Below are 576,716 nucleotides of genomic sequence, written 5' to 3'. Positions count from 1 at the left end.
CAACCTCTCTGCAGCAGGTCACTGTCTCTGCCTGTTTCAAGAGGGCCAACATCATCCCTGTGCCTTAGAAGGTTCATGCAGCATGTCTCAATGTTTAACGCCCAGTGGCCCTAACCTCGGTGGTCAGGAAATGCTTTCAAAGGCTGGTCATTTCATTAATCAACTCCAGCCTCAGCAGAACTCTTGACATACTCCAGTTTGCCTAACGGACCAACAGATCCACGTCAGATGCCATATCACTGGCCCTTCACTCCTCCCTAGAACACCTCGACACCAAGAATAGCAACATAAGAATCTGAATCATTGATCAGCCTTCAACACTATTATCCCCTTGCGACTGATTACTAAATTATTTCGGACTGAACCCCACTCTGCAACTGGATCCTCAGTTTCCTGACCCACAGGCCACAATCAGTGAATGTTGGGGACAAAATTTCATCCTCACTAACACTCAACACGAGAGCCACCCAGAGTCTTTACTCAGCCCTCTAATGTACTCCCTGCATATCCATGACTGCGTCACCAAATACCAGACTAATGGCATGTACAAGTTTGCTGATGACACCAGAATAGTCGGTCAAATCTCAGATGGTGACGATCCAGACTGCAGACAGAAGGTGGAAGAAATGGAAAAATGGTGCACTGAGAACAACCTCGCTCTCAATGCTGGCAAAACCAAGTATCTCATTACTGACTTTCGGCGGGATGTTACTCGTGCCGCCCTACACATTAACAGCACAGATATTGAACGAATGGAGAGTGTCAAGCTCCTGGGAGAGTTAATCTACAACAAACTTTATCGGACTCTTCATGTGGCTGGTCTGGTTACAAAGGCACAGCAACCTCTCTTCTTCCTCAGGCTGCTGAGGAAATTTGGCATGACGGTGAATACACTCGCCAACTTTTATAGGTGTGCCAACGAGGGCGTTCTGTCTGGATCTATTACTACCTGGTTTGGCAACTGTATCATTCAAGATCAGAGACGGTTACTAAGAGTGGTGAACTCGGCCCAGACAATCACAAAGGCCAACCTACCATCTTATAATCCAACTACCATGGCGCTGTCAAGGAAAGGCCGCCAGTATTCTCAAAGATCCATCCCATTCTGGCAATGGTTTAACACAACCTCTACCATCGGGAGAAGGTACAGAAGCCTGAACACACGCACTCAGCTGTTTTCACAACAGTTTCTACACTTTTGCTGTTAGGATATCGAATGGACTCACAAACACTGAACATTTGCCTGTACCTGTTTTTTTTTCCCGCTGTTTACCTATTGTTTACATTTCTATGCTACTTAACTCTGTGACCAGCCTGTATTGATCGCAAGACAGTGTGCCTCAGTAAACGTGATATTCCATTCCATTCAATTCCATTTCCTCTTTCCAGGCCGTGCAATATTCTGTAAGATTCAAGCACATCCCTCCTCATCCTTCTAAACTCCATCGCGTATAGACACAGAGTCCTCACATTTCTTTTTAAAGTCTCGGAAATGCATCCCTACCATAAAATTCTAGACTTCTCGAGATGAAGCAGAACATTGCATTGGCCTTCCGAATTACAGATTCAATCTGCAAGTTTGTCTTAAGGGAATCCTGGACTGGACTTACTTTGCACTTCAGATTTCTGAATTTCCTCCCCATTTGGAAAATAACTCATGCCTCTATTTATTTGACCAAACTGCATGACCTCACACATTCCCATGCTATATTCCATCTGCTACATTTTTGCACACTCTCCTAATCTGTCTAATATTTCTGCAGCCTTCCTGCCTCCTTAGTACTACCTGCCTCTCCGCTTAACTTTGCAAACGTTACCATATTACTTCATCCAGATCATTTATGTCTAAGGTGAAACGCTGTTGTACCAACACTGACCCTTGCGAACCACCACTGGTCAAAAGCTTCCACCGTGAAAAGGACTCTTTTATCTCTACACTATGCCTCCTGCCAGACAACCAAGTTTCTAAACATGCTAGGACCTGGCCTCTGACATCATGGGCCCTTATCTTACTCAGCAGCTTCCTGTGAGGCACCTTGTCAAAGGCCTTGTGGAAGTCCAGATATATAACACTCATTGTTTTCCTTGGTCTAATCTGCCCAATAACCTCTCAACGAATTCGAACAGATTTGTCAGGTCTGACCTCCACTTGTTGAAACAATGCTGCCCTATTTTACCACGCACTTCAAAGTATTCAGAAATCTCCTCCTTCTGCAGTTCCTTCCTGGAGGGCTGTCGAGGCTGGGACATCGAGTGTATTTACAGCTGAGATGGTCAGAGTTTAATCAATCAGGGAAACAAGGGTCACGTGGAAAAGGCAAGAAAGTAGTGTTGAGAAATATTAGATCAGCCATGGTCTCATTGAATGGTGGAACATATTCGATGGGCCAAATGGCCGAATTCCAGTTGCACGTCGCATGGTCTTCACGAAATCAGTTTCAAAATCAATTAAAGATTGAACAATATTATGGTTTAACGAAATAAAGAAACCCATGGTCTAACCAGATAGGGATGGTGATAGGGCCTCACAGACTGAAGGTGTTTTAGTGACTGAAAGAGATTATGTAAATAGGGAGGGCTGTGTGATCAACAGGAGCGTATGGAGAGTTGAAGAGTTGGAGCATTTTACAGAGGGAAGTTTATCACACAGGAGCAGGTTACAGATAGTGAGGGTTGTGTAACCGGGGTAAATTAAAGAGAGGGAGAGTTTTCAGGTAAGAAAGAGATTACTCTGATCGGGATAGTTGAAGACACTGAATCAAATCTGCATGGAGAAGGTTACTCAGATAAAGAGGGATGTAGGGACGGAAGGTGAATACACAAACATGGAGGGTTGTATTGTTAGACGGAGCTTAGAGGGATAGGGACTGGTGTAGGGATTTACACGGATAGGGAAGGTTGTGTTTTTGGAGATGGTTACACGGATACATATAGTGTTAGGGAGTGTTTAATGGACTGCAGAGGAGCTCAAAGAGAATGTATTATGGGGACTGGAGAAGATTACAGACACAGAGATGTCTGTGGGTTTGAAAAGAGCTTCTACAGATCCTCAGTGCGGTAAGGCTGGAGGGAGGGAGGTGATAATAGTGAGTGTTACCAAGACTTAATGACTTATTTGATATAGAGCAGGTCTCAGCACATAACTGTCAAAGGGAATTGCGGCAGTCTATATGATTTTACGGAAATATAAATCTATATGGGAGTTTCAGAAGGAACAGTGATTGGGCATGCTGAAACAAATGGCATTAGCTATAAGAAGGGTTCAAAGAGCAGAAAGAGGTAACAGTCATATCAATCTTCGGAACAACTGGAGAAGCTTACATAAACAAGGAGTATTTTAGACACTGTCGAAGATTACAGAGATAAGGACAGTATTGGGATGAGGCAAGGTTCGAGAGGAAGGGATGGTTGACAGGGCTGAACGAAGATCTGAATAGAATCTCCACAGTATGGAGACAGACCATTTGTCCCAACAAGTCCATACCAACCCTCTGAACAATATCGTACCCAGACTCACCCTCTACCTAATGATTAAACCCTGCATTTCTCATGATTAATTCACCTAAACCACATATTCCTGAATACGACATTCAATACTACAGATCGTGCAAATTTTGGACTGTGGGAGGAAACCAGAGAACCTGGAAGAAACCCACACAGTCAGGAGAGGATAACATGTCAAGTCTACACAGTCAGTCAGCATGAAGCTGCAGTGCTCAGCACTGATCCACCGTACCACCCCTGCATCTGATGAGACAGAGGAATGCAGAGTTTGGACCAGGTGACGAAGTTCACAAGTAGTTATTGGATCAGAAGGAGAATATAGTCAGGAATAGGAGAAGGTTACATAGATGGTGTCCATGAGAGAGTTTGGAGGAGGTTGCAGCAATAGGGAAAGCTGTGGATTCTCTCGACTATTACAGAGGTCGGGACGGTTGGGGAAACTGTACGAAGGTAGTCATGCTCAGAGTTCTGCACACTGGGTAAGGGTTACCGAGTTAGCAAGGATTCTATGGACTGGCTGAGGTTATGGACAGAGGCAGTTGTGGGAATGAAGGTTGTTACAACTATTAAGAGGACGGTTTAGGCACATGGATGGTTTTAGTGTCCAAGGATGTGCACGTCAGTTGAATTGCCCGTAGTGTTACGTTATGGGTATGGGTGGGTTGCCGGTCGATGTGGATTTGTTGGGCTGAAGGGCCTGTTTCCACACTGTTGTGTAATCTAATCTAATTAACTATGAGAAGAATATAGTTTTGTTCCATTATTTAAGAAAGTCTTTGATGAAAAGTCAGGGAAATCAAGACCAATTAGCCCAATGTCAATGGTGGGTAAATTGTGGAAGTGATTCTGCCAGACAGGAATTACATTCATTTGGAATGGCAAGGATTGATGAAAGATAGTCAGCACGGATTTGTGTGTACAAAGTCATGTCTAAAACCTTGATTGCTTTTGCTGATGTGTTGACCATACATTTTCTGCACTAATGTCAGCAGGGCCTTTGACAGGATTTAGCATGATATACTGGCTCATAAGGTTAGATCACGTGATTAGGGAGAGCTCACCAACTGGATACAAAATTAGCTTGACAATAGGAGACAGAGGGTGGTGGGAGAGGCTTGTTGTTCAGACTGGAAGCCTGTCACCAGAGGCATGCCATCAGCATGGGGGCTGGGTCCACCTTCTGTCTCCTACCATCAAGCCAACTTTGTATCCAGCTCACTACCTCCTCCTGAATGCCATATCCTATTACACTGATCTGAGCTTATTGCCCAGTTTACCATATGGAACGTAGAACACAGAAGAGTACAGCACATGACTCTTCGGCCATGATGTCATGTCAACCTTTAATCCGACTGCAAGATCAAACTGACCTGCAAACTGCTGATTTTAATACCATTCATGTGCCTATCCAAGAGTCTATTAAATGTCCCGAATATATATAATTGTCGATTTTACTACCACCACTGGCAGTGCATTCTACCCATCCAACTCCCTCTGTGCAAAGAACCTACCTCTGAAATATCACCTTAACCATCCTCAATTCGCTTAAAATTCTACCCTCTTGTGATAGCCATTTTATGCCACGGGGAAAAATAATATCTCACTATTCACTCTCTCTGTACCTCTCATCGTCTTGTTCACTTCCTCCAAGATCCCGTCACCCTTCTTCGATCCAATGAGAAAAGCCTTCGTTCCCACAACCTTTCTTCATAAGACATGCACTCCAGTCCAGACAGCATCTGGTAAATCTCCTCTTTACCATCTATAAAGTTTCCACACCCTTCCTGTTATGACGGGAACAGCATTGAACACAATATTCCATGTGGAGTCTAACCAGAGCTACACAGAGGTGCAGCATAACCTCATGGCTTTAAAACTAAGCTAATGAAAGCCGACACAACATATTCCTTCTTAACAATGCTATCAACTTGTGTGACAACTTTGGTGGGATCGTGGACGTCTACCCCAAGGTCTATCTGTTCCTCCACATTGCCAAATGTCCTGCCTTTATCCTTGTATTCTGCATTCGTTTTCGACCTTCCAAATTGAATCACTTCACATTTTTCGTGGTTGAACTCCATCTGCCACTTCTCAGGCCAGCTCTGCATCCTGTCAATGTCCCGTTGCAGCCTACAACATCCTCCACACTATACACCACTCGAACAACCTCCTTGACATTGGCAAACTTACTAACCCATTCTTCCACTCTCACTTCCAAACCATTTTCTAAACAAATCACAAAAAGCAGAGGTCCTGGAACCGATCCCTGCACAACACCACTGGTTACTGACCTGCATCTGAGTGATTTCCATCTGTCATCACCCTCTGTCTTCTATGAGCCAGGAATTCAGTGTCCAGGATGGCAGGTTTCCCTGTAACCCATGCTTTCGTACTTTCTGAATGAGCCATAAACGTGTTTTGTCACATTCTCAAAGTATTCAATAAGATTTGTAAGGCATGACCTGCCCCTTACACAACCATGCTGACTATCTTTAATCAAACTATGGTTTTCCAAGGAATTATAAATCCTGTCTCTCACAGTCATCTCCAACAATCTGCACACCACAGACATAAGACTAAATGGTTTGTAATTCCCAGGATTAATCCTACTGCCTTTCTCGAACAAGGTAATAACATTTGCTATCCTCCAATCTTCTGGTACGACACCAGTGGACAGTGAGTGTAGTGGTCCTCACCAAAGGCACAAAAATCTCTTTCCTCACTTCCTGCAGTAACTTTGGAAACATCCCGTCTGGCCCAGGTGATTTATCTATCCTTATGTTTTACATCATTCTCAGCAAATACGCATTCTTAACATTAATCTGTTGACGTACATTAGTTCATTTCATTCTGTTCTCACAAACGACAAGGTCCCTCACAGTAGTGAATACTGATGGATAGTATTCATTAAGGACCTCCCCTATCTCCTCTGCCTCCAGACACAAGTTCCCTCTGCTATCCCTGACCGGCCCTACACTCAATCTGGACATCCTCTTATTCCTCACATAAGTGGAGAATGCCTTAGTGTTTTCCTTAATCCTTGCTTAATGTTTTGTCATGCCCCCTTGTAGCTGTCCTAAGTCAATTCTTAGTTCCTTTCTAGCTACCTTAAAATAATCCCTACAGTGGGGAAACAGGCCATTTGGCCCAACAATTCGATATGCTTACTCTGAAGCGTATCCCACTCAGAAACATTTCCCCACACCATTACTCCCCATTTGCCCTGACAAATGCACAAAATCTACACATTCGTGAACCCTATAGGTAATTTAGCATGGCTGAGTCACCCAACCTGCACATCTTTGGACTGTGGGTGGAAACCAGAGCACCTGGAGGAAATCCATACAGACATGGGGAGAATGTGCAAACTCCAGACAGACAGCCATCTGAGGCTGGAATCAATATCAGGTCCATGGCCCTATGAGCCACCATGTTACTCCATGTAACTCTACAAAGCCCTGTCTGTCCTTGCTTCCTCAACCTTAAATAAGCTTCCTTGTTCCTCTTGACAAGATGGTCTACATCCCTTCGAACATTGTTAAATGTTTCACTAAAGACCATTTGGACCATTTTCACTGCTCTGCCTTCATCTATCTTTGGCCACCTCCTCAAAGAGTCACTCCATTTTGTGAAACACGGTTTTCCACTCACAAAGCCATGCTGACCATATTGAATCAACCCTTGCCTTCTAAATATGCGTCCCTCCTTTCCCTCAGAATCTCTTCCAACAACTTCCCCATCACAGGGCTCACGGGGCTGTAATTTCCTGGCTTTTCCCTGCAACCCTTAAGTGATGGAATAGCATTAGCCACGCTGCAGTCTTCCAACAACTCACTGTGTCTGTTGATAATATAAAATCTCTGTTAGGGACATTGCAATCTCTTCCCTCACTTCCCACAAAAAAATCTAGGTTTGACCTCATGAGCTACTGAGGATGGATCTAGCTTTATTTGTTTTAAGATTTCAGCACTTTATATTCTCTGTTGAGGTTTCTTTCCAAGGCATCACTATTATTTCCCAAAGTTCCTGAGCTTCCATGTCTTTCTCCACAAGATTTTGTTTTGGTTAGTATCACATCCATCTCCTCTGTTTCTATATATAGACGACCTTATTTATATTTAATGGGCACTATCCTCGAACAAGTTACCCCTCAGCCCTTACTGAAACTTACAAAAAGGCTTCTGAAAATTCACATAGAACGTATCCCCCATAACAACACGCCCCACCTACACCCTTATCTATTCTGCCATTTATATTTACACCAACAAATAAAGTCCAACTGGTTCAAAGACACATTTTATTTTACAAAATGTGTTTCTAAGGGTCCAATTATTGTTTATTCACCGATCCTTTCTAACGTATATCAGCATGCTGCCAGGCTAACACTATTTGGTTTCAGACTGACAGCAGAAGGGGTTGAGGGATTTCTTGTTTGTCAATCTGAAAAAGGTAGCTCCCAGGCTCAGCAGGTATTAGAGAAGGCAAATCCAATGCTGCCACATATTACAAAGGGAATGGTGTCTTGCAAAAAGTGTACAAGATACGAGTCAGAACTCACCTACAATAAATTGAACTGCATGAGTGCCCGAAGGAAAGATATTCTTGCAACGGAGGCAGGCCACACAAGGGTAACTCAGCTAATCCTGGGAATGGAAGAATTTTCAAATGGGAAGAGGTGGAGGAGATTGAGGTTGAACCCATTGATGTTTAGAAAAATGAGAGAGAAGTGGAATGTAACTTCAAAGATTCTGAAGGGCGTTGACATGGTAGATGCTGGGAAGTTAGAAAATAGAACAGTACAGCACAGCAATTGACCCTTCAGCCCATCATGGCTGTGCTTGTCCATGGTGCTGTTCTCGACATATACCGCCTGCCTGCACATGATCCTTATCGCTCTATTCTCTGCCTGTTCATGTTTCTGTTCTAAATGCCACTTCAATACTTCACGCACATTTCTGCTTAGAGGACCACCCACACTCCTACATCTCATGGTCTTAACTCAAACACCATATCTACATTATTACATTGTGGGTCACTGCTCACAAAACTTCTTAATGAGATTATGAGATATTTATAATTACACTGCATTTAATCTACAATAGACAATTTTGTTGATGGCTCCTTGATATGATGTTATAGAGAACCATCTCATATGTAATCCAGGATTCTATCCGTTACAGCCCTGATATCTAGTCGCGATGGAGACCACTGTCAAACACAGTTATTGTACTGCCCTTGTTACAAGTATATTCAGTGTCCTGACCGGAACCATATTGACATTACCATCACTGCCTGGTGCCTACAAAAGAATTTCTGCTAAGGGCTGCTGCTGCTTGTTTATTCTCAGCTCCACCCAAATAGATTCCAACATTTGATCTTCAGATCCACATGACTGGCTCATTAATGCATTAATCTCATTCTTTCTTCACAACTTGCTGGCTTTTTTTGTCTCGCCTGCCGAGATCCCAACAGCCCTTCAATATTCCCTTCCCAGCGATGGTCATTCTGCAGCGACATCTCCGGAATGACAGTTCCATCATATCTGTTCACAGTCATTCCATCTGCCTTATGGCGAATGCAGAGAGTCATTCCTCAATAGTGGGGGGGGGGGGGGGGGGTTGAACGGATGGGAAGTGGTTACAGATATAGGGAGGCTTATAGGGGCTCGAGAATGTTACAGTTAAACAGAGTTACATCTGGTCAAGAATGTCAGTGGGACAAAGGTGTTTGGGGATTGGAGGAATTTACAGAGACAGAGGGAGTTGGATTACATTCTGGAGATATGGGGGGGATGAATGTAGGGAGAGTCAGGCAGACTGAGAGGTAGAGATATTGGGTGTTTCAGGGAGAAGAGAACCATGTATACTAACAGAGATATGGAAGGTTGTAGTTACTGAAGGTGTTTACAGATACAAGAAAGTCTCTAGGTCCTGGAGGCTACATAGATAGGAAGGCCATGGATAATGCCAGGTTGCTGAGTTGGAGACAGTTACACAGATGGGGGGGGGTTGCACAAACTGAAAGAGGTTTCTGTGGTCGCGAGGGTGGGGGGGCAGAAAGAGGGTGAAATTTCATTCGATTAACATCAAAGAATTGGAGAAGGATAAGGAGATTACAGATGGATGTAGAGACTGGATGAGTTGGCACTGAAAGTGGGTCTTATAGGAACTGGAGAGTCACAAAGATTGCAGTTGTTGCTAAGATCAGGAATTCGTCAGGGTCTTAAAGTGATTACACAACAAGGGAAGATAATAGGGGCACCATAGATTGGGGATGTTGACAAGACTGGAAGAGGCTATACAGAAGGGGACAGCTTTATGAACTTTAGATGTTTATGGAGAAAACGGACAGTTTGGAGCAGTTTACAGAGACACGAAAGTTTTTAGGGCATTACTAAGATACACAGGCTTTAGTTAATGCAAGCTTGGGAAGCTTAATGTGACTGCAGGACTAAAGAAAAGTACACACAGCAGTGGTGGCTGCAGATGTTAATGGATTAGAGAGAGAATTGCGGGTTAGAGTGAGTGTGGGCTTCAGATTCTGACAGACATTGTAGGAACTGGAGTAGCCTTGGCAAATGGGGAGTTTGCGTTTATATAAGGTGCTGAAGGGGCTGGAAGTAGGAAAAGATGGAGGAAGTGTTGTGGAGGCAGTTGGTGATTAGAGATAGGGAGTGCTTCAAAGACTGCAGGAGATCAGACAGGTGGAGGTTTGTAAGAGGAGGGGAAAGTAACAGAAATAGAGAAACTACAGTGCCTGAAGAGGGTTCAGCAATCAGGAGTTTGAAAAATGCAGGACAATGTTGCAAAGACAGGGACAGTTGTAGGCATGGGAGGACCATACAACGGCAAGGAGGACTTTCAATCCTGTTGGATAGTATTTTGCAGATATACTGACAGTTTCACAACTAAAAGTAGTTAGAGAGATCAGGAGAGTTGGAAGATATTTGATCAGCTTTGAATGGAAGTTTTTTTCCAGAGATAAGGAGAATTGTGGAGGCTGGAACAGGTGACTACACAGGGAGGGTTTTAAGGATAAGGAGGACTTTCAGAAAAATGTAGGACTGTAGGGATGGGACATGGTGAGAGTCACAGACAGAATTAGGGCAGCACATGAAGGTAATGGAAATGAATATTGTAGTCATAACGGGAGGATGTTAAAAGTACAAATATTTGTAGTGACTGAAGAAGATTGCATGCACAGAGAGGGGAGTAGGGACCAGCAGGGTTTACAGAGGTTGAGTCTGTTTCAGAGAGGAAGAGTTTATCATCATCCTTAGTATTGTAGAAACTAAATTCCATGATAGGGACGGTAGAGCTGGATGGTATCCACAGGAGGATGATAAAAGGTGGAGGAGGTTCCTAAGGTCAAGAGGTCATTGGGAGATTACACAGATAGTGAGATTCTCAGATAGGAGCCTAACATAGTTACAAAGGCAGGGAGGTATTTCAGGTCTCGAAGGGATTACACAGTTTGGGACAGCTCATTGGACTGAAGAATCTTTCACAGATAAGGAAGGCTTGAAGGAGCTGGAGAAATTTACTCAGATTGGGACCGATGGAGAGGTGAAAGACAAATACATTGACATGGAGTGTGGTATTGGTAGGAGGAGCTTACACGGATAGACAGGACTGTTGGGGTGTACAGGGATGAAAGAATTTAGTATCTACTGAAGAAGTTTCGGGGTTAGGGTGTTGGGGATTGGAGAACCTGACAGCAGAGAGAGCATTGTGTGGACTAGAGGAGATTCCAAACAGAGGGAGTATTATCGGAACTGGAGGATATTACAGAGATCACTCATACAGCATGGACCAGGATTGATGCCTGGGATCACTTGTCCTGTCTCATTGCGGGACAGTACAGCAGAGGTGAGAGCAGGACCCTCACAAGATGGTGGCAATGAAGCCTAGAACATTACTGTTCCTTGACCAGCACTATATCTGAGTCCTGTCTTCCGGGTCTAAACAGAGGCCACTAACTCCTCCCTGTTCTGTTTACTGTGAGTGATCTTACTGGTTGCAGGATTTACTAAAGGCTTTAGATCTCCCACTCTGGCTGACCAACCGTCTTCAATGTGGTGATCGATGAGACAGGAGTTGGAATTCTGCTAAGTCAGAACCTGCAGGAGACAGAGAAATAGACAGAATGGTAAATTAGACTGATGCAGTGAGGATTACTCACGTAGAGTAGCATTGTGTCCAACAGAGATCTGGAGAATCCCAGTCTCCGTCCCAGGCTTGTGCTGCCTCCTCTCTCTGGAGTGAAGAATTATGTTGTCTCAGGATCTTAGACCAGCTGTAAGAGTGAGAGACATTAACAGAGACAGCAGTTAGACCCACACAGTGAGGGATACCACATGAAGAGATAATGAGTGACATCACGAGAGTGCAGGAAGATATCTGGGTGAAATCGTGGTGTCAGAAGAAGTGGTTCTGCTGCAGTGAGCACTGATACCAATACTCAGGGAGGAGTCAGCTATTTTAAGGGGATGGTACAGCGCTGGGACCTGGTCAATCATATGACCAGGATTATGTAGAGTGCTTTAAACTGACACAGAAAAGGAGGGACAGGGCTCAGCTGAAAGGAAATTCCCAATTCCATAGAGAAAGGTTGAAATATTGAAACATGGGATGTGGCTGAGGAGAAACAGAAAGAAACAGGAAGACACAGAGTTGAACTAAAATTGTACATGAGCAGATAGGTTTTCTAACAGGAAATTGTGATTTAAAATGTAAATTAATTCTTCGTAATTTGAATGCATGAAGTATTTGCAATCAGGGATTTGCTCATGTGACTTGTGATTTCTATCTAATCACCGTCACGGAGACACGGTCACAGGGTGAACAAAAAGGTGAGGTATTAATATTCACAACGACACAACATTGTGGAAGGTCAGGCAGAATGGGAAGCAGGATGGGGAACTCTCACTATTAGAGATAACAATGTGATGGCTAAGACAATATGTGGCTTCAGATTATCAAAAAGTCGGAGACCAAATTCTGGGTAATAAGAGTCAGAACACAGAAGTGGACGGACAGTGTTCAGGCCCCTTATAAGCATTGCAGTTTTAGACACTGCATTAAAAGGGAATTCTTGGAATTTGTAACAAATGCACTGGGATAATAGTGAATGGGTTCAATCTTCCTATCTCACCATCTCATTGGTAATGGGTCGCAGACGAGGCTGACTCTCTCCCACTCTCTGGGGGAGTCTGTAGGTGGGTGTACAGTCCGATGTGGCCTTCCACAGACTCTGTTACACTTGCGGTAGAAGGTGGCCGTGGGATGGGGATGGGTGGGGCGTTAGTGTGACAGCGAGCTCCTTGTGCTGCTTTCTCCTGGATTCCCCTTTTTCTCCACAGCAAGTCTCGAGGTGCTCAACCCCTTCCCAATGTCCCTCCCCCACGTTGGATAGACTTGACCCAGTGATTCACAGGATTTACCAGATTTGATTAAGAGACGTTCAGAAGACAAAAAAACCCTAACAATTCTGAAGAAGCCAATGCTTTAGAAATATGGAAGTATGCTTTAAAGGGATCGCTATGGATCTACTAGAAGGAGGAGGGCAACAGGAACAGGAATTGTTGTCAGGCTTTAATGAGATGATACGAACAGGGAGAGGTGAAGGTTCTGGAGTGGTGGAAGTGTTATAGAGTGGGCAAGGGCCTGAACGGTGTTACACAGCCTGTACAAATTGCTGCGCTGGAGGGGATTGGAACATTAGGGAGGGACATATGTAATTTTATGTCTTAATTCATTCGATAAAGATGTCACTGATTGAGTCAGCATTCTTTGTCGCACTGCTAATTGACATGAGACAGCTCAGAGTCAGCCATATTGTGGTGGGTCTAGAGTCACACGTGAGCCAGACCAGGTAACAATGTCAGATGTCCTTCCCTAAAGGACATACGTGAACCAGTTAAGATTTTCCAGGAAATCAACAATATTTTTATGGTGGCCTCACTAACGTCCTGCACAGACACGACATAACATCCTAACTCCTATTCTCAATGCTCTGCCCAATGAACGTAACTATCCCAAACACCTGCTTCACCAGTCTGTCTACCAGTGACACCACATTCAAAGAACTGTGTACCTGCATCCCTGGAACATTGATAGCCCTGGTCTGCTTTACCAGTGTACAACACTGTGCATTTCTCCAACAGCTATTCCTAAGCTCACTGACCCACTGTCAGATTATCCTCTTCACTGTCCACTTAACCACCAATTTCAGTCTCACTTACCAACTTGCTAACCATGATTCCAGCATTCTCATCCAAACCGTTTATATAAATGATGCACAACAGTGACCCAGCACCGAACCTGACGGCATACCACTGTTCGCAGGCCTGCAGTTTGAGCAGCAACCCTCTATGAGCATACTCTGCCTCTTACTGTCAATCCTATTTTGTATCCATTTGGTGAGCGCTCCCTGGTTATGTGTGATCACAACTTATTAACGATTCTGCCATGGAGAACTTTGTCAAAGGCCTGTCTAAAGTCCATGGAGACATCATTCACTGCTCTGCCTTGATCTATCACTTTTCTACCTCCACAAACATTCAATCCGGTTTGTGAGACATGATTTCCCGTGCACAAAGCCATGCTGACTATTGCTTTCATTTCCAAGTGCATGATGATCTTTTCTCTCAGAATTTCATCCAACAAGTTACCCACCTCAGCCATCAGTCTCACTGGTTTGCAGTGATGTTGATGATACACATATCTCTGTGAGGAACCCTGTAATTTCATCGCTAGCTTCTCACAAAGTGCTGGGATACTTCTGATCATGTGCCAAAGTTATATCAACCTTTTTTTACATTTTAAACCATCCAGCACCTCCTGTTCTCCAAAATGAACACTGTTCAAGACATCACTATGTATTTTCCCAAGTTCCCGAGCTTCCATGTCTTTCTCCAAAGTAAACCAAAACGCAAACTATTTGTTTTGGACCTCGCCCATCAGCAGTGATTCCACACAGACAGCCTCATTGACCTTTCATGGGCCCTATTCCCTCATTCAGTAATCTTTAGCCCTCGTTGAAACTTTTCAAATTGTCTCTGAAAATTCAAATATCCCTCGACCGCAACTAACCTCCCCCATTCTTATCTACTCTGCCATTATGGTCACACTAAAATATAGAATCTAACAAATTTAAAAATATTCCCCTTTTACAAAACCACGTATCACCCATTGCACATTCCGGGAGTGTTGTTCGCAGTGGAGGAGATCACACTGATAGGGATAGTTCTGGAGACTAAACAATGTGGAGTAATAATGCGGTTTGCAATGGTGACAGCAGGTTTCAGCAAGTTTGAAAATATAGACCTGAAGGATGTTACACACGTAGCGATGGCATTAGGGTCTGGTGGGAGGGACACAGTAAAGGGGTTGTAGAAACTGGAGGCATTTACACAGACAGGGACAGAACTAGTGATCGGCAGAGTTCACAAAAACTGGAAGGATTATAGGATCTGCAGGGCACTACAGATATGAGAAGAGTTGTATCAACATGAGATGCTCACAAGCAGGAAAGTTTGAGAGGTTTGGAGTAGATGAAATCGAATGCGGAAGTTTAAAATTACTGCAGGCAGTCAGAGATCATGAGAGAGTTACAATGTGTGCTGGTGATTCCACAGTTTGGGAGGATTGCAGGGACTTGATGATGTTGTACATGGAAGTCGGGCTTCGGGAGTGAAGCTGGGAACAGAGATAGAGGGATAAGCAGGGGATAAGAGATATGGTGGCTAGTGGTCTCTGGTGGAAGTTCCACGAAGAGGGATGTTTTGAGGAACTGCAGGACCTTGCAGAGATGTGGAGAGCTGGAGGGGTTTCACAGAGCAAGGACGATTAGGATGGGTGGAGCACTTTACAGGGACAAGGACGTTGTCAGGTGGGATGGTTTACACAGACAGGGATGGTTTAGGGAACGGAGGAGATGACAGAGATATAGATGGTTGTGCAGACGGGAAGAACAAACAGACATATGGAGGGGAGGGGTAACTGTGTATGTTTACAGATACAGGAAGTCTAACATTCTGCAGGTTATTTTGACATGGAGAATATGGAATCGGACAGGTCTTCCAGGAAATAAGGAGAGCAACTTTGATCGGAGACAGTTTCACAGATGAAGGAGTATTAGTCAGCTCCTCCAGTTTCGTCAAAGTGGAAAGGGCTGTAGGAGAGGGTGCAGTTAACACAGATAGCAGGATAAGAGATGGAGAAGGTTATAGAGATGGGTAGATGGTTGGAGAGACTGGAGGAGCTTGCATTGACAGGGTGTGTTCTGGCGACAGAAGGATGCTACATAGATAGATAGGCTTATAGGGACTGGATTGGGAGAGTCACAGGCATCGGAGCCCCTTCGACAGATCGGAATGCTACAAAGACCTGACAGGATTGTAGGGTTTCCACAGATTGATTGTGTCATTCAATCAGTCTGGTGAGGTAGGTGAGATAGGTACAGAAAGCTTAAATCCAACGTATACAATCTTCAATTTCCAGGCGAAAATCTCAATATCACTCATCAGCCACGAATCCCTAAACCTGCTCTTCCCTTCACCCTAACAATGACACACCTGGCCCGGATTCTTAATAGTACACTTTTAAAAGCCTCCCTTTCGCCAGTCGTTCCACATCCTTCAAGTAGACTCACTCAGCTGATGGTAGCATGATGTGGAGCGGCCAATGTTGGACTGGGATGGACAATGTTAAATATCACACAACACCAGTTTACAGTCCAGCAGGTTTATTTGGAAGCACTGGGTTACGGCGCACTGCTTCATCAGGTGGTTGTGAAGCATGATCATAAGACACAGAATTTAAAGCAACAGGATTGCCGTGTCATGGAATGTCAAATCTAACAAATTTAGTTAATGTCTTTCATCTTTTAGAATGATCACCTGCGCTTTGAAAGCTAGAGCTCTGAAATAAACCTGTTGGACTATAGCCTGGTGTGATGTGATATTGGTGTCTCTCTGGTTAAAGTCCAACCCATCCCTTGTACAGGTCACCTCTACCCCAGAAGAGACCCCAATGATCCAAGAACTGAAAACCCATGTCCCCTATACCAACTCCTCAGCCACACATGCATCCAGCCTGTCTTTCTTTGTCTATTCTCACTGGCACATGGCACTGGGTGTAATCTGGAGATCATTACCCTTGGGGTCCTGCTTTTTAACTTCTTAGCTAATGCCCAATACTCATTTCATAGGACCCCATCCTTTTGTCATGTGGACCAATGTGCACAATGACCTCTGACTGTTCATCCTACACCTTCTGAATGATCAGTAATGACTCAGAGACATCCTTGACCTAGGTAGCCGGAATGCAGCACATCATCCTCGGGTCTCTTCTGCAGCCACACAGTCTCCTGTCTGCCCTCCTCACAACTGAGTCTACTATCAGTATTGCGATCATTAGAGAGCATCTGGCAAACATATAATGGGAAGACTATCTGCAGTTGGGTCAATATTTGGAAAGTGGGAGTATGTTAAAGTGACACAGTGAGAAATCAGGGCCAGTGTGTTTCTGACAAGGGAATAGTAAAGGCAGCAGGTCCAGCAAATACTGATCAAGCGATATCGTGTGTTTGATAAAGAAAATACAGTGCAATAAACCAGGCATAGTCATTCACAAGTATAGAGAGTGCAAGGGCGTCCTTAGAAATGAGAGACACACAATGGCCATGAAATATCCTTGACAGATACTATTAAGGAAAAGCCACGGGTATTTTATCAGTATAGTTAGAATAAGGGTAACTGAGGAAAGCTTGGGGCCTGTTAGAAACCCAAGGAACAATTTGTATATGAAGCCAGAGGAAGTAGGTGAGCTTTTCAATGAATGCTTCCCATCTGTATTCATACAGGAGAAAGGAATTGTAGCCGGGGATTTCAGTCAGGAGGCTTAGGTTCTAGAACATGTTAAGATCAATAATGAGGTGAAATTAAATGTTATCACAGGCATAAAGGTGGAGAAGTCCCATGTACCCAATGAAATGTATCCCAGCCTGCTATGGGAGATAAGGGAGGAGATTGATGGGGACCTGGTGGATATACTTAATACTTTGCTGGCCACAGTTGAAGTGCCAAATGACTGGAAGATCGCTAATGTTGCCCTTTGTTCAGGAAGGGAAGCAGTGATAGGCCAGGTAATTACAGAGCAGATAGTCAGACAGCAGGGGGAGGGACATTGGAAACAATTCTGAGGGACAGGTTGAATCAATAACATGAAAGACAAGGATAGACTGAGGATAGTCAGCATGCATTTGATACAGGGAGTTGCTGTCTGATGAAACCAACTGAGTTTGTTTTGAAATTACGATTGAAGATATTGATGAGGGCAGTGCAGATGATGTGGTTTACATGGAATTCACTAAGGCCTTTGACAAGGTCTCACATGGAAGGCTGGTCCAGAACCGAAGAGACACTGGGAACCAAAGCAAGTTGGTAAATTGATTCACAATTGGTGGAGGATTGTTTTTGTGATTGAAAGCTTTTGCCCGGCAGGTTTGCCACAGGGATCTGTGCAGAAACCATTGCTGTTCCTTATTGGCATTAATCGCTCGGATGTGAAAGCAGAAGGAATCATTATTATGTTTGCAGATGACATGAAAGGCGAGGGTGTTGTCCACAGTGAGGGGATGGTCCCAGGCTACAGTCTGAAGGTTGAGGCTGGGACAGAATTTCAACACAGTAATTTCAATTAATAAGCAGGCAAGAGCACAGCAGGCAATGAGGGAAAACTATGAATTAAACTGCATTTACTTCAATGCAAAATGCCTGACAGATAAGGCAGATGAACGCACGACATGAAGGGGAACATGGGACTGGGAAATCACAGGAGTTACAGAAACACAGCTGAGGGAGGGCCAAGACAGGCAGCTCAATGATCCAGGGGACAGAGATGATAGGAAGGATTGAAGGAGAAGCAAGAGAGGAGGGGGATTGGTGATTTTAATCAGTGAAAACATCACTGAAGAGCTTAGAGAGGATATTCCTGGGGATCGCCACTGAAGCTGTATTCGTGGACCTGAGAAATACGGCTGGATGATGAGTTTGATATGACGGTTCTACAGGCCGAACGTAGTCAGCGGGAAATTGTACAGCAAATATGTCGGAGATCTCAGCTATCTGTGAGAATGATAGTGTTGTAATGGTCGGGGATTTTAACTTTCCAAACCTCGACTGGGAGTTCCATAACATTCAGAGCTTGGATTGGAGGAATTTGTTCAGTGTGTTCAAGAAAACTGTCTCAGTCAGTATGTAACTGTTCCGACTGGAGAAAGGGAGAAAACCTGACCTCCCCTTTGGGAAACAAGGTAGGGAAATGGGCTGAAGTGTTGAGCAAAGTCACCCCAATTCTATGAGTTTGAAAATAGCGATGGAAAAGGACAGGGCTGGTCCACAAGTTAAAGATCAAAATTGGCCTTGCCCCAGTCCCGAAGGTATTAGGCAAGACCATCCAAAAGTTGATTCTTGGAAGCTATTTGCAAGTAAAGAGACGTCAGGCAAATGGGATTCTTTCAAAAGAGAGATAACTTAAGATTTTATGACCAGCATATTCCTGTTCGTGTGAAGGACAACGTTGACACTAGTGGGGAACACTGGATGACTGGGGATATTGAGGCCCTGGTCAGGCAAAAGGGGGCACATGTCCTGTATAGCCAACTGGATTAAGTCAATCCCTTGAAGAACATTGTGGGTGTAGTAACACTCTTAAGAGGGAAATCATGAAGGCCTAAATTGGACCTGACAGAGCTTTGGCAGATGTAGTTCAGGAAAATCCAGAGAGATTCTACAACGTGTATTAGCAACAAAAGATTAACTTAAGACAGAATGTGACCCCTTCGGGTAATACCCGAAACAAAAAATTGCCATCAAAAATAACAGTGGAATTTAACATTGGGGAAGCATAGAAATAAACAGTGATATATTCAAAATAGTCCACATTTGAGAAGAGGAGGCTCTGAAGGTTTTAAAATGCATTAAAATTAGACAAATCCCCGCGTATTAATCAAGTATATCTCATGACATTGCGATAAGTTCGGGAAGAAGCTTACAAAGATATTTCTATCACTGACAGCCACGGGTGATGACCTGGGAGACTGGAGGGGGTTAATGCTGTGCCAGTATTTAGGAAAGACTGTGAGGGAAAGCCAGGGACATAAACACCAATTAGCTTGATGTCAGTGATGGGAATGTTGCTGGAAGCGATTCTGCGGGACAGGAGTTACATGCATTTGGAAAGGCAACGATTGATTAAAGATAGTCAGCGCAGCTTTGTGCATATAAAGGAATGTCTCTCAAACTTGATAGAGTTTGTTGAAGAGGTGACCAAGGAGGTGGATGAAGGCAGAGCAGTAGACGTTGTCTATCCTAACTTCAGCAAGGTTTTGCGTGGTGCACTGGTTAGTAAGATTAGATCACATGGGATCAGGGAGAGCGAGTCAAATGGACACAAAATGGGCTCGACAGTAGGAGACAGAGGGTGGTGGGATCGGATTTTTCTGCAGTTTGGGGGGCCTCTGACCATCGATTTGCCATAAGGATCGATGCAGGATCCACACATGTGTATTATTCACATAAGCGAGAATATAGGAATTAATTTTAGTAAGTTTTTGGATAGTAAAATAAGTGTTATAGTGGGAAGTGCAAACAGTTATAAAAGGTGCTCTTAACCAACTGAGCCAATGGGTCAAGAAATTAATGATGGAGTTGAACGCAGGTGTTGCATTTTGCTAAGACAAATTAGGGACGACTAACACAGTTAATGACAGAGTTCTGGGCAGTATGGTCGGACAGAGAGAGAGACCAAGGGGTGCAGTTACATTGTTCCTTGGAAGTGACGTCACAGGTGTACAAAGTGGGGAAAGCGACATTAAGCAGACTTGCCCTCATGGGTCAAAGCATTGAGTACATGAGTTGGGACATAATGATACGGCTGTACAAGACATTGCTGGGTCTCCAGTTGGATACTGCGTAGAATTCTGATCCTCCTGCTTCAGGACACATTTTCCAAAACTGCAAATGGAGCAAAGATTGACGAAGATGTTGCTGATACTGGAGGGCTTGACGGAAACAAAGAGGCTGGAGAAGCTGGAAAGCAACATGGGGGAATGAGATAGATTTAGCAGATAAGGTTAAGGAGAATCCAAAGAGATTGCACGGCATAAAAGTTCAAAAAAGCAACCAGAGAGACAATAGAGCCCCTCAAAGATCAATAAGGCCATCCATGCCTGGATGGGAGCGACCCGAAATGAATATTTCATGTCAGAACGTACTGTGGACAAAGACAAGGAAACAAAGGGAAAGAAACAGTGATGTCTTGTAAAGAGTCCCCATTACAGAAGAGGTAGTGCTGGAGTTCTGACGTGCCACAGCAAGGAACCGTAATGACCTCCTCAGGAGACAGACACGTGCTGGAACTGACAGGGTACCCTTCGTTGTTCAGTACTTCCCAGGAACTGAAAAATTACGCCATGTACTTCGTGACCTGCAACACATCATCAATGAGAGTGAGCACCTCACCAAGACCTTCCCCACATCTCCACTACCTGCCTTTAAACAACCGCCAAACCTCAAGCAGATCATTGTTCGTAGCAAACTGCCCGGCGCTCCGGACAACTCCACACAACACTGTCACGCTGGACGCTGCAAGACGTGTCAGAATATGGATATAGATACCACTATTACGCATGGGAAATCCTCCCAATTTGTACATGGCAGGTACTCATGTTACTCAGCCAACGTTGTCTAATGTATACGTTGCAGGCAATGAAGCCCGGAGGCATGGTACATTGGGGAAACCGAGCAAAGGCTACAACAACGGCTGAATGGGCACCATACAACAATCAACAGACAGGAGGGTTCCCTCCCAGTTGGGGAACACTTCAGTGGTCCAGGACATTCAGCCTCTGACCTTCCGGTGACCATCCTCCAAGGTGGACTTAGGGACAGGCAGCAGAGAAAAGTGGCTGACCAGAGGCTGATAGCTAAGTTTGGTACCCATAGAGAGAGCCTAAACCGGGACCTTGGGTTCATGTCACATTAAAGGTGATCACCATTGCACCACACACACAGATATTCCTGCACACACACACACACACATACTCTCACATACACATGGACACAGGTAGACACAGACGCGCATACAGACACGCACGCACACACAGTTATAGACACACACACACTCACACATGCACCCCCTCACAGACTTAAGACACTCTGCACTCACTACACACACACACACACTTTCTCACACTCACAACCCCCACCCCAGACAGACAGGCAAAGACCCAAAGACACACATATATTTTTGGGGTGGATTGGCACTTGCAGAGTTACATTGTACTTTGCTCAAAAATTGCATGTATACATATAGAACTCTGAGCTCACAAACTGCATGAATGTATGTAAAACTCTGTTATCTCACTTTTTAGGTTAGAATCAATCCAAACATCAGGGCATAGACAGAACACAGTGGACTAACACTTTCAACATATTGACTAGCTATCACCATTGTGAACAGCTAACCCGAGAATGCAACTTTTAAGAAAAAGGTTTTGTGATTAACACATGAAAGAAGTGACACTATCACTGTATTCTAACCGATGAAAGGCTTAACCGACAATCAATTTTTCAATGTATAATTTCAGTTACATCACACTGTAATTTTTTGTAATAAATTCTGTGTTACGATTGAGCCCTCCACTATCATCTGATGAAGGAGCATTGCTCCGAAAGCTAGTGTGCTTCCAATTAAACCTGTTGGACTATAAACCTGTTGTTGTGTGATTTTTAACTCTTTTCAATAAGGTAGATTGATTTGTGACACCGAGATAAAAGAGATTTAGACACCAGAGAGACGTGGTTTCAGGGCGATCAGAAGGTGGACATAAATATTCAATGGATCACAACCTTGTGGACACTCAGGCAAAATGGTTAACTCTAACAATAATGGATAACAAAGGCATAACAGAGAAACCATTTGGCCTCAGATTATGAAGTAGAGTCAGTCTGAATGTAAATTCTGGCTACTACTTGCCAAGGACACAAGGAGCAGAACAGTTTTAGCCACCGAACAGCATTCCATTGTTCATCACTGCATTACATCGGAACTCATTGGATTTTTTGAACAAACACTTCGTGATACTTTTGGGAAACTTCATTATTCCCATAATCTGGGACAGTCGCACTGACAACAGTGATATTGGAAGAGTAGTACAGAGATTTTTTTTTCAGTGTTTCTTTGAATAACAAATTGTGCAACTGGCTAGGGACATAACAACTCAGAGCGATCGTTGTGTGATCAAACTTAGTGAATGAGTAATGTCACCTGGAAGACCCTCAGGGAAATTGTGATAAAGTACAGTTTAAAGAAATACAAAGTTTTAAAGTGAATCGCAGAAAGGACACGCTACAACTAGAAACAAAAACAGCCCAATTACATGGGTTTGAGGTGAAAACTGACCAAGGTAAAGAGGCGAACCAAACTGAAATATGTGCCTTTAAATGAACAGTGGAAAACATTTGAACGTACAGTGTAAATCACTCAACAAAAGAACATTCCATTGAAACAGACAAATCCTCAGCAACAAATTCCCACCGGCCACTCACTCAGGACAAAACGTATCATATTAGATTATGAGGCTGAGAAGATCACCAAAAGTACTTAAAATCCTGAAGTGAGAGATTGTTTTAGGAGTAAGTGTTAAATGGATTGCAAAGGGTCTGCTAGAAGGAGGTGGGAAGTGGGGAGGAGAATCAGTGTCAGGGTTCAATGTCACAAAAGGAACAGGGAGAGGTGAAGGTGCTGGAAGTGGTGAGAGTGTTACAGAGAGTGGTCAGGGCCTGAACGATGTTACAAAGCCAGTAGGGATCGCTGCAGCTGGATGGGTTTTCAGAGGTAGGGAGGAACATATGTATTTTTATTTATTCATTCATGGCATGTGGGTATCACTGCTAATTACCCAGAGGACAGCTCAGATTTAGCCATACTGCAATGGGTCTGGAGTCACATGTTAGCCAGGCCAGGTTAGAATGTTAGATGTTCTACACAAAAGGAGGTCAGTAAACCAGATGAGTTCTTCCTGCTGATCAACAATGCTTTTAAGGTGGCCTGACCAATGTCTTGTACAGATACAACATGACATCCCAACTCCTACTCTTAATGCTCTGGCAAGTGAAGGAAACCATCCCAAACACCTGCATCACCAGCCTGTCTACCTGTGACACCACTTTCAACGAACGGTGTACCTGCATCCCTGGGTCTGACTGACAACACTACACAGAGCCCGAACATTAACTGTACAGGTCCCACCCTGGTTTGTTTCACCAATATGGAACTCTTCACATTTATTTAATTAAACTACATCTGCTATTCTTCAGCCCACACTCGCAGCAGTACTGTTCATCCTGTTGTATCATAGATAACCTTCATCACTGTCCAGTTTACCACCAATTTCAGTGTCACCCCAAAAACTTACTTAACAATTGGATTAGGATAGATTCCTTACCGTGTGGAAACAGGCCCTTCAGCCTAACCAGTCCACACAGACCCTCCGAAGAATAACCCACCCAGATCCAGTTCCCTCTGACTAATGCACGTAATATTAAAGGTAATTTAGCATGGTCAGTTCACCTAACGTGCACATCCTTGGACTGTGGGACGAAACCGGAGAACCCGGAAGAAACCCACGCAGACACAGGGAGAATGCACAAACTCCACACAGACAATCGCCCGAGGCTGGACCTGAACCTGGAACTGTGGTGCTGTGAGGCAGTAGGGCTAACCACTGAGCTCCTGTGCCGCCAACATTCCCATCCAAACCATTAATCCAAATGACAAACAGCAGGGGACCCGCTACACCGCTGGTCACATGCCTCCAGTAAGAAAAAAAAATTTGTCTCCCATCACCCTGAGTCTCCTACCATCAAGCCCAATTTTCTGTCCAGTCGACTAGCTCCTCCTGAACGACATAACCTTTTACACTGATCTGAGCTTATTACCCAGCTTACCATACGACATGTAGAACATAGACCAAGACCCTTCAGCCACGATGTTATGCCAATTTTTTATCTGACCGTAAGATCAAAAAAAAGTGGCAAATAGTGTTTAATTCAGATAAATGTGAGGTGCTGCATTTTGAGAAAGCAAATCTTAGCAGGACTTATACACTTAATGGTAAAGTCCTAGGGAGTGTTGCTGAACCAAGAGACCTTGGGGTGCAAGTTCATAGCACCTTGAGAGTGGAGTCGCAGATAGATAGGATAGTGAAGAAGGCATTTAGTATGCTTTCCTTTATTGGTCAGAGTATTGAATACAGGAGTTGGGAGGTCATGTTGAGACAGTACAACACATTGGTCAGGCCACTGTTGTAATATGGCATGCAACTTTGGTTTCCTTCCTATTGTGAAACTTGAAATGGTTCAGAAAAGATTTACAAGGATGTTGTCAGGGGTGGAGGATTTGAGCTCTAGGGAGAGGCTGAACAGACTGGGGCTGCATTCCTTGGAGAGTCGGAGGCTGAGGGGTGACATTGTAGAGGTTTACAAAATTATGAGGGGCATGGATAGAGCAAATATCCTTGGGGTTGGGTTGTCCAGAACTAGACGGCATAGGTTATGCATGAAAGGGCAAAGATATAAAAGAGACCTAAGGGGCAACTTTTTCATGCAGAGGGTGGTACATGAATGGAATGAGCTGCTAGAGGAAGTGGTAGAAGCTGGTACAATTGCAACATTTAAGAGGTATTTCGATGGGTATATGAATAGTCGGGGTTTGGAGGGATATAGACTAGGTGCTGGCAGGTGGGACTACATTTGGTTGGGATATCGGGTCGTCATGGACAGGTTGGACTGAAGGGTCTGTTTACATGCAGTACATCTCTATGACTCTAACTTCCATACCCTTCATTGTATTATCATCCATGTGCCTATCCAGAAGTATATTAAATGTCCTTAATGCATCTAATTTTACCGCCAACGCTGGCAGTGTATTCCACTCAGCCACCACTCTGTATGTAACGAACCTACCTCTGAAATCTCCCCTTAACCATCCACTAATCACCCGAAAATTATATCCCCTTGTAATAGCTATTTATATGAGGGTAAAAAAAATCTCTCTCTATTCACTCTGTCTATGACTCTCATCACCTTGTTCACCTCCGCCAAGTCATTCCTCACCCTTCTTCACTCCAATGAGAAAAGTTTTAGCTCCCTCAACGTTTCTTCATAAGACATGCTCTCCAGTACAGGAAGCATTCCTGGTAAATCTCCTCTTTACCCTCTCTAAACCTTCCACATCCTTCCCGTAATGAAGGGACCTAAACTGAACACAATATTCCAAGGCGGGGTCGAACTAGGGCTCTATAGAGCTGGAGCATAACCTCACAGGTTTAAAACTCAATACCTATGCTAATGAAATGCTACACGATATATTCCTTCTTAACAAGCCAATCAGCTTGGGTGGCTAATTTGAGGGATCTATGGACTTGGAACCCAAGATCCCTCTGTTCCTCGACACTGCCAAAGTTCCTGCCTTTAACTCTGCATTCTGCATTCAAATTCAATCTTCAAAATGAATGACTTCACACTTTTCCAGATTGAACTGCATCTGCCGTTTCTCAGCCCAGCTCTGAATCCTGTCAATGTTCCGTTGCAACCTACAACAGCCCTATCAACCACTCCACCAACCTTCTTGTCAATGGGAAACTTACTAACCCACTCTTCCACTCACACATCGAAATCATCCATAAACTCACAAAGAGCAGAAGTCCTGTAACCTCTCCCTGCAGAAAACCACTGGTCACTGAGCTCCAGGATGAATGCTTTCCATCTATCATCACTGTCTTCTGTGGACCAGTAATCCTGTATCCAGATAGACACGTTTCCCTCTACCCCATGCCTCCATACTTTCTGAATGAGCCGTAAAGATGTTTTGTCACGTTCTCAAAAGATTCAATAAGACTTGTAAGGCATGACCTTCCCCTTACAAAACCATGCTGACAATCTCTAATCAAACTATGGTTTCCCAAGGAATAATAAATCCTGTCTCCCAGTCCTCTCCCATAATCTGCACACCACAGACATAAGACTGACACGTGTGCAAATCCCAGGATTATCCCTATTCACTTTCCTGAACAAGGGAATAATATTTCCCAACCTTCAATCATCTGGTCCGACTCCAGTGGACAGTGAGGGTGCAAAGGTCATCATCAGGTGCGCAGCAATCCATTCCCTTGGTTCCTGTAGTTACTTTGGACTTCCAGATCCCCCTTGCTATTTGGAAGCTGTCCATTCAAAATGACTCTATATTTTGATTCCCAGATTAAATTGGCCGTCTCACTAATGCACTGACTGCATTCTGTCTTCACAACAAAACGTAACCTTGTTTGGTCTTTTGCTGATCCTGCCTAAATCCCTACAACCCCTCAATAATCACATTCTAGCCATGGTCATTCTGCAGCCACACCTACATAATAACAGTTCGATCATATCTGTTCTCTTCAGTTAATGCTTCAGTCCATCTGCCTTGTTGCAAATGCATGGCGCTTGTCACTGAGAGAGGGCCTTTGAGGGATGGATAGAGGTCACAGAGTGGGAGAGATGTTTCGGGGCGCAACCATGTTGCAGGGTTAAACATAGTTAGAGTTGCTAGAGAATGTTCGCAGGAGAAAACATTTTATTGTTAGGATGAAGGTAGAGAGATAAAGCGTCTTTGATTAGACTTCAGAGAAAGGGATGTGTGTTGGACTGTGGATCGTTACATGAGAATATCACGGTGATAGGGAGGATGGTAAGGACTGGAGAATATTGCAGGGAAAGGGAGTGTGGTATGGACTGGAGAATATTGCAGGGAAAGGGAGTGTGGTATGGACTGGAGAATGTTGCACGGATAGGGAGGAAGGTATCAACTGGATAAAGTAAGAAGGAGAGATGATTTTATGCACTGGAAGGTATGTCAGAGAGAGTGAGTGGTGTGCATGCCGCAAGATACAACAGCGATAGGGAAGCTTGTAGAGACTGGAGAAGAGAGTCGTAGAGAGGCTTGTGTGAGGCCAGATTCACTTATGAGCATAGTATGTGCTACAGTGAGCAGAGACTTTTGCAGATATAAATGAGGATACAATGGCCACAAAGCAGTCACACCTATACGTAGATATATTGGAACTGAAGGAATTGAAGAGATTACACAGACTGGGAGCGTTGTATGCAGTGGAGTAGATTAAACTGAAAGGGGTGGTTTTTAGAAACTCAACAACGTTTGGAAATAATGGGGTTTGCAATGGTGAAAGCAGGTTTCAACAATTCAGAGGATAGAGACAAAAAGGTAGCTTTGATAGATAGTGATGGCTGTCGGGTCTGGTGGGGGCTGCACAGTAAAGTGAATTGTAGTGGCTGGAAGCATTTACACAGATAGGGAGAGTATTAGTGATCGGCAGAATTTACAAAAAACGGGTCTGCAGGACACGACAGAAATCTGAAGCGTTGTATCAACTTGATGGTGTACACAGGCAGGAAAGGTTATGGGGATTGGAGCAGCTCACCATGACAGGGGGACGCATGGGGACGGGAGATGTTGCAGAAAGATTACTATGTTTAATTGTATAGAACTCCACACAAGTCTGTCCTGGTTCTTTCTATATGTTTCTGAACCGCTGTCTTACATTTCTGATACTAATCTATAAGCACGAACAATAGCCTGTTTGACATGTGCATAATCTCCTGACCACTCATGAGACAGCGCTGCAAATGTCTCACTGGCTCTGCCTAACAGCTTAGACGGACCTTGCTTTACCCACAAGACCTCAGGCTACTCCATCTGCCTATCAAATTGTTCAAATGAAGTACAGAGGTCCTTGAAAGTAGAGTCACAGGTAGATAAGATAGCAAAGAAGACACTTGGTATGCATTCCTTTATTATTCAGAGTATTGAGTTCAGTAGTTGGGAGGTCATGTTGTGGCTATACAGGACATTGGTTAGGCCAACTTTGGAATACCGAGTGCAATTCTGGTCCCCTTCCTATCGGAAGGATGTTATGAAACTTGAAAGGGTTCAGAAAAGATGTACAAGGATGTTGCCAGGGTTGGAGGATCTGACCTATAGGGAGAGGCTGAACAGGCTGGGGCTGTTTTCCCTGGAGCGTCAGAGTTTGAGGGATGACCTTATCGAGGTTTACAAAATTATGAGGGGCATGGATAGGATAAATAAGCAAAGTCTTTCCCCTGGATTTGGGGAGTCCAGAACCAGAAGGCATAGGTTTAGGGTGAGAGGGGAAATATATAAAAGAGACCTAAGGAGCAACTTTTTCACACAGAGGGTGGTACGTGTTTGGAATAAGCTGCCAGAGGAAGTGGTGGAGACTAGCACACTTGCAACATTTAAAAGGCACCTGGATGGGTACATGGATAGGAAGGGTTTGGAGGGATATGGGTCCGGTGCTGGTTGGTGCCACTGGACTGGCATGGACGAGTTAGACCGAAGAGTTTGTTTCCGTACTGTACACCTCAATGATTCTCTGACGCTAATTGCCGAAGTTGCAAATCACTGCAGGCAGTCAGATACGAGAGAGAATTGTAAGGTCTTTTGAAGATTCCACAGTTCGGTAGGATTGCAGGGACTTGATGATGTTGTTCATGGAAGTGGGTTGTCGGGACTGATGGACCTTGAAGAGATAGGGAGATTTGTAGTGTCTGGAGGGGTTTACAGAGGCATGGAGAAATGTAGTGATTGGATCATACATAGATGGTGAGGGCTGTAGGAGATGCAATAATTTCGAATGACTGCAGAAGCTGGAGAGGTTCTCATAGACAAGGAGGATTATAGTAGAGTAAGGTGTTTACAGAGGTAGGGAGATTGGAGCATTCTCAGTAATTAGTGGTTTGGAGCACTGTCCAGACTGGGGGAAGTTTCAGAATAATTAAGGGGTAGAGCAAAAGGAAGTGGTCGCAAAAAGTATAGGAGCATAAACCTGTCACTTCAGTGCTATGCCACTGAGGGTCATCAGGAGGAGAGTTGACCTCATTAAAATGTACAGATCCTCAGGGGAATGGACAAGGTGGTTGCTGAAAGGATGCTCACCCCCTCTTGTGGGAGAGAGACAAACAAGCAGACTCTGTTTGACAATAATAGAGAAGGGGGAGTTGTCATTTTTTTACAATGGCTCAAAGGAATGCAGTACGATAACAAAGAGCAGGGTCATTTAGGTCTGCAGGAGATACAAGACACAGGCCAGTTTGGAGGGACTGGAGTGAGTGAGAGAGAAGGGAGATGTTCAACAGCTGGAAGTGTTTCCAGGGAGTGGACACTGTCAGGACTAGAGAACATGACACGCTCACTCATGAGAGGGAGACAACGATATGACAACCATAGCAGGAGGAACCCAAGCTCCATACCTGTCATTTACTCAGGGAGCTGCTCTCACCCAGTCTGATGCCAAGCTCCACATACAGAATCAAGATTAAAGTAGTGCTGGAAAAGCACAGCAGGTCAGGCAGCATCTGAAGAGCGGGAAAATCGACTTCGTTCACTTAATCGAGACTATGATCTCCAGCATCTGCAATTCTCAATTTTTCAACACACAAACAGCATGAGGTTTCCCAGCTACTGGTGCTCAGCGCCCAGTGTACTAGCCCCTGAACCTGTCCATGAGATATTTACACAGTTACACATTTTCCAGAAACACTGAGTCCTAGCTGACATAAACTGGTAAATTGACACTATACCAAGCAAAGACTATCTGCACTCAGATTCCCTGGTGATACAATCCTCTGAGTGATAGTCTGCAGAGAACAACATAATCCACGAATCCCCATTTAGGTCAGGATCAATGACAAACGTTTAATTTTTTAAAAAATCACAACTCCTCAATTTCTGCAACTCACAAAACTGCCATTTAAAAATATTAAAATAATAAACATTCTAAATGAAGCTTTGATGCGGTGAGCTGTGGTCAGTCATGTAGATCAGGAGGTTCCCACAATGCACAGAGAGTGCTTTCTATCAGAGCAGCACCAGGTCAATGTCAGGCACACAAACAGAATGGGCAAAGAGATTCACATCTGAACTCACATCTACCAGCCTGGCAATCTGAAGCTGTGCTAACTTATTCCGGTAAAGATCTCCAGAAGGCTGGAGGTTGGATATCGTGTTGCTACTGTTTAAGGAAGGCAGTAAGCAAAAGATGGGGAACTATAGACTGCTGAGCCTGACATCAGTGGGCACATTGTTGGAGGGAATCGTGAGGGACAGGATGTACATGCGTTTGGAAAGGCAAGGACTGATTAGGAATAGTCAACATTGCTTTGTGCGTGGGAAATCCTGTATCACAAACTTGATTGAGTTTTTTGAAGAAGTAACAAAGAAGATTGATGAGGGCAGAACGGTGGATGTGATCTATATGGACTTCAGTAAGGCATTCAACAAGGTTCCCCATTGGAGACTGGTTAGCAAGATTAGATCTCATGGAATACAGGGAGAATTAGTCAATTGGTACAGAACTGCTCAAAGGTAGAAGACAAAGAGTGGTGGTGGAGGGTTGCTTTTCAAACTGGAGGCCTGTGACCAGTGGAGTGCCACAAGGATCAGTGCTGGGTCCAATAATTTGCATGGTTTACATAAATGATTTGGATGTGACCACAAGAGATATAGTTAGTTATCTTGCAGATGACAACAAAATTGGAGGAGTAGTGGTCAGCGAAAGAGGTTACTTCCGATTACAATGGGATCTTGATCAGATGGGCCAATGGGCTGAGAAGTGGCAGATGTAGATTAATTCATATTTTTGCGAGGTGTTGGATTTTGCGAAAGCAAATCTTTGCTGGACGTATACATTTAATGGTAAGGTTTGACGGAGTGTTGCTGAACAGAGATATTGGAGTGAACATTCTCTTGAACGCAGAGTCGCAGGTAGGTAGGATAGTGAGGAAGGCATTTGTTATGCATTCTTTTATTGGTCACAGGAGTTGGGAGGTCATGTTGTGTCTGTGCAGGACATTGGTTAGTTCACTTTTGGAATATTACGTGCAATTGTGGTCACCTTCCTATCAGAAGGATGTTGTGAAACTTGAAAGTTTTCAGAAAAGGTTTTCAAGGTTTTTGCTATAGGATTGGAGGGTTTGAGCTATAGAGAGAGATTGAATAGGCTGGGGCTATTTTCCTTGGAGCATCAAAGGCTGAGGAGTGACCTTATAGATGTTTATAAAGTCATTAGGGGCGACATTATAGAGATTTATAAAATCACGAGGGGCATGGAGAGGTTAAAGAGACAATGTCTTTACTCGCCGGTGTGGGAGTCCAGAGCTGGAGGACATAGGGTTATGGTTAGAGGGGGAAGATATAAAAGAGACTTAAGGGACATTTTTTTTCACTCAGAGTGTGGTAAGTGTATGGAATGAGCTGCCAGAGGAAGTGGTTCAGGTTGATACAAAGACACCTGGGTGCATATATGAATAGGAAGGGTTTTCACGAATATGAGCCAGATGCTGGTAGGTGGGACTAGATTGGGTTAGGATATCTGGTCTGCATGGACAGGCTGGACCGAAGGGTCTGTTTCAATGCTGTACATCTCTTTGATTCTACGATAGGCTGAATGGTCCAATCAAAGATGATCTGTGGCTCAAATCGTACCATCCTTCAGGCTCCACAGCCCATTCTTGGTCCCATCCTGCAGCCTCTACGAATCCCACTCCTTCTAACCTCCTACAGGTTCCACGTCCCTTCCTACATTAGTACTATCCTCCAGGTACTGCAGCCCTTCCTACCTCCGTAACATGGTCCGGTCTCTGCAAATCTTCCCTCCTCTGCAATGTTCCCCAGAAAGGCACTGGAGGATGGTGGCACTTACAGAGTTACGGAGGGATATCTGGATTGAAGGATTTTGCAGGCATTAGGAATATAGGGACTTGAGGAGGTTTCACAGTTTATGAGTGCTGTAGGGACTGTAGGAAGTAGGAGGGTTTCAGATTGGAGGATTCTGCAGAAAAACTTTACATGATTAAAGGCAGGATTCTTAGCAGTGTGCACGAACAGAGAGATCCTGTGTCCCTGAAGTTACCAACCAAGTTGAGAGGTTGTTTAGAATGCTTATGTGGTGTTGGCTTTTATTACCAGAGGTGGCTAAGACCCTAATTCTTTTTGTCCCCCAGAAATTACTATGGACAAAGACTGGGGAACTCAGGGAACGAGAGTAATACGCTAGTCCACAATTGGAGTTCTCTGCAATTCCAGTATCCCTGCTCTAGGAAGGAAGAAAGTTGTTAAACTTGAAAGTGCCCAGAAAAAGATTTACGAGATGTTGCCAGGGTTGTTACTGAATAAGCTGGGGCTATTTTCCCTGGAGCGTCGGAGACTAAGGGTTGGCCTTACAGAGATTTATATAAACATGAGGGGAATGGATAGGGTAAACATTCAAGGTCTTTCCCAGGGTTTGGGGAGCCCAAAACTAAAGGGCATAGGTTTAAGGTTAGAGGGCAAAGATTTACATACAGGAGGGTGACCCATTTCCTGGTGGGGAGAGTTGCTGGATCTGCTCGAGACGATTTATACTCATCTGGCAGGCGTGTGCGACCCATAACAGTCGTAAGGCCAGAAAGAAATTTGCGACTGGTAAAGATGTTAAAGAGAGCAATATAAATAGACAAGGCAGGCAAGAGCATAGCTCGCAATGAGGGAAACTGGGTGGATTACACTGCATTTATTTCAATGCAAAGATAAGGCAGATGAACCCAGAGCATGGGAAGTGAACATGGGACTGGGATAACATAGATATTACAGAAACACAGTTAAGGGAGGGACAGGACTGGCAGCTAAATGTTCCAGGGGACGGATGTGACAGGAAGGATAAAATAGGAGGCAAAACAGGAGGAGAGCTGATGGTTTTGATTGGGGGAAACATCACACAGTATCTAGAGAGAGTAATCATTCAGGATCGTCCAGTTAAGTGATATTAGTGGATCTGAGAACTAAAAATTGCTCATCAGTTTGCTACGGTCGGATTACAGCGATAGGCAATGGGAGATGACGGAACAAATATGTCACGAGATCTCAGATATCTGTTAGAATAATAGGATTGTAACGGTAGGGGATTTTAACCTTTCCAAACCTGGACTGGGATTGTTACTGTGCTAAGCATTTGGATGGAAGGAATTTGTTAAGTCTGTTCCAGAAACTCCCAGTCATTACATAAATGGCCCAACTGGAGAATGGGGCGAAACCTGACCTCCCCATGGGAAACAAGATAGGAAACAGGACAGAGGTGTTAGTGGGGGAGCCCTTTGGAAAGTCACCACAATTGTATTGGATTGAAAACAGCGATGGAAAAGGTCAGGCCTAGTCCACAAGTTCAAGTTATACAATCGAGTAAGATAGTATTAGACAGGAATTTTTAAAGTTCCTATTTGCAGGAAGTCTGGCAAGTAGAAATATTTTAAAACCGAGATAAAATGAGCATTCAGCACCATCATATTCCTGTTAGTGTGCAGCTCAATGCTGACAGAATTAGGTAACACTGGCTGAGTTTCGAGGCTCTGGTCAAGAAATAAGTGGGTACATGTCAGATATAACTGGCTGACTCAAGGGAATCCCTTCTGGAGCATCGGGCTGTAGAAATACACTTTGGATTGAAATCAGGAATGCAAAAAGGGGACATGAGATAGCTTTGGCAGAGAAAGTTAAGAACAATCCAAAGAGATTCTGTAAGTGTATTAAGAGCAAAAGAAGAGTTAGGAAGAAAACCAGTATCCTTAATGATCAATGAAGCCAATAATGTGTGAAACTACAAGATCCAAAACAAATATTTCACTTTGGAACTTATTGTGGACAAAGACTGGGGCACTCAGGGAACTAAACAGAGTTTGGCCTGACTGCTATTGGAATACTGTGTGCAATTCTGGTCTCAAGGCCATCGGAAGGATGTTTTTTTTTAGATTACTTACAGTGTGGAAACAGGCCCTTCGGCCCAACAAGTCCACACCGACCAGCCGAAGCGCAACCCACCCATACCCCTACATTTACCCCTTACCTAACACTACAGGCAATTTAGCATGGCCAATTCACCTGACCCGCATATCTTTGGACTGTGGGAGGAAACCAGAGCACCCGGAGGAAACCCACGCAGACACAGGGAGAACATGCAAACTCCACACAGTCAGTCGCCTGAGGCGGGAATTGAACTCAGGTGCCTGGCGCTGTGAGGCAGCAGTGCTAACCACTGTGCCACCGTGCCGCCCAGATGTTGTGGAACATGAAAAGTTCAAAAGAAACAAACAAGAATGTTGCCAGGGTTGGAGGGTTTGCTCTTCAGGGAAAAGCCTGAATAGGCTGCGGCTGTTTTCACTTGAACATGGGAGGCTGAGGAGTTACCTGATACAGGTGTTTAAAATCATGTTGCTCAGCGATAGCGTCAATAGACAAGGTCTTTTCGCAAGGACTGGAGGATTCCAAACCAACAGGGAACAGCTTTAAAGTGCGAGGGGAACTTTTCAAAGGGACCTAAAGGACAATTGGTTTCTGCAGAGTGTATGGAATAAGCTGCCAGAGGAAATAGTGAAGGGTGATAGAAATACATTTAAAAGGCATGTGAATGGATGTATGAATAAGAAGGGTTTAGAGGGATATTGGCAAGGTTCTGGCAAATGTGACTAGATACGTCATGCAGGAGTTGGTCCGAAGGATCTGTTTCCATGCTATATAGTTCTATGACTCAATGTCTTGAAATGAGTCCACATTATCGAAGAGCAGATGCTGGAAGTTTTAAAACACAAAGGTAGATAAATCCCCAGGCACTGATTAAATGTATCTCAGGACACTGTGGGAAGCTGGTGAAGAAATTGTAGGGCCCCTAGCAGAGATATTTGTACCGGGTGTGATGGGCAGGTAGAGTGGAGGGTGGCATTGTGGACAGTGAAGAAGGTTTTCTGAGATTACAAAGGGATCCTGATGAAATACGTGAACGGCTGAAAAACTGCAGTTGGAGTTCAATCTGAATAAATGCGTGGCAATGCATTTGGAACAACAAACATGGGCAGGACTTGAGTGTTGAGATTATACAGGCTATTGGTGAGTCCTCTTCTGGAATACTGTGTCTAGTTCTGGTCGCCCAGGTATCGGAAGGATATTATTAAGCTGGAGAGGGTTCAGATGAGATTTACTGGGATGTGGCTGGTTATGGAAGTTTTCAGTTATAAAGAAAGGCTGGATAGGTTGGTATTTTTCATGGAAACCTGAATATTGACAGATGACCTCATAGAAGTTTATAAAATAATGAGGAGAATAGATAGAGTTAATGAGAGTTGTCTTTTCCCATGGATAGGGGAGTGTCAAGACGAGAAGCTACATTTTTAAGTGTAAGAGGAGAAACATTTTTAAAAAAAGACGTGAGGGTCACATTGTTACACAGAGGGTGGATTGTGTGTGGAATGAACATCCCAAGGAAGGGTGAATTTGGGGACAATTACAATGTATAAAGACATTTGGATTAGGACAGGAATAGGAAAGGTTTGAAGTAATATGATCAAGGAACAGGCAGGTGGGATGAGATCAGTTTTAGTGTATGGCTAGCATTTACCGAACAAAGAGGTATGACTCTCTGACTAAGATTATAATGTTGTGTCATTAATTCAGAAAGGCTGCAAGAGGAAGCCATGGAACTACAGACTGATGATCAGACATCAGAGTGGGTCAGTTGTTGGAGGTCATTCAGAGAGGTAGGACTTACATGGCATTTGGAAAGACAAGGACTGATTACAGCAACCAGCATGGTTGTGTGCGTGGGAAAACATGTCTCACGAACTTGACTGGAGTTTGTTCAAGATGTGGGCAAGAAGATAGATGAAGGCTGAACAACAGACGTTGTTTCTGGCTTCAGCAACCTTTGGTCACGGTGTAGCATGATACATTGGTTAGTAAGAGTAGGTCATAATGGATCAGGGAGAGCTAGCCAACTGGATAGAAAATGGGATGACAAAGGGAGACAGAGGGTGGTGGGAGAGGGTTGTTGTTCAGACTGGAGGCCTCTGACCAGCGGTGTGCTTTCAGGACTGGTGCTGAGACTACTTTTGTGCACCACTTACATAAACGATTTGAATAAAAATACAGGAGTCCCTGTTAGTATGTTTGTGGATACCAAGATTAGTGGAAGAGTGGGCAGGGAATATAGTTATCGAAGGGGATGATAATCAACTGGGCCAGTGGGCCAAGGAATGAAAAATTGAATTTAATTCAGTTCTTGGATTTAGTTCAGACAAACCAGGGAGGACCAACACAGTTAATGGTCGGGCCGTGTGCAGTGTTGTCGAACAGACAGAGACCAAGGGGTGCAGTTACATTGTTCCTTGGAAGTGGCATCACAGGTGGACAGGGTGGGGAAAGCAGCATTTGGCACACTTGTCATCAGTGGCCAGAGCATTGAGTACATAATTTGGAGATATTTGTAACATTGTCGTCAATATTTCTCCTGGGCAGAGGAGGCCACGGGTTGACCTTATAAAGGTTTATGAAACAATGTAGGGCTTAAGTATGGTGAATTGCCAAGGGTAGGAGAGTCCAAAGCGAGAGGCATAAACGTGAGGTGAGAGAGCAAGGATTTAAAGAGGGAGCTGAGGGGCAACATTTACCACAGAGGATAGTGCATAGACGGAATGGACTGCCAGAGGAAATGGTGAAAACCAATACAATTACAACATGGAAAATACACTTGGTCAGGAACATGGAGAGGAGATGAGAAGGGAAATGGGCCGTAAAAAGGCAAATGCAACTCATCCCGTTTAGGAAACCTCAAACAAAGAGTCATGCAGCACAGAAACAGACCCGATGTCTTCAGTTGTTGGTGGAGGAGGGTATTGAGACAAGGCATGTTGTAGAGATTGAAACATGTTACAGCGATATGGGTGGTTGCCTGGACTGGAGGTTTCAAATATATTAAGAAATTGGTGAGGGGGAGTAGATGACAGATATACTAACTGTTATAGGAGTTAGAATGATTTAGGACACTGGTCCACAAGATGAGCCATAGATACAGTATAGGAGAGGGAATAGGGAACAGAAAGATCCCAGGCAGCATTACCATCCTCTGATTGCAGGCCTGCATTCCCCTGTTGTTCTGGTGCTCACCAACACAGCACATACTTGGATTGAAAATTTGAAACTCCCATTGCTGTCTCAGTACAATGAAACTTAAAGTAAAGGCGGTGATTGAGCCTGAGGGGAGTCTGTACTGTGCTCCCCCTCCAGCAGTATATCTATGTCATATCCTGTTAGCTGATGTTTGAAGCCCTATCATTGATCTCAGCTCTGTGTACTGTGAATGATCTTACCTGGCGGCAGGATTTATTGAAGGTTCCCGACCTCCCTGACCTTTGTCTCGCTGGCTGACCAATCATCTTCCCAACCAGCAGTTGGCAAGTCTATTGAGTCAGGAACTTCTTCAGTACCTGTAAAAGACACAGAATTAGGCAGAATGGGAAATTAGACTGATGCTTGTGAGGGTTTCACATGTAGAATGGCACTGAGCCCCACAGAGATCTAGAAAATCCCAGGCTCCATTCCTGGCTTGTACTGTCTCATCTCTCTGGAGTGGAGAATTCTGTTGGCTCAGGATCTGGAGTAGCTGCAAGAGTGAGAAATGCTGACAGAGGCAGCAATTAGACCCACACAGTGAGGGATCCCACATAGAAAGATACTGAGTGATATCACTAGAGTTCAGGATCAAACAATTGTGCACAAAGACAGGGTGTTGATTCATGTTGTACTGGGATGCGCAACCTTTGAGCAGGCGAAGTGATGGCCTAGTGGCATTATTGTGAGGCAATTTATCCAGAAACTCAGCAAATGTTCTCTGGACAAAGATTTAATCCCGCCATTGCAAATGATTGAATGTGAATTAAATGCTTCAAAGAATATGTACTTAAAAACGTGTGAGTATTAAAAAATTGCTGATGTTAAGAAAAATCCATCGGGTGCATGCACGTGTTTAGTGAAGTAACCTAAGATGGGACTGAATATCACAGGTATTACAGAACAACAGCTGAGGGATGGACAGGACAGGCAGCTCACTGTCCCAAGGGACAGATGCTGCAGTAAGGACAGAAGGGGAGCTGAGAGAGGAGGAGAGCTGCTGGGTCTGATTGGGTGAAATATCACAGCAGGACTGAGAGAAGATATTCCTGCGGGATCGCCCAGTGAAGCTGTGTTCGTGGAATTAATCAATTACAATGCGTCTTCCCTTTCCTCTGATTGTTCGCCAGTCCCCTATAGCCGCGCCCGCCTGCAACTTGACCTTCTCAAAATGGCGGCCCTGAGGCCCTCGCTCCCTCTTCCCTCAAATAAATGGCGGCCATGACCATGGGCCCCTTCCCTGATCAAAGACCGCCACCTCTTTACCCGGGCTGGAGGGTCTTTTTCGAGTTTTTTTTCAACCTGTATTCGGGACTTGTGAATTCTCTCCGCTCCTTTCTCCCAGCAAGGCTCCCACACACCTGCTCTGAAGCCGATCGCAGGCGCTGCCAGAGAAAGCAGCTCCATGTCGTGGTCTCTGTCCTGACCAATATGACACTGCGCACGCTCTGCTTAGAAATCAAACTGCGCATGCGTCTGACGTTATTAGTGCGTTTATAGAGAATATTCATAACGGCATCGACTGCTGGGTAAAGTATTAGTCATTAGCAATTGCTTTGTCGAGTTAGAGTCATAGAGATGGCTAGCTCACAAATAGATTGTCCAGTCCAAGTCAACCATACCGGCCAGGTATGTAAATTAATAATCATTCTGGGAGTTTGAAAAGAAGTTTCTTACTCGAGTTGTGTAAATCGATTGGAAATATGTACATTATCAGATTTACATTTCAACTACGGTATTTCTTAAAACCTCTCATCGATTTATGAGAGAAGTTTAATGCTCCACTATGCAGTGAGAATGATCAATTCTGCAAAATAGTTTGCTCTCTGACCAATCCTGAAGCGTTCACTCCCGAGACTTCTTTGGCCCTGCACTTCACTCACTCTGGTTGGAGGACCGGCCGCTACTCGGTCCTCCTGTTCTGCCCCTTCCTCCCAATTGCAGAGTTGTTTCAGGCGTGAATTTGCAGGCAAGTTCGAAACGACGTTTTGTAAGGTGGTGCAACTATCCCGAATCTTGGACCGAGAGGCCTGGGTTCAATTCACAGCTTGTGCAGGTGTGTGCAGTAACAAGTTTTAGCAGGTCCATTAGGAAAAACAAGGGAAGTCAAGAACAGAGTGAAAACAAGAGAAAATGCATGCAATGTGGTGGGGCTCTCAATGCTCAGATGATTTGAATCTTGACCAACCGTTTCAGGGTCCCAGTACAGAATGTAGAACTCCTCTTAGTGCACAGCCACTGACCACGATCGTGAGGCAAAGTGTTGTGATGGGATATGGAGGTGCTTTTCTGGAAGGCGCTCAGTTTTTGTGGTGAAAACAGTTGAGAAGGAGTTGGGTTTTTATGGAGCTACCTGTCCCCTTCCTGTTGCAGCCTCTCATTAATGCCCTGACTCTACCTCGTCCATGGAGAAAGTGAGGACTGCAGATGCTGGAGATCAGAGCTGACAAATGTGTTGCTGGAAAAGCGCAGCATGTCAGGCAGCATTCTCTACCTTGTACATGTTTGGTGGAGATCAGTGACACTTCGTAAGCTCACAATACAAGATCCATCACTCTGTTTAAGACAGTAAAAATCTCTTGCAGCACAATAGCCAGTGAACAATACAACACAGAACAGGTCCTTCGTATCTTGATGTTACGCCAGCCTGTGAACTATTCTCATCTCGTCCCCCTACACTATTCCAAAATCACCCATATACTTATCGAAAGCATTGTTTAAATCTCACTAATGTGGCTGAGTTAACTACATTTGTAGGTCGTGGATTCCATGCCCTAACCACTCTCTGAGTAAAGAACCTGCCTCTGACATCTATCTTAAATCTATCACCCCCCCCCATTTGTAGTTATGCCACATCATAAACACTGATGTCATCATCCTATGAAAAAGACTTCCACTGTCTACCCTTTTTAAGCCTCTGATCATCTTGTGTGTCTATATCAAATCCTCTCAGCCTTCTTGCCAATGAGAACACCGTGCCAATGGGCGGCACGGTGGCACAGTGGTTAGCACTGTTGCCTCACAGCGCCTGAGACCCGGGTTTAGTTCGCGACTCAGGCGACTGACTGTGTGGAGTTTGCATGTTCTCCCCGTGTCTGCGTGGGTTTCCTCCGGGTGCTCCGGTTTCCTCCCACAGTCCAAAGATGTGCAGGTCAGGTGAATTGGCCGTGCTAAATTGCCCATAGTGTTAGGTAGGGGTAGAATGTAGGGGTATGGGTGGGTTGCGCTTCGGTGTGGACTTGTTGGGCCGAAGGGCCTGTTTCCACACTGTAAGTCTAATCTAATCTAACACGTTCAAGTCTCTCAATCTTTCCTCATAAGACCTTCCCTCCAGACCACACAACATCCTGGTAAATCTCCTCTGCACCTTTACTAATGCTTCCACATCCTTCCCGAAATATGGGCATCAGAACTGCACACCATATTCCAAATATGGCCGCACCAGTGCTTTGTATAGTTGCAGTATGATTTTACGGCTCCAGAACTCAATCCATCTACGAATGAAACCTAACACGCTGTATGCTGCCTTAACGGTACTGTAAACCTGGGTGGCAACTTTCAGGCATTTACATACATGGACTCCAACATTCCTCTGTACATCTACACTACCAAGAATCTTTCCATTGACCCAGTAATCTGCCTTCATGTTATTCTTCAGAAAGTGCATCACCTCTACATTTAGCTGCATTGATCTCCATTTGCCACCCTTCAGCCCAATTCTGCAGTTTTTCCAAGCCCCCCTGCAACCTGTAACATTCTTCTACACTGTCGACTACTACACTGACTTTCGTGTCATCTGCAAATTTACTAATCCATCCACCTATGCCTACGTCTAAGACTTTTATAGAAATGACAAACAGCAGTGGTCCCAAAACAGATCGTTGTGGCACACCACTAATAAACGCACTGGAGGCTGATTATTTTCCATCATCCACCACTCGCTGCCTTCTTCCAGAAAGCCAGTTTCTAATCCAAACTGCTAAATTACATTCAATTCCATGTCGCTGCATTTTCTCCAACAGCCTAATATGTGGAACCTTATCAAAGGCTTTACTGAAGTCCATGTATACCGCATCAAATGCCCTACCCTCATCTATATGCTTGGTCACCATCTCAAAAAACTTAGAGGTTTGCGAGACACGACCTGCCCTTGACGAAACCATATTGACGATCTGAAATCATATTGTTGTTTGCCAGATGATTACAAATATTGTCTCTTATAATCCTTTCCAAAACCATTCCTATAACAGAAGTAAGGCTTACAGGTATATAATTACCTGGGTCATCTCTACTGCCATTCTTGATTAAGGGTACAACATTTGCAATTATCCAGTCATCTGGTACTGAACCTGGAGGCAGTGACAACTCAATATCAAAGGCAAAGTCTTTGCTATCTTCTCCCTAGCTTCCCAGAGAATCCATGGATAAATCCCATCCAGCCCAGGGGACTTGTCTACTTTCAATCTTTCTAGAATTGATAACACCTGGTCGTAACTAACCTCGATCCTTTCTAGTTTAACATCTTCTACCGCATTATTGTCTACAATATTCTCATTTTCCTGAGTGAAAACCAATGAGAAATGTTCGTTTAGCACCTCTCCGATTTCCTCAGTGTCCACACTCAACTTCCCACTTCGGTCTTTGATTGGCCCTATTCCTACCCTTTTCTTTTATTCCTCACATACCGATAGAAAGCTTTAGGGTTCTCCTTTATTCTATTCACTAAAGAATGCTCGTGTCTTCTTTTTGCTCTTTTTAACGCTCTTTAAATCCTTCCTAGTTGATCTGTAAGTCCCCATCGCCTCATCTGTACCATTTGCCTCATCAACACATAAGCCTCCTATTGTTCTTAACAAGAGATGCAATTTCTGCTGTACCTATCAAGGACACGCAATATCTGTTCCTTAAAACAGCTCCACGTTTCTGTAGTCTGCATCTCCTGCATTTTGCTACCCCATTCTATGCATCCTAATTCTTGCCGAATCGCATTATAATTGCCACTGTCCCATCGATAAGTCTTCACCTGTGGCATGTACCTATCCCTTTCCATCGCAAAACTAAACATAACTGAATTATGATCACTCTCTCCAAAGTGCTCACCTACAAGTAAATCAGCACCTAGTCAGGTTCATGACCAAGCACCCGATCCAACCCCTCTTATTGGCTCTTTGACATACTGTGTCAGGATATCCTCTTGTACACATTGGACAAAAACTGATCCATCTGATGGACTAGAGTCATAGCATTTCCAATCAATGTTGGGGAAATTAAAGTCCCCCATAATGACCACCCTGTTACTTTCACTCCCACCCAGAGTAATTTTGCTCATCCTCTCTTCCCCCTCCCTGGAACTCTGTGGCAGTCTATAAAAAATCCAAGCAGTGTGACCTCCCCTCTCCTATTTCTAACCTCAGACCACACTACTTCAGTACACAAATCCTCATCAAAATTTCTCCAAGGACCCATTGCGATGCTTCAAACTCGATGAGTCAGTCTGGAACCTCCTCTGTCCTTAAGACGTTATGCACTGCCTACGCTCCTCCGTTTCCCATTTGCACAATCCCTTTCCAACCCACCCCACCTGCAGCATTCCACAATTGGAGCTGTCAAGGGCAGAAGTCTGTGGAATAGCCTCCCTAACCTCCTCTATCCTCTTTTAAGATATATTTTAAAATCATTCTCCTTAATCAATGTTTTGATCATCCATGGGAGAGCACCTTAGGAGATTTGCCATTGTGAAAGATTCCATACAATGCAAGTAGTTGTTTTTATTACCGTACATTAGGAGAAACAGGAATGATGCTTTCAAAATTCTAACAAGAAAGCCACTGATAGGCGCAGTGTGCAGACCAAATAATAACATCACCTTGGGATGGGCAATAAACAAAGAAATAACTAAAGCCTTTAAAAATGGTATGTCTATTACCATGGGTGATTTTAATCTACATGTAAATTAGTGGAACCAGCTCAGACAGGGTATCCTTGATGAGTTCATTAAGTGTATCCATGATAGTTTTTTTTAAACAATATGAAATGGAACTGACAAGGGAGCAAGCTATCCAAGATCTGGCCCCTGTGCAATGAGACAGGAATAATTAATGACCTCAGAGTTAGGGATCCTCTTGGAAGAAGTGATCACTGTATGGTTAAAGTTAGAATACATATGGAGAGTGTGAAGATAAAATATAATACCTGTGTCCAGTGCTTGAACACGTGGAACTAAAATAGACTGAGGGTGAACCTGGATAAAGTAGACTGGAAACAAAGATTTTATTGTGGGACAGTTGATGAGCGGTGAAAGATTTTCAAAGACATTTTAGGAAGTGCTCAGCAAAGGCATATTCCAGTGAAAAGGAAGGAACGTAAGAAAAGGCGGTGGACAAATGATAGGGAATTCTACACCAGTTAGTTTATTCTCTGTAGTTGGAAAATGCTTTGGTCTATTATCAAGGAAGAAATAGCAGGGAATCTCGATAGAAATTGTCCCATCGGGCAGACAGAGCATGGATTCATGAAGGGCAGGTCATGTTTGACAAATCGTTTGGAATTCTATGAAGACACTTCGAGCAAGATGGACAATGGGCACCCAGTGGATGCAGTGTACCTGGATTTCCAAAAGGCCTTCAACAAGGTGCTGTGCAAGAGGCTGTTGCATTATATAAGGGTGCATGGAATAGAGTATTAGCATGGATAGAAGATTTGTTGACTAACAGAAAGCAAAGAGTGGGGATAAATAAGCCTTATTCTGGCTGGCAATCAGTAACGAGTAGTGTTACTCTAGGATCAATATTGGGACTGCAATTATTTAGAATTGATAAGATGATTTGGAGTTGGGGACCACATGTCGGGTGTCAAAGTTTGCATATGATACTAAGATGAGTAGCAGAACAAAGTGTGCGGACGACAGGGAAACTTTGCAGAGAAACAGAGATACATTGAGTGAGTTGGCAATGATTTGGCAAGTGGAATATTATGTTCATAAATGTAAAGTCATACACTTTGATTGGAGTAACATTAGTAAAAAGATTATTACTTGATTTTTAAAAAAATGCATTACTTGCTATGCAGAGACACCTGAACATCCTTCTGCAGGAGAGTTGGTCATAAGGTACAACAGTAAAAAGTGAGGTGTGCAGATGCTGGAGATCAGAGCTGAAAATGTGTTGCTGGTTAAAGCACAGCAGGTCAGGCAACATCCAAGGAACAGGAAATTCGACGTTTCGGGCCGGAGCCCTTCATCAGGAATGAGGAGAGGGTGCCAGGCAGGCTAAGATAAAAGGTAGGGAGGAGGGACTTGGGGGAGGGGCGATGGAGATGTTATAGGTGGAAGGAGGTCAAGGTGAGGGTGATAGGCCGGAGTGGGGTGGTGGCGGAGAGGTCAGGAAGAGGATTGCAGGTTAGGAGGGCGGTACTGAGTTCAAGGGAATCGACTGAGACAAGGTGGGGGGAGGGGAAATGAGGAAACTGGAGAAATCTGAGTTCATCCCTTGTGGTTGGAGGGTTCCCAGGCGGAAGATGAGGCGCTCTTCCTCCAACCGTCGTGTTGTTATGTTCTGGCGATGGAGGAGTCCAAGGATCGGCATGTCTTCGGTGGAGTGGGAGGGAGAGTTAAAGTGTTGAGCCACGGGGTGGTTGGGATGGTTGGTCCGGGCGTCCCAGAGGTGTTCCCTGAAGCGTTCTGCAAGTAGATAGATGTAATGTGGTCCATCCAGTTTCATTCCTTTGTTGAGACTGTGCCGTGATTAATACAATGAGTGACGTATGGGGCCACTGTTGGGTTTCTTTCCCTAAAGGACATTGTCAATGGCAGAAAAACATCCCCCATGGTTCCGTGGAAAAGAGTAGATTCTTCATTCCACTTATTGTTTTCTTGACTTTAGAGTCACCCTCTACCAATTTGGGATTCAAACCTGAACTTCAGTTGATAAATGATAAATATGACAGATTTGTTCAGTTATTTTTAGAGTCACTATCACAGGTTTTGTTTATTGTTTTGGAAATAAAAATAAAGTCCATTATCCTGTCTCCTCCATCCTCCCCTCCAACAACAAGAGTGAGGAGCACATGGAGTTTCTCTGTCAATAACGTTGAGACAGTCCGATCAGCTGCCTCTGCTTCTTCCCTCCCTCTCCACTACCCCACCGAGCCAAACTGCCTCACAAGGGTCCTCCTCATTTTAATCCTAAACTTACATTTCCTAGAGTCTCTTGTCAAGCCTTATTAAAAGTCATATTGATCATTTACACTAGTGTAGCTAAATCATGGACATTCCAAATCTCTATCTCATCCTCCAGCTTGCCACCGTCTCCCACCTCCTCCCCCTACCCCCGACTTGCCAATTCACAGATATTGTTCCATGATGTGTCTGTCTCTCTTTTCTGATTATGTCATTCTCTCCCATTCTACTAAAACCTAATATTTGACCTCACTGTCATTGGAAAATCCTGCTCCATCTCTACTCTCCCTTTCCTTTCTGAATTCCTTGCATTTGGTGCCTCTCCAGGATCTATCCTTGATCCAACCTGTTTCTCACCTACATACTGCCAGGAGGAAACATCGCCCAAAAGCACTGTGTTAGGTTTCACATGTACACTGACAATGTCCAGCTCTCCCTCCCCATCATCCGTCTCCATTACTCCACTGTTACTCAGTTATCAAACTGCTTACCACGTTTTGATTAGCTGCAATTCACTTCAGTGAAACACTGCAATTGTTAAACCCATTGCCTTCAGTTGCTATTCCAAATTCCTTTACCTTACTGCTGTGCCCCTCCCTCTCACTTGGAAGTGTCTGAGGCAGAACTACACACTTCACAATATCCCTCTCATATCTGACCCCAAGGTGACCTTCTGATCAGAATCTACACAATCACAAACACCAGGAATTCCAATCTCTAAAACGTTGCTTGTCTCCTTCTCACCCCAGCTCCTTTGCTACTGAAACCCCAACCTGTGTCGGTGTTTCCTTTAACTTGACAAATCTGAAATAGAACCCTTGATTCCGCAACAGACACAGAATCTGGTTCAAGACTCACACGTAATGGGACAAATCCTCTCCATATTTACCTTGTCAAACCTCGACAGAATCCTGTATGTTTCAAAGAGATCATCTCCTATTCTTCCAAAGTCCAGTGAGTAGATTCCCATCTTGTTCAGCCTTTATTTACAGGATAATCCCTTCAAAACAGGGATCATCCCAATGGATCTTCTCTGAAATGCCTCCAATAAACTACTCTATTTCGTGAACTAAAGCAACCAGATCTGTTCACATTACTCCAGATGTGGCCTTACTCGCTATTTGTTTAGTTGCCCTAAGGTATATACTCTAAACTCTTTTATTGCAATCTTTTTGAAAAAAGGGACAACATTCCATTCCTCTTCCTGATTCTCTGTTGTAACTGTGATCTAGCTTTCTGTGTGTACTGTTCATTTCCACACACCCCACCCCCACCCCCAGTCCTTTTGAGGTGCAGCTTTCTACAATTTATCCCAAGTTATACACCATTTGCCAACTTGTTGCCCACGTTTCTTATGGATATCTCTCTGTAAACTGTTTATAATCCTTTTGGAACTTTCCTGTTATGCCTTTTCTAGGAGGTTTCCCACCTCATTAATCGAAACATGTACTGTGAACACTGGGCAGTGGGAAGCATGCATTGATGCTAACTTTCAGGGAGACTTTAATGACTGGGAGGAGCCTGTTGCCCATTGGTCAGAATGGAGACAACTTGCCCATCAAGCTGCATGAGCCTTTCACCCCCACCCCCACCCACTCCCATGTCCTATTGAGGAGGCACAGCGGCAGCACAGAAGGAAAGAAAAGGAAGCAAATCCTGCTCTCCATATCTCACTGAATCTTGGGTCATTCTGTCCCATGTTCAGTCACATGAAGTCCCAAGGTGGAAACTCAGAGAAACCCACACCGATTTGCCCTTGAAGTGGCTGTTGACCTCCACCAGGGGTAATGTGTATAGTCATCTTGGGCCAGGAGGAGGGTATTGCATGAGTTTCAAACTTGAACTGACAGTGACGGAATTTATAAACTTGTATTATGGTGGACATTCAGATGGGAATCTCAGTAATTGTAACGCCAAATTCTGACAGAATTACTCAATTCATCAGGACCTGGATATTCCTATTGTGTGAGAGTATTGTGTTCCAGATCAATACCATTTGCTGAAAAGAAGTTCTCCTTTGAATCAAACCATCCTCTCAATAGATCTTCCCAAATCTTCAACATGTGTCCTGTAACCCTTGTATAATGACCTTATGGGTGTAAGGTTTATTATTATAACGGGTAACTTTTGTAAACCGCTTTGTCAAATCTCACCAAATTTCTTTTGCTACAAGGAGAACAATCTCTGTTTTCTAAACGCCTGATTCCCCAATGTCTGTTTGCTATTTATCAGGTACATATCAGGATTGTGTTGGAACATTTTCCACTTGCCTGCATCAGTGCACCCCCCAACAATATTAAAGAAAGTGAACATCCTTCACTGTACCTGAGTGGTTTACCATCCACCACCTGCAGCAGTCCCTCTCCCCACCCTCGAGGCACAGTGGCATAACTGTGTAAAAGATCAAGTCAGCATTGTCCTACCAGGCCATAGGATGGCTCTCTCATGAGAGAGAGATGTCTGGTAGTGGTTAACCTGAATGTTACCACAGCGCAGGCAAGGGGAGAGGTTGAAAAGGAAAGTCCATTAATTGTGGATGGTTATTTTTGATGTGTATTAGCAACACAAATGTCACGTAAACAATTAATGTTTAAAAAGCCCCACAAATTCTGCAACTAAAATCCCCCATTCCTTGAACCATCCTAGTAAATCTCCTGTGTCCCCTCGCAGACACCCTGCCATCCTTCACAATGTGTGGGCGATCTGTGGTTCGCACAGACCCAGCTGCTCTGTGGTCCTGTGGGTGATGTCATAGAGCAACAGTTGCACTAAACCTCACTGTCTGGAAGAGAGTGACAGACCGAAATCCCGATGGCATTTAAGATCCATTTAGGAACACACTTGCAAGGCCAAGGCTGACAGGTCTATGGGCTCAGTGCTGGAAAATAGGATTAAAATGGTTAGCTGGCAGATTTCTCTACAGCATAGACCAGATGGACCACAAAACCGTTTTCTGTCATATAGACCACGGACGCGTAATATAGGAATATGACGAGCCAGAATAGAAACGAGGTCAGAGAAGGTGATATGAGAATAGATGATACGTGATTGATTAATGTTTTTTTGGAGGAAAATGTGACAGAGGTTAAGCGGGACATTGTGGAGCTCTGGGTGCAGGAATGTGAAATAAAAATGGGTTATCCTGAAGGTTGGAATTAAAGAAAGGCACATCACAGAGATTTGTGAGGGTGGACCAGGTTAGAGATAGGGAGGGTGTTGAGACTGGAGAAGATTAGAGATTGGAGGATGTTGCATAGATTGAGATGTTTTTGATACCAGAGATAGTGATAGTTCTGAGGCTAGAGAGGAATTATAGAGATAAGGATAATTATAGAAATGAGGAATTATAAAGAAAATGTTAGCTTTCCCAACCCTACCTCTTTACTGATAATTGTTTCTCTGTCCTCATCTGCGATTGCCTCCATAGGCCTGCGACAATGAGAGTACATAGACAGTATGTTCCAGTTAAGGCCAAGGCTGGGAGGCGTCGGGAATGCTGCATGACCTGAGAAATTGAGGCTCTGGTCAAGAAAATGAATTTAAGAGAGCTGGGTTTGTGTGAATCCCGAGAGGACTATAACGGCAGTAGGAGTATATTCACGGGAAACCAGGAGGCAAAATAGGGGACATGAGATAGCTTTGGGAAATAGGTTTAAGGAGAATCCAAAGAGATTCTGCAAATATACTAAAGACAAAGTGTAACTAAGCAGAGAATAGCGACCCTCAAAGATAACAAGAATGTCTATGGAATAGCAGGAGATGGGAAAGATTCTGTAAGCATTTCATGTCAGTTTTTACGAAATGGAATATGGAAGTTAGATATTTTGGAGAAATAAATCGTGATAATTTGGCAAGTGTACATATTACAGAGGAGGAGGTAGTGGATGCTTAAAATCCATAAAGGTGAGTAAATCCCTGGAATCTGATCAGGTGTATCCCAGAACTTTGTGGGTAATTAGGGAAGTTATTGCTGGGCCCCTCCCTGCGATATTTGCATCATCGATCGCCACAGGTGAGGTGCTGGAAGACTGGTGCCATTATTTGAGAAAGGTGGTGAGGAAAATCGAGGGAACAATACACCGGTGAGCCTGATGTCCGAGGCAGGCAAGTTGTTGGAAGGGATTCTCAGGGACAGGATTTACATGTCATTGGAAAGGCAAGAAATGATTAGGGAGAGTCAGCATGGCTTTGTGCATTGAAATCATTAACTTGGACTTGAGAAAGACACAATGGTTCACATAACACACTGGTTAGCAGGTTCATCACCATAGAATACAGGCAGAACTATCTGTTTGGATATGGAATTGGCTGGAAGGTCAAACGGTCATAAATGCACAGCACGGAAACAGAGACCCGTCGCTCCAACCAGTACATGCTGAACAGATGTCCCAACGCAATCTAGTCCCGCCTGTCAGCACGCGACCCATATCCTTCCTATTCATATACATATGAAGATGCCTTTTAAATGTTGTAATCGTACGAGCCTCCACCACTTCCTCTGGCAGCTCATTCCATACACGTACCACCTTCTGTGTGAAAACGTTGCCTCTCAAGTCTCTTTAAAGTCTTTTCCCCCCTCACCCTAAACCTATTCCCTCTAGTGCTGGGATGCACCACCCCAGGGAAAATACTTTGTCTATTTATCCTATTCATGCCCCTCATGATTTTATATACATCGATAAGATTACCTCTGAGCCTCCGACGCTCCAGGGAAAACAACCCCTGTCTATTCAACCTCTATTCAACCCCCACCCTAGCTCAAATCCTCCAACCCTGGCAACGTTCTTGTAAATCTTTTCTGAACCCTTTCAAGTTTCACAACATCTTTCCAATAGGAGGGAGACCAGATTTGTAGGCAACGTTCCAAAAGTGGCCTAAAAAGTGACCTGCACTGCCGCAACATGACGTCACAACTCCTTTACTCAATACTTTGTCCAATAAAGGAAAGCATACCAAATGCCGCCTTCACTATCCTATCTACCTGCGGCTACACTTTCAAGTAGATATGAACCTGCACTCCAAGGTCTCTTTATTCAGTAACACTCTCAGGACCTTACCATGAAGTGTATAAGTCCTGCTAAGATTTGCTTTCCAAAAATGCCGCTCCTCAGCCCATTCACCCATCTGACCAAGATCCCATTGTACTCTGAGGTAATATTTTTCACTGTCCACTACATCTCCAGTTTTGGTGTCATCTCACTAACTATACCTCCTATGTTCACATCCAAGTCTTTGATATAAATGACGAAAGGCAGTGGATCCAGCACTGATACTTGTGGCACTCCATTGGTCACAGGCCTCCAGTGCAACCCTCCTCCACCACCCTCTGTCTTCTGCCTTTGAATCAGTTCTGTATCCAAATGGCTAGTTCTCCCTGTATTCCATAAGCTCTAACCTTCCTAAGCAGTCAGTGTCGTAGTGGAGGGTGCTTTTTGGACTGGAAGCCTGTGTTGAGCAATATGCTATCAGGCTGGGTGCTGTTCCACTGCTTTTTGCCGTTGATATAAATGATTTCTGTGTGAGTGTAGGAGCTATGCTTAGTAGGTTTATGATAGACACCAAAATTGGAGGTGCAGTGGACAGCAAAGTTACCTGAGAGTACAATGAGATTCCGATCAAATGGGCTGAGGAGAGGCAGATGCAGTTTAATTTAGATAAATGTGAGGTTCTGCATTTTGGAAACGCAAATCAGGGTGGGACTTAAACACTTAATGGGAAGGTCCTGTGGAGTGCAGGTTCATAGTTCCTTGAAAGTGGAATCATTGATAGGCAGGGTAGTGAAGAAGGTGTTTGGTTTACTTATCTTTATTGGTCAGTGCTCTGAGTAGAGGAGTTGTACATTATTTTGTGGCTGGAGAGGACATTGATTCAGTCACTTCTGGAATTCTGCTTTTAGTCCTGGTCTCCCTGCTATAGGAATGATACTGTGAAACTTGAAAGGGTTCAGAAAAGATGTGCAAAGGTGTTGCCGGGGTTGAGGGTTTGAGCTATAGGGAGAGGCTGAATAAGGCTGGGGCTGTTTTACCCGGAGCATCAGATGCTGACAGGTGACCTTAGAGGTTGATAAGATCATGAGGGGCATGGATAGGGTGAACAGCTGGTGTCTTTTTCCCAGGCTAGGTGCGTCCAAAACTAAATGACACAGGCTTAAGGTGAGAGGGAAAAATCTTTAAAAGGGATCTAGGAGGCGATGTTTTCAAGCTGTATGTGATACGTGTACGTAATGAGCTACTAGACAAAGTGTGGAGGCTGATACAGTTGCTACATTTGAAAGGCATGTGATTAGGAAAGTTTTAGAAGGATGTGGGCCAGGTCCTGGCAAATGGGATGAGATTAATTTATGATAGCTGATCGGCATGTACAATTCGACAGAAGTGTCAGTTTCTGTGCTGTGTCTCTCTATGATTCTAATAAATTAAAATTTAAGTTGAGTTGAGTTAGCAAAAGTTCAGAAAATCCTACTTCGAGCTAAGAAGGTTCGGCAGTGATTTCGACCAGGAGCAGATTTGTTTCCAGGATATTTAGTTTACAGAGAGACAGAGTAAGAAATTATTAACCTCAATTTTTAGTAACTACCTTCAGGTAACTGGCAAATAATGCAGGTCAAAATGTGAAGATTATTTTATTCATTACGTTCTGAGCATCTGGAAGAGTTTGAATGCTAGCTGGATGGGGTTTCAGTAGTTATTGTCAAAACAAATGTGAAATTGGAAATTTGATATTTAACTTTAAGGAAGGGTTTGGAGGGCTACAAACAAACCGGAGGTGAGTTGGGATAGACTGGCACCATCCAGAGGGAGAGAGTACACCCCCGATGGGCTGAATAGCCCCTGTTCTCTGTGATACTGTCCTATTCATGTGAATGTTGAAGCTCATCCCAGAGCAGAGCCATAGAGATGTGCAGCACGCAAACAAATCCTATGGTTGAACTGGTCCATGCCAATGAGATATCTCAACCTAATCTAGTTCCATTTGCCAACACTTGGCACATATTCCTCTACACCCTTACTATTCATATACCCATCCCAATGCCAAATGTTATATTTGTAACAACCTCCTCCACTCCCCCTGACCGAAGGTTCCATACACGCACCGACTTCAGTGTGAAAATAAAATGTCCCTTGATTCCCTGTTATGCCTTTCCCCTTTCATTTTAAACTTGTGTTCTCTAGTTCTGGACTCCCCCATCCCAAAGAAAAGACCTCGTCTATGTATCCTATCCATGCCTCTTATAATTTTATAAACCTCTATGAGGTTGACCCTTAGCCTCCGATGCTCATGGCAGGAGTCCACCACTCATGTCACAATGGGGCATGGCTGATTAAGGCAGCTTCAGACCAATAGGAGAGTTGGCATGCTCCTCCAGCCAATGGGAGTTAATGAGGGGTGGGTCCAGCGGGAGAACACATGACCATGAGCTGTGCAGGCGTCGTGTCACTGTGGAGGAGGATTCAGTGAGTGTGAAGGGAGTGGGAGATACAGCAGAGACTGGGAGAGTTTATAATCACATGTTTAAAGGCTGCTAGACTTGAATTAGAAATTCCTGGTAAATTAGAACCAAATGAACTGCAGGTGTTGTAAATCACACACAGCAACCAGAAGTTACTGGAAAAGCTCAGCAGGTCTGGCAGCATCCGTTCAGACAAATCAGAGTTAACATTTCGGATCCAATGACACTTCGTAAGAAATGATGTGACTGAGAAAAAAATGTCAGTTTATACTTCAGAAGGTAGTGGTTAAGGAATAAATGATAGGTGGTGATAGAGACCAAAGAAAGAGATTGGAGCAGTTCTTCAAAGTAGTGGATAATGATCTGGCTGGAGGAGGGTGAATAACTGTTTATGGGGACTGTTACTGGCTAACCATAGGTAGTGTGTAATGGCAGTCTATGTAATAACAAGGCCTGGTGTGGGGGTGGGGGGTTAGGACATTGGAGATTTCAGGACATAAAATTATTGAATTTGAAATTGAGGCCAGAGGGATGGAGGGTACCCAAGTAGATGATGAGGTGTGGATCTTCCAACTTGCATTGAAGTGTGGTGCTGGAAAAGCAAAGCAGATCAGGCAGCATCCAAGGAGCAGGAGAAGTGATGTTTTAGGCATAAGCACTTTATCAGGAATGCTGGAGTTGGGGGGAGTAAAAGGGCTGAGAGATAAAAAGGAGGAGTGTGTAGGGTTGGAGGAAGGGAGCTCGGAAGGCAATAGGTAGATGTAGATGAGGGTCATGGTGTGAGGATGGAGTGTATAATTGGGAAGGAAGATGGGAAGGTGGGACAGTTCAAGAGGGCATTGCCGAGTTGGAGGGTTGGATCTGACATGAGGTGGCGGCAGGGAGATGAGGAAACGTTGATAATGTGTGGTTGAAATGTCGCAATGTGAAAGATGAGGTGGTGTTCCTGCACGTGCAGGATGGCTCGCATTTGGGGGTAGAGGTGGCCCAGGACTTGCATATCCTATTTGGAGTCGGAGGGGGTGTTGAAGTGTTTGGCCATAGGGCGGTGGGATTGGTTGGTGCATGTGTCCCAGAAATGTTCCCTGAAATATTCCACAAGTTGGCGCCCTGACTCCCCAGTGCAGAGGAGACCACATCGAGAGCAAAGGACCCAATAGGTGAGGTGTTTGGATGTGCAGGAAAATCTCTGCTGGATATGGGAGGATCCTGTGGTGCCTTGGATGGAGGTGAGGGGGTAGGTGTGGGCACAGGTTTTACAGACTTGCAGTAGCAAACAAAGATGCTGGGAGCGAAGGATGGGCTGGTGGTGTGTGTGGATCTAATGAAGTCGCAAAGGGAATGCTCTCTGCGGAATGCTGAAACGGGTGGGAAATTTATCTCTGGTGGGGTCTGATTGTAGGTAGTGGAAATAGCAGAGGATGATGCGTTGTATCTGGGTGGACAGTGAGGACTGGGGGATCTATCCTTGTTGGGGTACGAGGGGTGGGATTCAATGGCAGAGGTTCAGGAAGTGGAGGAGATACACTGGAGGGCATGTTGACCACATGGGAGAGGAAATTGCAGTCCTTGAAATCGGAGGCGATTTGGTATGTTCTGGAGTGTTCTGCCAGCTTGCATCAAGCTTCACTGGGACACTGCAGCAAGCATGAGACAGAGATGTTGGCCAGGGAACAGACTCGTGTGTTAAAGTGACAGGCAACTGGAAGCTCAGGGTCTTCTTTGCAAGCAGAATATAGATCATCAGCCACCATATCCATCACTGCCACTGAGATGCTGCCAGACACAGGTTCCTGTTCCCTCCTTTAACAGCTATTCACCCTCCCAGCCAGATCATTATCCACTCCTTTGTCTTTCCAAATGTTCCTGTCTCTCTTTACGCTCCATCCCCACCTATGGTTTACTCTATAACCCCTATCTCCTGCAGTCCAAAGATGTGCAGGTTAGGTAAATTGGCCAAGCTAAATTTCCCGTAGTGTTCAGTGATTAGTCAGGGGAAATTGAGAGTAATAGTGTAGGGGCATGTGTCTAGGTGGGATACTCTTCAGAGGGTGGGTGTGGGCTTGTTGGGCCGAAGGGCCTGTTTCACACTGTAGTGATTCTAACTTTCCCAGCTGCCATTGGTTCTGAGGAAGGGTCACTGGACATAGACTGACCCTTGGTTAGTGCAGGAGGTGGAAAAGGATTCCCGGGGGTGTGGCAGCAGAATCCGGAAGCGAATGAGTCATTTTAGACTGGGAGGGTTTAATCACACTGTGTGCAGGGCGTTAGTCCTGAATTAGAAACTCATGGTTCTACGTTTGCAACAAATAAGAAAACAGCTGTGGGCCTCAGGCAGTGAAATTTCCTGGGTTATGGTCACCATCTGTATTGGGAGCAAGGTACAGTGAGGCACATGCACATGTCTGCTTCCTGGGTGGGGCTGGGCAATTCGAAGCGGAGCATATCCAACACATAGCAAGATAAATATTTGTCCTTACTATTCTTGTTGCACTGACTGTGAGTTTTGTTTTGTGAATTCTTTTTATAGGATATTAAGTGAGAATAATTGAGGCCGAGATCTCAAAAACAATTTTCTACAGTCAGTGCAGTCATCAGGATCTGAATATTATTTGCATTTCACTGTGGAAGGAGAAAGGTTTGTTTGTTCTGTCTGTGGGAAAATATCTCCAATGTTTTTGTCAAGCAAAAAGCAGAAAGATGTTCAAATTCATGGTTGGGACATGTGATCAATTCATGTCCCTGCAGCTGAGGGAGGAGATTTTAGACTGGGAGGGAGCACAGATTTATCCAAATTAGACATAGTCTCTTTGCAGGAACTGTCAGATTTAGACCCAATCACCCACTTCATGATATTAACCTGTATACTCCCGATTTTCAATTCCCTGCAAACCTCTCTTTAAAATTCCTTATGGACTCAAATTCAAGCAGCTTTTCCGGTGGAATGTTCCAGATTCTGACAAATGTCTGTTCATCCAGAAACTGCTGAAGTCCATATTCACACTCGGATTACAAAGGGCTGAATTGAAAGATGAGATGCAGTTCCTGAGCTCTCCTTGAGATGCACTGGCACAGTACAGGAGGCTGAGGGCAGTGTAGTTGTGAGCAGACAATGACAATCACAGGCTGCACTGTAACAGGGAGAAGGTGAAATGAAACTCAGTTTTAGTTCAGGCCATTCAGAAATTCACGTGGTCCAAATGGAAACAGCCAGTTTGTAAATGATACCTGCGGAGTATTTTTTTCACAGTTTTTAAAGTATAACATGTCAACTTCAGTAATGATCGGGGTTTTTTATTATAATGACAATGTTTGAATTGAAGGAAGATCGCTAGCTCATTTAAATTCTCTAAATAGGAGTAACTAGCTGAAACTAAAGAGTCGTTGTGACCGGAGACCTCAGAACCATTCTGCAAGAGCAGCAGACGAAATGGAAAATTAAGGATATTTCCAGTGTCCCTGACGGCGATGTGTGCAGGAAGGGTGCCCATCTGCAGCTACTGGGAAACTGCTTTTCAGACCTGGAGCTGTGAGTGGACTCACTGTGGTGCATCTGCGATACTGCACGTTCTGTGAGTAAAACACACTGCAGGTGAGGGATACACAGGCAGAAAGGAAATGGGAGACCATCAAATCAAGTAAAAGGCACAGGAAGGCAGTGCAGGAGTTCCCAGTGATCATCTCCTTCTCAAACAAATATACTGCTTGGGATTCTGTTTGGGGGGAGCGGATGGGGTGACCTCTCAGGGGGAATCATCAACAGTCAGGGTAATGGCACCACAGATAGCTCTACTGCACAGAACGGGAGGATAGAGAGTGGCAGGGCTATAGTGACTGGGGATTCAATGGTCAGGCGTAAAGATAGGCACTTCTTTGGCCACAAACATGAATCCAGGATGCTATATTACCTCCCTGGTTCCAGGAATCACGATATCATGGAGCAGCTACAGGACATTCTAGGGCTCACGGGTAAACAGCCTATGGCCGTGGAACACGCAGATACCAACGATATCGCTGAGCAGCCCGTGGATATGGAACACGTCCTTGCCATCGATATCACTAAACAAAGGGATGCGGGCCTGAGGTCTGGATGTACCAAGATCAGGGATACATTAAAATGTAGCTCCTTTAATGTAATGTAATAATGTCAGACGTACCCCAGTGCCATGTGCTCGTGAGAGCAGGGAAAAGAGGGGGGAATCAGTTGGATGTGTGCCTGGAGAAATGGTGTACCAGAGAAGGGTTTAGGTTCTTCAGGCATTGGGACCGTTTCTGGGTTAGGTGGGACCTGGACCAGCCTGACCGGTTACCCTTGGGCAGGGCTGGGAGATATCTCCTGGTGGGGGCTCCTGCCAGTTCCTTTGTGGAGGTTGTAACTAGTCTGGCAGGGGGATGGGATCTAAAGTGTAGGCGTAGATGCGTCAGATTCAGAAATGGGAGGTAGAATATTCGTGATGTAGTTGGTGGCTCAGAAAGCCAAAGGAAAGGAGCATTAAACAAGGATTGAGTCCCACTTCATCCATCAGTCCTGACATCCCAGGGATCAGAGTCAAAACAATGTGGAGCTGTCCAGCTCTCTGACCCTAAGTGCTTCAGAAAAAAGTGCTGGAGATCCTCAACAGGTCTGGCATCATCTGAAATGGTGATAGATGCATGAAACATTGCAGCCTTGAAGAAATGTTTAGATGATCACACCAAGCACTACAACATCGGTTACGCTGAGTGCCAGAACGTGGGACTAGAATGAATAGGTACTTGATGATCACCATGAATATGACATGGATAGAAAGTTGCTGTTTCAGGTCGGGACTATTAATAGGGACTGACGAAGGGTCCTGATCCAAAACATCAACCTTCCTGCTCCTCTGATGCTGGCTGACCTGCTGTGCTTTTCTAGGTCCCCATTGTATAGACTCTGATTTCCAGCATCTGCGGTCGTTAGCTATCTCCACATGCCAGGAGTCAGCCTGATGACCGTCATTTATGGTCTCTCAATAACCAGGAAAGCCTTCCATTGGAAAGGGGAACAAAGTAGTCCAGCAGTCTCCTGTGGCTGTCCCCATCCCAAACAGATATACTGTTCTGAAAAATGTAGGAGTTCACAGGGTCTCAGGGGAATGTAGCACTGACAGTCAGGTTACTGCTATGGAGGTTGCCTCCCATGTAATGATTGGTATATCATGTTCCTGGTGATCGGGCACTCTCCGGTCAGGAGACTGCCATTTTCGTAGTTGTTAATGAGACATCAGAATGGGGTGGTGCCTCCCTGGTGCCAGGGTCAAGGATGTCTCCGAGAGGGGGAATAATACTCTCAAAGGGGAGAATTATCAAAGGGAGGTTGTTATATATTGGTATCAATGACATAGGAAGAGACAACGATGTGGTCCTGATGACAATATAGCAAATTAGCCTGGAGTTTTAAAAAATAGGTCCTCAAGGATAGTAATATTTGGATTACTCCTGGTGCAAAGTGCTAGTGACAGGAGGAATAGCAGGATGGAGCAGATGAATGAGTGGCTGTATAATGGAGAATGATTCACATTTTTGGATGATTGGAATCTCTTGTGGGGTAGAATTGAACTGCATAAGAAGGATGGATTGCACCTGCATTGGAGGGGAAGATTTGCTAGTGCTACTCGGGAGACATTAAACCAGTTAGGGATTGGAGGTAAACCCAAAGAGAGAGTGCGAAAAGAGGTAAGTCTGAGGCTGGGACTGTTCAGAAGTCAAACAGTCAAGGCAGGCAAGGGCAAGGCACAGAATGACGTAGGACTGACCAGTCAAACTGCATTTATTTCAATACAAGTGGCCTGACTGGGAAGGCAGATGAGCTCAGGGTATGGTTTTGAACATGTGACTGGGATATTATAGCAATTACAGCCAAGACCAAGGCAAAGATTGAGGTCAGACTGGCGGTTTTGATTCGGGATAACATTACGGCTAGACGTAGGGAGGATATTCATGGGAGTACATCCGGGCAAGCTATTTGGGTGATACTGAGAAATAAGAAAGGGATAGTCACCTTACTGGGATTGTATTATAGACTCTCCCCCAAAAGTCAGCAGGGGATTGAGAAGCAAATTTCCCAGGAGATCTCAGTTATCTGTAAGAAGAATATATTTCCAATTATAAGGAGTTCTAACTTTACAAACCTAGCCTCGGGGTGCTGAAATGTTAAATGCTTGGATAGAAAGCTATTTTTTCTGTGTGTACGAGGAAGTTTTCTGATTCAGTTTCTCAGATGTACCTACCAAACTAGGAACAAAACTTTTTTACTGTTCATTCATAGGATGAGGGTGTCTATGTCTGGACCCAGAGGGTAGTTAAGAGTCAACTACTTTGTTGTGGGTGAGGAGTCACATGTAGGCCAGACCAGGTAAGGATGACAGATTCTTTCCCTGAAGGACGCGTGAACCAGATGGGTTTTTCCAACAATCGACAATGGATTCATTGTTATCATTCAATTCTTAATTCCAGAGTTTTTTTAAATTCAAATTCCTCCGTTTGCTATGATGGGATTCAAACCCACGTCCCCAGATCGTTATCTGGGTCGCTGGATTAACTATCTAGCGATAATATCACCAATATATCACTGCCTCTTCTGTTGGGAAATGAGGCAGGTTGAGTGACTGAGGTATCAGTGGGGCAGCACATCAGCACCAAAGATCCCACAGTATTGTGGCTCAGTAGATAGCACTGCTGCCCCAACACCAGGGACCTGGGTTTGATTCCAGCCTCAGGTGACTGTCTGTGTGGAGTTTGCACATTCTCCCCTGTGTCTGTGAGGGTTTGCTTTGGGTGTTCCATTTTGCTCCCACAGTCCAAAGATGTGTAGGTTAGTTGGATTAATCATGTTAAATTTCTCATATTGTCCAGATGCAGTAGGTGAGGTGTTGGAATGTGCAGGAAAAACTGATGTGTAAAAAACATATAGGGCCTTGGATGGAGGTGTAGTGAGTGATGAGGGGGAGGTGTGCGCGCCGGTTCTACAGTGGTTAGTACTGCTGCGTCAGCCCTAGGGACCTGTGTTTGATTCCAGCCTCAGGCAACTGTCTGTGTGGAGGATGCACGTTCTCCGCATGTCTGCATGGCTTTTCTGCAAGTGTTCCAGTTTCATCCCACAGTCCAAAGATGCGCAGGTTCGGTGCATTAGCCATGGTAAATTGTCCATAGTGTCCAGACGCAGTAGATAAGGTGTTTGGTTGTGCAGGTAAATCTCTGCTTGATTAGGAAAGATCCTTTAGGGGCCTGTACAGAGGTGATGGGTGAGATGTGGTCTCAGATTTTAACTCTCCTGCAGCGGCAAGGGAGTGTGCCGTGTGTGGAGAATGTGTTTCTGGAACGGTGTGGACCTAACAAGGAAGTCGCAGAGGGAATGGTCTCTGTGCAATGCAGATAGGGGTGTGGAGGGAAGTTTGTTTTTGGTGGCAGGGTCTGGCTCTCGGTGGCGGAAATGGCAGAGATTACCAAGAGATTAGCGCTGTGTGTGGAGGTTCATGGGGTGGAAGGTGAAGACTGCATGGTTATATTCGTACTGTGGTTGTAGGGGTGGTGTAAAGGCGGAGGTGCGGGAAGTGGAGGATATGCGTTGGAGGGCATTGTTGATCAAGTGGGAGGGTAATTGCAGTTCTTGAAATAGGAAAGCATTGTGGAATGTTCTGGAGTGGAATTGCTCCTCCTGGGAGCAGATATAGCAGATATGGAGGAATTGGGAATATAGATTCACGTTTTTAGAGGAGTATATCAAGGATATCAGGACAGTGAAAAGGGGACATGATATTGTTTTCAGAAATGGTTTAAAGAGAACCAAAGAGATTATACAAATACATCAAGGATAGAAAAGTAACCAGGCAGTGAATAGGACACCTGAGAGATCAAGAAGGCAATCTATTGGCCCACAAGAGGGAGCGATATTATGAGTATATGACATCATTTCTTTACTGGAGAATTATATGGAAGCTTGAGCGTTTGGAGAAATAAAGAGTGATAAGTTGACAAGTGTTCAAATTACAGAGGAGGTGGTACTGGATGCGTGAAATCGCATCATATCGCCCTGGGACATGATCAGGTGTATCCCAGATGATTGTGTAAAGCTAGGGAGGTGATCGCTGGGTCCCTTCCTGAGATATTTGTCTCATCAATAGCGATAGGTGAAGTACTGGAAGATGAGTGCCATTATTTTTAAAAAATGGTAAGGAAAGCCAGGGAACTAGAGGACAGTGAGCCTGAAGTCACTGGCGGGCAAGTTGTTGGAATGGATTCTGAGGAATAGGATTTGCATGTGTTTGGAAAGGCATAGAATGATTAGGGAGAGCCAACAAGGCTTTGTGCATGAGAAATTGTCTCACTAACTTCATTGAGTCTTTTGAAGAAGTATAAAGAAAATTGATGAAGACAGACTGTGGATGTTGTCAATATGGACCTCAGAAAGACCATCAATAATGTTCCACAAAGGAGACTGGTTAGCAAGGTTAGATAACATGGAACGCAGGAAGAACTAGCCATTTGGATGCAAAATTGGCTTGAAGGTAGGATACAGAAGGTGGGGATGGAGGGTTGCTTTGTGGACTTGAAGCCTGTAATCAGCAGTGTGCTGAGTCCTTACATAAATTACTTGGATGGGAATATATGAGGTATTGTCAGTAGGTTTACAGATGATACCAAAGTTGGAGATATAGTGGACAGTGAAGAAGGTTACTTCAGAGTAAAACAGGATCTTAATCCGAAGAGACAATAGGCTGAGGAATGGTAACAACTTTAACTTAGATTGAAGTGATGTGCTGCATTTTGGAAAGGCAAATCAGGATAGGACTTCTGCATTTAATGGTGAGATCCTGGGGAGTGTTGCTGGAGTGCTGGTTCATTGTTCCTTGAAAGTGGAGTTGCAGGTCGGCAGTGGAGGGAAGTCAGCATTTGGTACGCTCTCCGTTATTGTCAATGCATTGAATGTAGAATTTGCGATGTCAGATTGTGGCTGTGCAGGACATTGATTAACGCTCTTCTGGATTCAGTTTTCAGTTCCAATCTCCCTGTTCTCAGAATGATGTTGTGAAATTTAGGGTGTAGGTTTGCTCGCTGAGCTGTAGCGTGATATCCAGACCTTTCGTTACCTGCCGAGGTAACATCATCAGTGGCCACCTCCAAGTGAAGCGAAGCTGTTGTCTCCTGCTTTCTATTTATATGTTTGGCCTGGATGGGGTTCCTGGGGTTTGTGGTGATGTCATTTCCTGTCATTTCCTCTTCTGAGGGGTTGATAGATGATGTCTAGATCTGTGTGTTTGTTTATGGCGTTGTGGTTGGAGTGCCAGGCGTCTAGGAATTTTCTGCCATGTCTTTGCTTAGCCTGTCCCAGGGTAGATGTGTTGTTCCAGTCGAAATGGTGTTTTTTCCCTCAGTGTGTAGAGCTACGAGGGACACGACACTCTCTCCCCATCCAGGAGAAAGATATAAATAGAAAGCAGGAGACAACAGCTTTGATTTATTTGGAGGTCGCCACTGATGATGTTACCTAGCCAGGTAATGAAACGTCTGGATATCAAACCTACAGCTCAGCGAGCAAACCTACACCCTAAACCTCAACCTGAGCTACAAACCTTCACAAACCTTGCGATGTTGTGACACTTGAAAGGCTTCATACAAGATTTGGAAGGGCTTTGTCAGGGTTGGATTATTTGAGATATTGGGAAAGACTGAATAGGCTGGGACTATTTTCCCTGGAGAGTTAGAGACGGAGAGGTGACCTTATAAAGGTTTATAAAATCATGACGGGCATGGATAAGTTGAACAGTCATGGACTTTTCCCCATGTTTGGTGGATCCAGAACTAGAGGGCACAGGCTTAATTTAAGAGGGAAAAGATTTAAAAGGGATTGAAGGAGCAACATTTTCATGGTGAGGGTGGTGCGTGTATGGAAAAAGCTGCCAGAAGAAGGGGTGGAGGGTAGTACAATTACAACATTTAAAAGGCATCTGATTGGGTACATGAAGAGGAAGGATTTAAGAAGGAGAAGGGTGAACCGCTGGCAACTGGGCATTGTATGACACTAATATAGTAAAATTATGATAGGTTTGCCTTCTTTGGAGACGTAGCATAATTTCATTTCAATCTATTTGAGCTGAGAAGGTTCAGCAGTGATGTCGACCAGGAGCAGATACTTTTCCTGGATATTTAATTTACAGAGACAATGAGAAGTTATTAACGTTGTTACAGTTTTTAGTAACTACTTTCATGTAATTGGCAAATAATGTCGGTTGAAATGTGAAGATGATTTTACTCAAGTTCTGAGCATCTGGAACAGTCTGAACGGAAGGTAGATGCTAATTAAGCAGGTATTCTCAAAAAACATCTGGAATTTAACTTTTTGAGGAAAGATTTGGAGGGCTGTGGAAAATTGGGAGGGAAGTTGGAACAGATTTGCAGCATCTCCAGAGGGAGAAAGTATAGCCCCTCGTCCCTGTGCTCTGTGTTACTGCCCCATTCACTGTGAATGATGAAGCTCATTCCAGGGCAGATGGAGGATTTCACCACTCACATCACAATGTGGCCTGGCTGTTTGACAGCAGCTCACCGACCCAATAGGAGGGAGTTGATGTGGTTCTCTAGCCAATAGGAGTGAATGAGGGGCGTGGCCAGCAAGACGACACATGACCATGAGCTGCACAAGTGTAGTGTCACTGTGAGGGGGCATACTAAGTGAGTGTGAAGGGAGTGGGGGAGGCAGCTCGACCAGAATTACAAACTCACGGGAAATTAAAACCACAAGAACTGCAGATGCTGGAAATCAGAAACCACCACTAGGAGGGTCTGGAAAAGGTCAGAAGGTGTGGCATCGTCTGTGAAGGGAAATCACAGTTTCAGATCCGGTGACCCTCAACTGATAATGCCTAGAAAAAAAATGTAGCTTTATGTGCAGAAGGTAGGGTAGTGGGAGAATGTAAGGATTAAAAGATACATGGGGATAGAACGAGATTAACGATTGGATAAAGGAATGTATAACAATCTGGCTGGGAGCGTGAATAGCTGTTAGTAGCTAACCATAGGTAGTGTGTAATAGCTGGCTATGTAATTACAAGGCCTGGTGTGTGGGGAAGGGGGCTAGAACATGAGGTTGTTAACCTATGGTTAGCCACCAAATCTCTCTGTTGTAACCTGTTCCCTACCTACATCACTCCGTTATTGAAGCTACCAAGGACACAAACCTCTGGACAACCCTCTCTAACCCACTTTGTCCTCCTTTTAAGATGTCTCTTAAAATCGTTCTCTTTAGATTAGATTAGATTCCTTCCAGTGCGGAAACAGGTCCTTCGGCCCAACCAGCCCACATCGACTCTCCGAAGAGTAACCCACACACACCCATTTCCCACTGTCTAATGCACCTAACGCGATGGGCAATTTAGCGTGGCCAATTCTCCTGACCTGCAGACCTTTGGACTGTGGGAGGAAACTGGAGCATCCAGAGGAAACCCATGCAGACACGGGGAGAATGTGTAAAGTGCACACAGACAGAAGCACTGAACCACCATGCCCAACGTTTCCATAATTCGTGAAGCACTTCAGGAGATTTGTCAATGTGAACAGCTCCATAAAATGCAGGTAGTTGTTGTCATTGCCTGACATTAGGAGAAACAGGAATGAACCCTCACTTATACCTGATGAACAGCAGCAAAAGCAGGAAGAAATGCTCATGCTCCAGCCCAGAATGGGCCATTGTGATTGATGTCAGTGCGGGACGAATTCGAGGATGGTGGCGTGTCTGGAGGACCTGGAAGTGCTGGTTGGTCCTCCAACCAATCGGAGTGAATGTTGGGGGGGTTGTGCTTAACTATGTCATCAGCCTCGCGGGAAGCGCACTTGTTGTGACCAAGGCAATGGGAATGTGTGAAGGTGCAGGGCACGTGAAACGGTAAAGGAAAGAAATGAACAGCAGGAAGAGGGAGGGGAATGGTGTTGGTATGAACTGAGGTTTTACAGCAACTTGGTGCACATCGCAAAATGCCCATTTGAAAATCCCAGGCCTGTGTTTGTGCCAAACAGGATAATGCCTCAAATTGTGAGTGGCCCGAGTGAGCGCTGCCATCTTTATTGGGGGCAGTGATCCCCGGGACACATGAGTGGCTGCCAACTTTGTGAGGGGCAAGCTGCAAGGGGCCGCATGCGCAGCCTTCCCTGGCAGGGAGTGATTAGGCAGGGTTTACACAGTGTGTCAGAGTCAGGATATTTTAAATGTCGAATCGTGATGCTGTAAAAGCACAGCAAGTCAGGCAGCAGCCGATCGGTGGTAAGGAAGATGTACAGGATGGACAGGTCATAAGGGCGGTGCTGAGCTGGAAGGTTGGATCTGGAATAAGGTGGGGGGAGGGGAAATGAGGAACGTCTTGAAATCCCCATTGATCCCATGTGGTTGGAGGGTCCCAAGGTGGAATATGAGGCGTTCTTCCTCCAGGCATTATACGCCTTGGATTTGGCGGTGGAGGAGGCCCAGAACCTGCATGTCCTTGATGGAGTGGGAAGGGGAATTAAAGTCTTCGGACACAGGGTGTTGGGGTTGTTTCGTGTTTTACTATTACTTTCACAGACTGTTTGTAAATGAGTTTTCCACTGCTGCCCAGCCCCTAACAATGTGCTGTTCTCTCAATGGATTACATTTTCCACAATATATTTGCCAGTCATGGACTCCTAATTCCCACAAAAGATTGTATTTTTCTTCTATTTCGGACCATCAAATTCTGCACTATTTCCATTCCCTGTAATTCATTTTGGACTCCCTGAAATATCAGCTGTATGTTTCTCCCTCCACAGATACCAGTGATCAATGGCAAAGGTGTCTGTAGAGATGGAGATGTTTGACTTCCTTGTACTACTGCAGTTCGTGTGCTGAAGGTGCTCCCACAATGTGGTTGGCTAAGAGACATTACATTATTCACTCAGCGACAGTAAAGCATTAACAATGTGTGTGCAAATCAACAACAGTTTGTGTTTTTGTTTTGATCATGTTTGTACCTTCACAAAAATATTATTGAGGACTTCTGACATGAAAGCTACAGATGGAGATATTAGGTCAGGTGATTAAAAGCATTGCCAAAGAAGCAGGTTTTCAAGAATACCTTTAAAGGAGGAAAGCAGACATGAGAGGATGAGGGTGGGAATTCCAGACCGTGTTCCCTTCACAAGTGTAGAAAGAGCCAGACAGGTGAAACAATAAATGAAAATATCATTGGGAGTCTGAAAGAAAATGAGTTGTCGAGGTCTCGCAGGTTATGTTGTACAGTGAAACAATGATGTTCACAGCCAGGAATTAAATCAAGGGTACTTGTAAATAGCAGCCTTTTGATCATCAAGAAGTTTTGGTACAAGTGAGAACTTGGGCAGTAGAGTTTTAGATATTCTTGAGATTACATGTAATTTGAATGTGGGAGGCTGGTCAGGAATGTGTTTGGATAATGAAGTCTGGAGATAACAAAGGGAAGGATGAGAGATTCAGCAAATGAATTGAGTTTAGGATGGAGTTGGTTGATGTCACTGATGTAGAAATAGTGGTTTTGGAGTGGGGCTGGGCAGTAACCTCCACCTCCTGGATTCAGCTGTTGGTCAGTTTGTGGACATGTAGATGGGAATCTCGATAATTGTAACAGCAAACTCTGACAGAATTACTCAATTCATCAGGACCTGAATATTCACATTGTGTGTGAATATTGTGTTCCAGTTAATTTCCACTTGCTGCATAAAAGTTCTCCTTTTATCAAACTATCCTCTCAATAGATCTCCCCCAAATCGTTAATATGTTTTCTGTAATCCTTTTGTGATGAGCTGATAAGTGTTAAGTTTACCTTTTTGATGTATATGTTTTGTAAACACTTCTCTCGCAGCTCCCCTCAATTTCCTGTGCTACAAGTAGAACAACCTCAGTTTCCCCAAACCGCTGATTCCCCAATATCTGTTTGCTCTCTATAAGGCACACATCAGGATTGTGTTGAAACATTCTCCACTTGCCTGTATCAGTGCAGCCTGAGTGATATCCCATCCACCACTGTGCCTGAGTGATATCCCATCCACCACCTTCGGCATTCCCTCTCCCCATCCCCGAGGCACAGTGGCATCACTGTGTAAAAGGTAAAGGCAGCATTGTCCTCCCAGACCATAGGGCTGCTCTCTCATTGTAAAGAGACGTCTGGTGGTGGTTTAACCTGAAGGTTACCCAGCCCAGACAAGGGGAGATGTTGAGAAGGAGAGTCCATCTGTTGGGGATGGATATTCTTAATGTGAACCATCAACACCCATGTACCTACAACTAAAATCCCCCATTCCTGAACCATCCTGATAATTCTTCTGTGCTCCCTGACAGGGACCCTGCCATCCTTACCAATGTGTGGGCGATCCCTGGTTTGCACGGACCCAGCTGCTCTGTGTTCCTGTAAGTTAGGGGCGGCACGGTGGTACAGTGGTTAGTACTGCTGCCTCACAGCGCCAGAGACCTGGGTTCAATTCCCGACTCAGGCGACTGACTGTGTGGAGTTTGCACATTCTCCCCGTGTCTGCGTGGGTTTCCTCCGGGTGCTCCGGTTTCCTCCCACAGTCACAAAGATGTGCAGGTTAGGTGAATTGGCCGTGCTATATTGCCCGTAGTGTTAGGTAAAGGGGTAAATGTAGGGGAATGGGTGGGTTGCGGGTCGGTGTGAACTTGTTGGGCCAAAGGGCCTGTTTCCACACTGTAAGTAATCTAAAGTGATGTCATTATCAACCAACAGTTGCACTAAACCTCACTGTCTGTAAGGGTGAGAGACACAGAAATCCCAATGTCTTTTAAGATGTGTTTACATGTACACATGCGATGCCATGACAGGTAACACTTTGGACCAAGTACTGGAAAATAGACTGGGATAGTTAGGTCGTGGTTTTCTTTGTCACAAACCTGATGGACCATAGAGTCTTTTTCTGTCCTGTAGACCACTGATGTGCTTATTATAGGAATATGACAAGTCACATCTGGAATCAGAGAAGGTGATGTTAGATTAGATGACACATGATTGTTTGATTTTGGGAGGAAAGAGACAGAGAGGTTCAGGCGGAAATTCTGGAACTCAGGGCGCAGGAATCTGATAGTGCCATCATCACGTGCGAAATAAAATTAGGGTATCCTCAAGGCTGGCATTAAAGAAAGGCGCACATAGCAGAGCTTGGAGAGACTCGAGATTAGAGATCGGGAGGATAATGAGGCGGGAAGAATTCAAGAGGATTGAGAGTTTGGAGGATGTTAGAGAGATGGTGTGGGTTTTGAAGCAAAGGGAGGAATTGGAGATAATGAAGAATTATAAGGCTGGATGAGGGGACAGTGAGGATAGACGAATTAACAGATGGCGAGAGATAGTCACAAAGATATTAAACACAGAAACAGACCCTGAAGTCCAACGAATCCATGTCGATCATCATTCACCTCCACTTGGTCCACATCCATCCATACATTTCCAAAAATGCAGCTGTCCAAATGTCCATCTCATAGAATCCCATTCCCCACATCTACCCCTGACGAATTCAGATAACCACATCCCTGAGCCCTGTGTAATTTACCATAGCCAATTCACCCATCCTGCATTGCTTTGGACTGTGGAGGAAACTGGAGCACCTGGAAGAACCCCACACAGATACGGGGAGAATGTGCAAAGCCGCAGAGACATTCGACCAAAGCTGGAATCGAACCCAAGTCCCTGGCACTGTGCGGCAGCAGTGCTAACCTTTGAGCCACTGTGCCACTCTGAAATTGTAATTGCATTCACAGCTACCACTTTCTCTGGAAGTTCATTCCACACATGAACCACAGTGCAAAAAAAAAAATCCCGAACGTCTTTTTAATGCCTTTCTCCTCTCACCTTAAAATGTATGTACCCAGTCTTGATCACGCGCCCCTCCTAGAAAGGGCACCTGCTATTCACATTCCCTGTGCCCCTCATGATTTTATCAACTTCTAATAAGGTCACCCCTCAGCCTCCTGCACTCCAGCGAAAGAAGACCCAGTTTATCCAGCCTCTGCTTATAATTCAAACCATCCATTCCCATCACCATCCTGGTAAATCTCTTCTGAGGCCGCTCCAATTTAATAATATCCTTCCTATAACAGCGCAACCAGAACTGGACAGAGAATTCCTGAAGAAGCCTCACCAATATCCTGTACAACCCCAACGTAGCGTCCCAGCTCCTATATTCAACGGTCTGAACAATGAAGATAAGTGTGCTCAGCACCTCCTCAATCATCCTGTCTACAAACGTCAAAGACCTAAACCCCTTGGTCTCTTTGTTCAATATCACGACTCAAGGCCCTAATTTTAATTGGTCTAAGTTCTGCCCTCATTTGTTTTATCAAGATGTAATATTTTGCATTTATTCCCATCCAAAAATCCAAAAAACCCCTCTAAGTATAAAGACAGTAGAAGTATACTGAAGATGGAAATCAGTAAGACAAACAGGGGACATGAGATAGCTTTGGCAAATAATGTTAAGAATAATCCAAGGGGTTTTCATAAATAGATTCAGAGCACAACGGTAACTTGAGAGAGAATAGGGCCTCTCAAAGATAAGCAAGGTAGGCTACTTGTGGAGCTGCAGGGGATGGGGGAGATACTAACCAGTATGAGATAACTGGCATTAGCGCTAACTGTGGAGAAGGAAATGGAAGATAAAAAATTAGGGAAATAGATGGTGACATATTGAAAATGCCTATCTTACAGAAGAGGAGGTGCTGGGTGTCTTGTAATGCATAAAGCTTGGTAAATCCCCTGGACATCATCAGGTGTACCCTGGATCTCTGTGGGAAGCTGGGAATGTGATTGCTGGGATATTTGTATCATTGATTGTCACAGGTGAGATGCTGGAAGACTAGAGGTTGGTTAATGTGATGCCACTATTTAAGAAAGTTGGTAAGGACAAGGCAGGGAACTATCGACCGGTGAGCCTGACGTCGGTGCTGGGCAAGTTGTTGGAGAGAATCCTGAGTGACAGGATGTACATGTATTTGGAAACGCAAGGACTGATCAGCGATAGTCAGCATGAATTTGTGCGTGGGAAATCATGCCTCACAAACTTGAGTATTTGTGGAGAAGCAACACAAAGGTTTGATGAGGTGCAGAGCGGTGGACATGATCTATGGACTTCAGTAAGGCGTTGGACAAGTTCCACATCGGATAATGGTGAGCAAGGTTAGATCTCGTTGACTGCAGGGAGCACTAACCATTTGTATACAGAACTGGCTCAAAGGCAGAAGACAGAGAGTGGTGGTGGAGGGTTGTTTTTCAGACTGGAGGCCGGTGACCAGTGAAGTGCCACAAGGACCGGTGTTGGGTCCAGTAATTTTCATCGTTTATATAAGTGATTTGGATATCAGCATTGGAGGCATAATTAGTAAGTTTGCAGATGACACCAAAATTAAAGGTGTAGTGGGCAGCAAAGAAGGTTACCTCAGATTACAACAGGATGTTGTTCAAATGGGCCAATGGGCTGTGCAATGGCAGATGGAGTTTAATATAGATAAATGTGAGGTGCAGCATTTTGGGAAAGCGAGTTTTAGCAGGACTTTTGCACCTTAATGGTAAGGTCCCAGAGAGTGTTGCTGAACAAAGAGACCTTGCAGTGCAGGTTTATATTTCCTTGAAAGTGGAGTTACATGCAGATAGGATATTGAAGAAAGTGTTTGGTATGGTTTCATTTTTTGGTCAGCACGTTAGGGAGAGAAGTTGGAAGAACATGTTGCATTTGTACAGGACATTGGTTTGGGCAGTTTTGGAATATTCTGTTCTCCGCCTATCAGAACGATGTTGTGAAACTTGAAAGGCTTCATAAAAGATTTACAAGGATATTGCCATGGTTGGAGGGTTTGAGCTGTTGGAAGAGAGCAAATAGGTGGGGGCAGTTTTTTTTTGCCCTGGAGCATCAGAGACTGAGTGGTGACCTCATAGAAATTTATAAAATCATTAGCGGCATGGATAGGATACACAGCAAAGGTCTTTTCCCTGGGGTGGGGGAGTCCAGAAATAGAGGTCATAGGTTTAGGGTGAGAGGGGAAAGATATGAAATGGAACTAAGAAGCAACGTTTTCACGCAGAAGGTGGTATGTGCATGGAATAAGCTGCCAGAGGAAGTGTTGGAGGCTGGTATAATACTGCATGTTAAAAGCATCTAGATATTGATAAATAGGAAACGTTTAGAGGGATTTGGCCCAGGTGCTGGCAAAAGGGACAGATTAGGTTCGGATATCTGGTCAGCGTGGACAAATTTGACCGAAGTTTCTATTTCGTGCTGTTCATCTGTGACTCACAGCTCAGTGGGTTTCAGTCCCTTAAAAGGTACAGTTTAGTCTGTTTAATTTAGTAAAGCTATGACATTCAGTAGGTGAGAGTTTATTTCTTCAAATACACATCTTATTATATTTAATTTTTTAAAATATAACATATTGGTACTTACTTTAGAGTAGTGTTTTGTGAAGGAGTTAGACTGTTCGATTTTCTGGGTCTGTGGAATGTTAAGGTGCAGGGATGGCATTCGTATAGGGATGCGCTCTTCCTTTTGGATGTAGGAGATTAAGGAGAGTTTCAATGATCCTGATTTTCTGCAGGAAGTGAGGGTACAAATCCCGTAGAATTTCATGGATCAGATGGAGCGGTGGTTAAACGTAATGAAGAATTTACAAGAGCTGGGGGGTGTGATAGGTGGCAGTTTCAGAACAAGTAGGAAAACTCAGATCTAGTCAGGTACATTGGTTACACCTCGGAAAGGTAGGAGCGAAGGGCAAGTAATGCAGGAGTCTCCTCTGGCTGTCTCCATCTCAAATGAGTATACTGTTTGGGAAAATGTAGCTGGTAACATACTCTCAGGGGAATGTCGCACCGGCAATCAAGTTACTGGTATTGAGACTGGCTCCAATGTAATGTGAGGTATATTAGGTTCCAGGTGATCAATGATGATAGGGGACTCCCTAGTCAGGGGCAGTGTCTGCCGTTTCTGCAGCTGACAGTGAGACATCAGAATGGGGTGATGCCTCCCTGGTGCCAGTGTCAAAGATGTCTCACAGAGGGAGCAGAATACTCTGAAAGAGGAGAATGATCAGTGGGAGCTCATTGTACATTGATACGTAATGACTTTGGAAGAGAAAATAATAATTCCTGATGAGAGAATATTGTGAATTAGCCGGCAGTGAGAGTAGGAATCGCAGGATAGAGCAGATCTAAGGATCTAGTGTAGGGGCGACGGTATCATATTTTTTTGGATCATTGAAATCTCTGCTGGAGTAGAATTGACCTGCATAAGAAGGATGGATTACACCTGAATTGGACGGTATCTAATATCCAAGCAGGGAGATTTCTAGTTCTACTCGGGAGGGAGAAAACCAGTCGGGTAAACCTAAAGAGAGAGTGAGAAAAGAGGCTGGTACAGTTGAGAAGTTAGACAGACAAGGGCAAGGCACAGAATGAGGTAGGACTGAGCAGTTCGAATAGACAATAGGTGCAGTGGTAGGCCCTTTGTTTGATCAGTATTCTGTTCCTGCAGTATCCCCATAACTCTTGATTCCATTAACTTTAAGAGCTCTATCCAGCTCTTGAAAGTATCAGAGACTTGGCCTGCACATCCTTCTGGGGCAGAGCATTCCAAGTGTCCACTACTCTTTGCATGAAGAAGTTTCTCCTCAACTGTTATAAGTGGCCTACCCCTTATTTTTAAACTGTGTCCTCTGGTTCGGGATTCACCCATCAGTGGAAATGTGCTTCCTGCCACCATCATGTCCAAACCTTTAATAATCTTATATATCTAATCAGATCCCTTCTCATCCTATACAATCCCAGTCGCTCCAATCTTTCAACATATGATAGTACCGCCATTCTGGGAATTGACCTCGTGAAGCTACCCTGCATTCCCTCAATAGCCAGAATTTTCTTCCTCAAATATGGAGACCAGAATTACATACAATAATCCAGGTGTTGGTGTCACTAGGGCCCGGGACAGCTGCAGAAGGACCTCTTTGCTCCTATACTCAATTCCTCTTGTTATGAATGCCAGCATGCTGTTAGCTTTCTTCACTGCCTTCTGTACCTGCATGCTTACTTTCATTGACTGATGTACAAAACACCTAGATCTCGTTGTACTGCCCCTTTACCTGACTTTATTCCATTTAGATAGTAATCTGCCTTTCTAGTCTTATCACCAAAGAGGATAACCACACACTTATCTACATTAAAGTGCATCTGCATGCATCTGTCCACTCACCTATCCTGTCCAAGTCGACCTGTATTCTCATAGCAACCTCCTCGCAATTCACCCAACCACCCAGCTTTGTGTCGTCAGGAAATTTGTTATATTGCTTCATCTATATCATTGATGTATATTGTAAACAGTTGCAGTCCCAGCACCGAGCCTTGTGGTACCCCACTGGTCGCCGCCTGCCATTCTGAAAGGGACCTGTTTATCTCTACTCTCTGCTTCCTGTCAGCCAGCCGATTTTCAATCCAAATCAGTATTTTGCCCCCAGTACCATGTGCCCTAATTTTGCTCACTAATCTCCTATGTGGGCTTTATCAAAGTTTTTCTGAAAGTCCTGGATCACTACATCTACTGGTTCTCCCTTGTCCATCTTCATAGTTACATCCTCAAAAAATTCCAGAAGATTAGTCAAGCACGTTTGCCCCTTAGTAAATCCATGCTGACTCTGACAAATCCTATTACTGCTCTCCAAACGAGCCATAATTTCATCTTTTATAATTGACTGCAGCATCTTTCTCACCACTGATGTCAGGCTAAACAGTCTATAATTCCCTGTTTTCTCTCTCATTCCTTATTGAAAAGTGGGACAATATTAGCCACCCTCCAATCCACAGGAACTGATCCTGAATCTATAGAACATCGGAAAATGGTTATCAATGCGTTCACGATTTCTAGAGCCACCACCTTAAATACTCTGTGATGCAAACCATCAGGTCCCAGGGACTTATCAGCCTTCAGAACTAACGGTCAATCCAACATTACTTCCTGCCTAATATAAATTCCCTTCTGTTCATCCATTACCCTAGGTCCTTCAGCCACTATTACATCTGGGAGATGGTTTGTGGCCTTCCCCAGTGAAGACAGCTCCAAAGTACCTATTCGACTCTTCTGCCGTTTCCTTGTACCCTATAATAAATTCGGCCGTTTCTGTCTTCCAGGGCCCAATTTTAGTCTTAATCATTCTTGTTCTTTTCCTATACCTAAAAAAGCTTTTACTATCCTCCTTTGTATTTTTGGCCAGTTTGTCTTTGTACCTCATGTTTTCTCCACATGTTGCCTTTTTGGTTATCTTCTGTTCATCTTTAAAAGTTTCCCAGTCCCCCAGCTTCGCGCTCATCTTTGCTATGTTATACTTCTCTCTGTTATCTTCATAAAGTCCTTAACTTCTTGCCTCTCCTTAGGATCTTTCTTCCTCTTTGGAGTGAACTGATCCTGCACCTTCTGCATAATATCCAGAAATAACTGCCATTGTTGTTCCACTGCCATCCCTGCTAGGGGACTGAACCATGGAACTTTGGCCATCTCCATAGTTCCCTTTGTTCAACTGCAATACTGACACTTCCGATTCTCCCTTCTCCCTCTCAAATTGCAGATTAAAACTGATCATATTATTATCACTGCTGGTCAAAGCACAGCAGGCCAGCCAGCATCTCAGGAATAGAGAATGCGACGTTTCGAGCATAAGCCCTTCATTCCTGATGAAGGGCTTATGCTCGGAACGTCGAATTCTCTATTCCTGAGATGCTGGCTGGCCTGCTGTGCTTTGACCAGCAACACATTTGCAGCTGTGATCTCCAGCATCTGCAGACCTCATTTTTTACTCGAAGATATTATTATCACTACATCCTAATGGCTCCTTTACTTCGAGGACCCTGATCAAATCCGGTTCATGGTACAGCACCACATCCAGAATTGCCTTTTCCCTGGTAGGCTCCAGTACACGCTGTTCTAAAAATTCATCTCAGAGACACTCCACAAACTCCCTTTCTTGGGGTCCAGTATCATCATGAAACACTCAGTCTACCTGCATGTTTAAATCCCCCATAACAACTGTTATAATACCTTTGCAACAGGTTAATTACAACTCCTAAATCAAATTACACTCTACATCCAGACGAGTGTTTGGGAGCCTGTAGATAACTCCCGTTAGACTCTTTCTACCCTTAGAATTTCTCAAGTCTTTCCATACTGACTCTATATCTCCTGAATCAGTCTCCCACCCTCCCCTCCCCCTTTGCAAGGGTCTGAATATCATCCCTCACCAACAGGGCCATCCCATTCCACCTGCTCAACAGTCTATCTATTCGATAGCACTGCACTGCTTTTATATCACGGTAAGAGGCTTGACAGGGAAAGCAGATGAGCTTAGAATATGGGTTTGAACATGAGACTGGGATATCGTGGGTATTACAGAAACGTGGCTTAGGAATGGACAGGAGTGGCAGCTTAATGCTCCAGGGTATAGATGCAAGAGGAAGGATAGTAAGGGGGACAAGAGAGGAGGTAGAGTGATGTTTTGGATTAGGGATAACATTATGGTTGTCATTAGGGAAGATATTCATGGGGATTCACCCAGTGAAGTTATTTGGGTGGAACTGGGAAATATGAACGGGATTATCATCTTATTGTGGTTGTCTGCGTGCGTTTGATCCGGTTGCTCTGGTTTCCTCCCGCAATTCAAAGATGTGTGAGTTGGGTGGATTATCCAGACTGAATTGCCCCATAGTGTTCAGGGGTGTGCAGATTAGGTTGGATTAGCCATGGGAAATGCAGTGTTACACAGGTAGTGTCGAAGTATCTGAGGGTCAGTGTGGATGTGGTAGGCGGAATCACCTGCTTCCACACTGTTGGGATTCTCTGATATTTCTACAAGTTTAAAATAATTCTGGAAAATAATAGACCAGATCTAAAAGTTGGTGTTCAAAATTGGAGAAAGGCCAATTTTGACGTACAGGGCAAGAACTCTCAATATTTCTTTGCTATTCCCAGGTAAAAGGACAGCTGGAAGGTGGGAACATAACATAAAGAATAGGAGCAGGAGTAAGCTCTCTGGCCCCTCCAGCCTGCTCTGCCATTCAATAAGATCAGGGCTGATCTTTTCATGGCCTCAGCTCCACTCTCCTGCTCTCTCACCATAACCTTTTAATTCCTTTCCTGTTTGCAAATCTACCTTTTGGCTTAAAGACATTCAATTTGATAACCTCAACAGCAGAGAATTCCACAGATTCACAACACATTAGCTGAAGAAGCTCCTCCTCACCTCAGTCCTCAATCTGATACCTCCTTATTTTGACACTATGCTGTCTAGTTTTACCATAATGCCGTGCAGCCTTTACCTTATACAACAGTTTTTTGTGTGGCAACTTGTCGAATGCCTTCTGGAAATCCAAATGCACCACATTCACCGGTTCCCCCTTCAACGCACTTGTTGTGTCCTCAAATAATTCCGTTAAATGCGTTAAACATGACCTGCCTTTTATGAATTTATGCTGTGTCTGCTTAATGAGATAATTTCTACCCAGTTATCTCGTTACTACTTCCTTGGTTTGTGAGAATCCCTAGACTCGATCACACTGGTCCCCTCACACTCACTCCATCACTGTCACTCGGTCAACCTCAAACTCACTCTATCACCCTCACCCTGACCCCCTCACCATCACTCCATTACTGTCAAACAGACCTTCTCTCACTCACTCCATCACCATTGCCCTGAACCCCTCACACTCACTCCATCACCGTCACGCCTGCCCCCTCACACTCACTCCATCAGCGTAACATTGATCCCCTCACACTCACTTCATCACCGTCACCCTGACCCAATCACACTCACTCCATCAGTGTCACACTAATCCCCTCACACTCACACTTTCAGCGTCACCCTAATTGTGGGCGGCACGGTGGCACAGTGGTTAGCACTGCTGCCTCACAGCGCCTGGAGACCCGGGTTCAATTCCCGACTCAGGCGACTGACTGTGTGGAGTTTGCACGTTCTCCCTGTGTCTGCGTGGGTTTCCTCCGGGTGCTCCGGTTTCCTCCCACAGTCCAAAGATGTGCGGGTCAGGTGAATTGGCCATTCTAAATTGCCCATAGTGGTAAGGGGTAAGGGATAATGTAGGGGTATGGGTGGGTTGCGCTTCGGCGGGTCGGTGTGGACTTGTTGGGCCGAAGGGCCTGTTTCCACACTGTAAGTAATCTAATCTAATCTAATCTAACCCCCTCAAATTTACTACATCATCGTCACACTTACTCCTCACACTCAATCAATCACTGTCACAATGATCCCCTGACACTCATTCCATCACCGTCATTCTGAACCCCTCACACTCACCCCATCACCCTGACCCCCGCACACTCACTCCATCATCGTCACACTGACCCCCTCACACTCACTCCATCATCGTCACACTGACCCCCTCACACTCACTCCATGACCAACAAACTGAATTCCTCACACTCAGTCACACTGACCATCAACATCACATGGACACACTCACACTCACTCCATCACGGTAACTCTGACCCCCTCACTCTCACTCCATCACCATCACGCTGACATCCTCACACGCACTCCATCACTCTCACATTGACCCACTCTCTCAGACTCAATAACTGTCACACTGTACCCTTCACACTCAATTCATTTCCGTCACCCTGATCCCTCAAACTCACTCCATCACAATCATCCTGACCCCCTCACACTCACTCCGTCACTATCAGCCTGACCCTATCACACTCACTGCATCACGGTCACCCTGATGCTCCCACACTCACGCCATCACCGTCACACTGAACAATTCACACTCACTCCATCACGGTCACCTTGACGCTCCCACATTCACTCTGTCACCGTCACACTGAACACTTCACACTCACTCCATCATGGTGACCTTAACGCTCCCACACTCACGCCATCACCGTCACACTGAACACTTCACACTCACTCCATCACGGCCACCCTGATCCCCTCACTCTCACTCCATCACCGTCACACTGACTTCTTCAAACTCACTCCATCACCATCACCCTGACCCTCTCACACTCACTCCATCCCTGTCACCTTGACACACTCACACTCACTCATTCCCTGTCACCTTGACCCCCTCACACTCTATTCTTCAGCGTCACACTGAACCACTCACTCTCACTCCATCACGGTCACCCTGACCCCCTCACACTCACTCCATCACTATCACCATTACAACCTTCACCCTCACTCCATCACCGTCACACTGACTTCTTAAAACTCACTCCATCACCATCACCCTGACCCTCTCACACTCACTCCATCCCTGTCACCTTGACACACTCACACTCACTCCATCACTCTCACACTGACCCACTCTCTCTCACTCAATAACTGTCACACTGTACCCTTCACACTCAATCCATCTCCATGACTCTGACCGTATCGCTCTCACTCCATCAGGTCACACTGACCCCCTCACATTCACTCCATCACCGTCAATCTGACCCTATCACACTAACTCCATCACGGTTACACTGACCCTCTCGCACTTACCCCATCACCGTCACACTAACCTCCACATTGTCACTTCATCACTGTCAGCCTGGCGCCCTCACACTCACTCCATCACTGTCACCTTGACTCCTCACACTCACTCCATCACTGTCACCCTGAACCCTCACACTCATTCCATTACCGTCAACCTGACTCCTTCAAACTCACTCCATCACCATCACCCGGACCCTCTCACACTGACTCCATCCCTGTTACCTTGACACACTCACACTCACTCCATCCCTATCTCCTTGACCCCCGCACACTCAATCCATCACCGTCACCCTGACCCCTCACACTCAATCCATCACGGTCACTATGACCCTCTCACACTCCCTCCATCACGGTCACACTGACCTCCTCATAGTCACTTTATTACTGTCATCCTGACGCCCTCACACTCTATCCAACACTGTCACCCTGACACCCAGACTCACTCCATCACCGTCACCCTGATACCCTCACACTCACTCCATCACTGACACCCTGTCCCCCTCACACTCTGACCCTCTCTCACTCATTCCATCAGCGCAACACTGATCCCATGACACTCACTCCATCACTGTCACACTTACCCCCTCACATTCACTCCATCAGTGCCACATTGACCCCTCACATTCACTACATCATAGTCACCCTGATCCCCTCACAATCACCCCATCACCGTCACCCTGATCCCCTCACACTCACTCCAACACTGTCACACTGACCCTCCCTCACTCATTCTATCACCGTTACCCTAACCCCCTAACACTTACTCCATCACTGTCACACTGATCCCCTCACACTCACTCCATAACCGACACCCTGTCCCCCTCACACTCACACCATCACAGTCACTCTGACCCTCACTCACTCACTCCATCACCGTAACACTGAACCCCTGACACTCACTCCATCACTGTCACACTGACTCCCTCACACTCACTCCATCAGTGTCACACTGTCGCATTCATTAATCATAGTCACCCTGACCCATCACACTCACTCAATCTTCGTCACAATGACCCTCTCACACTCACACCATCACTGTCACCCTGACCCCCTCACACTCACTCCATCTCCGTCACACTAACCTCCTCATAGTACATTCATCACTGTCAGCCTGACGCCCTCACACTCACTCCATCACCGTCACACTGACCCCCTCTCACTCACTCTATCACCGTCACCCTCTCCTTCTCGCACTCACTGCATCACCCTCACCCTGGCCCACTCACATTCACTCCATCACCGTCACACTGGCCCACTCACACTCACTCCATCACTGTTACCCTGAACCTCTCACTCTCACTCCAACACCATCACCCTGACCCCCTCACACTCACTCCATCGCCGTCACCCTGGCACTCACATCCACACACACTCCAGCACCCACGCACTGACCCTCTCCCCCTCACTCCGTCAACATCGCGCTGATCCCTTCACACTGACTCGATCACGGCCACCCTGATCCCCTCAAATCACTCCGTCACCGACACCATGCCCCTCACACTCACACTTACACCATCACCGTCACCCTGATGCCCTCACACTCACTCCATCACCGTCACCATGACCCCCCCACACTCACTCTGCCACCGTCACATTGATCCCCTAACACTCACTCCAACACCATGAACCTGACTCCCTACACTCACTCTGTCACTGTCACACTGACACGCTCACACTTACTCCATCACTGTCACCCTGCCCGATCACACTCACTCCATCACCGGCACACTGATCTACTCACACTCACTCCATCACCAACACCCTGACACCCTCACACTCACTCCATCACCGTCATTCGGACCCATTCACACTCGCTCCATCACCGTCACAATGACTCCCTTACACTCACTCCATCACTATCACTCCTACCCCTTCACACTCCTTCCATCACTGTCACACTGTCCCACGCACAAACACTACATCAATGTCATCCTGACCCCCTCACACTCACTCCACCAACGTCACCCTGACTCCCTCACACTCACTCCATCACCGTCACCCTGACCCACACACACTCACTCCATCACCATCACCCTGACCCCCTCACACTCACTCCATCACCGTCACCCTGACCCCCTCAGACTCGCTCCATCATCGTCACTGATCCCCTCACACTAACTCCATCGCCGACACACTGATCCCCTCAGACTCAGTCCATCACTGTCATACTGACCCCTTCACACTCTTTCCATCACCTTCTTCCCGACACACTCAAACTCACTCCATCTCGATCACACTCGCTCCATTACTGTCAACCTGACAACGTCACACATACTCCATCATTTTCACATTGACCCTCTCTCTCTCACCCAATTTCTGTCATGCTAACCCCCTCACACTCACTCGATCACTGTTACACTGACCCCTCATACTCACTCCAACACAGTAACACTGTCTCCCTCACACTCACTTCTTCACCGTCGCCATGACCCCCACAAACTCACACCATCATCATCACCCTGACCCATACACACTCACTCCATCACCATCACTCTGACCACCTCCCAATCACTCCATCACTGTCATATTGACCCCCTACAAATCACTCCATCATCATCACACTGATTCCCTCACACTCACTCCATCACCGACACACTGTCCCTCTCACACTCATGTCATCACCATCACGCTGACCACATCACAATCACTCCATCACCGTCACACTGACCCCCTCATACGCACTCCATCACCGTCACATTTAATCCCTCACACACTCCATCAATGTTTACCTGACCACTGACACTCACTCCATGATTGTCACACTAATCCACTCACACTCAGTCCATCACCGTCACCCGGAAACACTCAAACACACTCCGTCACCGTCACCCTGACCCTCTCATACTCACTCCATCTCCATAACCCTGACCCTCTCACACTCCATCTCCATCTCCCTGACCACCTCACAATTACTCCATCACTCTCACACTGACCCCCTGACACACATTCCATCACTGTTGCACTGATCCCCTCACACTCACTCCCTCACCGCCCACTTGACAATCTCACACTCGCTTCATTGCGGTCACCCTGCCCCCCTCACACTCAATCCATCATCATCACCCAGTCCCACTCATACTCACGTCATCACTGTCACCCTGACATTCGCACACTCACCCCATCAGCGTCACACTGATGTCCTCACACTCACTCCGTCACCCTCACACTGACTCTCTCACCCCCACTCTGTCAACGTCGCCCTGATCCCTTCACACTCACTAGATGGCGATCAGCCGGACCCCCTCACACTCAGTCCATCACTGTCACTCTGTCCGTTTGACACTCACTCCATCACCATCACCCGGACCCACACACACTCACTCCATGAATGTCATCTTGACCCCCTCACACTCAATCCGTCACTGTCACCCTGACCCCAACACACTCACTCCATCACCATCACCTTGACACCCTCACACTCACTCCTTCACCATCACCAGGACCCCCTCACACTCGCTCCATCAGCGTCACCCGGACCCCCTCACACTCACTCTATCACCATCACCCTGACCCCCTCACACTCACTCCATCACCGTCACCCCGACCCCCTCACACTCGCTCCATCATCGTCACTGATCCCCTTACACTAACTCCATCGCTGACACACTGATCCCCTCACACTCACTCCATCACCGTCCTACTGACCCCTTCACACTCTTTCCATCACCTTCTTCCCGACACACACAAACTCACTCCATCCCGATCACACTCGCTCCATCAATGTCACCCTGACCCCCTCACACTCACTCCATTACTGTCAACCTGACAACGTCACACATACTCCATCACCGTCACATTGACCTTCTCTCTCTCACCCGATTTCTGTCATGCTAACCCCCTCACTCTCACTCGATCACTGTCACACTGACCCCTCATACTCACTCCAACACAGTAACACTGACTCCCTCACACTCACTTCTCCACCGTCACCATGACCCCCACAAACTCACACCATCATCATCACCCTGACCACCTCCCAATCACTCCATCACTGTCATATTGATCCCCTTACAATCACTCCGTCATCATCACACATGATTCCCTCACACTCACTCCATCGCCGACACACTGTCTCTCTCACACTCATGTCATCACCATCACGCTGACCACATCACAATCACTCCATCACCGTCCCCCTGACCCCCTCACACTCATTCCATCACGATCACCCCGACCCTCTCACACTCACTCCATCACCGACACACTGTCCATCTCACACTCACACCATCACTGTCACACTGACCCCCTCACACTCACTCCATCACCGTCACATTCAATCCCTCACTCACTCCATCAATGTTTACCTGACCACTGACGCTCACTCCATGATTGTCACACTAACCTACTCACACTCAGTCCATCACCGTTACCCGGAAATACTCACACACACTCCATCACCGTCACCCTGACCCTCTCATACTCACTCCTTCTCCGTCACACTGACACTCTCACACTCCATCCCCGTCTCCCTGACCCCCTCACAATTACTCCATCACCCTCACACTGACCCCCTCACACTCATTCCATCACTGTTGCACTGATCCCCTCACACTCACTCCCTCACCGCTCACTTGACACCCTCACACTCGTTACATTGCTGTTAACCTGACCCCCTCACACTCAATCCATCATCATCACCCAGTCCCACTCATACTCACGTCATCACTGTCACCCTGACATCCTCACACTCACCCCATCAGCGTCACACTGATCCCATCACACTCACTACGTCACCCTCACACTGACTCTCTCACCCACACTCTGTCAACGTCGCCCTGATCCCTTCACACTCACTAGATGACCGTCACCCGGACCCCCTCACACACACTCCATCGCCGTCACTCTGACCCTCTCACACTCACTCTATCACCGTCACTCTGTCCGTTTGACACTCACTCCATCACCGTCACCCTGACCACCAGACACTCACTCCATTCATGTCATCTTGAATCCCTCACACTCAATCCATCACTGTCACCCTGACCACCACACACTCACTCCATCACCATCACCTTGACCCCCTCACACTCACTCCATCACCGTCACTCTGTCCGTTTGACACTCACTCCATCACCGTCACCCTGACACCCTCACACTCACTCCATCAGCATCACCCTGACCCCCTCACACTCACTCCATCACCGTCACCCTGAAGGCTAGACACTCACTCCATTCATGTCATCTTGAATCCCTCACACTCAATCCATCACCGTCACCCTGACCACCAAACACTCACTCCATCACCATCACCCTGACAACCGCACACTCACTCCATCACCGTCACCCTGAACCCCTCACACTCGCTCCATCACCGTCACCCTGACCCCCTCACACTCACTCCATCACCGTCACCCTGACCCACACACACTCACTCTATCACCATCACCCTGACCCACTCACACTCACTCCATCACCGTCACCCTGACCCCCTCAGACTCGCTCCATCATCGTCACTGATGCCCTCACACTAACTCCATCGCCGACACACTGATCCCCTCAGACTCAGTCCATCACTGTCATACTGACCCCTTCACACTCTTTCCATCACCTTCTTCCCGACACACTCAAACTCACTCCATCTCAATCACACTCGCTCCATCAATGTCACCCTGACCCCCTCACACTCACTCCATTACTGTCAACCTGACAACGTCACACATACTCCATCATTTTCACATTGACCCTCTCTCTCTCACCCAATTTCTGTCATGCTAACCCCCTCACACTCACTCGATCACTGTCACACTGACCCCTCATACTCACTCCAACACAGTAACACTGTCTCCCTCACACTCACTTCTTCACCGTCGCCATGACCCCCACAAACTCACACCATCATCATCACCCTGACCCATACACACTCACTCCATCACCATCACTCTGACCACCCCCCAATCACTCCATCACTGTCATATTGACCCCCTACAAATCACTCCATCATCATCACACTGATTCCCTCACACTCACTCCATCACCGACACACTGTCCCTCTCACACTCATGTCATCACCATCACGCTGACCACATCACAATCACTCCATGACCGTCCCCATGACCCCCTCACACTCTCTCCATCACGATCACCCTGACCCTCTCACACTCACTCCATCACCGACACACTGTCAATCTCACACTCACTCCCTCACTGTCACCCTGACCCCCTCACACGCACTACATCACCGTCACATTTATTCCCTCACACACACTCCATCAATATTTACCTGACCCACTGACACTCACTCGATGTTTGTCACACTAACCCACTCACACTTAGTCCATCACCGTCACCCGGACACCCTCACATTCACTCCATGACAGTCCACCTGACAACGTCACACATACTCCATCACCGTCAAACTGACTTTCTCTCTCTCACCCTATTTCTGTCATCCTAACCCCCTCACATTCACTCGATCATTGTCACACTGACCCCTCACACTCACTCCATCACAGCAACTCTGACTCCGTCACACTCTCTTCTTCACCATCACCATGACCCCCTCAAACTCACACCATCACCATCACACCGGCCCGCTCACACTCACTTCATCACTGTCACATTGACTCCCACAAACTCAGTCGATCACCATCACCCTGACCATCTCCTAACCACTCCATCACTGTCACCCGGATGCCCTCACACTCTGTGCATCACCGTCACCCTGACCCACACACACTCACTCCATCTCCGTCACCCGGACCCCCTCACACTCGCTCCTTCACCGTCACCCTGACCCCCTCACACTCGATCCATCAACGTCACCGTGACCCCCTCACACTCACTCCATTACCATCACCCTGACCCCCTCACACTCAATCCATCACCGTCAGCCTGACCCCCTCACACTCGCTCCATCATCGTCAATGACCCCTCACACTAACTCCATCGCCGACACCCTGACCCACTCACACTCAGTCCGTCACCGTCCTACTGACCCCTTCACACTCTTTCCATCACCTTCTTCCCGACACACTCAAACTCACTCCATCCACATCACTCTCGCTCCATCAATGTCACCCTGACCGACCACACTCACTCCATTACTGTCAACCTGACAACATCACACATACTCCATCACCATCACAGTGACCTTCTCTCTCTCACCCGATATCTGTCATCCTAACCCCCTCACACTCACTCGATCACTGTCACACTGACCCCTCATACTCACACCAACACAGTAACACTGACTCCCTCACACACACTTTTTCACTGTCACGCTGACCAACACAAACTCACACCATCACCATCACCCTGACCCACACACAATCACTCCATCACCATCACCCTGACAACCTCCCAATCACTCCATCAGTGTCATATTGATCCCCTTACAATCACTCCATCATCATCACACTGATTGCATCACACTCACTCCATCACCGAGACACTGTCCTTATCACACTCATGTCATCACCATCACGCTGACCACTTCACAATCACTCCATCACCGTCCCCCTGACCCTCTCACACTCACTCCATCACCAACACACTGTCCATCTCACACTCACTCCATCACCGTCACCATGACCCCCTCACACTCACTCCATCACCGTCACATTTAATCCCTCACACACTCCATCAATGTTTACCTGACCACTGACACTCACTCCATGTTTGTCACACTAACCCACTCACACTCAGTCCATCACCGTCACCCGGAAACACTCGAACACACTCCATCACCGTCACCCTGACCCTCTCATACACACTCCATCTCCATAACCCTGACCATCTCACACTCCATCCCCGTCTCCCTGACCCCCTCACAATTACTCCATCACCCTCACACTGACCCCCTCACACCCATTCCATCACTGTTGCACTGATCCCCTCACACTCACTCCCTCACCGCCCACTTGACACCCTCACACTTGTTACAGTGCTGTCACCCTTACTCCCTCACACTCAATACATCATCATCACTCAGTCCAACTCATACTCACGTCATCCCTGTCAGCCTGACATCCTCACACTCACCCCATCAGCGTCACACTGATCCCCTCAACTCACTCCGTCACACTCACACTGACACTCTCACCCCCACTCTGTCAACGTCGCCCTGATCCCTTTACACTCACGAGATGACGATTAGCCTGACCCCCCTCACGCACACTCCCTTGCACTCCAGGTGCAAGGGTACGTGATGTCGCTGATCGTGTTTTCCGGGTCCTTAAGGGGGAGGGGGAGCAGCCCCAGATCGTGGTCCACGTTGGCACCAACGATATAGGTAGGAAGAAGGGTGAGGATGTCAGACAGGCTTTCAGGGAGCTAGGTTGGAAGCTCCGAGTTAGAACAAACAGAGTGGTAGTCTCTGGTTTGTTACCCGTGCCACGTGATAGAGAGTCGAGGAATAGGGAGAGAGAGCAGTTAAATGCGTGGCTACAGGGATGGTGCAGGAGGGAGGGATTCCGGTTTCTGGACAACTGGGGTCCTTTCTGGGGAAGGTGGGACCTCTATAAAAAGGATGGGCTACACCTGAACCTGAGGGGCACCAGTATCCTTGGGGGGAGGTTTGCTAGTGCCCTTTGGGAGGGTTTAAACTAACTCCGCGGGGGCATGGGAATCAGGACTGTAGCTTTAGGGTACAGGACCTTGAGTGTTGGGAGGTTAGGAATAATGCATCGATCTCTAAGGAGGGTGCCTGTAACCAGAAAGGTGGATTGAAGTGTGTATACTTCAATGCCAGAAGTATAAGGAATAAGGTAGGTGAACTTGCAGCATGGGTTGGTACCTGGGACTTCGATGTTGTGGCCATTACAGAGACGTGGGTAGAACAGGGACAAGAATGGCTGTTGCACGTTCCAGGGTTCAAATGTTTTAGTAGGATCAGACATGGGGGTAAAAAAGGGGGAGGCGTGGCATTACTTGTCAAAGACAGTATCACAGCAGTGGAATGGACGATGGAAGAGGACTTGCCATCTGAGGTAGTTTGGGCTGAGGTTAGAAATAGGAAAGGTGAGGTCACCCTGTTAGGTGTTTTCTACAGGCCTCCTAATAGTCCTAGAGAAGTAGAGGATAATATTGCGAGGATGATTCAGGAAAAGAGTGAAGGTAGCAGGGTGGTTGTTATGGGGGACTTTAACTTCCCAGATATTGACTGGGAGAGCTATAGCTCGAGTTCATTAGATGGGTCGGTGTTTGTACAATGTGTGCAGGAGGGTTTCCTGACACAATATGTCGACAGGCCAACAAGAGGGGAGGCTATATTGGATTTGGTTCTAGGTAATGGACCAGGCCAGGTGTTAGACTTGGAGGTAGGTGAGCACTTCGGGGACAGTGACCACAACTCGGTGACTTTTACTTTAGTGATGGAGAGGGATAATCGTGCGCCGCAGGGCAAGAGCTATAGCTGGGGGCAGGGAAATTATGATGCAGTGAGGCATGACTTAGGATGTGTGGATTGGAAAAACAGGCTTCAAGAGAAGAACACTAATGAGATGTGGGGATTGTTCAAGGAGCAGCTACTGCGTGTCCTCGATAGGTATGTACCAGTCAGGCATGGTGTAAAGGGCCTTGTGAGGCAGCCGTGGTTTAGTAAGGAATTGGAGTCCCTTGTGAAAGGGAAGAAGGCGGCATATGTAAAGATGAGGCGTGAAGGTTCAGTTGGGGCGATTGAGAGTTATAAGGTAGCCAGGAAGGAGCTAAAGAGGGAGCTAAGAGAAGCGAGAAGGGGACATGAAAAGTCTTTAGCTGGTAGGATTAGGGAAAACCCAAAGGCTTTCTATAGGTATGTCAAGAATAAAAGGATGACTAGGGTAGGTATCGGTCCAGTCAAGGATAGTAGTGGGAAGTTGTGTGTGGAGGTGGAGGAGATTGGAGAGACATTAAATCAGTACTTTTCATCAGTATTCACTCAGGAACAGGACACTGTTGCTGATGTGAATATGGAATCACAAATAATTAGAATGGATGCCCTGGAAATATGCAGGGAGGAGGTTTTGGGAATATTGGAAAGGATGAATATAGATAAGTCTCCTGGGCCTGATGGCATTTACCCCAGGATCCTATGGGAAGCTAGGGAGGAGATAGCAGAGCCATTGGCCTGGATTTTTATGTCGTCATTGTCTACGGGAATAGTACCAGAGGACTGGAGGATAGCGAATGTGGTCCCATTGTTCAAGAAAGGGAGTAGGGATAGCCCTAGTAACTATAGGCCAGTGAGTCTGACTTCAGTGGTGGGCAAAGTCTTAGAGAGAATGGTAAGGGATAAGATTTATGAACATCTGGGTAGGAATAACGTGATCAGGGATAGCCAGCATGGTTTTGTGAAGGGCAGGTCGTGCCTCACAAACCTTATTGAGTTCTTTGAGAAGGTGACTAAGGAAGTGGACGAGGGTAAAGCAGTAGATGTTGTGTATCTGGATTTTAGTAAGGCGTTCGATAAGGTTCCCCATGGTAGGCTAATGCTAAAACTTCGGAGGTATGGCATTGAGGATACATTAGAGGTTTGGATTAGGAATTGGCTGGCTGGAAGGAGACAGAGGGTAGTAGTTGATGGATTATGTTCATCTTGGAGCGCAGTTACTAGCGGTGTACCACAAGGATCTGTTTTGGGACCATTGCTTTTTGTTATCTTTATAAATGATCTAGAGGAAGGACTTGAAAGCTGGGTAAGCAAGTTTGCGGATGACACAAAAGTCGGTGGAGTTGTGGATAGTGAGGAAGGAAGTGGTAGGTTACGGCGGGATATAGATAAGTTGCAGAGCTGGGCGGAAATGTGGCAAATGGAATTCAATGTAGCTAAGTGCGAAGTCGTTCACTTTGGTAGGAATAACAAGATGATGGATTACTGGGCTAATGGTAGGCTACTTGGTAGTGTGGATGAGCAGAGGGATCTTGGTGTCCATGTACACAGATCTCTGAAAGTTGCCACCCAGGTAAATAGTGCTGTGAGGAAGGCATATGGTGTACTGGGCTTTATTGGCAGAGGAATTGAGTTCCGGAGTCCTGAGGTCATGTTGCAGTTGTATAAGACTCTGGTGAGGCCTCATCTGGAGTATTGTGTGCAGTTTTGGTCGCCTTACTATAGGAAGGATGTGGAAGCTTTAGAACGAGTGCAGAGGAGGTTTACCAGGATGTTGCCTGGAATGGTAGGAAAATCTTATGAGGAAAGGCTGAGGCACTTGGGGCTGTTCTCATTGGAGAAGAGAAGGTTTAGGGAGATCTGATAGAAGTGTATAAGATGATTAGGGGTTTAGATAGGGTAGATACTAAGAACCTTTTACCGCTAATGGAGTCAGGTGTTACTAGGGGACATAGCTTTAAATTAAGGGGTGGTAGGTATAGGACAGATGTTAGGGGTAGATTCTTCACACAGCGGGTTGTGAGTTCATGGAATGCCCTGCCCGTATCAGTGGTGAACTCTTCTTCTTTATGGTCATTTAAGCGGGCATTGGATAGGCATTTGGAAGTTATTGGGCTAGTATAGGTTAGGTAGGATTCGGTCGGCGCAACATCGAGGGTCGAAGGGCCTGTACTGCGCTGTATCCTTCTATGTTCTATGTTCTATCACCATCTCTCTGACCCTCTCACACTCACTCCATCACCGTCACTCTGTCCGTTTGACACTCAAGCCATCACTGTCACCCTGACCCTCACACACTCACTCCATCACCATCACCTTGACTCCCTCACACTCACTCCATCACCATCACCCTGACCCCTTCACACTCACTCCATCACTATCATCCTGACCCATACACACTCACTCCATCACCATCACCATCACCCTGACAACCTCACACTCACGCCATCCCCATCACCCTGACCCCCTCACACTCACTCCATCACCGTCACCCTGACCCCCTCACACTCACTCCATCATCATCACCCTGACCCGCACACACTCACTCCATCACCGTCACCCTGACCCCCTCACACTCACTCCATTACTGTCAACCTGATAACATCACACATACTCCATCACCATCACAGTGACCTTCTCTCTCTCACCCGATATCTGTCATCCTAACCCCCTCACACTCACTCGATCACTGTCACACTAACCCCTCATACTCACACCAACACAGTAACACTGACTCCCTCACACACACTTTTTCACTGTCACGCTGACCAACACAAACTCACACCATCACCATCACCCTGACCCACACACAATCACTCCATCACCATCACCCTGACAACCTCCCAATCACTCCATCAGTGTCATATTGATCCCCTTACAATCACTCCATCATCATCACACTGATTGCCTCACACTCACTCCATCACCGAGACACTGTCCTTATCACACTCATGTCATCACCATCACGCTGACCACTTCACAATCACTCCATCACCGTCCCCCTGACCCTCTCACACTCACTCCATCACCGACACACTGTCCATCTCACACTCACTCCATCACCGTCACCATGACCCCCTCACACTCACTCCATCACCGTCACATTTAATCCCTCACACACTCCATCAATGTTTACCTGACCACTGACACTCACTCCATGTTTGTCACACTAACCCACTCACACTCAGTCCATCACCGTCACCCGGAAACACTCAAACACACTCCATCACCGTCACCCTGACCCTCTCATACACACTCCATCTCCATAACCCTGACCATCTCACACTCCATCTCCATCTCCCTGACCCCCTCACAATTACTCCATCACCCTCACACTGACCCCCTCACACTCATTCCATCACTGTTGCACTGATCCCCTCACACTCACTCCCTCACCGCCCACTTGACACCCTCACACTTGTTACAGTGCTGTCACCCTTACTCCCTCACACTCAATACATCATCATCACTCAGTCCAACTCATACTCACGTCATCCCTGTCAGCCTGACATCCTCACACTCACCCCATCAGCGTCACACTGATCCCCTCACACTCACTCCGTCACACTCACACTGACACTCTCACCCCCACTCTGTCAACGTCGCCCTGATCCCTTCACACTCACGAGATGACGATTAGCCGGACCCCCTCACGCACACTCCATCACCATCACTCTGACCCTCTCACACTCACTCCATCACCGTCTCTCTGTCCGTTTGACACTCAAGCCATCACTGTCACCCTGACCCTCACACACTCACTCCATCACCATCACCTTGACTCCCTCACACTCACTCTATCACCGTCACCCCGACCCCCTCACACTCACTCCATCACCATCACCCTGACCCCTTCACACTCACTCCATCACTATCATCCTGACCCATACACACTCACTCCATCACCATCACCATCACCCTGACAACCTCACACTCACGCCATCCCCATCACCCTGACCCCCTCACACTCACTCCATCACCGTCACCCTGACCCCCTCACACTCACTCCATCATCATCACCCTGACCCGCACACACTCACTCCATCACCATCACCCTGACCCCCTCACACTCACTCCATCACCATCACCCTGACCCCCTCACACTCACTCCATTACTGTCAACCTGACAATGTCACACATACTCTATCACCGTCACATTGACCCTCTCTCTCTCACCCGATATCTGTCATGCTAACCCCCTCACACTCACTCGATCACTGTCACACTGACCCCTCATACTCACTCCAACACAATAACACTGACTCCCTCACACTCACTTCTTCACCGCCACCCTGACCCACACACACTCACACCATCACCATCACCCAGACCCTCTCACACTCACTCCATCACTGTCATATTGATCCCCTCACAATCACTCCATCATCATCACACTGATTCCCTCATACTCACTCCATCACCGACACACTGTCCCTCTCACACTCATGTCATCACCATCACGCTGACCACATCACAATCACTCCATCACCGTCACACTGACCCCCTCATACGCACTCCATCACCGTCACATTTAATCCCTCACACACTCCATCAATGTTTACCTGACCACTGACACTCACTCCATGATTGTCACACTAATCCACTCACACTCAGTCCATCACCGTCACCCGGAAACACTCAAACACACTCCGTCACCGTCACCCTGACCCTCTCATACTCACTCCATCTCCATAACCCTGTCCCTCTCACACTCCATCTCTGTCTCCCTGACCCCCTCACAATTACTCCATCACCCTCACACTGACCCCCTCACACTCATTCCATCACTGTTGTACTGATCCCCTCACACTCACTCCATCACCGTCACCATGACGGCCAGACACTCACTCCATTCATGTCATCTTGACCCCCTCGCACTCAATCCCTCACTGTCACCCTGATCCCCACACACTCACTCCATCACCATCATCCTGACCCTCTCACACTCTCTCTATCACCGTCAGCCTGACTCCTTCACACTCAGTCCATCACTATCACCCTGACACCCTCTCACTCACTCCATCACCATCACCCTGACACCCTCTCACTCACTCCATCACCATCACCCTGACCTCCTCACACTCACTCCATCACCGTCACCATGACCCACTCACACTCCCTCCATGACGGTCACACTGACCACCTCATAGTCACTTTATTACTGTCACCCTGACGCCCTCACACTCACTCCATCATGTCACCCCGACCCCCCAGACTCACTCCATCACCGTCACCCTGATACCCTCACACTCACTCCATCACTGACACCCTGCCCCATCACACTCTGACCCTCTCTCACTCATTCCATCATCTTAACACTGATCCCATGACACTCACTCCATCAGAGTCACACTGACCCCTCACATTCACTACATCATAGTCACCCTGATCCCCTCACAATCACCCCATCACCGTCACCCTGATCCCCTCACACTCACTCCATCACTGTCACACTGACCATCCCTCACTCATTCTATCACCATCACTCTAACCCCCTAAAACTTACTCCATCACTGTCACACTGATCCCCTCACACTCACTCCATAACCGGCACCCTGTCCCCCTCACACTCAAACCATCACAGTCACTCTGACCCTCGCTCAATCACTCCATCAGCGTCACACTGTCGCATTCACTAATCATAATCACCCTGACCCCATCACACTCACTCCATCTTCGTCACACTGACCCTCTCACACTCACACCATCACTGTCACCCTGACCCCCTCACACTCACTCCATCACCGTCACAGTAACCCCCTCTCACTCACTCTAACACCGTCACCCTCTCCTTCTCGCACTCACTGCATCACCCTCACCATGGCCCACTCACATTCACTCCATCACCGTCACACTGACCCACTCACACTCACTCCATCACTGTTACCCTGAACCTCTCACTCTCACTCCAACACCATCACCCTGACCCCCTCACACTCACTCCATCGCCGTCACCCTGGCACTCACATCCACACTCACTCCAGCACCCTCGCACTGACCCTCTCCCCCTCACTCCGTCAACATCGCGCTGATCCCTTCACACTGACTCGATCACGGCCACCCTGATCCCCTCAAATCACTCCGTCACCGACACCATGCCCCTCACACTCACACTCACACCATCACCGTCACCCTGATGCCCTCACACTCACTCCATCACCGTCACCATGACCCCCCCACACTCACTCTGCCACCGTCACATTGATCCCCTAACACTCACTCCAACACCATGAACCAGACTCCCTACACACACTCTGTCACTGTCACACTGACATGCTCACACTTACTCCATCACTGTCCCCCTGCCCCATCACACTCACTCCATCACCGGCACACTGATCTACTCACACTCACTCCATCACCAACACCCTGACACCCTCACACTCACTCCATCACCGTCATTCGGACCCATTCACACTCACTCCATCACCGTCACAATGACTCCCTTACACTCACTCCATCACTATCACTCCTACCCCTTCACACTCCTTCCATCACTGTCACACTGTCCCCCGCACAAACACTACATCAACGTCACCCTGACTACGTCGCACTCACTCTATCAACGTCATCCTGACCCCCTCACACTCACTCAACCAACGTCACCCTGACCCCCTCACACTCACTCCATCAGCGTCACATTTAATCCCTCACACACTCCATCAATGTTTACCAGACCACTGACACTCACTTCATGTTTGTCAAACTAACCCACTCACACTCAGTCCATCACCGTCACCCGGAAACCCTCACACACACTCCATCACCGTCACGTTGACCCTCTCATACTCACTCCATCTCCATAACCCTGACCATCTCACATTCCATCCCCGTCTCCCTGACCCCCTCACAATTACTCCATCACTCTCACACTGACCCCCTCACACTCATTCCATCACTGTTGCACTGATCCCCTCACACTCACTCCCTCACCGCCCAATTGACAATCTCACACTCGCTACATTGCGGTCACCCTTACCCCCCACACTCAATCCATCATCATCACCCAGTCCCACTCATACTCACGTCATCACTGTCACCCTGACATTCTCACACTCGCCCCATCAGCGTCACACTGATTTCCTCACACTCACTCCGTCACCCTCACACTGACTCTCTCACCCCCACTCTGTCAACGTCGCCCTGATCCCTTCACACTCACTAGATGATGATCAGCCGGACGCCCTCACTCACACTCCATCACCGTCACTCTGACCCTCTCACACTCACTCCATCACCGTCACTCTGTCCGTTTGACAATCACTCCATCACCATTACCCTGACCCCCAGACACTTACGCATTAATGTCACCTTGACCCCTTCACACTCAATCGACCACTGTCACCCTGACCCCAACACACTCACTCCATCACCATCACCCTGACCCCCTCACACTCACTCCATCACCATCACACTGACCCCCTCACACTCACTCCATCACCGTCACCCTGACCACCTTACACTCGCTCCATCATCGTCACTGATCCCCTCACACTAACTCCATCGCTGACACACTGATCCCCTCACACTTAGTCCATCACCGTCCTTCTGACCCCTTCACACTCTTTCCATCACCTTCTTCCCGACACACTCAAACTCACTCCATCCCAATCACACTCGCTCCATCAATGTCACCCTGACCCCCTCACACTCACTCCATTACTGTCAACCTGAAAACGTCACACATACTCCATCACCGTCACATTGATCCTCTCTCTCACCCGATATCTGTCATGCTAACCCCCTCACACTCACTCGATCACTGTCAAACTCACCCCTCATACTCACTCCAACACAGTAACACTGACTCTCTCACACTCACTTCTTCACCGACACCATGACCCCCACAAACTCACACAATCATCATCACCCTGACCCACACACACTCACTCCATCACCATCACCCTGACCACCTCCCAATCACTCCATCACTGTCATATTGATCCCCTTCCAATCACTCCATCATCATCACACTGATTCCCTCACACTCACTACATCACCGACACACTGTCCCTCTCACACTCATGTCATCACAATCACACTGACCACATCATAATCACTTCATCACCGTCCCCTTGACCACCTCACACTCATTCCATCACCATCACCCTGACCCTCTCACACTCACTCCATCACTGTCATATTGATCCCCTTACAATCACTCCATCTTCATCACACTGATTCCCTCACACTCACTCCATCACCGACACACTTCCCCGCTCACACTCATGTCATCACCATGACGCTGACCACATCACAATCACTCCATCACCGTCCCCCTGACCCCCTCACACTCACTCCATCGTGATCACCCTGACCCTCTCACACTCACTCCATCACCAACACACTGTCCATCTCACACTCACTCCAACACTGTTACCTTGACCCCCTCACACTTCCTACCTCACCGTCACATTTCATCCCTCACACACTCTCCATCAATGTTTAGCTGACCCACTGACACTCACTCGATGTTTGTCACTCAAACCCACTCACACTCAGTCCATCACCGTCACCCGGACACACTCACATTCACTCCATGGCAGTCAACCTGACAACGTCACACATACTCCATCACCGTCACACTGACCCTCTCTCTCTCACCCGAATTCTGTCATCCTAACCCCCACAAACTCACTCGATCACAGTCACACTGACCCCTCATACTCACTCCATCACAACAACACTGACTCCCTCACACTCACTTCTTCACCATCACCATGACCTACACAAACTCACACCATCACCATCACACCGGCCCGCTCACACTCACTTCATCACTGTCACATTGACTCCCACAAATTCACTCCATCACCATCACCCTGACCATCTCCTAATCACTCCATCACTGTCACCCGGATGCCCTCACACTCTGTGCATCACCGTCACCCTGACCCACACATACTCACTCCATCACCATCACCCTGACCCACACACACTCACTCCATCACCGTCACCCTGACCCCCTCACACTCACTCCATCACCATCACCCTGACCCCCTCAAACTCAATCCATCACCGTCACCCTGACCCCCTCACACTCGCTCCATCATCGTCACTGACCCCTCACACTAACTCCATCGCCGACACACTGATCCCCTCACTCATAGTCCGTCACCGTCCTACTGACCCCTTCACACTCTTTCCATCACCTTCTCCCTGACGCACTCAAACTCACTCCATCCCATCACACTCGCTACATCAATGTCACCCTGATCCCCTCACACTCACTTCATTACTGTCACCCTGACAACGTCACACTCACTCCATCACCATCACCCTGACCACCTCCCAATCACTCCATCACTGTCATATTAATCCCCTTACAATCACTCCATCATCATCACACTGATTCCCTCAAACTCACTCCATCACCGACACACTGTCCCGCTCACACTCATGTCATCACCATCACACTGACCACATCACAATCACTCCATCACCGTCCCCCTGACCCCCTCACACTCCCTCCATCACGATCACACTGACCCTCTCACACTCACTCCATCAACAACACTAACCCACTCGCATTCAGTCCATCACCGCCACCCGGAAACACTCAAACACTCTCCATCACCGTCACCCTGACCCTCTCATACTCACTCCATCTCCGTCACACTGACACTCTCACACTCCATCTCCATCTCCCTGACCCCCTCACAATTACTCCATCACCCTCACACTGACACCCTCAAACTCATTCCATCACTGTTGCACTGATCCCCTCACACTCACTCCCTCACCGCCCACTTGACACCCTCAAACTCGCTACATTGCTGTCACCCTGACCCCCTCACACTCAATCCATCATCATCACTCAGTCCCACTCATACTCACGTCATCACTGTCGCCCTGACAATCTCACACTCGCCCCATCAGCGTCACACTGATTTCCTCACACTCACTCCGTCACCCTCACACTGACTCTCTCACCCCGACTCTGTCAACGTCGCCCTGATCCCTTCACACTCACTAGATGATGATCAGCCGGACGCCCTCACTCACACTCCATCACCGTCACTCTGACCCTCTCACACTCACTCCATCACCGTCACTCTGTCCGTTTGACAATCACTCCATCACCATTACCCTGACCCCCAGACACTTACGCATTAATGTCACCTTGACCCCTTCACACTCAATCCACCACTGTCACCCTGACCCCAACACACTCACTCCATCACCATCAACCTGACCCCCTCACACTCATTCCATCACCATCACACTGACCCCCTCACACTCACTCCATCACCGTCACCCTGACCACCTCACACTCGCTCCATCATCGTCACTGATCCCCTCACACTAACTCCATCGCTGACACACTGATCCCCTCACACTTAGTCCATCACCGTCCTTCTGACCCCTTCACACTCTTTCCATCACCTTCTTCCCGACACACTCAAACTCACTCCAACCCAATCACACTCGCTCCATCAATGTCACCCTGACCCCCTCACACTAACTCCATTACTGTCAACCTGAAAACGTCACACATACTCCATCACCGTCACATTGATCCTCTCTCTCACCCGATATCTGTCATGCTAACCCCCTCACACTCACTCGATCACTGTCAAACTCACCCCTCATACTCACTCCAACACAGTAACACTGACTCCCTCACACTCACTTCTTCACCGACACCATGACCCCCACAAACTCACTCCATCACCATCACCCTGACCACCTCCCAATCACTCCATCACTGTCATATTGATCCCCTTCCAATCACTCCATCATCATCACACTGATTCCCTCACACTCACTCCATCACCGACACACTGTCCCTCTCACACTCATGTCATCACAATCACACTGACCACATCATAATCACTTCATCACCGTCCCCTTGACCACCTCACACTCATTCCATCACCATCACCCTGACCCTCTCACACTCACTCCATCACTGTCATATTGATCCCCTTACAATCACTCCATCTTCATCACACTGATTCCCTCACACTCACTCCATCACCGACACACTTCCCCGCTCACACTCATGTCATCACCATGACGCTGACCACATCACAATCACTCCATCACCGTCCCCCTGACCCCCTCACACTCACTCCATCGTGATCACCCTGACCCTCTCACACTCACTCCATCACCAACACACTGTCCATCTCACACTCACTCCAACACTGTTACCTTGACCCCCTCACACTTCCTACATCACCGTCACATTTCATCCCTCACACACTCTCCATCAATGTTTAGCTGACCCACTGACACTCACTCGATGTTTGTCACTCAAACCCACTCACACTCAGTCCATCACCGTCACCCGGACACCCTCACATTCACTCCATGGCAGTCAACCTGACAACGTCACACATACTCCATCACCGTCACACTGACCCTCTCTCTCTCACCCGAATTCTGTCATCCTAACCCCCACAAACTCACTCGATCACTGTCACACTGACCCCTCATACTCACTCCATCACATCAACACTGACTCCCTCACACTCACTTCTTCACCATCACCATGACCCACACAAACTCACACCATCACCATCACACCGGCCCGCTCACACTCACTTCATCACTGTCACATTGACTCCCACAAACTCACTCCATCACCATCACCCTGACCATCTCCTAATCACTCCATCACTGTCACCCGGATGCCCTCACACTCTGTGCATCACCGTCACCCTGACCCACACATACTCACTCCATCACCGTCACCCTGACCCACACACACTCACTCCATCACCGTCACCCTGACCCCCTCACACTTGCTCCATCATCGTCACCCTGACCCCCGCACACTCACTCCATCACCATCACCCTGACCCCCTCAAACTCAATCCATCACCGTCACCCTGACCCCCTCACACTCGCTCCATCATCGTCACTGACCCCTCACACTAACTCCATCGCCGACACACTGATCCCCTCACACATAGTTCGTCACCGTCCTACTGACCCCTTCACACTCTTTCCATCACCTTCTCCCTGACGCACTCAAACTCACTCCATCCCATCACACTCGCTACATCAATGTCACCCTGATCCCCTCACACTCACTTCATTACTGTCACCCTGACAAAGTCACACTCACTCCATCACCATCACCCTGACCACCTCCCAATCACTCCATCACTGTCATATTAATCCCCTTACAATCACTCCATCATCATCACACTGATTCCCTCAATCTCACTCCATCACCGACACACTGTCCCGCTCACACTCATGTCATCACCATCAAACTGACCACATCACAATCACTCCATCACCGTCCCCCTGACCCCCTCACACTCCCTCCATCACGATCACACTGACCCTCTCACACTCACTCCATCAACAACACTAACCCACTCGCATTCAGTCCATCACCGCCACCCGGAAACACTCAAACACTCTCCATCACCGTCACCCTGACCCTCTCATACTCACTCCATCTCCGTCACACTGACACTCTCACACTCCATCTCCATCTCCCTGACCCCCGCACAATTACTCCATCACCCTCACACTGACACCCTCACACTCATTACATCACTGTTGCACTGATCCCCTCACACTCACTCCCTCAACGCCCACTTGACACCCTCAAACTCGTTACCTTGCTGTCACCCTGACCCCCTCACACTCAATCCATCATCATCACTCAGTCCCACTCATACTCACGTCATCACTGTCACCCTGACATTCTCACACTCGCCCCATCAGCGTCACACTGATTTCCTCACATTCACTCCGTCACCCTCACACTGACTCTCTCACCCCGACTCTGTCAACGTCGCCCTGATCCCTTCACACTCACTAGATGATGATCAGCCGGACGCCCTCACTCACACTCCATCACCGTCACTCTGACCCTCTCACACTCACTCCATCACCGTCACTCTGTCCGTTTGACAATCACTCCATCACCATTACCCTGACCCCCAGACACTTATGCATTAATGTCACCTTGACCCCTTCACACTCAATCCACCACTGTCACCCTGACCCCAACACACTCACTCCATCACCATCAACCTGACCCCCTCACACTCACTCCATCACCATCACACTGACCCCCTCACACTCACTCCATCACCGTCACCTTGACCACCGCACACTCGCTCCATCATCGTCACTGATCCCCTCACACTAACTCCATCGCTGACACACTGATCCCCTCACACTTAGTCCATCACCATCCTTCTGACCCCTTCACACTCTTTCCATCACCTTCTTCCCGACACACTCAAACTCACTCCAACCCAATCACACTCGCTCCATCAATGTCACCCTGACCCCCTCACACTCACTCCATTACTGTCAACCTGAAAACGTCACACATACTCCATCACCGTCACATTGATCCTCTCTCTCACCCGATATCTGTCATGCTAACCCCCTCACACTCACTCGATCACTGTCAAACTCACCCCTCATACTCACTCCAACACAGTAACACTGACTCCCTCACACTCACATCTTCACCGACACCATGACCCCCACAAACTCACACAATCATCATCACCCTGACCCACACACACTCACTCCATCACCATCACCCTGACCACCTCCCAATCACTCCATCACTGTCATATTGATCCCCTTCCAATCACTCCATCATCATCACACTGATTCCCTCACACTCACTCCATCACCGACACACTGTCCCTCTCACACTCATGTCATCACAATCACACTGACCACATCATAATCACTTCATCACCGTCCCCTTGACCACCTCACACTCATTCCATCACCATCACCCTGACCCTCTCACACTCACTCCATCACTGTCATATTGATCCCCTTACAATCACTCCATCTTCATCACACTGATTCCCTCACACTCACTCCATCACCGACACACTTCCCCGCTCACACTCATGTCATCACCATGACGCTGACCACATCACAATCACTCCATCAACGTCCCCCTGACCCCCTCACACTCACTCCATCGTGATCACCCTGACCCTCTCACACTCACTCCATCACCAACACACTGTCCATCTCACACTCACTCCAACACTGTTACCTTGACCCCCTCACACTTCCTACCTCACCGTCACATTTCATCCCTCACACACTCTCCATCAATGTTTAGCTGACCCACTGACACTCACTCGATGTTTGTCACTCAAACCCACTCACACTCAGTCCATCACCGTCACCCGGACACCCTCACATTCACTCCATGGCAGTCAACCTGACAACGTCACACATACTCCATCACCGTCACACTGACCCTCTCTCTCTCACCCGAATTCTGTCATCCTAACCCCCACAAACTCACACGATCACTGTCACACTGACCCCTCATACTCACTCCATCACATCAACACTGACTCCCTCACACTCACTTCTTCACCATCACCATGACCCACACAAACTCACACCATCACCATCACACCGGCCCGCTCACACTCACTTCATCACTGTCACATTGACTCCCACAAACTCACTCCATCACCATCACCCTGACCATCTCCTAATCACTCCATCACTGTCACCCGGATGCCCTCACACTCTGTGCATCACCGTCACCCTGACCCACACATACTCACTCCATCACCATCACCCTGACCCACACACACTCACTCCATCATCGTCACCCTGACCCCCTCACACTTGCTCCATCATCGTCACCCTGACCCCCGCACACTCACTCCATCACCATCACCCTGACCCCCTCAACCCAATCCATCACCGTCACCCTGACCCCCTCACACTCGCTCCATCATCGTCACTGACCCCTCACACTAACTCCATCGCCGACACACTGATCCCCTCACACATAGTCCGTCACCGTCCTACTGACCCCTTCACACTCTTTCCATCACCTTCTCCCCGACGCACTCAAACTCACTCCATCCCATCACACTCGCTACATCAATGTCACCCTGATCCCCTCACACTCACTTCATTACTGTCACCCTGACAACGTCACACTCACTCCATCACCATCACCCTGACCACCTCCCAATCACTCCATCACTGTCATATTAATCCCCTTACAATCACTCCATCATCATCACACTGATTCCCTCAAACTCACTCCATCACCGACACACTGTCCCGCTCACACTCATGTCATCACCATCACACTGACCACATCACAATCACTCCATCACCGTCCCCCTGACCCCCTCACACTCCCTCCATCACGATCACACTGACCCTCTCACACTCACTGCATCAACAACACTAACCCACTCGCATTCAGTCCATCACCGCCACCCGGAAACACTCAAACACTCTCCATCACCGTCACCCTGACCCTCTCATACTCACTCCATCTCCGTCACACTGACACTCTCACACTCCATCTCCATCTCCCTGACCCCCTCACAATTACTCCATCACCCTCACACTGACACCCTCACACTCATTCCATCACTGTTGCACTGAACCCCTCACACTCACTCCATCACCGCCCACTTGACACCCTCAAACTCGTTACATTGCTGTCACCCTGACCCCCTCACACTCAATCCATCATCATCACTCAGTCCCACTCATACTCACGTCATCACTGTCACCCTGACATCCTCACACTCACCCCATCAGCGTCACACTGAGCCCCTCACACTCACTCCGTCACCCTCACACTGACTCTCTCACCCCCACTCTGTCAACGTCACCCTGATCCCTTCACACTCACTAGATGACGGTCACCTGGACTCCCTCGCACACACTCCATCACCATCACTCTGACCGTCTCACACTCACTCCATCACCGTCACCCTGACCACCAGACACTCACTCCATGTATGTCATCTTGACACCTTCACACTCAATCCATCACTGTCACGCTGACCCCCATACACTCACTCCATCACCATCACCCTGACCCCCTCACACTCACTCCATCACCGTCACCCTGACGCCCACACACTCACTCCATCACTATCACCCTGACCCACACACACTCACTCCATCACCATCACCCTGACACCCTCACACTCACTCCATCACCATCACCCTGACCCCCTCACACTCACTCCATCACCGTCACCCTGACACTCCGTCACCGTCAACCTGATCGCCTCACACTCACTCCATGCCCGTCATATTTAATCCCTCACACGCAATCCATGAATGTTCACCTGACCCACTGACACTCACTCGATCTGTGTCACACTAACCCACTGACACTCACTCCATCAACGTCACCCGGATACCCTCACAATCATTCCATCACAGTCAAACTGAACCCCTCACACTCGCAAGATCATGGTCACCCTGAACCCCTCACACCCACTCCATCTCTGTCACCCTGACACCCTCACAATCACTCCATCACTGTTACACTAATCCCCTCACACTCACTCCCTCACCACCCAGTTGACACCCTCACACTCATTCCATTGCTGTCACCTTGACCCCTTACACTCACTCCATCATCGTCATTCAGTCCAGCTCACACTCATACCATCACTATCACCCTGATATCCTCACACTTAGCCCATCAGCGTCACACTGATCCCCTCACACACACTCCATCGCCATCATCCTGACCCTCACACTCACTCCGTCACCGTCAACCTGACTCACTCACACTCACTCCATCTCCGTCACCCTGACCTCCATCACGGTCACTCTGACATCGTCACACTGAACTACTCACACTCACTCCATCACCGTCTCCCTGACCCGGTGACAGATGCTCCATCATCGTCATTCTGTCCCCCTCACACTCACTTCATCAGCGTCACACTGATCCCCTCACACTTACTCCATCACCATCACACTGAGCGTCTCTCATTCACTCCATCATTTTCAGCCTAACCCCTTCACACACACTCCATCACCGTCACTCTGTCCGTTTGACACTCAAGCCATATTTAATCCCTCACACGCAATCCATGAATGTTCACCTGACCCACTGACACTCACTCGATCTGTGTCACACTAACCCACTGACACTCACTCCATCAACGTCACCCGGATACCCTCACAATCATTCCATCACAGTCAAACTGAACCCCTCACACTCGCAAGATCATGGTCACCCTGAACCCCTCACACCCACTCCATCTCTGTCACCCTGACACCCTCACAATCACTCCATCACTGTTACACTAATCCCCTCACACTCACTCCCTCACCACCCAGTTGACACCCTCACACTCATTCCATTGCTGTCACCTTGACCCCTTACACTCACTCCATCATCGTCATTCAGTCCAGCTCACACTCATACCATCACTATCACCCTGATATCCTCACACTTAGCCCATCAGCGTCACACTGATCCCCTCACACACACTCCATCGCCATCATCCTGACCCTCACACTCACTCCGTCACCGTCAACCTGACTCACTCACACTCACTCCATCTCCGTCACCCTGACCTCCATCACGGTCACTCTGACATCGTCACACTGAACTACTCACACTCACTCCATCACCGTCTCCCTGACCCGGTGACAGATGCTCCATCATCGTCATTCTGTCCCCCTCACACTCACTTCATCAGCGTCACACTGATCCCCTCACACTTACTCCATCACCATCACACTGAGCGTCTCTCATTCACTCCATCATTTTCAGCCTGACCCCTTCACACACACTCCATCACCGTCACTCTGTCCGTTTGACACTCAAGCCATCACTGTCACCCTGACCGCCACACACTCACTCCATCAACATCAACCTGACACCCTCACACTCACTCCATCACCGTCACCCTGACCCACTCACACTCACTCCATCACCGTCACCCTGACCCACACACACTCACTCCATCACCATCACCCTGACCCCCTCACACTCACTCCATCATCGTCACCCTGACCCCCTCACACTCACTCCATTACTGTCAACCTGACAACGTCACACATACTACATCACCGTCACATTGACCCTCTCTCTCTAACCCGATATCTGTCATGCTAACCCCCTCACACTCACTCGATCACTGTCACACTGACCCCTCATACTCACTCCAACACAATAACACTGACTCCCTCACACTCACTTCTTCACCGCCACCCTGACCCACACACACTCACTCCATCACCATCACCCAGACCCTCTCACACTCACTCCATCACTGTCATATTGATCCCCTCACAATCACTCCATCATCATCACACTGATTCCCTCATACTCACTCCATCACCGACACACTGACCCTCTCACACTCATTTCATCACCATCACGTTGACCACATCACAATCACTCCATCACCGTCCCCCTGACCACCTCACACTCACTCCATCATGATCACCCAGACCCTCTCACACTCACTCCATCACCGACACACGGTCCATCTCACACACACTCTATAACCGTCACCCTGACCCCCTCACACTCATTGCATCACCGTCACATTTAATCCCTCACACACTCCATCAATGTTTACCAGACCACTGACACTCACTTCATGTTTGTCACACTAACCCACTCACACTCAGTCCATCACCGTCACCCGGAAACCCTCACACACACTCCATCACCGTCACGTTGACCCTCTCATACTCGCTCCATCTCCATAACCCTGACCATCTCACACTCCATCCCCGTCTCCCTGACCCCCTCACAATTACTCCATCACCCTCACACTGACCCCCTCACACTCATTCCATCACTGTTGCACTGATCCCCTCACACTCACTCCCACACCGCCCACTTGACAATCTCACACTCGCTACATTGCGGTCGCCCTTACCCCCTCACACTCAATCCATCATCATCACCCAGTCCCACTCATACTCACGTCATCACTGTCACCCTGACATTCTCACACTCACCCCATCAGCGTCACACTGATTTCCTCACACTCACTCCGTCACCCTCACACTGACTCTCTCACCCCCACTCTGTCAACGTCGCCCTGATCCCTTCACACTCACTAGATGATGATCAGCCGGACGCCCTCACTCACACTCCATCACCGTCACTCTGACCCTCTCACACTCACTCCATCACCGTCACTCTGTCCGTTTGACAATCACTCCATCACCATTACCCTGACCCCCAGACACTTATGCATTAATGTCACCTTGACCCCTTCACACTCAATCCACCACTGTCACCCTGACCCCAACACACTCACTCCATCACCATCACCCTGACCCCCTCACACTCACTCCATCACCATCACACTGACCCCCTCACACTCACTCCATCACCGTCACCCTGACCACCTCACACTCGCTCCATCATCGTCACTGATCCCCTCACACTAACTCCATCGCTGACACACTGATCCCCTCACACTTAGTCCATCACCGTCCTTCTGACCCCTTCACACTCTTTCCATCACCTTCTTCCCGACACACTCAAACTCACTCCATCCCAATCACACTCGCTCCATCAATGTCACCCTGACCCCCTCACACTCACTCCATTACTGTCAACCTGAAAACGTCACACATACTCCATCACCGTCACATTTATCCTCTCTCTCACCCGATATCTGTCATGCTAACCCCCTCACACTCACTCGATCACTGTCAAACTCACCCCTCAAACTCACTCCAACACAGTAACACTGACTACCTCACGCTCACTTCTTCACCGACACCATGACCCCCACAAACTCACACAATCATCATCACCCTGACCCACACACATTCACTCCATCACCATCACCCTGACCACCTCCCAATCACTGTCATATTGATCCCCTTCCAATCACTCCATCTTCATCACACTGATTCCCTCACACTCACTCCATCACCGACACACTTCCCCGCTCACACTCATGTCGTCACCATGACGCTGACCACATCACAATCACTCCATCAACGTCCCCCTGACCCCCTCACACTCACTCCATCGTGATCACCCTGACCCTCTCACACTCACTCCATCACCAACACACTGTCCATCTCACACTCACTCCATCACTGTTACCTTGACCCCCTCACACTTCCTACATCACCGTCACATTTCATCCCTCACACACTCTCCATCAATGTTTAGCTGACCCACTGACACTCACTCGATGTTTGTCACTCAAACCCACTCACACTCAGTCCATCACCGTCACCCGGACACCCTCACATTCACTCCATGGCAGTCAACCTGACAACGTCACACATACTCCATCACCGTCACACTGACCCTCTCTCTCACCCGAATTCTGTCATCCTAACGCCCACAAACTCACTCGATCACTGTCACACTGACCCCTCATACTCACTCCATCACAACAACACTGACTCCCTCACACTCACTTCTTAACCATCACCATGACCCACACAAACTCACACCATCACCATCACACCGGCCCGCTCACACTCACTTCATCACTGTCACATTGACTCCCACAAACTCACTCCATCACCATCACCCTGACCATCTCCTAATCACTCCATCACTGTCACCCGGATGCCCTCACACTCTGTGCATCATCATCACCCTGACCCACACATACTCACTCCATCACCGTCACCCTGACCCACACACACTCACTCCATCACCGTCACCCTGACCCCCTCACACTCGCTCCATCATCGTCACCCTGACCCCCTCACACTCGCTCTATCACCATCACCCTGACCCCCTCACACTCACTCCATCACCATCACCCTGACCCCCTCAAACTCAATCCATCACCGTCACCCTGACCCCCTCACACTCGCTCCATCATCGTCACTGACCCCTCACACTAACTCCATCGCCGACACACTGATCCCCTCACACATAGTCCGTCACCGTCCGACTGACCCCTTCACACTCTTTCCATCACCTTCTCCCCGACGCACTCAAACTCACTCCATCCCATCACACTCGCTACATCAATGTCACCCTGATCCCCTCACACTCACTTCATTACTGTCACCCTGACAACGTCACACTCACTCCATCACCATCACCCTGACCACCTCCCAATCACTCCATCACTGTCATATTAATCCCCTTACAATCACTCCATCATCATCACACTGATTCCCTCAAACTCACTCCATCATCGTCACACTGTCCCGCTCACACTCATGTCATCACCATCACACTGACCACATCACAATCACTCCATCACCGTCCCCCTGACCCCCTCACACTCCCTCCATCACGATCACACTGACCCTCTCACACTCACTCCATCAACAACACTAACCCACTCGCATTCAGTCCATCACCGCCACCCGGAAACACTCAAACACTCTCCATCACCGTCACCCTGACCCTCTCATACTCACTCCATCTCCGTCACACTGACACTCTCACACTCCATCTCCATCTCCCTGACCCCCTCACAATTTCGCCATCACTGTTGCACTGATCCCCTCACACTCACTCCCTCACCGCCCACTTGACACCCTCAAACTCGTTACATTGCTGTCACCCTGACCCCCTCACACTCAATCCATCATCATCACTCAGTCCCACTCATACTCACGTCATCACTGTCACCCTGACATCCTCACACTCGCCCCATCAGCGTCACACTGATTCCCTCACACTCACTCCGTCACCCTCACACTGACTCTCTCATCCCCACTCTGTCAACGTCGCCCTGATCCCTTCACACTCACTAGATGACGGTCACCTGGACTCCCCCGCACACACTCCATCACCGTCAATCTGACCCTCTCACACTCACTCCATCACCGTCACCCTGACCACCAGACACTCACTCCATGTATGTCATCTTGACACCTTCACACTCAATCCATCACTGTCACGCTGACCCCCACACACTCACTCCATCACCGTCAACCTGACGCCGACACACTCACTCCATCACCATCACCCTGACCCCCTCACACTCACTCCATCACCGTCAACCTGACGCCGACACACTCACTGCATCACTATCACCCTGACCCACACACACTCACTCCATCACCATCACCCTGACACCCTCACACTCACTCCGTCACCATCACCCTGACCCCCTCACACTCACTCCATCACCGTCACCCTGACACTCCTTCACCGTCAACCTGATCGCCTCACACTCACTCCATGCCCGTCATATTTAATCCCTCACACGCAATCCATGAATGTTTACCTGACCCACTGACACTCACTCGATCTGTGTCACACTAACCCACTGACACTCACTCCATCAACGTCACCCGGATACCCTCACAATCATTCCATCACGGTCAAACTGAACCCCTCACACTCGCAAGATCATGATCACCCTGAACCCCTCACACTCACTCCATCTCTGTCACCCTGACACCCTCACAATCACTCCATCACTGTTACACTAATCCCCTCACACTCACTCCCTCACCACTCAGTTGACACCCTCACACTCATTCCATTGCTGTCACCTTGACCCCTTACACTCACTCCATCATCGTCATTCAGTCCAGCTCACACTCATACCATCACTACCACCCTGATATCCTCACACTCACCCCATCAGCGTCACACTGATCCCCTCACACTTACTCCATCATCATCACAATGAGCGTCTCTCATTCACTCCATCATTTTCACCCTGACCCCCTCACACACACTCCATCACCATTTCCCTGACTCCCTCACACTCACTTCATCACCATCACCATGACCCCCACACACTCATTCCATCACCGTCACACCGGCCCAATCACACTCATTCCATCATTCTCACCCTGAACCCCTCACATTCACTCCATCTTCCTCACACTGATCCGCTCAAATTCACTCCATCACTGTAATGCAGACCCACTCACACTCACTCACTCACCGTCTCCCTGACCCTCTCACACACACTCCATCACCGTCACACTGACACCCACAAACTCACTCCATCACCGTCACACTGACCGTCTCACACGCATTCCATCTCCAGCACCCTGACCCCCTCACACTCACTCCATTACTGTCACCCTGACTCTCTCACACTCACTCCATCACTGTCACCCTGACCCCCTCACACTCACTCCATCACCATCACACTGACCCCCCACACACTGACTCCATCGCCATCACACTGACCTTGTCACACTCATTCCATCACCGTCACTCTGACCCCCTCATACTCACTCCATCACTGTCACCCTGACTGTTTCACTCTCACTCACATCATCGTCCCCATGAACCCTCACACTCACACCATCCCTTTCACATTTAACCCCTCACACTCACTCCATCAATGTCACCGAGCCCCACACAGTCCCTCGATCTCTGTCAACCTAACCCACTCACACTTACACCATCATCGTCACCCTGACCACTTCACACTCACTCCATCACTTTCAACCTGATACCCTCACACACATTCCATCACCATCTCCCTGACACCCTCAAACTCACTCAATCAGTCAGTCTGACCCCCTTACACTCACTCCATCACAGTCACCCTAACTCCCTCACACTCATTTCATCACCGTCACCATGACCCCGACACACTCACTCCATCACCGTCACACTGGCCCATTCACACTCATTCCAACATTGTCACCCTGAACCCCTCACATTCACTCCATTTTCGTCACACTAATCCCCTCAAATTCAGTCCATCAAGGTCATGCAGCCCCGCTCACACTCACTCAATCACTTGCTCCCTGACCTCCTCACACTCCATCACACTCACGCAGACCCCATCACACTCACCCCATCATCATCACCCTGACCGCATCACAGTCAGTCCAGCACTGTCACACTGAACTACTCTCATTCACTCCATCACTGTATCCCTGACCCCCTCACACTCACTCAATCACTGTCATCCAGACTCGCTCACCCTCACTTCATCACCATTACCCTGACCCCCTCACTCTCACTCCATCATATCAGCCTGACCCCTCACACTCACGCCATCATAGTCAGCCAGAGCCACTCACACTCACTCCTTCTCCGTCACCCTGACCCCTTCACACTCACTTCATCACCGACTTCCCTGAACCCCTCACACTCACTTCATCACTGTCACCCTGACCAACTCTCACTCACTCCATCACTGTCACCCTTACACCCTCACACACATTCCATCACTGTCACCCTGAACGCCTCACACTCACTACATCACCATCACAATTAACCCCTCACGCTCACTCTATCACAGTCGCCCTGAGTTCCTCACACTCACTCCATCACCGTCACTATGACGCCCATACACTCACTCCATCACTGTCACACTGAACCACTCACACTCACTCCATCACGGTCTCGCTGAACCCCTCACACTCACTCCATAATGGTCACACTGACCCGCTCGCACTCACACCATCACCGTCACACTGACCCCCTCGCACTCACTCCACCACAGTCACACTGACCCTCTCACACTCATCGATCTCTTTCACCCTGACCCCCTCACAAGCAATGCCTAGCCGGCACCCTGACACCCACAAACTCACTCCATTACAGTCAAACTGACCCCCTCACACTCACTTCATCATTGTCCCCCAGACCCCATCACACTCAACCCATCACCGTCACCCTGACCCCATCACTGTCACTCTATCACCATCACACTGATCTGCTCACACTCACTCTATCACTGTCTCCCTGACCCCCTCACACACACTCCATCACCGTCACACTGACCTCCTCACAACCACTCCATCACTGTCACCCTGACCCCCTCACACTCACTCCATCACTGTCACCCTGACTCTCTCACACTCTCTCCATTACTGTCACCCTTACACCCTCACACGCACTCCATTACCATCACCCTGACCCCCTCACACACACTCCATCACCATCAAACTGACCCCAACACACTCACTCCATCACTGTCACACTGACCCTGTCACACTCATTCCATCACCGTCACTCTGACCCCCTCATACTCACTCCATCACTGTCACCCTGACTCTCTCACACTCACTCCAATCACTGTCCCCATAACCCCTCACACTCACACCATCCCATTCACATTTAACTCCTCACACTCACTCCATCAAAGTCACCGAGCCCCACACACTCACTCGATCTCTGTCAACCTAACCCACTCACACTCACTCCATCATCGTCACCCTGACCACTTCACACTCACTCCATTACTGTCAACCTGATACCGTCACACATACTCCATCACCATTTCCCTGATACCTTCAAACTCACTCCGTCAGTCAGTCTGACCCCCTTACACTCACTCCATCACAGTCACCCTAACTCCCTCACACACACTTCATCACCATCACCATGACCCCCACACACTCTCTCCATCACCGTCACAGCAGTCCACTCAGACTCATTCCTTCATCGTCACCCTGAACCCCTCACATTCACTCCATCATCGTCACACTGATCCCCTCAAATTCACTCCATCACTGTCATGCAGCCCCACTCGCACTCACTCAATCACCTGCTCCCTTGACATCCTCACACTCCAACACCCTCACCCAGACCCCATCACAATCAGCCCATCATGGTCACACTGAACTACTCTCACACACTCCATCACCGTATCCCTGACGCCCTCACACACACTCCATCACCATCACCCTGTCCCTCTCACACTCACGCCATCATGTTACCCTGACCACTTCACACTCACTCCATCACCGGCACACTGACCCTCTCACACTCACTCAATCACTGTCATCCAGACTCTCTCACCCTCACTTCATCACCATTACCCTGACCCCCTCACTCTCACTCCATCATATCAGCCTGACCCCTCACATTCACGCCATCAGTCAGCCGGAGCCACTCACACTCACTCCTTCTCCGTCACCCTGACCCCCCACACTCACTTCATCACCGACTTCCCTGAACCCCTCACACTCACTTCATCACTGTCACCCTGACCAACTCTCACTCACTCCATCACTGTCACCCTTACACCCTCACACACACTCCATTACCGTCACCCTGAACGCCTCACACTCACTCCATCACCATCACAATTAACCCCTCACGCTCACTCTCTCACAGTCGCCCTGACTTTCTCACACTCACTCCATCACCGTCACTATGACGCCCACACACTCACTCCATCACCGTCACACTTGCCCACTCACTCTCAATCCATCACTGTCACCCTGACCCCCTCACACTCACTCCATCACTGTCTGCCAGAACCCCTCACACTCACTCCATCATGTTCACAATGACCCACTCGCACTCACTCCATCACGGTCACTCTGATCCCCTCGCAGTCACTCCAACACAGTCACACTGACCATCTCACATTCATCAATCTCTATCACCCTGACCCCCTCACAAGCAATGCCTCACCACCACCCTGACACCTTCAAACTCACTCCATTACAGTCACCCTGAACCCTCACACTCACTTCATCACCGTCACCATTATCCCCAAACTCACTCCATCACTGTCACCCAGACCCCCTCACACTCACTTCATCACCGTCACCGTGACCCAGGCACACTGACTCCATGACCGTCACCCTGAACCCCCATCACTGTCACTTCATCACCGTCACACTGATCTACTCACACTCACTCCATCACTGACATACTGACCATCTCACACTCACTCCATCATCGACATACTGACCATCTCACACTCACTCCATCACCATCACACTCATCCGCACACACTCACTCCATCACCGTCATCCTGTCCCCCTTACACTCACTCCATCACCGTCACCCTGACCCGCTCACACTCACTCCATCACCATAACACTGACCACCTCACACTCATTCTTTCACAGTCAACCTGACTCCCTCTCACTCACTCCATCTTTGTCACCCAGACCCCATCACACTCAACCCATCACCCTGACCCCATCACTGTCACTCCATCACCATCACACTGATCTGTTACACTCATCTATCACCGTCTCCCTGACCCCCTCACACACACTCCATCACCATCACACTGATCCCCACAAACTCACTCCATCAATGTCACACTGACCGTCTCACACGCATTCCATCTCCAGCACCCTGACCCCCTCACACTCACTCCATTACTGTTACTCTGACTCTCTCACACTCACTCCATCACTGTCACCCTTACACCCTCACACACACTCCATCACCGTCACCCTGACCCCCTCACACACACTCCATCACCGTCACACTGACCCCTACACACTGACTCCATCACCGTCACACTGACCCTGTCACATTCATTCCATCACCGTCACTCTGACCCCCTCACACTCACTCCATCACTGTCACCCTGACTCTCTCACACTCACTCACATCACCGTCCCCATGACCCCTCACACTCACACCATCCCATTCACATTTAACCCCTCACACTCATTCCATCAATGTCACCGAGCCCCACACACTCACTCGATCTCTGTCAACCTAACCCACTCACACTCACTCCATCATCGTCACCCTGACCCCTTCTCATCACTCCATCACTTTCAACCTGATGCCGTCACACACACTCCATCACCATCTCCCTGACACCCTCAAAGTCACTCAATCAGTCAGTTTGGCCCCCTTATACTCACTCCATCACAGTCACCCTAACTCCCTCACACTCACTTCATCACCGTCACCATGACACCCACGGACTCAGTCCATCACCGTCACCATGAACCCCTCACACTCACTCCATCACCAGCTCCCTGAACCCCTCACATTCACTCCATTATCGTCACACTGATCCCCTCAAATTCACTCCATCACTGTCATGCAGCCCCGCTCACACTCACTCAATCACCTGCTCCTTGACCTCCTCACACTCCATCACCCTCACCTAGACCCCATCACACTCACCCCATTACCATCACCCTGACCACATCACTCTCATTCCATTACCGTCATACTGATGTGCTCACACTCACTCCATCACCGTCTCCCTGACCCCCTCACACACACTCCATCACCGTCACACTGATCCCCATACACTCATTCCATCATTGTCGCTCTGACTGCCTCACACTCACACCATCACCATCACACTAACCCTCTCACATTCACTCCATCATTTTCACCCTGACCCCCTCACAGTCCATCACCGGCACACTGACCCTCTCACACTATCTCCATCACTGTCACCCTGACTCTCTCACACACACTCCATCACTGTGCTCCTGACCCCTCACACTCACTCCCATCACCGCCACCCTTCACCACTCACACTCGCACCATCCCTGTCGCATTTAACCCCTCGCACTCACTCCATCAATGTCACCGACCCCCTCACACTCACTCGATCTCTGTCACCCTAACCCCCTCACACTCACTCCATCACCATCATCCTAACCCCCTCACAATCACTCGATCATCATCACCCTGACCCCCTCACTATCTCGCTCATCAACATTCTCTCTACCACCATCATTCTCACAGCTGCACAACACCCCACCGTCTCACACACCCTCACACACTCCTCCACACTCTCAGACACTGCCCCACACCACCCCCACCGTCATGCTCACGCCCACACACTTCACCACCCTCACACACATTACCCCACACCATCTCCACCGTCACGCTCACCCCCGAACACCCCAACAATCTCACACACACTGCCCCAAACCATCCTCACCATCACACTCACCCCCCACCCACTCCATCACCATCACACACAATGACCCACACTGCCCCCACTGCACGCTCACCCCCACACACTCCCCTACCGTCACTTTCACTCTCCTGCACAGTCGCCCACCATCACACTCACTGCACGACACAATGCCCCACTGTCATGCTCACTCATCGTGCACAAATCCTCACCATCAGACTCACTCAAACACACTTTCCCCACTGTATCAGTCACTCCCCCCACACAGTCCTACTCTAATTCTCAGACCCGGTGCACTCCCCCACCATCGCACTCACTCTCCCCCACATTCCCCTACAATCAGGCTCACTCCCTCGCACACTTACCCAGTATCACACTCACTCCCCCACACATTCTCCCACCATCACGCCCACGCAGTCTACCACCATCACACCCCTCACACACATTAAACTGAGCTGCTGCCTGTAAACTCCGACCCAGATGATCCCCTCTAAATGGCCTTTAACACCATCCCCATTCTATTCCCTGAGTAACAGACAGCGGGTCCCACATAATGTGTTCTGTTTGTGATATCCTGTTGTACCAGTCTCAGCTACAGCCTACGGTGCCACTCCACCTGTTACCCCCTAGTAACGGCTGGTGTTCTACTCCCACTATGTCCCCGAGCAATGGCGTTTGGCCCAAGCTCCATACTGTTGCGCTGGCAATGGCCTGAGATGCCGTCCCAATCTCTGTTCCCTAACATCGGCCTGAAGATCGACAACCCTCTTCTGTTCCCCCAGCACCAAAGCATTCCAGGAAGACGGTAACATTGGGAGGTTATGATCGCAATATGGAGAGTGAATGAGATTGGGGAAGGCAACGACAGTGGAATTGAGTGTGGAAACGGGAAAAGGAGAGAGAAATAGCAGTGCAGTGTGAGAGTGGGAGGAATATATGGAGAGAGAGGCACAAAGGGAGCAAGGTGAATTCTGCTGAGAGACCCAGAAGGGAAAGTAAGGATAGAGGGAGTTGAACTTAGCTCCTTCCCTCCCTTCCCTCTCACTCCCTCTCCCTCCTTCAAGCCCTCCCCTCCCTTCTTTCCACTCTCTCGCCCTCCTCTCTCTCACCCTCACCCTTCTCTCGCCCCCACCTCCCTCCCTACTCTCTCACTACCTACCTCCCTCTCGCACTCGCCATTGTCTCGCTGTTCCCTCTCTCGCCCTCTCCTACCCTCTCGCTCTCATGTCCTTCACTCCCCTTTCTCGCCCTCCCCTTTATCGCCCTTTCCCCTCCCACACTCCCCTCTCTTACCTCACCCCTCTCTCGCCCTCCACTCCCTCCCTCCCCCTCACGTCCTCACCCTCCCTCACGCCCTCCCCTCCCTCCTTCCCCTCTCTCGCCCACCCCCTTCTCTCGCCCTATCCTCTCTTGCCCTCTCTCTTCCTCTCACCCTCCCCCTCCCTCCCCTCTCTCGCCCTCCTGTATCTCCCTCCCCTCTCTCCATCCCCTCTCTCGCCAACCCCTCCCTCCACTCTTTCACAGTCACCTCTCTCACCATCCCCTATTACACCCCCCTCTCGCACTCCCCTATCTCGCCTTCTCCATCCCTCTCGCCCTCTCCCTCCCTCTTGCCCACCTCTACCTCCCTCCACTCTCTCGCCCTCCCTCTTTCACCGTCTCCCCCCTCTCGCCTTCACCTCCCTCTCCCCTCTCTTGCACTCCCCCTTTCGCCCTCCCCCTCCCTCGCCCTCCCCTTCTCTCACCCTCCCCGTCTCTCGCTCTCCCTCCACTCCTTCACTTTCCCTCCTCCTTCTCTCACTCTTGACCGCCCTCAATCAGTGTCTCTCTCTCTCTCCCCACCTTCGTCCGTTTCTCTCTGATGGAATCTCTCTCCCTTCTGTCCTCCTCTCTCTCTGAACCAGAGACTAGGGCTGTGGAGTTGGTTGGCCGTGAGGCTGCGTGTGGGGGGGGGGCGCAATTAAGATGTGGGAGGTCAGAGGAGGGGACAATGCAGTAGAGATGGAACTGCTGGAGAGAGACAGAGATGGCAGGGCAGAGAGAGTGAAGGTGAGGAGATAGGTAAGCGTGTGGGCAGGTGGAGAAACCAAGGTTGGGGGATTGTGTGTGAGAGGGGAAACGAGGGAGTATGAAGAAGAGAGGTGATGAGAGAGAGGAAGAGAATTGAGTAGAAAGAGTAGGGGAGATGCAATGGGGAGACCAGACTGCAGTGGGGGGTCAGAGGGCGTTAAACCCAGCTCCTGAGCTCAGGGCGCAGTGCCCTCCACTTCCCTGAGGACCATATCTTGGGGCTGAGTCTGTCTCTCTCCAGCTCAGCTTCTCCAACACAAAGACACACAGCAACATCGGTCCCTCTGCTGCTCCGCACGCTTTAATTAACATTTTTATTGTTCACAAATGGAAGTGATGGATACAGTCAGTGGGATGGTGACTTTTCTCACTGGCCCCTGAGTTGTGAGAAACATTGAAATGTTTCCCTGTAACACCCCTGTGAGATAAGGATGGACAAACCAGCACTACCCTCAGTGTGTTAGCATAGCGACAGGCTGCTCCATTGCTGAAACACTGAACTGAAATGAGAAAATCCCGGATGGATTGATTAATGAGGGAATTTAATGGATGGATGGATTTGGGTGAAGGGATATTTCAGCACATTGTTCAGCTGCTGCCTGAACTTAGTCTGGGTCATGGCATAAATCGCGGTGTTTGTGCAGCAACTGAAGAGCTGCAGCATGAAGCCCAATTCCCGCACAACGGGGTGGAGATACACAGAGAAATACCCAATATACAACATCCGGTTCCATATCGAATACAGAATTAACGTTGACCATAACAGGATGAAATTGGCTGAGATCAAAAACAGTAAAATGGTGGATATTTTTCGGTTTCTCATTTCTGTGTCAGACTGAGCGGCCCCATTGGTGTGAGCGCGGAGTCTCCTGCGGGCTCTGCTGGTCACTAAAATGTGTCTGACGGTGAGAACATTGAGCAGCAGAATCAGGAGAAATGGGATACACGTGGTTAGAATGTGTTGGAGGAACTCGATTGTGACCCAGACAATGGAGAATCGAACAGCGACTGTTACCTCACAAAACCAGGGGGGGGGGGGGGGTCTCCAACCAATACCGAGCCGTGAGCATAAAATATCAGGAAATGTTCTTTAAACAGCTCAGCACAGTCCCTGCTCCCAGAACCACAGCCGCCGTTTTCTCACTGCAATATTTACTTTTCAGCTTCTGGCAACAAATGGCCACAAACCGATCAAAGGTGAAAGTGACGGTGAACCAGACAGAGCAGTCAGTGGCTGCATAAAGCAGGATGGCGTGGATATTACACATGGGGATGGAGTCCCTCAGGAAATAAAACTGTTCCCGATAAACAATGGGAATGTGTCTCAGGATCAGCTGCAAATGTGTTGCAGGTCGAGGATAATGACCAGGAGATCCACCGCTGCCATGGCCCCCACGTAACGTCTGACACATGGAGACAATCCACAATCTTTATAAAGCAGGACGTAGATGGTCACTACGTTAACTGTGAGGAAGGAAAACAAACCCATTATCCATCAGCCTGGAGGCAGAGGTACCCGTTTGATCGGGGACCCAGTGAGATTTTCAAATGTGTCCCTGTATTCAGGGATTTATTAAAATAATTGGAACTGGAATAACAAATGGGAAATTCGGAATTACTGACAAAAATGTGACATAAACCACAAGTAACATTCCCTCCCCAAACACACAGAGATACTTTCATAAGGACAGATGGTTTCTGGACCATTTTCACACACTCTATCATTCGAGAGCAGACTCAGGTCACTCCTTCCCAGTTCCTAATACGGACGGTGGAAACGTTGCTGTCCTGAAGGATTCTCTCCCAGTTTCCTGAAGACAGATGGAGTTTGGGAATTCCTGTATTTTGGTCTAAATTGTGGGCGATCCTGTGTCGTGAAGAAATGTAAACACCGGGAAAACATATTCACCCCTTTAACTGCCTGAGGGGCCTTCGGAACGGTGTCTCCTTCTCCCTAGAACGGGATCTCTTCCCTCGGGATCGTATCGTTTGTTCAATTCACTGACGTCCGGCCGTTCACAAACACTGCCAGGGACAGAACGTTCCGGGGAATGTCAGTTATAGAATGTCGGGGACAGCACGTTCCGTGGAATGCCAGTTATAGAATGTCGGGGACAGAACTTTCCGGGGAATGTCAGTTATAGAATGTCGGGGACAGCACGTTCCGTGGAATGCCAGTTATAGAATGGCGGGGACAGAACTTTCCGGGGATCTCCTTGACTGTCCATCACCTTCCCCCCCGCCCCCCCCCACCCACCCCACCAACATGATGTACTGTACCTGGACACACTGTAACATTAATGGGGTGAGAGACGGAGGGTCCAAACACAGGAATGGGAACTAAAGGCATTACCCGATCAGCCACATTCACAATCCACCTCACAGAACTAGCCCAGTCACCATAAACCCAGAGGAAATGTCTGTTTACCGTGGAACATGGGGTAGACCCGGCCTATGTCCTGCTCGGTACAACACAGCAATCTCTACAGATTCATCCATTGCACTGGTCAATACAACCCAGCAATCTGTCCAGAGTGGAATACTGCCCAGATCAGATCTATACACCCAGATTAGGTATCTGTCCAGCACTAATGTGTGAACTTGAAACAAATATCCATCCAGCATAAGGAGCTACACAAACCACATCATTGCATTATCTATAAACCTCAACCAGATAGTCCGACCAGCACAGCGACCTGTGCAGTGATCACACGTGAATTAATCTGTAAACCATGAGCTGTTACCCTCGCAGCATGTAGACCTGTGTTCCCCACCCCAGTGCATTGATCTGTAAAACAGGAGCAGTTACCCTCCCTGCATGTAGGACTGTGTACTCCACCCCAATGCATTGCTCACTGTGTTAGATCCCTGCCCAGTGAGGGGAAACTTGCAGCCCATGCTGGAAGTGAAAGGACGTACAGGTCCCACCCATTTACAGCTCCATACCCCATTGTGCCATGACAAGGGGGTGCTGTGGATGTGAAAATCACTGCCTGGGAGAGATGGCGGGAAAATCAGTTTAAGTGTCACCACATGGGAGGGGTTTGGTGTATAGACAGAAAGGGGGAGACTGAGAGACTGTGTCAAGGAAGGATGTGTTCCCAGGTTTCAGAATGCTGAAATGTAGACACTTCGATAACATCCTGTAACATAAGCCAGTCTTCCCAGGAAAGATGCGAGAAAGGGATATTGGTGTGAAGACAGATGAGCATTTGTTCTACATCTTTGTAACTGGAATTAGCTTCAACAGAATCTATGACTCATTGGGCAGTTTCTAACAATAATTTATCTTTGTTTGATTTTCCTTGGGTGTGATTGTCTGTACGAGGCTGAGCTAGTTTCCTGGTGCTATCTTATTGAACTCACCTCATTAACTACCCACCCCACCCATAGTGTCCCTCTCATTCAATACCAGCCCGATTCTCCCACCCATCATGGCTGGAGGTTCTCACCATCATCCGGCTGCCCCGATATTCCGTGATCCCTGGCACTGGTGCCATTTTTAAAAGGCCAATGGGCACAAGTTTGAGCTTTCTCAGTTCGGAGCTGCCCTGCACAGTTTACCCCGAGCATGGCAGATAAGGGGTAATTACACCACGGTTTGTCGACAGGGGCACGGAGGGCCTGGTGGATGGGCTAGTACAGAGGGGGAACCATTCTCTTCCCAGAGGGAGCCACACCACCAAACCCACCGAGCATGGTCTGAGCTCCCCACCCACCTCAGTGCAGTATCTGCGGTCTAAAGAAATGTCCAGCAATACAGGACAAGCATCAATAACCTTCCCCTTTCTGTCAGCATAAGGGTTACCGTATTCTCTCTGCTCCCTCACACTCACTGTATATCTGTTACAGCAGTGACCAAGTCTCTCTCTCTCTCTCTCTCTCTCTCACTGTCTCTTTTCCTCTTTCTCTCCCTATCCCCCTCCCTCTCTCCACTTCACTCCCCCCACCCCCAAAGTAATAACACTGCATGGATATAACACTGCATGGATACAACACTGTGGCTGACTCGCTCCAGACACGTCACCATGACCCTGTGCCCCACATGCAGCAAGGCCATCCACTCCCTCCCTCCCTTCCTCCCATTGCAGGAGAATCAGCTTGGAATAGGACAGAAAGGGCCAAGCCGGGTGCTGGAGTGCCTGACATCCGTTCCATCACCCCCTCCCCCCGCCACGTGGCGAGGACTCTGGTAGGAGCCGGAGAGAACCAGGACAACTCGTGTGGAGATTCTGAGACATCCACGTCCCACCGACCGAGTTAGGAGCAATGTTCAGTGAAGGGCAATTCTCACTTTAAACCCACAGGCAGTTCCGTTTCCCCCCGACACAACTTAGAAACCTTAGCCCTGATGTTATCTCCCTTTTGTGTCGAGCTGTTACAAATGGAATCCCCATGGTCTCGGTGGGTAGGAGGGTGGGCTCACAACACATCGTCACCACCACCTCCCAGGAAGGGAGCACGGAGGCTGCCTTCTACATCTCCCCCTGGAAACAGCTCAGATACTGAAACTAATCTGTGATAGTTACTGCTCTCCCCACTTATCCTGACATCTTCAATAATCTGTGCTCATATACACGCACCGCCTTTATAATGGCACAACCTGTTTTAAACTGCCTTTCATTGTCTTTCCTACCAAAGTGCATCACCTCACACTGCTCTGCATTGATCCCCATCTGCCATAAACCTGAACACTACACCAAGGTGTGACTGTCCTGTTAGAGTTCCACACTGTCCTCCATAGACTTTACAATTTTTTCAGGTTTGGTACCATTTACAAACATTGAGATTGTCATAGCCTCACAGTCCCCATGAAACAATTGAAATCCTGCCCCACTCACGAGTGTGAGCAAGTGAAATACTGCTATATTCCCAATACTGCTATGTTTAATTTAAATTACCAGATAAGCTTCACGCCGTGTCCGAACAATTCCTGGCAGTGTATCTTTGTATCTCTGTGTGGGGCAGATCTGGCAGTCTCTGTGGTGCTTAAAGTGACGCAATGCCACCCTCTGCTGGTCTCCCCACGCCACTGCACAGGCACTGGCAGAGGGTGAAAACCAACAGGGATTCATTCAGAGAGGTGAAGTGAGAGGGCAGCTGCTCACAGCACCATCCAAACTGATGTCTTATCCATATACTGATCTAAATGTCCTTTAAACATTGTAGCTGTCCTTGCTTTCACCACTTCCTCTGGAGGTTCATTCCCCACACAAGCCAGCTTCTGTCTAAAATAATTACCTCTCATCACTTTTATAAATCTTTTTCCTCGCACCTTAAAATATCCCTCAGTTTTGAATCCCCAACTCTAGGGAAAAGACATCAGCCCTTCAGCTTATCTGTATCCCTCATTATTTTCTAAATTTCTGTGAAGTTACCCCTTAATCTCATCCTCTCCAGTGAAAAAAGTTCCAGCCTACACAGCCTCTCCTTATTGATCACTCTCTCCATTCTCAGCAACATCATATTAATCTCTTCTGAACCCTCTCCAGCTTAATAATATCAAGGTCAATAACATGAAAATGAAAAGTCAACGTATTTTATAAGTGTAGGGGAGAGCAGAACTAGAGGGCATAGTTTTAAGGTGAGAGGGAAACATTTAAAAGTGACCTAAGGGGCAGCATTTTCACCCAGAGGGTGGTGTGCCTATGGAATGAGCGGGCAGGATGACCAGACCGGACACAGTATTCCAGAAGAGGTCTCACCAATGTCCTGTACAACCTCAACAGGACATCCCAATTCCGATACTCAAAGGTCTGACCAATGAAGACAAGTGTGTTAAACACCTTCTTAACCACACTGTATGAGATGCAAATTTGAAAGGACTATACCTGACAGCCTAGGTCTCTGTTCTACAAGACTACCAAAGGACCTACTTTTAATTGTATAGGTCCTGCTCTTGTTTGATTTACCAAATCCAATATCTCACATTAATCCAAACTGAACTCCACTTGCCACTCTTCAACCCAGTGAGTGATATTGCCACCTTACCCGTTTAATTTTAAAATTCCCTCCCCCTCTCAAGGATACCTGCATACTCCGGCCTTGATTTTCACAAAGACCCAGAGCTTGGGTTGCCTTGTGTGGTTAGGGGGTGGAGGAACAGAGTGCAGACACAGTCAGTGGGGAGGAGAGGCTGGACAGTAATCAGCGGCGTGGTATTGTTTCATGGTTTGAGGAAGAGGGCAGTCACACAAGAGAGGTGGGTAAGAGTGATCCGTATTTTGGGGCCAGTAATTATGGTCTTTCTCTGTCTCTGTCTATTCAAGACCCTTCATTGTGCAGAGTGTGTCTGCAGGATTTCTTTCCCTAATATTGCAGACTACAGATAATAGCGATTAATGATGGTCATAGTTAATTTCGATGGCACAGCACATGTACTCAACATCCTACAGTAAAGACAAATACCTTGCATTTGTTTAACAACACAAAGTGTTTTGTGTAGTTCAATAATGGTACCCTGCCTCTGAGCCAGAACTCTGGATTTGATTCCATTTCCTGAACGTGTGTGGTTGTGTTCCTAGCTCTGGACTAGAAGGCCTGGATTCAAGTTCTGCCTGTTGCTGAGTATGTCACAGCATGTCAGAACAGGCTGATGAACAAACACCACAGGAGAATACTGTTACAGCTTTATGGGTATTGCCGAGTGGTGCTCGTGTCCCTCCCCCCGGGCACAAAGGTTTGGGTTTAAATCCCACAGAAGTGTCTCAGGATACATCTGAATAAACTGATTAAAATCGATTTAGAATTGTTAACTGATGGAGCAGGAAGAGGTGTCAGTGTTACATTTCAGAATTTAGGCCCAGGATGACTGAAAGTACAACCATTCGTGTTGATTGAAGTCACTTTTCGCAGCAGTAGCGATTTATAAAATCAGAATGGTCATGGATAGCGTGAGTCGTCAGGGATCTTTCCCCAGGTTAGGGTGTCCAAAACTAGAGGGCATTGGTTAAAAGCGAGAGGGGAAAGGTTTAGATGAGGCCTAAGGAGCACCTTTGCACACAAAGGGTGGTGTATGTCTGGAATGACCTGCCAGAGAAATTGGTGGAGGCTGGTACAACTACAGCATGTAAAAGGCATCTGGATGCTGACAGACCTGCCGAGCTTTCCCAGCAATTTCTGTATTTGTCACAAAATGCATTCATTTTAACACAGGTATACTAAATACATTAAACATTTTAGTTTTTAATGACGCAACAACATATAAACACGTCTTCAAAGCGACCGAGACCATTTTCTGCTAAAGGTATGACAGCAGCAATGATGCACCGACATGGAACAGGGAATGTGATGGAGACATAGTTTGAACAAGGGCCTTCACGTGGCCCAGTTTGGGAAAGGATGACATTACTGTATCATTCAACTCAGTGAGGCAGAAAATGTAATCTTCCTGAGAAGGAATGGCCTATTGCACTCTCCCTCCTTCATTGTTCCTCATCACAGCAGTGAATGCGATCTAAGAAAAAAACTCTCCAGTCATCGTTACCATTCTTAAATTAATAGAATCCCTGCAGTGTGGAAACATGCCCTTCGGCCCAATTACTCCATACCAACCTTCCAATGCATAACCTTCCCAACCCGTTCCCCTATATTTACCCCCGATGAATGCAACTAACCTAGATATCCCTGAACACTGTGGACCATTTAGCATGGCCAATCCACCTAACCTGCACAGCTTTGGACTGTGGGTGGAAACTGAAACACCCATTAGAAGCTCACACAGACAAGGGGAGAATGTACAAACTCCACACAGAGTGTTGCCCAAGTTTAGAATCAAACCTGGGTTCCTGATGCTATGAGGCAGCGGTGCTAACCATTGAGCCACCCTGCTACACTTTGGGCGATCACTGAGCAGAATCCTTTGGAATCTCCTCCCTGCCTAATGCAAAGGGAATTCAGTCAAATCCAACTGTTCCAGGATGAAATCCCATTGCTAGCAGCTGTGTGAGTAGAATATCTTCAGAAGCAGGATCACACTTTGGGCAATCTCTCAGTTTTTACTTTTGTCGTGAGTTACACTAAGATTTAGACAAAGTTCTTTCAAGTTAACATTGCAGATATTTTGTTTATCTGTGTGTGTGTGTGTGTGTGTGTGTGTGTGTGTGTCAGTGTTTTAAACAGGAAAATAGTCATTATGTATTTGCAATACCCAAACACTTTGCCATTCATCTTTCCATCATTGTTTGAGTAAAATTGCTCTGGATCATAAACATGTTGTTTTAGCCGAATGAAGAAACTAGCCTGACTTGTTCCTAAAACTGAATCTGACCCAGTCTGAGAACGATATCATCGGCCACATCACCAACCTGGTTACATTTAACATTTGTTGTGAGCAGTGGAGGAGTGGGACTAGAAAAGGAAACATTGACCCGAAAAGCCGGGGAACTATAGACCGGTGAGCCTGATGTCGGTTGTGGGTGAGTTGTCGGAGGGGATTCTGAGGGATAGCATTTACATACATTTCGGAAGGCAAGGACTGATCAGGGTAGTCAACTTGGCTTTCTGCGTGGGAAATCATGTCTCATTAATTTGGTTGAGTTTTATGAAGAGGTGACAAAGAAGACTGATGAAGGTAGTTTGGTAGACATTGTCTGCATGGACCTCAGAAAGATGTTCAAAACATTACGATTGGTGCACAGATTAGTAAGGTTCGGTCACATGAGATAAAGAGGAAGCTCGTCATAACTAGCTTGAAAGAAGAAGGGCACTTTTCAGAATGGAGGGCTGTGAGCAGCATTGTGCTGTAAGAATCAGGACTGAGTTCACTGCATTTCATCATTTAAGTAAAGGATTTAGCTGTGAATATTGGGGTCATAGTTAGTAGGGTTACAGACGACATCAGAAAGGTGGTGTAGTAGATAATTTCAGATTACAACGAGACCACAATTACATGGAACAAAGGGGCAAGGAGTGACAGATGACGTTTAATTTAGATAAATACGAGGTTTTGCATTTTGGGAAGTCAAATCTGGGCAGAAATTATACACTTAATGGTAAGGGCCTGGGGAGTATTGTAGAACAAAGGGATCGACGGCTGCAGGTACATTGTTCCTTGAAAGTGGAGTTGCAGGTAGACAGAGTGGCACAGAATACATTTGGCACTTTTGCCTTAATCAGTCAGAGCATTGAGTATAGGGGTTGCATCTGTACAGGATGTTGGTGCGGCCACTTTAAGAATACTGCATACAACTTGTTGGTCTGCAGAAAAAGATTGACACGGATGTTCCAGGACTGGAGGTTTTGAACTTTAGGGAGAAGTTGATTAGGTTGAGGTGTTTCTCGCTGGAGTGTCAGAGGCAGAAGGGTGACATTATAGTGGTATATAAAACCATCAGGGGCATGTACATTCCGAACAGGCACTTTCTGTTTCCCAGGGTAGGAGAGCCCAGAACAAGAGGGCATAGGTTGAAGGCGAGAGGGCGATTAATTTAGAAGGGACCTTAGGGTAAATGTTTCACACTGAGAATGGTGGGTGTACAGAAAGGGCTGTCAGAGGAAGTGGTGAAGTTGGTTAAAATCGCACATTTAAAAAGTATCTGAGAGGAGGGATATTGGCCAAATGCTGGTAAATGAACAGATTGGACTAACGGGTCTGTTTCCGTTCTGCATTACTCTGATTCTATAAGAGGGATGACGAAAATTTCTAAAAGAACCTTTCAAGTCAGAATTCTCTTCACTGAAAGTTTATCATGCCTCTATGTTCACATTGATTGAAAGTTGCTTTAGTTAAATATTTGACAGGGAAGTGAGTCACAGATAATGGGATACAGTCAGGAAAGTGGGGCTGAGTCCACAACCTGATCAGCCACAAACTTAGTGCTTGGTGGAGAAGGCACAAAGTATCTAATGACCCACTTCTGTCCCTCAATCCCATGTTCCTGTGTTCCATTCTGCACACCAAACCTGTTAGACAGGAGCAGTGGGAGGCTACTTACTGCTATAAACTGAAATAAAGGAGATCTTTTAATCCTTCAAGACTATCACACACGCTTTGAGGTGATTTGGGAAATGTAATTGAAAATCCCAGGCTGGGTATGAAGGAGGCACCTCATCTCTCTTTACAGAGCTTCCCCTCTCTGAAACTTGTGCTTCATTTGTTGGTCATGTTGTAGACCCAGATTCACTATGAATGCAGCCCCCATACCTCACCCAGAGATGGCTCACAAAATTTTCTGGTCTCCCTGACGGCAACATTCAATAACAGAACATTCATGAAAATAACACCCACTAACTTTCCAATAACAGAATGTGTGAATATTAGAAGCAGGGGCAGGTCATTCACTCCCCAAGCCTGCCTTGCCATTCACTAAGATCATGACTGATCTGTTCTTGGTCACAAATCCTCTTTTTACTCAATTATTCATAACCCTCAACTCTGTGACAGGTCAATATCCATCGACCTCCTCTTCAAATACTTTCAGTCATTTGGCTCCCCGAACACTCTTGAGAAGAGAAATCCTGACATTCAATATCACCTGTTTGAAGAAAACCCTTGCTGCTCCTATATCATAGCTTATTGATATGAACAAAAGATGTTGACGCAAGGGGTCAGGTAAAAATGACTGGCCCTGATATCAAGGCAGTGATTAACTTCTGCTGGCATCAAGCAGCTTAACAAAACTGGACTTAATGAGAATCAAAGAAAACTCTCCAGTGTTTGGAGTCAAACATGGCACAAAGGAAGGTGTTCATCATCCCAGTCCTGGGTCATCTCTGTGGGAGATCCTCATGGTAGCTTCCTCTTCACAAACATCTTTAGTCGCTTTATCAATTTCTCCCTGCCCCCACCTTCCCCACTATAAGATCAGAAGTGGGGATGGTCACTGAAGATTCCACAATGTTCAGAATGTTTTGACCCCGTCAGCTCCTGAACTGGTCTGTGTCCATGTGCAGCAAGACCTAGACGCCATTGAGGCTTGTGCTGTTAAAGTGTCTGTAACATGCATGTAACAGCACTGCCTGACGCTGCACATTGCCGCAGGAAAACAAGGGTTAATTCAGCTCCTCACGCTAGTTTCACAGGAATATGAGGAAGTCATTCAGCCCATTAACATTTTTGGAGATGGACAGGGACAGCCCATTCAGTGCCTCCAGCCTATTATTCAGCAAGTGAAGGAGTCTAGTGTGTTGGACCACATCGGAGCCCTGCGAAAATATTTGAAGGCGGTAACCTAGACACTAATATTTTCATATTTTAGAGGAAATGTAAAGTGTCTGTTCCAGATACAATGTGAATGGTCAAACTACACGGTGTGAAGCAAAACACCATCTACTTAAACATGAAAGATACGATGAAACCAAAGAAAGAGGAATCTAGAATAACTTTAATCTATTGAACTAGTTAACATAATAATGGATCTTCGAACTATTGCTAATGAACTGTTCCTATATACGAAAATCCCATAAACACAACCCCTGGCACAAAGGAATATTCAGACACAGAATGTCACAAACATTTCTCCAATCCAGGAATTAAAAACAGCTTCAAGAGAAAATTCAGAGAGAGTAGCAGCCAGGAGACATCCACTGAAGCTTCCAACTCTATGGAGACCGCAACAGTTTCTGATGTTACTGAGAAACCAAAACCCAGAGATCCTAATCTGTGAGAGCTGGCCACACCCATTCAGTCTGCATTAAAATTAACCTAAGGACTCCCTCGCTGTTTACTCAAGTGGTCTGAATTAGCTAGCTTGGTAACGATCGTTCAATCTCTCTCTTAAAAGAAACCAGGACAAAATAACCTCTTAAAGCTACAGCATTGTCACACTGGTCAGCACATCGAGCTGTCATACAGGAACCAGGGGTAACCCGAACAGGCCCTTGGCCCTGTCTAATCGGACGAGGAAGAAGCCAGTCAGTCCCTTGAGTCACTTAAACAGCAATAAGAAGAGGCCATTCGGCCCCTTGAGTCACTTCCACAGCAACACGGGGAGGCCATTCAGCCCCTCGAGCCACTTATACAGGAACAGGAGGAGGCCATTCCGGCCTCAACGCACTTACACAGAGACAGAATGAGGTAATTGATACTAATTCCTGATGAATGGCTCATGCCCGTAACGTCAATTCTCCTGCTCCTCGGATGCTGCCTGACCTGCTGTGTTTTTCCAGCAATCCACTCTCTACTCTGATCTCCAGCATGGGCAGTCCTCACTGTCTCCTAATTGATGCTCTAACATGATGAATATGTGGAGCAGAGGCTGCACAGACAGACTGTTCCACGTTGTTCCTCCTGGCTCCATTGCTTATGATACACATGTGGGACTTTAACATGGTTTTCTTATGGTGAGGAGGGAAGCCATATGTCTTGTGTGAAGTCTCAATAAGGCATCTTCCATCTCCGAGATGCCAGCCTGGTGTTCTCCATGGAGAGAAGAAGCTGGTGGGAATGGCTACCTGTTTCAGAAGGAAGGTATAGTGGCTACTGAACATGGCATTCAGTACGGGAAAGTTAATTAAGGCACAGAAACAATTAGCAAAGCCACGTTAGACATGAATGGACTCTCTAAGTTCAATTCATGCTGATCTTGTTCATGTTGATCGTGTCTAGTGCACGTCCTGTGCAGTATAACCTGTATGCCTTACTCTGTCCAAGTCTATTTCCACCTAATGATCTGCCTGGCCATGCTTACTATGATCTGCCTTAACTGCTCATAAATAAAGTGTTTCCCTGTACTGAGGTACACGTGACAATAAATCAGATCAATTAATCATGGGTAAAGTATGGAATTTCTCACCCTGTTAATGTCTCTTTTGGAAATAAGTGATCGCTCACTCCTCATGTTTTAGCATTGCCATTTCTTCGTCTCACACAGCTCCACAGACTAAACCACAACGGCTTCACTCTATCCTCATGTTACCATCACCTATGTCTGGGGTAAGGAGATCATTCCTTACAAAGGAATTCAAATCGATAGAGAGTGCCCCAAATACTCTCTCAGCAAGTCTACAACATCATCTTACAATGAAGGACAGCATACCATTGACTGCATCCATTACTTACACAGGGTTTGATTCGGACCGGTCAGCATAGACTTGTGAGTGGGATAAAATGCTTCCCAAATTTGATAGAGTTCTTTGATGTAGTGACCAAGAAGGTTGACGAGGGCAGAGTGGTAGACGTAGTCTTAATGGATTTCAGGGAAATGCTGGGGGACATGGCCAATTGGATATACAATTAGCTTGATGGTGGGAAGCAGAGGGTTTAGTGGAAGGATGCTTGTCAGACTGGAGGATGGGTCCATAGCTGTTTGTTATCCATGATTGGGTTGAGAATGTACAAGGCATGATTAGTAAGTTTGCAGGTGACACTGAAATAAGTGGTAGCGTGATCAGTGAGGAAGTTTATCAGAAATTGCAGCATAATCTTAATCAAGTGGGGAAGTGGGCTGTAAAATGGCAAATGGAAATTAATGTAGATGTGTAAGGTCTTGCATTTTGGAAACTCAAATTAAGTTAGGAGTTTCATAGTGAAGGGGAGAGCCTTAAGGGGTGTGGTGGGCAGGGAGACCTTGGCGTTCAGGTGCACGGTTCTCTGAGAGTGGAGTCACATGTAGACAGGACAATGAAGAAGGCTTTGACACACTGACCTTCATCAGGCCGGACATTAAGTATAGATGTTGGGAATTTATGTTGCAGTTACACAGGACTTTGGTCAGGCCGCTCTTGGAGTATTGAGTTCAGTTTTTGTCACGTTATTTTAAGGAGGATGTTATGAAATGAGAAAGAGTGCAGACGAAATTTACGAAGATGTTGCCAGGACTCAATGGTCTGCGTTATAGGGAGAGGTTGGATAAGCTCGGACCTTTTATTTAGAATGTAAGAGTTTGAGGGGGAGACCTTATAGAGATGTATACGATCCTGAGGGTTTATGGATAGGATTAATTAGATTAGATTAGATTACTTAGATTACTTACAGTGTGGAAACAGGCCCTTCGGCCCAACAAGTCCACACCGACCCGCCGAAGCGCAACCCACCCATACCCCTACATTTACCCCTTACCTAACACTACGGGCAATTTAGCATGGCCAATTCACCTGACCCGCACATCTTTGGACTGTGGGAGGAAACCGGAGCACCCTGAGGAAACCCACGCAGACACGGGGAGAACGTGCAAACTCCACACAGTCAGTCGCCTGAGTCAGGAATTGAACCCGGGTCTCAAGCGCTGTGAGGCAGCAGTGCTAACCACTGTGCCACCGTGCCGCCCGCCTCAATCTTTTTCCAATGTTAGAGAATCGAGAATAGAGGGGATCAGTTTAAGGTTAGAGGGGAAGGAATAAGAGGGAACCTGAGGGGCCACTTCTTTACACAGAGGCTGGTACGTGGATCAGCTGCCAGTAGATGTGGTTGAGATGGATACATTAACAACATTTCAAAAGCACTTGGATAAATATGTGGATGGGAAAGGACTAGAAGGATATGAGCCAACTGCAGGGAAATTGCGTTAGCGTGGATGGATATTTACAAGGTGGAATCGAACCCCTCTGTTGATTAAACCCAAACACCCAGAAAAGCTCTGCTCACCTCGTAATCGTTTAAAATATGAGTGACACAGATCGCCTACATTCCACTATTTTTTAAAAAAAGAACAAGTTAGTTTCTTAACTTTAACAGTGAACACTAAACAACAACTATTCACAAACTCAAGCCCCTCTTTACTTAGCTACTTACTACCTGACTCCAACTCTGTAAAAATATGCTGTTCCAACAACCCACATATTAAACATTACAATCTCAAGACCACACAGTCTATATCTTCCCCGCTGTGTTCACTTTTTCAGCTGCTCATCTCCCTGGGTCATGTTTTTTTTAACTGCAAGTAGGTTTTACATGAACATGTGCCTTTGATCGAGAGTGTTTGAGATGGTCAGTTAGCACGTCTGCTCTACAGCAGTTACACTGCTGTTGGATGGCAGCGGCTCTCCCTCTAGTGTTCAAAATGTTGGGATTATATACTTCCCATGATACAATAATTCTCATAATTTGATTGCTTTCCAGGTTTCCAAACGATAATATTCGAATTCTGTTGGCTTCTGGTATTCTGAGCGTTATTTAAAATCCTTGGTTATATTTGAATTGGTGTCAAAACATCCATTTCTTACCTAATTGTTGCATGTGGAACAGGCTGACCTTTAGCTGGCATCTGTGGCTGTACTTTCTATTCAGCAAAACCCGTTCTGTCTTAAAGTGACCAGACATGCTTTCCACTTCATAACAACCCACCCCTTCAGAAAAAAATGAACCATCAGAATGAAAAGAGAACTTAATTTACTTCCCTCTAATTCTTAATCCCATTATTATGAAATACAAACGTATTAATCTCTGTTATGCCATTCATACTAATTCTGCACAGGTGTATAACACTGGAATAAGTCAAATCTTATCTACGCTTAGTCCTTTAAATCCTCGATAACACATCTGCTATCACATATTTAGGATCCACAGCATGTACATTTTGTAAGTTTAAAGTCGGTAAGATAAGATTCCAATGAAATAGACTCATATTCTGGTCTTTAAATATTCCAGAAAATGCGAGAGGATTGTTGTTGTCCACAACCTTCTCCAACAATTTATTTGTCATATAAACATTAAAGTATTGCCAGGCCAGGACGACTCATTCTTTTTCAATAATGGAGATTTTGTATTTTTATCTGGTGAATATTGAGTTTTTTCGACAAGAACGAATTGGCCATTCAATTCCATCATCATCTTACTGTATCAATACATCGCCGACACCTATACCCCTGGCACCAATCACAATTTTCAAACTGTTTCAAAATATTTGGTGCAGATCAAACTAGTGCGGTGGTTAATCCTGCTTTAAAATTCTCAAATGTCTCCTGACATTGTTCTGTCCACCACAATTCTGTGTTCTTCTTTAGTAAATCCATCAGTGGTGCCAATACGCTGCTGACGTTTGCAACAAACTTCCAATAGAATCTACTCAGTCCCAAAAATCAAAGTATCTCTTTCTTCGAGAATGATCGTGGAAATTCCTCAAAGCCCTTCGTCTTTGTGTTCCACGGGGGCAACCTTCCATCTCCAATGTAATGTCCCAAGAACGTCCCCCCTGTCTTTGCGAATTCTGTTTTCTTTAAGTTAATTACCAAGTTTGCTTCTTGTAATCGTTCAACATGCTCTCCCAGCTGTAACATGTGAGCTTTCAATCACTTGCGAAAGATCACTACATCATACAGACAAACTGCAAAATTGTTCATCTGGTCACAACTCTGCTCCTGAGTCTTAATGTGGTGGTGCATTATTCATCCATATGAAATACGCGGTAACGGTTTTGTTATATCCAGTATCTTTACGAGATAGTTTAACTGACTCAACTTTTTTTTTAATTTGAAAGAGACCACTAAACCTGGCTTTGACAGGATTTCCTACCACTGATAGCAATTTAATACATCATTCCCGTATCAAGATTGAGTAAGTAACAGTGAGAGTGAGTGACAGAGTGTCAGTTCCAGGAATGCAGTTTGTTCTTGGGAACGATTCAACAGGATACAAGACGGGAGAGGTACCCCCTGTGATGGAGAAGTCAAAGGAAGACTAGGGAACTGGGGAATTGAAAGAAAAATACTCAGGAATTTTTCCAGACAGGGTAGTAACATGATCCCATAAGTTACAGCAGGAAGGAAAAATAAAAGAAAAAGACAAAGGGGTTGATGTTCAGTTAACTGACACCATGTTTGATGTAACAGTGCAGAAAAAGTTCTGAATAGGCAGAGGGTCAGGCAGAGTGGGATATCGTCAAAGCTTCAGAGTTTTTATCTGCCACCTGCTTCACTCTATATTGTGCCCTTTTCAGGTGTTGTTTACATAACTCACCTACTCCATATAATCTCTCCCTCAACACACATACATAATCCAAGTGTGAGATCTCTGACTTCGGTCCTGTCAATTTATATTTAATTTATTTCAAGGACCTCTCACTTCATGTACGAATATTAAATCAAAGGAAGTAAACTGAGTAGATTTATTTGGGGCATCTCTGATGGCAACAATTTAGTGGGGCACCTTTATCCCAACCATTCGGGTAATCCTGACAGTACGCTGTTAACATGGTCCTCAGTGTCTGATGCTAACTTTCCAATGCTCCCTGGGATTCAGGATGGGACGCACTTGATTTGAAGTGCTGTATGCCAAAGCTACCCATGACTTCCTAAAACAGCTGAGCGGTAAAATGGGACACTTGGTCTGACTGAATCTCGAGTAAAGAAAGCTAACAACTCCTCCACTTCCCTTTTTGCCTTTGCACTCCATAATAGAATTGCCTCTGAAAATCTGGAAGACACATCCATTATCATCAGCAAATATTGATTTCCACTTTTATTTCAGAAAGGGGAGCCACACAATTAATCATAACCCACATGAAAGGTTCTTTGAAATTCGGAATTGGCAACACAGGTGCTGGCTTTATTACTGTCTGTGACGTACCTACCATTTGGCATGTATGACATGTACAACCAAAAAAAAAACCACGTCCTTGTACATTCCAGGCCAATAGAAATGCTTATGTACCTTGGCCTGAGTGTTCCGTACACCCAGGTGGCCTCCTGCAGTTAGTTCATGTGCTAACCGTAACACTTTTTGCTACCGGTAACACAAAGTGTTGCACTTCGGCCCATTTCCCTTCTGCACTAACGTATTGTGGCCTCCATTTCAATTTTAGGATTTTATCTTTAAGTTAATAACGTTCGACAATATATTCTGACTCCTTTTCTGTGTGCATGTGTATGTGTAAGTGCATGTACATATCTGTTGTAAGTCCATTAGCCTTTCAGGACTAAACACCTCTGCCTGACCCTCTGCCTCTTCAGTTGTTTTCCTGCACCGTGACATCAAACAGGGTGTCAGTTACCTGAACATCAACCTCATTGTCTTTTTCTATTGTTTTTCCTTCCAGCTGTAACTTATGACAGTGGGATCTTGTTACTACACAGCCTGGAAAAACATCCTGGGTATTTTTCTTTTAACTCCCCGGTTCCTAGTCTTCCTTTGACGTCTCCACCACAAAGGGTGCCTCTCCCACCTTGGGTCCTCTTAAATCATTCCCAAGACCAACCTGCATTCCTGGAACTGACACTCTGTCACTTACTCTCAGAGTTACTTCCCCAATCTTGATTTGGGGAACATCATCCAAACTGATGTTACACAAGAGCATGCTTAATTTGTGTCCCCATTCAATAGATTATCACCCTCTTGAGTACCATGTCAGGGAGAGTGAAAATACTTCTATCACTTACTATTAGAGGCTGAGAGAAAGTGTGGACTGCAGATGCTGGAGATCAGAGTTGAAAAGTTTGGAGCTGGAAAAACACAACAAGTCAGGCAGCATCCGAGGGGCAGGATAATCGATATTTCAGGCACAAGTCCTTCATCAGGAAAGTAGGGGGTAAGGGAGGGGGAAGTGGTTGTGAAATAAATAGAATGGTGAGAGTGGAGCTGGGTGGAAGGGAGTTTGGAAGGCGATAGGTAGATATAGGTGGCGTGTGATGGTAATATGTCGGAGAGGAGGGTGAAGTGGATAGATGGTAGGACAGTTGAAACGGCCAAACTATACAGCATCAACGTTGACTTCACCAATTTCCAAATTGCCCCACCCCCAAATTATCCCAGATCCAAACGTTGAACTTAGCACTGCTCTCTTGCACTGCCCTAACTGTCCATCTTCCTTCCCACCTATCCCCTCCGATATATCACCATCACTCCCACCTACATTACCTATCACCTTCCCAATGACCCTCCCAGCAGTCCAGCTCATACCCTCCTATGTATCGTTCAGCCCCCTTGTACCCCGAGCACATTCCTGACGATGGGTTTATGCCTGTTATGTCGATTGTCCTGCTCTTCGAATGCTGCCTGATCTGTTGTGCTTTTCCAGTGCCCCAACTTCTCAGCTTTTAGACACTGAGCAGATCCCGTAGCTTACAAAACTATATCTTCTTGTCCTTCTCCCCCTGTTCTTTCTGAGTAAACTTGAACCACAGAGGCGAATTATTTATAGAGAACAGGCACTGCCTCCATACCCAGCCCCTGCCTCGGCTGTGCACTCTCCTGCAGGTCCTCGGCACCACTTGGGGTCTCCTTTACGCGTTTCACTTATGTCACTGGTTTAACCTCTTCCACACACCTTTTCCCAAAGTGTCTTCCTTCAATACCCAGCACTGTGTGTTCCAGCTTACTGCGGTGAAAACACCTTTTCCTAGTGCCCTCCTTAAACCATCGGCACTGTAATTTTATGTGTTCCACTCCCTTATAGTGAGAACACCTGAGGCCTTTCACCACCTTTCAACCCCCTTGGACTTTTTCTTTCACTTGTGGTAAACTATTGCTCGTGTGTTTTACTCGTTTTGAAGTGTAGGATCTCCCCTTCTCCTAATTTCTATCCCTCACAGGATGAAAATCCTCCCAGAAGTTAAATTTCTTCTCATGCACCAATGCATATTTACCCGCCATTTCTGCCGCGCTTCTCATTTCTTGAACTTTCTATTCATTCACATGAATTCTTACCATCTGTGGAAGTGAGTCTTTAAACTCCTCCATCAGAATAATCTCCCTTCAGGCCTCCCAGATGTTGTCCATTTTTAAGGCCTGCACTCATTTCTCAAAATATCTGTGGTTACTTCTTTCAAACTCAACACCAGCCTGACCAGGTTCCGTCTCCATATTTCTGAAAAGCTGTCCATATGCTTCTAGTACCAAGTCATAAGCACTCAAAATAGCCTGTCGGTCATCTGCATAATCTCTTGCTCCCTCATGTGACAGCAATACACATATCTTTCAAGCTGTGCACACCAGCTTAGTCTGAACGACAATTACCCACAAGTTCACTGGACACGCCATCTGTCAAGCTAATTTTGCAAATATAACGAAAAATGGTTTGACATTTTCCTCACCGAAATATGGCAATATATTAACATAGTAGTATACATCTCTACGTACTCCCTTCATCTTCATCCTGCTAATTTAACTTTCTTACCTAATTCCAAACATCTGAATTTCAAATTCCCTCTCTCTTTTCCCTCTCTTTCACTTTTTTCTCTCTCTCTCTTTCTGTCTCTTTCTTTATCTTCTAACTCATGTAGCCACATGTGCAATTTAAGTTTTTCTAACTCGCCTGCAGTTGCCTGTTTCTCTGATACACCGAAGTGCTTGACCAACTCCATAACAATTTCAGCTTTTCTTTAGACCCTGGTGAAACCCAATTCTAATCTACTTGTTAATTCTAAAAGTCTGCCCTTCCTATGTCTTTCTACGCCTTCTTGGCAAATTTGGGAATCACCTTCAAACTCCAGAACCTCTTTAGTAAAGTTAAAAGCAATTTACTTTAATTTAACCAACCACAAGGAAGCAGAATTAAATGAATTTTCTCACCTGTTTTATTTGAAGGTCTAGGTCACTAACTGCCAAGTGATGGAACCTTTTGTTCCACAAATCTGTTCAAATCTGTCCAAATTCCATACGAAGAGCCTTCAAACCATTATGATGTCAATGTCGAAACCCTCTCTTAATTGAAACCACACACCCAGAAAAGCTCACCTCGCCTCATACTCTGTTAAAACATGAGTGACAAAGTCGTGCCAAATTCCACAATTAAAAGAAAAATAGCAATTTATAAGTATGCAAGTTAAGTCGCTGAGCTTGAAGGTTTGTTTTCAGATGTTTCGTTACCATGACTAGGTAACATTTTCAGCAAGAGTCTCTGGTGATACACTGGTGATATGTCCCGGCTCTCTATTTATAGGTTTTGGTTTCTTAAGCTGGGTGATATCAGTTCCAGTTCTTTTTTTCAAGGGAAGGTAGATAGGATTTAAATTGATGTGTTTATTAATGTACTTCTGGTTAGAAGACCATGCCTCTCAGAACTTCCGTCCGCGTCTTTGTTTCGCGTTTCCTAGGATGTGTGTATAGTCCCAGTCAAAGTGGTGCTCTTTCGTGTCTGTATGTATGGAAACTAGGGATAGTGGGTTATGTCCTTTGGTTGCCAGCTGGTGTTCATGTATCCTGGTAGCAGGACAACAGAACAGTTTGAAATGAAGGAAAAATGATTTTATATACACTGTTTAATCAGTGTGTGTTCAGATAAGGAAGATTGTTCATATGAATGAACAACGGAAACACAGTTAACAAAAAATGATGCATATGATGTATCACATGTATAAAGCAGTAAAACGTAATTTTATCCACATCTAAGTGATATGTTCCCATTCTCTCAACATCCCCCCTTTTCTGGGATTCCCTACTCTTGTCTCCCATTCTTTTCAGAATGTGTGTTCAAAATCTTGGTTATGGTGTCCCAATTTATTTCAGTTAATCCCCTTTCTACCGGGACTTCAATATATTGGCCTGCTGGGTCTTTCCAAAACTTGTGTCTGTCATATTATTGGACAGAAAAGTTATGGCATCAGACCCAGCATTTGAACATATTTCTCTGTTGTACGTGCACTGTAAAAAGGACCACAGCACACAGGAATTGCCAAAACATGGAAGGAAGTACATCTACTTCTTTCGATAATATCGTTTTCTCATTTTTCTTATCTCCACATCTACATTCTGTCTCTCGTTCTCTCTTTTTATCTAGTTAAGAAATCCCCCAATTATTCTTCGTATCCCATCTCTCAAAACTCCTTCTTTCGGTTTATATCTATTGCTCTCATCTCGATGCAATGTGATTATAAGTGAGTAATGTAAGTACAAAGACATGTGTGAGGAGTTGGCCAGAGTTAATTGGAAGGAAAGCCGAACAGGGAAGACCATGGAATAGCAATGGCAGGAGTTTCTGTGGATAATTCAGAGGATATCAGAAATTCATCCCAAAGAGATGCAACATACTCACGGGAGGACAAGGCAGCCATGAGCGAAAAGGTATCAAACCAAATGAGGAAACATACAATATGGTGAAGATGATAGGGAATCCAGAGAATTAATTGGTTTTGAAACTACATAAGACTGGCATCACTGACACTACAGAACTCTTAATCATGGTCAGAGAGAGAAACAGGGAAACACATTCACCTCAAACACAGAAGATGGCATTACTGAAGAAAAACTACAGATGAATTAAATAACTGAATTAAAATCAGTTAAATGCCTTTGCGAAATGTGTCAGATTGAAGAAAATGACCCAGGGAGAGACCCTCAGCAGAATGACGATTTGAAAATGAGTGTATTAGCACATCAGAAACCAGAGTAGGTCATTGAGTAGAGGGCTGATTGGTGAAAGGGTCTCAGTGAGAATTGGGGAACAGACAGCAGGATTGCATTGCAGATATTGCAGCTCGAAACTGCGTTTTCATGTAGTGCTGCAGACCACAGCACTACAGGAGAAGCAGACCTGCATTCATAAACAACCTGTAACATTTTGCCCTGGATAATCTGCTCAGTCTGCTATTACCATCAACACCATCTATGGTTCAGTGGCGAGCGTGGGTGAACGTGTCAGGGTCAGAACCACGTGAACCTAAACCTCATGCGAACACATTAAAGCTACCGCACTTGACCAACAGATCTGCTCGAAGCTCTGAAGTCCTGCCACATTCAGTCATAAATGGTGATGGATGATGAACCAAATGATAGAGGAAAGGGCTGCACAAACATCCCCATCCTAAATAATGAAACAGTCCTGCATATTAGTGTAAAAGACAAACATGTAATACCTACACCACCGTCAGCCAGAAGTGCTGAGTCAATGATCCATCTCACTTTAGTCATGTTGCCCGCAGCATCACAGATGCCAGACTTCAACCAATTCGATTCGCTGCACGTGACATGAAGAAACAGCTGATCACAGTAGATACGACAAGGGCAATGGGCCCTGACACAATTCCTGCAATAGGACTGAAGACTTGTGCTGCACAACAAGCCGTATCCCTGGGAAGCTGTTTCATTCCAGCTCCAACTCTGACATCTCCCTGGCAATGTGGAAAATTACACAGCTATGTCCAGTCCCCGAAGAGCGGAATAATTTCAATCTGACCAATTACCATGCCCTCAGTACAATCACGATAGTCAAATTGGTGGGAGTTATTTTTGACAGAACTGTCAAGCAGCACAGAAATAACCTGTGCAGTGTGGTTTCAGATAGGTCCTCATGTAGATTTGGTTCTGCTGTGGAAATGTCATTAGATTACTAATCCAGACCAGGTGAATGCTCTGGCAGCTGGTGTAAGTTAAAAACAATTAATAAAATATCATGATTTAAAATGTGGTACCAGTAATAGTTATCCTGAAGCCAATGTCAATTGAAAACAGCAGTTTGCTTCCCTAATGTACTTTCAGGAGATGTATCTCTCATGGTTTCCTGATCTGGCCTAAAAGTGACTCCAGACGCACAGACATGTGATAAACTCTTCAATGGTGTCTGTAATGGCTCCAAAATTATCATCCCTGCTTCTAGTCTGTCTCGCCCTGTCAGAGTTTATATATTTCACTGAGATCTCCACTCATTTTCTATGGAATAAAGGCCTAGTTGCTCCATACTCTGCTCCCACAACAAGTCTGTCATCCCAGAGATCAGTCTGGTCATCCTTTGCTGCTCTTCCTCAATGTCAGGTTTGTCCTTTATCAGGTAAAGAGACCCAAACTGCACACAATACTGCACAACGTTAGAGATGGGGTCCCACCAAGGCCCTGTCCAGCTGCATTAAGACACCCTTACACATGGACTCAGATCCCCTGATATGAAGTTCAACACACCATTTACCTTCCTAACTGCTTTCTGTTCCTGCAAAAAATATTTTCAGTGACTAGTATACAGGGAGATCCAGATCCTTTACACTATGTACATTGGTAAGTGTCCCAATGTCATTCCCAGTATTTTCTGGCTTCAGAACTCACTGCCCTGTATGGATGGCAGAGGTCGGTGAAGAATGAAACGAAAAGAAGCATAAGTCCCGTTATAGAGTAACATTTTTCAACCTTTTCAAATGGTAGGCTGCCGTTCTATTTTCTCCATCAAAGAGCACGACGTCACATCCACCCACATTGTTCTTCATTGCCCCGCATTTTCACAGACACTTCACTTGCCTCAGTCACCTTGGAGCTTTTTTTACATCCTCCTCACCCACTCACAATCCGACATCAATTAATGTCATCAGCAGGATTGGAAATATTGCATTTGATTCCCTCTGACAAAAGTTTGGTGTGTATTTGAAATAGCTAGGACCCAAGCGCTGCATCCTGCTACGTCTCCGAGTCCTCTGCTAAAAAAAGGACATTGATTTATTCCTACTCACTGTTTCCTGTTAGCTCTCCCATTGTAAAACCATGACCTTCTGTTAGCCAAAGTCCCACACGATTCAAATTTTCATAGTAGGCTTGGGGATTGATCAAAACTCTTGCTGAAAATCCAATCGTATTGCATTGATTGCTTCTCCATAGTTTTGCTGAAAGTCAGTCTCTCAAAAATGATTCCCATTTGATAAATCTCTGTTGCTTTCTTCTTTGCCCACTGTTTTCAGTTAAAGTACCTTCTCCATAACGTTTATTTGGTAATTGTATTCTATTCCCTTTTTCTCTCTTACCAGATTCAACTTTCCTCGTATTACGAGGAAGATTGTTTTTATGTTTTGTTTTCTTCTGTAAGGACATTGCTGAAGTATTTGCTACATAGTTCTGCCATTTCCCTCTTCTCCATTCTCCATTCTCTGGATATAGACTGTATAGAACCTGCACGTATTTTCCCTTATTTTTTCCATTGACGTACTTTATGAAGCTATTACAAGTTCACTCTTATTACCCTTGTGCACATAGTGTTCTGAAACCCATCGATTTCTGTCTTAAGCTTTTCAATGACTGACCTTGCACAAACATGTACTCATAGAAGCATAGACTCTGCACCATCAGCAAAACAGCACGGTCCACATTAGCCCCACGAGCTGGGAATGTGATGACACTTCAAGAGGTCGTCCAAGTACTTTGTAACAGCTATGAGGTTACCCGTGATAACTCCCTCTCCGGTCGTGCATACCAGACCCCAAAACCATCACGGTAAAAAAAAAGATCTTCAAGTCCCCTCTAAATCTCAAACACTTCACTTTAAAAATGTGCTCGCCTTGTTCTCCCTCTGACTAAAAGGAACAGCTGCTGTCTATCCAGCCTGTCCATGTCCCTCATAATCGTTTCCTCCTGAATCACATCCCCCTCAGCCTTCTCTGCTCCAAACTAAACAACCCGAGCTTATCCAGCCTCTCTCCATAGCTGATATGCTCCATCCGAGGGGACTTCATGGTGAATCTCCGCAGAACACCCTCCAGTGCAATCACATCTTTCCTGTAATGTGGATCCCAGAACTACACACAGTATTCTATCTTGGCCTAACCAAAGTTCGCATAGATCTTATATAATCCGTGCATCGATTAATAAAGGCTATGCTTACACTACCTTTGTTTTTTGAACTTGTGGATTAACCTGTCCCGTCACATTCAGGCTCCTTCTGAGCTCCTTAATGTGCTGCCAATCACTGAGTCCTCCGCTGTGTGCTTCATTCTTCCAAAGTGCACCACCTCATACTTATCTGGGTTGCATTCCATCTGCTACTGATCTGTCTATCTGTATCTTCCTGTAACATAAGACCTTCCTCCTCACTGCCAACCACCCGGTCAATTGTTGTATCAAACACAAACTTAGTTATCACACTCTCCCCATCCCTCGTCTATTTTCAGAGATCATTATTTATGAATATCAAAAATAATAAGGTTATAGATCACACAACGCCAGGTTATAGCCCAACAGGTTTATTCAGAGGCACTAGCTTTCAAAGCACTGCTTCTTCATCAGGTAGTTGTGAGGTTTAAAAGCTCATGCCTCGGAATACGCCTGGTGTTGTGTGATTTTTAACTTTGTCCACCCCAGTCCAATACTGGCATCTCCCAATCACAAATAATAAGGGACACAACATTGATGCCTATGGTGACCAGTAGACACCGGCCTCCAGTCACACTAATAGGCTTGTACAACCACCCTCTGACTCCTACCACTAAAGCTGATTTAGATGCAACTTGGCAAGTCACTCATGATTCCTACCCATTCCCTGGTTATTCTGTTCCACTTGACACACTTGTTGAATACCTGGGGATTCTCGCTAAACTTGCCTGCCAGCAGATATCCATGCCCCTGTATTAGTCAGTCCTCCCCGAGTGAAGAATTTGCTCCTTATTGCAGTCTTAAATGGCCTGTCCCTTATCCTGCCATTTTTCTTGCCTTAAGTGTAGAGTAGGCAGCCAGAGAAACATCCTGTTTATTTCCACCTTGTTCTGTGTTTCGTAAACTTTCAAAATTTCACAGCGATCAACTCTCATTCTTTGAAATCCTAGAGAACACAGGCCGAGTTGCTGCATCAATCAATCTCACTATCTGAGGAATCAGGAGAATGTCCATTGCACTTTCTCAGATTAGGTTACCAAAACTGTACACATGCTCCAGGTACAGGCTCACCAACCCTGTACACATGCTCCAGGTACAGTCTCACCTACACTGTACACAATAATCCAGGTACTGTCTCACCAACCCTGTACACAATAATCCAGGTACAGTCTCACCAACCCTGTACACAACACTCCAGGTACAGTCTCACCAACCCTGTACACAATACTCCAGGTAAAGTATCACGAACCCTGTACACAACAGTCCAGATGCAGTCTCACCAACCCTGTACACAACAATCCAGGTACAGTCTCACCAACCCTGTACACAATAATCCAGATACAGTCGCAATAACCCTGTACACAATACTACAAGTACAGTATCACCAACCCTGTACACAATAGTCCAGATGCAGTCTCACCAACCCTGTACACAATAATCCAGGTACAGTCTCACCAACCCTGTACACAATAATCCATGTACACTCTCACCAACCTTGTACACAATACTCCAGGTACAGTATCACCAACCCTGTACACAATAGTCCAGATGCAGTCTCAGCAACTCTGTACACAATACTCCACGTACAGTCTCATCAACACTCTACACAATACTCCAGATACAGTCTCACCAACCCTGTACACAATACTCCAGGTACAGTCTCACCAACCCTGTCCACAATTCTCCAGGTACATTCACACCAACCCTGTACACAATATCCAAGTAAAGTCTCACCAACCCTGTCCACAATAGTCCAAGCACGGTCTCACCATCCCTGCACACAATACTCCAGGTATAGTCTCACCAACCCTCTACACTATACTCCAGGTAGAGTCTCACCAACCCTGTACACAATACTCCAGGTACAGTCTCACCAACACTGTGCACAATACTCCAGGTACAGGCTCAACAACCCTGTACACAATAGTCCAGGTAGAGTCTCATCAACACTGTACACAATATTGCAGGCACAGTCTCACTAACCCTGTCCACAATACTCCACGTACATTCACAACAACCCTGTCCACAATATCCAAGCAAAGTCTCACCAACCCTGCACACAATAGTCCAACACAGTCTCACCATCCCTGAACACAATGCTCCAGGTACAGTCTCACCAACACTCTACACAATATTCCAGGTACAGTCTCACCAACCCTGTACACAATACTCCAGGTAAAGTCTCACCAACCCTGTACACAATATTCCAGGTACAGTCTCAACAACCCTGTACACAATACTCCAGGTACCGTCTCGCCAACCCTGTACACAATACTCCAGATACAGTCTCATTAACTCTGCACACAATATTTCACGTACAGTCTCAGGTTTCGACAATGTCTAGATTTCCTGTGAAGTCACTTCTTATGATTAATATAATCTTTAATTTGTTATATTAACCATCATTAAGTCACTTTCTCACTCTTGGGTGTTTGTACGTTAAAGAAATTGGCTTTTGTTTCAGACTTTGCAGTATTTGTATAAACTAGATATATCCAAGAACGTTGTAAGAGGATAGAGAAGAAATTGGGTGGGCCTGGCAGATATTTTTACATCATCGCTGGCCATGGGTGAGGTCCCAAATGACTGGAGGACACGGATTGCTCTATCCTTATTCAAGAAGGGCGACAAAGAAAAGCCTGGGAACTAAAGATCAGTAAACCGGACATCTGTATTGGATAAGGTACTTGAGAAGATTCTGAGACATAAGATAAACGCATATTTGGAAAGTCAGTGACTAGAAGCAGTCAGCACGGCTTTGTGTATGGGAGAGCATTGCTCACAAATCTTTCAGAGTTCTTTGATGAAGTCACCAGAAACATAGACGAGAGCAGGGTGGTATATGTAGTCCAATTGATTTTGGTAATGTCTTCAATAAGAGTTCACATGGTACACTGCTCTGGAAAGGTAGATTGCATGGAATGGAGTGGTAAATTAGATACAAGATTGTGTTGATGGTAGGGAGCAGAGAATAATAGTGGAAAGGATTCTTGTCGGACTGGAGGCCTGTCTCTAGTGGTGTGCCTCAGTGGTCGGTGCTGGGACCGTTACTGTTTGTTTTATGTATAATGGTTTAGTTTAGAATGTTCAAGACATGATTAGTAAGATTGAAGATGACAATAAATAATGTGGTATCGTGGACAGTGAGGAAGGTTATCAGAAATTGCAGCAGGACCATGATCAGTTGGGACGTGCGCCAAGAAATGGCAAATTGAGTTGAATATGTATAAATAAGAGATCTTGCATTTTGCAAAGTCAATTCAAGGTCGGAGTTTCATGGTGAATGGTTGTGCCTTTAGGGTTGTAGTGGAACAGATGGACCCTGGAATTCAGATGCACTGTTCGCTGAAAGTTGATTCAGAGACAGACAGGATAGTGAAGAAGGCTTTTGGCAAACTGACCTTCATCAGTCTGGGCATGGAATACCGAAGTTGGGGAGTCCTGTTGCAGTTATACAGGATGGTGGTAAGGCTATACCTGTAACGTTATGTTTAGTATTGTTCACTTTGCTCTTGAAAGGATGTCATTAAATTGGAAAGAGTGCACAAGAAATTTACACGGATGTTGCCAAGGACTCTATTGTCTGGATTTGAAGGAGAAGTTGGACAAGCTAGAAATTTTTAAATTTTTGAGACTGATGGCGATCTGACAGCGTGTATAAGATCATGGGAGGCATGAACAGAGTGAATGCACTCCGTCTTTTTTCCCCAGGGTTGGGAAATCCCGGACAAGTGGGCGTCAGGTGAAGGTCAGAGGAGAAAGAATAAAAGGGAACCTGAGGAGAATTTTATTTACACACAGGTGGTACACATAAGAAATGAGCTGCCAGTGGAAGTGATTGAGATGCGTACATTAACAATATTTAACAGACATTTGGACAAATACTTGGGTAGGAAAGGATTGGAAGAATACCGGGCAATAGCAGGGAAATGGGCTTAGTGTAAATGAACATTTTGTTTGGAATGGACCCCTTTGAGCCGAATGGAATGTTTTTGTGCTGTAGGACTCTATGACTCAAACAACCATTGCTTGTCTCTCACTGAATGTTTTTTTTTTCCCAATTCACTGGAACTAACTTGACCCTCTAGTCTCCAGGCTTCCTCAATGTTTGACTATAATGTTCAAAATGTCTATATTGCGTCACAATTCCTCAAAGCTGCTTCAGTGCACAGTTAGTAATTAGTTCTCCTGACCACAAAACACCAAATCTGAAATGACCTGCTCTCTAACTTGGTTCACAACATACTCTTCAACTACCTGATATACACTTGTGGAATTTATTTTTCACAACATGAGCAGTCTCTTAGGTAACGCAGTTTCGAGGTAAATTGACACCAACCATTATTACTGCCGCACCCACGATTATTTGTTATTCATTCACAGGATGAGGGCATCGCATTTATGACCAGCATTTATTGTCCATGTCAGAGGGCAGTTAAGAGTCAACAGCATTGCCTTGGGTCTGGAGTGAGACATTCCCTAAACCAGATGAGTTTTTCCAACTATCGGAAATGGATTCCTCGTCATCATAAACCATTCATTCCAGATACTTATTGAATTTACATTCCATCATCTGCCATGGCAGGGCTCGAACTCGGGTACACAGAACATTACCTGGATCTCTGGGCTAAGATACCAGCGATAATATTACGATGTCATTGCTTCACCTTACATATACTTGCATATCCAATTTCCAGTTTGCGCGACAGTTTTGGTCTCGGTATATAACACACCCTTGTTTACTTCTCCTTGCTATTTGTAAGATCCACCTAAACTGATTGTGTGGGATCTGCGGGACAGGGTCTGAAAAGTTATTAGTGATAGACTTGGACAAGATGTTTGGGGAGGCCCACCTGGACGCTTGGATGATCTGAAAAATTGGTCAGCAATACAGGACAAGAATCAATATCCTCCCTGCTCTGCCAGGATAAGAGTAATCGTATTCTCTCTGCACACTCACATTCACTGTATATCTGTTTTAACTCATATCCCCGAGCAAAGCTCACGCTCTATCTCCAAATAAGGCTCAAGCACAACCACTCTCACAATTGCATTCAGCACATTCCCTCCCCAACTTTTTCTGTCACTGGCCCAGTAGTCCCACACACTAATAACACTGCATGGATACAACACTGTGGTCAGATTCCCTCCGGAAACCTCACCCTTACCCCCTACAGCATTAACAGGAGGGACATCCACTCCTACCCTCATTGCTTCCCTCCCCTTCTCCCATTCCAGGAGAAACAGCTTGGAATTGGACAGCAAGGGCCAAGCCGTTGGTGGAGTGCCCGGTATCCGTTCCCTCAGCCCCCTACCCTGAAATGTGTGGAGCATCTTAGAAAGAGCTAGAGAGGACCAGGAGGCATTGTAAGGAGATTCTGAAACGTTCACGTCCCACCAACTGAGTAAGGTGCAATACTCAGTAAAGAACAATTCTCAATTTAAACGCACTGTCAGTTCCAAACTCATCTCTCTCACTCGCAAAAGAACAGATATCCCATTGCACAGAGATGCAGTCATTGAAATACACAGAAGTATTGGTAAACACCACAATATACTAACATGCACAATGCATACAAGGAGATAGGCAAACACACACATAGAAGCACACAGAGACACATACAGTCTCACACACACAAATAGACACAAACACAGATAGAACCATACAGGCTGATACACAGACAGACAGGTGTAGTCACAAAAATACCCACACACACATACAGACACACACATACATACACACAAAGACACAGACGCTAGTGTCATTAAGACACAAATAAATGAGTTTTTGATTTATGAGGAGATCAAGGATTCTAGGGAGAAGGAAGGGGAGTGATTTTGAGGAACTTATAAGAAATGATTGAATGGCACATCAGACTTGATGGGCCAAATGGCCTAATTATGTTCCTTTCTTTAATGTTGTGTGGTGTCATGCTATCAGGTATTCTCTTCCTTAGACAGCAGCAGAGGCAGGGTTTGATACATATTTGACTGGAAAGAGTCAGTGGAAATGACGGACAGATTTGGAGGGCGGAATGGTTTATGTCTATTCCTAGTTATTGTATCCTTATATCCAAAAAGGGGCAGTGAGTTGATGTGAGGTTAACACCGTTTTAAAATAATTGACCCCATAATGAAATAAGGATGTTGTGCTACCTGTGATGTCTTCATCCTCATGGAGCAATGAAGACTTGGTTATTGAAGATATTCAAGGCTGAGCTCGACTGATCTTTGCTGGACAAAAGAGTCAATGTTTATTGGGAACAGACAGGAGTCGGATCGTCAGACACAATCGGATCAGCCATGAGGATTCAGAATGGTGCAGCCGAATTGTCAACTGCCGCCCCTATCCAATGTGTTGTTTCTTCAATCCCGCCCTCGATGCTGTTACAGAGATAAACTGTTGCCTCTACCCTAAGTGCTGTTTCCTCAATCCACCACCCGAGTCTGTTAAGGGGTAGGGGACCACCTCATTCAGCCACATAGGATCTTTACAATGATTTGGGAGGATACCATTCTGGCCCTCGAAGGAGTTACACAGGAACATAGAAAGAAGAAATTCAGCTCATTGAGTACATTACGCAGCCCAGGAGGCGGCCATTCAACCCGCCTGAACTGCTGCAGAGGAACTGGGTTGCTGTCGCAGTAGAGATAAATGCATATTTTTACAAAACTGTAACTAGTTTTGAATCAGAGATCACTGCGAGGTCATCAATGATCAATATTCCATGTCAAATATCTATATGAAGGGACTAAATGGATCAAAGCTGAATTACTTGTGCACCAAGATGATCATTCAACATATCTTCAAATGAAGGTAGTGAATCTGCATTGTGATATAGACAGTGAAAGCTAGTGAGCAAACCTTCAACAGAAGTAATATAACGTGAGTTGTCTATTGTGGTAGAGAGGATAGAACAGTAGGAAACAATTTAAATGGAGAGAGATCGTAGAACTCTGTGATGCAGGTGTTTTTCATATTCCTGGTACGTGAATCATATGAAGCCTGTCTGCAGATGTAGCAAGTGATTTGGAAGGAAAGTGGAATGATACTGTTTGTGGCAACCGGTATTAGGTTTAATCAGGAATGTTTACAGGGCATTGCTGAGACCACATCAGATACACTGGGTGCAGTTTTGATCCTCTACACTAAAAAAAAGAATATAATTCCTTTCGAAGGTGTTCAAAGATGCTTCTCTTTACTCATTCCTGAAATGAAGGCCTTTTTTTATATCGGGGAATTATCTGCTAACGTCTTGATGAGAAATCTTATTGAAGCATGATTTTCAGAAAAGTGTTTCAGGTGGATACATATTTTCTCTTCTTAAGGAGACTAAAGTTTGTAGAATTTTTAATGAATGTGATTTGTTGATATAAACGCAAATATTATGAAGATGTCAACCCATTTATAAATAATAAGCAGACACATATAAATATGTTATCAAATATAAAGCGGGCACCTTTTTTTGCTAATGAAAGGCACTGTGCACAACAGCAGTGATGCTGCATACTGCATAAAGTCTATTATCATCCATTCCAGAGAATGTACATGGAAAGTGCACATGGTCCAGTTTGGTGTTCAGTTGACATTACACTATTTTTCCACGCAGAGAGGGAGAAAAATATTGCCTGCCTCAGAAGCAGCAGCTAATTGGTCTCTTTCTCTTACTGTGTCCTGCCTGTAAACGAGGTGTAAGAGCAGAAAATCCCTGAGTCATCTTTACCATTTGTGGAGGATTCCAGATGAGGATTCATAGGAATCTCTCCACTGCCCGAAGCAAAGGTAGTTCAGCCAAATCCAACTGTTCCGGGAAGAAATGCGTATTCCCACACATTTGTGTGAGCAGAATAACTTCAAAGGCAGAGAAACATTTGGAATACTCGATCATTTTACCATCCATTCAGAGTTCAACTTTCTGTGTCTCACATTTTTTCTAGAAAATTGCTCAGTCTGATACCTATTTCATTGGCCACAGCACTCAACTGGTTGCATTTATGATTTCCTTTCTCCAGTACAGGCGTGGGAAAAGACATCAGTGACCCTCGAACATTGGTCAGAACACGATGAAGAGATTCTCAAAGGGCTAGTAAAGTTTGTGATGACTGGATATTTCCATTTACTCAAAATTGTGTATGGTAAACATTTGACAGATAAATGAGAGTAGGAAAATGGTACACAGACAGAAAAGTGCTGCTGAGACCATCATCAGATCTTAGTGTGTGGTGGAGCAGTGACACAGTGTCTGTTGACCCACTCTTGCTCCACAATCCCATGTTATCATGTTGCATTCAGCCCTTTACAGGAGCAGATGGAGGTCACTTGCTCCAAATACCTGGTCCACAGTAACACAGGATCTCATTCAATCCCTAGAGACTGTTTCTCACGGTTTGGTAAGTGTTGGAAAATGTTATTTGGAAATCCAGTCTGGCTTCGAAAGATGCCTCTGGTCACCTCACAAAGTGCCTCCTCTCTGCAACTTGTGCTTCATTTGTTGGTCATGGTCCAAACCAAGATCCATTATGAATAAAACCCCATACCTCACCCAGAGTTTACTCAAAAGTGCTTTGCTCTCTCTGATTGCAACTTTCAATAACAGAACGTCGAGGAACATTATAACCTTTAACTTTGCAATTACAGCAAATATGAACATGATCAGGTAATTTGGATGGCCACGCCATTGTTTATGATCATGGCTGATCTACTGTTAACATTAACTCCTCTTCAATACTCAATCCATCACACCCGCGAGTTCTCTGACAGGTCAAAAATACATCTACCTCCTCTTTAAATACTTTCAGTGATTAAGATCCCTTAACTCTGTAGTCCAGATAATTTCAGACATTGATTTCCCTCTGTGAGAGGAAAAGACTCCCCACACAGACACCGTCACCTATTGAGATGAACAAGAGGTGAACACAGGGGCTCAGGAAAGAGTGAATGGCCTTGATATCAAGGCAGTATTTGACTGAGGGTATCATCGCCGACCATCAACCTATTTGAGTTTAATGGGAATCAGGTGTTCCCTCCCTACTGGTTGGGATTTTTCAGAGCACAAAGGAAGATGTTTGTGGGTGGTGGCTGTCAATCCTCTCAGTCCCAGGACATCTGTTCAGGAGATCCTCAAGTTCACTTCCTCAGCAGAAACATCTTCAGCTCCTTCGTCAACGTCTACGTGCCCATACCCCTGGCACCACTCTCCCCCCATCCATCATAAGATCAGAAGCGGGGTGATCACTGAAGATCACACAATGTTCAGAACATTTTGTCCCCACCCCCCTCAGCTCCTGAACCAGTCTCTGTGTCCATGTGCAGCAAGACCTGCACATCAGTCAGGTTTGTGCTGTTGAAGTGACGGTAACATTCATGTAACAGCACGGCCAGACACTGCACATTTCCACAGTTAAAAGTGGAGCTCATTCAGTACCTCAAGCTGGTTCCATGGATATGTGGTAGCCATTCAGCCCATCGAAATGACTGAAGAAGAAAAGGGACATTCCATTCAATCATGCTGCCTGGTCCCTAGAAAGAGGAGGGCTCTGGTCAGTATACTGAGCTGTTAAACAGGAACAGGCAGAGCCCAATCAGACCCTTGATACTGTTCTATGGAAGCAGGAGGTGGCCATTCAGTCTCTTTATACAGGAACATGTGGGTGTCATTGATGCTCCAACCTGGAAAACCAATGGACCAGAGAATGCACTCATAGACGGCTCCACAATGTTCCTCGTAGCTCCATTGCCTGTGGAACACATGATACTTTAACGTGTTTCGCCGGCAGTGAGAAAGGAAGACAAATGTTTTGTTCAAGTCTCAAAGAGGCATCTTCTATCTCTGAAGACAGATCCGTGTTCTCCATGGAGGTCAGAAGCTGATGGGAATTGTTAACCGTTTTAGCATGAAGGTATTGAACCTGCTGTCGGGATTATAGGTTACATGACATTCATAATGTGGGGAGAGATTATTCAAAGACTGATCCCGTCTCTCTCTCTCTCAATCGAAATGGGGAGTGGCGTGGGGTGGGAGGGACGTTCCCAGAGGCTTTTAAACTATCGACAATCATGTAAACCTAGTAATAAACAAGCCATGGAATTTATCACCGTTTCACTGTCTGTTTGGAATATAATGAGTGACTATCCATCCCCTTAAGCTTCAATGCAATCACCTCTTATTCCCTCAGATTAATCCTCATGCACTCCGATGGTACAATCATCCCAACAATGAGTCTGGTGAAACCCTTTTGCACTCTTTCTTCCAAGAAGATTATTCGTTATAAAAGAGAGAAAATCTGCCCACAATACCGCAAAATACTAACTCAACAACACTCTCAGTGTTGATCACAATAATTCTGTTCCCTTACTTAGCTGTCTCAGCTTTTTTCCTGTGCTGTAAAAAAGTCATTCCTTCTCTCTACACTGCCAATGATATGGAATTTAGAAGTTCCTTACGTCTGTACGTCAGCATCAATAAATTCATCACCAGAACTGACTATGGAAATGAATATCACTCTCGGAGGAAGACTCAATCGGAAAGTATTCACTCGAAGCAGGGGATGGTCACCTACCTGAATGGAAATGACTTGCAGGAACATGGAAATCAGGCAGAGGAAGGGAGCGATCTTTTCTTTTGTTCTGCCCTCACGGGATGTGTGCAGCCCTGGTCAGGCCAGCATGTTACGCTGATCCTGGACTGAGTGGCTGGTTCAGCTGTTCCACAGGACACTACAGAGTAAAACAAACCGCAGTGGGTTTGCAGTCACACAGAGACCTACCAGGGAAAGATGACCCATCCACTTCTCTACTGGACATGAGGCAAACAGATAGGCTTCTGTTTAAAACAAGTGGTGATGAATTCATTTGCATTCCATCAACTTCCTTCATGAGACACAAAAGATTATTATTCTGTGCCGCTTGGTGATGAGTCAATGACTTGACCACCAGGCACTGTCTGTCCATCTGACAGATTCTGTCGAGAGATCAAATTAACCAGACCAAGTGCAGATATTTTGTGACGTGAGCAAAAATAGAAGTGACTTAAAACGTTTATATCTGGATTTACCAAAGACACGAATGATGAATTATTCAGCAGTTGCACTGAGACAGAGAAGGAGACTGAAATATCCTGATAGTGGCCTTGGGCAGGATTGGTGAGTGGGGAGAATATGTAGGAATGTAAATCTGAAAGGACAAAAAAGATCTTTGAGTTTAAGAACAGTCTGGTTTCTCCTCGAATATTGTTGAGTAAGTTGTGAATAGTAAATTGATAGTTATAATTTGTAAGGAATAAAATTTTGACTGTATCTGAAAACGATGACTTCCAAATTCTAAAATTTGAATGTGAACAGCAATTCAGTTCAACTCAGCTTAATGGTCAGATGGAATGACTTACCAGGGACATCAACTATAGCGAGGATGGGATAGTAACCACCTTGAATAATCCAAAGGACACCTTCAACCCGTGATGATAATGATATCCAAGTCTGAGAAAGGTAGTAAAGACCCACGGATAAACTCCTGTCTGTTGTAATATTCCAGTCTGATGTTCTCAGATTCTGGTCCATTATTGGAACATCCCAGTCTAATGTTCTCAGACTCTGAATTCTCCTCCTCCGTCTCTCGAGCTGCTGATCCCAAGTCGTTGATGCTCCCGCCCATACTGGGATAGCACATTGAACCGAGTCCTTAATTAATAAAAGAGGCAAGCCCTCCAGTGACACATCTCAGATCCACGGAGACTGGCATCAATCACAGTCACTGAACAAATAGCTCCAGCCAACACCTTTCAATTCAATATTGGTTTATTCAAATTCAAAACAATGATTCAAACTTCCACATTCTGGATGGGATTTGTGTGGGTGACTGATAGAACAAATCTTGAGGCTGGTAGATCAATTGAGTGCAACCATTCAATCTGACTTGGATGCAGGAGAAATGTCATACGTATCTCAGAATATAAACATGCTTCTCTGTTTATAAAGGGAAACATACATCCTGGAACTACTGACCAAGCATTAAAGTTTCAATAAAACATTGAGACAATTTTTATAGTTCACGATCTGAGGGGAATGTTTGTCTGAGAAACATAGAACATAGAACATAGAAGGATACAGCGCAGTACAGGCCCTTCGGCCCTCGATGTTGCACCGACCGAATCCTACCTAACCTATACTAGCCCAATAACTTCCAAATGCCTATCCAATGCCCGCTTAAATGACCATAAAGAAGGAGAGTTCAAACATGGGGTTATAACAGACAAATGGCGTGGTTATGTTAACAGAGAATTGAACGTGACAAATGTAATTCAGATTGTTATTCCAGTTTCGGAAAGAGACAAATGAGGCCTGTGCTACTGATGTTATCGATGTTAGTGAACTGTGAAGTGTCATTTACTGGACTTCAATTACAACGTGATTATGGCATTGTGGAAGAGACAGAAGACAGAGAGAATTGGGGGACATTGCAGTTCAAAATGGAGGGAGGGACAACAATATTCACTAGTCATCAGTATTGGAATGTTACCCTTTATAACTCATATGAAGAACAGATTCAAGAATACATTTAAACTGAGGAATGAGGAGTAAAATCTGTTTATTGAACACAAAATACAGGACAAAATGATTTTCTGTCCATACTAAACTATGGAAAGTACAAAGAGATAAGATACACTCATGACATTGAGCGACATAAACTAGAATGTGCATTTAAAAACCACGGAAGTGGGTTGCAATCTTTCTCAGTCCTTATTTAGCACACAGCTGAGATGCTGATTTCCTCTCTGTCAGTGATCCACCTCATTGAGATTCTCTGATGCAGTATCTCAGTATTGAGCAGGATTCTCAGTCCCTGCTGCTGTTCACCCAGTCTGTTTAAATTTAACCACTTTCTAACTGTAAAAAAAATCACTTGGCCTTTTGGAATCTGGTTAACTGTCAGCAACTCAGCTCTGTGATATTATTGAAGATAAACGCTGTGGAACCACAGCCAGTATCCGTATAGTGGTCACAGGGTATGGCACTAGATAAAGGCCTTGCAGTCCGTGAGAATTTCTAAATAAAACTTCAATTTTCTGTCTTTTCCGGTCTATCTCCCCTCATGCTGTTTTCTAATCTATTCAACTCACCCTCGTTTAACATCCCTCCAATCACTCCCTGTTTCCAAATTGTGCAGTTGTACAGCTTGATGTTCGACTGGGACAACACTACTATTATAGGATATGCCAACAGAGAACAGCCAGGGAATTCCCTCTGGAATGGCACTCATCCACAGATTCTATCAACAAACACATCGACCTGAACCAAATGTACCGTCCACTGCAGCGGACAGCTGGAACTGACAACTGGAAGTGGCAGAGACAAACCACTACGAATGCCGGAGGAAACATCACAGAAGCGCTTCACAGGAGGCTCCCACGCATTGAGGATGTCACCTAGATAGGGGAAAAAACCTCTGCAACACAAATTACCACCACAGAACCACAAAAACGAGCACCCAAGCTACAAATCTTTTCACAAAAGTAGAGGCCATTTTGGAGAAATGGATAGAGCAAGGACAGGACTGATCTTTGGAGGGTCCGGGGTTTAGATGCTTCAAAGAAGTTACTAAAAGTGGCGCGGGGGGGGGGGTGTCATCGTTAATCAAAGACGATATTACTGTGGCAGAGAGGATGTTTGACAAGGACTCGTCCAGTGAGTTAGTATGGGAAGAGGTTAGAAACAAAAACGGAGAGGTCCCCTGTTGCTAGTTCTCTATAGCCCTCTGAAAAGTTCCAGAGATGTAGAGTAAGGATTATAAAGATGATACTTGATAGGAGCGAAAGTAACAGAGTAGTTGTTATGGAGGACATTACCTTTCCAAATATTGACTGGAAACGCGACAGTTCAATTAACTTATATGAGTCATTTTTTATCCAGTCTGTGCAGAATGGTTTCCTGACATAGTATGCACATAGGTCAACAAGGTACAAGGCTAAATTGGATTTGGTAGTGGGTAATTAATCAGACTAGGTATTAGATTTGGAGGTGGGTGAACACTTGGCTGATAGTGATCACAATTCAGTTATGTCTACGTTAGCGATGGAAAGGGACATATCTATACCGCAGGGCAAGTTTATAGCTGGGGTAAAGGCAATTATGATGTGATTAGGAAAGGTTTTAGGATACATAGGATGGGGAAGGTAACTGCAGAGGATGGCAACAATTTAAATGTGGAGCTTTACCAAACAACAGCTCCTGTGTGTCCTTGAAAAGTTTATACCTGGTCGACTGGGGCTGCTGTGGTTTACTGAATAAGTTGAATCTCTTGTCAAGAGGAAGAAGGAGGCGTATGAAAAGATGAAATGTGCAAGCTCAGTTCGGGTGCTTAAGAGTTACAAGTTAGCCTGGAAGGACTTTAAGAAAAAGATAAGAATAGCCGAGAGAGAGCATGAGATGTCTTTGGCAAATAGAATCCAGGAAAACCCTCAAGATTTGTATCATTATGTCACGAATAAAAGAATGATCAAATTAAGAATAGGGTTAATCAAGAACAGGAGGGTGAAGATGTGTGTGTAGTCCAAGGAGATACGACAGCACTAAATAATTATTTGAATCAGTATTCACAATGGAAACACAATGCTGTCGAGGCCTATATGGAGTAAAGGCTATTAGACTAGATGGGATTGAAGTTCGTAAGGTGGAGATGTTAGCAAATCTAAAGAGTGTGAAAATAGATAAGTTCAGTTGGCCAGACGGGATTAATCGTAGGATTCTCTGAGAAGTTAGGGAAAAGGATATACAACCATTGGTTCAAATCTTTACATCGCCATTGTCTATAGGAATAGTGCCAGAAGACTGGACGATAGCAAATGTTGTTCCTTTGTTCAAGAAACGGCGAGGAGACAACACTGGTAATTATATACCAGGCTGACTTTGGTTATGGGTAAAGTGTTGGAAAGGTTTATAAGAGATAGGATTTATTATCATCTAGAATGGAATCATTTGATTAGGGATAGTCAAGGTTTTGTGAAGGGTATGTCATGCTTCACAAATCTTATTCAGTTCATTGAGAAGGTGACCAAAATGTGGATGAGGGTAAAGTGGGGTATAAGGATTTCAGTAAAACATTTGATAATCCCCCATGTTAGGCTTTTGCAGATAATAAGGAAAGTGTGGTGTTGGAAAAGCAGAACAGATGAGGCAGCGTCTAAGGAGTAGGAGAGTCGATGTTTCATTTGTAAGCCATTCACCAGGAATCAGAGTTCTGCTCTCCAGCATCTGCAGTCTTCACTTTCTCCTAGCTCCTCGGATGCTGCCTGACCTGCTGTGCTTTTCCAGCACCACACTTTCGACTCTGATCTCAAACATCTGTCTTCCCAACTTTCTCACAGAAAATACGGAAACGTGGAATTGAGGGTGATTTAGCGGTTGGGATCAGAAATTGGCTAGCTGAAAGAAGACAGTGGGTGGAAGTTGATGGGGAATGTTCCTCCTCGAGTTCAGTCAATAGTGGTATACTGTAAAAGTCTGTTTTGGGGCGACTGTTGTTTGTCTTTTTGAAAATGACATTAATGAGCGAATGGAAGGATGAGTTAGTAAATTTACGGTTCGCAGTAAGGTCAGTGGAAATATGGGTAGTGCTGAAGAATGTTGCAGGTACTGAGCTGTAATGTTTTATGTTTATGGACCTACAATGGGCTGAATAGCTTCCTTCTTTGATGTAACAATGCTGAGGTACTCTGACCCACAATAAAAGCTTTATGTGCCTGGAGAGACAAGCTGGTCCAGTAAAGGACAGACAATGCACAAAATCCATCATCTCTTCCTGTTGTCTGGTATGCGGCGGCCTCAAAATATCTGCCCAAACAAAATAGATTGATTCAATTTCACGCAGTCAGGAGGACGATCACCAGAGGGGATTGCCATCAGAAGCTTTAATTAATAATATTTCAGAATAACACAAATAATAAAATAATATCACAGCAGCATGACCATTGGCAGCAGAGTAAAAACTTACAGTTGCAACTAGTTCCAAATTCAACGTTGTGTTCGGTTTTGGTCACCTTGCTATAGGAAGGTTGGAATTAAACTGAAACTTTACAAGGATGTTGCCAGGACTCAAGGGTCTGAGTCATCGGGAGAGGTTGGATAAGCTGGGACATTTCTCTTTAGAGTGCAGGAGACTGATGTGTGGCATGAAGTGCTTCGAGAGTCGAGTCATGGCCCACATCAGTTCCGGTCTCCGAGCCTGCCTCGATCCCTTACAATTTTCCTACCAGTGGAATGGGTCCATTGCGGCTGCCATATCCCTGGAACATCTGGACAACAAGGACACCCACGTCCGATTCCTGCTCATTGATTAGAGGTTCACCTTCAACACCATTATTCCCTTCAGACTGATCACAAAACTCCCTGAGCTTAGTCTGGGCTCCGCCCTCTGAAATTGGATCTTCAGCTTTCTGACCCACAGTACACAATCAGTGAAAATAGGTAAGTGTGTCTCTTCCACAATAACATTCAACACTGAAATCCCAAAGGATGTGGCCTCAGCCCCCCACTATACCCCTGTACACCCACGACTGTATTGCCAAATTTTGAACGAATGCCATCTACATGTTCACTGATGACACCATCATAGTAGAACAGATATGTAATGATGGCAAGTCAAAACACAGAACGGAAATTGAGGACTTGGCGATGTGCTGCACTGAGACCAACCTCTCTTTCAACGTCAGCAGAACTAACCAACTGATCAATGACTTCAGAAAGAAAGGCTTGGAACATGCCCCCATCTGCATCAATGGAACTGAAGTTGAAAGGGTGGAAAGCATTAAGTTGCTTGGAATAATGATAACCGACTTCCCATGTAGATATCACAGTCGAGATGGCACAACAACATCTCTTCTTTCTCTGGCAGCTCAGTACATTTGACATGTCCACAAGGACCCTCACCAAAGTCTACAAATGCACTACTGTGCGCAAACTATCTGGATACATAAAGAACCGGTGTAGCCACAGCCCTGCCCAGGACAATAAGAGAAATGACCGAACGTTGTGTGCACAGCCCATGCCATCACAGAAACCAATCTCCCAACCATTGTCTCCATTAACACAGTTCACTGCCAGGGAAAGGCTGATAACATGATCAAAGATCCATTGAACCCTGGATCTCCTAAAATCTCTTTCATCATGCAGACAATGCAAAAGCTTGAACACACAAACCAGCGGCTCATGAACAGCATCTTCCCAGCCATTATTAAACTGAGGAATGGACTCTCTAACTTTAAATAATGCTGATCTTGCTCACATTGATGTTGCCTGTTGCATTCCCTTTCTGGTGTAGCTTCTATGCCTCAATCTAAGTTTTTCCTTTACCCTATGTCTTGTATGTCCTTGCTTCTTGAAGGAGCGAGATTCCCCAGCTAGGATCAAAGCATTTGGAGGCAGACAGGGCACAGGCACGGAATGGACTTTAATTCAAGCAAAACCTGGTTAATGCTGGGAGAATAACAAAGGATCTTCCTCGAAACTGGCTTTGACGTGAGAAGACAATTGTTTCCTTAATCTTTAGCTCAGATCAGAAGGCAAATCAATGACACACTTCGATTTTACCGTAAAAAGACAGTATTTTTATATGTTCTGTGTTGCAATGGTCGTACACAACCTTGTCAGTGTCCCCTCCACTCCCCTTCTGCAGAACCAATCTTGTAAAACAGTTGATCAATGATGGACACTCGCATGGACATCTCGAGGTTCTAATTTGTTTCGAATGTTTAACGATTTTGTTATCTCTAGGGCTTGGGATCTTTCTATAATACATTCTAAAGTTAGTGGCTGCACTTTTGTTTTGAGTCACACCCATCATTGTTTATTTTGAAGGATTGCATGAATTCTATTCTCCATTGGGCAGGCCACCACTTATCAAATTCCGTTATCACATTTTACATTAAAAAGCTGATTCTGATACAAAATTCGTAATATCATTATCGTTTCTACTGTTAACCTGTTTCTTAGCGAATTAGACAAAACATGCCAGACATCTCTTTAAGGTTTTATAATTACGTTGAAATCTATGTCCATGATTATTTACCACATATTTAACTAGAACTTATTACTATTGTAAATAGTTTCAAAGGTGCAACTCGCTTCTGAAAGATGACTTGAGTTGCTGTTTTAGTGGAAGAAAAGAATCCTTACGGAGATCAGAATAAGTTGCATTTTGTATTGATTCTTCAAAGTTTTTGTGCTACAATTTCATCATTTCATCTGTGTTCTGTTACAAATCATCATTTTTTTAAAAAAAGAATATTCTTTTTGCGAATCAGTTTATCCTTTCTTTTGTCTTGGAATTATTTCCTTTCCAAAGGCACTTTTTTCACTAATGGTGAAGCAATCTATTTTAATGTCTGGCTATTTTGTGGCTCTTCAGAAACAGACAGCTGAAGCAGACTTTTAAATTTCGGCCACTCCATGTCTCTAAAAAAAGGCAGCTCCAACTCTCACTATGATCTGCCAGAAATGTGTATATTCAAAGAGTTTCACTCTACTTAGATACATGCGACAATGAATCCTATCAAATCAAATGAAACCAAACCATATGATCGAGAGAGAGAATTTGTCACAAGATCAATACACCCAGATGAAACCTCTGCAGCCTGCCACATCTGGCTAAAAATCATGATAGACGATTAAACAACTAACTGGTGGAGAGGGCTCCACAATTATTCCCATTCTATCAATGCATCAGCTCTGCAATCAGTGTAAAAAACAAGGAAATAGTATCTGTACCATCGCAGCCAGGGGTGTTGAGTCGATGACTCAACTCACCGTCATCATGATGCCCACAGGATCACAGATGCCAGTCTTCAACCAATTTGATTCGCTGTACGTGAGATGAAGAAACAACTGAACACAATAAATACGGCAATGTCTATGGACCCTGACAACATTCCTGCAATAGGACTGAAGACTTGTGCTGCACAACAAGCTGTGTCCCTGGGGAAGGAATTTTATTCCAGCTCCAACTCTGACATCTCCCTGGCAAAGTGGAAAATTGCTCAGGTATGTCCAGTGTCTACAGGGGAATAATTACAATCTGACCAATTACAACCCCCTTAGTCTCATCACGATAGTCAAATCGGGAGTTCTTTTTGACAGAGCTGTCAAGCAGCACAGAAATATCCTGTTCAGTGCGATTTCCAATAGGTCCCCACGTGGAGATGGCGCTGTTTTGGAAAAGTCACTGGATTACTCATCCAGACCAGGCTAATGCTCTGGCAGCTGGTGGAAGTTAAAAAAAAACAATTAATAATATATCGAGATCTCAAATCTTGTGTTAGTAACTGTGATCTTGAAGTCAATGCCGATTGTAAACACCAATTTGCTTCTCCAATGTACTTTCAGGAAGTGAATCTCATGTGCATTCCTGGTCTGGCCTAAAAGTGACTCCAGACACACAGGCATGTGATAAACTCTTCAATAGTCTATGGAAAAAGCCAAACAATGCACTCTATTGTATCAAACTGCTCCTAGGTCTTAAAGGAAAAAAAGGACAGAACATCCAGCCCCAGCCTCAGTATTGAAAAGGGAACGGGAAGCACAGTCATGTTGACCCTGCAGAGACCTCCTTCCTAACATCTGCCAACTTGCGACAACATTTACAGAGCTTTCCCCACAGACCGCACAGAAACATCGGGAATGGAATAGGCCATACAGCACATTGAGCCTGCCCCATTCTAGTTAATATCTGAACATCTCCTCAATGCACTTTCCCCACACACTGTACACATCCCTTAATGTGATTAACCTTGTGAAGCTATAAAATAGGATCTTCAATATAATGATGGCTGACCCTTCATTTCTACACCACACTCCTGCTCTCTCCCCCATCCTTGCGGTGTCTAGACATCTTTATTAGTCTTTAGTGCCTTGGAGAGACACTAGGGAGACACCCACGCAGACATAGGGAGTCCACAAAAACTCCATGCAGAGAGTCCACACAGCCTGAGGTGGCAATTGAACCCGAGTCTCTGGCGTTGGGAGGCAGCATTGCTAACCACTGTGCCAGCCAACATCTTTCTCCTCTCACCCTGAACCTATGTCTTTTAGTTCTGGACTCCCCGACGCCAGGGAAAAGACTTTATCCATTTATCCTCTCCATGCCCTTCACAATTTTTTACATCTCTAGAAGGTCATCCCTCAGCCTCCAACGCTCAAGGGAAAGCAGCCCCAGACTGTACAGCCTCTCCTTATACCTCAAATCCTCCAAACATGTCAACAGCCTTGTAAATCTTTCCTGAACCCTTTCAATTTTCACAACATATTTCTGATAGGAAGGAGAAGAGAATTCCACGCAATATTCCAACAGTGGCCTAACCAGTGGCCCGTACAGCCGCAACATGACCTCCCAACTCCAATACTCAATACTCTAACCAATAAAGGAAAGCAAACCAAACATCGCCTTAACTATCCTATCTACCTGCGACTCCACTTTCAAGGACCCATGGACCTGCACTCCAAGGTCTTTTGTTCAGCAACACTCTCCAGGACCTTGTCATTAAGTGTACAAGTCCTGCTAAAATTTGCTTTCCCAAAATGCAGCGCCTCTCATTTATTTGAATTGAACTCCATCTACCACTTCTCAGCCCGTTGGCCCATCTGATCAAGATCTTGTTGTAATCTGAGGTAACCCTCTTCGCTGTCCACTACACCTCCAATTTTTTTGTCATCAGCAAACTTACTAACGATACCTCTTATGCTCGCATCCAAATCATTTATGTCTAAAAAGTGAGGTCTGCAGATGCTGGAGATCAGAGCTGAAAATGTGTTGCTGGTCAAAGCACAGGAGGTCAGGCAGCATCCAAGGAACAGGAAATTCGTCGTTTCGGGCCAGAGCCCTTCATCAGGAATCGTGATGAAGGGCTCTGGCACGAAACATCGAATTTCCTGTTCCTTGGATGCTGCCTGACCTGCTGTGCTTTGACCAGCAACACATTTTCAGCTCCAAATCATTTATGTAAATGATAAAAATAGAGGAACCAGCACTGATCCTTGTGGTACTCCACTGGTCACAGGCCTCCAGTCTGAAAAACAACCCTCCACCTCCACCCTCTGTCTTCAACCTTTGAGCCATTACTGTATCCAAATGGCTAGATGTCTCTGTATTCCGTGAGATCTAAACTTGCTAACCAGTCTCCCATGGAGAAACTTGTCGAACGCGTTACTGAAGTCCATATAGATCACATCTACCGCTCTGCCCTCTTCGTTACTTCTTCAAAAAACTCAATCAAGATCGTGAGACTTGATTTCCCAAGCACAAAGCCATGTTGACTATCCCAATCAGTCCTTGTCTTTCTAAATGCATGTACATCCTGTCCTCCAGGATTCCCTTTAACAACTTGCTCACCACCGATGTCAGGCTCACTGGCCTATAGTTCCATGGCTTGTCCGTACCACCCTTCTTAAACAGTAGCACCACGTTTGCCAAACTCCTGTCTTCTGGCACCTCTCCTGTGACTATCAACGGTACAAATGTCTCAGGAAGAAGCCCAGCAATCACTTCTCTAGCTTCCCACAGATTTCTATGGTACACTTGTTCGGGTCCTGGGGATTTATCTACCTTTACACGTTTCAAAACATCCAAAACTTTCTCCTCTGTAATATGGACATTTTTCAACGTGTAACCATCTATTTCCTGACATTCTATACCTTCCATATCCGTTTCCACTGTAAATGCAGATGCAAAATACTCGTTTAGTATCTCCCCCATTTCCTGCAGCTCCACACAAGGGCTGCCTTGCTGATTTTTGAGCGGCTCTACTCTCCCTAGTTATGATTTTGTCCTTAATGTATTTGTAAAAACCCTTTGGAGTCTCCTTAACTCTACTTGCTAAAGCTATCTTATGTCCCCTTTTTGCCCTCCTGATTTCCCTCTTAAGTGTACTCCCACTGACTTGAGACTCTTCTAAGGATTCGCTCGATCTATCCTGTCTATACCTGACATATGCTTCCTTCGTTTTATTAATCAAACCCATTAGTTAGCCAGCAATCCCTATACCTACCAGCCTTTCTTTTCATCCTAACAAGAATATACTTTCTCTGGATTCTTGGTATCTCATTTCTGAAGGCTTCCCATTTCCAGCCGTCTGTTTACCTGTGAACATCTGCCTCCAATCAGGTTTTGTAAGTTCTTGTCAAATACTGTCAAAATTGGGCTTTCTCCAATTTAGAACTTCAACTTTAAGATCTGGTCTATCCTTTTCCGTAATTATTTTAAATAGAATAGAATTATGGTCGCTGACCCCAAAGTGCACCTCCACTGACACCTCAGTCACCTGCCCTGCCTTATTTCCCCAGAGTGTTTCAAGTTTTGCACCTTCACTAGTAGGTGCATCCACATACTGAATCAGAACATTTTCTTGTACACACTTAATAACTTCCTCGCCATCTAGACTCTTAACGCTATGGCAGTCCCAGTCTAGGTTTGGAAAGTTAAAATCTCCTACCATAATCACAGCTATCTGTAACATAATAATATGTTACAGATAGCTGAAATCTCCTTGCAAGTTTGTTTCTCATTTTCCCTCTGACTATTAGGAAGTCTATAATACAATCCCAATAAGGTGATCATCCCGTTCTTATTTCTCAGTTCTACCCAAATAACTTCCCTGGATGTATTTGCAGGGATATCCTCCCTCAGTACAGCTGTAATGCTATCCCTAATCAAAAACTCCACTCCCCCTCCTGTCCTGCCTCCCTTTCTATCTTTCCTGTAGCATTTGTATCCTGGAACATTTAGCTGCCAGTCCTGCCCATCCTTGAGCCATGTTTCTGTAATTGCTATGATATCCCAGTCCCATGTTCCTAACCATGCCCTTAGTTCATCTGCTTTCCCTATTCGGCCCCTTTACATTGAAATAAATGCAGTTTACTTTATTAGTCCTACCTTGTCCCTGCCTGCCCTGACTGTTTGACTCGTTTCTGTTCTCACTTGTACCAGTCTCAGATTGATCTATTTCCTCACTATCTCCCTGCCCCCAGCACCTCCCCCTCCTGCTTTACTAGTTTAAATCCTCCCGAGCAGCTGTAGCAAATCTCCCTGCCAGTATATTCGTCCCCTTCCAATTTAGGTGCAACCCATCCTTCTGGTACAGGTTCCTTCTACCTTAAAATAGATTCCAGTGATCCAAAAATGTGAATACCTCTCCCATACATCAGCTCAACAGCCATGCAGTCATCTGCTCTATCCCTCTATTCCTGCCATCACTAGCTCGTAGCACTGGGAGTAATCCAGATATTACTACTCTCAAGAAACTCGTTTTTAAATTTCTGAATATCACCCTGCCATCTCCGTCCATAATCTCAAACTTTTCCCTTCCTATGTAGTTGGTTCCAATGTGGACAATGACCTCTTGCTGGCCCCTCTCCCCCGTGAGAACATTCTGCACCCTTTCTGAGACATCCTTGATCCTGGTACCAGGGAAGCAATACACCATTCTGCTTATTTCTCTGCTGGCCACAGAACCGTCTGTCTGTACCTCAGACTAGCGAGTCCCCTTACACAATTGACCTCGTAGAATCCGACGTATCCCTTGTTGCATTAGAGCCAGTCTCCATACCACAAACTTGCCAGTTTGTGCTACGTTCCTGTGTGAATTCATCACCCGCTACATTTTCCAAAACAGCATATTTGTTTGAAATGGGGACAGGCACAGAAGACTCCTGCAGTAGCTACTTCATTATCTTGCCTTTCTTAGAGTTATCCCATCTATGTAACTGTATCTGAGACTTCCCCCTTCCTATAACTGCCATTCATCATATACTGTTGCTGTTACCAATTCTTCATTGTCTTAAACCGTCTCTCCAACCGGTCCATTCGATCTGATAGGATTCGCAACCAGGAGCACTTATTGCAGATATAATCAGCAGTAACCCTTAAATCCTCTTTAAACTCATACATCTGACAAAAAGCGCATATGATTCTACTAAGGCCATTTGTGCTCCTTCACAATCTCCAGACCAGAAAAAGAAAACTGTCTTATTCCTCTACAAAACACTGCTCCAGGTTAACTTAATATTTATGGCTTACATTTTAAGATTAATCAAAAGACATATGTCAAAAATATATAATTAAGGAAGAACCGACTCTCCTTACAAATGCAGACATTCTGTAGGACACACTGAAAACAATCCACTATCTGGCTGAGAACTTTGCCCAAACAGTTCCTCCAAACCAGTTGTAAATTTCACTGTGAATTTTCCTAAAGGAACTCCGATATCTAGCGATACATGAATTCAAACAGCAAAGACAGTAACTGTGCAGGTACGCTGTCCTGTCAGTTTCTTCCCCTCACCATGTGCTTCCTTTGTCCGTTCTTTTCCATCTTAAAACTGCTGTTTCTTTGAGTTTTTTTCCCCAAAGTTCGAAAAAATGCAAGAGAATATGAAACTGTAATTGCTGCTTCTGGAATTCGAGGAAATCACCTCCAACACCTAAAATACCTCAAAAAAGTAGCAGCTGTTACAGCCAGAAATTTCTCCCACCCAGCCTTCTGAAAATCCAAACACACTACTTCCACTGGTTGTCTGTGGTCTATGCTGCAAGAAACAACTTCAAATAATTCCGAAGTTTGTCAGGCATGATTCCTCTGTCAGAAATGCATTGTGATTCTCTGCAATTTCGCTATTCATTTCTAAGTACCCAATATCACATCTTATATAATGGATTCCAACTCTTTCCATACATACGTCAAATTAATTGGTGTGCTGTCCCTCACATTATCTCTTCTTCCCTGTGTCCATAGATGGATCATGTTTACTACCTTTCAGTTATCTGCAATGGCTATGGCCTTTGCAGGATCTGCAAGAAAATAAAACACAGTCACCGACAGTTCAATTAATATGCTGTTGCATTTCTGACATTTTGAAATGAAGTATATTTGGCCCATCAGACTTAGCAATGATCAATCTGGCTCAGTTTTCAAGTACTACCTTGTTGCTGATATGAATGGACTTTATGTCTTTAGTTCCACATGTCCCATATGATCACTTGACACCGAGATTTCCTGGTTCTTTCTCCATGAAGCCAGATTCAAAGTAATTGGTTAGTTTCTCTGCTATTTCCTTGTTCCCCACAATAAATTCTCCTATACCTTACAAATTTCCACATTTGGCCTTACTTTTGTTTTCTTTGGTATATGGATCGTAGATTTGAGCAGTCTTTGTGTTTCCTGTTTGTTTATATTCATGTTCTTTTTGGTCTCCTTAACACTTCCTTCGTCCTTATTTTCTGAAAAATAAATCTCTCAGAATGTTCAGGTTTGCACAATATCTGGAATTCTTCTGAAGCTGCTTCCTTCGATTTGATGCATTCATTAATTTCTTATGTAAACCATTAATGAGTCACCTGCCCATTCGTTGGTGTTTATAACTTAGTGATAAGTACGCATTTTTCAGACTTCACAGTATTCCTATCACTAACAGCCAATGGTTGTCTCACACTAAATGTCATTTGTATTTTTCCAATTCACTTGGCCCTCTAGTCTTCGGGTTTCCATGATATTTGAGTGTAATTTCAAAAATTGTATATTGCTTACAGGCGCCGTGTAAAATGCAACATATTAATGTCACGATTGCCCAATAGCTGTCTCAGAGTACAGTAAGTAATTAATCCTTCAGACCACACAACACCACGCCCGAAATAACCTTCTCTCTACTTTAGTTCACAACATACTCTTCAACTTACCTCATATACACATGAAATTCATGACCATAGCATTAGCAATCATTTAGTTAACGCAGTTTAGATGCAATTTTAGATCATCCAGTATTACTGCAGCACCCACGATATTTGCATATCTAATTTCCAGAGAATCGGATGCACAAAATTGCACAACAGTTTTGGTTTAGACATGTAAGGCACCAACGTGTGTTCCTCCTTGTTGGTTGCAAGATCCATGTAAACTGATTCTGAAGAAGCTGTGGGATGTGCTCTGTGGTGTTATTAGTGATAGACGTGAACAAGACTTCGGGGAGTCTCACTCCGATGCTGAGATGATCTGAAGAAATGCCCATCAATACAGGACAAGCATCAATAACCTTCCCCGCTTGGCGAGGGCAAATGTCTCCCTATTCTCTCTACTCCATCACACTCTCTGTATATCTGTTACAACATCTACCCCCAAACAAGGATCTTGCTCCACCACTCTCACTATTGCATGCAACACTCTCTTTCCTTCACTCTCTCTGTCACTGAAAACAAATCGAGATTGAATTTATTGTTTTGCCAACATTGAACCAGTGAAACAATTTGATGCTGGGGACATAAAAATGCGATCATTTTGAAAATTGGGGAGAGAGCAGATGTCATCGAGACGGAAGAAGCCTGGGGATCAATCATCTTGCTCTGCAATAAATTAGGAAATACTCACTATTATCTATATTTTTTTCATATGAAACATATTCACAGTAAACAGAAATACGACAACCCAGGGAATTCAGCAGCAAGAAGAGTAACATCACAAAGGATGGCAGTGGCTGTGTGGTTTTGAAATGAAGTTGATGTAATCTTCATAAGTGTCTTATTGAAACAGCATACTGTTAGAGATTTGGGGGAAGCTGTGTGAGGTGGGTTGGTTAAAGTTGTAAATAGTTGTGGCGTTATTTTCTTTAAATAGTGGAAGTTGGGAGTTCTCTATCCCTCATATTCTAACAGATTACGAGGTGAGGTGAGCTTTCCAGGGTGATTGGTTTAATTAACAGAGGTGTTCACCACCATTTTGTAACACTTGCAAAGACCAACAGAGAGCAAAAAAAAAGAAATAAGGAGTGAGAAGATCAAATATGAGGTAAGTACGCCAGTATTGTAAAGAAAGACAGTAAGAGCTTCTTTCGATACATAAAGGGCAAACGAGAGGCAAAACTGGGCATCTAATCGCTAGATATTGACAAAGGAGAGATAGTAATGTAGAACAAGGAGATAGCTGAGGAGTTGAAAAATTACTTCCTGTCAGTCTTCACGGTTGAAAACACGAGTGATATCCCAAACATTGAAAAGACTTAGTGGACAGACCTGAGTAAGGTGGGCATCAACTAGGAAAAGGAGCTGGGAAAACTGAAGACCTGAAGGTAAGGAGATCGTCTGGACCAGATGAACTCCACTCCACATTTCTAAGGCAGATAGCTGATGAGACAGGGGTGGCGTTGGTGGTGATCTTTCAGGAATCTCTCGAATCAGGGAAGTTTCCAGAGGACTGAAAAATAGCTAACGTGATATCCCTGTTTAAAAAGTAAAGCAAAAAATGGAAAATTACAGACTGATTAATCTAAACTTGGCTCTGGGTAAGATCCTGGAATCCATTGTGAAGGATGAGATTTCTGAATACTTGGATGTGGATGGTAACGTAGGACAAAGATGCCATGGTTTCATCAAGGGGAAGGCATGCCTGGAAAACCTACTAGAAATCCTACAGGACGTAACGATCAGCTTAGAACAAGGAGTGCCAATGGATGCCATCCACCTGGACTTCCAGAATGTCTTTGACAATGTGCCGACAGGAGGCTACTGAGTAAGGCAAGGGCCCATGCTGTTAGAGGCAAGGTGCTAGCATGGATAGAGGTTTGGCTGTCTGACAGGAAACAAAGAGTGTCGATACAAGTGTCCTTCTCAGGATGACAAACGGTGACAAGTGGTGTTCCATAAGGCTCAGTTTTGAGGCCACAACTTTTCACTTTATATATTAATGATCCAGATGAAGGAACTGAAGGCATTCTATCTCCGTTTGAAGATGAAACAGAAATAGGTATAGGGACAGGTAACGTCGAAGAGGCAGGGAGGCTCAAGAAGGATTTGGATAGGTTAGGATAATGGGCCAAGAAATGGTAGATGGAGTACAAAGTGGGAAATTGTGGGAACCTCCACTTTTTTAGGAAGAATAAAAACATGGAGTACCCAGAAAATTCAGATGTCTGAAATGCAAAGGGACTTGGGAGTTCTACCCCAGGATTCTATCAACGTAAACTTGCAGGTTGAGTCACTAGTTAGGAAGGCAAATGCAGTGACGGCATTTATTTGGAAAGGATTTGAATATAAAACCAGGGACGTACTTCTGAGGCTCTATAAGGCTCTTGTCAGTCCACATTTGGACTATTGTGCGCTGTTCTGAGCCCCATATCTCAGGGAGGATGTGCTGACCGTGGAATGGGTTCACAGTATGTTCACAAGAATGGTCCCAGGAATGAAAAGCTTAACATATGAGAACGTTTGAGGACTCTGGGTCTGTTGTTGATGGAGTTCAGAGGGATGTGGGGGGATCTAATTGGAAAATACAGAATACTAAATGGCCTGAACAGTGCGGATGGTGAGAAGACTTTCATTGGCAGGAGACTCCAGGACCCAAGGATACAAGCTTAGAGTAAAGGGAAATCCTTTAAGAACGGAGGTAAGGAGGAACGTCTTTAGCCAGAGAGTGGAGAATCTATGGAATTCATTTTCTCAGAAGGCAGTGGAGGTCAGGTCATTGTGTATATTTAAGATAGAGATAGTTAGCTTCTTGAGTATCAAAGGGATCGAGAGTTACTGGGAGAAAGCAGAAGAATGGTTTTGAGAAACTTGTCAGCCATAATTGAATGGTGAATCAGACTCGGTGGGCTGAATCGCGTAATTTCTGTTCCTCAACCCGATGATCTTATCTCCGTCAGCCACAGTCTATTGCTATCCTCTCTCTCACTTTGTCCCTTTTGACAGCAAAATGTGAGAGTAAACAATCCCTGAGTCATCTTTACCAAACTTGGAGCATTCCTGTTCAGGATTCATGGGAATCGCTCCCCTGCTTGAAGGAAAGAAAATTCTGCCAAATCCAACTGCTCCAGGAAGAAGTCTCATCCCAGCGGCTGGTTTGAGTAGAATAACGTCGGAGACAGAGTATCAGTTGGGACACATTATCTCTTTTCCATTCGAAATGAGTTCAACTAGGATGAAACTCTGGAAAACTTTTCCTATTATTTTTTGTCTTCAGACATGTGTGATTGTGTATGTGTCTGTACGTGTGTGACTCTGTGTCTCACATTTTTCGAGAGAATGACCTAGATTACACTTCAAACCTATTGTAACCAGTGGAGAAGTGGGGTTGGAAAAGGACACAGTGATCCTCCAACATTGGTCGGAGCAGAAATGAGAAATTCGCATGGGCTGTTCAAATGGGAATTCTCTTCCTCAAAAGTTTCATCCCAAGATGGCAGCTCAACATCACCATTTCCAGTGTAATTAGTCATGGTCCATAAATGTTGGCCTGTCAACGACACCCATATTCCATGAACAAATCTAAAATGATAAACAGCAGCAGAATTAATTGGATGGGAACAAGACTGATAGATAAATGCCTGTTTCCTTCCAGAGTTGTGCTGCCTGTGTAATTTGGCTTTGTGCAGTTTCCTAGTATTGTGACTGGGTGCTTGTATTTATTCAAAGTTGTGTTTTGCAACATTTGACAGACACGTGATTGAAGGAAAATTGTGGACAGACAGAAAAGTGCTGTGCAGACCACAATCAGATCAGCCATGATCGTATTGTCTGGTCGAGCAATGACAAAGTGTCTAATGATCCAATCCTGCTCCTCAGTTCTCTGTTCCTATGTTCCATTCAGTCCTTAAAACCACTTGTGTAGGAGCAGATAGAGACCACTTACTCCAAATACCTGGTCCGCAGTATTCCAGAATATCATTCAATCCTTCTATACTGTGATGTTTGCTGTGGTTTGGAAAATGTGATGGGAAATTCAAGCTGGATATGTTTGCGTACTCCCATCTCTTTAAAGAGTGTTTCATCTCTGCAAGTGGTGTTTCATTTGTTGGTCATGTTGTAGACCCAGATTCATATGAATATCGTGCCCATATTTCTCCCAGAGATGGCTCACAAAATTCTTTTCTCTCACTGCCCTCAACATTCAATAACAACACTTCCAGGAAAATTACAACCATTCACTTTCCAAAGACAGAATGTGAGAACATAAAAACAGGATTAGGTAATTTGGATGCTCACGCCATTGTATGCTATCATGGCTAACCTACTGTTGGCACTAACCCTTCTTTCATGCGCAATTCTTCACGCCCCTCAGCACTCTGACAGGTCAAAAATCCATCTACCTCCTCTTTAAATACTTGGAGTGATCTCGCTCCACTAACTTTCTAGATCTGAGAATTCCTGACATTCACTGCCCTCTATGAGAAGAAAACACTCTCCACACAGTCACCATCACGTATTAACATTAACAAAAGTATTTAACTGACCTGCTTAGGAAGAGGGTTTGAATCTGATATCAAGGCAGGATTTGACTGAAGAGTTTATTCACAGAGGCACTTAAATATCGAGAATCATGCATCCCGAGTAAAAATAAAAATACAAGCCATGGAATTTACCACCCTCTTTGTGTCTGTGTGGAACATAACGAGTGATTATCCATCACCATCAAGTTTCAATGCAATGACCTCTTATTCTCTGACAGTGCTACAGATTAACCTTCACTCACTCCTCTTTTACCGTCAGCCCAGGGATTAGTTTTGTGAAATTCCTTTACACACCTTCGGTTGCAATGAGATAATTCTTTTTAAAGGAGAAAAATGTGTCCAAAATACCCCAAATACTGCCTCAATTAGACTCTCAGTGATGATCATAATAATTCTTTTCCCTCACTTGCTGGCCTCCGTATCTTTATTATGACATAAAAGCCCATTCATTCTATATGCACTTCCATTGTTGTGGAATTTAAAAGTTCTTTACATCTGCATGTCAGCATCAGTAAAGCCAGCAACAAAGATGCCGGTGGAGATGAACATCACTATTGGGGAGAGTCTCAGTTAGAAAGATTGCACAGGTAACAGCGAATGGTCACCTACCTGAATGGAAATGAAGTGTAAGAATAAGAAAAACAGGCAGAGGAAGGGAGCTAACTTTACTTTTGTTCTTCTCTCACAAAATGTGTGCAACCATGGTCAGGCAGCATGCTATGCTGATCCTGGAATGAGTGACTGGTTCAGCTGTTCCACAGGACAGTAAAGAGTAAAACACATTGCTGTGGGTTTGCCCAGACATGACTGGGGAAGGATAACGCATTGACTTCTCTGAAGACATGAAACAAGCAGATGGGCCTTTTCTCACAAATGATGATAGTTTCAGTTCAATTACATCAATTTTGTTCCTGAGTTACCAACAGATTATTAATCTGTGGCTCTAGACTATGTGTCAATTACTTAAGCAGCATGCAATGTCTGCCTGCCTTACAGAATCTATGCGGTAAACAAGTTCAACATACTCAAGCACAATTATTCTATAATTGACATGTGGTTACAAGGGGCTTGATTAATTGTATCCAGATTTAACAAAGGCACAATTGATGGTTTATTCAGAAGATTCACTAAGGTTGAGGAGGAGACGGGGATATCATGATGGTGGTATTGGACAGGATTAATGAGTGGGGAGGATATAGAAATGTAGATCTGTGCAGGGCTAGAAGGATGATGGAGTTTGACAACAGTCTGGTTCTCCTCACAAATTGTTGAGTAATTTGTCATGAGTAATTTGCTCCATACAATTTGTGAGGAATGGAATATTTCATTGGAATTGAAAATGTTGACATCCACCTTTCTAAATTTTAAATAATATCGGCTGCAATTCAGTCCAACCTGGCTTAATTAACAGATCAAATGACTTACCAGGAACACCAACGATAGCGAGGATGGGATAGTAACCGGCTTGAATAACCATCAGTACATCATAGATGGGCAAATCTCATGAGATCCAAGGCCGAGAAAGCCAGTAAAGACCCTCGGATAAACTCCTGTCCATTTTTGCAACATTCAAGTCGAATGTTCTCAGATTCTGATCCATTGTTGGAACATTCCAGACTAACCTTCTCAGATTCTGATCTCTCCTTCCCCTCTCTCTGGATCTGCTGATGTCTGTTAATGCTGTCAGTAACACTCCCACTCATATTATGGGACATTGAACCGAGTCCCTAATTAATAGAAGAGGAAAGCCCTCCAGTGACACATTTAGGATGCACGGAGACTGACATCAATCACAGTCACTGAACAAATACCTCCCATTAACCCATTTTAATTGAAAACTATTTATTAAAATTTAAAATGATGATTAAAATTTACACATTCTGGATGGGATATGTGGGGGTGACTGAGGGAACAAATGTTGGGTCTGGTAGATCAATCCCGTGTAAGCATTCAATCTGCCTTAGATATGGGAGAAATGCCAGAGGTTTATCAGAATATAAGCATGCTTCTCCGTTTATAAATTAAACATATATTCTGCATCCACTGATCAGGCACTGTAATATCAGGAAGACATTGAGAGAACTTTTATCATCCATGATCTGACAAGAAAATATCCCTAAGACTATGTGCGGTTATAACAGACAACGATATGGTTATGTTAACAGGGAATTGTACCTAAGAGATAATGGGGACTGCAGAAGTTGGATAATTCAGTGTCGGTAAAGCATGGTGGTGGAAAAGGCATAGTAAGCCAGGTAACATTCAAGGAGCAAGAGAATTGACGTTTCAAGCAGGAGCTTTCTTCAGGACTCGGGAGGGAGAAGGGGCTAAGAGAAAATGGGTGATTGGGTAATGCTAGGGGAAAGATAACTTATAGGTGAGTGAAGGTAGGAGGTGATAGTGACAGATTGGAGTGTGGAGCAGGTGGTGGGAAGGAAGATGGACATTGTCTCCTCGAGAGGGCAGATGTGAGTTGGGGGTTTGGATCTGGGATCTGGGTTGGCCAGAGGAGATTTGTAAATCAATGAATCCAATGTTCATGCCGTGTGTTTGTTGGCTTCCGAGGCAGAAGATGAGTTGTTCGTGGTAACATCCTGGTAAATCTCTTCTGGACCCTCTCCAGCTTAATAATCTCCGTCCTATAACAGAACTGCACACAGTACTTCAGAAGCGGCTTTATCAATGTCCTGCACAATCTCAGCATGACTTCCCAACTTCTAACCCCAAAGGTCTGAGCAATGAAGTAACCTTAAACACCCTGCAGCACAAACTTCAAAGAATTATACCTGCGCCTCTGGGTCCCTCCTTTCTATATAACTGCCAAAGCCCAGCATTAATTGTGTAAGCCCTCCACTTGTTTGTTTTACCAAAATGCAATGCCTCACATGCATCCATGTTAAATACGTCTGCCACACCTCAGCCCAGTGAATGATATTACTGCCCCCTCATACTTCCCCTTCGAATTAAAACGACACTCCCCTCTCCCGAAGGCCTACAGACACCAGCCTTGAGTTTCCCAAAAACCCAGAGCTTGGTTTGCCTTGCGCAGGCAGACGGAGGAGTCGGTAAGGAAAAGCTGGAAAGGAAACAGTTGCCTTGAGTCAATGAATGATTTTAGGAAAAGGGAAGCCACATGTTAGAGATTTGAAATAGTGACCGGTGTTTCGGGACCAAAATTGTGCTCCTTCCTCATCTCTGGTGTTCAGTATTGATATCTACTCGACATCCTTCATAGTGCAGGGTATGTTGCAGGATTTCTCCCCCTAAAATAGTACACTACTGATAATAGCCATTTAAACCGGAAATGATAGCCAAGCAATTAAAGATCTTCATAGTTTATCTCAATGACACAGCAAATGCACTCAACATCTTGAAGTTAAGGCGAATAACTTGTACTTTTTTCAATGAGAAATGTCCACTGTATAATTTGGTAATGTTAACCAGAATTTAATAAATTCATACACTTAAAATATGACCCAAAATCTGGGCATGGTTTAGGCCTTGTTTAATGGATGGTGCCCACGTTTCTGAGGCGGAACTCTGGAGTCGATTCCAGTCCATGACTGTCTGGTAGTGCCTCTATCACTGGAGAAGGTGGTGTGTATTCATGTCCTTTGGAGGTGTGTCACAGCATGTTGCGACAGGCTGATGAACAAACACACAGAAGCATCATGTTGCAGCTTTAGCGGCTAATCCTGAATGATGATAGTGTCCCTATCTCTGGGCCGAAAATTCCAGTTTCAGAGCCCACAGAGCTGTTTCATATATGCCTGAACACGTTGATTAAACTCTTTTTGGAATTGTGCCTTGATGGAGAAGGAAGAGGTAGAACTACTGAATTTGAGAATTCAGACCCACGCTGACTGAAAGCACAGCCATTGGTGTTGATTGAAGTGACATTTCCACTTTCTAGAAGTTTATAAAATGATGAAGGGCATGAATAGGGCGAGTGGTCTGAGGTAGCGTCAGGAAATACAGAGTAGAGATCATTACTCATTTTGTATTTGGAAAGCCGTAACTAGTGGAATTCTTCAGGGATTTGTGTGATGTCATCAACAAATTACAATCCATCCCAATGAATTGGATGAAAAGAATGGAACTCAGTTTGCTCATATACCAGGATACTCATTCAATAAGATGTCAAATGGAGACCAAGCACCTGCAATGGCATACAGACAGGGGAGGGCAGAGCATCTGCAATAGGACAGAGACAGGGGAAGGGCAGGGCATCTGCAACGGGATAGTGAGAGGGGAAGGGCAGAGCACCTGCAATGGGATAGAGACAGGGGAGGGCAGAATGTCTGCAATGCGATAGAGACCGGTGAATGCAGAGCATCTGCAATGAAATCCAGACAGGGCAGGGGAGGGTGTCTGAAATGGAATACAGACAGGGGAGGGGAGGGCGTCTGAAGTGGAATACAAACAGGGCGAGGACATAGCCTCAGCAATCGGATTCAGACAGGGGGAGGGCAGAGAGTCTGCAATGGGATACAGACAGAGGGAGGGCAGAGAGTCTGCAATGGGATACAGACAGAGGGCGTGCAGAGTGTCTGCAATGGGATACAGATGGGGGTGAGGAGACCGTATGTTATGGGACGCAGAGAGGGAGAGCATTTCGTCTGCAATGGGATAGAGACAGGGCAGTGCAGAGCGTCTGCAATGGGATGAAGACAGGGAGAGGGCAGAGAGTCTGCAATGGGACACAAACTGGGGAGGTCAAAGAATCAAGCAATGGCATACCAACAAAGGACAGTTGTGAGCTAACCTTCACCAGAAATAAATAACAGTATAATATGTATATATATGATTGGAATTTTCTGTTTTGGCGAAAAGACAAAACAGCAGAAGATTATTTAAATGCAAGGACAATGCAGACCTCAGTGGTACTGAGGGATTTGCGTGTTCTTCCACATGACTCACATCAAATTACTCTGAAGATACAGCAAATGATTTGGAAGGTAAATTGAATGATTCTGTTTCGTGCAAGGGCTGTTGGGTATGATCTTAGCGATGGTTTTCTGCATCAGTTCAGGGCATTGCTGAGAACACATCTGAAGTATTAGGTCTAGTTATAATTGCCTAAACTGAAAAAAAAAACAAATTTGCTTTCGAAACGTTTCAAAGTTTTTTTTATCTTTATTCATTCTTGGGATGAAGGCATTACGTTATGAAGAATTAACAGTTCAGCCTGAGAATGAGGGTTGTTGCATTGATCATATAAGATCTTGAGAAGATTATAGTTGGTGAATACCGGATGGATATTTCTTCTTGTGTGGGAGAATAAAACTGGGGAAATAATTTCAGAATAAATCAGTTTGAAAGGAAAGGTCATTGGACTGAAAAATTGAACTCTGATTTCTCTTCATACATGCTGCAAAACAGGCTGAGTTTTTCCAGTAATTTCTGTATTTGTTTAAGAATAAAACATATTCATCTTAAAACAGATATTGTGAAGACATGAAACGCTTATTTTTACATTATGCAGGCACATATGAACAGACCTTCAAAACAAGGAGGGCCATTTATTCTTAATGAATTTATTCTGTATACGACAACAGCAATAATGCACTGACCTGGAGTCGAGAATGGGATTGTGTCATATAGTGCGGACAATGTTCATGGAGAGCTCACATGGTACAGTTTGGGGTCTGATAACGTTATTGATTTAACTTCAAGATGGAAACATGTAAACTATCTGTGGAGGAACAGTCAATTGCTCCCTTTCTGTTTCAGTGACGCTCATCACAGCAACGTGTGGAAGTGAAAAAAGCCCAGTCATCTTTCACACTCATGCAGGATTCTTGATGATGATTCATTGGAATTTCCCCACTGCCTGAAGCAAAGCAATTCAGCCAAATTCAACTGTTTCAGGAAGAAATCACATTGTCAGAAGGTTGTGCGAGCAGAATAACTTCAGAAGTAATTTTTCAGACTCAATAGTGAGGGGAACAGGCAGGAAATTCTATGACTGCAAATGGTAATCCAGGATGGTGTTATAGCCTCCTCCGTGTAAAAAGTGAGGTCTGCAGATGCTGGAGATCAGAGCTGAACATGTGTTGCTGGTTAAAGCACAGCAGGTTAGCCAGCATCCAAGGAACAGGAAATTCGACGTTTCGGGCCAGTAGAACCTTCTCACCGGGCTGGGGGAGCAGCCAGAAGTCATTGTGCACATTAGTACAAATGATACAGGTAGAAATAGTGATGAGGTCCTGCAGAGTGATTATAGAGAGCTAAGAAAAAGGTAAACGAGAGGATGACGACAGTGGTATTATCCAGTTTACTTCCAGTGCTCCGTGCTAATGACTCTAAGAACACGAGTATATGGCAGATGAATGGGTGGCTAAAGAATTGGTGCAGGGGGCAGAGATTTAGATTTTTCGTTCACTGTGACATTTTGTGGGGCAGAGGTGAGCTGTTCGGGAAGGATGGATTGTACCTGAACTGGAAGGGGTCTAATATCCTGGCAGGCAGGTTTGTTAGTGCTACAAGGTAGGGTTTCAACTAGATTGGCTATGCTTTGGGAGAGGTGGGATCCTCAACAGAAGGAAGGCAAGTGTGAGGCTGGAAAGAGATACAGTAATCAGAAACAGTAAAGTGAAGAGACAGGTCAGGCTGGAACATAACAGGGAGCAAGGAATGTCTGTTGGATTAAATTGCAACTGTTTTCATGCAAGATGGCTGACAGGTAAGGCCGATGAACTCAGGGTGTGAATAGGTCCGTGTGACTTGGATATTATAGCCATTACAGAAACATGGCTATGGGAGGGACAGGAGTGGCAGCTTAATGTATCAGGGTATAGGTGCTTTATGCGGGACAGAGATGGTGGAAGGAGGGGACGGGAGTTTCATTTTTGATTGAGATGAGTATCACATCAGTAATCAGAGATAAAAATAATTGATGGATCATCCAATGAGGAATTGTTGGGGGAGTGAAGAAATAAGAAGGGAATGGTGATATTATTTGGGTTGTTCTATAGGTCCCCAAATAGCAAACAGGGAATTAGAGGAATAAAAATATGTAAAGAGATTGGGGAGAATTGCAGGGTCAACCGGATTGACATTGTAGTAGATTTGAATTTTCCTAACATAGACTGGGAATGACATAGAATTAATGATGGGCTGTATCTAGTAAGTGTGTTTAGAAAAGTTTCCTCAAGCGGTATGTAGAGGGTGCAACTCTTGAAGGACGAAACTTGACCTACTCTAAGAACTAGGGCAGCACGGGTGACTGAGGTGACAGTGGAGGAGCATTCTGGGACCAGTGACCATAGTTTATTAATTTTAAAATACTTATGGAGGAGGACAAAACTGGTCCACATGTTCAAGTTTTAAATTTGGGAAAGGCGAATTTTGACTGAATTAGACAGGAGCTTGTAGGGGTTGGCTGGAGGAGTTTGTTTGCCGGCGAAAGGACTTCTGGCAAGTAGGAGGCAGTAAAACGTGAAATGTCTACAGTTCAAGTTCTCAATGTTCTAAAGGCAAGGTTGGAACGAATAGGGCACCCTAGATGTCAGGAGATATTGAGGCTTTGACCAGCAAAAAGGAGGCGTGGCACAGGTCCATGCAGCTGGGATCAAGGGAATCCGTGGCGGTGTACAGGGGATACAGGACTTTACTGAAGATGGAAATCAGGAGGGCGTAAAGGGGGCACAAGATAGCCTTGGCTGAGAAGATTAGTGAATGGAAAGACGCTCTTTAAGTATATTAAAGTAAAAGGAATAACTAAATGAGAATATGTCCCCTCGAGGTCCAAAGTGATAGTGCGTGCCTGGAACCATAGGAGATTTGCGAGATTATCAATGAATGTTTCTCCTCTGTCTTTATGAAGAAATACATGACGACTTGGGAGTTTAACAAAGGTCGTGGTGATATCTTGGGGCGAGTCAATATCACAGGAGAAGACGTGTTGGATGCATTAGAATATATCAAGGTGGGTAAATCTCCTGGTACTAAACAGATGCATGCAAGAACACTGCAAGAGGCTACAGAAGCAACGACGGGGACCCTGGGTTATATTTTTGCATCATCATTAGCCACAGGTTAGGTTCCAGAAGATTGGAGAGTCGCAAATGTTGTGTCATTATTCAGGAAGGGAAGCAAAGGAAAATATGGAAACCAAAGGCCAGGAAGTCTAACATCTGTGGTACGTAGGTTACTTGAGAAGACTCTGAGGGATAAGATATACAGGCATTTGGAAAGACAGCGTTTGATTAGAAATTGTTTCTCAGGTTCTCTACAGTATGGAAACAGGCCATTTACCCCACAAAGGCCACATCAACCCTCTAAACAGTAACCCACCCAGTCCCATTCCCCTACCCTAAATTTACCACAGACGAATGCATATAACACTATGGGTAACGTAGCATGGCCAATTCACCTAATCTGTACATCTTTGGATTGTGGGAGGAAAATGGAGCACTCGGAGGAAACCCACACAAACACAGGGAGAATGTGCAAACACCACACAGAGAGTCACCAGAAGCTGGAATCAAGCCCAGATCCATTGTACTACGAGGCAGCAGTGCTAACCACTGAGCCACCATGCCACGCTTGCTTGTTTTCAACACAGTTCAATGACACAGGTACAAAATCTGTTCTGCCCTTCACTCATGATGCAAGTTCCAATACAACATACCATGGATAGTTTATTCTTCACTGAAAATGTAATCTTATCATTATTTATTACTGTTTGTTATTATTAATATTAATATTATTATTAATAGTTGTTTTTAGACTGAACAGATTACATGGCTTTGTGAGTGGGATGTCATGCCTCACAAATTTTTTTTAGTTCATTGATGAAGTGACCAGTAATGTTGATGAGGGCAGGGTGGGAAATGAAGTCAGTTTTCAGTAAGGCTTCGACAAGGTTACCATTGATAGGCTGTTCTGGAAGGGTGGAATCGCATGGAATCCAGAGGGAACTGGCAAATTGGATACACAATTGGTTTGATGGTAGTGAGCAGAGCATTATATTGCAAGGATACTCTTGGACTGGAGGCCTGAAACACATGACGTTCCTCTGGGGTCAGTGCTGGGACCGTTGTTGTTTATTATCTATGTCAATGATATTAATGAGAATGTACAAGGCATGACTAATCAATTTCAAGATGACACTAGATGTATCGTGGACATTGAGGAAGCATATCAGAAATTGCAGCAGGAACTTGATCAACTGGAGAAGTGGGCTGAAGTATATTTTTGCAAAGTTAGATCAAGGCAGGAGTTTCGTGGTGAATGGTCTGGCCTTAAGGAATATAGTTGAGCAGAGGGACCATGAAGTTCAGGTACACCGTTCTCTGAAATTGGACTCACAGATGGACAGGGCAGTGAAGAAGGCTTTTGGCATACTGGCATTCATTGCTCAAGACATGGAGGAGGAAATTGGGAAGTAATGTTGCAGTTATACAGGATGTTGGTGAGGCTGCAGTTTTGTGTTCAGTTTTGGTCACATTGCGATCAGAAGGAATTTGAATTGGAATGTGTGCAGATGTAATTTACAAAGATGTTGCCCGGACTCAACGGTGTGACCTATAGGTAGAGGTGGGACAAGCGAAAACTTTTTTCTTTAGAGCGTAGGAGACTGTGAGGGATTCAATAGAAGTGTACAAGATTATACCAGGCATGGATAGGGTCAATGGACTCAGCATATTTCTCAGAGTTGTGGAATTGAGGACGAGAGGACATCAGGTTAAAGTGAGACGGGAAAGAATAAAAGGGAAACTGACAGAAACAGTTTTACACAGTGAGTGGTACACAGAGGGAATGAGCTGCCAGCAGAAGTGATTGAAGCATTCATATTATCAATATTTAAACGTCATTTGGACAATTACATGGGCCGGAAAGGAAGAGAAGTCTATGGGCCAAGTGCTGGGAAATGGGGTTATTGTGGATGGACATTTGGGTCAGCATGGACCCGTTTGGGCCAAAGGGCCTCTCTCCATGCTGTAGGACTTGAATACTGTATAAATAGAACAGACTTTGGGTCAAACTCTCTTTTTTCCTTTGGTCATGAGTCGAATAATATTTGGACAAAGTTCTTTCAATTTAACTTTGCAGATATTTTGCTTTTCAGTTTGTTATCAAACGTGTGTGTGTTTGTGTGTGTGTGTGTGTGTGTGTTCCACAGTATTTTTCAAAGGGAAATATCAATGTACATATTTGCAAATCCTCTAGTCATTCTTGTTTCCATCATAGTTTGAGGAATTTTGCTTTTGTCATAAACGTGTTGTATCAGCAGATTAAAGAATTCCATCTGACTTGTTCCTAACACTGACCCTGACACACTCTGAGAACTATACCCTTGGCCACATCACCATACTAGTTATATTTTTTTGTGGAGGAGTGGGTCGAGAAAAGGGAACCGCAATCCAAAAATACATGAAATTATAGACTCAGTGAGCCTAACGTCAGTGTAGAGGAGTTTGTTGGAGGGGATTCTGAGGAATTGGACTTCCATCCATTTAGAAAGACAAGGACTGATTAAAGATAGTCAACATGGCTTTGTGTGATGAAAATTGTTTCTCATTGATGTGTTTGAGTATTTTGAAGAGGTGACAAATAAGACTGAAAAGGCACTGTAGCATATATTGTTTACACATACTTCAGCAAGGTGTTGAATAAGGTTCCCCATGGTAGACAGGTTACTAAGGTTAGGTCACAAGGAATCCAGGGAAAGCTAGCCAGTTGGATACAAAATTGTTCTGAAGGTAACGGATTGTTTTCCAGACTGGAGGCCTGTCGCCAACGGTGTGCTGAAAGAATCAGTGCTGAGCTCACTGCTTTTCATCATGGATATAAACGACGTGGATGGGAAGATCGGAGATATGGTTAGTGAGTTTACAGATAACATCAAAATTATGTTGCAACAGACAGTGAAGAAGATTATCTCAGAGTACAGCAGCACCGTTGACCATCAAAGGGCCAAGGACTGGCAGATAAAGTTTAACTTAGATATTTGTGAGGTTTTGCATTTTGTTAAGTTAAAGCAGGGTGGTGTCGTGGGGAATGTTGCTGAACAATGTGACCTGCGGGTGCAGGTGCATAGTTCCTTGAAAGTGTAGTTGCAGGTAGACAGGGTGGTGAACAATGCAGTTGGCATGCTTGCCTGAATCAGTCAGAACATTGAGTATAGAAGTTGGGGTGGCATATTGCGCTTGCACAGGGACGCTTGTGAGGCCACATTAAGAATACAGCGTACAATTTGGTTGGCTCTGCTAAAGGATTGATGTTGTTAAGCTTGAAAGGGTGCAGAAAAGATTTATAATGGTTTTCTGGAACTTGAATATTTCATCGACAGGGAGAGGATGAACAGGTTGAGGCTTTTTCCCCTGGACTGTCGGATGCTGAGGGGTGACATGAAAGTCGTTTATAAAATCATAAGGGTTTTGAATAGCCTGAATGGCCAAGGTCTTTTCCCCAGGGTCGGGGAGTCCACAAGTAGAGTTATAGGTTGAAGGTGACGGGGGAAAGATTTAGAAGGGACCTTAGGGGTAATTGTTTTCATGCAGAGGGTGGTGCATGTACGGAAAGTGCTGTCAGAGAAAGTGATGGAAGCGAGTACTATTACATGTTTAAATATATCTGTACAGGTACATCAACAGGAATGGTTGAGAGCGATATGAGCTAAATGCTGGAAAGTGGGACTAAATTAGATTGTGATATCTGGTCAGCACAGACGTGCTGGAATAAAGGATCTGTTTCCACGCTGTATGACTCTCTGGTTGAATAAGAGGGATGATGAAACATTCTAAAAAGGGCCTTTCAAGTGAAAATTCTCTTCCCCAGAAGTTTGAGGTGCCTCTCTGATTACAAGAATTCAAAGCTGAGTTAGTTAAATATTTGACAGAGAAGTGAGTTACAGATAATGGGATATAGACAGTAAAGTGGGGCTGACAACACAACATGATCAGCCACAATCTTAGTGCCTAGTCGAAAAAGCTCGAAGTATCTCATGACCCACTCCTGCTCCTCAGTCCCATGTTTCTGTGTTCCTTTCAGCCCCTAAAACCTGCGAGACCCGAGCAGTTGGACACCACTTGCTGCTATAAACTGGTGGCAGAAACAGGCTACCATTCAGTCCCTTAATGCAGTCTCATACAGTTTGGGGTGATTGGGAAAATGTAATTGGAAATCCCAGGATGATTATGGAAAAGAACCCTCATCTCGCCTTACAGAGCTGCCCCACCCTGCAACTTGTGAGTAATTTATTGGTCATGTTGCAGACCCATATTCATTGTGAATACCATCCCATACCTCACCCAGAGATGGCTCACAAAATTCTCTGGCCTCCCAGGCCACATCGTTCAAACAAACCTTCCTGGAAAATAACACCCACTAACTTTTCAATAAGAGAATGTGAGAACATCAGAAACAGGAGCATGTTGTTCACCCTCTCCCCACTCCCCCCACATCCCCCCAAGCCTGCCTTGCCCTTCACTAAGATCGTGGCTGATCTGCTCTTAGTCTCAAATCCTCTTCAAAGTCCAAATCGTCATAACTCTCAACTCTCTGACAAATCAAAATCCATCTCCAACCTCTACAAACACATTCACTGAACACAGAACATTGAACAGTACAGCACAATAGAGGCCCTCGACCCTTCATGATGTACCACCCGTTTATCCTACTCTAAGATCAGATTAATCTACATTCTTCCGTGCACTTTCTTCCATGTGCCGACCCAAAAGTCTCCCAAGTTTCCCTCACGTAATTGACTATACACCCACCACTCTCTGTGTGAAAAAAACTACTGCTGACATCTCCCCCAACCCTTCCTTTAATTACCTTAAAATTAATACCGACAGTGATAGACATTTCTGCCCTGGTGAAAAGTCTCTGATTATACAGTCTCTCTTTGCCTCTCATCACCTTGTACAACTCTATCAAATCACCTCTCATTTGGGGCGGCACGGTGGCACAGTGGTTAGCACTGCTGCCTCACAGCGCCAGGGACCTGGGTTCAATTCCCACCTCAGGCGACTGACTGTGTGGAGTTTGCACGTTCTCCCCGTGTCTGCGTGGGTTTCCTCCGGGTGCTCCGGTTTCCTCCCACAGTCCAAAGATGTGCGGGTCAGGTGGATTGGCCATGCTAAATTGCCCATAGTGTTAGGTAAGGGGTATATGTAGGGGTAGGGGTATGGGTGGGTTGCGCTTCGGCGGGTCGGTGTGGACTTGTTGGGCCGAAGGGCCTGTTTCCACACTGTAAGTAATCTAATCTAATCTTCTTAATGCAAAGGAGAAAAGCCCTAGCCCTCTCAACCTTTCTTCATAAGACCTGCCCTCCAGTCCAGGCAGCATTCTGGTAAATTTACTCTGCACCCTTTCTAAAGCGTCCTCATCTTTCCAATAATGGGGTGACCAGAAGTGAACAAAATACACCAGGTGCGGTCTAACCAGGGCTCTACAGAGCTGCAGCATAACCACACGGCTCTTAAAGTTAATCTCCCTTCTAATGAAAACTAACACACCATTCGCCTCCTTAACAACCCTATCAATTTCGGTAGCAACTTTGAGGTATCTATGGACATGGACACCAAAATCCCTCTGTTCTTCGACACTGCGAGGAACCCTGCAAATTGGAGCTTTTAAAGGGAATTACATCACGCTTTTCTATCTTGAATTCCATCGGCCACTTCTTAGCGCGGCTCTGCATTATCTCAATGTCCTGTTGCAACCTACAAAACCTTGCAAACACCCATGTATCACTTCACAAACCTACTGGTCATCGGCAAACTTACTAACCCACCCTTTCACTTCGTCGTCCAAGTCAGTTATAAAAATCACAAAGAGAAGAGGTGCCAGAACTGATCCCTGTGGGACACCACTGGTCGCTTTCAGTGATCTAGCTCCCCCAACTCTCTGTGTAAGAGAATTTCTGACATTCACGACCCTCTATTTGAAGAAAACATTATCTGCTTCTACACCATGACCTATTGATATGAACAAAACAGGAAACACGAGGGATTAGACAGAGAGACTGGCCCTGAACTCAAGGCAGTATTACACTGTGGTTGACATCAAGGAGTCTGAGGAAAATCGCACTTAATGAGAATTGATTACGGTCTCTATACTGTTTGGCATCATTCACATCACATGGGAAGATGTTTAACATCAGTGGACATCAATCATCTCAGCCGTGGGCCATCACTGCAAGAGATTCTCAGGGTAGCTCCCTCAGCCCAGACATCCCCGATTTGTCATCATAGAATCCTTACAGCGTGGAAGAAGGCCATTCAGCCCATTGAGTCCAAACTGAGCAGAATTGTGGATATTCACTGACGTTTACATAGTTTTCAGAACAAGGTGACACTCCTCAGATATTGAAGCAGTCTGTGTCCCTGTGTAACAAGAACTGGACACCATTCAAGATCGTGCCATTAAAGTCTGGGTAACATTCATGTAACAGCACTGATAGACACGGTACATTTTCACTGTAAAACGTGCAGCTCATTCGGCACCTCAATCTGTGTTCACAAGAATATGTGAAAGTCATTCAAACTTCAAACTATTTGACAAGATGTGTGATAGCTCATTCAGTCCCTCCTGCCAAATACTCAGTAAGAGAAGTAATCTGCTCACTCCCGCACTTATATGGGATCAGAAAGAGAGTGTTTTGCACCTGGAGTTACTTACTGAGGGATAGAAAGCGATTATTCAGCTTCTCAATTCACTAACCCAGGAACAGGAAGGTGTCAGAAATGCTCCAACTTCACAAACAAATGGAGCAGGGACTAAACAGATAGGCTGCACCATCTTGGCCCTCGTGGCTTAATTCGTCACAGTACAAAAGTGTAACTTTAACATGGTTTTCTGGCAGTAGGAATGAAGCCAACTTTTTAAAGCGTTTCATCAAGGTGTCTTGCATCTCCAAGCTAGTAGACCCATGGAGGTCAGAAGGTGGTGCATTATTGTTAACTCTTTCAGTTTGATGATATTGTGACTGCTGACAGGATTGTGTCCAAAGTGACATACAATTCAGTGTCACATAGTAACTGCGCATTAAAATGTCAGGGTTCATTCAGAGCCTGTACCTCTCTGTCAATGGACATGAGGGTTCTGCACAGGCATGTAAACTATCGGGAGTCAATCATCCAGTTACAAATACGGAATTTTCACCCTATTCAGCTGTTTGGGATGTAATGAGTATTCGTCGACAGCCATCAGTTTCAACTTCTTTTTCTCTCACAGTGCTACAGATTAAACACAGAGCTATGCCCTCTCTCCGCATGGTGCCATCATGTCAGGGTTTAGTCCGTTGAAACTCCTTTGTATTGTCTTGGTGACAAAGAGATCATTATTGGTAAAGCTGACCAAATGTGTACACAATGCAATAAAATATTCTCTCAACAAAACACACCATTAAGAAAGATATAAGTAACTCTGGTACTTCCATCATTTTGTACGAAGAGCCACATATCATTTACTTACTGTCCCATATTAATTCTGTTACTGATTTATAACCAAGGACATTCAGGTCCTTTTCAACAATAGAACTTCCCAAACTCTCACCATTTAATAAATATGAATGAGAATCATAATATTTGTTGTACCCATCTGAATCATTTTATATGAAGCGAACAGTTATTTCCCAAGCACTGATCCTTCTGATACACAACAATAGTTCCACCCAAAGAAAAACACTAATCTCTTCATTTTTCCCATTATCCAATTTTTGATCCATTTGGTGTATTCCACCCCTACCTACCCATAGACTCTAACATTCCCCACTCACCAGTATTCAATCGTGCCAAACTTTTGGTGAAAATTCAAATACTCTACTCCCATTGATTCTGTGTTGTCGCTGTCACAATTGACAATCTCCACCAACTCCAGCAGGTTTATCAAAGATAATTTGCCTTTCCTGAATCGAGGTTGACTCTACCATATCATATCATTATTCTCGAAGCATAGAGTTGTCACGTTTCTTATAAAATGCAAAAATGTGTTTCTCACAGCTGACGTAAAGCTATTTATTTTCCTGTTTGCCCTCTCCATCCTGTTTTAAATATTTAGTTAAAAATCACACAACACCAGGTTTAATTGGAAGCACGCTAGCTTTCGGAGTGGACGGCTCAATCCTAACACACAGGATGTTTAGCAAAAATGTACAGTGTGATGTCACTGAAATGATACGTTGAAACACTGACTGTCTGTCAAACCTTTCATCTGTTAGAACACCGTGATAGTTTCACTTCTTTCATGCGTAAATCACAAAACATTTTTTTAAAAAGTTGCATTGTCTGGTTAGCTGCTGACAATGGTAATAGCTAGACAATATGTTGAAGGTTTTGGCACCATGTCTTCTCTCTCTATGCCATGATGTTTAGGGGGTCACCATACGTTTGGGTCTCCCTGAATGGACACAACAGCTGATAACACAAACCCGAAAAAAGCATCCATAGAACCTCTCTTTACTCTGTAATGACAGGAGCAAGTCAAATCCTCACACACACGGTGCACCCATTTAGTGCTGAAAATGTTTGTCTTCTTAGTGGAAAAAAGCCGTTACATCTCTCCACAGACCCACACTGACAGTTCCTCTCTCCAAAGAAGCAGGCGACAATGTAACATTACCTTTCTCTGTATCACAGCAACTATAATGGCAGCACTTGTATTGCAGATGGAGTAGATCACCACACTGAGAGAAGAAGGGCAGAGGGAATATAACTCAGTTTAAACAGGGACAGATCAAAATTAAGATGATATTCAGGAATATGTGAAAAGGGGAAATCTGAGAATACGCTCCCATTTTATTTTCCTTCTGGTTCATCATCAGCAGTCCCTTTGTTCGCTTTTCATTTCTCTCTCTCTCTCTCTCTGTTTATCTGTTTTTCTCCTGACAGACGCTGCCATACTTGTTGAGATTCTCCAATGTTTTCAGACACTGGAGAATTTTATTTCAGATCTCCATCATTTACAGTTCCTTGGTTTGTTTCACATTTAATGCTGTTGTTTCACAGAATGTCAGCATCGCTGGCAAGGGCAGCATTTGTCATCGATCACTAATTGTCGTTGACTACGAGGCCATTTGTAAAGTCAATATGGAGCTGATCGTTATTTTTGTCACACGTAGTGTCTTTACCAAGGCTATCAGTGAAATAATAAACGAAATCCTGATTGTTTATGGTTGCCGTTTGTAAAATGAGGTTTCATTCCAATTGTTGCCATTCAAATTTAAGTTCTAACATCAGCTGTGGTAGGATTTAAAACAATACATTTAAAGTCATAACTTGTGCCTGTGAATTGCAAGTGAATTACACGGCCAGTGACATTATTACTCTGATATGATGTGCCGATTATGAAATAACTGGAGAGACAAGAAAAAAATTGTGATCAACATATTTGTAACTGGAAGAGTGGTCAGAAAAGAACTGGAGCCGCAAAATATGAAGTTATGAAGGAGACAGATGATGGCTAATTCAGCAACAGCACTGAGATAGAGTTGGAGACTGGAGATATTATAAAGGTAGGTGTAGGAAGGTTTGATGACAGAGAAAATACAGTGTTATAAAACAGTTCGGGGAAAAAGGTAGACTCAACGGTCTGAACAATCTTGTTCCTTCTTAGATGTTTATGAGTGAGGAGTCTGATATTGATGAAAATGAAGTGGAGTTTGTGACTGAAACTGAAGAAAACAGTTTATGCATCTTTAATATATAAATAATCGAAACAGCAATAACCTTCACCATCGTTTATAGAATGGGCAGAAATCGGCTTACCAGGAACACCAATAATAGCGAGGATGGGATAATATCCACCTTGAATAATCCTCAGCACGGCTTCTATCCGCAACTCTCTCCATGCCCAAACCTGAGAAAGCCAGTAAAGACCCAACGATAAACTCCTGTCCATTGTTGGAACATTCCAGTCTAAAACATTCAGATTCTGACCCATTGTTGGAACATTCCAGTTGAATACTCTCAGATTCTGATCCATTGTTGTAACATTCCAGTCTAATGTTCTCAGATTCTGAACCATTGTTGGAACATTCCAGTATAATGTTCTCAGATTCTGATCCATTGTTGGAATATTCCAGTCTATTGTTCTAAGATTGTCTTCCTCTACCTTTCTCTGTAGCTGCTGATCCCAATCATCTTGAGGATGACACTGCCGCTGACACTATGTGATAAAAGATTGAAGAAGGCCCCTTATTAATAGAAGAGAAAAGCCTCCAGGGACACAGTTAGAATCTATGAAGACTGACATCAATCACAGTCACCGAACAAACAGTTCAATTTAACCCCTTTCACAACAACCATGACAAATGACAATAATACTTGGTCTTCCTGAGATGTTGACATCGCTGACTGTCGGGCTAATGGCACGTCACGAATTGTAAAGTTAGTGGTGAGGCAGAGAGATTATGCTTTCCATTCACTAGCTCAGTGATTCTCCTCTCTTTTGGCAGGGTCGGAATTACTGGGCTCCTGAGGCTGCGTCTGATTACCAGGCCTGCTGCATCCTTTGGCTTTATTTATTTTTAACTTTGACATTTATCTTACTAACATTGCATGGCTTAGGGGGGTTAGGCATTTTTGAGACACCTACTACAGTTGTATAGACGGTGTAGCTACAGTTCATTCCTTGTTGTAATTGCAGCCGCGGCCTGGTCCTGTGGAGTGATAGGGAAACTCTCACTGAACCAGGAATCTTAGTTTTAGCTTTCACCAGATATTGCTGGGGTCTCTGCAGGGGTGGAAGGCAGAAAATCTCTCCAAGCTGCTGCACACTCTGAGATTTCTCTCAGAATTGGCTTTTGATGTTCATTCCTCCTGGATTGGAGAACTGCAGGTCAAACAATATGTTTCCCCAATTGGTTTTTGGACAAGTGAGCGGTTCTAGGATGTTACCATATTGGAGCAGTTACTGTTTAGTAATTAAATAACCTATTAATCTGTTAAGTTTTCCAATAAATTAAGTTATTCCAAGTTCCTCTTTTTTGTTGTTTTTTTTGTCGACAATGTTTGAATAAATTGCGTTTTGCTTAAGGTCAAATATTTTGTCCAAGCGAATAGCACCTGAAACAAAGCACCTCACAATTATTTTAAAATAAGAAAACGCTCGGGTCGAAACGACCTTCGTCATATATTATGAGAGGGGCCTGTTCGGGTCCATAACAAGAAGGACAGATATTCATGTTTTAATTGGACAATAATTCAACGGACAATGAGTTTCAGGAACATGGATTTTGACAGTGCAATGCGCCGAGCTGGATGAGTGATAACTCTATCAGGAATTATATCAGATACACAATCCACCTCACAGATCCAGCCTAGATACGTATAAGACCAGATGAGTACTGTGCAGACCAGGCTCAGTACAACTCAAGAATTTGTCCAGGATGGAATACTGTGCAGCTCTCAGTAATCCACTCGCTATCTGTCTAACATGGGGAGCAGTGCAGACCACACTGGTGCATTGATTAAGAAGCCTTGACAAAACGGTCTGTCCAGCATGAGTGATATATAGCCCACACCAGAGTCTTCTTCTATAAATGTGGACAAAATATCATGTTCAGTGTGGGGGGGCTGTATTGTTAATTGCAGTGAATTAATCTGTTACCCTCCCACCATGCAGAACTGTGTGCACCACCCCATTGCATTGTTCAGTAACACTGTGTTAGATTCCTGCCCAGTGTGGAGAAACTAGCAGCCCATGCTGGAAGTGACAGGATATGCAGCTCCCATCTATTTACAGCTCCATATCTCCGTTGTGCAATGACAAGGGGTGTTGTGGGTGTGTAAATCATTGGCAGAGAGTGATGACGGGGGAATCAGTTAAAATACCTACAACCAAAAGCATTTTGTGAAAAAGAGAAAGAGAGATTGAGAGACGACTTCATGGAAGATCACAGGTTTCAGAATGCTGAAATGAAGATATTTCGAGAGCATCCTACAACATGAGCCACTAATCTTAGGAATGATGGGTGAATGGGACATTGGTGTCATTTCAGATGATGGAGAATTTTGGATAAGCATTTGTTCTGCAGCTTTGTAACGAGAGTGAGGTCCGCAGAGTGTATGACTCATTGGGCTGAATCGAACGATATTTTGTATCAGTGCCATTTTCATTGAGTGTTAGAGAGGGATTCTCTGTACGAGGCTGAGCTAGTTTCTTGGTAATATCTTATGGAACTCAAATCATTAACTACCCGCCCCACCCCATGGTGCCCCTCTCATTCAATGGCGCTCCATCTACTGCATGCAGCACTCTCTCTATCTCTCTCTCTCTCCCTTCTCTAACTTTTGCAATACCCTGAATATTCTGAAGAATGCCAATTAATGAATGTTCCAGACAACGTTCCAAGTAATTTCAATTTTCAGAAAAATGTCAGTACCCGAGTATATAATACGTAAGGGGAAGGAGTAGAAATATATATTTTTAAAATCACATACTATTCAAGTCCATCATGAGACCATTCAATCATTTAAACGTGGTCTCCTATTAATAAGATCGGGGGTGATCTGATTGTGCCCTGAGCTCCATCTTAGAAGAGCCTCAGACACTCAACCCCTTGGGTTTATGTCACTGACCAGACGACGCTCAAGAACTTTTACCCCGGTTTTCTTCAAGCACCTGTTCGAGGCCATTTGCCATTGGGGAACAGATCTCCTAACAATATATTCCACCAGCTTTATACGTCTGTGTAATGATAAGCACATTTTACACAGACCAATCAAAAATATACTCTTATTTTATGGTTATCATTATCAAATTGCAATTAATAATTCTGGTTATTTCACTTGTCTCACTTTATCCTATTCAGCTAAAGACAGCTTCTAAACACTTTTCTCATTATAACATACAAATCATAGCAAAGAACATTTTTATCCTCAGCCATTATCTTGACCGTTCTCTGCATTATACCGTTTTACTTGTTCTGAAAATTTCTATTGCCCTTTGTCTGTGACATTTGTCTGTACGTAGCAGTTACACAGTCTCCCACGCAGTGGGCTGGATGGCTGGATTGTGATGCAGAGGGAAACCAATTGCCCAGGTTCATTTCCCACACTGACAGAGTTTACCACGAAGGGGACGCTGTCTCAACCTTACTCCATCACCTGTGGTTTGGTAACCCTCAGCTGAAACGACCATGAGAGTTCTCTCTCTCTCTCTCTCTCTCTCTCTCTCTCTATATTGACAGAGCAGCCCCATCGTCCTTTGGAATTGTATTCTATCACTGTTAACGTTTTAAAATGCTATCCATGTCATCATTTCATTTTTCCTTATATTCCTGAATGTTGTGGAGCAGTGTTATTTTGTACCACGGTCAGCATTACCCCCACATTGCACATTCCTGCCCATTCCCCAAAAATCCATGTCTCTGTCGCTATTTATGAACCTTGTGGTCTGTGTCTCTGAAATTCAATATCTCTGCCTCCAATTATCTGCAAAAAATTAACAAATTATCAAAAACAAAATTAACGTCATATCTGTGTGTCAGATTCTTTTTTGTCTCCTTACGTGAGAAAGGATATAATTACATTGGAAGCAGTTCAGAGATGTTTCATTTCACTGCGATGAAGAGCTTATGTTATGGAGGCTTTAACAGGTTGCTCTTGGAATGAGACATGATTTGATTTAAACACACAAAACTTTGAGGGCAGTGGATCAGGTAAATACACACTGGGAGTTTTTATAGTCCACACTTGTGTCATTTTCGTAGAACTTCGACAATGTTGAAGCACGACATTCTGTCCATCGAGTCCACATTGTCCGACTGAAAAGCATCCCAGACAGCCCTGTCCCCACCACGTAACCCAGCTTTTCCCATGACTAACCCACCTAACCTACACAACCCTGGGCATTATGGGCAAACTGGCATGGTCGATCCACTCCAAGTTGCACGTCTTTAGATTGTGGGGGGAAACTGGAGCACTGTGAAGAAATACACACAGACACGGGGTGAATGTTTAAATTCCGCATAGGGAGTCGCCCAAGATTGGAATTAAGGTCAGCTGCTTGGTGATGTGAAGCATCAGTGCTGAACACATACCCACCATGGTCCTCTGTGGCTAAGAAAAATAACTGTCTGGCTTGTTCCTGTTACTGAACCTGACCCAGTCTGGGACCTTTATCATTGGCTATATCACCAACCTGATTACATTTAAAGTTTGTTGCGAGCAGTGGAGGAGTGGACTAGAAAGGCAAACTGTTGACACCCTCCAACCTCAGTCAGAACCAGAGTGAGGAGAAATTCACAAAGTGGTATTTCATTCAAGTGGGAATGCTCTTTCCCAGAAGTTTGATGGCTGAATCTTTATATAATATCGATGTTGGATTTGCCTGATTTTCCATAGACAAGTGAATCAGGGATAATGGTGCATGGAGAGAAAACAGCAGATGGGACCACAAGGAGATGAGTCACGTCCTTATTTACTAGTGGAGTAGTGCCAAAGTGCCGAAAGGCCCAATCATGTCTGTCAGCCCTCTGCTCTGATGTTTTATTCAGCCATTCGGACCTGATATACTGGGTCAGATCGAGGCCACTCCGATGGTTAGGTGTAGTTTCAGAAATGTACTTGAAAAATCCAGGCTGAGTCAGGAAGTGACCCCCACCCCCCAATCCCTCTTTCCAGGCCTCCACTCTTTGTAACTTCTGCTGTCCACTTGGGTTATGTTACAGACCCAGATTCGTTGTGGATACAGTCCCCATACCTCACCCAAGGTAAACTCAAACAAATTCTCAACTCTCCCTGAATGCAACATTGTACAAAACGACTTCCAGGAAAATGAGCAGTTACTTTCCAAAAGCATAAGATAGGAAGGAAATAACTAAGTACAGGAGGGGTCTATTCGCCCCACAAGCCTGCACTGTCATTCAATAAGAAGATGGCTGATCTACTCCAAGGCTCAACTCCACTTTCCTGCTAACGTCTTGTATCCTTCAACTCGCTGATATGTCAAAAACCATTCCACTCCGTCTGGAAATACATTCAGTGTCCCAGCGCCCCCCCCCCCCCCCCCCCACACACACACACACACAACTCTCTGCGTTAGGGTATTCCAGATATTCACTACCTTCAGAAATAAGACATTTTTTGCATCTCAGTTTGAATTCAGTATCCCTTATTCTGTACCTATAATCCCCGACTTCAACACTCTGGCCATGAGTGAACCCATATTCTCTACATTTACCTTTCAGCCTTCTCTGTATTTTGTCAGTTTCAATAACATCACCCTCATTCATTTCAGACACAATGAATAATCGCCTCACCAATTTAAGTGTACTCAATAATTAAACCTTTTCATCTCAGGGACCCACCTAATGAACCAACATAGATATTTGCTGCATCAGCATGCTAACATTATTTTACATACACATAAACACTCCAACCCCTTTGAACTGCTCCTTTTTTGGGAGTCATTTTCATTAAATAACAGCCTGACTTTGGTTCTCAGTGTCATCCACAAACCCGGATGTATACGGCACTCAACTTCCACCGTCAAGCTATCGGTATAGATGGTCAAAAACTCAAGCCATCGGACTGATATTTGTGGTAGTCCATTTCATACATTTTATCATAAAGATCGATTAATCGTTAATCTCCAACTTTTATGTGTTAACCAATCGTCATTCCATCAAATTTATTATCCGTCATATTACAAGCTCCTGTATTATGTGAAAACCTTTATTTTATGATATCTTAAGGAAATTTTTTGGAAAGCCTCATGTCTACCAGTTCCCTTTCATCAAGTCGGCTTGTTACATTGTCAGGGGTATCCAGATAAACTTTGCATGATTTTTTTATAGATCCCCTTTCATCAAAACATAATAATTCTGCTTGAAGCATTTCTAAATGCCCTGCAATTTCCTCCTTAAGACCAAACTCTCGCTGATTCCCAGCAATAATTGTGAAGCTAAATGGTTCCTGCTTTCAGTCTCACCCCTTTCTTTAAGACAGGCGCTACATTGGAGGTACTTCAGTTTCAATGTAACACTCCTGTAAATCCAGGGAGTTATGGAATATTTTACACAGTGTCACCAGTCACTCTGTAACAATTTCCTTTAAAACCAGTGATGAATTTCTGCTGACTTGTCCCCCCTTACACTTCTCTGTTTGTTTAAAAATAACCTTGTTCCTTTTGTTCGTACTTCCTTCTAATATCATTTTGTTTATAGCGTTGAAATATTTACAGTGCCTCACCTTCTGAGGACCAACGTAAACTTTGGTATAAACTACCTGCAAATTCCTTCTTGGCAATTCCCCCGTCACACCCTCCAGATATCCTCAATATACCTTCCTGACTTCATTTCCACAAAAAGTCACGCACTCATCCTGATTTGTTTTGTTATAAACACAGAAAATCTCATGCTGATCGTTTTTATATTTCTTGCCAATTTACTTACATCATATCTTTTATTTCTTTTCCTCAGTTTCTGGATTCATACAGCCATTTCTCCCACAAACAGACACTTTGATCTAACTTCTCCATTCTGATCAGGTTTTCCAAATAAACCAGTTCCACCTGCTTGCACTTGACCCAAATACCTCTGTACATTTCCCATTAATATGTTTATCCAACTGACTTTTCAATATTGGAGCTGTATCTACCACTTTTCCTCTGGCAGCTCATTCCATGCATACGTCATCCTCTGCATGAAAAAATTGCTTCTTCTTAGTCCCTTTTAAATCTTCCCCTTTCACCTTAAAGCTATGTACTAAATGTTTGAAATTCACTATCCTGTCGAAAAGACGATGTGCAACCTATCCATGTCTCTCATGATTTTATACACTTTTTTTTTCATTTCACCCCTCAACCTCCTACACTCCATCTGGTATTAACTTCAAGACCAAGCATTGAAAAATAATCACTGGAAATTGAAAACAACATTAAAAGCGAATGGTAAACGACACATAGCCCCAAACTTCATACTGTGATTTGCTTTTCTCCATATTACATTACTAAGGCAGCATGATTTTTTTACTAGTGCCAATAAGAAGTCAAACACCTGAATTTCTTTGTCTGAAGGGGGCGAAGGGCTCTACAGTGAAAACGTATCGCTGTCCAAATCTATGTAATGCCACATAGTCAACATTCTTCCTCCTAGTCTCCCTATTTGGTTGTGTCTTCGAAAGCTTGCACTCAGTATAGAGAACCCTTTTCCCCAACTCACATCTTAATTTAAACCCATTTGACATCATCTTCTCGTTCACCACTGATAAAAGCCAGATTTATCTTTTGCCACACCCTCTTTACACTGTCATCCATCCCCCATCTCTGACAAGGGAATAAAAAGTCAATTTTCCAATAATTTGCAATTGTGAACAAGTGTCACACTGGACTTAAAACGCTAACTCTATTTCTATGTATCTCCAAATGCTGCCTGATCTGCTGAGTTTCTCGAGAATAGGCACAGCACAAATTTTCAATTAAACAAACAACTATGGATACTGGAAATAAAAATACAAAATACGCTATAGGATCTGCATTCACTCCAGAATATGCTGCCAGACCTGCATAGTTTGTTCAGCAATTTCTGTTTTTGAACAAGTTCCAAAATTGTGTGTCAAAGCTGCTCATACGCCCTGTTCAGCATGGACTTCCATACGCCAGGAAGTGAACGATAACACAAGGTGCACAAATTCCTTGGTTCCATAAGTTTGGCATCACTGATACTACAAAGTTCTTAATCATGGTCAGGGAGAGAAACAGAGGAAAACATATTCACTTCAAACACAGAAGATGGCATTGTAGGAAAGGAAAAGATTCAGATGAATATGTTAAAGTGTTTGAGTAATGTAACAAATTGGAGGCGTGACACCCAGGAAAAACCCTCAGCAGAATGAGGACATGAAAATGGAAGTGTTACCACATCAGAAACCAGGTTAGGTCACTGTGTACAGGGCTGATGGTTGAATGGGTCTCGATGTGAACTGCGGGACGGTCAGGAGAATGGAATCGCAGATATTGCAGTTCGAACTGGTCCTACCATGTGATGTTGTGGACAACAGCAGCAGCAGAAGCAGCATTGTAACCAATCACAATCTGTAAGTGTTTACTCAGGATAATCCACCAGTCTACCATGAGCATCAAGCTGATCTATGGTTCAGTGGCGAATGTGGGGTGAACGTGCCAGAGTCAGAATCATGTGTATCTAAATGTAATGATAACCCATTAAAGCTAACGCACTTGATTGGTTGAATTCCAGACATCAGGGCTAACATCTGGGAGAGAGGGAGATATTAGTCCAAGACTAACAGGTCAGATCTAAGATTTGCAGTCTTGCCACATCCAGTCACAAATGCCAATGGATCATTAAAAAAAACTTATGGAGAAGAGGACTCCAGATGTACCACCATCCTAAATAATGGAACAACCCTGCACATCAGTGTGAAAGACAGCAATACAGTGTATGCACCATCCTCAGCCAGAAGTGTTGCTTAGATGATGCAGATTACCGTCACCATAATGTACATGGAATCACAAATGGCAGTCTTCAATCAATTCGATTTGTTGCACGTGAGATGAAGAAACAGCTTATCACAGTAGATACAACAAAGGCAATGGGCCCTAACCCCGTTCCTGTAATAGGACTGACGACTTGTGCTGCACAACAAGTCATATCCCTGGGGAAGTTGCTTTATTCCAGTTCCAACTCTGACATCTTCCTGGCAATGCAGAAAATTACTCAAGCATGCCAGTCTGCTAAGAGGAGAATAATTACAATCTGAAAAATTACCACCCCTCAGTCCCATCTGGATTCTCAAATTGGTGGGAATTATTTCTGACAGAGTTGTCAAGTAGCACCGAAATAATCTGGTCAGTGCGGTTTCTGATAGGTCCCAGTGTGGAGTTGGTGCTGTTGTGGAAATGTCACTGGATTACTAATCCAGACCAAGCTAATGCTCTGGCAGCTGGTGGAAATTAAAAACAATTAATAACATATAAATGTCTATAACCTGGTATCCTTAATAGTGACCCGAAAGCCATTGTCGATTGTAAACGTCTATTTCCTTCCCCAGTATACTTTCAGGAAGTGAATCCCCCGTGCTTTCCTGGTCTGGCCTAAAAGTGACTCCAGACACACAGACATGTGATAAACTCTTCAATGGTCTCTGAAACGGCCAAGCAAGATATTCAATTGTATCAAATTGCTTCGAATAATTCAAGGCTTAAACTGGACCTAATACCCAGCACGAGACTCGGTATTGGAAAAGGGAACGGGAGACACAGTCCTGTCGACCCTGAAGAGATTTCCTTCCGAACATGTAAGAGCTATTGTCAACTTGTGCAGAACTTTCCCACGGACTGCACAGAAACATCAGGAAAGGAGTAGGGCATTCAACACATTGAGCCGTCCCCATTCTAGCTAATGAAGAAAATTTCCTCAGTGCAGTTTTTCTCACACAGTGTTCGTATCCCTTAATATGTTTAAATATTGTGAAATATGTAATAAGAATTGCTGTCGTCACTGTTGTCAATCAATTCTACTCCTCCAATCAATATCCAGGCCGTTCTGTGATGACACATGCCTATTAATCATGAGTTGGCTGCCATACCGTTCATGAATTGTGTGCTTTTCTTAAAAAAAAAGCAAATTCCTGGTCACTGTTATGCGATTCCATTTCCAACATTGGCTGAACAGCAAAACCCAGCTCGTGATCCGCTACCTGCAAAATTTACACTCAGTGTGTTCAGCTAAAACAGGGATGCAATCCGCTCTGCAAGCCTTGAAACTGAGCCTCACACTGGGAATTGTAGGCTACATTTCGAAGAAACATCACTTCAAACTGGGGGAGAATTTTGGGGAAAACTGGAATTCCACGGCAACATCACGTGGTCAGTCAGCTCCGAAAACATCTGGTGAAGACCATCGTGAAAGGCACAGCGCTGTAGTCAGTGTCTGTAGGGTTGAGGTGTTACATGTAAAGCACTATTTCATTGCAATATATGTTTTAAAGATTAACTTTGACTGTGCTAGTGTGTGTGTTAGACCACCTTTCATTTTTGGTTTTTGCTGATACTTCAGGGTCCGCCCCTTAACCTCTTCTTTCCCATAGCCCTCGTTATTTATATTGCACCATTATCAAACTGCTCCAAGATTTGGAACGATAAAACCGTCAGAAAATTCGTTGCCGGAAAAGGGAACGGGAAACACAGTCCTGTTAACACTGCAGAGATCTCCTTCTTAACATCTGAGAGCCTGTGACAGCTGTACTCTAGCGGTCTGCTGATCATTTTAGTGTCCAGAAATCCTTATTTATATTTAATGTCCTAGTTTCCATAGCCTTATGTGGGAGAGAACTCCCCAGGTTCGCCAGTCTCTGAGTAAGACATTTATTCTCATCTCAATGCAGAGTTACCTGCCTGTATCTAATACTGTGGAACATTGCTTTAGACATCCCAGTGAGGGGAATTACTATCCCTGCTTCCAATCTATCTCACCCTGTCAGAGTATTATATACTTCTCTGAGATTTCCACTCATTTTCCTAAAGCCCATTGAATACAGGTCCAGTCGCCCCAAACTCTGCTCGCACAACAAGCCTGTCATCCCAGAGATCAGTGAATTCATCCTTCTCTGCTCTCCCTCAATGTCAGGTTTGTCTTTTATTAAGTAAGGAGACCAACACTGCACACAATACTGCACAATGTTCAAGGTGGGGTCTCACCAAGACCTTGTAAGCTGCACTAAGGCACCCTTACTCCTGGACTCAAATCGCCCTGGAATGACGGTCAACACACAATTTATCTTCCTAACTGCCTTCTGTTCCTGCAATAATGCTTTCACTGAATGGTGTGGAGGGAGATCCAAACTCTTTTCAATGTTACAGCTCCCCACTTGGTGGTTCTCTGTACATTGGTCGGCGTGCCGAAGCCATTCTCAGTATTGATTGCTTGCTTCAGAACATAGAACATAGAACATAGAAGGATACCGATACCTGCTATACACCAAGATTTCCACTCGAAAACACATAGAACGCACTGCCTTGCATAGACCTCGCAGGTTTGCGCAGAACGAAACACAATTCAGCATATGTTCCTTTATAAATCAATATTTTTTTCAACCAATCCCTTTTTAAATGGTAGGTTGCCGTTTTCGTTTTCCCACCAAAGGGCACGACGTCACATCTACCCCAATTCCTCTCCATTTGCCACATCTTTGCCTATTCCTTCCACTTGTTTTAATTAACTTGGAGCTTTTTTTTACATCCTGCTCAACGACTCACAATCCGACATCGACATTTAGTGCCATCAGCAGAATTGGGAATATTGTAGATGAATCCCACTAACAAAAGTTTGGTGTTTATTGGGAATAGCTGGGATCCAAGCCCCGATACCTGCTATACACCAAGATTTCCACTCGAAAACACATTGTTTCATTCCTATTCGCTGTGTCATGTCAGCTCTCCCATTCTAAATTATGTTCACATATTAACCCCAGTCCCATTAGATTTGAATTTGTATGGTAGGCTTGGAGCTTTATCACCTATTTTCCTAAAAATCCGATCATGTTGTATTGATTGCTTCCCGATAATTTTGCTCAGTCAGTTTCTCAAACATGATTCAATTTTCATAAATCTCTATTGACTTTGTCTGTGTCCATCACTTTCGGTTCCAATACTTCATCTAAAACTGTTTAGTTGCCAATTCCGTTCTATTTCCTTTCTTTCTCACCAGATTAAAGTTTGCTAGTATTGCTGGGAGGATTGCTTTTTTGATTTTATTTCTTCTGTGAAGACATAACTGAAATATTTGCTTCATAGTCCTGCCATTACCCTGTCCTCGATTCTCTGGTTTCAGACTGTCAGGAAACTGCACCGTTTTTCCCTTAATTTTGCCACCTACATGTTTTTAGAACCAATTATAAATTCACTTTTACAACGCTTGTTAATATACTCTTCAGAAATTCATCAATTCCTGTCTTAAGGTGCTGAATGACGGACATTCCACAGCCATACAATCAGAGGAGCATAGATTCTGTACCGTCATATATACAGCACGGTCGAAATTTGTCCCACTTTCTGACCCACGACCCATAACCAGGAATGCTATGGCATTTCAAGTGCGCAACCTTTAATCATTTTTTAACTGTTGTGAGGTTACCCGTGATAACTCCCCTCTCAGGAAGTGCATCCCACGACCCACCACCAGCTGGGTTAAAAACAAATCCTCAATTTCTCACTAAACCTCAAACCCTCCACTTAAAAAGTGTGCTCTCTTGTTCTTTACGCTTTAAAAGGAACAACTGCTTTCTATCCACTCTCTCCATTGCACTAGTAATCTTATCCTCCTTAATCACCTCCCGCTCAGCCTCTTCTGATCAAAAGTAAGCAACCCGAGCTTCTCCAGCATCTCTCCATAGCTGATATGGTCCATCTCAGGAAACATACTGGTGAATCTCCTCTGTAACCCTTCCACTCTAATCACAATCTTCCTGTAATGTGGATCCCAGATCTATACAAATTATTCCATCTTGGATTAGCTAACATTCTGCATAGCGCTAATAATCTATGCCTCGATGAAAAAAGATGTTTCGTCCCCTGTCTAGGTGACATCCTCAGTGTTTGAGAGCTTCCTGTGAAGCGCTTCTGTGATGTTTCCTCCGGCATTTGTAGTGGTTTGAATCTGCCACTTCTGGTTGACAGTTCCAGCTGTCCATTGCATTGAGCAGCATATTGGGTCCAGGTCGATGTGCTTATTGATGGAATCTGTGGATGAGTGCCATGCCTCCAGGAGTTCCCTGGCTGTTTTCTGTTCAAAAGGTCCACAACATACTGCAGTACACCAGAACTGCAAAAAGAGTAAGAAGAACACCTATACAATGTATTCGTCAAAAACGGATACCCGTGCAATTTCATCAACAGATGCCTAAGGAAAAGACAACGGAACGAGGACATGCCGCAACCCAAAGGACACGCCACACTCCCATATATCAAGAACATTTCCGAACTGACAGCCCGACTACTGCGACCACGAGGACTCATAACAGCACACAACCAACAGCTACTCCCAGACAACAACTCACCAGGACAAAGGACCCGATTCCCAGCATGAGCAAAATCAATGTAATGTACAAAATCCCATGCAAGGACTGCACAAAACACTACATAGGACAAACAGGAAGACAGCTAACAATCCGCATCCATGAACACCAACTAGCCACGAAACGACACGAACAGCGATCCTTAGTAGCCACACTAGCAGATGATAAGCAACATGAATTCGACTCGGACAACACTACTATTATAGGACAAGCCAAACAGAGAACAGCCAGGGAATTCCTGGAGGCATGGCAGTAAAGACGCAGTTTTTGAAGATATTCAAGGCTGAGCTCAAGTGATCTTTCCTGGACAGGAGAGTCAATGTTTATTGGAAACAGACTGGAGACAGATGGTCAGAACATTCGGATCAGCCATGAGCATTCTGAATGGTGGAGCCGAATGGCCATCTACAGCTCCTATCCATGAAGTTAGTCTGCACATGTTGCAAGTGGTTTGAAATGGTGTTGTTTCTGGGAAACGGTATCGGGTCTAATCGCAGCAATGTTTTACTGCATCTGGACAGTGAGACTGCAGATGCAGGAGGTCAGAGTCGGAAAGGGTTGCACTGGAAAAGCACAGCAGGTCAGGCTGGATCCGAGAAGCAGGAAAGTCAATGTTTCGAGCATAAACCCTTCATCAGGAATGTGCCCGAAACATGCCTCTCCACCTCCCTGTACACGCGTTCCTGGGAGGCCTTCTGATATGAAGCATTATCAGTTTAGGAATTGGATGCGCAACCTTTTTGAACCATACTCGATTTTGAGAAAAAATAGCTGGATACGTATTTTCTCTTGTTAGGTGTTTAAAACTACGGAATAAATGTTAAGAATAAAATGTGCTGGTTGTTACAAACGCAAAGGCATACACTGTACCTTTTACAGAGAGTGAAAGTTGGCAAGGACTTAACAAGCTCAGAGTGCGCTGAGATTTTTTTTCAAAAGTAACATTTGACTGAAATAAATAGTTTTGAGTTGAGTGGTATGGTTTATAACAGATTTGATTTAGGCCAATCAGAAACCAAAGTCCATACGATTTTGAATTTTAATGCGATAAATCCAATGAAACAATCTGATGGTTTGTGGTATAAAATTGGGCATTTTGAAGAGTTAGCCAGAGCGGCAAAAGCACTAATAAATGCAGACTTCCAGCAGAATCACTCTCTGAAATGTACCTGTTTCTATGAAATATGTGCAGCAGAAGACCACAGAAAAGACCCGGGAAAACCTACAGAGGAAGATTCACAGAAAAATCGACGTAACTCGCTGGGGGTTTTGAAATCCAGTTTTTTTTGTAAATCGTATTCGGGTGGTTTTATTGGATCAGTATATTGCTGTAGAGTGGGAAGCAGATATATTGATCAGACAAGGATGAATGCAGTGTAGAAAGTTGTGGTTTAATGTTCTCTTTTTTTCTTGGAGTAAACGAATAAATTGTTATTCCTTTCTATAAAGAGTTGGATTTGGTCGTTTTTTGTCACTCACTTTTACAGACTATAAGGCGGGGTGATTTTGTCTGCAATCTGCTTTAAATTAGCATAAGGGCTTCACACTGTGTCGTAACATTGATTTTAACACAGATATAATGAAGACATCAATCGATTTCTTTAAATTATGCAGACACATATAAACATGCCATCAAATTATAAAGCTGGGATTTGTTTTTGCTAAGGAAAGGCACTGTGTACAACAGCAATAATTATGCACTTTGATACAGCCCCTTATCATCCATTCCAGAGAATGTTCAAGGAAATCACACGTGGTCCACTTTGCTGTTCAGTTGGCATGTTTGCATATTTTAACACAGGGAGGGAGAAAAATGTTACCTGCCTCAGAAGCAGCAACCTAGTGCACGCTCTGTCTCTGTCTCTGTCTCTGTCTCTGCCTCTGCCTCTGCCTCTGTCTCTGTCTCCGTCTCTCTCTCATTTTGTTCTGCCTGACAAGAAAAAAATCCAGCGTCATCTTTCCCAGTCGTGGGGGTTGCCTGATGAAAGATTCTTTGGTATCTTTCTACTATCTGACACAAAGCGAATTGAACCAAATTCAACTGTTCTGGGGAGATATCCCATTACCAGCAGCTTGTGTGAGTGGAAGAACTTCAGAGGACAGATTAGCATTTGGGACACTCTATCATCTTTCCATTTGTTAAGAGTTCAGCTATTATGAAACTCTGGAAAGTCTCATTTTTCTGTTTTGCCTTAAAATATGTGTGTTCATGTGTGCATGCAGAGGGCATGTTTGTGTGTTTGTCACATTTATGCAGAAGATGAGCTAGGCTAACACTAATATTATTGACCTTGTCACTAAAGTTTGAAATTTGTTGTAACCCGTGGAGGAGTGTGACTGCAAAAGGAATCAGTGACCCTGTCACATTGATTGGAACATGAATGAGAAATTCTGAAAGAGCTGTACACGTGGGAATCCCCTTTCCCAGAAGTTTGTGATGTCCAGGTGTTTACATTGAACAGAGAAGTGAATGAAGGAAAATGGTGCCCCTACAGAAAAGTGCTGCAAAGACCACAACCAGATCAGCCATGAACTGAGTGCCTGGTACAGCATGACAAAGTGGCTAATAACCCACTCCTGCTCCTCACTCAAATTTTCCAATGTTCTATTCAGCCCCACACTGGAGCAGATGGAGGCCACTTGCTCCAAATACCTGGGCCACAATAACATAGGATATCATTCAATCCCTCCAGACTGGCACACAGTTTGGTGCGGGTTGGAAAATATTATTGGGAAATTCAAGCTGGGCTCGAAAGACGCCTCTTGTCTCTTTACAGAGTGTTTCCACTCTGCAACTTGTGGTTCATTTTTTGTCATGTAGTGGACCCAGATTCACTGTGAATACAACCCACAGACATCGCTCAGAGATGATACACAAAATACTTTGCTCTCTCTGACTGCAACATTCAGGAAAATTACAACCATTAACTTTCCAGTTATAGAATATGAGTACATAAGGAACAGGATGAGGTCATTCGGCCAGTTAATCCTGCTGTGCCATTATATACAATCATGGCTGATCCACTGTCGGCATCAACTCCATTCAATTCCCAATTCTTCACACTCTTCAACTCAATGACAGTGGGCAAAAACCAATCTACCTCCTCTGTAAATACTTTCAGTGATCTAGCTCCCCGAACTCTCTGGTCCAGATAGTTCCTGACATTCACTACCCTCTGTGAGAAGAAAGCATTCCCCACACAGACACAATAACCTATTGATATGTTTAAAAGAGGTGAACACAGGAGCCCAGCTAAGAGCGACAGACACTGATATCAAGTCAGGAGTTGGCTCAGGATTGCATCAAGGAACGATGACTAAATTAAATTTAACGGGCATCAGCCACAAAATCTCGCTGTTTGTGGTCATCCATAGCACAAAGGAAGATATACGTGGTTTGTGGGCATCATTCCTTTCAGTCCCAGGACATCACTTCCGGAGATCCTCAGGGGAGCTTCCATAGCACAAACAGCTCCAATTGCTGCATCAATCCTTTCCTCCAACAAGGGTTACGATGGTCACTGAAGATCAGACAATTTTCAGAGCATTTTGTCCACTGTTAGCTCCTGAACCAATCTGTGTCCATATGCAGCAAATCCCGGACAACATTCAGACTTGTGCAGTTATAGAGTCGGAAACATTCATGGAACAGCACGGCCAGACACTGCACATTTCCACAGTTAAACGAGGAGCTCATATTGCATGTTATGGTGGTTGCACATGTGTATATGGAAGTCATTCAGGCCATTAAAACGAATGAACAAGAAGAGGGACAAACCATTTAACCCTTTTGCCTATTCCACAGGAAATAAAAAGCAGTCTGGTCAGTGAATCTAACTGCTCGACAGGAACGTGCAAAGTCCAATCAGACCCTTGAACATGTTTCTTGCGACCAGGACGAGAATATTTATCCCATCAAGGGCTTATGCAGGAATAGGAGGATGTAATTGATGCTGCAACGTGACAAACCAATGGAGCAGAGACTGTACTCAGAAACGGCTCCATGATGTTCTTCGTGGTCCCATTGTAAGTGGAACATGCGCTATTTTAACCTGGTTTCTTGGTAGTGATGAGAGAAGTCAAATATATTGTGCGAACTCTCAAGGAGGCATCTTCCACCTCCGAGAAGACAGACCCATGTTCAGCATCGAGGACAGAAATTGTTGGCACTAGTTAACTGCTTTAGAGTGAAGGCATTGCACCTGTTGTCGGGATTGTGGATAAATGACCTTCATTGCAGAATCACGCACAGCGAATGCACGATATTAATATGGGGATGCTGTATGTAAAGCCTGAACCTGTCGCTGTCAATAGACATGGAGAGTGGCTGAAGTAGATTAGATTAGATTAGATTTACAGTGTGGAAACAGGCCCTTCGGCCCAACAAGTCCACACCGACCCGCCGAAGCGAAACCCACCCATACCCCTACATTTACCCCTTACCTAACACTACGGGCAATTTAGCATGGCCAATTCACCTGACCCGCACATCTTTGGACTGTGGGAGGAAACCGGAGCACCCGGAGGAAACCCACGCTGACACGGGGAGAACGTGCAAACTCCACACAGTCAGTCGCTTGAGTCGGGAATTGAACCCGGGTCATCAGGCGCTGTGAGGCAGCAGTGCTAACCACTGTGCCACCGTGCCGCCCATTAAATAAACCTCGGGCTCGTCCGGGATTTGAAGCCGGGACCTCTCGCAGCTCATCATAGGAAATCACCCAAAGCGAGAATCATACGCCTAGACCAACGAGCCAGACAGGGCAAACGTTTTCAGAGGCATTTAAACGATCGAGAATTATAATCCGAGTAAAAAACAAAACAATCGAATTTATCACGTTCTTAGTGTCTGTTTAGAACATCATGAGTGATTGTCCATTCCCCTCAAGTTTCAATGCAATCACCTCTTATTCTCTCACGTCGCTACAGATTAATCTTCACTCACTCCTCATGGTACCATGATCCCAGTGATTAGTCTGTTGATACCCTTTCGCACTCTTTCTGTGACGAGGAGATCATTCTTTATAAAGGAGAGAAAATCTGCCCACAATATTCTAAATACTACCTCAACAACACTCTCAGAGATGATCACAATAATTCTATTCCTTCACTTTGCCATCTCTGTTTATTTCCCTTGGCGTGAAAGAGCCATTCCTTCTCGATGCCCTGAGACTAACGTGAAATTAACAGGTCCCTTACGTTTGTACAGCAACATCAATAAAACCAACACCAAACATGGAGATAAACATCACTCTTGCGAAGAATTTCAATGAGATAGAATACACCTAAAAAGAAGAATTGACACCTACCTGAATGGAAAGCTGTCGGAATATGGTCAACAGGCAGAGGAAGGAGCTATCTGTCCTTTGTCCTACTCTCACGGGATGTGTGCAGCCCTGGTCAGGCCAACATGTTATACTGATCTGAACCTGAATGGCTGGTTCAACTTTCTACAGGACAGTAAAGAGTAAACTACATTGGTGTGGGATTCCAGTCACACAGAGACCTGACCAGGCAAGGATGACCCATTGCCATCTCAAAAGAACATGAGGCAAACAGATGGGCTTTTTTTCTCACAAATGATAATGGTTACATTTTAATTATATCAATTTCCTTCATGAGATATCAATGGATTATTATTCGATGGCAATAGGTTAAGAGTCAATTACTTGAGCACTGTCTCACATCTGACAGGTTCTGTGCAGAGAACAAGTTAAACATCTCAAGTGCAATTATTTTGTAATGGACACGTGGTTTGAGGAGACTTGAAGAAACAGTTATACCGGATTTAACAAAAACACAAACGATGGCTCATTCAGAATTGCACTGAGATTGAGGAGGAGACTGCGGTATCATATTAGTGATATTGAACGGGATTGGTGGGTGGGCAGGATATGGAAATGTAAATTTGTGCAGGACAGAAAGGATTATGGAGTTTGAGAACAGTCTGGTTCCTTCTCGCATATTAGTGAGTAATTTGTAAACAGTAATTGGCTTTATATATTTTATAAGGAAGGGAATTTTTGATTGGAACGGAAGACATTGATTTCCATTTTCTAAAATTTACATATCTTGATCGAAAATTAAGTTCAACTCAGTTTAACAGTCAAAGATAATGACTTACTAGGAACACCAACTATCGCGAGGATGGAATAGTAACCACACTGAATAATCCAAATGGTACTCTGGATCCGCCATGCTAATGATATCCAAGGCTGAGAAAGAAGGTAAAGACCCCCGGATAAACTCCTGTCCATTGTTGGAACATTCAAGTCTAATGTTCTCAGATTCTGATCCATTGTTGGAACGTTTGAGTCTATTGTTCTCAAATTTTGATCTCTTCTCCTCTTCCCTCTGGAGCTGCAGATGCTCGTCCGTGATGCTCCCTCTCGCACTATGGGATAATACATTGACAGAGCCCATTTATCGCTTAACGATGGAAACCCTCCACTGGGATAATTAGAATCCACAGAGATTGACAATAATCAATCAGTGAACAAATATCTCCAGTTATCCTCTTTCAATTCAATACTAATTTTATTAAAATTCAAAATAACGTTTTACATTTACACATTCAGCATGGGATATGTGGGAGTGACTGAGGGAAGGGATGTTGGAGATGGCAATTTGTGTGTAATCATTCAATTTGCCTTAGGTATGGGAATAATGACAGAAGATTGTTGGAACATAAACCAGTTTCTCCATTTATAAATGGAAGCACACAGCCTAAAATTATTGATCATTGATTATATTGATGTGTGACCTTTTATAATTCATAATCTGATGGGGAAATGTGTTTAAGAAAACGTGGATTATAACAGGCAAACTGCATGGAATTGTTAACAGAGAATTGCACGTGACAAATACAATTTACATTGTTATTCGAGGATGAGAAGAGGCAAGTGAGTGTCATGCTGTTGATGTTATTGATGTCAGTGAACTGTGATGAAGTATCATTTATTGGACTTCAATTACTGTGTGATTATGACATTGGGAGGAGACAGAAATCAGAGAGAATTGGAGGAAATGGCTGCTGAGACTGGATGGAGAGAAAATGATATTGCCAGTCATCAGTCTTGGAATGTACCTCTTTATAAATCATAAGGTCGATTCAGGATGCATCTCTAGTGAGGGATGAGGACAGCCAACATTAACAAGACCAGAAAGCATAGGCGCAGAAGTTTGGCCTTTCAGCTCATTGAGTCTGCTCCACCATTTGATCATGGCTGTTAAGCTTCTCAACATAACTCTCCCGCTTTCTCCCCATAATCCTTGATCCCCATAACAATCAAGAACCTATTGATCTCAGTCTTAAATATACTTCATGACCTGGTCTCTACAGCTTCTGTGGGCGTGAATTCCATAGATCCCCGACTCTCTGGCTGAAGAAGTTTCTCTTTATCTCTGTTCTAAAAGGTCTTCCCTTTATGCTGGGCCCTCGAGTCTAGTCTCTTCTATCAATAGAAACATCTTTCCAACATCCTCTCTGTCCACATCATTCAGTATTTTGTAAGTTTCAATTAAATCCCCAAGATGATTCTAAACTCCGTTAAATATTGACCCAGAGTACTCAAATGTTCCACATATGTTAAGCTTTTCATTCCTGGAATCATTCCTATAAATCTTCTCTGAACATCCGCCAGTGCCAGTGCATCTTTCTTGAGATGCAGGGCCCAAAACTGCGCAGAATCCTCCAAATGTGGTCTGGCCAGAACCTTATACAGACTCGGAAGTATATCCCTGCTTTTATATTCAAACTCATTTGAAATGAATAGCATCATTGTATTTGCCTTCTTAACTACTGACAACCTGCACGTCTACCTTGAGAGACTTCTGGACTAGAACTTCCAAGTCTCTTTGCACTTCAGACTTCTGATTTTACTCCTAATATTGAAAATAGCCCATGCCTCTTGTCTTTCAGGTGAAGATTACGACCACACACATTCGCACACTGTATTCTATTGATCACTTCTTTCCCCACATCCTTCTGCAGGCGAAGGTGAGGACTGCAGATGCTAGAGATCACAGTCCAAAAGTGTGCTGCTAGGAAAGTACAGCCGGTCTGGCAACATCTGAGGAGCAGGAGGGGTGACATTTCGGGCATATGCTCTTCGTCAGGATTGTGGAGGGTGGGCGGAAGAGGGCTGAAAGATAAATAGGAGAGGGTGAGGCTCGGGGGCTAGTAGCGTGGAAGACGAGAGTTAGATGAAGGTGGGTTGTGATCGTGAAGGTCAGGGAAGGTGGACAGATTGGCCAGTTCAAAGGGGCAGTGCAAAGTTGGAGTGTTGGATCCGAGATAAGATGGGAGACGGTGAGTTGAGGAAACTGGTGAGATTGACATTGATACCATGTGGTTGGACGGTCCCAAGGTGGAAGATGAGATGTTGTTCCTCCAGGTGTTGGGTGACTTGAGTTTGGCAGTGGAGCAGCCCCAGGCCTGGCATGTCCTTGGTGGAGTGGGAGGGAGAGTTGAATTGTTCGGCCATTGAGTGGTGGGGTCAGTGTGTGTGTGTGTGTGTGTGTGTCTGTCTGTCAGAGATGTTCCCTGAAACGTTCCAAAAGTTGACATCCTGTCTCCTCAATGTACAGGAGACTGGGAACAATGTACACAGTACAATGTCTATGGGGTGCGGATGGATCCTTTGGGGTCTCAGACGGAGGTGAAGGGGAAGGTGTAGGCGCACATTTTACACAACTTGGGATGGCAATGGAAGGTGCCGGGAGTGGATGATGGTTTGGTGGGGAGTGGGGGCGTGCGCCTAATGAGGGAGTCATGGAGGGAATGGTCTCCACAGACAAGTTAGGTGAGTGGACAGATACATGATAGATGCAGTTTAATGTGGCTAAATGTGTTGTTATCCACTTTGGTGGCAAGAACAGGAAGGCAGATTACTACGTAAATGGAGTCAAGTTGGGTAAAGGGGCAGTACAAAGAGATCTGGGCGTTCTTGTTCAACAGTCAATGAAGGCAAGCATGCAGGTACAGCAGGTAGTCAGGAAAGCTAATAGCATGCTGGCCTTCATAACATGAGGGATTGAGTAGAGAATCAAAGAGGTTCTTCTGCAGCTGTTCATGGCCCTGGTGAGACTACACCTGGAACATTGTGAGCAGTTGTGGTCTCCAAATTTGAGGAAAGACATTCTGGCTATTGAGAGATTGCAGCATAGTTTCACGAGGTCAATTCCTGGAATAGCGGGACTCTCTTATGTTGAAAGACTGGAGCGACTGCGCTTGTGTACCCTTGAGTTTAGAAGACTGAGAGGGGATCTGATTTAGACGTAAAATATTACGAAAGGATTGGACATTCTGGAGGCAGAAAACATGTTTCCGCTAATGGGTGAATCCTGAACCAGAGGATCTAGCTTAAAAATAAGGGGTAGGCCATTTACGACAGCGATGAGGAGAAACTTCTTCACCCAGAGAGTGGTGGGTGCGTGGAATGCTCTGGCCCAGAAGGCAGTGGAGGCCCAGTCTCTGGATTCGTTTAAGAAAGAGTTTGATAGAGTTCTCAAGGATAGTGGAATCAAGGGTTATGGACATTGAGGAAGATCAACCATGATCATAATGAATCGTGGTGCAGGATGGAAGGGCAGAATGCCCTACTTCTGCACCTATTGTCAAAATCTATAATGCTGATGGGATGGGGAGGGAAATATATCTCTTGTGGTGGGGTCTGACTATAGGTGGCAGAAATGGTGGAGAATGATGATTTATATCTGGAGGTTGGTGGGCTGGAAGTTGAGAACCATGAGGTCTATTCTTGTCGTAGGAATGGTGGGGTTTAAGTACAGAGGTGTGGGAAGTTGAGGAGATTCGTTGGAGCACAATTCTGTATGCTCGTCACCTCTTCAATGCTATCCGATTCTCTTCATATCGTTGTACGTTTTGTTTGCGATGTTGTGGGTGGCACGGTCGCTTAGTACAGCTGCTTCACCGTATTAGGGACCCAGGTTCGGTCCCCACCTTGGGTGGCCGCCAGTTTGGGGTTTGCATTCTCCCCTAACCTGCATGGGTTCCCTGCTGGTTCTCTGGTTTCCTCCTATATTCCAAGAATGTGCAGAGTAAGTGAAGTTGGCATGCGAAGTTGCCCATACGTTAAATAATTAGCAGAGAATGGGTCTGGTTGGGTTAGTCTTCTGTTGGTTGGTTTGGACGTATTTTGCCAAAAGGCCTGTTTCCACACTCTAATGATTCTAATACTAAAAATTAGCCAATGTGCCCTCAGTTGCTTCATCTTAATCGCTAACTGTATAATGTGAAATTTGGTGCTCCCAACACTGAGTCTTGTGAAACAATGGTTGTCACTGACTGCCATCGTGAGAAGGCACATTTTGCCCTTACTCTCTGCTAGCTTCAATCAATGCGAGCACGTTGCCTCTGACACCATGGGTCCCCTTTCTCAATAACCTCCGGTGTAGCAATCTGTCAAAGGACGTCTTGAGGTGCAGGTAGATAATATCCATTAGTTTTCCTCAAAACATTCTAGTGGGATTGTCAGGCATGAACGCCCCTTGATGAAACCATACTAACTCTGCCCTATTTTACCATCTACATCCAAGTATTAAGAAATCGCATCCTTCATGATGGATTTCAGGATTTTACCCACAACTGAGGTTAGGTTAATCCATCTGTAATTTTTCGTATTCTGCCTTAATCTCTTGTTAAACGGGGTGTCACGTTAGCGAGTTTCCAGTCCACTTTGCCATTTCCTGATTCTAGTCATTCCTGAAAGATCACAACTAACGCTTGCACTACACCTTCAGCTATCTCCTTTACAAGGCTTGGGTATAGTCCATCTGATCCAGATGATTTATCTATATTCTGGCCATTCGGTTTTCTAACACTTTTTCTTTGGTGATGAACACCATACTCCCTTCTTCTCCCAACTCTGCTGAATTTTTGGGAAATTAATCGTTTCTTCCACTGTGAAGACTGAAGCAAAGTTCCTCAGCCATTCTTTTGTGCCCCACCACCACCTCTCTGGCATTATTTCCATTATCTACCTTTGCCTCTCTTTTGCACTTTATATATCTAAGTGGCTAGCTTACCCACTTATTCAATTTTCTCCCTCCTTATACAGTTTTGTTGCCCTCTGTTGGTCTTTGTAAGTTTCCCAATACTTTGGTTTCACACTGTACTTCTCCCTTTTGCTTTGATGCTATCCCTGACTTCCCTCGTCAGCCATGGTTGCCTCATCCTCCCTGTACCATGCCTCTTTCTCCTTGCAATGAATCTCAGCTCTGTCTCCTAAATTACTCTTAGAGCCTCCTGCCATAGCTGTTCTCCTGTCTTTTCTGCTAAGCTACTCTCCCAGTCAATCTTACCCAGCTTCTTCCTTATGCCTCTACAGTTGCCTTTATTCAGCTGAAGTACTGTTGACTCTGATTCTATCTTCTGCCTCTCAAATTGCAGAATAAATTCAACCATGTGTAATGATCGCTGCTTTCGACGACTTCCTTGAATTTAAGTTCCCTTATCTACTCTGCCGCCTTGCACAACACTAAAACCAGTATTGCCTTGTCCCTCGTGGACTGCACCACAAGTTACTCAAAAAAAATCTTGTAGACATTCCATGAATTGCTTTTCTTACAATCAACTACCAAACTGATTTTCCCAGTCCCCCTGCATATTGAAAACGCCCACAATCACTATAACCTTGCCTTTCCTACACATCGTTTCTATCTCCTGACGTATCTGATGGCTCATCTCCTCAATACAGTTTGGAGGCCTGTATAAGACTCCAACGGTAGTTGCTTTAACATTGTGCTTCCTCAATTTTACCCATGAAGATTCTACACGATCTGATCCTATGTTATTTCTTCCTATTAATTTAATTTCATTTCTTCCTAATAAGGCAACACCACCTCGTCAGCCCACCTGCGAATCTTTTGAATAGGATGCATATCCTTGAATATTTAGATCCCAATCCTAATCCCCTTGCAGTCATGTCTCTGTGATGTTCAGCACTTCCTATCTGCCAATTTTGATCAGGGTCAAGAATTCATTTACCCTATTCCTTATACTGCATGGATTCAGTTATAACACTGTCAGTCCTGTATTAACCATCCCTCCTCTCATTGTCATTCGTTTTCCAGTGTGCTTGAAGTTTGTTTGTAAATCATTTCTGGATATTGTATCCTATTTATGTCTGTGATAGAGATTTTAATAATCTATCCTGAATTCTGCACTCTTACCTCCTCTTTTAATTCAGGTTTCTAATTACCTCTATAACTGATTCCCGTTCCCCCACCCCTACCGCTACTCCTATTCCATTTAACTCCCTGTCTACCGCCCTAGTTATGTGATTCATTCGAACTCTGGTCCCAGCATGGATCCGATAACGGTTGTCCCAGCAGACAGTTCCTTTCTTCCCCAGAAATGAAATGTGTTTATTCAACACAAAATGCAGGGACAAAATGTTTTTCTGGACAAACCAAAATATGAAATATACAAAGAGATAAGATTGTTAAAATACACTCATGATATCGAGCTATATGAAGTGAAGTGTGGATTACTAAACCATGGAAGTGATATGCAAACTTTTTCTGTCATTACTTGACCCACAGCTGAGATGCTGATTTCCCCTTTGACAGTGATCCCCTCACTGAGGTTCTCTGGCCCAGTCTCTCGCACAGTGACTCAGGAGGTTATCGGTTCCTGCTACTGTTGGCACAGTCTATTTAAATCAATCCACCTTCTCTCTGGAGCCAAACAATTGGTCTTTTGGATTCTGCTTAGCTGTCAGTCACTCAACTCTGTGATATTATAGTTGATAAATTATCTGGGATCACAACCAGTATCACATGGTGCTCACAGGGTATGGCTCCCAGACAAAGAGCTTGCGGTTCAGGGGAATTTTTATTTAAAACTTCCATCTTCTGTATATTTCTCCTCATGCTGCTTCCTGATCTATCTAATTTCATCCCCGTTTCACACCCCTTCATTTCTCACTCAGTCTGTCACTCCGTTCTCCTCTCTGTTTATCTCCCTTCACATTCTTTCTATCTATTCCATACTCGCTCTCTGTCTATCTCAATACCTCTTTCTGCTTTCAGATGGTGTAGTTCGAGAGCTCGTGTGTGTACGAAGGACTGAATGGCTTCCGTCTGTGCTCTATTAATTCTGAGGTTCTCTGACCCACAATAAAAACGTTAGGTGCCAGTAGAGACAAGCTGGTTCAGTGAAGGACACCGGGCACAAACATCCATTATCTCTTGCTGTTCTCTGGTAAACAGCGATTTCGAAATATCTGTTCAAATCAAATAGATTGAAATTCGAACAGTCGGGAGGACGTTCGCCAGATAATATTGCAATCAGGATTTAATCAACAGTCGCCACACATAAAATGTGGATTTGTCTGATAGCTCGTCCTCCCAATTAATACTCCCTAGCTCCTGCCTGATAATGACGTAACTTGCCTTAATCCAATTCCATAGTTTCTCAAAATGCCATGACTTATCCATGTTCTTAGCTATCTTAAAACTGAAGGAGTTTCCAAAATGTTTCCATAATGTTGTCCCCCTGAAATGTCAGTCACCTATCCAGGCTCATTAGCCAACATGAGGTCCAGTATGGCCCTTCCTGTAGTGGACTAGCCACATACCGTTTCAAGTAACCCGCTTGGATGCATCAAATTCTGCCCCGTCTTACCCATTGCTCTCAGGGAGTCCTAGTCAATATTGGGGATGTCGAAGACACTCACTATGACAACTCTGTTTTTATTACACCTTTCCATAACTGGCCCACTCATTTGTGCTCAAAGTCTCGGTGCTGTTTAAAGGACTATAGTATAATCCGAACAACAGCAATTGCATCAATGTTATTTTTGTGCAGTACTCATATTGCCTCAGTGGATGAGCCCTCCAGTACGACCTCTCTGAGTGCAAATGCAACATTATCCTTGATTAGTAATACAGCTCCTCCATCTCTTTCACCTTCCTCTCTATCCCGTCTAACACAACAAAACACTGGAACGTTGAACGCCCAGCCCTGTCCCTCTCCAAACTCAGTGTCTGTAATGGCTGCAACATCATGGTCCCACGTATTGAATCAGGTTGTAAGCTCATCTGCCTTACCCATAATAATCATTGTATTGACATAAACACACTTCAGCCCAATGCCATCAGATCCTGAGTCGATAGGATTTACACAAGAGGGACGGGATGGATATTAATTGGCAGCAATCGCCTATATATAGATCATTGGGAATTGCAGGTCGGTAGGATGTTCACAAGAAGGACGGGATGGACCTGAAGTGGCAGCGATCTCCTGGCAGGCAGGTTTGCTGTTGTCACTTAGAAGGGTTTAAGCTAATGTGGCCGTGGGGGGAGGGGGGTACAGTGGGAACCAGAGCAGTAAGTCCACCAGTACACGACTGAGGCAGGGTTGGTGACTAATCCCAGTACAGCTAAGACCAACAACAAACAGGCAGAGGTTACTGATTTCATTGGCCTGACAATCTGAAGTGCACTGATTATTATGTGAAGAGTATGACAGGCAAGACAGATGAATTGGAGCTTGGGTGAGTATATATAACTGCTAAGTTAATATTATAGAGATTTGCTTGAGAGACGGACTCGGAAATCCCAATGATACACATTTCGAAAGTCCTGTCTCCTCTACCAGTTCTTTGCCCATGTATTTAACTCTACTACCATCCTATTCCTAACCTCATTGGCACATGGAATAGTCTCGTCTCACCAAAATTTAAATATCATTTCAGCACAACTCTGGCAAGAATTTTTTTCTTTCAAATGGACAGACTTGACAATAAATACTTAAATATGGGTTCATTAACTGGGAAAGAGGATTCCTCTGAATCAGTCCTTTGCTGACAGGATCTGATATCTATCACCTCCATCAAACCTGCTTGACAACAAACACCATTTTTCCAGAGCAGGGAGTAGAGTAGGAGGAGTGAAGCGAGGGCTGCCGGGAAGGTGAGGGCTTAATTTATATTTGGGCAGTGGCTATACCGAGATACTACACGTATATCTCCCTAACGTCCCCCTCCACTAACCGGAAGAAAATGTTCCTGTAAGGTAAGGTTGTTATTTCTTATCCATCTTTTTCAATCATTTAAGTGCATTGTTTGGTTTTAGTTAGTTCATATTAAGCTAAGCTTACAAGGGCAGGGGACCTCAAACCCGTGGCATGTGACTATTGCTTGATGGGGGGGGAGCTTAGGAACATGTCTGACGTTCCTGACTTTTACACTTGCAAGAAGTGAGTCCAGCTGCAGCTGTTGTTTGACCGATTGACGGCTCTGGAGCTAAGGATTGACTCACTGTGGAGCATCCGCGATGCTGAGGAGGTAGTAGATAGCACGTTTAGTGAACTGGTCACACTGCAGGTTAGGATTGTGAGCGAAACATTGAGTGTCTCCAGCTAGCACCTGATGCAGAAATAACACATCCCCCGACCCGCCATCGTTATTGAATTTAGCCAGTGCTGAATTTGTTTTTTTTTATTTTTAACTGTTTTTGTAACTCTGCTCATGCAACTTGTAACCAATAGATGAACAAAATTCAATTTAAGGCAGATTCATATTTCGCAGAGTCCCAATTAGCCAATCAAATCACATCCTTCCTTTGTCAAACTTGCATATTATCATCTGAAAGAATTCTGGCAGATTTGTCAGCGAGTTCTCTCCTTGACAAATCATGCTGACTCAGCCCTATTTTACTATGCACCTCCAGGTACTGCATTTCAAGGGCCCAGTTCTTCAGCGAAATATCCCAGGCCAAGCCATCTCCAATTGCTTCATCAATATCCTTCCCTCCATCATAAGTTCAAAAGCGTGAATGTTCAGTGACAAATGTGTAATTATAACCACCCACAACTCCTCAGTTGAAATTTCACATAGCACAATCAATTAGATATTGGGTACTTTAGGGTTAGTCCTATGCAATGAGAAAGTCTCATTAATAACGTTACTACAATGGACCCTTTGAGATCTGACTTTTGCGTAGTTCATTCTGAAACTAGAGATTGAAATTTGAACAAAGGAAACTCAAAGGGTATGAATGGCAAGTTGGCTGAGTTGGCAAGTTGGTAGCTTGGGCAAATCACTAAACGCTTTGCCAGGAGACAGGCAATAGCTAGAATTTGAAAAGATGCATCATTGATAACACACATACATTCTTCAAATACATAAAAATCTAATTGAAGAGATAACTCAACCATGGCTAATGTGGCTGGTACAATTGCAACATTTAAAATGCATCTAGATGGGCATATGATTAAAAAGGGTTTAAAGGGATATGGGCCAGGTGCTGGCAAATAGGAAGATATGAGATTGGGATATCTGGTTTGGCATGGACGAGATGGCCCTAAGGGTCTGTTTCCGTGCTGTACGTCTCTATGACTCTACTCTGTGGCCTCATTGTTAATAGTGGGCTCGAACACCGATTAATGATGGATGCCAGGCTAACTGCTTTATGGTTTCTTGTCTTTTGCCTCCCTTCCTTCCTGGCACAGAGATTTTACATTCCAATTTTCGAGTTCTCCGTGATGCTCCCTGAGGAGATTTATTTCTGAAAATCCACCACTGCCTCATCAATCTTCTCCTCTATTTCCTTCAGAACTTTGGGTTTTTATCCTTCCAGTCTGTGTGATTTATCCATCTTCAAACATTGCAGCTTCCACAGCACATTCTCATCAACACCTACCACTGCACTCAGCTCTCGCCTTTTAGTGTCTTGAAGTTCTGAAATGCTGCTAGTTGTCAACCATTGTGAGGACTGATGCAAAGCACCTATTCAGCTCATTCTGCAATTCTTTGTTCTCCGTTTCTCTGTAGCTGCCTTCGTTTTCACGTTGTCCAATGTTCACTCTTGCATCTCTTCCTTTTATAGATCTTAACTAATCTCTTGCAGTCTCTTTCATAGGGGGATCTAAATTATACGTTCCATATTCTCCACCTTATTGTCTATTTTAAATTATCCTCTGCTACAATACAAAGGCTTCCCAATCTTACAGAGACTGAGGACGAGTTTTCCAGGGAATTGACTGCAAAAGGAAACATGTAACTACGCTAATCCTGTTAGCCATCATTGGGTTCACGCTGACACATCTCTGCTGCCTCACAATGCCAGGGACTTGGGACAATTCCAATCTCTGGAGCCTGTCTGTGTGGCGTTTGTACAATCTTCCCATGTTTGCATTAGGAGTATTATCACCTTTCGTCTCTCCACTGTCTATCTCCGTGTTTATGCCATCAGCAGTATTTCTCCTTCAGGCCAATGATGAAATGCGGCAAATACAACTGGTTTTTGTAAAAACGACCCTGATGTTCAGGCTGCCCTGGGTAACAGGAGACTTGCCTGGCAACTCGTATGAGTACAGTGTCACTGGTTCCCAAGCTATCCCTCTCAGTCCCTCAGTCCATCCATCACTGCATGCAGCCTTTCCTCGAGCCATGTCTGAGACTCCCCAGAACTCATCGCCTGGCACTGGTTGCTCCTTAAGCAGGGCTGTCTACACAATGACACTGGACACTTTCTGACCCACTAGGGATGCTGGCTAAAGACCCTGCTATTAAAAGGAACAGAATAACTAAAATCTAATTGAATTGCAAAGCAGAGTAAACGGGCTGAATGGCATCCAATGACGTGGTCTTCATCCAAACCCTGCTTGGACCAGACTACTAGGGGATTGCACATCCAGGGCTGTAGACAGGGCTTTAAACTAAATAGGGCGAGGGTGGGCAAGGTCAGATATTAGCTGAATTAGAAAACCCGAGTTAAAGGAGGAGGTAAGAGTGCTGAACTGAGGAGAAGTTATTAAAATCTTCAACACAGACATAAATATGAAAGAGTGTATGGAGAGTGTTAGCAATCAAATTTCAAGCACACTGAGCAAACGAATGACAATGTGAAGAGGAACGGTTAACACAGGACTGAAGGCGTGATATCTGAATGTATACAGTGTAAGGAATAGAGTAAATTAGCTTGTGGCGCAGATCGGAATTGGCAGGTATGACGTGGCAGACATCACGGAGACATGGTTGCAAGGGTATCAGGATTGGGAGCTGAATATTCAAGGAGATACATCTTATTGAAATGATAGGCAGGTGGGCGGAGGAAGTGAGGTTGCCTTATTGATAAGAAATAAAACTAAATCAATAGTAAGAAATTAAGTAGAGTCAGATGATGGGGAATCTGTGTGGGTAGAATTGACGTATCGAAAAGGTGAAAAAAACATAATTGGAGTCTCGTACAGGCCTTCCAACAGTAGTCAGGAACTGGGGCACAAGATACACCAGAAAAGAGAAAAGATGAGTAGGAAAGGCAAAGTTAGAGTGATCATGGGGATGTTAAAAAGAAAGGTTGTTGGGATTGAGGACGGGCTCAGCCAGTTGGAGGATGGTGGTGGTGTTTGGGTGCTGTTCAGCCCTTTGTTCCAGGAAGAAGCGGAGAGCCCTGAAACCATCCTAGTGGTGGTGGGGAGGGGTGTTGGTGGATGTGTAATGAGATGGTACGTCCATGGGAAAGAGGAGGTGGGTGGAACCTGCGAAATGGAAATTCTGAAATTGGTGTAAAGTGTCAGATGAATCACGGATATGTGTGGGCAGGGACTGGTCCAGTACGGATTACTGAGTCAAAGTAGGAAGAGATGAGTTGTTTGTAGCAGGTGTTGACTGAAGCAATGTGTCTGCCTGGGCCACCCTGTTTGTGCATGTCTGGAGGAAATGGACATGACCTGTACTACGAAAGGGCCATCAGCTTGGGGCCATTGGCTGGTGTTTGGGAGGGCAGTGTGTGGGGAGGGGATCACCAGGAGAAATTAGATTAGTTATCGCAGTTGATACAGTGGCCTAATGTGCCATGGTGGTGGTCATGGTCTAACAAAAGACTTGTCATATGTTTTTTTTTCTAACACTTGATTCTTGTTCAGATTGTGCAGTTATTCTGAATTTCTTTATCTCCATCAAATGCAGATGATATGTATTTTCTCGCCTAGTGTGGTGCCTCAACATTTCTTAAACATTTTTTTTTTACAGTAGGTACAACAATGGGCGTCTGTTCTAATAATTTGCTTCCAATTCAAGGAAAACGTGGGAATACGATTTGAACTCCTGAATTGTGTCCATTACGAGCAATGTAATTAAATCTTTATCCTCATCACACTCACTCTTTCAAACAAACAATGAGTGAATCCGTAAATTCTGCAGAATTTTTTTCAGCTCTGACGATTGCTGGGAATGTTACAAAGGATATACTTCAGTGTCACGGAAAATATATATGTTCCAGTGTAAGATGCCATATCCTGGTCCATCCTAAATTTTTCACCAGTTTTATAAATAAAATCTGCAGAGGTGACAGAGCATACGTAAAATAAGAGTTCATCTCTAAATACAAAATGCTATTTCTCGCTCCCTCATAAAAGACCTTAACGACATCACTCTGTAAATTCCCCAAAATAAGAACAACAAGAGACTGTCCCAATATTTCCATCGCTGTGCGCATCATATGGTGAGGAATACAATATCCAAGGTTACACAGTATCCTGGATTGAATCAATAACATTGTCCCTTCACTGTCAGTTGTTCAGAGCCCTGTGACGCTCTTTGAAACTTATCAATTAGTGCCCCTGAACCACGAGGATCACTGGGGTTCACCACCATATTCAGAATGGAAATTAGACATAGGCAATAAGTGCTGTTCTTGCTAACGGAATTCACCTTACAAGGATAACTGACAGGAATCTGCTCTATTAAAGGCATCCATTCTAACCGATCTGATTTCTAATGCAGTTTTAATGAGGCTTTTACTTTGATCTAAGCATCTGGTCTTTCTGTCACTCCATGAAACGTCCACGAGTGCTTTCGCAGTGCTGACTAAAATTCAAATTTGCGAGTTGTGATCATCATTCTGAAAAGGAGAGCCTTTGTGCGCTTGGGAATGCTTTCATTATTGGTCAGCATCTATAGCAACGGCGAAACGAAGATCAGGAGTAAGTGATTGGACAAATTGAACCAAGTCTGCCGCCATATGATAAGATCATGGATGATCTGATTGTGGCCAGAAACACACATTCCTGCTATGCCCGATAACTTCAATTCATAATTCATTGCCGAGAACCTGTCTGCCTGTGTTTTAAGACTATTCAATGTCTCGCCTTCCATCACCTCTGGGAGAGAAGTTCCCACAGACGCAGAACCCTTTCAGATGTTTAAAACAATCGTCAACTGCTTCAATGGGATATTCTCCAGTTTCCAGGAGTCCATCCATTTCTGGAAATCTCTCACACAAATTGAAATATTGTTTCAGCATTCAACTTGAATAGACTACTCAGAATATTATGGGTTTAAACAGGATCATGTGTCATTTGCCTAATCGCCAACTGATCCAACGCCTTTCTGACAATGTTTCCACCAGAGATAAATGCTCTTCACAGGAATCAGTTGAGTGAATCTTCTCTGGACTGCTTTTCATATCATTGGGCCCTTAGCTCTCCTGAAGGAGTCTCACCGTACCCTGCAAAACTGTAGAAAATCTTCACTATTCCTGAATGTATTATCTTTCAAAAGGTTTGAAAATGTATATTGTCCCCCTATGATGTGCATGCAACGTGTTTTTTTTTTTGCCATCAAGCTGCCTGATTCCTCTGTGCCTCAGATTTGCGAATCTCTCCAATGGATTAATGCACTGCTTTTCCATTCACCCACCAATCTATTCAAACATATACACATTTTCCTGCTATTCCCCATATACCAATATTTCATTCACTTGACCCACTTCGAACTCTCTATAATATTATGAAGTGGAGGTCAACATCCATCTGATAACTAAAAGGAAAGCACCCAGCGAAGATCTCCTCGTCTTATAATATGGTAAGGGCGTGTGACAAGTGATGTAACCCACCTCCTTTTTGACACCCAATTTGTTAAAAAGGAGTGGTTCAAAGAAATGGAATCCTTTCACGCATTCTGTAATCAACAATTACTATTTGCCTGTCTAGGGGTGACAACTCTAAGAACCCAGGTTCGATTCCAGCCTCTATGTGGAGTTATAACATTCTACTCGTGTCTGCATGGGCTTCAAACATGTGCTCCTGTTTCCTCCCACAATCCAAAGATGTGCAGGTTACTTGTATTGGGCATGCTAAATTGCCCATAGTGTTCACGGATGGGAGGTTAGGTGCATTAGTCAGGGGTAAATATAGTTAATAGGATAGAGAATGCATCTGAGTGGTTTACTCTTTGGAGGGTCAGTGTGGTCTTTGTTTGTCTGAAGGGCCTGTTTCCCTACTTTAGGTATTCTATGATTCTAACCTTAACAGTGAACAAATCACTAACAAACTGTAGTGATCTCTCTGTAACTAATTGTTTATTCTGGAATAAAACAAGAGTTTCCTGATATGCGGTTTCACAAATGCGGAATCCACTCATAAATCCATTATTCGTAAAAATAAAATTAAACTTAGTTTCTCAAAAATCATCCAGAGTGGACTCTCTTGAAATTTCTGTATTTTATTCCCTCATCTTTCTCTGTCTGAAATGCCTTCTCAGTTGTTTACTTGTTGCAAGAATATTTGCTCAGCGTGTTGTGCAACTTTATTGATGGATAGAGCTATTTAGGCAGAGCATGGAGATTGTTTTTGAGACCCCAATATTTCTTTCACAGATGACACATCCCTGTCATCATTTTTTCAGCTAGCAGTGGACTCTCCCCCTCTGTCCGTTTGCCTCTCTGTCACATATATCTCCTTGACACAAGAAATCCTTATTATATGATTGATTTCATATTGTTAACACTAAAATGGATCCTTAATCTCCAAGTGCTGTTTTAAGTTAGTTTGAACTGTTGCCTGGATAAAAATGCTGCTTGTGCCTGATAACTGAACGGGTTTGATCCATTCTGTCAATTTGGGCACCTGCAAACCGCCTAACCACAGACATTAGTGCTTCTATTTAATCACAGGAAAATACCTTACCTTTTCAAAGGCCATCATGGTATTGCCCAAAATTTTGCAAGGTCGCCGTTTTTACGCACCAATAGACTGATATGCACACTGATGCCTCCACCTCTATAATAATAGTCCGATCATAAAAACTTTGATTGCGATTTTAAAAAAAGATCTTATTTCAAAACCAGGCAGTGTAGATTCTTCTCCATATTCCTGTCTTCTTTTCTTATTCTTGTGGATTTTGCTTCCCAGGTCTTTGGCTGATAAAGGTACCTGTCAGAGAGCAGATCTTTCTGCTATCAGGCTGGACTTGTTAGCGGCTTGCTGCACTTTGCCGCTCTGGCCAACTGTTCAAGATGTTTGATATTTGTACCCCAAAAGATTGGATTGCTTCATTGGTTTTAAAATTGTCTAAACACTAAATACAAACTTGATTAGCATTTGGCATCTTGGCACATTATTTAAACTTATTGGCTCAATTTGAATTTGAATGTGTCCCATAGCAACCCAGATACTGCTCGCTGTTTGACCAAATATCACATTTTTAATTTTTCCAGTACTAAGGGCAGCCTTTCAAATCTTTTGAAGGTATGGTACACTTAAAAATTCATAACACTGTCCACCCTATGTAAACCTCTGAGTATCTTATATAGCTCAATCCAGACAGCTCTCAACCTTCTTCGCTCGAATGAAAACAGTGGCACTACCTCAGACTTTCCTTCTAAGACCTTCCCTCCAAATCAGGCAACATCCTTGCAAATCTCTTTTGAACAATTTCCAAACGCTCCACATCCTTTCCGTAATGCAGCAAGCAGAAATATGCTCAGTACTCCAAGTGTGGTCACACCGGAGTTTTGTGCACCTGCAGTATGATCATGAGGCTCCAAAATTCTATCCCTCTTCCAATAAAAGCTAGCATACTGTACGCCTCCTTAACAAGCCTATTAACCAGAAGGGCATCTTTCAATGATCTACGTACCTTGACACAGAGATCTCTTTGCTCATCGAAACTGCCAAGAATCTTACCATTGCCCCAGTACTCTTTATTCCTTTTGCTCCTTCCAAAGTGAATCACCTCACACTCTTGCACATTAAACTCAAGGTGCCACCTCTTAGCCCAGTTCTGCAGCGTATCTTTGTCCCTCTGTAACCTGCAACATCCTTCAACACTATCCACATTTCACCAACCTTAGTATTCATCATGAGAGTTACTAACACATCTTTTTTATGCTCTCATTTATAAAAAGGTAATATATAAAAAATGACAAACAGCAGTAATCCCAACAAGTTCCTCTATAGGAACTACAGTTTGTGGTGTAGTCTGTGAAAACAGAAAGCATTGATTTTGTGCCTCTGCCATTTTTGAGATTCTCATCGTTACCTTGTCAGTTGCAAAGAGTCCTCACTTAGTTTCACACTGTGCTTCTTTTTTACGTACTAGTGAAAGTTACTGGTATCAGTATTTATGTTTCCATTAATTTCCTGTCATAGCTTCTCTTAATGTTGCACGTTAACCCTTTGCTGATTTTTTTGATTGTTTTAATTAATTCACAGCAAGAGGGCATTGCTGCGTAGGCCGGCATTTATTGCCCATTCTTGATTCCCCAGCGGGAAGGTAGGAGTTATCTACATTGGGGTGGGTCTGGAGACATATATCAGTCAGACCAGGTAAGGATGGGAGTTTACTTCCCCATAGGACATTCGTGAGACAGTTGAGCTTCTCCTGACAATCTATTCATGTTTGCCATCAGTTTGTTAATCCCAAATTTGAATTCAAATTCCAACTGCGCAGAACATTATCTGGGTCTCTCGATGAACAGTTCAGCTATAATGCACTAGGACACTGCCTTCGCAATCCCACGGAGTGCGACTAACTTGTACAATATGACTTGCCCTAGTTTTTTTTCCCTCATGCTGCAAGTGAATTCCTTATCTAGACGTGGATATTTTTACTCTGTCATGCAATTCCTCTTCTCTCACAAATATACTTTAATTGAGAGGTATTTAATATCCCCTTAAGTATTTGCCAAATTTCTTCACCTGTCCTGCCTTTGACTGTTCCCCCACCCCCCAAAAACATCTTCCTTAGGCCACTGTAAGTATTATTACCCAACACTAAGGCTCTCATATGTGACTCTGTTTTCACTCTGTCAATCTAAATTTGAAACGACAGTATGCTGTGGTCATTCTTTCCAAGAGGATCCTTTTCTGCAAGATCGTGTTTCATTACTTCCTTACATCAAATCTAAAGTACCCTCCTCTCTCGGTGGCTCCATGACATGTGCTCTCAGAAACAATCCTTCACGTAGTCTACGATTTGTACTTGGAGCCTACCCGTTGCCAAGTTGATTAATTGATTCAATATGCACGTTTATCCCACCGTTGTTAGCTTGCCACGAACCCTCATTATTTGACAAGTACTTTGGAGAGATCGTGGCTGAAAATTACTCCTCCAAAGAGGTTTCTTCCCTTGCTTTTTATTTTCACCTGGACTGATTTTCATTTTGTTCCATCGTGCCAATATAATTTCTTAATATAGCCTTGGTAACATCCTTAACCAATATACCAATTGCACCTCCTTTACCTTCATGTCTATCCTTTCGGAATACCAAGTACCCATGGACAATTCACTGTCCAGTCCTGATCTACCTGTAACCATGTTTCAATCATCCTTATAAGGTCATATCCATTTATTTCCGTATCTACTGCCAGCTCATCAATTTTATTGCAATGTTTTCAAATAAGTTTTTTTTAAATTTGTTTTTCCCCTTTGATATTTTCTTGAGTACGAACTTCCTGATTTCACACACCTCACTCCTTCACGAACCCCATACATTCCATCTTCATTTGTTAATCTCTGACATACATCTCTATCATTTATTACAACCTCCAATTCCCAGTTTTGACTGATTTGATTCCTTCTCGCAGCATGGTCATGAGTCTGGCCGTGCCTGATGTCCTACTCACGTCTAACTTCTGCTCAGTTCTTAACCTGCTGCTTTGTTTCCCAGCCTCCTGGTTTATTAATTTAAATCCACTCAATTTGCACGAGAAAACCTCCCCAATGGTAAGTGAAAGGAAGAAATTAATTAAAGGTAGCGTGCGAGAAATTAGAGTATTGAGCAGAACAGATGAAGATGCGAACTTATTGCAGTGATCAAAATTATGAAAAAAGTGTAAAATAAGTATACTCCGTTTCTCTTAGATGGCATTACAGCAGCTCAGTTTCAAGATCGTCGGCACAAGACCTTGGAGTGAGAAAAGGCAAAAGTTCTTCATTGAGAGAGTTGTCAGGATTTGGAATGCCCTGCCTGGTAGATTTGTGAATGAAGATTCAAGAGGGAACTGGATATATATTTCAACGTTCCGAAATAAAAGGGAAATAGTAATAGAGGTGGCAAATGGGTGGTTTTGGGAGATGTTTCACAAGCTGATGCATACACAGTGGCCAAATAGCCTCCTTGTGTACATTAAAGTTCTGTACTCTATCATGTACAGATGCAAGTCAAAGCCAGTATCAGCTTATTTCCAGTTGTACATTTTGGCAAGGATCTGATCATTTTCCTGCATCATAACCATTTAAATGCAAGTATTGCAAGGTCAGCTTTATGATCAAGTCTAATTAGTACTCAGCACACGAATATATTAAATCATGTATCCCTTCAAATATAACATTTTTTCCTTTATTTTGCCACAAAACTCTTTGAAAAAGCCTGCTTGTTCAATCACACGGACGTATGGTCATCGTTCTTTTTCACATTTCACATTGAATACCATTCATTCTCAAAATGGCAAGGTTTCAAATAATTGTTCACTTCAATTTAATAACACAAATCATTTATTCAAACTAATATTCTCAGTTTATGTTGAATTATTGTCATTTTTCAATTCTTGGTAAAAAGCTGAAGCTTGCACATTTAGTGAGAAATTAAACTGATTGATTATATAAAAATTTGTAAGAACGTTATTTCTATATGATGGCTCAATCGTTTTCTCACTTTAAAAATACAATCATTCAGAACCCAACGACTTTCCAAATGTTGGAGCGACGATGTATTCTTTTGAAGACTGACAATGAGTATGTAATTGTAGCGAGTTTTGAGAATATTTGTAGCTCAGTTTAAGGTTTTAGATGTAGTCTTGCTTGTTGAGCTGGGATGTTCATTTTTCAGACTTGTAACTATCTTCGTCCTCAATGGGCCTCAGGCGAAATAATACGGAATATTCCTGCTTTCTATTTATATGTTTGGGTTCCTTTGGATTGGTGATGTCATTTCCTGTGGTGAAGTCACGTCTTGTTCGTTTTCTCAGGAGTGGTAGTTGAGGTCTAACTCGATGAGTTTGTGGATAGAGTTCTAATTGGAACGCCATGCTTCTATGAATTCTCGTGCATACCTCTATTTGGTTTGTCTTAGGATGGATGTGTTGTCCCAGTCGAAGTGGTGTCCTGCCTCATCCATATGTGAGGATACCAGTGAGAGAGGATGATGTCCTTTTGTGGTTAATTGGTGTTCATGTATCGAAAAATATGTAATTGTGATCAGCACTATAGTCAGATAACATGTTCTTTGTTCGATATTAAATAAAATATACTTTCTTCATTTTTGTATCATAAAATGTTGGCAGGAAAGTATATTTTAGTTCCATAAATATAATATCAACCTAATTGTTTTCAGAGATGATGCAATTATTGCATGGTTAAATAATGATAAATCACATTTTTGTGAATTAAGATTCACAAACATAACAAATGTCTGACTTTTTAAATCAGCTTGCTATCATAACCTACATTGAAAAAAAATGAAAGATTTGGATTCAGTCACAGCTGCCTCTGATACTGGATAATACATTGTTCTGCTCTTAAATGAATCCAGAGAACTTCCACCTGGGTCAGGGCTGTCATTCAATCATTATTTCACAACAAATTATTTCAACTCCAACTTCTGTCTGAGCCTTGCATGGGTACAGATGAATGGACATGGAATGTCAGAATCACATCGCACAAGTTACTTACGGTGATGGCATCTGGCTTGCCTCCCAGACTCCGAGCATCTGCTACCTGGACCAGATACCTGGGAAAGACGTTATCAAGTTGACAGTATTCTCGCAAAGAAACCTCTAAAACCGTGTCCAATAAATGTCACCTTCACATTCACCAGTATCAAAATAAAATTGTACATCTTTGTTGATGGAAAAAAATTATACATGGGTCACCCAACAGCATCAATATGAAGAAAACTGCAGCAAATATCAAATCCAGCATCACGTTAATAACTGAACTTGACGGATTCTGTCTGTTGTAGGTCATCTCACACATATTCTACTGGTACTCAGGTGACTGTAAGAGTGAACACCATAAGTGGACGAGTTGGCCTAACGCCTCTACAAAGCTTCCTGATCTCACACACATCAGTCCCTCACACATTCTACAATTGGTAAGAATCCTCAAGCTGGTTGAAGCATGAAACACAGAAGAGTACAGCACAGTGCAGACATTTCGGCCCTTGATGTCCAGCCAACCTTTTATCCTACTCAAAGGTCAGACTAACCTAAAAACCTTCATTATGCTATCATTCATTTGCCTATGCAATAGTCGCTTAATATATCCCCAATGCAGCTGACTCTATTACAGTTGCCAGCAGTACATTCCACCCATTCACCATTCTCTGTCTAAGGAACCTGCGTCTGACATCTCCACTAAACCTTCTTCCAATTACATAAAGGTTCTTCGCCCACGTGATACATATTTCCACTATGGGAAAAGGTATCTTGCTATCCACTCTATCTTTGACTCTCATCATTTTGTACACATCTATCAAGTCATCTCTCATCCTTCTTTGCTCCAATGAGAAAAACCCTGAACTCTTCTTTGTTAGCATCCTGATAAATCTCCTCAGCACCCTCATTCAAGATTCCATATCCTTCCTACAATGAGGCGACCAAAACTGATCACAATATTCTAAGTGTGATCTCACCAGGGTTCCATAGAGCTGCAGCATAACCTCGCAGTTCTTAAACTCTATCTCCCTGCTAATGAAAACATCATACGCCTTCTTAACAAACTTTTCAAATTGGGTGGCAACACTGAGGGAGCTATGACATAGACCACAATATCACCCTGTTCCTCCACAATGCAAGCATCCTGCCTTTTTCCTGCATTCAAATTCGACCTTCCAAAATGAATTGCTTCACACATTTCCAGTTGAACTCCATGTGCCACTTCTCAGCCCAGTTCTGCATCCTGTCAATATACCATTGCAAACTACAACAGCCCTCGACACAATCCACAATTTCAACAATCTTTGTTACATCGACAGACTTACTAATCTACACTTCCACTTCCTCATCCAAGTCAGTCATAAAAATTACAAACAGCTGAGGTCCCAGAACGAATCCCAACGGAACACCACTGATCACTGAGCTCCAGACTGAATATTTCCCATTTACCACCACTTTGTGCCTTCTATGTGCCAGCCAGTTTTGTATCAAGGCAGACAGGTTTCTTTGTATCCCATCCCTCCTTCCTTTCTGAATGAACCTGCCTTGGGGAATATTATCAAACGCCTTGTTAAAATCCATGCACTCCAAATTCATGGCTCCACCTTCTTCAATGTGTTTGATCCCATCCGAAAAGGTTTTAATAATTTTTGTGAGGCATGACCTGCCTCTCTCAAAGCCATGCTGACGATTTCTAATCAAACTATGATTTTTCAAGTAATCATAAATTCTGTCTCTCAGAAACCTCTCCAATACTTTCCCAATACTGTTGTAAGACTGACTGGTCTGTAAACCTCAGGATAATCCCTAGTACCTTACTTGAACAAGGAGTAATTTTTTACCGTCCTCCAATCATCTAGCACCACTCCAGTTGACAGTGAGGATGTAAAGATCATCGCCAAAGGCGCAGGGATCCATTCCCTGTCTTCCTGTAGTAACCTCAGGTTTTGTCCGTCTGGACCAAGGGATTTATCTATTCTTGTTGTTGTACTTGAATCATCAGTACGTCACCTCAAAATGTCTATGCCCTCTCCAAACAAATGGTTGACTGCTTTCCATTTCAGGACTATATAGAATGCTCCCTTCTGGAACACGTATGTTTCCCAATGTCCTGTCAATCATGAAATGAAAAACATGGGAAGGCATCAATGCCTTCCTGATGAAGTGCTGATGCCCAAAGCTTTGACTCTCCTGTTCCCCAGATGCTGCCCGACTGGCTGTACTTTACCAGAGCCACACGTTTCGACTCTGATCCCCAGTACCTGCAGATGTCACTTTCTCCATTACTTAGAGCTGTCCCATCTGCACACTGAACAGGGAATTAATCAGCAGAAACTCTTTGCATGTGGAGCTGACTGTTTAGTTCTGGAAAGTTGCATTCAATGAATACATTTATTAAAAGAGAAATTACAGTTCAACAAATATTCAGTCCCAGTGTTACAGTTTTGGTTCATCGGTTGGACCGCTTGATAACAAATAATGAATGACTGAAGAACTCCGCATTATAGAGTATTCCAGGTGTTAAATTCCAGGCTGGATGTCCTTTACCTCAATGCTGGGAATATTGTCCGACAGACAGATATGATAAGTGAACCAGGTGAAATGGGGAAGTGTGACAATTTTTCCATCACAGAGATGTGTCTGAGGGAGGTCAGGGGTGACAACTCAATATCCAGTGGCACAAGATCTATAGGCACGACAGGGGAGGTGGTAAAAGTGGAAGTGTTGTTGCATTAGTAATTATGGAGTCAGTTACTGCAATAAGAAGGATCTTCCATTGAGGCTTGGTGGTGAGAGCTTAGGATCAAAAACATGACAGACACACCGCTGGGGATATATTGTAGACACCGAGATAAAAGAAAGTACAGGAGCTGATATAAAACCAATTTACCGAGGTGTGTTAATATAAAAATGGGATCGTTATATTCAGGCATTTCAATTCCAAACATTCAATCGGGCAGTGGTAACCTTTTAGAGGGGACGGATGCCTTGAAAATTGTTCCACAGAACTTCGTATATCAACGTGTAGCAGATACAACAATGGGCGGGATTGTGCTGGGCCTCACAAAGTGAGCAGATCAATGGAGGTAAGAAAAGAATATAGGAAGTGTAGGGCTAAACTTAAAAAAGTCAATAGAAGAGCAGAAGTGGAGGTGGGGAATTAAAACACTAGAGGGTAAGATTAGCAAGAATTCAACATTCTTTCGGTTTATTAAGGGGAAGAGGATAACGCAGGAGAGAATGGGGAGTATTAGGGACCAAGGAACCCTAATGCACGGAGCCAGATAATATGTTAAACACGGACTTCCTTTCGGTCTTTAGATTGAAGAAGGAGTTCTTGGATTCAGGGAGAGAGACTGTGTGATCCTTGAGTGAATTGTTACAGAAGCTGACGAATAATTGCAAGTTTAAGCGGGATAGAGAGTGGGCAAATCCACAGATCAGGATGAACAGTATCTTAGGCTGACATGGAAGATGAGTGAGGAGATTACAGTCTCTTAACCTTTCATCTTTGTTTTGACTCTGGCCACAAAGAAGGTGTGATAGGACAAGATAACACATAATATTGGTACAACTTTCAGAGTGCTAGAAATATCGCATGGGTTTAAAGACCACATAAGTGAGAGGGAAAAACATGCAGAAACTTCTGTAGGCTGTTGAGACTGGCTCATTAAATATATTCAGAGTTGAGGCAGACTGATTTTTATACAAGCTATATGGGGAAAATACAGACAAGTGGAATGGGGGATTTTCAAAATAGTTCTCACCTCATTGAGTGGTTAAAGCAAACTCAGTGAGCGGATAGAAATACTGCTGTTCCTATGTCGAATTGTATCATTTTTACAATAGCCTTATATTCACTGGAACGTCAACCTCTCTCGCTATAGAATGAGACACAGTTTGGAATGCAGTCGACGGATTCAAGGAATTCATAAATGCAGTACTATTAGACAGAAAGGACCAACGGCCTGTGACAACGCGGATTGGCTGTCGGAGTGAAGATTAGAATCAGCGCAGTCAGCACTACCAAAAGGAAGACCTCAGTAGGACACCCTCCAAGATCAAGCAGTGTCTTTGCCTGGAGAGCCGATAGTTAGTGGTCAGGTATCCAGATGTGCCTAATGCCCAAGTGCTACATCACTGTAGAGTCTCCCTCTTTCCCTAACTAAACGTATATGCGAAGGGGTCGAGAGGAATGCTTTTGGTAGCAGAGTAAGTAGTAATGTTTGGCTCAACAGGTTTTCGAAAGCAATAACTCAGAAAAACCTACAGACAAGCTCACATAAAGTCCATTCAACTTTAGTGTTGCAGCAGTGGTGATAGCAATTAGGACAGTTGCACGTTCCTCCTACGGGATGTGGGATCTCAGGTAAATTTCCACCGTCCCTGAAGACTACATGTGTGGAATGTGAAACCAGCTGCAACTCCTGGGAGACCGTGTTCAGGAGATGGAGCTGAATGCATTCAGTATCATCCGAGATAACGAGAACTTCAGAGAGAAGAGCTTCCTTGTTGTGGTCACACCCAAAACCCGCACTAATCATGTTTCTGTAATGACTAAAATATCCCAGTCCCACGTTAAGTTTCATGCCATGAGTTCATCAGGCTTACCTGTAAGTCTTGTTGCATTTAAATAAAGGCAATTTAATCTAACAGGCAGTCCTTGCTTCCTGTGGTATTCAAAACAGCGAGGAGGTGGACGACGACATGGAATGGCCAACGGAGTAGACAGAGAGTGCAGGAATCCCCTGTGGACATTCCCGTCCAAAACAAGTATACCATTTTGGATACTGTTCAGAGGAATGACGTTTCAGGGAAAAGCAGCAGTAGCAAGGTTGGTGACATTACCATTGACTCTAGGGAACAGTGGGAAAGGGTAACGGTAAACAGGACCTTAGAGATAGGAGAGTCGATTGTTAGAGAGACAGATCGGAGATTCCGTTGCCTCAAACGGGAATCCAGGATGGTGTGTTATCTCTCAGGTGCCAGGATGTCTCCGAGTGGCTGCAGAACATTCTGAAGGGAGAGGGGGAGCAGCCAGAAGTCATTGTGCACGTTGGCACAAATGACACAGGTAGATATAGGAGTGAGGTCCTACAGAGTGATTACTGAGAGCTCGGAGAAAAGTTAAAAACAAGGACCTTGAAGGTGGTAATCTCCTGATTACTTCCAGTGGGATGAGCTAATGATAGTAAGAACAGGAGGATAAGTAACTAAAGAATTGGTGCAGGGGTGGAGGCAGAGAGATTCAAATTTTTAGATCATTTGGGTCTTTCTGTGACAGGGTTGACCTGATCAGGAGAGACAGGTGGCACATGCAATGGGGGGGGGGGGGGGTGCGGAGGGGGGGGAGATCAATATCTTGTTGGCAAATTTTGCTCATGTGACAAGGGAAGGTTTAAACTATATTGGCGAGGAAGGTTATATTCATGATCAGAGAGTAAAGTGCGAGGCTGGAAGGAGATACTGCAATCAGAAACAGTTAAGTGAAGAGACAGGTTAGGCTGGAAAATGACAAGGAGCAAGGAATGCCTATTGGAGTAACCTGCATTTATTTCGATGCAAGAAGGCTGGCAGGTAAGACTAATAAACTAAGGGCGTGGATAGGAACGTGTGATTGGGATAATGCAGCCTTTATATAAACATAGCTAAGCGAGGGTCAGGGTTGGCTGCTTAACATACCAGGGTACAGTTGCTTTAGGCGGGACAAGGATGCTGGAAGGAGGGGAGGGGGAGTTGAATTTCTGATTAAGGGGATTATCACAGCGGTGATCAGATATAAAATAACTGACCAATCATCTAGTGAGGCTTTGTGGGTGGAACTAAGAAGTAGGAAGTGGATGACGATGTCTCCGGGGTTGTAGTATAGGCCTCCAAATAGCCAACGTGAACTAGAGTAACAAATATGCATGGAGACGGGAGACATTCAGGAGCAAAGTGGTTGTCATAATCGTGGATTTTATTTTTTTGTAACAGACTGAGACTGCCGGAGCATTAAGGAATTTGATGGAGTGGAATCAAAATCAGATAAGTGTGTTCAGGAAAGTTTCCTCAAGCAGTATGCAGAGGGTCCTTCTGGGAAAGGTCAAAACTCGAACAACTCTTGAGAAACAGAGCAGGACAGGTGACTGAGGTGACAGTGGTGGAGCACTTTGGGACCAGTGACCAACATTCTATTCATTTTCAAATAGTTATGGAGAAGAACAAATCTATGGAGAGGCTCAAGTTCTAAAAAGGGACAAGGTAAATGTTGATGGCATTAGATAGAAGCTTGCAGGGGTCAACTGGAGTAGTATGTGTGCAGGTGAATGGTCACCTGGCTAGTGGTAGGCCTTGAAACGTCAGATAGCTAGAGTTCAAAGGTTTTTATGTTCCTGTGACAGTGAAGGGTATGGTTGGCAGGAATGGCGAACTCAGGATGACAAGAGATATTTTGGATTTGACTGAAAAAAGGGGGATGCATGGCTCAGGTACAGGCAACTGGGATCAAGGGAATCACTGACAGTAGATAATGGATATAGGAGTCTACCTCTGATGGAAATCAAGAAGGGTACAAAGGTATGAAAGAACCTTGGCTGAGAAGATTAGGATGAATCCAAAGGTGTACTTTAAGAGTACGAAAGGAAAGCAATAACCAGTGAGAGAATAGGACCTTTCAAATTTCAAAGTGGACATATATATGTGGAACCATAAGAGATGGACAAGGTCCTTGACAAATACGTCTTCTCAGTATTTACCGTGGAGAAAGACATAAATACTTAGGAACTTGAGGAAGTTAGTGACGATGTCTTAGGGGCAGTCCATATCACAGTAGAGAAGATATTGGGCGTACAAAGATGTTTTACGGTGGATTAATCTCACGGTCCTTCACAAGTATATCCATGTATACTGCAAGGAGATGGAGAAGAACTTGCGGGGACCCTGGTTAAAACTTTTTATCACCATTAACCAAATTTGAGATTCCGGAAGACTGAAGGATAAGAAATGCTGTGCCCTTATTCAAAAAGATCTGTACAAAAATGTCTGGGAACCGTAGATCAATATATTTAACATCATTGGTAGGTGCATTACTTGAGAAGATACCATGGTATAAGATGTGCATGCATTTGGAAAGGCAGCTTCTGATTAGGAATCGTAAGTATGGTTTTGTGCATGGAGGTTTATGCCTAAAAAAGCTTTAAAGTTAATTGATGATGTGCCTAGGAAGGTTGACTTTGGCAGGGTGTTAACGTCGAAATATATGGTGCTGGAAATGCTCAACAGACCAGGCAGCATTCAAGGAACAGGAGAATCGATATTTCAGGCATAAGCCCTTCATCAGGAAGGTCCAAACATCGATTCTCATGCTTCTCGGTTGCTGCCCGACCTGTCGTGCTTATCCAGTGTCACACTTTTATTCGCTTTGATCTCCAGCATCTGTAGTGCCCACTTTCTGCTCGGACGGTAGAATTTGTCTGTATTGATTTCAGTTACAACAGAAGAGGATGAATGTTTTCATCCCCTGGACACTGATATACAGTTACGTGAGGAGGCTTATCAGCCTCTCTATCTTATAAAACTGTATCCAGAGTAGATCACGCAGCACCAGCATCCTGTTACACAGCAACAGGGTCAGTCTATTCAGTTACTTGAAGTCCGTAACACAGGAAATCGAAGAGACCACAATCTGACTGGACTCTGGGCTATACTGGAATAACACGAGGCCATTTAGCTCCTTAAGCCTGCCCTTCCCTTCAGTAACATCAGGGTTGATCTAGTCTCATCTGCAATTTCTTTTTCATGCCCAATTCCTTGTAGCCCTTGAATCTCTGACGTGTCAAAATCAATTGACACCTGCTCCCACCCCCTCCCAATCATTTCTGTTATGCAGCTGTCTGGGACAGAGAGTCCCCAACAGTCTCTACCCTCTGAGAGAAGGAAACCCTCCACACACATATACCTTGGCCTATTGATATGAACAAAAATATGAACTCAGCGTCAGAGTGGCTGGCCCTGACATTATGGCAGGATTTGATGGAACAAAGTGTCAAGGAGTCTGAATAAGTTTGAACTGAATGGGACCAGGTATAAACTCCCCACTGGGTCATTCAGAAAATAATGTTGTTGGTGGACAGCAATCCTCTTAGTCCCTGGATATCTCTGTGGGCAATCATCAGGGTGGCTTCCTCGGCACAAACACCTTCTGCTGATTCATCAATGTATTTCCCTCTGTCATTCGATCAGAAGTGAAGATGTTCTGTGAAAATCTCATAAAACTTCAAAACGTGAACAACATTCAAGCTCATGTTGTTAATGTATGGGTAATATTCGTGTAACAGTACTGCTAGTCCCTGAACATTTCCACAGGATAAAATGAGGAGCTCTTTCAGCATGTCAAGCTGGTTTCACAAGAATATGAGAAAGCCATTCAGCCCATCGAAACTATTGAACAAGCAGAGTCACAGCCAATTCACTCTCTCCTGTCTATTATACCTGAAGAGATTTTTTAAAACATGTAAATATTGAAAACCAGGAGGCTGGAAGACGACACAAAGCAAAGCAGCAGCAGGAGGTGGAGTAGTCAACACCTTGGGTGTAACATTTCTTCAGGAGTAAGGATGGCCGTAAGGAGGTTTACAGATAAAGAAGCGGCGAGGGGAGGAGGAGGTGGTGTGGTGAGGTGGGGGTAGATCAACACTGGTAAAGGGTACCACCGGTTTCGTCGATTGCAGGAATGAATCCAGTTGGAAGCTGGAAGAAGGGTGGATCAGAGAAATGGAAGTGAGGTGGACGGGCTTGGAACGGAGGGGGACGTGATGGGAAGAGAGTGGGAGGAATTGGGAAGGGAGTCAGCAGATTGGAAGGGAGATTATTTGAAACTGGAGAAGTCAGTGTTCCCGAGACACTCGAGACACTGACACACCAAAAAGAAGAGGCCATTCAGCCCCTCCAAACTGTGATACTGAATCAGGAGGATGCCTTTGATGCTGCAACATGACAAACTAATGAAACAGAGTGTGCACAGACAGACTGCTCCATGTTGTTCTTCCTGGTTCCATTGCTAATGTTACACATGTGTTAAGTTAACATGGTTTGCTGATTGTTAGGAGAGAAAGTGAATGACTTGTACCAAGTTCCAAGGAGGCATCTTCCATCTCCGAGATGCTATGGACGAGTCTAGATCAGTCAAACATTCTTAAGCAAACAGGCGAGAGCATAACTTTGCAATTTGTTTCATTAAGTGTACAATGAAAATTACGTGGTGTAATTTAGTTATGTTGACTACTGGATTCTAAAACAGGCAAAAGCTTTATTCACAAAAGTACAAAATGAAACACAAAGAACAGAATAAAGTACCCCTACAGAACTCAACCTTTCCACCTCGACTTAATTATGCTGTTCCCAATGCACATAACAGTCCCAATAAGCAAACTCGCTTTGAAAACCAGTATAAATGGAACACAAGCTTACAGGTTGAAGTTGAAGAGCAGAAAAGAGAGACAGTTTCCACATAGCTCCCTGTTGAATTTGCCAGTTCAAGACTCAACTGAAAGCTGCTCAGCTCAACTCAGCTCAGCCAGTTCAGCTAAATGAGCTCACTACTCCCCTTTCATTATACAGGTCAATTCTAAAGCTGCTCCACTCACAAATTATTTAAAAAGGGCAAGAACTCTCAGTGGCCGGAAATATCACCTGTTTGCAGAAAAACAAAAGGCCAGTGAAAATCCTTTTAGTCTCTTGACCAAGCCAGACTGACCGGAATCGGACCTCGTTTTATTGTTCCTCTGAATAAAATCACGGACAGAGTCCACCTGAGCCAAGAATAACCTTCTTGACAAAAAAGGGACTAACTTTGTGATGTCTCCCCCTGAAAATTCAAACCATCAATACCAAAATATGGCTGCATTTTTAACCATTCAAACCCAGTTGGTAGTCTAAAAACGCGTATATACACTATAGCAACTGTAAACATGTAAACATGCGCAACCACATGTAAATTCAGGCCGCGGTACACCCACAACCAAACGCCTCCATATCTCATTTAAGTTTCAGTATCGTATCAGCAATCACGTTTTCACAACATGCCACATGCACAATTGTCATAATGAATGGCTCCAACAACAAGCTCCATCGAAACCGTCTGGCATTTTTGTCCTTATTTTTTTCGACAAATATCAATCGGTTGTGATCAGCGTATACAATTGTCTCAGATGTATCGCTGATGATATAAACACTGAAATCTTGTCAGGCCAACACAAAGTTTAAATTCTCTTTATCGACCGTTGATTATTTATGTTGATTAAGTTCAACTTCCTGGAAAAATATCCGATTTTTCTTTTGATTCCCTCGTCATCCTCCTACAGGAGCACCGCACCATCGCCCACATCACTATAATCGATAGCCACCTTGAAAGGCTGTGTGTAATCCGATGGAAATCATACTGGGAGCAGTGGTTAACACAATTTTAAGGCTGTCAAATGCCTTTTAACAGTTTGTTGTCCACTGAGAGTTCTTGCCCTTTTTTTAATAATTTGGTGAGTGGAGCAGCCACACTGCTAAATTTTGGCAACACATTCTGAAAAGTCCAGTCAATCTCAGGAACTGTAATTCTGCTTTTCGTAGATGATGTGTGAATTTTCCCACTACTTTCGTTTTAGTATCTCATGGGGCTATTGGTCCATGTCCAATAACATGTCCAGGAACGTGAATTGTGATTTTGCAAATTCACTTTTAGCTAGGTTTGTAACAGTGTTGACTTTGTGATAGTCCCCACATGACTGTGGGGTACCATCTGGCTTTGGCATCATGACTATAGGTGAGTTTCAGTGACTGTAACTCACTTCGATTATGCCACCTTAAACCATTCACTCTATCTTTTTCTGAACCAGTGCCAACTTTGGAGGGTTATGCGTATAAGGATGTTGCTTAAACGGAACAGCATCTCCTATATCTACATCATGCTCAATTATGCTAGTACTTCCCAGTTTACTTAAGTATATCTCCCAAAGTCACAGTAATAAATCTTTTGGGTCATTTCAATTTTCTTGTGGAACGTAACTCAATAATTTATCCTAACGTTTGACAACTTTCTCATTGTTTAATCTGATTTGAGGAATGTTCCATTCAGAATCCTCTGAACTTGGTTCTTCCTTCTGTGCTGTAAACATGAACACCTTCTCCTCTTGCTTTCTCTCACTATCCAACTATCATTTGAGCACATTGACAAGACACAATTTGTGAGATTTCTTCCTGTCTGGAGCCCTTATCAAGTAGTTCATCTCACTAAATTTCTTATCAATTTGATAAGGTGCACAAAACCTTGCTTTTAAAGGCCCACCTGTTACTGGAAGGATCACCAATGCTTTATTCCCAAACGCAAAATTGTAAATTTGTGATTTCTTTTCTGCTTCCTGTTTCATTGTATGCTGTGATACTTTTAAATATATCTCGCCAACTCTCCAGCTCTATTTAGTCGTTCCCTAAAATTTGACACGTTGTCCAAATGGGTGGTCTCTGAATTCTCACTTATTAATTTCGCCTTCATCAATTTTAATGGTCCTCCTAGTTCTTGCCCAAAACTTAATTCAACTGGATTGAGTTTGGTCGATTCATTCGGTGCATCTCTGATCGCAAAAAGCTCAAAAGGAACTTCCTTATCGCAATCATCTGGATAATTCTGACCATAAACGCTCAACATGGTCTTCAGTTACTGATGCCATCTCTCTCGTGCTCTCTGTGTTTCTGGATAGTGAGCAGTAGATTTGGATTGATTTATTCCCAAATTATCCATCACCTCATTGAATAGTTTGGATGTGAAGTTTGATCGTTGATCTGACTATATCATTATTGGTAGTCCGTATCTAGGAAAAATATTACGTTTTTATATTTACAACCTTTTTAGATGTGATGCTGTATAATGTAATTTCCTATGGATATCTCGTCGACACATCCATTACTGTTAATAAATACTTATTACCACCTTTTGTTTGTGGTAGGGGACCTACGTAATTAAACAAGACTCTGGTGAAAGGGTCGTTAAATGCTGGGATAGGTATTAAAGTTGCAAGTTTTATTACTGTCTGCGTGATATGTTTGACATGTCTGGCAAAACTTAGCTACGTCTTTGTATAGTCCAGGCCTGTAAACAAATCATTATATTTTAGTTGGTGTTGTACTCACCCCAAAATGACATCGAAGTGGTAGCTCAAGTGCCGGTCGCGGCACTTCCTTTCTATAGTTAACTAGCAAAACAATTTGATGAATGTCCGCCCATGACTGAACTGATTGAAAGTGCGATGGTCTACATTTCTTCATTAAGACATAATTTGTTAAGTAATAACAGACAAGAATGCTTTCTTTCTTGCTTGCTAAATGCCTTTCGATATAACTATTTAAATTCCTCATCTTTCTGCTGCAAGTCAATCAACTTAGCAGAGCTCAACATACTTGCATGTTTTCCTTCTGGCTCCTCCTCTGTTCTACTTATCTGATCAAAATAAGATTCGGAGAACTTTATATCAGCTTCCTTTTGATCCCTCCTGCTTCAACTTGAACATTGTGATCTGTGATCACACAGTCAGGGAAAATTCCTGGATAAACATTCTCCAGGTCTTCCGTTGCCTGAATTTCCACTGGATTTTCAACTAGAGTAGGCAGCACATCTACCAGCGAATCAGCTATATCATTTGCAAGGAAAAAATTATTCCTGGAGCTGAGAGTTTGGGGTCCAGTACTCCTATCACATATTGTCCACTGTTCTCCCTTTATGTAACCGAGCACTTTTTGTCTCACCATGAATTCTTGTTACTAGCACATTTTCTGGCAATAGTCTTTCAGGCGTGCATATCTTCTCATCCCTCAGTATTGCAGACTGAGAAGATCCTGTATGCTGTAATATTGGAACCGCCTTACCTACGACTTCTGGTGTATGTGAATAAATGTAACCCTTGTATGTATATTTTAAGCATATTTGGCACGTATTCCTTGGTCAACTTCTGAGCATCGCCCACAATCTCATGCAGTTGTCTAACTTCCCTTATGCTTTTTGTTACTGGTCCAACAAATCTTCCTGGGTTGTCTGGTTTTCCTCCATCTGCTTGTCCTAGCCCACTAACACAGTGATTTTGTGTGGTCAATTTTATTACAATGAAAACACCAGTGGCATTTAGCAAGAAAGAGACTGAATGAATTCCTATCTGTTACTACTTAACAAATGATGATTTAATGAGGAAATGGAGGCCATCACTTCTTTGTCCCTCTCAAGCGTTTATTTTTTTTAACCTGTGTTAAATTATCCTTATTGTCTTCTTTGAGATCTACCTTTTCTTTTCCACATGAGGATATCTCTTTGCTCCAAGTTATATCCCTCATTGACTGGAATAGATTCTGGAAACCAAACTGAGTTTATGGACCAGCTGATAATCGTCAGCCAACTTAGCTGAAAATTTTGCTGTTTTAACTCTCTTTTTATCCACATGAGGTCGCACTACTTCAGGCAGTGAATTTTTGAATTTCTCCAAAATACTTACTACTCGAAGTGCAACGTAGGATTGCTTCCTTTTGAAGCTCTTATTTATCTATCGAAATTACTCTGTTTAATCCTTTCAAACTCAATGTTACTTTGACCAACATCCCTCATCAGATTCCAGAAACCTTGTCTGTAGCCTTCTGGTACAAGCTCATATGCAGTTAAAATGGCTTTTTTTTTCACCTCCTCATACTCCCTAGTAACTCCTATGATAGGGATGCGAATGCCTCACCAGGCCTACCAACGAGTTTCGTTTGGATTAACAAAACCCACATTCACTCTGGCCATTGCATTTTTCGAGCCACCTTTTCAAATGAGTTGAAAAAAAGACTTCCATATCCTTCTCATCCACTTAGGCAATGCTTGACCAAGAATAGGCTTCTGACTATCAGGGGTCTGCTCATCCTCACTAACCCTACCATCAGCCTTTATCTCCAGCCCTTTAAGCTGACTTTCCTGTTTAAAGCGTCAGTTTTTGCTGATGAAAAGCTCTCTCTTTCTTTCTCCTCTGCTGCTCTCTCTTTTTCCATCTCATCTGCTGCTCTTTTTCCCTCTCTTCTGCTTTCAAACGTAATTCTAACTGTTCCATTTCTGCTGCCCTTCCCTTATACCTTGCTGCGAACTTAAGCTGGCTCATTCACAATTGAATTCTTGCCAGGTCGGTAGATTCTGATGGTTTCTTCAGCAAGTTTAATTGACGAGCTACTGCTGTAAGTATCTCTCCTTTCCTCACTGAAGCAGGCAGGTCCAATTCCAGCTTCTCTGCTCATTCCTGCAGCTTGGTCTTAATCACTTTTTCCAAACCTTCAAAAGTCAATGCATCCACATCCAGAAAACTTTTAGCGACTGAAACGGCCATTGCTATCCCAAACTTTGTCTGCCCAACAAACCCAATACCCGAAATAAAGACACGAGCACCTCACACTCGTTGTTTGAACTCCAGCAAAGAGCTCCCAGTCTGTTATGGACTCGGCAAGATCACTCAAAGCATTCTTAAGTAGGCCGCACAGAGCATAACATTGCAACTTGTTTCGGTAAGTGCGCAATGAAAATTACCCGGAGTAAGTTAGCGAGGTTGCCTCTTAGATTTTAAAACAAATAAAAACTGTCTTCAAAAAGACGAAAACCAGATTCAAAAAGACAAAAACTGTATTCAAAAAATTACGTAATGTAACACAAAGATCAGAAAAAAGCAACCCTTCAGAAGTTAACCTATGCAGATAGACTTAATTATGTTATTTCAAATATACACAATAGTCCCAATATGCAAACTCCATTTCAAGACCATTATAAATGGAGCGCATGCTTTCAGATTAAAGTTGAAGGGCAGAATTCTCATCTGTTTACATATAAACAAAAGGCCTCTGGAAATCCTTTTGATCTCTGTACCAAACGAGACTGATCAGAGTCAGGCCCCGCTTTATTGTCCCGCTGATAAACATCAAAGACAGGGTCTCCTTAAGCCAAGGAACAGCTTTTACACAAAAAAGGGACTAGCTTTGTGACAGAAAAGATAGGCCAGTGTTCGGTATGGGGGTCAGCAGCTGGTGGGAATGGTGAACTCTATCAGACTTCGAATGCTCACAGATTTGTGAAAAAAATTAACATTCAGTGCAGGCTTACGCACCAACTGCACATTGCGATGATGAGAGTTCATTCAGAAAGTGGAGCTCTCTCTCAGCCAACATGGGCGCGGTGTCCACAGAGCTATGTAAATTATCATAGCGTCATAGAGTCCTGCAGCACCGAGATAGGCCTTTAACCCAAACTGGTTCATGCTGACCAAACTATCCATCCATGCTCAGCCAATTTCCCTGCAATTGGCCCATATCGTTCTCAATGTTGCCTGTCCATATATTTGTCCAAATGTGAAGATGTGTCTTGCAGAAAACACATTATATTTCACGCTATCAACATTTTGTTTTGGGAATAATGAGTGTTAGTCCATAACAGTCAAGTTTTAATGCAATCAGTGTTTTTATTCTTCTGTTTCGTTACAGATTAAACACTAATTTCCTTCACAGTCTTCACGTGGTACTATCACTGCAGGGATTAGTCTGGTGAAACTCCTTTACTCTGCCTCTATGTAGCAAGGAAATCATTTATATAAAGGAGAGAAAATCTGTTCACAATTTCCCACGTACTATCTCAAGAACACTCTACAAATGCAAGAAGGTGGCTTCACTCTTAAACTTTAATCATTTTGCAATGAACTTACTGTCAGTGACTCATGACCAAGGACATCCAGCTCATTTTCACCAGGAGTACTTCCCATTATCTCGCCTTTTCATAAATACAAAATGAAAAAGATGGTATGTTTTGCCAAATCATTTTTTTGCCTTATGAAGCAAAGCCACTCCAACAGCATCAACACTGTGGACATTGTAGATGGTTGGAGATGCTGAGGAGGCAATGGCCTAACTGTATGATCTCTGGAATATTAATTGAGGGACCCACGTAATGACCCAGACCCCGGATTAGAATTCCACCTCGGCAAATGTTGGAATTTGAATTAAATAGACTAACAGGAATTAAGAATCAAATAAAACAATGTAACCATTATCGATTGTCCTACCTGGCACACTCATACCCTTCAGTGAAGGAAATCCGACATCTTCACCTGCTTGGGCTTGTATGTAACACCAGACCCAAATTAATGTGGTTAACTTTTAGTTGTAGTTTGAAATGGCCAAGCCAGCCATTCATTTATGTCAGTCTCTATAAAGTCTCAAAGAAACCGGACAGAACTAAGCAATGACTACTTACTGCCCACGTACTGCACTGATCAGCAAAGCAGCTCACAAACACCTTCTCAAGGACAATGGGGAAAGGGAATTATTTATTGGCTCATCATCCCATTAATGAATAAAATAATATGTTTACACTCAGGGAAGGGAGACAAAGCGACATATCTCACTTTAAACAGTGAGTTGATGTATACCTTACATGGTCACAGTTTTCAGTAATATGGTAACAGGAGAAAAATAAATAAGCTTAATCTCGTTTGTTTTCCATCTCAGCTAATCATCAAAAATCCCTTTGTTTGCATCTTTCCCTCTCTCTTTCCCTTTATCTATCTATTCTACTCAGTCCTCCCCTTTACAACCGACGTCCCTGTCACCAACATCAATCACACTATTTTACAGCGGTGTTCAGTTCTGATGTCTGGTCATTGGACTGAAAATGACAATTCTTTTATTATCTCGATCTGAGCCTTCCAAATCTGTTCAGTTTCTTTGACACTTTCTCGTTCTTTTTGATTCTGATCTCTTGCAACATTCTTTGATTTATTTAACCTGAACTGTTGTTATTACATGGGAAGTCTGCATCGCTGACAGGGGCAGTATTTGTTGACCCTTTACTATGAGCTCATTTCCGAAGATAGTACAGAGCCAGCACATTACTGTGGATCTGATGTCAGTCTTAAGGCAGATCAGGTAAAAATGCTAGATTTCTTTTCCAAACGGCATCAGTGAAATAGATAAACTTATGGACTAAATGCTGGTGATGCCATGGTTACAATTATTGAAATTTAATGTTATTTCCAATTCCTGTCATTTGAATTTACGTTCTGACATAATTTGTGGTAAGATGTGAAACAGTGCCTTTATCTGTAATAACATGTGCCTCTAAATTACATTTCTTGCAACAGTATTACACTGACACAGCGTCCCTATCATGAGGTTACTTTGGAGAACAGAACAAGATCGTGATTGAAATGTTTGCAACTGAAATCATGCTTTGAGGAGACCTGTAACCACAAAGGCATGAATAATGGTTTATTAAGCGTCAGCATTGATGCCAAGATGGTGACTGGGGATATTATCGAGCTGATCTTGGGATAGTTTTGATGATGGACAAAATACCGAGACATAAATGAATTCTGATTAAAAATGTTCTCCGGGATTGTGAACAAACTTGCTCTCAGGTGTTTGTGTGGGTGCGAGTGTGGACGGTTCTGAAATTTGTGGATAATGAATGGAATTTTCATTTGGAACTCAAGACAACATTTTCCGTCTTTGCCAAATATAGGTAACAGAAATTGCAAAGAAGTTCGCCATGGTTTATGGGAATAGTAAATGGATAGAGATGGTGATACTTACCAGGAACACCAACAATAGCGAGCACAGGATAGTAACCTGCCTGAATAATCAGCAGTGCACCGTATATCCGATCTGATAATGTCGACCCATACAAGGAAATATATAAAAGACCCGTGGACAAACTCCTGTCCATTGTTTCAGCATTCCAGTCTAATGTTAGCAGATTCTCATCCATTAATGGAACATTCCAGACTATTCTCAGATGTAGACCTCTTCTCTTCCTGTCTCTGCAGCTGCTGATCCCTGTTAGTGGCGGAGGTGATGCATCTGCTTATATAATGCCATAAAGCATTGCAAGAAACCCCTTACTAATAGGAGAGGGAAACCGTCCAGTGACATCATTAAGATCCATGGAGACTGAAATCAATCATAGTCACTGAACAAACAGGCGTTGTTCATTTGCAATACTGTAACCGCCTGAACCTCCACCACCACCCCTCTCAAAAACCACAATCCAGATGTTGTTACCGTGCTGATTGCTCCTAGAGTAGAACAGGCACTAGCCAATATATTTACAGTAGCTACATTGACACTCCATTACACGGGAAATGTGGATTTGACTGGGCATTCCTTTCATTGACCGAATGAGGCAATTTTGTATCTTCAGCACTCAATATGCTTCAGCAACTTTTTATAAAAATAAACTCACAAACACCTTAAAACACTTTATTGGCTTCAAAGCAGCAAGACTTATATTGTTTGTATTCATTCCAAAGACAAATGTGGCGTATGTTGTCACAAAGCCAGTCCTTCTACGAAGTTATATTATCCTTGAATTTTCTTCTTCAGTGAGGTTCCAAATGACCCAAGATTCCAATATATTGACTTTTGAAAGGTTAATTTGGGGTCCTTTTGTTTATACCTAACTGGTAATGCATCAGGCTGAACGCGTTCAAGTCTTTTTAATAAAATCATAAATAAATAAAAATCAAGCTGACGTGGCCAGCTCTCTAGGTGGGCAGATCGATTCAGTTTGGGGATTAGATGAGTTAGGGTCACTGTTGAAATTGGACGCTCTCCCCCTCCTTTTCTTCCGATCACATTACCTGTAAGCTTTTTGTATCAGATTTGCTTTTTGTATCAGATTTACTTTTTGGGATGAAGCATTTGTTTTTTGGAATTCTTGCAAATATTTTGGAACAACAGGATAGCCTCTTGGTTGGATAACGCAAGTTCTTTGGGTATTCTACTTTCAGTTTCACGTGCTTCATGTCCGAATTTGGAAACTAAAGTCTGTTTGTTTAAAACTCGGCAGACTGACCTGCTAATTCACTCCGGGAATATCCACTCTTCACTAAACTTCCACAAATATCAAAGTTACGTTTGGACCACCTGCTTAAAAATGTTTTGAGGGGTTGTGCCTGGTCCATATCAGATTGGTGGGTGGGGGGAGGGTGGAGGGAGGCTTTGCAGAATTTAGACAGCGAGTGGTAGGTTTTAGAGAATCGTTTTTCGTGTGTTGATTTTGTGAGTAAATAGAGCTGCAGAAAATAGTAGCTCTTGCGGTCAGAAATGGTGTTTTGGAGATGGGAGAATCGACCTTGGGAGTTTTACAAAATGCACATCAATCAAGGCGCGGGAATTAGTGAACAAGCTGCAGTTGAAGCTAGCTCCTAATGTGAGGAACGATGAGATGATTGCAGCGGTCGCTCAGCATTACAATTTGCGGGAAACTCCATTGGAGTCTGTAGAAGTGGCTAAACTTCAATCACAAATAAAGCAGCTTGAGTTCGAAGCAGAAATGAAGCAGTTTGCGTTACTACTAAAATTAAAAGAGAAACAAAGAAAACGAATTGCTTTTATCCAGAAAAGAAAAAAAAAACCAATGACTTTAGCAATAGACAAACAGACATAGCATTCGAGCTTCAAAGATGGACACAGAGAGCGGAAAGTCAGCTGAAAACGATGGTGATGAAGGCTTCAGGTAAGCTTAGTTTGCAACAGCGTGAGGATGAGCAAACCCATGATAGTCAAAAGCCTGGTGAGATACTTTTTAAGTATGTTCACACCTTGTCTAAATTTGCTGAGTAGGATATGGAAATCCTTTTCATTTCATTTGGAAAAGTGCCTAAACAATTGCAGTGGCCAGTGGCCATGTGTGTTTTGTTGATCTAAACGCAACTTGTAGGTAGAGCTAGTTAGGTAGCCGCACCAATATCAGGGGCATATGAGCTTGAGCCAGAAGTCTATAGACAACATTTTTGAAATCTTAGGAGTGACACTGGTCAAACCTATATTGAGTTTGAAAGGGTCAAAGAAAGTTATTTTGATAAATGGGTAAGAACATTAAAAATCGAGCAAATCTATGATGCACTTAGAGAGATAATTATTTTGGTGGAATTCAAAGATTCATTGCCTGAAGTAGTGCAAACTCTTGTGGAAGAGCAGAGAGTTAAAACAGCAAGGTTAACAGCTGAAGAGCATGATGATTATGAATTGTTTCATAAAACACATTTTGGCTTCCAGAATCAATTTCAGTCCTCGACGGATAGGAATTGGGGCAAAGAGATACCCTCACGTGGAAAGGATATGCAAATCACAGTGAAGATCAGAAGGATAACTTACCACAGGGTAAAAAGTAAACCCTTGAAGGGACAAAGAAGCTAGAAAACTCCGGTGTTTTCGTTGCAATAAATTAGGTCACAGAATATCACTTTGTTGGTGGGCTATGGAAAAATAAACAAATGTCGGAAAACAGAATAAGCCTGGGAGTTTTATTGGAGTGGTAAGGGAGAGCATATTGGAGGCGAGAAAGCTGCATCAGAGAGTATAAGCTGATCGGAGGTTGGTTAAGGAGGAAGTGCCGGATCTGCATGTAAAACATAACTGCAAAGTTAAAGTGTATTCACAAAGGCCAGGAGTAGCAGAATAAGAAGAAGCAATATTAAGGGACAAAGGATGCTCTCAGTCTGTGATGCTGAAAGTTGCGAAGGTATGTACTCCTGAAGGACTATTTCCAGAAAAGGTACTGCTGAAGTGAATTCATGTGAGACAAAAATCGCACAATTATGTAAAGCGGGAATGGAATGTCCAGTAAAGTGTGGATATGTTGTGGTAGGAGTATTGGACAAACCTTCAGCTCCAGGAATATAACTTGTCCTTGTAAAGTATGTAGATGATTCACCGGTAGAAATGCTGCATGCTCTGGTTGAAAAGCCTTTGGAGACATAGGCAACTGAAGCAATGCAGGTGCCTTATCCTGGAATCTTTCCTGATTGTGGGGCAACAAGGTCACAATGTCACCAGCTGAAACAGGAGAGATCATAAATGTAAAAATAAGGAAGCAGAAGTGGCATTGTCAGAAACATTTTTCCATCAGATAGTTGAGACAAAACAGGAGAATATTGGTGATCATGGAAATATGTTATGTTCAGCTAAACTAATTGAGTTACAACATAAAAATGAACATTTAAAGCAGTTGGCTCCCAAGGAATCCAGGGAAAGTTAACCAATTGGATGCAAAACTTGGCTTGAAGATAAAAGATTATTTTCCAGACTTGAGACGTGTGGACAGTAGTGCGCTGAAAGAAGCGGATATAATCACACATTTAAAATATATCTGGATAGGTACTTAAATAAGAATGGTTCAGAGGTATATTGGCAAAATGCTGGCAAATGAGACTAGATCAGATTAGGATGTCTAGTCGGCGCAGGTAATTTGGACAAAATTGTCTGTTTCCGTGCTGTTTTCACACTCTGATTCGATCAGAGGAATGAGGAAAAGTTCCAAAAGACATTTAGAGTGGAGATGCTCTTTCCCAAATGTTTGTGGTGCTTCTTTGTTTACATTTATTCAAAGATGTTAACTAGTTAAATATTTGACAGTGAAGTGAGTCATGGATAATGGGATAAGGACAGGACAGTGGAGCTGAGACCCCAACCTGATCAGCCACAACCTGAGGCTCACGGGGTCCAATGACCCTTTCCTGCTCCTCAGTTCCATGCTTCTGTGTTCCATTCAGCCTCTCAAACCTGCTAGACAGGAGCATTTGGAGGCCACTTACTGCTATCACCTCGTGCACAGAAAGAGAGGAGACAATTCTGTCCTTCATTACTTTCCCACACGGTTTGGGTGATTTGAAAAATGCTATTGGAAAACCCATTCTAGGTATGAAAGAGGCCCCTGATCTCTCTTTCCAGAGCTTCCCCATTCTGCAAAATATGTTTCATTTGTTGGTCACGTTATCGACCAATTTCACTGTGAAAACAGCTTGGGTACCTCACCCAGAGATGGCTCAGAAAATCCTCTGCACTCCGTGACTATAACATTCAATATCAGAACTTCCAGGAAAAATAACACCCACTAACTTTCCAATAATAGAGTGTGAGAACATAGAAACAGAAGCAAGTCATCCGCTCACTACCCCCACCCCTCAAGATTGACTTGCCCTTCAGTAAGGTAATGGCTGATCTTCTCACGTTCTCATGTCCTCTTTCATGCCTAATTCTTCTTAGCACTCAACTCTCTGACAGGTCAAAATCTATCTAAAGCCTCTTCAAATACTTTCGTAGAATAGAGAATATAGGAGAGTACAGCACAGTACAGGTCCTTCGGACCTCCATGTTGTGCTGATCTTTTATCTTAACCTTAAATCAGACTCATCGACTTAGTTACGTGCATTATCCTCCATGTGCCTATCCAAGCATCACTTAAATGTCCCACAGGTATTTGACTCGACCAGCATTGCTGGCAGTGCATTCCACGTACCCAACACTCTCTGTGTAAGGAACCGAGCTCAGACATCTCCCCAAAACCTTCCTCCATCACGTAAAAATAAGTACCCACGTTATATACATTCTGCATGGGGATAAAGGTCTCTGGCTATTCACTCTATATATGCCTATCATTTTGTACATCTCTATCCAGTCACCTTTCATCCTGCTTCCCTCCATTGAGAAAAGCCCTAGCTCCCTCAACTTTTCTTCGTAAGACCTGCTCTCCTGTCCAGTCAGCATCCTGGAAACGTCCCTCTGCACTCTCTCTAAAGCTTCCTCATCCTAGCTAGAATAAGGTGATCCAGAACTAAGCAAAATTTTCCCAAGTGTGATCTACTCAGGGCTCTACAGATCTGCAGCATCACCTCGCTGCTCTTAAACACAAATTTCCTGCTAATCAAAGCTAACATACTATACGCCTTCTTAACAAACCTCTCACAACTTGGGTAGCAAACTTAAGGGAACTGTGGACATGGACCCCAAGATATCTCTTTTTTCTCCACACTGCCAACAATCCTGACGTTAACCCTGTATTCTGCATTCGGATTCGACCTTGCAAACAGAATCAGTTCATACTTTTCCAGGTTAAAATCCATCTGCCACTTATCAGCCTAGTTCTGCATCCTGGGAATGCCCCATTGCAACCGACATCAGTCCTACACACTATGTACCAGTCCACAAACTTCCATGTAATCGGTAAACTAACTAACCCACTCTTCCACTTTCTCACCCAAGTCGTTTATAAAAATCACAATGAGCAGCGGTCCCACAACCGATCCCTGCAGGACACCACTGGTCCCTTTCAGTGATCTAGCTCCCTTAACTCTCTGTGTAAGAGAATTCCTGACATTCATTTCCCTCCGAAGAAAACATTCTCTGCTTCTCCACCATGACCTAATGAAATGAACAAAAGAGGGGACACAGACGCTCAAGTAAGAGAGACTGGCCCCGAAGTCAAGGCAGTATTAGACTGAGGATGGCATCAAGGAGCCCGAGCAAAAGCGCATTAATGAGAATCGATTAATACCTCTCCAACGCTTGGAGTTATTCACAGCACAAGAGAAGGTATTTATTATCGGTGGACATCAATCATCTCAGCCGTGGGGTATCCCTGCAGGAGATTCTCAGGGTCTCTCCCTCAGCCCAGACATCGGCAGTTGGCCAGCGAGGAATGCCTGCAGTGGGGAAGCAGGCCATTCAGCCCATTGAGTTCACACGGATCCGATGTGGGGATATTCACTGAAGACTACACAATGTTCAGAAAAAAATTCAGCCCTCAGCTTCTGAAGCCATCTGTGTCCATGTGCAACGAGACCTCTAGAACATTCGAAGTTTAGCTGTTAAGGTTTTGGTAACATTCATGTAACAGCCCTGCAAGACACTGCGCATTTCCCCAGAAAAGGGTAAAGCTCATTCAGCACATCAATGTGGGTTCACAAGAATATGGAGAAGTCATTCACCCCATCAAAACTACTGGGCAAGAAGAGGGATAGCCCAATCAGTCCCTCATGCCTATGCTATAGGAATACAAGGAGACCGCTCACTCCCATGCATCATTTAAACGGGTCAGAAAGAGACCACTTCGCATCTGGAGCTTTTTACAAAGGAAGTGGTGATTCAGTTTCTTCGGTCACTGACACAGGAAGAGGAAGGTGTCAGAGATGCTCCAATATCACAAACAAATGGTGCATAGTCTGCTCTAACTTGTTCCATATTGCTTCATTACTCATAGTACGTATGTGTTACTTTAACATGGTTTTCTGGGAGTGGGAATAAAGGCAACATTTTTACCCATTCACCTAAGTGTTGTCCATTCCAGGAAGTTAGACCCATGGTCTCTGTGTAGGTCAGATTATGGTGGGGAATGGCTAACTGTTTCAGAATAAAGGTATTGTGGCTGCTGACAATGTAACATTCAGTGCAGGGTCACACAGCAACTGTACATTAAAGATAATTCAGACTCTGTACTTCTCTGCCTTTAGACGTGGGGCTCTGCAGAGGCATGGACACTACCGGGAAATAAGCATCCAATGAAAAGGGTGGAATTTTCACCCTATTCAATTGCTTGGGACGTAATGAGCGTCCAACTATAATCATCAAGTTTCAATTCCTTATTCCCTCACAGTGTTACATATTATTCCCTCACAGTGTTACATATTAAACAGGAGTTTCTTCACTTTCTCCTTACAGTAACATCATGCCAGGGTTTAGTCTGGTGAAATATCTTTGTACTGTATCGCTGACAAGATAATTATTTATTAATCAGAGTCTGCCTGTACACAACATTCCAAATAGTCTCCATCAAAACACTACCATTGGGAAAGATGCATTTACTCTGGTACTTTAATCATTTTGCATGAAGAGCCATATATCATTTACTTGCTGCTGCGTAAAGATACTATCAGTGATTTATAACAAAGTGCATCCAGGTCTGTTTCAACAACAGCACTTCCCAACATCTCTTAATTTAATGAACATAAATGTGAATGATGATATTTGTTGTTCCTGTCTGAAACATTTTATGTTTTGCGAAAATCTATTGCCCAAACACTAATCCTACAGATACCCCAAAGTGTTTACTCTAGATAAAAACACTACTCTCTTCATTCTATCAATTATCCAACTTTTAATACATTCGTTGTGTTCCACCCCTACCTACTCAATAACTCAAACATTCTCACCTCACCTGGATTCAACCATGTCAAATATCTGCTTAAAATGCAAATACTCCGCTCACATTGGTTCTCAATTGTCGATGTCACAACAGACAACCTCCACAAAACCCAGCAGGTTTATCAAAGATCATTTGCCCTTCCTAAATCTAGGCTGAACCTACCAAATCATGTCATTATTTTCCAAGTGTCTTGTTGTCACATTCCTTTCGAAAGGTTATAATGTTTTTCTCACAGCAGATATCAAGCTAACCACTATTTAGTTTTCTCTTTGCCCTCTCCGTCCTGTTTTAAATATTTAGGTGTACAATAACTGCTTTCCAGTCTCCGGGATATTTTCCAGAATCTAACCAGCTTTGAAGAATAATCAATAATTCCTTCACTCGCTCTATTGCCACTTCCTCAATACTCTGGGATGCAGCTCATCAGATGCAGCAACATATCAACCTTCAGTTCAATTAGATTTTCAAAGAAATACCTTTTCATTTATTCTAATTTCCTGCTGTTACTCATTTTCACCAGTCACTATGTTCCCTTGTATCTCTGGAAGGTTTTTTTTGCACCTTCCTCAGGGAGATGGACTCAATATATTGCTCTCAGCGGACAGGTGGCTTCTTTCAGCCAGTCAATACATCGGAGGACTGCACTTCGGTGATAATGGATATGTTATTCGCTCCTGCCTGGAAAATTCCAGAATTAATCCAGTTTAATTCGTTGTCAGCATCGGCACAGTCCTGTCACTGGTGTGAAGCTACACAGTATACTGAAGGAGGGGACACAGCTCAGTGACCACCTCAAATTTGAAATAAACTGGTTTCATACCTTACATTTGGCCTAGCTTAGACAAATAATCCGGGGAATCACAGGGAGAATAGTGCATTGTACTGCTCCTTCCTATTTATAGAGCTTCCCTTCTGTGGAGCTTCATCTCCATTTGTTCACCATGGACCCAGACACTCGGTAAATGCAGTGTACAGAGTCGGGTCACCAGACCCAGCGGCTCACAATACAAACCCGAGATAAGCATCCACAGAAACTCCACTGATTTTCCAAAGTCAGGAAGAAGTCAATTCCCCACTCGCATGGTGCATGCATTCAATTTTGAAAACTATTTCCACTCCTGAGTTTCTCTTCCTGTTTGAGAAAGCCGTTGCATCCCTGCACACTCCCACAGTAAACGTTTCTCTCCTCAAATAAGCATTTGATAGTGAAACATTACCTTTCTCTGTATGTCAGCAACTATAAGGGCAGCTCCAGTATTGCCAATGGATTTGAACATCACACTTAGAGAATAGAGATAGAGAGTACCTAACTCACTTAAAGCAGGGACACATCTAAATGGACGTGATATTCAGGAATATGGGAAATAGGGAAATGTGAGAATAACTTACCATTTTGTTTTCCTTTCAGTTCATGATCAGGAATCCATTTGCTCACTTTTCATTTATTTTCCTCTCTTTTTCTGGCAATTTCTCCGTCCATTCTATTTAAACCTTGCCCCCATCTCACTCTCCCACCTAACCATCCATGATCCCAGGATAAATAATACTATTTCCCAGTTTGCTTTCAGTTGTGAAACAGGGTCACTGGACTCCAACCGTTATCTGCATTTCTCCTGACTGAGGCTGCCATACCTGATGAGATTCTCCAATAATTTCAAACGCTGGAGAATTTTATTTTGGATCTCTAGCACTCACCGTTCCTTGGTTTCTTTCATCTTTAATGCTGTTGTTTCACGGGATGCCTGCATCGCAGTCAAAGGCAGAATTTTCTGTCCATCATTAATTGCCTTTACCACGCAGCCATTTGTCAAGACAAAATGGAGTCAACAATTTTGTTGTGGATCTGAAGTCACACTAAGTTCAGACTGGGCAATAATGTTAAGTTAATTTACCAAAGTCTGTCAGCCTAATAATAAAAATAAATCCTGACAGTTTCTAGTTTCCATGAGTGAAATTAGGTTTCATTCCAAATTTTGTTATTCGAATTTAAGCTCTGATATGGGCTGTAGTGGATTTTAAACACCGTCTTGGAGTCACAGCCCGTCCCTCTGAATTACCCGTCTAGTTACATTATCACTCTGATGCAGAGTCCTTATTCCCTAATCCGTATTCCCTCGTCCCAGACAGTGAGTTGGCGGGGAAATCAGTTTAACTACCAACAGTCAAAAGGGTTTTGGGAAAAAAGAGAAAGAGAGATTGAGAGACAATTTCCTGCAAGAGCACAGATCTCAGAATGCTGAAATGAAGACATTTCGACAGCATTCTGCAACATGAGCCTGTATTCCCTGAAATGACAAATGAAGGGGACATTGGTGTTAGTAAAGCTGCTGGAGAGTTTTGGATGAGCATTTGTTCTGCAACTTTGTAACTGGGTGTGAGGTCAGCAGACTCATTGGGCTGAACCTAACAATAATTTGTCTCAGTGACATTTTTATTGAGTCTGTACGAGGCTGAGCTAGTTTCTTGGTGTTACCGTATCGAACTCACTAACTCATTAACTAACCACTTAATCTCATCGTGTTCCATTCATTCAATGCCAGCCTAATTCTCCAAACCAACATAGCTGGAGGTACTACCATCTCACTGATGCCCCTGTATATTCCGTGATCACTGGTATTGGTGCCATCTTTCAAACTGTTGAACCGTCTCATTTTGGAATGACCCTGTACAGTTGACCCCGCACATAGCGGATAAGGGGAATCAACACAACAATTTTCATCTCTCTCTCTCTCTCTCTCCCTCCCTCCCTCTCTCTCTCTCTCTCTCCACTTACGTTATATTCAAACACAGTTATTAATTTAGTAGTTCTGGCTCATTCTTTCTCACTTTATTGTATTCAGCCAAACAATGCTTCCAAACACTTGTCCCGTTATGAAATACAATTTCGAGCAGAGAACGTTTTTATCCTCAGATGTTATCTTGACCTTTATTTGAATTGTACCACTTTCCTTGTAATGAACGTTTCTTTTGACCTTTGACTGTGACTGTTTCTGTCTGTAGCAGTTACACTATCTCACACTCAGTTGCTCGACGTCTGATTTGTGATGCAGAGGGAGTCCAGCAGAGCTGATTCAATACCTCCACACTGACAGAGGTTACCATGAAGGGGACGCTCTCTCAACAATGGGCAATCTAGCATGGCCAATCGACTCTACATTGCACATCTTTGTACACTGGGAGGAAACTGGTGAATTGGGGGGAACCCATATAGAATTTTCAAAGTTCACATAGAGGGTCTCCTGAGGTTTGGAATTAAACCCTGCTCCTTGGTGACGTGAGACATACTCCTCATCCTCCTCAGTAGATTCTATTAATTACTTGTAGCTGACTAAGGAAATCTAACTGACTTGTTCTGATAACTGAACCAGTCTTAGACCTTTAATATTGGCCATATTACCAACCTGGTTTCATTTAAAATCTGCTATGAACAGTAGAGGAGTGGGACAAGATAGGGAAATCGTGGCACCCTCCCACCTCGGTCAGAACCGGAGTGAGGAGAAATTCGCAACGTGGGAATTCAGTCAAGTGGGAATTCCCTTTCCCAGAAGTTTGGAAGGGCTGAATGATTCCTTTTTTTTGAGGTTGGCTTAATCTGATTGTCCATAGGCAGGTGAATCAGGGATAATGTTGCATGGAGAGAAAAGTGCAGCTGGGAACACGATGGGATGAGCCATGAGCTTATTGACTGGTGGAGTAATGTCAAACGGCCGAATGGCCTACTCGTGTCCCTCAGCACCGAGTTCTGATGTTGCTTTCAGCCCTTCGGACCTGCTGCAGAGCAGCAGATCGAGGCAACTCCGAAAGTTAGGTGTAGGTTGGGAAATATACTTGGAAAATCCAGACTGGGTCAGGAAGTGACACCCCACACCACCCCAATCCCTTTTCCCAGGCTTCCCCTCTCTGTAACTTCTACTCCAGATGTGGTCATGATACCGACCCAGATGAGCTGTGAATACAGCCCCCATGCCCCACACAAGGTCAACTCAGACAAATCCTCCGCTCTCCCTGAATGCAACACTTTACATCATAACTTCCAGGAAAATAACCAGTTATTTTCCAAAAGCATAACATGATAACGTACGAAATAGGAACAGTAGCGGGCTATTAGGCCCCTCAAACCTGCACTGTCAATCAATAAGAACATGGCTGGTCTACTCCATGGCTCAACTCCACTTTCCTGCTAATGCCTTGCATCTCTCAACTGGCAGATATGTCAAAAACCAATCCAGCCTGCCTGTAAAGAAGTTCAGTTCCACACTCTCTGGATTAGGGAATTCCATCCATTCACTACTTTCTGAAAAAGATAATCATTTACATCTCAGTTTGAAATCGATATTCCTTACACTGTATCGACATCTCTGTGTTCGAGACTCTGCCGTGGTGTGGAATCACATTCTCAATACCGACCTTGTCAAACCAACTCTGCATTTTGTCCGTTTCAGTCATGTCACCCTCATTCACTTAAACCACAATGAGTGATCGTCTCAGCATTTTTGATGTATTCAACAAATTATCTCTTTCATCCCAGGAACCAGTATAATGAACCAAAATTTGTGCATCAGCAAACTGACGTTATGTTTCATATGCAAGAATACTCCAATGCTCCTTTTTGGAAGTCTTCCCCGTGCGATAACAGCCTGCCTTTTGGTTGTCGGTGTCATCCACAAACTTGGATATATATTGCACTGATCTCCCGTCGTCAGGTTAGCAGTATAGATTGTAAGCAGCTCTAGCCATCGGACTGGTATTTGTGTCTTCCAGAAGATACTTTTTTTTCATAAAATCGATGAATCCTGACTCTCCTATATCTAAGTGTTTACCAATTGTCATTCGATGTTAATGCATTATCCGTCAGACTATGAGCTTCTGTCTCGTATAAGAAAATTTATTTTGTGATATCTTGTGGAAAATCTCTAGAATGCCTCATGTGTATCAGTCCCCCTTTATCAAGGCCACTTGTTACATTCTCAGGGATCTCCAGAAAAAAAAAACTTTGCATGATTTTACAGGCAAAATATAGTTCGCCTTTAACAAGACTGTGCTGGCTCTGTGTGAAGACATTTTCTAAATGTCCTGCAGTCCCTTCCTTAACAACAGACTCTTACAGATTCGTAGCAATAATGGTTAGGCTGAATAGTTCCGGCTTTCAGTCTCTCTCCTTTCATGAAGACGGTCGCCACATTGGAGCATCTCCAGGTTCAATGGGTCACTCCTTTAATCCAGAGAGTTATGCAATATTTCACACAGAGTCACCAGTCACTCTGTGACCACTTCTTCTAAAACCAGTTATGAATTGCTGATGATCTGTTTACCCTTGGTCTTATCTGTTTGAGAAATGCCTTGTTCTTTTTGTTAGAGTGAGTTCAAGAACGTCCCTCCTATTACCATTTTGGTTATATAATTGAAATATTTACAGCACCCCTCCATCAGAGAACAACGATGTAAAATACTGGTGTAAGTTACTTATCTGTTCCCTGTCGCCAGTTTCCCAGTCACAACCTCCAAATGTCCTCAATATACATTTCTTTTTACCTCTTGAACTCTTCTTACGTACATGGAAAAGCTCGTGCTACTTGTTTTTTTTTATATTTCTAGCCAATTTGCTTACATCACATCTTTTCTTCTCCTTTCTATATTCAAACACTCATATCGTGCGCACACACAATCTTTGGTCCAACATATCCATGCCAGCCAAGTTTTCCAATGTAAGCTAGTCCCACCTGCTTGCCTTTGACCCATACGCCTCAAAACGGTTCCCATTCATATGTTTGTCAAAATGCCTTGTAAATGTTGGAGCTGTACTTGCATCTGCCAGTCTTCCTCTGGCAGCTCATTCATAAACACATCACCCTCTGTGCAAAAGAAGCTCCCTCTTCCTCCGTTTTAAATCTTCCCTCTTACACCATAAACCTATGCTCTCTATGATTTCATTTTTCTGTGCCCAATCTTCTCACAAACTTCCTTTTCCTATCCTGTGGAAATGACATTGACTATTCACCCTATCCATGCTGCCCATGATATTATAATCTTCTAGAATATCACCCCTCAACCTCCTACACTCCACTGATACTAGCTTCAAGAACAAACATTTAAAAATAAGCACTGCAAATTTGAAACAATATTAAAAATGATAGGTAAACAGCACTCAGCCCAAACTTCTTACTATTATTTGTTTTCTCCATGTTGCAATACTAAGCCAGCATGAAAATCTTACTACTGACAATAAAAAGTCAAACACCTGAATTCCTTTGTCTGATGGCTATGATGATCTCTACAGTGAAACTGTATCTCTGGCCAGACCTATATAATACCACATGTTCAAAATTCTCCCTCCTGGCCTCCCTGTGAGCTTGTGTGGCTGTGTCTTCTTTATCTTGCACTCAATAGAGAGAACCTCTTTCTCCCATTCACATTTTAATTTAAACTCATTTTATGTCATCTTTTGCTCCACCACTGCTAAAAGCCTGGTTATCTGTTCTCACGCCCTCTTTTGCATGACACTTACCAACCGCCCCCCACCCCACCAAACCCCCACCTCTGCCAAGAGACTAAAATGCCAAGATTCCAATCCTTTTCAGTTGTGAAGAAGTGTCACACTGGACGTGAAATGCTAACTCTGTTTTTATGCCTCTGCAGAGGCTGCAAGACCTGCTGAAGTTCTCCAGAAAAATATAGGCACCGAATAAACTTTCAATTAAACATTTACTTGTGGATACTGGAAATAAAAAATAGAAAAATTGCTGAAGAAACTGGGAAGGGTCACTGCACCTGAAAGATGAACTCAGCTTTCACAGCACAAGATGCAGCCAGACCTGCTTAGTTTCTTCAGCAATTTCTGATTTTGATCGAATTCCAAAGAAGTGTGTCAAATCTGCTCAAACGCCCTGTCCAGCACAGAGTGTTGTACATTGGGAAGTGAACAATAACGCAAAGTGCACAAGTTCATTGGCTCTGAAACGACATAAGGCTGGCATCGCTGACACGACAGAACTCTTCGTCATGCTCAGGGAGAAAAACACAGGAAAACAAACATTCACTTCAAACAGAGAAAATGGTATTATGGGAAAGTAAACGATTCAGATTAATATGTAAAAGTATCGGAGTAATTTAACATATTGGAGGCGTTACATCAGGGAGAGACGTTCAACAGAATAAGAATTTGAAACTGGAAGTGTTCGCACATTAGAAATCACGTTAGGTCATTGAGTACGGGGCTGATGGGTGAATGGGTCTTGCTGTGAACTTGGGAAAGCCAGTGGAATTGGTTAGCAGATATTGCAGCTCACACTGGGTGATCATGTGATGTTGTAGATCACAGCAGCATTCGATCACAATCCTTAATTTATCCACCAGGATAATCCATCACTCTATCATTACCATCAAACCGAGTGATGGTTCAGGGCCGAGTTTGGGTGAACATGCCAGAGTCAGAACCATGTGTATCTAAACCTGATGACAACCCATTAAAGCTACCGCACTTGACTGGTTACATTCCAAACAGCAGAATTACCATCTGATGGAGAGGGGGTAATGATCCCAAGACTAACAGATAAGATTGAAGCTCTCTGCAGTCCTGTCACATTCAGTCATCAATGTCCATGGCCTATTAAGCAACTTACTGGAGGAGAGGACTTTGCAAATATCCCCATCCTAAATAATGGAAGGACCCTGTACATCAGCGTAAAAGACAAAGATATAGTGGCTGCACCATCCACAGCCAGAAGTGTTGAGTCGATAATCCACCTCATCCTCTTCATGATGCTCACAGATTCATAGATGCCAGTCTTCAACCGATTCGATTTGCTGCACGTGACATGAAGAACCTACAGAACACAGTAGCCACAACAAAGGCAATGTGCCCTGAACCCACTCCTGCAATTGGACTGAAGACATGTGCTGCACAACAAACAGCGTCCCTGGGGAAGCTGCTTCATTCCACGTCCAACTCTGTCATCTGCCTGGCCACGTGGAAAATTACTCAACTATGTCCAGTCCCATAACAAGGGAATGACTACAGTCTGACCATTTACCATGCCCCCAGTCCCGTCGCGGTAGTCACATTGGTGGGAGATCTTTTTGACAGAGTGTCCAGTAACATAGTAAAAACCTGCTCAGTGTGGTTTCTGACAGGTCCCCATGAGGAAATGATGCTGTTGTGGAATTGTCACTGGTTTACAAATCCAGAGCAGGATAATGCTCTGGCAGCTGGTGGAAATTAATAACAATTAATAAAGTATAGAGCTATAAAATATGGCGTCAGTAACAGTGACCTTGAAGCCAATGTCGATTGTAAACACCAATTTCCTTCCCCACAGTACATTCAAGAAGTGAATCTCCTGTGTTTTCCTGGTCTGGCCTAAAAGTGACCCCAGACACACAGACATGTGATAAACTCTTCAATGGTCTCTGAATCGGCCAAGCAAGACCCTCAATTGTATCAAACTGCTTCGGGTCTTAAAGGATAAAACTGGACAGAACACCCAGAACCAGCCACAGCATTGGAAAGGGGAATGAGAAACGCAATCCTGTCATCCTGCAGAGATCTCCTTCCTGACATCTGAGAGTTTGTGACAATAGTTGCACAGATTTCCCACAGACTGCACAGAAACATCGGGAAAGGAGGATGTCTTTAGACACATTGAGCTTTCTCCATTCTAGTTCATGGTGAAAGTTTTCTCAATGCAGTTTTCCCCACACAGTGTTCATAACCCTTAGTATGTTTAAACATCGGGACAAATAAACTAAGAATTACTATAGTCCCTTCGGTCCATCAATTTTGCTCCTCCATTCAATATACATGCAGTTCTCCAATAATGTGGGTTTATTAAAAACGATTTGTGCACCTTTCTTTGTAAAGCAACCTACTGTTCACTGTGACGTGATTCCATTCCTGGCCCCAGCTGAACAGCAAAACCCAGCCTCAGGATCATCTGTCTGCCAAATGCACCCTCGATGTGTTCAGTTAAACCAAGAATGCAATCCGCTCTGCAAGCCTTGAAACTGAGACTGAAACTGGGAATTGTTATCAAGTTTTGAGAAGATTTGTCGCACAGGTTGAGGTTCTCGATGTATGTACCTTCCATCGAACAAACCTGCATTCAGAACTGGGAATTGCAGTTGACATTTAGAAGAAGCTTTATTTTAAACCAGGGGAAAAACCTTGGGGAGAAATCTTGGGACGGCAGAGTAACTCAATGGTTATCACCAGGGACCCGGGTTAAATTTCCGCATTACGCGACTGTCTGTGTGCAGTTTGCACGTCCTCCTCGTGTCTGCGTGGGTTTCCTCCGGGTGCTCCAGTTTTCTCCCACAAAGATGTGCTGCTCAGGTGAATTGGCCATAGTGCTAGGTGTGTTAGTCACGAGTAAATATATGGTCGAGGAATGGGTCTGTGTGAGTTACTCTTCGGAGAGTGGTGTGGACTTGTTGGGCCGAATGGTCTGTTTACATACTATCGGGAATCTACTCTAACTGTAAAACCGCAGCAGTTTCACGTGGTCAGTCAGCTCGCGTGCTTTCTGTTGAAGACCTTTCTGAAAGGTACAGTGCTGCAGTCGGTAACTGTAGTGTGAAAGTGATACATTTACAGCACTGCTACATTAGAATATTTGCATAAAGATTTACGTAGATTATGCTGCTGTTTGTGTTATGTTGACTTTTTTTTATTTTTCCTGACACCATTGGGCGTTCGCCCCTTACCTGCTTTTCCGTATAGCCCCTATTATTTATATTGCACCAGTTTCTAGAATTTTGTATTTTTCACAGGAACAAAGCTGCTGCGCTATCAGAGAACAACCTGTAATGATCGCTAGTCCTCTATCACCACACCATTCTCCTGCTCTCTTCCCATCCCTTTCCTGTCTAAAAATCATTATTCATATTCAGTGCCTTGTCTTTCACAGCCTGATCTGAGAGAGAAATCCCCAGGTTCAGCAATCTCTGAGTGCTGACATTTATTCTCATCTCAATGCAGAGTGGCCTGCCCGTACCTAAAACTGTGAGCCCTTGTTTTAGACGCCCCAGCCTGAGGAATCATCATCCCTGCTTCCATACTGTCTCCCCCTGTCAGATTTGTATATATCACTCGTTTTCCTAAAGCTCATGGAATACAGACCCAGTCACCCCAAACTCTGCTCCCACAACAAGTCGGTCATACCAGAGATTGATCTGCTCATCCTTCACTGCTCAGCATCAATGTCAGTTTGTCCTTTATTAGTTAAGGACACTAAAACTGCGCACAATGCTGCACAGTGTTTGAGATGGGGTCTCACCAAGGCTCTGTGCATCTGCAGTAAGGCGGCCTTAGTCCAGTACTCAAGTCCCCCTGAAATGAGGGTCAACGCACCACTTATCTTCTTTACTGCTTTCACCGTCCATAATCAAGCAATCACAAAAACATATAATCTGTACTGTCAGAAAAGCAATACGATCTACATTAGTACCACTTTTACATGAGATCTGTAGCCATAAATGTTATGATACTTCAAGTACATTTTAATGGTTGTGAGGTTACTCATCACAACTATCCTCTCAGGAAGTTTAATACTGACCCAACACCATCTGGGTAAAAAACAATCCTCATATCTTTTCGAAACCTCAACCCCTTCACTTTAAAAGTGTGCACCCTTGTTCTTGTCCCTTTTTGCAAAATGGAACAGTTGTTGTCTATCCACCCTGTCCATGCCTCTTGGAATCCTAACATTCTGAATCACGTCCCCCTCAGCCTTCTCTGCTCCAAGCAAAACAACCCGAGCTTATCCAGTCTCTCTCCGTGGCTGATATGCTCCATTCCAGGGAACATCGTGGTGAATCTCCTCTGCACCGTCTCCACTGCAATCGCATTCTTACATAATGTGACTCCCAGAACTCCATACAGTATTCCATCTGCGGTTGAATCAAAATTTTGCATAACTCTAACAATCTATGCCGCGATGAATAAAGGGTATGCTGTCTTCTGAACAAACCTATTACCTTGTTTAGTGACATTTAGTGATGTGTCGAGAAGCACCCTTTGAGCTTCCTTGTTTGCCGTCATTCATTAAGCCATCCCCTGTCTTGTTTCTTCTTCCAAAGTGCATCACCTCATATTTATCAGGGTTACATTCCATCTGCCATTGCTCTGCCCATCTGATCATTCCGTCTGTACCTTCCTGCAACATAAAACCTTTCTCCTCACTGACAACCACCAGGACAATCTTTGTGCTAAACACAAACTTACTTAACACACTCCCCCCACCCCCCTCCACATTCACATCTAAATCATTTCTACTACCACACTACCATAAGGGTCACGGCACTGATCTTTGTGATACGCCAGGTGAGACTGGTCTCCAGACACACATAGAATTTTCAATTCTCTCTCTCCTGTCAGTTAGACAATTTGAATATAACTTACTAATAGAATTGATAGAATGACACTGTACGTTGTTCATTCGTTTCCCATGCGGGGTTTTGACAAAGTTCTTGCTGGAAAACCATATTAATGACCTCTTCAAAAAAAAATCAATAAAATTCGTTTGGTACAACTTCCCTTTGACATCTTCATGCTGGTGATCCTGATCAAACGTTGCCTCTCTAAATGAGGATCAATTTTCTCCTTCCCTATTTTCCTCTGCAGTTTCCTTGACACTGATCTGATACTCACTGATCTACAGTTCCCAGGTCTACCTCCACCCGCACTCCAGTCCTCTAGCACCTCCCATGTGACAGGATCCTACTTAAACATTTGAGTCAGTGCCTTTCCTCACTTGTCTCCAATAGCAGCCTGTGAAACAATCATCCAGACCTGGGGATTTTTCCAATTATATACCAGCCAAAACTTTCAATCCGTGCTCGCATCTTATATCAATCAGTTTAAGAACTTCCCAGTCCATCTTCTTGAACTATGTATCTGCGTCCTCATTCTCCCAAGTAAAATCGATGGGAAGCTCTCGTGTCACAATCTATCAATGTTTTCCAGCTTCGCACACAGAATTCCCTCTTGGTTTCTAATAGGCCCTGATTGTTCCCTGGTTATTCTGTTCTGCTTGATGTTCTTGTGGAATATCTTGAAATCCTCGTTAATCTTGCTCACACTTGTCAATGCCCCTATGTTCGTCACTCCCCTCTGAGTGATATTTTTCAACTTTCATTTCGATCACCTCTCATTCTCTGAAACTCTACAGCATACAGGCAGAGTTCCCTCATTGGACAATCTTGACATCCGAGGGATTCATCTGGAAAATGTCCATTCAGTATTTGAGACCAGTATGATTTACTTGGATCAGAAAATCAAGAATCCAGGTACAGAATCACCAATATTCTGTGTCACGGGTGCAGAACATTTTTACTCCTAGTCGGTGCAAATTACTTCTGAACCTGGAATCTGTACTGAAACCAACACATGCTGGAGATTACAGTGAATTAGACATGATCGATGGAGAGAGAGCACAAAGCCTTTCATTGTCTATATTCCGATTCCCTTCAAACAAAGGGAAACTGAACTTTTGCCTTCCCACATTTCCGTATGTTCCTCCCAATAAAATTTTCTTTATTGCTTTAGGGATAACTTACCTCAATAGATTCTGTGGAATCTTAGTGACGTGGGCTCTGGCGTGGTTAATGGTAGATTCAGGCCAGATGTTTGGCGAGACACATTTCAAAATGGTTACTATCTCACCACATATTACCTGTTCTTCTCAAGCGGCATTGTAAGATTTTCTCCAGAACTCCCATTATGCTGCTGTAGTAGAGAAGGACAATGATCTTTCATCAATGCTGTGTATTCCACAGAGAGCGGAGACTGCTCTAACCACGGTGGGAACCTTATAGGAGGCTGGTAAAGTGCTGCTGCTGCGGTACAAGATCTTCGTGAGATCACATCTGGAGTCGTATGTACAGATGTGATCTCCTCACTGAGGAAAGGATATTGTACATAACTCAAAGATTGTTCCCTTAACAGACTTCTGCAACAAAGGTGTTAATCATCGAATCTCTCCAGAGTGGAAGCAGAACATTTGACCGATCGACAACACACTGATACTCCGAAGATCATCCCACCCAATCCCCACCACCCACCCCACCCAATGTTTATAACCTGATATTTTCCAGGACTGATGCGCCTAGCTTCCACATCCCCGAATATTATGGGTAATTTATCTTAGCCAATCCACCTAACCTGCATATCTTGGGACTGTGGGAGGAAACTGGAGACTTAAATTGAACTAAGATGGCTGGTGCAGTGAGGCAGCAATTCTAACCACTGAGCGAGCCAGTGTGGGAAACAAAACTTGCCTGCATATTTCAGCCCTAGAAAAGTGGAATTTGAGCATGGAGATTCCATAAGTCCCCAAAATGTGATTGAACGACAGGAGGAGGACATTGAGTTCTTGAACAGCTTGGGCAGGAACAGGAGCAGGACATACAAGTCCATTGAGACTATAATGTATGAACACTAGGAGGGCATTCCGACCAGCGAGTGTGTGAAGCAGGAACAGAATGAGTCTAATCAGCCACACATGCCTCATACACAGCAATTGGAACAGATCTTTAACAGCCTTGTGCCCGTTACACAGGAATTGTGAAAGTGAACATAATGGTTATAGAAAGGAAAGAACTTCGAATAGCCAGCTTCACTCGGGAATGATAAGTGGTGAGAAAATTACTGGAATTGAAAACAAATTGTTATGATGCGTTATGACAGAATTAATAACAGGAGATTTCCAAAGTCAAGTCACATTCCAGGACATTCAACATAGCTTTATGAAAGATAAATCATGTTTGAATGATTTGACTAACTTTTATAAAAAAATAACAAACAAGATGGATAATGGGGGTTCTATAGATGTATTATATCTGGACATGCAGACGTCAGTGCGTAACGCATCGCAAAAGATTAATATGCAAGAGAAGAACACGTGGGATTAGGAACAATTTACTTGCTAGGGGAGAGGATTAGCTAACCAATAAAATTCATGATACAGAAGCATTTGATTCGGACTGGGTTGGACAAGGTCAAAAATGAAATGAAACCCATTAGTGTCAAATGGGTTTATTTGTAAACACAAGGTTTCATTGTGCTGCTCTTTCATCAGGTCTAAGCGACAGGAAGACCTCAAACACAGAAGATATAAGGAAAAGATCAAAGGTTTGAACAACTTATGCACATGAATTGTACACACACCTAAGATGGCTCTTAAATACTTAATCAGTTAGAATGGAGGAGCGAGTTTGATTGGTTCACATGGAAATTGCCGAATTTATTTCAAGTCACTGTCTGGAGATACCTTCAGGTATTATCGATGTAAATGAAGTAATACGTGCGGTCAGACAACGCATTCTAAGCTTGACGCCTTGTTTGGACACTGTCTGTGTCTTGACCTGGAGTTAGACTGGTTTTGTTTGCAAAGTATGATTTGTAAAATAACACATTGACTGAATGTCTACAAATTGTATGTTTTGGAACAAAATAAAACGCATCTGCAAATAGAAATGGGAAAATGTAAATTCAACCCACGTATTTATATGTGCATTCGTATGTGTGCGTGTGCGTGTGCATATGTGTGAGAGAGGGGCGTGTCTGTGAGAAGGGGGGAGAGAGAGACATTGCGTGCATGTCAGAGACAGTGAGGTGGAGTGTGGGTGTGAGTGGGGGAGGGAGAGAGAGTGGTTGTGTGTGCATGTGTGTGTGACAGATTGGAGTGATGTGGGAGATGTAAGAGAGGGAGAGGGTAAGTGTGCATGAGGAGCAGAGAGGGAGAATGTGCATCAGTGTATGTAACGGGGTGAGTGAGAGTGTGCTTGTCCAGGCTAAGACACAAACAGATATGGATGAACCCTTTCCCCACACACACTCACTCCATGGTTTCGGAGCTTCCTCTCTCTGCAGCCTCTGCTCGATTTGTCATTCATGTTACAGACCCAGATGCTGTTACTACAGTCCCATGCTACGTCCCGAGCTGGGACAGCAAATACTCAGGTCTGCTGGAATGCCTGACGCAGAGAACAGCACAATCTCCAGCAAACAATCCCCAGTACCTCCACAACCAGGAGGCAGACAGAATCTCCTGAGCTACAAGGTAGATGCCTTGTTATTTACAAGTGACGTTTTTTACTGAGACATAAAAAGTATCACAAAGGATACAAACGGTGTAATCGCGATGATAGAAATAATAAACGAGTTTATTCAAGGGATTTGGAAATGCTGGAGCAGAAACACGCAAGCTTGAAGTAAACAAATGAGATTTTCACATAACGTGAGGTTTGAATGACGAAATCGGGGAAATTCCCTCTTTCGAGAAAATCAATAACTTTAGTTAGAGCTTCAAAACCATTAATGAATGATTAAGAAAAGTTTGGATGAGCGTTTCTTCCACTCAATAGAGCTATTTAAAACAAGAACGACTTTGCAGAAATACAGCGTAGAAGCTGATTTCAGAGTGCTTTAAAAGATACACGAACAAACATACAAGGAGGGAATTTACTATTTTGAGAAATTCAGTGTGGTTGCATAACAATTTCGAATTTGTTTGACTTCAGACACAAAGACTTTTCATGAACACGTACAACTAAATAAGTTTGAGTTTAAAAAGTTCATGTATTGGTAAGGTATGACATATTATTCAAGGTGAAACTCTGTAAATGGCGATGTTGTGCTAAAACAACTGCACACAGAAGTTGTATCTTAATGAGTAGGGATTGAATCGTCACTTGCAGATGCAACACCTCCTTTAAAGCTTTGACCACATTCACATGATGTTATGTATATTTCGTACATTCTTAACTCCACCCAAGATATCCACCAAAAAGACTCTGTCCTTTTGTGTTGTTAACCCTTTGTACTTCTCTGCAGCACGCCATTGAATGTAAAATATGCTCAGACCAAAATTCAATTCAATACAAATTTCAAACGGTCTTATGTGATTTTTTTTATTATTGCAATAACCTTTGTGAGTTGGAACAAACTGTGTAACAAGAAACCAACATCTATTTTCCTGGACTTCAACGCGGTGCACATCGGAAACGTTATCCACCTGCTGAAAAATCACCTTTGCCTCTCTATCCGCACATGTGTCTTCACGTTTTAAATACCTTGCAGTATTGATTTGTTGATCAAGTTGTCAATATCCAGAAAAGTTTGTCTCAATCCACAAACACCCGTACTTTCCAATAAACTTGGCTTTGCTCAATATCACCTTCTATCCGTACCCCTCAAGACGACGACAAATTGAAGCTGCTCCATGTGAGGCTCAAACGTAAACCTTCGGCAGAGCACAGCCCACTATAGTGGCACAGAGATACCGTGCACTGGTCACCTGCAGCACAGGAGCAACACATTAATGCTTACCTCCACATTCCTGTTGTACCCTAACATTTGGAAAACCGAGTTTCTCTGATTCCGTGGCTAGTAACGGGGATTATACGATCATCTTCACCAATGGTTCTGACCCCGAGTGAGGAAAGTGGTTTACCAATTGTAAAGATGTGTAGATTGTTGAAATATACAATTTCAAAATTTGACTTCACTATGAGCATTTTGTTTTGTTTTTCTGTGGAAATCTTAAAATCTTCATCTTGAACAGACTTAATGACAGATCTCCATTGTGTCTCTGGCATCAAATTCCGAAGTGTAAACCCCCTCTGAATTCTTCCACCGCAGTCTGCTTTTGGGAAGTGTTCCTGTTGTGGGAAATGCACTTCTCCGTGTGGCAAGTGCTGCTCTCAGCATTCGTTCTGGCACTGCACTCATTTTGCTTCTGACACTTACTCACTGTGTTGCTGTGATCATACAGTGACTTGGTAATGCATGGCAAAGGAAAATGATACAGATCAAGGTTTTTGCATTGTTGAATTGAATTGTCAGTTTAGCCTTTTTTTAGAATTTTGAAGTTGTCTGTCCTGTACTCAAGTGCGTGTCCAAAATATCTGAGTGGAAGAAAGGTGTTCCGAATAATGACATTGAGCACTATGTACTCTGTTCCAGTCTGGATAACAATTCCTCACAGACAATTTAATAGACAATAGATAATAGGTGCAGGAGTAGGCCATTCTGCCCTTCAAGTCAGCACCACCATTCATTATGATCATGGCTGATCAACCTCGATCAGTATCATGTTCCTGCCTTATCCACATAACCCTTGATTCCACTATCCTCAAGGGCTATATCCAACTCTTTCTTGAAAGAACACCTCCTGCTGTCTCAGGTTCTTCATTCCACTGAATTCAATCTTCACAGAATTAAACAGACCTTGTTACATAGTCGTTTCTTCATTTCTGTTCAGATCACCGTGAGCAGAGTGTCACAGTGGGAATGCGCTTGCCACACAACCCAGAGGTCAGCCCATAGTCTTGGAACCGTACTGTGCGATTTATCATTTCACCAACACAAGGGAGAAATATCTGCTGCTCTGCATAATTTATGCAATTCACTTATTCATAAGGTTATTGGCGTTTTGGGCATATGTGACGAGGTGGCCGATGGCCTGCTAAGCCATTGGTTCGAATGCATTGGTTCGAATCCCACTCTCGTCGCTGACATCAGCGGTTTTCAATGTTGCTATTTTTGAATGATCACAGCTGTCTTGTTGAAATTAGAACTCCAATATCAGTTTGTATGCATCGACGCTATTATAAAATCTCAAAGAATAATTTGGTCCTGTTGCCTGACCTGCATTGAAATGTAGATTGCATTATGATATTGAAAATGAACGCAATTTTCTTTTTCAAGTCAAGCTGCTGTGACCTTTTATCGTATGAAAGAGATCCAGGAAAAGCAAATAACAAGAGATACGAAGGACATGTTTATGCAATGGGATTCTTAATGAGTATTTGATCAGATGAAATCTGGAGCCAGTTGAGTAGAAGTGATTCATCTTGGTTAGAAGAACACAAAATAATGGAGATATTTCAAAAGAAGCAGGGCGTGGGTGTCGGGCACAAACAACTGGCTGTAAATGCACAGTGGAGAATTGCCGATGTGGATGCCATGCATGGGCACGGAGAGACTTACACATTGGGCTTTCCCTCGTGCGTTGCTCTCGTCATTGATGAAGGCTGGACATAAGGCACAGATAAACACAAGATGTGTGAAGAAAGCTCCAAAACATTATGCAGACACTGGATCACATTGAACTATGAACAACTGGGGAAGTCAGCATGTTAACTGTAGGGACTGAACCTAAACTGTAGATCAATAACCGCAGATTCATGTAGCATAAACACAAAAAATGATTTAAAGTGTCTTTATATGCATGTCATTAACAGACGTTTAGTTCTAATACCCGTGTGGTTGAAAGAATAAGACACCACATTTCAAGATGGATGACAACGTAACCAATTTTGTTTTGAAATTGAGATCTATTTGATCATTTTAAACAGTGAACAAGTTTGTTTTAAATAATACAAACCACATTCCGGCATCTGGAATACAAGTGTTGTTTCATTACAAACATTGTCCTTGCTAAGTCGCAGTTACTCAACATGAAAAATTGGATGTAATTTTTATTGAGAAGACATCAATTAGCACAATTATCTAACTTCGGATTGACTGCAATGTGCACATGATAAGTAAGGTTTAAGAAAGAAGTTCTTTTGGAAATAATGATTCGGTGGTGACTAAAATTAATATTAGGTTCTCATGATGCAGATATACCACTAAGGGCTCCAGTGATGGAAATGTTCAGAGGTCAGTATTTCTATGATGGTATAGAGGTGTGTGAGCTGCCAGGGATGGGAGCTCCTACCTCATCTGGAGCAGCGTCTGTTGAAAAGCACCACGGAGCATTGTGACATCAGTTCGCGGAGTTCCAACCACACCTGGAGCAGCTGGTATTTACATGGAAGAGGAGAGATTATTGTGACATTAGGCTGGGGGAAAAGATATTCAACTATTTTAATCTGAAGTAAAATATGTTTCAACGACTCAGATGTTAATTGATTTATGAAGAATCTTTCCCGGGAAAATAATTAATTCTTTAGATATTAAAGAGAAGTCCTGCATATATCCAACTCAGGGAGACGCATTGGTACAGAGAGAAATGGGAATGGTGTTTCAATTCTTTGTCTTTTCTTTTCTGGCCGACTCTGCACTGGGCTACATCACCGGAAGGACGCTTTCACTCATTTCATGTTGTTCAGTTTCCTGCAAATACGTAATCTAAAACTGAAAAATAATGGGAATATGCGATGTTGTGATTAGGCTGGAGTTTACCTCAAGTAATGGTGAATACGGAACAAAGTAAGTTGCAATTTCATTGATCAGCAGTGACCTCATTAATTGGCTGATCGCATTGTGAATGTTCGTTTTTTTGAGAACAATTTGAAGTGTTTCAATGATGGTGATTATCTTTGTTCTTTGTTCATCTGGTGACTGTTACTGTTATTGCTCATGTCCTTGTTAACACGCTCTGTAGCGTGTAAAATCTCAGCTGCACATCTGGCCAGTGGTACAACCATTCGTGTAGCTGGCTACGGATCAGGCGGTTGTAAGTTCGAATTTTGCTGGCGCAAGCGTTTTGTGGAGATTCAGCACACATCCAAGCTAATCATTTTTGTTACGCTGAGGAGGATAATATTTGAAATTTGCATCTCCACGAATGAAAACTCTTTCACTGTCTTCGATCAGTTAAACATGACCAAGAATTATCAGAGTAAAAATCACAGCACCAGATTGTATCAAACAGGCGTATTTGGAAGCATCAGCGTTCCATGCATTGCTTCTTCATCAGGTTTTCTGTCAACTTTTGGAATCTAAAATGGCTTTGTGTGATTGTTAAATTTGTCCACCCCAGTCCAACACCAACAACTCTAAGTCATTGGTACCATCGACACCACGAACAGTCCGTTAAAGTCCAGATGATCTTCCAAAAGATCGCGCATATTGACACACACATCAAGTTTCTGCAGAAAACACCCAACTGATGAAGGACCGGCTCTCTGAAAGCTAGTGTTTTCAAATAAACCTGCTGGACTGTGCCCTGATATTTTGTAATTTTTAACTTTGTCAACTTAACTCAAACACTGGTACTTGCATGTCATAGACAACATCTGTCATATCCCACCGTTGTCAGAGAAAGCAATCCTGAAATGGCAGCAGACATTGTTCATTTGTACGTTTCATTTTCAGAAACCAACCCACTCAATCGCTGCAGCTCCGGTGTATGAAAAGCACAGAAAAGAAATAGGTGAGACACAGTTTTTACAGCATTTTGAAACTCATTGGGAAGTGGAATCAGAGGAAAATGAAGGATTAACTGTCCGACAGTGCAGAGAGAGAGGGAAGGCACTTTTCCCTTCTTTGAAGAGTTGGGGGATTGACTAATGTAAGGCATGAAACATATTCCTGGTAGAGATGCGCTCTCTGCGTCAGGAACAAGAAGTCCTGATTTCCTGAACGGTAATGAAACCCAGGCCACTCAGTTAAAGCGCCGAATACTAATCACTTTTACACCAGGGATGAGGGCAGTAGCAGTTGCACCGTTTCTTCATGACACAGTTTGTGGAATTATGTCACTGCAGATATGTTCCCTTCAAACATAATTGAATTATTGTGTGTTTACACTACAGAAATGCGTCCTATCATCTCACTTCCCACACTTGGTCTGTAACCTTCTAAGCTCTGACGTTTCACGTGTTCATCTCAATGCTAATTTCCCTTGAACATTTTAATCTCGTAAGACACAATAAATGGAATTGAAGTTTGAGATGGGGAAAATGTGTTCACACCCAGTCGGGGAACTGAACCCCACTTTTACCCACAGAGTGAAGCACGCAGACACATTTCCACAAGAGTGACACAGGCCTCGGGAGAAAACAAGCAGAGAGCAAGATTTCACCCACTTGGCTGATATTGTCCCATTTCAGATTACAACACCAGTGTCTGGTTACAGCAAAGAAAGGAAGCATTCAGCCCCTCCCGTCTCAAACTTGATAATTGCTCAAACCCGCTATTTCCTGTCCTGCCGAACGGGTTTCCTCAAGTTCTTGGAAGGAAAAACAGGAATGACCTATTTCGAGCACTTTTCTAGTGCAGTATTATCACCACTGAGCAAGCACATTGCCGGCTCAGAGAGAAGGTCTCATACATTAGAAACTGAAATGCAATAGATGCTTTCGTAGCCTCAGTATTATAAACCAACTAACAAGACCAGAATAGGGCCAATGCGATCATGCACAGAAGGATGGGAGAATAGAATGATGAAACTCATGGTGTCCTGGATGGTGTTAACAGAAATCTTCCCTTGTAGTACAGTGATGAGGATTCAATGCTTTCACTGTCAAGGCTTGTTAAAGGTTAACGTTTACAATAATCAATATCTGATCTTTTGAAGCAGAATGATGTTGTGCAGCAGACAGAATAGTTTCCCTGTATGACCCAAAACGAGAACTCAGAAGTGCCAGGAGGAGACATGAGAAGTTTTTGGCGGATAGGATCAGGGTTAGCCCTACTGGTTTCCATAGGTATGTCAGGATTAAAAGAGTGACGATAGTTAAATTAGTCTAATCAAGAAAAATAGTGGGAAGTTGTGTGTGGAGTCAGAGAAGACATGGGAAGCACGAAATAAATATTTTTCGACAGTGTTCACTATAGAAAATTAAAAAGTTGGTGAGGAAGATACAGATATACTCGCATTTATATTAGAAGAGATTGAGATTCACAAGGAAGAAGTATTAGAAATGCTGTAGAATGTGAAAATAGACAAGTCTTCTGGGCCGGATGGCATCTATCCTAAGATCCTCTAGAAACAAGAGAAGAGATAGCCGAGCCTGTGGCATTGACCTAGAAATCATCATTGTCTACAGGAATAGTGCCTAAGGACTGGAGGATAGCAAATGCGGTTCCCTTGTTCAAGAAGGTTAGTAGGGACAACCCTGATAATTACACACCAGTGAGTCTCACTTCAGTTGTTGGTGAAGCTTTGGAAAAGGTTATAAAAGATAGGATTTATAATCATCTAGAAAATAATAATCTGAGCAGGGACAGTCAGCACGGTTTTGTAAAGGGTAGGTCGTGCCTAACGAATCTTATTGAGTTTTTTGACAAAGTGACCAAACATGTAGATGAGAGTAAACAGTTTGATGTTGTGCACATAAATTTCAGCAACGCGTTCGATAAGGTTCCCCAAAGTAGGCTATTATACAAAATGCGGAGGAATGGGATTGTGGGAGACATCGCAGTTTGAATCAGTAATTGGCTTGCTGAAAGAAAACAGAGGGTTGTAATTGATGTAACATCCTCATCTTGGCGTCCAGTTACTCACGGTGTTCTGCAAGAGTCGGTGTTGGACCACTGCTGTTTGTCATATTTATAAATGACCTGGATGAGGGCATAGAAGGGTGGGTTAGTAAATTTGCGGCCGACACTATGGTCGGTGGAGTTGTGGATAGTGACGAAGGATGTGGGAGGTTGCAGAGAGACATGGATAGGATGCAGAACTGGGCTGAGAGGTGGCAAATGGGGATTAATGTGGACAAGTGGGAGTCGATACACTTTGGATGCAGTAATTGGGATGCAAAGTACTGGGCTAATAGTAAGATTCTTGGGAGTGCAGATGAGCAGAGACATCTCGATGTTCACGTACACAGATCCCTGAAAGTTGCCACCCAGATTGACAGGGTTGTTAAGAAGGCATACAGTGTTTTGGCCTTTATGAATAGAGGGATTGAGTTCCGGAATCAGGAGGTTATGCTGCAGCTGTACAAAGCTCTGGTTCGGCCACATTTGGAGTGTTGTGAACAGTTCTGGTCACCGCATTATAAGAAGGAAGTTGAAGCTGTGTAAAGGGTGCAGAGGAGATTTTCTAGGATGTTGTCTGGTATGGAAGGAATGTCTTACGAGGAAAGACTGAGGGCCTTGAGGCTGTTCTCGTTAAAGAGAAGAAGATTAAGAGGTGACTTAATGGAGACATACAAGATAATCAGAGGGTGAGACGGGGTGGACAGGGAGAGCCTTTTTCCAAAGTATGGGGACAGCAAACACGAGAGGACACAAATTTAAAGTGAGGGGTGATAGGTATAAGACAGATGTCAGAGATAGTTTCTTTACTCAGAGAGTAGTAAGGGTATGGAATGCTTTGCCTGCAACGGTAGTAGATTCGCCAAGATTAAGTGCACTTAAGTCATCATTGGAGAGGCATATGGACGTACATGGAATAATGTAGATGGGATGGGCTAGAGATTAGTATGACAGGACGGTGCAACATCGAGGGTCGAAGGACCTGTACTGCGCTGTAATTTTCTATATTTTATATGCTACAGTTCCACATCAGCAATGTCATCTGCAATTGTCTGACGTTGAATCAGTGTAAAACAAGAACGGAGGGGGCGTCAGGAAAATGGAAGGGGAATAGTGGTTTGTGAGAGTTAACTACATGCCTCGTGGAGCCAGGTTTAATGTAGATACTGAATATCGATTTTCCTGTTTACCTTGGTATACTGATCACTGCGGAACAATTACCCAATATTGTCTGTCATTTGTGTGTTGTTCTTCTAACATTTCAAGTCGGTTCAGTGCTTCTGAGGGACCTCGCTTTTTTGAATTTGGAACATTTTACTCAGGTCGGTTTTGCAGCTTCATATTAAGGCCAACAATTTTAGGAACAGAAAGACCCTATTCAGATCAGCAAGTCTGCTCCGCTATTGAATGATTTCATATCTGATCTGATAACTTTGAAATGCACTTCCTTGCCTTTTCCCATAATGCTTGATGCCTTTGCTGTTTGATGATCTGCCGATCTCAGCCTGATAACACCTAATGACACTTCCTCAACAGCCTTCAGCTACATGAAAGTCCACTGATCCGGAACTTTCTGAGAGAATAAATGCTTCTTCATCTCTGTTTTAATTGTGAGATCAGCATTCTTACAGGAAGTTAAAAATCACACAACACCAGGTCATTGTCCAACAGGTTTAATGGAAGCAACAGCTTTTGAAGAGCTGTTTCTTCATCAGGTGGTTGTGGAGTACATAGTGGTATGATATAGAATATATACTAAAAGGTTACAGTGTAATGTCGCTGAAATTATATATTGAAAAATATCTTGATTGTTTGTTAAGTCTTCCATCTGTTGGAATGACTACGTTAGCTTCACTTCTTTCATATGTAAAGTGCAAAAACTTGACATTAAAGTTTCATTCTCAGGTAAACTTTAACAACTGGTGTCTTCCCCAGACAGTACTTCCAATTAAGCCTTTTGGATTATAACGTGGTGTTGTGTGATTTTCCAGATTTGCATACCCCATTCCAAAACCGGCATCTCCAAGTCATTTAATATGAGGTGCTCTGGTCACAGAACCAAACTTTCTGCATCCAACTTATTAAATCATTGAAAACAACTATATGTTTCAATAAAGGTTTTTTTGCAGTACAGAGTCTGAGCAGGCAAAGGCAAATGATTTCAGTGTTTCTTACCATTTGATTTCATCTCCAATATGAAATTCTCACTGACTCTGACAGAACTGCTACCTTTGCTGTTTTGTAATGTCAGGAACTCATGTTCAAGTTAAGATTTTCATAAGGAACAACAAATATTTTTCCCTGACTGGAAATCAACACTGGGAACTAGCAGTGAGAGAGCTGAATTTTAGCACTTGCGCACCAAGGAAGAAAGATTCAATGCTTGGAAACTTTCTTGGTGACTTTATTTTTGCCTAGTTGGTTCAGTTGAAAATGACAGTTTTTGAGTTTTGAAAAGCATGGCGGGAGGCCCTTCAGCCGATTGTATCAGTATCAGTCATCAAACATCTGGTTTGCCAACACAGTTTCCAGCAGGTGACTCATCGCCTGGTGTGTTCTAACATTTCAAGTCTTTAGTTAAATTATTATTCAATTTCTTAAGGGCTTAAGTGGAACAAAAACATCTCTGTGAACTAATTGTTCTGAAAGACAAACTCTTTCTCAGAGCCGTTTGTCAGTTTTCATCATGATGCTGCGGAAAATGTTTGTGTGCTCACATCACATCTGAATTGATTTACTCAGTTTCTTCCTTTCATTCCTGTTGAAAGGCTTCTGCCAGAAACGTCGAATTTCCTGTTCCTTGAATGCTGCCTGACCTGCTGCGCTTTTCCAGCAACACATTTTCACCTCTGATCTCCAGCATCTGCAGACTTCACATTCTCCTCGAAGATGTTTACCCTGTTTCTTCCTCAGCTTCCTTCGTATTTCTATTAATGGTTTAGACTCCGATACAGACACAAGGTGCAGGTTGCGGAAGTCACGTGTTTGTACTTTCACTGATACTCTGTCTCGCCAAGAGCTGCAGTCCTTGCCCAAACTGAATGAGACAGCACTGTCCTTCCTGAGACATGTCGCACGGAGAATGGAGGGACAGGCATTAATAACTCACACATGGAAACGGAGCGACAGTTTTAAAACATTTACCGTGCCCCAGCGAGGAATTGAGCTCCTATCTACCGCATAACACACGGCGACACGAAACACTACACTACCGAGGACAACAGTTTCAAAGGAGACACTTCAGCCCGTTGTGGCTGCATTTGTCAAAAACAATTGCTTAACGACCCGAATCGTTTAGCCCATAGCCTTACAGATATTGGCAGAACATATTCACATCTGAATATTCATTCAGGTTATTAGGGTTGCTGCCTCTCTGACCCTTATCGAGAGTGTGTTCCAAATTCGAACACCCGCCGGCCGACACCACTTTTCTGCACATCTACTTAAACCTTTCTGTCTCTCTCATTAAAGTTCTGGCCTCTTGTGATCGTTCTTTCCATCAATGGGAAACATTTCTTTCAGTTTGCCTTATCCATACCTCTCACAAACTCCTCCGCACAGTGACAAACAACCCCAGTTTGCCCTGTCTCCCTTCATGACTGAAACTCTTCAGCCTTAACACTATCCGAGTGAATCTCTCCAACTTTCCCAGTGCGATGACATCCCTGGACAATTCTTCCAACGAAGCCGAATGAAATTTTTCCATTCTATGACAGCATCGTGGGTGGCTCTGCAGCAATTATTACCTTCCGGTCTGGAGTCACGTGGACGCCAGTTTCCTTCCCTCAAGGACGTCAGTGAAACAGATGGGTTTTTCAGACAACACATTCTTAATTCTAGGCATTTATTGCATTCACATGCTACCGTCGTAATGTGGTGTGAATCGAACCCGTCTGCACAGAACATTACATGGCTTTGGTGTGTTAATAATCCAGCGATGATACCACGAAGCTATTGCAGAAAGCACTCAGGGGCATCTTTTCCAAATGAGTCTCTTTTCGCCAATTACTCCCTGCGCCCTTTTATTGAGCCTCACGTTGCAATAATCTCTGGTCCATGTCAGTAGAAGCTGCTAAAAGAAAATTGATTTCATAGCCACGATATCCAAACGCATCGAATGATTTGAAGGTACCAGTGAAGTGATTGGGGCGTGGTCACTCAGCAACAATGAGTACAACGGCACAGACTGGATGGTATCAACGTGAAAGTGATTGTTAGATTGTGCAATGCTTCAGTCAAATGGGACGACGGACGGAAAAGAGAGTTGGGGAGAGTGGGAGGGAGAGACATCTTCGAGAACTTCTGCGTTTAAATCCTGATACATGAAACGCAGAAATATTAGAGAACACAATTATTTGAAGAACAAATCATCACCTCGGAGAATATTATCATGTAAAAACGATTAATTTCTTCCCGTGTTTCACGAAAAGTAAAACCTTGAGAGAACTGACCGCCATGATGTGAATTCGAGCCGAGGTCGCTACAATCACAATGCAGAACACGCTCGTAAACTGCAACCATTATGGTAGATGAGGAAATGTCAGGAAGAATGTACAATATCAGGACTTGGTGACAGGCATGTGGGAACTCAGAATGGGCTGAATTGTTAACTTTAACATCCCCAGAGACTGTGGAGGTTCCATGAATGAGAGTACTGGAGAATGGGATTAATGAAACTTTCCAAACTCTTGGGAAAGTGCAGAATATTGTTGAAACGTATGATTCAATAGTATTATAGTTGAACATCGGCTACTTCATCACTTTGCCCACGCAAGGCAGAACAAATTGCTGCATGCAATCACACATAATCCCAGTTCCAGACCCGGAATCAGAGAAACTGTGTGAAACATTCACGAAGATCCAATTGGAAATTGGGATGGAATGACGAGAGAGAGGCACATGTATTTCCGAGGTTGGGACAGCTCCTGGTCGAAAGTGAGGCGGGAGGGAATACTTGCCCCCATTTATAATATTATGACCATAAACAGGACGTGTTGCTGATACAGCCGATTGGCGCATCTGAAACGTGTGGAGAATTTAAATTTGTGGTGCCAAGGTTCGAAATTTCATGTTCCTATTTGGATCCATGTTTTTGACATTGCCAATAGCATCTGCTTCTGCTTGCATCAGCACAGAATCAGCTTCTTGTTTCCAATAAGTACTGCAACCTGGAGAAGGTGGTGTTCTGGTTATATAATAAACGAGTCATCCTTGGTGACTCAGACACGGAACTGGTAATGTTAAAGTTCGACGAATAAAACCTGGAATGGAAGCCTGAACTCAGGAACAGAGAACATGCCTTTAATTTATGCAATCCCATTCATGCATGTCGCTTATGCAGGGGATGCTAGCATCTTTACCCAATCCTGCCTACTTGTGACTCCAGGACCTGAATAACATTGCTGACCCTTAATGCGAGAATAGCGACAGTGTGGGGAAGCAGGCCATTCGGCCCTTCCAGTCAACACCATCCCTCTGAAGCACATCCTATCACTCCATACGTATTCCGTTCCCCTTCATTTCCCATGGCTGATCCCAGTAACCTGCACACCTTCAGACTGTGGGAGGAAAATCACACAAGCAAATAGAGAATGTGCAAACTGCACACAGTCACACGAGATTGTGATCGAATCCTTGTCTCTCGTGCAACGAGGCAGCAGCGAATCAGGAAGAACACCAAATGCTGTCCCGACCAGCGACATCCACACCCTGTGGGTATATCAGGAAGAATAAAAACACATTCACAACATGGACGATGGGACTTGCGTCTGCGTGGACATGATTAGAAACAATCGTTCATCCTGGGTAGATACAAGGACAGAGAAACCAGCGCAATTGACTGCTGACGTGGAAACTCATCTACTTAGTCAAACTGGGGACAGCCTATTCAACAATCCCGTGTGTGGGACGGGCTCAATGAGCAGAAGAACCTCCAGATTTACCAGCAAGATTACATATCCCAGAAGGAGACCAATTAAACTTTCAACGCTGCTGTTAATTCAAACCAGCTGCCAGTTTCATAGCGTCAAAGTCATAGACTCATACAGCATGAAAACACGCCTTTCACTCCTTCCAGCTCATACTGAACATCATGTCAAACTAAGCGAGTCGCATTTGACGGCTCTTGTAACTGCTGAGGGTAATTAATGCCCTTATGATATTATTACTGCATTGATAATGTGAATGCCCAGGTATAATTCCATGGATACGGGTTCAAACCCTGGCATGGCAGATTTGAAATTTTATTTAAATAAATACCTAGAGTCTAGTGATGATGTTGAATCAGTTGTTGTCGATCTGATTCACTAATCCCTGATGGGGAAGGAAACTGCCATACCTATGTGGCCTGGCTGGCATGTTATTCCAGATGCATAATATTGTGGTTGATTGTGAACTTCCCTCTGGGCAATAAATAATGTACTAGGCATGAATGAATAGCTTTTGTTAATCCCACTGAAACTTTCCAATTCATTTATCGATCCAAATTTCCTTTAAATATTGTAAATTTACTTTAATTCATCAACGCCTCAAGAAGTGAATTGCACAAAAAACTCTCATGTCTTATTTTAAATTGTTCTTTTCACTTCAAACATTTGACCTCTCGTCTTGAAGTGCCCTCCTTGGAGAAAAGACAGTTACAGTTAACTCTGTCCGAACTCTAATTAATTGGACGACAAGAACTGGGCACAGAATTCCAGAAGAGGCATCACCCAATATCCTATTCAACTTCAACATAATGTAGCAAATCCTACGCTCAAACGATTGAGCAACAAAGGCAAGATCACATTTTTTTAACCATTCTGTCGATATGTGAAGCAAACTAAAAATAATTATGTACTTGCATTCCTGGCCTCCGTGTTCCACAATACGATGCAACGCCCAATCATTAATTGTATAAGTCCTTATTTGATGTAGCAAAATGCAATACCTTCCATTCATCCAGACTGAACTCCATGTGACATTTTTCAGCCCAAAGACACATTGGAATAAGATTCACCTGGAATCTTAGTTCACCTTCTTTACAGTCTCCAATTCTGCTGTCCTCTGCAATCTTGTGAACCATGGCTTCTATGAATTCCATTGTTTTCTCATATAGAGCAATGATTTATACTTATTTATGGTGGCCATTATTTAGCAGTTTGCAAATCATGTAACAATTAGTCATGTAGTTAACCATGAGGAAGAAAGCCATAGACTGCAGGGAGATTGGAAACAATTGGCAAGAAAGAGTGCTGAGAGGAATTCAATCCAGTGAAGTGGTTGATAATGAAAATGGGGAGGAACAATGATAAATGTATGAACACTGAGTGGTTAACAGTAATAAAATAGAAATTAGAGTAGGCATTCACGACCTTTTGAAGGTGATTGGGCAAGGGATCAAGTGGTTTCGCCGGATAAGAGATACTTTCTGTTCTTGAGAGCAGGTGGGAGCATAAGAGCAAGGAAATGATTTTGGAAATTTAGTAACTGCCTGTTCAGAGAAGAGTCAGAGGACTGGCCACAAGTTTGGTCGTTGCAGTCATCACTCTTCTTTCGGAAGAATGACAAAATAGAAGATGGACGGCGCACAGAGAACATTTGGCTCATCAAGTCTTGATCAGCACTCAATCAGATCTTCGCTGACAATGCTCCAAGTCAAGCTGGCATGTTCCTTGGAGGGGGACTTGAAGATGGAGGTAATTCGATGCATAAGTCCAAAAGACAATAGAGCAAAAATTAAAACCATTCAGCACAGTGAGTCTGCTCTGTCATTAAATCTTGACATATATCTTTCTAAACCCAATTCTCATACTTTCATCCCATAAACCTTGATCCCCTTGAAAACCACGCTGCTACATATCTCAGTCTTATATATAATCATATACCTAGCTTCCACAGCCTTATCTGTCAATAAATTCCATACATTTACCACTCTGTGGCTGAATAAGTGTATCTTATTACTGCTCTCAAATGTCTTCCATTTTCTCCAAGGCTGTGCCTTTGAGTTCTAGTCTCCACTAAAAATAGAAACACCGCAGCATCCATTGTGTCCAGGCGATTCACGATTCTATAAGTATCAGTGAGATTTCCTCTCATCCTTCTAAACTTCGTCGAGTATAGACTTGTGAGTCGTCAAACGTTCCAGATGTGTCATGCTTTTCATTCCTGGGACCATAATCGTGAACATAGAACATAGAAGGATACAGCGCAGTACAGGCCCTTCGGCCCTCGATGTTGCGCCGACCGAATCCTACCTAACCTATACTAGCCCAATAACTTCCAAATGCCTATCCAATGCCCGCTTAAATGACCATAAAGAAGGAGAGTTCACCACTGATACGGGCAGGGCATTCCATGAACTCACAACCCGCTGTGTGAAGAATCTACCCCTAACATCTGTCCTATACCTACCACCCCTTAATTTAAAGCTATGTCCCCTAGTAACACCTGACTCCATTAGCGGTAAAAGGTTCTTAGTATCTACCCTATCTAAACCCCTAATCATCTTATACACTTCTATCAGATCTCCCCTAAACCTTCTCTTCTCCAATGAGAACAGCCCCAAGTGCCTCAGCCTTTCCTCATAAGATTTTCCTACCATGCCAGGCAACATCCTGGTAAACCTCCTCTGCACTCGTTCTAAAGCTTCCACATCCTTCCTATAGTAAGGTGACCAAAACTGCACACAATACTCCAGATGAGGCCTCACCAGAGTCTTATACAACTGCAACATGACCTCAGGACTCCGGAACTCAATTCCTCTGCCAATAAAGCCCAGTACACCATATGCCTTCCTCACAGCACTATTTACCTGGGTGGCAACTTTCAGAGATCTGTGTACATGGACACCAAGATCCCTCTGCTCATCCACACTACCAAGTAGCCTACCATTAGCCCAGTAATCCATCATCTTGTTATTCCTACCAAAGTGAACGACTTCGCACTTAGCTACATTGAATTCCATTTGCCACATTTCCGCCCAGCTCTGCAACTTATCTATATCCCGCTGTAACCTACCACTTCCTTCCTCACTATCCACAACTCCACCGACTTTTGTGTCATCCGCAAACTTGCTTACCCAGCTTTCAAGTCCTTCCTCTAGATCATTTATAAAGATAACAAAAAGCAATGGTCCCAAAACAGATCCTTGTGGTACACCGCTAGTAACTGCGCTCCAAGATGAACATAATCCATCAACTACTACCCTCTGTCTCCTTCCAGCCAGCCAATTCCTAATCCAAACCTCTAATGTATCCTCAATGCCATACCTCCGAAGTTTTAGCATTAGTCTACCATGGGGTAATCACCTCTGAACACACCCCAGGACCAGTGCATCCTTCCTGAAATTTGAGGACCAAACGTACACACAGTAATCCAGATGTGTTCTGATCAGACCCTTATAGAGTCTTGCAAGTGCAACCCCGCTTTTATATTCCAGTAATCCTAAAATAAATGCCATAATTGCAATTATCTTCCTAACTACAGATTCAACCGGCAAGTTCATCTCAAGTATCTTTGCACACCAGACATGTGAACTTTCACCCCATTTAGACAATAGTCCTTATCTTTATTCTTCCTAGAAAAGTGCATCAACTCACACGTTTCCACATGATGCTCCATCTGCCATTTTTTCGGACACTCCCAACATGTCCATATCCTTCTGCAGTATCCCTGCCTCCTCAATGCGACCTTTCCTTCCACCCTTGCATTGTCTGCAAATTGACGCACATTGCTCTCGATCACTAATGTAGAAAATGAAACTTTGTTGTCCCAACACAACCTTGATGAACTCCGTGTGTCACCAGGTGCCATCCTAAGAAGGATACTTTTGTTCCCAAACATTGTTTTCTGTCCTGCGAGCGCACATTGCCTCCGACACCGTGGGCCCTTATCCTATTCAATAGCCTCCTGTGCGGCAAATATCAAAGGCATTCATGAAGTCCAGACACATAACATCCATTGGCTGTCCTTGGTCTACCTTCCTCGTTACTTCCTCAAAGAGGAATTCTTGCAGATTTGTCAAGCATGGCCTCCCCATAATGAAACCATGCTGACTTTGTCTTATTTTTGCATACACTTCCAAGTATTCAGAAATTTCGTACAACGCAATGGATTCCAGGACTTTATCCACAACCAAGACTCGGCTAATTGGTCTGTAATTTGCCAGCATTTGTGTTGTTTCTTATGAAAATGAGGTGTCACGTTTGTGATTTTTCAGTCCTGGAGCACCCTTCCTGATTCTAGCGATTCCTGAAAGTTCTCCACTAAAGTATCCACTATTTCTTTCGTTGACTACCTAGCGGGTACTCCACCTGATCCAGATGATTTATCCACCTTCAGGCCATTCAGTGTTTCTTGCTCCTTCTCAGTGATGGCCACTGGACTCACCTCTGTTCCCCCATTCTCTTGTATGCTTGGGTATAACTCGTGTCTTCCACTGTGAAGCATGGCACAAAATATTTTTGTCAGTTCCTCAACCCATTGTCGACTTCTTCCTCTCTTTTGCGCCCTCACCTTGACCTCCTTCCACCTATCCCACCTCCATCGCCCCTCCCCCAAGTCCCTCCTCCCTACCTTTTATCTTAGCCTGCTTGGCTACTCTCTCTCATTCCTGATGAAGGGCTTATGCTCGAAACGTCGAATTCTCTATTCCTGAGATGCTGCCTAACCTGCTGTGCTTTAACCAGCAACACATTTTCAGCTGTGATCTCCAGCATCTGCAAACGTCATTTTTTACTCGAAGATTTTAACCTACTGCGAATCCTCTTGCAAGGATGCCTTCCTTGAAGAAGCTCTCTTCCTCCCTCTACAAGGATTTCAGTGAGTCCCTCTCTCACTGCACCCCCCAGGTCATCTCCTCTGCACAGAAACTCTTCAGCCACGTTCTCAAACAGACTCGCTACCACAGCCACATCTCCTTCCTCAGCACCTGCCTAAGGAACCGACTGATCCCACACGGACTCCGAACTACATTCCAACCCACAAAATTTGGACCCAACCAGGACAACCTGTACCTACAACAAATCCGAAGCCTCCAGCAACAGACCTCCCTCCGGATCCTCGGCTCCACCCTTGCAGCCATGCGTCGCCACTTACACTCTCTGCAATCAGCCCTACCCCAGCTCAGGACAACACTCTCACAGACCTGCAAAGGACCCCTGCTGTTCTTCATCTACAGAAGAATCCACAAACTCAACAAACAGTTCTTCCTAGCCATATCAGAGATTAAAGACAGTAAGTGCCAAAAACTTTCATGTACTTACCACCACACTCGTGGCTCCTCAACTATTCCAGAATCTTCTATCGGCCTGTCGGACGCCATTACACATGTGGCCTCCACAGCGCCCGCGGCACCAAAGGCCGCCGCCGACCGTGACGTCACTTCCGCCCCCACCGACCTCGGAGCCCCCGCGATCGCCGCCACAACAACTACCCCGGTGACCACCGCACAGACAACCGCTTCCAAGATCGCCGACGGACCCGCGACCCACGCGGCTACCGGGAATGACCACCATTCCTCCGTCGCCGCAACTATTTCCGCCCCTCCGGTTGCCGTTAACGCAGCCACTTCCGCCCCTACTGACATCACTAAACTGCTGGAGCACAAATCCTCAGGTTTCCCCGCCCCCACGCCGTCTGTCGTCACTACACGTAACCCCGCCCCCACGCAAACTTCGTCACCACGCATAACCCCGCCCCCACACCCACTCCAATCCCAACCTCACCATCAAACCCGCAGACAAGGGAGGCACGGTGGTAGTTTGGCGCACTGACCTTCATACCGCTGAGGCCAAACGCCAGCTCGCGGATGCCTCCTCTTATCGCCCCCTTGACCACGACCCCACCTCCCACCACCAAACCATCATCTCTCAGACCATCCATGACCTCATCACCTCAGGGGATCTCCCATCCACCGCCTCCAACCTCATAGTCCCACAACCCCGCACCGCCCGTTTCTACCTCCTGCCCAAAATCCACAAAGCTGCCTGCCCCGGCCGACCCATTGTCTCAGCCTGCTCCTGCCCCACCGAACTCATCTCCCAATACCTCGACACGGTCCTGTCCCCTTTAGTCCAAGAACTCCGCACCTACGTTCGGGACACCACCCACGCCTTCCACCTCCTCCAGGATTTTCGCTTCCCTGGTCCCCAACGCCTTATTTTCACTATGGACATCCAGTCCCTGTACACCCCAATCCCCCATCACGAAGGACTCAAAGCCCTCCGCTTCTTCCTTTCCCGCCGCACCAACCAGTACCCTTCCACTGACACCCTCCTTCGACTGACTGAACTGGCCCTCACCCTGAAAAACTTCTCTTTTCAATCCTACCACTTCCTCCAAACTAAAGGAGTTGCCATGGGCACCGGCATAGGCCCCAGCTATGCCTGCCTCTTCGTAGGATATGTGGAACAGTCCATCTTCCGCAACTACACTGGCACCGCCCTCCACCTTTTCCTCCGCTACATCGATGACTGTATCGGCGCTGCCTCGTGCTCCCACGAGGAGGTTGAACAGTTCATCAACTTTACTAACACCTTCCATCCCGACCTCAAATTCACCTGGACTGTCTCAGACTCCTCCCTCCCCTTCCTAGACCTTTGCATCTCTATCTCGGGCGACCGACTCAACACAGACATCTACTATAAACCGACTAACTCCCACAGCTACCTGGACTACACCTCCTCCCACCCTGCCCCCTGCAAAAACTCCATCCCATATTCCCAATTCCTTCGTCTCCGCCGCATCTGCTCCCAGGAGGACCAGTTCCAACACCGCACAGCCCAGATGGCCTCCTTCTTCAAGGACCGCAGATTCCCCCCAGACGTGATCGACGATGCCCTCCACTGCATCTCCTCCACTTCCCGCTCCTCCGCCCTTGAGCCCCGCTCCTCCAACCGCCACCAAGACAGAACCCCACTGGTTCTCACCTACCACCCCACCAACCTCCGCATACAACGCATCATCCGCCATCATTTCCGCCACCTCCAAACGGACCCCACCACCAAGGATATATTTCCCTCCCCTCCCCTATCAGCGTTCCGCAAGGACCACTCCCTTCGGGACTCCCTCGTCAGATCCACACCCCCCACCAACCCAACCTCCACCCCCGGCACCTTCCCCTGCAGCCGCAGGAAATGTAAAAACTTGCGCCCAAACCTCCACACTCACTTCCCTCCAAGGCCCCAAGGGATCCTTCCATATCCGCCACAAGTTCACCTGTACCTCCACACACATCATCCATTGCATCCGCTGCACCCGATGTGGCCTCCTCTATATTGGGGAGACAGGCCGCTTACTTGCAGAACGCTTTAGAGAACACCTCTGGGCTACCCGGACCAACCAACCCAACCACCCCGTTTCTCAACACTTTAACTCTCCCTCCCACTCCACCGAGGACATGCAGGTCCTTGGACTCCTCCGCCGGAAGAACATAACAACACGACGGCTGGAGGAGGAGCGCCTCATCTTCCGCCTGGGAACCCTCCAACCACAAGGTATGAATTCAGATTTCTCCAGTTTCCTCATTTCCCCTCCTCCCACCTTGTCTCAGTCGGTTCCCTCAACTCAGCACCGCCCTCCTAACCTGCAATCTCCTTACTGACCTCTCCGCCCCCACCCCACTCCGGCCTATCACCCTCACCTTGACCTCCTTCCACCTATCCCACCTCCATTGCCCCTCCCCCAAGTCCCTCCTCCCTACCTTTTATCTTAGCCTGCTTGGCTACTCTCTCTCATTCCTGATGAAGGGATTATGCTCCAAACGTCGAATTCCCTATTCCTGAGATGCTGCCTAACCTGCAGTGCTATAACCAGCAACACATTTTCAGCTATGAATAAAAAAAACAATTGCAGTCTTCCTTTATATTCTTAGTTATCTTATATTTAATCTTCTCCCTCATCATTTGTTTTGTTGTTGCTCTTTGTAGGTCTTTGTGAGCTTGCCAATCCTCTGATTGCTCACTGCCCTTCGCCACATTATATATTTTCTCTTTTGCTTTTGTGCTATCGATGATTTACTCAGTCAGCCATAGTTGCCTCATCCTCCCTGCACCATGCCTCATTTTCCATACAATGTGTCTCTGATGTGTCTGCTGAATTACACTCAGACACTACTGCCATTACATTTCCACTTTCCTGCTTTCTGGCCAGGCTCCACTCCTCACCAATTTCTTCCAGCTCCTCCCTCATGCCTCTGTAATTTTCTTTATTCAACTCTAAAACCATTTTCTCTGAATTGTATATTCTCCCTATCAAACTGCAGGGTATATTTAATCATGTTATCATCACTGCCTCCTAAGGGTTCCTTCATCTTCAGCTGCCTTGTCACGCCTGCCTCATTGCATAATTCTAAATCCAATATTGCCTGTCCCCTACTTGGCTCCACCACAACCTGATTCAAAAATCCATCTCGTCGACATTTCACACTTGAATTTATTGTCACGTGTACTGAGGCACAGTGAAAAGTTTTGTCTTGCGATCAATACAAGCAGATCGCAGTGTTAAGCAGCATAGGTGTATAAATAACATGTAAACATATACTAGGTTGGCCTTTGTGATTATCCGGGCCAAGTTCACCACTCGCTGTGTCTTCAATCTTGAATGGTACAGGTGCCATGCCAGGTATTAATACATCCAGACAGAATGCTCTCAATGGCACACCAATAAAAGTTGGCAAATGTATTCGCAGTTGTGCTTCAAGTAATCATCAATGAAAAAAAACATTCCCACCACCTTTCGCGAGATGTCATCATCATACATATATCCCTCTGCCATCCATGTCCACCATCCACAGGGACCATTCCCTAGAGGAAACCCTGTTGCCCTTTGCCTTCACTCCCAACACCACCCGCAACTCGCCCCAAGGAGTCTTTCCACTGCATCGCTGCTTTAGTGTCACATAAATGCATAGAATTTAAAAACCCGAGCAGGAGTAGGCTGTCCGGCCCTTCAAGCCTGCTACGCCTTTCAATGACATCCTTGTTGATCTTTCTGAAGACTCAAATCCTCTTACTCGCCCTCTCACTCTATCCCTTATTTCATTTATTGTTCAAAAGAGGTATCGCTCTTAGCTATAAAAACCTTTGTTATACCAGCGTCAAGTTCTTCACTGGGGAAGGTATTCCAAATATTAACATCCGTCTGGATGAAGAGAGTCCTTCTGAACTCTGTCCGAAATCTGCTCCCTCTAATCCTGAGGTTATGCCCTCCTGTCCGAATGTTGCCCGGAAGTGGAAGCATCCTTTCCACTTCTATCTAATCTATTCCGTTCAAAGTAAGATTCCCCGCTCAGTCTTCTAAATTCCAAAGAAAATAATCCGAGTCTATGCAGTGTCTCTTTATAGGCCAACCCCCTCAACTCCGGAATCAAGCTAGTGAACCTCCTCTCCACCACCATCCTCTCATCCGCCCGGTGCCAGTGAATCTGTTCTCAAGTAAGGGGACCAAAAGCGCAAGCAATACGCCAAGGATAGCCTCACCAGCACCTTTTACATCTGTAACATTACAACTCTGCTTGAACCTAAATGAATCTACGTTGCATCTCTCCAATTTTTTCGAGTAGACCCGCTACTTCTTCCTTGATAATAGTCTCAAGCATCTTCCCCACTGCAGAAATTAAGCTAACTTATCAATAATTCCCAATCTTTTATCCACCTCCCTTTGTAAACAATTGTGTCACACTAGCTATGTTCTAATCTGCTGGGGCTGCCACGCAGTCTGGTGAATTTGAAAATTGCCACTAGTGCACTTGCTGTTTCTCCCGCCATCTCCTTTAATACCTCCACGGCCAAGAGACCTGTACATCCTCAGCTCAATTATCTTGCCTAACACTTCCACTTCCGTAATAATGTTTGTTTCCAGGTCCTCACCTGCATTTCTCTCTTTGCCACTTACTGGCATGTTATTAATATACTCCACTGTGAAGACTGACACAAAATACTTGTTCAATGTCTCGGTCATTTCATCATATCGCATAACTAAATGTCTCTTTTCATCCTCGAAAGGACCAGCTTTCACTTTAGCCACTCTTTTTATTCGTTTTATAGAAACTTTTGCTATCCGTCTTTGTATTCTGTACTAGTTTGTTTTCACCCTCATGTTTATCTTTAAAGTTGTCCCAATCTTCCAGTTTCATGCTGTTCTTGGCCACTTGATATGCCTTCTCTTACCCTTTTTTTCACAGGCCTTCCTTTTCACGTGAATATACTTGGGATGAGCACTTCTACAAAAACATCATTTTTGGAAGTCCTCCATTTTTCGATATCTGTCCCACCTTTGCTTCCAATATATTTTAGCGAGGTGCACTCTCGTTCTCTTGTTGTGCCCCCTGTACATGCACAGAACCCTGGTATTGGATTTTCTCTTCACACTCCCCATCTGAATTCTAAGTTCTGCCATACTGTGATCACTCGTTCCAAGAGGATCCCTAACTGTGAGATCATTAATTATTCCTGTTCCTTTACACATGACCAGATCGAGGATTGCTTTCTCCCTCATCGGTTCCATTGCATATTGTTCAAGAAGACTATGACGGGTACTCTTAGCGGATTCCTACTCAAATTTAGTGTGACTGAGCCGGTTTGACCAAGCTACATGTAGGTTAAAATCCTTAATGATGAAACCGACCCACTTTTATAGACATTGCTTATTTTTTTTTAATGCATTCACCAGTGTGATGTTATTATTTGCTGGCTTATAGAATGCACCTATCAGTGACTTTTTCTTCTTAGAATTTCTACTTTCCACACAAAATAATACAAATTCATTCTCCATTGAATATATATTGTCTCTCCACACTGCCCTGATGTCGGCCTTGAAAAACAGAGAGATACCACCTTCTTTCCACAGCTGTCTGACATTCCGAATTGAGTCGTACTCCTGGATATTTAACTCACAGTCGTGACCTTCCTGTAACAGTGTCTCTCTAATGGCTATTAACTCATTTTCGTTCGTGTTGATTTGTGCCATTTACTTTTCAACCATGTTATAAATGCGACGAACATTCAGGTGAAGAGCTTTTATTTTTAGGTTTCTTGTCTTCATGATTTCTCTCATAATATCACCTTTTGCTTCTTTTCTCTCCTCACCTGTTTATTGATGTCTTCTCTCCTTTGAATCCAATGGCCCAAACAGACCTTCCAGTTGAATTAACACATGAACTGCACTTCACGCAATCCACTCTACTACAATCACTGATTGCAATGTGGCTTCCACTATCTTGGAAACAAAGTTTGGACTTGGTGACCACACTGCAGAACATCCAAGTTCTGTTTTCAAGAAGAATTCCAGCGAATCTCAGGGCATGCTGGAAGAACACCTCCTCAGTCTCTATTTGGGGAGTCTGCAGCCCTCCAGTCCACGTATCAATTTCATTTTTTTAGGGTCTGAGCTCTCCAATGTCCTATTCCCCATCCCACATGCCAGGTCTTGTTGTCACATAGCCTGCCATAACATACCACATATGTTTCGCTACTAGCAGTCTCCATTATCAACCATTCACATTTCTATCCCGATCATCAACCACACCTTTGTCCAACTGTTCTTCTCTCTATTTGAACTCTATCCCTACCTATCGTTTACTCCTTACCCTCCCTCAACCGCCACTAAATCTTCTGCAGATAGACCAATATTTTCCAAGCTATCGTCAGTTCTGAGGAATGGTCACTGCACTCGAAATGTGAATTCTGATTTCTTTTTTCAGATGCTCCTAGATCTGCGGAGTTTTTTCCAGCACCATCTAGTTTTGCTCTAGTTAGAGTCGAATACTGTGAATGTTCGAGGAAGAATGACTGTGCATGGCCTGGTAGAAGCCTGATACTGCGCTTGTGCAATGATCCCCTGCACCAAAGACAGAACTGCGTTCCTGCTGAATAGTTCTCTTGTGGATAGTTCCCATTACAAGGTGAGCCATCGGCATCAACTCCTTAGGTCAATGAAGACTGTTCTCTATTCTGCCGCAGTTCTATCCTGGATGTGATGAACAGCAGAGGGAAAAAAAATCCCTCATGTTAGATGTGAACGGATTGGAGTCCACGCAGGAGGTGTAATCATGTGACTGCCTTTTTTTCGGATAGAGAACACTCAAGCGCTTTCTCACTGTAACAATGTTCCATTGGGCATCAAAGCTACATGGTTTGTTGGCGCAAAGGTTGAACACAGCGTTTTCCAGTTAAAACACGTGATTGTGTTCCCTCCAGTGTGACAGTACAGTTGTGTATAGTTGTAAATAGGATAACTGGATGAATCACTTAACACATTTAGCTGCCGAGCAGCCCTTTTGTGGGAAGACATCTGTATAGAATGCAGGAAGATGCACTGAGCGGTTCTTGATCAGTTTCATATCGGGGCTGAGACAATACTGAGGATTTGAGAGTCTTAAACGTGGACAAATCCCCAGATCAGAGTGCAGTTGTATCTCACGTTGCTCTGTGAGACAAAGGAGCAATTTAAGGAGTTCTGACCAATGTTTCACTTTCCTCTTTGGCCACAGGGGAGTTGGTCGAGGAATGCAGGTCTACTAATGGTGTTCCAATTTTTATCAAGGCAGATAGAAACAAACCAGGGAAATACAGCCAAGTGAGTCTCACAAGAGTGGTCGGGAAACGTTTGGAGAAACCTCTGAAGGAGAGAATTAATTGCAACTTGATCAAGTAGTCAGCATGGCTTTGTCAGAGGAGGTGATGCGTAACAGATCTGTGACCGCTGACAAAATAAGTGTTATTGTATCTTCTTAGGTGATAGGGTTGGTTTCCTGTCTAAATATTATTGAAAATGGAATTGTAGGCAGACATGTTGTGGCCAAGTAAATGTTTTGAGGAAGTGATCAGAGGGCAGTGAAAATGATGTCGTGTCTGTGGGTTTCACTGAGATCCCACACAGGAGGCTGATAACAGGGTAAAAACATAAGCAATGCAGCTCAGTGGATTAGAGATCAGATACGATTAAACAAATTGACATCGCGGCAAAGCCATTGACCAGGCTGACACAGAATTGATTCTCTGCACAGATCGCCAGAGTGTTCTCCCCCAAGCAGAGGGTGCAGGCAGGTTTCATAGGGTACAACAAAAGGTGATAATTGTAAAGCAGTTACAGCACAGTGGTGAAAATTATAAAGCGATTAAAACAAGAATAAACTTAATGGAATTTAAACAAGCGTGTGGCAGTAACAATTCAATTGTAATTGACACTGGAGATTCCCGCCATCTCCTTGAATAGGTGAGAATGTCTTTTCAGGGATTCTTTACGGTATTTCCTGTCTGCACGAGTGTGTGTAAATGTTCCTTCTCCTGGCATTCAGTTCTGTCTATTGTGTTCCTCTTGGGAGCAACGTCTTCCGGGGTCTCTCAGCCCGCCTCTTTGTTTATGCACCATCGGTTCATATGGGAAACCAGCCTGCACTTAGGGTATTAGCACTGAAGTGATGATCGAGGCTAGGAGCTTACTGTGAAGGCTGTTTGAGAAGTGTATTACCTGGTCCGGGAGTAGCTTAGAATGTCTAGATTCTATATTCGCTTGTTTGGCAAAGACTGAGGCATTGTGGGTGTGTTCTGTGTGTGTTAGCAGGCATGATTTCTGTGTTTCGCAGACATGATTCTATGTGTATGCTGTGGGTGGACAGCGTAGCAGATTTTATCCAACAGTTCGCTTTTTTTTGTTACTAGCATGTTGAAAAAGTGCAAAGTAGCCCAGTCTGGGGAGACTATCAGGTGGTGGGAGTTCGGTGTCGGACAGGTACTAGTCAGTGTCTGAATCTGAACAAGCGTTATTTGTGTCAGGGGAGGGGATTTCACTCCAGCGAACTTGTGCAATCTGGTTTGTGAGGATAGCAGGGGAATATGTGCTGAACAAAACTGGCAGCAGCACATACGGAGGCCCATGACAAGAATAATGATACCCACAACCTCAATACGGGATATTAAATCCTTGAGAAGTTCAGTGCCCCGTGAACCAAGCCAGGAGGTTGCCCAGGTCCACAAGTCTCAGTGGGACCCCGATTAATTTGGGACAGCAGCAGCCTGTGGAAAGTGGTGTGTCAGGTCCGTTATATTTTCGCTGGTGTCAGGGATGTAGGTACAGCAGTCTGTGCCAATGAAGATGCAAGTGCCCAAGTGTAGGCCAGCCAGTTGTCCAGGGCCATTCTGTTTGTAGGGCGACGGTGCAAATGCCGACAGCCTCTGCACTTAGCTGTACAACCACTTCAGTTGTGGCATGTTATCTCCTTTGGCGTGGTGGCCAGCTGATGTGCTTCTATGTCGAGGCGCAGGGTTTCGTAAGTGGACACTAAAAGGTGGGGGCGCGTTTTCTATGGGGAATAAATTTCTGGAAGGGAGACTACTGGAAGTGGTAAATGAGTGGTACCACATACCACATGCCATCTCATGACAATGCCAGCTGGGGTATGCCTTGTGGCCGCAGACAAAATAAGTGTTATTGTGTGTTCTTAGGTAGGGGGTTTGGGTTCCTGTCCAAATATTATTGAAAATGGAACTGTGGGCATACATGTTGTGGTCAGGTAAATCTAGGATGCGACACTCTGCTAAAGACCAGAATGCTGCAGGGGTCAAGAGCAGTAAATCAGTGCACCACTTCCACCCAGCCACACATGCAGATGGCTGGCTTCTCATTAGGCAGATGGTTCCTCTCCGTGACCCCCGTGCGTAGGTGATGGTCAAGGTTGGGTGTTCATGTGAGAGATTCTGGGTTGTATATTACCATCCTGTGAATTTGTCGAGCTGGTATCCTGCGGATTTCCAGCAGTCTGAGCTATTAGCCACATCAATGGCCGGTCTGGTTAGCAGACTGAGCATTGTGTCCCTGAGGACCTGTCCTGTTTCACCACAATTCTGCCATCCCTGTGGTGTTAAAAGAGGCTGCGCCATGGGCAATGCCCCGGTTGGAATGTTCAGGTACATGGGCACAGACACAGAAGCTGGTCCGGTTTACCGTCTGGGCATACCTGTGGGTCATGTCAAGGAAAATGTTCACCCACGGCTCAAAGTGGATGAAGTGCCCTGTTCTGTGTGCCAAGTTGCGGATCAGTGGAGAAGTGCAGGTCAGACCAAAAGTGATGATCCCGATGGCTGCAGCGAGCAGCTGGATCCCTCTGTGGTGTCTGGAGCTGTATCCTGTTCTGCTTTGTTGTCCTTCTGTGGACACGGAGCCCTCTTTCATCGGGTCGTATTCTGGTCTCCCTTGGAGCCGGACAGCTGTCACAGTCATGAGACAGACCAAGAGTGGGTCTTTCCATTTAGTGTAAAGAGAATCTTTCGACAGGGACTGTCACGTAGCATAGTGCTCAGTTTAAAAGTGTGAAGTGGTTCCTGCAGTGGTGTGGACACAACAGCTTCTTATTTTTTTTTTGTTTTACCCCCAAACTATCACCTAACTTCTGTCGTGCTTATTTTTCCCCATCACCCATGTTGTGTGTGTACAAGTTTGAGATACAGTGAAGGATAGAATATGCGCGAATCTTTATTCGTTTTCCACCAGCAGGAAGAAAAGAAACTCCGAAGTGGCCAGTGTACCACAACTTTGAACGAATCATTGTTTAACGTCATCCTTCTCCTAAGGGCTTGAACGTAATCCAAGAGAGTTTCCGTGTTAAGAGCAGCGCTGTGTCATTGGCTAATTTTGGGGGTCCAGCGGCTGTGGGAATGGGTCATCCCGTTAGCAATTCAACGGGTGTAATTTCCATTGTTAAGTTTCCCTGTCATCTTACTGTGTAACACGCCAGTGGCCGGCCGTCTGGCCAAGCCAGTCCTGTGTCTTGAGTGATTTTGGGGAGGATGATTTTGCGGCTGCCATTCATTCTCTCCACCATGCCTGATGACTGGGGGAGGGGGTGGGGTGTGGGACGGAATGTGGTATCTCCAGCGTATCCCGAGGGCGTAACAGTCAGCAGTAATTAACTTTGCGGTGAAATGGGCCCCATATCCCGTAGGTTTCTATGAGCCCAGGGATATAAAACTCTTGTAATAACGTCCTGCAAGATAGACTTTACAACTGCTCTGGTGTTTTTTTATTTGTTGATGGGGAATGACTCTACCCATTTAGAAAACATGTTGACAATAACTAGGACATGTTTGCATTCTTCTTTCTGAGGTATATGGGCAAGGTCAGTTAGAAGGTGCGTGAATGGACCCTCAGGAACTGGTACATAATCATGTTTGGCCATCGGTTTCCCTGCATTTTACAGTAGACAGTTATGGCACTGTGACAGCGGGATTCGCTGCATACCAGGAATGGCAGACAGCATCTTGCCTGTGTGTCTGATTCCATATGCCGCTGGGGCCAGTAAGTGCAGGTGGGCTTTCAGGTAGATGATGCAGCCATCGGGGTGGGGAAGAGCCTGTAATGATGGTGATTGCACGACACCAATGTGAGGCCCTGAGGCGCTCCCTTCTGTTGTGGCGGCTTGCTGAGCTTCTCGCACTGCATTGAGAGGGTCAGGTGTCTCTGGAGGTTTCACCACTTGGGGGTCTGCAGGGCATAAGTGACCAGAGGTAGCGCGGATTTCCGGTTGGCTGCATCAGCGGAGGCATCTGCTACGGTGACGGGGTCGGTGGCAGAGTTGTGAGCGTCACATATTATAATACCTACAGCGGCGGGTAGCAGGACTGCTTCACGGACGTTGACAATGTGTGGAGCATGTTTGATTCGTCTCCCTGCTGAGCCGATAAATCCCCCTGTTTCGATATTATGCCAAAGTCCTGAATGACTCCGAAGGAATATCTGGTATCTGTGCAGATATTGGCTGTGCTACCCTGTGCCAGGTTCCACCCTCTGGTGAGAGCAAAGAGCTCTGCCGCCTGTGTGGACACCTCATCTGGTAATGCAGATAATTCGCCAGTGGTGAAGGGGTTGCAGATGGCATGTCCTGTTAATATGTATATGTCTGATGGCCAGAAGGAAGAGCCACTGGTGAAAAGATTCTCGTCAGGGGTTTCTCAGACCAGTCAGGACACCTGCTCAACCAGGCAAAAGAGAGGACGGCAGATGCTGGAGATTCGTGTAAAAATGAGAGTGGTGCTGGAAAAGCACAGCAGGTTAGACAGCATCCGAGAAGAAGGAAATTCAACGTTTCTGGCAGGAGCACCTTTTTAGGAATGATGAACCAAGTCCAAGTAGCTGTGGTTGCTTACAGAATCATGTTAGTTGAGCGGAATTAGTGTGGCGGTGTTCAAAGATAGGGCATGGTGTAGGGAAATGCTTGTCGAGATCACAAAGCAACCTCATGACCAGTTCTCGGAGTGGCAGCAAAATGTTGGATTGCTGCTGAAATAAGCAACAGGGAGAGCGACAGTGGAACCATTAAAGTACATGAGTGATGTAGCACAATGGGGGTGGCCTTATCCACTGTTACTGTGGTTGCTGCCACAGCGCACAAACATGCTGGCATTTCGCTCGTAAAAGGTGATAACTAAACAGTATAAAACGTAGCAGGGTGACGGAAATCCCCATGAAGCTGTGTGAAAATGCCAGATGCGAAGCTTTCTCACTTGGTTACAATGTGGTAGAAGGATGTGAGTAAGCTGGGACTCCCAGAGCAGGAGTGGAGATTAGTTGTTTCTTCATTTCAGTGAATGCCCGTTGCATTTCTGGTGTCCACTTCACTCTGCCTGGCTGTTTCAGAGAAGTTGCCTCCCACAGATATGCATTAATAGCACAATGGACAGGAATCCAGGGCCTGCAGTAGTTTACCAGCCCCAAAAACACCTGCAGCTGCTTGTTTGTAGCAGTCAGGGGAAGTTGTGTGATGACAGCTAATTGCTCCATGGATAGTACTCTGAAGTCATAGGAAAGGTCGCACCCTAAATATTGGACATTTTTCTGACAAAGCTGTAATTTCTTGACGGACACCCCATGCCCATCCTGTGCCAGACTGCAGAGCAAGGCAATCGTAAACTGGTTGCATGCAGTAGCGGAGATGAAAGCCAATGGCAGGCTATCCGCATACTGGAGGAAGGTGCTCTGGCATGCAAGGGGGATGGGTGGACAGGGTGAGGTATACTGCAGCAGCATATACTGTGGGATTCTCCGAATACCCTTAGGCAAAGCCGGTCCATGTATTTTGGCAGCCGCCATATGTAAAAACATGAAGTTTCATGGGCTAACGTCATGGAGAATGAGGCTGAGCAAAGGTCGATTACCAGAATATCAGGTGGAGGAGGCGGGGATACTGGTCAGGATAGCATTTGTGTCCGGGACTACCGGGAAGCAGGGAACAGCAATGGCATTAACAGTACTAAGATCTTGCATGAAGTGCCATTTTCAAGGTCTTCCAAGCTTCGGTATAGTTATGAAGGGAGTATTCCAATTGCTAGTTGTGGGCACGAGGATTCCCTGTTGCAAAAGTGATTCAATAACTGGTTTGATTCCCAATACTGCTGCGGGTGATCCTGGTATTGATGGCAGGATTGCTCCCTGTCTAAGTGTAACTGTATGTGATTGGGTGGACAATAGCTGGCCTGCATGGGCCTATTGCTGTGCCCACATTGAGTATGGGAGATCACCTAATAAGAGTGGGCTCTCGGAGGAGGAGGCAGCGCCTGAGCCTTGTTTTATAAAAGTAGTTTGTAGTAATGCAGGATCACAGCGCATACAAAACTCGCCTTGTCCAATCAGTGAATGGTCCTAAGGAGTCTGTGTCTTGTCCAAAGGCTGTAAAATGTATTGTTGGTTGTACAACACGCACTATCATGGTTGGGAGATCTTTGGAAAGTACGTGATCTTAATGATAAAGAAATAATGCGGGTCTGCTGCTGGATCTTTGCAGGAGAGTGCAGCCTGCTCTGCACTGAGTTGCACTTCTGCTGCAACACCTTGTGCTCTGACAGAGTACCTGCCAGTGATCATTAGTGGGGAGGTGAGCTCTAGATGTGAGTCCATGATTGGAGGATATGTTGATGCTCGTTCCCGGAGGGCGGCAGCTGGACAGTGAAATTGACAGACAAAAGGGCCTGTCAACAGTACCCACCAGATAATGGGTGGAGGATGAAGGGGTAGTAGATAGCGGGAGCGTAGAGGGTCAGGAAGGGCGAGGGTAGGTTCTGGCGTGCACAATCAAAAGCATGACTGATGTACGTATCTCACAACTAACAGCAGGGCAATTCCAGACTACTCTTTCAAACATCCTGGAGCCTTAGCGCACCGCCACTTCCCAGAAAGTGCGGAAAAGAGAGAAAGAAAGAACACGATAAGAATGGGTCATAAAAAAGTGAATCACATTCGCGATTAGATTACCTTTCCCTGCCGCCATCTCCAGGACAGAAATTAAGGACATGGGAGAAATTTAAGTTCATATGACATCGCAATTCATTGGAATTATTTTCCATTCGCCAGAATATCAAATAACGACGAGTAGAGTCACCGCAGGACTTTGTTTCACAACAGCGATGAAACAACGGTCTCTCTTCGGTTGCAGTGAAAATTCAACTTGCCTGGAACAAAACAGCAGCAGTAGAGATGCTTCAGCCCGCTATTCATCGTGTGGGAGGCGAACACGTCATGACAGCACGGGCACTGACCCCTTTGAGTAAGTCTGCGCTCTCCTACACTGCAATTAACTCTCCAAGAAACAGACTTGCAGTCCTCTTTGTCAATGGCACTTTAACACGCTGCAGCTGATGCGATGAAATTAGCACTAGTGGGATTCAAACCTATACTGCCTGCCAAACTGGAACCTCAATCCTGCGGCTTAGGCTGCTTGGCAACACTTCTGAGCCCTGGTCTTATCTGAATAATGAAGGGAACTGTGTCAAGTCAGCAGGACACCCTGCAGGATTCTCAGGCAGGGCCATGACATGTACATGCTGGATAATATTCTGTTGTGTAGATGTGTCCCAGCTGTGCCAATATCACCGTGGTCTATCTCCCTGCATTCTGTTGGTCTTAATGTGATTCCAATCCGAATCACAAATGTGTCACAAACCACCTTAGCTGTACTGGCTGTCTGCAGAGATAAATGCGTTTTTCTTTTGGTATCATTCTCTTGCCTTCTCCCTGTCATACTGCTCACTTTTACTTTCAACATAAACATCGAATTCGTTTTTAAATAACTCGATTGAAACTGCGCCTTTGTCAATGTCAGGCAGTGGTTTATAGACCCTAACCACTTCCTATGTGAAAACATTCCTCCTCATGTACATTTTTCTTCTTTTACGACTGACTTTAAAACTCTGCCCTTTCAGGCGTAGGGAGCATTCTCCCTTCCTTATTGACTCTGTCTAACCCACTCATGTCTTGGAAAGATTTAACAAGGTCAGCTTTTGGCCTTCTGCTCTCCAAGGACACCTGTCCCAACATTCCAAATGACCTTTATTGTGGACATTCCTCGTACACAACACCATTCCCATCAACCTTTTCCGCGCTGTTTGCAATCATTTCAAGTCCCCACTTCCTAAGTTTCAGACCCAGAAATGTGTGAATATCCAGATGGTGGAGTTATTCAGAGTGGGAGTCTGTGGGTGAACATCCTCTAACACTTGTTTCACTTCCAGCACATGTGGTACTGTGCCATGCCCATAAAAATAACACATTTGACCCCAAAACTCAAAGGTATTTTAAGGTGTGCAACTTAATGATTCACATATTTTTATGTAATGGTTGATAGGACGACCAGGCAAAAGTGAAATCAAACAACCAAGGCTCGATGGCGACTTGAAGTAAGATATTCTCACAAGCCAATTTTAATCACAAACTACTAAGCGAAGATCATGCCCGAGACACTCTTACATTTCCAATTCCAAACCTGCAGGGAGTCGCTCAGGTCCAACGACTTTCCACTTTGTTCTCGGATTTTTGAGCACCAAAGTGTCTCAAGAATATCGCCTTCTCATTCTGTCTCCTTGTTCGTGGGATGGTGCAGTTTATCCCTTCCGTTTGGACTAAGTTGTCTCCATCGGCAGAGTATGCAGCTACTTCCCTCCACCTGCACGCAGTGTGAGGAGAGGCAAGCGCGGTTACACTCTAAAGCTCGCTCTCATCGGCACAGCCAGTTCCATCAAGTGCTGGAAATCAGCAAGTTTGATTGAGATCGTCCTGCAAATATCATTTATCTGAGACAGCGATAAAGATGTTGAGCTGGTGGGGAAGACAGAAATGTACTGTGGATTCTCTACACTCAGGTAAATTCATGCGAGTGCATTTTTCTGCCGCCTGTTTGCTGTTCAGAATCAATCTTCACACAACAATCCTGTAGAACGTCTTTTGGAACGGTAACATCGGCTTTTTTTTGCTGCAATCGGGCTGCAGTTAACATCTGAGCCCCAAACTGTCCCAGATAATCCGAGTGAAACCTTCATTCACTGAGAGCCAACCCCATGTCCCTTAACGCAGAAGATAGGGTTAACAATGAGACAGTGTTTCACCATCAGCCACTCTGTCCCAGAGACAGGAAGAAAGGGCAGCATCAACGTGTGGCGTTAAGCTCGCGCCAACAGAAGCTGTTCATCCCATCGAATCCATGGAAACTCTCTGTCACTAGTATATCTCTGTGGTTACCATTGTTGGTGATGTATGTCCTAACAATACGGAGCTGTGTTTGTATCATAATGCTCTATCGAACAAGTTCATCCAATTGTAATTCGCAGCTTTTCATTTCACAGGGAGAACACTGCTGTGTGAAACAGCGGGGAATAACTGCAGGGCATCATGCGCGTACAGCACTCTCCAACTCATATATGTCACCTTCACCAGTTTATTCCCAGCTCTAGCAAATGATTTTGCGAATCAGATCAGAGCAGACAGACAGAGAATAGGAAAAGCGCTTAAAGAACTTCACCAGTGTGTTTCCTCACTTGTGTAAATTTTCCGGGTGTATCAGTAAGAGATATTCATTTCAGATACATTAAGTGAAAGGAAGCGGAAAGTGAAACAAGATGTAATGGGTAGAATTGTGGTCTGTTATAGAGAAACACTGGCGGGGGCAGTACACACACTGAAACGTTGAATTGTCAACGAGCAGAGGATGTTTTCAATCCATCAATTTCCGGGTTATGAGCCCAATAAGCTCTCGCTGAGCCGCTCTGCTTGCGCTGACCGTATCAGAATCACACTGTCTTCAGCATTTCATCTGGCGTGTGGCACACACCTCAGAGGATGCTTTCAAAAGGGCTTCACTATTATTGTGTGATACCCTGTGGCGCAGATGTATTATAGCTGTGACAATATAACTTGTGAGTAACTACTCACATTCTCTTGGTTTAACTGTGATTTGACTCAGAATTACAAAATATGTCACAGTGCAAAGTGAGTCCATGCAGCCCACCTTCGCTGTGCTGGCACTAAACAATAAGGAAATATTTATGTGGTTCGATTGATTGACTTTATTTGATTGATTGATTGTCCCATGAACCTGAGTACAGTGAAAACCTTTGTCTGCAATCGGTAAAGGCAGATAATTGTAATCAAGGGCATGCAGATCACAGCATGAGAAAAACAACATTTTGGACAGATCAAGGATTTCAGATTACTCCGCACAGATGTGCACTCGGCAAAATCCACATTAACAGGACCAGCATTATTTGAAGTTAGAGAATGCATTTCTCCGTCTAGTAACGGCCTACAAGAAGGTGCAGCTGTGTACCTTTAAGTTCGGTACCTTCATCTGAGCTCGATCTCATCAACATTATACCTTCTGAGTCAAAAATGAAACAGGATGCAAAACTCCAGGGCTCAATGTAACGTCTCTCACTTGCATCACCCAAGACCAACAAGCCAGACCGCAGCAGAAGCATGATCCATAAATCAGGCGAGTTTCTTTGCTTTAATAAAAAGTATGTTTCTGTTGTTTGGGAGTAAAGACGGCATTGTGTTTAAATGACTTCTCATTGCCATTCTGACTCCGGGTTCACAGAAGGCTGTGCAAACCATATCCCTCGCGAGCGGGCTCCCACTATTTGCATCTTGATGAACTCATCTTCTATGTGCAATCAGTGTCCTGGGAGAGAAACGTGAACGAGCACTTCAGTTCCCTATCAACCATGGGGTTGTGGAGCAGGGGAGGGGAAATGCGAGCGTGTGTTATTTGGAAATTCTGGAAAGCTGTACAAAACGGAGATCGTGCATGCAGAGGACCTCATATTCTTTTGGGAACCTTGACCAAATAACCCGATCTGAGACTGATAGAAAAGTGCAGAACTGCTGGGAAATAGAGAATCTCACCCAGCCATCGGGAACAGTGCCTGTGTCCTTCTCGAAGTAACAGCGAGGGCTCTGCTGTCTGAATCAGCATGGGATGTTAATGCAGCGAATCCTGTCGCTCAGGCATACTGCACCTGACGAGTATAAACTTTACCACGTTAACCCCCCACCCCCACCCCCCGCTCAGAGAACAGATTTCACAGTTCACATCATTCCAGATTGACAGGAAACAGAAGAAAGCGATTCAGACCATCATCTGATGAATACCCGGGGAGCAAACGGATTGGCAGAGCAAACAGTCACGATCAGTGCATGTTTCCAGCATTTACAATCTTGGTCTGTGTGACAACAAAAGGAGGAACTAGGAACTGTTTATCTTGATTCTTAAAGCAGATGTGAATTATTTTGCAGAGAATAGACACAACTACCTGCTGTTCATGATATGATGGAAAGCAGACTACAGTTCACAGAGTATGGTCTGACCTCTGGCTTATGGGCTCAGCACGCTCCAACTGTGACCCTTTGTTCACAGGATTGGAACATAATCAAAGGAATGACTCAGTGACGAAATCTGTTGAAACGGATTCTGTGAGGAATTGAAAGCGATGGAATGAGAAGCCCCTTGAGAGCAGGATGTAACATTATCTGTAAAGGGATTGTTTTCCAGAATCGAGGAGAGTGCGCAGTGCTGTTTCCATGGGTCAATATCAGGATAGATAGATTGAATCAGCGTCGAATGTTATTTTAGGGAGCCTTATCGCTTAGACCCACTGCAACTTTTGTACAATGGTGCAAAAGCACGGTCCTTTGTGTTGAGGGGACAGCTTCAAAATTGTTAATCAGGCAAAATGCACAAATGAGCGAAACAACAAAGCAACCACAGAAACTGGTGTTACGTGACGGGGTCAAACCCCTCTGCTAATGTAAACCAGCAAAACAGAAAGGATTCCCCGGTGATGTATTCTGGTAATATTCAAGAGGCAAAGAACTATCCCAAAATCACTACTTAAAGTTAAAAATAACAAATTTATTAATTTTTAAACATTTGACAGAGAATAATAAACTTACAACTACTTAGAACTCCTTTCTCTACAATACCTTCCTCACTCCCAAGCCCATTAACAATTACAAAAATTATCAAATTTAAAAACCAGCTAGTTGTCGAATTTTCTCTTTGTATCTTCCTCTGTAGATTTTTTTCTGCAAGTCCGTGTTGATTTTTTTTGCTGTGCAATCTATTCCTCCAGATAGGCACCTCTAACATCCTACATCTTCTGGTATTTTATCTGCTCTCTTTGCCGTTCCATGCCGCTCTGGATAACTGTTTAAAATGTCTAATATTGGTCCCACAAAACGTCGGATCGTTTCATTGGCTTTAACATTTTAAAAATACCAAATTCAAACTTGATTGGGGCATCATTTAAACTGATTGGCCGAATTCATTTTTTTTGTATCCATGTAAAACAGCTCTTAGTTGTTTCGACCAAATGTTACGTTGTTAGCTTGTTCTGGACTCCTTGTGCTAGCCAGACATTCCAGCACCAATAAAAGTACACTACATCCAAAACTTCATAATACTGGCATTTGCCAAGACAGTCTATTTCGCTCAACCTCGCTCTCTGTCAATCTCATGAGCCTGAGATTTGAACAATGTTTGGTCTATGTTAATCAAAACTGCCCAGATCTCATAACCTCACATTTAACACGCCCCCTTATGTAGTTCTTACAATATTAATTGATTCCTCACTGTGTTACTTCAGCACACGTTGAGGAGAAATAAAAATGAAAACCACCTGTGTGACTGCCATTTGACCCACTGTTTCTGCAGCCAACCGATTCAGCTGTAACTGAAATACCCCCCATTTTTCCTGTACCGGTAATGAGATTGCATTGCAAAGTGGTAAGTTTTCATGAGTTGTGGACGAAATTTACTGGGATATAAAGACATGATGAAATACACGGGGATTAGGCATGGATTATGGTTAGGAAGGATATGGTCAGAATTCCCTTGATATAAAATCGTTAGAGTTGACGGAAATGAGATTTACTGGGAGATAAAGCCACAAGAAAAGAGATGGTGGAATAGATGAAGAATCACGCGACAGAAATCAAGAATGACTGAGTTGTATCCTATTGGAGGTTTTCCAGCTGATGTGATGATTGTAAGATTAAAAAGGAGAGAAATTCCTTTGTTCACGTTCGTGGACTAACTCGAGGTTAGAGCTTCAAAACCAACGAGGAACGACAAAGAAGGTACTTTTTATTCTGAGAGTTATTGAAATCGGAGATGATTTTTCAGAAAGGAAAAATACATTTTCGAAGATGATTCCAGCATATTTGAAAGGCCACAAGGAGAGAATTTAACAGGGACAGGGATTCCGGGCTGCCTGGATGGGCCGGCAAAAGTGACACACTCACGAATTGTTCAGCGTTCATCAGAAAGAAATTGCATAACACCGGCAATTTAACATGTTCAGTGTAAGAAGACCTGGTGGTGTTGGAAGGTGTAGCAGCTGGTTCTTCGTGAACTACTACAGATTGTTAATGTGCTGAACTCTTTGTTTTAGCTTTGCATTACATGGAAGCCGGTTAACTCAGTCTGCTGGCTAACTGGTTTATGGTATAGAGTGAGACTAATAATGTGGGATTAATTGTCGCACTGTCTCAGGGTGCCATAAGGATCATCACCTCCTCCGCCCACGAGATCTGTAATACAATGTGGTTCTAGTGAGTAGGAATGGATCTGTCGATGTCAAGCGTCATTATCATTGACATTTATTGCCTTGAACATTTGGTCACAATGACCAGGAACGGGACTGAGTCCTTTTAATACTCAATGATCTCAGTCCGAAAAATCCAGCGACAAGAATCATCCTTATTCTTGTTTGAACATTCTATTCCGCACAGCAGCAAACCTATTTGTCGTGACTTTACCAGGTTCACTGACAACATTCAATCTACCCAAAGAGATAAATCTAATTCCTTTCGAATGGTTGAATGAGCCGTGTGAGTTTGCAGCAAACAGGATTGTATGCAATGATTTTAAAAGCCTTGCCAAGAATGTAATCCAGTACAGTGTCAGAGATTTGAAAAAGGTCATCAAGCTAAAATATCACCTCTGTTTCTTGATCCACAGATGGATAACCATGTGCAGTTTTACGGTTAATAATTGACACCTTTCCCAAAGACAGAACAATCCCACAAATCAGAAACTGGAGTTTTAGAATAGATGCTGCATTATTCGACATTATTCTTCAACTACGGTTCAGTCTGATGCTCCAATAATTCCTGATGAACGTCAGTAAATGCAGTTTTAGATAAAGATTGAAATTATAGGTGCGGCGTTTTTATACGCTGTTAAGTACCAAGCGCTGATCAGTTGCTCCACTGGAGCAGCCAGTAACAAACCAATACCGTGCCTTACTGGTATGTCTGGGACCTTCGACCCGCCTGTTCTAATTTTGCTGTGGTTCTTAAATTAAAGCTAAGGCAGAGGAGTAGGAACTGGTATGGTCTTGTGACTATTCGAGCATCAGCTTCAGGAAATGGGAAACAGAAAAACGTGCAAAATACACTAGATAGAAAACTGGGTTGTTTACAGCAAATGTTACATTATCACTGTGACAGGGCTTCTCATTCTCTCGGCTTCGATTTGGCACAGAATACGATTCAACGACACTTCACTAACTTCCTTCTGCAAATTCCTACAGGCTAAATGAAATACACTCTACATCCATGGGAATTTTGCACAGTTTTCATGAATATTGAAGATATAAGAACGGCATGCAAGAGTAAATTGAATTCCAGTTTAAATTGTAAAATGATAAGAATCTAGAGTAAGATACAGAATGTCCCAAATTCATGTTTATTATTGTGGTCAGAACTCTAGCCAGGCAAAGGGGAAATCGGTCCCTGAATCCCCCGTATGTACAAGGCCGTTTGCTCCATGTGCCCAGTTGGAAGCTTGTGTGAAGGAACATGCAGCCTGACAGAGTGCCTGGGAGTATCCTCCACTGTCTGATCTAAAGCTACAACAGGAACTGTGTATTCCAGCTGTGAGAGCGGTAGGATAAAGGGGAAAACCTAGGTCTTCCATGGTGTAGATTCACATTATCCTCATCATGTTGTTGTTTAAAACCCTCTGTCAGAAACAGCACAGACAGAGAGGAACAGGAGGGGGCCATTTCACCCGCCAGCGCTACCCTGCCATTTGACATAATTATGGCTGATCGAACACGTCAATATCTTTTCCCAGCCCTACCACATCAACCTGCGCCCAAAGGTAAAAAAGACACTGAATAAATCGAAACATTCTGTGAAACGGTGGGAGGGAAATGTGTTTATCTGCAGTGGGTTTTGTGATTGAGCAGCCGATTCCTGGCTTAACACATTTAATATGATATGATTTTCTCAAAACTCACCACCAAGAAAGTGAAAAACCTTCTCTGGTCAGTAGCAGGGACAAGAACTCCAGATGATGGGAACTGACGATGAATCAGCAGAACAATCATTGAAACAGCTGAGATCTGAACTAAACTCCGATTCTGGTGGGAATCGAACCCACAAACTGTGAATCGCAATCTTAACAATGCAGTAGATGTACACCACGTCTTTCATTGTGCCACTGAGCTGCGCTAGCCTCCATTTTACTGCACCCAAAATTACAGTGTTCAAGATCTTAAATATATATCTGTTTATCTTCGCCCCACTTTCCGGTGCCCTTTCCTTATCCATGCATGCTCTTGCTCCTCAAGTGCTCGGCTAAATACACCTGAGGTGTTTTAATGACTCTTAGCTTGACCACACGTTCAAACACTGCATTCCAGACAAACAACACTCTCAGGATGTAAACATTCTTCCTAAATCTTCCCTGAACATCCTGTCTTCAGCGTTTCATCTATAACCCTGGTCATTACCCTTCCCATACGAATTTTATTCCTGTCACAAGTATCTATCCCCTTTATGTGCACTTCAATCAATTCCTTTCTCAGTTTTCTCTGCTCTCAGATGAAGATCCCCAATCGAGCTCATCTATCTTTGCAGTGGCGAGAGTGTAGTGCTTTGAAAGCACAGAATGTCAGGCAGCATCCGAGGAGCAGGAGAATCGATGTGTCGGGCATAAGCCCTTCATCAGGAATGAGACTTTTGAGTCGGGGTTGAGGGAGGGGAATGGGGTTGGTGGACATGTAGCTGGGAAACTGATAGATGGATGAAGGAGAGGTAGGAGGTGGTAGTTCAGAGGGGTAATGATGGCCACGTCCAGAGAGCAGTGCCTAGCTGAAGGCTTGGGATGAGGATAATGTTGGGGGGAGATGAAATGAGTAAGCTGTTGAAATACACATTTATCCCGTATGGTTCCAGGGTCCTAAGGTGGAACATGAGACGTTCTTCCTCCACGCATCGGCTGGTAATAGAATGGCGGTGGCTTGTTCCCGAAACATCTATTCCCCTGCTCTTCAGATATTGTCGGACGTGCTGTGCTTTTCCAGCACTACACTCTTGACACCGAGCTCCAGCACCTGCAGCCCTCACTTTTGTTTATCTTCGCAGGGGGAATGCTTGAGCTCAGGCACCACCTTGATAAATCTCCTCTGACCACCCTCCCGTACAAACATATCCATCCTGAAGGCTGGCGATCACAACAGAATAAAGTTATCAAAAAAAAAGTAGAAATATCGGAACAAAATCAGCAGATATAGTGCATCTGGGGAGAGATTGTCGAGCCGAACCATCCGCCTTTGAAACAAATGCTTTGTGTAGGTGGGGCAAGAACGTGAAAGAAGATGGATAGGGTCTAAAATGATTGAACTTCATGCTGGGTACTGAAGATTGCACGGTCTTTCAGTAGGAAATGACGTGCCGCTATTCCAACTTGCGCAGGCCATGCGGGAGCTCTGCAGCACACCAAACTGACATGGAGACATGGGAACACAGTAGGAATTTGCAGTGACAGGACCATAGAAGCTCAAGTTCTTTTTTTGTTTGCAGACAGAACGTATTGTGTACTGACGTTTGTCACCCGCTCTGTTTTTCTTTCCCCAGTCTTGACGAGATCACATTGCGAGCTGTAAATGCAGTTTGCTAAATTGAGTGAGGGGCAGATAAATCACCGGAAGTTTACACAGTGAGGAGAGGCATCGTAAACGAGTAGCATTGCACCTTCTGAGATTTCGTGCAATTGTGCCATATGGGGAAGAGCTAGGGGCCAAGGAGGACTGGACGATAGTGTTCAGAGAGAAATTGTCCGTCATAGTGCCGGTATTCAGTGGTATAGGTGAGTGGGGAAGGGCAGCAGAATGTATATTTTCCTGAGCTACCTGCTATAAGTAAACACCTTACTACGAGCAAAACTACCTAACAATTTTAATTCCGACACCGACACTAGGTACAGCTTACAGAAGTCACGTGTTTGCACTGTCACTGTCATTGTGTCTCCCCGTTAGCAGCAGCACTCCCCCACGCTGATTCAGACAGCACATTTCATCCTGTGATATGTCCATTCGGGAATGGAAGGACAGGTATTAATAATCCACTCTTCTAATGAGTACCTGTATTGCTCAATAACAATTGCTTAACTATCCGAACTCCATTTTAAATCACTTGACGCCGAGCCTTGTATGTCTTGGCATCACAAATTCACATCTGAATACCTCGGACAGTTATGTGGATGTTGCCTCTCCTATCCTTGCATGCACTGTGTTTCAGATTTCAGCCACCCACTGTTTGAAAACGTATTTCCACGCATTCACTCTAATCTTTCCGCCTCTGACCTTAAATCGATATCCCCCCGTGATCGAAATCTCCATCAAAGTGAAACATGTATTTCAGTCTATGCTATCCATATGCCTCAGTATTTTGTACATCTAAATCATGCTGCCTCAATCTCCTCTGCTCTAAGAAAAACAAATCCAGTTTGACCAGTCTCTCTTCTTCAGCCCAGACAATATCTTATCAAATCTCCCCAGCATCGTTTCCAGTGCTATCATATCCCTGCTATAATGTGAATTGCATAATTACACACAATAGTCTCGCCAAAGCTGAATGAACAAGTGATATAAATGATGTGCAAGTCCACAGAAACTGGTGTTTTCTGAATGAAGTTTATTTTCCTCAATGCTGCACTGTGCCTTTCCTGAGCCTGATGTTTCTACAATCGCTGGTCCACGTCAGTAAAAGCTGCAACATGAGAATTGTTCTCACAGCCGCGGTATCGAGATGGATCAACTGGTGTGAAGGTCCCGATGGTGACACTTGCGCATGGTCACCCAGCAACAGTGAGCACAGTAGCACAGACTGAACGGGGTCAATGTGGAAGTGATTGTAAGGGAAATTGAAGGTAAGTGATTGCAGGAGGGAGGGAAGGAAAAGGGTTTGGTGGAAAATAATCATAATCTCTGAGAATGCTTTCATGTAAAATCAACTAATTCCTTTCTGTGTTTCTTCAGCATGAGTCACAAGGCGTAAAATGCAGTGACTCCGATTCAAACGAGCTTACTGCAGCCACAATGCAGAATACTTTCACATTCAAATCATAAATGAGGCATGCAGGGACACGCATTTTATAAAACCCAGCAATTATCACAGTGAAAGAGGATATGTTAGGAAGAGTAACGGATGCACAACAGGAATATTAGGAGAGTGATAGCAGACATGTGGGAATTCAGAATTAGATGAATTTTAAATTCGATATCCCCAGACGCTGTGGTGGTTCCTTCAAGTACTGCATGTTGAAGACTGAATTTGATAGATTTCGAGAAACAAAACGGTTCAGGGGAGAGTGTGGGATATTGGTGCAATGTATGTTTCAATAACGATGAGTTTTAAAACGGTTGCTTCACAACTTTTCCCACACAAGGAGGTTCCCATTGCTGCAGTTAGTTACATAACCCCAGCTCCAAAAACCAGAATCAGACAAACTTCGTGGCACAGCCGCGAATACCAAACCAGAAGTGTGTTTGGAAATGAGCACGTGAATCTATTCTGTGGCATGTTTGACATGATTGGTAAAGGCGCGGGCATAGACTCATCGAGTCATAGAGATGTACAGCATGGAAACAGACTCTTCGGTCCAATCCGTCCATTCCGACCAGATATTACAACCCAATCTAGTCCCATCTGCCAGCACCCAACTCATATCGCTCCAAACCCTTCTCATTCATATACACATCCAAATACCTTTGAAATGTTGCAATTGTACCAGCCTCCACTACTTCCTCTGGCAGCTTATTGCATACACGCAACTCCCTCTGTATGAAAACGTTACCTCTTAGGTCTCTTTTATATCTTTCCCTTCTCAATCCAAATCTATGCCCTCTCGTTCTGGACTGCCCGACCTCAGGGGAAAGAAAATGACTATTTATCCAAGCGCGTGAAATGCTGAAGCTGGGAGGGATTCTGGTCAAAGGCGAGGTGGAAGGGCATATTGCTCTCAATTTATTATATTATTAAGAATCAGTAGCAGCATTAAACCCCACTGAGGATTGGCTCAGAGAAAGCCTGCTCGAGCCTTAAGTGAGAGGTCGAATATTGAAAGCAATCTAAGAGATTTTCCAAAACAATGCGGTATTTTGTTATTTTGCCAGTAAAGACTGTTTTTGCTCACATCATCTCCACATCAGTCTCTTGCTCCAGTAAACACTCCAATCCAGAGTACATTGCTTCCATTTCAACACAGAAACACGTCATATTCTCTCTCCATCTGGGATAATCTGAATTGACAATGTTATTCTTTGAATGAGGAAATGCAGCAGAGAGTTCTTACTGCAGCGGCAATCTATTGGACGAGTAATATTTGAAGACTGGAAAGTGGCAGCTGCTGTTAGTTAAGTTCGCTGAATAAAATCTGGAAAATAAAACCAATCTCAGGAACAGAGAAAATAACTTTATAATTCTGAAAATTCATTCATTTATCTCCCTTTGAAAGTGAAGTCTACTGACCGTAATGAATCCTGTCAACATGTGACTCCAGACCCACAACAATGTGGTTCACCCATAAATGCCCTTCGACTTAGTTCAAGGTGAATGAGAATGAACAACAAATGCTCCACAGACCAATGATAACAACATTCCATGGGAGAATAAGGAATAATGAAAATACATGTACAACAGGCGAAATGGGAATCGTGTCTGTGTGATCTCGAATTAAACTGATTAACAGACTAAGTAGACACAAGGATACCCGCAGCGCCAAGAAGTCAGGGACATGGGATGACTGCAGGAAGGGATTCAATTACCTGCTGAGGTGTAAACTCACTTACTCAGTCACAATGCACACAGGTCATTCACCACTTCCATATGTGAGAAGTGATCCTTCAAGAGGCCAAATGACAGAGTCACCAGCAAGTTGACAAATGACAGCAGGAGTTAGATTCTGCTGTTATTGCAGCTGTTAATCCCAACCAGCAATGAACCCTGTTTGGATGCGTGTGTCCAGTGAAGTACCACTGTATTCTGATGCAGATGAATGGTTTAGACCGAGTTGTAGGAGTCATGGTTTAGAACTTTGCTGATGATACAACAATCGGTCGTGCAGTTGACTACAGTTAAGAATTCCTGGGACTGCAGGGATGTTAAATCAGGTGGAAAGGTAAAATGTTGAGTGGAATTGAATTCAGACCAATGAGTGTTAATGGATTTGGGGAGAAGAAACAATAACAGTGAGTATACTGTTTGGTGTAGACGGACAAAGGGATCATGGAGTGGACATTCACGATCGCTGAAGATCAATGGACAGGGGAATCAGTTGGACGGAAGTGCATACTGCAGGTGCTGGAAATCAGAATCAATATTAGAGTGGTGCCGAAGAAGAACAGCAGGTCAGGCAGCATCTGAGTTTCAGGAAAAAAATGACATTTCGGGCAAAAACCCTTAATCAGGAATAAAGCTGGGAGCCTCAAGGGTGGAGAGATAACTCGGAGGACTGGGTCTGGCAAGAATGTAGCTGAGAGCGCAATAGGTGGAGGGAGATGGGGTTAATGGTGATAGGTCAGAGAAGAGGGTGCATTGGATACGTTGGAAGGAAGATAGACAGGTAGGACAGGTCAGTTGGATGGTGCCTAGCTATAAGGTTGGAACACGGATAATGTGGCCTTGAGAAGATGAGGAAACTGGTGAAGACAACGTTGATGCCCTGCAGTAGAAGGGTCCCGACGTGGGCGATGAGGCGTCGGGTGGTGAAGGAATGGTGGTGGAGGAGGCCCAGGACCTGCATGTCCTCGGGAGACTGTGGAGGGGAGTTGATGTGTTTGGTCATGGGACGTGGCGTTTGAATGTTGCGGGTGTCCTAGGGATGTTCTCGAAAGCGCTTTGTGAGAAGCTGTCTGTTGGCCCCGGCATAGAGGAGACCGCATCGGGAGCAATAGATGCAATAAATGACATGTGTGGAAGTGCAGACACACATTTGATGGATGTGGAAGGCTCAATTGGAGCCTTGGAAGGACGTGAGTGGGAAGATGTAGGTGCAGGTTTTACAATTGCTGTGGTGGCAGCGGAATGTGTCTGGAGGGTAGGGGTGGGCGAATGAAGGGCGTGGACTTGACTAGGTAGTCGTGGAGGAAACAGTCTTTGTGAAAAGTGAATAAGAGTGGGGAGGGAAATATATCCCTCGAGGTCAGTGTTGCTGACACCTTTTACAAACCTACTGATTCCCACAGCTATCTGGAATATAACTCCTGCCACCCCACCTCTTGCGCAACCAGTATCCTGTATTCCCAATTCCTCCACCTGCATCGCATCTGCTCCCAAAGGAGAGGCACAGCAGTTCGGGCTACATACGAGGAGCAGTAAGATCGACGTTCGAGGCAATAGTTGAGCGGTAGAGGGGATGAAGGTGATAGGTCAGGGAGGAGGGTGGAGTGGATAGGTGGAAAGGAAGATTGGCAGGGAGGTTAAGACATGGGGACAGTGCTGAGCTGGAAGTATGGAGCTGGGGTGAGGTGGGGGAAAGGGAATTGAGGAAACTTGTGAAGTCCACATTGATGCCCTTAGGTTGAAGTGTTCCGAGGCGGACGATGAGGCATTCTTCCTCCAGGCGTCTGGTGGTGAGGCAGCGACGTTGAAGAAGGCTCAGGAAGTCCATGTCCTCGGCTGAGTTGGAGTGGGAGTTGAAATGTTGGGCCACAGGGCGGTGTGGATGATTGGTTCAGGTGTCCCAGAGATGTTCCCTAAAGTGCTCTGCTCGAAGGCTTCCAGTCTCCCCAATGTAGAGGAGGTCACATCGGGACCAATGGATACAATAAATGATATTGGTGGATCTGGAAGGCTCCTCTGAGGCCTTGGATGGAAGTGAGGGAGGAGGTTTGGGCGCAGGTTTTGCAATTTCTGCGGTGGCAGCGGAAGGTGCCATGACGGAATGGAGGGTTGTGGGAGGGCGTGGACCTGACCAGGTAGTCATGGAGGGAACGGTTATATCCCTGGTGGTGGGGTCCGTTTGGAGGGGGCAGAAATTTCGTTGAGTAATTTGGTTTATGCGAAGGTTGGTCGGGTGGAAAGTGAGCAACAGGGAGTTTCTGTTCGTGTTACGTTTGGAGGGATGAGGTCTGAGGGTGGAGGTGCGGGATGTGGGCGAGATGCGTTGGAGTGCATCTTTAACAACGTGGGAAAGGAAATTGCAGTCTCTAAAGTTGGAGGCCATCTGGAGTGTTCTGTACTCGGTGCTTCATTCTCCCCACCTCCACCCTCTTCTCATTTATCTCTCCAGCCTTCAGGCACTCTGCCTGTATTTCTGATGAAGGACTTTTGCCCTAAACGTTGATTTTACTGCTCCTCAGATGCTGCCTAAATTGCTGCGCTTTTCCAGCACTACTCCGATCTAAACTCTGGTTCCCAGCATCTGCAGTCATTGTTTTTACCCTCTGCTCCCAAAGGACCAGTTCCACCATAGAACACACCAGATGGCCTCCTTCTTTAAAGACCAGAACTTACCCTCCTATGTGGTTGAAGATGCCCTCCAACGCATTTCATCCATGTTCTGTACCTCCGCCCACGAACCCCACACCTCCAACCACAACAAGGACAGAACCCCACTGCTCCTTATCTTCTACCCCACCAAACTCCGCATACGTCACACCATCTGCTGACAGTTTCACCACCTCTAAACGGATCACACCAGTAGGGATATGTTCCCGTCCCCACCCTCACCACTTTCCGCCAAGACCATTCGCTCTGTGACTACCCAGTCAAGTCCACGTCCTCCAATCACCCATCCATCCCTCCTGGCACCTTCCCATCTCACATCAGGAATTGCAAAACCTGCACCCTCACCTCCCCTCTCACCTCTGTCCAACGCTCCAATGGAAGCTTCCACATCCAACAGAGGTTCACCTGCACTTTCATGCATGTCATTTCTTGTATGCGTTGCTTCTGATGTGGGCTACTCTAAATTGGGGACACTAGATGTCTTCTCACAGAACACATCAGAAAATAGCTCCAGGACACTCGCAAGAATCACCCCAGTGCCCCATGGCCAAACATTTCAACTCCCCCCCCCACTCTCCCGAGGATATGCATGTCCTGGGCCTCCTCCATCGTCACTGCCTCAGCACCCGCAGCCCCATCTTCCGCCTCGGGACCCTACAACACCATGGCATCAATTTGGACTTACCCAGTTTCCTCATTTCCCCATCCCCTACCTTACCCCAGTTCCCACCTTCCAACTCAATACCGTCCGCCTGACCTGTCCCACCTGTGCATCTTCATTCCCACCAATCCGCTCCAGCTTGTTCACTGACACCTTCCACCTCCATCCACCTACTGCACTCTCAGCCGGCTTCCCCCAGCCCCACCCTGCTCCCAGTTATCTCTCCATCCCATATGCTCCCAATTCCATTCCTGATGAAGAGCTTTTGCCTGAAATGTTCATTTTTCCTGCTCCTCAGGTATACCAAACCTACTGTGCTTCTCCAACACCACTCTAATCTTGAGGGGAATCAGTTAATTGAGAGGTTTTTCAGATATTTTGTATTGTTCACCACAGGCTGTGGATGATAGTAGAAATTTAGCCAACACCAGTTTAGGGAACAGCTGACGGACTGATCACAAGTCTGGTGAGCGCATAAATCAACACTTTTTTTAACATTGTAAGAAAAAAAGATGGAAGGTTGAAGTATGCAACTTTGTCCAACAAGACCGTTTCACCAATGAGTTTATCACTGATTCCTTTCCAAGTTAGGGTGCTTTGGGCCTTGGAGGGAACGTGCAAATTGTTGCACTTCATTGCATCTTCCAACCTTGTCCTACTACTCAGTACAGCTGTTGAGCTTTGAAGGTTCTGTCAAAAATGCCCATATGACTTACTCCAGTGCGTCTTGTAGTTGTTGAACTTTGCTGCAATTGTGCCTTAGCGGTGAGCGGAACGAATATTGCAGGTATTGAAGTGGGTACAATCAAGTGACTGCATTGACATGGACGGTGTCCAATTCCTTAAGTGTTATTGAAGTTACACCCATCGAGGCAAATGGAAAGAGTCCTGTTCCACGTCTCATTAGTGCCTTGCAAACGATGTAGGATTCACGGAGACTCGAGTTGGGTTTATAATCAAAAACTGTCCACCAAAGGACATGTTTTTGTTGTGAAAAGGTTTATATCGCCAGTTTCTGTCTTTTTTCCCCCACTAAATACTAGCTCTGGGTAGTATTACCCCGTGTAATCGTGGACAATTACATGGGGCAAATTGGTTACAGTAAAAGTATGGAATGTCAGTGGATATGATTACATTGTCATTTATCAGAGTTATCATTACTCTATTTTTTTGAGTCCTTGTGTGGACAAATCTGATTCCAGTCGCTGTCTGATTTATTTTGCATTTTCTGTCTGTGCTTGAAATTTCAACCGTTTCTTCACATAAATTTCTCCACTTGGCTTAATAATATGTAAGGACGCTGCAGGGGACAGCAGAGATATACGAACATTTTGTCAACACTGGAGAAAATGGATCTTCGTGGAATGCTTGGTTATTCACTGGGATCATTCTCCTTGAAACAAAGGAGGTGGAGGGTGCTCTGTAATCACATAATAACATTTATAAACGTTCAATATTCAAGCGATCTTGACTGGGTAGTTACTGGCAGGTGATTTACTCTCTGGTTTGAGGAGAGCACAAGGAGACATGAACACAGAATTAGATTTTGCCTATATACTTCAGAAATGGGGGGTAATTGCTTTGCTCAGGGGCTGGTGAATCGGTGGAACTCCTTGCTGAAAGTGTTCTTGAGGCTGAGTTGTTGTGCATTTTCAAACTGTGCCAGACTGATATTTAACCAGAAAGGCGATGAAGCTTTGTCGATGCAATGCAGGAGAATGGAGTTGAGGATTATCAAATCAATCATGAATTCATTGAATGTTGAGGCAGACTCTATGGGCTCAATGGCCGACTTCCAATACTTCATTATTTGGTCTAACGCCTTGTTTTATTGATAAGTTTAGAATTCTGAGGGGATGGGATGAAGTGATAGAAAAGGTTTCTCAAACTGATCACACAGAGCAGGAACTCGGCTCATAAGCTCATGAGCAAGAAATGTGCTGGAGACAACAAATGGCACTGGGCACACCACAGATGGGTCTGTGCAGAAGTTGTGATTGCTAAAGAAAATTGGTGGATCTAATATTGTTACCAACTTGGTGATCACGCTGGATGATGGATCGCGGTATGATTCACACAGCAAAAGATCGTGAAAGGATGAAAGGTTCGTTTCATTGGAAATGTTTTCTGCGGTTTCAATTCAATTGACTGTTTGACATACTGATTAAACGTTTGTGTGGAGTCTTACATTAAAATTCAAAATCCGACTGGATAAAACATTATTTGTTTCACTTTCATTCGATGTAAATTCCTATAAAGTCAAGATGGAATGAAAGGAGGACAGAAACGTTTGCACTCCTTTTCATTATCCCAATTTAACTTCCAACAGAAGCAATTTGCTTTATTTCGTCTTTGATGAGGTTTCGATTTATCACAAATCTCCGGTGCAATGAAGGACAAGAGCAAGATTCTCCATCCAATGTGTATTAAAGATGCGAGGCACAAAGGAAAACAACAGCTGCGTTTGATAGAAGTAACAGCCCGAGTAGGATTCAAATCCACACATGCACAATGAAAAAGCAAACCGTCACCTTAGCCTCTGGGCCACTTAAGCCCATTGCAAAAGGGCTCACATGTGACGACATCAACATTATATATGGTGCACCGAGGAGATAAAAAATTCCCTGAGCGGAATCGAATCCACACCATTATGCTTCTGCTTTTAGCGAATAACAATACCAACAAAATCCAAGGAATTGACCTGGTCCTTAGAAGGAATACCTTGTCCTTGATTTATTCTGAGTCGGAACTGTCTCAGAATGAAAGAGCATACATGAAATTCCCGTCATATTCACACGCACATTTACTCTTGACGCATAATTTCTTCAGTTTCTCTCTCACGTGATGAAGTACATACGGAGAGAGAAGTGAAGGTGATGTTTTAGCTCGATGGTCTTTCTCATATGGCTGAACCTGAACTGGGTAAAATTCCCGGAAATGCAGTTTTCTTCGTTTCTTTTTATTAATTTTGCTGCAACTTCACTCTGTTCATTGCAATGATCAGAAGTGAATTGGATTTATATGAGTGGAACGTTTAATATTATATTCAATTTTGCTCCGAATTTATTTCAGCTTAAAGAAAATACTGATGAGAAAAACAAACGGTTAAATTGCAAAACAAGATTCCAGATTTGCTACTCAGTTACTTTGGCAGATTTCGGTGGGAATCAAATGAACCCAACATCGTGGCGATTGTCCTCCCATCTTTAAGGCATGGGATTAGAGCAGGGAATCGATCTCCAAGAGACGGGTACTTTCTATTCATTATGGAATATCTTTCTTTGACAACATACAAAATCTGCTCAGTTCCATTTATAATGTTTCATGTGGAATATTATTTAAAAATCTTTCAAAATTCTGAGTATTTTTTTTCCTGAATCTTATTCAGCTGCATACGTTTCCGATATTTCTTGACATCTAAAGTCGTCCAAATTAGAGATTGTTTCCTCACACCTTCCAACCCCGACACCCCACTTTTACACTTTTTCCTGGCCACAGGCTGTCTCTCTCCTGGTGAAACTCACTGCTAGTGTGTCTCTAAATGTTCCTTTCTAAATATTTTGCAAATGGATTCTCTGAGCGACAAATTCTGCTCCGATTATTTCTTTGTCCGACATCGCTGGTTTTGAAAGCCTGAAGTTCAGAAATTTACGAACTTGAAAGAGTGAATTTACCACCTATTTACTCTCTCCAAACCTCAAATACTCTGGAAAACTTCCATTCGGTTTTCCTTGGTTCAGTTTCAAATTTTCCAACACACAAATAAATAAAATCCCATCCCCACTAAACGCCGTCAGCATCGTCCCTAATGTCTTAGGAACCCAGTCAGTGCTGGAAGTGTCCTCTCGGATAGAATCACAGATTCCCTACAATGCAGAAAGTACATTTCAGCCAATCGAGTCTGTGGTGACAGTCTGAACAGCATCTCAACCAGACCTAGCTCCCGTCTCTCTCCCCGCAGGCCTCTGGCTTGTGATTTCAAATAAACCTGCTGGAATAAATCCTGGCATCATGTGACCGCTGACCTTAACACTGCCTTACCCATGGCTGATTCACTTAACTGACTGAATTCATTCCCAGGACACATCAGCGCAATTTAACATGGCCAATCCATCTAACCTACAGACTTAGCAGTGCGAACCACTGAGCAAATGTTGCATCACATTGAACATTATCTGTATCATTTTCATGGCTTTATAGACTGGCAACTCAGCCTAGTGAAAGCACCCTGCGCCCTCAAATCGAGCTCAATGAATCCAAATGCGGTTCTACGCTGTACAACCTCATTAGTGCTGCTGGAAATGTTTCTGCACTCAGATCTGAATGGGCTTGCTCTGTTTTCGTCCTCAGATTCCTGCTTTAAATAAACATATCAGTCAGGAACAACTCTAGATAATGGTTTTCATTTCAACACAAAGGCAATGTGCAGTTTGCAGAAGTTACGTGTTTGCACTTTCAATGACACTCTCTCTCCCCCGGAGCTGCAGTCCTTCCCCAGCTGATTCAGACAGCACTGTCCTTCCTGTGACATATCCAATCGAGAATGGAAGTCCAGGCATTAATAAAATTCACTGGGGAACAGAGCCACATGTTTGAAACCTTTTCAATGCCCCCAGCGGAGAATTGAGCTCTGTGATAGGTGGGAACATGAACCACCATACTGCCGACTTCAACAACAGCGAAGGAAACCCTTCATCCTGTTGTGGCCGCACTTGTCCAACACAACTTCCTAACGACCTGAATCAAGTTCTCCACCGTTTAGCCCATAGTCTAATATGTTATAGTATCACAAATTAACATCGCAATTTTTTTCAGGTTAGAAGGGTTTCAGCCTCTCTGACGCTTTCCGCAAGTCTACTCAAACCTTTCTGCTTTCTCCTGAAATCTCTTGGGCCCAGTGTTCGAACCCTCCATCAATAAAAAACGCTTCTTTCAGTCTATCCAATCCATATCCCTCATTATTTTGTACATCTCAGTTATGTCTTCTCCAATCACCTCTGCTCGGCAACCAACAACGCCCGACTTTCCAGTCTCTCCTCGAAACTGAAACTCTTCAGCCCAGACAATATCCCAGTGAATCTCTCCTGCAACGTTCCCAGTGTTATCACATTATTGCTACACTTTGAATTGCAAAACTGCACACAGTACTCCAGCTAGAACTGAATAAACTTTTCTTTCTATTCTGTTAAAGTATGTGGGCGTCGCTGGCTCGGCAGTATTGATTCTGATCCGTAATTGCACAACGGGCAGTTGCAACCATATTGCAGTGAGTCTGGAGTCACATGCAGGCCCGACCAGATAATAATGGCAGTTACCTTCCTTAAAGGACATCAGTGAAACCGATGGTTTTGTTTTTTTCAACAATTGATCATGGATTTATAGGAGTTATTAGATTCGTAAATCCAGATATTTATTGTATCCCAATTCTAACACCTGGCATGGTTGGGGTCAAACCCGGGTCCCTGGTTCATTTGCTTGGTATCTGAGTTAACAATCCAGTGGTAGTCGTGCTCAGCCATTGCAGAAAACCCGTGAAATTTATCCTTCCCAATGATGTCGATATTGTTCCTCGATATTGTCCTGTGTCATTTTCCTGAGCTTGATCCCCCCCCCCCCCCCCATAACCTCTGGTTCGTGTCAGTAAAAGTTGCTTCATGAGTATTGACCTCACAACAGTGGTAACCAAATGGATCAACTGGTCTTCATGTCCCGATGGTGGGGTTTGGATACGTTCACCCAGCAACAGTGATGCTGCAGCACAAACTGAATGGTATCAATGTGAGAGTCAATGTTAGATGCTGCAGTGCCTGACTGAAACAGGAAATGCCTCCACAACCACATGATGAAAGAGCAGCGCTCCAAAGGCTCGTGCACAGTTGAAGCTGGTAGATTCTAAGCTGGTGTTGTGTGATTATTAACTTTGTGCACCATAGTTCAACACTGGCATCTCTAAATTAATGAAATGGGGGTGTGCGACGGAAAGTTCAGTTAGTGATCGAAGGAGGGAGAGAAATCTCTGAGAACAGGTGGATGTGAATTGTGACATATGAAACACAGAGACGTGAGCGAGCAGAATTTGAAGGGAAAAGATCATCACCTTGGAGAAAATTATCATGTTAAAATAACTGATTCCTTTGTGTTTCACAAAAGCTGGAGCACATAGAGCAATTACTGCCGTAACTTGGATTCGAGCCGAGGTTGCTGCGGCCACGACGCAGAGTACTAACCACTATACGACCACGGCATCCCACAGAAAAACACGCTGACAGTGCGCAATAAGTACTGGAAATGTTAGGCAGCGCACCAAATGCACAATATCAGTGCTAAGCCAACAGTGGCAGATATGTGGGAACTCAGAATGGGCTGACCGTTTAATATCAGTTCCCCCATAACCTGTGGTGATTCTATCATTAATATGCTGAAGGCTGAGATAAATAGATTTCTCCAAAATATCAAAGACTCCGGGGACAGTGCAGGTTTTGTTGAAATGTATGCTTTAATAGTAATGCAGTTTAACATGGGCTACTTCACCAGTTTCCCCACACAAGGCAGTAACCACTGCTGCCACCTAGTCCCAATTACCAGCCCCAGAATCAGAGGAACTGAGTGGCGCAGTCGCGAAGACCCAACTGGAAGGGATGGGAATGAGGTCGCATGGATACTCGAGAGCTCCAGTGACACAACCGTTGAATGCACAGTATTTCTATGACGGTTTATTGGCGCAAGCAATTCCGAGGTTGGGAGTGCTCCTGGTCAAAGGCGGGGCAGAAGGGAAAATGTTGTCCCGTTGAGAGCAATCTACATTGCATCTTGCTGAGACAGCTGAGTGCCACAACTGGAGCGTGGGCGGCTGGTTTGAAGTTTGAACTTGCTTCACTATCACCAACCTGCCTAGAATGAATTGCTTTCACCATTTTCATTTCCAATTGTTTAATATCTCCCTGCAGTCTGCGGCTTTCTTCCTCATGGTTAATTGTATGATTAACTGTTGTATGATCTGCACACTGCTAAATCATGGCCACTACAAGTAAATATGAATCATTGATCTATATGAGAAAACAATGGAACTCACTGCAGGCATACTTCATATGTTTGCAGGCGACGCCAGAATTGTAGAGTCAGGAAGATTATCTAAGTTTCAAAAGGATCTTAATCCAATGAGTCGTTGTACTGAAAAATGTAACATGGAGTCCAATCTGGATAAATGGAAGGTATTGTATTTTGGTGCAACAACAAGGGTAGGGCTTTGCGTACTGTTGGAGAACACGGAAGGTAGAGGTGCAGGTGCATAATTCCTTGTAGTTTGAATCACCTACAGACAAAATGGTTCAAATGCATTTAACATAATTCCCTTCATTGTTCAGTCCTTTGTGTATAGTAGTTGGGACGTTATATTGAAACTTTGCAGGACATTGATGAGGCCTCTTCTGGAATATTATGTCCAGTTTTGGTCGCCCGGTTGTAGGAATGATATTATTCAGCTGGAGCAGGTTCAGAAAAGTATGCACACATGTTGCCGTGTGTGGAAGTTTTGAGTTGCAAATAAAGGCTGGGTAGACTATTTTCAGATTCGAGATCGGGGTGCTGGAAAACCACAACAGGTAAGGCAGCTTCCGAGGAGCAGGAGGGTAATTTTTTCGCACAATTGTCGTTCATCAGGGTCTTCCCCAAAACGTCGATTCTTCTGCTCCACAGATGCTGCCTGACATGCTGTGCTTTCCCAGCACAACACTCTCGACTCTGATCTCTCATCTGCAGTTTTCACTTTCTCCTAGTTGAGACTGTTTTCGCTCTAGGTTAGGGGTTTGAACGTCGACCTGACAGAGGTTTGTGAATTATTGAGAGGCAAGTTAGAGTTAACGATAGCTGCCTTTTCCCAGAATGGGGATTTCAAGTCGAGAGGGCATATGTTTAAGATGAAAAGAGAAAGATCTTTTAAAAATTCGTGTGAGACATTGTTTTAGGGAACGTGTTTTACGTGTGCAATGAACTTGCTGAGGAATGATGGGTGAGGGTACATTTGCAACATTTAGAGCACAAATGGATCCATACATGAATGGGAAAAAGGGATTTTTAACATAAATTTATTCATGCCTAGTACGTCAGTTATTTCTCAGAGGACATTTAAGAGTCAACCACAGTATCATCCATCTGGAGTCTCCTGAGGGACAGAGCAGATGAATATGAAAGTTTGCTTCCCGAACTGGCATGAGTGAATTAGTTGGGATTTTCCACAATGTTCAGCATGGATTGGTTGGACTGATGGGCCTGTTTTCATGCTGTATGTCTCTATGATTGACGCTATGTAACAAATAGCTGGTTGGGATTAACAGCCGCATTGACAGCATAATCGAACACCTGATGGGATATGTAATCCTGCTGGAGTCTCCGTAGGTTGTTTTGCTCAATGATCCCTTCCCACACACGGGACTGGTGAACGGTCACTCCCCAATGTTATTGATTAAATGAGGTTCCATTTCTGTGGTTAATTGAATCCCTTCCTGCAGTTCTCACATTGCCCTGCTTTCTCTGTGCATTGGCGTCCTTTTTTCTACCCAGGTTGACCGATTCTTTCAAATTGTGTCCACACAGATACAAATTCAGTTTTCCTTGTTGTGAATGTGTATTCATTCTTTATCATTCACCCACAGGGTGTGAGTATCAGTGGTCAGGATAGCATTTATTCTTCACCCCTTGTTCATTGCTGCTTGGCTGTATTACAAACCCGGGTGCGATTCCAGCCTCAGGTGTCTATCTGTGGGCAGTCTGCACATTCTCTGTGTGTTTGTATTTTTATTTCTCCCTCTGACCAAAGATGCGTCAGTTACAGGGATCAACAGCGTGAAATGCAGGCTTATGGGATAGGGAATACTGTGGGGTCTCGTTAGATGTGCTTCGGATGAATGCGTGGACTGGAGGGGCCGACTAGTCTGCTTCCCCACACGGTGGGGATTCCTCAATTAAAGGTCAGCTGATGTTTTTTTTCTGGTCCGGGAGTCTCTCGTCGGCCGGACTGGGTGAAGATGGTAGAATCCTCTGCATAAGGGACATGAATAAATGGGATTGCAGGAAATTAAAGTCATGATCTCTGTTCCTGAGGTCAGGCATGCATTTCAGGTCTTATTCGTCGAACTTAAATATCACCCTTTCCGTGTTCCAGTCGCCAAGGATGACTAGTTTAAAATATCAAGCCCAACATCACCTTCTCCAGTTTGAAATGTCGACAGTGTGGTAGAAACTGATACTGAGCTGATGCAAGCAAATGTAGCTGCCACCGCCAGTGTCAGAAATACAGATCCAAATAGCAAAATCATTTTCTGAACCCAACAAGTTACAGACTTAACACGCTCCACTTGTGCCACTCTTAGAAAGATACACCGGAAATCGTGATGGTAGTATAAACCAGGACAACTATTCCCTTGAGCAGGAGCACACTCAACCTAGGAATTTGTTGCGCCTCTATCCCATCATAGAAGGACAGCACGCTCACCTATTGCTTCAGTGGAGCCAGAGAGTAACTCTGCGCACTCATTCCCATCCCCATTTCCGGTTGGATCTGGGCGACTGTGTCGATGTTAACCTAAAATGCTATTGAAGCATACATTTCAACAATATCCTCTCCTGTCCCCCGAGTCTTTGATGTTTTGTCGAAATCGATCAATCTCATTTTTCAACATTCTCATTCAAGCGATCTCCACACCTCTGAGGACATCGAACTGAAAGATTCAGCTCATTCTCAGTTCCCACAGGTCTGTCACTGTTTGCTGAGTACTGATATTGTACATTTGCTGTTCTTCTGTACATTTCCTTTGCTAATATACTTATTGGTGTTTGCAAGCATCCTGTTCTGTGGTTACCTTGATCCTGATTGTCGGTATTTTGCATTGTGACCACAGCAACCTCGATTTGAAACCGAATCACCGCATTAAGTGTTCTCTCCGTTATCCTTTTTGTAACACATGCTAAGAAATTAATTGTTTTACCTTCAAATTCCGCTCTCTCACATCTCTGCGTTTCATATTTCAGGATTCAAACACACCCGTTGTCGGAGATTTCTCTCCTTCCCACGATCATTAAAACTCCTTACGTCCCACCCGCATTTCTCTGTGGCAATGCACAACCTATCACTCTCTTTCACATTGGTGCTGTTCTGTCTGTTATGCTGATGCGGTCACTGTTGTTGGGTGAATCAATACCAACATCTGGACCTTCAAGCAAATCGATCCATTTGAGTACCGTGGTTGTGCAATCAATCTCCATGGAGCAGCTTTTACTCAAATAGTCCAGAGACAATTGGAGCGTCAGGCTCATAGAAAAGACCCAGGGCAGATTTGGTGAAAAGACATTTTATTGGAAAAGATGAGATTTTATGGCTGTCTGCGTTGGTCTTGAGGTAATTTCATAGGGCTGATAATCCAGAGACCGAGGTAATAGTCTGGGTACTCGGGCTTGAATCCCACCATGACATGATTGTCAAATTTGGATTAAAAAAAATATTTGCACTGAAGAATCTAATTACTACTATAGATCCATTGACAATTGTTGAAAAAAAAATCTGTTTCACTGATGTCATTTCGGTTTGGAATTTTCTATCCTTACTTGGTCTGGGCTGCATGTGACTTCAGACTCATAGCAATATGGTTGAGTCTCAACTGCCCCCTGGGCAATTCGGAATGAGTAATAAATTCTGCTTAGCCAGAATCGCCCTCATACTAATCCAGAAATCTTAAAACAAATGCTCTTTAGGCTCAAGCAAGAGTGTTGAGTGCAGTTTGCCAAGTCACATGATACCAGAGATGTGATCACACTGAGAAAATTGCAGGAGATATTTACCGGGATACTGCTTGGGCTGAAGAGTTTCAGTTGTGTAGAAAGACAGGACAGAGTGGAGTGTTTGTCGCAGGGCAAAGGAGATGTAGACAAGACATGATTGAGTTAGGGTATGGACAGGGTTGACTGAACGAGTGTCTCGTTGATGGAGGGATCGATCAGCAGGGGCCAGAGACTTAAGGAGAAAGACAGAAAGGTTTGCGAAGATGTGCGAAAAGCTTTATCAGCCAGTGGATAGTTGGACTTTGGAATACATTATCTGCATTCTTCAGAGCGGTAGAAACCCTTATAAACTTAATAAATATTCAGATGTGAACCTTTGATTCCAAGACATTTAAGGCTGTGGGATAAGCATTCTGAAATGGGATTCAGTTCATTAGGCAGTTGTCTTTGACAAGCGTGGCCACATTTGGTTGAAGGGCCTCCTTTGACACTCTTGTTCTCGATAGTATAATGGTTAGTGTCCCCGCCTGTCACAGGGCTCAATTCTCCGCTGGGGACAGTGTGAAAGTTTTAAAACTGTCGCTCCATTCCCAAGTGCGGGTATTAATCCCTGCCCTTCCATTCTCGATGGGGTACATCACACTAAGGACAGTGCTGCCTGAATAAAGGTGGGGAAGGACTGCAGCTCTCAGAGAGGCAGAGTGTCAGTGAACGCCCAAACACGTGACTTCTGCAAACTTCACCTTGTGACTGTGTTGGAATGAAAATCATTTGACAGACTTGTTCCGCATTAAAGTATTTACTAGAAACAGGAAGCTGAGGAAAAAAAACAACGTAAACACATTCAAATATGAGTGCTGGAACATTTCCCGCAGCAAGAATGAAATTGTAAACGACAGAGTAGCGTTTCAATACATTGAAATTGGGTTCATTTCTTTTGATGAAGCTGTTACCAGGGTATAAAACCATTAAAAGATGATACAGCATTTGCTCAGCATGATGGAACATTGTCTCAGTAATTCGCATACTGTTCAGAGGGAGGGTTAAGTTTGATTGGCAAAGTTAAATTGCCCTCTCGTGTCCAGGGAGTGAATTAAGTAAGTTAGGTGAATTAGCCGTGGGTAACGCGGGGATAAGGTAAGAAGTCACAGGACGTCATGTTGTACTCCAACATGTTTATTTGAAATCATAAGAGGGAGAGATTTCCCTTCTTCAGTTGAAATATAAGGATATAGGGAGGGGAGCTAGCTCTGGGTGAGATGCTCTTCAGAGAGTCGACACCGGCTCGATTGACTGAAATGCTCTTTCTGCACTGTAGGATACTGTGATTCTATGAATTGATAACGACAGTGTTTACTGGGGTGTAAAGACATTGGAGAAAATGCTGATTGGGGTGTACTGAGGATGAGATTTTATTCCTTGTCTTCTTGGAAAATTGAGAACAGTCATCCCTGAACCAAGGAAAACTTAATGAGTTTTTTTTCAGGTTATTAAATGCTTGGACAGAGTAAATAGGTGGAAAATTCCCTCTTTCAAGTAAGTAAACATCTAGATGTCAGGCATTCAATACCTTTGATTAAACCTCTGAAGGATAAAGAAATGATGAGAACAGAATCACTGTCACTCTGAGAATCTGTTTTAAAAAATATTTGGAAAGGGACATTTTGTGACATACAAGGAGTATATTTCACAAGGAGATAGACAGCGTGTGGCTAGATAAAGGTGCAGAGGTGGGTGTAGTCGGTCGGAAGTTGTGGGGAAACAATGTTTAAGTTGGTTGACTTTAAATGTAAATAAATTTCTTTAATGTGTGCAGCTGAATTAGATTCAGTTCCAAAACTCTGCATTTTGTAAGATTTGGCATAATATTCCACCGAAAACATTGTAAATGGAACTGAGTGGACTTTTATTCATTGTGAAAGGAAGATATTACATAATGAATAGGAAGTGACCAGTTGCTTGGAGATAGACTTCCTGTTTTCAGCACATGCGTTAAGGATTTGAGAACAAACACCATGATGTTTGGTTCATTTAATACTCAGTGAAATCTGCCAAAGCAACGAGCAACAACTGGTGGGTTTTCTTTTGGACTTTAACCCTCTGTTTTTATAAGCAGTATTTTCATTAAGCTGAAATAAAGTTAGAGCAAATTTGAATACAACATTAACCGTTCCGATGAGATATATCAAATTCACTTCTGATTACTACAATGAACATTGTGAGGTTTCAGCAAAATTAAAATGAAACGAACAAATCAGCATTTCTTGCGACTTAATCCAATTCAGGTTCAGCCATATAAGAAAGGCCATTGAGCGACAACATTGCCTTTATTTCACTCACCATGACTGCTTCTTCACGTGAAAAAAATATGAGTCAAATGTGGGTGTAAATATGATGGAAAATTATTGTCCTGTTTCATTTTGACTCAGTTCGGACTCAGAATGTGTCAATGACAGCTATTCATTCTGACCAGCATGGCTATTTATTGGAATTTGCTGTTATTATAATTCTTGTGAAAGCAGAAACACAATGGTGTGGATTTGATTCCGTTCTGGAAATTTCTCATCCATGACTTTCACCGCATGTAACCGTGATGAAGTCACATGTCACTCCTCTGCAACATGTGCAGTGGAGACCGAGAGATTATGGTGGTGGGTTATTATACCACTGTGCTCCACATTCACGGGTTCGAGTCACACTCTCGTTGCTAACTTTACGCGCCGCTCTAGCAATTTTTCTTGGCACCTCACACTCTGATATACACTGGATCGAGAATCTTGTTCTTGCTCTTCACTACACGGGAGACTTACAAATAATCGACACCACATTAAAGTCGAATTGAAGAGTGAGAGCAGTCGTTCCATTCAATTGTAGATGAAATTGATGTATTGACAATGATAACATTTTTCTTTCCGCCCAACATTCCATCTTGTCTTTCTATGAATTTACATCGAAAGAAAGAAAAAAAATATAACAAGAGATTGAGAGCAGAGGTTTATCCAGTGGGGTTGTTCGTGAGTATTTTAACCTAACACTTCACACAAAGATCTGATCAGTATTGCAAACAGTCACTCGAAATTGGAACCGCAGAACATTTCTCCAATGAAACAACCATTTCATTCTTTCACAAATTTCTGCTGTGTGTGAGTCATACAACGATCCATCATCCAGCGTGATCACTGACTTGCTAACTGCATAAGATCTAGCAACTTCCTTCAGCATTCACAGCTTCTGTACACAGCCACCTGTGCTGTGCCCAGTGTCAATTGTTGCCCCCAGGCCACAGCACATTTCTTCTTCCTAAGCTTATGAGCCTTGTTCCTGATCTGTCTGATCAGTTTAATAAACCTTTTCTGTCACTTCATCCCATCCCCTCACAATTCTGCACTCATTAATAAATTAAGGCGTTAGACGAAATGTGAAACCAAGTGGAACCATTCAGCCCAATGAGTCTACTCAACCATTCAACAAACTCATGGTTGGTCTGATTTTGAGATGCCGGTGTTGGACTGGAGTGTACAAAGTTAAAAATCACACAACACCAGGTTATAGTCCAACAGGTTTAATTGGAAGCACACTAGCTTTCGCAGCGATGCTCCTTCATTGTGTGACAGTCAGGTGACTATCACCTGATGAAGGAGCATTGCTCCGAAAGCTGGTGTGCTTCCGATTAAACCTGTTGGACTATAATCTGGTGTTGTGTGATTTTTAACATAGTTGATCTGATAATCTTGAATTCCTTTCTGTTCACTTAGCTCGACAAAGTTTCATCATCTTTCTGATTAACTATCAGGCACCGTTTGAAAATACCCAACCACACAGTCTCAACAGCCGTTACTGGAAAATGCCAAAGATTCTTTGACCCCTGCGCAAAGAAATTACTCCTCATTTCTGAATTAAATGGACAATATCTAATTCTGAGATTATGTCCTCTGGTGCTATCCTCAGAGAGGGCAAGCCACCTGTCCGTATCCCCGCTGTCAAGATCCCACGAATATTGAACGTTTATAATTGTTATTATGTGATCATAATGTTCCCCTCCTCCTCCTCCTTTGTTTCAGGGAGAATAATTCCAGCCTAACCAATCATTCCACAAAGTTCGACTGTGTACAGAGTTAGCAACATGTTTGTAAATCTGCGCTGTCCCTATAGCGTCCTTACATATTATTAAGACAGGTGGAGAAATTTCTGCGAGGAAACGGGTTGAAGTTTCAGACGCAGATGGGAATTGGAACTTGAAACCAGAAAGCGATTCGAATTGGATTGACCCTCAGAAGGACCAAATACAGCAATGATAACTCTGACAAATGAGAATCTAATCATGTAACTGAATTCCTTGTGTAATCGTCCTGGGAGCTAGTATTTAGGAGAAATGGAACCTGACCGCCCAAATGAAGACGTTGACGACAAAAACATGTCCGTCGGTTGACTTTATTTGATTATTACCTCAACTCTCGTCTCCGTGAAGCCTACATCGTCCGCAACGCACAAATTAGAGGTTTAACAATACTCTCTCCATTTGCCTAGGTGAGTGCCACTTCAATACCACTGGAGGAACTGGGTACCCTCCACGACAATGCATTCACTTAACTGTATATTGTTCAACATCTGAATATTTATTCCCCTAACCGCTAAAGCACAATTTCAGCAGAGTACACCACATAGAAGATAAACTGGAGTAAGTCATCTTTTTGTTGACAGAACCTTCAAAGCTCAAAAACTGTACTGAATATAAGGACAAGTTTGAAGATGCACTGAAACTTCACCATTTGCAAATTACCCTCCAAGGCATATACCAGCATGACATGGAGAGGAATCAGTGGTAATTTCATTGAGTGGTGAAGTGGTTTGATGGGCAAAGATTTATACTTCAGCCCACTGTGTTTCATCTTTCAATTTTTAAAAATGTAGATTATTGCATGGACCAGACTTGTGCTCATTCCTTTAGTTGTTTCCTAAACTGGCGGTTGCTAAAGATCGAATATCATTGACAGTCTGTGGTCAACAATAGAAAATATCCAAAATCCTCTCGAACAACTGATCTCCTTCTCCAACAATCTTCAGGGATCTGCGAATGTCCACTTCAAGATCTCTTTGTTCCTGTACACCACTCAGAATCCTCACTGTTCTTGTTACAACTTCCCAAATTCGCCATTTTTTCTTTCCAGCTGATGGATGCATCCCTGCGGTCCCTGACATTATTCATCATAGTCAACTACACGACTATGTATCATCAGTAAACTTCTAAATCATGACTCCTAAAAAAAAGTTTTAATTATTGATCTAAATCAGGAAACAGTGGCACTTCACTGGGAACAAGCATCCAAACATGGTTCCTTGCTACATGGGATGAACAACTGCCATGTTCCAATCTCCGAGGGTTGCTAGCCCAGTATCTCGCCACTACATTTGCAGATGACACAAAGATTGGTGGAGTAGCCAGAAAACATAGGAGACTGTCAAAGAATGAAGGGGAATATAGATACACAGAAGAATTGAGCGGAGCAGTGGCAAATGGAGTTCCATCCAAGCAAATGTGAGGTGATGATATTGGGAAGTCTAATTCAAGAGCCAAGTATGCATTCAATGGAAGAGCCTTGGGTAAACTTGATGAGAAGAGAGATCAGGGAGTTCAGGTCCTTTGTATCCTGAAGGTGACTGCACAGGTGGATAGAGTGGTCAAGAAGGCATATGGCATGCTTGCCTTCACCGGGTAGGGCATTGAGTATAACAGCAGGCAAGTCCTGCTAAAATTGTACAAGAGTTTGTTTCGGCCGTGTTTAGAATACTCTGTACAGTTCTGCTCGCCAAATTACCAAAATGATGTGGACGTTTAGGAGAGAATGCGGGGAAAGTTTACGCAGATGTTGCCTGGTATGGAAGATGCAAGCTCTGAAGAGAGTTTGAGTAGTTTACTTCTGCTTTCATTAGAAAAAAACGAGATTGATGGGACCTGATTGAGGTCTACAATATTATGTAGGGTACAGACAGGGTGGATAGAGATAAGTTTTTTGCCAAGGTGAGGGATTCAATAATGAGAGGGCACGCATTCAATGAGACAGGTGAAACGTTTAATGGAGATAGACATGGAAAGTATTTTACACAGAGGGTGGTAGGTGCTGGAATGCGTTGCCAGCAAAGGTAGTAGAGGCAGGTATGGGAGATTCATTTCAGGTACGCCTGGACAGATGCCTGAGTAAGTGTGGAGCAGAGGAATACGGATGCTTAGAAATTGGTAGACATGTTTAGATAGTTGACTTGGACTGGCTCAGACTTGGTCGTCCAAAGGGCCTGTTCCTGGGCTGCACATTTTCTGTATTATTTGTTCTACTTTGTTCACTACACTACCAACTGTGGGTTACAGGTGAAGTAGTGTTACTTTTGCAATCACAATTACTTATGCAAGGTAGAAGAACTCACACCAGTGTACAATTGTTTCAATCAAGAGCTGAGTCAACAAGAATGAAACCTATGTGACGGAAATATATACTTGTTCTCAAATTAGGTAAAATGTGCATACAAGAATGAAAGGTGTCTGCAAATAATGGTAGATGGTACAGACAAATAGATAAAGTGCTGTGAGGATGTAGGTTAAGCCAGATATGTTTGTACGAGCAGTAGTTATAAGCATTTGTTTCCCAATTCTGCAAAAACAGAAAACAAACCCCAATTAAAAGGTCATAAGTTTCAATATGGTTGGGGAAAGGGAGGAAATGTCACAAGTGGAGGAAATAGATCGCAGTGAAGGAGGATATACCTAACAGTTCACCACAGCCAGGATGTGGTGAAAAGACCAAGTAAAACCTGTACTTTGTTATGCACAAGGCCAGATAAGGCAAGACAGAAACAATAGTAATGGGCACCGTGTTTGGTGAAGTGAATGCTATGCTAAACTCCGCATGTCTATTTCAGGCACCACGCTTGCAAGCGTATAATAAACATACTGATTGCTTCAGATCTTGTCTCGCACTGAAATTATTGAAGTTTCTCACAATTGGGGGATCGTCCGGGATATTCTTCCATCGCTGGGGGTGAATGGCTGGCCCTGGACACTGGGAAGATACCTCCCATTCACAATTGAGGAGCGGTTTCTTGTCCTGGTTTTGTCCGCTCCCTTGGGCGACTGGTACGAATCCTACAAGGAAGACATCTGAATCAGACAGTGAAAAGAGGTCGATAAAAACATGGAAAAAACGGGGCAGGCAAAACTGTGCACAGACCAACGTCAGAAAACTGACTTTTAAGTATTAACTTGGTGGCCGGGAAAAAGGGTATTTAATCTCTGAGGGATTGGTGAGGGCCCCAAGAAATGGGTTGGGGGGGGGAGCGGGGGGGGGGGGGTGGGGGGTAGGCAGAGTAAGTCGAACTGCCACGGAGTAAAGGAAGAAAAAGTTCCTGGTAACATTCCTCCTGAAAGTCCGTTGGGGAGGATGTTGAGTGAATGGACAAGTAGCACTTGTACAAGGGATAAAGATAAAAAGAAAAGGATTAAATATGGTTGTTTAGTATGTACCAAAGAACCAATCCTTCATCCAGCTGTCTTCTGGCCAAAGTATGATTCGGATGAGGATTGGGTATATCAGTATATAGATTTGGATGGGAAAAAAAAAACTTTTAGTCATGAAGAGGCAGACTATATGTTCTGTTGGAAGGGCAGTTTGGGAATGATGGTAGTAAAGAAAAAGGACTCCCCCTCTGCCCCACCCAGTCCCTGGGATCCTTTTGCCTGCTTGCACTCCCCCCCCTTCCCCGTACCATAAAATCAGATGAGGTGAAAATGGGGGAGGAGGAGAGATAGACAGACAGGGACAGGTAACGTTTGACCCACAAGGGATGGATGAAGGGGCGCTGGACAGGGATGTTGTTGTTCCCAACACTCAATCCTCACCAAAAGAAAGGGAAGATAGAGTACATGTAGAGGAGGCCGCTGGAGTATCTAAAGCAAAACCTAAGGGTGAAAAACAAAAACAAAAAAAGGGGAAGATTGCAAAGACGTATCCCCTTAGGAAGGTACCAATAGGGGACAAAGAGATTGGGTTTGTAAGTGCCCCACCACCAGTGTGGAGGTCAGAACATTTAAAAAGGAGATAAAGGTCCTGGTTGAGGATCCGGCAGGGTTGTCTGACAAATTGATCAATTCTTGGGGCCCAGTCTGTAAACGTGGACTGAGTAAAGGCATATTTTGAATATACCATTTACTGGTGAAGAAAGGGGACTTTTACCAGGCGCAGCCATTGAAATATAGGACAGGGAACTTTCTATTGGGGATGGGTATACTGGACAGGGAGAGACGGAGTTTCCCCTCAGAGACACCCAGTGGGAAAACCAAAACCCGTAGCATAGGGAAGAAATGAGGGAATTGAAAGACCTGATTCTAAAAGGAATAAGAGAGGCAGTTCCGAAATTGCAGAATTTGACTAAAGCCTATGAGGTTAGAGAGGAGAAAGATGAGGCTCTCTCAGCTTTCTTGCAAAGATTAAGAGACTCAATGCGTAAATACTCTGGAATGAACCCTGAGGACCCAGTAGCACAGGGTCTGTTGGCAATAGATTTTGTGACAAAGGCATGGCCAGACACAGAGAAAGATACTGAAGATAGAAGGGAGGAGCGAAACACCATTAGATGAATTGTTAAGAGAGGCACAGCAAGTGTTTGCAAAGAGAGAGGATGAGAGACAAAAGCAGAAGGCAAAAATGATGGTAGCTATGGTTGATGAGGTAGTTAAGAAAATAATGGAACCAACAGTGAGCAACTGGAGCGGTGGGCGGCAGCATGTAGGACAGAGAGGAAGAGGGAGAGGAAAAGGGGGAGTATTTGATAGAGGGTTCGGGCGACAGGGACAGAGATGGAAGTTTCCACATGCAGGATGCTATTATTGCAGAAACTCGGGCATTTTAAGCGGGAGCGTCCTGATCTACAAGGGAAGAAAGGACAATTCCACTTATGAATTTTGATGAAGACTATGGGTGTCAGGGGTTCCTGCCCCCGGGGAGCCACCAGGAACTCTTGATAAACTTGAAGATGTGACCTGTGGGGAAGAGGTAGTTTTCCTAGTAGAAACTGGGGGAGCACCGTCGTCGCTGAATTTTAAACCAAAGAAAGTAGGAATGTCAACATGGTTAATTGTTGTTTCTAGGTAACAGGGGAAGGATTTACTGCTCCAGTATTTGAACCTATGATGATAGAAGGTCCGAAGGATACCGTAACAGGGGAACTGTTGTATATCCCTGATATAGGAAGTAACTTACTAGGGAGAGATTTAATTATCCTCTTATGACTGGAGATTTGAATTCAGGAAAAAGAATTAGTTGTACAAATTGCAATGTTTACACAAGATGTGGAGAGAAAGATAGACCCTATTTTATGAGCTAGAGAAGGCAATCGTGGAAAAATGCGGATCCGTCTCCTGGAAATAAGTTTAAAAAGGAAAGGAGACGTTGGTTATGAACGACAATTTCCCATTTCCATAGAACATAGAACAATACAGCACAGAACAGACCCTTCGGCCCATGATGATGTGCCAAACATTTGTCCTAGCTTAAGTACCTATCCATGTACCTATCCAATTGCCACTTAAGGGTCACCAATGATTCTGACTCTGCCACTCCCACAGGCAGCGCATTCCATGCCCCCACCAATCGCTGGGTAAAGAACCTACCCCTGACATCCCCCCTATACCTTCCACCCTTCACCTTAAATTTATGTCCCCTTGTAACACTCTGTTGTGCCCGTGGAAAAAAGTCTCTGACTGTCTACTCTATCTAATCCCCTGATCATTTTATAACCCTCTATCAAGGAACCCCTCATCCTTTGCCGTTACAATGAGAAAATGCCTAGCACTCTCAAACTATCCTCGCAAGACCTATTCTCCATTCCAGGCAACATTCTGGTAAATCACCTCTGCACAATCTCCAAAGCTTCCACATCTTTCCAAAAGTGAGGCGACCAGAACTGCACACAGTACTCCAAATGTGGCCTAACCAAGGTGCTGTACAGCTGCAACATCACCTCACGACTCTTGAATTCAATCCGTCTGCTAATGAACGCTAATACACCATAGACCTTCTTACAATCTCTATCCAACTGAGTGGCAAATTTCAAAGAGATATGAACATAGTCCCCAAGATCCCTCTGCTCCTCCACCTTACTAAGAACCCTACCATTAACTCTGTATTCCGCATTCTTATTTGTCCTTCCAAAATGGACCATCTCACACTTGACAGGGTTGAACTTCGCCTGCCACTCCTCAGCCCAGCTCTGCATCATGTGTAAGTCCCTTTGCAGCCGACAACAGCCCTCCTCATTATCCACAACTCCACCAATCTTCGTATAGTCTACAAATTTACTGATATATCATTTGACTCCCTCTTCCAAGTCATTAATAAAAATTACATACAGCAGAGGACCCAGAACTGATCCCTGCGGAACTCTACTTGTACCTGGGCTCCAGGCTGAATACAAGGTAAACGAAGAATGCAGCCAGTAATTGAGGGGGTAGAGATGGACTGTTGGAGCCATATATGTCTCCGTATAATATCCTAAATCTACCAGTGTGACAATCCGATGGAATTTATCGATTGGTGCAGGATTTGAGAACATTGAATCGAATGCAACAGGTAGGCACCAAGTGGTGCCAAATCCATATATGTTATTCAGTAAGATCCCTCATGACCACAAGTGGTTTATTGTGATGCCTTTTGGGCTTCTCCCTTGGCAGAGGAAAGTAGGATTTCTTTTGCCTTTGAATGGAAAGGTCCCAAGACAGGATGGAAACAGCAATACCGGTGGACCATGCTCCCCGGGAGTCTATGCAATCCCCGAATTTATTTGGACAGATGTTAGAACAAAAAGTGGAGAAATTTGGCAGGAAATTCCCTCTTGCAGTATGTAGACGACCTCTTAGTAACAGGAAAGAGGAGATAAAGAGTAGTAGAAGCGAAGAAAAAAATATTGAATTTCCTGGGTCAGCAGGGACTGCGAGTATCTAAAAACAAAATAGAATATATGGAGCGAGAAGTGAAATAGTTGGGACATTTAGTTAGTGAGGGAAAGCGAAAGATAAGCCCGGAATGGTGAAAAGGAGAATAGTAGGGATTCCACTGCCCAGGACTAAACAGGAATGATATAATCTTTTGGGTTTAATGGGATATTGCAGATTGTGGATTGATTCTTATGCTCAAAAGACGAATAAATTATATCTCAAACGATTAGAGGAGGAACCAAAGTGTCTGAATTGGGAAGAAAAGAAAAAATAACTATTTACGAATTCAAAAGAGATCTGATCCATGTCCCCAAGTTAGCCTTACCTTCTCTAGATAAACCTTTCCAATTCTTTGCTGCTGTAGATAAGGGAGCGGCTTTGGGCATATTAACACAGCGGTAGGGAGGAATGAAACAGCCAGTAACATATCTTTCGAAGCTATTGGATCCAGTATCCCGGGGGTGGCCTGAGTGTGTGCAGGCCGTGCTGTCACTGCACTGTTGGTGGAGGAAAGCTTATATTTGGGCGAGCCCTAATAGTAAGTGCCCCACACCAAGTGAGAACGATCCTAAACCAAAAAGCTGGGCGATGATTGACAGACTCGCGGGTTCTGAAATACGAGGCAATATTAATAGAAAAGGATGATCTAGTGTTGGTCACGGACAATTGTTTAAATCCAGCTGCCTTTCTTTGGAAAGGGGAAGGAGAATCTCCTCAGAATCCAGCGCACAACTGCCTTGACATTATAGAATGCCAAACTAAGGTCTGCATGGACCTGAGAGATGTTCTGGTTCATGCAGGAGCCTGACTTTTTATAGACAGATCATCCTGGATGACTGAAGGGAAAAGATATTATGAGAATGCAGTTGTAGATGGGACGAAAAGTCGTGTGGTAGAGGCAGGAAGGTTGCCAAATGGGTGGTCAGCTCAGCCCTGCGAACTGTATGCATTGGAAAAAGCCTTTTAGGCGTTAGAAAATAAAGAGGGAGCAACTTACAGTGACTCTAATTATGCATTTGGTGTTGTGCACACTTTTGAAAGATATGGCAGGAAAGAGGACTGATCGATAGCCGGGGGAAGGAATTAGCACATGAGGAGTTGATTAAACGGGTCTTGGAGTCCCTATTACTCCCTCGAGAAATAGCAGTAGTGCATGTAAATGGTCATCAGAAAGGAAATGAACCAGAAGTTGGGGAATAGATTAGCAGATGAAGTGGCTAAGGAAGCAGGCCTGGACTCACAAGGAGTGCTGATTCTATCCCTAATACCTATTGCCCCTGATCCCCGGAAGCTCCTATATTTACTGAAAGAGAAGAACAAGAATTGAAAGAATTTGGGGCTGCAAAAACAGCAGACGGGCAATGGATGTTACCTGATGGAAGGGAAATGTTAAACAAAATGATGATGAGAGAAATTATGGCTGTCCTACATCAAGTCAGCCATTGGGGAGGACAAGCGACGTATCTTTTATTTCTTAGGGAATATGGATGTCAAGGAATATATACAATTGCTAAACAAATATGTGAGACATGTATAACATGCACAAAGGTAAATAAGAAAATTCATAGAAAACATACCACGGGAGGAACAAACATGGAATTGAGACCCTTCCAGAGTATACAAGTAGATTATACTGAACTACCCAGAGTAGGAAGACTAAAACATATGCTGGTCATAGTAGATCATCTATCTGGTTGGGTTGAGGCATACCCCCTAGTTACCACCACTGCAATTGTGGTGTCTAAAACAATATTAGAGCACATAATTCCCCACTATGGGCTAGTGAACCGTATAGATTCCGACCAAGGAACTCATTTTACCTCTAAAGTGTTACAGAAGATAATGAAAGGGTTGGGAATTTCGTGCGAGTTCCATGCTCCATGTCACCCACTATCATCAGAAAGGTTTGAGAGAATGAACCAAACACTCAAACGACAGCTCTCTAAATTGATAATAGTAATCGGATTCCCTTGGACCAAATGTTTACTTATAGCCCTCTTGCGAGTACGAACAACCCCAAGGAAAGATTTGGGAAGATACCCTATGACATCATACTTGAATGACCTTATCTAGAAACGAACAGAGAATTGACAATTCCCAAAACTAAAGACTTGTTCTAAAAAAGTATATACTGGACTTGTCTGCCTCTTTGTCTCTCCTCAGGAAACAGAGTTTATTGGCACAGACTCTGCCCCTGGAATTCACCGTTCATCCCATCCGGCCAGGGGATTTGGTCTTCCTAAAATCATGGACACAGACTAATTTGCAGCCGCACTGGGAAGGGCCGTATCAGGATCCTTTGATTACCGAAACGACAATAAGGACAGCGGAAAAGGGCTGGACTCAGTACACTCGGATCAAAGAGCCAGTGAAATCTCCAGTTGAGGAAGATTTCTGGACAGCCGAATCAATGCAAGAACCGCTGAAATTCAGGACAAAGAGACTTAGAGTAACTGATTATGCAGTGGCGACGCCAGCGCGGGATTATTTGTGTAGGACTGTGTATTAAGTTTTTTTGTGCTTCAGCACAATATTTGGGGATGCTTAGAGTTATGATGCTCGCTCTCTTAGTATTAGTATTTTGCAAATATAATTTTCATATGTGTTATTAACGGTCCCTGAGTCGAGAGTCTGCAAGTAATAGACCTGATGCATGTAACTTAGTAAATTGTGGGAATGTAGGTAATGAGAGACAGTACTGCAAGCCAGAGATACTTCTTAAGCCCTTTGGGATTGGTATTTGGTATAATGGTCTTGTCACAATACACCTGGCCACCTTCCGATCACTTCTCAATTGTCCCGATAAAGAGTGTATCCCAATATACCTAATGATAAAGAAAACCACATGGCACAGAGCAGTTCTCGGGGTGGGGGGGGGGGGGGTGGGTGGTGGTGTGCACATATGAGATACAAACAGATGAAATATTTCGGATAGAAATGTAAGCAAATGTGAAAGATTTCTCGGGCTGTTGTTTTCAAATTAGCGTAGGACTGTGAAAATGGGCAGAACTATTGGATAATAAGGTACAACCTTTCACCCCCCTTCCCCCGATGATCCTAAAATAGTACAAATTGTAGAGATAAAGGACTTGAAACAGCCCACCGAAATAGAAACTGGATATGGGGATGCAAATGCCTGGTTTGAATGGGTAAAGTGTACTGTAAGAAGTCTGAACAAGTGCTCCGGTAGACGAGTGGCCCATTTCTGCTTGGGTGTAAGCGAGACAGGAAGGGCATGAAATGTATGATAGCCCTGTAACAGGATAAGACTGCATGGAATGATAGAAATTATACCTCTCCATCTTTGATGTTTGCTCTCTTGAAGAAGAAAGATTCAAAAGCACCCCCCCCCCCAATTACAATAGCAACTGTAGTTGGAAATCACACGACGTGTGTGCAGAGACAAGATACAAATCGGTTTAGAGATTTGGGGGAGCTGAAAGTATGTACAGAGATTAAGAATGTCACGGAAACGGACAAGGGAGGGAACTACTCAACACCAAAGTCTCAACAGGCGGATCTGTGGTGGTATTGTGGAGTCAAGATATGGAGACCCACCCTACCACCAGATTGGAGAGGGATCTGTGCAATTGTACAATTGGCAATTCCATTTACCCTGGCATGTGAGAAGGAAAAGAAAGTGGGGAAAAAGGGAAGGAGTAAGAGATCACTGTTAGACACTTCTTTCAATGACAGTATTTATCTCGATTCTGTAGGAGTCCCTAGGAGGGTACCTGATGAGTTCAAGGCTCGTAATCAGATTGAAGCAGGCTATAAGTCAGCTCTCTTTTGGTGGGTAATAATTAATAAAAATGTAGATTGGATAAATTGCATTTTGTATAATCAACAGCGATTTATAAATTATACAAGAGATGCAGTTAAAGGAATATCCGAACAGCTTGATGCGACAAGTAGGATGGCATGGAAAAACAGAATGGCCCTTGATATGATTTTTGCGGAAAAAGTCTCTGTGTGTGTGACGTTAGGAGGAAACGATTGCACCTTTATTCCTAATAAAACTGCACCTGATGGTTCAATTATTCGGGCATTAAGGGGATTGGCTACCTTAGCAGAGAAACTGGCTGAGAATTCAGGAGTAGACACATCTCTCACGGGACGGCTTGAATCATGGTTTGGAAAATGGAAGGGGGTGGTGGTTTCAATCCTTACTTCCCTGATAGTAGTAGCCGGGGTATTGGTAGCCATTGGCTGTTGTATCATACCTTGTATACGAGGTCTCACCCAAAGACTGATTGAGACAGCCTTAATAAAATAGATATCCCTAAAAGGGAATCAGGCAGAGGAACTTTGCCGATGAAATAATGAGGGGATGAGAGAGACCAAGATGGACGTAATCTCCTGAATGATGCTAGGAAAAATGCAGAAGTTGACAAACGGTAATTAAAGACAAAAGGGGGAAATTGTGGGATATAGATGAAGTAGTGTTACTTCTAAATCATAATTACTTATGCAAGGTAAATGCACTCACACCAGTGTGTAATTATTTCAACCAAGAGCCGTCACTGCATCTATCTTAAGTACTCCTAACTACTCCTTCATAATTTTATTTTTTCCAATCCAACCTATCATTCTTCTAAATTACAATGACTATAGAAACAGTTTTCTCAATCTCTTCACATACGCCAACCCTATCAACTCCCAACTCAAACTAGTGAACCTCCTCTGTACTCCCTCCAGTGCCAGTACATCCTTGCTAATGTCAGGGGACCAAACCAGTACACAGTACTCCAGCTGTGGCCTCACCAACACCCTATACAGTTGCAGCATAAACACCTCTCTAGCAATGAAGGACAATATTCCCTTCACTGCCTTAATTACCTGCTGCACCTGCAAACCAACTTTCTGTGATTCATGCACAAGGGCACCCAGCTTCCTCTGCACAGCAGCATGCTGTATGTTTTCACCATTTCATCATTCAGTTTGCTGTTAGTCCAACCAAAATGGATGACCTCACATATCCCAACGTTGAACTCCATTTGCCAGATCCTTACCTACTCGCTTAACCTATCTGTATCCCTGTGCAGACTTGGTGGCCTCTGCAGACATTGCTTTACTCATCTTCGTATCAAATGTGAACTCTGACGCCGTACACTTAGTCCTCAACTCCAAAACATCTGTGTAAATTGCAAACAGTTGTAGTGCCAATACTAACCCAAATACCCATTTATCCCCATTCGTTATTTTTTGTTGTTGGTGAACCGATCCTGTTTCAATGATAATTACCCAAAATGCTGTGTATCTTTAGCTTATACAGCAACCTTTTGTGTGGCAACTTATCGAATACCTTCAGGAAATCCAGGCACACCACATCCACCGAGTTTGCCTTGTCCAACGCGCTCATTGTATCCTCAAATAATTCCAGTAAATGCGTTAGACATGACCTGCCTTTCATGAATCGATGTTGTGTATGCTAAATGGGACAATTTCTACCCAGATATCTCACCACTATTTCTTTGAGAGATTCAAGCATTTTCTCCACTACAGAAGTTAAGCTAACGGGTCCTTTTTGAAAAATAGTGGCACAATATTTGCAGATTACAATCTGTCAAAATCATCCCAGAATCCAGCAAAATCTAATGAATTGTCACGAGTCTATTTGTTATCTTCTTTAGTCACTGGGATGCATTCCATCAGGGCCAGGAGACCCATCTACCTTTAGGCTGTTATCTTTCCCAACATTACCTCTTTACTGGGAATGATTGTTTTTCTGTCCTCATCTGCCATTGCCTCCATAGGCCTGCGACAATGAGAGTATATAGACAGTATGTTCCTGTTAAGGCCAAGGCTGGGGGTGTAGAGAATGCTGCCTGTCGAAAGAAATTGCGGGCCTGGACAAAAAAATGAAGGAGGCATATGGCAGGTACAGAGAGTTGTGTTTGTGTGAATCCCTAGAGGAGTATAGGGGCAGTACGAGTATTCTCGAGGTAAACCAGGAGGGCAAAAAGGGGACATGAGATAGCTTTAGGAAATAGGTTTAAGGAGAATCCAAAGTAATTGTACAAATACACTACGGACAAACGAGTAACCAGGCAGAGAATAGGTACCCGCAAACATCAAGGCTGTCAGTGGAACAGCAGGAGGTGAGAGAGATTCGGTATGAGCAGAGACGTTTTACAAACACAATTTGAACTTTCCAGTCTCGTGTTTTCAGTAAACGGGGAATTGCCTCAGTGTGGCTGCAGGCATGAGTGCGCGCCGCCATCTTTGTTCAGGGCAAGAATTCACTGGACACGTGCAGAGCCTCCAGCTTTGTAGGGAGCAAGGCTCAGCCAGGTACATGTGCAGCCTTTCTCTGGTACAGAGTCATTGGGCAGGATTTACACAGAGCACATTCAAACGCAGAGAAATAGATGTTTATTTCTGGATTTGTTCCGTCATTCGTTTAAATGATTTGGTATCATAAATGAGTTTGCAGGTCATACAAAATTGGAGGTATTGTGGATAATGAAGAATGTTACCTCAGATTACAATGAGATATTGATCAGATGGGGTTTAATTTAAATGAATGTGAGGTGCTGCATTTTAGAAAGCAAATCAGGGCAGGACTCATAAACTGAATTATAAGGCCCTGGAGATGTTAGTGGAAAAAAGAGACGTTGGACTGCCGATTCATGTTCCTTTCAATTCAAGTAGCAGGCAGATAGAATGATGAAGGTGTTCAGTATATATTCCTTTATTGGTTCGAGCATTGAGTATTGGATGTGGGAGGTCATGTTGCTGTACAGGACATTTGTTAGGCCACGTTTGGAATATCGTGTGCAGTTCTGGCCTGCCTCAGATCAGAAGGGTGCGGTGAAGCTTGAAAGATTTCAAAAAGAGACTGACAAGGATGTTGTTAGGGTTGGAGGATTTGACCTGTAGGGTGAGGCATAAAAGGCTGGGGCTGTTTTCCCTGGAGAGCCATAGGCAGAGTGGTGATGTTATGGGCGTTTATACAACCATGAGGGGCATGAATAGAGTAAATGAATAAGGTGTATTCCCTGGAGTGGTGGTGTCCAGAAGTAGAGGGCATTGCTTTAGGGTGAATGGATAAAATTTCAAAGGGGCCTGAAGGACTGCTCTTTCATACAGTGGGTGGAATGAGCTGCCAGAGAAAGTGGTGGAGTCTAGTACAATTAAAACATGTCAAAGGCATCTAAAATAGACACATGATATGATTAGGAACCATTTACAGGGATATGGGCCAAGTGCTGGCAAATGGGAATAGATTAGGTTTGGATACCTGGTTGGCATGGATGAGTTACACCGCCGGGTCTGTGTCGGTTCCATACATCTCTATGACTGTGGGATCATAACAGCTTATAGTGTTTATTCATTTCTGGGCTCCCTCATGATCACTTTGTCAATATCTAGCTTCCTCAATCTCGAAAATTGGGTGTATTTTTGGTCTGTTTTGTATTTTACTATTACTTTAATAGACATTTTTGTGAGCCAAATTTTCACTGCCGCCCAGCCCCTGACCATGTGCTGCTAATTATTTTTTCCAGGAAAATCTTTGACAGGCAAGAATTCATTATTCCAATAAGCAAGTGTATTTTCCTTCCATTTCTGGCTATCAAATTCTGCACCATTTTCATTCCCTGTAATCCGTTTTGCACTCTCTGAAACATAAACTGTGTTTCTCCTTTCACAGATACCAGAGATTAATGACAAAGCCCTGTTGCCTGTGCAGAGTGTGATGTTTGACTTTCTTGTACAGCTGCAGTTTGTGTGGTGAAGGTGCTCCCACAATGTGGTTGGGTAAGAGACATTACAGATTATTCATTACAGCAACAGTGATTACTTGAAGATAATGTCCAAATCAAGAACAGCTTATAGTTTTATTATCCTGCTTATAATTTCACAAAAATATTATTGGGAACTTTAGACCCAAGACCAGAGATGGTGATATTAGGTCAGGTGACCAAAAGCATTGCCAAATAAGCAGGTTTTGAGGAATGTATTAAAGGAGGAAAGCAGACCTGTGAGGTTTTAGCTGCGATTTTCAGACCTTGTTGTTTTGGCAACTGTAAAAGCAGCCACACAGGTGAGGTAATGAATTAACAGGTCATTGGGAGTCTCGAACAGAATGGGTTGTCGAGGTCTCAAAGGGTGTGAGATGCAGCGAGCTAGGGACGATCACAACCAGGAATTAAATCAAGGGTGAGAATTTTAAATTGAGAAATGTGGGCTGGATGCTGGCAGGTGAGACTAGATCGGGTTGGGATATCTAGTCGGCATGGACGGGTTGGATTGAAGGGTCTTTTCCATGCTGTACTTCTCTGTGGCTCTATGTTGTTGATTATGAATAGGAGCCTTTTGATGGATCAACAAGATTTGGTAAGAGGGAGTACTTTGGCAGCAGACATTTTTGTTGTTCTTGAGATTAAGGGAGGTTGAATGTAGGAAGCTAGCCAGGAGTATGTTTGGATAATGAAGTCCGGAGATAACACAAGGTGGATGACAGTATATGAGCTGAGACAAGGGTAGAATCAGCTAAAAGTGGTCTTGGAGTGGAACTGGGCTGTCATTCTCACCTCACCTCTGGGATTCAGCTGGTTGTCAGGTTGTGAAGCAGGGCAGTAACACAATCGGGAGCTGAGTGGCCCTGGTGGAGCCTAAAATAAGTGTCACTCAGCTGGCTGTTGCTGAGCAGCTGCTGCTTGGTAGCCATGTTGATAACATCTTCTGTCACTTTACTGTTGATTGAGTGTGGATTGAGAGATGGAAATTGCCTGGGTTGGATTGCCCTGTGTTTTTGTGTTGAACATGCCTGGGCAATGTTCCACATTGTCGGTAGATGCCAGTGCTGTAGCAGTACGTGGCTTGGTGGGTGGCAAGTTCTGGAGCACCAGCCATCAGTATTACTGCCAGAACATTTTGGCAAGGCCCGTAGCCTTTGCACTACTTAACCATTTCTTGATGTTATTCAAACTGAATCAAACTGGCTTAAAACTCACATCTGTGATGTTGGAAATCACTTGAGAAGGCTGAGATGGATCATCGCACTTTGTACTTCTGGCTGCAGATTGCTACAAATGCTGTTGTCTTATCTGGTGCATGGATGTGTGAAGCCCCTTCATCAGTCAGGGTGGGGATATATGTGATGCTTCCTTCAGTGATTTGTTTAATTGTACATCACCGTTCACAACTGGGTGTGGCAGAACTGCAAAGCTCCGATCTGGTCCATTGGTTGTGGGATCGTTTAGCTCTGTTGCTTGCTGCTGATGTTTGAAATGCAGATGGTCCTTTTTGGTCGCTTCACCAGTTTGGCATTTCATTTTTACATATGCCTGGTGCTGCTCTTGGCATGCCCTCCCTTACTGTCCATTGTGATGGGTGAGAGCTGGACTTACAAATCCATGAGATAACAATGTGCTGGAGTACTGTTATGCTGCTGTTGATGTCCCACAGTGCCTCAGAGATATCCAGTTTGTGATCCGACATCGCTTTGCAGTCTGTCCCATTTAGAACGGTGTCACTCAATACAATGCAGGTTTTTCTTAACTTTAAGCCAAGGATTGTGTCTCTGAAAGGAATGTGTGACCGATACTGTCATGGACGGATGTACCTGCAGCTGGTCAATTCATAACAATGACATCAAGTATGTTTTTCCCTCTTGGTGGTACCCTCACCACCCACTGCAGACTCAGTTGAGCCCCTATGTCCTTTAGGACCTGGCCAGCTCAGTCAGTAATTCTGTTGCAAAGCTAGTCTTGATTGTGGACATTGAAATCCTGTACGCTTGGTACGTTTGACACCATTTTACTTCCTCAGTGCTTTCTCCAAATGTTGTTCTACATGAGGTAGAAATGATTCATCAGCCAAGGGAGGACGGTACGTGGTAATCAGCAGGAGTCATGAGACTTCCTGGTGTCCGGAGTTAATGCTGAGGACTCATTCCTGCCTGTGCCACCACCTCTGCCTGGTGTGTCCTGCTGGTGTGACTAGAAATATCCAGAGATTTCAGGAGAAAGTGAAGACTGCAGATGCTGGAGGTAAGAGTCGAGTCTGGTGCTGGGAAAGCACAGCAGGTCAGGATGATGAAGGGCTCAGGCTCGAAACATCGATTCTCCTGCTCTTCGGATGCTGCCTGACCTGTTGTGCTTTTCCATCATCACACTTTCAGTATCTAGGAATGGTGATGGTGTCTGGTCATTTTCTGTAAGGTTCGATTTCATGAGTATGAATATGTCAGGCTGTTCCTTGATCGGTCTGTGAGACAGTTCTGCACGTTCTGGCTCCAAAATCGAGATGTTATTCTGGAGGTTGTTGCTTCGTTGAGCGGGTTGATTCTGTGGTTGTATTTTCTGGTGCCTTCTTAGATGACGGGTGGTCCATCCAGTTTAATTCCATTGTTGAGACTTTCCAGTGATTAATACAGTGAGTAGCTGGCTGGGCCACTCTCAGGTAGGCAGCATTTTTTTCGCCATTGACAATGGTTCCATGGAGATCAGGAGATTCCTAATTCCAGTTATTTTTTCTTGAATTCAGATTCCAATATCTGCCGCGCTGGGATTCGAACCAGGTCTTCAGTCATTTGTTTTAATAGTTTGGATAAAAGTTAAATATATCAGGTGCGTTCACTCATTTTAAGTATCACTTACCCAGGTATTGTTTCGTTGTGAAACACTGTCCATCATCCTGTCTCCTCCATCCTTCTCTCCAACAACAAGAGTTTGGAGCACATGGAGTTTCTCTGTCACTAAGACTGAGGTAATCCGATCTGCTGCTTCCCTCCCTCCTACTAGCCCGCCGAGCCAAACTGCCTTACGTGGTGCTCCTGGTTTTTGTCCTAATCTTGCATCTTTCTCCATCCTCATGTCAAGCCTTAACCGAGCTCCTTTTGACCCTTTACCCTGATCTCACTAAAGCATAGACTTTCCAACTCTCTTTCCTCCTCCTTCTCTGCAGTCCCCCTCACCGATTCACAGATATTGTTCCTTGTTCTGTCTTTTTTGGTTATGTCCTTCTCTCCCAAAATCCTACTCCATCTCCATCTCCCTTTCCTTTCTGAATTCGTTGCATTTGGTGTCCTTGGTCCCTTCTGTATCTCACGTACATACTGCCAGGAGGTGACATTGTGCAAAAGCACCATATTGGGTTCCAAATCTACACTGACGATGCCCAGCTCTCCCTCCCCATCATCCCTCTCCATTACTCCACTGTTACTCAGTTATCAAACTGGTTACCACATTCCCACTACTCGATTAGGTGCAGTTTCCTCCAATGAAACTTTGTAATGGTTAAACCCGTTGCCTTACAAATTCCTTTCCCTTACTGCTGAGCCTCTCCCTCTCACTGGGAACTATGCAGCAGAACTACACTCTTCACAATATTGCAGTTATATCTGAGCTTCTGATTAGACATCCACACAATCCCAAACACCAGGAAATCCAATCTATTAAATGTTGCTTGTCTCCCGCTCACCCCAGCTCCATTACTACTGAAACCCCTTACCCTTGTCTGTGTTGCTTTAAACTGGACGAATCCAAAACAGAACCCTTGATTCTGTGACTGGCTCAGAATCTGTTTTCAGACTTTCTCTCAGTATTTACCCTCAGACACATCAGCATTTATTCTGTCAAACCCCTTAAGCATCTGGTGGTGCGGTCTGATTGTAGGGGGTGGAAATGGCAGAGGATGATGTGTTTTATCTGGGTGGAAGGTAAGGACTTGGAGAGAGTGTGGGTTCTATCCTTGTTGCAGTTCGAGGTGTGGGTTTTAAAGGCAGAGGTGCGGGAAGTGGAGGAGATGCATTGGAAATATGTTGACCACATGGGAGGGGAAATTGCAGTCCTTAAAATACGTGGCCATTTGGGATGTTCTGGCTACACTGGAATACTGCAGTAAGCATGAGACAGAGATGTTGACCAGGGAATAGGCTTGCGTGTTAACGTGGCAGGCTGATGGAAGCTTGGTGTCTGTTTTTGCAGCACAACATAGATCATCAATTACCATTTCCGCCACCACCACTGAGATGCTGCCAGGCACCGGTTTCTGTCCTCTCCATTAACAGCTGTGTACCCTCCCAGCCAGATCGTAATCCACTCCTTTGTCTTTCTAAATGTTCTGGTATCTCTTTGGGTTCTGTCCCTGCCCATTATTTAGTCTTTCACCCCTATCTCCAACAGTATAAAGATCTCAGGTTAGTTGAATTAGCCATCTAAATTTCCCATAATATTCAGGGATGTATAGGTTAGGTCCATTAATCAGGAGAAATATACAGTCATAGGGTAGGGGAATGTGTCTGGGTGGGATATCCTTCGGAGGGACGCTGTGGACCTTTTGGGCCAAATGGCCTGTTTTCACGCTGTCAGGATTCTAACGTAACCAGCTCCTATCGGTTCTGAGGAAGGGGCACTGGACAGATTTCTGTTCCCAGATGCTGCCAGACCTGCTGAGATTTCCCAGCGCATTCTGCTTGCTGTTCCTGATTGACACCATCCGTACACCATCCGGGTTTGATTCAGGCAGGGGAAGGCTCCCACCACTGACCTCACAATAGGGTCCAGCTGATTGATGGCAGCTTCGGATCAATAGGAAAATGTGGTGGAACTGGTGGATGAAGTGGAACCATCTGGTCATCCAAACAATGGGAGTGAATGAGGGGCGTGGCCAGTGGGATGACACGTCACCTGTAACTCTGCCGATACAGTGCCACGTAACTCGACCGTTGGTGAATGTGGGGGACGCTAACAGGGAAGGGGAGAGTGGCCTCGGAGACAGTGAGATAATGAGTCACATTAGACTGGAAAGTTTAATTACACACTGAGCGGATCATTAGTCTGAATTACAAACTCTTAATCCTGCGTTTGCAGCAGATGGGAAAATGGCTGCGGCCCTCAGGCGGTGATAGTACCTGGGATATGGCCGCCATCTTTATCGGGGGCAATGTACAGTGAGGCGCATGGGCACGTCCTCTTCCACGGAGGGCGGATTTGTACGATTTGAGGAGCGGCATTTACACATCAATCACATACCAAGAAAAAAGTATGTCCTAATATTCTTCCTGTACTGACTGAGTTTTGTTTTGTGAATTCATTTCATAGGATATTAAATCAGAATAATTGAGGTTGGGATATCAAAAGCAAGTTTTTACAGGCAATAGAGTCATCAGGATCTTAATAGCATTGGCATTTTACTGTGGAAGGAGCAAAGTTTGTTCTGTTTGTGCGGAAATATCTACAATATTTTTGTTAAGCAGAAAGATGTACAAATTCGTGGTTGGATCACCCTTTGGGTGTGTGCTCTCTTCTGGGCTCTGCAGCTGAGGAAGGAGATATTGGCCTGAGAGGGAGCACAGACTTATCCACATTACACCACGTCTCTTTGTAAGAACTCTCAGATTTACACCCAATCACCCACTTTGTGATGTTAACCTGTAAACTTCATATTTTCAATTACCTGCAAACTTCCCATTAAAAGTCCTTTTGGACTCAAATTCCAGTAGCTTTTCAGGTGGAATGTTCCAGCTTCTGACAACTGTCTGTCTGTTCATTCAGAAACTGCAGAGGTCCATGTTGACTCTGGGATTACAAAGGGCTGAATTGAAAGATGAGGTGCTGTCCCTGAGCTTCCATTGAGATGCATTGGTAAAGTACAGGACGCTGAGGGCAGTGTAGGTATGAGCAGAAAATGAAAATGACAGGGCTGTACTGTGAGGGCTGCTTGGCTCAATGAGAGTGTTTTGGAGTTGGGAGTAAACAGAGTGATGTGAAACAGGGAGAAGATGAAGATGAAACTCAGTTTCAGTTCAGGCCGTTCAGAAATTCACATGGTCGCAATGGGAAAAGCCAGTTTTTAATTGATACCTGCGGAGTGTTTGTTAACATTTTTTAATTTATTTATCTCAAGGGCAGTTGAGAGCGAACCACATTGCTGTGTGTCTGGAGTCACATGTTGGTCAGATCAGGTGAGGATGACCGTTTCTTTCCCTGCAGGACATTAGTGAACCAGATGGGTTTTCTAACAATCGACAATAGTGTCATGGTCATCATTCGACTTTTCGTTTTAGTTGCTATTGGATTCCGATGTTGCCATCAGCCATTTTGGGATTCTAACCCTAATCCTCGGAACACTGTACATTTCAATCATCTGGCAGGAATACCATTAAGCCATTGCCTCCCTTTTTAGCAATGTTTAAAAGAAAGTTCCATCATTCTACGTGTACAATGTGAGATAAAATACAGCAGTTTCCATGTGTCTGTCTCTCCAAAAGGTCAATCAACAGAAATTTGTTAGAGGGCGAAATATTCACTTTTTGGGGGGGATGGGTGGGTGGGTTTGCTAAACAAAGGTGAATCCACATAAAAATCTTATGCCACGGACATGTAATTTCTGAAGCCGGAGGGGGATTACAGAGACAGGGAGGGTTGTGGGGCCAGAGGGAATTGTTGTCCAAACATCACTGTGGTGTACATGGACTGCAGCATTTCAGGGGGGCGGTTAACCACCACTTTCTACAAGACAAGTAAAGGTGGCCAATAAATACTGGTCTGGGCAGTAAAGGCAACCCCCAATGAGGAAAACCATGCAGTGACCTCTCTGAGCTGACTTGCTGTGAAGTTATAAAACCTCTCTGGAAATGGAATGGGCAGAGAAGAGCAACAGTGACATTTCACAGCTGCCCTCAGAGAGACCTCACCCTTGGAAGTACTCAGAGCCGGGGAATTCAGCTCAGTGAATTTCAGTCTCTTCAAATATCAATCTTAATCGGTTTTATTTTATTAAATCTCCAGTCGTGAGACATGTGAGGATTTCTTTTTAATGTCTTACGGTCTCTTGATTAAATGTTTAAGATGTGAACCGTAAGCATTAAGTTATTCTCGGGCAGTATTTTTCGAGCAGTAAGACTGTGCCTTTTTCTTGGTCTGTAGATTGTTAAGGCGGACAGGTGACCTGTTGTAGAGTGGCGTGCTGTTCCTGTCGGATGTGGGAGATTAGGGAGAGTTTCAATGATCCTGATGATTATGTCTGCAGGAAGTGTGATTGCAAATCCTATTGGAATGCATGGATTGGTGGAGGAGTAATTAAAGGCAGTGAGGAATTGGCAGGAGCCGGGGAGTGTGATAGGTGGCCGTCTAAGGATTGCAGGATACTGCAGATACAGCCAGGTAGATGGGTCACCTCCAGGAAAGCTCGGAGGGGTAGGTAGGTACTGCAGGAGTCTCCTGTGACTATCCCCATCTCAGACAAGTATACTGCTTTGGAAAATGTAGATGGTAACAAACTATCAGAGAAAAGTAGCACTGGCAGCCAAGTTACTGGGACTGAGACTGGCTTCTAACATAATGTGAGGTGTATCCAGTTCCACACGATTGATGGTGATAGGGGACTCTCTAGTCAGGGGCACAGTCTGCCATTTCTGCAGCTAACAGTGAGATATCAGAATGGGGTTGTACATCCTGGTGCCAGTGTCAAGGATGTCTCACAGAGGGAGAAGAATATTCTCAAAAGGGAGAATAACCGGTGGGAGGACATTGTACATTGATACCAATGGCTTAGCAAGAGGAAAGCATGGGGTCCTGACGAGCAGGGAGATTTGCTAGTGCCACTCGGGAGGCATTAAACCAGTGAGGGAGTCGGGGTAATCCTAAAGAGATAGTGAGAAAAGAGGTGAGTCTGAGGCTGGTACTGTTCACCGGTCAGACTGTCAAGGCAGGCAAGAGCAAGACACAGAATGAGGTGCGACTGACCAGTTACACTGCATTTATTTCAGTGCAAGAGACCTGGCAGGTCAGGCAAATGGGCTCAGGGTATGATTTTGAACATGGCACTGGGATATTACATCAATTACAGAGGCATCACTCGGGGATGGATACGAATGGCAGCTTAATGTTCCAGGGTATAGATGCTATCACAAGGATAGAAAGGGGACAACAGAGCAGTGAGAGAGGTGTTTTTGATTAGAGATAATATTATGGCTGGGCTTCGGGAGAGTATTCCTGGGAGTACATCCAGGCAAGTTATTTGATCGGTACTGAGACTTAAGGAAAGGATAACCATCTTACAGGGATTGGATTGTAGACTCTCTCCCAATAGTCAGTGGGGAATTGAGACACAATTTTACCGGCAGACCTCAGTTATCTGTAAAAATAATATAGTTGCAATGATAAGGGGTTTTAACTTTACCAACATGGTCTCCCAGTGCTGTAGTGTTAAGGGCTCGGATGGAAATGTATTTGTTCTGTGTGTACGAGAACATTTCTGATTCAGTTTGTAGGATGTACCTACTAAGAAGGAACAAAACCTGACCTGTTTCCTTTATTTATGCACTGGATAAGGCTGTCACTGGCTCGAGTAAAAAGTGAGGTCGCCAGATGCTGGAGATCAGAGCTGAAAATGTGTTGCTGGTTAAAGCGCAGCAGGTCAGGCAACATCCAAGGAACAGGAAATTCGACGTTTTGGGCATAAGCCCTGCATCAGGAATGAGGAAAGTGTGTCCAGCAGGCTAAGATAAAAGGTAGGGAGGAGGGACTTGGGGGAGGGGCGATGGAGATGTGATAGGTGGAAGGAGGTCAAGGTGATGGTGATAGGCCGGAGTGGGGTGGGGGTGGAGAGGCCAGGAAGAAGATTGCAGGTTAGGGGGGCGGTGCTGAGTTCGAGGGAATCGACTGATACAAGGTGGGGGAGGGGAAATGAGGAAACTGGAGAAATCTGAGTTCATCCCTTGTGGTTGGAGGGTTCCCAGACGGAAAATGAGGCGCTCTTCCTCCAACCGTCGTGTTGTTATGGTCTGGCGATGGAGGAGTCCAAGGACCTGCATGTCCTTGGTGGAGTGGGAGGGAGAGTTAAACTGTTGAGCCACGGGGTAGTTGGGTTGGTTGGTCTGGGCGTCCCAGAAGTGTTCCCTGAAGCATTCTACAAGTAGGCGGCCCGTCTTCCCAATAGAGAGGAGGCCACTTCGGGTGCAACGGATGCAATAGATGATGTGTGTGGAGGTGCAGGTGAATTTGTGGCAGATATGGAAGGATCCCTTGGGGCCTTGAAGAGAGGTAAGGGAGGAAGTGTGGGCGCAAGTTTTGCATTTCCTGCGGTTGCAGAGGAAGGTGCCGGGAGTGGAGGTTGGGTTGGTGGAGGGTGTGGATCGGACGAGGGAGTCATGAAGGGAGTGGTCTTTGCCGAACGCTGATAGGGGAAGGAAGGGAAATATATCCCTAGTGGTGGGGTCCGTTTGGAGGTGGCGGAAATGACGGCAGATGATACACTGTATACGGAGGTTGGTGGGGTGGTAGGTGAGAACCAGTGGATTTCTGTCCTGGTGGCGGTTGGAGGGGCGGGGTTCAAGGGGGAGGAGCGGGAAGTGGAGGAGATGCGGTAGAGGGCATCGTCGTCACGTCTGAGGGGAATCTGTGGACTTTGAAGAAGGAGGCCATCTGGGCTGTACGGTATTGGAACTGGTCCTCCTGGGAGCAGATGCGGGGAAGACGAAGGAATTGGGAATATGGGTTGGCGTTTTTGCAGGGGGCAGGGTGGGAGAAGGTGTAGTCCAGGTAGCTGTGGGAGTCAATCGGTTTATAGTAGATGTCTCTTTTGATTTGGTTGCCCGAGATAGAAACGGAAAGGTCTAGGAAGGGGAGGGAGGAGTCTGAGACAGTCCAGATGAATTTGAGGTCGGGATGGAAGGTGTTGGTAAAGTTGATGAACTGTTCAACCTCCTCGTGGGAGCACGAGGCAGCGCCGATGCAGTCATCGATGTAGTGGAGGAAAAGGTGGGGGGTGGTGCCATTGTAGTTGCGGAAGATGGAATGTTCCTCATATCCTACGAAGAGACAGGCATAGCTGGGGCCCATGCGGGTGCCCATGGCAACTCCTTTATTTTGGAGGAAGTGGGAGGATTGGAAAGAGAAGTTGTTCAGGGTGAGGACCAGTTCAGTCAGTCGAAGGAGGGTGTCAGTGGAAGGGTACTGGTTGGTACGGCGGGAAAGGAAGAGGCGGAGGGCTTTGAGTCCTTCGTGATGTGGGATGGAGGTGTACAGGGACTGGATGTCCATCGTGAAGACAAGGCGTTGAGGACTGGGGAAGCGAAAATCATGGAGGAGGTGGAGGGCGTGGGTGGTGTCCTGAACGTAGGTGGGGAGTTCTTGGACTAAGGGGGTCAGAATCGTGTCGAGGTACGCGGAGATGAGTTCGGTGGGGAAGGAGCAGGCTGAGAGAATGGGTCGGCCGATGCAGTCAGGTTTGTGGATTTTGGGCAGGAGTTAGAAACGGGTGGTGCAGGGTTGGGGGACTATGAGGTTGGAGGCGGTGGATGGGAGATCTCCTGAGGTGATGAGGTTATGGATGGTCTGGGAGATGATTGTTTGGTCGTGGGAGGTGGGGTCATGGTCAAGGGGGCAATAGGAGGAGGCGTCCGCGTGCTGGCGTTTGGCCTCAGCGGTATAAGCGTCGGTGCGCCAAACCACTACTGCGCCTCCCTTGTCTGCCGGTTTGATGTTGAGGTTGGGGTTGGAGCGGAGGGAGTGGAGTGCTGCACGTTCTGAGGGTGAGAGGTTGGAGTGGGTAAGAGGGGTGGACAGAGTGGCTCGGCCAGCATGCATTGCTGCGTTTACCCAGAGGGCAGTTAAGAGTCAACCACGTTGCTGTCCCACATCCATTTACACCCAACTCTAAAACATTCTCATTGAGCCAAGCAGCCTTCACAGTGCAGCCCTGTCATTTTCATTTTCTGCTCATACCTACACTGCCCTCAGCCTCCTGTACTATTCCAATGCATCTCAATAGAAGCTCAGGGACAGCATCTCATCGTTCAATTCAGCCCTTTGTAACCCCAGAGTCAACATGGACATCACCAGTTTCTGAATGAAGAGACAGTTGTCAGAAGCTGGAACATTCCACCTGAAAAGGTTTTGGAATTTGAGTCCAAAAAGACTTTTAATGGGAAGTTTGCAGGTAATTGAAAATATGAAGTTTACAGGTTCACATCATGAAGTGGGTGATTGTTAGAACTTCAGATTTAAACCCAAAATGGCGAGATGTAGTGTGGATAAATCTGTGCTCCCTCAGGCCAATACCTCCTTCCTCAGCTGCAGTGCCCAAAGGGTGATCCAGCCACGAATTGGATATTCAGATCTCGATGACTCCATTGACAGTAAAAACTTGCTTTTGAGATCCCAACCTCAATTATTCTGATTTAATATCCTATGAAATGAATTCATAAAACAAAACTCAGTCAGTGCAGGAAGAATATAAAGACATACTTTGCTCTTGGTATGTTCTTGATGTGTAAATGCGTCTCTTCAAATCGCACTCCCACCCACACCCCACATCCCCGATCCTTGGAAGTGGACATGAACATGCACCTCACTGTACCTTACCCCCAATAAAGATGGCGGCCATATCCTAGGTTTTAATACTTTGCAGAGTATTGGTTAACCGTTTTTAACGTATTTTTCCTGAGGGCAGTTGAGAGTTAACCACATTGCTGTTGGTCTGGAGGTTTCTCTACTGCTTCAAACGCGGAAAGAGTTTCTAATTCAGAATTACGAACCGCACAGAATGTAATTAAAACTTTCCAGTCTAAAATGACTTATTATCTCCCTGTCTCCAAGGCCACTCTCCCCCACGTTCACCAACGGCCGAGCCACGTGGCACTGCATCGGCAGAGTAACAGGTGACGTGTCATCCCAATGGCCACGCCCCTCATTCACTCCAATTGTTTGGATGACCAAATGTTTCCACTTCGTCCACCAGTCCCACCACCTTTTCCTAGTGGTCTGAAGCTGCCATCAATTAGCTGGACCCCCTTGTGCGATCAGTGGTGGGAGCCTCCCCCTGTCTGAATCAAACCCGGAAGGTGTATGGATGGTGTCAATCAGGAACAACAAGTTGAAGGTGCTGGAAAAGCTCAGCAGGTCGGGCAGCATCTCGGAGCAGAAATCTGTGCAGTGGCCCTTCCTCAGAACCGATGGGAGCTGGGAAAAGTACAATGCTGACAGTGTAGAAACAGGCCATTTGGCCCAAAAGGTCCACAGCGTCCCTCCGAAGGATATCCCACCCAGACCCATTCCCCTACCCTATTACAGTATATTTCTCCTGACTAATGCACCTAACCTACACATCCCTGAACATTATGGGAAATTTAGCTTGGCCAATTCAACTAACCTACAGGTCTTTGTAGTGCAGGAGATAGGGTTTAATGAGTAAATAATGGGCAGGGACAGAACCCAAAGAGAGACCAGAACATTTGGAAACACAAAGGAGTGGATTACAATCTGACTAGGATAGTGCATAGCTGTTAACAGAGGGGACAGGAACCTGTCTCTGGCAGCATCTCAGTGGTGGTGGTGGAAATGGCGACAGATGATCTGTGTTCTGCTGGAAAAACAGACACCAAGCTTACAGTTGCCTGCCACTTAAACGCACGAGCCTGTTCCCTGGCCAACATCTCTGTCTCATGCTTACTGCAGTGTTCCAGTGAAGCCAGAACATACCAAATAGCCCTGCATTTGAAGGACTCAATTTCCCCTCCCATGTGGTCAATACCATCCACTATATCTCCTCCACTTCCTGCATCTCTGCCTCTGTCTTTGGAAAACCAATATATCCACTGCAACAAGGATAGAACATCCTCCCAAGTCCTTACCTTCCACTCATATAGAACACATCATCCTCTGCCATTTCCACCACCTGCAATCAGACTGCACCACCAGATTCTTAAGGGGTTTGACAGAATAAACACTGATGTGTCTGAGGGTAAATACTGAGGGGGGAGTCTGAAACCAGATTCTGAGTCAGTCACAGAATCAAAGGATCTGTTTCGGATTCATCAAGTTTAAGGCAACGGATAAATTGTTTCAATAGCAATGGAGCTGGGGTGAGGAGGACACAAGCAACGTTAAAGAGATTGGAATTCCTGTTGTTTAGGATTGTGTAGATGTCTAATCAGAAGGTCAGCTTTTCGTCAGATATAACTGCAATATTGTGAAGAGTGTAGTTCTGCTGCACAGTTCCCTGTGAGAGGGAGAGGCTCAGCAGTAAGGGAAAGGAATTTGCCAGGCAACGGGTTTAACCATTACAATGTTTCATTGGAGGAAACTGCACCTAATCGAGTAGTGGGAATGTGGTAACCAGTTTGATAACTGAGTAACAGTGGAGTAATGGAGAGGGATGATGCGGAGGGAGAGCTGGGCATCGTCCGTGTACATGTGAAACCCAACATGGTGCTTTTGTACAATGTCACCTCCTGGCAGTACGTACGTGAGATACAGAAGGGACAACGGACACCAAATGCAAGGAATTCAGAAAGCAAAGGGAGAGTGGAGATGGAGCAGGATTTTGCGAGAGAAGGACATAACCAGAAAAGACAGAACAAGGAACAATATCAGTGAACCAGTGAGGGGGACTGATGAGGACGTGGAGGAAAGATAGTTGGAAAGTCCATGGTTTCGTGAGATTAGGGTAAAGGGTCAAGATGAGCTCTGATAAGGCTTGACATGTGATTGGAGAAAGATGCAAGTTTAGGACAAAAACCGGGAACACCACATGAGGCAGTTTAACTCAGTGGGCTAGTGGGAGGGAGGGAAGCAGCAGATCGGATTATCTCAGTCTTCGTAACAGAGAAACTACATGTACTCCAAACTCTTCTTGTTGGAGGGAAGGATTGAGGAGACAGGATGATGGACAGTGCTTCACAAAGAAACAAACCCCGGGTAAGTGATATTTAAAGTGAGTGAGCAAATCTAATGTATTTAACTTGTATCCAAAATGTTACAACAAACGACTGAAGTCCTGGCTCGAATCCCATCTTGGCAGATGGTGGAATCTGAATTCTAGAAAAAGTAACTGGAATTAGGAATCTCCTGATCGACATGGAACCATTGTCAATGGCGGAAAAAATCCTTCCAACCTGACGGTGGCCCTGCAAGCTACTCACTGTATTAATCACTGGAAAGTCTCAACAATGGAATTAAACTGGATGGACCACCTGGCATCTAACAAGGCACCAGAAAATACAACCACAGAATCAGCCCTCTCGATGGCGCAACGTCAGACTAACATCTGGATTTTGGTGTTAAAATGTGCATCGCTGTCTCACAGACCAATCAAGGAACAGCCTGACATACTCATACTCATGAAATCAACCCTTACAGACAATGACCAGACACCACCATCACCATCCCAAGATATTGAGATTGTGGTGATGGTAAAGCACAACAGGTCAGTCAGATTCCGAGGCGAAGTAGAATTGACGTTTCGAGCCTAAGCCCTTCATCATCCTGACCTGCTGCGCATTTCCGGCACCAGACTCTTGACTCTGATCTCCAGCATCTGCAGACCAGGCAGAGGTGGTGGCACAGACAGGGAGGATTTGCCCTCGGAGGACTCAGCATTGACTCCGGACACCAGAAAATCTCATGGCTCCTGCTGATTACCACGTACCATCCTCCCTTGGCCGATGAATCATTTCTCCTTCATGTTGAACAACATTTGGAGGAAGTAAAATGGTGTCAAACGTACTCTGGGTACAGGATTTCAATGTCCACAATCGAGACTAGCTCTGCAACAGAATTACTGACTGAGTTGGCCAGGTCCTAAAGGACATAGCTATTCATCTGAGTCTGCAGTGGGTGGTGAGGGAACCAAGAGGGAAAAAAAACATACTTGATGTCATTGTTTTGAATTGACCAGCTGCAGATACATCTGTCCATGACATTATCGGTCACATATTCCGATGAGAAAAACCTCTACTGTTTTGAGTGACACTATCACTGTTCTAAATGGGACAGAATTTGAAGAGATGTAGGATCTCAAGCTGGATATCGCTGAGGCACTATGGGACATCAAAAGCAGCATAACTGTACTCCAGCACAATCTGCTGTCTCATGGGTTTCTAAATCCCACCACACCCATTACAATGAATAGGAAAGAATGGCATGCCAAACGCAGCACCAGGCATATGGAAAAAATGAAGTGCCAACCTGGTGAAGCTACCAAACATGACCATCTGAATTTCAAACAGCATCAGCAGCAAGCAACAGAGTTAAGTGATCCCACAACCAATGGAACAGATCGGAGATCTGCAGTTCTCCCACACCCAGCTGTGAACGGTGAAGGACAATTAAACAACTCACTGGAGGAAGAATCACAGATATCCCCTCCATTACTGATGGAGGGGCTTCACACATCCATGCACCAGATAAGATGACAGCATTTGCAGCAATCTGCAGCGAGAAGTGCAAAGTGGGATGATCCATCTTAGCCTTCTATGCCAGTTTGTATGACGCGAAGCTGACCGACAGCGCGACCTCCCAGTCGTTCCGGTCTGCTATCACGGAGGTCTTAGACGACAGAACACGCGAGAGGCTGGACCAGCCGCTATCTCTAGATGAGCTGACCAAGGCCCTCGAGTCCTTTGAAAAGAATAAAACTCCCGGAAGAGACGGCTTACTGGTCGAGCTCTATTCATCTCTGTGGAACTGGATCGGCCAGGACCTGCTGGAGGTGAATGTCAGTATGCTTCAGTCAGGTACCATGAGTGAATCCATGAGGAAAAGCATCATCACCCTCATCTACAAGCGGGAGGGGAAGAGGGAGGAACTCAAAAATTGGAGACCAATCTCACTGTTGAATGTGGATTACAAAATTCTGTCAAAGGTAATCGCCAACTGGGTCAGGTGTGTTCTGGGGTCAGTGATTCACCCTGACCAAACCTGTGCTGTGCCGGGCAGGAAGATAGCTGAGAGTCTCGCACTCCTCAGGAATACGATCGCGTACGTGCAGGACAGAGGGTTGGATGCCTGTCTGATCAGCTGGACCACAAAAAAGCCTTTCACAGGACATCACACAGGTATATGAGAGATGTTCTCTCCAAAATGGGCTTTGGGGAGGGAATCTGCAGTTGGATCAGACTGCTCTACACCAACATTGTCAGTGCAGTCTCAATCAATGGGTGGGAATCAGATAGCTTCCCAGTCAGATCTGAAGTAAGGCAGCGCTGCCCTCTCTCTCTCCTGCCTTGTTTGTGTATTGCATAAAGCCAATTGTCGAGTCCATCAGGAAGGATGCGAGCCTGAGAGGGGTGACTATTCCTGGCAGTGGGGGCCTGCAGGTTAAGGCCTCCGTGTACATGGATGACGTCGCCGTTTTCTGCTCGGATCCGCTGTCCGTGCACAGACTCATGTGCATATGTGACCAGTTCGAACGGGCCTCGGGGGCCAAGGTAAACCGAGGCAAGACCGAGGCCATGCTGGGCCAAGCAATTCTCGAAGCCCTTCACCGTCAGGACCGACCACATGAAGGTGCTGGGTATTTGGTTTGGGAAGGGAGGGGGCTGGGGTGTGCACCAAGTCTTGCGAGGAGCGTATCAGCAAAGTGAGGCAGAAACTGGGCAGACCATTCAATCGAACTGGTCGCTCTCCATCGCAGGAAAAAGCCTGGTCATCAGGTGTGAGGCATGTCATTGCTATTATATGTGGCACAGGTCTGGCCTATTCCCAGAACCTGTGCCGCTGCGGTCACCCGGGCCATCTTCCAGTTTCTATGGAGATCAATGTTGGACTAGGTCCGAAGGGACTCGCTGTATAAAGATCTGGGCAACGGGGGAAAAATACACCCAATTTCACCCTCACCCTGATGACCACCTTTTTGTATGGCTGCATCAAGCTGTGCGTGGATTCCCGGTACACAGCACCAAGTGTCACTACGTGCTGAGGTTCTACCTGTGCCCGGTGTTGCGAAGGAAGGGCCTGGCCTCGCTGCCACGGAACGCTCTGAGTAGTTGGACTATTCCGTATCACCTGTCCTTCGTGGAGAAGTTTATGAAGAAAAACGCCTTTGACCACATGTCCATCAGGAAGTGGTCATCACATAGTGTCCTTGAGGCCCTTCGGGAAAAGGAGAGGGCGGATCCTATCAAGCAGTTCCCTGTTCAGACTGTCAAAGCCATTTGGCAGAATGCCTCATCGCCAGAACTTTCCAACAAACACCAAGACATGGCTTGGCTGGTGGTGAGAAGGGCTCTGCTTGTGAGATCCTTTATGCATGCCCGGACTCCCAGCCGCACCGCACGCTGCCCTCGAAGCGGCTGCGGTGGTGGGGTGGGGGGGGGGGGTACGAGACTGTCACACACCTCCTTCTGGGATGTGCCTACGCAGAAGAAGTCTAGAGAGGAACACAGTGGTGTTTGTCGAGGTTCGTCCCGAGCAGCGCCGTGACGCAGGACTCCATGCTCTGCGGCCTGTTCCCCGGGTCGCACCACGAGCCGAACTTCAACTGTGCCTGGAGGACCATCAACTCGGTGAAGGACGCTCTCTGGGCGGTCCGAAACCTGTTGATCTTCCAGCTGATGGAGTTGACCCCGACTGAGTGTTGCAGACTGGCACATTCCAAGGTCCAGGACTACGTTTTGAGGAATGCGCTGAAGCTTGGGGCAGCTGTTGCCAAGGCACGGTGGGGAAAGATCAACGTGTAACATCTGCCTGCCTAATGAAGAACAGGGGGCCCACGCTGACGCCTCAGCTAAATATATGGGCATATGATTAAAAAATGTACAGACCTGTATATAAAAATGATAAATTCTTATCTCTGTATGTAAATGTTTACATTTGTATGGCATGATCCACTGTACAGACCATCAAATTGTTTTATGAATAAAGTATATTTTTGAACAAAAAATAAATCTTAGCCTTCTCCAGTGATTTCTAACATCACAGATGTGAATTTTAAGCCAGTTCAGTTGAGTTTGAATAACATCAAGAAATGGTTAAGTAGTGCAAAGGCTATGGGCTCTGGCAATATTCTGGCAATAACACTGATATCTTGCGCTCCAGAACTTGCTATCCACCAAGCCATGTACCGCTCCAGCACAGGCCAACAATGTGAAACATTGCCCAGGCATGTTCAACACAAAAACACAGGGCAATCCAACGCAGACAATTTCCATCTATCAGTCCACACTCGATCAGCAGTAAAGTGATGTAAGATGTCATCAACAGGACTATGAAGCAGCAGCTGCTCAGCAACAGCCAGCTGAGCGACACTCATTTTAGGCTCCACCAGGGCCTCTCAGCTCCCGATTGTGTTACTGCCCTGATTCACAACCTGACAACCAGCTGAATCCCAGAGGTGAGGTGAGGATGACAGCCCAGTCCCACTCCAAGACCAATTCTAGCTGATTCTACCCTTGTCTCAGCTCATATACTGTCATCCACCTTGTGTTAACTCCGGACTTCATAATCCAAACATACTCCTGGCTAGCTTCCTACATTCAACCTCCCTTAATCTCAAGAACAACAAAAATGTCTGCTGCCGAAGTACTCCCTCTTACCAAAACTTGTTGATCCATCAAAAGGCTCCTATTCATAATCAACAACATAGAGCCACAGAGAAGTACAGCATGGAAAAGACCCTTCAATCCAACCCGTCCATGCCGACCAGATATCCCAACCCGATCTAGTCTCACCTGCCAGCATCCAGCCCACATTCCTCAATTTAAAATTCTCACTCTTGATTTAATTCCTGGTTGTGATCGTCCCTAGCTCGTTGCATCTCACACCCTTTGATACCTCGACAACCCATTCTGTTCGAGACTCCCAATGACCTGTTAATTCATTACTTCAACTGTGTGGCTCCTTTTCCAGTTGCCAAAACAACAAGGTCTGAAATTCGCAGCTAAAACCTCACAGGTCTGCTTTCCTCCTTTAAGACATTCCTCAAAACCTGCATATTTGGTAATGGTTTTGGTCACCTGACCTAATATCATCAGTCTCTGGCCTTATGTCTAAAGTTCCCAATAATATTTTTGTGTAATTATAAGCAGGATAATAAAACTACAAACTGTTCTTGATTTAGACATTATCTTCAAATATTCACTGTTGCTGTAATGAATAATCTGTAATGTCTCTTACCCAACCACATTGTGGGAGCACCTTCACCACACAAACTGCAGCTGTACAAGAAAGTCAAACATCACACTCTCCACCGGGAACAGGGCTTTGTCATTAATCACTGGTATCTTTGAAAGGAGAAACACAGTTTATGTTTCAGAGAGTGCAAAACGGATTACAGGGAATGAAAATGGTGCAGAATTTGATAGCCAGAATTGGAAGGAAAATACACTTGCTCATTGGAATAAATAATTCTTGCCTGTCAAAGATTTTCCAGGAAAAAAATAATAAGCAGCACATGGTCAGAGGCTGGGCGGCAGTGAAAATGTAACTTACAAAAATGTCTATTAAAGTAATAGTAAAATACTAAACAGACCAAAAATACACCCATTGTTCGAGACGGAGGAAACTAGATATTGACAAAGTGGTCATGAGGGAGCCCAGAGATGAATCAACAGTATCAGCTGTTATGATCCCACAGTCATAGAGATGGATAGCACCGACACAGACCCTTCGGTCTAACTCATAATGCCAAACAGGTATCCGAATCTAATCTATTCCCATTTGCCAGCACTTGGCCCATATCCCTGGAAACGCTCACTAATCACATCATGTGTATATTTAGATGCCTTTAACATGTTTTAATTGTACTAGCCTCCACCACTTCCTCTGGCAGCTCATTCCATCCACTATAAGAGAGAGTTGTCCTTTAGACCCCTTTGAAATTTTATCCATTCACACTGAAGCAATGTCCTCTACTTCTGGACACCACCACTCCAGTGAAAACACCTTGTTGATGTACTGTATACATGCCACTCATGATTGTATAAACCTCCATAATATCACCGCTCAGCCTATGATGCTCCAGGGAAAACAGCCCCAGCCTTTTATGCCTGACCCTGTAGCGCAACTCCTCCAACCCTAACAACATTCTTGTCAGTCTTTTTTGATATCTTTCAAATTTCACAGCATCCTTCTGCTCAGAGGCAGTCCAGGATTGCAGATAATATTCCAAAAGTGGCCTAACGAATGTCCTGTTCAGCAACATGACCTCTCACATCCTATACTCAATGCTCGAACCAATAAACGAAAATATACTGAACGCCTTCTTCATCTAAAATATACTGAACGCCTTCTTTATCTAAATTATACCCCATCTGATCAATATCGTAATATAATCTGAGGTAGCCTTCTTCATTATGCACAATACCTCCAATTTCATATGACCTGCAAACTCATTTACAACACCAAATCATTTAAATGAATGACGAAACAAATCTAGAAAGAAACATCCATTTCACTGAGTTTGAATGTGCTCTGGGTAAATCCTGTCCAATGACTCTGTACCAGAGAAAGGCTGCACATGCGCCTGGCTGCACCTTGCCCCCTACAAAGCTGGCGGCTCCGCATGTGTCCAGTGAATTCTTGCCCCGAATAAAGATGGCGGCGCACACTCATGCCTGCAGCCACAATGAGGCAATTCCCCATTTACTGAAAACATGAGACTGGAACGTTCAAATCTGTGTTTTCCGATGTGCACATTGTATTTGTAAAACGTCTCTGCTCATATAGAATCTCTCTCACCTCCTGCGGTTCCACAGACTGCCTTGAAGTTTGCGGGTACCTATTCTCTGCCTGGTTACTCGTTTGTCCCTAGTGTATTTGTACAATCACTTTGATTCTCCTTAAACCTATTTCCTAAAGCTACCTCACATCCCCTTTTTGCCCTGCTGGTTAACCTCGAGTATACTCCTACTGCCCCTATACTCCTCTATGGATTCACACAAACACAACTCTCTGTACCTGCCATATGCCTCCTTCATTTTTTTGTCCAGGTCCTCAGTTTCTTTCGACAGGCTGCATTCTCTACACATATCAGCCTTGGCCTTACCAGGAACGTACTGTCTATATACTCTCATTGTCGCAGGCCTATGGAGACAATGGCAGATGAGGACAGAAAAACAATCATTCCCAGTAAAGAGGTAATGTTGGGAAAGATAACAGCCTAAAGGTAGATGGGTCTCCTGGCCCTGATGGAATGCATCCCAGGGACTAAATAAGATAGCCGGGGGAATAACAAATAGACTCGTGATAATTCGTTAGACCTTGTTGGATTCTGGGAAGATTTTGACAGACTGTAATCTGCAAATACGGTGCCACTATTTTTCAAAAAGGACACGTTAGATTAACGTCTGTAGTGGAGAAAATGCTTAAATCTCTCAAAGAAGTCGTGGTGAGATGTCTGGGTAGAAATTATCTCATTTAGCATACACAACATCGATTCATGAAAAGCAGGTGACATTTAATGAATTTACTGGAATTCTTTGAGGATACGACAAGCACTTTGGACAAGGGAAACTCGGTGGATGTGGTGTGCCTGGATTTCCAGAAGGTATTCGATAAGATGCCACACAAAAGACTGCCCTCTAAGGTAAAGATGCTCAACATTATGGGTAATGTATTATCATTGATACAGGATCAGTTAAGCAACAAAAAAATAAAGAATGGGGACAAATGGGTTTTTGGATTAGTGTTGGCACTACAACTGTTTGAAATTTACACAAATGTTTTGGAGGTCAGGACCAAGTGTATCGCGTCGTTTTCACATTTGATACAAAGATGAGGTAAAACAATGTCTGCAGAGGCCACGAAGTCTGCACAGGGATACAGATATGTTAAGTGAGTGGGTAAGGATCTGGCAGATGGAGTTCAATGTTGGGATATGTGAAGTCATCCATTTTGGTTGGGCTAACAGCAAACTGAATGATGAAATGGTGAAAACATGCAGCAGGCTGCTGTGCAGAGGGAGCTGGGTGTCCTTGTGTATGAATCGCAGGAAGTTGGTTTGCAGGTGCAGCAGGTAATTAAGGCAGTGAAGGGAATATTGTCCTTCATTGCTGGTGGGATGGTTCTGCTGCAGCTGTACAGGATGTTGGTGAGGTCACAGCTGGAGTACTGTGCACAAGTTTGGTCCCCTTACATTAGCAAGGATGTATTGGCACTGGAGGGAGTACAGAGGAGGGTCGCTAGTTTGAGTGGTGAGTTGAGAGAGTTGGTGTATGTGGGGAGATTGAGAAAACTGGTTCTATTCTCATTGTGATTTAGAAGAATGCAAGTTTGGAGAGGAAACAATAAAATTATGAAGGGAGTAGATAAGATAGAAGCAGGGAGGCTATTTCCACTTGGTCCGTGTGAAACGAGAGCATAACCTCAAAATTAGGGGGAGCAGATTTAGGAATGAGTTCAGGAGGACCTTCTTCAGCTAAAGGGTTGTGAATCTGTGCAATTCCCTGCTGAGTGGAGCATTTGACGTTATCAACTTGAATGCCTTGAAGGCAAAATGTAGATTTGTGAACAGGACAAGAATTAAGGGTTATGGTGAGAGAGCAGGAAAGTGGAGATGAGGTCATGAAAAGATCAGCCCTGATCTTATTGAATGGCAGAGCAGACTTGAGGGGCCAGATGAAAGTTCTTGCCTTGTGCCATCAAAATTGGCCTTTGTCCAAATCATAACGTTACCTTTTAGACCTGGTATGTGATTTTCTGTAACTATTTTAGTTATTCTGTAACTATTTATTATAGTAGAATTATCAAGAGAATCCAAACAGTGTGGAAGCAGGTCATTCAGTCCATCACATTGATACTGACCCTGAGAGCATGCTAACCTCCCCCTGTGACATTACATTTCCCAGTGCCACCTAACTTACACATTCCTGAACATTATGGGCAATTCAGCCTGGATAATCCACCTAACCTGCACATCCTTGAACACTGTGGGCAATTCAGCCTGGATAATCCATCCAACCTGCACATCTTTGGACTGTGGGAGGAAACCAGAGAACCCATACAATATCCATGCAGAAAACACCAAGAAGGTGAACATCCCTTTCTTATTTCCCAGTTCCACCTAAATAACTTCACAGGGTGTACTCCCAGGAATAACCTCCCTAAGCAAAGACATAATGTTATCCCGAATTAAAAATGCCAATCCCCCTCTTCTCTTGTCCCGCTTTCTATTCTTCCTATAGCATCGATACCCTGGAACATTAAGCGGCCAGTCCTATCCATCCCTGAGTGATGCCTCTGTAATTGCTATAATATCCCAGTGTCATGTTCAAAACCATACCCTGAGCTCATCTGCCTTCCCTGTGAGGCCTCGTGCATTGAAGTAAACGCGTGCAACTGCTCAGTCCAACCTCATTCTGTGCCTTGCCCTTGCCTGCCTTGACTTTTTGACTTCTGAACTGTACCAGTCTCAAACATACCTCTTTTCTCACTATCTTCTTGGGTTTACACCCACTCCCTCACTGGTTTAATGCCTCCCGAGTATCCCTAGCAAATCTCCCTGCCTAGATATTAGACACCTTCCAAATCAGGTATAATCCATCCTTCCGTTGCAGGTCAACTCTACTCCAGAGGAGATCACAATGATCCAAAAATGTGTATCCTTTTCCCCTACACCAGGCTCCTTAGCCACTCATCCAGCACCTCCTCCTCTATAATATGGACATTTTTCAAGACGTCACCATTTATTTCCCCACGCTCTGTATCTCCCATGTACTTCTTCACAGTAAACACTGATACAAAATACTGGTTTCCTATCTCGCCCTTTCTTGGAATTATGGTCAGCATGGACTGGTTGGACCACAGAGCCTGTTTCCATGCTGTATCACATTATGACTCTAATCTTCACTGACTCAAAATTCCTCCATCCTCACAACTCTCCCGATCACGGTCACTTCATCCTGCCACACAACTCTTCCTTATTTATATCCCAGCACAGAACGCTCCCTATCTCATGTCCTCCAGTTTCTCAATTCTCTGCGATATTCGCCTTTCTTTAGTTCCAGCCTTGTAGATGCCCTCATTCACTCAGATTGGTTGGAGGACAAACTGGTACGAAATGGTCCTCCAGTACTGCCCTCTACCCCCTATTGGGGACATCTATCATCCGGGGTCCACTGTGAGGTGAGTGGTGGGATCCTCCCTCTCTCTGCCATTGAATGAACTTCATCATTCACATTAAATGATGAAGCTGTACATTTTGGCTGTACACTCTCCCTCTGGAGATGCTGCAAATCTGTCCCAATTCGCTTCCCATTTGCCTATAGCCTCTCAAATCACCCCTTAAAAAGTAAAATTCCAAATCTGCTTATGAATAACTGCTGAGTCTGTCCACCTGCCATTCAGACTGTTCCAGATGCTCAGAACTTACTGAATAAAATAATATTCACATATTATTTGCCAATTACTTGAAAATAGGTACTAAAATTGTGACATTTTTAACAATTCCCCTCTCTCTGCAAACTAAATATCAGAGACACAAATAAAATCTGATTGAAGATTTGTAGCTCGGGTATCCGTTGTTGTGGTTCTGCTCGCCGAGCTGTAAGTTTTTGCTGCAAACGTTTCGTTCCCTGGCTAGGGAACATCATCAGTGCGGTGGGAGCCTCGTGTGAAGCGCTGCTTTGATGTTTCTTCCGGTATTTATATTGGTTTGTTCTTGCCGCTTCCGGGTGTCAGTTTCAGCTGCAGTGATTTGTATCTGGGGTCCAGGTCGATGTGTCTGTTGATGGATGTTCTTGCCGTTTCCGGGTGTCAGTTTCAGCTGTAGTGGTTTGTATATGGTGTCCAGGTCAATGTGTCTATTGATGGAGTTTGGGGATGAATGCCATGCTTCTAGGAATTCTCTGGCTGTTCTCTGTCTGGCTTGTCCTATGATAGTGGTACTATCATAGGACAAGCCAGACAGACAACAGCCAGAGAATTCCTAGAAGCATGGCATTCATCCCCAAACTCCATCAATAGACACATTGACCTGGACACCATATACAAACCACTACAGCTGAAACTGACACCCGGAAACGGCAAGAACATCCATCAACAGACACATCGACCTGGACCCCAGATACAAATCACTGCAGCTGAAACTGACACCCGGAAGCGGCAAGAACAAACCAATATAAATACCGGAAGAAACATCAAAGCAGCGCTTCACACGAGGCTCCCACCGCACTGATGATGTTCCCTAGCCAGGGAACGAAACGTTTGCAGCAAAAACTTACAGCTCGGCGAGCAGAACCACAACAAGAGACACAAATTTTCAGCTGGTACAAATCACTGCTTAACCTTCTCAGCTCCAAGGACAATTATCTGAGCTTCTGCTAACTCTCCACAAAAGAGGAACACATCTTATTTTCAGTTATTCGTGTCATAGAGATGTACAGCTCAGAAACAGACCTTTGGTCCAGTTTGTCCATGCCAACTAGGAATCCTCAACAAATGGAGCCCCATTTGCCAGCAATTGGCCCGTATCCCTCGAAACCCTTCCTATTCATGTCCCCAATCAGGTGCCTTTCAAATCTTGTAATTGTATCAGCCTCCACTACTTCATCTGGCAGCTCAGTCCACATACACTACACACACATCTTGAAAACTTTGCCCTCTCAACTTAAGCCCAAGTGATCTTGTTTTGGACCCACTGAACCTGGGGAGAAAGACCCTGGCTGTTCACCTTATCCGCGCACCTCATGATTTTATAAATCTCCATGAAGTCTCGTTTCAGTCTTTGACTGTCCAAGGAAATTAACCTGGCCTATTCAGCCTCACCCTGTAGCCCAAATCCTCTAACCCAAGCAAAGTCTTTTAAAATCTTTTCTGAACTCTTTCAAGATTCACAACATCCTTTCCAGAACAGGGAATTTCAAACATAAAACAGAATTCCTGAAATGGCTTAATCAATGCCATGTCCAGCCATAGTTTGACATTCGAGCGTCTGCACTCAATGCATTGACCAATAAATATAAGCTTACGAAACACTACGTTCACTAGTCTGCCTATCTGCGACTCTACTTTCTAGGAACAACGAACCTGCACTCCATGGTCTATGGTCAGCAACATTCCCAAGGACTTTACCATTAAGTGTATAAATACTGCCCTGATTTGCCTTTCCAACCTCCAACAACTTACATTAATCTAAATTGAACCCAGTCTGCCATTCCTCGCCCCAATGGCGCATCTGGTCAAGATTCTGTTGCATTCTGAACTAATCTTCTTCACTGTCAAACACACCTCCATTTAATTGTCTTCTGTAAACCCAATATCGATTTCTGCAGCACACTGCTGCTCACAGGCCTCCAGTCCACAAAGCAGCCCTCTTTCACTACCCTCTGCCTCCTACCTTCAAGCCAGGTTTCTATCCAAATGGCTAGTTCTCCGAACATTCCATGTTATCTAACCTTTCTAACCAGTCTGCTTTGTGGAACATCATTCAGTGTCCATATAGACAACGCCCACAATCTGCCTTCATCAATCATCTTTGAGTTTTTTTGAAGAAGTGAGAATCAAGTTATAGAGACAGAATTTCCCATGCACGAAGCCATGTTAACTATCCCTAATCATTCCTCATCTTTCCCAATACATGTAAATCATGTCCCTCAGAATCCCTTCCAACAACTTGTGTGCCACTGACTTCAGGCTGCCTGTTCTCTTGTTCCCTGGCCTTTCCTTACCACCTTTTTAAATAATTGCACATGTCTTCCAGCACCTCACCTGTCACCAATGACAATATAAATATGTCAGGGAGGGGCACTGCCATCTTTTTCTTAGCTTTCCACAAATGTCTGGCATACACCTTAACAGGTCCCAGGGATTTATCCACCTTGCTACGATTTAAGACATCCAATACTACCTCCTCTGTAATATGACCAGGAGCCGGGCAGCAGTGGACAATTCATTTACAGAAAGGTCTGTGAACGTAATAGTAAAATACTAAACACAGCAAAAATACACTCAGAGACTGAGGAAGCTAGATAATGAACAAATGGACATCAAGGAGCTCAGAGGCGAATCAGAGCAGTGTTCACTTTTATGATCCCACAGTCAGAAATGTCTAGCATTGAATCAGACTCTTCAGTCCAATCCGTCTATGCCAATTAGATATTCTAACCTAATGTATTCCCATTTCCCAGCACTTGGCTGACACCCCTCTGAACCCTTCCTATTCAAATACCTTTGAAATGTTACAATTTTTGTTGCCATTTAGGCTCCTGTTGACTTTTCCCCTCTCATCCTAAACCTATATCCTCTAATCCTGGGCTCCACCACCACAGGGTAAACACCTTGTCTATTTACGCTATCCATGCCGCTCACGATTATATAAATCTCTTCAACATTACACCTCAGCCTATGACACTCCTGGGAAAATGACCCCAGCCTTTTATGCCTCTCCCTGCAACTCAAATCCTCCAACCCTGGCAACCTCCTTGAAAATCATTTCTCAAGCCTTTCAAATTTCAGTGCCACCTTCTGATAAGAGGGAGATCAGAATTGCACACAACATTCCAATAGTGGCCTTACCAATGTCCTGTCCAGCTCCCTTAGTCAGCGCTCTGGTCAATAAAGGGAAGCATACCAAATATCTTCTTCACTATCCTATCTGTGACTCTTTCAAGGAACTGTGAACCTGCATTCCAAGGTCTCTTTGTTCAGCAAGGCTCTCCAAGACCTTACAATTCAGTGTTTGAGTCCTGTTCTGATTTGCTTTTCTAAAATGCAGCACCTCACATTTATCTAAATTAAACCCTATTTGCCACTCTGCAGTCCATTGGCCCATCTGATCAATATCCCATTGTATTCTGAGACAACCTTTATCACTGACCACAATACTAACAATTTTGGCGTCACCTGAAAACTTACTAACTGTACCACCTCTATTCACATCCAAATCATTTAAATGAACGCCAAAACAAATCCAGAGGAAAAAAAATCCATTTCTCTTGGTTTGAATGTGCTGTGTGTAAATCCTACCACATGACTCTCCACCACAGACACCCCTGAACTTTTCCCCCTACAAAGCTGGCGGCCGCGCACGTGTCCAGTGAATCGTTGCCCCGAATAAAGATGGCGGCACTTACTCGAGACAATCGCTAGAACGAAAATCGCAAAAACGAGACTGTAAGTTTCAAATTTGTATTTTCCGATGTGCACCAAATGTTTGCCAAACTTCTCAGCCCATACCAATACCATTTCCCTCCCGCTTCCTGTTGTTTATTTCTTACCTTACTGACAGCTCTTCGCCCGCACATCCACGCTGTCCGCGAGGATGATCACGTGGTATAATCAAATCCCGCCCCTCGTTCACTCTGTTTCTCGCATGGACAACTGCCCGACAGGTCCACCAGCTCTGTCCCTGTCCTTCCATTGGTCCGACGCTGACATCAATCATCCTGGGACCATTGTTGGCTGAAGCATGCGCACTGCTTCGTGGTTTTTGTTGCTGTTCATAAGTTACAAGAGTGAGGAACAAAGTTAAAAACAGACAACCACCTGATGAAGCAGCAACAACGCTAGTGCTTCCAAATAAACCTGTTGGACTATGACCTGGTGTTGTGTGAATTTTAATTTTGTCCATCCTAATCCAACACTAGCACCTCCAAGTCTGGAGTGAGGGAGGAATGCATAACTTAAGAACTCGTAACAGGAAAAGGCCATTCTGCCCTTTGTGCTTGTTCTGCCATTCAATAAGATCATAGCTGATCATTTCGTGGTCGCAGAACCATTTACATATTCTCAACGTATTCCTTAATTAATTATTTCTTTTTTTTAAAAAAAGTGACCTTAGCTTTAAAAACGTTTACTGAACTAGCATCAACTACTTCCATGGGCAATGAATTCCATTGAGGTTAAGAAGTTCCTGCTCAATTCAGTCCTAAACTTGCTGTCTCTAATCTTGAGTTCATGCCCTCTTGTCCTAAATGTACCTGCCAGTTGCAACATCCTCTCTCCATCTATTTTATCCATTTCGTTCATTATTTTATATGTTTCCATTCTTCTGAATTCCAATGAGTATAATCCCAATCTTCTCAGTTAAGCGAACCCCCTCAACTCTGAAATCAACCTATTTAACCTCCTCTGCACCCCCTCTCGTGCCAGTACATTCTTTCTCAAGTAAGGCGATAAAAACTACGTGGTGTACTCCAGGTGTGGCCTCACCAGCATCCAATACATCTGGAACATAACCTCTGTTTTTTCAGCACAATCCCTTCCACAATGAAGGACTAAATTGCATTTGGCTTCTGAATTGATTCTTATACCTGGTGACGAACCTTCATGCAGAAGGATACTCAGGTGCCTCTGCATAGCAAATAATGCAACTTTTTAAACATTCAAGTAATAATCTCGTTTTTAAATGTTACTCCAACCAAACAGTATGACATTACATTTATGAACATTATATTCCATATGACCGATCATTGCCCACTCACTCAATGTATCTATGTTCCTCTACAAAGTTCCACAGTCCTCCACACACTTTGTCGTGCTACTCATCTTAGTGCCATATGCAAACTTTGACACCCTACATGTGGTCCCCAACTCCAAATCATCTTAGTGTCATATGCAAACTTTGACACCCTACATGTGGTCCCCAACTCGAAATCATCTGTATCACTTCTAAATAATCGCAGTCCCAACACTGATCCCTGAGGCACACTACTAGTCACTGATTGCCAGCTAGAAAAATACGCATTTATCCCCCCACTTTGCTTCCTGTTAGTCAACCAATCTTGTCTCCATGCTAATACTCTACCCCTAATGCTATGCACCTTATATTATGCAACAACCTCTTGCACAGCACCTTGTTGAAGGCCTTTTGGAAATCCAGGTACACTGCATCCACTGGGTCCCCGTTGTCCACCTTGCTCGAAATGTCTTCATAGAATTCCAAAAGATTTGTCAAGCATAACCTGCTCTTTGGGACAATTTCTATTATGTCCCTGCTATTTTTCCCTTTACAATAGACCCAAGCATCTTTTCCACTACAAATAAGAAGCTACCTGGGGTATAATTCCCCATTTTGTTGTCCATCTCCTTTTTAAAATATTGGTGTCGCTTTTGCTGCTTTCCAATCTGATGGGACTGCCACAATGTCCCGTGAATTTTGGAAATTTGCTATTTCTCCTGGCATCTCTTATAGTACCCTGGGATACATTCTGTCAGGGCCAGGAGAATTTTCTATTATTAGCTCAATTACCTCCAACAGTCCAAAACTAGCTGTTCTGTAATAATGATAGTTTCTAAATCCTCACCTACATTTGTTTCTTTGTTAATTACTGGCAAGATATTAGTATCCTCCACTGTGGTGTCCCATAACTAAATGCTCCTTCTCTTCCAAAGGACCAACGTTTACTTTATCCACTCTTTTCTCATTCTGTGTGTTTATATAAACTTTTGCTATCTGTCTTTATAGTCTGTGCTAGCTTATTTTTCTCATGTTCTATCTTACTTTTCTTTGTAGCTGTTCTGTGGCTTTCTGTTAACCTTTGAAGTTTTCCCAGTTCTAGTTTCATGCTGGTTTAGGCCACTTTGTATGCCTTTCAATTTGATCACTTTCCTTAGATACCCATCGCAGAGAACTCCTTTTCTTACAGTCCTTCCCTTTCACTGGAATATACCTTTGCTGAGGACTTTGTAAAATATCTTTGAAAATCTTCCACTGCTCATCAACTGTCCCACAATAAAATGATTGTTTCCAGTCTACATTATCCAGGTTCTTCCTCATTCTTTTGTCGTTCCCCATATCCAAGCACAGGACCCAGGTATTAGATTTTATCTTCACACTCTCCATATGTACTCTAAATTCAACCATACAGTGATCACTTCTTCCGAGAGGATTCCATCTCTGATGTCACTAATTATTCCTGTCTCATTGCACAGGCAAGATCGTAGATAGCTTGCTCCCTTGTAGATCCATTTCATATTGTTCAAGTAAAATATCACAGATATTTTAATGAACTCCTCAAAGCTACTCTGACTGAGCTGGTTTGACCAACCTACATGTAGACTAAAATGACCAATGATAATAATCGTTCCATTTTTACAGGGATTAGTTATTTCTTTGTTTGTTGCCCACCCCAATGTAACGTTATTATTTGATGGCCAATACACTGCGCCTATCAGTGACTTTCTTGTTAGAATTTTGAATGCATCATTCCCGTTTCTCCTAATGTACGGTAAGAACAACAACTACTTTCATTGTATGGAATTTTTCACAATGGCAAATCTCCTAAGGTGCTTCATAGATGATCAAATCATTTATTAAGGAGAATGAATTTAAAAAGAAATCTTAAAGGAGAATAGTAAAGTTTAGGGAGAATATTTGACAGACTTCTGCCCTTGACAGCTCCAATTGTTGTTTGATGCAGGTGGGGTGCGTTGGAAAGGGAACATGCAAAGGGGAAACGGAGGAGTCCAGGCAGTGTTTAAGGTCTTAAGGACAGAGGAGGTTCCAGACTGAGTCTGTCTGCCATAGAGAGTATGGCTGCCTCATGGAGTTTGAAAAAAAACGCAATGGGACCATGCAAGTCATGTTAGTCTAGGATAGTATAATGGTGGCGAGGAGAACTTTTGATGAGGACTGTTCTACTGAGGTTGTGTTGGCTGTGGTTAGAAACAGGAGAGGAGAGGTTACACTGCTTGGAGATTTTTATCGGCCTTTTGAGAGTTCCAGGGAAGTGGAAGAGAGGATTAGCAAAATTATCTGGTTAAGAGCAAAAGTATCAGGGTGGTCATTTTGGGGGACTTTTGCTTCCCCAACATTGACTGGGAATGCTGTAACTCTAGTACGTTGGATGGATCAGTTTTTTGTCCACATTGTACAGGAGGGTTTCCTGACACAGTATGTCGAAGGTCCGACAAAAGGCGAGGTCACACTGAATCTGGTGCTTGGTAATGAACCAGACCAGGTGTTTGATTTAGTTTTGGGTAAGCACTTTGGAAAGAGTGACCATAATTCAGATACGTTTAGTTTAGCGATGGAAAGGGACAGGTACATGCCTCAGAGCAAGAGTTAGCAATGGGGCAAGGACAACTTTCATGCGATTAGGCAGGAATTAGGATGCATAGAATGGTCTAGTAAAATGCAGGGGATGCAGACAATGAAAATATGGAGCAGGTTTACGGAACAGATACTGCATGCCCTTGATAAGTATGTCCCTGTCAGGCAGGGAGGAAGTGATAAGATAAGGGAACCGTCGTTTACTACAGAAATTGCATCTCTTGTTACGAAGAAGAAGGAGGCTTGTGTGTTGATGAGGCAAGAAGTTCAGATGAGGCGATGGAGAATAACAGATCAGCTAAGAAGGATTTAAAAAGAGAGTTAAGAAGAGCAAAGAGAGGGCACGAGCAGTCTTTAGCAAATAGAATAAAGGAGAACCCTAAAGTTTTTTACAGGTATGTGAGAAATAAAATGATGATTAGGGTAGGAATAGGTCCAATGAAAGACAGAAATGGGAGCTTGAGTGTGTACCCTGTGGAGATCGGAGAGGTGCTAACGGACATTTCTCATTGGTTTTCACTCAGGAAAAGAAGTATATTGTAGAGGAGAAGAATGTGGTACAAGATAGTAGACTAGAAATGATCGAGATTAGTTAGAAACAGGTGTTATCAATTCTAGAAGGAGTGAAAGTAGACAAGTCCCCTGGGCCGGATGGGCTTTATTCGACGATTCTCTGAGAAGCTAGGGAGGAAATAGCAGAGCATTTGGCTTTGATACTTGAGTCGTCAATATCTACAGGTTTGGTACCAGAGGACTAGAGAAATCCAAATGTCCCTTTGTTCAAGAAGGGCATTAGAGTTGAACCAGGTAATTATACACCAGCGAACCTGACTTCTGTTGTAGGAAAGGTTTTGGAAAGGATTATAAAAGATAACATTTATAATCATCTTGCAAACGACAAGTTGATTTCAGATAATCAACATGGTTTCGTCAAGGGCAGGTCGTGTCTCACAAACATCATTGAGTTTTTTGAGAAGGTGAACAAGCATTTAGATAATGGTAGGGCAGTTGACATGGTATACTTGGATTTCAATAAAGCCTTTGATAAGGTTCACATGGTAGGCTGATGGAGCAAATACAGAGGCATGGTTTTGAGGGCGATTTAGCAGTTTGGAATAGAAAATGGCTTTCTAAAGGAAGGCAGCGAGTGGTGGTTGATGGAAAATATTCAAATGGAGTCCAGTTACTGGTGGTGTGCCACAAAGATCTGGTTTGGGACCACAGCTGGTTGTCATTTTTAGAAATGATTTCGACGCAGGCATAGGTGGATAGATTAGTAAATTTACTGATGACACCAAAGTGGGGAAGTAATGGACAGTGTTGTTACAGGCTGCAGGGGTACTTAGATAAACTGCAGAATTGGGCTGAGAGGTGAAAATGGAGTTCAATGCAGCTAAATGTGAGGTGATGCATTTTGTGAAGAATAACAGGACGGCAGAGTACTGGGTCAATGGAAACATTCTTGGTAGTGTGGATGCGCAGAGGGATGTTGGAGACCATGTACATAGATCTCTGAAAGTTGTCACCCAGGAGGATAGTACTGTTAAAACGGCATACGGTGTGTTAGGTTTCATTCATACAGGATTGAGTTCCAGAGCCGCAATATCATGCTGCAAATATACAAAACGCTGGTGTGGCCATACTTGGAATATTGTGTGCAGTTCTGGTGCCCATATTTCGGGAAGGATGAGAAGGAATTGGTAAAGGTGCAGAGGAGATTAACCACGATGTTGCCTCGTCTGGAGGGAAGGTCTTATGAGGAAAGGCTGAGAGTCTTGAACCTGTTCATCTTGGCAAGAAGAAGGCTCAGAGGGGATTTGACAGAGACATAAATGATGATCAGAGGATTAGACAGGATAGTCAATGGAAGTCTTTTTCTAGGATGATGATGTCATTGTGCACGAGGAGGCACAATTGCAAATGAGGAGTGATAGAGTTCAGGCAGATGTCAGAGGCAGGTTCTTTACTCAGAGTGGTAAAGGTGTGGAATGTACTACCTGCTAATGTAGACAACTCAGCCACATCAGGAAGATTTAAACAATCCTTAGATAAGCACATGGGTGATTTTGGGATAGTGTACGGGGATGACCTGAGAAAAATTCACAGGTTGGTTCAACATCAAGGACCGAACGGCCTGTTCTGTGCTGTATTGTTCTATGACTATTGTGCTACAAGAGATTTCTGCTGTCATAAACAGAGTGACGGATCTTGTATTGTGGGCTTACGAAAAGTCACTGATCTCTACCAAACATGTACGGGGTAGAAGAAAGTGAAGACTGCAGATGCTGGGGATCAGAGCTTAAAAATGTGTTGCTGGAAAAACGCAGCAGGTCAGGCAGCATAAAAGCAGCAGGAGAATCAACGTTTCGGTCATAAGCCCTTCTTCAGGAATCAGGAATATTCGAGGTAGAGTCAGGGCAATAATAAGATGCTGCAAAATGAGGGTAACAGGTAACTCCACACAAAACCAAGCTCCTTCTCATCTGTTTTCACCTCCAAAACTGAGGGATTTCCAAAAAAGCACCTCCATATCCCACCACAACATTTTGCCCCACAATCGTGGTATCTGGCTGTGCATGAGGAATGGAACTGGGACCCACTGGGGTCCTGAAACACTTGGTAAAGACTAAAATCATCTGAGCATTGAGAGCCCCACGACATTGTTTGCATTTTCTATTGTTTTAATATGTTCCTGTCTTCCCTAGTTTTTCCTAATGAACCTGTTCTAACTTGTTGTTACACACACCTGCACCAGCTGTGAATTGAACTCAGGTCTCTCAGTCCAAGATTCGGGATATTTTCACCACATCACAAGCCATCGTCTCTCACTTCCCTTGTGCTTTAGCCTGCTGAGATACGTCTGAATCAACTCTGCAATTGGGAGCAAAGGTAGAACTGGAGGACGGAACAGCGGCCGGTCCGCCAACCAGAGTGAGTGAGGAGCGGGGCTAAAGCATTCTCGGGAAATGGTTGATCAGAAAGCAAACTGTTTTGCACGATTGTGATCATTCTCACTCCATAGTGGAACGTTAAAACTTTCTCACAAATAAATGTGTGATTTTAAGAAGTAGTTGAAATGTAAATCTGATAACGTACATATTTCCAAGCGATTTACACAACTCGAGTAAGAAACTTATTTTCAAACTCCCAGACGATTGATAATTTACATACCTGGCCGGTATAGTTAAGTTTCTTACTCGAGCAATCTGCTTGCAAGCTAGACATCTCTATGGCTCTATCTCGACAGAAAAATTGTTAATGACAAATATTTCACCCATGATTCCGTGCAGATATGAATATTCTCTATCAACTCACCAATAATCTCAGAAGCACGTGCAGTTTGCTTTCTATGTAGAGCATGCGCAGTGTCATATTGGTCAGGACAGAGAGAGAGAGAGAGCGAGAAATGGAGCTGCTTTCTCTGGCAGCGGCTGCGATCGGCATCAGAGAGCGGCGCTCAGAGCCAGTGTATAGGAGCCTCGCTGGGAGAAAGAAGCGGTGAGACGTCACAAATCCCAAATAAAGGCGAAAAAAAACCCGAAAAAGACCCTTCACGCCTGGGTAAAGAGGTGGCGGTCTCTGATCAGGGAAACGGCCCAGGGTTATGGACGCCATTTGTTTGAGGGAAGAGGGAGCACGGGCCTCAGGGCCGCCATCTTGTGAAGGTCAAGGTGGAGGAGGGCGGGTCTATCAGGGTCTGTAGAACAATCAGAGGAAAGGGAAGACCCATTGTTGTTGATTAATTCCACGAACACAGCTTCACTGGGCGATCCCACAGGAATATCCTCTCTCAGTAATGTCGTGATGTTTCACCCAATCCGAATTAGCAGCTCTCCCCTCTCTCAGCTCCCCTTGTTTTTCCTGCAGATCTGTCCCTGGAACACTGAGCTGCCTGTCCTGTCCGTCCCTCAGCTAATACCTGTGATATCCCAGTCCCATCTTAGATTACTTCATGAAAGACATGAATATACACAATGGATTTTTCTTAACATCAATTGTTTAATACTCACTTACAGGTTTTTAATTGCATCTTTTTTGAAGCACTTAATTCACATTCAATCATTTGTCATACTAAGATTTGAACTTGTGTCCAGAGAATCTTTGCTGAGTTTCTGGATAAATTGTTAAACGATAATGCCACTAGACCATCAATTCACCTGCTCACAGGTTGCGCATCCCAGCACAATTGTTTGATCCTGCACTCTGGTGATATCACTCGGTATCCCTCAATGGAAATGGATAGGATAAGTAGGCAAAGTTTTTTTTTCCCTGGGGTTGGGGAGTCCAGAACTAAAGAGCATAGGTTTAGAGTGAGAGAGGGGAAAGATATAAAAGGTACCTAAGGGCCAACTTTTTCACGCAGAGGGTGATATGTGTTTGGAATACTCTGTCAGCGGATGTAGTGGAGGCTGGTACAATTGCAACATGTAAGAAGCATATGGATGGATATATGAATAGGAAGGGTTTGGAGGGACATGAGACGGGTGCTGGCAGGTGGGACTAGATTGGTTTGGGATATCCGGTCGGCATGGACGGGTTGGAACGAATCGTCTGTTTCCATTCTGTACATCTCTATGACTCTATGCGGTATCCCTCACTGTGTGGGTCTAATTGCTGTCTCTGTCAGCGTCTCTTACTCGTGCAACTACTCCAGATCCTGAGCCAACAGAAATCTCCACTCCAGAGAGCTGAGGTAGCGCAGGCCAGGATTGGAGACTGGGATTTTCCAGATCTATGTGGGGCTCAGTGATATTCTACAGGTGTAACTCTCACAGCATCAGTCTAATTTCCCATTCTGCCTATTTCTGAGTCTTCTACAGGTACTCAGGGAGTTCCTGACTCAATAGGCTTGTCAATAGCTGGCTGGGAAGATGGCTGGCCTGCCAGAGAGACAAAGGTCAGGGAGGTCGGGAACCTTCAATAAATCCTGCCGCCACATAAGATCATTCACAGTGCACAGAGCAGAGAGCAATAAGAGGGCTCCAAACATCAGCTAACAAGATATGACAGAGACCTAGTGCTGGAGGGGAGCACAGTACAGACACACCCCAGTCTCAGTCACAACCTTTACTTTACGTTTTGTTGTATTGGGACAGCATCTGGAGTTCCCAGTTTCCATTCCAGGCCAGCGCTGTCTTGGTGAGCATCAGGACAAGAGCGTGGAAAGCAGGCCTCCCACGAGAGTGTGGTAATGTTTCCTGGGATCTTTCTGTTCCGTCTTCCCTCTCCAACACTGTATCTATGGCTTGTCTTGTGGACCAGTGTCTTCAATCATTCTAACTCCTATAGCAGTTCCTACTTCTGTCATCTCCTTCCCTCTCACCAATTACTTCACATATTTGAAACCTCCAGTCCAGATGACCATCCATATTGCTGTAACTTGTTTCAGCCTCTACAACATGTCTTGTCTCGAAAGTCTCCTCCTCCAATAACTGGTGATATAGGGTCTGATTCTGTGCTGCATGACTCTTCGGTCGAGGTTTCCTAAATGGAATGAGGCGCATTTGCCTGCGTTTGGCATTTATGCCTTCAAATCTTCTCCTCTCCATGTACCTGCCCAAGTGTCTTTCGATGTTGTAATTGTACTTGTTTTCACCATTTCCTCTGGCAGTCCATTCCGTCTGTGCACCATTCTCTGTGACAAAATGTTGCCCCTCAGCTCCCTCTTTAAATCCTTGCTCTCTCACCCCACGTTTATGCCTCTAGATTTGGACTCGCCTACCCTTGGCAATTCACCTTACGTCGGCCCTACATTGTTTCATAAACTTTTTATAAGGTCACCCTCGGGCCTCTTCTGCCCGGGGGAAATATTGACAACAATGTTACTAATATTTCCAACTCGCATTCAGTGCTCTGGCCAATTAAGGTAAGTGTGCCAAATTCTGCTTTCCCCACCCTGTCCCCCTGTGATGCCACTTCCAAGGAGCAATATAACTACACCACTTGGTCTCTCTCTGTTCGAAAACACTGCTCAGGGCCTGACCATTAACTGTATTAGACCTCCCTGGTTTGTCTGAACTAAATTCAACACCTGAATTAAACTCCATCTTTCATTCCTTGACCCATTGGTCCAGTTGATTACCATGACCTTCGATAACTATATTCCCTGCCCACTCTTCCACTAATCTTGGTATCCACAAACATTATAACAGGGACTGCTATCTTTAACTCAAAACGTTTATGTAAATGATGCACAACAGTGGTCCCAGCACCAATCCTTACAGCACACCGCTGGTCAGAGGCCTCCAGTCAAAGCAACAACCCTCTCCCACCACCCTCTGTCTCCCACTGTCATCCCAATGTGTATCCAGTTGTCTAGCTCTCCTTGACCCCTTGTGACCGACCCTTACTAACTAATGCATCGTGCTATACCCTGACCAATGGTTTGCTGAAGCCAGAAACAACGTCTGTTGCTCTGCCTTCGTCTATCTACTTGGTCACATCTTGAGCAAACTCCAGTCAAGTTTGTGCGACATGTTATCCCACGCACAAAGCCTTGCTGGCTGTCCGTAGTTAGTCCTTATCTTTCTAAATGCATGTAAGTCCTAGCTCTCAGAATGACCTCCAACAACTGACCCACCCTGATGTCTGGTCATCAGTCTGGAGTTCCCTGGTTTTCTCTTGGAGCCATTGTTAATTAATGAGAGAGTCATAGGCACTGTTTGGTTAACACTAACCATACTCTAAATCTGATCTCGTCCCACCTATCTGTTCCTGGATCATGTCGTTTCAAACCTTTCCTATTACTGTACTAATCCAAATGTCTTTTAAACATTGTAATTTTCCCCATGTTCACCCCTTCCTTGGGAAGTTCATTCCACACACATCCCACCCTCTGTGTGGCAATGTGCCCCCATGTATTTTTTCTAATGTCTCTCTTCTAAACTTTAAAAAGGTAGTGCCTTGCCTTGAAACTCCCCTGTCCATGGGAAAAGACAACTCCCATTAACTCTATCTATCCCCCTTCATTTTTTTATAAACTTCTATCAGGTCATCTATCAACATTCAGGTTTCAATGAAAAAAATACCAACCTATCCAGCCTTTCTTTATGACTGAAACCTTCCATAACCAGCCACATCCCAGTGAATCTCAGCTGAACCCTCTCCAACTTAATAATATCCTTCTTATAACTGGGCGACCCGAACTGGACACAGTATTCCAGAAGAGAAGATGACTCACCAATGGCCTGTATAATGTCAATGTGCCTTCCCAACTCCTATATCCAAAGAATTGAGCAATGAAAGCAAGTGTGGCAAGCAAGTTTTTTTCTTAACCATCCTGAATCTTCATGTTGCAAACTTCAAAGAAATGTGAACCTGAACCCCGAGTTCTACAACACCACTGAAGGTCCTACCATTAATTGTATAAGTCCTGTCCGTGTTTGTTGCACCAAATGCATTACCTCACATTTATTCAGATTGAACTCCATCTGCAGTTTTTCAGCCATTCACGCATTCATTAGGATCCCGATGTAATCTTAGAAAGCCTTCTTCACTGTAAACAATGACACCGTCCAGTGCCTGCCTGTCGCACATAACACTCTACGGTGCAAATATCTCTGTTAGGGGCCCTACAATTTCTTCACCAGCTTCTCACAGTGTCCTGGGATACATTTGATCAGGTCCTGGAGATTTATCTACCTATGTGTTTTAAACCCTCCAGCACCTCCTTTTCTATAATGTGGACTCATTTCAAGACAATGAGTCATAGAGATGTACAGCATGGAAACAGATCCTTCGGACCAACTCCTGCATGGCATATTTAGTCACATTTGCCTGAATTTTGCCAATATCCCTCTAAACTCTTCCTATTCATAAACCCATCCACATGTCTTTTAAATGTATTTCTATCACCCTCCACTATTTCCTCTGGCAGTTTATTCCATACACTCTGCGGGACCAATTGTCCTTTAGGTCCCTTGAAAAGTTTCTCTCGCACTTTAAAGCTATGTCCTGTCAGTTGGGAAACCCCCAGCCTGGGAAGAGACCTTGTCTATTGACCCTATCGATGATTATCATGATTTTCAACACCTTTATCAGTTAACTTCTCAGCTTCCCATATTCAAGTGAATTCAGCCCCAGACTATTCAGCATTTCTGTGAAGCGCAAACCTACCAACCCTGGCAACATTCTTGTTCATTTTTTTCTGAACCCTTTCATGTTTCACAACATCCTTCCTGTGGCATTGAGAACAGAATTGCACACAATGTGCCAATAGTAGTCGGGCCAAACACTGTTTAGTTCCCTGAGCTCCCCAGTATTTATTCACAGTAAGCTCCAAAGTGAAATATTTGTTTAGAAACTTATAATTCCACACATCGTTGGCTTCATTGATCATTACGGATACTGGTTTTGTCCCTTGCTCTTCTTTTGCTCTTAATACACTTGTCGAATCTCTCAATTTTCCTTAACTTTCTCTGCCAAAACTATCTCATATCCCCTTTTTGCATTCCTGATTTCAATCCAAAGTGTATTTCTATAGCATTCATGCTCCTGAAGGGATTCCCTTGAGTCAGCCAGTTATATCTGACATGTGCCCCCTTTTTTCGTGACCAGACCCTCGAAACACAGCCAATGTTTCCGAATTCTATCACCATTGAGCTGCACACTAACAGGAACTCGCTGGAGCTTAACGCTCCTTTTATCTCGGTTTTAAGATATTCCTACTTGCCAGACATCCCTTCACCTGCAAATAGCCTCCCCATATCTACTTTAAAAGTTCCTGTCAAAAACGATCTTGCTCCATTGTATAACTTGAACTTGTGGACCAGACCTGTCCTTTTCCATTGCTATTCTCAAACTAATACAATTGTGGTGACTTTCCAAAGGGCTCCCCCACTAACACCTCAGTCCCGTTCCCGACCTGATTTCCCAAGGGGAGGTCAGGTTTAGCCCCATTCTCCAGTTGGACCATTTACATAATGACTGGGAGTTTTCAGAACATACTTAACAAATTCCTTCCATACAAATGCTGAACTCAATAGCAATCCCAATCCAAGTTTGGAAAGGTTAAGATCCCCTACCATTACAACTCTATTATTCTAACAGTATCTGAGATTTCCTGACACATTTACTCGTTCATCTCCCATTGCCGAATTCTGTAGTATGACCGTAGCAAACTAATGACCAATTTCTACTTCTTAGTTCCACCAATATCGCTTAACTGGGCGATCCTGCATGAATACTCCCTCTAGGTACTGCTGGGTCTCCCCACCCCCCCCCCAATCAAAACCACCAGCTCTCCTCCTGTTTTGCCTCCTGTTCTATCCTTCCTGCAGCATCTGTCCCCTGGAACATTGAGCTGCTGGTCCTGTCGCTCCCTCAGCTGTGTTTCTGTAATACCTACAACATCCCAGTCCCATGTTCCCATCCATGCTCTGGGTTCATCTGCTTTATCTGTCCAGCCCTTTGCATTGAAATAAATGCAGTTCAATCCACCTGTTTTCCCTCATTGTCTGCTAAGTTCTTGCCTCTCTTCTTTATTAGTATTGCTCTCTGTACCAGCGACAAATTTCTTTCTGGCCTTACGACTGTTTAGGGTACCACACTCCTGCCAGACGAGTTTATATCCTCTCAAGCAGCTCCAGCAACTCTCCCCACCAGAATATGGGTCCCCCTCCTGCTCCCAGTTCAGGTGTTTCCCCCACCCTGTCTATTTGTGCTGACACTTTCAGACATTCAGACATCCAGGGAATTGTCCACCAAGGTCCATTTGTTCCTCAGTATTCCTGGAGGACCTAGAATTCATGATGGATATAGTTCACTTATTAAACATTGATCAGAAGTAAACTCCATCTGCCATTACTCTGCTCAGTTTATCATCTGATCGATATCAGACTACAGCCTGAGACCATCCCCCTCAACTTTCATCTGCACACCTACAAATGATTCCTTCTGCTTTCACATCTGAGATATTAATGTACATAATAACCAGCAATGGCTACTGTACAGATCCCTGTGGCACACCCGCTGGGCAAAGGCTGTCAATCGTGAAAAACACCCTCCACCAATTGTGGATCCCATGGGCTCTTCCCTTTTCGACCAGCCTTCCATGTGGGACCTTGGCAAAGATCCCACATGGAAAGATGTAAACCACATGTAAACCACATCATCTGAACTGCCCTCATCAATACCAGAGGACAGTCCTGTTCCAAATCCATACAGACAATCCCTCATGTATTCCTGTCCTTTTGAATTTTGATTCATTGTGTCCCTCAGAAGTGTTTCCAATAATTTCCCTCCCCCCCCCCCCCCCGCCCCCGCTGTCAGACTAATTGCTCTGTAATTAGCTGGCTTATCCCTGCTGCTCGTGAACAAAGGAACCACATCAGCGATCATTCAGTCGTTCAGCACTTCACCTATGGCCAGCAAAGTATTACATATATCCGCCACGGCCCCGGCAATCTGCTCTCTTCCCTGCCATTACAACCTGGGATATACTTTATTGTTACTGGGAATTTCTCCACCTTTTTGCCTGTAAATACTTTTAATCCTCCTTCTCATTGATCTTAATATGTTCCAGAACCTCAGCATTCCAACTGAAATCCTCGGCTACATTTTTTCCTGTGTGAATACAGATGGCAAGTATTCATTGAAGACCTCACCTACTTCCTCTGGCTCCATGCACTGTTTGTCCCTGTGGTTTCTAAAAGGCCCCACTGCTTCAGTGGGGATCCTCTCACTCTACCTGTACTTATTAAATATCTTGTGCCTTATTCTTAACATTATCTGCTAAGGATATTTTGCGACCATTGTTTGCCCGTTGATTTTTAAGGACCACACCCCCACCCCACCCCCACCCCGGCGCTTTCTGTCTTATGCCTTTGATACCCGTTACTGTTAGCGTCGTCCATTTTGCCTGAGTTTCCCCAAGGTTGTGAACCATTGGATATTTATGTTTCACATTTTGTTCACCCTGAAGCCACATCTCTCTGGTGTCTAAATCTCTTTCATCTGTGCCACAAATCCAGCTACCTTATTGAAGAGACTTTGTCTATGCGGAAAAAAAACTGTACTCTTTCCCACAATTTCCTATCAGAAACCAATTCGTTAACGTAGCATTTTAGTTCAACCTTATCCCACCCTGTTCGTTTCTGGTTGTCTTCAGCCACATCCCCCTGCTGTTCCGATGCATCACATTTTCTATTTGGATTTGGAAAACACTTTGCTTTGGTTATGTCGCACAGACCACGTGAGGATGGGCAGATGTCCTTCTCGAAAGGACAATTGTTTAGGTTTTTTAAATCAGCAATGGTGTCATATTTATTTATGGATTGTTCATTATAATATTTGAATTTATTGATTTCAATTTCCGCCATTTCAGACGGTGGGATACAAACCTGTCGCCCCTGAACAAAACCTGAGATTTTGGATACATGCTCTAGCAATAATACCACTCGGTCATCACTTCGCCTGCTCACAGGTTGCTCATTCCTGAACAGTTATAGCAGTGCATCATGAAGCTAAACCTTATCTTTTGTCATAATTGTTTGATCCTGACATCTTCCTGCACCCTGGTGATATCACCTAGTATCTCTTCATGTTGTATCCCTCACCGTATGGGTCTAATTGCTGCCTCTGTCAGTGCCTCTCACTCCACCAGCTACTCCAGTTCCTGAGCCAGCAGAATTCTCCACTCCAGAGAGATGCAACAGCACAGGCCAGGGGTGGAGACTGGGATTTTCCAGATCTCCGTGGGACTCAGTGCCATTCTACATGTGTAACCTTCACTACATCAGTGTAAATTTCCATTCTGTCTATTTGTTTTTTTTTCCTGTAGGTACTCAGAAAGTTCCTGACACAATAGACTTCCCAACTGCCGGGTGTCTCGTCCAGGATGTTAGGGCAGGGAGATCTGGAGCCTTCAATAAATCCTGTAGTGACGTAAGATCACTCACAGTGCACAGAGCAGAGAGCAATGAGAGGGCTCCAAACATCAGCTAACAGGACAACACACAGATACAGTGCTGCAGGGCGAGCAGAGTACAGCCACACCTCTAGCTCAATCACCACATCTACTTTAACTTACGTTGCACTGAGACAGCATAGAGAGTTCACAGTTATCAATCCAGGCCTGTGCTCTCTTAGTGAGCATCAGTACAACAGAGGGGAAAGCAGGCCTCCCACGAGAGGGTGGGAATGCTGCCTGTGATCTTTCTGTTCTGTGTTCTCTCTCCAACACTGTACCTATGGTATGTCTTGTGGATCAGTGTCTTCAATAATTTTAACTCCTAAACTATTCCCTTTCTCTGTAACCTCATTCTTTCCATATAGGCCTCCGCATATTTGAAACGTTCTGCATTTCAGGCTACCATCCCCTATTGCTATAGCTTGCTTCGGTGTCTACAACATGCCTTATCTCAGTGTCCTCCTCCTCTTTAACTTGGTACAGGATCATACAGCAGGAAAATAGAGACCATTTTTCAAAAAATTCCCCTCTCCATGTACCTGCCTAAACTTCGTTTGCATGTTGCAATTGTTCTTGTTTTGCCCATGTGGCCCTGATAGTTTGTTCCGTCAATGCACCATATTCTATGGATAATGTTGCCCCTTAGTTCTCTCTTTAAATCTATGATCTCTCACCTCACGTTTATACCCTCTAGTTTTGGACTCACACTTGGCTATTCACCATTCTTATTCCCTCCATAGTTTTATAAACCTTTATAAGGCCACCCCTTATAAGCCTCCTCTGTCCAAGGCAAATATTGAAGACAATGTTACAAATATCTCCAACTTATGTATCAAAGCGCTGGCCAATGACGGCAAGTCTGCCAAGTGGCACTTTCTCCACCCTGTCCCCATGTGATGCCACTTCCTAAGAAGAATGTAACTGCACCCCTTGGTCCGTCTCTGTTCGAAAACACTATCCAGGGCTGTACCATTAACTGTGTTGGTCCAAAACTCAATACCTGAATTAAAATCCATCTTTCCTGCCCTGGTTCACTGGCCCAGTTGGTCGAGATCCCCTTTGATAACCGTATTTACTGCCCACTGCGCGATCAACTTGATCATCCACAAAATTACTAACAATGACTCTAATATTCTCAACCAAATCGTTTGTTCAGGATGCACATCAATACACCCAGAACCGATCCTTGTAGCACACCGCTGGTCACAGGCCTCCAGTCTGAACAACAATCCTCTCTCACCACCCTCTGTCTCCTACTTTCAAGCCAATTTTGTATCCAGTTGGCTAGCTCCCCCTGATGACATGTGATCTAATCATACGAACCAGTATATCATCCTAAATCCCATCAAAGGTCCCGCTGACGGTAGTGTAAACAATGTACGGTCAACACTTCAACAAAAACAATCAAGTTAGTGAGACCTGACTTTGTGCGCACAAAGCAGTGCTGAGTATCTGTCATCAATCCTTGCGTTTCCTAATGCATGTAACTCCTGTCTGGCGGAATCATTTCGACAACTTGCCCACCACTGACATTGGGATAATTCGTCTTTAGTTCCCTGGGTTTCCATCGCAGTCTTTCTTAAAAAATGGAACAAAACCGTATTGTTGTCAGAGCTGTACAACATGGAAACTGACCCTTCAGTTGATACCAACTATAATCTCAAACTAAACTCATCCCAGGTGCCTGTTGCTGGCCCATAACCCTCCAAACCTTTCCTATCCATGTACTTAACTAAATGTATTTTAAACATTGTAATTATACCGACCTTTACCTCAGGAAGTTCATTCCATACCCAAACCATCCTCTGTGTAACAATTTGCTCCTTATCTCCTTTTTTTGAAAACATCTCTCTCTTCTAACCTTGAAAATGTGGCCCGTCCACTTGAGACTCCTTCATCCTACGGAAAAGGCAACGACCATTAACTCTATCTATATCCCAACGTTTTCTTAAACTTCTATAAGGTCACCTCTCAATCTCCAGGCTCCACTGAAAAAAACTCTGCGTATCCAGCCATTTTTCAGAACTCAAGCATTTCATAACCAGCACGGTCTTGGTAAATTTCTTCTGAACACCTTTCAGGTTAATAATATCCTCCCTATAACTGGGTGACCAGAACTGGACAGAGTACTGCAGAAGAGTCTTCACCAATGTCCGTACAATATCATAATCACGTCCCAAATCCTTCACTCAATGGACTGAGCAACAGTCAGGCATGCCAAGCACTGTCTTATCCATCCTATGATGGAAACTTCAAGAATTATGTACCTGAACCCGGAGGTCCATCTGCTCTAAAACACTAACCGAGGCCCGAACATTAATTGTATAAGCTCTACCCATGTTTGTTGTACCAAGTGCACGACCTCACATTTATTCAGATTGAATTCCATCTACAGATTTTCTGCTCATTCACCCATTTCATCAAGATCTCTTTGCAACATTAGAAAACCTCCTTCACTGTCCACTAAACCACCCTCCAGCCTTCCAGCCCATCACACATGACTGTCAATGGTGCAAATACCCTTGCTAGTAGCTCCTCAATTTCTTCCCTAGCATTCCACAATGTCCTGTATACATTGAATCAGGTCCTGGGGTTTTCCAAACTTTTGTGTTTTAAAACTACAAGCACCACCTCTTCTATAACAGGCCCTCTTATCAAGTCATAGAGATGTACAGCATGGAAACAGACCGTTCGGTCCAATTCATCCATGCTGACCAGAAGATTTAAATACATTCATCGTATTTACCAGCATTTGGCCCACGTACCTCTGAACCCTTACTCATATACCCAGCCAGATACCTTTTAAATGTTGTAATTGTATCAGTCTCCATTACTTTCTCTCTCAACTCATTCCATACACACATCACCATGTACATGAAAAGACTGTCCCTTCGGTCCATTTTTTAGCATCTCCCCTCTAACCTTAAATCTATGCCCTCTGTTTGTGTGCACTGCTAAGAACCCTGCATTTAACCATGTAAGGTGTTTCTGCAGAATCCTCCAGTCTGAAAACATCCCAATCTTTGTAACTTCCTACAGTCGCTACAATACCCATAAACTGTGAATCCTCCTCAAGTCCCTATATGCCTAATGCCTGCAAAATCCTCCAGTCCCGATATCCCTCCTTAACTCTTGTAAATGCCACCGGCCTCCACTGCCCTTATGGGAACATTACAGAGGAGGGAAGAGTTGTAGAGTCTGGGCCACGTTACAGAGGTAGGAAGGGCTGCGGAACCTGGAGGATGGTACCAGTGCAGGAAGGGATGTGGATCCAGATGGAGGTTAGAGGAACCGGGATTCATAGAAACTGCATGATGGGACCAAGAATGGGTTGTGGAACATGAAGAATGTTATGATTTGAAAGACAGATCATTTTTGATTGAACCATTCAGCCGGTCTTAGAATCAAAGAGATGTACAGCATGGAAACAGACCCTTTGGCCCAACCTCTCCATGCTGACCAGATATCCCAACCCAATCTAGTCGCACCTCCCAGCATCTGGCCCATATTCTTGCAAACCCTTCCTATTCATACACCCATCCAGATTTCTTTGCATCAGCCTCCACGACTTCCTCTGGCAGGTCATTCCACACATGTACCACCTTCTGCATTAAGAAAAATGTCCCTTAAGTCTCTTATATCTTTCTCCTCTAACCATAAACCTAAGCCCTCCAATTCTGGACTCCCACACCTGAAGGTAAAAACTTTGTCTCTTTAACCTGCCCATGCCCCTCATGATTTTATAACCCTCTGTAAGGTCGTCCCTAATAATTTTATAAACCTCTATAAGGTCACCCCACAGTCTTCGATGCTTCAGTGAAAACAGCCCCAGTCTATTCAACCTCTCTCTATAGCTCAAACCCTCCAAACCTGGCAACGTCCTTGTAAACTTTTCTGAACCCTTTCAAGTTTCACAACATCCTTGCGATTGGAAGAAGACCAGAATTGATCACAATATTCCAAAAGTAACCTAACCAATGTCATGTACAGCAACAACATGACCTGCCAACTCCTGTACTCAATACTCTGACCAATGAAATAAAGCATACCAAATGCCTCCTTCACTATCCTACCTACCTGCGACTCTGCTTTCAAGGAGCAATGAACCTGCACTCCAATATCTCTATGTTCAGCAACACTCTGTCGGACCTTACCATTAAGTGTATAATTCCAGCAAAGATTTCCTTTCGCAAAATGCTGCACCTCGCAGTTATCTGAATTAAACTCCATCTGCCACTTCAGAGACCATTGGCCCATCTATTCAAGATCCGATTGTAATTGGAAGTAACCTCTTTCGCAGGCCAATACTCCTCCAATTTTGTTGTCATCTGCAAACTTACTAACTACACCTCTTATGCTCTCATCCAAATCATTTATCTAAAAAATAAAAAATATTGGACCCATCACCGATCCTTGTGGCACTCCACTGTTCACAGACCTCCAGATTGAAAACCAACCCTCCCCCACCACTCTTTGTCTTCTACCTTTGAGACAGTCCTGTACCAATTGGCTAGTTCTCCCTGTATTCCATGAGATCTAACCTTGCTAACCAGTCTCCAATGGTGAACTTTGTTGAAAGCCTTACTGAAATTCATGTAGATCACATCCACCGCCCTGCCCTCATCAATCCTCTATGATACTTCTTCAAAAACTCAATCAAGTTTGTGAGACATGATTTCCCACTCTCACAGCAATGTTGACTATCCCTCATCAGTCCTTGCATTTCCTTGACTCTGACTCATGTATGTACATCCTGTCCCTCACGATTCCCTCCAACAACATGCCCACCGATGTCAGACTCACCAGTCTATAGTTCCCTGGCTTTTCTTTACTCCCTTCCTTAAATAGTAGCAACACGATAGTCAACCTCCAGTCTTCTGGCTCTGATGACCTGTTTCTAGAGATCTTTACCGGAATGGCTGTGCTCAGCTTCAGGTTCCCAGTCTGGGAGATGTGAGTTCAGATGTGAATCTATTTACCCATTCTCTCTGCGTGCCTGAGATTGATCTGATGGCGCTCTGGTAGAAAGCACTCTCAATATATCCGGTAACATCCAGATCTACAGGACTAACCACAGCTCACCTCATCAAAGCCTTTGTTTAGAATGTTCTTTGTTTTAATATTTTTAAATGGCAGTTTTGTGAGATGAAGGAATTGAAGAGTTGTCACTTTTGAAAGAATGCAACATTTATCATTGACCCTGACCAATGCAACAAGGATTCGTGGATTCTGTTGTTTTCTGCAGACTATTACTCAGAGGATTGCATGACCAGGGAATCTGAGTGCTGATCGTCTTTGCTTGGTAGAGAGTCAATTTACCAGTTTACGTCAGCTCGGACACAGGTTTCTGGACAATGCGTGAATACCTCACCGACTGGTTCAGGGGTGAGTGCACTGGGCCCTGAGCACCAGGAACTGGGAAACCTCATGCTGTTTGTATGTGTCAAAAGTGAGAATTGCAGATGCTGCAGATCAGAGTCTCCATTAGAGTGATGCTGGAAAAGCACAGTAGGCCAGGCAGCATCTCAGGAGCGGGAAAATCGACGTTTTGCCTAATGTCGATGTTCCCACTCCTCGGATGCTGCCTGACCTGCTGTGCTTTACCAGCACCACTCGAACCTAGATTCTATTTGTATGTGGGGATTGGCACCAGACTGGGTGAGAGCAGCTCCCTGAGTAAATGACAGGTATGGAGCTTGGGTTCCTCCTGCTGTGTTTGACCTTGTGCCATATCGTTGTCTCCCTCTCATGAGTGAACGTGTCATGTTCTCCAGTCCTGACAGTGTCCACTCCCTGGAAACCCTTCCAGCTGTTGAACATCTCCCTTCTCTCTCATTCCCTCCAGTCCTCCCAATCTGGCCTTTGTCTTGTATCTCCTGCAATCCTAAATGACCAATGTTATCGCAATACATTCCTTTGAGCTGTGTGGGAACAAACCTGAAGTAGTTTTGAGTCATTGGAAGAAAAAGACAACACCCCCTTCTCCATCTTTGTCAAAAAGAGTCTGCTTGTTTGTCTCTCTCCCATGTGCTTGCAACATTCTCCAATCCATACCACCCTGCCTTTCCCTGTAAAATTCTACCGTCCATACCACCTTCCTTATCACTGTGATATTCTACAGATCCCACAACTGTTGTTAAATGTACCACATCCTGGAATCATGCAAATGTTTCTACACACTGATCAACATAGTCCATGTAACGATTCACACCCTACTCATATCCTTTCCCTGAAGTCTAATCAATGACGCTTTATCTCACAATCCTTATTCCAATGTAGACGTGTCAAATACCAGCGTGCCTCGGTTGAAGGTGAGAGTGAGAGTTTTAAGTGAGGTGAATGAGGCCAGTTTACTTTACCGAGAGGGTGGAAGCTGCTCAGAAGGTGGGAGAGGTGGCAATGAGAGCAAAGTTTTGAATTGGCATTTGGACAGAAACATGAACAGGCAGAGAATACAGTGATATCGTCCATGTGCAGGTAGATGTGATTAGATTAAAATAGCATCATGGTCAGCACAGCCATGGTGGGCCAAAGAGCCTATTAATGTGCTGTACTATTCTAGTTTCTAACTTAACGGCATCTACCCTGTCAAAGCCCCTCAGAATCATGTATGCTTCATTCAATAAGTATACCGTTTTGGTGACTGCTGTGGGGGATGACCTACCAGAGGAAAGGCATAGTAGTCACTTCGCTGGCACTGAGCTGGACACTGTGGCAAAGAATGGAAGGGGGCAGAATAGGAAAGTACTCGTGGTCGGGGACTCGATAGTTACTGGGATCAACTGGAGATTTTGTGGTTAGGACCGGGATTCCCGGAAGGTATGTTGTCTCCCTGGTTCCTGGGTTCGGGACGTCTCCGATCGGGTGTATAATGTTCTAAAAGGGGAAAGCATACAGCCAGAAATCGTGTTAGATTAGATTAGATTACTTACAGTGTGGAAACAGGCCCTTCGGCACAACAAGTCCACACCGACCCGCCGAAGCACAACCCACCCATACCCCTTACCTAACACTAGGGGCAATTTAGCATGGCCCATTGACCTGACCCACACATCTTTGGACTGTGGGAGGAAACCGGAGCACCCGGAGGAAACCCATTCAGACACGGGGAGAACGTGCAAACTCCACACAGTCAGTCGCCTGAGGCGGGAATTGAACCCAGGTCCCTAGCGCTGTGAGGCAGCAGTGCTAACCACTGTGCCACCGTGCCGCCCTATGTATTGACACTAATGATATAGCCAGGAAAAGGATCGAAGATATAAAAAGTGATTTCCGAAAGTTAGGAGGGAAGTTCCAAAGCAGGACGAACAGAGTAGTGTTCTCTAGTTTACTACCAGTGCCACGAGGTAGCGAGGCGAGGAACAGGGACCGGGCGCAGCTTAATAAGTGGCTGCGCAGCTGGTGTAGGAGGGAGGGCTTCAGATATGTAGATAATTGGGATGCCTTCTGGGGAAGGTGGAACCTGTACAAGAAAGATGGGTTGCATCTGAACTGGAAGGGGACCAATGAACTGGGTACAAGGTTTGCTCGAGTAGTTCGAGAGGGTTTAAACTCGTATGGCAGAGGGGTGGGAACCTGAGCTGTATACCGGAGGTGAGAGTTGATGCAGATGAGGCAATAGCAAGAAGTAGACCAGCTAGTGGGAAGGATTTTCCTGGGAATAAACCAAGGTATCAGTTAAAGTGTGTTTGCTTTAACGCAAGGAGTATCAGGAATAAAAGTGACAAACTTAGAGCATGGGTCAGTACCTGGTGCTATGATGTTGTGGCCATAACAGAGACATGTCTTTCACAAGGGCAGGAATGGTTGCTGGATGTTCCAGGGTTTAAAGCATTTTAAAAAATAGGGAGGGGGTAAAAGAGGAGGTGGTGTAGCACTACTAATCAAAGAGGGTATCACAGCTACAGAAGCTTCCATTGTCGAGGAAGATCTGCCTACCGAGTCAGTATGGTGGAAATTAGGAACAGTAAGGGAGCAGTCACCTCTTTAGGGGTTTACTACAGGCCCCCCAATAGCAGCAGGGAGATGGAAGAAAGCATAGGTCGGCAAATTTTGGAAAAATGTGGACGTAGTTGGGTTGTTGTATGAGTGACTTTAACTTTCCCAATATTGATTGGAACTTCCTTCGAGCAGAAGATTTGAATGGAGCTGTTTTTGTAAGGTGTGTACAGGAGAATTTCCTAACGCAGTACGTTGACAGGACGACGAGGAGAGAGGCCATTCTAGACTTAGTGCTCGGAAACAAACCGGGGCAGGTATCAGAGATTGTGGTGGGAGTGCATTTTGGTGATAGTGACCAAAACTGCCTCACATTCTACATAGCTATGGAGAAGGAGATAATTAGGCAAAATGGGAGGATATTTAATTGGGGAAGAGGAAACTATGATGTCATTAGACATGAGTTAGGAAGCATGGATTGGGAGCAATTGTTCCATGGTAAAGGCACTATAGACATGTGGAGACTGCTTAAGGAACAGTTGTTGCAAGTGATGAAGAAATATGTCCCTCTGAGATAGTCAAGAAGTGGTAAGATAAAGGAACCTTGGATAACGAGAGAGGTGGAGCTTCTCGTCAAAAGGAAAAAGGTAGCTTACATAAGCTGGAGGAAGAATTCTTGAACAGCTACACATTTGAATGAAAAAGCAATTCCTTCCAAAAAATGTTGGCATGTCTGCATCTTTCTTTCAATACAATAATCCTGCATATAGTTTATAATTGTCAGTTGATCTCTCTGAATGAATACCTAATCAATGTCAATGTAACCAGCTGAAACATTAACAACAGATTGATAACTGGGTGTTAAAGATCTTATTTGAAGTCAACAAATGTTTGGAATTTACTAGAATTCCACTAGGAAGCATTCTTGAATCATAATACAAGATACGAGATACGTGAGAGATGTGCAAACGTTATTTTTAAATGAACATAATCCAATATTGTTAAAGCATTTCGACTTACGGTCAAAATAAACAGGTGAATAGAAAAATTTAGAAATAAATTCTGACAATTCATAAATTGAACAACAATTACAAATTCAATTTGATCAAAGGACAGAGTAATATTTAGATGAATCACAACATTTAGTTACAAAGTCGGTAACCAGCTGACTGACAAGTAATAGGTGGTAGCATTTGTTAGTTTACTGAAGAAGATATCAACATTATTTCAAATTTATAGCATGAGAGAATAATGTTTAATGTGTTACAATTGTTTGGACTTCCCCCTTTGCAACAAAAAAAGGATCAATCTCATTACTTTGACATCGTAATCTTTAATTCTGCAACATTTTCAAATATTCTCCCGGAACTTATAAGCAACAGAATTAGATACAGATATCCCCACTCTCCGAAAGTAGAGCGTTATTATGAAACCTTTCATAAGCTGAAAAGGCGTAAATTGAAGAAGCATTAATTTATATGGGAAACAACTCCCCTTTTTTCGTAAATGGGAAAATCCTCGTCCGATTTCTTTCAGTTAGAGAAACCAGGGACAACTGTAAGTCTTTTGTAAAAGCAAAGTGGCTAAAGCGAACTTTCCAAAAATTGGGGATACCCGTACACATATCTCTTCGTAACCTCACACAAAAAAGTATCATATTTTGTGATTATTGATACAATGGATAAAAACAGATCTAATGTTGGATTGAAAAGCAATTCAGTCTGTGTTGAGGTCCTCTCTAAACAACATTCACGGCAGCTCTTGATATATTTGGGTCGGTGTTTGTACAATGTGTGCAGGATGGTTTCCTGACACAATATGTCGACAGGCCAACAAGAGGGGAGGCTATATTGGATTTGGTTCTAGGTAATGAACCAAGCCAGGTGTTAGACTTGGAGGTAGGTGAGCACTTCGGCGACAGTGACCACAACTCGGTGACTTTTACTTTAGTGATGGAGAGGGATAATCGTGCGCCGCAGGGCAAGAGCTATGGCTGGGGGCAGGGCAATTATGATGCTGTGAGGCATGACTTAGGATGTGTGGATTGGAAAAACAGGCTTCAAGAGAAGAACACTAATGAGATGTGGGGATTGTTCAAGGAGCAGCTACTGCGTGTCCTCGATAGGTATGTACCAGTCAGGCATGGTGTAAAGGGCCTTGTGAGGCAGCCGTGGTTTAGTAAGGAATTGGAGTCCCTTGTGAAAGGGAAGAAGGCGGCATATGTAAAGATGAGGCGTGAAGGTTCAGTAGGGGCGATTGAGAGTTATAAGGTAGCCAGGAAGGAGCTAAAGAGGGAGCTAAGAGAAGCGAGAAGGGGACATGAAAAGTCTTTAGCTGGTAGGATTAGGGAAAACCCAAAGGCTTTCTATAGGTATGTCAAGAATAAAAGGATGACTAGGGTAGGTATCGGTCCAGTCAAGGATAGTAGTGGGAAGTTGTGTGTGGAGGCGGAGGAGATTGGAGAGACATTAAATCAGTACGTTTCATCAGTATTCACTCAGGAACAGGACACTGTTGCTGATGTGAATATGGAATCACAAATAATTAGAATGGATGCCCTGGAAATATGCAGGGAGGAGGTTTTGGGAATATTGGAAAGGATGAATATAGATAAGTCTCCTGGGCCTGATGGCATTTACCCCAGGATCCTATGGGAAGCTAGGGAGGAGATAGCAGAGCCATTGGCCTGGATTTTTATGTCGTCGTTGTCAACGGGAATAGTACCAGAGGACTGGAGGATGGCGAATGTGGTCCCATTGTTCAAGAAAGGGAGTAGGGATAGCCCTAGTAACTATAGGCCAGTGAGTCTGACTTCAGTGGTGGGCAAAGTCTTAGAGAGAATGGTAAGGGATAAGATTTATGAACATCTGGGTAGGAATAACGTGATCAGGGATAGCCAGCATGGTTTTGTGAAGGGCAGGTCGTGCCTCACAAACCTTATTGAGTTCTTTGAGAAGGTGACTAAGGAAGTGGATGAGGGTAAAGCAGTAGATGTTGTGTATATGGATTTTAGTAAGGCGTTCGATAAGGTTCCCCATGGTAGGCTGATGCTAAAACTTCGGAGGTATGGCATTGAGGATACATTAGAGGTTTGGATTAGGAATTGGCTGGCTGGAAGGAGACAGAGGGTAGTAGTTGATGGATTATGTTCATCTTGGAGCGCAGTTACTAGCGGTGTACCACAAGGATCTGTTTTGGGACCATTGCTTTTTGTTATCTTTATAAATGATCTAGAGGAAGGACTTGAAAGCTGGGTAAGCAAGTTTGCGGATGACACAAAAGTCGGTGGAGTTGTGGATAGTGAGGAAGGAAGTGGTAGGTTACAGCGGGATATAGATAAGTTGCAGAGCTGGGCGGAAATGTGGCAAATGTAATTCAATGTAGCTAAGTGCGAAGTCGTTCACTTTGGTAGGAATAACAAGATGATGGATTACTGGGCTAATGGTAGGCTACTTGGTAGTGTGGATGAGCAGAGGGATCTTGGTGTCTTTGTACACAGATCTCTGAAAGTTGCCACCCAGGTAAATAGTGCTGTGAGGAAGGCATATGGTGTACTGGGCTTTATTGGCAGAGGAATTGAGTTCCGGAGTCCTGAGGTCATGTTGCAGTTGTATAAGACTCTGGTGAGGCCTCATCTGGAGTATTGTGTGCAGTTTTGGTCGCCATACTATAGGAAGGATGTGGAAGCTTTAGAACGAGTGCAGAGGAGGTTTACCAGGATGTTGCCTGGAATGGTAGGAAAATCTTATGAGGAAAGGCTGAGGCACTTGGGGCTGTTCTCATTGGAGAAGAGAAGGTTTAGGGGAGATCTGATAGAAGTGTATAAGATGATTAGGGGTTTAGATAGGGTAGATACTAAGATCCTTTTACCGCTAATGGAGTCAGGTGTTACTAGGGGACATAGCTTTAAATTAAGGGGTGGTAGGTATAGGACAGATGTTAGGGGTAGATTCTTCACACAGCGGGTTGTGAGTTCATGGAATGCCCTGCCCGTATCAGTGGTGAACTCTCCTTCTTTATGGTCATTTAAGCGGGCATTGGATAGGCATTTGGAAGTTATTGGGCTAGTATAGGTTAGGTAGGATTCGGTCGGCGCAACATCGAGGGCCGAAGAGCCTGTACTGCGCTGTATCCTTCTATGTTATATGTTCTATTTCTGTTGAAGGTGTGATTTGAAACCTTCCCTCGGGTCTAGTAATAGAGACACTGCCACAGCCCCACAAACTCCTTTCAAAATGTTCCCACTCAGGACGGCAGGACTGCAATATTATGTTTAATGTGGTTACACAAATGAAAACTAATCAGCTGTTTGTTGTAGTAATTTGAATGGGAATTAATTCGGTAGTTTCTGTGTGTAATGGACTGGAAATTAAACTATTTTACAATAACAATAGGATAAAAGAATGATGGTCTTAAGTAAACAGGAATCTCATGACAATTCTTTGAAAGACAAATTGACAAAACTGCGTGATTATTGTACTTTGATTTAAAAGCATCAGTCATTCAATGTGAATATTCAGCTGAAAACAACATCCCTTCCTTTCAACAAAGTACAACTTCCACAAATTCAAAATGAAAAGTCATTGAAAAAGGAAGGAACAAGCAAATGGTGATTCTATATTCTGTACGTAAACGTACGATGAATTTTAAGTAAGTTATATATATGCAAAAAGGAACCTCTTATTGTGGTTCGAAATACAATAAATGTTAGCATGAAGTGATATATAATCAAATCAATTCAACTGTGTTTTCTCAGTTAAAATACGGTTCAATATTCAAAGTAATCGAGTGATTGTACACTGCAATATCTTTATATTAATTCAGTGCTGAGACATAATTCCACATTTGTACTCCTTATACTGAAGCAAACTTGTGCCAGGAGTCAGAGCAGGTAGGGGAGGTCCTTAATGAGTACTTTGCTTCAGTATCACGAGTGAGTGGGAACTTATCCTTTGTGAGGACAGCGTGAAACAGGCTGATATGCTCGAACAGGTTGATGTTAAGGCGGAGAACATGCTGGTCATATTGAAAAATCATGTGGATAGATAAGTCTCCTCGGCCAGAAAGGATATGACTAAGATTGTTATGGGAAGTGAGGCAAGGGATTACTGTGTTTTCGCAATGATCTTTCCATCCTCACAGTCCACTTGAGTCATACCAGATGATTGGAGGGTGGCAAACGTTCTTCCTTTTTCAAGCAAGGCAATTGAGATAATCCTGGGAATCATCGATGAGTCAGTCTCACATCAGTTGTGGACAAATTATTGGAGAGGATTCTGAGAGATAGGATTTATGATTATTTGGAAAAGCATAGACTGATTAGAGTTGGTCAGCATGGCTTTGTGAGCGGCAGGTTATGCCTCACAACTCGTATTGATTTATTTGAGGATATTACAAACACATTGGTGAGGACAGAGTAGTGGGTGTGGTCAATATGGATTTTAGCAAAGTGTTTGATAGGATTCCCCATGGTAGGCTCATTTCGAAAGTAATAAGGCATGGAATACAGGGAAACCTGCCTGGTTAGATAATAAATTGGCTGGCCCATAGAAGACAGGATGAGATTATATGGATAGTTTTCAGTTTGGAGCACGGTGACCAATGGTGATCTGAAGAGATTAGTTCTGGGACCTCTGTTCTTTGTGATCTTTATAAATGACTTGGATGAGGAAGTGGAAGGGTGGGTTAGGAAATTTGCTAATGACACGAGGGTTGGTGAGTTGTGGATAGTATGGAGGGCTTTTGTAGGTTGCTAGAGAATATTGACAGGATGCAGAGCTGGGCTGAGAAGTTGCAGACGGAGTTCAACCTGAGAAAGTGTGAAGTTATTCATGTAGGAATTGCAAATTTGAATGCATATTTTCGGATTAAATACAGGATTCTTGACAATGTGGAGGAGCAGAGGGATTGCGGAGTCCAAGTCCACAGATCCCTCATAACTGACATCCAAGGTGATAGGGTTATTAAGACGGTGTGTGGTGTGTTGGCTTTCATTAGCAGGGAGATTGAGTTTAAAAGCCACAAGGTTTGCTGCAGCTCTGTGGATCCCTGGTGAGACTACACTTGGAATATTGTGTTTGGTTCTGATCACCTCATTATACATATGATGCTGAAGCTTTAGAGAATATGCAGATGAGATTTATCAAGGTGCTGCCTGGTCTGGAAGGCATGTCTTATGAAGAAAGGTTGAGGGAGCTGGGGCTTTGGTCATTGTAGTGAAAGAGGATGAGAGTTTACTTGATAGATTTGTATAAGATGATGAGAGGCATAGATAGAGTGGATAATGAGAGACTTTTACTCGCAGGTGAATGGGAGAAGTTGTTCGGAGATGTCAGAGATAGTTTTTTTATAGTTAGTGGTGGGTGCATGGCATGCACTGCCAGTGGTGGGAGTAGTTTCAGATCCATCAGGGACATCTAAGCTACTCTTGGATAGGCACATGGATGATAGTAAATGAAAGGCATTATTTTTAGTTTGATCCGCAACCACTGCTCTACATCACCCTCTGAGTCACGCTCACACCCACACACTCCACCACCATCATCCACACTGCCCCACACCACACCCACCATCACGCTCACATGCACACACTCCACCACCGTCACACACACTGCCGAACACCACCCCCACCGTCACACTGACACCCACACACTCCACTGTCATAACACGTACTGCCCCACACCACCTTCACCATCACGCTTACTCCCTCGTACACAGTGCCGCACACCACCACAACGTCACGCCCAACCCCACTCACGCCTCAACCCACACACACACACTGCCCAACAAAGACCTGACCGTCAATCTCACCCTCACACACTCCAACACACTCACACACACTGCCCCACACCACCCTCAGCATCATGCTCAACCCCACACACGCCACAATCCATACACACTGCCCTACACCAACCTGACCATCACGCTCACGCTCACACAATCCACCACCATCACACACACTGCCCCACTCCAACCCCACCATCACACTCACCCCGACACACTCCATCACCAACACGCACACTGTCCCACACCACCCTCACAGACACTCTCACCCCCACACACTCCACCACCATCACACACACTGCCCCTCTCCAACCCCACCATCACACTCACCCCCACACACTCCACCACCATCACACACACTGCCGCACATCACCCTCACCGTCACACTCATCACCTCACACACACCACCACCATCACACACAATGATCCACACCACCCTCACCATCACGCTTCTCCCACACACTCCACCACCATCACACACACTGCCCCACACCACACTCACAGTCAGGTTCACCCCCACACACTCCACCAACAATCACATCCACTGCCCCATACCATCCTCACCATCATGCCCACCGCAACACACTCCACCACCATCACACACACTGCCCAACTTCTCCCCTAACGTCACGCTCACCCTCACACACTCCACCACCCTCACACACACTGCCCCACACCACCATCAGCATTATGCTCAACCCCACACACGCCACAACCCACACACACACTGCCCAACACCAAGCTGACCGTCACGTTCACCCTCACACACACCACCACCATCACACACACTGCCCCACAGCACCCTCAATGTCACGCTCACCCCCACACACTCCCCCACAATCAAACACACTCTCCCAACCACCCTCACAGACACTCTCACCCCCACACACTCCGCAACCATCATACAGACTGCCCTACACCACCCTCACAGTCTCGCTCACTCCCACACACTCCACCGTCATAATCGCACACACTGCTCCATGCTACCCTCACAGTCACGGTCAACCCCACACACTCCACCAACATCACACACACTGCCCCACAGCACCCTCACAGTCACGCTCACACCCACACTCCCCACCACACTCGCACACACTGCCCCACAGCACACCCACTGTCACGCTCACCCTCACACACTTCACTACTATCACATACACTGCTTCACACCACCCTCACCATCACACTCACGCCCACACACTCCACAAGCCGCAACCACTGCTCCACATCACCCTCTGAGTCACGCTCACACCCACTCACTCCACCACCATCATCCACACTGCCCCACACCACACCCACCGTCACACTGACACCCACACACTCCGTTGTCATAACACGTACTGCCCCACACCACCCTTACCATCATGCTTACTCCCAACACACCACCCCTCACACACAGTGCCGCACACAACCACAATGTCACGCTCAACCCCACTCATGTCTCAACCCACACACACACTGCCCAACACCGACCTGACCGTCAATATCACCCTCACATACTCCAACACCCTCACACACACTGCCCCACAACAGCCTCACACACACTGCTCCACAACAGCCTCAGCATCATGCTCAACCCCACACACGCCACAACCCACACACACTGCCCAACACCAGCCTGACCATCACGCTCACCCTTTCACAATCCAACACCATCACACACACTGTCCCACACCACCCTCACAGACACTCTCACCCCCACACACTCCACCACCATCACAGACACTGTCCCTCTCCAACCCCACCATCACACTCACCCCCACACACTCCACCACCATCACACACATTGCCGCACATCACCCTCACGTCACACTAACCCCCCACACACACCACCACCATCACACACAATGATCCACACCACCCTCACCGTCACCCTTCCCCCACACACTCCACCACCATCACACACACTGCCCCACACCATCCCCAGGGTCATATTCACCAACACACACATCACCACCATCACACACACTGCCCCACACCACCCTCACAGTCACGCTCACACGTACACACTCCACCAATTTTCACACACACTGCTCCTCACCACTCTCATCATCACTCTCACATGCACACACTTCAACACAGTCACACACACTGCCCCACACCACCCTCACAGACACTCTCACAACAACACACTCCACCACCATCACACACACTGTCCCACACCACCCTCACAGACACACTCACCCCCACACACTCCACCACCATCATACACACTGCCCCACAGCACCCTCACCGTCACACTCACCCCCCCACACACACCACCACCACCATACACAATGCTCCACACCATCCCCAGCGTCATATTCACCAGCACACACATCACCACCATCACACACACTGCCCCACAACAACCACTCAGTCATGCTCACACCCACACACTCCACAACAATCACACACACTGCCCCACACCACCCCCACTGTCACGTCCACCCCACACAAACCACCACAATCACACACACTGCCGCACACCACACCCACTGCCACGCTCACCCCCACACACTCCACCACCATCACACACACTGCCCCACACCACCCTAGCCATCACGCTCACCCCCACACACTCCACCACCACCGTATACACTGCCCCACACCACCCTCGCCATCACGCTCACCTCCACACACTCCACCACCATCACACACACTGCCCCACACCAACCCCACCGTCACACTCACCCCGACACACTCCATCACCAACACGCACACTGTCCCACACCACCCTCACAGACACTCTCACCCCCACACACTCCACCACCATCACACACACTGCCCCTCTCCAACCCCACCATCACACTCACCCCCACACACTCCACCACCATCACACACACTGCCGCACATCACCCTCACCGTCACACTCATCACCTCACACACACCACCACCATCACACACAATGATCCACACCACCCTCACCATCACGCTTCTCCCACACACTCCACCACCATCACACACACTGCCCCACACCACACTCACAGTCAGGTTCACCCCCACACACTCCACCAACAATCACATCCACTGCCCCATACCATCCTCACCATCATGCCCACCGCAACACACTCCACCACCATCACACACACTGCCCAACTTCTCCCCTAACGTCACGCTCACCCTCACACACTCCACCACCCTCACACACACTGCCCCACACCACCATCAGCATTATGCTCAACCCCACACACGCCACAACCCACACACACACTGCCCAACACCAAGCTGACCGTCACGTTCACCCTCACACACACCACCACCATCACACACACTGCCCCACAGCACCCTCAATGTCACGCTCACCCCCACACACTCCCCCACAATCAAACACACTCTCCCAACCACCCTCACAGACACTCTCACCCCCACACACTCCACAACCATCATACAGACTGCCCTACACCACCCTCACAGTCTCGCTCACTCCCACACACTCCACCGTCATAATCGCACACACTGCTCCATGCTACCCTCACAGTCACGGTCAACCCCACACACTCCACCAACATCACACACACTGCCCCACAGCACCCTCACAGTCACGCTCACACCCACACTCCCCACCACACTCGCACACACTGCCCCACAGCACACCCACTGTCACGCTCACCCTCACACACTTCACTACTATCACATACACTGCTTCACACCACCCTCACCATCACACTCACGCCCACACACTCCACCACCATCATACACACTGCCCCACAGCACCCTCACCGTCACACTCACCCCCCCACACACACCACCACCACCATACACAATGCTCCACACCATCCCCAGCGTCATATTCACCAGCACACACATCACCACCATCACACACACTGCCCCACACCACCCTCACAGTCACGCTCACACGTACACACTCCACCAATTTTCACACACACTGCCCCTCACCACTCTTATCATCATTCTCACACGCACACACTCCACCACAGTCACACACACTGCCCCACAACAACCACTCAGTCATGCTCACACCCACACACTCCACAACAATCACACACACTGCCCCACACCACCCCCACTGTCACGTCCACCCCACACAAACCACCACAATCACACACACTGCCGCACACCACACCCACTGCCACGCTCACCCCCACACACTCCACCACCATCACACACACTGCCCCACACCACCCTAGCCATCACGCTCACCCCCACACACTCCACCACCACCGTATACACTGCCCCACACCACCCTCGCCATCACGCTCACCTCCACACACTCCACCACCATCACACACACTGCCCCACACCAACCCCACCGTCACGCTCACCCCCACACACTCCACCACTATCGCACGCACTGCCCCACACCACCTCCACCGTCACGCTCACCCCCACACACTCCACCAATCATTACACATACTGCCCCACACCACACCCACCGTTACCCTCACTCCCACAGAGTCCACCACCATCACACACACTGCCCCACACCTTCCTCACAGTCAAGCACACCCCCACACACTCCACCGCCATCACACACACTGTCCCAACCACCCTCACAGACACTCTCACCCCCACACACTCCACAACCATCATACACACTGCCCTACACCACCCTCACAGTCTCACTCACTCCTGCACACTCCACCGTCATCATCACACACACTGCCCCATGCTACCCTCACAGTCACGGTCCACCCCACACACTCCACCAACATCACACACACTGCCCCACACCACCCCCAGCGTCATACTCACCAACACACACACCACCACCATCACACACACTGCCCCACACCACCCTCACAGACACTCTCACAACAACACACTCCACCACCATCACACACACTGCCCCACAGCATCCTCACAGTCACGCTCACACCCATACACTCCACCACAGTCACAAACACTGCCCAACACCACCCACAAGGTCATGCACACACCCACACACCCCACCACAAACGCACACACTGCCCCACAATACCCCCACTGTCACGCTCACACCCACACAAACCACCACAATCACACACACTGCCCCACACCACACCCACTGTCACGGTCACCCCCACACATTCCACCACCATCACACACACTGCCCCAAACCACCCTCGCCATCACGCTCACCCCCACACACTCCACCACCATCACACACACTGCCCCACACCACCCTCGCCATCACGCTCACCCCCACACACTCCACCACCATCACAGACACTGTCCCACACCACCCTCACCGTCACAATCACCCCCCCACACACACCACCACCACCACACACAATGCTCCACACCATCCCCAGCGTCATATTCACCAACACACACATCACCACCATCACACACACTGCCCCACACCACCCTCACAGTCACGCTCACACGTACACACTCCACCAATTTTCACACACACAGCCCCTCACCACTCTTATCATCATTCTCACACGCACACACTCCACCACAGTCACACACACTGCCCCACAACAACCACACGGTCATGCTCACACCCACACAATCCACAACAATCACACACACTGCCCCACACCACCCCCACTGTCACGTCCACCCCACACTGCCGCACACCACACCCACTGCCACGCTCACCCCCACACACTCCACCACCATCACACACACTGCCCCACACCACCCTCACAGTCACGCTCACACGTACACACTCCACCAATTTTCACACACACTGCCCCTCACCACTCTTATCATCATTCTCACACGCACACACTCCACCACAGTCACACACACTGCCCCACAACAACCACTCAGTCATGCTCACAACCACACACTCCACAACAATCACACACACTGCCCCACACCACCCCCACTGTCACGTCCACCCCACACAAACCACCACAATCACACACACTGCCGCACACCACACCCACTGCCACGCTCACCCCCACACACTCCACCACCATCACACACACTGCCCCACACCACCCTAGCCATCACGCTCACCCCCACACACTCCACCACCACCGTATACACTGCCCCACACCACCCTCGCCATCACGCTCACCTCCACACACTCCACCACCATCACACATACTGTCCCACACCAACCCCACCGTCACGCTCACCCCCACACACTCCACCACTATCGCACACACTGCCCCACACCACCTCCACCGTCACGCTCACCCCCACACACTCCACCAATCATTACACATACTGCCCCACACCACACCCACCGTTACCCTCACTCCCACAGAGTCCACCACCATCACACACACTGCCCCACACCTTCCTTACAGTCAAGCACACCCCCACACACTCCACCGCCATCACACACACTGTCCCAACCACCCTCACAGACACTCTCACCCCCACACACCCCACAACCATCATACACACTGCCCTACACCACCCTCACAGTCTCACTCACTCCTGCACACTCCACCGTCATCATCACACACACTGCCCCATGCTACCCTCACAGTCACGGTCCACCCCACACACACCACCACCATCACACAAACTGATCCACACCACCCTCACCGTTACGCTCACCCCCACACACTCCACCACCATCACACACACTGCCCCACAGCACCCTCACAGTCACGCTCACACCCATACACTCCACCACAGTCACACACACTGCCCAACACCACCCACAAGGTCATGCACACACCCACACACCCCACCACAAACGCACACACTGCCCCACAATACCCCCACTGTCACGCTCACACCCACACAAACCACCACAATCACACACACTGCCCCACACCATACCCACTGTCACGCTCACCCCCACACACTCCACCACCCTCATACACACTGACCCACAACACCTCCACTGTCACGCTCACCCCTTCACACTCCACCAATCATTACACATACTGCCCCACACCACACCCACTGTTGCACTCACCCCCACACAGTCCAGCACCTTCACACACACTGCCCCACACCACTCTCACAGTCACGCTCTTCCCCACACGCTCCACCACCAGCACGCATTGCCCCACACCTTCCTCACAGTCAAGCTCACCCCCACACACTCCACCGCCATCACACACACTGCCCCACACCACCCTCACAGTCAGGTTCACCCCCACACACTCCACCAACAATCACTTCCACTGCCCCACACCATCCTCACCATCATGCCCACCGCAACACACTCCACCACCATCACACACACTGTCCCAACCACCCTCACGGACATTCTCACCCCCACACATTCCACCACCATCACACACACTGCCCTATACCACCCTCACAGTCTTGCTCACTCCCACACACTCCACCGTCATCATCACACACACTGCCCACACCACCCCCAGCGTCATACTCACCACCACCATTACACAAACTGATCCACACCACCCTCACCGTCACGTTCAACCCCACACACTCCACCACCATCACACACTCTGCCCCATAGCACCCTTATAGTCACGCTCACACCCATACACTCCACCACGGTCACACATACTGCCCAACACCACCCACAAGGTCATGCTCACACCCACACACCCCACCACAATCACACACACTGCCCCACAATACACCCACTGTCACGCTCACCCCCACGCACTCCACCACCATCACACACACTGTCCCAACCACCCTTACAGTCTCGCTCACTCCCACACACTCCACCAACATCACACACACTGCCCCACACCACCCCCAGCGTCATACTCACCAACACACACACCACCACCATCACACAAGCTGATCCACACCACCCTCACCGTCACGCTCAACCCCACACACTCCACCACCATCACACACACTGTCCCACAGCACCCTCACAGTCACGCTCACAACCACACACTCCTCCACAGTCACACACACTGCCCAACACCACCCACAAGGTCATTTTCACACCCACACACCCCACCCTAATCAACCACACTGCCCCACAATACCCTCACTGTCACGCTCACCCCCACACAAACGACCACAATCACACACACTGCCTCACACCACACCCACTGTCACGCTCACCCCCACACACTCCACCACTCATTACACATACTGCCCCACACCACACCCACCGTTGCTCTCATCCCCACACAGTCCACCACCTTCACACACACTGCCCCACGCCACCCTCACAGTCACGCTCACCACTACACACTGAACCACCTTCACACACACTGCCCCACACCACTCTCACAGTCACGCTCACCGCTACACACTGAACCACCTTCACACACACAGCCTCACTTCACGCCCACCATCACGCTCACCCCCACACAATCCACCACCATCACACACACTGCCCCACACCACCTTCACCATCACACCCACCCACACAAACTCCAACCCCTCACTCCAACTGCTCCCTCCACCCCCACTGTCACGCTTTCCCCTACATACTCCACCTCCATCACACACATTTCCTCACACCATCATCACTATCACGCTCACACCCGCACACGTCACCACCATCACGCACACTGCCCCACACCACCCCCACTGTCACGCTCAACCCCACACACTCCAGCAAAATCACCCACAGCGCCGCACACTACCCCCACTGTCTCGCTCTCCGCCATACATCCACCACGATCACACACACTGCCCCACACCACTCCCACCAGCACACTCACCGCCACAGACTCCACCACCATCACACACTCTGCCTCACAACACTCTCACAGTCACGTTCACCCCCACACGCTCCATATCCATCACACACACTGCCCCATAGCGCCCCCACCTTCACACTCAACCCCACACACACCTCCACCATCACACACACTGCCTCACACCACCCCCACCATCACTCTCATACCCGCACATTCCACCACCGTCACACACACTGCCCCAAACCACCCTCAACGTCACGCTTACCTCACACACTCCACCACCATCACACACACTTTCCCACACCACCCTTACCGAAACGCTAACCCACACACACTCCACCACCATCAAACACACTGTCCCATAACACCCCCACCATCATGCTCATACCCATACCCTCCACCACCATCACATACACAGCCCCACACCACACCCATCGGCACGCTCAGCCCCACATACTCCACCACCATCACACACACGGTCCCACACCACCCCAACGGCACGTTCACCCCACACACTCCAACACCATCAAACGCACTGCTTCACACCACCCTCACAGTCACTCTCACACCCACACACTCCACCACCATCAAGCACACGGCCCCACACCATCCCCAGAGTCACGCTCACCAACACACCAACCACCACCATCACACACACTGCCCCACACCACCGTCACAGTCACGCTCACACCTACACACTCCACCAATCTTCACACACACTGTCCCACACCACCCTCACCATCATACTCACACATACACAATCCACCACAGTCACACACACTGCCCCACATCAACCCCACCGTCACGCTCACCTCCACACACTCCACCACCATCACACACACTGCCTCACACCACTCTCTCAGTCACGCTCACCCCCACACACTCCACCACCATCACACTCACTGCCCGAAGCGCCCCCACCTTCACACTCACCCCCACACAACACCATCACACACACTGCCTCATACCAACCACACCATCACACTCACCCGCACACACTCCACCACCATCACACACACTGACCCACAGCACCCCCACCGTTACACTCACCCCCAAACACTCCACCATCATCACACACACTGACCCACCCCACCCCCACCGTCACACCCATTCCAACAAACGCGACCACCCTCACACAGACTGCACCACCACCCCCACCGTCGCGCTCACACCCACAGAATTCACCACCCCCATACACACTAACCCACACCATCCCCCCTGTCACGCTCACACACTACACTACACCTTCATCACACACACTGCCCCACACCACCCTCATTGTCACACTCACCCTCACACACTCCACCTCCATCACACACAGTGCCCCGCACCACCCTCACTGTCAAGCCATCTCCCACACACTCTACCACCATCACACACACTGCCGCACAACACCCCACCGGCACACTCACTACCACACTTTCCACCATCACACACACTGCCCCACTGCACCCCCACCGTTACACTCACCGCCAAACGCTCCACCATCATCACGCACACTGCCCCATACCATCCTCACCATCACGCTAACCCCAACACACTCCACCCCTCACACACACTACAGCACAGCACCCCCACTGTCAAGCTCACCCCCACACACTCCAGCAAAATCACCCACAGCGCCGCACACTACCCCCACTGCCACTCGCTCCGCCATACATCTACCAACATCACACACACTGCCCCACACCACCCCCACCAGCACACTCACCACCACCCACTCCACCACCAACACACACTCTGCCTCACACTACTCTCACAGTCATGTTCACCCCCACACGCACCATCTCCATCACGCACACTCTCCCACAGCGCCCCCACCTTCACACTCAACCCCACACATACCACCACCATCACACACACTGCCTCACACCTCCCCCACCATCACTTTCACACCCGCAAATTCCACCATTATCACATACACTGCCCAAACCACCCTCAACGTCACGCTTACCTCACACACTCCACCACCATCACACACACTGTCCCATAACACCCCCCATCACGTTCATACCCACACACTCAACCACCATCACATACACAGACCCACACCACCCCCACTTTCACATTCACCCCCACTCAGACCACCACCATCACACACACTGCTCCACACCACCCTCACAGTCACTCTCACACCCACACACTCCACTACCATCACGCACTGCCCCACACCAACGTCACAGTCATGCTCACACCTACACACTCCACCAATCCTCACACACACTGCCCCACACAACCCTCATCATCACGCTTACACCCACACAATCCACCACATTCACACACACTGCCCCACACCACCCCATTGTCACGCTCACCCCACACAAACCACCACAATCATACACACTGCCCCACACCACCCCACTGTCACGCTCATACCCACACACTCAATCACAATCACACACACTGCCCCACACCACCCCACTGTCACGCTCATACCCACACACTCAATCACAATCACACAAACTGCCCCACACCACCCCACTGTCACGCTCACCACCACACAATCCACCACCATCGCACATACTGCCCCACACCACCCCCGCCGTCACGCTCGCACGCACACACTCCACCACCCTCATACACAATGACCCACACCACCTCCACCGTCACGCTCACCTCGAAACACTACACCAATCATTACCCACACTGCCACACACCACACCCACCGTTACACTCACTCCCACACACTCCACCATCATCACACACACTGCCCCACACCACCCTCACCATCACGCTTACCCTCACATACTCCACCCCTCAAATACACTGCCCCACACCACCCTCACCGTCATGCTCACCCACACACACTCCACCACCCTCACACCACTCTCACAGTCACGTTCACCCTCACACACACCACCACCATCACACACACTACCCCACACCAACCCCACCGTCATGCGCACCACCACACACTCCACCACCATCACACACTCTGCCTCACACCACTCTCTCAGTCACGCTCACCCTCACATACACCGCCACCATCACACACACTGCTTCACACCACCCTCGCCATCACGCTCACACCACACACTCCATCACCATCACACACACTGCTCCACAGCGCCCCCACCTTCAGACTCCCCCCCACACACACCACCACCATCACACACACTGCCTCACACCAACATGACCATCACCCACACACCCACACACTACATTACAATCACACACTGCCCCAAACCACCCTCACTGTCACGCTCATACCCACACACTACACCACCATCACACACTTCACCACACCAATCAGACCGTCACGCTCACTCTCACACACACCACCACCATCACACAATCTGCCTCAGACCACTCTCACAGACACGTTCAGCCCCACATGCTCCATCTCCATCACACACACTGCCACACAGCGCCCCCACCTACACGATCACACCCACACACACCACCACCATCACACAGACAGCCTCACACCACTCTCACAGATACGCTCACCCCACATGCTCCGTCTCCATCACACATACTGCCCCACAGCGCCCCTACCTTCACACTCACCCCCACATACACCACCACCATCACACACACTGCCCCACACCACCCTTACCGAAACGCTTACCCCCACACACTCCACCACTATCTCACACACTATCCCAAACCACCCCCACACACTCCAGCACCATCACACACACTGCCCCACACACCCACAGCGTCAAACTCACCAACACACACACCACCACATCACACACTCTGCCTCACACCACTCTCTCAGTCACGCTCACCCCCACATGCTCCATCTCCATCACACATACTGCCCCACAGGGCCCCCACCTTCACACTCACCCACACACACCACCACCATCACATACACTGCCTCACACCAACTCCACCATCACACTGACACCCACACACTCCTCCACCATCACACACACTGCCCCACACCAACCCCACCATCACGCTCACTCCCACACTCCACACCACCATCACGCGCACTGCCCCACAGCGCCCCCACCTACACACTCACCCCCACACACAATACCACCATCGCACACACATCCTCACACCACGCCCACCATCACGCTAACACCAGCACGCTCCACCACCATCACACACACTGCCCCACACCATCCTTACCGAAAAGCTTGCTCCCACACACACCACCATCACACACACTGTCCCACATCACCCCCACCGTCACACTCATACCCACACACTCCTCCGCCATCACACACACTGCCCCACACCAACCCCACCGTCACGCTCAACCCCACCCACTCACTCCACCACCCTCACACACACTGCCCCACACCACACCCAGCGTCACACTCACCAACACACACTCCACCACCATCACAGACACTGCTCCACACCACCCTCACAGTCACGCTCACCCCTACACACTCCACTACCATCAATCACACTGCCTCACACCACCCTCACTGTTACACTCACCCCCACACACACCACACCCATCATACAGAGTGCCCCACACCACCCTCACTGTCACGCTCACACCCACACCCACACACTCCACCACCATCACACACACTGCCCCACACCAACGCCACCATCACGCTCACCCCCACACTCAGCACCACCATCACGCACACTGCGACACAGCGCCCCTAGCTTCACACTCACCTCCACACACAACACCACCATCACACACACTGCCCCACACCACCCTTACCGAAACGCTTACCCCCAAACACTCCACCACCATCTCACACACTATCCCACACCACCCCCACCGTCACATTCATACCCACACACTCCACCACCATCACACACACTGCCCAACACCAACCCCACCGTCACGCTCACTCCCACACACTCCACCACCATCGCACACACTGCCCCACTCCACCCCCGCCGTCGCGCTCGTACGCACACACTCCACCACCCTCACACACACTACCCCACACCACCCTTACCGAAACTCTTGCCCCCCCACCACCATCACACACACTGCCCCACACCACCGTCACAGTCACGCTCACACCTACACACTCCACCAATCTTCACACACACTGCCCCACACCACCCTCACCATCATGCTTACCCCCACACACTCCACCCCCACATACACTGCCACCCACCACCCTCACTGTCATTCTCACTCCCACACATTCCACCACCATCACACACAGCCCCACACCACCCCCACAATCACAACCATTCCAACAAACGCAACCACCCTCACACAGACTGCCCCACCAATCCATGTGTCACGCTCACATCCACAGAATTCACCATCCCCATTCACACTGACCCACACCACCCCCATTGTCACGCTCAACCCCACACACTCCACCAAAATCACCCACAGCGCCGCACACTACCCCCACTGTCTCGCTCTCCGCCATACATCCACCACCATCACACACACTGCCCCACACCACTCCCACCAGCACACTCACCGCCACAGACTCCACCACCATCACACACTCTGCCTCACACCACTCTCACAGACACGCTCACCCCCACATGCTCCATCTCCATCACACACACTGCCCCACAGTGACCCGACCTTCACACTCACCCCCACATACACAACCACCATCACACACACTGCCCCACACCACCCTTACCGAAACGCTTTCCCCCACACACTCCACCACCATCTCACACACTGTCCCACACCACCCCCACCGTCACGCTCATACCCACACACTCCACCACCATCACATACACTGCCCCACACCAACCTCACCATCACGCTCACCCCCACACAATCCACCCCTCACACACACTGCCACACGCCACCCTCACCATCACGCTTACATCCACACACTCCTCCCCTCACACAAACTGCCAAAATACACCCTCACCGTCATGCTTACCCCCACACTGCACCACCATCACACACACTGCCCCACACCACCCCACCTTCACATTCACCCCCACACACTCCATCACCATCATGCACACTGCCCCACACCACCCCCACTGTCACGCTCACCCCCACACACTCCACCAGCATCACACACACTGCCCCACACCACCCTCACCGTCACTCACGCATCCACACAGTTCACCACCATCACACACACTGCCCTAAACCACCCTCACAGTCACGCTCACCCCCACACACTCAACCATCTTCACTCCCACTGCCCCACACCAGCCACACCATCACGCCCACCGCTACACACTCCACCCCTCACACAAACTGCCCCAGAACCCCCTCACTGTCACGCTCACCCCCACACACTCCACCATCACTCACACTGCCCCACACCACCCCGAGCGTCACACTCACCCACACACCCTCCACCACCATCACACACACAGCCCCACACCACCCTTACCGTAATGCTTACCCCGAACATTCCACCATCCTAACGCACACTTTCCCAAACAACCTCCACTGTCACTCTCATGCCCACACACTCCACCACCATCACACACACTGCCCCACACCACCCCCGCCGTCGAGCTCGCACGGACACACTCCAACACCCTCATACACACTGACCCACACCTCCTCCTCCATCATCTCACTCCCACAAACTCCACCATCATCACACACACTGCCCCACACCACACCCACCGTTACACTCACTCCCACACACTCCACCGTAATCATGAACACGGCCCCACACCACCTTTACTGAAACGCTTCCACGCACACACTTCACCACCATCACACACATTGCCCCACACCAGACCCAACGGCATGCTCACCCCCACAAATTTCACCACCATCACACACACTGCTCCACACCACCCCCACCGTCACACTCACCCCTACATACTCCACCAGCATCACACACACTGCCCCAAACCACACTCACGGTCACTCACTCATCCACACACTCCACCACCATCACACACACAGATCCACACCACCCTCACCGTCACGCTCACCCCCACATACTCCACCATCCTCACACACACTTTCCCAAACCACCCCCACTGTCACTCTCATACCCACACACCCCAACACCATCGCACACACTGCCCCGCACCACCCCGCCGTCGTGCTCGCACGGACACACTCCAACACCCTCATACACACTGCCCCACACCACCCTCACCATCATGCTTACCCCCACACACTCCACCCCTCACACACACTGCCTCACACCACTCTCACGATCACGCTCACCCCCACACACTCCACCACCATCACACACACTGCCCCACTCCACCTCCACCGTCACGTTCACCCCCACACACTCCACCCCTCACACAATCTGCCCCACCCCACCCTCACCGTCACATTTAACCCTACAAACTCCACTAATATCACACACACTGCCACACGCCACGCTCACCATCACGCTTACCTCCACACACTCCACTCCTCACACAAACTGCCACAAAGCACCCTCACCGTCATGCTTACCCCGACACACTACACCAACATCACACACACTGCCCCACACCACCCCCACCTTCACACTCACCCCCACACACTCTACCACGATCATACACACTGCCCCACACCACCCTCAGCGACACCCTCACCTCAGGAGCTTCACCACCATCACTCACAATGCCCCACACCACCCTCACCATCACGCTCACCCCCACACACTCCACCACCATTACACACACTGCCTCACACCACCCCCACTATCTCGCTCAACACCACACACTCCACCACCATCACAAACACTCACCCACATCACCCCCACCATCACACCCACCTCACCATCATGCTTACCCCCACACACTCCACCACCATCACACACACTGCCCCACACCACACACACAGTCACGCCCTCACGCACACATTCCACCACAATCACTCACACTGCCCCAAACCACCCTCACAGTTACGCTCACACCTACACACTCCACCAATCTTCTGACACACTGTCCCACACCACCCCCACTATCACGCTCACACCCACTCACTCCACCACAATCACACACACTGCCCCACACACCCACACAGTCACGTTCACCCCCACACAAACCACCACCATCACACAGACTGCCTCACACCGCCCTCGCCTCAGGTTCACCCCCACACTCTCCACCACCACTGCACACACTGCCCCACCCCGCCGCCACCGTCACGCTCGCATTCACACACTCCACCACCCTCATACACACTGACCCACACCACCTCGACCGTCACGCTCACCCCCACACACTACACCAATCATTACACACACTGCCACACACCACCCTCACAGTCACGCTCATCCCCATACACTCCACCACCATGACACATTTCCCCACACCATTCTCACAGTCTTGCTCACTCCCACACACTCCACGGTCATCATCGCACACACTGCCGCATGCCACCCTCACAGTCGCGGTCAACCCCACACAGTCCATCTCCATCATACATACTGCCCCACACCACCCCCACCATCACACTCACCCCCACACAGTCCACCACAATCACACACACTGCCCCAAACCACCCTCACCGTCACGCTCACCTCTCACACTCCACCACCATCACTCACACTGCCCCACACCAACCCGAGCGTCACACTCACCCACACACACTCCACCAACATCACACACATTGTCCCACACCACCCCCACCGTCACGCTCATACCCACATACTCCACCACCATCACACACACTGCTACACACCACCCTCACAGTCAGGCTCACCTCCACACACTCCACTACAATCACACATACTACCCACACCACCCTCACTGTCACACTCACCCCCACACACTCCACATTTATCACACACAGTTCCCCACACCACCCTCACTGTCACACTCATCCCCACACACTCCACATCCATCACACAATGTGCCCCACACCTCCCTCACTGTCACGCTCACTCCCACACACTCCGCCACTATCACACACACTGCCTCACACAACCCCCACCATCACACTCACCCCCACACACTCCACCACCATCACACACACTGCCTCACACCATCCCCACCATCTCGCTCAACACCACACACTCCACCACCATCACAAACACTGCCCCACATCACCCCCACCATCACACCCACCCACACACACTCCACCACCATCACACGCACTGCCCCACACCACCCTCAACGTCACGCTCACCTCAGATAATTCACCACCATCACTCACACTGCCCCACACCACCCTCACCGTCACGGTCACACCCACACACTCCACCAGCATCACACACACTGCCACACACACCACCACCCTCACCGTCACTCACGCATCCACACACTTCACCACCATCACACACACTGCCCTACACCACCCTCACAGTCACGCTCACCCCCACACACTCAACCATCATCACACCCACTGCCCCACACCACCCTCACCATCACGCCAACCGCCACACACTCCACCCCTCACACAAACTGCTTCACACACCCCTCACTGTCACGTTCACCCCCTCACACTCCACCACCATCACTCACACACCCCCACAGCACCCCGAGCGTCACACTCACCCACACACACTCCACCAACATCACACACATTGTCCCACACCGCCCCCACCGTCACGCTCACCTCACGCACTCCACCACCATCACTCACACTGCCCCACACCATCCCGAGCGTCACACTTACCCACACACACTCCACCACCTTCACACCCAATGGCCCACACCACCCTTACTGAAACGCTTAATCCCACACGTTCAACCACCATCACACACACCATCCCACACCTCCCCCAATGGCACGTTCACCCCACACACTCCAACACCATTACACACACTGCCCGAGAACATCCACACTGTCACGCTCACTCCCACACACTTCACCACCAACACACACAGTACTGCACACTCCATCGCCATCACACACACTTCCTCACACCATCACCATCATCACGCTCACACCCGCACACTTCACCACCATCACACACACTGCCCCATACCACACGAACTCTCACGGTCACTGCCACACACTCCAACACCCTCACACACACTGCCCCACACCACCCCCACCATCACACCCACCCACACACACTCCACCCTCTCACGCAAAATGTCTCCACCACCTCCACCATCACGCTTCCCCCACACACTCCACCACAATCACACACACTGCTCCACACCAACCTCACCGTCACACTCACCCCCACACGCTCCATCTCCATCACACACAAGGCCCCACAGCGACCCCACGTTCACACTGACCCCCACACACACCACCACCATCACACACTTTGCCTCACACCACCCCCACCATCACGCTCACACCCGCACACTCCACCTTCTTCACACACACTGCCCCAAACCACCCTCAACGTCACGCTCACCTCACACACTTCACCACCATCACACACACAATCCCACACCACCCTTACTGAAACGATTACTCTCACACACTCCACCTCCATCACACACACTGACCCATGCCAACACCACCGTAACGCTCATACCCACAAACTCCACTACCATCACATACACTGCCCCAAACCACCCCCACTGTCACTCTCACCCCCCCACACACCACCACCATCGCACACACACTGCTCCACACCACTCTCACACCCACACACTCCACCACCATCACCCACACTGCCCCACACCACCCACAGCGACACAGTCACCAACACACACACCACCACCATCACACACACTGCTTCACACCACCCTCACAGTCACACTCACCCCCACACACACCACCACCATCGCACACACACTGCTCTACACCACTCTCACAGTCACACTCACCCCCACACACTCCACTACCATCACACACACTGCCACACACCACCCTTACAGTCACGCTCACACCTAGACACTCCACCAATCTTCACACACACTGCCCCTCACCAGCCACACCATCATGCTCACACCCACGCACTCCACCACAGTCACACACACTGCCCCACACCATCCCCACTGTCACGCTCACGCCCACACACTCCACCACCATCGCACACACTGCCCCACACCACCCCCGCCGTCGCGCTCGCACGCACACACTCCAACACCCTCATACACACTGACCCACACCACCTCCACCGTTACACTCACTCCCGCACACTCCACCATCACCACACACACTATCCCACAACACCCCAGCATCAAGCTCACCAACACGCACACCACTACCATCACACACACTGCTACACACCACCCTCACAGTCACGCTCAACCCCACACACTCCACTACCATCACACACACTGAACCACACCACCCTCACAGTTACACTCACACCTACACACTCCACCAATCTTCACACACACTGCCCCACACCACCCCCACCATCATGCTCACACCCACACAGTCCACCACAGTCACACACACTGCCCCACACCACCCACACGGTCACACTCTAACCCACACAGTCCACCACAGTCACACACACTGCACCACGCACCCCCACAGTCACTTTCACCCCTACACAAACCACCAGAATCACACACACCACCCCCCGTCACGTTCACCCTCACACATTCCACCACCATCACACAGACTGCCTCATATCGCCCTCGCCATCAGGCTCACCCCCACACTCTCCACCACCACTGCACACACTGCCCCACCCCACCGCCACCTTCGCGCTCGCATTCACACACTCCACCACCCTCATACACACTGACCCACACCACCCTCACAGTGACGCTCATCCCCATACACTCCACCACCGTCACGCATTTCCCCACACCATTCCCACAATCACGCTCACCCCCAAGCACTCCACCGCGATCACACACACTGCCCTACACCGCCCTCACAGTCTCGCTCACTCCCACACACTCCACGGTCATCATCACACACACTGCCCCATGCCACCCTCACAGTCACTGTCAGCACCACACACTCCACCACCATCACACACACTGCCCCACACCACGCTCTCAGTCACGCTCACCCCCACACGCTCCATCTCCATCACACACACTGCCCCACAGCGCCCCCACAATCACACTCACCCCCACACACACCACCACCATCACATACTCTGCCCCAAACCACCCGAGCGTCACACTCACCCACACACACTCCACCAACATCACACACACTGTCCCACATCACCCACACCGTCTCGCTCATACCCACACACTCCACCACCATCACATCCACTGTCGCACACCACACCCACTGGCACGCTCACCCCCACACACTCCACCACCATCACACACACTGCCCCACTCCACCCTCACCATCACGCTTACCCCCACACTCCAGCCCTCACACAAACTGCCACACACCTCCCTCACCGTCATGCTTACCCCCACACTCCCCACCATCACACTCACGCGCCCACACGCTCTCCCACCATCACACCCCTCACACACCTTAAACTGAGCTCCTGCCTGTGAACACTGACCCGGTTGATCCCCTCTCAGTGGCCTTTAACCCATCCACATTCTATCCCCTGTGTAACAGACGGTATGTCCGACACAATGTGTTCTGTTTGCGATATCCTGTTGTACCAGTCTCAGCCACAGACTACGGTGCCACTCCACCTGTTACCCCCTTGTAACGGCTGGTGTTCTCACACCGACTATGTCTCCGAGCAATGGCGTTTAGCCTAAGCTCCAAACTGTTACCCTGGCAATGGTTTGACATGCCGTCCCAATCTCTGTTCCCTAACTTCGGCCTGAAGATCGACAACCCTCTTCTGTTCCCCCAGCACCGGAGGATTCCAGGAAGACAGTAACATTGGGAGGTTATGATCGCAAGATGAAGAGAGAGTGAATGAGATTGGGGAAGGCAAGGACAGTGGAATTGAGTGTGTAAATGGGAAAAGGAGAGAGAAATAGCAGCGCAGTGTGAGAGGTGGTGGGATATATGGAGTGAGAGTGACAAAGGGAGCAAGGTGAATTCTGCGGATAGCCAAGTTGGAGTGGGGGACACAGAAGGGAAAGTACGGACAGAGGGAGTTAAACACAGCTCCTGAGCTCAGGGCACTTTGCCCTCCCCTTCCCTGAGGACCAGGACTCGGGGCTGAGTCTGTCTCTCTCCAGCTCAGCTTCTGCAACACAAAGACACACAACAACATCGGTCATGCTGCTGCTCGGCATGCTTTGATCAACATTTTTATTGTTTACAAATAGAAGTGATGGATACAGTCAGTGGGATGGTGCCTTTTCTCACTGCCACCTGAGTTGTGAGAAACATTAAAATGTTTCCCTGTAACCCCCCTGTGAGATAAGGATGGACAAACCAGAGCTACCCTCAGTCTGTTACCATAGCGACAGGCTGCTCCATCACTGAAACACTGAACTGAAAGGAGAAAATCCCAGATGGATTGATTAATGAGGGAATTTGATTGATGGATGGATTTGGGTGAAGGGATATTTCAGCACATTGTTCAGCTGCTGCCTGAACTTAGTCTGGGTCACGGCATAAATCACGGTGTTTGAGCAGCAACTGAGGAGCTGCAGCATGAAGCCCAATTCCTGCACAAAGCCATGGAGATACAAAGACCGATACCCAATCCAATACATCCGGGACGATATAGAATAAAGCATGAACGTTGACGATAACAGGATGAAATTGGCCGAGATCACAAACAGTAAAATGATGGATTTTTTTCGGTTTCTCATTTCTGTGTCAGACTGAGCGTCCCCATTGGTGTGAGCGCGGAGTCTCCTGCGGGCTCTGCTGGTCACTAAAATGTGTCTGACGGTGAGAACATTGAGCAGCAGAATCAGGAGAAATGGGACACCGGGGTTAGAATGTGGTGGAGGAACTCGATTGTGACCCAGACACTGGAGAATCGAACAGCGTCTGTTACATCACAAAACCAGGGGACGTTCGCCAGTGAATACCGAGCCGTGAGAATAAAATACCAGAAAATGTTCTTTAAACAACTCAGCACAGTCACTGCTCCCAGAACCACAGCCGCCGTTTTCTCACTGCAATATTTACTTTTCAGCTTCTGGCAACAAATGGCTACAAACCGATCAAAGGTGAAAGTGACAGTGAACCAGACAGAGCAGTCAGTGGCTGCATAAAGCAGGACGGCGTGGATATTACACACGGGGACGGAGTCCTTCAGGAAATAAAACTGTTCATCATAAACAATGGGAATATGTCTCAGTATCAGGTCAAGGATAATGACCAGGAGATCCGCCGCTGCCATGGCCCCCAGGTAACGTCTGACACATGGAGACAATCCACAATCTTTATAAAGCAGGACGTAGATGGTCACTACGTTAACTGTGAGGAAAGAAAACAAACCCATTATCCATCAGCCTGGAGGCAAAGGGACCCGTTTGATCGGGGACCCAGTGAGATTTTCAAATGTGTTCCTGTATTCAGGGATTTAATAAAATAATTGGAGCTGGAATAACAAATGGGAAGGTCGGAATTACTGACAAAAATGTGACATAAACCACAAGAAACCCTCCCTCCCCAAACACACAGAGATACATCCATAAGGACAGATGGTTTCTAGAATATTCCCACACACTCGATCACTCGAGAGCAGACACAGGTCACTCCTTCCCAGTTCCTAATACGGAGGGTGGGAACATTGCTGTCCTGAAGGATTCTCTCCCAGTTTCCTGAAGACAAACGGAGTTTGGGAATTTCTGTATTTTGGTCTAAATTGTGGTCGATCCTGTGTCGTGGAGAAATGTAAACGCAGGGAAAACGTATTCACCCCTTTAACTGCCTGAGGGGCCTTCGGAACAGTGTCTCCTTCTCCCTGGATCGGGATCTCTTCCCTCGGGATCGTATCGTTTGTTCAATTCACTGACGTCCGGCCGTTCACAAACAATGTCAGGGACAGAACTTTCCAGGGAACGTTAGTTATAGAATGTCGAGGACAGAACGTTCTGGAGAATGTAAGTTATAGAATGTCGGGGACGAAACGTTCCGGGGAATGTCAGTTATAGAATGTTGGGGACAGAACTTTCCAGGGAATGTCAGTTATAGAATGTCGGGGGCAAAACGTTCCAGGGAATGTCAGTTATAGAAGGTTGGGGACGGAACGTTCCGGGGAATGTCAGTTACAGAATGTCAGGGACTGAACGTTCCGGGGAATGTCAGTTATAGAATGTTGGGGACAGAACGTTCCGGAGAACCCCTTGACATGTCCATCATCTTCCCAGTACCCACCCCACCAACATGATGTACTGTATCTGGGCACACTGTAACATTAATGGGGTGAGAGACGGAGGGTCCAATCACAGGAATGGGAACTAAAGGCATTGCCTGGTCAGTTGAAAGGGTTAGATATACCACATTCTCAATCCACCTCACAGAACCAACCCAGACACCGTACACCCAGAGGAGATATCTGTTCACCTGGAACACTGCGTAGACCAGGCTGGTGTACTACTCAGTACAACCCAGCAATCTGTACAGATTCATCCACTGCACTGGTCAATACAAACCAGCAATCTGGCCAGAGTGGAACACTGCACAGATCATGTCAGGGCACTTAGCTTCAAACACAGACTAGACATCTGTCTAGTCCGGGAAGCCGGGATAGAGACAGAAAAGCTGAAGATGCTGGAATCCAAAATAGACAGGCAGGAAGCTGGGAGAACACAGCAAGCCAGACACCATCAGGAGGTGGAAAAGTCGATGTTTCAGGTGTAATGCTTCTGCAAGAATCCTGAAGAGGGGTTACACCAGAAACATAAAATTCTAAACCTCCTGATGCTGACTGGATTGCTGTGTTCCTCCTGCAAGTATTCAGCATGAGAAGCAGTGCAGACAATGCCCGTGCATTGATCTGTAAACCCAGACTAGATATCTGTCCAGCACGGGGAGCTGTGCAGACCACAATAGGGCACTAACGTCTAAACCTGAAACAAATATCCATCCTGCATGGGGAGCTGCACGGACCACATCATTGTATTATCTATAAATTTCAACCAGATAGTCGGACCAGCACAGCGACCTGTGCAGTGAACACCCGAGAATTCATCTGTAAACGAGGAGGAGTTACCCTCCCAGCATGTAGGACTGTGTACCCCACCCCAGTGCATTGATCTGTAAATCAGGAGCAGTTACTCTCCCAGCAGGTAGGACTGTGTACACCACCCCAGTGCATTGATCTGTAAACCAGGAGCAGTTACTCTCCCAGCATGTAGGGCTGTGTACCCCACCCCAGTGCATTGATCTGTATACAGGAGCAGTTATCCTCCCAGCATGTAGGATTGTGTACACCACCACAGTACATTGATCTGTAAACCAGGAGCAGGTTCTCTCACAGTATGTAGGACTGTGTACACCACCCCAGTGCATTGATCTGTAAACCAGGAGCAGTTACCCTCCCAGCATGTAGGACTCTGTACCCCACCTCAATGCATTGCTCAGTAAACTGTGTTAGATCCCTGCCCAGCGTGGGGAAACTTGCAGCCCATGCTGGAAGTGAAAGGACGTACAGCTCCCATCCAATTACAGCTCCATATCTCCATTGTGCCCTGACAAGGGGGTGCTGTTGGTGTGAACATCACCGCCAGAGAGAGATGGCGGGGGAATCTGTTTAAATATCACCACATGGGAGGGGTTTGGTTTATAGACAGAGAGGGGGAGACTGAGAGACAGTGTCATGGAAGGATGTGTTCCCAGGTTTCAGAATGCTGAAATATAGACGCTTCGATAGTATCCTGTAACATGAGCCAGTCTTCCCAGAAAAATGGGAAAAAGGGAGATTGGTGTGAGGTGAAATGAAACAACAGCTGCTGTGTGGTTTTGAAATTACGTTTATGTAATTTTAATAAATGTCTTATTGAAACAGTATATTGCTGTAGAGTTGGAGTCGGATAATAAGCAGTTAAGAGAAAGGGAGTCCCAGCGTTGTGAATAGTTGATGTAAAATGTTCACTTTCAGAGTGAAAAACAGTGGAATTTGGGCGTTCTCCGTCAGTCATATTTTAACGGTTTACGAGGCAAATTGAGCATTTCTTTATGTTTAATTTCAATTACCAGATAAGCTTCACGCCGTGCCCTAACCATTCCCGTGTGTGTATGTGTGTGTCTCTGTGTGGGGCAGGTCTGGCAGTTTCTGTGGTGTTTGAAGTGATGAAATGCCACCCTCCACTGGCTTTCCCACGCCACTGCACCGGCATTGGCAGAGGGTGAAAACCAACAGGGATACATTCAGGGAGGGGGAGGGAGAGGGCAGCTGCTCAAGCACCATCCAAACTGATGTCTTATCCATGTACTGATCTAAATGTCCTTTAAACGTTGTAACTGTCCCTGTTTTCACCACTTCCTCTGGAAGTTCATTCCACACCTAAGCCAGCTTTTGTCTAAAATAATTACCTCTCACGACTTTTGTAAATCTTTTTCCTCACACCTTAAAATGTCCCTCAGTTTTGAATCCCCAACTCTAGGGAAAAGGCATCAGCCCTTCAGCTTATCTGTACCCCTCATTCTTTTATAAACCTCTGCAAAGTTACCCCTCCATCTCATACTCTCCAGTGAAAGAAATCCCAGCCTACCCAGCCTCCCCTTGCAGCTCAATCCCTCCTTTCCCAGCAACATCCAGGTTAATCCAGGTTAATCTCCAGTTTAATAATATCAAGGTCAATAATATCAAAGTGAATAGTCAAGGTATTTGCTAAGGGCACGAGGAGTCCAAAACTAGAGGACATAGACTTAAGGTGAGCTGAAGGGGCAGCTTTTTCACCCAGAGGGTGGTGTTCCTATGGAATGAGCGGGCAGGATAACCAGACTGGACACAGTATTCCAGAAGGGGTCTCACCAATATCCTATACAGCCACAACATGACGTCCCAAGTCCGATACTCACAGGTCTGACATATGAAGACAAGTGTGTGAAACACATTCTGAACCACACTATCGATATTAGATGCACATTTTAAAGAATTATACCTGATGGCCTTCGTTTCGGTACTACAACAGTCCCAAAGGCCCTACTTTTAATTGTATAGATCCTACTCTTGTTTAATTTACCAAATACAATACCTCAAATTAGATTAAATTAGATTAGATTACTTACAGTGTGGAAACAGGCCTTTCGGTCCAACAAGTCCACACCGACCCGCCGAAGTGCAACCCACCCATACCCCTACATTTACCCCTTATCTGACACTATGGGCAATTTAGCATGGCCAATTCACCTAACCCGCACATCTTTGGATTGTGGGAGGAAACCGGAGCACCCGGAGGAAACCCACGCAGACACGGGGAGAACATGCAAACTCCACACAGTCAGTTGCCTGAGGCGGGAAATTAATTCAAGCTAAACTCCATCTGCCACTCCCCAGCCCAGTGTGTGATATTACTGCCACCTCCCCCTTCAATTTTAAAATGCCCATCCCCCTCTCCAGGAGGCCTACACACTCCAGCCTTGATTTTCACAAAGACCCTGAGCTTGGTTTGAGAGGAGGGACAGATTGCAGACACAGTCAGTGGGGAGGAGAGGCTGGACAGTAATCAGCGGCCTGGTATCATTTCATTGTTTTAGGAAAAGGGCAGTCGCACATTAGAGGTGGATAATATTGATCGGTGTTTTGGGACCAGAAATTAAGCTCTTCGTTGGCCTCTGGCGTTCAGTAATAAATATCTATTTGTGACCCTTCATTGGGCAGAGTATGTCAGCAGGATTTCTTTCCTTAATATTGCAGGCTACAGATAATAGCGATTAAAGATGGTTATAGTTAATTTCAATAGCATAGCAAGTACACTCAATATCCTACAGTTGAGACAAATACCTTGCATTTATTTAACAATGCCAAGTGTTTTTTTTAGTTCAGTAATCGTAACCTGATTATAATAAATCCACACTGAGCTGAAAGTGGGCACTTAAAATATGACCCAAAATCTGAGCGAGAGCTCGGGATTGGATTCCAATGCCTGAACTTGTGTGGTAGTGTTCCTAGCTCTGGACTAGAAGGCCTGTATTCAAGTCCTGCCTGTTGCAAAGGAATGTCACATCATGTCAGGACAGTCTGATGAACAAGCACACAGGAGAATAATGTTACAGCTTTATGGGCAATGCTGAGTGATGCTAGTGTCCCTACCTCCGGACAAAAAGGTCTAGGTGTAAAGCCCACAGAAGTGTATCATGATACATCTGAACAAACTGATTAAAATGGATTTAGAATTGTGACTTGATGGAGAAGAAAGAGGTGTCAATATTGCATTTCAGAATTTAGGCCCAAGATGACTGAATGTACAGCCATTCGTGTTGATTGGAGTCATATTTCGCAGCAGTAAAGCAGCAATAAACATTATAAAATCAGAATGCTCATGAATAGGGTGAGTAGTCAGGGTTTTTCCCCAGGTTAGGGGCGTCCAAAACTAGAGGGCATTTGTTCGAAGTGAGAGGGGAAAGGTTTTGATGCGGCCTAAACGGCACCTTTTCACACAGAGGGTGGTGTGCATATGGAATGAGCTGCCAGAGTAAATGGTGGAGGCTGGTATAACTACAGCATGTAAAAGGCATCTGGATGCTGACAGACCTGCCGAGCTTTTCCAGCAATTTCTGTATTTCTTTAACAAAAATGCATTCATTTTAACACAGGCATTCTGAATAAATTAAACATTTTTATTTTTTAATGACGCAGGGCCATGTAAACATATTTCAAATCGACCGAGACCATTTTCTGCAGAGGGTATGGCTCTGTGTATGACAGTACCAATGATGCACTTACATGGAACAGGGAATGTGATGGAGACATAGTTGGGACAATGTACAAGGAGACCTCACATGGTCCAGTTTGGGAGAGGATGACATTATTGTGTGATTCATCTCAGAGAGGGAGAAAATGTAATCTGCCCAAGAAGGAATGGCCTATTGCACTCTCGCTCCTTCATTGTTCCTCATCACAGCAATGTGTGCGAGCTAAAAAAAATCTGTAGTCATTGTTATTTTTATAGAATCCCTGCAGTGTTTAAACAGGCCCTTCGGCCCAACAAGTCGATACCCTCCTTCCCAATCCATTCTCCTATATTTACCTCTGACTAATGCACCAAACCTAGAAATCCCTGGACACTATGGACAATTTAGCATGGACAATCCACCGAACCGACACATTTTGAGGTATGATAGGAAATGGGATCACCCATTAGAAGCGACACAGAAAAGTGGAGAATGTACAAACTCCACACAGACAGTCACCCAAGGCTGGAATCGAACCCAAGTCCCCAGTGCTGTGAGGCAGCAGTGCTAACCACCACACTACCCTTTGGATGATTCCTGACGAGAATCCATTGGAATCTACTCACTGCCTAAGGCAAAGGGAATTCAGCCAAATCCAACTCTCCCAGGATTGAATCACATTGCTAACAGCTGTGTGAGTACAACATCTTCCGAAGCAGAATAACGTTTTGGACAATCTCAATTTTTACTTTTGTCATGAATTCCAACAATATCTGGACAAAGTTCTTTCAAGTTAAGATTGCAGAGGTTGTGTGTGTGTGTGTGTGTGTGTGTGTGTGTGTGTGTGTGTGTGTGTGTGTGTGTCTTTTATACAGGGAAGTATCGATTATATATTTGCAATACCCAAACACTTTTCCATCCATCTTTCCATCATAGCTTGAGTAACATTGCTATGGATCATAAACGTGTACAACAAACTAGCCTGACTTGTTCCTAAAACTGACCCTGACCCAGTCTGAGACCGATATCATCGGCCATATCACTGACCTGGTTACATTTAACATTTGTTGTGAGCAGTGGAGGTGTGGAACTAGGAAAGGAAACAGTGAGCCAAAAAGCTGGGGAAGTATAGACCGATGAGCCTGATGTCGGTGGTTGGTAAGTTGTTCGAGGGGATTCTGAGGGATAGGATTGACATACGTTTGAAAGGCAAGGGCTGATCAGGATCGTCAACGTGGCTTTCTGCATGGGAAATCATGGGTCATTAATTTGGTTTAGTTTCATGAAGTTGTGACAAAGAAGATTGATGAAGGCTCTTTGGTAGATATTGTCTACATGGGCCTCACCCAGGTGTTCATAACATTCCGATTGGTAGACACATTAGTAAGGTTCGGTCACTTGGGATACAGGGGAATCTAGTCACAATTGGTTGAAGGAAGAGGGGTATTTTTCAGATTGGAGGCTTCTGAGTAGCAGTGTACTGCAAGAATCAGTACAGAGTTCACTGCATTTTATCATTTATATCAAGGATTTGGATGTCAACACTGGGGCCATAGTTAGTAAGTTTACAGATTGCATCAGAAAGGTGGTCTAGAAGATTATCTCAGAGTGCAACGAGATCATAATTAGATAGGACAAAGGGGCAAGGTGTGAGAGATGAAGTTTGATTTAGATAAATACGAGGTTTTGCATTTTGGGAAGGCAAATCAGGGCAGAAATTATACATAAGACCATAAAACATAGGAGTTGAAGTAAGGCCATTCGGCCCATCGAGTCCACTCCTCCATTCAATCATGGCTGATGGGCATTTCAACTCCACTTACCAGCTTTCTCCCTGTAGCCCTTAATTCCTCGTGACATCAAGAATCTATCAATCTCTGCCTTGAAGACATTTAGCGCCCCGGCCTCCACTGCACTCCGCAGCAATGAATTCCACAGGCCCACCACTCTCTGGCTGAAGAAATGTCTCCACATTTCCGTTCTGAATTGACCCCCTCTAATTCTAAGGCTGTGTCCACGGTTCTTAGTCTCCTCGCCTAAGATTTTATTAAGTCTCCCCTCAGTCTTCTAAACTCCAATGAATACAATTCCAGGATCCTCTGCCGTTCCTCGTATGTTAGACCAAGACACTTAATAGTAAAGTTCTGGGGAGTACTGTGGAACAAAGGGACCTCGGGCTGCAGGTACATTGTTCCTTGAAAGTGGAGTCGCAGGTCGACAGAGTGGTGCTGAACACATTTGGCACATTTGACTTAATCAGTCAGAGCATTGAGTATAGGAGTTGTGGTGGCATGTTGCATCTGTGGTAGGAAACTGGAGCACGCATGAGAATCTCACATAGACAAGGGAAGAATGTGCAAACTCCACACAGACAATCACCCAAGGCTAGAATCAAACCCAAGTCCCTAATGTTGTGAGGCAGCAGTGCTAACCACCGTGCTACCCTTTGGATGATCCCTGAACAGAATTCACTGCAATCTCCTCACTGCCTAAAGCAAAGGGAATTCAGGCAAATCCAACTATCCCAGGATGTTGGTGAGTCTACTTTAAGAATACTGCGTACAACTCGGTTGTCTGCAGAAAAGCTTTACACGGATGTTTCAGGACTGGAGGTTTGAGCTTCGGGGAGAGTTTGATTAGATTGAGGTAATTTCTCCTGGAGTGTCAGCGGCTGAGGCTTGACATTATAGAGATTTATAAAATCATCAGGGGTATGGATATTCTGAATAGCCACGTTCTGATCACAGGATAGGGGAGTCCAGCATAGGTTGAAGGCGAATGATTTACAAAGGACCTGAAGATAAATGTTTCACACAGAGAGTGTTGTGTGTACAGAAAGTGCTGTCAGAGGAAGTGGTCAAGGCGGGCACAATGACAGGAGGAATATTGGCCAAATGCTGGCAAATGGGACTGGATCAGATATGATATCTGATCGGAGAGAACATGTTGGACTAACGGATCTGTTTCTGTTCTGCATGACTCTCTGATTCTATAAGAAGGATGATGAAAAATTTTAAAGGACCTTTCCAATGAGAATTCTCTTCACTGGAAGTTTTTATTGTGCCTCTATGTTCACATGGACTGAAAGCTGTGTTAGTTAATTATTTGACAGGGAAGTGAGTCACAGATAATTGGACACAGGCAGGAAAGTGCGGCTGAGACCACAACTTGATCAGCCACAATTTTAGTGCCTGGTGAAGAAGGATCAAAGTATCTAATGCCCCACTCCTGCTCCTCATCCCACGTTTCTGTGTTCCATTCAGCCCCTCAAACATACTAGACAGGAACAGTTGGAGGTTACTTACATCTATCACCTGATGCATTAAACAGAGGAGACCATTCAGCCCGATAAATCTCTCGCATGCTTTGAAGTGATTTGAGAAATGTAATTGATAAACAAAGGCTGGATATGAAAGAGGCCCCTCATTTCTCTTTACAGAACTTCCTGCCTCTGAAAATTTTGTGTCATTTGTTGATCATGTTATAGATCCAGTTTCACTATGAATACAGCCCATATACCTCACCCAGATATGGCTCACAAAATCCTCTGGTCTCCTGACTGCAATATTCAGTAATTGCACATTCATGAAAATAACACCCACTAACTTTCCAATAACACAATGTGAGACATCAGAAACAGGGGCAGGTCGTCCACTCCCCAAGCCTGCCTTGCCCTTCACCATGATCATGGCTGATCTGCTCTTGGTCTCAAATCCTCTTTCATACCCAATTCTACATAACACTCAACTCTCTAACAGGTCAATATCCATCTACCTCCTCTTCAAATACGTTCAGTCATCTAGTTCCCCGAACACTCTCGAGAAGAGAAATCCTGACATTCAATACCACCTGTTTGAAGAAAACACTTGCTGATCTTATATCATGGCTTATTGATATGAACAAAAGAGGTTGACACAAGGGTTCAGGTAAAAATGACTGGCCCTGATATCAAGGCAGTTGTTGCCTTCTGTTGACATCAAGGAGCTTAACAAAACTGGACTTAATGGAAATCAGAGTAAACTCTCCAGTGTTTGGAGTCAAACATGGCACAAAGGAAGATGTTCATCATCTCAGTCCTGGGTCACCTCTGTGGGAGACCCTCAGGGTAGCTTCCTCTTCACCAACATCTTCAGTTGCTTCATCAATGTCTCCCCGCCCCCACCCTCCCTACAATAAGATCAGAAGTGGGGATGGTCACTGAGGATTCTACAATATTCAGAACATTTTGTCCCCCGTCAGTTCCTGAACTGCTCTGTGTCCATGTGCAGCAAGACACAGACTCCATTGAGGCGTGTGCTGTTAAAGTGTCTGCAACATTCATGTAACAGCATTGCCTCGCACTGCACATTGCCACAGGAAAATAAGAGTTCATTCAGCACCTCACACTGGGTCACAGGAATATGATGAAGCCAGTCAGCCCATTGACATTATTGGAGAAGAACAAGGACAGCCCATTCAGTGCCTCCAACCTATTACTCAGGAAGAGAAGGAGTCCAATGTGATGGGCCACACGAGAGCACCTGGAAAATATTTGAAGGCGGTAGTATAGACTCTAATATTTTCATATTTTAAAGGAAATGTAAAGTGTCTGTTCCAGATGCAATGTGACTGGTCAAACTACTCGGTGTGAAACAAAACACCATTTATCTAAACACGGTAGATAAAATAAAAACAAAGAAGGAGGAATTTGGAATAACTGCATTCTATTGACCAAGTTAACAGAATAATAGATTGTGGAGCTATTACTAATGAACTGTTCCAATATAGGAAAATCGCATAAACCCAGCCCCTGGCAAAAATCAATATTCAGACACGGAATGTCACAAATATTTCGCCAATCTTGGAATTAAAAACAGCATCAAGAGAGAGTAGCAGCCAGGAGACATCCACTGAAGCTTCCAAATCTATGCCGACCCCAATAGTTGCTGATGTCACTGAGAAACCAAAACCCAGAGATCCTAATCTGTGAGAGCTGGCCACACCCATTCAGGCCACATTAAAATAAACCCAAGGCCTCCCTAGCTGTTTACTCAAGTGATCTAAAGTAGCCAGCTTGGTAACAAGCATACAATCTATGTCTTAAAATAATCCAGAACAAAATAACCTCTTAAAGCTGCAGCATAATCACACTAGTCAGTACATCGAGGCCGTTAAACAGGAACCAGGGGTAATCCAGTAAGGCCCTTGGCCCTGCCAGATCGGACAAGGAATAAGCCAGTCAGTCCGTTGAGTCACTGACATAGCAATAGGATGAGGCCATTCAGCCCCTTGAGTCAATTATACAGGAACAAGAGGAAGCCATTCAGCCCCTTATGAAGGAACAGGAGGAGACCATTCCCCCTCAATGCACTTACACAGGGACAGAATGAGATAATTGATGTTGATGCCTGATAGTGGCTTATGCCCGAAACATCAATTCTCCTGCTCCTCAGATGCTGCCTGACTTGCTGTGCTTTTCCAGCAATCCATTCTCTTCTCTGATCTCCAAAATCGGCAGTCCTCACTGTCTCCAGATTGATGCTCTAACATGATGAACATCTGGAGTAGAGGCTGCACACGCAGACTGCTCCACGTTGTACCTCGTGGCTCCATTGCTCATGACACACATGTGGGACTTTAACGTGGAGAGTATGGAAGCCATATGTCTTGTGTGAAGTCTCAAGAAGTCATCTTTCATCTCCGAGAAGCCAGCCTGATGTTCTCTATGTAGGGTCGAAGCTGGTGGGAATGGCTACCTGTTTCAGATGGAAGGTATTGTGGCTGCTGTTGGGGATTGTGAGTAAAATGACGTTTTGTACGGGTTCACACGCCAACTGCACAATAACGTGAGAAGAGTTAATTTAGGCATATAAACTATTAGGAAAGTCACATTAGACTGATGAATGGACTCTCTAAGTTCAAATAACGATGATATTACTCATGCTGACCTTGTCTACAGCATGTCCAGTTCAGTGTAACCCGTGTGCCTTACTCTGTCCAAGCCTATTTCCACCCTATGATCTGCCTGGCCATGTTTACTATGATCTTCCTCTACTGCTCATAAATAAAGTGCTTCCCTGTGCTGAAGTACACGTGGCAATAAATCAAACCAATCAATCCTGGGTACAGTATGGAATTTCTCACCCTATCAATGTCTCGTTTGGAAATAAGTGATCGCTGCCACTCCTCTTGTTTCAGCATCACCATTTCTTCGTCTCCCACAGCGCCACAGATTAAACACTTAGCTTTTTCACTCAATCCTCATATTACCATCACCCGTGGCTGTGGTAAGGAGATAATTTCTTACAAAGGAGGTCAACTCTGTAAAGAGTGTTCCAACCACGCTCTCAGCAAGGCTCTACAACAGCAGGAAGATGGCTTTACTTACGTACTCGAATCATCTTACAATGAAGGACAACATACCATTGACTGCACCAATTACTTACACAGGGTTTGATTCGGAGCAGTCAGCATAGGCTTGTGAGTGGGAGATCATGCTTCCCAAATTTGTTACAGTTCTTTGATGAAGTGACCAAGAAGGTTGATGAGGGCCAAACGGTAACCATAGTCTCTATGGATTTCAGGAAGGCCTTTGATAAGGTACCACACGGCAGGCTGCTCAGGAAGGTTACATCACGTGAAATGCTGGGGGAACTGGCCAATTGGATAAACAGTTGGCTTGATGGTAGGAAGCAGAGGGTTTTGTGGGAGGATGTTTGTCAGACCGGAGGCTGGGTCCATGGTTGTTTGTTATCTATGATTTGGTTGAGAATGTACAAGGTAAGATTAGTAAGTTTGCAGATAACACTAAAGTAAGTGGCATCGTGATCAGTGAGGAATTTATTAGAAATTGCAGCAGGACCTTAATCAGGTGGGGAAGTGGGCCGAGAAATGACAAATTGAATTTACTATATATATGTGAGATCTTGTATTTTGGAAACTCAAATCAAGGTAGGAGTTTCATGGTGAATGGGAGGGCCTTAAGGGGTGCAGTGGGCAGAGAGACCTTGGTGTTCAGGTGCACAGTTCCCCGAGAGTGGAGTCACAGATAGACAGGGCAGTAGAAAAGGCTTTTGGCACACTGGCCCTCATCAGGCAGGATATTGAGTGTAGAAGTTGGAAAATTATGCTGCAGTTGCAAAGGATTTGGTAAGGCCACACTTGGAGTATTGTGTTCAGTTATAAGGAGGATGTTATTAAATTAGAAAGAGTGCAGAAGAAATTTACAAAGACGTTGCCAGGACCCAATGGTCTGAGCTATAGGGAGAGTTTGGACAAGCTAGGACCTTTTCTTTAGCATGTAGAAGTCTGAGGGAGTCATTATAGAGCTGGATAAGATCCCGAGGGGTATGGATAGGGTTAATGCTCTCAGTCCTTTTCCAAGGTTTTGAGAATCTAGGACTGTATGTGATCAGTTCACGGTTAAAGGGGAATGAATAAAAGGGAACCTGAGGGGCCACTTCTTTACACAGAGCCTGGTACGTGGATGAGCTGCCAGCAGATGTGGTTGGGGGGAACATTAACAACATTGAAAAAGCATTTGGATAAACACGTGGTTCGGAAAGGATTGGAAGGATATGGGCCAACTGCAGGGAAATGCGTTTAACGTGGATGGATATTTACAAGGTAGAGTCGAACCCCTCTATTAATTAAAATCAAACACCCAGAAAAGCTCATCTAACCGCATAATCTGTTAAAATATGAGCGACACAGATCTCCTACATTCCAGTATTTAAACAAAAAATAACAAGTTAGTTTCTTAACTTAAATAGTGAACACTAAACAACAACTACTAACAAATACAACCCCATCTTTTCTGAGCTACTTAGTATCTGACTCCAACTCTGTAAAAGCATGCTAGTTCAAAAACCCACATATTAAGCATCACAATCTCAAGACCACACAGAATTCATTTTTCCCCGCTGTGTTCACTCTTCCAGCTGCTGATCTCCCTGGGACATGCTTTTTTTATTGTGAATAACTTTTACATGGGCATGTATCTTTGATAGAAAGTGTTTGAGATGGTCACTTAGCACTCCTGCTCTACAGCAGTTACTCTGCTGTTGGATGGCAGTGGCTCTCCCTCTAGTGTTCAAAACGCTGAGTTTATATACTTCCCATGACACAATAATTCTCATAAATTGATTGCTTTCCAGGTGTCCTAACAATAATATTCAAATTCCGTTTGCTTCTGGTATCCTGAGCGTTATTTAAATTCTTTGGTTGCATATGAATTATTGTCAAAACAACAACCAAAATTCAGGTATCCATTTCCCAGCTAATGGTGACATGTGGAACAGGCTGACGTTTAGCTGGCATATGTAGCTGTATTTTCTATTCAGCAAAACTCGTTTTGTCTTAAAGTGACCGGACATGTTTTCGGCTTCATTACACAACCCCCTTCAGAAAAAAAAACATGAACCAGCAGAATGAAAAGTTGGCTTCATTTCTTTTCCTCTAATTCTTAATTCCATTATTATGAATTACAGAAGTATTAATCTCAGCTATACAACACATAATAATTTTACACACGTATATAACACTGCAGTAAGTCAAATCTTATCTAAACTTTTTCCTTTAAATCTGTGATAACACATCTGCTATCACATTTTAGGACCCACAGCATGGTGGTGTCCTTCTTTGTCTGTATGTTTGGAAACTAGTGATAGAGGGCCATGTCTTTTCGTGACCTGTGGTGTTCTTATATCCTGCTTGCACAACAGGACAGTTTGAAATGGAGGAAAAATAAGTTTATATATACTGTTTATTCAGTGTGTGTTCAGATGCGTAACATTGCTCATATGTGTACAACACATTCTGAATGAACAACGGAGACACAGTTAACGAAAAATGGTGCACATGATGTATAACATTTATAAAGCATTAAAACTGTATTTGATCCTCATCTGAAGTGATATGTTGCTCTTTTCTCAACGTTCCCCCTTTTCTGGGATTTCCAACTCTAATCTCTCATTCTTCTCAGGATGTGTGTTATAAATTCTTGCTTTGGTATCCCAACGTATTTCAGTTAATCCCCTTTCTACCAGGAATTAAATATATTGGCCTGCTGGCTTCTTTCCAAAAATAGTGCCTGTCATATTATTGGAGAGAAAAGCTCCGGCATCAGACCCAGCATTTGAACATTTTGCTCTGTTGTACGTGCACTGTACAAAGAACCATAGCACACAGGAATTGCCAAAACCTTGATGGAAGTACATCTACTTCTTTCGATAATGTAGTTTTCCCATTTTCCACATCTCCATATCTATATCCTCTCTCTCGTCCTCTGTTTGTTACTAGTTGAGAAATCCACCAATTATTCTTTGTGTCTTATCTCTCAAAACTCCCTCTTTCAATTTATATCTATTGCTGTCTTCTCGATGTAATGTGATTATAATTAAGCAATGTAGCTACAAAGACATGAGAAAGGAGCTGACCAGGGTTCATTAGAAGGGGAGCTGACCAGGAAAGACCATATAGCAGCAATGGGAGGAGTTTCTGGAGATAATTCGGAAGATAATATCAGAAATTCAAACCCAAGAAGATGAAACATACTCATGGGAGGACAAGACAGCCAAGAGTGATACGGCATCAAAACAAAAGAGAAAACATACAATGTGGTGAAGATGATTGGGAATCCAGCGAATTCATTGGCTCTGGAACTATATCAGGATAGCATCATTGACACAACAGAGCTCCTAATCATGGTCAGGGAGGGAAACAGAAGGAAACACATTCACTTCAAACTCAGAAGATGGCATTACGCAAGGGAAAAGATTCAGGTGAATTAAATATTTGAATTAAGATCAGTGAAATGCTTTTGCGGCATGTGTCAGATTGGAAGCAAGACCCGGGGAGACAGACCTTCAGCAGAATAAGAGTTTGAAAATGGAAGTATTACCACATCAGAAACCAGGTTAGGTCACTGTGTACAGGGCTGATGGGTGAATGGGTCTCAGTGAGGATTGGGGAACAGACAGCGGGATTGCATTGCAGATATTGCAGCTGGAAACTGCGTTTTCATGTATTTATGTAGACCACAGCAGCAGGAGAAGCAAACCTGCATTCAACCACAACCTGTAACCTTTTGCCAGGATAACACCTCTGTCTGCCATTACTATCAACACCACCTATGTCTCAGTGACGGGTGTGGGTGAACATGTCAGAGTCAGAATCTAATGAACCTTATCCTGATGCTAACTCATTAAAGCCAGCAGACTTGACCAACAAATCTGAACGAAGCCCTGCAGTCCTGTCACATTCAGTTATAAATGGTGATGGACGATTAAACAAATAATTGGAGGAGAGGGCTCCACAAACGTCCCCATCCTAACTAATCGAACAGACCTGCACATCAGTGTAAAAGAGAAGGATGTTTTATCTGCACCATCCTCTGCCAGAAGTGTCCAGTCGATGATACAGCTCACCCTCATCATGATGCCCACAAAATCACAGATGCCTGTCTTCAATTAATTCGATTTGCTGCATGTGAGATGAAGAAACAACTGAACACAGTAGATACGACAAAGGCAATGGGCCTTGACACCATTCCTGTAATAGGACTGAAGACTTGTGTTGCAGAACAAACCGTGTCCCTATGGAAGCTGTTTCATTTCAGTTCCAACTCTGACATCTTCCTGGCAATGTGGAAAATTACTCAGCTATGTCTCATCCCCTAAGTGGGGAATAGTTACAATCTGACCAATGACCACACCCTCAGTCCCACCACGACAGTCAAATTGGTGGAAGTTCTTTTTGACAGAGCTGTCAAGCAGCACAGAAACAAGCAGCTCAGTGCGGTTTCTGATCAGTCCCCATGTGGAGATGGTGCTGTTGTGGATTTGTCACTGGATTACTAACCTAGACCAGGATAATATTCTGGCAGCTGGTGGCAGTTAAAAACAGTTAATAAAATATCGAGATCTAAAATCTGGTGTCAGTGACAGTGACCTTGAAGCCAATATCAATTGTAAACAGAATTTCCTTCTCCAATGTACTTTTATGAAGTGAATCTCCCGTGATTTCCTGTCTGGCCTAAAAGTGACTCCAAAGACCCTGACGTGTGATAAACTTTTCAATGGTCTCTGAAACGGCCAATCAAGGCACTCATTTGTATCAAGCTACTCTGAGGTCTGAAAGGATGAAACCCGACAAAACATCCAGCCTCAGCATCAATGTCGGAAAAGGCAATGGGGACACAGTCCTGTCGACCCTGCAGAGACCCCCTTCCTAACATATGAGAGCTTGTGACAACATTTACCGAGCTTTACCACAGACTGCACAGAAACAGCGAGAAAGGAGTAGGTCATACAACACATTGAGCCTCCCTCATTCTTGTTCATTGAAAACATCTCCTCAATGCACTTACCCACATTATGTACATATCCGTTAATGTGAGTAACCTTGTGAAGCTATAAAACAGGAAGTGCAGTAGTACGCTTGGTCCACCGAGATTGCTACCCAACTCAATGTAATGATGGTTGGCCCTTCATTTCCACACTGTACTCCTGCTCGCCCACCATCCCTTTACTTCCTCTAAATCCTTATATTCAGTGTCTCGGTTTCCAAGTGCTAGCGAATTCGCCGGGTTCACCAGTCTGTGAGTGCAGCCAGTTATTCTCATCTCAATGCAGTGTGACCTGCCTGTACCTAATACTGTGGTCCCTTGTTTTAGGCATAATTATGTCTGCTTCCAATCTGTCTCACCCTGTCAGAATTTTGTATATTTCACTGCGATCTCCACTCAGCTACGTAAACCCCACTGAATACTGGCCCAGTCAACCCAAATTCTGTTCCCACAACAAGCCTGTCTTCCCAGAGATCAGTCTGGTGATCCTTCACTGCTCTCCTTCAATGTCAGGTTCGTCCTTTATTAGGTGAGGAGACCAAAACTGCACATAATGCTGCGCAATGTTCGAGATGATATCTCACCAAGGCCCTGTAGAGCTGCAGTAAGACACTCTTGCTCCTGGACTCACACCCCCTTGAAATGGAGATCAACACAACATTTATCTTCTTTACTGCTTTCTGCTTCTGCAATATTGCTTTCAGCGACTGGTGTACAAGGATATGCAGATCATTTTCTGTGTTATAGCTCCCCACTTGCTGGTTGTATATACACTGGTCAGCGTGCCAATGCCATTCCGAGTATTGACATCAGGTTACAGAACTCACTGCGCTGCAGGAACCTCAGAGGTTTATGCAGAAGGAAACAACAAAACAGAGCATAAGTCCCTTTGTAGATCAACATGTTTCAACCAATCCTTTTCACATGGTAGACTTCCAATTTGTCGTTTCCACCAAAGGGCACACTGTCACCTCTATCCACATTGTTCTCAATCTGTCACGTATTTATCCATTCACTCCACTTGCCTCAGTCTTCTCAGTGCTTTTTTACATCCTCCTCACCCACTCACAATCCCACATCAGTTAGTGCTGTCGGCAGGCTGGGATACATTGTATCTGATTCCAGCAACCAAATATTTAAAGGGCATTGTGAATAGCTGGGCCCCATTCACCGATCCCTGCGACACCTCAGCAACCTTCCTCTGTTAATTTTTATTTCTGTATTTTGTGAATCTGGGTGTCACGGGGGGGGGGGGGGGGCAGCATTTATTGCCTGTCCCTAGTTGCCCCTTGAGAAGGTGGTGGTGAGCTGACTTGTTGAACGCTGCAGTCCACCTGCTGTGGTTCACCTCCAATGCCATTGGGGGGGAATTCCATGATTCTGACGCAACGACTGTGAAGGAGCGGTGATATATTTCCAAATCAGGATGGTGAATGGCTTGGAGGGAAACCTAAAGATGGTGTTACCATACATCTGCAGCCCTTGTCCTTCTAAATAGACGTGGTTGTGAGTTGGGAAGATGGTCTCTGAGGATCTTTGGTGAATCATTTCATTGCAGCACGTCGATAGTAAAAGAGCTGCTGCTGCTGCTGAGCGTGGAGCATTGTGGATGAAGGGACAGTCAAACTGGCTGCTTTGTCCTCGATGGTATAAAGCTTCTTGAGTGTTGTTGGGGCTGCACTCATCCAGGCAAATTGGAAGTCTTCTATCACACTTCTGACTTAGATGATAGACAGACTTTTGGAAGTCAGGATGTGAGTTACTCGCAGCAGTATTCCTAGCTTCTGACCAGATCTGGTACTTCCTGTGTTTATGTGGTGAGTCCAGTGAGTTTCTGAGCAATGATTACCCACCAGTTTGATACTGGGGGATTCAGTGATAGTAACACCATTGAATGCCAAGGGGCAGGTGAGATTGTATTTTATTGGTGATGGTCATGGTCTGACATTTGTGCGGCCTGAATATTACTTGCCACTTGTCAGCGTGGATACTGTCCAGATCTTGTTGCGTTTGAACATGGACTGCTTCAGTATCTGAGGAGCCACAAATATTGCAGAACATTGTATAATCATTGACGAACATCCCCTCTTCTGACCTTAAAATGGTGGGAAGGTCATTGATGAAGCAACGCTGAAGAAGTTTTTGGCCGAGGCCACTTCCCGAGGGACTCCTACAGACTTCCCTGGAGCTGAGTTGACATACATTTTTCAACCATGACCAACTTCCTACGTGTCAGGTATGATTCTAACCAGCCGGGTGTTTGCCCCGATACCCATTGAATCCAGTTTTGCTTCCGCCCCCTTGACGCCACACTTGGTTGAAGGCAGCTTTGATGTAAAGGGCTGTCATTCTCACCCCACCTCTGGAATTCAACTCTTCTGTCCATGTTTGAACCAAGGTAATGAGGTCAGTTGCTGAGCGACCCTGGGGGAGCCCAACCTGGGCATCATTGATCATGGTATTGCTGAGCAAGTGGTGCTTAACAGCACTGAGACCTTCCACCACTTTACTGATGATCTAGGGTAGGCTGATGGGGTGGTAATTGGCCCGACTGAATTTGTTCTGCTTTGGATAGGCATTTGGAAGTTATTGGGCTAGTATAGGTTAGGTAGGATTCGGTCGGCGCAACATCGAGGGCCGAAGGGCCTGTACTGCGCTGTATCCTTCTATGTTCTATGTTCTATGTACATATAGAGAGGAGATACTTGGGATAATTTTACACAAAATCGGGAAAAGCCATTGTTGTAACTGTATTAAAACAGTTTGGCTAGGTGAGTGGCAAGTTATGGAGCACAAGTTTTCGGTACTATTGCCAGAATGCTGTCAGAGTATGGACCCTTTGAGTATCCAGTATCTCCAACTCGAATTGGTTGATGACTGGTAACTGAATTGCTGAGGACCACAGGAGGGGGCTGAGATGGATCTCCCACTTAGCACTTCTGACTGAAGATTGTTGCGAATGCATCAGCCTTATCTTATACACTGAAGTGCTGGGCTCTTCCATCATGGAAGAAGGGGTTATTTGTGGAATCCCTTCCTCGAGTGAATTGTTTAATTGTCCCTAACTTTTCTCAACTAGATATGGAAGGACTACAGAGCTTAGATCTGATCCTTTGCTTGTGGGATCACTTAGCTCTGTCTATCACTTACTGCTTATGCTGTTTGGCCCAGAAGTATTCATGTTTGGTGGCTTCAACAGGCTGACACTTCATTTTCAGGTTTGCCTGATGCTGCTTCTGCCATCCTGTACATTCCATTGAACCAATGTTGATGCTCTGGATTGATGGTAATTTTTGCGAGGGGGATATGCCAGGTCATGAGGTTGTGTGGCTGTACAATTCTGCTGCTATTGATGACCCACAACACCTTACGGACAACCAGACTTGAGCAGCAAGATACTGTTCGAATTCTGCCCTATTTAACACCGCGATAGTACCACCCAAAATGGTGGAGGTTATTCTCAATGTGAAGGTGTGACTTTGTCTCCACAATGACTATGCGGTGGCCGCTCTTACCGATACTGTCATGGGCAGATACTTCTGCAACTGGCAGATTAGTAAGGCTGTGGTCAAATATGTATTTTCCTCTTGTTGGTTCCTTCACCACCTGCTGCAGAACCACTCTAGCAGCTATATCTTTTGGGACCCGGCCAGTTCGTTTAGTGATGATGTAACTGAGATACACTTGGAGGTGGATATTGAAATGCTCCACACAGAGTACATCTTGCGTCCGTGCTACCCTCAGTGCTTCCTCCAAGTATTATTCAACATAGAGGAGTACTGATTCTTCAGTTGAGAGAGGCTGGTACATGGTAATCAGCTAGAGGTTTCCTTTCCCATGTGTAAACTAATGCCATGAGACTTCATGGGATGCGAAGCCACTGTTGAGGACTCCCAGAGCAATTCCCTTCCAACTGTATCCCACTGTGTCGCCACTTCTGCTGTGGCTGTCCTGCTGATGAGACAGGAGATATCCGGGGAAGGTGATGGGGTGTTTGGGGCATGGTCATTTTCACAGAATCATACCTTACGGACAATGTCAGGCTGTTGCTTGACGAGTCTGTTTATTTCTATTCACTGTTTCCTGCCAGCTGTCCCATTTTAGAAACATGTCCATACATTAACCTCAATCCACTGAGAATTGATTTTGCAAACTGGGCTTGGAGCTTTACCAAAATATTTCTAAAATTCAACATGTTTTACATCCATTGCTTCTTTTTTCGTTTATCTCCCAGTCTGTTTCTCAAACACAATTCCCATTTCATAAATCTATGTTAGTGATGTCTATGACCATTACTTTCAGCCCCAATAATTTCTCCTGAACTATTTCCTTACTATGTTCTATGTTCCATGTACTCTATCATTTTCCCACACCAGACTTGGTTTTCCTTGTATTGTTAGAAAGTTCTGTGAAGACAGAACTGAAGTAGTAGCTTCATAGTTCTGCCATTTCCCTGTTCCCTTTTCTCCATTCTCTGGTTTTAAACTGTAAGAAAACGGCACTTGTTTTTTTCATATTTCTCACATTGACATGATTTAACAATTTATTACAGTTCACTCTTATAATCCTTGTGAATATACTCTTCAGAAACTCATCAATTCCTGCCTTAAACTGTTCGATAATTGACCTTCCACACCATTCACTCAGAGGAGCACAGACTCTGTGCCAACAGAAGTACAGCACGATCTATACTAGTCCCACTTTCCTACACCAGACCCATAGCCTGGAATGTTATGACACTTCCAAGTACTAGTCCAAGTACTCTTTTTACGATTGTGAGGTTATCCGTGATAATTGCCTCTCAGAAAGTAATCCCAGAAACCAAAATATCTCTCGGTGAAAAAAAAAATGTGTAAATCCTCTCTGAACCTCAAAGGTTTCACTTAAAAAGTGTGCTCATTTGTTCTCGACCCTCTGACTAAAAGAAGCAGTTGCTTCTGTCCTTGTTGCTCACAATCTTATCCTTCTGAATCACTGACCCCTCAGCTTTCTCTGCTCCAAAGTATGCAACCCGATCTTATCCAGCCTCTCTCCATAACTGATGTGCTCCATCCCAGGGAACATCCTGGTGAATCACCTCTGTACCGTCTCCAGTACAATCACATCCTTCCTGGAATTGATCCCAGAACTACATATAATATTCCATTTTGGCCGAACCAAACTATTACTCTTATAGTCTACGCCCTAATTGGGAAACGCTACACCCAAGGTCCAATTCTTAACTAGCCCATTAACCTGTCCAGTCATTCAGGGATGTGTGGAGGTTCCCAATGTGCTGCCATTCATTGAGACCTCCCCTGCCTGGTTCCTTCCCTAAAGTGCATCACCTCATATTTATCAGGGTTATATTCTATCTGCCATTGATCTGCCCATCTGAATATTCCATCTGCGTCTCCCGGTAACATAAGGCCTTCTTCCTCACTGCTAACCACCCATCCAATCTTTATGTCAAACATACACTTAATTATCACACCTCCCCCACGCTCCACCTCGCCCCCTCCACATTCACATCTTATTTTTTAAATGAATAACACAAACAATAAGGGACACAGCACTGATCCCTGTGGTACACCGGGGACACTGGTCTCCAGTCACACAAACAGCCTTCTCCCACCACCCTCTGCCTCCTGCCAAAAAGTCAATTTTCATTGTAACTAGTCAAGTTATCCTTCATATTGTGAGATTTTGCATTATGTTTCAGTTTCCCATTTGGAAATTTGTCAATGGTCTTCCTGAAAAACGAAACAATCGACCTCCTCAAACTAATTCAATCAAACCCATTGGATGTGACTTCCCTCTGGTAAAGTCATGATGATTATCCCCGATCAAACCTTTCCACTCTGATTGGAGTTCTATTTTCTCCTTCCCTATTTTCTCCAGGAGTTTCCTTAACAGTGATCTAATACTCGCTCGTCTATAGTTCCCTGGTCTATCTCTCCCACCCTTACAGTAAAGTGTAATCATATTAGCAGTTCTCCAGTTCTCTGGCAACTCCCCTTTGGTCAGATTCTAATTAAAATATTCGGGTAGGGTCTTTCCTCCCTTGACCCCAACAGCCGCCTGTGATACAACTCATCCAGACATGGAGATTGGTCCAAATGTACAGAACAAAACCTCAAATCCCTGCTCATGTTTTTTACATCAATCTGTTCAAGAGTTTTCCAGTCCATCTTCTTGAATTCTGTACCTGCATCCTCCTTCTCCCAAGTAGAATAGATGTGAAGGTCTCATGTAACAATCCATCAATGTTCTCCAGCTTGACACACAGATTGCCCCTTTGGTTTCTAATGGACACTAACTGTTTGCTGATTATTCTCTTCTACTTGTCCGTGTAGAATATTGTGGGATCCTCCCTTTTCTCGCCAGATTGTACTTCTCCATGTCCCTCTGTTCTTCACTCCCCGATATGTTTCTAAGATTCACTGCAATCACCTCTCATGTTTTGAAACTCGGGATCACAGGCTGAGTTTCCACATCAGACAATCTTGCCATTTTAGGGATTAATCTGGATAATCATTTTAGGGATTAATCTGGATGATACCTTTTGCAGTACCTCCATAGTCAGTATATTCTTTCTGATATTGGGACTCCAAACGATACACATACTCTAAGGTTAGTGTCACCAACACTCGATGAAAGTGATTCACTACATCCTCTATATTCTAATTACATTCACAAGAATGTAAACCTAATTTTTACTTTCCAATTGGCATATGTTCTTCCCAATACCTCTCGCTTTAACTTTTTTTATGAGCTTACTCTGTGAGCAGTTAAAAAAGAGCTCCTGAACATACAACTCCACGTTATCCATTTGTTCTCCATTGTCTATGTCGCCAAGAATCATCTTCAACCATTCCAAAAAAAGTTTGCCACTTCTGCCTTTCCTTTCATCGATACATTGCCATACTCCCCAGTTATGTTATTACCTTCTAAGAATCTAGTAGCAGGTTCTTTGCAATTGAGTCCAACAGACACCCGAAGGCAGATGACAAGTTACTGGTCTGTAGTTCACCACTCTCCACATTCATCCTTTCTTAAAGTATTGGATAATATTTATAAGCTTTGCATTATCCAGATTGGCTAAATGCCTTTCGGGAATGTGTCAGAAAATAAAGTGAAAATCCGCAATGCAGTCAACATGTCTATTGCTACTTCCTCTGAAATTCTTGTATGAAGTACATCTGGTCTGTCAGATTTATAAATACTCAATCCAGCTGTCTTTTCAAAGATGACCTCAACATTGATAAGAATGAACTTAAAATTTACTTCCAGTAGTCCCATGGTCGCTTGGTATTTCTGGAAGAATTTCTGGACATTCTTCCATGAAGATAGACGCAAAGTAACTGTTTCTTTTCCCTTTGATTTCTCTGTTCTCTGCAATAAATTATCCTGAACGCGCACCAACTGTTGTACATTTGACGTTTTTTTTCATACATTGATAGACATCTTTTAGCAGTCTTTATGTTTTTCTTTCGTTTGTACACTTTTTCTCTTTTTGGTTTTCTTCTCAGTTTCTTGATCATCCTTTGCTGGGTCCTACATTTCTCTGAATCCACTGGCTTACTGCAACACTTGGCATTTTTCTAAGCTGCTTTCTTTCATCTAATAGGTAGATGAAGGTGGGGTTGAAAGTGATAGTCGAAATGGAGGGTGGACCAGATTGGAATGAAGGAAGGTGGACACATAGGAACATTCAAAAGGGCGGTGCTGACTTGGAAGTTTGGAGTAGGATAAGGTGGGATTAGGGGAAATGGGGAAATCCAATGTGATCCCCTTTGGTTGAAGGGTCCCAAGGCAGAAAAGGAGGCTTTCTTCCTCCAGGCTTCTGTTGGCTCTGGTTTGGCGATGGAGCAGGTCTAGAACCCTCATGTCCTTGGCAGAGTGGGAAGGGGAGTTAAAGTGCTCAGCCACAGGCGATGGAATTGTTCAATATGGCTGTCCCAATATGTTCTCTGAAATGATCTACAAGTTGACCTCCTGCCTCGCCAATGTAGAGAAGACCACATTGGGTTTAATGGATGCAGTAGATGAGGCGTTTTGTCTCCCTTTATCACCTGTCACTTTCAACCCCACCTTCATCTACCTACCGCAATCCGTGCTAACCACCCCCCTGCCGCACCCCCTTCTCATTTATCCCTCAGCCCCCTTGGCCCATAAGCTTCGTTACTGATGAAGGGCTTATCCCGAAACATCGATTTATGTGCTCTGAGTATGCTGCCCGACTGTGCTTTTCTAGCACCACACTCTTCGACTCTGATCGCCAGCATCTATAGTCCCCACTTTCTCCTCACACCTTGATGGCTTGCCTGACTCAGATTTATAACGGTTACTTCAACTAAAACAAAAATTTTCATGTGCTCAAACAGCGTAAAAGAAAACCAGTACATTGTGGTTACTGTTCCCAAAAGGTCATTTACAGCAAAGGTTTCAATTAGCTCTTCTGATCACTCAACACCAATTCCTAAATAACCTGATCTCGAGCTCAGTGCTCGGTATAATGTTCATGTAAACCATCTCACACGTGCTCATGAAATCCATTTTCCCCAGAATTAGCATTCAACTGGGTTAACATAGTTTAGGAGGAAAAAGTGAGGTCTGCAGATGCTGGAGATCAGAGCTGAAAATGTGTTGCTGGAAAAGTGCAGCAAGTCAGGCAGCAGCCAAGGAACAGGAAATTCGACGTTTCGGGCCAAAGCCCTTCGTCAGGAACGAGGAAAGTGTGTCCAGCAGGCTAAGGTAAAAGATGTGGGAGGAAGGTCTTGGGGGAGGGGAGATGGAGATGTGATAGGTGGAAGGAGGTCAAGGTGAGGGTGATAGGCCGGAGTGGGGTGAGGGCGGAGAGGTCAGGAAGAGATTGTAGGTTAGGAGGGCGGTGCTGGGTTCGAGGGTATCGACTGAGACAAGGTGGAGGGAGTGGAAATGAGGAAACTGGAGAAATCTGAGTTCATCCCTTTTGGTTGGAGGGTTCCCAGGAGGAAGATGAGGCGCTCTTCCTCCAACCGTCGTGTTGCTATGTTCTGGTGATGGAGGAGTCCAAGGACCTGCATGTCCTTGGTGGAGTGGGAGAGGGAGTTAAAGTGTTGAGCCACGGGGTGGTTGGGTTGGTTGGTCCGGGCATCCCAGAGGTGCTCCCTGAAGCGTTCCGCAAGGAGGTGGCCCGTCTCCCCAATATAGAGGAGGCCACATCGGGTGCAGCGGATGCAATACATGATGTGCGTGGAGATGCAGGTGAATTTGTGGCAGATATGGAAGTAAGGGAGGAGTTGTGGACGCAAATTTTGCATTTCTTGTGGTTGCAGGGGAAGGTGCCGGGAGTGGAGGTTGGGTTGGTGGGGGGTGTGGAAATGACGAGGGAGTCACGGAGGCAGTGGTCTTTTCAGAACGCTGATAGGGGAGGGAAATATATCCCTGGTGATGGGGTCCGTTGGGAGATGGCGGAAATGACGGCGGATGATACGCTGTAGACGGAGGTTGGTGGGGTGGTAGGTGAGAACGTAAACAGTACATTATTACTGCAGTACCCACAATGTGTATAACTCATTTCCTGTTTTATAACATGTCCAGCATTTGTATTGCAGCTTTCACTTTGATATATAACTCCCATCAATGTTTGCTCCTTGCTGTTTTTGCGCTCCACCTTACTAGATTCTGTGGAATCTGAGCGATGTGGGCTCCGGGGAGATTAATGGCAGAGATCATCTTGCCACGTCATTTATGATCTTCTCAAACTTTGATTACTCCAGATCTCCCGTGATGCTGGAATGGAGAAGGACAATGAACTTCCAACAATGCTCTGTATTCCCCCAGAGAGCTGAGACAGCTGTAACCTGGGTGGGAACTTTACAGCAGGCTGGGAAAGTGTTGCTGCTGCTGCACAGGGAGATCACATCTAGAGTAGTGTGTACAGATTTAGTCTCTTCAATGAAGAAAGGATGATGTTATATTGGAAGCAGCTCAGAGATGGTTGCTGCAATGAAAGTGCTGGCTTGTAACGAAAGGGTGATCAGGTTGACCCAGTAGCCATTGGAGTTTACAAAAATTGAAGATGATCTTAGTTCAACATAGATAACAGAAGGAGTCAACAAGTGAAGCGAATTACACAGATAGTGGAGGAATCCATTCCGTTCTCCAGACAGTTACACAGGAACAACAGGAGGATATTCAGGCCTTTGAACCTGTTACACCAAAACAGAACGAGGCGATTCAGCCCCTGGAACCTGATATACATTTACAGAAGGAGGCCAATAAGCCCCTCGAGCCTGTAACAGTAGGCCATGCTGCACCAGTATCCTGTTAAACAACAAAAGGATCAGTCCATTCAACCTTCTCAAGTCTGTAACATAGGAACTGGAAGAGGTCACACAGTGACTGAAGATTATTGCACTGGAATAACAGGAGGCCATTCAGACCCACCGAGTCTATTGCAATGGAATTGGATCAGGATAAAAACTATCTGAGACTTCTTCCATGAGAAATGAAGAGGTAATTTAGACACGTGTCTGTTGTATGGGAACAAGAGAAGACCAATCAATCCCTCGGTCCCATCTCCGGGATACATGAGGAGACCGTTCAGTGTTTCCACCTGTTATGGAGAAGTATGAGAAGACCCATCATCCCCTCAAAATGCTAGACACCAACAGGAAGATTCCATAATCTCCCAATCCTCTAACACATCAACAGGAGGAGGTCATTCTGTCCTTGGAGGTGACAACATGGGAATACCAGAAAGACATCAGCCCAGTAGGATGATGAGTCCAGTCAGCCACACTTGCCTCTTACACGGCAATTGGAGCAGATCTCTTAAAAAAAACTTTTGCCCATTAAACAGGAATTCAAAGAAAACGTGAAGGTTTTCTTCATCAGGAGCTCTGGCCCGAAACGTCGAATTTCCTGTTCCTTGGATGCTGACTGACCTGCTGTGCTTTGACCAGCAACACATTTTCAGCTCTGATCTCCAGCATCTGCAGACCTCACTTTTTACTCGGATGGAGAATTGGTTAAACAACAAAATGCAGTTAGATGGAATAAATGTCTTATTTTCTTTTGGCAAATGCAATTTGTGGGGTGCCATTGATTTCAGTACACGTGCCTCAACCATTTGCGATCAATAGTATTACTGTACTCAGTTGACTGGATAAAAAATGCGACACCACTTTCAGTTTACACTAATATCGGTGAGAAATTACTTCGGAATGATAATGCAAGAGATTTTAAGACTATATGGATATGTTGGGTGAATGGGCCAACATTTGGCAAGGAAAATTAAAGTGAATAAGTATGGGGCTATTCAAGTTGGCCAGTATAATAGAAAGATAAATTATTATCTAAATGGAGACAAACTTCAAAGCGCTCATGTACAGAGGGATCTGGGTGTCTGCTTGCGTATCACAGAAAACGTGCATGCATGTACTGCAAGTAAGGAGATATGCAGGCATAATTTCAGTGTTCATTCATAAACGGATAGTGTAGAAAGGTAGGGAGTGTTGGTGTAGCTATGCAAGGCATTTGTGAGGCTGCAAATGGAGTACAGTTTGGGTGTCCTTCAGAATAAGGTATTTCCATTGGAGGCAATTCATAAGAGCTTCATTAGATTGATTCCATATTTGAAGTGTTTGTCTTATGAAGAGTAATTGAGCAGTTTAGGCCTGTACTCCCGAGTTTTTAAGAATGAGAGGAGATCTCATTGAGGTCTGTAAAATGTTAAAAGTAATTGAAAGTGTAGATGTGGAGTGGATTTTTTTTCACGTGGCGCAATCTATAACAAGAGACTAGAGTTTTAGGATGGAGAGATGGCAGGAAAGCGGAACAGAGGCCGCATTGACAGCAGCCTCATCGAGGGGTTGCATTCTTCACAGATGCTCCTGTTCTTATTCAACTCTTCGACTGTGTTGCCAGGAATGGGGGAGGATTGGGTATCATATAGGAAGCAGGCACTCCGGATAAATCAGTTAGAGAGAACGTAACCAGTAGGGTCAGAAAGTGACCAGCGCTGGGTTCTCAACTATTTACAGTCGATGATGATGATCAAGAGGATGGAACAGATATGCAGGTGCTGAGTTTGGTGATGTCGCTGTGGTAAGCAAGAGATTACTTTATGAAGAGAGGGTGGAGAGTCTGCAACTAGATTCAGAGAGGTAAAGGCAATGGGTAATAGTTTGGCAGGTGGAATTTAACATGATATAACCTGTCATTTCATTTACAAGAATAATGGAAGGCAGTATGGGACTGAAATGGAGAGGGTTTGCAGGACTTAATGATACTGTGTACTGGGGATGTTCACTCAGACCCGTTCAGACATGGGAGGTTTTGCTCCATCCCTGATCATCTGCTCCTTGACGTACCAAGTGACCCCATTGCTCTCCATACACATGGAATACTTTGATGTGGTTGATTGGTGGTGGGGATGGTGCATCAAGGAAACTGCCTTTGTCCAATATATATTAATTTCATTCTATGTGGAGACCCGATAACGATGGGAATGGCTGACTATTTCTGAATGAAGAGTCCGTGACTGCTGCCAGGACAGTGGGTATTCACCAACATGATGTACTGTGCATGGGCACGCAGCAACATTAATAGAGAAAGAGCTCTTTCAGTTCCTCTACCTCTCCTCATTGACATGGGGTCCTTTGCAGATGCCACGTGCACCACCAGGAATCCCACTATATTGGATACACATGACAACTCCCTGCTGTGGGAGAAACAATGCATTTACCGAATCCACCATATATATCCTCCATCACCGAATGGTGACATTGATGTTGAAATACTGGAAGATGATGGATATGCCACCTAGTACTGCCTGGAAAGTTCTTGACCATAGAATCTGAATGAGACTGTGATCCTAACAGCCCCTGGCAGCACCATCCTTCCCTTGATGTGAAGCTGCAGGTCGTGTTGTTGGAGGTAACACTGCTCTGTGACAAGCTCCTTGTTCAGTCAGGGTCCCTCACACTCTGCTCCTGGGTTAAGTGAAGCTTGGGAAGCTGTTCCTAGAAAACCCTGGGTGGATACAGCAGATCCCTTTCCCCAGACACACTCACTCCGTGGTTTCTGAGCTTCCCCTCTCTGTAGCCTCTGCTCCATTTGTTGTTCATTTGGGGATCATGTACTGAAGCTTCCAACCCATCTGGGATCCCCAGCAGCTTCTAAATGTTGCAGCTAACATCAAAATGCGGAGACCTGGTCTGGGAGAGCTGGCCACTACCCTTCCATTGTTCCCAACGTTTTAATAAAACCTAAAGAATTTCTCAGTTAATTACTTGGACTGCTTTCAGACAGCAGTTCCGCACCTCTGCTTTTATAGGCGGCATGCTGGCACAGTGGTTAGTACTGCTGCCTCACACCGCCAGAGACCCGGGTTCAATTCCCGACTCACGCCACTGACTGTGTGGAGTTTGCACATTCTCCCCGTGTCTGCGTGGGTGTGCTCCGGTTTCCTCCCACAGTCTAAAGATGTGCACGTCAGGTAAATTGACCATGCTAAATTGCCTGTCGTGTTAGTTAAATGTAGGGGAATGGGTGGGTTGTGCTTCGATGGGTCGGTGTGGACTTTATACACCAAAGGGCCTGTTTCCACACTGTAAGTAATCTACAGAAAACCAAGAGAAAATTATCTTTTTATATGGATACTGTCCTCACAACTCCACATTTAATAAAATAATGCATCAATATACAAAGATGGATTCATTTTAGACCTCCTAATCTTCCTCTATTAGTAGACTGCAATGCATATATATTACATTGTCTCTGAGCATACAAATGTTCGCAACTTGTTTCGATTCAGTCATTTTTCTCCGGCCACAGAATGCCTTTGTCTTTCTTCATCCAAATCTCCACAACTTGTCAAAACTTAGGTTTTCTCGCACACTCACCTGTATTATTTCAAACTGAATGGCAGCAATAATAAGCTCAATCGAAACAGACTGGCGTCTTTCTCCCTAAACTTCTGCAAAAACTTTACCGGGTCACGATCAGTGATAAAGATTTGTCTCATGTATGTTATTCACAATTGAAATGCTGAAATGTTGGAACGCCAACATCAAGCTTAAGGCCTCCTTCCCCATTGTGGAATAAGTCTGTTGATATTTCCACTGGACACTCCAACCACACGTTACATAATGGAGCACTTCTCATCTCTCCAATACTCCCTCTGAATGACATAGCTCCTCACGTCTCAGCATAAAAGAGTTACATGCTTCTGTCCCTCTTAATGCTGTAACCTCTTTACCTGTTACTCCTGGCCTATGCCAGTAACCCTTACTTTCACAGGTATGTGTTTTAAGAAAATCTCGCACATTCTTCTCAATCTCTCACAGAAATCAAACTTTGATTTCTGAACCCAATCATCATCATCAGACATTTCAGTTCTAATCTTGCCGTTGTAATTCTCTGCTCTTCCACACGAATTTTCATGACTGCAGGAAGTGAATTGTTGAACTTCACCAAAGTAAGAATCTCTCTAAGAGTGTCATAGTTTTGCTCTGTTTTTAATACACTTACCCACCTTTCAAAATTACTTTGTTTGATCCTTTCAAACTCAATGTGCGTTTTACCAGGGACTCGTTTTTAGATTCCTGAAACGCTGTCTGTCAGCTTCAGACACAAGCTCATATACACTTCGGATGGCTTTCTTCATCACCCCATACTGGCCAGATACCTCCTCCGATAGGGATGCAAATACCCACCAGCTCTGTTTGGATCAACTAAATCCACATGGTCACTGGCCACTGCATTTGTTTAGCCATTTATCAAATGAAATTCAAAATGCCTCCCCATCGTTCTCATCAAATTTAGATAATGTCTGGATGTATTTAAACAGAACCCCATCAGGCCACTGGCGACTATAGGATTGCTCAACCTCACTATTCTCCTCATCCAGCCAACCGTCTACATTCATCCCCGCCTTCTATGTCAACTTTCCCCTTGAATTGCTAACTTTTGAAATTGAAACTCTCTACTTTTGTTCTCTCTTTCTTCTTCATTTCCTTTTCTTTTATTTCTGATTTTCATCATAATTCAAACTATTTCAATCCCTTCTCATGTTCAAAGCACCTCATTTGAAATTGAATTCTAGCCATTTCCAAGGATTCTGATGGTGTTTCCACCAAATGTAATTGCCGAGCTGTAGCTTTAATTATCTCTCATTTTCTCACAGACAAACGCAACCCCCAGTCCAGCTTGTCTGCCAATTCCTTCAGTTTTGCCTTCATGACCTTTTGTAAAATCCCCAACTTCACTTCTAACAAGCCCAGAGAACTCTTAGTGACTGAAAGAATCTTTATTCACAAAACAATGTTTAAACCAACCGAAACAAAAGACACTAACAACTACCAAATGCAACCTTTGAACCCAATAGTCTTCAGGTGCATACTCTCCAGTGTCTGCATGAGCCTATTCTGGATTCACTGGTTTACTCCTACAGTCTAAAGATGTGCATGTCAAGTGAATTGGCTATGCTAAATTGTTTGTAGTTTTCAGAGATGTGTGGGATAGGAGCCTTTGACGGGATAAATGCGTAATAATAGGATAGAAGAATGGGTCTGGGTAGGTTACTCCTGGGTAGGGTTGGTGTGGACTTGTTGGGTCGAATGGCCTGTTTGCACACAGTAGGGATTGTAATTCTAACCCCAATTTTTCATTATCGATTTAGGACCAGCCAAGAGTCCCCAGTTTGCTATATACTAACTAAATGCCTCAAACTATTTTAAGAAGGTAGCTTGGATGCTAACCTTTTCCTTATTTTAAAGGTAGATGTGAAGTGGGTGTTCCAGATGTGATGCTACTAGTCAAACCACTGATCATTAACTAAAACACAATGTATTTAAACACTCTAATTAACATCCATACACAATGAAGAGGAATTTAGAATAATTTAGCTATTGAAAACCTTAACCGAGTAATAGGTACAGTACCTTCTACAAATGAACTGTTCCAATATACTAATATCCCATAAACACACCCCTTGGCAAAAAGGAAAATTCAGACATGCATTCTGGCATGCAGTTCTCCAATCCAGGAGGAAATAGCATCAAGTGAGTTTTCAGAGAGAATAGCAGTTAGGAATAATTTACTAAAACTTCCAACCCTTCTGGGACACAAAGACCTGATGACTGCTACAGCTACAAGGAAAAGTCTAGAATGCCTGGTCTGTGCCAGCTGGCCATTGTTCCTAATATTTATTGAAAAACCTAAAAGCCTCGTAAGTTATTTACTTGAGCTGTTTTGAGTAGTCAGTTTGACCTTTAAGACCTCTTACTTCAAAATAGAAAAAGTATATTTTTTAAAAAAGTGACAGCATTGTCACATCATTTAGATGCCTGGTCCTTTACTCAGTGGTCTTCCTCGTGTTACTGATCGCAAGGTCATCTGAGTGGGACAAACACAGGTACAGTCCAAGTTACAAGGATGCGTCTCACAACATCTAAATCATGCCTGTCCTTGGTCCATCACATGGGACATACCAGGAAGTGAACAACAACTTGACACACACCATTTCATTATTTCTGAATTGCACAATGCCAGCTCTCGATACACTAGGGAGCCAAATCCCAAGACCAGGGAAAGATACAGAGGGACAGAGAGATTCACATTAAAGACAGAAACCGACAGTTAATTAACTGAGAAATGTTGTGGAAATATGAGGAAAAAGACAGGGCAGTGGGACTAACTAGAGATGTGAGATCTTCAAGAGTAAAATTACAAGAATGATAACATTGAATAAAGGCATTGTCAGATCAGCTGAAATGGTTTGTTCCATCAAATTCTGAATCTGCTTCACAGAACACCACAAACAACATAAACTGGGACAAGATGACAGCCCAGCATGGAGAGCTGTGCAGACCATGCTAGTGTGTTGCTCAGTAAACTGCACTATCTGCCCAGCATGGAGAGTTTTGCAAACGTTACTATCACATGCTAACTTTACTCGCATCAGATTACTGCCTACAATGGGAAGGTTTGGTGTGTGTGCGTGTGTGTGCGTGTGTGTGTGTTCATCAGAGACTGAGGGAGAGTGTGTGTGTGCGCGATTGGCGTGGTTGAATGTGAAACTCATTGTTTGAGATGGAACGCACATGGAGGGAACTATTTTAAGTACAAACAACTGGCAGACTTTTTGTAAATCAAGAGAGAGAACGAGAGAAGTTTCATGGACAGATACGGTAAAGTGTTTGAGAATGTTAATATAAAGGCATTGCCAGACACAATCGCGAGATACATCATCGTGCACATGAATGACAGATGGATGGGAGTTTGGTGTGAGTTTGAATCAGATTTACTTCGGTTGGTTTGAAGCCGGGAGTCAGCAGCAGATTATTGGCTTCATTATGACTGTATTTCATAGCTCAAGATTCAAACAGCAGATGGAATAAGCCAGTGAGGTATACTCTGGAGTGGTGAGTATTTCAAGTTAGAACTTGTCTGGGCATGGTGTCAAGAATCAGCTCATGGTCAAAGGGATCTCCCATAGTTGTGACTTGTCTGCTTTAGCTGCAGATATTGGCCAGGGATGTGATGGAAACAGTGGAAGGAAGTGGAGTTTGTAGCCAGAACAGGAGGCAGTGACCTCCATGCTCTTAATATCTAGAAAACAAAGGCAATGATACAATGCATTGCCGTTCTCCGCTGAAACTGAGTAGAGACGCGTGAGTAACAATGTCAGAGCAGAGAGGGAGACAGTAATTAAACATGTTCATTGATGTAGTTAGTAGTGGTCTGTAGAGTGAAAATCTGAATTCATAGATTCAACAGGAACAATAATAGTGGCAAGAAGTGTAGACTATTTGAAATAACAATAATAAAGTCATAACTGGTTTATAGAAAACAAATCTGGACAGTGACACTTACCAGGAACACCAACAATAGCCAGGAAGGGTTAATAAACGTATTGAATAATGAGAAAAGCGTAATAGATCGGCGGTGATAATGACAACTAATCAAATGCAGAAAGATACCAAACATAATCAGATAAGCGCCTGTCTATTGTTGTAACATTCCAGTCTAATGTTCTCAGATTCTTATCCATTGTTGGAACATTCCAATCTAATGTTCCCAGATTCTGATCTCTCCACCCCCTCTCTCTTGTTCTGCTGATCCGTGTCAGTGCTGTCGTAGATGTTCCCACTCAAGTTATGGGATAACACATTGAACAGAGCCCATTTATCATTAAAAGATGGAAACTCTCCACTGGGATAATTAGAATCCATGGAGAGTGGCATTAATCACAGTCACTGAACAAATAGGCTCAGTATCCAGTTCCATACATCACTTTACATATCACTATAAAAGGGAACATTTACTGGTTTTGGATCGAATGGATGAGTGTTGCTGAGAGATGGACCATGAATCTTTCAATCTTGTAAATCTTGTCTTCCTAATGTATGAGAGTATTAACAGAACACTGCAGGGGTCTATATATGTTCCCCTCTGTTTATGAAAGGAGGCAGTTATAAAATAACAAATCGGCCACATAAAAAAAAAGTAAGTCGAGTGGGCAGGTTTCTAGATACCTTAACACAAAGTACGGTACTTATTGACCAGTGTGAGGCTACTCCTGGTTTTCATGGCCTGTTATCAAATCCTTTCATACCCTTGAGATGGAGCAATGAGACTGTTGCTCAGGAACAGGCTGAAGCAATTCTGTCCCTATGGGCCTCTTACAGAGGGAGAAGAGAAGGCCAAACAGCCAATATTAGCCTGTTGCTACTTGAAAAGATGGAAACTGGAATATTCACACATTTTGCCAACAGAATCATTCAAGACAAAGAGCTGTGTTACTGCAGCTCCATGAGGTTGTTACTGAGAGGGCACCTGGAGTACATTATGTTGTTTGTGTTTTTGTAACTGAGAAGGGATGGACTTCCATCAGATGCAGTTTACCGGCTGCTCGTAATCCATGGGTTGCTGTGACATTTAATGTCTCGGGTCTGTTACACCGGGACATGAGGAGGCCATAAAGCCTCTCGAGCGTGTTATATAGGAACAGGAGGAGACAGTCAGCCTCTCGAGTCTTTTACAGAGGGACAGGAGGAGGTCATTCAGCCTATCGAGTCTGTTGCAGAGGGGCAGGAAGTGTTTTTTTAACTTTCAAGTCGGTTACACATAAATATTAGTTTTAAACTAGTTGTGGAATAGGAAATACTTGATATAAACAATAAAGTTCTAACTTTATATAAGGCCAATTTTTGAAAGTGCTCGGCGAGCCCAGTGAAAGGGTGATTGGAACATCCTATTTGCAGGTGAAGGGAGGTTGGGAAATTCAAGGCCATCATAACTTGGTTTCATAGAGTCCTGAGCCAACATGTTCCTGTTAGTGAGTTGGGCAAAGCTGGTGGGTGCAGGGAGTGCTGGATGGCTAGATATATTGATGCTCTGTTCATGGTAAGGTAGGAAGCATATGTCGGGTAAACAGAGCTGAGATCAAGTGAGTCCCGAGACGAGTATAAGGGCAGTAAGTGTATAGTCAATGGGGAGATTGAGCCAGAAAAATGTGGGCATGAGATGACTTTTGAAATAGGGTTGACGAGGCATTGAAGAAATTCTACAAATCCTTTAATGGCAAAAGATTAACTAGGTACAGAATATGGCACCTTAAAAATCAGTAAGGCTATCTACGTGTGGAGCCACAGGAGATGGGAGGGATACGAAACAGTAACAACCTCATGGAGCTGCAGTAACACAAGTATTTCTCCTCAGTAGTTAGTGTGGAGGAGGTTACAAGAGCGAAAGAATGAAGAAATATATAGTGATATTTTGAAAAGAATCCGTATTACAAGGAGATGTTAGACATTTTAAAACATATAAAGGTGAATAAATCCTTGGGACCTGATCAGTTGTATCCCAGAAGTTTGTGGGAAGTTAGGAAAGAGACTGCTCAGCCTTTTTCTGATATATCTGTATCATTGCTTTCCATGGGTGAGGTGCCAATAGACTGGATGGCTGCAAACAGAATGTCATTGTTTAAGAAAGTAAGGAAAAACCAGGTAACTATAGACTGGTGAGCCTGACGTCAATGGTGACTAAATTGTTGGAGGGGATTTTGAGGGAAGGATGAAGAAGCATTTGGAAAGTCAAGGACTGAAGAGGGCTTTGCACATTGGAGATCACATCTCACAGACTCGGTGGAATTTATGAGGAAGTGATGAAGATGATTGATGAAGGTTGGACATTGGAGGTTGTCTTTATGGAATTCATTAAGAAAGCAAAAGTGTTCTATATGGTAGACTGGTTAGCAATGTTAGACTGCCTGGAATCCAGTAGAGCTCGCCATTTATATCCAACACTTTCTTGAATATTGGAGACAGGGCGTGACAGTGGACATTTGTTCAATAAACTTGGAGACCTGTGACTAGTGGCGTGCCGCAAAGATCGAGAGTGGGTCCACTGCCTTTTGTCACTTATACAAATAATTTGCACTTGACTAAAGGAAGTATGGTCAGTAAGTTTGGAGATAATTCTAAATTTGGTGGTGTAGTCGACAGTGAAGAATGATATTTCAGAATATCATGGGACATTGATTAGGTGAGTTGAAGAGTGGCAGATGGAGTTTATTTTAGATAAATGTGAGGTGTTGCATTTTGGCAAGAAAGATCAGGGCAAGGCATATAGGTAGGGTCCTGTCCAAAGTTGCCAATCAGGGAGAACTCCATAGAAATCATAGAATCTCTACAATGAGGAAACAGGCTGTTCGGCCCAGTCGAGACCACACCAACCCTCTAAACAGTATCCCACTGGATCACCCCCTACTCTATCCCTCTGTGCCTGCATTTCCCATGGATAATCCACCTCTCCTACACATCCTGGGTACTATGCACAATTTATAATGGGCAATCTACACTTATCTGTATATCATTATACTGTCAGAGGAAATTATAGCACCCGGAGGAAACTCACACAGACACGGGGAGAATGTACAAACTCCACTCATCAGTCATTCAAGGATGGAATTAAACCCAGATCGCTGCCCTGTGAGGCACCTTGTGGTGCAGGGTCTCAGTTCCTTGAGAGTGTCGTCACAGGTAGACAGCATAGTGAAGAAGCCACTTGGTGATCTTCCCTTTATTGGTGCATGCTTTGAGTCTAAACATTTGCATGACGCGTTGCATCTATACAGGACATTGGTTTGGCCACTTTTGTAATATTTAGTTCTGGTCTCCCTGCTGTCGGAAAGATGTTGTCAAACATGAAAGGATGCAGAAGAGATTTAAAAGAATGTTACAGATGTTGGAGGGTTAGCGTTACAGGGAGAGTTAAAATAGGCTGGGGCAATTTTCAAGTGTTGAGGCTGAGGGGGGACCTTAAAGAGGTTCATAAAATTATGAGGAGCATAGATAAGGTAAACAGTCAATGTATTTTCCCCAGGATAGGCGAGTCCAAAACTAGAAGACAAAGGTTTCAGGTGAGAGAACAAATATTTTAAAAGGGACATGTGGGACAATATTTTCACACAGAGACTGTTGTGTGTGTGGATTGAACAAGCAAAAGAGGTGGTGGAGGCAGGTACAGTTACACCATTAAAAAAGGCATGTGGATGGATACATGCATGGGAAGTGTTTAATAGGTGATGGTCCAACTGCTGGCAAGGGGGACGAGATTAAGTTAGGATATTTGGTCGGTATTGATGAGCAGACTGAAGGATCTTTTTCTGTGCTGTACGTCTCTGAGAGTCTATTGACTTTTGATGTTTAACATGGGAACAGTAGGAGGCTATTCAGCTACTGAATTCGATCAGTCAGCTTGTTTGCTCACTTACTGACAGTCAAATACAAAAATAAATCATTCAGATTTTGATGATGTTTTACAGAAACAGGGGAAAGGGTTTTCGTCAAGAAAAGCTGTAAAGAATGTGAAGAGGCCATTCAGTCCCTCAATTCCATTCCACAGGAGCAGCAGGGGAGCACAGAGCTATTGGAGCCTGTTACTCAGGAGCAGGAGGACGACACGTATTTTCACAAAACTTGGATTAGGAGGTAGTCACTCAGCTGCTGAAGACTGGGACACAGGAACAGAAGTCAGTCGTTCAACTGCTCGAGACTGGGACACAGGAACAGGGGGCAGTCATTCAACTGCTCGAGACTGGGACACAGGAACAGGAGGGAGTCACTCAACTGCTCGAGGCTGGAACACAGGAAGAGGCGGGAGTCACTCAACTGCTCGAGACTGGGACACAGGAACAGGAGGGAGTCACTCAGCTGCTCAAAACTGGGATACAGGAACAGGAGGCAGTCAATCAACTGTTCGAGACTGGGACACAGGAACAGGAGGGAGTCACTCAACCGCTTGAGACTGGGATAAAGGGACAGGAAGCAGTCACTCAATTGCTCAAAAGTGGGGCACATGAAAATCTGGATGCTGTTGAGGCCCGAGGATCCTGTTATGCAGGAATAGGAGGAGGTGGCTCACTCACAACCAGTCTGGGACACAGCAAGGGAAGTGGAGTTTGCTTGGAACAAACAGAAATATATGATAAGTTGCACTAGTAATCCATTCAATCCTGCCCCACCATTCACTATGACCACGTCTGATCTGATGGTGATTCCCTCATTCCATTTTACGGAGACGCCCCTCTCTGCAGCCTCTGCTCCATTTGTTGCTCATGTTGCAGACACAGATGCTGTAACAACAGTCAACATGACTCATCCAGATGGATGGGTCTAACCAGATGAGTCAGGATTTGAAGGATCCAATCACAAGAATGAAAACACAAAATAAAGGTATTGCCAGATGTTTAATTCTCTCACAATCGCAATCCAACTCACATAACCAGCCCATCCATTATACGTTCATGTTGGAGCCCTGTATAGATCCAGCTAGCGTATTGCTGAATGGAACCAACAATATCCAGAATGGAACTCTGTGCAGCCAACACCAATGCTTGATCGATAATCCTGGGCTAAATGTCCAGCGTGGGGAGCTGTGCAGACGGCACTAGTTCGTTCTTTTTTAACACAGGCTGTTGCATTGTTCGGTAACACTGTGTTAGATCGCTGCCCAGTGTGGGGAAACTTGCAGTCAAAGCTGGAAGTGACAGGATGTGCAGCTACCATCCATTTACAGCTCCATATCTCCACTCTGCCTTGATAAGCGGTGCTGTGGATGTGAAAATCACAGCGAGGGAGAGATGTAAGTGCAAACAGTTTAAATACCAACAGTTCTGATTAAGGCGAGGATCACACCAGTATTTAAAGATGAAATAACTAAAATAATATCCAATGAGGTATTGTGAATGGTGCAAAGTAGTTAGAGGAGGATGGTAATGTTATAGTGGTTGCACTATAAGCCTCCAAATTACCAAAGGGAATTAGAGGAACAAATGTGCAGGGAGACTAGGGAGACCTGCAGGAACAATAGTGTTGGTATAATAGGTAACTTTAATTTGTCTAACATAGACTGGGACTTCCAGATGTTTAAGATCTTAGATGGAACGTAATTTGTCAAGTGTGTTCAGGATAGTTTGTACAATCTATATAGCGGGTCCTACTCGGGAAGGGACAGACTCGACTTACTGTTGGGAAATAAGCCAGGATAGTTGGAGGACATAAAGTGGGGGAGCATTTTGTGAGAAGTGACTAGAGTTGTTTTAATTTTGAAATAGTTATGGGAGGGACAAAATTGTTCCACAGATTCAAGTTCTAAATTGGGGCAAGGTGAATTTTGTTGGAATTAGACAGTGGATTGCAGGGGATGATTGAAGGAGTTTGGTTCGAGGTAAAAGGATCTCAGGCAAGACAGAGGGCTTTAAAAGTGAGATAGCTCGAGTTGAATGTTTCCATTTTCCTGTGAGGATGAAGATAAAGTGAGGCTGGAAGAGAGAACCTTGGATGACAAGACTATTGAGGCTGTAACCATAAAAATAGAGGCGTGCCTCAGTTTCAGGCAGTTTGGATCAAGGGAATCCTTGGACGTACACAGAGGATAGAGGAGTTTACTGAAGAAGGAAATCAGCAAGGCAGAAAAGGGGCATGAGATAACTTTGGCTGAGAAGATTAGGGTGAATCCAAATTTTGTATAGTAAAGCAAAAGAACAATTAGAGAGAGAATAAATGTCTTGAAATCCAAAATAGGCATGCATGTGTCAAACCTCAAGAGATTGGTAAAGTCCTCAATTTCCCCTCTGTGTTTACCGTGAAGAAAGGCATGAAGACCTGTGACCTTTGGGAGGTTAGTTGTCATATATTGGTCCTGTCCATATCACAGTAGAGGTGCTGTTGGACATATTACAATGCACAAAGTTAGACAAATCTCTTGGTCCTGACCAGATATATCCAAGAGCACTGCAAGAGGCGAGAGCAAAAGTTGAGGGGCCAAGGTTCCAGAAGACTGGACGGGAGTAAATGCTCTGCCCTTACTCAAGAATGGCTGCAAAGAAAAGCCTGTGAAATATAGACCAGTGAGATTCACACCTGTTTTCGGTAAGCCACTTGAGAAGGTTCGAAGATATAAGATGTGAATGCATTTGGAAAGACAGAGTTTGACTTGGAGCAGTCAGCATGGCTTTGTGCACGGCAGATCATGCCTTACAAATTTTGTAAGAGATTTTTAAGGAAGTGACCTGGAAGGTTGACGAGGGCAGGGTGATGTACCTACTCTATATGGGTTTCAGTAAGGCCTTTGATAAGGTCCCACATAGTAGGCCGCTCTAGAAGATTAGATCGCATGGACTCCAAGGTGAACTGGCAAATTGGCGACACAATTGGCTTGACGTTATGAAGCAAATGGCTATGGTGGAGGTATGCTTGTCAGATTGGAGACCTGTGACTAGTGGAGTGCCTCAGGGGTCGGTGCTCGGCCCATTGCTGTTTGTTATCTATATCAATGATTTGGATGAGAGTGTACATCGCAATGTTAGTAAGTTTGCAGATGACACTAAAACAGGAGCCATCGTTTACAGTGAGGAACGTTAAAACATTATCAGAAATTGCAGCTGTACGTTAATTAGGTGGGGAAGTGGGCTGAGAAATAGCAAATGGAGTTTAATATAGATAAGTGTGACGTCTTGCGTTTTGTAAAGTCAAATCCAGGTCGCAATTGAATGATGAATGGGAGGGCCTTAGGGAGTGTAGTGGAACAAAAGGACGTTGGAGATCAGGTGCATGGTTGCCTGAAATTTGAGTCACAGATATACAGGACAGTGAAGAAGGCTGTTTGCACACTGGCCTTCATCAGGGCATTGAGTATAAAAGTTGGGACGTTATGTTACAGCTGTACAGGATGTTGGTAAGGCTGCAGTTGGAGTATTGTGCTCAGTTTTGTTCAGCTTGCTCTGGAAAGGATATTATTAAACTAAAAAGAATGTAGAAGAAATTTACAAAGATGTTTCCTGGGCTAAAGGGTCTGAGTTATAGGGAGAGGTTGGACAGGTTAGAACTTATTTCTTTACAGCGTAAGAAACTGAGAGGGTTCTTATGGACGTGTACATCTTATCAAATCATGAGCGGCATGCATGGGGTGAATACTTCAAAATCTTTTTGCAAGGTTGGGGAATCGAGGACTAATGGACAACCGTTAATGTTTAGAAAGGAAAAAATAGAAAAATGAACCTGAGGGTCAACCTTTTTACACAGAGCATGGTACGCATATGAACTGAGCTGCCAATGGCAGTGTTTGAGGTGGGTACAATAACAACATTGAAAAGGCATTTGGACAAATACACAGATAGGAAAGGAGTGGATGGATACAGAGCAAGGGCAGGGATATGGCACACTGGCAGAGAAGGAGCAATTGTACCATGGTGGGCATAGTGGATGGACTAGTACAGAGGGTGGCCATTCTCTTCCCAGAGGGAGTCACATCACGAGACCCAGCGAACATGGTCTGAGCTCCCCACCCAGCTCAGTGCAGTATCTGCGGTCTGAAGAAATGTCCAGCAATACAGGACAAGCATCAATAGCATTCCCTGCTCTGTCAGTATAAGTATCACCGTATTCTCTGCTCCCTCACACTCACTGTATATCTGTTATGGCACCGAACCCTGAACAAGGCTCATGATGCCCCACTCTCACTACCACATGTAGCACCTTACCTCTCTCTCTATCTTTCGCCTTTGCAAAACCCCCCACACTGTCATAGAGTATTGTAGAGAATGCTGATAGTGGAATGTCCCAGATAATGTTCCAAATAATTCCCAGTTTCTGGAAAATGGCAGTGTCCCAGTGTGTAACACATAAGAGAAAGGAGTAGAGATGTACGTTTTTCAATTCACACACAATTTAAACTATGCTGAGACCATTCAGCCCTTCAAACGTGCTATGACACTTAATGAGGTCCCCGCTGATCTGATGGTTTTCTCAACTACATGTTACAGGAACTTTCACTCATTCAACCCCCTGGGTTTCTGTCACTGACCAGACAGCACTCAGGCACCTTTACCTCGGATTTTTTCAAGTGCCTGTTTGAGGGCATTTACCAAGGGGACATACACCCCTAACAATATATTCCATCATCTTTATACTTTCATGCAACGGTCAGCATGTATTACACAGACCAAACAAAAATATACACTTCTTTTATGGTTATAGATATCCAATTACTCTTATAACTCTGGTTATTTCACTTGACTCACCTTAATGATATTAACCAAAGACAGCTTCTAAATACATCTTATTATAAAATACAATTGCAAACAGAGAACGTTTTTACCCTCAGGTGTTATCTTAACTGTTATCTGAATTGTACAACTTTCCTTGTTATGAATGTTTCTCTTACCCTTTATCTGTGACTGTTTCTGTCTGGAACAGTTGCACTGTCTCCGAGTCAATTGGCTGGACGGCAGGTTTGTGATGCAGAGTGAGGCCAACAGCGCAGGTTCAGTTCTTCACACTGACAGAGGTTACCCTGAAAGGGATGCTCTCTCAACCTCACCCCATCACTCCAGGTATGGTGATCCTCAATATAAACCACCATGAGTGGTCTCTCTTATGACAGTTTTTGGGACTCTATTCCATCAATGTTAGCATTTTAATTAAAAAGAATATTTTTAGTGAAAAAAAGATTTTTAATATTATAATAAACCAATAACAAGCTAACTCAAATAACTGAACAAAATTACGTCCAATTGCATGTTCATACAAAACAAGTTAAAAACACTACATAGACAGAAGAAAAACAAAAATAAACAATAAATAATTAATAAACAATACAGTTCAGCATAAAAACGATAGCTTTCGTTCATCAACAAGCATTAACTGATACACATTTTTATGTTCATAGTTCTTCTTCTCTGGATGTTGATTCCTTAGACAATATCATCATGGCTATATAAAAGCTCTTCTTGGAGTGGCAGATAAGTCTGTATCGCGGTAATCTAAAAAGGGCTGCGATGTCCTATATAAATCACTGCTTTTTGGTGTACCGTACTGGTGTATGAAAAGCTTACGACGAACCAAAAAATCCGGGGGCTTTCAGACATGTAACAAAACAGAATATTTTCCCTAGCACAAAAAAATAAGGATTTTTTTCCCATATACGTCTGTGTAAAGTAACATGGACAGGCCAAGGAAAAGACAAACCAGATCCATCTCCAATTCAGTCCCCAAGACCCACTCTATCACACCTAACACAGTACTCCAATATATCTAAAGCCTTCAGCAGGACCCCAAGTAATGAATAAGAGTGCCTGCAATCATTCTGCATTTAGTACATGCTAAAGATTTTCCCACTTTAAATTTTGAGAGACAATCTGGGGTCAGATAGACACTACTAAGAATTTTCACCTGCATGGAATGGGTCGTATTACAGATCAAAATCCTTTGAACATTTTCACAAATCTCTTCCCATCTCTCCGAAGTGTTCTGAACCCCCAACTCTCTCTCGCAGACATCACAAAGCAACACAGTCTCATCTGAGGGAACACTCTCCAACTGATGATAAAGGGTACTGAGATAGAGTGCATTCTAAGTAATAGGCATCCTCTTTTTCTCTACCGGATCTGTAAGAGTCTGTTAAAAGAGTGTGTTTTTTTAAATCAAATCTTTGATCTGGAAAATAACAGAAGAGGTCTCTACTAGGTAGTCCATACGTACGAGTTATTTGATCAAATGATATCATTCTTTACCCCTCAAATAACAAGTGGTGGCTTAGTGGTTAGCACTGCTGCCTCACAGTACCAGGGTTGTGGCTTTGGTTCCGGTCGTGGGTGACTGGCTGTGTGGAGTTAACATATTCCCGCTGTGTCTGTGGGGGTTTCCTCCCACAGTCCAACGATGTACAGGTTAGATGAATTGGCCATTGATAAATCACCAATAGTGTTCAGGGATGTGTAAGTTTGGGCATTAGTCAGAGTAAATATAGGATGGTAGGGGAATGGGTCTTGGTGGGCTATACTTCAGAGGGTTGGAGTGGACTTGCTGGACCCAAGGGCTTGTATCCACACTGTAGGGATTCCACTAATTCTAAATCACTCAAGCAAGGCACACCCTTGGCTGCCCACAGTTTAAACCTGGAATCCATTAACCCCGGATGACAACCCAATATACCAATTATAGGAGTAAGAAACATGGTTTTGGCTGCATTGCCCTCAATCTGACGCATTGTCATTCATGTTTTAATAGTATTGCTAATTATTAGGTTATGTCAATATTCCGTAACTGTTGTCAATCTGTCTGAGACCAACAGACTAATAATAAGGTTCACTTTGTCTGAGAGGTTCAATATCTAGCCCTATTGACGCTGAGTCCTCAGCAGTCCAGACACCAACATAGGACAAAAAAGAGCTTAATTGATCGATTTTATGTGGGAGCTGCAATATGTGGGGTAGTTGCAATTTGGTTAGCTTGATAAAGAGTTGCTCATGGTGCCAAATAAAGGAGATAAACCAGCCATAACGTTTAAAATCTGATTGAAGATTTGTAGCTCGGGTATCCGTTGTTGTGGTTCTGCTCGCCGAGCTGGAAGTTTTTGCTGCAAACGTTTCGTTCCCTGGCTAGGGAACATCATCAGTGCTGTTGGAGCCTCGTGTGAAGCGCTGCTTTAATGTTTCTTCCGGTATTTACAAAAACGGATACCCACGCAACTTTATCACCAGATGCCTAAGAGATAGACCGAGGAACGAGGACATGCCACAACCAAAAGGACCAGCCACCCTACCATACGTCAGGAGCGTCTCAGAACTGACAGCCAGACTACTGCGACCCTTAGGACTCATAACAGCACACAAGCCAACATCCACGCTCAGACAACAACTCACTAGAACAAAGGACCCAATACCCAGCATGAGCCAAACTAACGTAGTTTACAAAATACCATGCAAGGACTGCACAAAACACTACATAGGACAAACAGGAAGACAGCTAACAATCCGCATCCATGAACATCAGCTTGCCACAAAACGACACGACCAGCTATCTCTAGTAGCCATACACTCAGACAACCAGCAACATGAATTTGACTGGGAAATAATCCACTATCATAGGACAAGCCAGACAGAGAACAGCCAGAGAATTCCTAGAAGCATGGCATTCATCCCCAAACTCCATCAACAGACACATTGACCTGGACACCATATACAAACCACTACAGCTGAAACTGACATCCGGAAACGGCAAGAACATCCATCAACAGACACATCGACCTGGACCCCACATACAAATCACTGCAGCTGAAACTGACACCCGGAAGCGGCAAGAACAAACCACTATAAATACCGGAAGAAACATCAAAGCAGCGCTTCACACGAGGCTCCAACAGCACTGATGATGTTCCCTAGCCAGGGAACGGAACGTTTGCAGCAAAAACTTCCAGCTCGGCGAGCAGAACCACAACAACCAGCCATAACGTCTCCTAAATGTCTATCTGGGAAACATCAAAGGAAGCATTCACACGGGGTATAGTAAATGAGGAAGGAGATTCATTTTAATACCAACTAGAAGACCCAGCCAGGATATTGAAAGTGCCTCTCATCTTTGAAGGTCTTGTTTAACTTTGTCAAACAAATGGACATAGTTCATGTTAAATAAATGATCAAAGACGAATATAATGAATATATCGAAATAGGGAAACCCTCCCCCACCACAGCAACCACACCCCCGTGACCATTTAAAAGGAAACCAGGATTTGCCCTCAACATCAGGTATTTCTCCAAGACCTCCCATAGGCACAGCCTCCAACTTTGTAAATTTAATCTTTAAGTCCGAAAATGTGACAAGCGAATTAATGCATTGCATCACGTGATCTACCAAAGTTGCGGGATTTGACAAAATCATAAGATGATCGGCATACAGCATAATTTTATGTGACTTCTATCCCATCTCTGGGGCAACTATGTTGGGGTAATATTCCCAATTGTGCAGGATGCCACCGAATCTAAGATTTTTGCAGGGATGGGGAAGAGCTCAACCCTCGTGTGCCATTTCTGTGGGTTAAAGAAAATAAAACCCCTACTTGTGAGGTAGATTTGCCTCCAGACATCCACCAGCTCTAGTTCTGCACACAAATCCCCTACTTGTTTACATCATAACGAGGGTATTGGGGGACCTATGGACATTCTGTCCACCGTAGGGCCATAAGACAGTCAAAATCTCCTTCTACGATAATGTGCCACGATGCAAGATAACTTAATTTGGGAAATGCATCTACCAGGAGTTTAAGAGGGTGTACCGAGTGACAATAAACATTCAAAATACTGTATTATTTCCCATAGTTCAAGGCTTTGAGGATTATAGTCCTTCCATGGGTCTTTAATACAATCTAGTGATTTAAATGTAAAATTCTTCCTATGCATTATAACTTTCCCCCTAGTCCTAGTATTAAAAACAAACGAGAAATAAACTCGATCAAACCCACCCTGCTGTATCTTCAAATGTTCCTTGTCATCAAGGTCCATCTCCTGCAATAGGACAATATCCACTCTCGCTTTTTTAAGACGAGAAAGTACATTTTTCCTCTTGAGTGGCAGATGGCTCCCCTTAATTTTCCAGGTACACAATTTAAATACATCATTATCCATAACAAACTGTCGCAACATTTGAACTCTCGACAGTTTCACATTAAATTGCACATCGCTGAGCATTAATGACAAGAGACTCATCGAGCCTAAAAACTTTACAAACTAAAATTACTGCAACTAACAAACTCTAAAAACTTTCCAAAGCTAAACACATAGAAAACAAAGAACGAAACAAAATACAAAGTGCCAATGACACTTTATAAGGGAATTTACCCCATCCCCCGCCCAATAGGGATGCTTACATATCCCAAAACTTTATCTTCTGCCGGCTACCAATATGGCATCCCGGGCAATTAATAACAAAAATCGGGCTTCAACTGCCCTTAGGTCGACACTTAGTCATCACAACCACATTTGTAACTCCCTCCAGCTTAAGCCACACCCCAGACACAAGCAAAGAAAGAGAGAACGAGTAGTAATACTAATGAAGAAGTTAAAACAACTCTACCCATCCCTGACTATAATTTAACACTGGTTGATCCCAGAAAAATCCAACAAAATTGATTATCTTAACATCCAGCTTACTTTAAAATGTTCCCAAAGTATTTGCTTTCTCTGCAGAGTCAGTCGAGTTCATTGATCCATTCAAAGCAATACGGAACACCGCTGGGAACCGTAAGGAATACTGAATCCCGAGTTCCCATACTCTTCCCTTGATATAATTAAAACATGCTCTTTTCTGAATTACCACTGCTTAAAAATCCTGAAAGAATTTAATCCTGGAGCTCTCGTGAATCAAAGCCATCGGAAACCAAACTGAGCTTCCATCAGTGTTAGTTTATCCCTATAACTATGTAACCGCACAAAGACAGGGCGAAAGCGTTGGTCTGAGTCTGACCTCCACGCCATAACCCGATGAACTGTCTTAGTCTTCAACGTCCCTCTTCAACTTCGAAGTGAAGGAATCACAGCAGTCAGATCTAGGAAAAAACTCACTGGCTGACCACCTGCCGTCAGGTCCAGCATACCCACAATGTGAACATTCTTCATCCTGTCCCTGTTCGCGAGGTGGACATCTTATTCAGCTAAGGTACGGACCTGTACATCAAGGGCAAGAATCCTCTCCCGGGAGGTGTCTGTCAATGCAGTTCGGCGCTTGACATTGTCTGTCCTGTTTCCAAGGCTGTCAAGTTGCTGCTCATATTTTTGGAGCACGGCTGAGAGCGGTTCTAGCCTACTTCTTCAATCATGGCTTCAATCATTTCACCGAACTTGGTTAACACAGTGACCAAGGCCTGGTGAATAACTGGGTCTATTGAAAAGCAGAGTGGGTTGCAGCTCCAGCCTCAGGCATGCTCGATGTTTCTGACGGGTGCACCACTTGTTGGGACTTACTCGATCCTTTCCCGTGTTTTGCCATTTCCACTTGACAAAACGGGATTAGTAAAGATTCTATCGCTCTTTTTTGTGCTAAATTTTAAGTAAATGGCTGGGATGGGGTGGGTTAGAGAATCACTTTGCCCGTGCTGTGATGCAGAGCCCAGCAAAACAGACTTTCCGGATCGCCACCATCTTGATTCCCCCTTAACATTTTATTGATATTATCATTTCGTTTTAAATTATGTTCTTGGATGTTCTGGAGCCGTGTCAAATGTACTGTCTACATTTTCCCCACAATGCACATTTCTACCCATTCCCCGATAATCCCAGATTCCGTTGTTATTTATGAACCTTCTGTCTGTGCGTCAAAGGTATTCAATATCTCTGCCTCCAATGCTCTGTGGGGAGGAGAGTTACAAAGACCAACAACACTGAGAAAACAAAAATAAAACACAAGCTCTGAGTTTGAAATTATTTTTTCTTTGTCTCCTTATCTGGGAAAGGATGTAATTATATTGGAAACAGTTCGGAGATGTTTAACTTCATGTATTCCAAGAATGAGTACCTCATATTATGAAGGCTTCAACATGTCACTCTTGGAATGAGAGGTGATCTTATTGAAACATACAAGACCTATACGAGAGTGGATCACATAGATACACACTGGGTATAGTTCAAATTCATTGTCTTTTTCATAGAATCTCTACAATGTGAAAACCACACATTCAGTCCATCAAGTCCACGCTGACCCTCAGAACAGGATCCCCCGGACCTACACGCCCTACCCTATCCATGTAACCATGCATTTCCCATGACTAACCTACAAATCCCTGGGCACTATGGGCAATTTAGTATGGCCAATCCACTCTAAGCTGCGGATATTTGGACTGTGGGAGGAAATTGTAGCAATGTGAGGAAACCCACATAGATACCTGCATAGAGAATGCTCAAACCCCACACAGAGCATTGCCCGCGGTTGGTATTGAACCCAGTTCCTTGGGGATGCGAGGTAACAGTGCTAACCACAGATCCACCATGCACATACATTAGTTCTAGTAGTTACTTGTGGCTGATTAAAGAAACCTGCGTGACCTGTTCCTGTCACTAAACCTGACCCAGTCTGAGACTTTTATCATTGGCCATATCACCAACCTGGTGACATTTAAAGTTTGTTGGGAGCAGTGGAGGAGTGGGACTAGAAAAGGAAACGGTGGCACCCTGCAACCTCAGTCAGAGCACGAATTAGGAAAATTCATCAAGTGGGCATTCATTCCAGTGGGAATTCTCTTTCCCAGAAGTTTGGGAGGGCTGAATCTTTATAATATCGAAGCTGGCTTCATCTGATTTTCCACAGACAGGTGAATCAGAGAGAATGGTGCATGGAAGGCAAAGTGCACCTGGGACCACAATGGGATGAGTCACGACCTTATTTACTGGTGGGGTAGTATCAAAGCCCGAATGGCCCCCTCGTCTCCCTCAGCCCTGTGTTCTGATGTTTCATTCAGCCCTTCAGAACTGCGACACAGGGGTAGATCGAGGCCACTCCGATGGTTAGGTGTTGTTTTGGAAATGTACTTGGAAAATCCAGCCTGGACCAGGAATCGACCACCACCCCAAGGTCTATTTCCAGGCTTCCCCTCTCTGTAACCTCTGCTCTCAATGTGGGTCATGTTACAGACCAGGATACGCTGGGAAAACAGCCCCCATACGACACCCATGGTTAACCCAAACAAATCAACTGCTGTCCCTGAATGCAACATTGTGCAACACGACTTCCAGGAAAATAACCAGTTAAGTTCCAAAAGCATAACATGTGAAATTAATAAATAGTAACAGATGTAGATCATTCGGCCCCTCAAGCTAGCCCCTTCATTTATTAAGAACATCGCTGATCTAGTCCAGGGCTCAACTCCAACTTTTGCCGGCTCCTGTATCCCTTCACGTCTCTCTGGGTTAGGAATTCCAGATATTCACTACATTCTCAGATTGAAATCGATGTTCCTTATTCGGTATCTATATCCTCGAGTTCGACACTCTGCCCAAGAATGGAATCAACTTCTCAACATCTACCTTCTCAAGCCCTCTCTGTATCTTGTATGTTTCAGCAGTATCGATCTTCATTTATTTAAACCCCAATGAATAGTCACCTCACCATTATGGGGATTCTGAATAATTGAACCCTTTCATCTCTGGGAGCCGGCTAATGATCCAACCTAGTTACTTGCTGCATCAGCACGCTGACTTTATATTTCATACACTGAAAGATTCCAATCACTTTGTATTGCTCCTTTTCTGGAAGTTCACTCCATTAAATAGCAGCCTGTCTTTTGGTTCTCAGCGTCTTCCACAAACTCGGATGTATGTTGCACTCAGCTCCCTCCTTCAGGCTATCAGCATAGATTGTAAATAACTGATGCCATCGGACTGATATGTATGGTACTCCAGCAGATACACCTTTATCATAAGGATCCGTTAATCCTGACTCTCCGATTTCTATGTGTTAACCAATCGTCATCGCATGTTAATACATTATCCGTCATCCTACGATCTTCTGGCTTGAGTAAGATGTTTTATTCTGTAATACCTTATGGAAAATCACTGGAAAGCCTCTTGTCTACCAGATTCCCTTTATCAATTCCGATAGTTACATTCTCAGGCATCTCCAGAAAAACTTTGCATGATCTTACATGGCAAAGTATAATTTCCCGTTTCACAAAACCACACTGACTCTGCGTGAAGCTTTCATTTGGCCCATATGCCTTTAAATGTTTCCCATTCATATGTTTGTCCAAATGAGTTTTAAATGTTGCAGCTGTACATGGATCTACCACTCTTCCTCTGGCAGCTCATTCCATACCCACACCACTCTCTTTGTAAAAAAAATGCCTCTTCGTCCCTTTTAAATCTTCCCCTTTTCACCTTAAACATCTGCCTTCTATGGTTGAACTCTCCCATCCTGTGGAAAAACCCTTCGATATTCACCAGATGTATACCACTCATGATTTCATAAACTTCTATAATGTCAGCTGGCAACCTTCTACACTCCATCTGATACTAACTTCAAGAACAAGCATTTCAAGATAAGTGCTGCAAATGTGAAACTATATTAAACATGACAGTAAAATTATATTCAGCCCAAACTTCATACTGCTATTTGTCTTTCTCCATATTATAATACTGAGGCAGCATGAAACACTTTCAAGTGTCAATAAGAAGTCACGCACCCTGTTTTATTTGTCTAAAGGGGGTGCTGATCTCGACAATGAAAACGTATCTATGGCCAGATCTATATAATACCATATAGTCAACATTCCCCCTCCTGGCCTCCCTGTGGCCTTGTTAGCTTGTGTCTTCCTTAGCTTGCACTCAATAGAGAGAACCCCTTTCCCCCGTCACATCTTAATTTAAACCCGTTTTAAATACTCTTCTTTTATCTTTTGCCACACCCTCTTTTCCCTGTCACCTGTTCCCTAACTCTGGATACGGATTAAAAGCACATTTTCTAATCATTTTCAGTACTGAAGAAGTGTCACACTAGACTTGAATCAGTAATTCTGTTTCTCTGTCTCTGCAGATGCTGACAGACCTGCTGAGTTTATCCGGAAATGAATAGGGGCACAGAACAAATTTTCAATTAAACAAATAACGATCGATACTGGAAATAAAAATACCAAAAATTGCTGGAGAAGCAGGGAGCTTTGTAGGAGGTTCACTGGACCTACAAGTTTACATCTACATTCAGTCCAGAAAATGCTGCAACATCTTCAGCAATTTCTTCAGCAATTTCTGTTTTTGAACAATTTCCAATGACATATGTCAAAGATGCCCTAACATTCTGTCCAACATGGAGCGCTATCCACTGGGAACTGAATGATAACGCATGGTGACAAGTTACTTGACTCTGAAACTGCATAAGGCTGGCATCACTGACACTGCAGAGCTCTGAATCATGGTCAGGGTGAAAAACAGAAGGAAACACATTCACTTCAAATACAGAAGGTGGCATTACTGAAAGGAAAAGATTCAGATTAGTACCCAAAAGTGATTGAGTTAAAGTAACAAATTGGAGGCGTGACATCAAGGAAAGAATTTCAACAGGATGAGACTATGAAAATGGAAGGGTTGCCGCATCAGAAACCAGAGTAGGGCACTGAATACAGGGCTGTTGGGCGAATGGGTCTTGGTGTGAACTGGGGGACAGTCCGTGGAATTGAATTGTAGATATTGCAGCTTTATCTGGGTTATCATCTGATGCTGTAGATCACAGCAGCAGCAGAAACAGAATTGTATTCAATGACAATCTGTAACCTTTTGCTCAGGATAATCTCTTAGTCCACTATGAACATCAAGCAGATCTATGGTTCAGTGATGAGTGTGGGTGAACATGCCAAGGTCAGTACCATCTGTACCTTTACCTGATGACAACCCATTAAAGCTACTGCAATTGACTGGTTACATTCGAAACAGCCGAACTAACATCTGGTACAGAGACAGAAATGATCCCATGACTAACAAATTTGATCTAAGCTCTGTCATCCTGCCAAATCCAAGCATAAATGTCGATGGACCATTAAACAATTTACTGGAGGAGAGGACTCCACAAATATCCCCATCCTAAATAATGGAACCGTCCTGTACATCAGTGTAAAAGTCAAGTATGTGGTGTCTGCACTATCCTCAGCCAGACCTATTGAGTGGATGATCCACCTCACCCTGTCATGATGCCCACAAAATCACAGATGCCAGTCTTTAACCGATTTGATTCGCTGCACGTGACATGAAGAAACAGCTGAACACTGTGGATACGACAAAGGCAATGGGCCCTGACCCAATTCCTGTAATAGGATTGAAGACTTGTGCTGCACAACAAGTCGTGTCACTGGGGAAGCTGTTTCATTCCAGTTTCAACTCTGACAACTCCCTGGCAATGTGGAAAATTACTCAGCTATGTCCCGTTCCCTAAGAGGGGAATAAATACAATCTGACCAATCAGCATCTCATCAGTCCCATCACGACAGTCAAATTGGTAGGAGTTATTTTTTTAACAGAGTTGTCAAGCAGCACAGAAATAAGCAGCTCAGTGTGGTTTCTGATAGGTCCCCATGCGGAAATGGTGCTGCTGTGGAATTGTCATTGGATTACTAATACAGACCAGGCTAATGCTTGGGCAGCTGGTGGCAGCTGGTGGAATAATAAAAACAATTATTAACATATCGAGATCTAAAATCTGGTGTCAGTAACACTGATCTTGTGTCCAATGTTGATTGTAAACATCGATCTCCTTTCCCAAAGTACTTTCAGGAAGTGAATCTCCCATGCTTTCCTGGTCTGGCCTAAAAGTGACTCCAGACAAAAATCTTTCTGAGATTCCACTCATGTTGCATTGATAGCTTCTCCATAATGTTGCTAAAAGCCACTTTCTCAAATATGATTCCCATTTCATAAATCTCTGTTGGCTTTGTCTATGCTCATTAATGTCAATCCAATACTTTATCTCAACTGGTTAGTTGCTAATTTCATTATATTCTCTTTTTCTCACCAGACTAAAGATCCCTAGTATTGCTCGGAAGTTTTCTTTTTTGTTTTATTTTCCTCTGTGGAGGCATAACTGCAACATTTGGTCCATAGTTCTGCTATTTCCCGGTCCTCAATTATCTGGTATCAAACTGTAAGAAAGCTGCACATTTCTTTCTCTTAATTTTGCCATTATCATATTTTCAGAAAATATTACAAGTTCTGTCTTATAAACTTTGTTAAGATGTTCTTCAGAAACCTATCAATTCATATTTTAAGGTACTCAGTGATTGGCTTTCCACAGACATACAATCACAGAAGCAAAGATACTGTTCCATCAAAAATCCAGCACGGTCTAAATGAGGCCCATTTCCAGAGACAATTCCCGTAGCCGTGAATCTTAAGGCATTTCAAGAGCACAACCATGTATTTTCTAATGGTTTTGGGTTTACCATCACAACTCCCCTCTCAAGAATTGCATTTCAGACCCCAACACACTCTGGGTGAAAATAAATCCTCAAATCCTCACTAAACCTTAAACCCTTCACTTTAAAAGTGTGGCCCTTTGACTAAAAGGAAAAACTGCTGTCTATCCACCCTGTAATCCTATTCTTCTGAATCACGTCCCCCTCAGCCTCCTCTCCTCCAATCTAAACAACCAAAGCTTATCCAGCTGCTCTCCATAGCTGATATGCTCCATCCCAGGGAACATCCTCGTGAATCTCCTCTGCATCCCCTCCAGTACAATCACATCCTTCCTGTAATGTGGTTTTCAGAGCTGCACACTGCATTCCATTTGGCCTCAGCAAAGTTCCGCATAGCTCTTATATTCCGTGCCTCAATAAATCAATGTTATGTTTACAGTCCCCTATGCTTTCCCAAATTGTGTATTAATCTGTCCATCACATTCAGGGATGTGTGTAGAACCACCCTCTGCCATTCATCGAGTCCTCCCCTATCTCGTTCCTTCTTCCAAAGTGCATCACTTCATATTTATCAATGTTACATTCCATCTGCAATTGAACTTCCCAGGTGATCATTCCATCTGTATCTTCCCGTAACTTAAAGCCTTCCTCCTCACTGCCAACCAACCGGCTAATCTGCGTATCAAAGACAAACTTACTTATCACACACCCCACCCCTCGTACATATTCACAGCTACATCATTTATGAGTACCACAAATATTAAAGTTGAAAATTACGCAACATCAGGTTAGAGTCTAACAGGTTTGTTCGGAGGCACTAGCTTTCGAAGCGCTACTTCTTCATCAGGCAATTGTGCGCTTTGATGAAGAAGCAGCACTTCGAACGCTAGTGCCGCCGAATAAACCTACTGGACTATAATCTGGTGTTATGCGATTTTTAGCATTGCCCACCTAGTCCAACACCAGCACCTCCGAATCGCAAACACTAAGGGACACAGCACTGAATCCTGTGGTATACCATTGGACACTGATCTCCAATCACACAAGCAGCCGTCTACCACCACCTTCTATGTCCTACTACTAAATGTCATTTGGATGCAATTTGGCAAGTCATTAATGAGTCCGACCTGTTTCATGGTTATTCTGTTCTGCTGGACACACTTGTAGAATATTTGAGAATTCTCCGTAATCTTGCCTTGCCAGCAGGTTTGCATGCCCCGTGTTAGTTCGTCCCCTTAGCGTGGAGAATTTCCTCCTTATTGCAGCCTTAAATGGTCTGTCCTTTGTCCTGCCATTATTTCACTTGAATGTGGATTAGACAGCCGGAGAAACATCCTGTTAATTTCCAACTTGTCACATGTTTTGTGACTTTTATATATTTCACAGTGACCCATCTCTGATTCTTTGAATCTCTAGAGAAACAGGCCGACTTTCCTCATCAGGTAATCTCGCCAATTGAGGGATTAATCTGGAGAATGTCCATTGAACTTCCTCTGTCGTCAGTATATTCTTTCTCAGATTTGGTCAACAAAACTGTACTCAATGTTCCAGGTACAGTACTCACCAACACGCTGTTAAACTGCTTCAACATGTCTTTACATCTGTATTCTGACTCCCTTAAAGCAAGGCAATCTAAACTTTAATTTACCACTTGCACATATTCCTCCAAATACCCTTCACATTCATTGCATTTACAAACTCATTGTGTGAGTTCTTATAGAAATCCTTCTAATAAGCTAAAATATGCCAATTGTACTGGTTCCCCTTTATCTATGCTGTAAGAATCAACTTCAAACAATTCCGAAGCTTACCAGGTATGATTTCCCTTTCAGAAATGCATACTGATTCTCTCCAATGTTGCTGTTAATTTCTAAATAACGAATGTCACATCCTATATAATAGATTCCAACACTTGCCCCACAAATGTCAAGTTAATTGATCTGCAGTTCTCCACACTATCTCTTCTTCCCTTTGTAGATGCTTGGGTCAATACCGTTCATCTATAGTGCTTGGATCACGTTTACTCATGTCAATTTATATACAACGGCTTCCAGACTATGCAGAATGCACTGGGAAATAGAACACAGTCATCGATAGCGCAACTAATATTTCTATTAGTGGTTTATTTCTGAAGAGTTTGGTATGAAGTACATCTGGTTTGTCAAGGTTAGCAATGCTCAATCCAGCTGCATGTTCAAGTAAAGCCTTGTTGCTGATATAAATTGACTTTATGTCTTTCGATCCACAAGTCCTATATGATGACGTCGTATGTCTGGTTGATTTTCTGGATCTTCCTCCATGAAGACAGATGCAAAGTAACTGGTTATTTGCTTGGCCATTTCCCTGTTATCAATAATAAGCTCGTCTCTCCTGATTGCAGATTTCCACATTTGACTATACTTTTCTCTTTCCTTTGAAATATAGATAATAGATTTATGCAGTCTTTGTGTTCCTGTTTGTTTGCATTCCTGTTCGCTTTTTGATTTCCTTACCCGTTTCATGGCCCTCCTTTTCTGGATTGTAAATTTTTGAGAATTCTCAGGATTCCACAATGTCTGGAATTCTCCTGAAGTCACTTCAAGTGATTAATATAATCTTTAATTTATTATGCTAATAATTGTTAAGTCACTTTCTCACTCTTGAGTGTTTTACACGAAATAAATAAACGTATTTTTCAGACTTTGTAGTATTTCTATAAATCTCCTGGTCCTGACCATATATGTTCAGGAACGCTGCAGGAGGACAGGAAAGAAATAGCGGGGGCCCTGGTTGGTACTTTTGCATCAGGATAAGTGTCAACGTATATTCTCACTGTTCCCTCACACTCACTGTATATCTGTTACAGCAGCTACCCTCAATCAAGGCTCGCACACTATCTCCAAATGGTGCTCAAGCACGACCATTCCCGCTGTTGAATTCAGCACCTTCCCTCCCCCAGATTTTCGTTCCCTGATGCAATAGCTCCGCACACTAATAGCACTACATGGATACAACATTATGGACAGACTCCCTCCGACCACCTCACCATGTTACACCTCACCTACCCCAGTCATCCACTCCCACCTTCACTCATTCTCTCCCTTTCTCCCATTCCACGAGAAACAGCCTGGAATAGGACAGAAAGGGCCAAGTCGGGTGGTGGAGTGCCGGATATCTGTTCTCTCATCCCCCTACCCAGACAAGTTAGGGAGGATCCTGGAGAGAGCTGGAGAGGACCAGGAGGCCTTGTGTGGAGATTCTGAAACATCCACGTCCCCCAAGTGAATAAGGAGCAGTGTTCAGTAAAGAGCAAATCTCAATTCATACCTACTGTCAGTTCCAACCTCATCTCCCTCACTCGCAGAAGAACAGATATCCCATTGCACAGAGTTGCAGGCATTGAAATACACAGGCGTATTGGTAAATACCCCAATATAGTAACATGCACAATGCATACAAGGAGATAAGCTTGCACACACATAGAAGCACAAAAAGACATAAACAGTCACACACAAATAGACACAAACACAGATAGAGACACACAGGCTGATACAAAGACAGACAGACATAGTCACACAAATACAAAAAATAACAAGCACGTGGACACACACACATAGATGCACGTTAAGACACAGACAGTAGTGCGATTAAGACACAAATAAATACGTTTTTGATTTATCAGGAGATCAAGGATTCTAGAGAGAAGGAGACTGATGTTGAGGAACATATGAGAAATGACTGAATGGTATATCAGACTCGATAGGCCAAATGGTCTAATTCTGTTCCTTTTTTTAATGCTCGTGTGGTGTTATGCTATCAGGTACTCTCTTCCTGACACAGCAGCAGCAACATATTAGATTGGAAACAGTCAGTGGTAATGTGGGAAAAGATTGGAGGGCAGAATGATTAATGTCTACTCCTCGTTATTGTACCACTTTATCCGAAATGGGGCAGTGATTTGATATGAAGTTAACACAATTTTAAAAAATGTGTGTCTCACAATGGAAGATTGTTGTCCCTTTCCCTTTACTGTTCTGCTGTCTGTGGTGTCCTCATCCCCAGGGATCAATGAAGACTCGGTTAATTAAGATATTTTAGTTTGAGCTTGACGATTCTTTGCGGGGCAGGAGAGTCAATGTTTATTGGGAACAGACAGGAGACGGATGGTCAGACACACTCGGATCAGCCATGAGCATTCTGAATGGTGCCGCCAAATGACCAACTGCTGCCCTTTCCAATGTGTTGATCCGTCAATCCAGTCCTCGTGGTTGTTACAGGAATATACTGTTGTCCCTACTCCATGTGTTGTTCCCTCAATCCACGCTCCCAGCCGTTACAGAGATATAATGCTGTCTCTACCCCATGTGTTGTTCCCTCAATTCACCTCTCAATGCGATTACAAGGTCGACGACCATCCCACTCAGCCAGACTGGATCGGTACAATGAGACGGGAGGAGACCATTCTGCCCCTCCAAAGAATGACACAGGAATATAGGATGAAGTAATTCAACTCGTTGAGTACATTACACAGCCCAGGACGAGGCCATTCAACCCGCCTGAAGTGCTGCACAGGAACAGCGATGCTGTCACTAACAGGAAATAGTCGTGATATATGATTTTATAAACAAAACTGTAACTAGTCTTGACTCAGAGATCACTGAGGGTCATCAATGATCAATAATCTATGTAAAATATCTGGATGAAAGGACTGAATGGATCAAAGCTGAACCACCTTGTACACCAAAATGATCATTCAATAGATCTTCAAATGGAGGTAGCGAATCTGCATTATGATGTAGACAGGGAAGGTTAGTGAGGATACCCTCAGCAGAAATAATATAATGTGAGTTGTCTATTGCAGTTTGGAACAATTTAAATGGAGAGAAATTGCAGAACTCTATGATACAGATGTTTTTCATCTTCTTGGTACATGAATCATATGAAGTCTGTCTGCAGATGCAGCAAGTGATTCAGAAGGTAAGTGGAAGGATGTTGTTTGTGGCAACGGGTATTAGGTTTAATTAGGAATATTTCACTGTATCTGTACAGGGCATTGCTGAGACCACATCAAATACACCAGGTTCAGTTTTTATCCTCTAAACTAAAAGTAAAACCGTATACAATTCCTTTCAAAGATGTTCAAAGATGCTTCCCTTTACTCATTCCTGAAATGAAGGCCTTTTGTTATCGGGGATTATCTGTTTAGATCTTAAATGAGAAATCTTATTGAGCCACGATTTTCGGAGAAGTCTATCAGCTGGATATATATTTTCTCTTGTTAAGAAGACTAAAGCTAGATAATATTTTTTTTGAATGAGATGCATTGGTATTAACACAAATATTATGAAGGTATCAACCATTTTTTAAAAATTAAGCAGATGCATATAAACATCTCATCAAATCATAAAACGGGCACATTATTTTCTTTTGCTAATGAAAGGCATTGTGCGCAACAACAGCAATGATGCTGTATACAGCATACAATCTATTATCATCCATTCCAGAGAATGTACATGGAGAGTGCACATTGTCCAGTTTGGTTTTCAGTTGACATTCTTGTATTTTTTCACACAGAGACGGAGAAAAATAATACTTGCTTCAGAAGCAGCAACCAATTGGTCTCTCTCTCTCACTTTGTTCTGCCTGAAAACAAGGCATGAGAGCAGAAAAATCTTGAGTCATCTTTACCATTCGCGAAGGATTCCTGATGAGGATTCACACGAATCTTTGCACAGCTCGAAGCAAAGGGAATTCAGCCAAATCCAACTGTTCTGTGAAGAAATCCGCATTTCCAGGCATTTGTGTGAGCAGAATAAGTTCAAAGTCAGAAAAACATTAGAGACACTCTATCATTTTACCATTTGTTCACAGTTCAACTTTCTGTGTCTCAGATTTTTCTAGAAAATTACCCAGTCCGATACCGATATCATTGGACACAGCACTCAACCTTTTACATTTAAAAATTGCTTTCACCAATAGAGGAGTGGGAAAAGACATGAGTGACTTTTCAACATTGGTCAGAACACGAACAAGAGATTCTCAAAGGGTTGTTAAGGTGTGAATTCCCTTCCACAGAAGATTGTGATGCCTGGATATTTCCATTTGTTCAAAATTGTCTATGTAAGACATTTCAAAGACAAATGAATGTAGGGAAATGGTACACTAACAGAAAAGTGCTGTTGAGACCTTAATCAGATCATAATGCATGGTAGAGCCTCACTCAGAGATGACTCAAAAATGCTTTGCTGTCTCTGATTACAACATGCAATAATAGCACATCCAGGAAAATTACAGCCGTTTACTTTGAATTTACAGAAAATGAAAACATAAGGAACAGGAATAGATAATTCGGACGGTCAAACCATTGTATACAATCATGGCTGATCTACTGTTAGCATTAACTCCTCCTTAATGGCCAGTTATTCACACTCCTCAGCTCTCTGACAGGTCAAAGATTCATGTACCAAGTCTTTAAATACTTTTAGTGATGTAGCTCCCCCAACTCTCTAGTCCAGATAGTTCCTGACAATGATTACCCTCTGTGAGAGGAAAACACTCTCTACACATACACCGTCACCTATTGATATGAAGAAGAGGTGAACACAGGGGCTCAGGAAAGAGTGAATGGCCTTGAGATCAAGGCAGTAGTTGACTGAGGATGTCATTGGGACCACCTACTTATTTGAGCTTAATGAGAAACAGGTCTAACCTCCCCACTGGTTGGGGTCTTTCAGAGCACAAAGCAAGATGTGGTCGATGTCCGACAATCCTCTCAGTCCCGGGACATCGCTTCAGGAGATCCTCAGATTAACTTGCTCAGCACGAACATCTTCAGCTCCTTCGTCAACGTCTATGTGCCCCCATTCCCGGCGCCTCACACCCCCCATCTATCTCAAGATCAGAAGCAGGGTGATCACTGAAAATCACACAATATTCAGAACATTTTGTCCCCACTCAGCTCCTGAACCAGTCTGTGTCTATATTCAGCAAGACCCAAACAACATTCACGTTAGTGTTGTTAAAGTGTCGGTAATATTCATGTAACGCTGCTGCGAGGCATTGCACATTTCCACAGTTAAAAGAGGAGCTCATTCAGCATCTCAAGCTGGTTACACGGATATGTGGAAACCATTCAGCCCATCGACATGACTGAAGAAGAAGTGGGACAGCCCATTCAATCCTCCTGCCTGTTCCACAGGAAGAGGGGGCGTCTGGTCAGTACATTGAGCTGTTAAACAGGAACAGGCAGAGCCCAATCAGGCACCTAAACTTGTTCTATAGAACCAGGAGGAGACCATTCGCCTCTCGAGGCACTGATATAAGATTGGAGGGTGTCATTCATGCTCCATCCTGGTAAACGAATGGAGCAGAGACTGCACTCATAGGCTGCTCACAATGTTCCTCGTGGCTCCATTGCCTGTGGAACAAATGATACTTTAACATGTTTTGCCGGCAGTGAGGAAGGAAACCAAATGTTTCGTGCCAAGCCCCAAGGAGGCATCTTCCATCTCCAAGAAGACAGAGCCATCTTCTCCGGGGGAGGGGGGGGGGGGGGGGGGATCAGAGGCTAGTGGGGATAGTTAACTATTTTAGAGTGAAGGTATTGTTGCTCCTGTCGGGATGGTGGATAACGTGAAGTTCTATGTATAATCATACACCAAATGCACTGTATTAATGTTGGAAGAGTTTAGTTAAAGACTGGCCCTTTCTCTCTCTCTTAATCGAAATGGGGAGTGGCGTGGAGTGAGAGGAACGTTCTCAGAGGCTTTTAAGCCATCGAGAATCATGTAAACCAAGTTAAAAAAAGGAATTTATCACCGTATTAGTTCTGTTTGGAATATAATGAGTGACTGTCCATTGCCTTAAGGTTGGTTCAATGCAATAATCTCTTAATCTTCAAAGCGCTCTATATTAATCCTTATGCACACCCGATGGTACAGTCATCCCAATAATTAGTCTGGTGAAACTCCTTTACACTCTTTCTGCCAAGCGGATTATTCCTTATAAAGGAGAGAAAATCTGTGCACAATACCCCATTTACTATCTCAACAACACTCTAGGGTTGATCACAATAATTCTGTTGCCTCACTTAGCTGTCTCAGCTTTTCTCCTGTGGTATAAAAAAATTCCTTCTCACTACACTGCGAATGATGTGAAATTTTGAAGTTTCTTACATCTTTGTATCAGTCATCACCAGAGGTGCCGATGGAGATGTATATCACGTTCAGAGGGAGACTCAATCAGAAAGAATTCACTTGAAACAGGAAATGGTCACCTACTTGAATGGAAATTATTTGCAGGAACATGGAAATCAGGCAGAGGATGGGAGCTATCTTTCCCGTTGTTCTGCTCTCATGGGATGTGTGCAGCCCTGGTCAGGCCAGCATGTTATGCTGATCTTGAACTGAGTGACTGGTTCAGCTGTTGCACAGGATAATAAAGAGTAAACCAGATTGCACTGGGTTTGCAGTCACACAGAGACCTGAACATGGAAGGATAACCCATTGCCTTCTCTACAGGACATAAGACAAACAGATAGGCTTCTGCAGGAAACAAGTGGTGATGATTTCATTTGAAATCCATCGAATTCCTTCATGAGACACCAAAAGATTATTATGTGCCGCTTGATGATGAGTCAATGACTTGACCACCATGCACTGTCTGTCCATCTGACAGATTCTGTGGAGAGGACAAATTAACCCTCTCAAGTGCAAATATGTTGTGACGTAAGCATAGTTAGAAGGGACTTGAAACGGTTATATCTGGATGTACCAAAGGCACAAACGATGGATTATTCAGCAGTTGCATTGAGGCTGAGAAGGTGACTGAAATATCCTGATAGTGGTCCTGGGTAGGATTGATGAGTGGGGAGAATATGTAGAAATGTAAATCTGAATGGAGAAAAAAGATAATGGAGTTTAAGAACAGTCTGGTTTCTCCTCGCGTATTGTTGAGTAAGTTGTGAATAGTAATTTGCTAGTTATAATCAGTAAGGAATAAAATTTTTGACTGGATCTGAAAATTATGACGTCCAAATTTTAAAATTTGAATATGAACAGCAATTCAGTTCAACTCAGCTTAATGGACACATGGAATGACTTAGCAGGAACACCAACTATAGCGAGGACGGGATAGTTACCACCTTGAATAATCCAAAGGATATCTTCGATCCGTGATGCTAATTATATCCAAGGCTGAGAAAGGTAGTAAAGACCAGAGGATAAACTCATGTCTGTTGTAATATTCCAGTCTAATGTTCTCAGATTCCGATCTCTCCCCCTCCGTCTCTCGAGCTACTGATCCCTGTTAGTCCAGTCATTGATGCTCCCGCCCATATTAGGATTACACATTGAACTGAGTCCTTAATTAATAGAAGAGGCAAAACCTCCAGTGACACATTTCAGATCCACGGAGACGGAAATCAATCACAGTCACTGAACAAATAGCTCCAGCCAAAGCCTTTCAATTCAATATTGTTTCATTCAAATTCAAAACAATGATTCAAACTGTCATTTTCTGGATGGGCTATGTGAGGGTGACTGATGGAACAAATCTTGAGGCTGGTTGATCAATTGAGTGTAGCCATTCAATCTGTCTTGGATGCAGGAGTAATGCCATATGTTTATCAGAACGTAAACATGCATCTCTGATTATAAATATAAACATACATCCTGATCAAGCATCATATTTCAATTAAACATTGAGCTAATTTTTATAGTTCATGACCTGAGGGGAATGTGTGTCTGAGAAACGTGGGGTTGTAACAGACAAATGGCATGGTTATGTTAACAGAGAATTGAAGGTGACAAATGCAATTCAGATTGTTATTCCAGGTTCAGAGAGAGTCAGATGAGTCCTTTGCTATTGATATGATCGATGTTAGTGAACTGTGATGAAAAGCCATTTACTGGACTTCAATTACAGTGTGATTATGACAGGGTGGAGGAGACAGAAAACAGAGAGAATTGAAGGACATGGCAGTTCAGACTGGAGGGAGGGACAACATTATTCCCCAGTCATCAGTATTGGAATGTTACCCTTTATAACTCTTATGAAGAACAGATTCAAGGATACATCTAAAGTGAGGAATGAGGAGTAGAATTTGTTTATTGAATACAAAATACGGGGACAAAATGATTTTCTGTCCGTACTAAACTATGGGAAGTACAAAGAAATAAGATAGATTCATGATATTGAGCTACATAAATTGAATTGTGTATTGCAAAACCGTGGAAGTGGTGTGCAATCTTTATCATTGGCCCTCAGCTGAGATGCTGATTTTCCTTCTGTCAGTAATATCACCCCATTGAGATTCTCTGGCCCAGTATCTAAGTATCGAGCACGATTCTCAGTTCCTGCTGCTGTTCACCCAGTCTGTTTAAATTAAACCACCCTCTTTATTTAAAAAAAAAATCACTTGGCCTTTTGGACTCTGTTTAACTGTCAGCAACTCAGCTCTGTGATATTATTGAAGATAAATGCTCTGGAACCACAGCCAGTATACGCACAGTGCTCACAGGTTATGGCACTAGATAAACGCTTGCACTCCATGGGAATTTCTAAATAAAACTTCCAATTTCTGTCTGTTCCTGTCTATCTCCCCTCATGCTGTCTTCTGATCTATCCAAATCACCCTCGTTTAACATCCCTCCAATCACTCCCTGTTTCCAAATTGTGCAGTTGAACAGCTTGATGTTTGACTGGGACAACATAACTATTATAGCACACGCCAGAGAACAGCCAGGCAATTCCGAGAGGCATGGCACTCACCCACAGATTCTATTAACAAACACATCGACCTGGACCCAATATACCGGCCACTGCAGCAGAAAGCTGGAACTGACAACCAGAAGCGGCAGAGACAAACCACTACAAATGCCGAAGGAAACATCACAGAAGCGCTTCACAGGAAGCTCCCAAGCACTGATTATGCCACCCAGGCAGGGGACGAAAGTCTGCAACACAAATTCCCAGCTTGGCGAACAGAACCACACAACGAGCCCCTGAGCTACAAATCTTTTCACAAATTTTGTGCCAATTTTGGAGAAATGGATAGACCAGGGATAGGACTGATCATTGGAGGGTCCGGAGTTTAGATGCTTCATGAAGAATAAGGAAGGTACAAAAAGTGGCGGGGGGCGGGGTGGCATTGTTAATCAAAGACATTATTACGTTGGCAGAAAGGATGTTTGACAAGGACTTGTCTACTGAGGTAGTATGGGAAGAGGTTAAAAATGAAAAAAGGAGAGGTCACGCTGTTGTCAGTCTCTATAGCCCTCTGAAAGGTTCCAGAGATGTAGAGTAAGGATTACAAAGATGATACTGGATAGGAGCGAAAATAACAGAGTAGTTGTTATGAAGGACTTTACCTTTCCAATTAGTGACTGGAAACGCTACAGTTCAATTACTTTATATGCATCAGTTTGTGTCAAACGTGTGCAGAATGGTTTCCTGACACAGTATGTTCATAGGCCAACAATGGCCGTAGCCAAATTGGATTTGGTACTGGGTAATAAACCAGACCAGGTATTAGATTTGGAGGTAGGTGAACACTTGGCTGATAGTGACTACAATTAAGTTATCCTAACCTTAGTGATGGAACGGGACAGGTCTATACCGCAGGGCAAGTGTTATAGCTGGGGGAAAGGCAATTATGATGCGATTAGGAAAGGTTTTAGGATTCATAGGATGGGGAAGAAAACTGCAGGGCATGGGCACAATTTCAACGTGGAGCTTTTTCAAACAATAGCTACTGAGTGTCCTTGATAACTTTATACCTGTCAGGAAAGGGAGAAGTGGTCGAGTGAGGCAGCTGTGGTTTACTGAAGACGTTGAATCTCTTGTCAAGAGGAAGAAGGAGGCTTATGTAAAGATGAAACGTGAAGGCTCAGTTCGGATGCTTGAGAGTTACAAGTTATCCTGGAAGAGCTAAGAATAGCCAGGAGAGAGCATGATAAGTCTTTGTCAAGTAGGATCGAGGGAAACCCTCAAGCTTTCTATCAGTATGTCACGAATAAAAGACTGACCAAATTAAGATTAGGGCCAAACAAGGACGGTAGTGTGAAGTTGTGCATGTAGTCCAAGGAGATAGGACAGGCACGAAATAAATACATGTATCAGTATTCACAATGGAAAGACACTGCTGTCGAGGCCTATATGGAGTAAAAGCTATTAGACTAGATAGGATTGAGGTTCGTAAGGTGGAGATGTTAGCAATTCTAGAGAGTGTGAAAATAGTTAAGTCCCCTAGGCCAGATGGGATTAATCCTAGGATCCTCTGAGAAGTTAGGGAGTAGTTTACACAACCATTGGTTCGAATCTTTACATCGCCATTGTCTACAGGAATAGTGCCAGAGGACTGGACAATAGCAAATGTTGTCCCTTTTTTCAAGAAAAGTAGAGGAGACAACCCTGATAATTATATACCAGGCTTACTTTGGTTATGGGTAAATTGTTGGAAAGGGTTATAAGAGATAGGATTTATTATCATCTAGAATGGAATCATTTGCTTAGGGATAGTCAACAAGCTTTTGTGAAGGGTATGTCATGCTTCACAAATCTTACTGAGTTCATTGAGAAGATGACCAAACAGGTGGATGAGGGTAAACTGGGGTATAAGGATTTCAGTAAAACATTTGGTAAGTCCCCCGTGTTAGGCTATTGCAGAAAACATGGAGAGTGTCATGTTTGAAAAGCAGAACAGATGAAGCAGCGTCCAATGAGTAGGAGAGTCGATGTTTCATTTGTAAGTCCTTCATCAGGAATCATGTTCTGGTCTCCAGCATCTGCATTCTTCACTTTCTCGTAGCTCCTCGAATGCTGCCTGACCTGCTTTTCCAGCACCACACTTACGACTCTGATCTCAAACATCTGTAGTCCTTACTTTCTCCCAGAAAATACGGAGACGTAGAATTGAGGTTTATTTAGCGGTTTGGAACATATATTGGCTAGCTGAAAGAAGACAGAGGGTGGTAGTTCATGGGGAATATTCATCCTCGAGTTCAGTCGCTAGTGGTATACTGTAAAAATCTGTTTTGGGGGCGACTGTTGTTTGCCTTTTTGAAAGTGACCTTAATGAGGGAATAAAAGGATGAGTTGGTAAGTTTACGGTTCGCAGTAAGTTCGGTGGAGATATGGGTAGTGCTGAAGGATGTTGCAGGTACTGAACTGTAATGTTCTATGTCCATGGACCTACAATGGTCTGAATAGCTTCTGTGATATAACAATTCTGAGGTACTCTAACCCACAATAAAAGCTTTAGGTGCCTGGAGAGACAAGCTGGTCCAGTAAAGGACACACACTGCACAAACATCCATCATCTCTTCCTGTTCTCTGATACGCAGTGGCCTCAAAATATCTGCCCAAACAGAATAGATTGATTCAAATTCAAGCACTCAGGAGGACTTTTACTCGAGGGGATTGCCATCAGGAGATTTAATAAATAATAAGATTTCAGAATAACACAAATAATAAAATAATATCACAGCAGCATAATACTTGTAGCAGAGTAAAACTTACAGTTGCAAATAGTTCCACGTTCAACATTGTGCTCAGTTTTGGTCACCTTGCTATAGGAATGATGGTATTAAACTGGAACTTTACAAGGATGTTCCCAGGGCTCAAAGGTCTGAGTCAAAGGGAGAGGTTGGATAGGTTGGGACATTTCTCTGTATAGTGCAGCATCCGGGGGTGCACGAAGTGCTTCTAGAGGTAAGTCATGGCCCATATCAGCTCCAGTCGCCCAGCCTGCCTCGATCCCCTACAATTTTCCTATCAGTGGAATGGGTCCATAGTGGGTGTCATATCCGTGGAACATCTGGACAACAAGGACACCTACGTCAGATTCCTGCTTATTGACTATAGGTTCTCCTTCAACACCATTATTCCCTTCAGACTGGTCACAAAACTCCCTGGCCTTATTCTCGGCTCCGCCCTCTGAATTTAGACCCTCAGCTTTCTCACCCACAGTGCACAATCAGTGAAAATAGGTAACTGTGTCTCTTCCATGATAAAATTCAACACTGAAATCACAAAAGATGTGTCCTCAGCCCCCTACTATACCCCTGTACACCCACGACTGTATGGCCAAGTTTTGAACGAATGCCATCTGCATGTTCACTGATGACACTGATGACACCATCATAGTAGGACAGATATGTAATGTTGGTGAGTCAAATTACAGAACGGAAATAGAGGATTTTGTGATGTGCTGCACTGAGACCAACCTCTCTTTCAACATCAGCAGAACTAAATAACTGATCAATGACTTCAGGAAGAAAGGAGGAGAACATGCCACCATCTACATCAATGGAACTGAAGTTGAAATGAGGGACAACATTAAGTTCCTCGGAGTGACGATAACCGATATCCTGTCCTGGACTTCCCAGTTAGATGTGACAGACGAGATGGCACAACAACGCCTCTTCATTTTCTGACAGCTCAGGACATTTGGCATGCCCACAAAGATCTTCACCAATTTCTACAAATGCACCACTTAGACCAAACCATCCGGGTGCATAATGGCCCGGTGTGGCAACATCCCTGCCAAGGACAGTAAGAGAAATGACAGAAGGTTGTGTGCATAGCCCATGCCATGAAGGAAGCCAACCTCCCATCCATTGACTCCATTTACAGGGCTCGCTGCCGCGGAAAGATTGGCAACCAAAGACCCATCTCACCCTGGATCAGCTACACTCTCTTCCATCAGATAGACAGTACAGAAGCTGAAACACACAACCAGCGGCTCATGCACAGCATCTTTCCAACCTTTATTAAACTGAGTAATGGAATCTCTGACTTCAAATCGTGCTGATCTTAATCACGTTGATCTTGCCTATTGCATGCCATTTGTGGTGTAGCCTGTATGCCTCAGTCTGTTTTTAGCTTACCCTCTGATCTGTATGTCCTAGCTTATTGTAGGAGAGAGATTCCCCGGCTAGGGACAAAGACTCTGCAGGCAGACAGGACACAGGCAGGGAGTAGACTTCAATTCAATCAAAAACTAGTTATTGCAGGTAGAATACAAAAGGATCTCCCTCAAATCTGGCTTGGACATGAGAAGACAATAGTTTCCCTAATCCTCAGCTCAGATCAGAGGAGAGTTGCTGCTCCCAGTTACCTGGAGGTGTGGGGTGGTGGTAGCTCCTGGTTTTCACCTGGTGGAGGGTGGCCTTTTCCAGTCACCTCAGAGGAGTTATCGTTTCCTGTTTGGGAGGTTCTGCCCTCCTTTCTCCCCGCAGCGCTCTGTGTCTTCTTCTGGTGATGACCCTTCTTGAGCCCATCTTTGATTAGCTTAGATTACTTACAGTGTGGAAACAGGCCCTTTGGCCCAACAAGTCCACACCGACCCGCCGAAGCGCAACCCATCCAGATCCATTCCCCTACATTTACTCCTTCACCTAACACTACGGGCAATTTAGCATGGCCAATTCACCTAACATGCACATTTTTGGAACTATGGGAGGAAGCCCACGCAGACACGGGGAGAATGTGCAAACTCCACACAGACAGTTGCCTGAGGTGGGAATTGAACCCGGGTCTCTGGAGCTGTGAGACAGCAGTGCTAACCACTGTGCCAACGTGCTGCCAATCTTCACCATCCGAAGAGCTGCCTGTATCCTCACCGTGCACCTGCCATATCCCCCTACGCTAGGAGGTTTTGGTGACCGGGCGCGTTTTCCTCCACCTGTTTTTTTATAGGAATCCACTCCTCTGCCTCCTTGGTTCCCTCCTCCTCCATTGCCTCCGTCTGTCCTGTAGGAGCTTGGAGCAGCTGCTGTACCTACCTGCTGGCTGCTCCGCTCCAGCCTGTCCTTCCTTCTGGGTGCCACCAGACACCGTTCCCTTGCTGATCTGTTGTGCCTTGCTTATCTTTTGCCGTCCACCTCTGGCTATCTGTGCGGAGGTGGCAGACACTCGTCTTCGGAAGGCCTTGTACACGTGGTCCGCCACTCCACACAGATTACAAATCTTGGCCTCTTTGCATCCCTTAGTCGGGTGACCCTCCTGCTTGCAGTTCCAGCAATGACCTTACAGTCAGCCGCAATGTGGCCTGACCTCCGTAGGTTTGGCACACATTCGGCTGGGCTGCCATGTCAGGTACACTCAGCTCCCTCCTATTGCAAAGCTGGAGGTTGGGTGGATGATGTTCCATGGCATCGACCCTCAGGTTTACCCTGACCTGCCGCTTGCTGGTCCAGATCATGCAAGTGTCGACTACATCAGTGCTTTCTGCCTCAACCTGGGCGTATCTTCTCAGGAAGGCGAGGACATCAGCTGCTAGGTCGTGGGTGTGTACATATGAATCGTAACACTCCACCTGCTCTGTGCAGGATGCACACCCAACAGGATCACTGACAAGATGGAGAACAGAAGCTCCCTTTCATTCTCCTTGAAGACCTTCAGGAGCTGCTTGCAGTGCTTCACACTCCTGAAGATCACATCGAAATAACCTGCCCCAGGAAAATCCTGCACACAGCACACATCAGATTTTTTTTTAAATTTGAAAATATACTTTATTCGTCAAATAATCATAAAATCATTTGACGGTCTGTACATTTGGTCATGCCATACATATGTCAAGATTTACATACACAGATCAGAAATTACCATTGTTATATACAGGTCTGTGCATTTCTCACTCTTATGGCCATATATTTAGCTGAGGTGTCAGCAGAGTCCAAATGACTGCATGGGCCCCCTGTTCTTATTTAGGGAGGGAGATGTTACATGGTGGTCTTTCCCCACTGCCCCTTGGCGGCAGCTGCCCCAAGCTTCAGAGCGTCCCTCAACACGTAATCCTAGACCTTGGAATGTGCCAGTCTGCAACACTCAGTCGGGGTCAACTCCTTCAGCTGGAAGATCAACAGGTTTCGGACCGCCCAGAGAGCGTCCTTCACCGAGTTGATGATGTTCCAGGCACAGTTGATGTTCGTCTCAGTGTGCGTCCCATGGAACACGCCATAGAGTATGGAGTCCCACGTCACGGCGCTGCTCGGGACGAATCTCGACAAATACCACTGCATTCCTCTCCAGACTTCCTCTGCATAGGAACATTCCAGAAGGAGGTTTGTGACAGTCTCTTCACCCCCCTGCAGCTGCTTCGAGGGCAGCGTGCGGTGTGGCCGAGAGTCCGGGCGTGCATAAAGGATCTCACAGGCAGAGCGCTTCTCACCACCAGCCAAGCCATGTCTTGCTGCTTGTTGGAAAGTTCTGGCGATGAGGCATTCTGCCAAATGGCTTTGAAGTCTGCTCAGGGAACCGCTCGATAGGATCCGCCCTCTCCTTTTCCGGAAGGGTCTCGAGGACACTACGTGCTGACCACTTCCTGATGGACTTGTGGTCAAAGTTGTTTTTCTTCATAAACTTCTCCACAAAGGACAGGTGATACAGAACGGTCCAACTACTCGGAGTGTTCCGCGACAGCGAGGCCAGGCCTATCCTTCGCAACACCGGGGACAGGTAGAACCTCAGCACGTAGTGACATTTGGTGTTTGCGTACCAGGGATCCACGCACAGCTTGATGCAGCCACACACAAAAGTGGCCTACATAGAGCCATTTGCCGAGTCCATCAGGAAGGATGCGAGCCTGAGAGGAGTGACTATTCCTGACAGCGGGGGCCTGCAGGTTAAGACGTCACTGTACATGGATGACGTCACCGTTTTCAGCTAGGATACGCTGTCCGTGCGCAGACTCATGTGCATTTGTAACCAGTTCGAACGGGCCTCGGGGGCCAAGGTAAACCGAGGCAAGAGCGAGGCCATGCTCTTCGGGAACTGGGCCGACCAGTCTTCGATCCCCTTCACCGTCAGGACCGACCACCTGAAGGTGCTGGGTATTTGATTCGGGGGGGCCGGGGCGTGCGCAAAGTCTTGAGAGGAGAATTCTGCAAAGTGAGGCAGAAACTGGGCAGACGAAAGCTATGATCCCTCTCCATCGCGGGAAAAAATCCTGGTCATCAGCTGTGAGGCACTATCATTGCTATTTTACGTGGCACAGGTATGGCCTATTCCCAGAACCTGCGCCGCTGCAGTCACACGAGCCATCTTCCAGTTTATATGGAGTTCAAAGTTGGACCGGGTCTGAAGGGACTCGCTGTACAAAGATCTGGACAACGGGGGAAAAAATACACCCAATGCCACCCTGCACGCAGCACACATCAGCTACTCCAATACCCGCAGCCCTTGAGCAAAATCTTCTTTATAAGTACCATCCGATCGACAGGTGTACTATCCTCCACCTTCTTCAAAGTCACCCTGACTGTGTTGCGGGCTGCTACTGTGACCATAGCTCCTCGCTTGGCTGGTCCCTGAATTGGCGTTAGGTCAAAACCAGCATGAAGTTCCACAAAGAGCAGGACAGCACAATCAAACGATCTTTCAACATCCAATCATGATCCAACAATGCTGTCGACTAGGTGTGATGACTCGCACCTCGACACCCATCCTGATATGAACAGACACTTGATCTTAACCAAAAGAGACTCCATTAAAAATCTTGCTGAAAATCCAAGTTCTGTTCCTCTATTGCTTTTCTTTGAATAATCCACCAGTCAGTTTCTGAAATATGTTTCCCATTTCATTAATGTGTGTTGATTTTTTTCTATGCCCATTATTTTCAGTTCCAATAATTTCCCCAAATTAGTTTATTTACTAATTTTATACTATATACTTTCCTCCTCAGTCTCAGGTTTTCTCCTATTGCTGGGAAGGCTTCGTTTATGCCTTTTTCTGTGAAGACAGAAGTAACGTAGTTGATTCATGTTTCTCTGTTCTCCATTCTCCATTCCCTGGTTTCTGACTGGAAGGAACCTGACACTTTGACTAAAAAGATCAGCTGTTGTCTACTCACCCTGTCCATGCCCCTTGTAATCTTAAACCTGAATTACTTACCCACTCAACATTCTCTGCTCCAATGGAAACAACCCGAGCTTATCCAGCCCCTCTCCACAGCTCATACGTTCCATCCCAGGGAATATCTCAGTGAATTTCCTCTATACCTCATCCAATACAATCACATCCTTCCTGTAATGTGTTCACAGAACTGCACACAGTATTTACTTTGGCCTTACCAAATTGCTATATAATTCTTATAATCATTGGGTCAACGATCAAAGGTTACGGTCCTGCTTAACTCTTTATTGATCATATCCAGTCACGTTCAAGGATGTGTGGAGAAGACCCTCTGAGTTTCCTGATGTGCAGCCATTCATTGAATTCTCCCCTGTTTTTCCAAAGTGCATTACCTCATATTCATCAGGGTTACATTCTATCTGCCATTGGTCGTTATCATCTGACCAAACCACTAGTATCTTCTTGTAACATAAGGCCTTCCTCCTCACTGCCAACCACCCCGTCAATCTTTGTTTCCAACACAAACTTGCTAATCACACTCCCCCTACCCACTTCACATTCACATCACTTATGGTTACCACGAATAATAAGGAACACAGCACTGATCTCTGCGGTACAACAGGTATGCATTGGTCTCCAGACACACAGACAGCCTTCTATCACGAAGTTGAGTTTGGATGCAACTTGGCAAGTCACTAATAGCTCCTACCTGTTCACTAGTTATTCTGTTCCTGACGACATACCTGTAGATTATATGGGGATTCTCCCTAATCTTGCCCTGCCAGCAGGTTTCCGTGGCCCTGCATGCGTTAGTCCCCTCCTAGTGAAGAATGTTCTCCTTATTGCGGTCTTAAATACTCTGTCCCTTATCCTGATATTATTTTCCGCAAGTGTAGTGTAGACAGCCAGATAAACATTCTGTTTATTTCCACCTTGTCACATGTTTCGTAGATTTTCCAAATTTCATTGTGAACACCTCTCGTTCTTTGAAACTGGGGAGGTCACAATACAAGTCCCCCATCAGAAATCTTGTCATCTGAGGGATTAATCTGGAGAATGTCCACTGCACGTCCTCTGTGTTTAGATTGGGTCTTAGATTTCTTAGATTGGGTCACCAACACTGTACACAGTTGTCCAAGTATACTCTCACCAACACACTATGAAACTGCTTAATGATATCTTTACATCTATATTCAGATTCCCTTAAATGAAGGCCAACCTAACTTTAACTTTCCAATTACATGTATTCTTCCAAATATTATTCACGTTAATTGTATTTACGAACTCACTGTATGAGTTCTTACAGAAAGACTTCTGAAAATCCAAACACACCACTTCCACTGGTTGTCCATTGTCTGCTGCAAGAAACAACTTCAAACAATTCCGAAGTTTGTCGGGTATGATTTCTCTGTCAGAAATAAATAGTGATTCTCTGCAAGGTTGCTGATAATTTCTGAATACCCAATATCATATCTTATATAGTAGATTCTAACTGTTTGCCTACAGATGTTTAATTAATTGGTTTGCAGTCCTCTGCATTATCTCTTCTTGCCTGCGTATATGGTTGGATTATGTTTACTACCTTCCAGTTATCTACAATGGCTTATGGCCTTTGCAGGATCTACAGGAAAGTAAATCATACGTAATCGACAGTTCAATTAATATGCTGTTCTATTTATGACATTTTGATATGAAGTATATCTGGCCCATCAGACTTAGCAATGGTCAATCTCGCTACACTTTCAAATACCACCTTGTTGCTGATACGAATTGACTTTGTGTCTTTAGTTCCACACGTCCCATGTAATCACTTGCAATACCTCGGATATTTCCTGGAGCTTTCTCCATGAATACAGATGTGAAGTAGCTGGTTAGCTTTTCTGCCATTTCCTTTTTCCCCACAATAAATTCTACTTTTCCTTACAAATTTCCAAATTTGACCTTGCTTTTGTTTTCTTTGGTATATGGATTGGAGATTTGAGCAGTTTTTGTGTTTCCTGTTTGTTTGTATTCATGTTCTTTTTGATTTACTTATCACTTTCTCCTTCCTTATTTTCGGAAAAGTAAATCGCTCAGAATGTTCAGGTTTCCACAATATCTGGAATTCTTCTGAAGTTGCTTCGTTTGAGTTATTGCAATCTTTAATTTCTTACATTAACCATAATTGAATCTCCTTCCCTTTCTTTGATGTTCGTAACTTAGTGATATGTACTTATATTTCAGACATTGCAGTATTTCTATCAATAACAATCATTATTTGGCTCACACTAAATGTCATATTGTATTTTTCCAATTCACTTGTCCCTCTCATCCCCGGGCTTCCTTGATATTTGAGTGCAATGTTCAAAAATTGTATATTGCATACAAACGCCGTGTAAAATGCAACATATTAATGTCACGATTCCACAAGAGCTGCTTAAGAGCAAGGTTATTAATTAGTCCTTGTGACCCACAACACCACGCCTGAAAGTACCTGCTCTCTAGTTTGATTCACAACATTCTCTTCAGCCGACATCATATACACTTACGAACTTTATTTTTCACAACATTAGCAATCATTTAGTTAACGCAGTTTAGATGCAATTTTAGATAATCCAGTATTACTGCAACACCGACAATATTTGCATATCTAATTTCCAGAGCATAGGATGCTCAAAATTTGCACAACAGTTTCGGTTTAGATATGTAAGGCCCCAATGTGTTTTCCTCCTTGTTATTAACAAGATCGATGCAAACTGATTCTGAAGAAGCTGAGGGATGTGGGCTGTGGTGTTATTTGGTGACAGACACGGACAAGACATTGGGGAGGCTCACCACGACGCTGAGATGGTCCGAAGAAATGCCCGTCAATACGGTACAAGCATCAATAACCTTACCCGCTCGGCCAGGACAAGTGTCTCCGTATTCTCTCTACTCCCTCACACTCACTGTATATCTGTTATATTCCTAATGAAGGGCTTTTGCCCAAAACGCTGATTTTCCTGCTCCTCGGATGCTGCCTGACCTGCTGTGCTTTTCCAGCAACACTCTGATGGAAATCATTTTTCCAGCATCGACAGTCCTCACTTTTGCCATATCTGTTATATCACCTACCCCCTAACAAGGCTCTTGCTCCACCACTCTCACTAATGCATGCAACACTCTCTTTCCTTCAATCTCACTTTGACTGAAAGGAAATTGAGTTTGAATTTATTGTTTTGCCAACATCGAACCAGTAAGACGATATAAAAATGAGGACATTTTGAAAATTGGAGAGAGAGCAGATGCTATTGAGATGGAGGAAGCCTGTGGATCAATCATCTTGCTCTGAAAGATATTAGGAAATACTCACTGTCAAAGTTATTTTTTCATTGGAAACATATTCACTGTAAACAGCAATATGACGACCCAGGGAATTCAGCAGCCAGCAGAGTGATGTCACAGAGGACGGCAGAGGCTGTGTGGTTTTGAAATTAAGTTGATGTAATCTCCATAAATGTCTTATTGAAACAGCGTATAGTTATTGAGTTAGAGTCAGCTAATAATCAGTTGTGCGGGGGTTAGATTTGTGAATAGTTGTGTAATGTTCATTTTTGGAGTAAAAAAAATCACATTATTTTCTTTAAATAATGAAATTTGGGAGTTCTCTGTCACTCATATTCTAATACATTACGAGGTGAGGTGAACTTTACTGGGCATTTGGTATAATTAACAAAGGGTTTCACCACCATGTCTTTACATTTGCGAAGACCAACAGAGAGCAACGAAAAAAGAAATAAGGAGTGAGAAGATGAAATATGAGAGTAAGTAAGCCAATCATGTAAAGAAAGGGTGTGTGGCACGGTGGCACAGTGGTTAGCACTGCTGCCTCACAGCGCCAGAGACCCGGGTTCAATTCCCGACTCAGGCGACTGACTGTGTGGAGTTTGCACGTTCTCCCCGTGTCTGCGTGGGTTTCCTCCGGGTGCTCCGGTTTCCTCCCACAGTCCAAAGATGGGCAGGTCAGGTGAATTGGCCATGCTAAATTGCCCGTAGTGTTAGTTAAGGGGTAAATGTAGGGGTATGGATGGATAGCACTTCGGCGGGTCGGTGTGGACTTATTGGGCCAAAGGGCCTGTTTCCACACTGTAAGTAATCTAATCTAATCATAAGAGCTTCCTTCGATACACAAGAGGCAAAAATGGGCATTTGATCGCAAGAAAGTGACACAAGAGAGATAGTAGTGTGGAACAAAGAAATGGCTGAGGAGCTGGGCAAATCTGAATGGCCTGAAGGTAAGTAAATCGTCTGGACCAGATGGACTCCAATCCAGAGTTCTAAGCCAGATAGCTGATAACACAGTGAAGGCAATGGTAGTGATCTTTCATGGGGCACGCAAATCAGGGAGATGCCCAGAGGACTGCAAAATCGCTAACCTTTATTTAAAAAGGGAGACAGAAACTTACAAACTGACTATTATAAGCTTGGCTGTGGGTAAGATCCTGGAATCCATTGTGAAGGATGAGATTTCTGAATACTTGGACGTGGATGGTAAGGTAAGACAAAGTTAGAATGGTTTCATCAAGGGGAGGGCATGCCAGGAAAACCTGCTAGAAAACCTGGAGGACGTAATGAGCAGCTTCGAACAAGGAGAGCCAATGGATGTCATCCACCTGGACTTCCAGAAGATCTTTGACAATGTGCCGACAGGAGGCTACCGATAAGGTAAAGGTCCATTGTGTTAGAGGCAAGGTGATAGCATAGATAGAAGTTTGGCTCTCTGGCAGGAAGCAAAGAGTGTCGATAAAAGTGTCCTACTCAGGTTGACAGTTGGTGACAAGTGGTGTTCCATAAGGCTCAGTGTTGGGACCACAAGTTTTCACTTTATACATTAACGATCAGATGAAGGAACTGAAGGCATTCTGGCTGCATTTGAAGATGATGCAATGATAAGTATAAGGACAGGTAACGTTGAAGAGACAGGAAGGCTCAAGAGGGCTTTAGACAGGTTAGGATAATGGGCAAGTAAGTGGTAAATGGAGTACAAAGTGGAAAATTGTGGGTACGTGCACTGTGGTTGGAAGAATACAAACATGGGCTACTTTCTAAATGTGGAGAAAATTCAGAGATCAGGAGTGCAAAGGGACTTGGGAGTTCTACTTCAGAATTCTCTTAACGTAATCTTGTCAGTAATTAGGAAGGCAGATGTTTTGATGACATTTAGTTTGAAAGGATTTGAATGTAAAAGCAAGGACGTACTTCTGAGACTCTATACGGTTCTTGTCAGACAACATTTGGAGTATTGTGCGCTGTTGTGAGCCCCATATCTCAGGAAGGATGTGATGCCCTTGGAATGGATTCAGAGGAGGTTCATGAGAATGGGCCCAGGAATGAAAAGCTTAACATATGAGAACGTTTGAGGACTCTGGGTCTGTTCTGGATGGAGTTCAGAGGGATGAGGGGGTATCTAATTGAAACAAACAGGATACTGGATGGCCTGGACAGTGTGCATGTTGAGAAGACTTCTATTGGTAGGAGACTATTGGACTCAAGGGCACAGCCTTATAGTAAAGGGAAGACCTTTTAGAATGGAGATATGGAGAAATGTCTTCAAGCAGAGAGTGGAGAATCTATGGAATTCATTTTCACAGAAGGCAGTGGAGGTCAGGTCATTGAGGATATTTAAGACAGAAATAGATAGGTTATTGAGTATCAAATGGATAAATGGTTACAAGGAGAGAGCAGGAGAATGTGGTTGAGAAACTTGTCAGCCATAATTGAATGGTGGATCAGACTCGATGGGCTGAATGGTCTAAATTCTGTTCCTATGTCCGATGATCTTATGGTCGTAAGCCGCAGCTAATTGCTTCCTCTCTATCACTTTGACTCTCCTGACAGCAAAGTGCAAGAGTAAAAAAATCCCTGAGTCATCTTTATCAAACAGGGAGGACTCCTGTTGAGGATTCATGGAAATCGTTCCACTGCTTGAAGGCAAGGAAATTCTGCCAAATCCAACTGTTCCAGGCAGAAGTCTCACACTAGCAGTTTGTTTGAATAGAATAACGCCGGATTAAGAATAGCAGTTGGGACACATTATCACTTTTTCATTTTATATGATTTCAGCTGCTATGAAAATCTGGAAATATTTCCTTATTCTTTTTGGGCTTAAGATATGTGCGTTTGTGTGTGTGGCTGTACATGTGTGACTCTGTGTCTCATATTTTTCGAGAAAATGACCGAAGTTACACTTCAAACCTGTTGTAACCAGTGGAGAGGTGGGACTGGAAAAGGAAACATTGGTCAAAGCAGGAATGAGAATTTCTCACGGGGCCGTTCAAATGGGAATTATTTTCCCCAGTGGTTTCATCCCACCATGGCAGCTCAACACCACCACTTCCCGTGTAATTAGACATGGTCCATAAATGTAGGTCTGTCAACAACAGCCACATTCCATGAACAAATCAAAAATGATAAACTGCAGCAGAATTTATTGGATGCGAACAAGACTGATAGATAAATGCCTGCTACGTACCAGAATTGTGCTTCCTGTGTACTTTGACTGTGTGCAGTTTCCTAGTATTGTGTCTGGCTGTTTGTATTTATTCAAAGTTGACATTGTTCAACGTTTGACAGACATGTGAATGGAGGAAAATTGTGGGCAGAGAGAAAAGTGCTGCAGAGACCACAATAAGATCAGCCATGATCTTACTGTCTGCTCGAGAAATGACATAGTGTCTAATGACCCACTCCTGCTCCTCAGTTCTTGTTCCATTCAGTCCTTAAAACCACCTGTAAAGGAGCAGATATAGATTACTTGCTCCAAATACCTGGTCCGCAGTAATGCAGGCTATCATTCAGTCCCTCAATACTATGTGGTTTCGTTTGGGTCCAAAAATATGATGGGAAATCCAGGCTGCTTACGAAAGAGTGCTCCCACCTCTTTAAAGAGTGTCTCCTCTCAGCAACTGGTGTTTCATTTGTTGGTCATGTTGTAGACCCAGATTCACTTTGAATTTCGGGCTCATATCTCGCCCAGAGACTCACAAATACTTTTCTCTCACTGTCTTCAACAGTCAATAACTGCATTTCGAGGTAAATTGCGATCATTCACTTTCCAAAGTCAGAATATGAAAAGATAAGAAACAGGAGAAGGTAATTCGGATGCTCACGCTATTGTACGTGAATATGGCTGACCTACGGTTGGCAGTAACTCCTCTTTAATGCCCAATTATTCCCTCCCTTCAGCTCTCTGACAGGTCAAAAATCGTTCTATCTCCTCTTTCAATACTTGCAGTGATCTAGCTCCCCTAACTTTCTATACCTGAATATTTATGATATTCTCTACCCTCTGTGATAAGTAAGCACTCTCCACTCAGACACAATTACCTAATAACATTAACAAAAGGGGTTAACTGACATGCTCAGGTAAGATGGATTGACCCTGATCTAAAGGCAAGATTTGACTGGAGATTTAATCCTCAGAGGCACTTAAGTATCCAGAATCATATACCCCGAGTAAAATAACAAATACAAGCCATGGAGTTTATCATCTTCTCAGTGTCTGTGTAGAACATAAGGAGTGATTGTCCATCACAATCAAGTTCCAATGCAATGACCTCTTATTCTCTGACAGTTCTACAGATCAACTTTCACTACTCCTCCTTTACCATCAGCTCAGGTATTAGTCTGGTAAAATTCCTTTACACTGTCTCTGTTCAATGAGATCATTCCTTTTAAAGGAGAGAAATATGTCCACAATACCCCAAATACAGCCACAACCACACTCTCAGTGATGATCACAATAATTCCTTTCACTCACTTACCGGTCTCCGTTTTTTTTTTATTATGACGTTAAAACCCGTTCCTTCTCTATGCACTGCCATCGATGTGGAACTTAAAAGTTCCTTGCATTTGTATGTCAGCATCAGTAAAGCCACCACCAGAGGTGCCCGTGGAGATGTACATCACTCTTGGGGAGAGAGTCAGTCAAATAGAGTAATAGAGAATGGTCACCTACCTGAATGGAAATGAAGTGTAGGAATAATGAAAACAGGCACAGGAAGGGAGCTAAATTTAATTTTGTTCTTCCCTCATGGCATATGCGCAGCCATGGCGAGGCCGGCATATTATATGGATCTTGAACTGAGTGGCTCGTTCAGCTGTTCCACAGGACAGTAAAAAGTAGAACACATTGACGTGGGTTTGCACAGACGAAGTGGGAAAGGATAACCCATTGACTTCTCTGAAGGACATGAAACGAGCAGATGATTTCTTTTTTCTCGCAAATGATGATAGTTTATTTTGATTACATCAATTTCCTTCATGGGATATCAACAGATTATTATTCTGGGCCTCTAGATTATGTGTCAATGACTTAAGTAGTATGCAGTGTCTGCCTGTCTGACCGATACTGTGCAGTAAACAAGTTCAACATATTCATGTCCAATTATTCTGTACTTGACACGTGGTTAGAAGGGACTTGAAAAATTGCATCCAGATTTACCAAAGGCACAATTGATGGTTTATTCAGAAGTTGCACTGAGGCTGAGGAAGAGACTGGGGTTTTATGATGATATTGGTCAGGATTAATGACTTGGGAGGATATAGAAATGTTGAACTGTGCAGGGCTGGAAGGATTATGGAGTTTGAGAACAGTCTGGTTCCTCCTCATATATTGATGAGTAATTTGCTTGTTATAATTTGTGAGGAATGGAATATTTTATTGGAATTGAAAATGTTGACATCCACCTTTCTACATTTTAAATAATATGAGCAGCAATTCAGTCCACCCTGGCTTAATGAACAGATAGAATGACTTGCTAGGAACACCAACTATAGCCAGGATGGGATAGTAACTACCTTGAATAACAATCAGTACATCTTAGATCCGACATGCTAATGACATCCAAGGCTGAGAAACCAGTAAAGATTATCGGATATATTCCTGTCCATTTTTGTAACATTCCAATCTAATGTTCTCAGATTCTGATCCATTGTTAGAACTTTCAAGACTAACGTTCTCAGATTCTGATCTATTGTTAGAACATTCTAGTCTAATGTTCTCAGATTTTGATCCATTGTTGAAACATTCCAGTCTAATGTTCTCATATTTTGATCTATTATTGGAACATTCCAGTCTAATGTTCTCAGATTCTGATCTATTGTTGGAACATTCCAGTCTAATGTTCTCAGGTTCTCATCTTTTGTTAGAACATTCCAGCCTACTGTTCCAAAATTCTGATTTCTTCCGCCCCCCTCCCCCCTCCCTGGAGCTGAAGATCCCTGTTAGTGCTGTTGGTGATGCTCTCGCTGATACTATTGCATAACGCTTTGAACTGAGTCCCTAGTTAATAGAAGAGAAAAACTCTCCAGTGACATCTTTGTGATCCACGAAGACTAATGTCAGTCACAGTTGCTGAACAAATAGCTCCAGTTAATACCTTTTAATGCAATATTTCTTACTAAAATTCAAAATAATCATCAAAATTTACACATTCTGGATGGGATATATAGGGGTGACTGAGGGAACAAACGTTGGATCTGATAGATCAATTGTGTGTAACCATTCAATCTGTTTTGCATATGAGAGCAATGCCAGAGGTTTATCAGAATATAAACATGCTTTTCTGTTTATAAATTGAAACTTACATTCTGCGATGACTGATCAGGCATCACAATATGAGTAAAACGTTGAGAGAACTTTTATCGTCCATAATCTGAGAAGAAAATGTCCCCAAAACTACATACGGTTATTAACAGAAAATTGTACTTAAGACACAGTGGGGAGTGCAGAATCTAGAGAATTCAGTGTACATAAAGCAAGGTGGTGGAGAAGGCACGTAGGTCAGGCAGCATCCGAGGTGAAAGAGAGTCAACGTTTCAGGCAGGACCCTTCTTCAGGACTGTGGAGGGGGAAGGGGGCTGAGAGAAAATGGGTGATCGGGTGAGGCTGGGGGAAAGGTAAGCGATAGGTAAGTGATGGTAGGAGGTGATAATGATAGGTCGGTGGGGAGTGTGGAGCAGATGGTGTGAAGGAAGTTGGATAGGTAGGTTCCCTCAAGAGGACGGAACTGAGTAGGAGGGTTGGATCTGGGAACTGGGTTGGCGAGGGGAGATTTGTAAATCAGCGAATCCAATGTTCATGCTGCGTGTTTGTAGTCTCCTGAGGCAGAAAATGAAATGTCTCTGGTAACATCCTGATAAATCTCTTCTGAATCCTCTTCAGCTTGATAATCTCCTACCTATAACAGAACTGCACACAATACGACAGAAGAGGCTTCATTAATGTCCTACACAATCTCAGCATGACTTCTCAACTTCTAATCTGAAAGGTCTGAGCAATGAAGTAACCTTAAACACCCTGCACCATAAAATTCAAAGAACTTAACTGCGCCCTGGCTTCCTCTTTTCTATATAACCACCAAAGCCCAGCATTAAATTGTATAAGCTGAAAATGTGTTGCTGGAAAAGCGCAGCAGGTCAGGCAGCATCCAAGGAGCAGGAGAGTCGACGTTTCGAGCATGAGCCGAAACGTTCCTGAAGAAGGGCTCAAGCCCGAAAAGTCGATTCTCCTGCTCCTTGGATGCTCCCTGACGTGCTGCCCTTTTCCAGCAACACATTTTCAGCTCTGATCTCCAGCATCGGCAGTCGTCACTTTCTCCTGCAATGGGATACAGACAGATGGAGGGCAGATTATCTGCAATGGGATATGGGATACAGACAGGGGAAGGGCAGAGCATCTGCAGTGGGTACAGACAGTGGGAGCAGAGCATCTGCAATGGGATACAGACAATGGGGGGAAGACCGTTTGCAATGGGATACAGACAGCGGGAGGCAGAGAGTCTGCAATGGGATACACACAGTGAAAGGAAGACCGTATGCAATGGGATACCGACAGGGAGAGGATAGGGCGTCTGCAGTGGAATACAAATGGGGAATGGCAAAGCGTCTGCAATGGAATACAGATGGGGTAGACAGAGAGTCTGCAATGGGATACAGATGGGGTAGACAGAGAGTCTGCAATGGGATACAGATGGGGGGGCAGGGCGTCTGCAATGGGATGCAGACATTAGAGCGCAGAGCGTCTGCAATGGGATACAGACAGAAGGGTTGGGCATAGAGTCTGCAATGGGATACAGACAGAGGGAGGGCAGAGAGTCTACAATGGGATACAGACAGAAGGGTTGGGCATAGAGTCTGCAATGGGATACAGACAGAGAGAGGGCAGAGAGTCTGCAATGGGACACAGACAGGGGGAGGCACAGCGATTGCAATGGGATACAGACAGAAGGGTTGGGCATAGAGTCTGCAATGGGATACAGACAGAGAGAGGGCAGAGAGTCTACAATGGGATACAGATGGGGAAGGTACAGCGTCTGCAATGGGATACAGAAATTAGAGTGCATAGCGTCTGCAATGGGGTACAGACGGGGGAGGCAGAGCATCTACAATGGGATACAGAGATGGGGTGGGCATAGAGTCTGCAATGGGATACAGATAGAGGGAGGGCAGAGAGTCTGCAATGGAATACAAACAGGAGGAGGGCAGAGAGTCTGCAATGGTATACAGATAGTGTTAGTGCAGAACGTCTGAAATGGGATACAGACAGGGGGCAGTCAGAACATCAAACAATGGCATGCAGACAGAGGGCAGTTGCGTTCAAACCTTCAGCAGAAAAATAAACAGTACAATATTTTTGCGGTGGGAATTTTGTGATTTGGAGAAAAGACAAAACAGCAGAAAATTATTTAACTGCAAGGAGACTGCAGAACTCAGCTGTACAGAGGGATCTGTGTTTTGTAATACATGAATGACATCAAATTTCACTGAAGATGCTGTAAGTGATTTGGAAGGTAAGTGGAATGATTCTGTTTCGTGCAGGGGGGGGGGTCGCTATGATCTTAGCGATGTATTTTTCTGCATCAGTACAGGGCATTGCTGAGATCACATCTGATGCATTATGTGTAGTTATAATTGCCTAAACTGAAAAACAAAACAAAATTGCTTTGGAAACGTTTCAAAGATTTTTCTCTTTACTCATTCTTGGGATGGAGGCATTACGTTATGAAGAATTAACAGTTCTGCCTGAGAATGAGGGTTGTTTTATTGATCATATAAGATCTTGAGAAGAGTGTAGTTGGTGAATATGGATGGATATTTCTTCTTGTGTGGGAGAATAAAATTGGGAAACAATTTCAGAATAAGTCAGTTTAAAAGGAAAGGTTATTGGACCGAAATATTGAACTCTTATTTCTCTTCATACATGCAGCAAGACAGTCTGAGCTTTTCAGCATTTTCTGTATTTGTTCAAGAATAAAACATATTCATCTTAACACAGATATTGGGAAGGCATGAAACGTTTAATTTTACATTATGCAGGCACATATTAATAGATCTTCAAAACAACTAGGGCCATTTATTGTTAATGAATTGATTTTGTGTACGACAACATTAATAATGCACTGACCTAGATTCGAGAATGTGATGGAGTCATATAGTTCGGACAATGTTCAAGGAGAGCGCACGGTCCAGTTTGGGCACTGATAACGTGACTGATTTAACTTACAGACGGAAAAATGAGCCTATCTGTGACGGGGCAGTCTAATGCTCCTGTTCTGTTTGCCTGATGCTCATCACAGCAATGTGTGGGAGTGAAAAAAAACAGTCATCTTTCCCACTCATGGAGGATTCCTGATGAGGATTCATTGGAATCTCCCAACAGCCTGAAGCAAAACAATTCAGCTAAATCCAACTGTTTCAGGAAGAAATGCCATTGTCAGAAGGTTGTGCGATCAGAATAACTTCAGAAATAATTATTCAGACTCGATAGTGAGAGGGACTGACAGGAGATTCTGCGGCTGCAAATGGGAATCCGGAATGGTGTGTAGGCTCCCACGTGCCAGAGTCGAGGATGTCTCAGAGCGGCTGCAGACCGTTCTCACTGGCGCGGGGGAAGCAGCCAGAAGTCATTGTGCACATTGTTATAAATGACCCAGGTAGAAATAGTGATGAAGTTCTGTAGTGATTATAGAGATCTAGGAAAAACGATAAAAGACAGGACAACGGCAGTGGTAATATCCCGTTTACTTCCAGTGAGAATGAGGGTAAGAACAGCCGGATATGGCAGATGAATGTGTGGCTAAAGAATTGGTGCAGGGGGCACATCTCTGGATCACTGGGATATTTTGTGGGGTAGCGGTGACCCGTTCAGGAAGGACGGGTTGTACCTGAACTGGAATGGGACCAATATTCTGGCAGGCAGATTTGCTCGATCTTCTAGGGAGGATTTCAACTGGATTGGCTGGGGTTGGAGAGTGGTGGGATCCTCAACAGCAGGGAGGCAAGTGCGAGGCTGGAAGGAGATGCAGTAATCGCAAACAGTAAAGTGAAGAGAGAGGTCAGGCTGGAACACGACAGGGAGCAAGGAATGCCCGTTGGATTAAATTGCAACTGTTTCAATGCAAGATGGCTGACAGGCAAGGCCGATGAAATCAGGGCGTGGATAGGTACGTGGGACTGGGATATTATAGCCATCACATATACATGGTTAAGGGAGGGACAGCACTGGCAGCTTAATGTACCAGGGTATATGTGCTTTATGCGGGACATGGATGGTGGAAGGAGGGGACAGGGAGTTTCATTTTTGATTAAGGCGAGTATCACAGCAGTTATCAGAGATAAAATAACTGATGGACCATCCAGTGAGGATTTGTTGGGGGGAGCTAAGAAATACGAAGGAAATGGTGATAGTGTTTGGATTGCACTAAAGGCCCCAAATAGTAAACGGGGAATTAGGGGAACACGAATATGTAGACAGACTGAGGAGACTTGCAGGGCCAATAGGATTGCATTAGTAGGAGACTTTAGATTTCCTAACATATACTGGGAATGACATAGAATTAAGGATGGAGATGGGGTGTATCTATTAAGTGTGTTCAGAATAGCTTCCTCACGCAGTAAGTAAAGGGTGCAACTCAGGAAAGGACGAAACTTGACTTATTCTAAGATCTAGGGCAGGATAGGTGACTGTGGTGACAGTGGGGGAGCACTCTGGGACCAGTGGCCATAGATCTATTAATTTTTAAATAGTTATGGAGAAGGACAAAACATGTTCCCATGCTCAAGTTCAAAACTGGGGCAAGGCGAAGTTTGATGGAATTAGACAGGAGCTTGTAGGGGTTGGTTGGAGGAGTTTGTTTGGAGGCGAAGGGACCTCATGCAAGTGGGGGGACTTTAAAAGTGAATTATCCACAGTTAAAGGTCTATATATTCCTGTGAGGGTAAAAGGCAAAGTTGGTAGGAAGAGGGAATCTCGGATGTCAGGAGATATTGAGGCTTTGACCGGCAAAAAGGAGGCGTGGCTCAGGTCCAGGCAGCTAATACCTGGATAATACCTGGAGGTATACAGGGGATACAGTAGTTTACTGAAAAAGGAAATCAGGAGGGTGAAAAGGGGGCACAAGATAGTCTTGGCTGAGAAGATTAGGGGGAATCTAAAGAGCTTATTTAAGTATATTACAGTAAAAAGAATAACTAAATGAGAATATGACACCTCAAGGTCCAAAGTGGACATGCATGCCCGGAACTGTAGGAGATGTGTGAGATTCTTAATGAACATTTCTCCTCTCTCTTTACCGTGGAGAAATACATGAAGACTTGGGTGGTTAACAAAAATCGTGGTGTTATCTTTGGGTGAGACAATATCACAGGAGAAGACGTGTTGGATGCATTAGAATGTATGAAGGTGGATAAGTCTCCTGGTCCTAAACAGATGCATCCAAGAACACCGCAAGAGGCTAGAGAAGAAACTACCGGGACCCTTGTTGATATTTTTTGCATCATTGTTGGCTACAGGTTAGGGTCCAGAATATTGGGGAGTAGCAAATGTTGTGCCATTATTCAAGAAGGGAAGCAAAGGAAAATCTGGGATCTCGAGACCAGGAAACCTAACATCTGTGGTAGGTAGGTTATTGAGAAGACTCTGAGGGATGAGTTATACATGCATTTGGAAAGATAGGGTTTGTTTAGAAATTTTTTCTCAGATTCCCTACAGGACGGAAATAGGCCATTTCGCCCAACAAGACCACACTGACCCTTCAAACAGTAACCCGCCCAGTCCCATTACCCTACCCTATTTACCACTGACGAAGACACATAACACTATGGGTAACTTAGCATGGCTAATTCACCTGAACTATAGATCTTTGGATTTTGGGAGGAAAATGGAACACCCAGAGGAAACACACACAAACACAGTGAGAACGTGCAAACTCCACACAGAGAGTCAACCGAAGCTGGAACCAATCCCGAATCCATGGCACTCCGAGCAACCAGTACTAGCCACTGAACCACCATGCCACCGTTGCTTTTTTCAACACAGTTCAATGACCCAGGTACAAAATCTATTCTGCCCTTCACCCATGATACACGTTCCAATATCACATACCATGGATAATCTATTCTCCACTGAAAATGTCATCTTATTATTATTTATTAGTTTGCTGTAATTAATTTCAATAATTATTATTAATAGATGTTTCAAGACTGGAAATATTGCATGGGTTTGTGAGTGGGAGATCATGCCTCTCAAATTTGTTTGAGTTCTTTGATAAAGTGACCAGGAATGTTGATGTGGTTAGGGCGGTAGACGTAATCTGTATGGTTTTCAGTAAGACCTTTGACAAGGTTACCATTAATAGGCTGGTCTGGAAGGTTAGAATTGCATGGAATCCAGAGAGAGCTGGCAAATTTGACATGCAATTGGCTTCATGGTAGTAAGCAGAGGGTAATAGTGGAAGGATGCTCTCGGACTGGATGTCTGTGACACATGAAGTGCCTCAGGGGTCGCTGCTCGACCCATTGCTGTTTGTTATCTATAACAATGACATTCTTGCGAATGCGCAAGGCATGATTAGGAAATTTGAAAATGATACTAAAAAGGTGTTCTCGTGGAGAGTGAGGAAGATATCAGAAATTGCAGCAGGACCTTGATCAAACTGGAGAAGTGGACCGAGGGATATTTTGTCAAAGTTAGATCAAGGTCGGAGTTTCATGGTGATTGGTAGGACATTAGGGAGCATAGTTGAGCAAAGGGCCATGGAGTTTAGGTTCACCATTCTCTGAACATGGGGTCATAGTTAGACATGGCAATGTAGAAGGATTTTGCCACACTAGCAAGCATCGGTCAGGACAAGGAGGAGAGCAGTTGGGAAGTTATGTTGCAGTTCTACAGGATGTTGGTGAGACTGCACTTGTAGTGTTGTGTTCAATTTTATTCACATTGCGATCGGAAGGATGTTTTTAATTTGGAATGTGCACAAACAGATTTTACAAAAATGTTGCCAGGACTGAACAGTATGAATTATAGGGAAACATTGGACAAGCGATGACTTTTTTTCTTGAGAGCGTAGAAGACTGAGAGGGATCTTAAAGAGTTTTTCATGGATAGGGTGAATGGACCCAGCCTTTTTTTCCTAGAGTTGGGGAATCAAGGAGGATAGGACATCAGTTTCAGGTGAGAGGGGAAAGAATAAAAGGGAAACTGATGGAAATTGTTTTACACAGAGAGGTACACAAAGTGAATGATCTGCCAACGGATGTGGTTGAAGCATTTACATTAACGATATTGAACTGGCATTTGGGCAAGTACATGGACCGGAAAGGTCGAGAATGCTCTGGGCCAAGTGCTGGGAAATGAGGAAAGTGTGGTTGGATATTTGGATCAGCATGGACGAGTTTGGGCCAAAGGGCCTCTCTGCCTCTCTCCATGTTGTAGGACTTGATGACTCTACAAATAGAACAGCATTTGGGTCAAACTCCCATTTTTCCTTTGGTCATGAGTTCGAATCATATTTGGACAATGTTCTTTCAAGTTAAATATGCAGATAGGTTGATTTCAGTTTGTTATCGACAATACGTGTGTGTGTGTGTGTGTGTGTGTGTGTGTGTGTGTGTGTGTGTGTGTGTGTGTGTGTGTGTGTGTTTCAAAGTTTTTTTCAAAGGGAAATATCAATGTACATATTTGCAATATCCTCTCGTCTTCTCGTCATTCCTCTTCCCATCATAGTTTCAGCAACTTTGTTTTGGTCATAAACGATTAAAGAAATCTGCCTGACTTGTTCCTAACACTGATCCTGACACACTCTGAGAACTATATCATTGGCCATATCAACATCCTAGTTATACTTATATTTGTCGCCAGTGGAGGAGTGTGGCGAGAATAGGGAACAGTAAGCCTATAAAACACAGGGAATTATCGACTCACTCAGCTTATGTCAATGTCGAGGACTTCATTGGAGGGGATTCTGAGGTATAGGATTTACATCTATTTAGAAAGACAAGGACTGATTATGGATAGTCAATATGGATTTGTGTGTTGGAAATCATGTCTAATTAATGTCATTGAGTATTATGAAGAGGTGACAAAGAAGATTGAAGAAGACACTGTAATTGCATTGTTTACACAGACTTCAGCAAGGTATTTAATAAGGTTCCCTATTGTAGACAGATTTCTAAAATTAGATTATAGATAATCGAGGAAAAGCTAACCAATTGGATGCAAAATTGGATTGAAGGTTATTTTGAAGATGGTTTTCCAGACTGACGACCTGTGGCCAGTGGTGTGCTGAAAGAATCAGTGCCAGCTCACTGCTTTTCATCATGGCTGTAAACAACTTTGATGTGATTATTAGAGGCATGGTTAGTAAGTTTACAGATAACATCACCAACGTGGTGCAGTGGACAGTGAAGAAGATTATCTCAGAATGCAACAGGATCCTTGACCATCAATGAGACAAGGACTGGCAGAAGGTGTTTAATTTAGATGTTTGTGAGGTTTTGCATTTTGGTAAGTTAAAGCGGGGTAGTGCCCCGGGAAATGTTGCTGAACAAAGAGACCGACGAGTGAAGACTCATAGTTCCTTGAAAGTGGAGTTTAGGTCGGTAGAGTGGTGAGGAACGTGGTTGGCATGCTTGCCTTAATCGGTCAGAACATTGAGCATAGGAGTTGGGATAGCGTGTTGCGCTTGTACAGGACGTAGGTGAGCCCACTTTAAGAATACTGCGTACATGTCAGTTGACTCTGCTAAAGGGATGGATGTTGTTAAGCTTGAAAGGGTGCAGAAAAGATTTACAAACATTTCCTAGAACCTTAGGGTTTGAGCTACAGCGGGATGGTGAACAGATTGAGGCTTTTTCCCCTGGACTGTCAGAGGTTGAATGGTGAGTGGTTTAAAAAAAGTTCAGAGGGGCATGGACAGTCTGAATGGGCAAGGTCCATTTCCCAGTGTAGGGGCGTCCAGAACTCTACGGCATGGGAGAAGGTGACAGGGAAACGTCTAAGAAGGGACCTGAGGGGAAACTATTTCATACAGAGGCTGGCGGGTGTACTGTCAGAGGAAGTGGTGAAAGCGGCTACAATTATATGTTTAAAATATATCTGGATAGGTACATAAATAGGAATGGTTCAGAGGGATGTGGGCCAAATGCTGACAAGTGAGACGAGATCCGATTAAGATGCCAATTTGGTATGGACAATTTGGATAAAATGATCTGTTTTCACACTCTATGACTCTCTTATCCTCACAGTGGGATGAGGAAAAAATCTAAAAGGGCCATTCGAATGGGAATTCTCTTCCCTGGAAGTTTGTGGTGCCTCTCTAATTACAAATATTCACAACTGAGTTAGTTAAAGATTTGACAGAGAAGTGAGTCACGGATAATGGGACACAGGCAGGAAGATGAGGCTGAGACCACAATCTGATCAGCCACAGTCTTCGTGCCTGGTGGAGAAGGCTCAAATTCTCTAATGACCCATTCCTGCTCCTCATTCCCATGTTTCTGCGTTCAATTCAACCCCTCAAACCTGCTAGATAGGAGCAGTTGGAGTCCACTTACTGTTATAGCATGGTGCACAGGAACAGAGGAGACCATTTCGTCCCTTAACACGGCCCCACTCGGTTTGGGAGATTTGGAAAATGTAATTGGAAGACCCAGGCGAGATATGAAAGAGGTCGCTCATCTCTCCGTACAGAGCTTCCCATCTCTGTAACTTGTGCTTCATTTGTTGAACATGTTGTAGACCCAGATTCACTGTGAATACAGCTCCCAAATCGCATCCAGTGATGGCTCACAAAAATCCGCTGGTCGCCCTGATTGCAACATTCCATAAAACACCTTCCAGGAAAATAACACCGACTAACTTTCCAGTAACAGAATGGGAGAACATCAGGAACAGGGGCAGGTCATTCCCATCCCAAACCTGCCTTACACTTCACTAAGATCAAGGCTGACCTGCCCCAAGTCTCAAATCTTCCTTAATGTCCAAGTCTTCTTGAGCACTTCCATAGAACACAGAACCAAGAACAGTACTGATATGGAGATGCCGGTGTTGGACCGGGGTGTACAAAGTTAAAAATCAAAAAACACCAAGTTATAGTTCAACAGGTTTAATTGGAAGCACACTAGCTTTCAGAGCGACGCTCCTTCATCAAGTGATAGTAGAGTAACACAGAATTTAAAGCAGAAATTTACAGTGTGATGTAACTGAAATTATGCATTGAAAAATTGATGGTTAAGCCTTTCATCTGTTAGAATACCATGACAGTTTCACTTCTTTCATATGTAAATCACGAAACTTTTTTTTTAAAGTTGCATTCTCAGGTTAATTGTGAACAATGGTGATAGCTATACAATGTGTTGAAGGTGTTGGCCCCCTGTGTTCTCCGTCTATGCCATGATGTTTAGCTTGATTCTAATCTAAAAAGTGAGTTAACGGAGTTTTGCATGAATTCATGCAGTTTTTGAGCTCAGAGTTCTACATGAATGCATGGAAAGTACCTTCATTGCGCCGTTTGTCCGACTCTAAGATCATACTAACCTACATGCTTCCGTTCACTTTGTTCCATGTGCCTATCCATGAGTTTCTTAAGTTTCCCTCACGTATTTGACTCTACTACCACTGCTGGCAGTGCTTTCGACACAACCACCACTCTTGTAAAGAATCTACCTCTGATATCTCCCCTAAACCTTCCTCCAATTACTTTAAAATTATGCCACCAATTGATAGATATTTCTGCGAAAATGTTTCTGGCTATTCACTCTCTCTATGGCTCGCATCATCTTGTACACCTTCAATGAGAAAAGCCAGCGCCCCCTCATGGTTTCTTCATAATACCTGCCCTCCAGTCCAGGCAGTATCCTGGTAAATATCCTCTTTACCCTTTCTAAATCTTCCTAATCCTTCTTATAATGAGGAGACCAGAACTGAAAGGAGAAAGTGAGGACTGGAGATGCTGGAGATCAGAGCTGAAAATGTGTTGCTGGAAAAGCACAGCAGGTCAGGCAGCATCCAAGGAACGGGAGAATCGATATTTCGGGCATAAGCCCTTATTCAGGAATTCCTGAAGAAGGGCTTATGCCCAAAACGTTGATTCTCCTATTCCTTGGATGCTGCCTGACCTGCTGTGATTTTCCAGCAACACATTTTCAGACCAGAACTGAACACAATATTCCCTGTGCGGTCTGAGCAGGGCTCTATCCGAGCTGCAGCATAACTTTGCGGCTCTTAAACTCAATACCCCTGCAACTGATAGCCAACATACCATACGCCTTCTTCACAACCTGATCAACTTGGGTAGCAACTTTGACAGATCTGTGTACACGGACACAAAGTTCCCTCTGTTCCTCCACACTGCCAAGAATCCTGCCTTTAACCATGTATTCTACATTCACATTCGACCTTGCAAAGTAAATCACGTCAGTTTGAACTCCATCTGCCACTTCTCAGCCCAGATCTGCATCCTGTCAATGTCTCGTTGCAATCTACAATAGTCCTCGACATTCTGAACCACTCCAATCATCTTTGTGTCATCGACAGACTTATTAGCCCACTCTTCAACACCGATATCCAAATCATTTATAAAGGTAACGAAGAACAGACGTCCCAGAACTGATACCTGCGGGACACCACTGGTCCCTCTCAGTGATCTAGCACCCCTAACTCTCTGTGTAAGAGATTTCCTGACATTCACTACTCTCTGGTTGAAGAAAATGTTCTCTGCTTCTGCACCATGACCTATTCATATGAACAAAAGAGATAACGCAGGGGCTCGGGTAAGAGAGACTGGCCCTGAACTCAAGGTAGTATTCGACTGAGGATGACATCAAGGAGTCTGAACAAAATCGCACTTCATGAGAATTAATTATGACCTCTACACTTTTTGGAGTCATTCACGGCACAAGGGAACATGGTTATCATCGGTGGGCATCAATCTTCTCAGCCGTGGGACACATTTGCAGTAGATACTCAGTTTAGCTTCCTCAGCCCAGGAATCTCTAGTTTGTCATCATAGAATCCCTACAGTGTGGGGAAGGAGGCTATTCAGCCCAGTGAGTCCAAACTGAGCAGATTAGATTCCCTAAAGTGTGGAAACAGGCCCTTTGGCCCAACCAGTCCACACCAATCCTCTGAAGAGTTACCCGCCCAGACACATTTCCCTCTGACCAATGCACCTAATCTGTTGGATAATTTAGCATGGCTAATTCACCTGACCTGCAAACCGGAGCACCGGGAAGAAGCTCATGAAGACAAGTGGGGAATGTGCAAACTCCACACAGACAGTTGCCCAAGGCTAGAATCGAACCTGGGACCCTGGTGCTGTGAAGCAGCAGTGTAAGCAACTGAGCCACCGTGCTAGTAGAAGAGGGGGGCATTCACTGAAGTTTACAAAATTTTCAGGACAAGTTGTCCTTCTTCAGCTCACTCTTGAAACAGTCTGTGACCATATGCAGCAAGACTTGGACAACATTCAAGATCATGTTGTTAAAGTCTGGGTAACATTTATGTAATAGTACAATACATTTCCACATTAAAAGGTGGAGTTCATTCAGCACCTCAATCTGGTTTCACAAGAATGTGGGGAAGCCAGGCTAGTGTACAGCTCAGCAATCCGTTCAGGATCGAACACTGTTTAGAGCTCACAAGTTCACTACTTATGTGTCCAACAGTGCACTGATCTATATATTTGGACTAGATGATCTGTTCAGCACAGGGCGCTGTGCAGAACACACAAAGTCATTGTTCTATACACACGGACTGGATATCTGTGCAGCATGGGGAGATGTGCAGTAAATAGCAGTGAATTTATCTATTAATCTGGAGCAGTTACCTTTCCAGCATACACAGCTGTGTACACAAATCGCTGCATTGCTGCGTAACACTGTGTTATATCACTGCCCAGCGTGGGGAAACTTGCAGCTCATGCTGGAAGTGACAGGATGTGCAGATCCCCTCCATTTCCAGCTCCATATCTCCATTGTGGCATGACACAGGAGTGCTGTGGGTGTGAAACTCACTGCCAGAAATTGGATGAGCAATTGTCCTGCAGCGTTGTAACTGGGAGTAGGATCAGCAGAACCTTCGACTCATTGGGCTTAATCGTACAAAAATTTTCTCAGTGCCACTTCCATTGAATATGACAGAAGGAATATCTGCACGAGGCAGAGCTAGTTTCCTGGTGTTATCTTATCGAACTCACGTCATTAACCACCCATTACACCCCATTGTGTCACTCTCATTCAACGCCAGCCCGATTTTCCCACCCATCATGGCTGGAGATGCTCGCCATCGCCCGGATGCCCCTGGATATTCAGTGATCCCTGGTACTGCTGGCATTATTAAAATGTCAATGGGCACACGGTTGAGCTTTCTCAGTTTGGAGCTGCCCTGCACAGTTTACCCGAGCATGGCGGATAAGGGGAAATTACACCACAGCGTTTCGACAGGGGCACAGAGGACCTGGTGCATGGTCTAGTATGGAGGAGGACCATTCTCTTCCCAGAGCATGGTCTGAGCACACCACGCAGCTTAGTGCAGGATCTGTGTTCCAAAAAAATTTCCAGCAATACAGCAAAAGCATCAATAACCTTCCCCATTCTGTCAGGATAAGGGTCACCTTATTCTCTCTACTTTCTCACATTCATTGTATATCTGTTAGCACCTTCCCCAGAATAAGGCTCCATCACTCTCACCACTGCAATGCAGCACCTTCTCTCTCTCTCTCTCTCACCTATGCAATACCCCCACATGGTTATAAAATGTTCTTATGAGTGCAGTTTCTAGAATTCTCTGGATGATGTCGTTTGTACAATGTTCCAGATAATTTTCAAAATAATTCAACTTCAGCAAAATGTTCATCCCCCAGTTTGTAACGAATCAGAGGAAGGAGCAGAGTTTTATTTTTTTTAAATCACTCAGGATGAAAGTGCATCATGAGACCATTAAGCCTCTCAAATATGATCCACTATTCAGACAAAGGGAGTACCTAAACACTTGAGGACTCACTCTCTTCTTAAAGACAGGCGCCACATTGAAGTTTCGCCAGTTTCACTGGGACACTCCTGTAATCCCGAGAGTTATGTATATTTCACACAGTGCCACCAGTCACTCTGTAACCACTTCTATTAAAACACGCTATGCATTGCTGATGAGCTGTTTACCCTTGGTCTTTTCTGTTAGAGAAAAGCCTTGTTCGTTTTGTTAGAGACAGTGCAAAATTTTCATCTGACGACAATATCGTTTATAATATTGAAACTGTTCGTGCCTTCCCCTGTGAGGAACGATGGAAAATACTGTTTTAAATTCTCTGCCTGTTCCCTGAAACCAGTTCTCCAGTCACATCCTACAGGTGTCCCACATATACTTTCCTGCCTTCCTTCCAAGGGTCACACACACATCATGAATATTTTTTAGTCGATATGAGAAAACTTGCAGTTAGTTTCTTTTCATATTTCTGGTCAGTTTTGAAAGGTTTTTATCTTTGTATTTTGTTTTATACAATTTGCTTCTTGTTCCAAAAGTAAACTTCCCAAACGAGGCTGACGCTAGAGCTCACCAATTTGAATTCTTTAGTTTGTGATTGATTAGTATCCTTCACAGCCTTTGTAGATCATGGGTGGTTCTTCTTCACATCTTCATATCATCTTCTTTTTCACCAGAGCCAAACATTACTGAGAGTTATTAATCAGTAACTCTGCTTAAATGTTCCCACACCTTCAATCCCCCTCCCCCCACCCCACACATACACAAACATCTGCTGACCTTCATCTGTGTCTATTTTCACACTCCGTATTTGACCAGATTAATGATATAAATCTGTATTTGAAATGCCTGGCTCTTTTCAATCATTCAGGGAGAACCTATGTTTGTGGGTGAACACATGATCAGCTGAGGCTGACTCCATTCTCCCAGTTTCCCTGGCTCTGTTATTTCTTTTCGATGATGCCACACTCCTTTGGGAAGCTTCCTATATGTCATCCTTTTCTCTCAAATCAGAAATCCCATAAATCCGATGGACTGATCTTTCAACTATATCTGAACCATCTCCCTCACTTCTGCACTCACTCCGTCCCTTCCTTCCCAGAACAATGATAGTTCTCCTCTTGCCCTCACTTCCTACTGCTCCATTACCTTGAACACTTTCCCACACTCCCATTGCACCTATACATGTAAATGCAGAAGCTGCAACTTTTGCCCATTCATCTCTTCCCTCTTCACTGTCCAAGGCTCTAAACACACCTTCCAGGTGAAGCAGCATTTCAATTATACGCTTTCAATCCAGTCTCCTGTCATTGCTGCTCACAATGCGGTCTCCTTTAATTACTGAGCTAAACAGAAACTGCTTTGATGAACATCTCCACTCTCCCTGTAGGAATGATCCTGACATTCTAATTGCTCCCCATTTCAATAAGCTACATTGCTCTCAAGATAATGAGAATTCTTTGAGGAGGTAACGATGGGTTGGACCAGAGAGAGTTACCTGTCTGAACTTCCAGAAGGCCTGAGATATGGTACCCCACAGGAGGCTGCAGAGTAAGATAAGGACCCATGGTGTCAGAGGACAGGTACTAGCAGGGATAAAAGGTTGGCTCTCTTACAGGATGCAGAGTGAGGATAAAATAATCTCTCTCAGGATGGCAGCCAGTGACTAGCAGTGTTCCACAAGAGTCAGTGTTGGGATCACAACATTTCACTTTATAGGTTAACGATCTGAGTGGCGGGACAGAAGGCATTCTGGCTACATTTGCAGATGAAGCAAAAATAGGTGGAGGGGCATGTCGTACTTGAGGAGGTAGGGAGCCTGCAGAAAGATTTCGACAGTTCAGGAGAGTCGGAAAAGGAGTAGCAGATGGAATACAATGTGGCAGAGTGTGAGGCCATACACTTTGGTATGAAGAATACAGGCATGGACTATTTACAAAATGGAAAAATAAATCAGAAATCTGAGGAACAAATGGACTTGGGATTCCAAGCTCAGGATTCCCGAAGATAAACTTGCAGGTTGAGTCAGTAGTTAAGAAGGCAGATACAATGTTGTAATTCATCTCGAGAGGAGTAGGATATAATGAGGGTGATTCTGAGGCTTTCTAAGGCTCTGGTCAGAACACATTTCCAGTATTTTGTGCCTCATACCTCAGGAAGGACGTATTAGCCTTGGTGTGTGTCAAGAGAAGTTTCACCAGAAATGTAAAGCTTAACACATGAGGAACGTTGGAAATATCTGGGTTTACACTCGATGGAGAATAGAAGGATGGGAGGCGGGGGGGGGGGGGGGGGGGGGGAGGATCCAATTGAAACTTACAGAATACTGAATGACCTGGATACACACAACTTTGGGAGGACGTTTGCACTGGCAGGAGGACACAGGCTTAGAAAAAAGGGAAAACCCATTCGAACGGAGATAAGATGAAACGTCTTTAGCCAGAGGGTGATGAAATTGTGGAATTCCTTACCACAGAAGGCTGTGGAAACCAGATCATTTGGCACCAATGATATAGTCAGGAAAGCGACTGAGGATCTGAAAAGTGACTCCAGAGAGTTAGTTTGGAAACTGAAGAGCAGGACGAGTAGAGTAGTGATCTCAGGTTTGCTACCAGTGCCACGAGCTAGTGAGATAAGGAACAGTCAGCGAATGCAGCTTTACTCGTGGCTACGAGGCTGGTGCCGGAGGGACGGCTTCAGATACCTAGACCATTGGGATACCTTCTGGTTAAGGTGGGACCTGTACATGAAGGACGGGTTGCACCTGAACTGGAGGAGCAGAAATGCCCTGTTTGGGAGGTTTGCTCGTTTGATTCTGGCCGGTTTAAACGAGTTTGGCGGGGAGTAGGAATAAGATCACATGTCTGAGAGGGGGTTATTGGCAGACGGGACAGTGACAGGATATACTGATTCTTTCAGGAAAGTTTCTCACGCGATGAAACAAAGGGATAAGTTAAAGTGCATCTGCTTTAATGCAAGAAATGTCTGAAATAAGAGTGACGAACTTAGAGCATGGATCAGTACCTGGGGCTACGATGACATGGCCATAACAGAGACTTAGGTTTCACAGTGGTAGGGATGGTTGCTTGATGATCTATGGTTTAACACGTTTAAAAATATTTCGGGGCGGCACAGTGTCTCAGTGGTTCGTACTGCTGCCTCCCAACGCCAGAGACTCGGATTCAATTCCCAACTCAGGGAACTGTCTGTGTGGAGTTTGCAAATTTTCCCCGTGGGTGTGCTCCGGTTTCCTTCCATAATCCAAAGATGTGCAGTTTAGGTGAATTGGCCATGCTGAATTGCCCGTAGTGTGAGATGAAGGGGTAAATGTAGGGAAATAGTTCTGGGTGAGTTGCTCTATGGAGGGTTGGTGTGGACTTGTTGGGCGGAAGGGCCTGTTTCCACACTGTAAGTAATCTAATTTTATCTAAAAAAAGAACAGGGTGGGTGGAAAATGAGGAGAGGGTGTAACATTGCTTATCAGAGAGTGCGTCACAGCTACAGAAATGAAGGTTGTTGAGGGAGGTTTGTCTATTGAGCAGTATGGGTGGAATTTAGGAACAGCAAGGGAACAGTCACCGCATTTGGGGGTTTTCTACAGACCACCTAATAGCAGTAGAGAGATTGAAGATCTCATAGGCGGGTAGATTTTGGAAAAATGCAAAAGTAGCAGGGTTATTGTTATGGATGATTTCAACTTTTCCAATATCGACTGGAACCTTCTAAGTGCAGATCGTATGGATGACTCCATTTTTGTCAGGTGAATTCAAGACGATTTCCTTGCTCAGTATGTACACAGACCGAAGAGGGGAGAGGCTATTTTGGATTTGGTGCTCAGCACCGAGCCAGGACAGGTGTCCGAACTCACGGTGGAAGAGCACTTTGGTGAAAGTGATCACAACTGCCTCACATGTAGCATAGTCTGCGAGAGTGAAAGGAACAGTTTCCGAAGGAAGATATTTAATTGTGGAAAAGGAAATTATGATGCTGTCAGACAGGAGTTGGGAAGTACAGACTGGGAGCAATTGTTCCACAGAAAGGGCACAGCAGACATGTGGAGACTATTTAAGGAGCAGTTGTTGCGAGTGATCCACAAATTTGTTCCTCTGAGACAGGAAAGAAGGGGTAACATTAAGGAGCCTTGGATGACGAGAACCGAGGAACGTCTCATGAAAAGGAAGCAGACTGCTTACGTAAGATGGGGGAAGCAAGGATCTAACACAGTTTAGACGTTTACAAACTTGCTAGAAATGAGCTTATAAATGGACAGAGGCGAGCCATGATGGGGCACGAAAAAGGCTTGGCAAGAAGTATTAGAGAGAATCCAAAGGCATTTTTCTTATACGTGAGGAATAAGGGATACTTAGGGAGAAGGTAGGGCCGATCAGGGATAGAGTAGGGAACATTTGTATGGAGTCTGAGCAGATAGAGGAAGCCCTAAATGAGATTTTTTGCTTCAATTTTCACAAAAACAAAGGGAACTTGCTGCAAACGAAACTTAGAGGAGCTGGGACAGATCAGTCTTGACCAGGTCAAGATTGATGAAGTTGATGTGGTAGCAATTTTGGAAAACATTAAGATGGATACGTCCAGAAGACCAGACCAGATTCATCCTAGACTGTTCCAGGAAGCAAGAAAGGAAGTTGCTAGGCCGCTGGTGAGGATATTTGCCTCCTCACTCTTCACAGGAGTCGTACCAGAGGATGGGAAGGAGGCAAAAGTTGTTCCTTATTTCAAGAAGGGTAGGAGGGAAATCCCTAGCAATTAGAGACCAGTCAATCTTCCATCTGTGGTCAGCAAAGTTTGGAAAAAGTTCCGAGGGATAGGATTTATGACTATCTGGCAAAGATAGAGTGATTAAAAACAGTCAGCATTGCTTTGTGAGGGGCAGTCATGCCTCACAAATCTTCTTGATTTCTTTGAGGAGGTGTCAAGACAGGCCGACGACAGTCGAGCAGTGGATGTGATGCATGTGCACTTCAGCAAGGTATTTGAGAGGGTTCCCCATTGATGGCTCATTCATAAAATCTGGAAGTGTGGGATACAGGGAGATTAGGCTATCTCGATTCAGAAATGGCTGGCTGGCTGAAGGCAGACAGTGATCGTAGATGGAAATTATTCTGCTTGGAGGACAGTGTGGAGAGAGCTCCAACAGGGTTAAGTTCTTGGGCTCTGCTCTTTGTAGCTTTTATAAATGACTTGGATGAGGAGGTTATAGGGTGGGTTAGTAAACTTGCTGATGACACAATGGTTGGAGGCATTGTCGAAAGTACAGGGGACTTCTGTAGGCTGGAGCGCGACATAGACAGAATGCAGAGCTGGGCTGAGAAATGGCAGATGGAGTTCAACCTGGATAAATGTGAAGTGATGCATTTTGGAAGGTCAAATTCGAATCCTGAATGTAGAATTAAATACAGGATTCTTGGCAGTATGGTGGAACCAGAGGGACCTGGGTGCACAAGTGCACAGATCCCTCAAAGTTGCCACCCAAGTGGATAGGGTGTCAAGAAAGTATGTGGTGTTTCGGCTTTCATTAACAGGGGGATCTAGTTTAAGAGCCGCAAAGTTTTGCTGCAGCACGACATGTCCCTGGTGAGACCACACTTGAAATATTGTGTCCAGTTGTGGACGCCCTACTAGAGGAAAGATATGGAGGTTTTGGAGAGGGTGCAAAGAAGGTTTACCAGGATGCTGCCTGGACTGGAGAATTTGCTTTATGAAGAAAGTTTGAACAAGCTTGGACCTTTCTCTCTGGAGACAAGGAGGAGAGAGGAGATCTGATCGAGGTGTACAAAATAATGAGAGGAATAGGTAGTGTCAATACACAGAGACTTTTCCCCAGGGCAGGATTGACTAGTACGCGAAGTCATAGTTTGAATATATTAGGAGGAAGGTAAAAGAGAGACGTCAGAGGTAGGTTCTTTATGCAGAGAGTTGTGAATGCATGGAATGCATTGACAGAGTTGGTGGTGGAAGCAGAGTCATTGTGGACATTTATGTGACTGCTGGACATGCACATGGATAGCAGTGAGTTGAGGGGTGTGTAGGTTCCAGTTTTCTGTCACAGCTCCAAGTTGTGCAAGTTAAGTGAGCTGGCTATGCTGAATTGCCGAATGTGTTCAGGGATCTTGATGTTAGGTGCAATAGTCAAGGGTCTATATATAGTATTAGGGTGGAGAATGGGATTGGTTCGCATACTCTTTGGAGGGTCAGTATAAACCTGTTGGGCTGAAGGGTCTGTTTCCACACTGTAGGGATTCTAAGAAAGTGCAGGCTGCTGCAATGTTCCAATGAAGCACAACCCAAGCTCGTGTAACACCTCACTTTACACTTTGGTACGTTACAGTCTGTAAGAGTTAATATTCAATTCCATAAATACACAGCCTGAACCCATTATGGCTGTTCTTCATTTTCCGTAAACTCTGCCTCCTGGGCTCCCTAAGTTCGTGTCTTTTTATGTTACATTCAACAGAGAAATTCCATTTATAATATTTACACAATAATGTACACCCATTATATATCTGCGTCTCTTTCACCACTATTTCAAGCCCATTTGTCTTTCACACTGGGCCTCCAAGCACCCTTTCCCACCTCTGCCAAGATACTAAAACGCTCACTTTCCAATCCTTTACACGTATGAAGAAGATTTACACGGTGCTTGAAACATTAACATTGTTTCTCTGTCTCTGCAGATGTTGCCAGACCCACTGAGTTCCTTCAACAATTAAAAGTTACAGTCAACATTTTCAATATAGCAAAGGTCATTGGATACAGGAAATCTGAAACAAAAACAAAAATTGGTTGACTTACTGAGTGCTTTGTGGAACAGTCACCGAACCTGAAAGATTAACTCTGCTTTCAGTCCACAGATGCTGTCAGACTTGTCAGTTTCTTCAGCAATTTCCGTTTTTGAAGAAGTTTCAAACATGTGTGTCAAAGCTGCTCACACGCCCTGTCCAACAGGGGGCGCCATACACCGGGAAGTGAATGATAAACAAGGTATACAAATTCATTTGTTCTGAAACTACATAAGGCTGTCATCACCGACATTACAGAGCTCTTAATCACAATCATGGAGAGAAACAGAGGGAAACACATTCGCTTTAAACAGAATATGACATTACTGGAGGGGAAGAGATTCAGGTGAAAACGTTAAATGCTTTTGAGGAATGTGAGAATTGGAGGCATGGCATCCTGAAGATACCCAAACAGGATGAGAATTTTAAAAAAGGAAGCATTCCCACATCAGAAAACGGGATAGGGCACTCTGTACAGGGGAGAAGGGTAACCAGGTTCCCGTGTGAATTGAGGACAGGCAGCAGAATTGTATTGCAGATATTGCAGCTCAAACTGGGCATTCATGTGATGCTGCAAATCATAGCAGCTGTAGTAGCAGCAGCAGCAGTAGAATTATATTTACCCACAATATAATCTCTCAGTCTACCATTACCATAAAGTCGATCTCCGGTTCAGTGATGAGTGTGGATGAACATGCCACGGTCAGAACCATGTGTGCCTAAACCTGATGAGAACCCAGCTGCAAATGTGTTGCTGGTCAAAGCACAGCAGGCCAGGCAGCATCTCAGGAATAGAGAATTCGACGTTTCGAGCATAAGCCCTTCAACAGGAATACTACTCATTGAAATCCTTGTAGAGGGAGGAAGAGAGCTTCTTCAAGGAAGGCATCCTTGTAAGAGGATTCGCAGTAGGTTAAAATCTTCGAGTAAAAAATGAGGTCTGCAGATGCTGGAGATCACAGCTGCAAATGTGTTGCTGGTCAAAGCACAGCAGGCCAGGCAGCATCTCAGGAATAGAGAATTCGACGTTTTGAGCATAAGCCCTTCATCAGGAATATTCCTGATGAAGGGCTTATGCTCGAAACGTCGAATTCTCTATTCCTGAGATGCTGCCTGGCCTGCTGTGCTTTGACCAGCAACACATTTGCAGCTGTGATCTCCAGCATCTGCAGACCTCATTTTTTTACTCTGATGAGAACCCATTGAAGCTACTGCACTTACTGCTTACATTAACAAACAGCAGAACTAACATCTTACAGAGAGGGCGCCAATACCCCAAGACTGTGACCAATTTTTTTAAAACCAGCTATGAATTACTGCTGGCCTGTCTACTCTTACTCTAACCTGTTAGAAACATCTTTGTTCCTTTTGTTAGAGACGGTTCAAGAACTTCCCTTCTATTACCATTTTGCTTACATCATTGAAATACTTACTGTGCCTTCCCTTGTGAGGAAAGATGTACAACACGGGTGTAAATTATCTGTCTGCTCCCTGAAGGCAATTCTTCAGTCAGACCCTCCAATTATCCTCAGTATACTTTCCTGACTTAATTTCGACCTCAGGTCACACACTCATCTTGATTTTTTTTATATGCTCAGAAAAGCTTGTGCTGCTTGTTTTTGTATTTCTTGCCAATTTACTGCATCATGACTTCTCTCCCCTTTTCCTCAGTTTCTAGATTCATACAGTCATATCGCACACAAACAGATCCTTTGGTCCAACTTGTCCATGTTGACCAGGTTTTCCAAACTAAACTAGTCCCATTTGATTGCATTTTGTCCATATGCCTCTAAACTTTTCCCATTCATATGTTTGTCCTAATGAATTTTAAATGTTGTAGCTGTACTTGCATCTCCCACTCTTCCTCTGACAGCTCATTCCATATACACACATCACGCTTTGTGTGGAAACATTGACCTTTGGTCCATTTCAAATCTTCCCTCTTTCACCTTAAACCTATGCTTTCTATGGTTGAACACCCCCATGCCATGGAAAAGACCTTTGCTGGTCACTCAATTCAAACCTCTCATGGTTTTATAAACTCCTACAATGTCATTCCTCAACCTCCTACATGCTATCTGACACTAACTTTACGAACAAGCATTTAAAGATAAACATTGCAAATTTGAGACAGTATTCAAATGACAGGAAAATAACACTCAGCCCAAGTTTCATACTGTGATTTGGTTTTCTCCATGTTACAATACTAAGGCAGCAGGAAACTCTTATGAGTACCAATAAGAGGTCAAACACCTGAATTGCTTTGTCTAAATAGGGTGATGATCTCTAAAGTGAAAGCGTATCACAGGCCTGAACCATATAAGAAGTGGAATTCTTGTACCACACGGTCAGTATGCAGTTGCATTTAGCCAAGTGAGATGAAGGCTGAGTATACTTTTTGTAATTTGGCTCACAGTGTGAATTCAGTGCAAAGGAGGAGAGGTGTTTTCTATAAGGTTTACTCCAAGAAGGAAACTTTGTAGAATGAGAGGCTATATTGGATTTGGTTCTAGGTAATGAACCAGGCCAGGTGTTAGACTTGGAGGTAGGTGAGCACTTCGGGGACAGTGACCACAACTCGGTGACTTTTACTTTAGTGATGGAGAGGGATAATCGTGTGCCGCAGGGCAAGAGCTATAGCTGGGGGCAGGGAAATTATGATGCAGTGAGGCATGACTTAGGATGTGTGGATTGGAAAAACAGGCTTCAAGAGAAGAACACTAATGAGATGTGGGGAGTGTTCAAGGAGCAGCTACTGCGTGTCCTCGATAGGTATGTACCAGTCAGGCATGGTGTAAAGGGCCTTGTGAGGCAGCCGTGGTTTAGTAAGGAATTGGAGTCCCTTGTGAAAGGGAAGAAGGCGGCATATGTAAAGATGAGGCGTGAAGGTTCAGTAGGGGCGATTGAGAGTTATAAGGTAGCCAGGAAGGAGCTAAAGAGGGAGCTAAGAGAAGCGAGAAGGGGACATGAAAAGTCTTTAGCTGGTAGGATTAGGGAAAACCCAAAGGCTTTCTATAGGTATGTCAAGAATAAAAGGATGACTAGGGTAGGTATCGGTCCAGTCAAGGATAGTAGTGGGAAGTTGTGTGTGGAGGCGGAGGAGATTGGAGAGACATTAAATCAGTACTTTTCATCAGTATTCACTCAGGAACAGGACACTGTTGCTGATGTGAATATGGAATCACAAATAATTAGAATGGATACCCTGGAAATATGCAGGGAAGAGGTTTTGGGAATATTGGAAAGGATGAATATAGATAAGTCTCCTGGGCCTGATGGCATTTACCCCAGGATCCTATGGGAAGCTAGGGAGGAGATAGCAGAGCCATTGGCCTGGATTTTTATGTCGTCATTGTCAACGGGAATAGTACCAGAGGACTGGAGGATAGCGTATGTGGTCCCATTGTTCAAGAAAGGGAGTAGGGATAGCCCTAGTAACTATAGGCCAGTGAGTCTGACTTCAGTGGTGGGCAAAGTCTTAGAGAGAATGGTAAGGGATAAGATTTATGAACATCTGGGTAGGAATAACGTGATCAGGGATAGCCAGCATGGTTTTGTGAAGGGCAGGTCGTGCCTCACAAACCTTATTGAGTTCTTTGAGAAGGTGACCAAGGAAGTGGATGAGGGTAAAGCAGTAGATGTTGTGTATATGGATTTTAGTAAGGCGTTCGATAAGGTTCCCCATGGTAGGCTAATGCTAAAACTTCGGAGGTATGGCATTGAGGATACATTAGAGGTTTGGATTAGGAATTGGCTGGCTGGAAGGAGACAGAGGGTAGTAGTTGATGGATTATGTTCATCTTGGAGCGCAGTTACTCGCGGTGTACCACAAGGATCTGTTTTGGGACCATTGCTTTTTGTTATCTTTATAAATGATCTAGAGGAAGGACTTGAAAGCTGGGTAAGCAAGTTTGCGGATGACACAAAAGTCGGTGGAGTTGTGGATAGTGAGGAAGGAAGTGGTAGGTTACAGCGGGATATAGATAAGTTGCAGAGCTGGGCGGAAATGTGGCAAATGGAATTCAATGTAGCTAAGTGCGAAGTCGTTCACTTTGGTAGGAATAACAAGATGATGGATTACTGGGCTAATGGTAGGCTACTTGGTAGTGTGGATGAGCAGAGGGATCTTGGTGTCCATGTACACAGATCTCTGAAAGTTGCCACCCAGGTAAATAGTGCTGTGAGGAAGGCATATGGTGTACTGGGCTTTATTGGCAGAGGAATTGAGTTCCGGAGTCCTGAGGTCATGTTGCAGTTGTATAAGACTCTGGTGCGGCCTCATCTGGAGTATTGTGTGCAGTTTTGGTCGCCATACTATAGGAAGGATGTGGAAGCTTTAGAACGAGTGCAGAGGAGGTTTACCAGGATGTTGCCTGGAATGGTAGGAAAATCTTATGAGGAAAGGCTGAGGCACTTGGGGCTGTTCTCATTGGAGAAGAGAAGGTTTAGGGGAGATCTGATAGAAGTGTATAAGATGATTAGGGGTTTAGATAGGGTAGATACTAAGAACCTTTTACCGCTAATGGAGTCAGGTGTTACTAGGGGACATAGCTTTAAATTAAGGGGTGGTAGGTATAGGACAGATGTTAGTGGTAGATTCTTCACACAGCGGGTTGTGAGTTCATGGAATGCCCTGCCCGTATCAGTGGTGAACTCTCCTTCTTTATGGTCATTTAAGCGGGCATTGGATAGGCATTTGGAAGTTATTGGGCTAGTGTAGGTTAGGTAGGATTCGGTCGGCGCAACATCGAGGGCCGAAGGGCCTGTACTGCGCTGTATCCTTCTATGTTCTAGATGTGAGTGGGAGGTGTAAAACAGCATGAATGGAGAGGCCGTGCCACACTGAGACCAGAGCAAAGCAGCAGCACAAAACGCAATTTAATGCTAAAGCAGAGTCGGTAGGCTTGATCAAAGAGTTTCAGGTGAAGTGGGTAGGAGCCATAATGTGAGAGAATGTATTCTGTAATTTGAGAGGAAGTACCTGGAATCAGGAAGGGGAGACGAGCGGGGAAGAGGATGGAGCAGCAATGGCAGGGTTTTCTGTGGGGTAAATCAGGAAGCACAGCTGAAATTCATGCCTAACATCAGCTTATGGTCCCTGAAATAAACATGATAAATCTGGCCCTCCACTATTGCTCATCAGTAGTATCCTTGAGACCTTTTGTCAACCATGGGTGGTTCACCTTCTTATCGAGTTCTTCACCTTGAACAGAGACATTAATTACTGAACGATTTGGGATATCTGCTTGAATGTCTGCTCATGTATACTCACTGACCTTCCTCTGGATCTATTTTCACATTCAGCTTCAGACCAGATGTGAGACAGAAATCCTCAATTTCGATGCCTTGTTTCTTTCAGTCATTCATGGGGGACTTCTGCATGTGGCTGAGCACATGATCAGTGGAGGCTGACTCCATTCTCCAAGTTTCTCCATCTGTGTTATTTCTGTTTGATGATGTCACATTCCTGTAATGCATCTAACGTGGCCTCATTTTCCTTCAAACCGGAAATCCCCTAACTCTGGTGGCAAGGGCCTTCAGCTGTCACTGTCCCATCCCCCATGGTTTTGCCCTCAATCCGTTCACTCCATGCCAGAACAATGATAGATTTCCTCCTTGTCCACACTTCCTTCTGCACTAGAATCCACATTCACATCATCATCTTACGCCGTTGCCACCATCACCAGCAGGACAGCACGATCAAAAACATCTTCCCCTCCCACCCACTGTTAGTATTTCACAGTGCCATTCCCTCTGTGTCACCCTCCATCACCCCGAACACTTCCCCACTCCCCCATGGCACCGTCCCATGCAATTGCAGAAGCTGCAACACTTGCACATTCACCTCTTCCCTCCTCACTGTCCAAAGCCCCAAACATACCTTCCAGAGGAAGCAGCATTTCACTTGTAACCTTTCAATCTGCTCTTCTATCATTGCTGCTCACAAGGCAATCTCTCTATATTGGCGAGACCTAAGAGAGATTGCTTTGAGGAACACTCCACTCTATCTATAGAAATAGCCCAGACCTTCTCATTGCTTCCCATTTCAATAACCTACCTTGCTCTCATGCCAGCATTTCGGCCCTGGGCTGCTGCAATGTTCCAAGGAAGCACACCCTAAGGTCGAGTAACAACTCATTTTACACTTTCGTACCTTACATCCTGTAGGAGTTAATGGACAATTTTATAACTTCGCAGCCTGACCCCATTATAAGTGTTCTTTAGTTTCCGTACATTCTCCCTCCTGGCCTCCCTATGAACTTGTGTGGTTGTATCTTCTTTATCTTTCACTCATTAGAGAGAACCCCTTTTCCCAATTCACAGCTTAGTTTAAAGCTATTTCACATGATCTTCTCATTCACAACTACTAAAAGCATGTTTATCTTTTGCCACACCCTCTTTTACCCTACAACCCACTCCCCACATCTGTCAAAGAATTATAAAGCTCATTTTCCAATCCTTTTCAGTTCTGAAGAAATGTCATACTAGACTTGAAACACTAACTCTGTTTCTCTGTCTCTGCAGACGTTGCCAGACCTGTTGATTTTCTCTAGAAATGAATAGGCTCAGAACAAGTTATCAATTAAACAAATAACTATGGATACTGGAAATGAAAATGCAAAACTTGCTGGAGAAAATGGGAGCTTTGTAGGAGGGTAACTGGCCCTGAAAAATTAACTCTGCTTTCATTCCACAAGATGCTGCCAGACCTGCCGGGTTTCGTCAGCAATTTCTGTTTTTAAACAAGTTCCATAGACGTGTGTTAAAGCTGCTCTAACGCCCTGTCTAACAAGGAACGCCATGCACTGGGAAGTGACCGATAATGCAAGGTGCACAAATTCCTTGATCTGAAACTGCATAATGCTGGCATCACTGACACTCCAGAGCTCTTAATCACGGTCAGGGAGATAAACAGAGGGAAACACATACACATCAAACACAGAAGAACGCATTGGGGGAATGGAAAAGATTCAGATGCATATGTTAAGGGGTTTGAGTAAAGTAACAAATTGGAGGCGAGACACCAGAGAGAGACCCTCAGCAGAATGAGAATAGGAAAATTGAAGTGTTCCTGCATCAGAAACCAGGTTAAGACACTGAGTATAGAGCTAATGGGTGAATGGGTCTTGGTGAGAACTGGGGGATAATCAGTAGAATTGAATTGAACATATTGGAGCTCAAAGTGGGCATTCATGTGGTGCGGTAGAATCATAACAGCAGCAGAACTGTATTCAACTACACTCTGTAACATTTTCCCCAGGATAATCCCTTAGCCTGCAATTACCATCAAGCCGATTTTTGGTTCAGTGACGAGTGTGAGTGAACATAATAAGGTCAGAACCATATGTAACTAAATCTGATGATAATCTATTAAAGCTACCGCACTTGACTGGTTACATTCGAAACGGCAGGACTAACATCTGATACAGAATGGAGGAAAGGACTCCATAAATATCACCATCCTCAATACCGGGACAGCCCTGTACATCAGTGTAAAAGACTTGGTTGTATTATCTGCACTGTCCTCAGCCAGAAGTGTTGAGTTGATGATCCACTTCACCGTCATCATGCTGCCCGCAGAATCACAGATGCCAGTCTTTAATCGGTTTTATTCATTGCACGTGACATGAAGAAACAGCTGAACACAGTAAATACGACAATGCCAATGGGCCCTGACCTGCAATAGGGCTCAAGACTTATGTTGGACAACAAGCCATGTCCCTGAGGAAGTTGTTTCATTCTAGATCCAACTCTGACATCTCGCTGGCAATGTGGAGATTTACTCAGATATGTCTACTCCCATAACAAGGGAATAGCTACAGTCTGACCATTTACCACGCCCTGAGATCCCATCGCAATAGCCACATTGGTTGGAGTTCTTTTTAACAGATCTGTAAAGTAGCACAGAAATAACCTGTGCAGTGTGGTTTCAGATAGGTCCCCATGTGGAGATGGTGCTGTTGTTGAAATGTCACTGGATTACTAATACAGGCTAATGCTCTGGCAGCTGGTGGAAGTTATAATTAATAAAATATCGAGAGGTAAAACTGGGAGTCATTAACAGTGACCTTGAAGCCAATGTCGATTGTAAATACCAATTTCCTTCGCAATGTACTTTCAGGAATTTAATCTCGGGTGCTTTCCTGGTCTGGCCTAAACGTGACTCCAGACACACAGATATGTGAAAACTCTTCAATGGTCTCGGAAACGGCCAAGAAAGACCCTCTATTGTATCAAACTGCTCCGAGGTCTCAAAGCATAATACCGTACAGATCACACGGCACCAGCTTCAGTACTGGAACGGAAAACACTATCCTGTTGACCGTGCAGAGACCTCTTTGCTAACATCTGGGAGCTGGTGGCAACAGTTACAGAGCTTTCCCACAGACTGCACAGGAACATCAGGAAAGGAGTAGGTCATTCAACACACTAAGCATCCTCCATTCTCGTTCATGGTGAAAATCTCCTCTATTCAGTTTTCCCCACACAGTGTTCATATCCTTTAGTATGTTTAAACATCGGAACATATAAAATGGGAACTACTGTGTTCGCTTTGGTCCATAATTTTTTATCCTCCATTCAATATACAGACAGTTATCCAATAAGGTGTGTCTATTAAATGCATTTTCGCTACAACACAATGAGTGAATTGCACCCCTTTCTTTATAAAGTGAGCTTCCGTTCACTGTTATGGGAGACCGTCTCTGTCACCAGCTGAACAGCAAAACCCAGCCTCAGGATCCCTCTGTCTGCCAAATGCATCCTCAGTATGTTCAGATAAAGCAGGAATATAATCCGCTCTGCAAGCCTTGAAACTGAGCCTGAATGTGGGATTAATGGTCTATATTTAGAAGGAAATTTATTTCAAACCGGGAGCGAATATCTTGGAGAGATTTGGAATTCCGCATCGGCATCACGCGGGCAGTCAGCTGGCATGCTTTCTGGTGAAGATGTTGGTGAAATATGCAGTGCTGTAATCAGTGACTGTAGTGTTAAAGTGTGACATTTACTGCACTAACCCATTACAATTTACGGTTTAAATATTTATGTAGCCTGTGCTATTGCTTGCGTTCGGCTGACTATTATTTTTGTTTTGATTTTTACAGGTAATTCTTTTCCCATTGGCCCCATTGCACCGTTTTCTAAAATACGGTGTTCCACAGGAACACAGCTGCCACATTATTGGATAACTGCCTGTAATGTATGCTGATTCTTTACCTCCGCACCAAACTCCTGCACTCTCCCCATCCCTTCTGTGTCTTGAAATCCTTATTTATATTCAGTACCTTAGCTTTCACAGCCTGATCAGGGAAATAATTCCCCAAGTTCACCAGTCTCTGAATGCAGACATTTAGTCTTATCTCAACGCACTTTGGCCTGTCTGTACCCAACATTGTGAGCCCGTGTTTTGGACGTCCCACGCGGGAGAATTATCATCCCTGCTTCAAATCTGTCTCGCCATGTCAGAGTTTATATAGTTTCCCCATTTTCATAAACCTCATGGTATACAGGCACAGTCGCCCTAAACTCTGTTCCCACAACAAGCTTGTCATCCCAGAGATCAGTCTGGTCATCCTTCGCCGCTCTCCCTCACTGTCAGGTTTGTCCTTTATCAGGTATGGAGACCAAAACTGCACACAATACTGCACAATGTTCAAGATGGGGTCTCACCAAGGGCCTGTACAGCTGTAGTAAGACACCCTTACTCCTGGACTCAAATCATCCTGAAATGAAGGCCAGCACACCATTCATTTTCAACAAAATTATGTATTCCCCTGACAACTGAGCCTGCTCTAACCTGAGTGGGAACCTTACAACAAGCTGGTAAAATGTGGCTGCTGCTGTACAGGGTCTCAGTGGGATCACATCTGGAGTAATCTGCACAGATTTAATCTCCTCACTAAGAAAGGGTATTGGTATTAACTCAAATATTATTCCCTCAACTGATTTCTGCAATTAAGGTGTTAATCAAAGAATCCCTATAGTGTGGAATAGACCATTTGACCCATCGACTCCACGCTGATCCTCTGAAGGCCATCCCATACAAACCCCACTCCCTAACCCCCTTACCAACCCAATCCCTGCAACCTAGCATTTTCCATGACTAATGCACCTAACCGGCACATCTTGAGAGTTTGGGAGGAAACGGCAGTACACGACAGACGCCCTTGCATGCACAGGGAGAATGTGCAAGCTCCACACAAACAGTGACCCGAGGCTAAAATTGAACCCAGATCTCTGGTGCTGGGAGGCAGCAGTGCTAACCACTGAGCTACCCACTGTGGGCAACGCAACCTGCCTGCACAACTCAACACTGGAAATGTGGCATAACAGCAGGAAGATTCCATAAGACCCCAAACTTGTCATTGAGCAATAGGATGAGGACAATGATATCTTGAGCAGCTTGGTCAGGAACAGGCGCGGGACATGCAAGCCATCGAAGCTATAGTGTAGGAACACCAAGAGAACATTCAGCCCATCGTGTGTGTAAAGCAGGAACAGAATGAGCCCAATCAGCCACCCATGCCTCTTACACAGCAATTGGAGCAGATCTTTTACAGCCTAGTGCCTATGTCACAGGAATTGAAATGGACTGTTGAGGTTATGGAAAGGGAAGAACTTGGAATAACCAACTTCACTCGGGAATGGAAAGGTATGAGCAAATGATTGGGACTGAAGACAAATTGTTCGAATCTGTTGTTAAGTAATTAACAACAGGAGACATTGAAAGTCAAACCACAATCCATCAAAGTCGATAGGATTGTATTAATGATAAATCATGTTTGAATAATTTTCATAACTTTTTCCTATTAAGAAGTGTGACTAATAAGTTGAACAACGGGGATCAGAAAGATGTAATATATCTGGACTTCAAGCAGGCAATGCTTAACATGCTTGACAGAAGATTAATATGCAAGACAAGAGCACATGGGGTTAGGACAATTTATTTGCTTGGAGAGAAAATTGACTAACCAATAAAAACCATTATATGGAGGTGCTAACTGTGGACTGGGTTGAATGAGGTCAATAATAGCATGGCACCAGGTTATAGTCTGACGGGTTTATTTGAAAACACAAGCTTTCATTATCGTGCTCCTTCCTCAAGCGTTAGAGAGAGAGGACCTTAGGCACAAAATTTATAAGGAAAGGGTGAAAGGCTTGTACAACACATGTACATAAATTGATCACATATAAGATGGCTGCTAAATCTTCAATCGGTTAGAATTGAGATGCAGATTTTGATTGATGAATATGCAAAACCAGAATTCCTTTCAACTCCTGCCTGGAGATACCTTCAGGTATTATCAATGTAAAGGAGGTGACCCCCCTCCAGTCAAATATCAGATTTTAGGCATGCAATCTTGTTTGGAGTCTATATATGTCTTCACTGGAATCAGATTGGGTTATTTCCAAAGTAGGCGTTCATAAAATATCGTATTGACTGACATGTCTACAAATTGTATTTTTTTGGGGGAAGATATAATGCATCTGGAAATACAAACTGTCAAATGAAAATTCAACTTACAGATTAGATGTGTGTGTGTGTGTGTGTGTGTGTGTGTGTGTGTGTGTGTGTGTGTGTGTGTGTGTGTGTGTGTGTGTGTGTGTGTGTGTGTGTGTGTGTGTGTATGTGTTTGCGCGGACGTGCGTGTGTTTAATTGAAAACAAGATGGAGTGTCTATGGGAGGGAGAGAGAGTATGTGTGTTTGTGAGAGTGGGGGGAGTATGTGTGTTTTTGGGAGGGAGAAAGAGGGTATGCGTGCGTGTGAGAGAGTGGAGAGTGTGTGTATGTGTGCATATGAGAGAGGGCGAGTGTGCTTATGTGCGAGAAGGAGAGGGAGAATTTGCATGGATGTATTTAAAGGGGAGAGGGAAAGGATGTGTGTCTCCTCGTTAATGCACAGGCAGGTTTGGCAGATCCCTTTCCACACATACACTCTGTGGTTTCGGAGCTCCCCCACTCAACAGCCTCTGCTCCATTTGTTATTCATGTTGCAGACCCAGATGCTGTGACTAGAGTCCCCATCCTCCACCCAGAGTTGGTTCACAAAATCCTCAGGTCTCCCTGAATGTCTGAGGCAGCTGACAGCACAACCTCCAGCAAACCAACCCCAGCACCTCCACTAACCTTTCCATAAAAGGAGGCAGTCAGAAGCCCCTCAGTTTCTGTTCCTTGACAATAATACTCGAGGGGTTTCCTCATGTTATGGACTGCATAATCAACTGAGAGGGACAAACACTGGCCTTCAGAGGTCAGGCACAGACCAAGTTTCGAAGACGTGTCTCAAAGCTGCTGGAACCCCCTTTTTAACTAGGAGCAACAGCCCGCCACATACCATTTCATTGTTTCTGAGCTTCACAATCCCAGCACTTGATACACTCGGGAACCAAACAAAACACCAGGGAAAGGTACAGAAAACAAACAATTAAATAACTGATAACATGTTGTGAAAATATGGATAAGGAGACAGGGGCGTGGGAGTAACTGGAGAAATGAGACAATGGTGCGTCCAATCACAAGAATGAGAGCATTCAATAAAATTATTGCCAGATCCGTTAAAATGGTTAGTTACATCAAATTGTGAATCTGCCTCACAGAACCGTCCCAGACACCATAAAATGGGACAAGGGACCAGTCAGAATGGAGAGCTGTGCACGTCATACTACCATACTTGCACTACAGAAATGTCCTGCATGGGAAGATTTGTATGGCTCTGTATCTCCACTGCCGAAATACAAGGCAAGAGGTTTTTGTGTGTGTGTGTGTGTGTGTTGGTGGCAGTAGATATAAAATGTATTATTTGAGAGAGAATAGACATGGAGGAAATCAGTTTAAATGTGAACAAATGACAGGGCTTTGTGCCATTAACAGAGGGAGACTGAGGACCGTGTCATAGACAGAGGTAACGACGTGCTTGTGAATATTAACGTAAAGGCATTGCCAGACTCAACAACACTATAAAGCAATTCGTATAGGAATGATGGGATTTTGGTCTGCTTTTAGATATAAGTTATGGAATACTGACTCAGGTTTGGTTAAACAGCAGCGATTATTGGCTTTATTAAGATTGTGTTTCATAGTTGAAGGTTCAAACAGCAGATGGGATGAACCAGGGAAATGTATTCTGCAGTTGTCAATAGTTAAAATTAGAAATGGCCAGGATATGGTGTCAGTAATCAGCTTGTGACCAAAGGGATCACCATAGTGGTGACTCGTCTGTTTCAGCTTCAGTTATTGGCCAGGGATGATATGGAGTCAGTGGAAGGAAATGGAGTTTGAATCCAGAACAGAAGACAGTGACCTCCAAGCTTTCAATATTTAAACAGCAAGGGCAGTGATGCAATGAATCCTGGTTCATACCTGAAAGTGAGTAGGTCAATCAACAAGGCACAGTGCCAGAACTAAAGAAGGAGAGAAAGAATGAACAAGTTCACTGTTGTTTGTTTTGGTTTGGAACGTGAATACTTACAGAGTAGAGTAAATGAAAAGAACAGTAATACAGTCGCACATGGCTAATTCAAATGATAAATCGACAGTGAAGCTTACCAGGGACACCAACAATAACAAGGATAGGATAAAAAAAAAAATAATAATGTAAAGTGCTTATCTGATCCGGCCACCAATATTATGTAGAAAAATCCAAACATAATAGGATAACCTCCTGTGAATTGTTGGAACTTTCCAGTCTACTGTTCTCAGATTCTGATCCACTGTTGGAACATCCCAGTCTAATGTTCTCAGTTTCTGATCTCTCCCTCTTTCTCGAGCAGCCGATACCTGTTAGTGCTATGGGTGATGCTCCCGCCCTTTTCATGTGATAACATACTGAATGGATCCCTTTATCATTAAAAGATGGAAACCCTCCACTGGAATAATTAGAATCCATGGAGACTGACATTAGTCACAGTCACCAAACAAACAGGTTCAGTTAACCAGTTCCTTACATCATTTTACATAACACAATCAACGGGAACATTTACTAGGTTTGGATGGAATGAATGAGGGCTGCTGAGGGATAGACCATAAATCTTTTAATCTTTTTAATCTGTCTTCCCTATATATGGGAGTATTGTCGGAACAGTGCACTGTTGCATATGTTTCACCCTGTTTATAAAAGGAGACAGGAATAAAATAACAGATGAGCTGCATAAAAGTTTCTGGAGAAGTTTCTAGATACCTTTGTGGAATGCTGCTTCACTATCCTATCTACCTGCGACTCTACTTTCAAAAAACTATGAACCTACATTTCAAGGTCTCTTGTTCAGCAACACGCCCCAGGACGTGACCATTAAGTGTATATGTTCTACTCTGATTTGCATTTCAAAAATGCTGCACCTCCTATTTATCTAGATTAAAAACCATCTGCCAATTCTCAGTCCAGCTGCCCATCTGATCAAGATCCCATTGTACTCTGAGGTAAACCTTCTTTGCTGTCCACTACACTATCAATTTTATTGTCAGCTGCAAACTTAGCAACTTTTGCTGCAATGTTCACATCCAAATGATTTATGTGAATAGTGAAAAGTAGTGGAGCCAGCACCAATCCTTGTAGCACACCAGTGGCCACAACCGTCCTGTTCGAAAAACAATCCTTCACCACCACCCTCTGTCTCCTGCCTTCGGGCTAATTCTGTATACCTTTCGCTAGTTCTCCCTGTACTCCATATGAACTAAACTTGTTAACCAATCTACCATGCAGAATGTTGTCAAATGCCTTACTGAAGTCCATATCAACAATGTACACCTCTACCTCAATTAATCCTCTCAGTCACTTCTTCAAACATACTCAGTCAATTTAGTGAGACACAAACTTGCATGCTTCGAGCCATGTTGCCTATCACTTATCAGTCCTTGATTTTCAAAATCCTTGCAAACCTTGTGCCTCATAATCTTTACCAACAACTTGCCCTCCACTGAAGTCAGGCTCAATAGCTTTTCCTTACCATCCTTCTTAAATGTTGTCAGTAATTGCACCAAGTTCGCAAGCCTCCTATCTTCCGGTACCTCATCTGTGACAATTGACGATACAAATATCTCAGCAGGGGCCCAGCAATCACTTCACTCGCTCCCCACAGTGTTCCAGGGTACATCTGATCAGGTCCTAGAGATTTTCCCACCTTTATGGGCTTTACAATCTCCAGCATCTCCTTCCCTGTAATACGTGCACTTTTCAAGATGTCACGGTTTATTTCCAAAGTTCTTTAGCTTCCATATCCTTCCGCTCAGTCAATACTGACGCACGATGCTTGTTTAGTATCGCGTCCATCTCCTATGGTTTTGCACATCGGCAACCTTGCTGATCTTTCAGTGGCCCAAAACTCTCCCGAGTTACTCTTTTGTCGTTAATGTATGTGTAGAATCCCTTTGGATTTTCCTTAACCCTATTTGCCAGAACTATCTCATGTCCCCTTTATGGCCTCCGGATTTCCCTCTTCTATCTACTCCTACTGGCTTTAGAACCTTCTCGACAGTCACTTCAAATCTGGAATTAGCAACCAAATGGCGATGATGAATCCATTTTTGATTTTTGGTAAAAACCCATCAGGTTCGCTGATGGCCTTGAAGGAAGCAAACTGCCATACTTACCTGGTCTGGGTTACGTGTGACTCCAGACAGATAACAATGTGTGTAACTCGTAACTGCCCTCTGTGCAATTAGTGTTGGGTAATGTATGCAGGCCCAAACAGTGATACACTCATCCCATGAATGAGTACTGAAAAAAACATAGACACCTGCTCTGTCCGACTGACATATGCTTCCCTCTGATCTATGACCAGACACTCCATTTCTCCCGTGCTCCAGCATTCCTTACACCTCCCTGCCTTACCCTTCACCCAAACAGGGACAGACTGTCTCTGATTTTGGCATGTCATTTTTGAAGGCTTCCCTCTCCTTAGCTGGTCCTGTAACTGTGAATATCTGTTCCAATCCAGTTTGAAAGTTCTTGCTAATATTATCAAAATTGGCCTTCTTCCAAGTTAGAGCGTTACCTTTTAGACCCAGTTCATCCTTTTCCACCTCTATTTTAAAACTAATAGAATTACTATTTTGTGTCCAAAAGTGCTTCCCCACTGATACCTCATGCTCCTGCCCTGCCATATTTCCCAAGGGGAAGGTGACGTTTAGCTCCTTCTCTGTGATGGAGAGCATTGGTCAAGCAGCTGCATTGTTGGAACTGGGATTGGCGTCAAAAGTGTCTTCGTCTCATTGGGCTGAATCAAACAATAATTTATCTCAGTGCCATTTTCATTGATTGTGACAGAGGAATTGTTTGCACAAGGTCGAGCTAGTTTCCTGGTGCTACCTTATCGAACTCACATCATTAACTACCTCCCCCACTCCATGGTGCCCCTCTCATTCAATGCCAGAACTATTCTCCCACCCATCACGGCTGGAGGAACTCACCATCGCACTGATGCCCCTGGAAATTCCATGATCCCTGGCACTGGTGCCAACTTTATAAGGCCAGTGTGCACACTGTTGAGCTTTTTTGATTTCGAAGCTGGTTTGTACAGTTTACCCTGAGCATGGCATATAAGTGGTAATTACACCACAGTTTGTCGACAGGTGCACGGAGGTCCTGGTGGATGGGGTAGTAGAGAGTGGGACTGTTCTCTTCTCAGAAATGGTCAAACCAGCAGACCCACTGAGCATGGTCTGAGCTCCCCACCCAGCTCAGTGCAGTATCTGCAGTCTGAAGAAATGTCCAGCAATGCAGGACAAGCATCAATAACCTTCCCGGCTCTGTCAGGATAAGGGGTCAGCGTATTCTCTCTGCCCCCTCGCACTCACTGTATATCTGTTACAGCAGCGCCCCAGAACAAAGTTCATGCTCCATCACTCTCATTGCTGCTTGCAGCACCTTCCCCCCCTCTCTCCCCATTATTCCACCACCGCCCCCCCCCCCCCCCCCACCACACACACACACACACACACACACATAACATTGCATGGATACAACACTGTGGACTGACTCCCTCCAGACACCTCACCATATCTCCCCCCAATTACACCAGCACTAACAGCAGGGGTACCCAATCCCACCTTCCCTCCCTCCCTTTCTCTTATTCCAGGAGAAACAGCCTGGAATAGGACAGCAAGTGTCAAGCCGAGTGGTAGAGTGCTCGATATCCGTTGCCTCACCTCCCCCTCCCCCTGCCATGTTGGGCGGACACTGGTATGAACCGGAGAGGACTGGGACGCCTCGTGTGGAGATTCTGAAACATACCAGCAACCAATGTTCAGTTAAGGGCAACTCTCACTTTAAACCCACTGGCAGTTCCTTTCCCTCTAGCACAACTTAGAAGCCCTGGCCCTGATGCCATCTTCCTTTTGTGTCGAGCTGGTACAAATGGAATCCCCACGGTCTCATTGGGCATGAGGGTGGGCTCACATCGTCTCCATCACATCCCAGGAAGGGAGCACGGAGACTACCTCCTACGCCTCCTCCAGTAAAACAGCTCAAACACTGAAACTAATCTGTGAGATTTACTGCTTTCCCCACTTGTCCTGACATCTTCAATAATCTGTTCTCATGTACACCCTGGCCCTCTGTTCCTGCACCTCCTTTATAACGGTACAACCTGTTTTATATTGTCTTTCAATGTCCGTCCTACTAAAGAGCATCACCTCACACTGCGCTGCATTGATCCTCATCTGCCATATATCTGAACACTACACCAACATACAACTTTCCTGTTGGATTCCACACGGTCCTCAACAAATGTTACAATTCTTTCAGGTTTGGTGTCTGCAAATATTGAAATTGTCCTACAGTCACACTCCACTCAAAAATATTGACACACATCAGACAGAGCGAGTGAAGTATTGACACACTCTCCATGTCTGTATTACGGTCAATGTATAGTAAGTGCCTCTATGTTTCTGTATTCGTGTGTGTATCTGTTTGGGGCGGGTCTGGCAGTCTCTGTGATGTTTAAAGTAATATCCCCCGATATGAGTTATGAGTAAGGACCACTTGATCCAAAACGTCAACTTTCATTTTTGCCCAAAGATGCTTCCAGAGCTGCTGAGATTTCTGTTTCATCCCACCCCGACCCCCAACCCCACGCCACTGTAATCGTAGTGCTGATGTGAGTAAACGATCAGGGATTCAGTCTGAGAGGGAGAGAGGGAGGGCAGCAGTTCACAGCACAGTCCAAAATGAATTTTGATTGCACCAAACACACACACACACACACACACATACACGCGTGCGCGCACACACGCACATGCACACATTAGGTTGGTTTGGAGAGGATTGTCATTGTACTTAGGCCTGCAGAGTGGAACATGTTCGTGTGGAGAAATATCTGCACTCCTTCTGCAATGTGGAAATGTTTTGTCACTGGTAGTTTTTCCAACACACAGTGTACACATTAAAGCACATTTTCATTGCAATTATATCCAAGCAATTCCGAGTAAGCCACTCTACAATGCGATGAGATTAATTTTAATGCACTTCCTGTAACTTGGAATTTTTAATGTTTTACTCTTACAAGTGACCTTACATGTGAGAAAGGATTGAAAAGACCTAAACCAGACCAGCAGAGTGTGAGATTGCATCACTTTAAATAAAAGAGGGAAGGGAGTGGAAGGGAGAGTGGTTTTGACCCCGCTTCAGTGATTCACACCTAAGCAAGAAGAGTTGCCATTGCACAACGATGCAGAGACAGAGATCCACACACTAATGCAGGAACACACCTAACTAGCACAGAGAGATAGACATGCACACAGTGGTTAACAGAGACATATGTAGACACACAGGAATAGACAAACACGGGCAGAAATATGCTGACACACATAGACTCATCAAGTTATACAGGGTATTTGCAAACAGGCCTTTCGGCCCATACAGTCCATGCTGACCATAATCGCAAGCTAAACCAGTCCCACCTGCCTGCGCTTGGCCAAGATTTGTCCAAATGTTCTCTTATTCTTGTATTTAACCAAATGCGTTTTAAATGTTATAACTTCACCCACAATCCACCACTTCTTTAGAAAGTCCATTCCCATCACGGACCACATACTGTGTAAAAAGTGAATCACCTCACAGGTCCTGATCAGGTGGACCCAATAAATATGTAGGAAGCTAAGGAAGTGATTGCTGGGTCCCTTGCTGAGATGTTGTCATCATCAACAGCCACGGGTGAGATGCTGGAAGTCATGAATGTAACTAAAGTTTTGCTATTAAACAAAATGGAAAGAAAAACCCAGGAACTACACATTGGGGAGTCTGATATCAGTGGTGGGCAGGTTGGTGGAGGGAATCATGAGCTACAGGATTTACATGCATTTGGAAAGGCAAGGACTGATTAGGGATAGTCAAAAGTGAGGACTGCAGATGACGGAGATCAGAGTCTAGATGAGAGTGGTACTGGAAAAGCACAGCAGGTCAGGCAGCATCTGACGAACAGGGAAATCGACGATCAGGACAAAAGCCCTTTATATGGATCGTGAAATAAGTTTGTGCATGGATAATCATGTCTCATTAAATTGATTTTGTTTTTGTTAAGACGTAACGGACAGAATTGATGATGGCAGAACGCTGGATGTGTTCTATATGGACTTCAGTTAGGCATTCGGCATAGCTCCCCATGGAGACTGGTTAACAAGATTAGATCATATGGAATGCAGGGAGAATTACCAAATTGGATACAGATCTGGCTCAAATGTAGTGGACAGAGGGTGGTGGTGGAGGGTTGTTTTGCAGATTGGAGGACTGTGACCAGTGGAGTGCCACAGGGATCGGTACTGGGTCCGCTACTTTTCGTCAATTATATAAATGATTTCGATATGAACATAGGACAGTTAGTAAGTTTGCAGATGACACCAAAATTGTAAGTGTAATGGCCAGCAAAGAAGGTTACTTCAGATTACTGTGGGATCGTAATCAGATGGGCCAATGGAGCGAGGAGTGGCAGACAGAGTTTAATTTAGATAAATGTGAGATGCTGCACATTGGAAAGGCATATCAGGGCATGACTTATACACTTATTGGCAACGTCCTGGGGAGTGCTGCTGAACAAAATGATCTCAGTACAGGTTTATACTTCCTTGAAAGTGGATTTGCAGGTAGATAGGACAGTGAAGATAGTATTTAGTATATTATTGGTCAAGTGCATTGTGTATATACATTAGGAGCTGGATTGCGACTCTACAGGACATTGGTTCGGCCACTTTTGGAATACTGTATGCAATTCTGATCTACCTGCTCTGTTGGAGGGATGTCGTCAAACTCATAAGGGTTCAAGAAGGGTTTACACTGAAGTTGGGAAGATTGGAGGGTTTGAGTTACAGGGAGAGGCTTAATAGGCTGAGCCTGTTTTCCCAGGAGAATCAGAGAATGACGGTTGATGTTAGTGGTTAGTAAAATCATGGATGCAACGGATAGGTTGACTAGCCAAAGCCTTTTCCATGTCAATCAGATATCCTAATCTAATCTTGTCAATTTTGCCACACCTGCCCATATCCCTCTGAAACCTTCTTATTTATATACTCATCCAGATGTTTTTTTAAAAAATACTTTAATTTTACCAGGCTCTGGCGACTCATTCCATACACATACCACCCTCTATGTCTAGAAATTGCCACTGTGGTCCCTTTTAAATATTCCCCTCTCATCTTAAACTTATGCCCTGTAATTGTCGACTCACCCGTTTCCGTGCAGTACATCTCTATGACTCTATGTCTATATAATGAAGAGCATCATCTGAAACACCTTCATAACCATCCTGTCTACATATGAAGCAAACTTCAAAGAATTATGCCTGAAACCCTAGGATGCTATGCTCTACAACATTACCAATGGCTCAACATTTAATAGTACATGTGTTTTTAAAGTTTGTTTTACCAAAGTACAATATCATGCATTTATCAACATTAAACTCCATCTGCAATTATTTAGCCCAGTGAGTGATAATACTGGGGAAGAAAGGCTGGAAAGTAATCATTTGTCTTGTATCATTTAATGGTTTTAGGAAGAGGGCAGTCACACATTAGAGATGGGAAACACTGATCGGTGTTTCAGGCAGAAAGTATACTCTGTTTTTGTCTCTGATGTTCAGTGTTGATATCTATTCGAGATCCTTCATAGTGCAGTGTGTGTCTGCAGGACTTCATTCCCTCATATTGCAGACTACAGATAATAGCCATTTAAACAAGTATTTAAAGATGTTCATACTTTATCTCGAAGGCAGAGCACATAAACTCGACATCCTACAGTTGAGGCAAGTACCTTGCATTTTTTAACAACGTTATTATTTAACTGGGTAATTCAGTGAAAGTGAACCAGATTTCAATAAATCCATACCGATCTGAAAGCCGGCATTTAAAATTAAAGATTTGGGCATGGTTTAGATCTTGTGTAGTCGGTAGTATCTCTGGCTCTGAGGCAGAGGTCTGGATTCTACTCCAATTCCTGAACTTGTCTGGTAGTGTCCCTAGCTCGAGACCAGATTGTCTGGATTCAGGTGCAGCATGTCAGAACAGGCTGATGAACGAACACACAAGAGAATAATGTTGAAACTTTCAGGGCTATTGTGGAGTGGTGGTAGTGTCCCTACCTCTGGTCCCTAAAGGTTTAAGTTCTAATCCAACTAGGGATGTTTGATATTATGTCTGAACACGTTGACTAAAATGATTTTAAAATTGTGGTTTGATCGAGGTGGAAGAGGTGTCAGTATTGAATTTCAGAATTTAAGCCCCGGATGACTGAAAGCACAGACCTTGGGTGGGAGGCACATTTGCACCTTCTAGAGGTTTATAAATTCATGAAGTGCATGGATAGGGGGTGAGTAGTCAAGATCTTTTCTCGATGCTTGGAAGTCCAAAATTAGAAGGCATAGATTTCATGTGAGAGGAAAGATTTTAAAGTGACGTTGGGGCAACTTTTTCACTCAGAAAGTGGAGCGTGTACATAATGAACTGCCAGAAGAAGTGGTGGAGGTTGGTATAATTACACCATTTAAAAGTTACCCAGATTGGTATATTAATAGGAAGGATTTAGAATCATATATTCCAATTGCTGGCAAATAGATTATGTTCCCTACATTGTAGCACAAGTTAACACCAAATCTCTGAAGAGATACCCACCCAGAACCATCTCACCACATTTACCTCGACTAATGCACCTGACATTATGTGCAACTTAGCATGGCCAATTCACATAACCTGCACAAATTTGGACTTTGGAAGGAAACCCACGCAGGCACAGTGAGAATGTGCAAACTCCACACAGTCAGTCAGCTGTTCCAGCAATCAAACCCAGGTCCCTGGCACTGTGAGGCAGTAGTGCTAACCACTGAGCCAATGCACCACCCCAAGTAGGGCACGATTAATTTGACAAATCAGGTTGGCATGGACATGTTGGTCAAAAGTGTTTGCTTCGGTGCTGTACAACTGTTAAGATTCATCAAGCCATTTGATTTAGGTCCCTGTGCAATCTTCATTGTTCGCTATATAGCCAAACTTGGTTTCATCCACAATCTTTCTAACCACACCTTTTATAATTCTCATCTGAATCATTTGTATAAATGTCAAACAAAAATGGATTGAGCGTAAGTCCCTGTGGAACACCACTGTGCACAGTGTCACAAAGCTGGTACCTTTTCTCTAAAAGCTTCCTTTTCTTCAAAGGTACTGTGTGCTTGATTTTTTTTTAATTTCAGAGGGGTCGTAAATAGTTCCCGGCTCCAAGGTGACTAGTTGGTACAGAGATTAAACGGTTTTGTGATTAAAGGTATAATGAAAGGGGAGTGATCAGCTCTCGAGATGAACAGTTCAGTCCAGAAGCAGTTTGTAGTTCTGCTGTGTGGACAGGCTCTCTCTCTCTCTCTCTCTCTCTGTCTCTCTCTCTGTCTCTCTCTCTCTCTGTCTCTCTCTCTCTCTCTCTCTCTCTCTCTCCTTCTGCCCTTCTAACGTTAACTTACAATTATTTGTTCCATTTGTACTGTTTTTAATGGGGGTTTGCTTATTGGAATGGTTGTGTACTTCCAGAACAGCTAATTAAGTTTAGTTTGAATGGGTTGAGTTCTGTAGGGGTTCTTTATTCCATTCTTTGTGTTTCGTTGTGTAGTTTTGTGAATTTTTTTGTCTATTTTAAAACCTGATAATTTTCACTGTGCACTTACTGAAACAAATTACCAAGTTATGGCCTGTGCTGCCTGCTCAAGAATATTTTGAGTGGTCTGGCTTAGTCCATAACAACAGGCCTCCAGTCTGAAAAACAACCCTCCTCGATAATGCTGTCTCCTGCTATTAGGTAAACACACATACACACACATACACATGCACCCAGACACACACACACACACGCACAGACACACATACACAGATACACACACACAAAGACCCGCACACAGAGACACACAGACACACGCACACGCACAGAAACAACATATGCACACAGACACACACGGATGCACAAAGAGATATGTACACACCGACATACACAGACACGCTCAGACACACACACAAAGATACACATGTGCATGCGCATGCACACACAGACATCTTACTGTCTTTAGGATATAACTCGATAAGTTATGATTAAAGATGGGCTTAAGGCTTGTTGTGAGAGAGTAGTAGAACTATCTTGAAAAACATTTCAGCCATGATCAATAGTTCAGTAGACTGGATGGGCCAAATGGCCTTTTTACTGCTCTAAATTTGTACGCTCTATGGTACGTACATTCATCTGTGTTAGTGTGTGCATTTTCGTGTGCATGTGTATCTGTGTGTCCGTGTTTTTGTGTTTTTGTGAGGTTGAGTGTGTCTGTGTGTGCACGTCTGTGTGTGTTTGAGTGTGCCTGTGTGTGTATGTCTGTGCGTGTCTTTGAGTTTGTCTTTGTCTGCCTGTGTATGTATCTGTGTGTGTCTGCATATGTTTGTGTTCCTCATTACTTTTAGTAATGCAAATATCAACGTACATTTTTTTGTAATTTCTACACTGTTTGTTATTCATCTTTCCACCATAGCTTGAGGAACTTTGTTTTAGTCATGAATTTGCTATTTTAACAGATGAAGGAAATCTACATGACTTCTTCCTAAGACGACCCTGACCCAATGTGAGACCTATATTAAAAGCCATATATCATCGAACTGGTTACACCGATAATTTGCTGTGACCAATTGAGGAGTGGCAGTAGAAAATAAAACAGTTGCTAAACAGCCCAGGGAACTCTGGACTGGTGAGCCTGACATCAGTGGTGCGTGACCTGTTGGAGGGGTTTCTGCGGGATAGCCAATTGCAAGCATGTTCAAAGGCAAGGCTTGATTGAGTATAGTCACCATGGTTTTTTGCATGATAAATTTGACCGAGTCTGTTAAAGAGGTGACAAAGCAGATTGATGAAGGCAGTGTTGTAGATGCTTTCCATATAGACTAGAGCAAGTTCTTCGACAAGGCTCTGCATATTAGGCAAGTTAGTAAGGTTAGGAAATATGGGTACCAGCGCACCCAAGCCAATTTAATTAAAAGATAGATTGAAGTGAGGCGACAGAGGTTGGTAGAGGATTGCTTTTCAGACTGGAGGCCTGTGAACAGTAGCGTGTCACAAGGATCAATGCTGAGCCCACTGCTTTTCGTCATTTATATAAATGATGTGGATGTGACCATAGGTGGTAAGGTTAGCAAGTTTGAAGATTACACCAAACTTTATGGTGTGGGTAATGAAGAAAATTATCTCAGAGTGCAATGAGACCTCTATCCGATGGGCCAACGGGCTGACGAGTGGCAGATGGTGTTTAATTCAGATAAATGTGAAGTGCTGCATTTTGTGAAGCAAATCGGGGTACTTAATGGAAATTTATTGGAGGATGTTGCTTAGCAACGAGACGGAGAAATGTAGTGCAACGCCCCTTCAAAGTGAACAAACTGAACAAGGTATTTGGCATGTTTGCCTTCATTCGTCAGAGCATTGAGTTTCGGAGTTGCGATGTCATGTTACAGCTGTACAGGATGTCAGTGAGGACACATTTTGGAATACTGTATGCAGTTCTGGTCTCACTGCTGTACGAAGGTTGCTGTGAAACTTGAAAGGGTTCAGAAAAGAATTATAAGGATGTTGCCAGGTTTGGAGAGTTTGAGTTATAAGCAGAGGCTGAGTAGGCTAAAGCGGTTTTCCCTGTAGAATTACGGGCTTAGGGCTGACCTTATAGAGGGTTATAAAATCATAAGGGGCATGGATTTTGGAAATAGACAAGGTCTATTTCCCAGAATAGGGGAGTCCAAAAATAGAGGGAATCATCTGCCAGAGGAAGTGGTGGAGTCTGGCATCTTGATGGGTATCTGAACAAGGAGGTTTAGAGGAATATGAGCCAAATGATGACAAAACAGACTCGACCAGATTGGGATATCTGGTCAGCATGGACAAATGTGCATGCTATATGACTCGATAAGAGGGATGAGGAGACATTCCAAACAGGCTTTGCAAGTGGGAATTCTCTTCTCCACAAGTTTGAGGTGCTTCTTTGTTTACATTGATTCAAAGCTGAGTTAGTTAAATATTTGGCAGTGAAGTGAGTCATGGAAAACTTGGTACAGTCAGGAAAGTGCAGCTGTGACCATAACCTGATCAGCCACAATCTTAGTGCCTGACGGAGAAGGCTCAAAGTGTCTAATGGCCCATTCCTGCTCCTCAGTCCCATGTTTCTGTGTTCCATTCAGTCCCTCAAACCTGCTAGAGAGGAGCAGTTAGAGGCTACTTACTGCGATACCCTGGTGCACAGAAACACAGGAGACCATTCAGCCACTCAAAGCTGTCATACACAATTTGGCTGCTTTGGAAAATGGAATTGGAAAACCCAGGCTGGGTATGAAAGAGGTCGCGCATGTCTCTTTACAGAGCTTCCCCTTTCTGCAACATGTCTTCATATTTGCTCATGGTGTAGACCCAGTTTCACTGTGAATGCAACCCCCACACCTCAGCTAGAGATGGTCCAGACAATCTGGCAACATTCCATAACAGAGCTTCAAGGAAAATAACACCCTCTTCTTTCCAATAATAGAATGTAAGAACGCCACAAACAGGGGTATGTCATTCATCCACACGCAACACCTTCCCTCCCCTCCCCCACAAGCATGCCTTCACCCACATTAATAACATAAGTTCTAATATCCTCTTTCATGTCCAGTTCTTCACAGACCTCAACTCTGGTCAAAAAGCAATCCCTGCTCCCACACTGTGGCCTATTGATATGAGCAAAAGATGTGAACGCAAGGGCTCAGGGAAGACTGGCCCTGACATCAAGGCTTTATTTAACTAAGGACGGTCTCAAGGAGCCTGAGCAGGATTGGGAGTCAGTTGTAAACTTCCCTGTTTAGAGTGATTTAAAGCATAAAGCACAATGATTGTGGTTTGTATACAAAAATCCATGCAGTCCTGGACATGTCTGCAAAAGATCCTCAAGGTAGCTTCCTCAGCACAAACTTCTTCAGCTGCTTCCTAAAGATTAGAAATGAGGGTGTTCACTGAAGATCACACAATATTCAGGAAAAATGTCCCCATTCAGCTCCTGAACTAGTCTGTGTCCATGTACAGCAATACCTGGTTGACATTCAGGCTTCTGCTATTGGAAGTATTGGTAACATACATGTAAGAGTGCTGCTGGACACTGCACATTTCCACAGTTAAAAGGAGGATATTATTCAGTTCCACACACGAGCTTCACAGGAATATGAGGAAGTCATTCAGCTCAATGAAATTATTGGAGAAGTGTCGAGATAGCCCATTTAGTGCCTCTAACCAATTACACAGGAAGAGAAGGAGTCACGTGTTATGGATGACAGCAGAGCTCCTCAAAATATTTGAAGGCGTTGGCCTAGAGTCTATCAACAATTAAGTGTACTGATACAGTACTATCCCATAAACATGTACTTGGAAAAAGAAAGATCAGACACAGATTCTGAGATGCAGTTCTCCAATCTAGGAGGGATAACAAATCGAGTGAAAATTTAGAGACAGTTTCAGCCAGGAGACTTCCACTGAAGCTTCCAACTCTGTGAAGACCCCAATAGCCTCTGACGTTACTGAGAAATCAAAACACTTCCTGTAATGTTGCTGCCAGAACTGCATACAGTATTCTATCTATGGCCTAACCAATGGCATTTTAACTCATATTATGTCGCCTCGATGAATACATACTATGCCTACAGTCCCATGTGATTCCTTAACTGGCTATTATACTGTCCAGTCACATTCAGGGACGTGTGGAAAAACACCATCTGACCTCCCTGGTGTTATGCCATTCATTGAATTCTCCCCTGTCTGGTTCCATGTTCCAAAGTGCATCACCTCATATTTATCAGAGTTCCATTCCGTCTGCCATTGATCTGACCATCTGACCATTCCACCTGTATCTTCCTGTAACATAAAGCCTTCCTCCTCACTGCCAACCACTGGCCAATCTTTGTGTCAAACACAAAATTACTTATTACACTCAACCCCAACCTCCCCACCACCACCACCCGCCCTTCCACATTTACATTTACATCATTCATGTATACCACAAATAATTAGATACTCTGCACTGCTCCCTGTGGTACACCACCAGACACTGGTCTATTTCTACCACCACTGAAAATGTGTTGCTGGTTAAAGCACAGCAGGTCAGGCAGCATCCAAGGAACAGGAAATTCGACGTTTCGGGCCAGAGCCCTTCATCAGGAACGAGGAGAGGGTGCCAGGCAGGCTAAGATAAAAGGTAGGGAGGAGGGACTTGGGCGAGGGGTGATGGAGATGTGATAGGTGGTAGGAAGTCAAGGTGAGGGTGATAGGCCAGAGTGGGGTGGGGGCGGAGAGGTCAGGAAGAGGATTGCAGGTTAGGAGAGCGGTGCTGAGTTCAAGGGAATCGACTGAGACAAGGTGGGGGGAGAGAAAATGAGAAAACTGGCGAAATCTGAGTTCATCCCTTGTGGTTGGAGGGTTCCCAGGCGGAAGATGAGGCGCTCTTCCTCCAACCGTCGTGTTGTTATGTTCTGGCGATGGAGGAGTCCAAGGACCTGCATGTCCTTGGTGGAGTGGGAAGGAGAGTTAAAGTGTTGAGCCATGGGGTGGTTGGGTTGGTTGGTCCGGGCGTCCCGGAGGTGTTCCCTGAAGCGTTCCGCAAGTAGGCGGCCTGTCTCCCCAATATAGAGGAGGCCACATTGGGTGCAGCGGATGCAATAGATGATGTGTGTGGAGGTGCAGGTGAATTTGTGGCGGATATGGAAGGATCCCTTGGGGCCTTGGAGAGAAGTAAGGGAGGAGGTGTGTGTGCAAGTTTTGCATTTCCTGCGGTTGCAGGGGAAGGTGCTGGGAGTGGAGGTTGGGTTGGTGGGCGGTGTGAACCTGACGACGGAGTCACGAAGGGAGTGGTCTTTGCGGAACGCTGATAGGGTAGGGGAGGGAGCCACACACTAAATAAACAATTCTTCATAGCCATATCAAAAATTAAAGACAGTAAGTACCGAAAAAAGCGAATCCTCTATTTCTACCACCGTTCCAGTAACATGGGACCACATAGCTGTTTTCTAGTCGTCCAGAATCTCCTTTGTGTGGTCAGATTCGACTAAAACATTTAGGTCAGGACATTTCCTCTCTTGTCTCCAACAGCATCCTGCGATACAACTCACCTGGACTTTACATCATCCAAAACCATCAATCCCAACTTGCATCTTATATCAATCTGTTCGAGAACTTACCAGTTCGTCTTCTTGAATTCTGTACCTGCATCTTCCTTCTCCCAACTAAAACCGATGTGAAGCTCTCATGTCACAGTCTATCAATGTTCTCCAGTTTCACATACTGATTACCCCCTTGGTTTCTAAATGGGTTCCAATTTTTCCCTGGTTATTCTGTTCAGCATGAAGTTTTTGTAGTACATTTTGGGTTCCCCCAACTTTGTTAGCTGCACTTCTCCTTGACACTGTATTAGTCAGTCTGCTGTGGGTGAATTTTCTAAGTTTCTCTGAGATCACCTCTCATTCTTTGAAACAGTACAGAACACAAGTATATCCTCATCCACACTGCATGCAGTCTGTGCAGAACGCCTTTACCTCGATTTCCAATTTCCATTAACTGACGGCCAACTTCACTTTTTCCTTTCCATTTCTAAAAGTCACCCCTGAACCACGTTGGTTCAATTTTATTTACTACTCAAACTCTGAACTCTTAAACATACACCTGAATATCTAACTAAATCACATCCAATAGTTCTCCATTGTCTTCCCCTACAAAAAAACATCTTCAAACCACTTCAAAATAAGTTTCTTAACAGTAATTATTTGGGCGAGATCCAAGATGGCGGTGATCCAGTAGGTCTGCCCTGCTGAGCTCTGCACCAGAACCCAGACAAAGTGATGCATTCACCCTCTCTTTCTTCCCTATTGTGGTAAAACTGGTCATTTTGATCCCCAGTATTGCTCTATGCCATTTTAATTGAGTAAGGAAAATGACTAAGGGAAAAGGACCACGAGGATCACAACCAGCAGGGCACTGCAGCAACGGATAAACCCGAGGTTGTGATATCGGCCTCCGCAAGCACCCCAGGGAACTTATCTGTGGAGTAGAGCCTAATCTCGGATTGCAGGAGCCTGCGAGAGAAGTTTGATTCAACCATGGTGGAGACCCGAACCAGGCTGGAACTGACCTTAGTCAAGCTGCAGAAGCAGGACCAGGAGACGAATAGTCTCGGGCCATGAATGGTCGAGGTGGAACTGCGGACCGCGGATTCAGAAATCATGGCAGAATCCTCTGTGGGTCGGGTCCAAGCCCTGAAGTGGTAGCTAAGGGCCATAGTAGAGTCGGTCGACGACCTCGAAAATCAGGGCCTTCAGACGAACATTAGCCAGGTCGGGCTGCCAGATCTTGAAGAAGAAGGCCAGCTCGTCAGCTTCTTGGAACAATGGCTCATATAATATTTGAAGCTGGAAGCCAGGGCAGACTGGATGGGTGTCGATGGGCCCAGCGTGTCGCAGTGTGCAAGCCTGGATCAGACCAGCTCCCCCACTCGGTCCAAGCTCAAGGCCAGCACATAGAGAAAAAAAAATGCTGTCAGCTTCTCGAGCTCTGGGAAAGGATCCATAGGTTCTGATCTATAAAGGATCATGAATTATGTTTTTCGAAGACCTTTCTACGGCTGTGATCTGCAAGAGGCAGGCCTTTGATAAGGTAAAAAGGGGGCTGAGGGATGTGAATATTCTGGAAGGATATCTGGCAATCTTATGTTTCAGCCATGGAGTGTCTATGTTTAATTTTGACTCACCAGAAAACGCAAAGTACATCCTTTACACCTTAAAATAGACTGGCTGGTTCAAATAATATGGACAATTATATTCTCTGATTTCTCTGGGGTTTGCCGGATTAACCTCGCTTTATTTTAGTATGTGGATGTTCCATTTTTTTCCCTTTTCTCTCTTCTCCTTTCTTCCTCCATTCACATTATCCTTTGTTTTCCTATCATTTGCTTTTCATTTCTCTCATTTATTTTGGAATGGGAAAGGGAGTTTGGGGATGGTGGGGGTGGTTGCATTTTTTTTCACCGGGACTGCCTCGGGTCAAACTATGGATGGGACAGATTGAATGCCCATTTTTAATTTTCTTGTTGTAAGACGCGTGCAACATTTTAAACTTTGCTTTGCCTGGGTTTGGGGAGCAGCTTAAGCTTGGAGGAGCCATGGGGGATAAGTGGATAATTTGAACACCGTCTGCAAGAAGGGGAAAGGTCTCCACTTGTTTGTGTTGTATATTGGTTCATTGTAGAAATTGTTGTTAGAAGTTCGGATTTGGATATTATTGTAGTTATAGTTTCAAGTTTGTATGAACGGTTTACTGCTTTCACTTGGCACACTATAAATGTGGATCTTCTCCCAGTGGGTTATGGCTGCTTCGGATGGCTATGACTAACCGTTCGTTGAAATGGTGCATGTGGAACGTTAAGGAGAGTCACTCACCGAATAAGAGAAAAAAGATACTTCCAAGCCTCAGAAAGGAAGGGTTCGATGTGGCCTTGCTGCATGAAACACATCTAACTGATAAGGAGCACTTCAAGTTACAGCAGGGAAGGTTCGGCTCGCTGTTTATTTCATCCTTTACTTCGAAAAGTAGAGGAGTTGCTTCATTCATTCATACAAACCTTCCACTACAGTTGTTTGACCAAATTATGGACGAATGTGAGTGGTTTCTGATCCTTAAAGTTGAAATACATGGAGACGAATATGGAACATTGTATAATATTGCTCCCAGCACACCCCCTCAAATTTCTAATGGATGTGCTCACCAAGTTGATGACCCTTGGGGAACATAGTTCAATTAAAGTGGACATCCCTCTTATGGACCCCGAGGTCGACAGGATGTCAAGGAGTCTCACGGGTATTTTCCCGTCATCAAGGCGACTGGTGGAACTGAACAGGGAGTTGCGTTGGTGGACGTTTGAGATGTCTTCACGCTGAAGGTCGGGATTTCACATTTTTTCTAACCCACGTAAGTCCTATACCAGGATTAACATAGTTTTTGCCCCATTAGCCTTTTTAAATTCGATGCTGCCCTGCAAAATTCTGATCATGCAGCAGTGTATGTGGATGTGAAGGCCGATGGCAATGGGACAGGCTCGCAGCATTGGCGCATGGATGCTTGCCTCCTGAAAGATAGCAAATTCATTGAGCATTAAAATTCGCGGGAATTTAAGTTTTTTTATTGGGGCATTGACTTTGGTACGGATGTTAATCCGTCAGTGTTCTGGAAGACAGCCAATGCCTATGCAAGGGGTTTGATTATTTCTTACTCGGTGACTCGGAAACGGCAGAAGGGAAAGCAGTAGCGCATGCTTAAGGCTTAGCTAAAGGCAGTTGAGACACGTACTTTGTCAGACTGTCTGTAACTAAGTTGCAGCAGATTACAGTCCTCCAGGCTGCTTTGGACACTGCGCTCACCCAAAAAGCAAAGAGGGAGATTTCCTTTGTGAAACAGGGGTTATTCGAGTATGGAGCTAAACCGAGAAGGTACTTAGTGCACTTGGCCAGAAAGAAGAGTGCCCCCAATCTATTACATCCATAGGCGAGGGTGCTGGTACTATCACCTGCGATCCCAATTTGGTCAATACAGCAGTCAGTAATTTCTACTCTGGGTTGCTCCAGTCAGAGGATTGTGCGGACAGATTGGTGAAGACAGGGTCCTTTTTAAGACCCTGAACCTCCCAGGTGTAACTTCAGAGCAGGAGTCTCTTTCAAATGCCCCTCTGACAATCCAAGTGATACAGGATGCGGTAAGGCAGCTCCAGAATGGCAAACCGACCGGCCCAGATGGCTTGTGGAGTGAGATTTATAAGTTCATAGATATGATGGCTGCACCAATGTTGGATATATTCAATTATTTTTGTACACAGGACTACCTCCCATCCTCTCAGAGAGAAGCAAATATTTCTCTTATTCTCAAGAGAGGGAACGCCCTAGAGGTTTGCCTATTTGTATAGACCTATAGTGTTAATAAAAATGCGGACTTTAAAATTTTCTCGAAAATACTAGCGTTGAGGCTTGAGTAGATCTTGTCCTTCATTGTCAAAGAGGAACTGACAGGTTTTATTAGGAGGTGCAGGTCCCCTATTAATATTAGAAGAGTGCTAAATATGGTTCAGGTGTGCCAGCAAGGTCGATTCCAGGCTTGGTCCTCTCACTGGATGCAGAGAAAGCATTTGATTGGGTGTAGTGGCCAAACTTCTTTTATGTCTTGGCACCTTTTGGCCACGGAGGTGTCTTTGCCTGGTGGATGGTAGAATTATATAGTGACGCTAAAGCAGCAGCAGTTCTCACTGATGGTATAAGGTCTCATGATATAATTTTAGCATCGGCAGAGGCAGCCGACCAGGGTGCCCCTTTCACCATTATTATTTGTATTGGTGATTGAGCCGTTGGCAGAGGCCATCCAGAGGGGTCCCAATATAACTGAATGGGTGATAGGGTCTGGAAAGCATAACATCATCCTTTACACAGATGACGTTATTCTCTCTCTTACTAAACCTATGATATCTTTGCTCTGTTTAATAGAAGTGATTGATTTCTTTGGATCTTTCTCGAGTATAACATCAATTTTATGAAATCGGAGGCCATGCCTGTTGGGGTGTTATTCGAGTACCTGATCGTGGGGGGTGCAATCCGATTCCCTGTCAGATGGTCACAAGGAGGTTTCCTCTATTTAGGCATTATTATCACTCCGGCCTTCTGTCAATTTTTTGAAGCAAACTTCGTGCAGGTGCTCGAGAGGATAAGACAGGACCTTCGGCTCTGGGAAGATATTCCAATATCCTGATTGGGTAGAATACCTCCGGTTAAAATGAATGTACTTCCTCATTTCTTCTATTCCATGCGAATCGTCCTTTTGATGCTTTCCAGGTCGGTGCTATGGAGGCTTTACAGTTGGTTAAGCTTGTTTATCTGGCACCACAGGCGGCCTCTTATGAAGCTCGCCAAATTGCAGCTTCTGCAGGAGATGAAGGGTGTGAATTTTCTAGATTTTAACAAATACCAACTAAGTTCCCTGGAATCATATGTGGATGATTGAGCTTGCAAAGACCTGCGGTCAGTTTGGCTGGACATTGAGGCATCCCAGGCAAAATGCCCGCTCATTAACCTGTTGTTCGTGGACAAGAAGAGGACCGTTATGGAGCATTGCAGAAATTCAGTTTGTACCTAGCACAGTTAAAGCCTGAAAAATGATGCGACAAAGTGAGGGCATTTTACAAAAATAAACTTCCCCTTTTACTCCCATTGTAGGATTGGTAGGATTCTAGCTGGGATTGTTGGATTCTGGCTTTTGGCTCTGGGAGTCCAGAGGAGTTTCCTGTTTGTGAGAATTATTTGACATGGTGGTGAGTATGGCTTTCGAGCAGCTGAGCCAGAAATATGAGTTGTCTTGGAGGGGGCTCTTTCGTTACTTTCAGATGAGGAATTTTATACAGAAAAAAAGACTACATTAACGGTTCGTCCCTATAAGTCGGAAATGGAGAGAAGAATGCTTCAGTTCACCGGTGCTCTCTTGGCCAGCACCTTCTATCGTTTATTAAGAGGTAGTGTCTCAAAGTATATAGAGCGGTTGTATGGAACCTAGGCTCAGCAATTGTGGGTGTAGTTCCCACCAGAGGAGTGAGAAGATGTTTGAGAGACCGTAAGGAAGATTTCAATTTGCAATATGATGCAGGTTATGCGGTTTTATGTAATCCACAGTGTTTAATTGACACAGGAGCAGCTTGTCAAATTTAAGACAGGAGAGTCCCCAAAGTGCCGCAAATGTACAATAGATGTTGGTACTCTTACTTATTGCTCTTGCCCATGCCACAAGTTTCGTAGGTATTGATGCATTATAACAAGAGATTTGGAAGGGGTTCGCTGAACCTTCCCTCTTTGGACTTGCATGGGAATAAATTGTTTAGTATTCTTTCATTTGGTGCGAGGAAGAACATTCTGATAACTGGATTCCAGGAAACCTCCCAGGACTCTGATCGTGGTGTTATGGAGCCCACCTCCTGGACTTCCTTATGAATATGGGCACCAGAAAAAAGGAACATTGCTATAGGACGTGGCGGCTCTATTTCAACCATATAGACATGGTTTTATTGGCTATATTGGTCAGTGCATTTGTGTAATGTTGAGGGCTGTGTCTGGTGGCCCAGAGGCCTCTGAGAGGAAGAATTCTGAAAAAATACGGGTATGGCAACGCATGCTCCCAGTGATGGGGAGCTTTGGTTGGATTGTGCTGGGTGTTGTAATTACATGTAATTTAATTCAATTTGCCTTGGTTCAGCTCGGTTTAATCTATGTTTTATTTTGATTTTGTTTTGATATCAGCCCATTGCTTTTGTGCACAGGGAAGATAATGAGTCCCTTCAGTCACTCATGCCTCTTACACAGCAACCAGAGTAGGTCATTTCACACCATGTGTCAATTATACAGGTTTGGAGGTAACGAAGAGAATATATAGAGGTGAGAATGCAAGCTTACCACCCTCACGATGGAATATAAAGTAGTAAGAAAACTGCTGGAATTTAAGAAAATTGGTAGAATTGATTATTCAGGAAATAATGAAAGGACATTTGCAGAGTCAAGACACAATCCATCAGAATCAACATAAGTTTACAAAGGATGAGTCATATATTCATTATTTGTTTGAATCTTTAAGAATGTGACAAGCAAGCTGCATAATGGGGATCCTGGAAATGTAAAATCAGGACTTGCAGGAGACATTTAATACGGTGTGCACAGAAGATTAATTTGCAGAATAAGATCGCACATGGTTAGAATTAATTTATTCGCTTGGATATAGGATTAGCGAAACAAAGAATTGCAGTGAGATGGAAAAAACTGGTTCATTTTCTGTTTCCAAAAAATACCATATAGCTCAGTCCCCAGGCCCCAACTAATAGCAATCAATACAATCACTTATTTGAGGAGATGGATATGCTATAATCCGTTTTTCAGAAGACACAGACTCAGGTAAGAAATTGTAATGAATGGTCAAGGTTAGGTTGGGCCATTATTTGGCAGATGAAATGAAACAATGAGAAGTATCAGGCCGTTTTGGTCAGTGTAACAGAAAGGCAACTTACTACCCAAACAGAAGGAAACTACAGAGTGCTGAGGTACAGAGGGAATTGGTATGCTCATCCATATCGCAGAAAATACAGATGCAGGTATAGCAGACGATGAGAAAGGCAACTGCAAATTTAGCATTTATTTATGAAAGAATAGATTATAAAGCAAGGGAGGTATTGCTGCAATAATGCCAGGCATTTGTGAGATCGCAATTGAGTACTGTGTACAGTTTGGGTGTCCTGATTGCAAGAGGGATGTAATTAACATGGAGGCAGTTCAGAAGAGGTTTAATAGACTGATTCCAGAGATAATGAGTTTGTCCTCTGAAGAGAGATTGAGCAGTTCAGGTCTTTACTCTCTGGAGTTTAGAAAAATGGGAGGAGTTGTCACTGAGGTCTGGACAATGCTAAAGGTGATTGATAATGTTGATATGCATTGGGTATTTCTTCATCTGGGGCAATCTACAACAAGAGATCATAGTTTCAGGATAAGTGGAGTGGAATTGAAACAGTGAGGAGAGAAAATACTCTCAAAGGATTGTATCTGTGGAATTCACTGTTCCAGAGTGCAGTTGATGCTGGGATATTGAGTAACTGAAGGGATATGGAGCGTGAGCTGAAAAGAGGGAATGAGACCGAGATGACATCAGCCATGAATGTATTCCATAGTGGAGCAGGCTGACATAACATATGATTGTATTCAATGGTGGAGTAGGCTGACATCACATATGATTGTATTCAATGGTGGAGTAGGCTGACATCAGAAATGATAATATTCAATGTTGGAACAGGCTGACATCAGAAATGATAATATTCAATGGTGGAGCAGGCTGATATCAGATATGATTGTATTCAATGGTGGAGCAGGCTGACATCAGATATGATTTATTCAATGGTGGAGCAGGCGGAGATCAGATATGATTGTGTTCAATGGTGGAGCAGACTGATGTCAGATATGATTGTATTCAATGGTCGAGCGGGCTGACATCAGAAATGATTGTATTCAATGGTGGAGCAGGCTGACATCAGATATGATTGTATTCAATGGAGAAGCATACTGATATCAGATATGATTGTATTCAATGGTGGAGCAGGCTGACATCAGATATGATTGTATTCAATGGTGGAGCAGGCTAACAAAAGATATGATTGTATTCAATGGTGGAGCAGGCTGATATCAGATATGATAATATTCAACGGTCGAGCGGGCTGACATCAGAAATGATTGTTTTCAATGGTGGAGCAGGCTGACATCAAAAATGATAATATACAATGGTGGAGCAGGCTGATATCAGATATGATTGTATTTAATTGTTGAGCAGGCCGACATCAGATATGATTGTATTCAATGGCAGATCAGGCTGACATCAGATATGATTGTATCTAATGGTGGAGCAGCCTGACATCAGAAATGATAATATTCAACAGTGGATCAGGCTGACATCAGATATGATTGTATTCAATGGTGGAGCAGGCGGAGATCACATATGATTGTATTCAATTGTGGAGCAGGCTGACATCAGATATGATTGTATTCAATTGTGGAGCCGACTAATATCAGATATGATTGTATTCAGTATTGGAGTAGGCCGACATCAGATACAATTGTATTCAATGGGGGAGCAGTCTGACATCAGATATGTTTATATTCAATGGCGGAACAGGCTGTCATCTAATATGATTGTAAACGATTGTGGAGCAGGCTGACATCAGATATGATTGTATTCAATTGTGGAGTCGGCAGATTTCAGATATGATTGTATTCAATTTCGGATTAGGCCGTAATCAGATATGATCGTATTCAATTGTGGAGCAGGCTGATATCAGATATGATTGTATTCAATTGTGGAGTCGGCAGATTTCAGATATGATTGTATTCAATTTCGGATTAGGCCAAAATCAGATATGATCGTATTCAATTGTGGAGCAGGCTGATATCAGATATGATTGTATTCAATTGTGGAGTCGGCAGATTTCAGATATGATTGTATTCAATTTCGGATTAGGCCGAAATCAGATATGATCGTATTCAATTGTGGAGCAGGCTGACATCAGAAATGATTGTATTCAATGGTGGATCAGGCTGACATCAGATATGATTGTATTCCATGGTGGAGCAGGCGGAGATCAGATATGATTGTATTCAATGGTGGAGCAGGCTGCCATCAAAAATGATAATATTCAATGGTGGAACAAGCTGACATCTGAAATGATAATATTCAAATGTGGAGCAGGCTGAAATCAGATATGATTGTATTCCATGGTGGAGCAGGCTGACGTCAGATATGATTGTATTCAATGGTCGAGCCAGCTGACATCAGAAATGATTGCATTCAATGGTGGAGCAGGCGGAGATCAGATATGATTGTATTCAATGGTGGAGAAGGCTGACATCAGATATGATGGCATTCAATGGAGGAGCAGACTGACATCAGAAATGATTGTATTCAATGGTGGATCAGGCTGACATCAGATATGATTGTATTCCATGGTGGAGCAGGCGGAGATCAGATATGATTGTATTCAATGGTGGAGCATGCTGACATCAAAAATGATAATATTCAATGGTGGAACAAGCTGACATCAGAAATGGTTGTATTCCATGGTAGAGCAGGCGGAGATCAGATATGATTGTATTCAATGGTGGAGCAGGCTGACATCAGATATGATAATATTCAATGGTGGATAAGGCTGACATCAGATATGATTGTATTCAATGGTGGAGCAGGCGGAGATCAGATATGATTGTATTCAATTGTGGAGCCGGCTAATATCAGATATGATTGTATTCAGTACTGGAGTAGGCCGACATCAGATACAATTGTATTCAATGGGGGAGCAGTCTGACATCAGATATGTTTATATTCAATGGCGGAACAGGCTGTCATCTAATATGATTGTAAACGATTGTGGAGCAGGCTGACATCAGATATGATTGTATTCAATGGTGGAGCAGGCTGATATCAGATATGATTGTATTCAATTGTGGAGTCGGCAAATTTCAGATATGATTGTATTCAATTTCGGATTAGGCCGAAATCAGATATGATCGTATTCAATTGTGGAGCAGGCTGATATCAGATATGATTGTATTCAATGGTGGAGCAGGCTGACATCAGATATGATTGTATTCAATGATCGAGCCAGCTGACATCAGAAATGATTGTATTCCATGGTAGAGCAGGCGGAGATCAGATATGATTGTATTCAATGGTGGAGCAGGCTGACATCAGATATGATAATATTCAATGGTGGATAAGGCTGACATCAGATATGATTGTATTCAATGGTGGAGCAGGCGGAGATCAGATATGATTGTATTCAATTGTGGAGCAGGCTGACATCAGATATGGTCGTATTCAATGGTGGAGCAGGCTGACATCAGATATGATTGTATTCAATGGCGGATCAGGCTGTCATCAGATATGATTGTATTCAATTGTGGAGCAGGCTAACATCAGATATGATTGTATTCAATGGTGTAGCAGACTAACAAAAAAATGATTGTATTCAATGGTGGAGCAGGCTAACATCAGAAATGATTGTATTCAATGGTGGAGCAGGCTACCATCAGAAATGATTGTATTCAATGGTGGAGCCGTCTAACATCAGGAATGATAATATTCAATGGTGGAGCAGACTGGAGGGGCTCGATTGCTGACTGATGTTCTTCATCCTTATTCAGCCCTTCGAATGGGGGAACACAGGAATGGAGAATGGCTGTTTATTAAACAGAAAACAGGCACTCCGGATATATCATTTAAATCAGTTTAAAATAGTGTAACCAGTAGGGTCACACAGTCACCAGTGCAGTGTCTTCAACTATTTATCATCTGTATCAATGAGCTAGAGAAGTGGAACAAATGTACTGTCACTCTGTTTGCTAATGGAACTAATGTAAGCAGGAAATTAAATTATCAATGGAAGTTAAAGAGATTGTAAATGGATATGGGCAGGTTAATCAATGGATAAAACTTTGGCAGGTGGGATTTAATGTCATATGTAACCTGTCATTTTCTTCCAGGAAGAACGGCAGGCAGTATGTTACTGAAATACAGAGGGATTACAGGACTTGGTGATACTGTATGGACTGGAGGGTTCACTCTGAGCCGTTCAGACATGGCAAGTGTTGCTCCATCACACTGTTCGCCTGGTGCCTGATGTTCCCAGCGGGCCTATTGCTCTCATCTTCCAAATATATCCTCTGTCACTGAATGATGACACTGATGTTGAGATCGGAGAGATGATGGAGCCGTCACCCACTCCTGCCTGGAAAGTTCAGGAACATAGAAGCTTAATGAAACTGTGACCCTAACAACTACTGGCAGCACTGCCCCCCCTCCCCGTGTGAAGCTGCAGGACGTGTTGAAGGAGGTGACACCGCTCTGTGACCATCTGCTTGTTCAATCAGTGTCCGCTCACACTCTGCTCCTGGGTTAAGTGAATCTTGGGAAGCTGTTCCTTGAAAACCCAGGGTGGATACAGCAGATCCTTTTCCCCACACACACTCACTCCATGGTTTCAAAGCTTCCCCTCTCTGCAGCCTCTGCTCCATTTGTTGTTCATGTTACACACCCAGATGCTGTTAGTTTCTACATGCTCCATCCAGAGTTGGGTCACCAAATCCTCAGGTCTCCCTGAATGTCTGAGGCAGCTCACAGCACAACCTACCGTAAACCATTCCCAGCACCTCCACTAACTTTCCAATAACAGGAGTCAGTCCGGAGACCCTCAGTTACAAGTTCGATGCCTGGTACATAACAATAATACTCGAGGGGCTTCCTCTGTAACTGACCTCATGATCAGCTGAGAGGAAAAACACAGATATTCAGTGAATAGGCACAGACCAAGTTTCAAAGACGTGTCTCAAATCTGCTTGGACCCCCTGTCCACCATGGAGCACTACATGGGACACACCGGGAAGTGAACAACAGCCCAACACACACTCCACTGTCCATGGAGAACCACATGAGACACACCAGGAATTGAACAACCCGAGACACACCATTTCATTGTTTCTGAGCTTCACAGTGCCAGCTCTTGATACATTAAGGATCCAAATGGGACCCACAGCCGTGATGTATAGAAAAGCATGAAGCATGCACTTTGCACATTGTTTATGAACTTCATAATTACGTCCCCGGGGATTCAGGATATGAGCACCAACGGTCAGGTTAAGGTAGAGAAATTCGGATATTCCTGTTATATTTGGATGATTAAATGATCAACAAGTTGAATAAACAAGGCTCTTCTCAAAGAAATGTGATTAGCTGGAGGAGTCAGACGCTGGCGGGTCCAATAACAAGAGTAAGAACATAAACTAAATATGCTGACAGATCAGCTCAAATGGTCAGTTATGCACGATACCAAATCCACCTCACAGAATCAGACATCATAATCCAGATGAAATATCTATTCAGCGAGAAGCACTGTACAGATGAGGTTAGTGTAGTGCTCAATGCAATCCAGCAATCTGTACAGACTGTGCAGACTGCATCAGTCCACGGGAAGCTGTGCAGTGAATAACTCTGTAAACCTGGTGCAGTTACCCTTCCAGCATCCCAGTGCATGGCTCAGTAACACTGTGTTTGATCACTGCCCACTGTCGGGAAACTTACAGCCCATGCTGGAAGTAACAGGATGTGTTACTCCCATCCATTTCAAGTTCCATGTCTTTGTTGTGCCAGGCACTTTAGAACATCTAGTCAAGAGAATGATGAAGCTTACTTAGGGTTGAGGAGGCAAACGTTAGAAGGGTTCTAGAAGGTTGCAAGGTAACCAGGAAGGAATTGAAGAATGAACTCAGAAGAGATAAAAGTGTGCATGACAAAGCCTTGGCGGATACGATTAAAGTAAAATCTGAGAAGTTCTAAACTTATGTGAAAAGCAAGAGGATGGCCTGAATGAGGGTAGGGATGATCAGTGATAGTGGAGGGAATTCCGCCAGGAGTTGGAGGAGG

Source organism: Hemiscyllium ocellatum, chromosome 9 (assembly GCF_020745735.1).
Source record: "Hemiscyllium ocellatum isolate sHemOce1 chromosome 9, sHemOce1.pat.X.cur, whole genome shotgun sequence".
In the NCBI taxonomy this organism is placed as follows: Eukaryota; Metazoa; Chordata; class Chondrichthyes; order Orectolobiformes; family Hemiscylliidae; genus Hemiscyllium; species Hemiscyllium ocellatum.
This window is presented reverse-complemented; position numbering follows the sequence as displayed.